Raw genomic sequence first — 508,066 nt, forward strand, 5'->3', positions numbered from 1 at the left:
CAGACCCTCTCAGCGGCTATAGTCCAGGGTAGACTCCTGACCCATGCTGGCTGATCTGTCCTGGGAATTTGGAATTCTGAACTAAAAGACAGAGGCGGGAAAGCCTTTGAAGCTTCTTCATATCAATGGCATAGCACTAGTGCTAATTGCTTCCCCGTATGTAAAGTGAAGCAGAGAATAGTATCTACCACACACAACTGACACCAGGATTGAGTGAGTTAATACACATAGAATTCTTAGGGCAGTGCTTCATGCATAGTAAGAGCTTTTTAAGTGTGATTGTTTATTAATACTGTTATTACCAGTGCTCAAGTCCTTAAAGATGACAAGTCTCCTGCCCTCCCTAAACCCCAATGGTTCAAATATTCAACAATATTTGATTTTCATGAGATAATGCAGTGTCCTTCCAAAATATTCCTCTGTGGCATATGGTAGGAGGAATAGTAGTCACCCAGATAAATATATCCAAGTTCTAATCCCTGGAACCTAATGAACCTTACATACTAAAAAGGGACTTTGCAGATGTGATTAAATTATGGATTTTAACAATTGGGGGGTAGACCTGCTGCCCAGAGAAGAGATGTGATAATGGAGGAGAGTCAGAGAGATTTGAAGATGCAGCATGACTGGCTCTGAAAATGGAGGAAGGAACCAGGAGCAAAGGAAGGTAGGCTGCCTCTAGAATCCTTAGAGCCTTGAGAAGGGATGCAGCACCGCCAACACCTTATTTTTAGCCCAGTGAGAACTATTTTGGATGTCTGACCTTCAGAACTATAAGATAATAAAATTATGTTGTTTTAAGCCATTAAGTCAGCTGGTACAGCAGCAAGAGGAAACTAATACATGGCATAAGTTTACCAAAGCTGGATTCTGTTGCTCACGACCAACCAATTAACCAACCAACCAACCAACCAACTAACAAACAAATACTAACCACAGCAGCTCTACAACCATGGGAAGAGGCTGAAACATGGGGAAATCTCCACTGGGTGATTCTTCAGCTTCCTGTGGGATCTAATATACTCACAATGATGGTGACTGGTCCATGATGGCTTTACTCACACACCTGGCACTCCATTGGGGATAATCAGAAGGCTATGCCTTTCTCTCTCATCATATAGTCTCAGGGACTTTCCACATGATCTTTCTAGCAGGATAGGGGGTCTCCACACATGGCAGCTCTGAGCTCCAAGAGCGAGTACTCCAAGAGAACCAACCAAAAGCTGGAAGGCTTCTTATGAGCTTGTCTTGGATGTCCCAGAAAGTCACTTAAAACACATATGACTGGTTAAGGAGCAATGCATGGAATTAGCTCTACCGAGAAAAGCATGTGGCTAACACAGAGAGAGGGAATGATTTCTCCAATGCAAGACTGGAGGTGCTATTCCCAGTGGAGGGAGAAAGGGAGCTGGAAACAACAGGGGCCTCTTCATGAATGTATGGAAGCCAACCAGCTGAGAGATGAGAGAAAAGCAACTCCCACAGTCAACCTACTTTAAAGCATGTACATTTAAGAGTGTGTCCATAGCTTAAAAAGAGATAAAATATGTAAAGAAAATGTTGAATGACTGGTAATTATGAGTTTCATTCTTTGTTTCTCATTTAAATCACTTTTTAATGTGCTGATAAAATAACAATATCAAGTGAAATGATAACATTTGGGATTCTACCACATTGGCACATAGTTCTGAGTTTTCTCCTTTCCTTCCAGTCCATACCCTTCCATAGTTTTTTTAAGGTTAACTAATTTGTCACTTGATCTTTGAATACCTACAGCATGCACTAAAGTATGAGGCTTTCATCTACCATCCTATAAAAGTTTTCATAGAAACAAATTTAACTTTGTTGGGATTATTTTTTCTTTATTGCATAAACTGCACCAGTTTTAAATGACTTTAAAGAAAAAAAATCATCCATTTCTGACACTGTAATACAGTAAATTTAATGTTTGTGTATTACCTGTTAGTCTTGGTTCATACGCATTCACGCATTCATTTTTTTTTTCCCAAAAGTTGGAATCACAACAATTTTGCGTTCCTTTTTTTGTTGTTGTTGTTGTTGTTGTTGTTAAAGAACTAAATGTTAACCATAATCATTTGGTTTTCATTTTAGGAAGTCTTAAAATCGATGCTTAATACTTGCATAATATCCCATTTAGTGGCAAAGCATAATTTCCTAAAACTAGCCCTTCTTGTTTGACATTAAAGTTGTTTCCACTTCTAGCATTTTACTTTTTGCAACCTGATTTCTGGAAATGAATCCTCAGGGCAATGACTGCCTCCCCCAATATAAATGTGCTTCAGTGCTTAGTAAGCAGGCTCCATTCTAGTCTGCATAGGCTGAGCTGATGGTCATGCCACTGGCAGTTGGACTATAGCTTCCCACAACCTTGGCAGTACTGGATATTATTTTAAAAAACAAAGCACAGTGGAGTGGGAGGAACTGGTTTAATAGGCATAAAATGGTATTTGTTTTTCTTGAACTGTTTATTTTTCTATTGCTCTTTTACCCTTTTTATTTTGAAAATTTCTAAACTTACAGAGGTTGAAAAATTGATATAGTGAGTCTCATATTCCCTTTACCTATATTCACCTATTGTCAATATTTTGCCATACTTGCTTTTTCCCCCTTCTTTCTCAACACACACACACAACATTTTCGCTGAACCATTTGAAAGTTGTAGACATCATTGATATTCAATTCCTAAATACTCCATCATGTTTTTCCTACATAACTAAAATGCCATTATCATTCATAGGAAATTTAACTGTGATACAAGTCAGTGTCTAATTTATAGTATAGAAGCAAATTTCCCCAATAATTACAAAACACCTTTTTTTTTTTTTTTTAAAGTAGGTTCCATGCCCAATGCAGAGCCCAGTGTGGGGCTTGAACTCACAACCCTGAGATCAAGACCAGGCCTGAAATCAAGAGTCTAATGTTTAACCAACTGAGCCACCCAGGTTCCCCACAAAATGTCTTTTAAAGCTGTTTTTCAAAATCCAGGATTCAATCAACGTTCGCACATTGCAGTTGTCTGTCACATCTGTTAGCTTTCTTTTGGTCTAGAAAAGTGTCCTGCCATACTTTTAACTCTTTCCAAGTTGACTTTTTTTTTTTTTTTTTTAAAGTTAACAGTCCTGGCCAACCATTTTGTTGTATATCCCACATTCTGGATTTGCCACATTGTATTCTTCATGATTAATTCAGATCAAACACTGTAGTCAAGAACACTGTACATCTGATGATGCATGTGTACTTCCCACTGCATCCCACTGGGAAGCACATTATGTCAGATCGTACAATTATTGCTTATGCTAAATTTCATCACTGTACTGTCTGTTGTAAAAGCACCTTCTCCCTACTTCTGATACTCAGAGGCTGTATGAATATTGTGTTCTCTAGAATTTCACCCAGAGTGTTTGGGATCCACTGAGAATGCTTCCTAATTAGTTATACTGGTGGCTAAAAATTGATTCCTACTTCAATTCTTCACCCTTTTTATGAATTAGCGGACATTCTTATGTATGAACGAGCTACAACTCTCTTTTAAAATATTAATATGAGCTCATGGGTCCTTTTTTCAATACAATGTTAAAATCCATTGTATTGCTACTGTTTTGAAGCTCAAATTGTCCCAAATTTAATTCAATAAGAGCTTCTCAAGCTAACTCCAGTGTCCTTTTAACATGTCCCCACTGGTCTTTCTGCACTTCTCTGCATTTTGGCACAAGAAGACATTACAGGTTCGCCTTGTGCTTTCATTGCTCCAGAATTTCTCTAAGGAAACCTGGCTCCTTTTAAGAGGAAATGATATGTAGTAACCAAGATCTGGGTGGTAGTTATGCTCATTCCTACTGGGGTTTCACTGTTTCTAGGCACTGTCTGTGGAAAGACTAACATGTGTATTTGTGAGTGTGTGTGTATCTGTTTGAAATCATGATTTCACCCTGATACCTCCAATTCAAATATAAAATCACAAGATTCTCCTCAGTTTCCCCTACTCCACATTTGTATTTCCCTTCTACCATAGTGAAAATCCTGGTCCCCAAATAGATCAATATATTACTCTATTATACAATACAGAAAAAATAGTTTCTGGATTACTATGTCAATATCCCTACCAAAATAAAACCTACAAAGTAAAATTCAAGCTTTTCTTGTAGATTTTTTTGGTTCATCTGTCCTTTGACTATATCCCATAGGGACGTACTATTAGAATATCATGCTCAAAATTTTCTTTGATTGGTTTATTATTTTTTTGTGTGGCTTCTTTCACTTAGTGTAATTATTTTGGGATTCATTCAGTTTGTTGCATATTTCAGTAGTTTATTCCTTTTTATTGCTGAGCAGTATTTCATTGTAAAGTATATCACAATCTGTTTATCCATTCATCTGTTGATGGATATATATATATATATATATATATATATATATATATATATATATATATATTTTTTTTTTTTTTTTTTTTTTTTTTTTTTTCCCCAGTTGGGGGCTTCTCTTAGTCTGCTATGGCTGCTATCGCAAACTACTATAGACTGGGTGGCCTAAACAACAAACATTTATTTCTCATGGTTCTGGGGACTAGGAAGTCCAAGTCTTGATCCAAGACCAAGGTGTCGGCTGATTCACAAAACTTCTTCCGGGCTTGCAGACAGTCACTTGCTCATATGTCCTCACGTGGTGGAGAGAGAGCAAGCTAGGGTTCTCTTCCTCTTCTTTTAAGGACACTATGCCCACATGGAAGTCCCACTCTCATGACCCCATCTAAACTTAATGACCTCCCAAAGGCTCTACCTCCAAATACCGTTACATTGGGTTAGTGCCCCAACATAAGAATATGGGTAAGAGAACACAAACATTCAGTCCATAACAAGGCTATTACAAATATAGCTCTTATAATCATTCACGTAAAGTCTTTGTATGTATATTTGCTTTCCTTTCTCTTGGGTAAACACTTAACAGTGAGATTGCTGAGTCATACAGTAGGTGTGTATATTAACTTTTCAAGAAACTGTCAGAGTTTGGGATGCCTGGGTGGCACAGCTGGTGAAGCCTCCATCTCTTGATTTTGGCTCAGGTCCTGATCTCATGGTCTTGAGATCAAGCCCCGAGTTGGACTTTGTACACAGCGTAGTATCTGCTTGATATTCTCTTCCCTCTGCCCCTCCTACTTGTGCTCTCTCTGTCTCTCTAAAATAATTCTTTCTTTTTTTTTTAAGATTTTATTTATTTATTTGACAGGGAGATACACAGCGAGAGAGGGAACACAAGCAGGGGGATTGGGAGAGGGAGAGGCAGGCTCCCCACTGAGCAGGGAGCCCGATGCGGGGCTCAGTCCCAGGACACTGGGATCACAACACAAGTCAAAGGCAGACGCTTAACAACTGAGCCACCCAGGCACCCTCTCTCTTTAAACCTTAAAAAAAAAAAAAGAAATTATCAGGGCTTGTATACCAGTTTTCATTCTTACCAGTAATGTATGAGTTTCAACTGTTTCATATCTTTACCAGTAAACTGCAATATTTGTATTATCAATCTTTTTAACTTGAGCCATTCTATTAGATGAGTATTGGTATTTCATTGAGATTCTAATTAACTAACATAACTCCTGATATTTATGCAATAACTTGCCACTCATATATCTTCTTTGGATAAGTCTTCAATAAATCTTTTACCCATTTTTAAAATTGGGTTCTTTGTTCTCTTATTACATAGTATTTTCAGAGTTCTTTATGTATTCTGGATTCGTCTTTATCAGATATATAATTTCCCAGATTTTCTCCCAGTCTTCTTTTTATTTTTCTTTTTATTCCTTCACAGTGTCTTTTGAAGAGCAAAATTTCTTAATTTTTGTTAAGGTCCAGTTATCATTTTTGTCTTATGTGGATCAAGTGTTAAGGGCTGTATCTAAAAACAACTTTACCTAATCCAAAGTCACAAACATTTCTCCAGTAAGTTTCATATTTTAGGTTTTGAGTTTAGATCTGCAATCCATTTTAAGTTAATTTTTTATACGGTGTAAGATATGAATGGAGGTTCTTTTTTTTTTTTGCCTATGGATAGCCAATTGTTCCAGCAATATTTTTTGAAAAATACTTTGTTTTTTTAACTTAATACATCTTAGAAATCACTTGATATTTGTCAATAGAAATATTTAACATTCTCTACTATGTCCACATGGTATTTGGTTATATGAAGGTGTCATAATTTATTCAACCAGCCTCCTAAATAGGACTTAGGTTTTTTCAATATTTAAAATTTGAGAGGGACGCCTGGGTGGCTCAGTTGGTTAAGCAGCTGCCTTCGGCTCAGGTCATGATCCCAGCGTCCTGGGATTGAGTCCCACATCGGGCTCCTTGCTCAGCGGGGAGTCTGCTTCTCCCTCTGCCTCTGCCTGCCATTCTGTCTGCCTGTGTTCATGCTCTCTCTCTCTCTCTGACAAATAAATAAAAAAAATCTTAAAAAAAAAAAAAGTAAATAATGATAAATTTAAAAAATAAAAAAAATAAAATTTGAGAATTACAAATAATTTTATGATGGATAACCTTGTGCATATTTTGTGTTTTATTTATTTTTATCTTCAAGGAACATTTAGACTGCCTATTTTTCAGATATTTTCAAATAGAATTATGTTGATATTTTGAGGTCTAAGCTTAACTCTTGGCCATATTAATTAGTCAAGAACTTAACACTTGCTAGGAAGTGTACTAGGTGCTCTACACATGCAACCTAATTTCATTCTCCCACATTTTGATGATTATTCCCATTTTAAAGGTGAGAACCTGAGGTTCTGGGATATTAATCTAGTGGTTCTGAAATGCTACTGGGGCTGGGCCATTTTGGAGAATCTGAAAAGAGCTGAAGAACTTTTGCAGAGAAATTTACCTGCATGACATTTGGCCTCCCATTTCTAGGAACTCACAGACTCACCTACCCTGGCCTGTACGTGCCCACACCCACTGGTATAGAACTTTCCCTTCAACCCTCTTGCCATGCAGATTTTACATTTTTCTGATAACCAAGTAGACAGCAGGGGAAGGAAGATAGAGGGTACAGCTTTATTTGTCCCTGAGAAAGCAGTTGCAGAAGCTACAGTAGGGACTGGGTTTGGGGGATGATCCCAGGTAGACTAATCAATCAAAGTGATTGGATGCTAGAAAACCCTCACTTGAGCCAGGTTATCTCACTGAGAAGTACTGGCCATCTGACTCCCTCACAATACTTACAGTCTACAGACACAAGGCTTTGGTAACAAGAGTGTTGAATTAACTAACTGGATTCTAAATTTCTCAAGTGGGTTTTGGGGAGAACTGTCCAGAACTGTGCCATGCATTTGCACTGGCTCATTCAATGAATAATGCTAATGTTTATCAAGTACCTCCATCTTTGCAGCACATAACTAAACTCCATTACTGGTTTCCTGGTGGCTCTTGATTCTCAGAAACCCAGGCTGCTTGAAGTGTCCATGGTCTCAGATTAGGAATTCCTGGGCCAAGAAAAGTTTCTAATCAGAGCAACAGCTCTATGTTGTCTGACTTACCAGAATGCATGTAGCTTAATATAGCTGAAAAATGAAAAACTTTAATGAACTATGGCAGAGCCTCCAGCCTCTAATAAATCTGAGCATGACTGCTCCTCCAATAGTGAAATTATGCTTGGAGTTCAGACCAAATTGCATTAACTGTTGCTTCTATGTACTCAATAAAAAAATAGAAGCATGAGTCACATTCCCAATACTAAAAGTAATACATTTCAATACTGTAGTAAAGGCTGCAGAAATGAATCTGGTTGGATCTTAAGGACTGAACCCCTGTGGAGTTGCCATCAGCCAGAGCTGGTCCTTACCTTTGAGATTTCATTTGGTTGTTGACCCAAAGCTGCTTAGGGGCTAAAGGAGGCTCCTGGTCTGTCTGAAGATGCATGTGGCTCAAAGCAGAGGCCATGTCGATGTATCCTTGTGGGTGGGAGCCAGAGTCAGAGAAAGATGTCATGAGATGTCAGATGGTTCAAGTGAGATGTCACATTCAGCACCAGGGTGCTCAAGAGGAAGATGGGTCATAGAAGATCAAGACAGCAGAATCACTAACTCTCTGGAGCAATTACCTTGGTTCGAATCCTGATTCTGCTACTTAATTTACTTAATCTTCCTATAACTACACTAATTTACTTAATCTTCCTATAACTACACTATAACTTCCTATAACTACACTATAAAATATATGATGTACATAAAATAGTGCCTGACATATTGTGCTATTATATGATAATATCATAGCTAAGTTGAGAACAAACATAAGTCAGGACAGCTACCAAGAGGTTACACTGGAAAAGAACCTGGTATTTTACAAGGTGAAGCCCTAAGACTAATTTTCTCTGGTTAAGATCTGCCTGAATAATGGGGCCCCAACAACATCTGCATCCAAATTCCCAGAATCCGTGAATATGTTATCTTATATGGCAACAGGGATTTTGTGGATGTGATTAAGTTTAAGGATCTTAAAATGGGAAGATTATCCCAGATTAACGGGGTGATCCAAGATCATCACAAGGATACTTAGAAGAGGGAGACAGAACATCAGAGAAGGACATGTCCCAGCAGAAGCAAAGATGAAGACCAGGAGCCAAGGATGACAGTCAACTCTTAGAAGCTGGAAAAGGCAAGAAAGATCCTTCCCTAGAGCCTTCTGAAGGAATCAGCCCTCCTGATACTTTTGCTGTACCCCAATGAGATGGAATTTGGACTTCCAACCTCTAGAACTATAATATGATAAACTTGTATTGTTTTAAGCCCCTAAATCTATGGTAATTTGTTACATCAGCAATAGGAAATGAATGCAGTCTTCATCACTTGATGAGTTATTGGTACTTCTATTTTACCTCGGGGATGATATTTCCTGATACCACAGAGTATGCTCCCAAAACTCTCCTGTAAGTTGTGCCTAGAGAACACTGTCAAATGGCTATTTTGGGTAGTTTTCTGCAAGCCCTGCTTGGTGCATGTGTCTACTCACTTCAGTCACAGAGGGTGGTGCTTGTTTTATTTTATCCATTGATTGGATCATATAGTAAGGAATTTATATTCTGGATAATATATTCAAGGGTATTGTAGTTTATACAGTAGCCGTATTCCATAAAAAAGAAAGCATACACCAATACTTTGTAAAACAATTAAGTCATGTTTTTAGGTATTAGTGGGACTATTTTAAAAATCCTACAATGACTCTTTTTTTATAGTTTTATTTTTCTTTAAATTTTTAAAAAGACTTTATTTATTTATTTGACAGACAGAGATCACAAGTAGGCAGAGAGGCAGGCAGAGAGAGAGGGGAAAGCAGGCTCCCTGCTGAGCAGAGAGTCCAATGCAGGGCTCGATCCCAGGACCCTGGGATCATGACCTGAGCTGAAGACAGAGGCTTTAAACCACTGAGCCACCCAGGTGCCCCTACAGTGACTCTTTTTGAAATGATTTTGTTTAATTGGAGGGATATCTTTATAAGCAATATTTTTAAATTATACATCTCACTTCTGGTTTTGCTCATTTACACCCTCATCCTTTTAACCAGTATCCACTGAGATGCCATTTAGTGCCAGCCTGAATCATAGGAGCTGGGAAATGAACATGACTGGAGTCAGACAATAAACAAATATGTAGGAAAATATATCAGGCTGTTAAGAAAAACAGCTATGCAGAAACTAAAATAATGTGGTAAAATTGAAATAAGCTTTGAAAACTCACTATTGATCTCACTGTGGAAAGATTGCCTCCCATGTATGGGAAAGTGTCTTGAGAAATGTCTTTCCATCTATGAAGCTTTGGCATAGCTCAAAGAGAGGGCTTGGGTAGAAGCTGGAATGTGTTTCCCCTGTAAGTTTGAAAATGAACTTATTTGTTCTTTCTAGGGCAAAAGAAGAGGATGTGTTAAAAGACCTTCACACAAGAGACACACAGTAAATGTGAATTATTATTATCCATTATTTATCAATGCCCAGCCCTCCACAGTGTTCTGAGTTCACTGGGCAAGAGAAGTTACAAGTACACAGCAGCTGGTTTCACTTGGGCAATGGTCTATTCCAAGTATTCATGGTTAGAGGATGGGTGATTGGAAAGGTCATCTGTGTCCCATGTTGGGTGCCCACAGCAATGACAGCGGCAGCATTCCTTCTTCAGAGGTAAGTTTCTGAACACTGTCACTTGCCTGTTCCCAGGGTGTCTGCTTGGTAGAAACAAGGCTGCCGTTTCCCCAGGGAAGCACAGGGAAGACAGCACCCCATGACTTCTGACAACCTTCAAGTCACTCATCCCCAAGTACAAGCAAGGAGCTTCCCATAGCTGGGTCTGTTGTTTTCTACCTTGCTTCCGAACCACCTTCTCCCAACTGTTCACTGTTCCATTTTAATTCTTGTCTTTAATTTTAGATTCAAGTTCAGGATCACTTTCCTATCACCGACCCTGGGTCTTCCAATAATAATTCCTGTTCTCCATCCCGACTCACATCAGATCAGATAAAACCCCCTCCAAGGTCACTTCAACCCTCTGAAGCAGCTTTTCCTCAGGTACTACCCATGTGAACAGCTCCCCCCAGCCCTCAAGCTTTCCCTACCCCATTTTATGAGCTTGAAAACTAAACAGTCAGAGAGTGTTTTTCAGAGACATTAGCCTGAAGGCAGTATAATAATAGGGGTTAACCAAACAGGTTCTGGAAAAACACAGCCTGGCTTTGAAAAGTAGATCTCCCACTTATTAGCTATGCAATCTTGGGCAAATTTAACTCACAGACTTCTCATCTATAAAATGGGGCCAATGATTCACTGAGGTCATGCCTATAAGAGCTTAGCTCAGAGCCTGGCTCATAGTAAGTAAATGTTAGCTACTACTGGTGCCACCCTTGGTCCTTTATCACAGATTTACTCAATAAGAGAGTGACCTGAAAGTGTCAAAGGGTGCCTAACTTTCCACCAAAGTATAATCCAACATGAAGTCATGCATTTTACAAATCTTATTTATAAGAATGGATCCTCCTTCTCTAAAATTAAGACAGAAAAATGGGGCTGTCCATTGCCTTCCCCTTCTTTTCTTTTCAGCCTCATTCACTTCTTTCACCCAGCCATGGGCTGCCATCCTCCCACATTTTCTCAGGATGTTCTATGGTTAAGCCTTCGGTCAAACTGTTTTTTTTAAAGCTGCTAGCCATGGCCACTAAATTGATCTCATGACCCATTACTGAGTTGCAGCCCACAGCTTAACTAAGAAAAATTTCTTCATATCTCTGAACTTTAGATTCCTCATCTATGAAAAAGATATAATGCTAGTGCTGTAGAATGGGGAAAGAAGATAAAGTATGAAAATCACTTGATAGAGCGCTTGATACATAGTGCATACTGAGTGACAGTAGAAAATATGTTTGCCAATGTATTGATGGAGTTGCAGAGAAAAATTCTGAGCAGCTGAAGATTCTTGAGAATTTTAAGTGTAGTGATTAGAGAAAATTATGCAGTGACATGAATTGGGTGAGAAGTCAGGAGAAGGCTAACTGGGGATACCTTTAGGCTTCATTGCATGCCTCAGTTTTGCTCTTATTTTCAGACCATAAAAGTCATACCTGTTTACTATACAGTTTGATTTTTACGTTTTTAATTTTGTGTTTTTGATACCTTAACATGTAGTTTTAAATATTTATGTTTTTAAACATTTGCTCAAATTCCTTCTACTGCTTTTAAGGCTCAGAAAGAACCTCCCCACAATTAAACAAATGAAATATTCACCTCCATTTTATTTTACTTTTTTATGTTAATGGTTTCATTTTAACATTCATTCTTCTGAGCTTTATTTGATGTGTGTGAGTGAGGTGAGGTTCTTTCTTGATATTTTGTCAAATAGCCAATTCTCCTAATATTTCCAATTGTTTAATAATCCATCCCTTTACCATTGATGTGTCATTTATTTTATCACATATTAAATCCATATGTATTTTATAATGCATGTGTGCATTTGGGTTATTTTCAAATCCATCTTTTCTACTATTTTGTTCAGTTTGGTCTTGTGATATTATGTATTTCTTTCTTTTTGTAGAATTGAGAAAATATATATAAAACATATAAATAAAAATACATAAAGCATATAAATATATATAATATATAATATGTATTACATATTATATTACATATAATAGTACATATTATATAATATGTATTATATATTATATATAAACATATAAATGTACAGAAAGTAATAAAAACTATATATCCACCTCTCAGAACAAATACAGTTATAGTAATATTTGTTCTGAGAGGTAGATACATAGTTGAAATATTTGTTTCAGATATTTTTAAAATAAACTTTAATTTTTAAAGCAATTTCAGGGTTATAGCAAAATTGAAAAGAAAGTAGAGAGTTCTCATATATCTCCTGCTCCCACACATGCACAGTTTCTCCCATTATCAAACTCCTGCCCCAGAGCAGTATATTAGTTACAACTGATGAATCTACATTGATACATCATTATTAACCAAAGTCTGTAGTTTAAATTAGGGTTCACTTTTGGTGTTGTATATTCTAAGGGTTTTGACAAATGAATAATGACGTGTAGAATAGTTTAGCTGCTCCAAGTATTCATCTCTCCCTCCCACCCAACCCCAGGCAAATACTGATCTTACAGTCTCTAAAGTTTTGCTTTTTCTGAATGTCATATAGTTGAAATTATACAATATGTAGCCTTTTCAGATTGAGTCCTTTCACTTAGTAAGATACATTTAAGATTCCTCAATGTCTTCTTATACCTTGCTATTTCATTTCTTTTTATCACTGAGTAATATTCCATTGTCTGGTTATACCACAGTTTATTTATTTATTCACATTCTGAAAGAGATCTTGGTTACTTCCAAGTTCTGGCAACCATGAACAAAACTGCTATAAGCATCTGTATGCAGGTTTTTGTTTTTGTTTTTTTAAGATTTTATTTATTTGACACAGAGAGAGAGAGAGATCACAAGTAGACAGAGAGGCAGGCAGAGAGAGAGAGAGAGAAGCAGGGGCTCCATCCCAGAACCCTGAGATCATGACCTGAGCCGAAGGCAGAAGCTTAACCCACTGAGCCACCCAGGCACCACTGTGTGCACGTTTTTATATGGATGTAGGTTTTCAGTATGCTAGACTGCATGTAAAGAGTATGTTCAGTTTTATAAGAAACTGCCAAATTATCTTTCAGAGTAACTGTGTACCATTTTGCATTCCCACGAGCAACATAAGAGTTCCTGTTGCTCTCCATCCCTGTCATCATTTGCATTATCAGTGTTGGCGATTTCAGTCCATTCTAATAGGTATGTAGTTCTAACTCACTGTTTTTTTAATTTGTAATTCCCTAACGACATATGATGTTGAACATCTTTTCACATGTTAAACTGCCATTTGTCTATCTTCTCTGGTGAGGTGTCCAAGTCTTTTGCACATTTAAAAAACTGGGTTGTTCATTTTCTTACTGTTGAGTTATAAGAGTTGCTTGTATATTTGGGTAACAGTCTTTTATCAGATGTGTCTTTTGTAAGTGTTTTCTCCCAGCCTGTGACTTTCTTACTCTCTTTACTGTTTTTTCACACAACAGAGGTTTTTATTTTTAATGAAGTCCAGCTTCAGATATTTTTAAAGACCAAAAGTATTACAGATATAATTGAAGTGATATTTTCACCCTTCCCTTTCATCCCCTTACCTGTCTAGTGGCAAATTACTGTCATGAGCTTTGTGTGCACACATCTTGTTCATGCTTTTACATTTGTATTTCATGTGTGCCCATAAACCATATATAATATTACCTTGTTTGTTTTAAAAGTTTACAGAATGGTATCCCGCTTTACATGACATTCTGCAATTTTAGTTTTTCCCTCAGCATATTTTGTAGATATATCATGTTGATACTTATAAATCTAATGCATTCACTTAAATTATTGTATAGCATTCTGTCACAAGTAAACAAAAACAAACATGTTAACACAGCACCCAACAGATGTACATTCAAACATTCGGGCTTGTTTCAATATTTTTCTTTTTCTTTCTTTCTTTCTTTCTTTCTCTCTCTCTCTTTTTTTTTTTTTGCAATTAACAACAAGTCTGCAAAGAAAATTCAGTCTGTTTCTTTATGTATAAATGCAGAAATTTCACTGTGTATATACCTAGATGTGAAACTGGATTTGTAATACAAGGATATCTTCAACTTCACCAGATACTCCCTAACTGCTCTTCAAAGTGTTTGTAACAATTTATTGTCCCAGAAACTGTATATAAATTACCACACCCCATAATTCTAACGTTTGTTCTTGCCAGACTGTATTTATTGTTGCCAAAAGGCTCATGTAAAATCTATCTCACTTTAAAATATTTTAGTTTTTCCAAGACTATAAATGAAGTTTAGCATGCTTTCATATGCTTGTCCTGTTTATTTTTTTCCTATCAATTACTTATTCATATCATTTGCCCATTTTCTATTTTTCCTACTGGTTTCAAGACAGTCTTTATGTTGCAATTTTCCTCTTCTAATCTTTGGATTTTGTTTTAACTTTGTTAACAATGCCTATGGTTATACAAGTTATGTTGTAAAAGCTGAATTTATCAATTTTCTCTTATTATTTAGCTTTTTAAAGAACTTCATCAAAAAATTCCTTTTCTATGGCTCCTGGGTGACTCAGTGGGTTAAGCCTCTGCCTTTGGCTCAGGTCATGATTCCAGGGTCCTGGGATCAAGCCCTGCATCAGGCTCCCTGCTCAGGGGAGAGCCTGCTTCCCCGTCTCTCTGCCTGCCTCTCTGCCTACTTGTGCTTTCTCTCTGTCAAATAAATAAATAAAATCTTTAAAAAAAATTCTTTTTCTACTCTGGGACTTCAGACTTTTATCCTATGTTCTTGTCTAAATGTTATAAAGTTCTTATATTTGGGAGGGTGTGTCTCCTTCCTTTATCCACTATCACAGAGTCACCCTGGCTCTCCTATGTCAGAGGCCAAAGAAAACAAAACAGTCCTTTAGGCACTGAGGAAAGTGATCACATCATCTAAAAAAAAAGAAATTAAGATTGGCCTCAGGCATCTCTTAAATATATGAAGAAAGGATGCCGAAAACCAAAGAAGGCTAAGCAGGTGTGGGAAGGTCCCTAAAGAAGATAGCCAAGGCTGCGAACATCCCACAAAGGAGGCAAGTTGCCAAAGAAAATGGAACACCCCAAAGGGAAATACTATAATTCCATGTTGGAAGAGCCTCAAGAAGTTTGAAAAGCACTTTATTGGAGAAGGTGAGAAAACAAGCACTCACATACATTGGCAGTGGAAATATAAATTGTTATGATCCCTATCATGGTCAATCCAGTTTTTAAATTTGAAACTTTTGAAACCTTTTGAAATATAGCTGCTTAACTTATAGCAATTTATCCTGTAGAGATACTAGTCCTGGGTGAATAAAATGATGTGCATACAAGGCTATTCATCGTAGCAGCCCTTTTTGTAATTGCAAAAGGGTAGAAACAACTTAGATGTCTGTCAAAGGAGGACTGGATATGGAAATAATGGGATGGCCATGTACAGGGTTGCAAATGTTAATAAAGGAAACAGTACTCTACACTATCAGAGGAAAATCTCTAAGTCACCCTGTTAGGTGAAAATATCAAAGTGCATAAAACATAGTGGGTTATTCCTAGATTTTTTAAAAGAAGGTACAAACAAATATTTGAATCTGCATAGAACAGCCCTGGGAGGATACCTGAGTGCTTGTGTGTGGGTCAGGGAGATGGAGAGAGAGAAACTTACTTTTTGCATCTTTTGAATTTTTGCCCATGTTCCTTAATCTACAGATATAAACGGATTCAAATTGATCTACAAATTCAATCCCTACCAAAATCCCAGCTATCTTTTTTGGAGAAATTGGCAAGTCAATCTTAAAATTCACATGGAAATGCAAGAAACCCAGAATAGCTAAAACAACCTTGGGAAAAAAAAAAAAAAAAAGTCAGAGGAATCACACTGTTTGTGATATCTATTAAGTAAATAAATTTGTTTTAAAAAACTAAGAAGAACTAGGGTGCCTGGGTGGTTTAGTTGATTAAGCATCCGACTCGGTCCTGACCTCATGGTCCTAGGATTGAGCCCTGCATCAGGCGCCACACTCAGTGTGGAATCTGCTTGGGATATTCTCTCCCCTTTCCCTCTGTTCCTCCACTTGCACACACGCTCTCTCTCTTTCAGATCATTCAATCTTAAACACAAAAACAAAACTAACAAGGACTTAACATGTTAAAAATTGGCTATTTTGGGGCACTTGGGTGGCTCAGGGGGTTAAAGCCTCTGCCTTTGGCTCAGGTTGTGATCCCAGGGTTCTGGGATCAAGCCCCACATCGGGCTCTCTGCTCAGCAGGGAGCCTGCTTCCCTTCTTCTCTCTCTGCCTGTCTCTCTGCCTACCTGTGATCTCTGTCAAATAAATAAATAAAATCTTTTAAAAATTTGGCTGTTTAATTTCTTTTTAAAATTAACGACATAGAATTTTTCATAGTGTTGTCATATGATCTCTTACTCTCTTCTATAATTTTAGTTAAGTCCAACTTCTTCGGAGCCAGACTGCTTATGGTCTATTTACAACTGGCCATGAAACTTCAGCAAATCACTTAACTTCTCTGTGCCTCAGTTTCCTATTATGTAAATAGGAATTATAATACCATTTGTTTCATGGGCTTATTTTGAGGAGTAAATGAGTCATGTCAAATACTTCATCTGAAACTACATCACCTTTCAATAAATATAAACATTACAACTATTCTCACACTATATATTTATGTGTTTTTTTTCCTTTATCTTAATTATTCTCGCTAAAAGCTTACCTAGCTTATCAGAGTTTCTAAAAATCCAACTTCTTCTGGTTTTCTATTTAAATAATGTATTATTTCTCTTTTAGGCTTTAGTCTGTTGTTTTCTGACTAGTTTCTTGTATTGAATACTTGCACAATTTAATATACACCCTTCTTCTTTTTTACTAAATACTTTTAAAAAGATTTACTTTAGAAAGTGCGCACACAAGTGGGGAGAGGGGCAGAGGGAAAGAGAAAGAGAACCCTCAAGTAGATTCCCTGTTGAGTGTGGAGCCTAACATGGGGCTTGATCCCATGACCCTGAGATAATGACCCTAGCTGAAATCAAGAGTCAGATGTTCAGCTGACTGAGCCACCCAAGCACCCTTGAAAAAATGCGTTTGTAAGTTATAAATTCCCCTTCAGTATTGCTTTAGGTATAGCCAAAAAGTTTGGGTATAAAATTGTCACTCAGTTCTAAATATTTAGAATTTCTCTTATGATTTTTTCTTTAGTCTATGAATTATTTAGAAGTATGTTTTTTTTTCTTCTCTAAACTGTTCAAGTCAGATTTCTTGGTTGCAAACAATAAAAACCAATTCTTGATAACTTCCGTGTAAGAGGAACATATTATACCAGAATCGCTGGGAAACCTGGAGAATCAGGCTCAGAAAATGGCAGGAACCAAGAAAGGAAAGACACAGCCATGCTCATATGACAGAAACAGTCAGCTAAGGACCAACTGCTGGTGTTTCTCCACAGGACACTCCCTGCTACCACATGACCTCTGCCTGTGGACAGTCCCTACTGATGCTGAAATGTCACCTTTGCTCCCCTCCTAATAGCTTTCTTTTACAACATTCTTTTAGCTAATCATTTATTTTTTTTTAACAATCTGTTGAAATTTTCAGTCAAGTTTTTAAAACTTCTCAATATGGAAAATTTTAAACAAAAGTAAAAGAAGGGAGACTATTATAATGAAATCCAATGTGATAATCACCTTAGATATCAACATTTTCTGGCAAGTTTAAAAAAAAATTCTAGAGATAATGTTAAATATTAACTTGGTAGAAATTGAACTTTTCAAATCTTTATGTCTTCCCATGAATGAATAGTATATTTCTTTATTTATTCAAATCTAACTTCTCCAAAATGTTTAGACACAGGCATATATGTGTATGTATATTATTGTGATTATCCCTAATTTCCATACTTTAATGTTTTTATTGCTTTTATGAATGAGATCACCCCAATATATCTCTAAGTAGATATTAATGTTATATAGAAAAGCTGTTGATTTTTGAGTATTTGACTTATATCCAGTGACTCTAGTGAGTTCTCATTAATTCTAAGTATTTTGTAGTTTTTGTCTTGTATTTATCTAGAAAAATAATCACATTTTTTTTTGTAGGTAGTCATAATTTTGCCTCTTCTTTTTCAGGAGATATATATATATTTTCCATGTATGCATGTGGCTAAACCTCTGAAGAAAAATGTACTATCACAATGACTGAGCTCACTTTACACTTTATGACTACAATTGAGCATTTAATGCCTGGCATTATATTTCATTATTACATTTGCTCTCTCACATTCCTAAATGAGTATTTCATACCTTCTCTCTCAAACTTTTTGCACCTCCTACCATAGTTTTACTCTCACCTGAGGACATTGTTTGCCATTTCATTGAGAATATATAAGCAAGCAGTAGAAAACTTTCATAAACTTCTAAAAACTCTACCTCCCAACATCCACACTTACTTTCCAATTGCAATTTATATAGCTAAAGCTACATAGCAAATTATTCCAACAATTGTGGCTTAAAAGGCCAAAAAACATTTATTTTGCTCACAAACCTAAAATTTGCGCAGTAATTGGCAAGGACAGCTTTTGTCTGCTCTACGAGAGCTAGGATAGCTTGCTTGAAGACTAGGCCCCCAAATCCCCCTGAAGGCGCACTCACTCACATGCCTGGGATTAATGCTGATTGTCAGCTAGGACCCTAGCTGGGACCGTCAGCTGGAACCCCTCCTTCTATGTTCTAAGTACTTCACATAGATTAATTCGTTTCAATCCTCACAACAGCCTTGAGGAGTAGGTATAGTTTACAGAAGAGGAAAATGAGGCACAGACAGGTAGTAACTTGCCTGAGGGCTCACACCAAGGGGGTAGACTGGGGATTTCAACTCAAGTGGTCCCACACCAGAGTCTGTGCCCCTAATACTGGTTATGCTGAGAGACAACATTTAGAACTGTCTCTCCCTGCTTGGCCCACTGTTCCTACCAGATCGCCTCCACCATCACTCCTAAGAACCTCAGAAAAGTAGAGCTACCTACTACTTTAACAAATGGCTTGTTTTCCACCAACCTCAAACTGCCTTAATACATCACCCACCCATATGAGATAACTCTCAAAAGCTTGTTTTTGGCTGTCTCCCCATTATCTGAACTCGCGAGCCTATTTGCAGATAGCTGGTAAACCCAGTACAATCTGATGCCGTGACTTCAAAGTGGAGAAGATGGTGATTCTTAAACTAAGGGCTGGTTTATTCTTTCCACTCTTGGTTTTCAAAGCTACCAAGATGTGTGTTGGCAAGTAACTCTGCCTGGCCATTAGCCACTCTTAAGCAAAGATCAGTTCATTTGTCAGTGATGCCTGTACAGACCTCAAGGCTTGTTCATAAATGAGTTAACTGATGGCTATCTTATTGAGTGTGGCAAAGGGCCAATCTTTTTTTCTGTAATATGTACAGTAGGCAGTGTGGGGCCTCCCATTGGCAGCAACAGCCATGAAGTCAAAGACTGCTTCCCCCAACCTGAAAAATTATAGGATGGGAAAGGAAAAAAATAAGGGGATGATTCCATTTCTAACAATGGCTTTACGACTTAAATTCCCTAGTCCCAATATTTATAACTTCTTTATATCAATTTTCATCTAACGGAGACCATTATGTAACAAGTTCAAAAAAGATATGTGCTTTCTTCTGAAATTTCAAACACAGATGCTCTATATTTAAAGAAAGTTTCCACAGCATTATTTCTTGGAGCTTTTTGTTGTTGTTGTTTTTGACTATGCAGAATCATCTCATACACAAAGATGCATAACTTAATTTATTGAAGCTGACTTTTTCATGGAAATTATCCAGCGCTCCCCCAATCCCCCCACTTTATCTGACAGCCTTTCTTCCTCCAGATAATGGCTGGCAGCAATACACAGCATGGAGGTTATATGCTGCACTTTTGAAAAAGTCTTGAATGGAGCCATTGTTCCCCTGAGATGGTCTGCATGTTTCTCTGAACAGAGAGCAGGGTGTAAAAAAGGCACCTTGTGTGCAACTGTTGGCGAGGTTGGGAAGTGAATTAAAATCTCCAGAAAGTCTGGGCAGTGCTGTTCAGAGGAGCAATGAACCCTCTGGAAGCACTGTTAGCTCAGACATTCCAATGCGGTGAGGCAGCCTCAGGGACAGGGCTCCCTCCAGTCTCATTTAGAGAGGGAGCGAGGGGGCGAGCAAAGGACATTGATTTGGACCGGCTCTCTTTGCAAAGATTTGGGGAACGTGCTCTTTTCCAGGCATGAGGTGATGTTGATTATCACACTCAGGTAACTTTCCCCATCCAATAGACTTTGATTTGTCTTGGTTACTAACAGTGCAATGACTCATTTGGAGGATTCAATATTAACTGCTTGTGTGTCCACCAGTTTGTAGCAATCTAATTCCCATGTGCCTAATCTAAACAACAACAGCAACAACAAAACTCAAGTGTTTGGGGTCTCCAGGTGACGGTGATGTCTGACATTACTAGATTCATTAAATGATTTCTAAAACCATAATGGAAAACAGCATATTAAATAAACAGTGTACCTTGTTTACTGTCAGCGATGGTTCCTTTTTCCTGGCTCCTCCATTCACCTGTTCATCATGGACTCAAGGATTGCAGTAAATGACCACTCCCTATTGCTCTAGTGCTGAGATCTCAAGCTCTTAATGAACAGAGAATTTCCTCAGCATCCTCTGCAGCGTCCTTTCCAAAACCAGCTCTCAAGGGAGGCAGTAATGTTGATTTTCATTAAAATCCTAGTGGTAAAAAAAAATAGCAAAACAGTTCAGGACCAGGCTGGCAGATTTTTCTTATAGGCAGAAATTCTTTGGTATCCTCCTGTGCATTCTTGCTTCAACCTCTCCTGTGCCCTGGAGGCTCAAAGAAGGGGAGGTCACTTTTTAAAAGTGACCTGAAAGAAAGGGTCAAACTTGAGCAGGAGGAAAGTGGGTGGGCAGAGATGGTGATGTTCCAGGTAGAGGCTCAGCCTAAACAGGTACAGAGGTGGAGTGGGAGAGACATTATGCTGGGTGGTCCATATTAACCAGGATGAGGCAGGATGGGGAGTTAGTTGGGAAGGCAGTAGGGAGCATATGAAGGTTTCTGCCCAGATTTAAGCTGTAGAAGGAAAATAATATGGCTGTGGTGTGAGGGATGATTGGGTCCAAGAAGAGAACAGATGAGAGGGGTTATGGGCCACAGGGATTGGTCTGATTGAATGTGCCTGTGGAAAGACCATTTGTCAAAATAGGTAAAGACGAACAGGTTTAGGGGAAAGGGGAAGGAATGATAACTTGGCTTTTCTCCGGGTCCCTGGCTCTCCTGACTGTCAGCGGGGTATACCCCTAGGGAAGGTTCTGTGCAGACCCTTTCGTTTCTGGAGGTGGTTGAACATCCCCAAGTTTGCTTCATCAGTGAGAGAGCACTGGATTGGGAGTCCACAGACCTGAATGGCCACTATGAGCAGCAAAAGGAATAGTTCCAGAGTTTGGCACAGCGCCAGGCGCTGTATGGCGCTCAGTAAAATTTGTTACATTAATGACTGACCGAAGGGGTTCAAGACTTGGTGCTGCCATTCACCAGAGTAACCTTGGTCAAGTGACCGATCCTCCACGAGCCTCAGTTTCCACAGCTGTCAAGCAGGGCCGGTCGGTCCCCGGGGAGAAGGTGTGGGCAAAAGTTCCCGCCGCCTGAGGTGCCCAGAGTTCCCGCCTCCCCGGAGACGGGTGGCCCGGCGGCGCTGTCGCCTGCTCCCGCCTGGGCCCGGAGCGCGGCCGCCCAGCGGAGCCCGAGGCCAAGCGGGGGTCGCGCGGCGGGCCGCCCGGGCGGGGGTGGCGGCCAGGTCCGCCCCTCGCCCCCGCCTGCTCCGCGCGGCCCGAGTCGGGGGCGGGCCCGCCTCAGGCCGCTCCCCCGGCCGCCCGGGGGCCCGCGGCGGCGCTCGCGGCCTCTCACCCGGGGCGGGCGAGTTCTGGGAAAGGCCGGCCCAGGGCGGGGGCCCCGCTGCCGCCCGCGCCGCCGTCCGGTCCCGGCAGCTCGCAGAGTCCAGGGGCGCGGAGCAAGGGAGCGGCGCCCGCGGGGGCGCACTCGCTAGCGCGGCGGGCGGGGGTGGGGGACCCCGGCGGGCGGGTGGGGGGGGCGGGCCCGGCGGGCGAGCGGGCGGCGCGCCCCGGGCTCTGCCTCCCGGGCACTTGCCTGGCTGCGGCGCGCTGCTGGCACCCGCTCTTCCGCTGACACACGGTAGCGGGGACACCCGACGCCGCTAGCGACAGGAGCGTCCCCAGAGGGACGCTGCACTTGGGGATTCCGGCGCTACTGGCCCGAAGAGGAGAGGTGAGGAGGCGACTGTGTGGCTGGGTTCCTGAGGTGGGCGCAGGGCAGAGGTGGGCGCTTTCTGTGAGACTCTCGCGGATCCGCGAGGGCGGCCGCCTCCGTCCGTACCTGGCGCGGGGCCCCGCCCCCACCCGGGGGAAACCGAGGCCGCGCTGGGAGGGCGCGCAGGCCGGCCGCCGCTTCGGCTCCGGGGCTCCGCGAGCGCGTGCCTCGCTCCCGCACGCGTTTGCCTCAGTCTCCGCCGCGTTTTCCGTGTACTTGTGGAAGCGGCCCGTCCGGGAGGGAAAACAGAAGCTCTTTTTTGAGGCGGCACCTAGCAACTGTATTTCAAAGAGGGTGCCCGCGAGAGTGTTCCTGGAGAGGTCCATCTCCGTCAAGTCCTAGAAAATACCATCTTGGACCAGGGCTCACTTTAGTGACCAGAAGACTGGCCGCGTCCTTTTAAATGTTCTCTGGCGTTATGATAACGAATAGCGAGAGCCAGAAGTCCTCTGTTGTGGCTAATATTAAATGCACAGTGTAAATGTATGGGGTTCTCCCCGCCCCGCCACCCACTCCTGTGCCTGATATTTAAGCCATGAGACCGTTGGTTCAACCGACTCAACTAGTTGTTCGTGTGTGAAAGAGTCTACATTTAAAGATTAACCAGTGTCACTTTCAATGCTAAGTTCCCTGAAGAGATGTTATGGGGGAGTCACTTCATTAAAAAGTTTTATTCGCACGCTGTTCATGGTTGTCGTTGCATTTTGCAGAATTTGCCGGAGGGTCCTTTAGATCCCTGCGAGATTAGGTCCTTTTCCTTGTGTTTCTTGTCGGAACCGCGCTGGGATGGGGTGGGGCCACTACCGCAGAATGGGCACAGCGGCCAAGAATGCTGGACCCACCGGGGAGAATTTTTGAGAGCCTGCCTTGGGAGGTGGAGGCAGGTGACCCAGTGGACGCCGGTACAGTTTGTCACTGCGGGACATGGGGAGTTGAACTATCTCTGGATGCTGTTTGCAGCCATGTCTGCACAGATCATTTCTAAAGAACGCCTGAGGATGCTGTCATCTAGAACATCCTTTCCCCTTTCCTCTTCCCAAATGCCCTTCCTGCCCATTTCACCACTTTAAATCCTAACCATCCTTCAAGCTGAATTTTGTTGGGGCTCTGAAGCCCTCCCTGATAAGCCCAGCCCCAAAGAATCAACCTTCTCCTGCTGCGATTCCTGCAGCATTTTACCTTCCCGACCTTTCTCCATTCTCCTTCTTTGAGAGTTATTTCTGTGCACGATTCATTTTCCCTACTGAAGTCATTAACTGTGGCTGTCTTAGCCCAGTGCTTGCAGCTATGAGGCCCTCTGAAATAATTGTGGGATGCTATTAAATGTGAAGACTTTGGTTCTTCAACAGAAATTTTTACTTTGGAGGAGATAATAGAATTGAAAGTATTTATTGAAAAAACATAATATTTACCATTCACGTTGTCCTCCATTTACAGGCCCATAGAGGAAATTTTCTTTATACGCAGAAGCCATGCATAATAATTATCTTTGGTCCATGCTTTGGGACCAAGTGAGAGGTGAGAGTGAGCTGAGGGACGTTCTTCCAGTCCTTCTAGTAACATAAGCTCCTTGGATGTGTTCCAAGGTTGACCTGTGTCATTAAAAATTCCATGCTCAAGTGCGTTGTGGTGAAGCTAGATTCCAGTGAAGGTGCTTTCCCCCCCACCCTCTATTTGCAACTGTTGTTAGTCACAGTCCCTTCTGGGCTTTTGTTGTATACTTTAAAAAATAAATTTGATGTGCAACTTGCTACTTATACATTTCCAAATCAATGAACAATAATTGATGTTTTTTAAAGCAAAGGGCAGGGAATGTTTCCCATGCTTGGACAAGAGGAGATATTTGCACAGAGCAAGGCTGCTTTGCACGTGTGTGTGTGTGTGTGTGTGTGTGTGTATGTGCATGCACGCGCGTGTATTGGCTGTCCCTGCCTTCCACACACCTGGCTGGGCAAGAGCCTATGAAGGACAACAGCTGCTTCATTCCAGACTCTGTCTGTATGCTTGTGCCTACCTCTGCTGGTTATTTAAGCAGAGGGGGGTTCCCTGGGAACATAATGGAGGGGGGGTTCCCAGGGAATACAATGATTTAGAGCTTCTGGATTTAGAAGGAAACGTAGGGGAAAATCTAGAAAAAGCAGTAGCAGCTCGTTTAATCAAGTTGCTTTCCTGCTGGCATTTGGTCGAGATCTTGGCATTGAGCAAGTGGGAATTTGGTTGGGGAGAGGAAAGGCAGGTGATGGGGAGCATGGTACTCTGAAAGAAGGGTTGGGAGGTATTGGTGGGGCTTAGGAAAACATGTGGCCCAGATACATGGGGTTCCCACAAAGGAAGTTAGAGAATTAGGGAATAGAGAAAAGATGATATCAAAGATGTACTTTGCCCTGGGTTAAAACCACAGGGCCTAGAAAGGAAGAAAAAACTCTTTTCAGCATGATGCAGACTTCTCTGCTCTCAGGGTGCAGAATTCAGGTTTATTTTTATTAAAGCCATAATTTATCTGTGTTATGGTTTAAACAGGTTTTCATGGGCCATATCAGAACCTAGCCCTCTATAGCTGTGTTCTCAGTATGGTAGCCACAAACTGTGTATGGTTATTGGGTTTAAATTTTAATTAGTTAGAATTAAATAAAATTAATGAGCCACACTTCAAGTGCTCAATGGTTACATGTGACTGGTTGCTACCCTACAAGACAATGAAGATGCAGAACACTTCCATCATTCCAGAAATCCTGTTCTGGAATATTGTTCTAAAGGGTTCATGTCTGTTAATTGCCAAGATACCTAATTCAGTCATAAATTAAAATATTGCTGTTTATAATTCTCTAGCAAATATATTTAGATACAAATAATAGCATCAGTTATTGTTGGTTGTGCTTACTGCAAGCCAGGCAGTGTTCTAAGTACTCTACATCTATTAACTTATTTCATTCTAACATGAGGCAGCAAGTGTCAGAGACCTGTTATCCCTTACCTGTAATTCCAAAATCAAAGCAAGCTCTGAAAACTGGTTTTCATAAATTTGCTACAAAATTTGGTCTGAGTTGACATGAGATTATTAGTCTTTACTTTTCTCACCTGGTGAGTACTATTCATATGTTTTTATTTCAGAGAGAATGGACATGTTTGCTGTGGATCCTACCAATGGTGTTATGTAATATATGGCCCATGACACTGTCTCAATTATAAAAGCCAAAAAATTCTTCTGTTTTGGATAAAGGAGTATGGGCCTCCATCATCATGTCCATTTTGAAGATGGGAAAACTGAGGAACTAAAGGTTAAGCAACTTACGTGGAGTCATAGCAGGAAAGTGCCAGAGCCAGGAGTCAGTCAGAAAAGGCTGGCCTCAGAGTCTGTTCCCTGGACCAGTGCGCTATCCTGCATCAGCCTCTGGTCTCATCATACAGAACAAATGAATGGCCACTTTTTTTGGCTTGGTGAAGCCAGTTAGCTTTAATTCAGCCCATTAGAAAGTTTCAGGTAGACCTCTGGCTGAATTGTTTAGCAGTTGGGGGTGAAATTCTACGGATGGTTACACCACCATAGTGGGCATGCTTAGCTGTCATTCAGCTTCCCCATTTCCACCCTGTGCAACTCACAGTTTATTTCAAGCCATTCGGTATGTAAGAACCTATAGAAAAAGAGGCCATTCATTGTGGCACTGATAAAGCTACTGGGCCCCTGGTGAAATCAGTGGCACATGGGGGTTTATATACTCATAACAGTTATGAAGTAGAAGGCAGGGGATGGTTTGGTCCTGGTGTATACTGACTGCTGAGCCCTGGTGGGGCCATTCTGGTGGGCTGCAGGGGTTCTGAGACTTCCTGGTATGGTTTCAGAAGATCTGGATCCGTCCGACTCAGTTGGAAGTCTCTCCAGGGAAGAGTAAGTTCCTCTCTTCTTTTCGAGGTTGACTTAGAACTGCAGACTTGGTCTGGGGTCAGAAATGGACTTTTTACTTTCCCTCCAAGTGGTGGCAGGAATAGGTAGTCCCTTCTGGACCATGTTTGAAGAATGTTTTTTTAAGATTTTATTTATTAATTTGAGAGATAGACAAGAGGGAGCATGAACAGGGTGAGGGGCAAAGGGAGAGGAACAAGCAGCTCAGCGGGGAGCTGGGTATGAGGGCTCGATCTCAGGACCCTGAGATCATGACCTGAGCCAAATTCAAGAGTGAGACCCTGAACCACCTAGATAATCACATATAAAGAAGTTCTTAATTACCCCCACGGTTTCTCCTTTGAGTATAAGAAAATGTTCTGAGTGCTTCACTATCTGTCTGGATTTTTTAGTATGGTCTCGGCAGGACCCCATCTCTCTGTATCTAGGGAGCATTTTACCTTTTATGGCATAGCCTCCCAGGCTCCTCCTAATGATCATGGTGCCATCCTTCCCTCCACCTCCCCAAGTAATAATGACTTAAGATGTAGGGACAAGGCACCTTATCTGGAAAATACAGGGACACTAGAATCAGACATATCTGGTTTACATAGGCTTTGCTGCCTACTAGCTCTACCACCTTAGACTAGCAATTAACCTTTCTGTAGGATAGTAATCTTAACAGGGCTGCTGTGAGACCTAAGCAAGATAACTCACTTAAAGCACTTTGCATAGTGCCAGGTGCATAGTGAGTACTCACAAAGTTAGCTGCTAATATTGTTGTTCTGGGCCTTCCTATGTTTGGTCTGCAGTTTTACACTTTGGAGAGGTCTACATGGTAGGCTGAATAATGCCAATAGCCTCCGAAAGGCATCCTAGTCTTAATCCCTGGAATCTATGCGTGTGTTACTCTACGTTACAGAAGGGATCCAGCAGACGTGATTAAAGATTTTGAGATGAGGAGGTTATCTGGATGGTCACAGTCTGGTCAAGAAGGTTCTTATAAAAGGGAGGCTAGAGGATCAGAGTCCCTAGCAGGAGGTAGGAGTAATGAGCCAAGGAATGCAGGCCACCTAGAAGCTGGAAAAGGTGAGAAAATGGATTATTCCCTAGAGCCTCCAAAAGGAATGCAGCCCTATTTTAGACTTCTGACCTCCAAAATTGTAAGATAACAAATTTGTGTTGTTGAAGCTACCAAGTCTGTGGCAACTTATCACAGCAGCAATACAAGACTAAGAGGGCATGGACGAGAAACCAGAAAGTGGTCAGGAGTGAAACACAAGCTCTCACAATGAGGGAACAAGAACAGCCAATGGGTAGCGCAAACCTTGCCTGGGTACTATTCTAAGTACGTCATACCTATGAGCTTGTCATCCTCACAGCAAGTTTCTGAGATAGGTACTTTTGTTATGGGCATCTCAGAGAAGAGGAAACTGAGGCACCAGAGGTTGAGTAACTTGCCCGAGGTTACAGAGTTAGTCGTGGTAGAGCCAGGATGAGAATCCAAGCAGTCCGGCACTCAAGTGTTACCCACGCTGTTCCCCAAAGCTGGCGTTTCTGTGGGCTAAATCTGACAGTATCAGCCACTGAATGGTATGTTACTGTATGGAAGGAAGAGAGTGTTTGGATCAGTGAGAAGGAAGGCAATGCTGTCCCTTCAATACCTCCCCTCATCCCCCTCCCCACAAAAAAAAAAAAAAAAAAAAAAAAAAAAAGGCCTGGAATTGAAGTGCTTGATATGGTTTTGCCATTCCTGTCACGCATGATATGTGTGGATGGCTTGAAGCTGGAGGATGCTGGCCCTGGGAGCAGTTCCTGTGCTGGCCTCCCTCTCGTGTTCCCACCTCTGTTCTTACAGCAGCTTTGCTCGCTCACCACAGACCGCTGGCCCAGGCATCCTGTTGGCTCTGCTTCCCACCTCTGCCTGTTTATTGGATTTGCCTCATTCCTGACTCTCCGCTCCAGCCCTGAATTCCACCTCCTCCTGGCCCCTCGACTGCTCAAACTGGAGATGGTTAGTGTCAAGGACTGGACTGTGAGGTGCCTTTGTGACTTAGGGCTGCAGGGGGAGGTTGTTTTGCCCCTTTCCTTTGGTTTATCTGGCTGCTCTTGGTTTTCTAGCGGGGCCGCTTTTGTCTCTCAAGCACAAAATTTGGAGTGGTATTGGTTGGGACCAGTGGTTTTCAAACTATGTTCGGGAAGTGTTTGGGGCCTCTGCCAGGTGAGGGGTGTGGTCAGAGAAGACCTCAGCCTTTCACTCTGCTTCTATTGCTAGAGAGACAGAGAAGTTGGAGAGGAACTCAATTGCATGTTAAGGCTCTCTGCTAAGATCTTTAGCCCAGAGACTGGAGTGTGCAAGATAATAGAACTCTGTGTTTTCTCTAATTGCTATTTTATAAGTTTGGAGTCTGGATGCTTGTTGCTTAGCTTTGCTTACATCCTGGCTCCACTGGCTTAAAAACAATCTGCACAACCTTGTGCAAAAGACTTGGCCTGTTGGGGCCCAAACTTCCTCATGTGTGTAATGGGAGGGGCAGTAGTAGAACCTACTTAGTAAGTGAGGTAATCCATATGAAGAGCTTAGATCAGTGCCTGATCACAATAAGAATTCAATTAATACTAACTCTCAGGATAGTTTTTCTTATTTCTAAGTCTCCCAGTGCTGTGGCAGAAGAAGCAGGTAGCCTTGTGTCTTTGTGGGGCTCTGCTCTCTTGTGGTGCTGCAGCGGAGGGTCCCCTGTTAGCCCTCTGTCTGCCTGGTTGCCCCTGAAATTTCCATCGTCTCTGACTGCAGGTGACTTCAGGTGAAGTGACACGAGGCTGCCTCTCGTGGCTACAGCAGCTGCATGCCCCCAAGATCTCTGAGGCTTCACTGCCTTCTGCCAAGAAGCAGGGTCTCTGCTACTTTTAGGATTTGTGGGACATTTCTTCTTTTCTCCCCTTCCTGCCAGAGGTAGGTGCTGGGATGAGAGGAGCAGAATGAAACTCCAGTCTCCTCCCTGCTTCTTCTCCAAGGCATTTGGTCTATAATACAGAGTGAATACTGTTGAATCCTTCCCCCTCTCCCCTTAGGACTTAACAAAATATGAACATAAGCAGAGTGGCTAAAGTTGACCGGGTTATTGGTCAGACAGGGCTGGTCACTGCCATTATCTGCTCAGTGGTGACATTGCTGTGTACTCTGTGGCGTGATCTGTTAGGTGGTGGCCCCAACAAAATGTGCTCCATTTATAAGAATCCTGGAAGGTCTCCTTCAGAGGGGCTGATGATGTGTCTCTCTAAGTCCAGAGGTATAACGAAACGTGATGACCATCTATATATTTTTAATGCCTTGTTGGAACAGCTACATTATAATAATAAAACAGTAAGTCTGCAATATGCAGAATTAAGAAAGAGGCAGAAGCAAGGAGAGACTCTGTTTTGATGACTTCATTTTAGGTTTAAACTATATAATATCACTGACTATGGAAAATCCAGGGAATGGAAAAAAAATCACTGGGAAAAAACACATGTGACCAAGTGCATGCTATACACATCTGGGATTAAAATATCGTATAACATAGTTTAATTTGGATATCACTGGATTTGGTTCAAGTTACTGTCATTTCTAAAGGAGTTTTGATTCATTTGTTATTATTAACAACACGAACTCAGATTTCATTGATGAACATATTTTCACCTACGTTATGTTTGCCTAGAAGAATTGAAGCCCTCTCTGGTAGTCCAGTTTGCCAGTCTCAGAGAGGTGGATACAATTCACAGAAGTTAAATACTTTTGGCATGAAACTGTATTCCCTTTTCCCCCCCAAAGGCAGAATGAATTTGGATGACAAGGCAGCGTGTAAACCACTCTGTCTGCAGTTGGTTAACTGCTGGGGTCTGAGCCGATTCCGATTCACTTCTTTGCCACTCAGCAGGTTCAACAGTCCCTAACTCAGCCTGGTTTACTGTGCTCAAGGTTTATTCTTTCATCATGCCTCCGGCATGGTTTTAAAATTCACAGTGGGAGGGATTGGTAAGCTCCAGGCAGTGGTGAAAGAAATATGATCAATTAATATTTGGACCTCACAGAAGAAGGCAAGAACTTCTTGAGCTATGATACATACAAGCGGTAGAAATACGCAAAGAGAACCCCAAAAAGTGACCTTCCCGGGCCATGAGTGCAACACAGCAGTCAGCCTGTCCTGCGGGTTCTCGCATGACATCTCTTGGATCTAGATTTTGACTACCCTTTGCTGACTGAGAAGGGGCCGGGCCTCACCAATGCCAAGTCATGGGATGGCTGACAACAGGTGAAGTGTGTTCCTGACCCAGGCGGGCAGGCCCAGATCAAATTAGTTACAGAGGATAAGAGCGTGTGCTTATTTCTAGCCACGCTGTATAGTTCTGATGAATTATCACTATCTAAGCAGTCACACTTAAAATATGTCACCTATTTAGGAGGATACTAGTTTAAAAAAAAAAAAAAGAGAGAGAAAGAGAATCTTTAATCCAAACAATTTTAACAACTAAAATTTTATCTTTTACTTATTAATGCAGATATTATATATCCATTTGTGATTTATTACTTATTTATTATATGCTATATCATCCAACAGTGAACATTGAGGGCTAGAAAGGAGGAGTCCAAGTATCCCCTTCTCACTTTTAAAGTTAAAGAACTCTTCTCTTGAGAGACTCAGGATTTGACGAAAGCCACTTAGTTGGGGAGCAGCAAAACTAAGACCTTTGTTTCAAACAAAAGACCATACTATAGATACATAATACACAATTTTAAATCCTGGGTTCTTTGCCTGACATTCCATCATTAAAATGTTTCCACATCATTCAGTGTTTCCAAACCTTGATTTCAGTGGCTGGATCTCATGTTAGCATGTGGTCTTGTGGAGGACTCACCTGTCCCCCTATTGCTGGACATTTAGCTGTTGATCCTTGATTTTTTTCTATCCATATACCTCTCCATTGCCCAGATCTCCAATTCTTTCTTTAGCACAGAGTCCTTAGAAGTGGTATTACCAGATCAAAGTGCAGAAGTTTTTTAGAGACTCCAGATACACACTGCCAAAATGCTCTCTAAAAAGGTTGTACCCATTTGCACTTCTGCTAATGATATATTAGAGTGGTTTTTCCAGTGGATATCGGTGAAAGATATCAGACTTGGTATTCCATAGTTTGAATGTGCATTTCTTTGATTACTAGAAATAACACATTATCATTGTACTTTCTCTTGGTTATTTAATAGTAGTTTTGTCCATTTGTCTTTCTTTTTTACGTGAGACTTAAGGATGTAACATCCCTGCATTTGTATTTTTACAAGTATTTTCCTATCTTTGTCACTTGATGCTGTTTTTCTCAACTAGGATTTTTTTTCCTGGTTGCAAAATAATACAAGTTTATTTTGGATAATTTGGGAAATAGAGAAAAGTGCAATAAGGAAAAAGTAAAAAAAATCACCTACAATTCTACCTCTAGAGTAATGAATAATGTTTAGTTCATGGCTTTCTAGGGTTTTTGCCCTTGTTCTCTTTTTTCCTCCCCAAACTGAGATCATGTTTTATAAGTTTTCACCTACTTTTATTAATCATAATTAAGCAGATCGTGCTTACCTCTGTTATGGGATACTATATAAAAATATTAATGAAATATATTTTTGAAATGTTTAGCACATTTTTTAATGTACAGAAAATTTTAAATTCGATAGGACCATAGATCTATGTCCTCCCTGATAATTACTTCCATGGCCTTTAAACTTGTAGCTTTTGTCTAATTTTCATGATTAACTATAGTTTATAGATTTTCAGGCTTTTAGTTACATTCAGCTTTTCATTTGGAATCAGTTTTTTTGTCCAGATTATGAGTTGAAGACCTAAACTGTTTTCTAAATACTTAATTTTCCTTAGTAATATATTTATTTATTCATATATATATGTTTATATAATTTCCTTGAATAACATATTTATTGGATAGTCCTAGGCAATTTCTAATCTTTCATTTTGTATATTCTAAAGTCAGTTTTAGGCCTAAAATAATCTATCTGTAAATGCTTGAGTACCTCACTGTTTTAGGTATGTTAGCTGTATAATGTATGTTTGTATCACATAGAGACAGTTCTGTCTCATAATTATTCAGATTTTCTTTATTATTACTTTGTTGCTTATTCTTGCAAATTAAATTTTGAGACATTTTGTCAGACCTCAAAAATCCACCAAGACTCTGATTGGGATTATAATAAATTTATATATTAATTCAGAAAGAATGAATATGTTTATATTATTTAGTTTTTATACTCCTATTTCTTTTTCTTTTTTTTTCCTTTAAAAAATTTATTATTGAAGTACAATTGACATACAATGTTATGGTGTACAACATGTTGACACGACAATTCTGTACATTACTCAGTGCTCACTACAATAAGTACAGTCACCATCTGTCACCATAGAACATGATTACAATATTACTATATTCCGTATGCTGTAATATTCCCCCCATCCACCTCCCCTCTGGCACCCACTAGTTCTCTGTATTTAAAGGCTAGTTTTGTTTCTTCATTTGTTTTGTTTTTTAGATGCCACATATAAGTGAAATCATATGGTATTTGTCTTTCTCCATCTGACTTATAGCTCCACCTGTGTTGGATGGCCAGATTTCATTTTTCTTTATGGCTGAGTAATATTCTATTGTGTGTGTGTGTATGTATGTATATATAAGTAAATATACACCATCTTCTTTTTATCTTTTCAGTATGTTTCTTAATCTACTCAAATGTTTTTATGTCTTTCAGTTAAATTTAGTACCTTCACATTAAACGTATTTTTCTTATTTAAAAACTGTTTTGTGTGTTTTGAGACACCTGAGTGTGTCAGTCGGTTAAACATCTGCCTTCAGTCAGGTCATGATCTCAGGGTCCCAGGATCGAGTCCTGTATCAGGCTGCTTGCTCAGCAGCAAGTCCGCTCCTCCCTCTGGCTGCTGTTTCCCCTGCTTATGCACTCACGCATGCTCTCTCTGACAAATAAAATCTTTTTAAAATATTTTTTTATTTAACCAACTTAATTTTTTAGCTGATTCTCTTGAGCTTTCTAGGTAGAGAATTTTATTATCTGCAAATAATGATTATTTCTCTTCTGAAGCAGAAATTCCTGAATGTTAATAACTAAGAATAAGTATAATAGACTTTTTAATTTTTTAATTTAATCCTGATTTTAATGGAAGTGCTCTTCATATTCATTAAGAAATATAATGTTATCTTTTGGTTTTAAAAAGTTTAAATCAGGGGCACCTGGGTGGCTCAGTGGGTTAAGCTTCTGCCTTTGGCTCAGGTCATGATCCCAGGGTCTTGGAATCGAGACCCGCATCGGGCTTTCTACTCAGCAGGGAGCCTGCTTCCCCTTCTCTCTCTCTGCCTGCCTCTCTGCCTACTTGTGATTCCTGTCTGTCAAATAAATTAATAAAATCTTTTTTAAAAAGTTTAAATCACTTTGAGAAAGTAGTTTTGTAGCCACAGATTTAAAAAAGAAATAAAAGAGAATTGACTTATGTCATATGTCAAAAAGATAATCTTTGAGGTGATTATATGCTTTTTTTCACATTTGACTACTGATATATTATGTTAATGTGGCAATTTATAATCATGGTGTTAATGAATTATCTCTCTAAGATAGGGAATAATCTGGAACCCATTTAGATTTTACTTTGGAATTTTTTTTAGTTATCTTTATTTTAGCCTTGGTCATCAAAGGCTGACATTAAAATTAGCTTGCTCCTCCTTAGTATGCATAGACTGGAGTTCAGGAGACCCCCATGCCTTTCTGAGAGCGACAGGGGCAGCTTCCCATATGATGAGGAACTGGAGATGTTGTTTATGTGGCAGAGAGTAAGGAAGACAAAGTGCATATCAGAGATAGGTTAACTGAGGCTCTTCCTGTGTGGTGAAAATGCAATTAGTACCTTTGGTTTTTGTTTTGTTTTGTTTTTTTTAAACCTGGGACACTCTTACTTCCTTATGCCTCTCATAAGATAGGCAGAATTGGAATTCCACTGTTGGCGGATTCCAGACACCCAATACAGACCCCCTTTTCCGGAGCAATGGGGTGTTAAGTAGTGCAGTGGCAAAACCACAGGACAGGCATGAGCTGCTGCATCATTGCCTAAGAACCTAGTAGTTGTCAGATTCAATGTCAAGGCTTAGTTTAGGTGAAAGGAAAAAAAAAATGTCAAGGCTTAGTTTAGGTGAAAAGAAAAAAAAGTGTTCCTGGGGCACCTGGGTGGCTCAGTTGGTTGAGTGTCTTCCTTAGGCTCAGATCATGATCTCAGGGTCCTGGGATTGAGCTCCACATGGAGCCCTCCATGGGGCTCCTTGCTCTGTGGGGAGTCTGCTTCTCCCTCTCTCTCAGCCCCTCCCTTCCAGCTCCTGCACTCGCTTTCTCTCTCTCAACTGAACAAATAAATCTGTTTTGTTTTTTTTTAAAGTGTTCCTAAGGCACATTAAAAAGGAAGAAAGGAGGCAGTTACAAAACTTAAAAATATTAAATGGTAACTACTATATGTGTGCATTTGTCAGGTATAGGATTGAGAAGCTGACCCCAAAGTGTAGCCGCTGTGTGGGTGTTTTTGTGGAGAAGCTGAGGAGAATCTAAGCCTCAGATGTAGGAGATGCTTGGTTTTCTCTTCACCTTTGCCTTCTTCACACTCTTGCTATTGGTCACCCCTCATTCCTTGTCTCCTCATTTTTTTTTCTATAATTTTTTTCCCCAACCTTCTTGTTTCATTCATTCATTGCTCATACATGCAGAGGTCATTTTGAGTCACTCCAGTGTGTCAGGCCCTGCACGGCTGGTGGCCTGAGTGAGACCCCCCCCCAGAGCCACAGCCTCCCTGGGCTTACTGAGCCAGACAGTAATACAGGTAAGAACCCAGCAGTTTCTCTGATTTGTGAAACAAGGTGCTACTAACTCTCTCCCTTTCTCTCTATCTCAGACAGTTATTTATTTATGGAAGGGTAGTATAAAACATCATGAAGGAGGAATCATTTATAAGCTATAAAATACAACAATGTTTTGTCAAAGAGGTTTGGTTAAAGGTGTGGCTCGATTCATGGGAATGAGGTTTTTCATGCTGCTACTTGGTGTTTTCTCAAGCAAAACATTTTCATCCTCATGTCTTCCCTTTTCAAGATATTTCTTTTCAACTTGAGGAATTCTAGAGGCAAGGACTGCTAGGTTAAAAGACATGGCGCGTTCCAGGGAAGAGACTTGAATGTACAAGAAGAGGTAGAAGATGATCACCTTATGACTGGTTCTGTTCAGTGCAGAGGCTCACGGGAAAGCTTGGGAGAATGCCCAGGCTCTGGGTTGATGTTATTGAGGAAGACACTCAGATCCTTCTGGAGTAACTAGTTTACAGAAATGCTCAGCTATTGATTTACTGCTTTATTACACTTTTTGAAATTGACTGCCATTGGTTGCTTCTGTAAAGAGAATGTTGACTGTATTCCTAATTTTATACCCAGGATTTGCCATCAAAGGTCTTTTAGTCCAGTTAGTGAGACAGAGCACAAATATTTGAAAATTTCAGTGTCCTTACAAAGAAATCGCTGAGTCTTTGGCCATTTGTTAAATGGCTTGATTCCAGGAGAGGGAGCTCTGGGGTGGAGTTTTCTGGTGCAAAGTGAGGGCTGGACGTGAGGCAGGGTATGGCTTCATAGTCTCCCAAGGTCCAATAACAGGAAAGCATGGCCAGGTGGGCAGGGTTTCCTTTGAGGCCTTCTTTCTCTTTGTTTGCTCCACATAAATTTTAGGTTTCCTTAGAGTAAAGCCACCTCCATGAGTTGAGTTTCACTTTTACATCAGTGGTTCCAGACCTTTTCGTGGCCTCCTCCACACTCTCGAGGTCCAGACCTGCATTTCCAATGGCCTGTGTGACATCTTCCCAAAAGTCGTGTCTCAAATTGGACTCAGTCTTTTCCCAAACCTATTTCTCCCTATGTTCCTTATTGCAGTGAATAGAACCCGTACCAACCCACTTACTGAGACCAGAAACCTCAATTCTCCAAGGCCATCCCTTCTGAGTCCATGGTCTCTTAGCACTGGGGGCTTCTCCTTCACATTTAATTGTCTCTTTCTCAATAAAGCACATGCTCCATGAAGCCAGGAGCAGGACCATTGTTAGTGTTCACTTCTCTCATCTCCAGTCCCAACACCATATCGAGCCAGTGACAAATGTTGACTTACTTGTATGAATTGAATTTCCTGTCTGTTCTGCCTTCTAAATATTTCTCTGGTTAGGCAGACCTCAGTTTAAAATCCAGCTTTGCTGTTTACTAGCTGGGTAATGTTGATATTTTAAAATTTTTATTTTGAGATCGTTTTTGATTTGCAGAACAGTACTTTTAATTTCACTTTGCATCACTTTCTGAATCTGTCAAATGAGCATAATCAGAGTACCTACCTCACAGATTTGTGGTGGATTAAATGAAATAAAGCACATGAAACATTTTTTTGTGTTTGACATGTGCATACTCTATGCTGCTACAAAGTGAGGTTTGAAGCTAGGATATTTAAGGCCTTTGATGCAGGTTAAGAGGAGTGTGTTTTATTTTTTAGAAGGTGAGGATCCATGGAAGTTTCCAACTCTATGGTGGAAAAACCATGAGCTCTGGAATCAACAGACATGGGTTCAGATCAGAACTCTACCACCTAATAGCTGTGAGGTTTTTCACAAAGGTTTTTCTAAGCCATTTTTAACCTCAGTTTTATAACCTCTAAAATTAGGGGCCACCTGGATGGCTCAGTCGCTTAAGTGTCTGCCTTTGACTCAGGTCATGATCCCAGGGTCCTGGGATCAAGCTCAGCATTGAGCTCACTCCCCAGCAGGGAGCCCACTTCTTCCCCTACAATACCCCACCCCCTACTCGTGCTCTCTCTCAAATGAATAAATAAAATCTTAAAAAAAAAAACTCTAAAATTAGGACCATAATACCTTGTAACAGGAATTGTAATACCTTGTAACAGGAATTGTTGTAAGGTATAAAGAGACAGTATATGAAAAGTGTCTGACAGTAATTTGTTTTTTGTTTAAGTTACTTTCTTTCCTCTGGATAACCTCTGGGTTCCCTTGGAAAGAGATCTGTGGTCCAGGGTCTTATCTTTGGCTTGGCCCAGTTTAACATTTTCTTTTTTTTTTTTTTTAAGAATTTTTATTTATTTATTTGACAGAGATCACAAGTAGGCAGAAAGACAGGCCATTGGCGGAGGGGGGCGGGGGGGAGTAGGCTCCCCACTGAGCAGAGAGCCCGAGGCGGGACTCAATCCCAGGACCCTGGGATCATGACCTGAGCCAAAGGCAGAGGCCTTAGCCCTCTGAGCCACCCAGGTGCCCCCGCTCAGTTTAACGTTTTCGTCAGATGCTTAAATGAAGCCTGATTTTCTACATTTGCAGATGATTCAGCATTAGGATAGCTGGTACAGTAGGTGATGGAATAGAAGCTCCAAATGACCTCAACAGGCTGACATGGAAAATCAGGCATCTATCAGGTGGATGAAAACAGTCAGGAGTAAGGAGACCATTTAAAAGGGGATTCCACCCCCCAGGTCATGGATGGAAAGGGCCTGAACAACGAAGGGAGTGACAGTGTCACTGTTAGTGACAATGAAGGGAGTTAACAGTTGGGGAGAACTTTTTTGAAAAATCACTAGAATACAGAGGCTAACTGGGTGAATATGTGGATAAAGAGGGCTAGAGATGAATGGGGAATTTTCATTCTTGGTTCGTGGGAAAAAGGAGGTGCCAGTTAATAGGAAGGAGGAAGTTAGGCAAAAGAATTGAGTTAGGGAGAGGAGGAGGGCAGGAGTCTGGTTTTGTACATGGGGTGTTGGCTTTACCCAACAGGAAGTTGGAAAATCAGGACTGCAGCTTTGGGAGAAGAGTCTGTGTCTGGAAAGAGGCATTTGGGAGTCATCCACATGGAGGTGATAGTTGAAGCTGTGGGTGGGAGTGGAGGGGTGGCCAAGGAGTGGCCAGTGCTACTCAGAATCATTAGCATTGTTGGCTCTAACTTGAGATAAGCAGGATAAACAAACCCTTGCCCAAGTGGGAACTAGTTCTGCTGCCTTCCTCGGGCTGTTTAACTCATTCAAGCAAAGTTTTACAGGATGAAAAAATGACATACAATAATTTCAGATTTTAAAAAAATTGTATTTTTGATTTGCATATTATGACTTATTTTTAATTATGTAAGTAATACATTCTTGGTTGGGAAGAATGTAAACACTGTGTAAACACAGATAAAGTAAAAGCCCCCATTAATATTAACCCTTGTCCAATTTTACTTTGTTTTTCAGAAGCAATCACTGTTACAAGTTCAGTGGGTGTTCTTACAAACTTTTTCTAATGCATTTGTACATCCACACACATACACATATAGATATACGTTTGTTTTTGTGTGTGGTTTTGTTTTATTTCAGTGAGCTCATCAAATGTTTTATTTTTAAATTTTTACTTTATTTTTTCTCTTAAAAGTGTTTTATTTAATTAATTTATTTATTTTTAAAGATTTATTTATCCATTAGAGAGAGACAGAGAGAGAGTAGGGGGATGGGTAGCAGGAGAGAGAGAATCCCAAGCAGAAGCTCCCGACGTGGATCTCAATTTCACAACCTTGAGATCACAACAGGAGCCGAAATCAAAGAGTCGGATGCTTAACCGACTAAGCCATCCAGCTGTCCCAATTTTTACTTTTAAAAAGGAAACAATAGGGATGCCTGGGTGGCTCAGTGGGTTAAAGCTTCTGCCTTCAGCTCAGGTCATGATCCCAGGGTCCTGGATCAAGCCCTGCGTCAGGCTCTCTGCTCAGGTCCCCCTGCCCGCCCCCCACCTCTCTGCCTATTTGTGATCTCTGTCTCTCAAATAAATAAATAAAATCTTTCTTTTAAAAAAATGAAACAATATGCTCTGAAACTCTTTCCAGGTAAATTTGTCTATATCAGTCATAAAAACAAAGAAAAATCTGTTTTCCTGGGTAGAAATGTGCCATGTTTTATTTAATCATTCCTTTATTGATGGAATATGCCATGTTTCCAACTTTTGCATCTGTCCATCCTGCAGACGTTGATTGCTTGTACTCTGTAGGGCACTGCCCAGCAGGTAGTAGGATATGTTGGTCAATATTAACCCAGGGATTTGCAAGCTGTTGGGGTCAATGAGAAGCACATCCCCCAGGGGTGAACTATGAATATGTTATTAACCTTATGATAGGGCATTTCTTTGTCAGGCTCAGCCACTTGCTGTTTTCAGCCTTCTCGGTGCCTTAAGCTGGAGGAGGAGCTAGAAGTCACAGGGAGAAAAGGAAAGGGTGAACATATGCTAACGAGATGGGGACTCTCACTTCCATCTCTAGATTCAGCCAACGTTAGAGTGATTGATTTGGGGATGGGTAGGTTGGGTTTGAGAACTCTTTTTTTTTTTTTTTTTTTTTTAACAAGTATCAGAATGAATATACAAAGTTTTAAATCCCCACTTGAGAGCTTCTGAAAGTATATCCCCATTTGAGAAATGGGTCCGTTTTTCCCTTTTCTCTTGAGTACATGGGACTGAGGCAGCTCCAATGTCAAGGGAAAGGAAAGGAAGAAGACCCCCCTCTGTACCTGCTTTATCCCAACCCCCCCATTCTCTTCCTTCTCCCTCCCTCCCTCTTTCTCTGGCTTTCCTGCCTTTGATGCTATAAATCGTACCACATCTAATGAGCAGATTTGGGGCACAAGTGTTTTATGCAGAAACACCAAGGCCCTCATTTTCCTTCTCTTCATTTTTGCTGCCTTCGCTCAGGACTCAGAGGAGGGTCCGCTTTGGGCTGCTATGTAGGGAATCATGCTGGTTCTTCTTCCTCCCCTTGCCTCTGTTCAGCACTGACTCAGCAGCTGGGTGGCTCTGCCAGGCTCTCAGGAAGCATCACTATCCCAGGGTAAGACTGCCAAGAGCCGGGCTTCACAGGCCGTCCCGACTCAGTGACCTAGGCAGCCGTGCCCTCTAGCATGTGTGACAAGTCTGGCTGGGAAATTTCTTGGGATCTCTCCAATTCTCCAAGCCAAGCCCCTCCCAACTTGAGTCCTCTGCTTGCAGCACAATGAAGACTGGGGAATCTTTTTCATTTCACCTGTTTCTACTCCTAGCCAAGCCGAACTGGCCCTCGGGGCTGCTGGACCCCGAGGGGCTCATCTCCACATGGCTTCCGTGCGCATATGTCTGAAAAGTAGCTCTGATCTGCTACCTGCAGGAAAGTGGTTGCTACCCACTTCTTTAGGTACATGTCCCAGCCATTGTTCCCCTTCTGACCCCACCTGTCCCCTGGTACCCTAGACACACTTGCCGTAAATACCTACTGCTTTCTCTACTTGGAGCTCCCCAAACACAACACATAGTCTTCCCATTCTGTGCCTTACCTTGGGTTGCTCACTCTTCTCCACTTGCCTTTCCTCTGTACTTTAAATTCAGTTGAGGTGTCACTCATTCTAGAAAGCCTTACCACACACACACGCACACACACACACACACACACACGTCTCCAATGCCATGTTCACCTCACTGACCTTGAGTTTTTCATTTAATATCTGGGTCTCCCACTCCAGTACGACAGTCTGGGTCACTTCTCTGCCCCCGGGGCTGAGCCCAGGACCTGGAATATACTGGGTACTCAGTTTATGCTTTTGAACCCAGATGACCTAGGGCAGGGGCTGTCTTTGTGGTTCTTTTAGGTTTGCCCACCTGAAAGATCCCTGACTTCCTAAGTCCCATCTTGTTACTTGAGAAATAATGCCTCATTAGTGAGAAAGCTCACTGAGAGGCTTTGCTTTATAACAAATAATTGTGTCACATTCTATTTGGACGGTTTGCAGGGTGGAGAATCCATTATTTTTAGATTCCAGACAAGTCTCTGCCTAGGAAGAGCACAGGAGTAAGGAGGAGCCAAACCACTGGGTCAGGGTCACAGAGGAGGCTCCTTGAAGTGCTTAAGGTGTCACGGACTGCCCTTCCCCCGAACCCCATAGTAATCCCACCTAGCCTGTGCAATCTTCCCTTTTACAAAGCACCTTGGCCAGAGCTGATTTCCTGTAAATCATCTTGGGAGGTAGAAGAAACCGATTTATGCAGAATTTAACAAATGAGGCTAATTCATTTATTCTACAAATATTTATTGAGTTCCTACTATGTCTCTGCTTTAGGAACATAGAAGTAGACAAAACTACTTTGCAGCTCTCAGGAAGCTCTGGTCCTAGTCTCAGGCTGCCAGTAAGTAGCATACAGATAAGTAGTACTTATAATTTCCAGTGGTGGTGATTACTCAGAAGACAATCAGGCAGTGTAATATGACAGAAAGCGAAGGGTGGGAGGGAAGAAGGGCTGCTGTAGAGCTTGCAGAACATTTCCGAGGTGGTGACATTTGAGCTGAAATCTGAAAGGTGAGAAGGACCTGGCTAGGTGATGTCTGAGGGAAGTGAGGTGACTTGCTGAAAGTCCCAGGCTGGGGCTGGCCCTGAAGCTATGAAACAAACTCATTCCCCAATGTCCCTTGAGCACTTCCCTCCCTTCTCTGTCATGTCCGTGGACCCCGATGAGTATGTCCGGGACAAGCTGTGGGCAGGAAGGGGATGAGGCCTGCTAACATGTGCCAGGAACTCTCACTAAGCATGGACACTGTCAGCTCCCCTTGGAGTGTGCATTGGCAGTCCAGAGCTGAGGAGGGATCACCTGGGGGCCAGATTTCTTCCCCATTTCTCTCTCAGTAGGTTCCTTTCACAAGGCATTCCTTATGAGCAAACCTCACCTCTTTCCAGATCTGCAGGAAAGGGTATCACAAATTCCTTTACAAGGCAGCTAAGAAGTTAGCATCTTGCCCTGTTGTTGTTGTTGTTGTGATAAAGTACACATAACATAAAATTTTCCATTTTAACCATTTTTAAGTGTACAGTTCAGTGGCATTAAGTAGAGTTACATTTTTGTGCAGCCATCCATCCCATCCATCACGAAAACTAGTTCATCGCCCCAAACTGACTCTCTGTACCGTTTCAGCACTAACTCTCTACCACCTTTTTTAAGGCCCTGGTAGATCATGGGTAATGAAATCAGTGCTGTTACACAAAGGCCTCCCCCCGGTGAGTTTAGCCTCCTCATGTTTAATACAGTATCATCGATGTAGTCTGAAGACAACTGGCACCAGAGTCACCTGGTTGGTTGGGAGAAGGGGAAGTGCTTGTTGAAATTTAGATCTCCCCTCTCGTTCCTGAATCAGAATCTCTCACTCAAGCCTGTGCATTTGTGCCAAGTCCCCCACATGATTATGAAGCTGATGTAAATGTGAGAATCACTGGTTTCAGCCCCATGGGAAGAACACATGAGAAAATTATTAGCAAGGGCATAGAAGGCTTGCTATGGGGAAGTAGCTACCTGCATTTGAATATCTGCTTCCCCAGTGGAAAGCTGAATAATTCTGGGCAAGTTGCTTAATCTCTAAACCTGTTTTCTTATCTCTAAATTGGAAATTGTGGTCTTAGTACATATGTCAACAGAGTTGCTATGATGATTGAATAAGACACAAGATGCTCAGATAGGTGCCTCGCGTGGACCTCCTCAGGTCTTGATGTGGCCCAGAGGTGATGACCCAAGAAACTGCTTTACACAGGATAGTTCTGTTTTCTTGAGGAATTATGGGTAAATGGATCAAAATTTGCTATTCCAAAAGTGTTTTGTCTTTGGCTGCCATCCCACTGCAGGAAAGAAGCCAGCGTTATTAGGATAGGACATACATAGTTATGCTTATAGCAATTGATAAGGTAGAATATTTTTCTTGAAAAATCTTTTCAGAGATGGGTTCATGTGGAGAAATTCCTGAGAGAAATGGTTAGGTGATTAATAGTAATGCATGTAGTGCTTAGCTGTGGGAAATAATTAAGAAAATGAGGCTCTGGCACTTATCCCGGAATACTTACCACCACCCCACTTTGGAACAAGGGCAATTAAGGTTGTGTAAAGAATGTTCTGGATGGCTGGTGCAATAGTATCTTCAGAGTGAGTTGCAGTCACTGGTCAGAGAAACTTCCTGAATAGAGTGTAGCTCTGCAGAAAGGAAGGAAGAGGGGGCTCAGGAGTGATGAACAGGACACAAAAATGGGGGTGAATAGGCAGGTTCGGGGAACAACAGACCAGACTACCCTGGCTGAGGGGAATATCAGATTAGTGCATTGGAGAGTCTGGTTTTGATTAGATCACCTTCCAACTTGGCTCCATTTGGCCTAGTTTAATATTATAAAATATCGCCTGAATCTAGCAGATATCTCTTTGATAAATTTCAATTAGAATCTGTAGTTTTATGGACTATTTTTACTTAGTGCTTAGCATAGGATTTGGGACATAGGTGTTCAAAAAGTTTTGTTGAAAAAGTGAATGAATGAATCATACCCTTTGGTTGACCAGCCCTTGCAAGAAAGGTTGATCAGTTTGGAGGTTCTTGTACTCCAAAGATAGGACAGTATTACAAATATATCGAACAGGTGAGATTAGGCATGATTTAAGGGGGGCATTTTCCACAATCTCCTCCTTTTTAAAATAGTGTTTAGAATGTTGGGAAAGGGTGTGTTGATGTTTATATAGATCTCATTATGTCCAAAAGTTATTCCTTTGGACAATATAATATTGAAAGGGACAAGATACAAATGGAAAATATGGTAAAGTTTCAGTTCTGTAAAAGATATATGTTCATGGGGGGAAAACTGGAAGTTATAAGAAAATTAGGACTTACCTAGATCTTACCTCATGTTTTCTACTTTATGCTTATCAGACTCTTTAAAATTTTTCTACAGTAAATCTGTTACTCTTATAATCAGAAAAATACAACATGTGTTATTTGTTAAACAGTATAGAATGTGGTACAACACTCTTGCCAAAACTTGCTTTTTTTTTTTTTTTTAAGCTCTGGAACTCATAAAAACCACAACTGATACTTGGAATAATGATAAAGTGGTAACAAAAATGAACTCTACCTTACCAGTCATATGACGTCATTGATTTACTGAGGAGCCCACACCACCCAGGTCCTGAGATTGGCCAACTCATGGCTCCTTGCTTCCACCCGCATATCCTCACCCTCCCTGCATACTGACTGCCCTCCATCACCTGTTGGAGGCTCATGAATGTCCTCAAAGCTGGTAATGCATGTCGGAGCTACCTTGCTTGCTTCAGATTGCGTTCTTTGCAAACAGCTCTGTACTTTGGGTTACACTGCCCTGAAAAATAGCAGAAGCATCAAGGTGTTGGCCTACAGACTAAAAAAATTTAACCAACTGAGCCACCCACGTGTCCCCAGACTAAAAAAAAATTTAAATAACAGCAACAGCAAAATCCAAAAACGTATTTGCTTAGTTTTCTTTTCAATTAGGTACAAAGTATTAATAATGTTTCTTCTCCCTCTTGGATGATGACTTCTTAGTGAAAAATCCGAGGTAGAGCTAAAATGAACTTTGAGTGTTAATGAGGTATTCCATTTGCATTTTTAACCCTACTGAAAATAAGCCATTAGAATAATATCAGCTGTTTGTCAGCTGTTGGCTTGGGCTTTCACCCAGAATTTGATGTCACTGGTCGGCATCCATAAGGAACAGGAATTATTTTTAAGCTCGTTGACCAGAGGACCTCTGAAGATCTTCATTGTTATGGTGTTAAATATAATGCAAATATAAAAAAGAAAATGGCTAGAAATGGTTATCTTATGTATTAAGTATGTGGATTTAAAATGCTTTCCATCTGTTGGGGCTTTATGGGAGAGTCTCTATGAAACTGGAGAATTATTTAGTCTGGAAAACGTTTTACTCTGCGAGATGATGAAATGTAAGCTAGGTATCAGATGTGGGGGAACCAGGTAGGAGGGAGATCAAGCACAGCCATGAAGAAAAGAGTTTGCAGGAGCTGAATCATATCCCATTTTGATTAAATCAGGATCATTTTACTGAGAGACTGTAATGTGAGAATGTGCTAGGGTAGTGGAGCAGTTCTATTATGTTTATCTCATCCAGAGTGAGTTAGTTTTCATCACATGTATTTTTAATTCTTTGGAAAGACAATTACATTAATTGAGGAATGACTTATAGAATACCCGTTTGAAGAAAAAAAACATTTAGTGAATGGGTGTGTTGATATTGCAAACTATCAACTAGTTAAAAATTGCTTGTAATATGAGCTATAGGTACCCCAGCCAGAGGTGGCAGTTGGCTATTTGGGGAAGTCTGTTACATTTTTAATGCAGAAGAAGCTGCCTTCAAGGAAGCAGCTCTGGTTTCTTCCCTGTGTTTCTCTTCCCCTTCATTGCAGGGTTTCCAAAATGTCTGCCTTGACCTGATATTAGAACTTTCCAGCACCTATCCAGGATGGTCCTATTGATTGTGCTGCCATTGTGCTTAACAAGGGTAGGGTAACTTCCACAACCTTCTATCAACCCACAACCTTCCATTCCATCTCCAAGACATGGCCAAAATTCCTTCTGTCTTCCATTTTCTCCCTGGCCTCATTTACCAGGTCAGAGTCCTCTTTTAAGGACTGTGACATTCTCTGGGAAGTCTTCTCTGATAAGATTTGAGCGCAAACTGATTTCTGCCATCTCTTATCTTCACTTTTTATCAGTTGCACAGTTTGTACACACACTGTTGAATGATTCTTTCAATCTTTAACTGCCTGCCTGGATTATTCAGGATTTTATGATATTAGCTCATATCCTAAGTTTCTTCTTTATGGCTCTGTAACAGTGAAATTATTTTCCTGTGGGCAGGGGTTGTGCCTTTCTCTTCTTCTGAAGTCATGTAGTCCCTTGCATATATGTGCTAACACCCAGTAAACTTGTAGAGCTCAACTTAACAAATAATTCAGCTGCTTGCCCTGGATGCGATAAAAAATCACCACCTACTAACATACAAATAACATTCTACACAGAACAATACATGAGCAAGTATTTATTGAGCCTTTATTATTATAGTCCTCAGAGGGGATTTAAAAGAAATAAACATGGTTCTACATTAGGAGGGAGTATGTGGTGAGTCTGGATATAATGATAAGAATAAAGTGTACCTTTTTTTGAGGGATTACCACCTCATAGGATTATTGTGAGGATTATATGAGAAACTATGACTCCTCCCCGCCTTCCATGTTACAGATATAAAAACTAAGCCTTATCAAAGTTAAATGGAGATGAGATCCAAACTCAGATTGAAGGATTCCACTGTACTAGTGCTATGTCAGCACCATATTGTGCAGTTGAGCAGGTCGTTCAGTGCTTGGAGGTGCCTGGCCAAGAGCACAAATGGGATTGAAATGCAGCCTGCAGGTCCCTTGGGAAGCTGATAGGGGGAAGTATACAGTTGGAGGACTGTATACTGTGTAGCACTTGAAATGTGGCTAGTGCAGCTTGGGTGCTGAATTTTTAATTCTACTTAGTTTAAATTAATTTTTTACTTAAGTGGCCACATATGGCTAGAAGCTACTATATCAACACAGGTCTAAAATTTAAATAAATGGAATTATTCAGTGCTTGGCTTCTTTCATATAACCTAATGTTTTTAAGATTCATCCATGTATGTTACATAATCAGGAGATCATTCCTTTTATTTCTGAGCAGACTTTGATAGTATGAATATACAACAGGTGGTTTATTTATCTTTTGATAGACTTTTGGGTCATTTCCCAACAGTTGGGGCTGTTATGAATAAAGCTGCTAAAGACATTTGCATACAATTCTATTTGTGGATATATGCTTTTATTTTTCTTCTACCAGTGGAATTTTTGGGTCATCTGGTAAATGTATATTTAACTTTGTAAGAAGCTGCCAAGCTGTTTTCAAAAGTAGCGGTATCACCTTATATTCCCACCACAATATTCCAGTTTCTCCAAGTTTGCACCAACTTTGGTATGGTCATTTTAGTATTAGCTGTTCTAGTGGGGATGAAGTTCTATCTCATTGTGATTTTAATTGGTATTTCCCTGGTGACTGATAACCTTGAACATCTTTTCATGTGCTTGTTGGTCATTTGTATTCTTTTGTAAGGTGTTTTTCAAACTTTTGCCCACTTAAAAAAATAGGGTTGTTTGTCTACTTATTATTGAGTTATAGGAGTTTTTTATGTGTTCTAGAAGCAGATCCTTTATTCGATATTTATCTTACAAGTATTTTCTACCATACAATAATGGCTTGTCTTTTGAAGAGCAGATGTTTTTAATTATGTTGCAATTTATCAATTGTTTTTCTTTTGTGGTTTATACTTTTGTGTTCAGAAATTTCTGCTTGTTTCAGTAGTTGTAAAAATTTTCTCCTATGTTTCCTATTAGAAGTTTTATAATTTTAGCTTTTACACTTAGTATCCATTTTGTGATCCATTTTTAGTTAACTTTTCTTTGTGGTGTGAGGAAGGGATTGAACTTCATATTTATTTCATACAGAAATTTTGTTGATCTGTCACAATTTGCTTATAGGCTATTCATATATGTTATTTTATGAAAGATCTATTCAAGTCTCTTGTACATTTCAAAAAACTCGTGTTGTTAACTGCTTATTACTGAGTTATAAGAGTTTTATGTATAGTCTAGATACAAGAAGGTTTTCACTTGTATGTTTTGGGAATATTTTCCCCCAATCTGTAGCTTGTCCTTTTGTTTGTTCTTTCTTTCTTTCTAGAGCAGAAGTTTAAATTTTTTTAAAATTTTGATTAAGTTCATTTTACCTTTTTTTTTTTCCTTTGTGGTTAGTTCTTTTTGTGTCCTAAGAAATTTTTCTGTATCCTGAAGTCATGAAGATTTTTCCGTTTTTTTTTCTAAATATTTTGCGGTTTTAGGTTTTCATTTTAGCTTTATGATTCATACTGAATTAATTATTGTGATGGTGTGATACAGGGGTTGATGTTCATTACTTTTATTTTTGGATCCAGTACCATTCATTGACTATCCTTTTCCCACTGAATTACCTCTGTATGTTTGTTTAAAAGCCAAGTGACTGTATATGTGTAGGTGTATTTCTGGATATTCTGTTCCATTGATCTAAATTTCTGTCTTTATGCCAGTAACATACTATTCAGGTTACTGTGGCTTTGTAGTAGTGTTGAAATTAGATTGTGTAAGTCCCCCAACTTGTTCTCCCTTTAACTGTTTTTGCTACTCTTGGTCCTTTCCATTTTCCATGAATTTGTGAGTTTGTTTCAATACTTGAAAGTCAAACAATATAATTTACCAAGGAGAAAAATCATGCAGTCATCTTAATAAATGCAGAAAAAGCATTGGACAAAACTCTTCTGTGATAAAAACTTCCAGCAAACGAGGGATGCAAGGGAACATCCTCAGTTTAATAAAGGGCATTTATAAGACACAGCTAACCTCATATTAAACAGTGATGTGTTAAATACTCTCCCTCAAAGAATGAGAACAAGGCAAGGTCTTCATATTTAATTTGGTATTATAATTGGAGATCCTCACCAAAGCAATAAGGCAAGAATAAAAGGTATACATTTTGGAAAGGAATAAATAAAACTTTCTTCATTTGAAAATGACATGGGAGCGCCCGGGTGGCTCAGTCATTGGACGTCTGCCTTCGGCTCAGGTCATGATCCCAGGGTCCTGGGTTCTAGCCCCGCATCAGGCTCCCTGCTGGGTCAGAAGCCTGATTCTCCATCTCTCACTCCTCCTGCTTGTGTTTCCTCTCTTGTTGTAAATCTCTCTGTCTAATAAGTAAAATCTTAAAAGAAAGAAAGAAAAAGAAAAAGAAAATGACGTGGATATCTGTGTAGAAAATTCTAAGTCATTTACAGAATATCTGTGGAAATAATAATTGAATTTAGCAAGGGTATAGGTTATAATGTCTAGACACAATAGTTGTATTTCTGCATACTATCAACAAACAATTGGAAACTGAAACATAAAATAATTCCATTTATAGTAGCAACACTAACATAGAGACAAATTTAACAAAGATGTGCAAGACCTCTGTATAGATAAATATAAAATACCACTGAGATAAATTAAAGAAAATATATGTGGAGCTCCCAGGTTGAACACATGGAGATTTGGGGAGGGTGGTGTGCTTGGAGAGGGCACGGATGCTACTTGCTATATTCCTGTATTTTGTCTTCTGCATCTCTTCCATGTAGCTTTTCCTGAGTTATACATTTATAATAAACCAGTAATCTATGTTTCAGCCTTTCAGCCATCGCTTTCAAAGTAGCAAATTTATTGTGGAACAAAGTGACAGCAAATGTCAGATTCTCCAGAGAAAAACAACTATCATATGATCTCCCTGATATGAAGAAGTGGAGATGCAATGTGGGGTGCTTGGGAGATAGGAAAAGAATAAATGAAACAAGATGGGATTGGGAGGGAGACAAACCATAAGAGACTCTTAATGTCACAAAACAAACTGAGGGTTGCCAGGGGAGAGGGGGGTAGGGAGAGGGTAGTTAGGTTATGGACACTGGGGAGGGTATGTGATATGGTGAGTGCTGTGAAGTGTATAAACCTGACAATTCACAGACCTGTACCCCTGGGGCCAATAATACATTATATGTTTATAAAAAATTTAAAAATTATTTTTAAAAAATGTCAGATTCTCTTCTCTGGGCTTCCCTGGTCTAACTGCCTTGGTAGCTCTTCAGCACCTTCACGAGAGGTTCCAGATAAACCAAAAATTGTTGAGGAACCACGAGCTAATCTTTTGTTTTAATAATTTATTAAGAGTTTATATTCAGACAGTACCATGCATGACTTGATTTTCCTGTGTCGGCTCCACAGAGCTGTGTGGTTGACTCTGCCACTGCCTCTACCCAGCCTACACAATTTACTCACCCACCATCCTCTGCTTCCTGTGAGCAAAAACAGCTCATCTGTGTGACATTCCATAAGCAGCAGACACATTGTAAAAACAGCCTGGCTATGCAGCAGCTCTTTCATCTGTGACATGCAGAAAATAGTCAAGAAGGGCTCCCCATCTCCCCAGGATCTATAGAGCTTGCTTGCTTGCTTGCTTGCTTTAATTTGCTCTTACATGAATATTACTTATAACTAAGACAACTGCTAAACCCAGTTATCATACAACATGCATATAACACCCAGTGCTCATCACATCACGTGCCATCCTTAATGCCCATCACCCAGTTACCCAATCCCTCACCCACCTCCCCTCTAGAAACCCTCAGTTTGTTTCCTATAGTTAAGAGTCTTTTATGGTTTGCCTCCCTCTCTGTTTTTATCATATTTTATTTTTCCTTCCCTTTCACTATGTTAATCTGTTTTGTTTCTTAAATTCCACATATGAGTGAAATCATATGATATTTGTCATTCTCTGACTGACTTATTTCATTGAGCATAATACCCTGTAGTTCCATCCCTGTCATTGCAAATAGCAAGAGCTCATTCTTTTTTATGGCTGAGTAATATTCTATCATATATATACACCCATGTATATACATGGATATATATAGATATAGATACAGATATATATAAAACATCTTCTTTATCCATTCATCTGTGATATATATATATAACATCATATATATATATATATAAACATCTTCTTTATCCATTCATCTGTTGGTGGACATCTGGGTTCTTTCCATATTTTGGCTATTGCAGACATTGTGGACATCGCTGCTATAGGAATTCTTTTTTTTTTTTTAAGAATACTGAAAGTATATTTAAAAATTAAATTCAGTTAATTAACATAATTAACATAATTTGTTTCAGGGGTACAGGTCTGTTATTCATTGCTCTTATATAATACCCAGTGCTCTTGTAATACATACCCTTCCCAATGTCCTTCATCCAGTTACCACATCCCTTTACCCCCTCCCCTCCAGCAACCCTCAGTTTGTTTACTAAGATTAAGAGTCTCTTATGGTTTGTCTCCCTGATTGTCTTTCATTTTCTCTCTTCCCCTATGATCCTCTGCCTTGTTTCTTAAATTCCACATATGAGTGAGACTTACTTTGCTTAGCATAATACCCCGTGGTTCCATCCACATCATTGCAAATGGCAAGATTTCGGGGTTTTTTCATGGCTGTGTAATATTCCATTGTGTATATGTACCACATCTTTATCCATTCATCTGTCGATGGACATCTGGGCTCTTCCCACAGTTTGGCTATTGTGGACATTGCTGCTATAAACATTGGGGTGCAGGTACTCCTTTGGATCACTACATTTGTATCTTTGGGGTAAACACCCAGTAGTATAGGAATTCTTTTTTTAAATTGATGATGTTCTTAAGGATGAGACTAAGGTGTGGATTTACTATACTAGATAAAATGATAGTCCCTTTTATCTCCTTTTATCTCACACAAAGGAGTGATATGATGAAAATAATGTTTGGAGAATATTTTTCTGCACTTGATCTTAACCAAAAGGCAGGCAAGTGGTGGGAAATATTTTTATGAAAATCATATGGGTTGGAATGAAATAGGAGGAGGTTAGAATTAGGAAACTGAAAGCGCCTAAGGAATCCAGGTCCTAATGGACAAGGATTGGGTTCAAAGAGCCATGGAAAAGAAGGAAAGAATAAAATGTCTATTGAGACTATATACCTGGAAACTATACCAGAAATGTAGGGTGCAGGGTATCTATAAACTCCTTAAGTTGAAAGATGCAAGGTCTCTGTTCTTCACAAGCTTTCAATCCATGCAGGGGTCCTATATAATCAATTGCTATAGTATAGTGTTTCATGACAGGTTGTACTGGTGAAATGTTCTTTTTGTGGGAAACAGATGAGAACAATTAATGCTGTCAAGTAGGTATCAGGGAGGGCTACAGAGGGCAGATGCCACTTAAGCTGGGCGAAGGAGTCTTAGCAGAGTTAGGAAACAGTGGGAAGGGAAGTGCACAGAGGCATTAATGCTAGGTTGATTGAATACATAGCAAAAAGACAAGTATGATAGGATATCTTCTCCTTGGGGGGTATTGGTCAGTGGTGAAGCTGGAAAAAATAGACTGGGACTAAATCATGGAGGGTTTCTTGCCACCTTCTGCTGCTCACTTTTGTCCCTTCTCATCTCTCATCAAAAACATGCATCTTTGTGTGCATGTGTGCGCATATACATAACTGCAGAAATTCTTGGCATGATTGTACTACAGTAAAGGAGAGGGAGTCCTGTGAGTGTCAGAACACTGCAATCCTATCTACCTCCAATCTTGGATTAAATTTCTAATGTCTGTGACTCCACATTTCTGGGAGAGCAGTAGGGGGTGATTTGCAGGCTGCTCAGAGACTGTTTACAGTGAGGATTTCCTTTCTTTGTGAGTTTGACAATTGAGAATTAACCTGTAATGAACAAACGTTTTTTGTGATCCTCTATTTTACTATATGCAACCTTATCAATGTATTAGTTCAAAAATATTTGCAAAGCTTTGGCATCTACCTATACATTAATTCCTGGTGTTTAATATACACAGAGTATAAAGATTAAGGTGTCTCTGGGTTTTCTGGGTCACCAGTCTAGCCTCCCAGACTTTGAAACTTTTCTGATAAAGGGAGTGCAAGTCATGAAGGGTTAAGTCTGTGGGGTCTTGGAAAATGACCCAGATTAGTGCACCAGTGCCTTTGGGGAATGTTTTAAAAGCTTTGTTTCTTTGTTAGTTATGGAGTTTCCATCATAATATTCAGAGAAAAGAGGTCAGGAGGGAGTGGAGCAGCAGACATTCAGTGGAGAAGAGTGATGACTGACTCATCATGTAGGGTTTGGGTGTGGGTGTGCCTGTAGTAGGGAGAAAAAGGAGGAAGAGCTGTGCAGGCAAAATATTTTCTTTAATCTCTTTGCAGAGTGAGCTTTGTGGAAGAGAATGCACAAGTAAATAACTGTCGTATGGTTGTTTATCTGTCATATACATGATACTACAAGTGAGTCTATAAATCCTTTAAGTTTGAAGATGAAATAGAAATATTACATCCCATTACCAGCTTTAACAGTTGCCCTATATTTCTCTTCATGATGGTGAAATTACTGAACAGCTTTCACTTTCTTTAATTGGATTAAATGGTCTCCTAAGAACTTCAAATGAATTCATAGTTATGCATTGTATTTTCCTACTTCTTTATCTTTCTTTACTCTATTCCTTTTACCCAAGGTCTCTTTTTTGGTTATGGATAAGAGTAATTGCTACCTCTCAGTAAAGTTCCAAGTTAAATTCCCCACCCTCAGAGCTTTACTGATTTCCTGGTCTACAACTACCTTGCTTCTGAACTTGAAATGTAACAGGTGCTTAGTAAATAATTGATAGTTGGGTCGCCTGGGTGGCTCAGTGGGTTAAAGCCTCTGCCTTTGTCTCAGGTCATGATCCCAGGGTCTCTGCTCCTCAGGGAGCCTGCTTCCTCCTCTCTCTCTCTGCCTACCTCTCTGCCTACTTGTGATCTCTGTCTGTCAAATAAAGAAATAAAATCTTTACAAAAAATAAGTAAATAAATAATGATAGTTATCTTATAGTTTTTGTTGTTCTTGTTATTAAATCCCACCTCCTTCTGACATTTACAATCATAAAAAACAATGTGCTTGTATTTAATATTTTTCTCATTTAATTGTTCTTTATGACACAAAAGATTTCATCTAGCCCAGAAACATAAAAGTGGAGACATACTGTAAATTAGTGAATATAATTTTCCATCCAATGCAGGAATTCTCTCTCTACAGCTTCTTTGTTATATTATATCTCTACTTTTCAATAAGCCATTCAAATACTCTGAGCATCATAAAATGGGGGTGATAACAGTATTGACCTTTATTAGCTAGGAAAAGGTTTGGATGTGAGTGACAGAAAACCTAAAATAGTGGTGGCTTAAACAACATAAAATTTTCTTTTTCTTTCCCCCAAATCCAGGAAACAAGCACCCAGGCTTCTATCTTATTTCTTTACTATGAAAGGTGTCCATTCTTATATTTACCTCAAGGTCTAATATGGCTGCTTGAGCTCCAGTCATCATGCCTTCCCTCCAGTCAGCAGAAAGGAGAAAGAGGGAGGAGAAAGGCACATGTTTCTGTTCAAAGACACTTTCCAGAAATAGCAAACCACTTCTGTTTATTTCTAATTAGTAATAACTTAGTGACATAAGTACATCTAGCTAATAGTAAGGCCGATAGAGGGATGGCCATATGCTTGGCTAAAATTCAGAGGTTCTTTTACTGAGAAAAATGAGAACAGATTTTGGGGAACAATTAGTAGTTTCTGCTACTGATAATGCTATTATAAAAATTAAATGAGGTATTATGTGCTTAGAACATGTCTGACGTATGATACATGCTCAATAAGTAGTTATGAGCCATTATTTTTATAATTAACCATTATAGACAGTATTCATTCACTCTAATATTTGTTCAACACCTATCAAACACCTGCTATGCTAAACACTGTGCCTCTCTATATTTAAATCCCTCTATCAACAATGAGAAGACTGCCATCCAAGATAGCTTCTCCTTTGTTAAACAGATCTACAAGTTAGAGAATACTTTATCACAGTAAGCCAAAGCATACCTCCCCAGTAATTCATTTGTTTTGGCCCTGATCCTACCTTTTGAAACAATATGTAACCAGACTATTTCCTCATCTCAATTCTTCAAATATATGAAGATGGCTATTAAGCCTTCCAGTTAGTTTTTTTGGCTCTAACCAGGCATTTTATTGACTCATTTGTCTAGCACACATTTTGGCAAACTTTTTATATAAAGTGCTAGATGGTGAATATTTCTGGCTTTGCGGGCTATATGGTTTCTGTCACAGTTTCTCAACTCTATCATTGTAATGCAAAAGCAACAATATACATTACATAAATCAATGGTCATGGCTGTGTTCCAGTAAAATTTTATTTACAAAAACAGCAGGTCAGATTTGGACTTCTAGCTTGCCAGCCCCTGATTTAGCCCATGGAAATTTGTCTATAAGGTTATTTGTAACTTACATTTCTCTATCTTGAAGATAAAAACTTACTCTGAGTCACTCCTGATTCTTCTTAAACCTTTCATTTCTTTTTCTTGTCTTACTACTTTGGCTAGGATTTCTAGCACCCCTGGCATCATTTCTATAGCCATACTTCATGGCCAATCATTTCTCTAAACCTATTACTCATCCCAATTCATCTCTAGTTTGGAAATGCTACCTTGACAAATTCCTTCTTATTCTGCCATATTCTTAACCACATATCCTTTGATCTCTCTCAGACTGGTCCTTCTCTAGGCTTCCCTACAAACCACATTAAGAAAAGAAGAACCTTTTTCTCCATCTCTTTCTTCTTCAGAACTTTTAGACTGTGATCTTATTCAGTGCTTCAGGTTTTCTTCAGCCAGCTGTCTAATGCTACCTATAACTTTAACCTAACCCATCTTCCCTCATAGATGACCTAGGGCTAACCAAGAGGAGGTAGGTAGAAAATTAACATTTATAATTGACATATAAATTATGTATTTCATTCTAACGTTACAGAAATAAGAAGTATAATTTGGAATTGATCATATAACCAGCTCATGGTCATGCAGCTGGGATTCAGGGAGTCAGTCCCAGTTATAGAATTGAAATTTAAATTTGGGTGAACCTGGTGAGTGGAGTGGGGGCATCTTGCCAAAGTAAATTCAACACATGACACCAACAGAGCTGCTGAACTTTACAAGGCATAGAATAACAAATATTTGCCCCAGACTTTTGGTTTCCAAAGCATTTTAAAAACATTTTATTTATTTGAGAGAGAGAGATAGTGAGAGAGAACAAGATCAGGGGAGAGAGGGAGAAGCAGGCTCCCCAACATGGGGCTCAGTTCCAGGGTCCTGGGATCATTATCCAAGAGCTGAAGGTAGATGCTCAAATGACTGAGTGTCTCCAGGTGTCCTCCAAAGCATTTTCTCCACAGTCTGATGGAATAGGCGGTTTTATTTCTGTCTTATATGTGAGGAAATCAAACCAAACCCAACATGGTTAAAATATTTGCATGAAGTATTAGGGGCCTATGTCTTATTATTTTTCTCCGTGAGAATCCACATTTGATCTTTTCTGAAAAGGATGTCCCGCCTCTTTATCTTGCTAATTCCTTCTTATCTTTCAAAAATTCAGCTTGATCACCATCTTTCCAGGAAACCCTCCCTGCATTCACCCCTGCCTTGTCCCCACTATCTGATTTACATGTTCTTTCTCTGTGTTAGCCCACATTATAAGCCTATTTATACTTTACCTTACCTGATGATTTATTAGCTTATAAAGAAATCAGGGACAGATTCCTGCCTCACTTAGCATTGTATTCAATAAGAATTTTTTGAGTAAAAGAATGACCTGAGATGGAGTCTTTAGTCCTTGGTTGTGATTACAGCTGGAGGCAAAATGAAGATCTCAGCCTTCCAGAGACAAACTCAAATAAAAGAGGATCCTCCCAGAAATCATGTATCCCATCAGCTAGCAGACATCAGGAATTCAAACCCATGAGGTTTCAAACTAGGTAGTAAGAAAGCAGCATACTGTGGTGAAGAGCATAGATTCTGGAGTCAGGTTTCTTGGGTTTGAATTCTGACTCCACCATTTTCCAGCAGTGTGATCTTTGGCAAGTGACTTAGCTTCTCTGTGCTTTGATTTCTAATCTGTCAAATATGGATAACAATAGAACTGATCTATATTAGTTCTCTCTTGCTGTGTAACAAATTACCTCAAAACAGTGTCTGAAAACAATAAACATTTATCTCACATTTTCTGTGGCTCAGAATTTTGGGAGCTGAGTAGTTTTGGTTCAGGTTTGTTCATGAGGTTCGAATCAATATGTAGACATGTAGACCATGACTGCAATCACATGAAGGCTTGACATGTTGGAGGATCCCTTTCCAAGATGGCTCTCACCAGTGGCTGTTGGCAGGAGGCCTCAGTTCTTGTCACATGGAACTTTGCTTATGACATGGCAACTGATTTCCCCCAGAGCAAAGAAGGGGAAGAGCAAGGAAGAAACCCCAATGATTTTATGACCTTTTATGATCTATTCTCAGAAGTCATAAACTGTAACTTCCAACATATTCTGTATGTTGGAAGGATGTCACTAAGTACAGCCCACATGCAAGGGGAAGGCAGTTAGGCTTCAGCTTTTGAAAGGAGGAGTATCAAAGAATTTGAGGACATACTTTAAAACCATCATGCTATCTTGTAGGGTTGAGTGAGAATTACATGAGATAATAATTTCCAAGTGCTTAGAACAGAAGTTAAACAGCACTTGCCTTGAATTACCTTTCTCCCATAGGTGAGAAAGGACACATTAACAGTCAATCTGAAGGCTTTGGCTTTAAAAGTTACTCTAAAAAACAGACCAAAGATAATGAAATCAAGTTAGTGCCATAAGCCATTAAAATTATCTATATATTTCTGGGACACCTGGCTGGCTCAGTGGGTTAAAGCCTCTGCCTTCAGCTTAAGTCATGATCCCAGGGTCCTGGGATTGAGCCCCGCATCGGGCTCTCTGCTCAGCGGGGAGCCTGCTCCCTCCCCTCTCTCTGCCTGCCTCTCTGCCTACTTGTGATCTCTGTGTGTCAAGTAAATAAATAAAATCTTTAAAAAAATTATATAGTTCTTGACATGAAAAGCTATTCATGAGTTGAATTTGTAAAAAAAATTTTTAAAAAAGCAGGTGTAAATCAAGAATTATAGCATGATTTGATTTGGTGCTTGTGTAATTATATACATGTATCTCTGTGTGTTGGTGCATAAGGAGCCTCCTGGAAGGAGTTTCCTCAAAGTATTAATAGTGATTATCTCTGGATAGTGGGATTTATGTTAAGTTGAAATTTTTTCTTTGTGCTTTTCTGCATTGTTTGAATTGTTTTACACTGAGCATATCTTTCCAAAAAATAATAGAGGCATTTTTCCAAAGAAAATAAGAAAGAAACCAAGTTAGAAGGAGAATGTGAAAGGTTTGTGGGCTGATTAACTCCCTGGGAAGTATCTGATTGATAGGGTATCCTCTCATTTTTCAAGGTAATTATGAAGACTGCATGTGCTGGGAGCAGGTGAAAGTTTGTGATTGCACTTGAGGGTTACATACATAAGGGAAGAGGAGTTGCTACTTCTTTGGGACAAGAGGAAAAGGAAAAAGCAAGGGGAAGAGGGACACTTATGTGGCAAAGGGCAAAGATAGGTCAAACCTGCTGTTGACAGCAGAACATGAATGCTCATCAGTTGTCTTGGAAAGGACAGCTATACGTACAAAGGAATGGTATACTTGTGATGGGCACCTATGGTCTCACAGTGCCTTGTATATCCTTGATAATTACACTTGCCATACTGGGTTGAAATTTGTTCAGTTCTTCCTCTCAATATACTGGCAAGCAGGCCCTGGATATCTAGCCCATTACACAGTTCCCAGCATAGAACAGGGTTCAGTAATTTGGAGAATAAAGATAAGCTGAATTATTTTTTATAATGCTTTTCATAAATTGAAAAATTTTATGTCCACTAATATTCACCTGAATAATTTCGTATTCAAATAAAACAGAGGGAGGGATGCCTGGATGGCTCAGTTGACTAAGCATCTGCTTCAGCTCAGGTCATGATCTCAGGGTTCTGGGATCAAGCCCCACACTGGGCTCTTTGCTCAGCAGGGAGCCCACTTCTCCTTCTGCCTGCTGCGTCCCCCTGCTTTACTCTCTTTCACACAAATAAGTAAATAAAATCTTAAAAAAATTAAAAATAAAACAGAGGGGGTACACACACAGAATTCCATTTACCACATCTGTTCTTTGTTCATCTTTTCCCCTTTTTTGCCTTTAGATTATTTGAAATTTTTTTGATTCTAACATTTTGACTTATTACCTATATCTTTTCTTAAAGTGGTTGCATTGGGACTTAGGGTATATATCTTTAACTTATGACAGCCTGTGTTTAAGTAATATCATACCAATTCATGTAGAAAAAAATCTTGTAACAGTATACTTCCATTCTCTTCTCTTGACCTTGTGTTTTTATTGTCATATATTTTTCTTCTGCATTTGTTAGAAACCCCATAATACATTGCTATTACTTTTGCTTCAAAAGATCAACTATCTTAAGTGATTTACAATAAGAAAATTTGTATTTACCCACATATTTAACATTTTAGATACTCTCTTCTTTTGCATCAATCGAGATTTCTATCTGGTATCATTTTCCTTCTGCCTAAAGGACTTCCTTTACCATTTCTTATATGCAAGTTTGCTGGTGATGAGTTCTTTCAGCTCTTGTGTGTCTAGAAAGTTTTTATTTTATTTTTGTTTTCAAAAGGTATTTTTGTTGGGCATAGAATTCTAACTTGGCAGTATTTTTTCTTTCTTTCTTTTTTCTTTTAAAGTACTAAAAGAAAGTACTTTAGAACTTTAAAGATTTACTGCACTCTCATCTGGCTTGTATTGTTTCTTATTTTATTTTATTTGATCATCATGTAAGCGTACTCTTTAATCCCTATTTCCCCATCCCCCACCCACCTCCTCATGGCTTGCATTGTTCCTCATGAGAAGCCTGCCAACATTCTTATCTTTGTTCTTCTCCACTTAATTTGTCTTCTTTCTCCAATTTTTGTGGCCTTACTGAGCTCTCAACTTTGTTTTTTCTTTAAATCAGCACTCTGTTGGGCCCAACCTGAGTTCCACTTTACTCTCTTATGGCTAAAAGCTCTCAAGCTACAAACTAGGGCATTTATAGGGCTCACCTCATTTGTTTGTTTTTCCTTATTTCAGGAATCACTATTCTGTATTACCTGTTGTTTGATATCTAAAAACCATTATTTCATATTTTTTTCTGATTTTTTTTCAGTTGTTTAAGGTGGGGGGATTTTTCTGGTCTCTGTTATTACTCCATTTTAAAGGCTGGAAACAGAATTTCTGAAATATTAAATCAGAAAAATAAATACCTAAAAGATTGAAAGTAGCTGTCAATTGCAAAACTCCTTCTTCAAAATTGATTCATATTTTGCATTAGCTTAGAATTATTATGAAGTTCATTTCAAAAATTTTATTTAGTGCCACAGTGTTTGACATCATGTCTTTTTCTTTCAGGAAACATTCAAACTGGAATTTTAAATCATTAGTAAGTCAGTGATGGATCAGAATTTGCAGAATGCAATCCTGAGTAAAACTCTCCAAAAGAATTACTTCAAATAATAGAGGAAAGAAAGTTGAACTGCCACCTTAAAACCCTGGTCTAGAAAAACATTGCAGACATCAGAAAGTAATAACTGGGGAAATTTATTTGGCTCTTAATGAATCTGAATCAAAAAAATTGTCACACTGTTTCTCAGAGGACTTCTGTATCTGAGAAATAATATTTTAATAATAAGTTCTTTTATAAAAATCTTGACATGATCACCAGAGAGGAGAAACAGTAATAGCTAAAACCTGTGTATGTGTGAAGATGACATCAGAAGAAATGGCAGCTTCTGTTCTCACACCTGTAACTCAGAGAAAAGTGACGTCCGCTCCATCGGCTATAGATGAAAGTAGTGAAAAGGTCTCAGACATCAGTGTTCTGAAGGCACATAGCATCAGGCAGAGTGGGCAGACTTCTACCACTGCACAGATGAACAAGCTTAAAGAAGAACCTTCTGGAAGCAACTTGCCCAAGATTCTCTCAATAGCAAGGGAGAAAATAGTGAGCGATGAGAACAGCAATGAAGAGTGCTGGACAGAAAGCACACCAGTTTCTGTGGAAAACCTTAACATTAACCAAAACGACGTACTGACAAAGAGCCAGTGTTATGACACGTGTGATTCTGTCATGGAGGAAGACCCATATTTGGAAACTGGAATCCCATCCTCACTGGAAAGAAAGGTGTTCCCTGGAATTCAACTGGAAATTGATGGACCTCCCATGGACATTAGTCCCTTAGGAAGTCAGTCGGCCGTCATAGAGACTGGCCAGGCACACCCTGATGGCAACACAGCAGCATTTCACTTTCACTATGAAGTTGACAGAAGAGTGTCAGATACTTTCTGTACCCTGTCAGGCAACTTGATTTTAGATAATTGTGGAAACTGTGTACCACTGCCTGATGTTGGTGGGGAGCAAAAGAAAAATTATGCGGCATATACTTGTAAACTTATGGAATTGGCTGAAAACTGTGATAATAAGAATGGGCAGCTGCAATGTGATCATTGTGACACCTTGGATGACAATTACTTATGCTTTGAAGGTTCTTGCCGAAGGGCCAGTGTGCTATGTTCAAGTGACAGCCTTTGCAGGGAGGACTTGACTAACAGTCCCCCTGCCAAGACTTTTCTGAGCCATTTTGAGGACTTCCCTGATAACTGTGAAGATGTAGAAGAAGATTTTTTTAAGAGCAAAAAGGAGAGGTCCACTTTGTTAGTGAGGAGATTTTGTAAAAATGACAGGGAAATAAAGAAATCTGTGTATACCGGGACAAGGGCAATCGTGAGGACTCTGCCTTCTGGTCACATTGGGCTGGAAGCTTACAGTTACATCGATCAGAAGAGAAGTGGTCTTTTATTGACCTGTGGGAGAGTTCTGGAACAGCTGTCAGTGGTGGCGATTAGGCAGGATGGAAGCCAGTGCCTATCAGAAGCCCAGTGGTATCGGGTAAGGAGTTAAAGTTTCTTTTTGACCACTTCTTTAAACTTGATCTTTGAAAAATCCAATTTTCCATTGTTTTAATTCATGGAAAGTGTTAAGTTCTGTCAAACTGTGATTCTTCAGGGAAGTGTTTTGTAGTTACTAGAAACTAGTAGACCTTACAGATACTCCAATCGGTAGCTGTTAAGATTGAGTTGATTTTGCAATGATTTAAGTATATATATGTAAAATACACATATATATGTCATCAGGAGTGCAGAAATTAGGCAGACCCCCAGTTTCCTGTATGTAGGATTATAACACAGACTCCTGATAGGGGGAAAGCAGCTCCACTGACTGATTAACTAGTCATGTCCTTTGGAGGTAGATGCTTATGTCTTCCTTCTGATATGTTTTTAGGTTGCAGGACCTAAAAGAATTTAAAGATCTGGTTTCCTCCATTTTCCAACCAATGTTCCCAGTATCTTCCCTTTCCGCCTTTTTTGTGCTATGGACCCCTTTGGCAATTTGGTGAAGTCTGTGGACACAGAATAATGCTTTTAAATGCATCAAATGAAATACAGAGTTTTAAAAAGGACACAGATGATGTGGCCATATGTATACATACGAGGAAAGGGTTTAAAATTGCGATATATAGCAGAGTAGGTGTTTCTTTATTAACACTTTAAACAGTGGCATTCAGTGAGGCGATGACGACTGTAATTTCTAAGTGGTAAGGGATGTCAGTACAGAATGGTTTCCCTGTGACTTTCCCAGTTTAGCCCTGCAAATCCCATATCCAGGGAAACCTCTCAGTCCCGGGCTGACCGGGGCAATTGGTCACCCTAAATATAAATATTCTTTTAGGGTTTTGACCACGACCGTAAAATATGGACACATCTGTGATTTCTATTGGTGACAAGATCACAGGTGCTGCTCCCAGTGCTGAGTCTTGTTTCCTATATTCATAATTGCAGGATATGCCAAATGTCTAACTTTCACGTTCTAATGTTTCCCAATTCCTTAAGATCTGGCCTTGTGAATAAATACCCAATCTAGAAGAACATGCCTTTTATTGAAACATAACTGGTGTATTTTTACTATCATTATCGTCAGTCACAGGAGCTGATACTTACTGAGCATTTTACACATGCCAGACGTTGGGTCACATAATTTATATACTTGATTTCATGCAATCCTCTCAGTTACCCTCCAGTATTGGTATGATCATTAACTTCATTGTATTGCTAAGGAAACAGAGTCTCGGGGAAGTCATGTGCCTCGGCCAAGGTCACTTAACTGCTAAGTGGTAGAGCTAGGATTGAACAGAAGACTTCTGTTCATTTCGGTGTCCATTGATTGAGTTGCCACACTTACTGATGCTTCTGGACTGGGCTGTGTTCTGTGTGGCAGTTCTAACCCTGGCTCTGTGTTAGAACCACAGTGTCCAGGTCCTACTCCAGACCCTCTGAATCAGAATCGCTAAGGTCAGGCTCAGCATAAATGTTTTTTCAGAGTTCCCCTGGTGACTCTATGGTTCTGTGGAGTTGAAAACCACTGTCCAGGAGCTTTAACTGAGCTCTTTGCTCTTTGGTCAGGACGTTTAGGGAATATTTGCTCCATCCTAAAGACCCTGACCCTACTTAGGCTCTCAGGAGTGGCAGGGCTGAGCCAAAAGCCTGCCTGAAAAGGGATGACCTGCAGGCCCTTCTTTCTATGCATTCAACCTACCATTCACCCAGCAAGTTCCCAGATTTGTTTTTGCCACCTTACCTGATTCCTCATAAAACCTGAGTCACAAGAAGAGTGATATCAGTGACACATAGGCTCCCCAGCTCTTCTGACTGAATTTTGCCCATGTAGGGAGAAAGGAGCTCATCACAGTAATGTGTCTTTCCAATTAAAAATGCAGGGATTTAAAAAATTCATGCACACCTGAAATTGAATGTTAAGAATGCAACAGAAATTTAAATGCTGCAAAGGGAATGGAAGCGGATTGGTTGAGAACTGTTATCATAGGCCACCGCCCCCTACCCCCACACCCAGTTACATAGGCATGAGGGTCATGCTTCTGCTATATATAATTGCAGAATAATTTCTGGCATGACCATACTCACTCCTCCAGTTTCTGGAGCCACTTCTTCTCCTGGGAATGTCCACAGGTCCCTAGCTCCGGTCTGCCAGTTTGCCCCTTTCTGTGGTCAGAGCCCTGAGATGGGTAATTTCCAGTTGAAAAGGACCAAAGAGATGATGCAAACCATCTCTTCCTTTTTAGTCTCTGGAGGCTGGGAGAGGTTGCCACACCTCGGTCAGAGTAAACTCCAAGAAGTCCTCTCTCCTGTCTGACTTGGTTTCCAGGAGGCTGTGGACATATTTATGAACCCTTAAAATGAAGCTGGGGGAAAGGGCTGACTGTCTTGTCCTTTCTGAAGGGAGAGTTCTGAAAGGGAGAATCCTTTTTGAATAGTCAAACTATACCACAGCAGGAATGAGTCAGTATTTTCTCAAGTATAGTATTCTTTCACTATCTCAGTTTTTAGTTTAGGGTCTGGTAGAAATCCTTCTCAGAGTTGCACAGATGAATTATAGCCACTTCCCCAGCTCCTATGAGTGGCTTCCTTCACCTGAGTAATGTGGACCTTGATGGAATGCTCCCATTCCTGATCATCTCACACATAACCATCCTGATTCCCCAATCAAATTATAAGTTGATTAAGGTCAAGAAGTGGCCATACCTTTTATCTACTCTCCATGATGCAAGCCTAATGCCAAATATATAGAAAGCAGGACAGTGTCATCTTAGGAACATGGTCTCTGGAGTGAGTCAACCACTGCGAGTCCACCATTTGCTGCTGGTGTGATCTCCAGCAAGTTCTTTACCTCTTTGTTTCTAATCACCTTATATGTAAACTGGAGGTAATCATATTTTTAGGGGGTTAAATGAAATGACACTGTGAAGTCGACTGCACATGGAGTGGGAGCCACTGTTCTCACTCTGGCAATTTATTATATGCTTTGTCATGAACATGTCCCCACCTCCTTCTGCTCTTTGGAGCCTCTCCCATAGGGGCAGTTCATGGTGCTGTGCATTTGAATGTCTGTCTCCCTGTCTAAGATGTGGTAGCTTGTACAGTCCTTCCTGCACATTTCAAGAATGTGTTGTGTGTCTAGTTAGTTCCTCTGCCTCCCATGGAAATTTTTTTCTTGTATGCCTTCGTCAAAATGACCCAATTAATTTATGTTTGCACAGCTGTGCAGAGAAGAATGGGAGACATTAATGAGGATTAATGCTTGCTGACTGGCTAACCATATTGGTATCCTCCTCCCTCTGCTTGTGAGAAATGAAAACCCTACCCCTTATCCAGTTTCAGCCACGCTCCTCCTGCTCTCCTGCTCTCCGTTTATTGGCTTCACAAGATGGCATATTTTGGCAAGCGGCTGACATCTCTAGGTTGGAAGTTGGTTAAGAGTGTTTTTCCTTTTAAAAAATTCTCTCCCTGCCTGAATTTTGGGGGAGTTCAGGGTACTTAGAGTTATTCTGAATAGGAAAGACATGAAGTTTCTGCCTCTGCTGCAATCATTCATGTAACCTGAGTTCCGTGTGCCTTGAGGGTTGGAGCGTGGAGGAGGGGAGGGTGGCCGGGACAGACAGGCCACCAGCTCCCATAGCATCACTTCACTGATCTCCCTGCCGTGGTCCACAAGACAATTTACTGTATAACAATAGGTACAGCAAAATAGAAAACAATGAAGTTTCATTTTTTAAAAAAATCAGACTAGAAAAACTGTAAATTAGGAAGGAAAGCCAAACCAGCTCCTGTGTTGCTAATTCTTACTCTTCTTTCTTCCTTCTAAAATGTATCTTCTTCATTTTTTTCTACTCTTTAGCACAAAGAATTAAACTTCGGAGGCAATGAAAAATTTTTGAATGTTTAACATACATACCTTTGTCAGTATATATGTTATTGAGTCCATATTTTCTCTGCTGTGTGACAAGGCACCAACCAATAATAAATTCGTCTTCCTGGTTGTAACTTTTTAGGGATGATCATATATCCCTTGGGCCCTGCTGTCCAGTGTTGTAATAGATGGCTGCTGAAGTAGCAAGATATTTTATTTTCTCCTCCAGAAATTGGGTTCCCTACAGGCTGAGTACAGTGTGGACCTTGAAATAATTAAAATTTCACAGGGTGTGCAGGCTAAGTTAAACGTCTGGGCTTCATGGCATGCCAAGCCTCCTCTTCCATTACTAAGGGTTATGTCAAGTTCATGACATGGGTATGGGATGATGCTGGCCCCTTCCTGCTGAGCACAGTGAAAGGGAATCCAGGTCCCGGATGGACGGCCCCTGCTCAGTTTAGTCACGTCTGGTGCATCAGTGGAAAATGTGACAGGCTGTCAGAGGCTGACTCTGTGATGATTGGACAACTTTCCCTTATTAGCTGCATCGGGGCAGTTTAGGATACATTTACCTCCACAACTTTGTAGTGACACCAGGTCTTTGACTAGGATTAGGCCAAAAAATGGAATGAAAAGGAAAAGTGCTGACCCTGGACACTAATTTCAGGTGAATATATTCATGGCCACTGTTAATTCACACGGTAGCCTTAAGACAATATTGGCACTAGTATTCCCTGCCCCCCACTTCCCCAGATATCCTGCATAATGGGAATTAGCAGCTGGAAAGGCCTCATCCCTGGTAATGGGCCATGGTTAAAATGTGGCCTGAAAAGAATTGGAACCTGTAGGCAAGGATAAGATGATCAGATGGAGCCCTGATCTAATAATGCACACCCTCCATTTTTACACAGGAGGGATTCAGTCTGCCCATAGAGTGACCTCCCGTAGTCATGAATGCTAGTAGTGTCCCTCTCCTCTTGGTCCCCTCCCTGGCTGCTGATTTAAGTATAGCAGTCCCCCTAGGCCTCATAGACCTCCTGGAGTAGTGTGGAGGTTTCCTCCCCAGTGACCACAGGACTCAGCATCAAGGACTGAAGCATCACTGGGAGTGAGGGGTGACTATCCCCTGACCCTTCTATGACTAGACTAACTCATGGCTTAGGCAGGGCCCACCCTGAAAAGCTGTTCTCAGACAGTGGTACTGGGTCATTTCTGGTCTTGATGAGCCCTGTGACACCAATATAGTGTTCCGTCTATTGGTTCTTTTTTCTAGCAGCTGGCCTGGATGTGTTCAGAGCCTCAGAGTACATATAGGTCCTGCAGAGTTCAGGCGTCCAAATCCCTAACCCTAACCAACATTCAGCCCTTGAGCCCCTGCCCCATCCCTGTCATTTAGGCCATCACCCCTCAAGCCCTTAGTCTTCAGCAACGCAGAGATACTATCATCTTTCAAAGGTAAGGAGAACCCATAATTTGAATCCCGATAGTAGAGCTCTTTGGAGGCAAGAAGAACTTCTTTGATTTCTTCTGTTTTTTTTTTTAATAGAGTTATTGAGATATAATTTTATATACCATAAAGTTCACCTGTGTAAAATGCAAAATTCAGTGTTTTTTAATATATTCACAGATATGTGCAACCATCAACACAATTTTAGAACATTTTCATCACCTCAGAAGGAAACCCCACACCCTCGAGCAATCACCCTGCATTCCCTTCATCCTGCTTTCCTTCCACCACCCAGCAGCATCCACTAATCTCCTTTCTGTGTCTATACATTTCCCTATTCTGGACCATCAGATGAATGGACTCATATAGTATGCACTCTTTTTTGACTGGCTTCTTTCATTTAGCTTGCTACATTTTTAAATTTTAATGCCAGTGTAGTTAACACAACATAATATTTTTAAGATTCAAGGTACATCCACTCTGTAGCATGTATAAGAACTTTGTTTTTTACCTCTGAGTAATACTCCGTTGGGTGAACATACAGCATTTTATGTATCCATTCATTGGTTGTTGGACATCAAATTCTTTCCACTTTGTGTCTGTTATAAATAATGTTGCTATGAACATCCATTTGCAAGTGTTTGTGTGGATATATGTCTTCATTTCTCTTGAGTACATATCCAGGAGTAGAATTACTGAATTATGTAACAGCGTTTAACCTTTTGAAGAACTGCCAGACTGTTCCTCAGCAGCCGCACCTTTTTACATTCCTACTAGCAGAGTTCGAGGGTTCCAGTGTTTCTACATCCTGACCAACATTTCTTAGTGTCCTGTTTCTGCTTATAGCCATCCTAGTTGATATGAGGTGATATCTCATTGTACTTCTGATTTGCATTTTCCTGATATCTAATGATGTTGGGCAATTTCCATGAGCTTATTGGCCATTTGTACATCTTTGGAGAAATGCCTATTCAAATCCTTTGCCTATTTTAAAATTTCTTTTATTATCAAGTTGTTTACATTTTGGATTTAAGTCCATTATCACATAAATGATTTGCAGTCTGTGTGTGTGTGTGTGTGTGTGTGTGTGTGTGTGTGTGTAGTTATGGATATGGATATAATGAATGCAAGTCAAGAAAGTAGTAAAGAAGGCTTATAATTTTAATGCACAGTGAAATTTGTTAAATATTTTCTTTGGATATTGATCCCATTCTCAGTCTTTTTTAAATCTACCCACCCACCCATCAACAGCAGTCTAGTCAAGTTTTTTATCTTCTTCTCCCCCAAATTCTTTCCAGACTCCAGTCAGTGTAGTCTCTCCCTCCTCTTCTAAAAGCTTGTATTATGTAGGCCATTTTTCTTATTACCTAAATTCTGTTCCCCAGAGTGGTGGCTGGGAACCAGATTGTCATCTGCAAACTTGTGCATTACACTCATGGCATCCAAGGCAGGGCTGGTTGAGGAGGGCACCACTTTATAGTAGTGTACTTCATTATGCACAAGTGGTGGACCAGGCCTAGGCTGAGGCAGACAAGGTGCCTGGGTGGTAACTTTTAAGGAGGCACTCAAACTCAGGGTCTCAGAAGTGCCAGCTCTCTACTTATCAGGGAGTACCTCCTTAAGTTTTGAGCTCTAGGCAATTCACTTGTCTCATCTTAGTCCCAGTCCTGGGTAGAGGGTCTATAAGAGTCTGTGGTTTAGAAATGCCTGTCATCTTTTCAGCTCAGGAATGGCTTGGACTTATCCCTTCATAGACCTTCATGCATACTGTTAAAATACAAGCTAAGAATGGTTCCTCATGTTTAAAGCAATAAAAAAAAAAATAAGAGAAGAATAATATTTCCTGACATCTAAAAATTATATGGAATTGAAATTTCAGTGTTCACAAATGAAGGTTATCAGAAAGAACATAGCTGCATTCATTCCTTTTAGTACTCATGTATTTTCTGTAGCTGCTTACTCCTTGTAACAGCAGAGTCGAGGAGCTATAATTGAGACTCTATGGCTTGGAATGACTAAAGTATTTATTATCTGGTACTTTAAAGTAAAAGTCCCCCTGGTTTAGAACATCCCTCTCTACCTAGCTAGTTTCTACCCATCCTTTAGTCCTGAGCTTAGATTTCACATCCTGTTGGTGGTCCTCCCTGTGGGCCTCTCCCCCACCACGGACCCCAATCCAGAGTTTCACTGACAGTCAGTGTTAATGCTTATTTCTTGAGTGACTCCTTGAATTATAAATAAAGACAGTTTCCACACACTGCTGATGTCTCCTTCTGTCCTTCCCCAGACCCAGTTCAGGCTTAATAGCTGGCCTCCCCCTGAGCATCAGAGCTTGGAAACACTTTGAGCAATACCTAGGATAGAATCAGAATTTTCCATTGATATTCAGAAGGGTCTTTTTCAGTCCTGTGAACCTAGAGACCCATGCTTGTCGCCTCCACAGACTTGGCCTGAAAGACAGAGAGGAAACATTTTTCCGTCTCCTTGCCCCTGACCCTCCATTTCAATGGCTGCAAAAACCCCTTGGGAAAGTTGCCAAATGTTTTGTGTTCACAAGGCAGGCATCTGAGACTGCTATTGTCTGCAATGGGCCAGAAAGTAAAGAAGCCCCCTCCTCTCAAGATCCTGGAGCTCTGTCCCTGTCCTTCAGCACCCCAGTCTTTACAGGCAGAGATTTCCATCATAGACCAGAGGGAATCTAGCTTCTGTTTCTCAGTGGTGGTCAGGGTTGGGGTTGGTGATGTGAGGAATAGGGATAGCATGCTGTGTTGAGGAGATCATTCTTGAGTTTGGAGGTATTTGATCAGTGTCTTCAATCCATCTGACCTCCAGTACTCTCATTAATAAACATGGGTCAGCCCTCTCTCTCATACACACATACCCAAAATAAGACCTAAGTATCAATTCCACCTCGCCCATTAACTGGTTGTATGACCTTAAGCAAGTCACTGTAGGACCTGAGATTTTAGTTCCTCTGGGTATAAAACAATGTTAGGTTGGCTCCGTTGGTTAAGCATTTGAGTCTTGATTTCGGCTCAGATCTTGTGTTGTGGGATCCAGCCCCCACCCCCCCCATCAGTGTCTGCATTCAATGTGGAATCTGCTGGAGATTCTTTCTCTCCCTTTCCCTTGGTCCCTCCCCCTGCTCATGCTCTCCAAATAAATAAATACTTTAAAAAAAAGTGAGGGCAGACATGTATTCACTGTCTGTCAGACACTGTTGTATAATTTGTATATCTTAGTACATTATAAGTTATACATTTCTTCTTAACTCTGAAAGCCCAACAGTCTGTGATTTTCTGATTTAAGTCTTGACCCTGGGTTTATGGTTGAGTAAATATTCTACCTCTCCCAGCAGTGCCTCCTGGAGATTTGATCTGGAGGGAACACTCTCATTCTCCAGCCCTTGCAGCAGTGGATGGGCCCAGGAGAGGTGCCTCTTCATCAGTGGCTGAGCCCTGCAATGTCTGTAACAGGAAAAGAGCAAGCACTTGGTGGGCTCTTACTGTGTGCCAGGCACTGCGCTTTCCAGACATGACCAAGGTCACACAGTGTGAGGACTCCAACCTGGCTTGGGCTGCCTCCAAAGCCCAGACTCATAACCATTCCTCAGAGGTTCCTCTGGAAGATTCTGATGTAACTCATCCCTATAACTTGGCGGAGGTTCTGTTCCCTTATTAAAGTGAGCAAATGTTGAGCTGGATGAGCCCTTGAGCTGTTTCTGTCTTCAAATGTGATCTGGGTGTGACCTTTGGATGAAATGGGAGAGATGAGAAACAATACCAAATCTTAATGTGAGGGGTGTGTTGGCTATTGAAATGGCTAAGATTTATTTTTATGACTCAGCCTGCTAGGGGGAGGAAACCAAGCCCGAAGGTTTGAATTTTTTACTGAATTGCTGTAATTTTGAAGTACATTTTGAAAGTTTTATAAGTAAGTAAGCAAGAACAAAGTCCAAAGCAAACTGCACACATCTGACTCAGAATCTATAGTTTATTCATGATCATGCTGAAATGACCCAAACTGTTGGGAGCATAATTTAGTATTTTTCCATTTTAATTTAAAGTTTTCTGTGATCTTCGAGGGTTCTGACCAACTGACCTGAGTATGAAAACATTACTCAGAAACATTTCTTTCCATAGTCACACCATTAAAGTGAAGTTTTCACATCCTTCACAGGGCTGTGAGGCTGGAGAAAAAAAAAAAAATGGGGCTGGTTGTGTAGTCAGATGCTAGGCAAACATTATAAAATGTCCCTGCAATTATAACTTTTCTCCTCTTACTCCAGGCTCTGAGGTTTCAGCATGAGGTACCTGGAGGGAAAGAGGATTCTGAAACGATTCTAGCGGCAGCAAAACAAAGCTGGAGTCAGCTATTTCCTTTCAGAAATGCTGCAAGCATCCAGGGGAACCTGCTTACTGAAACCTGACCCTTTGGTTTCCCCATTGTGATGCTGGCCTAGTTTTCATAACTTCATTTTCAGCTTGAGATTAGGTGACTTTTATCACCGACACCTACTTCATCTTATCCCTGTGTTTTAATAAAATAAGGAATCAATTTGTCTGTATACCCTGTTGAGTAGCCTAGCTCAGAAAATTTAGCACCAAATTATAAATGGTGACACTTTAATAGTGAGTGTGGATGTGTCTTGAGAGCCAGCATGTGGGAGTTTGGCAGTTGGAAAACCCCATGGCTTCACTTTTTCCAGATTGTGTACCCTTCCATCAAATAATTTCTTAGCCTTGAAAAACTTTTCTATAACAAGGGAAATGTTCATTTGAGCTCAAAATTGGTGAATCCAAAACTTGTTTAGTAGCAAATTCATTATTTTTCTCTTTAATGGGGCCAAAGAAAATGGTCTCGGGCCCTGAATGGACAAGCAAGTTCTCCTTTTGATGGCCACATACCAAATAAGGACACCGTAATGTGGGTATGACTCTGCCATGACTAATATTTTGTGAGGATAATGCCATTATTGTGGCGACCATATTTTCCAAATAAAAAGTTGGGAACTTTTTACTGAGAGGAGAGAGGCGCAGAATATTTGAAATTGAGACTGACTCAGGAAATCCAAAATGATTGGTCTTGGAGTTGCTGTTGATCACAATATAAAGGAAAAAGAACATGAGTGAATTAGAGCACATCTATTTTGTTGCTAGAAAAATCAGGAGCTTCCAAGTGAATGACTTGGTGTAGTGGTTGCGAATGTGTTGTAAAGACAACACATTAGAAGCCCAGAATGGAATCCAGTGAGTGTTTTTCTCACAGTTTTTTGTTTTTCTGTATTTTTTCCAAGTATTTGGTAGCTCCTGTGCCTTGGAAGTATAAAGGTAGTAAAATAGATTTCTTTGAGATACTTGGATATGCTCAGCTAAATAAGGGCTGTCCCTCTCCAAGAAATCACCTTGAAAAGCAGACTCCATTTTCTGCTTGTGCCACCATTATGCAAAATGTCTTAATCCTTTGAGCTTGGATTGACATTTTAGAAACAGTCCATTCAAGCATCCTAGCTAATGCTGGTTCAGGTCAATGTTGATGTATGACTGTGAAGGATAGGGTTGGTTTTATTAGGGGTCTTATAAACAGATTGGCAGTAAAGGGGGGTGTCTGGAAATGTTTTGAGCAAATGTAAAATTTTAAGTTCTGTGTACAAACTAGAACACAAACTTAGTCATTGCTTCATGATCTCACTCACTGTCAAGGGGTGGTTCAGAGGTACCTGTAAAGCCATATGACCCTTTGGTTTGGACTCAGCCTCATGGGCATGAAGCTCATGCAAGAGGTGAGATTGAAATTTAGCTCCATCTCCCCTGCCCTTTTTGGACAGGTGCCCTTGTACAGAGCACAACATTCGCAACCATACAAGGTAATCCTGGGGAGTACCATGTGGAAAACCATCAGAAGAGCTACTGAAGACAAAAGCTACAATTGGATTTTTTCTTAGATTCATATATAATGAATCTCTTGGATTCTTTTATAATGTGCTCAGCACAGTGATGTTCATTAAGTTCCACGGGTTTGAAATATAAACAAATAGTGTGAATGCTTTTATAGATAAGTATAAAATTAGTGTTTGGTAACTTCATGAACTATGGAATTCTTGAGCCTGAAGGCATATCTTCTAAAACCTTATTCACTCCCTCATTTATGGATAAAGTAGCCAAGTCCCTACAGAGTGGAAAATACTTGACCAGATTCATGCAGCTAATGATGAAGACACAGAACTAGAATTGGATCTTTATCTCTCAAATAGAGTAAAAATATATGATACAGCCTTTCACATAGTAACTGCTCTTATTAATGCCACCTGATTCTGAACCCCTGTGCCTTTGTGGTTCCGGGGAGACGTGGATTCCTGATCTGGCACCTGCCCTGGCAGAGCGCATGGTGAATGATGGTGGAGGCCGATGTGCCTGTGCTGTCTTTCCTTTGTTCCACGGTTTTCCCAGATTGTAAATGACCGTGGTTGGTGCATAGCTTTTTCTGTGTTCTCTAGTCCACTCCAGTTTTCACAGCTTATCCTATCTTCAGTGCTTTAAGGAACTGGCTCATCTTGTTGCAATAACATTGTCAGTTCTTTAAGTACTCCGAGGTGCCCTTTAAATTTGGATGAAGCCAAGTTTTGTTGAGTTCATTTCTCCCCTTAGTCTAGTTTCTTTCCATCTTTCACTTGGCAGGTAGCTCTCTCTGGTTAACGACCAGTTCTTCAAAGCATACGGAGCAGCCGTGGGATCCCTCCCAGTCTCTCAGGAGAATATTTTCCCGTGTTCTTTTTCTCTTATTTATGGGAAGTAAAGCCAGTGAGAGACACTGAGCCCAGCAGGAGGGGTCAGACTGGGCCCAAGGAATTGAGCCAGCAATCCCAGGCTCATAAAACATTAGCAGTAGAAGGGCCTTGGAGACTGTCAAGTCCAACTCTTGATTTTACAGAGAGGGAAACTGAGGCTCAAAGGAAGGCAGTGGCCGTGCCGAGGTCTGCTCAGGCATTAGTTCCACAGCCAGGCCTGGAATCCGGGTTGCTCTCAAGCCAACTCTCCTGCCTGGTGCCAGATGCCGAACACTATTTCTGACCCACAGACGAGGAGTTCAATTGATTGTCTTATAATGGTTAAGTTATTCAAGCTGTAAGTCTCCATAGTAGTTAAGTGAGCTCTGGAGCCAGATTGCCTATGATCAGATCTGACTCTTTATTTACTCACACTGTGACCTCATGAAAGTTACTTAACCTCTCTGTGTTTCTATTTCCTTACCTCTAAAGTGGGGACAATAATTTAACCTACTTCCTAGAATTGTTAGAAAGATTAATAGGTTGTTATATGTTAAATGTTAACATATAATGTTCTAAATGTACTAATGTTCTAAATGTTAACAAAAATGTTCTTAGTTTTAAAGCATTTAGAACAGTACTTAACACTGGCTGTTGTTTTCTTTTTGATTCATAAGCCTCAGTTTTTTTAAGATTTTTTTTTTATTTTTTTTTTTATTTATTAATTTGACAGAGAGAAATCACAAGTAGACGGAGAGGCAGCCAGAGAGAGAGAGAGAGGGAAGCAGGCTCTCTGCTGAGCAGAGAGCCCGATGCGGGACTCGATCCCAGGACTCTGAGATCATGACCTGAGCCGAAGGCAGCGGCTTAACCCACTGAGCCACCCAGGCACCCCAAGCCTCAGTTTTTAACCAAAATTCTGTATTATATCTCCTTAAATAATCAAAGTTTTCTCTAGGAACTCTGGTGGAATAACTCTGAATTAGGGATATAGTCTCCAAGTGCTGTAAGAGTGGCAGGAGGGTTTATGTAGTCTAAGAAGGCTTCCTGGAGGACGTGGGATATCATTTGAGCTCTGTCAGGAGTTAGGATTCTTCTGCCTGCAGTGGGCAAAACATTCTGTCATAAGAAAATTGACCACTTTTCTCCCTTGCAGAAGTGCATCTTTGATTTATTCCAAATGTCATGTTGATTTCAGAGGCCTTCTGCCATCTTGCCTTAGCCATTTTCCCCCAAGGAAATTGTTTCATATGAAATTCAAAGTGACATAATTTCTCTCAATAGAAATTTTCCTGTTTTGTTTTCAAAGCACGTTTTTTGAAAATTGCCTTCTATACTTTGCAAAAGGTTGTTGGCAACATCTCTTGATGTAAAGCAAAAAGGACTGGTTTGCTTGTTCATATAGTTGGCTTTTAATAATGAAATAAGGACCCATCTAACTGATTATATGAAACTAAAGCTAGGAAATCTTTCATCTCGCCTGTGAGTCCCCTCTCTAGGCTCTCCCAACCTCAGTCTGTCCAGGTGCCATTACCTGAATCCTGTTTCCATCATTCTCTTACTTTCTTTTGTATGCAGTGTTATTGTATCTACATGTGTGTTTAGGAACTACATACTAATACTAAATACCACTATATCTTATATTTTAAACTAGTTAATTAGTTGCATGTCACATGGCCTTCACCTTAATATAAAAGACTGTGCATTTTTTAAGAAACAAAACAAAAGATCATAAGGGTGGGGAAGTGAGAGGTAAACAAAAAACAGACTCTTAACTATAGACAACAAATTTGCTAGTTAGCAGAGGGGAGGTGAGGATGGGTGAGTGGAACAGGAGATGGGAATTAAGGAGTGCACTTGTGATGAGAACCAGGTGTTGTATGGAAGTGTTGAATCAATATATTGTACACCTGAAACTAATATTACACTGTTAACTAACTGGAATTTTTTTTTAAAGATTTTATTTATTTATCAGAGGGGGGGGGGGAGAGCGAGCATAGGCAGACAGAATGGCAGGCAGAGGCAGAGGGAGAAGCAGGCTCCCTGCTGAGCAAGGAGCCCGATATGGGACTCGATCCCAGGACGCTGGGATCATGACCTGAGCCGAAGGCAGCTGCTTAACCAACTGAGCCACCCAGGCGTCCCAACTAACTGGAATTTAAATAAAAACTAAAATAAATAGATAAGTAAAATAATAAAAAATTTAAAAAATTTAAAAATAATAGAACTATGCATTTTAGTTTTAGTTGTCTTGAAATTTTCATAAAAGCATAGTATGTGTAAGCTTTTTACTTTTTATGCAATATATTTCAAAGTCTTATTTATACTGTTGTATATTGTTTCAGTTTGTTTTGATTGCTGTATAACCCTCCTCTGTGTAAATATAGCATAGCTTCCTCATGCATTCTCCAATTGATATACATTTAGATGTTTTTATGTTTATATTATTTTAAACAGTCCTTCCTTGGCTGTTTTTCTCAATGTTGCTTGTTATACATGTCCAACATTTTCTCTTAGACATATATCCACGAGCAGAATTGCTGGAACATAGGGCATGTGAATATTCAGTTTGGAAGATAGTGATAAACTGTTTCCTAAAGTGACTGTACCACCTTAGAGTATATGCCCTGCCCCTCCCCCACACCACCTGACCTATAAAAAATTCTCGAAACCTGAATCCTCTCTAATATTTGTTATATTCCAACTTATTTTTGCCGTTCAAGCAGGTTTAAAACATTTCTCTGGAGTTAATTTGGCATTTTCCTGATCACTAATAATGTTAATCATATCTTCATATTGTCATCGTTGTTTTGTTCTTTTTGTTTTTGTTTTTAAAGTAGCCTCCACACCCATCACGGAGCCCAACATGGGGCTTAAACTCACTATCACAGATTGAGAACTGAGCTGAGATCAAGAGTCAGACACTTAACTGACTGAGCCACCGAGGCACTCCATCATTGTTTCTTTTTCTATGAAATGCCTTAGATCTTCTGCTCATTTTCTGTTGTGTTGCTTGTGCTTCTGATAGTAGTTCTTTAAATATTTCTGATATCTGTTTTTGCTTGTGTGTATTACTAATATTTTTCCCACTTTTAATTATTTTTGTAAAATTAATCTTGATAACCAAAATTTTTAATTTTAATAGTCAAATTTATCAAAGTTTTTATTTTATGGTCAGTGCCTTTTAAGAAACTTTTCTCTACATGAAGTCTAAAAGATACTCATTTGTATTGTTTACTAGGAATTTTATTTTTGACAATTTAATTCCCTAGTCTGTTTAAATCCTTTGTATGTGGTGTGAGACAGAGATCTCATTTTAATCTGTTTTCATATCAATATCCATTTGTCAGCTCTAATCTGACTTGCCATCTTGTTATATATCAAAGTTCCATACATGCATCCATCTTCTCTGAGCTCCTAACCTAGTTCTTTGGTTAGTTTATCCATTATTGTGCCAAGGGTGTATACAGCTTCTTTTCAGAATCCTTACTATTCTTTACCCTTTAATCTTTGCTCTGATGATGATAATGGTGATGATCATGATGGTGACTGAACCATCACATACTTACAGAGAAATATGCAAACAATATGAAGTGAAACACAGTGATGTAACTGGAACCAAAATCAGCAAATGAAACATTAGCACCCCAGAAGCCTTCCTTGTATCACCTTTCAGTCTCTCTTTTCCCCAAAAGTGACCAGTCTTGTCTTCTAATGCCATACATTCATTTGGCCTATTTTTGAGCTTCATATAAATGAATTCATAGGAGGTGCCATTTTGTATGCTTTCTTCCCCCAGCATTATATCTGTGAAATTCATCCATGCAGTTATAGTTTGTGTATTCTGATTGCTGTTTACCATTCCATTCCATTTCATGAAGATCCTACTCTTTATCCATTCTACCGTTAACAGCCATTTGGGTTGTTCCCAGTTTGAAGCTATTATGAATAGTACTATTCTGTTCCCTGCCAGTCTCCAAGCCCTTGCCTGAGCTGATTCCCTCTTCCCGTCATTCTTCCATTCCCTCCACTACTAAGACCCTGGCCATTTTACAAAGCCTTGGTAAGTAGATCTTGTAAATTTTGTAAATTGGGATGAGACCATCCCAATATACCAAGTTACTCTCTGTCAGGGCATCTAAAATTGTAGCCTATGAATTGAACCCTAAGTGCAGCACTTGGAAGGTTTTTTGCAAAGAAGGAAGAAGGAGGAGGACAAGGAGGGAAAAGCTGAGGGGGAGGGGAGGAGAAAAAGAGAAAGTTTTACAAAGCAATTAGTATCTAACAGATAGATAGGAACTAATCAGGTCTAACTACCTGCCAAGGAAGAATTTGAAAAATTTTTTCCTAAGTGTGTAAACATTGAGTTCACCTGTAGCCATATGCAAGGGAAGGATGGAATAAAGTCTTCCTAGAGTTTGTGTAAGTCAAAGAGATCATTGTGATAACAAATTTCCATTTCATCCTTCTTCAGAAGAAAGTGTAGGCCAGGTTCACAGCATGATGTAATGGAGAAAATGACCAAGATTGTTAATGACTTATGTGCTTCTACCCTTAACTATTGCTAGTTTATGGGATGGGATACTTAGAAGAAGCTGAAGCAGATTATTAATATTTAGTTGACTTTAATGCTGTCAGATGGCTAAGGTAATGGAACTTGTTAAAAAGATTTCCTCAATTACTCTTTCAGATTAGGGACTTTGGGGACTAAAAGGCCCTGTGAATTAATAGTGGTTTGAAATGCATCATTTTCTCACAATGGCACAAGGATCTGAATACACTTAATTAGAAAATCCAAACCAAACAAAAATAATGTAACACTGATTTGTTCAACAAGTAAAAAATGCTCAGATTCAAATCGGACATGACATTTGAACATTATTTAATTCATTCATTTCATCAACAACTATTTGTCAAGGACCTGCTTCTATGTACCAGGTACAGTTAAGGAGCTAGAGAAATAGTGAACAGAACAGAAACATCTCTGTACTGGTGAAGTGTGTTAGTTGAGACATAGGTTCTCTGTCTTTAATAATGACCAAAAATAATTGTGGCTTAAATAAGATAGACATACTTTTTTTGGTCACTTAAAAATGGTCTGTGGTTATTTAGAAATTTTATCCTACAACATCATCCAGGGGCCCAGGCTCCTTCTGTTATATTTCCTTATCCACATGGTCCAGATGGCTCAACATTGCATCCATATTCTCAATGGCAAGAAGAAGAAAAGGAGGGGAAAAATGGCATGCCTATTCCTTTCAGAGGACATACCCCAGAAGTTGTCCACATAACTTTCTAAAACATGCCATTAGCCAGAATTTTGTTAATGGTCACTACCTAGCTCCAAGGGAAGCTGGGAAACGGAGTCTTGATTCTGAAAGATCATAGAGATAAATACAAGTGTGTTATGTCTATGGCAAGATGTATACTGGAGGACTAGTAGTCTCTGCTGCATTCTACTAAAGAGAAAAACACATTAGAGAAAAAAACAAATATTAAATAATCAGATGATGGTATGTGATAAGTAAAGCAATGTATAGAAATAGAGGATAAGGGAGAAGAAAAGAGATGTTATTTTAATAAGAGGTTAAGAGAAGAATTTTCTGATGAGGTTATATTTTATCAGGAGGCATATAGAGAATATGTAACTCTTACATTTCTAAATGTTTCTTAAGCTCACGAACTTGCAGAGTTACGTAGAAGAAACTGAAATCATAACTGTAGGAGAGAATCACAGTTTTTCATGAGTAAGAATCATGCTTCATGATCTTGCCAGCTGCCTTGGCTTATCTGGGTGATCAAACTTCTGCTCCATCATTGTAGCTCGTTGTAAGAGAACCTGATCCATCTGAAAAACAGCTATGTTCATCAGAAGGCTATGTCATTCCGCAAATACTGGAGATGAGCATATGCATCCCAGAACAAGCCAGAAATTTCTGATTATGTGGTCAAACACTGGGTAGTGCTAGAGATCAGTAGGCATTATGAAAGTACATTCCTCATCATGAGACCACTGAAATTGAAACTTAAAGTCATCACTAATATAAAATAAACCTGGTTGGAAAAATGGAAATGTGCTGGGACTGAATGGAGTCCATAGTGCTTGAAAATCATGTCGAACATCAATATTCTCCTCAACATGACTGAAATTGAACAATGACAAGGAAACATACAGAATCACCAGTAGGCTTATGGTCATCTGACTCACTTCTTGAATGTCTTTGTATTTTTTAAAATATTTATATGTTTTATTTTTTAAAAAGATTTTATTTATTTATTTGACAGACAGAAATCACAAGTAGGCAGAGAGGCAGGCAGAGAGAGAGAGGAAGGGAAGCAGGTTCCCTGACGTGCAGAGAGCCCAATGTAGGGCTCAATTCCAGGGCCCTGGGATCATGACCTGAGCTGAAGGCAGAGGCTTTAACCCACTGAGCCACTCAGGCGCCCCTGTCTTTGTATTTTTATATATTATCTCCCCAAGGCATTAAATTTTTTAAAAGGTAATGCATATTTCTTATAGAGAAAAAATGGTGTGTAAAATCTTAAAAGTGATTGATTCTTTGTTCCGTAATCTCCCCCGCCCTTATTTTACCCTCAGATTAACAGTTTGTTGCTTCTGGCTTCAGACCTTTTCCTGAGAATTCTATATAGGTTTTAAGCTTCTTGTTTAACTTTATAACTCTTCCTACCTGGGAGAATGCTTTGCATAGAACATGTTCTTAGTACATATTGATTGACTTGATTAGTGATTGATTAATTAGAGTTCAGGAAGGAAAATGCCCAAATGGAAACCTAGAGGCTTTTGGGAAACCAAGAGCAATATTTTTGAAGTTGCCTTTGACAAGAAATATTGCTAATAACCTTTTAAGGAACACTCTGAGTGCTATTTTTCTACTCCCTCCTTCCCTCTTAGTACAAAATCATGAAGACATCATAAACAAAACCTTGAGAAAAGCTTTGTGTGATTCCCTCTCCCACATCCTCCTTCTTAGTGAAGAGCGTGTGGAAGGAGGAGGTGGGCGCGACAGGAGAGGGGCCGAGCAGAAGACAAATCTTTAACTTTGTACTGGCTGACTCTAAAATTTGCTGTGGGGTGCTTTTATTGGTAATTTCTTTTACAGATGTTTTCAGAGAAAGTTAAATGATGCTGGCAAAAACACATCTAGACTCCACACTGCAATTTAAACATATTGTATTTTATTTCCTCCAGCAAAAGGGCTGGGAACTCTTTTTTTGTCCTTCCCTCACTCTTTTTCTTTTTAATTAAAAAAGGAAATGGACCAAAGAAAGTCCAAAGTGTCTTTTCCTATCTAGACTGAAAAAATTAGTTATTGCTTTGGGAATAAAGGTAGTGAGCATCATGTCTCATTTCTAGTTAACCAGTAGTTGCCTTTAAATATAAAGAACAATGACTTTGGAAAACTAAAAAATATATAGTTTTAAGGTGTGATTCATATTATTTCCCCAAGGTTTCTTATTTTTTTTAATCCTCCACCTCCATGACTAAACGTTTATTTGGCACTTGCAAACTGAAAAAGTCTGGGCTGCAATAAGCCATTTGCTGTTTCTGATTAATTGCCATGGATATGCCTTTCATTCCTCCCAGTGAACCTGAAGTGTACTGTCTTGAGGAGTGCTTTCCGAAGGGAAAACTTTTGGAAGGCCTTCCTTTTCTTTGGGTTTTCATAATAGTGGAATGTGTTATACAGGCAGGCAAGTGAGCAGTTAAGAGCGAGGCTCTGGAAGCAGGCCCTGTTCCACTGTTAACTCACAGTGGAGCCTTCAGCAATTTACTTGATCTCCCTAAGACTTAGTTTGTCTCACCTGTAAAATGAGAATAATGGAAATAACACCTAATTCAGAGAGTCATGAGGTTGGATATCTGAAAAAGCATTAAACATAGCACGTGGTAAATGTCCCAACAGATTTCAGTGGCTGCTATTGTGATTATGACCTCTCTCTCTGACTGTCACCGCTACTCCTAATGGATTGTGAAGTCCCGTGGTAGAGTAATGTGCTGTGTCTGAGCAAAATATGTGCACATTACTGGTATCTTATGTAGCACATGTGACATTTTTACCCTGTTAAATGAGAGTCATTTATAGCCCATTGCCAGTCCTAGATTGTAGCCCTCCTGACCCAGTCCTGTGTACTAGTTTTTGCATTGCATCTATCAGTAGACCCTCAGGATGGCTTGCGTTGAGCAGGTCCTCGAGAAGGGTTCCTTCTTTTCTTTTCTTTTCTTTTCTTTTCTTTTCTTTTCTTTTCTTTTCTTTTCTTTTCTTTTCCTTTCTTTTTTTCTTTCTTTCTTTCTTTCTTTCTTTCTTTCTTTCTTTCTTTCTTTCTTTCTTTCTTTTTCCAGAGGGAGAGAGGGTGGGTGGGGATTGAGGAGCAGAGGGAGAGGGAGAGAGACTCTTAAGCTGGTTCCACACCCAGCACAGAGCCCAGTGTGGGACTCAGTCTCACAACCTGAGATCATGACCTGAGCAGAAGTCAAGAGTTGGACACTTAACTGACTGAGCCACCTAGGCACCCCTCAAGAAGAATTTCTTGAATTGCACTGGGAAATTCTAGGTGGAAGCTGGATTCCAGCCTGCACCAGAGTAAAGGCTCTGTCTTAGAAATATCCTCACAATTGTTGAATGAAAGCCGGGGAGGGCTTTAGGATTTTGCATTCCAACCCGAACTGGGGCTGCCAAGGTGCTAGTCACCATAATAAGAGCCAGCCTTCCAGTCTCTGAATAAAGTTGAAAACTAGAGCAGATTTGGAAAGCAGAAGTAAGTCTCTTTTACAGGGTGGCCAGATTAGTTTTTTTCTTTCTTTTTTTCTAAGTAAATATTTTTAATTAGAAAAAGTAAATGGAGAGACACCTGGGTGGTTCAGTGGGTTAAGCCACTGCCTTCGGCTCAGGTCATGATCTCAGGGTCCTGAGATCAAGCCCCACATCGGGCTCTCTGCTCAGCGGGGAGCCTGCTTCCCCTTCTCTCTCTGCCTACTGCTCTGCCTACTTCTGATCTCTCTCTGTCAAATAAATAAGATCTTTTAAAAAATAAAAAAATAAAAAATAAAAATAGAAAAAGTAAATGGACAGAACTTGAGATTCAGAATCAAAGTACCATAATTCAAGTTGAAGAAACAGGGAGTAGGAGTGTCCATACAAATGATCAAATCATCAAGGGAAAAATGTAAGTCTGAGAGTCTCAGGATATAATTAAGAAAATCTTAAAATGTGAGCGGTGGGAACAGTCAGCTCCACAGGATTCAACTGTAGATGATATCAACCTTCTGATCTTTTCAGTCAACAAGGATGAAATCAAATCTAAGTGAAATGAAAAAATGCAAAATCTCTGTCCAGTCTATAAATGAAGAGGTGGCAGATCCTCCCTGCTAACCCTGGGCTCCTGGAAGCGTTTGGGGAGAAAGAGACCATGCTAAATCCAACAGATTGTTCCCTTTCCCTCTGCTGGCCAGTGCTCCTTCCCCCAATTCATCTCCACTAAATCTTCGATTTCCTTCTTCCCCTCAGACCTCTGTTTTTCTGGGATTTCAATTAAGAACTGAAAATGTCCTCAGAGAGGAGTTAAGGTGGTGCAGTGGTAGAGGGACTCTGAGCTTGCCTTGTCCCTCCAACACAGCTAGATCAACATCCAACTATTTAGAACAACTAGGAAAATTATCCAAGGATTAAGAAAACAGTCTGCATAGTTGGAAGGAGAGAATACAGCAGATGTGAGGCTTATCTTAACAAACAGATGAAAGCACACCTAGTTAAAGTCCCACACACTCCCCACTACAAGCAAGGAGGACCTATGTAGAGGACAGAGCAGTGGGAAAGAGAAGCCAAAACACAACAGCAGAGTGTACATAGCATACACCAGAAACACTTACTGAAGTGTTTGTTTTTGTTACTGGTTTTTTTTTTTTTTTCTTTCTTCTTCCCTTTTCTGGACAAAATTGCCAGACAGAGAAATTCATCCCAAAAGAAGGAATAGGATGTTATACTCACAACTAGGGATTCAATCAATACAGATACAATACAGATACAGATACAATACAGATACAGATACAATACAGATATAAGTAAGATGTCTGAACTAGAATTTTTAAGAAAATGATTATAAAGATACTAGCTTGAAAAAAAGCATAGAAGACACTAGAGAATTCCTTATTGTAGAGATTAAAATCAAGTCAGACTGAAATTAATAATGCTAAAAACCGAGATGCAGTCCCAAGTGGAGGCCATAAAAATGAAGATGAATGAAGCAGAAGAGTTAATCAGTGATATAGAAGATGAAACTACGGAAATGAAGCTGAATTGAAAATGAAGTTGAAAAGAAGAGTGAAAGAAAACTATTAGATCATGAAGGTAGACACAGGGAACTCAGCGATCCCATAAAGTGAAATAATACCTGAATTATAGGAGTCCCAGAAGAAGAAAAGTGGGCACAAAGGACAGAAGATGTATTTGAATAAATTATAACTGAAAACTTCCCTAATCTGGGGAAGGAAATAGGCATTCAATTTCAAGAGGCAGAGAGAACTCCCTTCAAAATCAACAAAAATAGATCAATACCTGGACATATAGTGAAACTTGCAAATTACAAAGATAAAGAGAAAATCCTGAGAGCAGATCTGGGCAAGAGGCCCTTAACCTATAAGGGCAGATACATAAGGCTAGCAGCAGACCTGTCCACAAAGACCTGGCAGGCCAGAAAGGACTGGCATGATATATTAAGTGTACTTATTGGGGAAAAAATGCAGACAAGAATACTTTATCCAGCACAGCTGTCATTCAGAATAGAAGGAGAGATAAAGAGTTTCCAGGACAAACAACAACTAAAGGAATTTGTGACCACTAAATCAGTCCTGCAAGAAATATCAAAGGGGACCCTTTGAGTGGATAGAGAGACCAAAAGGAGCAAAATCCAGAAAGGAACATAGGCAATCTACAGGAACATCAACTTTACAGGTAATACAATGACACTAAATTCATAACTTTTGGTAATTACTCTGAATGTAAATGGACTAAGTGCTCCAATCAAAAGATACAGGGTATCAGAATGGATAAAAAAACAAGACCATTGGAAAAATGCTGTGTACCAGAGATTCATTTTAGACCCAAAGAAACCTGCAGATTGAAAGTGAGGGTGTGGAGGACCCCTAATCATGCTAATGGACATCAGAAGAAAGCTGGAGTGGCCATCTTTATATCAGACAAACTAGTTTTTAAACCAAAAACTGTAATAAGAGATGAAGAAGGGCACTATATTATAATAAAGGAATCTATCCAACAAGAAGATCTAACAACTATATATATTTATGCCCGTAACATAGGAGCAGCCAAATATATAAATCTGTTAAAAACAAAACTAAGGAACTTGTTGATAATAATACAATAGTTGTAGGGGATCTTAACACCCCACTCACAGTAATGAACAAATCTTCTAAGCAGAAGATCAACAAGGAAACAAGGGCTTTGAATGATACAATGGACGAGATGGACTTCACAGATATATTCAGAACAAATCTTCTAAGCAGAAGATCAACAAGGAAACAAGGGCTTTGAATGATACAATGGACGAGATGGACTTCACAGATATATTCAGAACAAATCTTCTAAGCAGAAGATCAACAAGGAAACAAGGGCTTTGAATGATACAATGGACGAGATGGACTTCACAGATATATTCAGATATAAAGCAGCAAAATACACATTCTTTTCAAGTGCACATGTAAATTCTTCAAAATAGATCACATACTGGGTCACAAATCAGGTCTCAACTGGTATAAAAAGATGGAAATCATACCATGCATATTTTCAGACCACAGTGGTATGAAGCTTAAAGTCAACCACAAGAAATTTGGAATGATCACAAATACATGGAGGTTAAAGAACATCCTACTAAAGAATGAATGGGTCAACCAAGAAATTAAAGAAGAATTTTTAAAAATATATCAAAGCAAATGAAAATGAAAACACTGGAGTTCAAAACCTTTGGGGTGCAGCAAAGGTGGTCCCAAGAGGGAAGTATACAGCAATACAGGCCTTCCTCAAGAAGCAAGAAAAGTCTCAAATATACTGGGAAAAGAACAGCAAATAAAGCCTAAATCCAGGAGAAGAGAAACAATAAAGATTAGAGCAGAAATCAATGATATAGAAATTAAAACAACAACAACAACAGTAGAACAGATCAACAAAAGTAAGAGCTGGTTCTTTGAATTAGTAAGATTGATAAACCCCTGACCAGACTTATCAAAAAGAAAAGAGAAAGAACCTAAATAAATAAATCTTTGAATGAAAGAGGAGCAATCACAACCAACACCAAAGAAATACGAACAATTATAAGGGGATGTTGTGAGCAATTATGTGCCAACAAATTAGGCAATCTGGAAGAAATGGATAAATTCCTAGAAACATATAAACTACCAGAACTTAAACAGGAAGAAATAGAAAACCTGAACAGACCCATAACCAACAAAGAAATTGCATCAGTCTCCAAAAATCTCCCAACAAACAGGAGTTCAGGGCTGGATGGCTTCCCAGTGGAATTCTATGAAATATTTAAAGAAGAATTAATACCTATACTTCTGAAACTGTTCCAAAAAAAATAGAAATGGAAGGAAAACTTCCAAATTCATTTTATGAGGCCAGCATTACCTTAATCCCAAAACCAGACAAAGACCCCACTAAAAAGGAGAATCTGGTCAATATCCCTGATAAACATGGCTGTAAAAATTCTCGCCAGATACTAGCCAATAAGATCCAACAGTATATTAAAAGGATTATTCACCACAACCTCGTGGAATTTATTCCTGGCTGTAGGTGTGGTACAACATCTGCAAATCAATCAATGTGATACATCAGATTAATAAGAGAAAGGATAAGAACCATATGATCCTCTCAATAGATGTAGAAAAAGCATTTGACAGACTACAACATCCTTTCTGGATAAAGACACTCCAGTAGGTAGGGATACAGGGAACATACTTCAACACCATAAAAGCCATATACAAAAGACCCATAGCAAATACCATCCTCAACAGGGAAAAACTGAGAACTTTTCCCCTAAGGTCAGGAACACAACACAGATGTCCATTCTCACCACTTTTGTTCAACATAGCACTGGAAACCCTGGCCTCAGGAATCAGACAACAAAAATAAATACAAGGCATCCAAATTGGCAAAGAAGAAGTCAGACATTCACTCTTCACAGACATGATACCCTATGTAGAAAACGCAGAAGACTCCATCAAAAAAATTGAATTAGAATTGATAACAGGCATCCAGCAAAGTCACAGTATTCAAAATCAACACACAGAAGTCTTTTGCATTTCTATACATTAACCATGAACCAGCAGAAAGAGAAATCAAGGAATCAGCCCCATTTACAGTTGCACCAAAACCTACAAATACCTAGGAATAAACCTAACCAAAGAGGTAAAAAATGTGTGCTCTGAAAACTATAGAACACTGGTAAAAGAAATGGAGGAAGCCACAAAGAAATGGAAAAACATTCCATGCTCATGGATTGAAAGAACAAATACTGTTAAAATGTCTAGGTTACCCAATGCAATCTACACAGTCAGTGCAATCCCTATCAAAATACCATCAGCATTTTCACAGAGCTGGAACAAACAACCCTAAAATTTGTATGGAACTGGAAAAGAACCTGAATATCCAAAGTATTGTTGAAAAAGAAAACCAAAGCTGGAGATTTCACAATTCTAGACATTAAGATGCATTACAAAGCTGTAATAATTAAGGTAGTATGGTACCAGCACAAAAACACATAGGTCAATGGAACAAACAGAGAACCCAGAAATGGACCTTCAACTCTATGGTCAATTAATCTTTAGATAAAGCAGGAAAGAATATCCAATGGGAAAAAAGACAGTCTCTTCAGCAAATGGTGTTGGGAAAATTGGACAACATGCAGAAGAATGAAACTGGACCACTTTCTTAACACCACACACAAAAATAAACTCAAAATGCATGAAGGACCTAAATGTAAGATTGGAATCCATCAAAATCCTAGAGGAGAACACAGGCAGCAACCTCTCTGACCTCAGCCACAGCATCTCTCTTTCCACAACCACCTACCCGCGATGAAGGATTGGTGACCCAGGAGAGGTGGAGGGTGAAAGGCAAGGAGCCTGCTTCCTGAATCACCATGTAGAAATCTTGCTGAGTGCTTGCAGGGGACTGTGTGGGCATGAAATAAACTGTTATGAAGGCTTTGAGAGTTCAGGAATTCAGGATTTATCTCTTACAGAAGGTAGAATTACCTTATCCATTAATAACATTCCCTTATAGTGCTTTAGTCTATTGGAGCCAACAGATGAAAATTAAATGACCCCCCCCCGAAATTATTCAGGTGGAATTCAAATGCCAAAAGTCAAAAGAATGAATCTTTACCTTTCAGAAAAGTAAAGAACAAACCTAAATAAATGACAGAGTCACTTTTGAATAGCTGAAATTTGAAAGCTATGATCTGGTGTGATTTTATTATGGAAGGAGGCTATATAATAATGAGGATAATACTTGGTCCTATATCATAGGGTTCTTCTGAGGACTAAATTAGTGTTATATAATAAATAAGCTAATAATTACACACATAAATTAATAAAACATAAAACATTGCCTGAATCATAATAAACATTTATTGTTTTTGTTGTCTTACTTTGAGTTATACTTTCTGCATTCAAATCCCAACTCTGCCTCTTTCTTATTATTAAGTAACCTGGGCAGGTTACTTAACCTTTCTGAACTTTGATTTTGCCACCTATAAGTAAGGATGCTAAGAATACATACCTCATAGAGTTATGGTAAGGAGTAAGGGGATAATTTATGATCTCCTTCTCTGTGCCACATGTAGTGCATAACAAATTAATGGTGTCTCTGAGCAACTTTTTCTTGAGCTATTACTATGTTAGTCTCCATACTCTGATCATAGAAACCTTACTATCATTTAGGAAGGCAAGATACACACACAGAAGTAATAACCATTCAAGGCATTACATATGTGATTTCATGTGAATATGAGTGATTATATCGCTGTTGTGGTCTCATATCAGTTTGAATTGTCAAAGGACCTTCAGATCTATTCTGAGGGGTTGCCCAGCTCAGTGGTCTACATCCCAGTGGTCTATATGGATGTTCTGTAGATATCAGGGCAGCAAGATTATATTTTTTAACAGACTCTTTCCTACCACAGTAAGTATGAATTTTCTGAAAGGTAAAGATTCTTTCTTTTGGCTTTATTTTGAAAGAGGATCACCATATGCTTAAATTTATACTTATTACTGTTGGATTTTATCAACATTAAAAAGACTGGAAAAAAGAGAGAAAGAGGGTTGGTTTAGAGAAGTGGGTTTTTAATGTGATTAGAAGAGTACCCAGAATTTATGATTCTCTTTGTCAAACATCATGAAATTCTGTTTTATGAAACATTAAATAATTAGCAATATAATTATATATTATATTGAACACCTTATTTTATTTTATTTTAGAGATAGAGCATGGGAGTCAGCAGGGGGAGGGGCAGCAGATAGAGAGAGAGAGAGCGAGAATCCCAAGTAGGATCCACACCCAGTGCAGAGCCCAATGCAAGACTCCATCTCACTATCCTGGGAGCATGACCTGAGCCAAGAGTATCAAGTGTCAAGTGTCAAGAGTCAGACAGACAGTTAACCAACTGAGCCACCCAGGCACCCCAGTACCTCCTTATTTTAGATTCTAGGATAGACTATGGTAGGTAGTGTAAGGAATGTTTGAATTAATTGATTTTTTAGATTTTAATAATTACATATCTTCCTACAGAATTGAGAATACAAAAAAAACAAAAAACAAAAAAGGAAGAGGAAAAAGGTTATCTGTATTTGAACCACCAAAGAATGGCTAGTATTAGTATTTGGTGAATTTCCTTGCAGTTCTTATTCTATGCATATACTTTGCTTTTCCCCACAAATTGTATGTTCTATCATGCTTAATGTTTTTTCCCTTAGCCTTTTTAAAAAAGAAACTTTATTAAGATGTGATTTACATAATATAAAATTCACCTTCGTAAAATACATAACTCACTGGTTTTTAATATATTTATGGAGTTGTACAGCCATCACCATAATCAATTTTAGAACATTTTCATCATTCCAAAGAGTAACTCCATCCATATTAGTAGTCACTGCCCATTCCTCCTCCTCATACCCTAGAAAAGACTCATCTCCTTTCTTTCTCTGTACTTATTCTGGACATTTCATATAAGCAGAATCATACAATAAGCAGAATACATACTGGCCTTTAGTAACTGGCTTTCTTCACTCAGCACCATGTTTCCAAGGTTCCTCCATGCGTAGCTTGTGTATTACTATTTTGTTCTTTTATTAGAAGAACAGGATAATATTTCATTATATGGAAATACCACCTTTTCCTTATCCATTCAGTAATTCGTAGACATTTAGATTGTTCCAACCGTTTGATATTATGAATAATGCTGCTGTGAATATTTGTGTACAAGTTCTGTAGACACGTTTTCAGTTCCTTTGTGTATACACCCAGGAGTAGAAATGCTGGATCATATGGTGATTCTATGTTTAAAATTTTTGAATAATCACCAAACTGTTTTCCAAAATGACTGCATCATTTTCATGACTTATTTTTTTTTAAGATTTTATCTATTTATTTGAGAGCGAGAGAGAGCATGAGCAGAGGGTGGAGCATGATGGGAGGAGCATGAGGAGGGTGAGGGGCTAAGGGAGATGGAGAAGCAGCCTCCCCTCTGAACAGGGTGCCCAAAGTGGGGCTCAATCCCAGGACCCAGGGACCATGACCTGAGATGAAGGCAGATATTTAACTGACTGAGCCACCCAAGCAACCCCATTACATTTTATAGACTGCTTTTTCATATAGAATTCTATCACAGTCATTTGTGTGTGTCACTATATTGTCTTTGAAAATGTTATGTTTAATAGCTGGCCTATACACCATCCTGTGGTTACACAATAATTAAGTCAACTATTTTCCTAATGCTGAACATCTATGGTGATGATGATGATGATGATGATGATGATGATGCAAGTGACTTTATGTGCATCTCTATTCCTTTTATTTTTGTTTTATTTATTTATTTTTAGTATGCTGTACACCCAACATGAGGCTTGAACTCATGACCCCAAGATCAAGAGTTGCACGTTCCATGGGCTAAGCCAGCCACATACCCCCATCCCTCCTCCTTTTAGAGTAAATTCCTAGAAGTAGAATACTTGGGTCAAAGGGTATAGACATATTTAAGACCTTTATTCCTTAGTATGACATTTTCCTTTAAGAACAACCTACACTTTCACCAAACTGTGTGCATGACCCTATCATGTCCTTTGCCCGTTTTTCTAATGAGAACCTTACAGAAAAAATCTGCATTTGTTTTCTGGGCTGCATAGCAAATTGCCACAAATGTACTGCCTTTAAGCAACACAACTATATCATCTCAGTTTCTGTAGAGCAGATGTCTGGTGTGGTGTAGCTGGATTCTCTGCTCAGGTTTTCACTTATCTAAACTCAAGGTGTTAGCCAGGGAAGCCATTCTCATTTGGGACTTGGGGGACTTCTTCCAAGCTCAGCAACTGTTGTTAGAATTCATTTCCTTCTCACACTTTCTATTCATTAAATTACTTTCTTTTTCTTTGAATTAGGGTATGACACACTGTTACTCATTTTTAACAGTCAAATACCTATGTTCTGTAGGTACAAGTTTGAGAGCCAGGGGACTAGATTAATTTTAAGACCCTTCTAATTATAACATTTTACCATCTGTTATCTACTTGGCTATCTTTCTGCATCAAAAACCCAACTGTAACTGAACTGATATAACACAGTCTTTCAGGGGTACCACTCCAATTAACAGTGACAAACATTTTTTCAATGGAGAATTTATGCTTCTTTTGCTTGTTATTGCATGTCAAAATGCTTTTTAAGACTTCAAGGGCTACATAAACATTAGCTGTTATTGGTGTGTAAATTTGGGGGGAACCTGGTACAGTTTCTCAGTTCTCTCCCTTTTTTTTTTTTTTTTTTTTTTGAGAATTGTGCCTATCTCTGGAATCAGAAATATCAATGGCAAAGATGCCAAAAACTATGATGGCCTTCTTTGCAAATGTGTTCTGTGAAATAGTTTTTTGAGCCAAACATTCCATGATAACCAAGTTCGGGAACAAATGCATTTCCTATTTCTACTCCCATCTGTACTCCTCTGGAAAGTCATAGTACACATGAACACTTGAAAAGTTCTTCAGTAAAGAGCTTGTTTGAATACTAGACCAGATTTTCTTTGGCCGTCGAATGAGGATGCTATGGGCGATGCTGCTCTATGTATCTCTTTCTCCTCTTTAATAAGGTTAAGTAGAGTTCAATGGATTATCTAAAACTTGAGTGATGACCAGGTGATCTAGAACAAATAAACTTACTTGTCTAGGATGCTAACTCCTCTTCGGTAAAGTGAGGGTGGGGAGAATAGTTATGCTTTAAAGTCTCCGCTCTGACATCATGGGATTCCATCATTTACTTTATTATAAATGTATAAAAGAAAAACTTCTCACAAACACAGCTTTGCCAAAAATAAAATAACAAAACCCAAACCAAAAAGTTAAAGTCATCGATGGGCCCTCTGAGAAGCAATTGGGTCATGGAAATCTTTGCTCATGAATTTTTGAATTGTCCCATTACATAAGCATGTGCACATATCAGCATAGCTTGCATGGATTTGTCTAAATGACAAGTTCAGTATGCTCTCATATTCCAAACCTACAGGGTGGCAACAATATGAAAGGGGTAGGGAGAGAAGTTTGGCTTAACAGACACAGTTGTGATGAAAAGTGAGAAAATAGTTGTGTGGAAAAGAATGTGTTGAGAGCTTTGAAAGTTGTGGGGCTGATAGGAGGTGCTTCCTGAGCATAGAAATAACATCAGGACAGGCATAGTTCAGCTGAATTTATCAGGCGTTGATGCATAGGATAGATAAGAAGAGAGAATTGCTACAAAGACCAGACTGATTCCATGACAACAACCCGCTGGACAGAGATGGGGCTGTGCCAGGTGAGGGCTAGAGCACGTGGAGGAAGGGTTGTTGGAACATGGTGACTCATGAACTCTGACTCTTGCGGGAGAAGGAGGAACCAGTGATGACTCCAGGGTGGAGATCTCAAAAGAGGAAGTGGTACCATTGGTGGTGACAAGGAAGGCATGCAGAAAGGGTGACTCAGGGGTAAAATGGTGTTTTTTACTAGATATGTTGAGATCTAGAGGGTACCAAAGCAGCCCAATAAGCAGGGCAGGCAAGTGCAGTGGGAAGTATGACAGAAAAAATAACTCTGTGGCTTCTTTTTAAAAAGATTTTATTTATTTGGGAAAGGGAAAGAGAGAAACAGACTCCCTGCTGAGTAGGGAACCCAGTGCAGGGCTTGATCCCAGGACCGTGGGCTCAGGACCTGAGCCGAAGGCAGATGTCCAACTGGCTGAGCCGCTCAGGCACCCCACGGTGTCTTCTCTTATCAGAGGTATTTGTGTTACATGCTAATCTTATTTGCTCAGGTACCATTGCACTGGGAAGGTACCTTTGTACTCCATTTAACACATTGTCTACATTGTTTGAGGGCGAATTTATTACAGTGCTTCAAAACATGGAACACTTACGCTACTTTTTGAGCTCCATTTTATTTTATTTCTTTATGCTTTGGTGAAATTGATAAGTGGTCCCTGTTTCAACTCAAGTACTGGGCATGCTCTTCCAGCTCCCGAAGGCCTTTTCTGTTTATTTCCATCAGGCTCAAAAAGGAGTGCCTATATTTGATTCAATTTGGCATACTGTTAAATTGCATCAAGTTATAGTGGAAGTATTCTTTGTGGTTTTTGTTTGTTTTCTTAAGACAATTTTTTTAAAAGATTTTATTATTTTATTTTTTTGACAGAGACAGAGATCACAAGTAGGCAGAGAGGCAGGCAGAGAGAGAGAGGAGGAAGCAGGCTCCCTGCTGAGCAGAGAGCGATGCGGGGCTCCATCCCAGGACCCTGGGATCATGACCTGAGCCGAAGGCAGAGGCTTTAACCCGCTGAGCTACCCAGGTGCCCCTTTTGTTTGTTTTCTTAAAATAAAAAAGCAGCTAAAAACAATATTCCTATGGGGACTTCTTTAATGTTCACGACTTTAGTGGCATGTGGTATGTAGGTCAGGGCTTGGATGGTGTGAGAGTCTGTGTGGCTTTGAAATGCAGGCTTACCACTTGCCTGGTCTCCATCAAGTTACTTTGTTTTACTAGGCTTTGGTTTTCTCAGCTCTAAAATGGAGATAACCATACTCCTTATTTCCTAATGTGGTTATAATACTGAAGTGAGGGACGCCTGGGTGGCTCAGTAGGTTAAGCCACTGCCTTCGGCTCGGGTCATGGTCCTGGGGTCATGGGATCGAGTCCTGCATCGGGCTCCTTGCTCGGCGGGGAGCCTGCTTCTCTCGCTGCCTTTGCCTGCCTCTCTGCCTACTTGTGTGTACTTGCTTACTCTCTCTCTGGCAAATAAAATCTTTAAAAAAAAAAAAAAAAGACTGAAGTGAATTGATACATGTAAGTGCTTGGGACCTAGTAAGTATTCAATAAATGGGCACTATTATTATCATCCTCACCATCATCATTATTCTTAGCCATGGAACTGTGTGAGGTCTACAGCTGATAGAACTAAGTAGAAATTTTAGTTATACAGAAAAGAATAAAGACATATAAAAATAAAGGGGAATATGGGAAATAAGATTATCTTGCTCTCGACATCTGTTGTCTTAGTTTGGTGAGCTTGGCGAAACTTTACTTCCCTGCGCCTTGAAGAAATGAGAACTCTTGTGGCTGGCCTTAAAAGAAAATTACAAGGATTAGTGCATTTATATTGAACTTCTGGATTCTCTGATTGCAAAGTAGGAAATATTTTTTGCAGCTGGGATACATTAATGTTAACATGGACTCAGGCACAATTACTGGACTTAGGTTTATTTTCTGTCCCTTTTCAACTTTTATGAACCCTTTCTGTGTTTCTTGGTTATGAGACTAAGGAAATGGCAGAAAATGTGGCTCCAAGGGTTCAGCGAGAAGGAAGTTGTTGGACCAGGCCACTGGATGCTCTGCGTGGCAAGTTTCAAGCAAAACTTGTTTTGTATTTTTCTGGTTTGAGAAAACTTTCCATAAAACTGAGACAAGCTAGAGAAACCAGTTGTATAGGAAGATTAGAACAGGTTGTGGTCATAATGAAGTTCCTTTGTTGGAGATCAGAAGATTAGCTGGAACAGACAATCTCTAACTGGTAGTTCTTCAGGAGTCTGTGGAAATGGAAGAGACCATAGCAAACCAACACCATGTTTCTGTGGATGGAAATTGAAGTGGGCTAAGGAGGTGGCCTTTAAGTAAGGCACCCAGGACAAATGAAAAGCAGTGATTAATGTCATGGCAAAGGGGTAGCTGGATTTCTTGTGATGTGCATGCCACTAACCAAAGAAAAATTCTCTTTTATGTTTATGTGATCAAGAAATTATCCCCCAGGGTTTTCTGTTCATTTTTTGTTCAGGCAAGAAAGGAAGTGAAAGTTTAACCAGTAGTATCTAAATTGTAGCACAATGAAAATTCAAGTACAAAAGTTTTTGTTTTTACATGCCTCCAGTGATGCCACTGCTCATATGAGGGACTGCTCATTTGAGGAGCCACTATAAAATAGTGATGGAAAGCAAAGACTCTTGAGCCAGACTGCCTGAGACTGTATCCAGGTCCACTTCTTTGTAGCTGTGTCCCTTCAGGCAAGTTTCTAGACCTCTCCGTGGCTCCTTTTCCTCATCTTTAAGCGGCTGAAAAGCAGTATCTACCTCATGTTGTGAGAGTTGGAAAGAGGTAATAAATTTATAATGTTACAAACAGTATATGACGGGGCACCTGGGTGGCTCAGTGGGTTAAAGACTCTGCCTTTGACTCCGGTCATGAACCCAGGGTCCTGGAATTGAGCCCCGCATCAGGCTCTCTGCTCAGCAGGGAGCCTGCTTTCCTTCCTCTCTCTCTCTGCCTGCCTCTCTGCCTACATGTGATCTCTGTCTGTCAAATAAATAAATAAAATCTTAAAAAAAAAAAAGAACAGTATGTGACATTCAGAGTTGGCATATGAGTTAGCTATTATTATTTTGATAACTTGGAGATTAAGAGTGTGGGTTCTGGACTCAGGTGGCCTGAGTTTATGTCTCAGCTCTCCTACTTGTGAGCTTGACCTTTTTCATGTTACCTAACTTCTTATAGTCTTTACGTTTGTCAAATAATTATACTAATGGTACCTACTTTATAGGTCTGATGTGGTAAGTTTACGAAGCACTTTATAATTCACGCATTGCCCAGTATATAGTAAACACTCAAGTAAGTGTCAGCTGTTGTCGATTTTTAAAACATTTTTTCTTGTCTTCAGATTTCAAACATACCATTTTTACTCCTCAAACAGAAAATTGGAAAATCTGAAACTGACAGCTATGGGGGGTTATCTCCACCTTCGATTGCTGGAAGATTCTTCCCAGATTTTTTTGTTGGCCCCTGAGCAAAAGAGTCAATTATCGTCTTTCTGAATTAACTTTCCAGACCACAGTGTTCTATAGCCAATCTTGGCAATACATCAGGTTCCAGGAAAGTACGTGAATCACCACAGGATGCTTAATTCTGTTCTTCTGAACTTCATAAAAACATGTAATTCTGTTAGCAGACCTCCTGAGTCTCCTTCTTCCCTTATATTCCCACTTTCTTTCCTCCTCTGCTGGCTCAACCCTGGTTTCACACCTACCACTCCATCCCCTCTCCCCTCCTGCTGCCTTTGACCCAATGCAGCCCTTTCTCACCTGGGCTCTTTTCCTACCTGCTAATTTTCTACCCCCTTGCCTCTTGCTTTCTTCAGAACACCTCCTCTGCTATGAGCAGACCCTGTATCTCTGCCTTTCTTACCACTCTCGCTCCTGTCCAATCGGAGTGCAGTGATGAACAAGATGTTCTACCCTGGAGAGTAGAAAAAGGAATGAGAAAAAAAAAATCTTTGGGTCATACTGTGAAAAGGCAGATGCAGAACAAATATTAAAAACACTGAACTCTTACCCTAGTTATTGCTCAGGGCTCTGCTGAGAAAGGTCAAGAAAAGGCAGATTGGAAAACAGTGTGGAGGTTCCTCAAAAAATTAGAAATAGAGCTACACTAGGACCCAGTAATTGCACTACTGGGAATTTACCCCAAAGATGTAGTGAAAAGAAGGGCCATATGCACCCCAATGTTCATAGCAGCAATGTCCATAATAGCCAAATGTAGGAAAAGCCAAGATGTCCTTCAACAGACAAGTGGATAAAGAAGATGTGGTCCATATACACAATGCAATATTACTCAGCCCTCAGAAAGGATAAATACCCAACTTTTGTATCAACATGGATGGGACTGGAGGAGATTATGCTAAGTGAAATAAGTCAAAGAGAGAAAGTCAGTTATTTTATAGTTTCACTTATTTGTGGAACATAAGAAATAGCATGGAGGATATTAGGAGAAGGGAAAAATGAAGGGGGAGAAATCGGAGTGGGAGATGACCCATGAGAGACTATGAACTCCAGGAAACAAATGGAAGGTTTTAGAAGGGAGGGGGTGGGAGTATGTTTGAGCCTCATGATGGGGATTAAGGAGGGCATGGATTGCATAGAGCACTGAGTGTTATATGCAACCAGTGAATCATGGAACACTACATCAAAAACTGATGATGTACTGTATGGTGACTAACAAAACACAATAAAAAAAAGAATAAATTTTTTAAAAAGGTTGAAAAAATTCTGGATTACTGCTGATTATAGCAAAGGGGCTTTAAATGCTCCTCAATCTTCAAGAAGCCTGGTCATCCAATAAACAATGAATATGACTCAAGTTCTGTGTTCAGTGCTTTTACTGCTTTCATTTATTTAATCTTTACCAAATTGCAAGGTAATGATTATCATGCTTATTTTCAGATGAGAGAATTTAAGCTCAGAGAGGTTAAGTAAGTTGTCCAAGATCATCCAGCTAGGTGAGGAAGCTAGGTAGGATCTGAACCACAGCTCTGCCAGATTGTGAGCCTCATGCTTTTAGTCATCCAACCAGCCTACTTTACTATGATAAATCTCTCTAAGTCTGGTTGAAGTATGATCACCCTGGGGTGGAGGTAAGACAAAAGGCTTTTATAGGTTTAAAAATATATAATGTGTGGGAACATGTAGGGCAATGATGCACTCATACAAAGTTGATGGCTCTGATGTCGAGGAATATGAAGTGTTATGAAAATGAATGCTAAACCCCCCAGGCTTGGCCTTGCCCACCTGTCACAATCTGCAGCCATCACCGCTGCTGCCACACCTCTGTTCGTCCTTCAGCACCTTCACTGTGTGCTGTATGTACTCTTTGTTATCTCAGGGCCTTTGCACATACTGCTTACACTGCCTGGAATACTCTTCCCCCCTTTTCTCTCCCACCTTGACCTACCCAATTACTATCCCCCCTCTTAGTACACAACTGAGCCTCGCTTCCTTACAAAAGTCCTTACTGACCACCCCATTCCTCACTAGGTTAGACCCCATAGAATCCCTGCTCTTCTTCTTCAGATGTTTTTACAGGTCTAATTAATTTAAGTAATATAGCTTCTTCTCACTAAATGGCATGTCTCAGGAGAAGACCACACTCTGATTGGTAAACCACCCCTGGCATCTCTATTAATATTTACTGAGTGAATGAATAAATAATGATAAGTAAATGGAGTCAGGGTGGGCAAAAAAATGTGCCAACTGATTAAACTCCTTAGGGATAATCATTCATTCATTCATTCTGTTCACTTAACACATATTAGAAGAATGCCTACTTTGTGCCAGGCTCTGTTCTAGACATTCAGTCAGTGATTATAGAATTGAGATGTGGCAATACCATGTCAAAGACCTCAGACTGATGACACGAATATCCTGTAAGTGTTGGGGAGAAGGTAGCAATTCACTGCCTACTCCCAGCACAAGGCAGTGATAAAGGCAGATCTCCTCCCTCCAACCAAGAAGGTGAGACTTCTCTAAGTGAAAACTGCAGTGTATGTGACATCTTCAGCTAAAAATGAAATGGCCATAAAGGTCATTTAGTCCTGGGCTCTGATTCTCACTCAGTAATCCTTAGGGGAAACTGTTCTTAGGTCTTCTACTAGCTTGTTTCTAACTGCCACTCCCCATGTTTATATTTCCCACTCCTGCTGCTCACTCTATGGCTGCCTCTACTTGTTCTGGATTCTGGACCTTTTTCTGTCCTAGTCGTTGAGATCTGCTTGTCTTTGTTTCAACAATCCATTAATCTGGCCTCATACTCTTGGATTGCACTGGAAAGGTGATACAATGTATTCCTTTCCCCTCCTTTGACCTATTTGCCTATGATACCTGTCATCTATGGAAACTTAACCCCTGTTTTCCAGTCCTACACCCAGACTCATGCCCAGCTTCTCTTGGCCTTACTCCCTACAACTAAGGCTTTATGCTGCTGCCACTTTTCTTTCTTCCTAGATAAGAGATAGACCTTTGATTCCCATCACCAGTTTTGGTTCAGCATAATCTAAAATAGATTATGTCCATATGCCTCATTCTTTCTGTACTTTGGTCATGTTGCAGACATAGAACTCATTGCATCATATTTGCCTATTCCATTAAATTATGAAATCTTTGAAGACAACAGTTGTCCTTAATTATCTCTATGTTCCAACATTTAGTTCAGGCCCTAGAAAATAAAAGTAGACCTTTAATAAATGATGTTTCAAAATTAATTGAAAATTGTCACCTTGCCAAAAAATCTAGGGTCAGCCTGCACGAGCAGGGAGGAAGAAATAGGACCATTGGCTGCTAGAGGGCAGCAGGGACTATGGGACAATTCCAGAGATGGCACAGTCATCTTCAGCTTATTCAGAGGAAGTCTCCTTGGTCAGTTGATAGAGTCAGTGACATGGCCTCTTTCTCTGCTTAGAGAAGACTTCCTAGATACCAACATGTACAAAAGTTAGTGTATCAGTTTTCACAGTGTACCTCTCCCCCCCAAAGGAGCTAAAGATAAGTCAGTGTTTGCTTTTTCAGTGTTGCATTTTCTCTCTCTTCAAAGAAGTGGTATTCTCGGTGACTGAGAGAGAAGCTAAGTTCAATGGACCCCAGGGGAAGGAGGACAAGAACAGAAATCGCAGAGACCTATATGGAGAGAAAGTGAACTTGGAGAGGGGAGGTCATTTTGCAGAGAAAGCTCTGCAGCTGCTAAGAGGTGAAAAGGAATTGGAAAGAAAAGAGAAGAGGTGAATGGGCCCCTCTGGTGTTCTTTTTAAAAAAACAAATACAAGATTTAACTCAGGAAAAAACTTTCTCTGTATTTTTTATTGTTCTATCCCTTGCCTGGCACATGGAAAGTTCTCAGTAAATATTTATTGAATGAATTCCTTAAATATTCCTTAAATATTGGAACTATATCTTCAACAAAACATGATGCCCAGACTGTCGGCCCTGCATTCACACCAGTTACAGTAGTATGGAGCTGCGAGCACAGTCCTTTGACACCATGAATCTTGTATGGTGAGGTAGAGGAGGGGAGCATAGACCAGCCCACCCCCAGGTGAAATGGCCATGCTGTGGTGTGCAGTGCTAGTTCAGGACCAAGGACAGCATCCATTGGACGCTCCCCCTCACATTTTCTTGCTGTTACTCCCATGCTTGTGTGTGATTCAACATCCTGGGCCCTTTATCTTTCCATTACACCTGTTCTGAAATCCTCCCAACTGGAATCAATCCAACTACTGCCTTCCCCATTTCTAATGTGGGCTACCAAGTACTGCCAGAGAGAAATGGCGAAACTAAGCCCTCAGATGATACACAAATTCCTGGTCTCTTGTCTTAGCTTCACCAAGCAGTCTCAAAATGTTATCATCACTTTACCCCATGCCCCACAATGGCTGTTCCAAACCTACATCCCCCTAGCCCCTCACTTTTGCCAGCCCTTTCAATCATAGTGTATGGTTCTTCCTCCTGCTTCCATAGGAAATTGAAGTTACAAGGCAAGAATTTATTTAACTGTTTACATTCTGTTTTGCCAGCTCTCAAAATAGAAGGTGTCCTTTGGCCTTCTCAAAACAAATTCCTCTACCCTTGCTTCTGAATTTTCTCCCCATTCCCCCCAGGTCCTTTAGGACCCAATGGTGTTCCATCAGTTATCCTCCCCTCTCTAGTTCTCTCTGGATCCTGCCCAAAAGACTGCTTGGTGTTCCTAGACAACTATGAGATTCATGTAGATTTGAGCACCCTATTCCAGGCCGGGCCTACTGAATCAGAGTCTTGGGTGGGGTAGGGGACTGGAATCTATAGTTGTAACAGGTACTTCTGGGTTGGGAAGATCTGCCTTCTTTTATTCTTGTGGCCCCCCAAACAGTCACCACTCAGGAACCAGGAAGACCTCTCTGAAGTACAAATTTGCTCACATCATTCCCTGTGAAAAACCCTTTATCAGTTTTTTTGTTTTCGTTTTGTTTTTACAAGGCAGGGACAAGGCAGGATGCACATGGCACACTCACAATGGGTAATTTGAGGACTTCAGTGAAGGTGATATTTTAAAGGTATGGCACTAAATGAGGGCTGATGTAGGGATCCCAGAGCTAGCAACAGGAGCAAAAGGGATAGAGTGATTATTTGTTTAAAGGAAGAGGGCCTCTCTAACTTGAGCTGTATTTAGTGGAAAGATGCATCCAACCTGCAGCACAGACAGGAAAGGAAAGATGAAAATAAATAATCCTTCTCTCTTATTCTTCTTCCCTCTGAATTCTTGCCAGCACCCTCCATTGGATAAGGGGAAGAGCTGGTGGCACAGTCTATATTGGTCAACTTCCAGGGCATGGAACATGGTGGAGAAGGGAAAAGAGTGGGAGTTGGGGAAGTAGGGGAGAGAGGTGAGGCCCATAAATAGAATTTACCTAGCATGTATTTCTAAACAGTGCTCATAAGATAGGGACCAAACCTTCATGGTGGCACATAATGTCCTCTTCTATCAGGCTGTCCCCTCTTGCCTCCCATCCTCCCCTGTAGCCACTGTAAGTTTTGGGGGCTCTGGAGCAGTCCTGGGCTATTCTTTTGCTCATGCCTCTGTTCCTATTACATCCTTTGCCTGGAATGCCCACTCTGTTATTATCTACCAATTGCCAAACTTTCTGCAAAACTAACTTGAATGACACCATCTTTATGAAGTCTTTCTTCAAACTCCTCACCAAGTAGAATTGTCCACATTACTTTTTACTTCCATAATACCCCACACTTATTCCATCATCACAGTTATAGTTAACAAGTATGGAGTGTTACTAGGTGCCGGACACTGAAAAATTTGCATGTGTTAACTAATTGAATCCTCATAGCAAATTTATTATCCCCATTATTCAGATAAGTAAACTGAGACACAGAGTGGTTAGATAATAGACCACCTACCTAATAATTCACAAAGCCAGGCTTTGAAGTCAGGCAATCTGGCTGTAACTACTAATCACTCTGCCATAGAAACTCAAGGCACCTATACCATTTGACTCGATTTAATTAATTTATTTACCTGTCTGTCTTCCTTTAGGAACTATTAACTTAACCAAGGATAAGATGATATTTTATTTATTTTTTCCTCACTACCCCCCTGTTTTCCTCCAATGCTTAGCATAGAACTTGGCAAATAGGAGTTATTTAATAGATGATGAATAAAAGGAATGAGTGAGGGGTGAAGGAAGAGGAATCTTTAGCAAACATTTCTCTCTTTACATTTGAAAAGACTGTAACTTAGAGAAGCTAAATAACTTTCACTGGCATAGCCTGTGCTATAATGTTGGTCCCTGTCTGCTTGACTGCAAAGCCCATACCCTCCACCCCCATGATATCAGGTTACTTCCAAGAGGAATACAGAACTTTAATGTGGTACGATTGTCCCCAAACAAAAACATGGAAAGCCACCTGGTTCATTTTATGGAACTAGCATAACTCAGATAATTCAAAGGAGATTGGGGACCAGTTGAGGTCAAGACCCAAAGTAGAAACTACTTAGGAATAACAAAATAGTGCTGGAGGAGTGGGGATGGAAGTATGGGACAGGGAGAAATTCTTAAGAATTCTTTGATAGAATTTAAGAACCACCATTCTGGAACTGCAGGATAAGCATCTGACCTAATCCTGCCTCTTTTTGAAGCCACAACTTGAATAAGCAGTAGCCCTGATTTAAGGAATGTGCCTTCCAAGGAGTGGGGAGAATTTGACCAGTCAGTTCTACTGACCAAAGTCATTTCTATAAGGGGTTATTAAAATATTACTAGAATATATTGGAAATAACATGCCAGTTAACTCAGCTTTTCCATAGCCAACTCCTAAAATGACTAGGGAAAGAGGACTTTGTCTTTTCCCATGGAAGTCTCTTTCCATCAAATAAAAACCGTTTTAAAGCATGCCCACCGGTGCTCTCCAGAAAGTGAGCAGTTGGGGCATGTGGATGTCTTAGTTGGTTAAGCATCCGACTCTTGATTTCCACTCAGGTCATGATCTCAAGGTTGTGAAATTGAGCCCATATCACACTCCGTACTCCACTTAGAGTCTGGTTGAGATTCTCCCCTTCTACCTCTTCCTCCCTCAAATAAAATACATCAATAAACATATATTTTTTAAATGAGCAGGCTGTAGCCACAGCCATTGGCATCAGCATCAATATAGCCAATGGCCTACTATCATTAGCAGGTGCCACCAACCAGTTCAAAAACTGAATAATGCATGGCATAATACATATTTAAATTTTAAGCAGCTGAGATTCCTGGTTTCAAAAAGTATACATCCCAGCAATCAGAATAATAAATCTCTTTCTTGGGACGCCTGGGTGGCTTAGTCAGTTAAGCATCTGCCTTTGGCTCAGGTCATGATCCCAGAGTCCTGGGATCAAGTCCCATGTTAGGCTCCTTGCTCTGCGGGGAGCATGCTTCTCCCTCTCCCTGTCACTCCCTTTGCTTGTGCACTCGCTCTCTCTCTCTATCTCTCTCTTTCTGACAAATAACTAAAATCTTTTAAAAAGTAATAGAATAAGTGAATCTGTTTTTTTTTAAAGATTTTATTTATTTATTTGACAGACAGAGATGACAAGTAGGCAGAGAGGCAGCAGAGAGAGAGGAGGAAGCAGGCTCCCCGCTGAGTAGAGAGCCCGATGCGGGGCTCGATCCCAGGACCCTGGGATCATGACCTGAGCTGAAGGCAGAGGCTTTAACCCACCGAGCCACCCAGGTGCCCCGTGAATCCGTTTTTTAAGCAAGAAGAATGAGATGTGAATTTTCTTATTAATAGAAGATCAGTGTTGTCCTTGGTCCAACAAATAAATGTTGAGCAAATGTGTTAAGAATATCAATGGTAGGGCTGTCCCCAATGTCTGATATTCCTCCTCTGCACCCACACCCTCTGTCAATGGCCTCATCCTGAAGCAGAAGAGCTGGTTCCCTCCCTTCACCAGGAACAATGATCCCTAGTAGAGGCTAGTTTGTTCTCCTTCTGGTGCTCTTCAGTCCACTCCTCTTTTTTCTCTTTATCTCAATCTAGGCTCTAATTGCCCAATTACAAGGTCAGTTGTTTCTAAGATATATTAACAGGTTATTCCTTGGCATGGTGATATGCTTTTTTTGAGCAAAACTTTCTAGCTTTTCCACAGTATGATACTCTTATGCATTAGCCATTTTCCCCTACTCTTCATGCTGTTTGTTCCTTTTAACTGAGAATATTTCCACCCTGAATCTCACAGAAAGAAAATCTGGGCCCATTGCTGCATCTGTGCCTTCAGGCACTGTCTCCCCAGTTCCCACCACTCCCTCATCTCCCTCTTTCCTACCATCCCCAGCACCTCAACCTCAATTCCCTTTTCTTATTTCGCTTCATATCCTACCCACTCTTTAGGACCATCCTTTTCTATAGCTTTCCTGGACTACACCGCCAGTGTTAATCCTTTCTTCCTGATGTGACCTTGCACATGTCATGTGCCAGGCCCTGGGCTAAGCACTTCATTCCCATTGGCACACAGTCTTGCCAATAATCAGGGAGGAGAGGAGACATTACTATTCCATTTCAGAGATAAAGAGAAGTTCATGAGGCTAAGCAGCTTGTTCAAGATCAGGTAGTGATGAAGTGCTAGACCTGAGATGAAAGCCCCGGTCTTGGATTTGCTGCTATTCTACGAAACTAACACTTGTGTTAGGGCAGAGCTGTTCAACTTGGGCATGTCCCATGCGGACTCCAAGGGCTGGAAGGAAGGGCTGTCAGTGGCTGCCTCCTTCTTCCCTGCTCCTCTCATACCTTGAGGCCATCTTGGCTCAGGATAGTCTCCTCTATGCCAGGGGCACCACCTGGTGCCTAGCTCCTGGCTCTTCTTTCTTCCCTCTTTAGAGAAAGGCATCCATTATACAAATTCCTTCTTCTCCCAGCTCAGCAGTCTCCCCTGGGGTGTATATGGATTCTCTTCTTAACCGCCTTCCCTCTCTCTACTCTCTCCCAGTCCTCGGCGGGTTACATCGTGCCCTTTCTTCACCACGGCTTTACTCCGCTTCCTTTCTGCTTGTTATCACCCCTGCATTTGCCCTCCCCCCTGTTTATATTAACTCTTCTCTGGTTCTGTCCCCGCTTTTACCTGTCTCTCTTTCACCAGTTTCATTCCATGGAGGACAATACCGGCATGGTGACCAAGTAGGAGAGCTGTGCTCCAGGCACTAGTTAGGGTGGTACATACGAGTCTGTCTGCCTGGATTTGGCTCCCACCTCCACCACTCTCCTACCTCAGACAAATGCCTGTACCTCTCTGCCTCAATTTCTTGACTGTAAAATGGGCATAATAGAAGTTACTGAAGCTGAAATGTGATATGCCTTCAATGTTTGGTGATTATTGCTATTATTATTTGAATGTAAATTTGAATTGGAATGTTCAGTGGGGTACATTTTCTCTACCTTTTACCTCTCCTGTTCCAACCATTTCACTTAGGTTACCTATTTCACTTACCTGCTTGGCTCCTAAGTATTTGAGTTTGTGATCCATACAGACCAAACCTTGGAAACTACTCAGAATATCTCCATTTATTTGAAAATTTCCATTTATTTCCCTATTTTCTTACAAATAAGCCGTTTTTCTCTCAAGGACCAACAGTGACAAGTTTAATTACACTTAATCCCCAGAATTTCTTTTTTTTTTTTTTTTTAATCCCCAGAATTTCAATAAGAGTTTGCAGTTTTCATTTTCTCATGTAATAAAGGTTAAATTAATGCCATCTGATGTCATTAGGTGGCGCTCCTCTCTGAGTTCCCAGAAGCCACCACTCTAGACACAGAAGCATTGGTGGACGACATGGAGGTTTACTGAGGAGAGGGTTGACATCACCTTCCCCTGCGTAAGAATTCCAACATCCCTTCCGGCATCTCCACCTGCAAAGGTGATGTCAGGAGTTCTTCTTTTTCACCTCCTTGCCCTTCATCTCCTGCCCCAGGGAGCACCCAGCTCTCCTGGCTCCTAACTTCATCCTTTCATACCCAGCTTCCCACCTCAAGCCTTGAGCATTTTCTTGGAGTGTAACCCTGTGGCCCCAAGCAGCTTATTACAGTTTATCTTTAAATGAACATTCTGACCAATGCATTTTCTCCCATGTCATTACTTAGATTTTTTTATAGACTAGCTTGGGATACTAATCAACATTTATACACAGTTTCATAGGTGAACATGTTCTGAATTCCAAATAACCGACTTACAAACTTGTAACTGATACAACTACAATCATGTGGAGCTCAATGAAGGCTGAAAATCATTAGGAATGGCTTCACAGAAAGTGGGTCTTGAGTTATATTTTGAGGGATGTGTGAGGGGTTCAGAAAGGGAGATGTTCCAGATGAAGGAGTGAAGAAAGAGAAGCAGAACTGGTATGGGACAGCAAAGAGGAGTCCAGAGGAGCAAACATGTTGAGAGAGTTTTACTAATAAATAGTTTTAATAAACAGACTCCAATTGAGGTTTATTTTTCTTCCTTTCAGCTTTCTAATTTTTAAGTCAGGGGTGACAAACGCTGGGCACATATGTTGCTGTTTATCCACACCACCCAGGGAAGACCTTACTAGTCATCATGATGGTTTTTTGGGGGGGATGGGGTCCAGATATGGCCTAAAAATCTTTCATAATGAAACATCCCAAGTACTTCTACCAGTTGATTAACATTGGCATGCAATATGAAATTCATTTTGCTATTCATGGCCTGCATGTAGTCAACCCAGTGATTTTTATCTCTACATGGATATGTATTATGACTAACTTATTGAAAAATCTAAATATTCACTTATAACAACTTTAATATAATTGTTCAGATACATTAGGGGACTATTTGGCTGAGATATAAATTTTGTAGTGATACACCAAAGCCCTTTTAACTGGTATGTGAATCCATTTGCGTTTAGAAGGGAACATCAGTCCAGTTACTGATGTTAATGGTTATTGTTCCTCAGGTTTCAGTTTTGCATGGATCCATTTCCCAGAACTTGGTATTGATTTTCTTAAGTATGATTTTTATAATACCAAGTAGGACAGTTACATTAATAAGTTCTACTCCTCTCTTATCAAACAGATCATTTATGCCTGGACAACCCAGGTCTGCACATCATGTTTTTCACAAAGACAGTTGGATTTTAAGTGATTAGGCTTCTGTGGATTCTCTTCATCACTTCCCTTCTTCCCTCTCTCCTGGCAGTTAATTCTTATCTTTCAAGAACTGGCTCAAGCATTATCTTCCCTCGTAGATCTTTCCTGAATCTCCATATCCACCATCAGAATTAGTGTCTCCCTTCTTTGCTCTGTAGCACTTGGTATTTGCACCATTAGCAGAATGGCTAGTTAGCAAGGGGCATGCCCACCTCTCCAGCTGGGCTGGGAGCTTTTTGAGGGCAACCCAGTGCCTCACCTCCCCATCACCCAACCCAGTGTAGGGAACCAGATGCATTCTTTATATTTGGTGACAGTAATAAATCATGTAAAAATACTAAGAGGCACCTGGGTGGCTCAGTCATTAAGTGTCTGCCTTCAGCTCAGCTCATGATCCCAGGGTCCTGGGATCAAGCCCCATATCCGGCTCCCTGTTCCGAGGGAAACCTGCTTCTCCTTCTCCCACTCCCCCTGATTGTGTTCTGTCTCTTGCTGTCTCTCTCTCTCTCTCTGTCAAATAAATAAATAAAATCTATATTAAAAAAAATACTAGGCTAATAGGGGCACTAGGGTAACTCAGTTGGTTAAACAAATGACTCTAGATCTTAGCTCAGGTCTTCGTCTCAGCGTTGTGGACTTGGGTCCTGCATTGGACTCCACACTGTGTGTGAAGCCTACTTAAAAGAAAAAGAAGTATCAATGTTTATGCCATTTTACCTGAGAAAGCAAAATTGACATAAAATTAGGTGACAAATCCATATATATGGACTTTGGGAGTCATTCCTCTCAGGAGACTGAATAGTTTTTCTACTAACTAAATTGCTGACATTCTGTTTTTTATGATAAAAGTGCCATAGGGGTGAAAGCATTGGTATGGGTGTCTTTCTCAAGCTGACTCTACCTTTGTTTGAGTGAAGGGAGGGTATTTGGATCGTATGCCTGGAAACATGCATGTCATGAGACAAATATGCGGGCATGTCTATCAGGACAACAGATGATATCCTCTTCCTGAGTACAATGAAAAGCAAGAGTGTGGGGAGGCCTGCATCATGACCTGGTTGAGGGAGTAACATTCAGAATGTGTCTCAATGTTCAAACTTCCCTTCCGCTTGAGCATCACCCTTTGCCTCAGTTTTCCATATGAGAAATGGGTGGAAGTCAGTGGAATTATTGTGTAATAAAAATAGTGTTTATTTCCTGTGAGTCAAGGACCATGCTGAATCCATGAGCTCATGTAATCCTAACAATATCCCTATACAGTGGTAACATTAGGATTCCCCCTTTCACAGGAGAGAAAATGGCCGCTTGGCGGTGACTTGACTTGCTCAAGGTCAACTACAAGAGCATGGGAAAGTCTGTGGCTTGAATCCAGGTCTTTCTAACTATAAAGCCTTTCTTTAATTTTACCTCCATGCTAAGCTGCCTCTGTGAGAAATCTGGAGAGTTTCATAAAAGAGCTCTATCAGGGAATCCTTATTAGAGTGTTTAGTGGAAAATTAATGAAATTAATATCCTATATTTTCTTGAGAGAGCTCCCAGCTGTTATGGAACTGTACAGTGCTTGATTTGATCAATCACATGGTCTTTTGAATTTGGTTAAGCTGATATTTCTGCCAGGTGATTTCTGAGACTTTGGTCCATTGCAGTAGGAGTTCAGAGGGCAGAGGTCTTTGTTAGGACTGGAGGAGGTCAGTGTTGGAGAGTGGTGCTGCCTCTCCTCAACCTTGCCTTGTTGTCTTCTTTCCTACCAGTAGGTGGAAATAGAACTGAATCTTCCAGCTCTTTCTCTTTCCGCTGAGTCCCAGCAGGATTCCTTTAATTTCTGCCTCAAAAGAACATCAGCCAAAAAAATGCCCTCAGGAGAGGTTCGGAGTGTACAGTTAGGGGATTGTTATTCTGCAGAAAGACTGGAGGATTTCCAGGGTGATGGTCAGATAATGGGTTTAGCCTCTTACAAGGCCAGGGTGCTGGAGGCAGCTGCTGGCAGTCTTGGGTGTCCTGTGAGCCCTGCTGGACACCCACCTCGAGTGGGTTTTCTTCCCCGGTTCTGAGCACATGTCCTTTTCTGAGACTTTTATTCCCAGTTTTAAAACTTTGTACTTGCTCTTAATTTGTATATCATCATTTTTTTTCCAGAAACCACATTTCTGAAATAAAAACTTACCCAATTGAAATGCATAAATGAATGAATAAAGGGGGAAAGCCTCCCATTCGTGGTCCCCCTCACCTCCTCAAGGTATCCACTAACAGTCTGTGGCATCACTATCCAGGCAATTTTCTACACATCTACAAGTATAGATCTCCATTTAAATAAAATTAGTATCATGTCATAAGCATTATGCTACATCTTGCCTTTGCCACTCATCAGTGGTTTAGGGCTGTTTATATATATGATTATCTCTAGAACAGTGGTTCTCAAGCTTTCCCCACACACACACATACACACCACACATACTACAAAGAATGATCTGGCTCTCCATGTCAACAGTGCTGAGGTTGAGAAGCACTTCTCTAGAAAGCCTCATTCTTTGTAATGGGCACATAGTATTCTACCGTGTGGATTTTCCATCCTGTATTAATCCATCTTCCTACAAGCAGCCCTGTAAGGCTGTTTCCAACACTTTCCTATTAAAAACGATGTTGCAGTGACTATTGTTTTACATCTTTGTGCACTGTGAAATTTTATTTCTACAAGATAAAGACACAAAAGTAAAATGTCTTGAGTATGGGAATTTTATTTTAAAAGTAAAAGACCAAAAAACAAAACATTGTTTTTTAAGTTGCTGGCACGCTCATTTGGTGGCAAAACCTGATCTGAACTAGCGTGAGGCTAGACATGGTCTTTATTTATTTAGACATTTTGTGATTAGGGAATGCTGCCTCTGTCTCTGATGGGGATGTTACATAATAAATAGGAGAAGTACCTCATTGATTTTTTTAAATCTTAAAAATAATTGAATTCCAGAGTTTTCCAACCTTTTATTATTGTAGTGATGTCCTGCATTTAGTCCCTATAGTCCTCATGTGTTAGAATGAGTGGATAGGAATGACTTTGATGACTTTGTATTCAGCAACTAAAACCCCCTTTTAAAGGTTATTTGGTCCTATCAAGAAGAGCTGCATGTATTCAGGTTGTAATTACTGCCAGTGACTTGTGGCTTTCCACCCAAATTAGCCCATCAGAAAACAACAAGAATGACCTTGAGGAGCACTTTTTGCCTTGATTTTATGGGTAACATTTAAAATACTAGCAATAACTACAACAATTGCTTACTGTGGTCCATGCTTTAAAAAAAACATTAACCAAGTCTGACTTTTACAATGGTGACTCCAAAGAAGTGTGTTTTTATCTTCCTTTATGCGTGAGAGAATGGGCTTTAGCAGTTGATGACTTGGGCAAAGTCACATAACTGGCAAGAAGCAGAACTCAAGCCCACAGTAGTGTGTGCTGCATCCCTCCTCAGTGTTAGTCCAATTCACTTTCCCCCAGATGGACAGAGTTTTAATATTTCTACATTGATGACCATTAAAATTTTCTGAGAAAAAAAAATTGGTCTCAAGTTGCTTTTTTGCTCAAGAGGTTGCACTGGGACCCGAGGGCAAATAGGTGAATGTCACTCGAGTCAAGTGGATATTGTCATCCCAACATTAAGAGAAAGTCGTTGGAGCAAATCTGAGGTCACAAGCTCTCCCACCAGAGGACTCCAGCATGGAGCATTGTTTGAAATGAGAAAATGTTAATGTCCTCCCTGGAGCCCGAGTTTGATATGATATTAGGGGAACGCTTTCAGCTTTATTTATTTCTCTTGGTTTAATCCCAAGAAGATGTCACTTTCCATTATAAAAATTGCAGGTGTAAAATTTATTCTCTTTTGTTCTTTATAGCAGAGCCAATCCAAGAGCCCTCAGGAGAAATTCCTGCCCCAAGCCAGTTGGAATTTTTGATTCCTGAATTTTTGTGTGTGACCAGCTTCAGCCAAGATCACATCCAAGAAGGATGCTCCTAGATTGTTTTTTTTATTTGTTTGTTGTTGTTGTTGTTTTAACCACTGATTCTAGAACCTGGCTCTAGGAGTTTCTTCAAATATCAGTGTGCAAGGAACCTTCCCATTCCTCAGCAGATCCCCGTTCCTTGATGTACCTTTCCCATGGTGTCCTCTGCAGTTCAACCTACTGACTTGTTTTCAAGTTTCAAGTTCATAATTGATTTTATATCCGTGAAAGGGAATATCGCAGAATGAACTGAATGTAGACCAGTTAAGAACTCCTGTTAATCCTTTTCCTGCCCAGCTTTTATTATTGCTTATAGATGTCTTTCAACTTTTTACACATGGTTCTTCACCCTGGGTGGTTTCTCTCTGGTTCTTTGATCTTTGTGAAAGGCAAAATAGACTCTCCTCAGTTTCCCCATGCAATGCCTGTCCTCACTGCACCCCAGAACCTCTCACAGAGGTTTCTATATATTCTGCACTAACACCTTCATAGCCCTAGACTCCTTTCTGCCTCAGGGCCTTTGCACATACTGGTTTCTCTCCCTGGGATGCACAGTCTACCTACTATCTCTTTGTACCTGGTGATTAACTTCAGTTCATGTCCTCAAAGAAGGCTTTCTAAAATTATACCTTCCCCCTTGCAAAGACTAGCTATTAGTTTGATTACCACGTAAGTCTGTTTCTAGCATAACACTATACATGGTATTGGGCCAGAGACCAGGTAAAATACTCTAATGTAATAAATATTCATGCAGTAAGTGAACAAGCAAGGCCTGTACTTCTCTGTGTTTCCAGAGAAGTAACTCCTCTGCTTTGAGACTTTATTTTGTAGACCAGTGTTTTCTCTAAAATGTGCCTCTTTCTTCAAGTCACTCACCTGTCCCTCCTGCTGCCGCTACCTGCCAGCCTTTGCACTGTCCCTGTCCAGGTCATCCTGGTTCCCATTCTGGACCCATCATGTTAAAAATAACTGGCTTATTTAGGCATTTTTCTGTTATGTCATTCCTCCTTAATATCAACAATGTTGTTTTAGATATAGTTCATTTATTACTATTATTTCAAGCATATAGGAAAGCACAGAGAAGCTTATGACAAATAGTCATGTATCCACTGCCCAGAGTTGTAAATCCTATTTGCCTCAGACTTTTGTTTTTAAGGAAATGAAATGTTAAAGAGACCTATTCCCTATTCTCTCTTCCTTCTTCAGAGATAACCACTATGAGGACAATTGTCAGACTCGTCATTGGAAAATCTGTGAGTGAAAGAAAATAGAAAATATAACATTTTGACTAGCCTTTTCAATGGGAAATATCTCACTCTTGTTTTCATTTATATTTTCCTAGTAAGGTTGAACATTTTTCAGTTTATTGGCTACTTAAGCTACTTCTGTAAATTGCCTATTAATATCTTTTGCCACTTACGTGTTTGGTTATTTGTTTTTTTCTCATTGGTTTGTAAAAGTTCACTGTGTAGATGGATTATTCCTTTGCTTTATATATGTTGCAGATACCTTCTTCTAGTCCATAACTTTTATCTCTCTTGTCTCTGTTCAGATGATCACATGTTGTATAAGAATTTTAGATTTGAAAACAATCTAACATTTTCCTCTTTGATTTCTGTTTTTTATATTTTTATTATATTCCCTGCTCCATGATTAGAAAGAGATTGTCAAAATGTTTTAAATGTTTTGATTTTCATGTTCTGGATTTTCATTCATCTGGAATTTATTTTGTTATTAGGTAGAAGTCTAATTGATTTTTACCAAGCTGCCACATACAGTTGGGTATATTTTTTCTGTTGCCATCTTTATACTTCTTGTTTGCTTTTCTTGTCTTATTGCACTGCCTAGTACTTTCTTTTTTTTTTTAAGATTTTTATTTATTTATTTGATAGACAGAGAGAGATCACAAGTAGGCAGAGAGGCACTGCCTAGTACTTTCATTGCAGTATTAAATTGATGTGTTCTTGGGCTGATGCTAAATCTCATTTAATTTTGATTACACTAATAGCTAACAATGCAGGTATTATCTCAACTTTATAGATGAAGTAACTGAAACTTGGAGAGGGTAATTAACATTCTCAGAATCACACAGCTAGTAAGTAACAGAGTCAGTATTCAAATAGAACTCTGAGTGACCACAGAGTTGAACTGCTTATACTGTCTCTTATCACAAATGACTCTGGGAAAAGATACTCTGTCTACCTTGCCTGCTCTTGCCTAGATTCTCTATGTATAATGAAGAAAGGAGATTTTATTGAAGTCATGCCAGAAAAACACTTCCAGTGTGTCTGAACAAAACCAATAGACTTTGTTTAATTTAGACCTGCCAAAAGCAGATTAAAGAACCTTGTAAGTATGGAACAGGTCTTATTCCAGATGGTATAAGCATTCACCCAGGTTAAAAAAAAAAAAAAAAAAAGTCACATCCTGAAGTCTCCTTCAGGAAGGAGGAGTATATCTTCATAATAAGTTAACATTCTCAGGAATATTAACAAGTAACTGGAATTCCTTCCTTTTTTTCTCCCTTTCTTCCTCCCTTGCTCCTTTCTTTCCCTCCCTCCCAGCCTCTATCCATAAAAGATTTGAGGCAGCTGCACATATCTACCCAAGACAAAAATAAAATAATAAGATGAGAAAAACAGGGAAAAAAGGAAAAATAAATATGGCAAAATTAATGTTTGCCTTAGCGTCATTTGTGAGAGTTTGGCCACAACATAGCCCTAAGCATCCTAGCAACTGAAGCAAAGAAAATCTGTCCAGCTACACAATTCATAGTGACCATGGGATCAAAATAGAATCGTTGCTAAGGGGATACATAGCATTTCCTAATTTTGCCATGGCCCTCGTACAGGGACCCTCTGTGATGTGGGCAGTGCTTACCAGCATCTTCCCAGTAATGAGGAGGTACATCTCACCTGTACCCAGTTCCCCTACTCAACACCAAGCTCTTGAGGGGGCAGGCACCATATCTATTGTATTCTTCATTATATATCAGAGCCCAACACCTAGTAGGTGCTCAGGATATATTTTTTGAATGAATGAATATTTGTAACATCCACCAATAAAAGCCAATGGCTGAATACAAGATCAATGTGCAGAAATCAATTATATTTCTTCACACCGGCAATGAACAATTCCAAAATGAAATTAAGAAAACCATTCCACTTACAATATCATCAAAAGAATAAAATACTTAGAAGTAAATCTAACAGAAGAGGTACAAGACTTGTATATGGAAAACTACAGAACAGCATTGAAAAGTCAATGGCAAATATTGGAGCAAATTTATGAAAACCAATTTTACATGAAGTAAAAATGTTGATATTTTAGGAATATGGCTTTCCCATGATTTGATTTGATCAAAGACTGTAATTTAAAATTTAATACAAATAGATAGGCCAAACGTACTTCTGGCAATTCTGTATGATCATTACTTTTTGCATCCAAGCCCTTGGTAAGAAGGAACAGGAGAGAAGTGGGGTTTTCATTCTTGGTCAAAAATCCGAAGGGTAAATATTACATGTTGCCAATAAACAGTATTGCTAGAAACTTAGATGAATCTATAATATACCACAATTGCTTTGTGAGTTGGGAAAGGGTATATTAGGTAAAACAAAATCAGGATGTATGGGGGAAATGGGTAACATTTGGCCTCAAATGTTTAGCAGCATCTAATTCACACTAAGGACACTTGTATGAATTCCCAAGTTCAACCATTAATCTGTATTCTGATACCTGCCTTAAAGACGTGTCTGCTGTCATTAGCTGATTTTTCTTGAGCCCACAATGTGGGCCTCCCACTCTTGCAAACCACTTCACTGACGTTCTCTCACGTAATGCCCTCGGCTCCATTAAAGAGACACTGCTATTGCTCTCTCCTTTTACAGAAGAGGAAACTGGGTTCTAGAGAAGTTAAGCCGCTTGCCCAGGGTTGCACAGGAGATGTGACAGTGCCAAAAACCACACCCACACCCTGGCCTGGGAACCACGCCGCCTGTGTACCCAACCACCTTGCTACTTGTTTCTAGCCTGGTGAGAGCAAACACTGGTTTCCTGTGATTGGCCAGAAGTGATTTTCCCTGTTAGATATGGCTAATGTTGGATGTACTCTGGGGTTTTTGTTTTGATTTTGTCCTCAGGACACCACAGTTAAAGAATTGCCCCAATCTTAAGTCCATCTGTCCAGAGTGTCTCCTAGAATTTTAGGATAAGCAGCTACGGTTTATATGGCATTTGCCAAGTGTTGAACTCAAGAAACGTTACTGCTCCAGGCAGGGGCCTGGACACAAGCATGGTTCCCAGGCTTAGTTCCTGCCTCACAAGGATTCTCATTCTGTAACAGGAACAGAGTGTGTAGTGAAGACCTTGGACTCTGAAATCAACCAATACAGTTCAAATCCCGGTTTAATCATGGAACCGTCCTCATAGTGGTGTTGGAAGGAATAACTAGGCCTGTTGGGGCACTTCACACACCAGAAGGGCACTTAGAAAGCTTTTCAGAACAGTAGCAGCTAAAACATACCACCTTTTTTTTTTTTTAATCTTTCAAGTATTTATTATGTATGTTAGCCACTTTAAATGGCACTAGAAACACAAAACCAGAAATTGAAACCTTATATAATTTACAGTCAGGTGAGGGTGGAGAACAGTATTCAGATATTCACTCAAAGACTGGAATACGCAAGACCAAAAATGTGTTAAATGCTGGAGAAGGGACTATAATGTTGGGATATTCAACTTTGTCATGGAGCTCAAGGAAGCGTCCTTAAAAATTCAGCTTATATATAAAGAATGTTTGAGAGTTCGCTTGATGGAGAAAAGAGAAAAGAGAATTCCAGGCATCGGAAAAATATCTGTAATGCAGTGTGGTGAAATTCTGTATGAGTTCCTAAAGTTCATCTAATGGGGCTGTGGTGCTAGGAGTCTGGATAAGTTTAGTCTCATGTGGTTGTGGCGCTGGGAGTTTGGGTAAGTTTTGTGTAGACAGACACAGCACACCACCTTTTAAAACTGGACATCGGGGTGGGGAATGTGTCTTGACGACAGGCAGCTACAGCCCAGCATTCAGAGCCTACAGCAGCTTTGTGCTGCAGACTGCGAAGGCCGCTTGGACACTTGCCAGGCCAGACTTTGAAAATTTAAACATTTTCAAAATTATTTTTAACCAAACTTAAAGAACAGGGATTCCCACAGTGTGAAGGACGCTGCTGCAGCTTTGCCGTATCCCCTGGGGAAAGGGACCAAGGGAAGCTTCCTTTTGTTTGTTGGAAGAAAGGAGGGAGAGAGCGGAGTACAGGGTGGAGACAAGCATAGGACTGAGAGCTCTGTGCCCGGGTGCTCGGCCAGCTGCCCTTGAGCTCCTGGCAGTCTTTCCACCTCCATAAAACCAGGGGGCTGGACAGTGGGCCCTCCTGATGCTGACATTCTGTGAAACCATAAACGCCTCTGTCGGGCTGCCGTTTAACGTGGACCCTCAGCTTTTATGGAGGGACCGTGTAAGTCTGGGCCCTTGCAGAGATGTCTCTGTATCTTTTGCATAAGTACCGGAGAAGGCATTGTCCTTTCTATTACCTGGTACCCTATATCCCAGCTTATAAATTCCTCTGGAAATTTGGAGCCAGGAAAAAGTTTGTTTCTCAGCTTGAACCCTTACTTGTTTTTGGATTGGATGACATCTATGCTCCCCCCTCAGTGTGTTTCTCTTGTGAATCCCTTTGCCAAGAAGCTCAAGAGCTAAACATAGTGGTTAACAATAGTGGCTTCCCTCAGACAACTCGGGGCTCTAAATCCTTCTCAGAGCTGGATATTATTGTCGTTTGACTTTATGTACTATAATATAGAAACCACACCAAATCCCTCTGCGGCATTCCACGGGGCATCGGTCATTGATGCAGAATGACACAGTGACTAGATACAGACATACATGAAGGCTGTTTCCCACTCTCAGTGGCTTCTGTTGTCCTGCTCTGTTGTCCCTCTTCTGTTTCCCCACACCCAGTGAGCGTGAAACAACAGCACACCCGGGACTCAGTAAGGACCTACTCTGACCTGGCACTCAAGTCTTTTCTATGTGTTTTCTCATTCAGCAACGTTGTGTTTGAGGGTATTACTATTTTCTTTACTTAAAGGTGAGGAAATTGAGACACCCGAAGGTTAAGTAGCTGCTCAAGACCTCAAGTTAGTGAGAGACCAGCCCTTTCCCTCCCTGGTGGTGGATAGGCAAGCCAAGAGGATCCCATTAGACCCAAAGAGTTCCTTCAGCCCTGGGATTCCTAGTGGCAGAGAGGCTTTAGCCCATCTGGTATTGGCTTGTTTATGTGGATGATTACTAAGCCAAGCACAAGCAAACAAAAATAAGGAGTTAACATAAGGACAAGAAGGAGAGAATTGGTGACCACAGAAGATGGGAAAAACCTCTGGGTTCTGACTCTCCTGAGATTTATTCTGAACTCCCATTGAATCTGTTTGTTTGGGGAACCCCATAGAGTCTGAAATGTCAATATTTTTTTTTTTTTTTTGGAATGTGTATGGAGTCAGGCTGTGGTTGGGGGATGGTTCCTGGGACAGCCTGCATTCCCCCAGACTTGGATCTACTTGGAGTCCAGCTTGGCTGTGGGTCACAAATCCCGCCCAGCCCTAACAGGGTTGTGGAAGCATTTCCTAGTGTTGCCTGGCTTCCAGAGCTGGCATCACTGGAGGAACCTGTCAGCCCACTTGGCCACAAGCCCTAAGCCAGTCCTGCATGGTAGCATCTTTAGCACCAGTCCTCGCTCCTCCTCCCACTGAATACAAGACTGGCCACAGAGTGGGAAGGTGTCATGGCCAGCTGACTACCCAGGGCCTGGCCTTATAGATAGACTGGGTAAGTATAGCCTTACTCTAGCCATTGGACTCAGCTGGGAAGGTGTATTCCATAGGCAGACGTCTAAGTGTAACCAAATAATAAGACAAATTTTAACATTTCACATTCAAAAGTGTCTTGCATTCAGTCAACAAATATTGATTGAGCATTGCCCTGTGCTGAGCATCATTCCACGTGCTGGGGGCAGAGCAGCAAGCAAGCTAATCTGGAGCTGCTGATAGGGAGCTCGCTGATTCTGCAGGCTGTTGCCTGCGTGTGGTCAAGTGCTGTGCTTGAGAAACATTGTCTTTTGAAATCTCTTTGGTTGGCTCTGCCTTTAATCTGGAGATGGTATCATTGCTCGAAACATTTTTGGAACTGCCCTTTAGGAATCGCCTTCAGAGCTAGTCTGAGCCACACAGGAAAATCCATCTTACTATTTTATAGCCACACCTAGATTGTGACCAAAAATGGTATTGCCCTGCTTGATGACCTACATTATTCCCCAGACTTGGCTCTGATTGAGTGGCCTGTAAGCCAAAATTACATCCACCCTCTAAGGATGGCTAATCACCACCACTGGGCATATTAGTAGTCATTTGGATAATTTTTAAATAATTTATCACTTGCCCAAACCCCCATCACCCTTGGTGGCTCTGTAGGAACACTTAGCTCAGGCTCCCTTATTTTTATGGTGCAATAACCTCCTTCTGCCTTCACTTTCCCTACCAGGTGGGAAGGCTCTGGAAAATAGGACCATATAGTTATACCCTCTGCAGTGCCCAACATGGAACTGATATTCAAAAATGTGTATTTACTCAAATGGAATGTACAGGCTCTGAAGGAAGTTTCCTAAGAGGTTTTCCAGAATTGATCTGAGTGACAGGAGTGTCACTAAAAGAATGGGTAGTGTTAGTGTCATATATGGAACTCTAGAATCCACCAGGCCTGGCTCCAATCCCTGCTTTTCCCCTTAACCAACTGTGTGGCTGGCCCCACAAGGCACTCATTCCCTCTGAGCCTTCATTTCTGCATCTGTGGAATGGGAATGATAAAACTGCCTCTTAGGGGCTTTTATAGGGCAAATGAGAATACTCATATAATGCCCTTAGCATGGTACCTACTGCATAGTACACTCAATAAATGTGAATGGTGTTGTTATTATTATGATTATTACAGTGGTGGTGGTGGTGGTGATGGTGATGGTTAGGGAAGCTGGCAAGAGCAATAGACTGGTGGTTAAGGAGCCACCAGACAACTCTGGTACACTGCTTACCAGCTCACCACCACCTCACTCCTCTGTGCTTTGAGGGTTCTCTTCATATACAGAAGAGGAACAATGATAGTATCTACCTTGCAGGGCTCTTGTGGGGGCTCTGGGAGGTATGCCCGCAAAGTGTTAGCACAGTGCCCAGCACATGATAAATCCTTTGTAAAGTTTCACATTGTGGTCAGTAACGCATCCAAAAACAAATAGTCTGTCTCTGGCATCCCCAACAGTCTCAGGCCAGCCAATCAAGAACAGTCATGAAACCCTAGCAGGTCTCTCCCCCGAGCAGGCGCTTTTCCCCTGCCCCCTGTCCTCATCCCCTTCTTATCCAGCAGCAGTGTGGCCCTCACATCTTCCCTTCCCACCTGATTCAGGGACCATAGGGTCCTGAAGGAATCAATAGCAGTTGCCCATTGGGAATGGTGTTGGGAACCCCTGGGCTTTCTTGTTCATGAAAAGCTACAGGAAGAGAAGCGGACTTTTGGCTTAAAACAACACTGCTTTTCCTGGGAGTTGCCTTTACTTTAAAGACATCTGCACCTTTGGGAGGCTCTCCTATCTCACAGCATGGCAGGCGCTCACAGCCTTGGATTGGTGCCTTCCCCCATAAACCCCTCAATACTAAGTTTTTTGCATGCAGATTCATTTTGGGTTCTGTTTGCTACCTCTTATTCTCTTGAATAAAGCTGTGGGTAATTGAGAAGTTCTGAATTTCTCTTTGGAAAACCTCTTAATCTTGATGAGACCAGAACAATCCAAATAACTCTACGTTTAGACTCTAGATTAACAAAACCCAAAGATGAGTATTTTTTTTTTCCTCTCTCCATCCAGAAAAGTTGTATTTCACAGCAGTTCTTACAATGCCCTGACCCTGGATCAGGGCCCTCCCCTGATTCTGGGTATTACATCATTTTATTTCAGCTAATGTAAACACTCATCACCCTGTGTATTGCAGGATTTTTCAGTACGGTTTGAGATTGGGCTTCATTCGGTGGGTCTGGGTTGTTGCAGTGACTAATGGTTTCAGAAGGAAGTGCAGCAGGAAGAGGCTTTGCAGGAATGGAAGAGGTGAGGCGGCTCCATGTGAGATCCTGCAAAGGGATTAAGATTTGGCACCGAGTTGGACTCTGTGCAGCCTCTTAGGCAGAGAGCCTGGGGAGAGGGAAGCAGGCTGTCAGCTGGGGCTTTGCACGCTCTCAGCCTGCCTTGAGGGTTGGTTGGCTCTTCCCGCTCTCTGCAGGACCTCACTTTACCTTCTTAAAGGATGGCTGTGGATGCTGGAGGCTTAAGGAAGACCAGGTAAGGGCTCTTGTTGTCCACAGATCCCCCGATGTCTTTAATGCATGGGATCCTGGGGACTTTTCCTTCACTCACACCCCTGTGCAGTGTTAGCCAGAACACAATTCCTGTGAGACATTTCACAGAGATCAGGGAAGTTTCTTTCCTAGTTAAGAAAATTTCTAAAATGTTTTAGCCGCAAATACTTAACTATAGAGATGCAAATTTTTTTCTCTGAAATCACAGCTTTAAGATTACTTCTTTGCATTTTAATCTACTGGATTTTAAAAAGAATCCTGATGGTTTATTAGATGTTTGTTTTCCTTCCTTTTATAATGACCTGTGGTGTGTTATAGATCAACTTCTAGTTTAATGAAAATGAATGATTCGTTATTCTTTGAATAAGTGGATCTTTTTGCAGATTTGATTTGTTTTTCTCTTTTTTAATTTTTTGGCTTTTGTGCATATGGTACTGGTAAAGAATATCCTTAAGTATAGCTAATTCTTAAGAGGAAAAGATACTTAGGAGTTCATTTCAATCATATTTGATAGGATCCCTCTTTGAAATGAGCTACATGTTTTTTGATGTTTCAGATAGACTTTATTAAAATTTTCTTTTTCTCAGTGTAAATGTCCCTAGCTGGTGGGAAAGGTGATGCAGTTTATCTGTGTGGTTATTTATTTACAAATATTAAAAGCAAGTTAGACCTTTGATAAGATTAGCTCAAGAAGAGATAATTGGAAGAGTAGTTTTCTGCTCACCACCAACTTAATTCCAAATTCTGTTCCTTTTCTTAAAAAAAAAAAAAAAAATCTGGAGTTAAAAATAACCCAGAATAAAACTTGAAAACTGTTTTGTTTCTCTGTATTTGGCTAACTTCATTGCAAAGTACTGTGTTTAAGGAATTCAAGCTATGAGGACTACTCTTGAAATGGTTCGCACAATTCTATCTGTGAGTTTCTATAACCCTTTTCAAGAGCATATGCTGTTTTGTGAGTTATTAGGATTAAACTTTTCAGTGAGTCTTCATTCCTTCTATAGCCCTAGGAGATGGATAACAACACTAAGAAAGTAACATGAAAAATCATGTCAGTTTCCTGACACAAGTTCAGTTTTCCAGTGTCCATCATAGTGTAGAGTCGCCGAAGTGAGGAAGGGGGGCATTTGGCACCCCGCATCACAATGAGTGACTGCCTCAGACCATTGTGGCTGACAGAGGCAAGGACCCGTGATCCCTATTATTTATTGAAAGTGAAATGTTTTTCTTAAATATAGGGGACTCTAACCCAAACACCATTGTTTGGGTGAGAGGGGTCTGTGCCTCCAGTTGTTCTTACTGTTTGTGTTTGATGAGCCCTTTAGTTCCCGTAGTCCTCTGGTTTTTCCTTTGGAAACAGACTCGCAGTAGAGTCTTAGTATTATATATTACTTTAACTTAGCATATTAGCGATTGTGTGGTTGTGTGGTTTTTTTTTTTCTTTTAGTGGGATAGGTAAAAACAAGGCAGTCCTAAAGCAGTTTGAGAAGGTGTGAGAGCAGCCATCATCTTTAGGAAAATAAAATCATGCCAAGGGTTAAAACATGAATGCAAACTCTTATTTGTGCTTTGTACATTCTCTTCCAATTATTGAAGAATCTAGGCAAACTATCACTACAAATGCTTTCCCTAATTGAGCTAAAAAGCAAACAAATAAACATGCTGTATAGTGTGGAAATGGTATGTTGTCCTGGCTTTCCTCATTGTCACATTGATATCGTCTTAAGGGACATCCTTAGTCCTCTAATATTTTTAGAAATATCAAACAAAATATATTTTGTTAACAAAATATAACTTTGCCAATGTATTACCTTATCCTCATTCTGTCTTCCTCCTTGTCATTTAGGAGAGGAGGGAAACTGTTCAGGTAAACAGTTAAGGAATGATTACCAGGAACATCCTAGAGTAGTTGCCATGAGTTACCCTTTCCTTTTCAGTGTGCTCTTGATAGAGGTGTGATTTACTTTTTTGTTGTTTTTATTTCCATTGGAATAGCAAGGTAATCATGTGGCTAAGAAAAATGTTTTAAGTACAAAAAGGTAAATAATGAAAAGCCTCCTCCATGGGTTCCAGACACCCAGTTTCCCCTCTAGGTAATGCCTGAGATAATTCTGAAAAGGAATAAATAGCTCTTTAGACCCAAGCTTCTCAAGCTTTACCGTGCCTTGGCAAACACCTGCAGGGTTGGTGAAAACACAGCTTGCTGCCCACCCCTCTCACATGCCCCCAAGATTCTGACTCTGGAAGACTCTGATTAGGCCCCAGAATTTGCATTTCCCGAGGTTCCCAGGTGCTGACACAGCCTGCTGGGACCACGCTTCGAGCAGTGACAGTTAACAGCGAAGGCCTCCTTTTTCTGCGTCTGTTTTCTACTGTCTCTCCTCCACTTTTCAGAGTGGCTGCTGTTGAAATTAAGCCAGAGTAACCCACTGGGAGAAAATCGTGGTGGAAAATAAATCACATGTCTATAATTAGAATTTGGGTGGAAAGAGGGGTGTTGAAGGTTGAAGGCATTGTGTGTGATGCCCATACAACGGGTAAAGGGCACTGTCTTATAGTTGATCTCCTATAAATTTGTATCTCGATTACAACCTGAAATGGTACCATCAACTGAAATGGGCACCACCTCCATGAAAAATCTCTTTCTAGGCCATGATTTTGAGAACATGCGGCATAATTATATGTATACACACAATATGCACATGTGCTGGGAAAATGACCCTGCCTCCGTCCACTTTCACCTCCGCTTCCCTGTGAACATCACCATGTCTCCTCTGTCCCATGGCAAATGGCATACGTGAATGTGTTTGACACAAATGAACACAGGTCACACTTTGGTACTAAGCAGTGGTTTCCATGAAACGAGCCCAAGTTGGAAACAGGTTTGTTTTCATTTATTTTTTGACTCCATATATGTTTAGTGGGGGCCTTATGTGCCACACAGTGCCAGGCCCTGAGATATAACAGTGAGGGGGATGATATGGTCTCTGCCCATGAAGCTTCGGGTGTAGTAGAGATTCTTGGAAAGGGGGGCAAGTAGCCCAGCACAGAGATGAAGAAGGGAGAGAAAGGAGGAACGATAATGTATGATGCATGTGCTTAGTAAATGACTGGTTGTGTGGATGCAGCCCTTCCAGTTCATGTTCTGTTTAGTTAAACAGTTACTCAGGGCAGGTAATCACATTAGGACGATAGGGGACACCCATGAAATTAAAACATAGTTCTTGCCTTCAAGGCATATGCTCTTTAGGGGCCCATGATGCAGCTCTCAACTGTTCAGCCCTGTACCATTTTCCAAGAGCTTCCCCGTATATGGTGGTGCCCTAGTGATTGTGTGATGTGGGTTGGATAATAAAATAGAATTACTGGTTTCTGGTGCCCACTTCTGCCCCTTCCCAAAGGAGCCATTGCTGCAAGAAGAACAAAAAGGGAAAACACCTACAGTGTCTTATTTAATGCTCATTGCACACACTGACATGCTCTGCCACAGAAACCATTTGGATTCAAATGGCTTAGACATCTAATACCAATAATCACATTCTCACCTGCAACATGGAGACATACAGAGAAAAAGCAGATGCGTGTATGTGTTGTGGGGTTTTGTCAGAGGCCCTAAATGTCAAGTGATTTCTCCACTGGGGTCAGTCCAAAACAAATTGCACCATGAGGAGAAAACTGTGGCAATCACTGCAAGCTGAGGCAGGTGTGGACAAGGAGAAGCCTTGGGGCATTCCAGAACAGTGACTCCTTTTTTGCAACAATTGGCAGAGGGAGTTGTACACTGGCACGAGTTGGGTAAAGACAATCTGGTGAAAATGAAGAGAGCAGAGGAAGGAAATCAGTAAGATGGAAACTGTCCCGTGCATGTCTAAGAGGTAATGTGCCCACATCTCTCCATTAGTCCCAGTAGCGTGACTTGAGAGCAAAGAACAGGAGGGTTCTGAAGGCTAATTTGGGAAGCTGAGAAAGAGCTGAAGATCAGAACCTTTTGTGGTCATTGCTGAGCTATAGTCATATGTGTGTGTGTGTGTGTGTGTCTGTAGTCTGTTGATGGCTATCATACGTAATACAGGTGGAAACAGGTAGGATTTGCAGGTCCTAGTGAGAGCAGATACTGGACTACTGTGTTCCTTAGGATTCAAAGGTTCTTGTGAGACAGCTGGAAGAGAAGGGTAAGAAACCAGAGTCATGAAACAGATTGTCAGAGTAGTGGAGAAATCCAAGGAGCCTCAGCATAAAAATGGCATTAGGAAATGCCCAGTGGGTGGAAATAGCCAACAGTTCATGAAAATATGGCAGTAGAAAGGGGTTATAAGCCACCTGACAAGGATAATGAGATTGAGCTGGAAACGGCAATAGGACTGGCTGAGCTAAAGAATCAGGCCAATTAGTAATAATGAGGGTGTTTACTCACTTGTAAATTGGCAAAATATCTCCCTGGGATGAATTAGGACAAATGATCATTTCCTGCCCTAATGATTTTACAGAAGAAAAGGAAGAGAACCACCATAGAAGGTGCAGAGAGTATCTGTGTGTGACCATTGTAATTTAATAACTCTAATAAGTTTAAGTTGAACAGTCTGGTGTAGAGATGGAAAATCAAGATAATGTATACATAACAAGAAGAAAAGCACGTATATTGTAACAGATAGGAATTATGAAAGAAAAAAAAGTCAATCAGCCTCAAGAATCTTGCCAGCTAACTTTTAGAAACACTACCAACATGTTTTAGAAAGCGCGAAGTATGACAAGATTTGAAAAACCATTTTGGGGGCCGGGGTTGAAAAGAATCAGCTCTTTTCCTACCTCCCCTTCTTTGGCCAACATGGTAAGAGTAAATGTTTGCTAAACACTTACTTTGTGCCAGGCATTGGGCACGACCCTCAATGGCCTTTCTTCATTTGATTCTCATGGCCCTGGAGGTTGGGATAATAATCATGATTTACAGAATCAGCCCAAAAAAGGATTGCTTGAGATGAAGGCACATTCATAAGAAAGAGATATGTTCAAAAAAAAAAAAGAAAGAAAGAAAGAAAGTTAATTCAGTTGCAAAAACAGGGAACCCACCTAGGAAACCAGAATTTCAGAAACAGAAGGGATCCACACATCATTTAAGGAGCATCCTATAAGGAGCAGACATAGGGTCTTTTAAAGTAATTGAAGTGAAGCAACCAGCCAAAGACCTGGTAGAACCTTTGTAGATGATCAGAACACTCCTTTTGATATATGAAAAGGAGCCAGCAGACATAATAAATTATTGGCTCTGAAATTTTCAGAAACACATATCAAAATGAATATCACTCTTAAAGTATCTTTAGAAGCAGAGGTACTAGATCAAGTAGTAGCTAATGCACAGAATGTTCTAGACCTAGTTGACAAATTGAATGTGGATAAATCACGGGGACAGGTTGGCATTCATCCAAGAGTTCTGAAGGAATTCAAGGGTGAAATTGTGGGACTGCTGGTTAGAGCATCTAATATTTAGCTTCAAAATCCGGCAATCCCCTAACCTTCTTTGTCTCATAAAATTGCCTGGCCCCATCCCTCTGCACTACATTATTTGAACCTAAATTATAATATATATATAAAACATGAAATATGATAAACCAAATAAGAAAATACCTTTTAAGCAGCAGTGATTTTGCATTTTGCCAGACCCTGTTATGTCACAGTCTTGAAAGTCTTTGTGAATTTTCCATTCTTGAAATTGCTGAGAATTACCCAGCCCCTTACGATTATGTAAAATAAGCTTATAATTATTCATGTGAACTCAGTAGCAAAAGCACAGAGAAAGAAATGGGCAGTGACTCAGTGTTTTGAGAGAATATTTAGCATACAGAGCTGCTTCGTTAAAGAGGGAATAGATTCCTGCGGCCTCGGAAACGGACGCTCAATGTCCATTAATTACATAAAAGGCATGTGGAGGATTTGAAAACTAATCAGCTTTTGAGCCCCTAACTGCATAGTCCAGCTGCCCCATTTGCCCAGTGGTCTGGCCCTGCTCCCAGCTGGCTTGGGCCGTCTTCCCTTTCTCATGGCCTTCACTTTGTCTAGCCCGACGTGAGTCCTAGTGCAGACACCCTGTTCTCTGAGTTGTTGCAGGCAGCCCTAGCTCTCTGTTACCCCTAGCCTGCAGTTCACAGAGCAAGTGTAGGATGGGGGGCCTGGTCAGAGTCAGAAGAGGATTTGTGCTGAGTGACATGGAGAGGCCAGTACAGAGAGTTGGTCAGGAACAAAGCAAACAGAAGCAACTAAGAGATGGGAGCTGGGGTGAAGGTCATTTGGCCATTTAGAGGGTCTTTTCTGAGCACCTGGAATGGGCCAGGCATCATAGTGGGATACAGATATGAATGAGACAGCCACTGTGAAAAAGATAAACAAGTAAACAGTTACACTGAGGCAGGCTTTGGCAACTTCAGCACTGGTGGCATTTGGGGTTGGATCATTCTTCATTTGGGGAGGTTTTCTTTGCATTACAGGATGTTTAGCGGCATCCCTGGCCTCCACTCACTAGGTGCCAGCAGTACCTGCTCACACACGCCATTGTGACAACCAAAAATGTCTCCAGATAATGCCAAATGTCCCCTGGAAGTAAATTGTCCCCCGTAGTTAATTGTTGCAGTAAGGTAGGAAAAGTGCCTGAATAGAGAAAGAACAGGCAATTGAGTATGGACGCTCCTGGCAGGTCATCTTAACCCAGACCTTGTGGGGAGGGGAGGTTCCTAGAGCAACTCCTAGGAAAAAGGAGACCTGCAGAGCGAGTGTCCTTAAGGGCAAGTTCACAGGAGTATCAGGAAGGGCAGTGCTCCCGGCTGAGGGAATAGCCAGGCCTGGAAACAGGGGAGGACGCCTCCAGCCAGCTGGGTGGTGACTCATGGGTGGGAGACACTCTTTCTGGTGCACAGCCTTATCCCCAAGAGGCAGCATCTTACTCCCGGGATCTGCCAGCAGGTTAATGAGTTTGGGTGCTGTGCTTACACCCAAGCACCTGCCACTGGAGGAGGAATGACACGGGTTTAGAAATGTTTAGCCCCAGGGTCAGAAGTACAGGGGAGGAAATGGGTATCCAGTCCCCTTGGTGAATTTTCCATAAAACTCAGCTCTAATGTCTAATGTCGTCTAATCTAATGTCAATTAGTTAATTGAATGAAGTTAGAGCAAGATTCAAAACTTGTTAGCAAAAAACTTTTCTCAGAAGACTAACCCAGGAATTGCTACCAGTTACTGACACTACCCAGTGTTTCAGGAGCTAACAAAGAATATATTTTAACCATCTTAAGACACCTCCCTGTTTAAACAACTCTTTTCTAGAGAGGCTGATTTCTATTTCTGCCAGGAAAGGGGCTGTAAGCCACATGCTGGGTCTACCTCAGGACATATACAAGGGGGAACACATTTGGGAAAGATAGAACTCTGAGCAGCAGGCCTGATTTCATACAGCTAATAAGGGTTACAGGTGGGATTTGAGCCCACCTGCTAGACTCTGATCCCGTATGCCTTCAACTTCCATATTCTGAAGGAAACACCTAGGCCTGTGGTCCTTGCTGGAGGCCAGGTCCCATGCCATAAAGACAGGCTAGTTGGGGGTTTCCTCAGGTTGCATAGCAGATCTGGACTTGTCATCTCCAGCTGTTCTTGGGGACTTCTCATGATCCAGATACATCTTTATTTGGGCCATCAGTTCATTGATCATTCACACATTGCTGAGATGGCTTCGCAAGGCCAGACCTCAATTCTCTTCACCCTCCTAGCAGCTGTCCTGCTGCTTGCATGGACAGTATGGAATGATGCTCAAGAGTCCTGGACCAGGATTTGGGAGACCTAGATTCTAGGTACCCCTGACTTTCACTTCTCTTTTGGTCTTGAGTGTGTTGCTTATCCAGCTGATTCATTTGTGAAATGATGAGCCAACCATAAACTCTACCTAGCTGTCTCCACTGGTTGCCCTGGGTATGGGATAACAATGGTTATAAGGCAGGCTGAAAAGATGCATAATTTAACGATCATTAAGAGGTACAGTGTCAGCAATGGAAGGGACAAATTGAATTGGTGCACAGTAGGAACTTAACTCATGTGTATTGAACAAAAGAATGAAAGAAACTCCATCAGGAGCTAAGTCCCAGAGAGACACTTCATATCAGAGAGTCTAATTTCCCTGTCAGGCAAATAGCTGGAACTTACGATGAAAAGGAAGCTCTCTGAACACTTAGGTCACCTAACATGTTTGGCCTAGGGCACAAGAGCGTCCATGAAAGAAAGCCCAAGAAGATCATAACTGACAGGATCCCACCAATTACCTTTGATAGAGAGTGAAACTGAAGATCAGAAACATGGTGGCTAAATCAAGTTCACATGCAGTATCACTGGCTGCCCAGGGCAGAGCATGAAGGGGAAGAAAGAGATAAAGGTGATGCTGAGGTTTCTAGGTTTCTTCCAGATAGTGGAAGGAAGGAGAGAGTAGAAATAGTAGAGTTGGGATGGGGGGACAGTGAGCCTCTTTGTGGAAGGTGCCAAGGTCAGTTAGGAGAGGGCTCATGGGGAAGGGGGGGCAGAATGGTCCGTGTGAGTGATCCTCACAACAGGTGCTTAACCTCACTTGGATGAGCACATTTGGGAAGCTTTTCACAGCAAGGAAACTGCTTTCTTAGAAGAAAAGTAGTTGCAGAACAAAACAGAAGATTTTGGAGGACTCACATCTTTCATTCTTTTTTTAAACAAACAAAAAACCTTATTGTGTGAGTTTTTTTTTTAACAAATACAAAAATACTGAGAATAGTATAATGAATCCGCTGGGGCCCATCACCTTGTTCACCATTTATCAACATTTGACGGTGGTGTTTCATCAGTCACCTCTCAGGAATGTCTACCCCTCCTGCTGGAGTATCTAAAATAGACCCCTGAATTGTATCATCTCATCCATAAAGAGTTCATTATATATTTTTGAGAAATAAAGACTTTTTTTGAAACATAACTGCTGTATTATCCATACCTAAACAAATAAATAATTCCAAATTATAATTTAATAATGAGCCTATATTCAGATTTCCCTGATTGTCCCCAAAATGGCTTTTTTTTTTAAGATTTTATTTATTTATTTGACAGACAGAGATCACAAGTAGGCAGAGAGGCAGGCAGAGAGAGGAGGAAGCAGGCTCCCTGCGGAGCAGAGAGCCCAATGCGGGGTTCGATCCCAGGACCCCGAGATCATGACATGGGCCGAAGGCAGAGGCTTTAAACACTTTTTTTTTTTAAAGATTTTATTTATTTATCAGAGAGAGAGAGGGGGAGAGAGCAAGCACAGGCAGACAGAATGGCAGGCAGAGGCAGAGGGAGAAGCAGGCTCCCTGCCGAGCAAGGAGCCCGATATGGGACTCGATCCCAGGACGCTGGGATCATGACCTGAGCCGAAGGCAGCTGCTTAACCAACTGAGCCACCCAGGCGTCCCAGGCAGAGGCTTTAAACCACTGAGCCACCCAGGCACCCCAAAATGGCTTTTTTAAATAAAGATTTTATTTATTTGTTAGAGAGAGGGAGAGAGCACAAGCAGGGAGAGAAGCAGGCAGAGGGAGAAGCAGACTCCCCACTGAGCAGGGTCCCTAGGATCATGACCTGAGCTGAAGGTGGACATTTAACCACACTTAACTGAGCCACCCAGGTGTCCCTGAAAAAGGGCTTTTAATATTTGATTTCTGGAATCAGGAATCAGATGAGAGATATTACATTTGAGTGATATGTCTCTTGAGTCTTTCAATCTCTGATAGATTCCTCTTCTTTTAGACACCCTTTACTTGTTGAAGAAGCTGTGACGACTGTCCATGGAACATTCAGTCTCTTTTAGAGCATTTTGAACTCCCCTTTGAGATTTACTTCTTATAATTGCAATGAGCGTATGATTGTTCGGTGACTTTGGAATTCTCTCTCTCGTATTTCTTCTGTCTCAGGAGTCTCCACCATTGTGGTTGCTGCTGCTGCTGATTTGAAGAGCAAACTGGGGGCCAGTCTGAGCAAGGGCAGCCATATTTGCTTTCCCAGTGGTGCAACAAGAACACAGCATATATAACGCTGTGCCAGGCCATTTGGGAAACAGAAAGGGGAATTGCCTTCGCATGGCCCCCACGGAGCTCATCGCTCAGTAGGAAGGAAGAAGATGACACACAACTAACAGGTTAACACAAGGCAGCACAGTGTAGAGAAGTCAAAAAAGGCTGCACTTGGCTCCAACCTCAGCCCTGACACTTAACAGCTGCAAACCTGTCACTTCACCTTTCTGAACCTCACTCCTTATTTTTCAAATAAGGACAGTAAACTCAGGCTTAAATGAGAAGCAGGCAGCGTGGCCCCTCCAGTAAGATAATCAGAATCTGACTCTAAGCTCTGTTTCTTCCTAATGGTATTAAGTATGGCCACTTCACTCTGTGCCAGTCCTATCCCTAGCACTCCATGATCCATTTTAGAGATGGCAAGACTGAGGCTTAGAGGAGTAGTCAGGTGCACATTTACCTCATTAATGACCTGGGATTGAACCCAGGCCGATGAATTCAGAGCTCACATAAACTGCTGGGATATATTACTTTTCCCATCAAGGTTTATCAAAACTCCATACCCTTGTTTGTGAGGGGGGAGATGTTATATCCATTTTATGGAACTATTATGAAAATCAAACAAGAAAATATATTCAGCAGATAGCAAATGCTCCCAAGTATTTGTTTACATGGTTGTTATAAAATAGTAAATTTATATGCCAGTTGTTAGTGCTGTAGAACATGACATTGTGCAGAGCCATTTGTGAAAGTATTTGAAGTGTGGAGAAAGGGAGCTTTAATTTGGGTTGAAGTCCTTTTGGCAGTGGAGCAGGCAGGTAGGACCTGGCAGGTATTTGACTATCACAGGAGATAAAGGTGCATTCCAGGAGGGAAGAGCAGCCCAAGAAGGGAGGCTTGATAGAAAAGTGTTTTTAAAACCTGCTTTAAACTTCCTAGCTGTCTTATGAGTGCAAGTGCATGTTTAAATGGTCAGGAAAAGCACACAGAGACATCCCTGGCCCCTTTCAGAAGGGTCTGTAGGAAATTAGAGAAAGAGGCAGTGGTTAGGAGCCTGGGGCTCTGTGTGTGGCTCAGCAAACTTCCAACCAGTGTCTGTGATCTGTGAGTCACTGAACTTCGCAATCCATTGTTTCTTCCTAGGTAAAATGGAGATCATAAAGGGCTCACATCTTAGGGTTGCTTGGAGGATTATATGAGATCATGTGGGGAAAAAATCCAGAGAAGTCAAGACCCAGAGTTTTTCCATTCTGGCCTCCATCTCCCCCTTCCTGCCTCTGCTGTGGCCCAGCCTTTCCCTCCCCCCCCCCTCCTTGAAGGGCAGCCAGGACTCTGGGTCACCGTGGGTCACAGGCTAGACTCCTAAAGTACCAGGATGGCACACCAGGAGGATGCTCTCAAAGGCTTATTCTTTTCTGTAGATACATGGCCCTGGACGAGAAAAGCTGTGAATCAGGAGGAGGGATTGGGTGTGCCTGTCTGGACCTGGTTCATTGCTCTGCTCCCCTTCCCCCACCCCTGCCCCCTTTATTTGCTTGGGTAAGAGTCTATCCCCAGTTTCTTGAAAACTTAGAGGAAACTCCCTCAGTCTGAAATTGTGAAATCATTTGTCTGTGGGCTTTTGACTACCCTTGGGACTCTTCCTTTCTTCAAGCGCTTAGCGCCGGAATCTCTGCAGATAGGAGAGGTTTTAAAGGTCACTAACACTTTGTTTTTCATGAGTCAACTGTGTCCTCTCTGCCTTCATGCTGCAGGCAGACCTCTAAGGGAAGATGGATGCAAACAGGTTAACCATCTGTTGCAAGACTGGTGAGCAAAACCCATCTTGGAGAGAGGGCATACAGTTCCCTGCGGGGGAAACATGGGAGGGCTCCCTGCCTTTGTAGAATTGGAGGCTCAGGGGGGGCTTCCTGGGGACGCACCTAGAGAATGAATGTGACTTAGCCAGAGTTAGCAGGCAGAGGAAATGGCATTGACAAAAGCATGGACATAAGAGAGGAGGAATGAGTCCACGATGGATTTGGGACACCTGGAGGGAGCTACGTCTGCTGACCTACCAGGCCCCATGGCAGAGCTCCCACAGAAGGAAGTGCGGTCATTGTCAGAAACCCTGCTGTGTGGAGCCTGGACCTGGTTTAACAAGGAAATAGGGCATATGATGGCTGAGAGGCACAAGGAATAGGTGTGCATGGTCTCCTTTCCTTCTCCTGAGTGCCTTCCTGCAGTGTGACCTCCACAAAGCTCACCCCCAGGGGTGTTAGTTTTTCATGAATGAAGCAAGGACTGGATGAGCTCCTTTGAGTTCCTCAGTTCCATGGCTCTCTGAAATTATTTTTAAAGCCGAGAAAAAAAAAAAAAATCAAGTAACTACTGAAAACAGATTTCAGTCCTTATTAGGTTGCAAAATGGGAACAGAAACAGAACCTGGTATTGAGAAAGAATTCAAAAAAAACATTTGAGGAGAGACATCTTTGATATTGAGTAGATAAAGACTCTGTGGCAATTCAAGTCAGTGCTGAGCTTGAGTTACTAAAAAACAAGAGAGGAATCACAGGAGAAAGGGCAAGAAAAGAAAAACCCTCCTCAGAAGCAAAGGGGCATTTGAAAATGAGTGACTGAGGGCCTCCTTAGGGTGGAATGAGTGACTCGGTGAACATGGTAGCCCAGGGCTGGTGCAGATGTGCAGTGTGTGGGGGCAGCAGCTTTGTGTCAAAATGCTTGTGCTTTGCAGGGGGGAAGAGGGCTGGTTTATGTTTGGGTGCGGGGAGGTGCAGTCGAAGTTGGAGGCCACAAGGAGGCTGTCATTCCGTGCTTTGTGCTCAAGCACCAGAGGGGTCTAGCTCTGGAGGCCAGAAGGCCACTGCAGAACTGAGTGAGTGCTAGCAGGCAGCGCAGGGCAGTCACTTGTAGTGGTGTGTGTGCGCAGTAGGTGATGTCTGTGTGGGGCAACACTGGAAGTTGCCCTGGGGACCTCCCCTAGGAAACTGGGTGCATGGGGCCGCAGCTGAGCAGCTGTCTGCCCTGCCTGCCGAGAAGCCAGATTCTGACAAGGAATCGGAGAAAGGAGAGGAAAATGAGTTTTCTTTCCAGCAGCATTACAATATTATAGAACCAGGTAGAGTCATCATCATCCTTCTCCTGGCAACAACAGGCATCTGGAAGGTCCCAAATGTTAGGGCGGCTCCATTACCTCCATTACTTCCAGCCCTCCCAACAACCCGTCAAGTGGGCATTATTTTTGCTATCACCATTTTACCCATTTTTCCTTCAGTGAGGAAATAGTCTCAAAAAGGTTGGGTCTCAAAACTAGTGAGTTGAAAAGATGAGGCTGCACACCAAGTTTACCTCCTTCTCTTTTATGAAACACAATATGAATTGTGGTTTCCAGTCCCACACGGCTCTGCCACTTTTGCCAGTGCTCCCGGAAATGCAGAAAAGTGCCATGGTATTCAAATTTATATTTTAATAAGCTTAAACATTATGTCTTCGTTTAATATATAACATAATGTCTGTTGTATAATTTGCATTTTTTTCTTTTCTTTTCTTTTCTTTTTTTTATAGCTAGGCAAGGGAACAAAATTGACTATACTCCCAGGTGAATTGTCCTCCTGGGTTTTGCCCACTGCTGAATCTCCCATGTCACAAATGAAGGCAATACAGTCTGGCAAGTTTAAGTGGCCTGTGTCAGTCCGTTGTTGGACTGGCCAAGGCCAGAACTCCCCAGTCCCCACCCTGGGCTGAGCTTCTACCACCCTCCAACCCCACCACCTTGATGGGAGGTGCTTCAAAGCTCTCCTCATTCCAGGGGCTGTCCCAGGGGAAGAAAGAACAGGACAGGCAGCTCCTTGACCAAAGCATCCGGACATGAAATCCTTCCTGCAAAAAGCTTTGGAATCTCTTCTGATGAGTAATGGGCAACCACTCAGACACACTTTAAAATAGCTGGTTTGTTTTGAAATGATAATTTTTAAAAATGTGAAGATGAAAAACAGCGAAAGAGGCAGATGGCATGTTTTAAAAGAGTTCTCACCGAGGATTTTAAAAGCTAATATAAAAACCGTCTAATAAACTGCCCATCACCATCCAAAGAAGAATATACCTAAGCTCTCCCTGGGGCACTCAGAAGAGAACAGCCATTATTGTGAAATCTGCCTTTTAAAAAGCACTGTCAGAAGCCATGCTAAGTGCTTCTAGAGTACTCTTATTTATTCTTCAAAGCCACCTGATAAGATAGATATTGTTATTATCATTATCACCATTTCAATAGATAGCAAACTGAGGCTTAGAGAGGTTCAGTATTTTTTTTTTCAGGGTCACAACATAGTAAGTGGCAAAATTGGAGCTTGAATTCTTTTTTTTTTTTAAGATTTTATTTATTTATTTGACAGAGATCACAAGTCGGCGGAGAGGCAGGCAGAGAGAGAGGGGGAAGCAGGCTTCCTGCTAAGCAGAGAGCCCAATGAGGGGCTCGATCCCAGGACCCCAAGATCATGACCTGAGCTGAAGGCAGAGGCTTAACCCACTGAGCCACCTCGGTGTCCCAGGCTTGAGCTCTTAATTCAAGGTTTGTGTTCTTAATTACTCAGGTTACCAGACACCTTCAGTTCTCTTAGCCCTTGGAGAGGCTGCAGCCCTCCGGCTGGCCTGGGAGGAGACCACTGTTATGAAAACAAATCACCCCAGCCAATCTGAATGATAGGTCTAGAAAAGAGCACCTAAAGGACCACTTGTCAAGAACATTTTTCAGTTCCAGTAATTAAGGCTCAAGAAGTTAGGTACTTTGCTCTACGTGACAACTCTACATTTTAGAGCCAAACTGACCCAGACTCAAGCATTCAAGCATCAGGTCTCTACCTGGGCTGTTCCCCTTCCCCCAACCATGCATTGTGCATTGTGCATGTACACGCATGCACACACACACACACACACACACACACACACACACACACACCTTATTCAAACACCAAAACAGCCAAGAATAAAATAGGTTCAAATAACTCAAGCAAACAGTTGGTTGAAATTACAGACTCTGAGACTGGTGGGCACCATGCCAGGGCATTCTAATTTCATCTCTATCAACAAACTTGTATCTCTTTTATAAAGACTAGAGTCATTTTGATTTCAGCAGTCCTGGCAGGAGGATTTTTAGTGTACATTCTTCCTAGCCCTTCCTAAGTACAGATGAAGAACAGCTGATCCTTGTCTTGTCTAGCGTATGATTTTCCGTGGTGCTCTTATGAGTGGTAGGATGAGCAGAGAGGAAATATCCTTTCAGAGAATCAATACGCAACTGCTCTCAGCTGGTGTGTGTTGCCTGTAGCAACTGAGATTGATCTTAGAAACATAGTGCTTACTGTACAGCAGGCACCGTTCAAAACAATGTAGAAATAGTAACATCCTCATTACAACCCTGTGAGAGGGGAACTGAGGCAGAGAGGAGGTACAAAACTTGCCGAAAGTCACACAGATGGTGAATGGCAGAACTGGGCTTGGACCTCAGGGTTCAGGTCGCCTGGCTTGAGGGCCAGTTCCTCCTGGGTAGTGGAAAGTTGCCGTTTCTTCTAACACAGAGTTGATTATCTTCGTGCGGGGTTTTTCTCATGCAGAGAGTAAGTCTGAAGTTCATGTATTCCATGACCCTGGGTGAGGAGAACCAAACTCCAGCAAGCAATGGGAAATGAGTCAGAGTCTGTTTATTTTGGTGGTTTACTTTGTGAGAGAGTTACTGAATGAATGAACAAATGAAAATGTAGGCTTTTTGCAGCTTCTGCCTGCCACCCTGATTTTCCGTGATTTCCTTCTTTTTATCTTTGAAGATATCTAATTTAAATACCCACAAATTCAGATATTATGATTTATAATTGGCCCTCAGCCCCCTGTCTGCTTCTGGCACAGTGGACTTGACTACATCTTACCGTACCTTGTGCCTTTGACCTCTTACTCTTGAAATAAGAGCCAGATGAATGCTCATATTCTTTATAGAACAGATGATGGTTTTACTGGACGAGTGTGGCTTATGCTTTAGAACAGCTGCATGTATGGAAGGAAATTATTTGAGTAACCCATTTTTTCAGAACTTGACACATATGTTTGGCTCAAAATTCAATATGTGGTTTCTCAAAAAGGAAATGAATGTAAACAATCTTCTCATACATGATCCTGCACATCTGAATCTTAAGTCTTGATGGTTTCTCTTTGACTCTAGTATATAATATATTGGTAATGGGAAAGGAAGTCCCATTCAGTCGCCGCTTTGTAATGACATGAGAATTACAGAGTGTTAGAGCCAAAACGGCCCTGGAGATCATCAGGGGTGACCCTGTCATATTATAAAAGGATTCTGAGACACAGAGAAACTCGATTCTCTGGGGACCCTCACATCAGTGGTGGTGGACATGGACTAGAGCCAGCTGAGCTGGCCGATACTGAAATGAACTTTGAAAAGCTGGTTCTTGAGGTTCTTGGCCACCATAGTTCTCTACCTGTGTCTTCCCCTTAGCCGCCTCTTCAACACTGGGGGTCACCTGTCCATTATCTCTGGCCTCCAGCACCCCTTCTGCACCAAGCTTGGAGTCCCCTTCGTGTACTGGGCCCTGGTCACCTGACTAATGCAATGGCCTCCTGACTGACAACCCCCAGGCTTCCCGATCATCTCCGTGCAAACACTCATAGAACACTTTTAAGACCTATAACCATCACGCCCAAAAGGCCAGTCTTGATTACATCGGTCCTTTTCCCAATATGCTGTTGTCCGTTTCATTCACTGATGCGTCCCAGTCATCTAGAACAGTGCATGGCACATAGAAGGCATTCAATAAATATTTGTTGAATGACTACTTGGCTCCTTATTTCCTACTAAGTAAGTTAATTCTCACTCCTTTGCCTGGCGTCCAAGGTCTTTTATCATCTGGTGCTAATCTTTTCCCACTTTGCTCCTTCCATTCTCTGGCCATTCAAAAAAAAAACCAAATCATTCTTTATCTTGGCCAGCAATTTATTGTGTGTTTACTATATGCCAGGGCTTTTCTAAACCTTTTGTGTGAATTAACTCATTTAATCAGCAAAATAATCCAATAAAGTTGGTACTATCATTATTACCATTTTGCAAATGAAAACACTGAGTCACAGAGAAATTGAGTTACCTATCACCTGTAGGACAAGGTAGAACTGGGTTCAAACTCTAGCAGCATGGCTTCACAGCCCATGCACGTGACTGCTGTGCTATAGCTAGCTTTTTACAATTTAATTTAGGTTTAATAACAAATTTCAGCAATCTAGGGTAAGTGACAATTCTCTACCTCTCCAAGTAAAAGTAAAAAGTGACAATTCTCTACCTCTGCAAGAAAATCGAGGCAATCCGTCTTTCCAAATTGATGTATTTATATTATTATAAAACAAAATTTGACTAATATTACAACTTGCCTTTTTCACTTAGTGTATTCTTAGGATATTTTCATATTGGTAATATATCACTACCTCGTTGTTTGTCACCACTACCTTGTATTTATTGTATGGATACACCATCATTTATTTAATCAGTTACCATGGAACACTTAGGCATTGTTCCTAAAGGAACTGGACTGAACATCATGTGCATCTATTTGTGTAATGTTAATATTTCTGCAAGTTTAGATTCCTAAAAATGTGATTGCTGAATCTCTTAAAACCGTGAGGGACACTGATCAATGGTCCTCTTGAAAACTTGTGCCAATCTATCCTCCTGCCAGTATCCTGCTGTCTTGAAGTTCCCCATGACTTTCTTTTCCTCTGCATATGAGTTCAGGAAGTGAACTCTGGCGCCCTTCCAGCAGGAACTGAGAACGCCTGTCCTCTGCTTCTCATGCCTCTCTTTCTGCAGAGGAAACTTGTTTCTTCTCCCCACATGGCTTAGCTGGATCAGATCCCTCCTGCTCAGTCCTTCTCACTTGTGCTGGCTTTCTCTCTTCCTCTCTCTTTCTCTCTTTCACCTCTGTACCTCCTTCGGTTATGCAAAAACATAATAAAGATCCTCATTGCAGCCAGGGGTTCTTTGCTGCAATTTCCCTATCAAAGGAACTTGGAGGCTACTTAGAGAAGAGTGACCTCGGTGTTCCTGGCTGAGATGGCACTGCCCATGGTCCTGGTCGGGCTTGGGGTTCACAGTCTCACAGTGTTACTCTTTGGCTGTGTAGGTAAAGATGATCCTCTTGTCTTGTCCAACCATTTGGGGCACAGCAATGAGTGTGACTAAGAAAAGAAAGAAAGTAACCCTTCCTTGAGGGTCGCAATGGAAGGCAAAACTAGGTGAGAGCCCTTTAAATGATGAAGGAGATGGAAAAGGGCAGATGAAAGGGTATGCTTGCTGAACCTCTCCTTTATGCCACCCTCCTAGCTTGCTTGGTGCTTTACATACATTGTTGCATTTAGTTCTCCAGTGAGAACAGACCAACAGATTAGGAATGTCCTGTCTGAAAAGAAGAGGAGGATGTGAACACAGTTTCTGAAGCCATAAATGGTTCTAGTGTAATTACTAGGAAGAAGAAAAGATCCCCCTTGAAGTGAGGGCTGATTGAGTCTAGGACAAGAGAAAGGTAGTAAGCCAGTGGTACTACTCAAAGTGGCAAGTAAGCAGTGGACTCTCACCAAAAAAGTGGTGCAGATGGAAAAATAGATTTTTTTTTTTAAGGTTTTAGAAAACTGCATGGTAATAGATTGCCTGGGATCCTTAGTCATTCTTGTTGATGACGAAGGGTCCAATCCTGCTTCCAGCGCTAGTGTCCATGAAAATATTTAGGTTGGAAATGGATGGAAGGAGGACATTCTGGGATTCCTTCATCTCTCTTCAAACCAGGGTCTCTCTACTACTTAACTTCTGTAATTTCAATAGATTACTCTTGAAAATACTTTTTTTGTTGTTGTTATCTAAAAAAAAAAAAAAAAAAGGCTACAAGCCATTGCGTTAGTTGTTTGATTTCAGTATTGGAGATGGGCCCTGGGCTGAATGGACTGTGGGTCTAACCCATGGTGATAGATTTGACCCATGGACCAAGGCCCCACTGTTGCTTCTCTAACTTCTGTAGCACAGGCTGGTGTCTGCTCCTAGTCCATCCCTGACCCTGTCCATGGAGGAGGGCAGGGAAGAGAGGGCAAGTACAGAAGCAAGAACCATTTCCTGATCGTGGAGGAACAATCCCAGCCCATTTGTCAGACCTCCTGGCCCCCACCCCACTGTGCCCCAGGCAAGGTCTGAGCTCCTCTGCAGCCACAGGGCCTCTGGGAGCCTTGCCTGGTGAGTGCCCCAGGACGAGTTGGGGAGCCTCAGCTTCTGCCTCACTCAGATTCACGCCTCCTCTGAGCTCCTTATTTAATGCCTTCTCCTGCCTGGCCTTTCCCCTGGGCTCTGAGTCAGAAGACAGGGTTGAAATCTCTGCTTGGCCGTCTTGCAGCTGGAAGACTTTACACTACTCTGAACTTCTCTCCAAGCCTCGGTCACGTGTATGTTTCTGTAACAAGGTCCTGTGGGGCGGTTGTGAGGACTGGCTGAGATAATGCAAGTGACACACTTAGCAGAGTGCCTACAGTGAGGGAATCCCTCAGCCGGCCTCAGTGGTCGTGGTTGCTGTAGATGATAAGTCATTTTTATGCCTCCCTTCATCGATGCTAATATTCTGGTCCCAGGCCCATGACTTGGAAGGAACTTTTGATTTCTGCCATGATACCTGATTATGAACTGCTAATTCTCCATGTGGACATCTTTCTCTTTCTTTCCAGTCCCATGGCTTGCCTGATCAGTATGGACTTTTCTGTTTTTGACCATACTTGGGTTGACATAATAAAGGAAAATACACAATACATGGGACTACACAATAATAGCCCTCTTTTTTTTTTCTTAAGATTTTATTTATTTATTTATTTGACAGAGAGAGAGAGAGACAGCAAGAGAGGGAACACAGCAGGGGGAGTGGGAGAGAGAGAAGCAGACTCCCTGCTGAGCAGGGAGCCCGATGCGGGGCTCCATCCCAGGACCTTGGGATCATGATCCGAGCTAAAGGCAGATGCTTAATGGATTGAGCCACCTGTAGCAACCCTCTTTGTACTATTATTGCATTTAGAGAAGTATACTGTATCTCCAAAAGTACTCATTCACTCCTTCATATTTGATAGTCTTCCTTTTTTGAAATTGAATTCTTCATAGGTCAGTGCCAAAGCTGGGGAGAAGGTTACACATCAAGACATTACATTGAAATGATTTTTATATACTTGCAGGTTTCCCTTTGAAGCTGGGAGCAGGAAGAGAAAGTGACAGTTTAACTTTTACTTCTCTGTAGCTATCCTATAATCAGCTACTAAAACACAAGAGAGAACTAGTTTGGGTGTTAGTGAAAAGAATTTTTTTTTTAATCTTTGACCTTATTCTTGTTTCAGAATGTTCCAAATTTATCCCAACAAATAGCTGCTAAGATGATTGTCAAAACCATTTCATTCCCAAAAGCCAAAATACCTGAGATAAAAAGAAAATATAACCCCAAATTTTAAAAATGAATTAGTGAAACTGTTTTAATGCACAGAGAATGGCTTTGTGCTAATAGGAGGGACATTTTAAATAAAATCATTTTGCCTCTGTAATCAGGAAGTCCTGCCATCTTAAGGGCATATTAGTTATGTCTCTTCGTGCCAAAAATCACAAGCCTTTCATTCTTGTTCTCATGATCTACTGCAGCCTCTATTCAGAAAGTTGTGGGATGGATTTTTTTTTTCAGGCTCCTTTGATGTTCCTCAAATGGAGACACTTTAAGTTATAAGTTTGGAGTATGTTTTTAGGCTAGAGCAGAGCCGTGGTCCGGGGAATGTTTCACATGGGTTTTGATGTTAGATAGAATCCTTTGACAAATCCTGTTTGCCTCTCAAAAATTCTGTGTGAACTATAGACCCTTTTTAAGATTTGTCCAGGAAGTAACCAACCATGTAGAAAAAGTTTTATGCACAAATATATATATCACAACCGGCTGAAAACCTGGAAACAGCTACAATTTACACTACTAAGAGAAGGGTTAATTACGGTAAAGTTGGATCGTGGCAAGCAGCTTCCCATAACAGTGGAAGCAGTGTCTTTTAGTAATGTGGAGAAAACATGGTTGTCAAGTTCTACAGAAAACACAGAGTATGAATAGTATATAACACACACAGCTATTACAGGTAAAAACATAAGTAAAGTGGTATTACAGGCAGTCTTTGACTTTTCTTAATTTTCTAATTTTTCTGTAATAAGGGGGAAATGGAGGGGAAAGGTTTTTGTGGGAGGGGCTAAGCGCAGGAGCATTATACTTCTTTACTAGTGATTTTCAGTTTGACTTGTTTTGTAGTGCTGTGGAAGTTTTCTGATTTTTCTAGAATGGTTTCTCAACCTCAGCTGGTTTTGGGGGCTGGATGATTCTTACTTGTGGGAGTTGTTCCATACCTTCTAGCATGTTTAGCAGCACCATAGGCCTCTACCCATGAGATGCCCATAGCACGTCTTCAATTGTGATGACCCAGAATGTCTCCACATATTGCCAAATGTCCCCTGAGGGGAAAAATGGCTGAGAACCACTGTTCTAGAATCATGTGCTGATACTTTACCAAATGTCCACTCAAATGTCCTGTGCAGTACAGGAGGGACCAAAGAGATGGTAAAGCAGGAAGGAGAATGTCTGGATCAGGGGGTTTTGGTGAGAGACTTAAGCTTAGCGCTAGTAAGACCTGAGATCGGTGTAGTGAAGAAGGGACAGAGAGAGGGAGGAGCCCTGGGGACTCTTCCAAAGGGAGGCAGGTGCTGGGTGCATCCAGAAAGGCTGCCCTGGTGTTCATAGCATGTGGTTTTCACAAAGAAGCCATGGTGGCCAGCAGTCCACAAGCCATCTGACTCCAGGAGATGCACCAAGAGTTGTGCACAGCATGGAGAAAGCTAAGAATTCACTCATCCATGAAACATTTGTTGCCAGAGAGGTATTCGGTACCAGAAAAGTATGGCAGTAGGTAGCAGAACTCCAGGGTGGGGTTCAGGGAGAGGTCTTTGGCCTCTTGCAGGCAGGAGTGTAGTGAAGAAGGAGTCTGCCAAGCAGCAAGGCTCAGAAGAACAGAGATATGAGCAGTCCTGGTCATCAGAAGGAGGTAGACGCCTGAATTCCCGGCCTGAGATGGGAATGAAAGCAGAAACACACTTGACCAGACACCGTGGAGCCTGCACCAGAGACCTCAGCTCCTTAAATTCCTCCTGACTCAGAGCAGGATTGTCCACAGAACCTGGAGCAGCACACAGCTGGCAGATGGAGGGAACAGAGACTCAGAGGAAGAGATGGCGGGGTGGGCAAGAGTGAGGACCCCACCTAGGTGGCAGTGAAAGGGAGCAGGATCTCCAGTCTAGTTTGAGAAGGTTGTGATGGGTTCTGTGAGGGGAGGAAGAGACAGAGCCACCTTTCCCATGGGAAAGATGGAAGAATGTGCGCCTTTTGAGTTTTGCTGTGCAGTGCTAAATTACCTTCCAAAATGAGGGGATAATGATCAATGGGTAAAATATGACTTTAACATTTTATAGTGCTTGAATAATAAATTCGTTATCTTAAATGTTGATAGAGGTTTATAGCTGTTAGGTTTGTTTTTGTGACCTGTTTTTGATCATATCTCTGATTTATATGACGTCTAGTCAGGAACACAATCCCAAATCATAAAAGTTTTCCTATGGGAAAACATAACTTACTTTATGACAGTCTGCTTTATGGCATGCTTTCCAGAAATAATGTGGCAAAAAATAAAGATTGTCTGTAAGGTTGGTGTTGTTTTATCTGTTTGTGAATTTTCATGCTTTCATTTTCTTCAGTGGCTAATTTATTTTCCATCCTCTACTAGAAATGTATATTTGATGAAGCTTGAAATGTTCTTTTTAAAAAGTGTATAGAGCACAAGGAAGATGAATATGTGGATTAGTAAGAAGGTGGTTCAGAATGTGTATTATATGTATCTTCTCTTTCATGAAATAAATGCATTCAGTTAGTTTGAATGATACAGACTTTCCATTTGATAGCTCAGAAACAGTCCAATATCAGCAGTTTTGTACGCTTCAGTCTAATAGTTATGTTGGCTATAAAGAAAATTTTTGTGAAATGAATATTCTGGTTTTCATTGCTTTCTTAAAAATTTAGAGATTCATTTTCCTGAAGACAGAGTTGCAAACTTTGGCTGCGTATCGTTCTGGGCATGGCTGGAATTCAACAAATTATTCTTGCTTAGGCTGGTTGTTTCCATTGGAACAAGAACTCTCAATCCTCGGTGTTTGTAGAATCATATTTGAAATCAGGCAAGGTTGAAAAGATACGGATGGTCCCCACTGCAGGATAAGTCAGAACATTGAGGGGAAGGATGGCAAGAGGCAGGCTCATGCCTCGGGACCTTTTGTCCCCTAGGTGACACTAAGGTATAGCCAACTTTGAGAACCACTGCACTAAAATTTCACTTTGAGGAATCTTAGCAAAGCTTTTTTTTTTTTTAATGCCCTAGAAAACAAAAACACAACAACTCTGCTCCTGATCTATTTTCAGAACTTGCTTTGGACCAAGTTCCCAGGATGAAAGGTGAAAAAAATTTATCTTGAACTCAACTGAACCCATCTTTCAGTTTTTATTCAATAGCACATTTATTGGGTGGCAACTATGTGCCTGGACCTATGGAGCTGGGTATTTGGGGGATATAGATTAATGATGAGTAAAAGGAGAAGAGTTTGGCCTTTGACAAAGCCAGGGAATTATAGGAAATGTTTAGGAAAGACAAAACTATAGAGATCAGAAGTAGATTAGTGACCTAGGTCTGGGGCAGTTGGGGGGAAAATGGGGAGTAACTGCTAATGTGTATGGGATTCCTTTTTGGGGTAATGAAAGTGATGTAAAATTGATTGTGGTGATGATTGCACAACTTAGTGAATATTCCAGAACCATTGATTGTATGCTTCAAATGGATGAATTGTGTCGGTTGTGAATTATATCTCAATAAAACTGTTACTTTAAAAAAAAAAAAAAGCCACACGTATCCTTCACTGGGAGGACTTCACACTGAATCATTGATTTGGGATAGCAGAGGAGAAACTCAGTGCTATATCCTTATTCCTTTCAAAATCGACAGATCCTAAAACAGAGACACTGACTGAGAGCAAAATGGAATAAATCCTGCTTGGCGGCATTGAGTTATTTACCTGTAATCCAGATAGCATGTGAATGATCAGAGGGGAAGATGGGCCAGGAGCCATGCAGAGGTCCTGGGACATCCAACGGGTGAGAAGAAAACAGAAAGTTTCGCAGAACTGACTGAGTCTCGGGCACTGCTCAAGGTGCTTTACTTTTATTCAGTCACATAACTACCACACTCTTGTTGCCATTTTCCTTAGTGAAACTGAGGTACAGAGAAGGTAACTGTCCCAAGGCCATGCAGCCAGCCAAGTAGTGACATTAAGACTGCCTTGGGGAGTCGATAGGATTCTGGTAGGTGACAGTAGCCCAGGAGGGCTTGGGTGTGCTGAGAGGAGAGGAACAGCAGAAAGCAACTTGGTTTGGCAGGAGCAGTGGGTCCCTGTAAGGCTGGAACTGAGGATGAGGCCAGAAGGATGGACAGATGATGGAGGCACTATCATGACTGTAACTCAAGATGCCCTGGGGTGGGCCCCATTGAAGATGACTGAGTCAGAGCAAGGCTTAGGAAGGCCGTGTCTTCTCAGTGCTCAGGTGTGTGTCTGTGTGATGTGTGCATCTCTGGGTCTGTTTAAAAGCAGCTGTGAGTGTATCATCTGGAGCACCATCTAGTCCCCCGCATCTCACTGGGTGTGCGGGTCAACACAGCACAGGAGCTGCTATCTCACCTGGCCCCAGGACCTGGCCTCTGTGGGAGTGGCCACCAAGAGAGAAATCACCAACATCCTGGGGGAACCACAGAGCCTCTCCATAAGACCTGACTTAGAACCTTAAATTCTTTGCCATGATAGCAAAGTCTCAGCCTGGGGGCCCTCCCCAAGCCCAGAATGCTCAGAACATTTGGCATCAAGCCTCCTGGACTGAAAGGCAAATTCTCCAAAGGAGAAGCAAAAAACTGTTCCCCTTTGGCCCCCTCACTCTCTTCACAATAGGAGCAAGTTGGGTTTCCCACCTTTCTCCTCCTCCCCACTGGGATGGGTACAGACGGACAGTAATGCAGCTAACGGGCAGAGGAGGGAAGGGCATCCAGCATCTTAGGCTGACAGTCTGATCTCCAACCCAAACCTGCCTTCAGAGCCAGCAACTTTTCATCCCCATGAACTCATCCCTCTCCGCCTTCCCAACCCTGTGTTGTCCATCTCAGGGCTTTGTTCATTCGGGAAGGTTTTTCCTTCAGATTGCTGACTGTTCTGACTTCCTCTCCTGCTTGGATTTTTTATTATAAGCCTTATGAGGCTTATACCCTAGCACCTTGTACCCTACAGGTAGCTTTGCTTCGTATTACCATCTCCACATTGCCCCGATAACCAGGAGTTCACAGGACAGCAGCTCTTTTCTTATTTCTTCATCCACCGGCCTTACAATAGGTTCATCCATTACACCCTCTCTCATGCCCTTACATGATTTGGGGCTGTGGTAGCTATTCACTTCCCCGTGAAGTCAGCCTGTTTCCACTTGCCTGAACCTCTCTCTTCTCACTTATTATCTCCTGTCTTATCCTATTCGTTAACTCTCCCTGTTACCTGCCCTGCCTTCCAGCTCCACCCCCCCCCCCCCCCCCCCCCCCCCCGGCCATGTAAGAGACACTCAATGAAGCAGAGGTGAGTCATTGATTAATCGGTGAGCCCTTCATAGATTAGGGGTGGAGGGTGATAATTGTTCCGATCTCCAAAACCAGGCAAACAGCAGGTGCCTCCAGAGGACACTCAACTCAGACTGACTTCTGCTCTCCCTGCCGCCACCTCCCTCTTTCCACCCCGAGCTTCAGAACTGTATCTTCCTAGGATTCTCTCCTTGCCAGACTCCCTCCCCATTCTTAACTGCACACAATGTGGATCTTGTTTATCCTCACATTCGCTATACATACACCTCTTGGCTTTGCTTATTTTTTGTGTCTTGTGTCTGAAAATAATACTAGAGATGAGTTTTTAAAAACTCTTTGTGAGTGGCCTTTGATTGTTTTCAGAAATGGGGAAAGGATTCGTGGCCTTGATAAGGGAAAGGTTGGGCAGTCTGTCCTTAAGTATTCTTAGGAATGTGCGCAGGGCACAATGTGGAAGAGGTAATGAGGAAACCTGTTGGAGGGAGCTGATGGAAACCAGAATTAGCCCAGCTGAGGATAGCCATGCCCTCCTTCCTGACACAGAATATGTCTTACTTCCTGCTTTCTCCACGGCTGAAAGGTGAAGAGTGGAAGAGGACCAATTCGGAAGGAGGGTATCAAAAGAAAAGAAGAAACTCCTCCTATCATCCCTGCACCCCCTGACTTCCTAGAGCCTGTTTTCCAGAGCCTGTTTCTTCTCCATTCCCAAAGCCCCTACCTCCTATTTTGTAGTACATCACGGTCACTATTGGATCACAAATTGGTGAGAGTTGAGAGGGTTATCTGGGGTCTGTTCATCAGTGTGGCTCCATGCCAGGCCCCTCTGTGTGCCCCTTCTCCAGCCATGATCAACACAGATAGCGCTCCCTTCCTCTTTCCTTCACCCACGGGGAGCAAGTGGCTAAGCATCATTGGGGTTTCTTTCTTTCTTTTTTTTTTTTGTAATGAGGACCCAAGATTTTTTTTTTTTTTAACATATAATGTATTGTTTGTTTCAGGGGTAGAGGCCTGTGAATCATCAGTCTTACACAATTCATAGCACTCACCATAGCACATACCCTCCACAGTATCCATCACCCAGCCACCCTATCCCTCCTCTCCCACCCCTCAGCAACCGTCAGTTTGTTTCCTGAGTTTAAGAGTCTTTTATGGTTTGTTTCCCTCTCTGGTTTTATCTTGTGTCATTTTTCCCTCCCTTCCCTTATGATCCTCGTCTTCTCAAATTCCTCATATCAGTGAGACCATATGATAATTGTCTTTCTCTGATTGACTTATTTCACTCAGCATAATACCCTCTGGTTCCATCCATGTCTCTGCAAATGGCAAGATGTCAATTTTTTGATGGCTACATAGTATTCCATTGTATGTGTGTGTGTGTGTGTGTGTGTGTGTGTGTATAAATATATATATCGCTATACATACACATATATAAATGTATATGTGTGTGTGTATATATATATATCACATCTTCTTTATCCATTCATTTGTTGATGGACATCTTTCCATAGTTTGGCTATTATGGACATTATTGCTATAAGCATTGGAAATGCATTTTCAGAAGATTTTCAGAAAAAAGATTTTCAGAAAAAAGAACACAGGGAATGAGCTTCCCAGTGACAAAAGATAGCCTGACTTTGGGTCCACAGATGAAAGAACCCTCCAGCTGAACCCTCATTTGTTCCCCAAAAGGCATCCATTGATGTCTAAAGAAACCACAGAAATGACTGGGATTTATACCGAGGCCTGGCCCCATCAGAAGACCCCTTCTTCCAGCCCAACACTGCATTCCTATGTCTTCTTTAGCTCCTACCTGCTCTGCTGGAACTGAGCCTCAGCTGCCCTACCCTCCTTCTAGCCCACCTGGCCATGATGCTGGCTGCACCATCTTTGTCCCCTGCCTTTGGCATTACTGGTAATGTCCAGTAAATACAGTTGTTGAGAACCAACAAATCAATTCAGGGACTATATTATGAGTTCCAGTTGTATACAGTACAGCATACCATGGATCACCAGATCATGGAGGGTGCAAAGAAGAGAAAAGTCCTGGAGATTCCCCACAGTGATTGGTCCCAGTGGGGCTGGTCATGGCTCTAGTCATTAGATACACTGTTGTTAACATTGCCTTTAATTATATGCAGTCACATCTACATAGTATCCCTTATAAGCTCTTAGAAAACAATGGCTGTTGTTTAGGGTCCCCACAAAGTGAAGGACAAAGGTATTTTAGATTGTTGCAAGAAATCCAGAGTATCTGGAGACAGGGAGAGCTCTTAAGTCTACTTTTTACACAATGGAGCTTCATACCATTATTCTGTATATAATCTTTTTACTGAAACACTGTCGCCTGTTTCTGTCAACAAAAGACCTCTTTGTTTTGATAGCCAAGAAAAACCTTAAGCTCCGTAGAGACAACAGAACAAGCTTTTTAAATGACAAAATGTAAGGGCCAAAATGCCTTATTTTTGGAATGTAAATTAGAAGCTTTTTTTTTTGATATGATTATAGGCCTCGGTTTTGATGAATTTTAGGTGTTGTTTTGTTTGGTTTTAATAATATCCATGCAGTTCTTTGGAATGCACCTCTTGCGGACGCTTTCTTTTGTATCTGACTACAGGGTAAGCACAGATGAGGTGGACAGTAATAGCTTTTCTACACCTCTGAGCATGTTGTCTTTGACCTTCAGTGTCTCCATATGATCCTGTCCCTGAGCATTTACGCTTATGCACAAACTTGATCTGAGAACCTCTCTAACAGGACAGACGCTCTCTATCTGGGGTTAGAGAGTCCCTGACTCTTCTTCATAAACTTGCATATAATTCTAATGCCATTACTGGATTATTGTTTTGCTGTCCCCATTATTTTAGAAACTTCTTAAAGGCTTGCATTTCCACCGCTATATTTCAAAGGTAGAGGAAGGCTGTGCGTCCTTCAGTCTTTCCCATCTTTTTCTGCTCTATATGTCCAACTAGACAAGAAGAGTTCTCAATCGCTGCCTACTCTGTCATTGTTACACTGCAGGTGTGAATGAAGTGAGTGGTCTCTCTTCTGTAAGTGATGTTGGGCATTTGTCCATTCCCATAGGTTTTTCTTAATAACAAGGAACCATCAAGCTGTAAGAACTCTTAGAAGTAATCTCTTAGGACACCCAGTAGCTCAGCCTGTTAAACATCTGACTTCGGCTCAGGTCATGATTTCAGGGTCCTGGGATTGAGCCTTGCACTGGGCTCCATGCTCAGCAGGGAGTCTGCATGTCTCTTTCCCTCTGCCCCTCCCCCTTGTCATGTTTGCTCTCTCTCTCAAATAAATAAAATCTTTAAAAAAAAAAAAAAAAGAAGGAGGAGAAATGGTCATCTCTATCTCATTGGTGCCTTGAGAGCTGAGACTGGGTCCTATTTGATGTTGCATCTTCAGTATTTAGCATGGTATCCCTAGAAGGACAATGGGTGTTCTCCAGCCATAAACATATTTTTTTTTTTTCTGTTGAAGCTACGTCCATGGTTGTTAGCTTTGGAAATATTTGTGAAAGGAAATAGTTCTAAGCTAATTGGATTCACTTACAAGAGCTTAGAATCTGCCTACCCCCTAGACTCATTACTCAGTCTTGGCTCCAACCACAGGGAGCCACTTTGCACTTGCTGTTCCTTCTGTTAAGAATGTTTCCCTCTCTCTTACCTTATTCTGTCCTCACCTTTGCCTGGCTAACTCCTACTGTCTTTAGGTTATGTTTAGTTGTTACAACCTAGGAGAAGCTCCTCACCCCCCACCCCCATGGCCTTCTAAGACCCTCTTCCGTGTTCCCAAAGCACTTCGTGCTCACACCATTGTAGAATTGCATGCTATAATAGAATTGCCCACTTTCTGGCCTACTTCCCCTGAGACTTGGTGACTTTCTTGAAGAAAAAATTCATCCTTTTGTCTCCAGTTTCTGGAATACCATTTGGCCCAAAGTACACATTGAGTAAATATTTGTTAAATGAATGAATGAATGAGTGAATGGAGTCCAAACAAAGAGGACATTCATCGGTGTAGATTTCTTCTACTTCAGAGATTAAAGAGCAGCCAGAGACTTTGTTCATGTCTGCCTTGCATGCTAGTCCATGCCACTCAGAGGATTCCCCTGAGTGAACACTCCTGCCTGAGACCTGGTTGTTACTTAAGCCCACACAGAGGCTGCTCTTCTTTGCATGTGGGTCCCAGGATTTCCCCACCAAGCTGGGCTATACCCCTTTACTACACCCTTCCTCAACTCCACCATCCTCTCCAGGGCCCTGGTGCCTTTTTAATTCTAGACCCAGCAGGCCCCATGTCCTCCCGATCTGTATGAGCTCATTGATGACTCTGGCTCCTGGAAACCTGATGTTCTCTATTCACTCATCATGGCCTAGTTTATCTGCCTGAAGCATGTTCACTGGTTGACATGTGGTGTGGTCAACCAGTTGCTAAGCCTGATTCTACCCTGAATGAAACCTGAGAATCTGCACTGCTAGTTCTAAGCAACTCTCAGGTCTTCCTGGTAGCATGAGGCTCTGATGTGGGTACCATTGTGCCGGCAGCCAGTGGACCCTAACTGGGTCCTGTGTCTGAGGGTGGGTCTAATGTTGAGTCAACTACCAAGATCCTATTCCTTGGAAGTTCGAGAGAGGAGTGCCCCTGACTCCACTCTGGTGACCATTCACTTGGCACCCATCAGAGGAGAGACTTTCAAGAATTAAAGCACTGAAGATTTCCAATAGAAGAAATACAGTGCCTTTAATAATGAGGAACAACTGTCTACTGACTAGAGGAGGGTCTCTGCTTATAGACCCTACTAGTCAACACTCCTCCTTTATTCCCACTTCTTCCTTTGCCCCTGGAAATGAAGCTCAAAGGATCCCCCTAAAAAGGAGGTAAGAAGAAATGAGGGGCGGAGGAGAGACACAGGCAATGGGAATAAAGGGAAGGCAAGGAGAGAGAGTGAGGAAGATAGGAAGATCGGGACAGAGCAAGAAAAAATGGGAGTAGAGTGAAAAGAAGGCAAAGCAGAGGATTTGAAAGGGAAGCGGAATAAAAAAAATTGAGAGTAAAGAAACCATGGGGATCCAGAGAAAGTTGGAGAAAACGCCCCCAGGAGCAAAAAAAGAAGTGAGGGAGAAGGAAAGCTGGAGGGAGAGAGAATTCATGCTCGAACTGCCATATGAACCAACGGGGTTGATAAGGCCCATTTATTGAATGCCACGTATGTACCCAATACTGTGCCAATGTCTGCATCTACAGCATGGTGGCTACTCAAGCCCAGACTGAACTCAGAGTGTGGCTGTTTGAGGAACTGTAGCCCAGAAAACACTCAGACACCTCCATATGCAGGAGGCCAAGCATTGGAAAGGCTCTAGCACCCTGGGATCACCCGTGAATAAATAGGAAGGGTGGGTGGGGGTGATGGCTTTTCAGGGTGGGAAGTCACCTCAGGTCTTACAAGATAGCAGGCATAGCCTTGGAGCTCTGGAGATGTGAGCATTGAGGCTGTTATGACCACTGGACACTGAAGAGCTGTATAGCTAGAGACAAAGAACTCACAGCTATCTTATCATTTACTGCTGGCTTGTAGCAACTCTGTGATAATCTCCAATTAAAAAAACACAGGGGACACACACACACACACACACACACACACACACAGTGGAATATTACTCAGCCATCAAAATGAATGCAATCTTGCCATTTGCAGTGAAGTAGCTAGAACTTAGATGTGTTATGCTAAGTGAAATAAGTCAGTCAAAGAAAGACAAATAGCACAGGATTTCACTCATATGTGGAATTTAAGAAACAAAGCAGATAAACATATGGAAGGAGGGAAAAAGGAAGAGGGAAGCAAATCATAAGAGACTCTTAGTGATAGAGAACAAACTGAGGGTTGCTGGAGGGAGGTGGGTGGGGGATGGGCTAAGTGAGTGATGGGAATTAAGGAGGGCCCTTGTGATGAGCACTAGGTGTTGTATGTAAGTGATGAATCACCGAATTCTATTCTGAAACCCCCAATATTGCACTGTATGTTACCTAACCAGAGTTTAAATAAAGACTTGGTGGGGCGGGGAGGGGAACACAGGTTACTTCCCCACTGCTGCTAAATGCTAGCACTAGGAATCATGATCAGTGTGATGCAAAGACCAGGCTGTTTCCTCTGTACTGCAAGGCTTCTGTTCTGCTGTTCTACCTCTGGTGGTCATAGTGGGATGTTCAGGGAGGTCAGGCTTCAGGCAAAGAGTACAAGAAGGAAACGTAGTGTTGGTTGGTCCAGAAGCAATGACCCCAGGAAGCAAGGGGCAGAAGAGGCCAGGACAAGGTGAGTGGGGATTCAGCTGGCACAGGAAGTAAACAATCCACCCCTCTGTGTCTGCCTTGGTCCCCTCCACCTGTGTGGACACACAGCAGCCTGGAGCCATAGGACTTCAGGAACTTTCTGTCCCTCACAGCTTCACACGTGCACAGCTTAGCAAGAACACTGCCTTGGAGCCTTGGAGCCAAGGTATCGTGGTCTGCAGGATTTGTGAAAGGTTTTTTTTTTTTTTTTCTTTTTCTTTTAGGGGCTTTGTCCCCATGTGATTCATTAACTGACCGGTTGCTCCTTTGAGCCGCAGGGAGCCTGGTAGTTCAGGCCATTAAATCCCTTCTGTTGGCCTAATTCATGGCCTGACATCCCAAGCCTCACAACATAATCCATTTGTCCTGATTTGATTTTTTCTTTTCAAGAGGCATCCTTGGCAGCCAGGTTTTCTCATTATGATATGATTCATCTGTATGATAATACCCATTAGAATTAGTATCTCAGACATGATTCATCTTTGGAAATATTCAGCCAGAAGCATCATTTTAGAAAGGCCTGTTCCAGTCACAGCCACAGGGACCTTCTGTGACAGATGCTGCGTCATTCAACTAGCATTTGTCCAATTTACTCTGCACTGGACTGCAAGCTAGGGGCTTTGGAGAATACCAATACAACAGGACTTCATCGCTGCCCTCAGGAGCTCCCATTCTAAAAGAAAGGTGACATGGTTGTGAGTATTTATGGGACAGGTAATGTGAGAAGTGCAGTCAGAGATGAAAAGTAACATCTTCTCCTTAAAGTCTTAGGGAGGGATTCTCAAACTTTATCACAACCAAGGTTGCCTGGAGGGCTTGTGACAACACATTTCAGGGCTCCAGCCCCAGAGTTTTTGATTGAGTAGACTTCCGGCAGTGCCAAAGAATTTGCCTTTCTAAGAAGTTGCCAGGTGACAATGCTGGTCTGGGGACAGTACTTTGGGAACTTGGCTCCAAGTCTTTAGCTATTTCTCTCTGGTCCCCTCTCTCTACTGCCTACAGGGTGCCAAGCAGTGTGCTCTGTGCTGGAGATGACTTGTTAAAATAAGACATGGCTCTTTCCCTCTGGGAACTCCCAGTCTGGAAGGGGAGTCAAACAGTGACTTCCATACTTCACAGGAAGTGCCCCCCGAGAGTTTTGCAGAGGGGTAGTTGGAGCACAAAAATGAAGATGCTGTCTTCTCGCTGGAGCCTGAGGAAGGCTGCATGGAGGAGGCAAAATCCCAGGGCTAAGTGTGGCTTGAAAGAAATTATGTGGGAGGGCTTGTCGGGCTGTTAAATTCCTAGATTATCAAATGTCCTGGGGACACCCTCTCACACTCCTTCTTGGATGTTTCCTGCAGTAATAAAGGTTTATCTCACTTCCCATAGAAGCCAGTGGTGGAGCTCTGGTTAATTGGCCCGGCCTTAGTAAAAGCCTTTATTTTTGGCTCCCTGGAGCTGTGTTTGGTCAGCGTCTCGTGCATGGTCTGAATATTCTCAGTAGAATGGAATTCTCTGCTCAGGCACTTGAATGGAATGTGGAATCCAGGGCAGAGGAAGGGACTGGCTGCTACCAGTATCCTACTCCCGGCCCCTGCTGCTCAGGTCTGCAACTTGCTTCGGTCCTTGCCCCTTGAAACAGCCTCACTGTTTTTGTTGACTCTTCAGGAAATTCAGCAGTTCTTTGATCATTCCATTTCGTTTAGACACACACACCCATCAAGCTTCAGTATTTTCAGCTTTCTAAAACACTGCTTTTAGATTCCAGAAGTTAGGAAGAGGACCCATGAGGTCAGTAAAAGGGGTTTCCAAACCACAACTCCTAACTGCGTTGTTATCTACCCTATTAACTCACAGTTCAAATAAATGTGATTATTTGGTTTTCTAGCTCAGTCTACTTAAGAATCACATTGTGGGGAGATAAAGGTGCTATTAGAAGTGCATACATTGGGGCGCTTGGGTGGCTCAGTGGGTTAAGCCTCTGTGGCTGAGGTCATGATCTCAGGGTCCTGGGATCGAGCCCCGATCGGGCACTCTGCTCGGCAGGGAGCCTGCTTCCTCCCTCTCTCTCTGCCTGCCTCTCTGCCTACCTGTGATCTTTCTCTCTGGTCAAATAAATAAATAAAATCTTTAAAACAAAACAAATAAAATAAAATAGACTCCATATCCACAATAGAGCCCAATGTGGGGCTTGAACTCATGATCCTGAGATCAAGACCAGAGACAAAATCAAGAATAGGACACTTAATGCCGGTGCCCATAACTAGCCTAATTTAAAAAGAAAGAAAAAGTGCATACATTGACACTAGTGACAAGTGACAATGGGTATTGATGAACACTGATAAGACCCTAACTAGGGGCACCTGGGTGTCTCAGTCAGTGTAGTGTCTGACTCTTGGTTTCTGTTCAGGCACAATCTCAGTGTCGTGGGACAGAGACCTGTGTGCAGTGGGCTCCACACTCAGCAGAGTGTCTGCTTCCCTCTCCCTGCTGCCCCTTCACCCATCCCACACACTCTCTTGCCTCAAATAAATAAATAAATAAACCCAATTAAAAAAAAAAAGATGATGAAGACCCTTACTATACACTGTATTAGAAAATAATGATGATCAAAATTAAGGTTAATATGTTCCATCTCCCATTTAAGAAGGCTAGGAAGTATGGGTTACTGAAAAATAACACTAAGTTAATTGGAGATGTCAGCTGACCCCTTTATGTTAAAGAACATTCATTGAATTAAACTGAATTAGGAGAGTCAATATATGAATCTATATCCTGTTTTTTTTAAGCCCCAATATTTCCAAATCATCATTTTCTTGAAGAGTCGGGATGTAGACTAGATCTGATTAAGCATTCTCAATCAGCAAATGATAATAGAATAATATTATACTATTGGTAAATTTCTCAGAGCAGGCCACCTTTGGTTAGGTGTACATTTGGATGTAGCCATTCTGGATACTTTGGAAACATTTCATGCCATTTCTATGTGATTTCCATGTCTGTTATTCAGCAAATGCAAGTGACATTACAATATCACCTGTTCAGATGTATCCAATATATCCATGACCAAAAAACTGGAGGACTCTAGCCAAGTTCTTGGAGAAGATATAGAATAGAGACATTTATTAATTTAATCAAGAACTTATTGAGAAGCTATAATGCCACGCACTTCTAAACACTGGAGATAGAGCAATGAAAAAAATTAAAATCCTCATGAAGCTGATATTCTAGATGGAGACAGACAATAAACAGAGAAGAAAGGATTGTTACTACAATTATCCCCTCTGAAAAGTGATTTGACAACTATAGTATAGGATTCCCTAACTGGGTAGTAGCTCTGGCTGAGAGAAAAACAATCCTTGGTGCTAAATCCTAGCTGTGTGCACACTGTGTGCACAGAGGTAATACCTCTTCCTTGAGCTGTTCTGAAATTTTAATGAGATCATGTCAATGCTCAGTACCTACTTCATTTTAAGCACTCAATAAATGTTGCAGTGATTACAAGTATTATTGAGTCGATGGACACCAAAGTAACAAGCTTTCTTCTTGTTGAAAAATTAAGAAGATATGCCATCAAATCTAAAAACATCGTAATTTTCCATAACTCTGACCCCAGAAAGATAGCTTTTGCAACAGAGCAAGTTATGAAATTGACTCCCCTTGACCGGTATCCTCTTTGACCCCAATAGAAGTCAAATTAAGACAAAGCTCTTTGTGGCTGTGTAGAGAAAGGGCCTTTCATCCTGGGTGAGCACTATGGATGTAGTGTACTGGCTACTTCATGCCTTTCTGTGCACTAAAGTCTTCGGCTTTCTCTCCATCTGAATTGCCCCAGCTCTCCTCAGTCTTGGATGTTTCTGTTATTTTGTTTTAGTTCTGAACTCCATGTGCCAGTGCTAGTTTCTATAAGGCATCCCTCTTTCTTGAGTCATAAGGAACACAAATGTTTTAAGTGTTGTCTAAGCATTATTTACTTTTCTGTGAATTAAGTTCATAATACCAAGTCATCCTGCTTGACGGTAGTACCTGGCGTAATGGGAGTAGTGTACATCCATAAGAAAGATTCATTCATAGTCCACAAATGGGGTTGCGGTTTGCAACATTGATCTATATTAAATCTCTAAGAACTTAACAATGACCCGATGTAGAAACCTTGATTCCTTTCCTTTTCTCATTCCCAACACTTCAGCTAGTCCTATGGAACCTATATCCAAAGTAAATCTTGGTTGTATAATAGTCTGCAATTTTTAATCAACTTAATTTGACCCACATATTTTTTGACCACCTTCCACACTAAAATAAAGTTCTTCTTGCTCACAGTGGGATACCCAGTAATTGAGCTTGCCGCAATGGATGTGCTTAATAAATATAAATCAATTGTTGAGCTAATGAACAGACACATACATGTTTGGCAAGCTTAGATGCTGTGTTGTGACATGTTGATTTTATCTCAAAAAAGATATTGGCCCCTAGAGGGTGGTGGTCTGTCTACTTATCAGCCCCTTATTATCACATTATTTGAGTGAGATAAAGTTTATGTATTTTTTTACCTTGTAATTTAAAACTATAAATCTCCATATAAAGGAAACGTATTTGGCCATTCATTAGTCATAACTTGCCCATTTTCAGAAGTAGTTTAGGGTGACCATGAAAGGAATTATCATGAATCAAAACAATAATAGCGATGTAAACATCACTTAAACCTTTTGCCAAATAATAATATTTTCTTGAATCCTGCTGTTTGGGCTTTTGGTGTGACCAATTTAGTACAAAGGATAAAGGACCACGGGGCTGGACAAACCAGATTTCAGTCCTGGCTCAGCCTCTTACTAGCTGGATAAAGTTGGCTGTATTTCTCCACCTCTCTAGGCTTACTGTCTCCATCTGCAAAATAAATCAACCTCATAGGGTTAGTGTGTGGATGCAAGTTAATACTTGTCGTACCCAACACACCATCATTTTGTCAGTTAACTTTTATAACAAAGCACTCCCAAAATTTAGTGACTTTTCACAACGCTCATGTATTTAACTCCTGTTTCTGTGAATTTGTGGTTCTCCAAGTCTAGATCAGGAGACTCTACTGGGCTCTCTCATGTATCTATGACGGCAGTTGGACTGGCAATTGGATGATCTAGGATCTCGGATGACCTCACCATGTGTCTGGCTATTGGCAGGCAATATCCGTCAGGGTGACAGGAGTGTCTAGGCCATGGTTTCTCATCTTCCAGCAAGCTAATTCTGGCTTCCCCACATGGTAGTTGTTGCAGAGTTCCCAAAAGCAGCAAGAGAGAACAAGGTCAAATGTACAAGTATTTTTCAAGACTTTGCATGCATCACATTTGCTAAATTCCCATTGGTTGAGCAAATCACAGACCTGGCCCAGAATCAGTGAGGGAAATAACATATGACCATTTTTATAGTCTACCTCAATCAGCATTGTTGCCATCATTGTAAAAAACAATATTTGTTGAGTATTTATTAGGTGGCAGGTGCTGTTCTAATCAATTACATTTATAAAAGCTTATAATCATTACCTCAATTTTATGAGGCAGATACTATTATAGTCCCATATTGGAGAAAAGGACACAAGGCACAGAATAACAAAGCAACCTATCCAAGGTCACACAGCTGGGAAGCAGGGGAGCTAGGATTCAAACCAACACTCCAGAGCCACATTTATAATGACTATTCTATACTACATCCTCTTCCTCTTCCTACTCTATATATATGTGGGACTCTCCATGGTTGCTTCTTTTTTTGTAAGTGGATGACCTAATAAGTGTTTGTAGCCTGATTTTAACTTGTTCCCTGAGCAATGCCATATCTATCAGCACTTTATCTATGTTTCACCCTTCCAACATCTACCTTATTAAAGCTTACCTAGTATTGGTATGACTGGAATGTTTTGGTCCAGATCTTGGTAGAACATGTTGATTCTTTTTTGTTTTTAGTGGAGTGTTAACAATGGTGGGGGAGTTTAGTCTAGAATTCTTCATCTTTATTTCTTCAGAGAAGTTTGGGGACTTGGAAACAAGTGGCTGATGGCAGTCGATTATTGAATATATACATAACATTTACATATGTTGGAGATAAACAGCAGCACCCCTTGAGAGCAGAGACTGTGACTTTCTCTGTGTCTCCTTGGCAACTAACAAAGGGAAGATCACCCAGAGGACATGTTGGGGGAGCTCACTACATGTTGAGGGAGCTCGGTTTATTGTATATAGCTACAGCCATGTTCATATCCCATTAAGGCATGGGTCACACACTTATATACTAAGAGTGACCAAGTACTGGGAATATATGACCACTAGAGAGGAGTAGGGACTGGTGTCAACTGAAGAACTCATGCCCCAGGCAGCAGGGAAAGGTCTAACCATTTGACAGCACAGGGGAATGGGAATGTTCAGTGTTGCCAGATTGTTCCAGTTTTTAGGAAATGCTGTAACTTCAAATGTGTATGTAAATTTTCCTGATTTTATTTTATTTTTTAAAGATTTATTTATGTATTTAAGTAACTTTTGCATCCAATGTAGGGCACAAATCATGACCCCAAGTTCAAGAGTCACACGCTCTACCAACTGAGCCAGCCAGGTGCCCCCACCATCTTGATTTTAAAACACTATGTGTCCGATCAAACGGGTCTTCTGATAAATCTGACCCATGGCCAGCCAGTATGTCACTCCCCTACATGAGGCGCTGGGTGGCACATCTCTATTGCATTATACCTGTCCCAAAGGCCCGTGGAGGAAGGGGAGCCACCGAATGAGGCAAAGATGGAGCAGTAAGGTAATAAGAGAGACAGGGCTTGAGGAAAGATGGATGATTGTCTATTTCAGAGATTTCACAGAGGTCAAGGAAAAGAGAACATAAGAAAAGGCCACTTGATTCAAGTAAATTATTTGCTACAACACTACGTTCACAGAATGGGTTCTTATAAAGGAAGGAAGGAAGGACGGATGGAGGGAAGGAGGAAGGAAGGAAGAAAAAGAAATCCATGGTCAAGTAACAGAAATACTCCAAACACTCAGTAAAACAAAGTGAAATGGATTTCTTTACTCTGACCTTTTTCATTGTCTTTAATATCCTTTTTTTTTTTAAGATTTTATTTATTTATTTGACAGAGAGATCACAAGCAGGCAGAGAGGCAGGCAGAGAGAGAGGGGGAAGCAGGCTCCCTGCTGAGCAGAGAGCCCAATGTGGGGCTCGATCCCAGGACCCTGAGATCTTAACCTGAGCTGAAGGCAGAGGCTTAACCCAGTGAGCCACCCAGGTGCCGCTGTCTTTAATATCCTAATACGCAATGTAAATTTTCAAAAGGAGAAGTGGATGCTAAGTGTTTCAGTGATCAAAGAGTCCTTATTTCCTCCAATCCCTCTAGATCTAATGATTTGAGGAAAACATTTATGGGAAGCAGGATGAGGGACTGAACGAGCCACTGGGGATCTCTGAAGGAGTGTTGTGGAAACTGGAATGCATAGGTAACAAGTGAGCAATGGAGCAGCTTGGCGTGTAAAGAAAGTAGGTGATAGGTAAACCCATTAGTAACTAAGAACGATCAGCATATTAATCTTTGTAAAATAAAACCTTTTTAGCATCATTCCTCGAATAAAAATAAATAAACCCAAAAAAGTGAAGGTTTCCCTACCTCTGATGGATTAAACCTCTTTGCCTGACATTCAAGGCTCTCCTTTATCAGGCCAGCTGACCTTTCTGGTTTTCCAGTTATGCCTTAACACTCATTCTCTGCTCTAAATACCCTGTTCTGCTCACTGTCCTTAGGGCATTTTCTGTTTTCCAGCCTCTTCACCCTTGCTTACAATGTGATTTGCCTCCCCCAGCTGCTCTGATCAGAGCCGTGCCTGTTTTCCAAGGCACAGCTTAAATCTGCTTTCCTCCGAAGCCCTCTTTAGCCATCAAACCTCACAGTGGATTCTTTTCTCTGAACTTCTAGAGCATTTAAACTTCTTAAGGATTCATTTGAGACTTAGCGTGTTGGACATTGCCTCTATGATTCGAAACTGTAAGAGGAAAGGCAATGTCCTGAGCTTTGCAACTCTCAACCCCAGTTTGCCCTTGCAATACACCCAAATAAGGGAGGATGATATTATCAAGCAGCACATAGGAGCAAGGGTACAACCCCATCATGGTGAATTTCACAGACTGTTCTTTGTTATTATACAAGCACCTGCTATTCCTTGAGGATGGAAGAATCCACTCTCTGCTTGCCCAAGAGTAATGGTTGTCATTTGAAAACCCTAGGTTGAGCACTTTACATATATGGTCTTGGTGAATCCCACAAAGTCCCTAAGAAGGAGCGTTAGTATCCCCACTTTACAGAAGAGTAAGCTTTCTCTAAGTATTCAAGTCACCTTGTTCATGTTTATGACCCTCTCTTTAGCTGGTCCAGGCAGAGCCAGCCATACGACCCACATACTTGACCCCAAGGCCTGGGCTCTTTCTGCCCCAGCACAACATCTGCCTGGCCACACTGGTCTCTAGAAATTTAAGGGCAGATATTTAAAGCTCAAAATTCACACTTTTCCTTCAAGTGGCAAGTATCTACCAGTTGGGTATGAAAGGCAGAGTAGAAATCTAGTTAGAGTCAGTGCAGTTTGAATACCAGGGGTGTTCTAAGAACATTCTAGGGTCTCCTAAGGACCTAGCAGAGCTCAGTAGGTGTTTTCTTGAGGGCCGGTGGGTCCTGGTTCAAGTGAGCTTTGGAGTCTGCAGCATCACAGGGGTGCATGCACAGCCTGGAGGACATGTGAGAGCCTTTTCTTGCTTGGGTACTCCTTGATGTCACTAGAGGGATTTCTCCATTTTCACCCTACCGTGAACTCTCTGCTTATCCATCTGTCTCCCTTACTAGACTTTGAACTCTGTGCCGGGGAAAAGCTATCTTATTTACCGAGACCTGACACATAACTGATATATAAATACAAAATAGCCACTTGTTGATTTGATGAATGAATGACAAGGCAAGGTGCTTAAGGTGGAGACAACACAATTAACTTTTATTCTACTATCAGAAAACTAAATTAAGTCATCCATGTTGTATTTCTTCCCTTTTCTTTATATACATCCAGAAGTCTCAGGCTTCCCAGAGACCTTCACAAACCCAGACCCTCCCTGTAAGACTGTCAAACCTCTTAATTTTCAGGCCCCATCTTCTAAATTAGATTGTGCAGCTTTTCAGCACCGGAGATGTGTGCTGCTCTTTGTGCCTGCCCCCCATCTTTCAGTGCACTGCCTCCCGCAGAGCGGGATCTGTATAAACACATGCTAACAACTGTATTGGAATTATGGGTGGGAACTGGTCCTAACTGTACTGTCTCCTTGAGATAATTCTTGGTGAATTCAGATGATAAAGGGGAGAGGAAATCAGGATGGTGACAGAGACAGAGCAAGAAGAATAGGCAGGACCTGTCAACTCATTGGAGGTGGAAGGTGAGAAAGATTGAAGAGGCAAAAGGAGTCAAACAAAGATTTTGAACCAAGTGGATGGATTGAAGGATTATGCCCAAGAGGGAAATATAGAACTTCTTCCCCAGACCTTCTCATCCTTGCAGTAGTTTGAACATGGAGAAAAGATTCCTCATGAATGTCAGGCTCAAGTGTTCCTTGGAGACAGACAGACCTGGGACAGTCAGGCACTCAGGAGAGTCCAAAAGGACAAAAAGGGAAGGTTTGACTTTGTCACTCTGCTAGGGAGGAAGAGGAGAAATTTGAGCTGAATATATTTTTGGTTGGAACAACTTGTAAGTGCTCTGTTTGATAGCAGGGTTGTTTGAATGGCCGATTTCATAACTGCACATAGCTTTTCCAAATAAATGGTGTCTGTAGAATGTTCAGGTTAATGCATGAGTCCAGTGCTCAAGAGTGTTTGTGCTTAGAGCAACTGAGCCTTCTTTCTTCATAAGTCATCCTGGCATTTTGTCAACAAACTAATTTGCTTTTCTAAGAAACTAGATTAATACTTCCTGTACTCTGTGCTATTCACAGATCTACAATGCAGTGAGAAGCGGAGAAGAAATAGAAAATACAATTGAATCTCTTCTCCATGTCTTCACAAATCTCCCGGCCTCCGAGGCAGCCCATGAAAGGATTAGCATTGGTCCATGCTTAAAACAGTGTGTCCAAGACACCATATGTGAGTACCGGGCCACCCTCCAGAGAACGTCCATATCTCAGTACATCACGGGCTCTCTCCTAGAAGCAACCACATCTTTGGGAGCAAGAAGTGGCCTACTCAGTACTTTTGGAGGATCCACTGGACGAATGATGCTAAAAGGTAATGTCTGAAATGTCACTTTTAACTTTTCATCTTTCAGTGCAGAAAAGAATCTAAGTTAACGCTTATGCATCTCCTGATGGAAACTTGGGTTTACTTATTGGCAATTTTAAATAAGGATTGCCACTTTAGTAAACTATAAAAAATAATGTAGTCCTTTATCAAAATCCTTTAAGGTGTAAACATTCCAAATACTAAGCGTTACGAATTTGACATTTCTTTTTCAAAAGAAATAAATGGTTACAAGACTATCTTTAATTTAAAAAAAAATATTCAGGGGTTGCTTGGGTGGCTCAGTGGGCTAAAGCCTCTGCCTTCGGCTTAGGTCATGATCTCGGGGTCCTGGGATTGAGCCCCACATTGGGCTTTCTGCTCAGCAGGGAGCCTGCTTCCTCCTCTCTCCGCCTGCCTCTCTGCCTATTTGTGATCTCTGTCTGTGAAATAAATAAATAAAATCTTTATTAAAAAAAAAAAAAAAAAAAAAAGGTTGGGGCACCTGGGTGGCTTAGTGGGTTAAAGCCGCTGCCTTCGGCTCAGGTCATGACTCCCAGAGTTCTGGGATCGAGCCCCATATCCGGTTCTTTGCTCAGCAGGGAGCCTGTTTCCTTCTGTCTCTCTGCCTGCTTGTGATCTCTGTCTGTCAAATAAATATATAAAATCTTTAAAAAAAAAAAAAGGTATACAGACAGGTTTTCTCCTAGTTGTAGTCTATGACATGTCAATTACTGTGATGAAAGTCTTGTGAACAAATTTGGTCATGTGGTCCCAGTGAAAACCAACACTGATATGGAACAGAGTGAAATGCAGTTCTTCTTACCACACAGAATCAGTAGGTTCATGTCAACCAGAAAAGCTAAAGGCCATCTCCAATGACTCCCATTTTAAAAAGCAGGATAGTTAGGCATCCCACTAAAAAATGAAAGCCAATGGAAAATGGGGTCCCTGAGCACCAGAACTTCCTAGCTACTTCCCACGAGTAGCAGAGAGGCAGGTCAGAAATGGCAGTGCACCAAAGAACCTTGGAGAGTTGTGCACTGCACAGCTGTCACAACCCACTTGGCAGCCTTCCCTGGCAGGAAGCTGCCAGCCAGACAGGGACCATGCAGAGCAATGTTCCACTGCCTGGGGGCTGCCAAGAGCTTGATCTGACATCCGGCCATTTCTCTCAAGGAGAGCAGCTCTTGTCCCTCCACAGCAAGTCCCAGACCTGTAGCTTGCAGGCCAGTGACCTTCCTCCCCCTCCCCACAACACACACCCTGGGCAGGCCCAAGAGGAAGTACACACCTCCCTGGGTACCATGTGGGTACCATGTGGTACCAAGTTGGTGTTCGTTTGTTTTCTAGAGTCATTTTAGCTTTCGCAGCTTGGTGATAAATGATGAATGAAGGAAAACACAAGGTGTGGGGACACTCATCCAAGAGACCAAAGTGTTTCCTATGTTTATCATTTATTCAGCATATGTTTTCTGAGCCCCTACTGGATGCTTGGTGCTGGGTGGGGAACAAAACACAGTTCCTGCAGTCATGGAGCTGGTAGGCTCTAGGTGGTAAGCAGTTTCCCCCATGCACAGGACTCAGGATTTCTCTACCCTGTTGTGATTCCTGGTGACTACCAATCTTCCATTCTCTGTCCATGCTCTTCCTGGGAAGCCGGGCTGAGATGGGCATGTGGAGTTATTGTTGCTTTAAGGCTTGTGACTCCGAGAACTTTGTCCTATGAGTTTGACAACTTGAGTTTGTCAGAGACCCCATCCATGCCCAGCCATGTTTAGGTATATGGGTGATTCTTTTTTTTTTTTTTTTTTTTTTTTTTTTTATTTTTTTTTTTTTAAGATTTTATTTATTTCTTTATTTGAGATACAGATAGAGAGGGAGAATGAGCAGGGAGGAGGAGTAGAAGGAGAGAGAGAAGCAGGCTTGCCACCGAACAGGGAGTCTGATGTGGGGCTCTATCCCAGGACCCTGAATTCATAACCTGAGCCGAAGGCACTTAACCGACTGACCACCCACATGCTTCAGAGATTCTCATGAAGTACAAGTCAATTTAGTTGCCTTTAGGTTGTTTATGATCCTAATGAGGAGGCCAGATTTGTGTGCACCAAGTATTTGAAGAATACTTCACAGAGAGTTAAGTGCTAAATAATGTGAAAGTGGCTTTAATCGTTCAAAGAGTTTAGAGAGGGAGTTAATGTTCTTTGTGACAAATGGCCTGGCCCAAAACACGAGACCTCAAACAAACAAACAAAAGTCCATGAAAGCCACTTTCTTTCTTCTCCATTAATTGCAAAGGGAGGGATCTCTAGGTTCCCTGACCAAGGCAGCTGCCTCCAGTCCTACACAGACCTTTGGGGAGAAAAAAGGAGACTGCTCGTTAGCATGTCTTTTGCCCTGACAGTAACTTGATCTCAATTGCTATTTGTACTTCCCTGTTCAGATCATAACTTTTTTTAAAAGATTTATTTATTTATTTTAGAGATATGGGGAGGAAAGGGCAGAGGGAGAGGGAGAGAGAGTCCAAGCAGACTGTGTACTGAGCCTGGAGCCCAGCACCAGGCTCGATCTCATGATCCTGAGATCACAACCTGAGCTGCAGCCAAGAGTCAGACACTTAATTGACTGCACCTCCCAGGCACCCCCAGATCAGAACTTTTTGATCAACATTCCCAGCTCAGAGATTCATTGGACCCTCAGCTAATATGTTATCTTTAAATTGGCAATTTATGCAAGAGTTGGGATTTTCTTTAACTTTCTCTTTTGTAGCTCTCTGATGGTTTTTGATATCCTTCTTTAAGTAGCTTCTGCTGAACAATACAGTTAGCTGGCTGGCTTCTGCTCCAGGCTTACTTCTGTAGCTCTGACTTGTTCTCTTGGAAAACTTCTCTGACTTTAGTGCCCTCTCCCTTGGGGTCTTCAATGTCTGTATGTGCCATAGTGAACCATGTGTTTCTTTAACATGCAGTGGAAGAAAATACATCCCAAAAACCATACAGGTATTCAGAATCATAGAATGTTTATAGAATCTATAGGTTCAGCCTCTACCAGTTGGGTCTTGAACTCTGTTGGCCATATACTCCAGCAAGGGGTCTGGAAGACATGCTGGCGCTGTGACCTGGTTGTCCGCTTCTCTCAATGTTCACTGCGTGTCCTGTGGCATTGAGTTGGCCAATGGCTTTCAGCTCTGTATTGCTAATGAAAATCGCTAGGAAGTATATAGCACAGACTCAGTCCCCATTTTATAAATAACTTGTATTCCAGAAGTTCATTTCTCAGGGACTGTGTGGAACAGAGAATACTTTCCTAGAGACATAGTATTAAACATTGTGATTTGGTTGACTCTCGTCCTCAAAAACTTCTTTAACCCACCACAGGGTTGAAATCTATATACTCTGTTGGGAAGTGTTTTCTCTTTAGTCTCTTCAAACACTATTATTGGAATACTGAGAATCGGCCTCCAAACAAAAAGCTATACAAATGAGTTAAAAGACACTTCCTGCTTAAGGGAAATAAGTTTAATCAAGGTGAACAGAGTTAAATTGAAACTTTTATGAAGATTTTGAAAAGAACTTCAGGCCATTTAGGAGATTTTAGATGTTGGCATCTAGTTCTCTTGTATGGTTAATCACTTTTCAAAACTCATGCTGATATAGTGCTCGCTTCGGCAGCACATATACTAAAACTCATGCTGATATAAAAGAATCAGAAAATTATTATCTCAGTAGTTCCCAACCCTCCCTTTTTTAATGGAGGCTTGTAAATGGAGAGAAGAAGGGAAGAGAGGCCAGGCAGGGTTTAATTTGTTTTTTCTCCCAGAGGGAAAGGGTAAGAAAGAGATTAAAAAAGAATGACTTCTCCCATAAGAGAGAGCATGTTTGAAATAGATTAAAGGGAGTTGGGAAAGGTAGAGAAAAAGACAAGTACTGTTTGCTTCCATTTTTTTTTCCCCAAAGTTATTTATTTATTTATTTATTTATTTGACAGAGAGAGACACAGTGAGAGAGGGAACACAAGCAGGGGGAGTGGGAGAGGGAGAAGCAGACTGCCCTGTTGAGCAGGGATCCTGATGCAGGGCTCAATCCCAGGGCCCTGGGACCATGACCCAAGCCGAAAGCAGATGCTTAACAACTGAACTACCCAGGGGCCCCTTGATTCCATTTATATGAAGCACCCAGAACAGTCAGCATCATAAAGACTAAGGGCTGGTGGGGGATAGGGAATGTGGAGTCATTGTTAATGAGTATAGAGTTTCCATTTTACAAGATGAAGAGTTCTGTACAACAGTGTGAATGTATCTAATGCCACTAAAATAGACACTTAAAAGTGGTTAAGATGCTACATTTTGTATGTATTTAAACCACCCCCCCATCCCTGCCATAAAAAAGAATAAAAACTTTCTAGAAGAGGAAGAAGCTGTTATGTAGGTCTTTGGTCCCAGGTTTATTACGATGTTAGAATCCAGGTTGTGGAAAAAGAAATTTGAAAACAGACAGCTCTTCATGTGAACTTCCAAAGGGGGCGCAAGTTGGCTCGTGTTGTGGAAGTGGTTGTGATTACAAGACGAGGGTTGCAGCTGCCTGCAGTAGGTGAGACTAGGAAAGAAAATGTCCAGTCAGTTGTTTAGGAGTAACAAGGAGTAATAAGTCAGGAACTGGGGACTTGGGCTTGATTGGCCAGAGTTCTGCAGCCTTGCTTCTTTACCACAGACCATAGGATTCTGCTGACTCTTTAGTATCTCACTGAGCTTCCACACCTCCGATGGTACAGGTGACTCTAGAAAGACAGCTGGCAATTAGGATACAAACATTCCCGATTTTCTGCCTTCAGGACCACCGAGGATGGTCTGTCTACAAAGTAAAAAGTTTGCCAAAAAACAAGAAACATTTCCTGATACGAAGCATTGATTAGCAAGGGTGTGCCCTGGATTACCAAGGTGTGGTTTCTCAAAGTGGGAAATGGAGCATTTACACCATTTAATTCCAGTCTGGGTCCCTTTCTCTCCATCCCTCTTTACCTTGCTAGAATCTCAGGATCAACTCCCGATAGCAGTGATGGCCACAAGAATTATCGACATCAATAATCAGGAGGTTTTCTAAACCCATTGCCTGCTTTTGTTTTCTTTTTTTCCAATGTCCTCTCTACTGAAAATTACAAGACCGAGATAAAATAAAGAGGGAGATTGCTGATATTAATGTAAAACACTGATAGTAAAATTAGAAAAAAATAAGTGGTAAGGGAAAGGATATTTTATTTGAAGGCAGCTAAGTGTTTTCAAATGTGCATATTGTACGAGCCAATATAATAAATTTGGTATATTAAATTCAATTTTTCCTTCTCAAGCTGTTGCTAAGTAAGTTTGTAAATTAAAGGATTATGTATTTGCATAAGACCAGGACAAAGCTTGTTCATATTCAAATTATGTAGCAGAAAGAACACTCTACTCTTCATGTTAACCAGTTTGAGTGTGTGTCTGTATATGTAAAGAATAACTATCTTAAAGGTGTGGGTCATACGTAGATTGTAAATAGAATATTAACATGAAAACAAAAAGTGCCATACATATTTAAATTCTTATTGAAAGTAGACAGTATTTTGTTTCTGATAGAAAGGTCTAATAAATTTTTCTTTTATTGTAATAAGGATATTCTATTTGTGTATTTTTCTAAAATGAATACCTTCAAGGATAAAAACAAGAAGTTGTAACAAGAACACATACACATATTAGAACTATGTGACTATACCTCATAAATAATTTAGTTTATAAAGGCTGTCTTCGTTGACTTCCTCATAATCAAAACAATTACCCTTTATATGCCTACCCAGCAGTGGAAGGCATATGCATACTTCTAATTCCCAGATTTAAGTTTATTTAAAGAAATCCTCTGACTTATTAGTTTTGTGGTTTTGAAATTGTTTTCTTGGTGGTTAAAAGTATGCTTTATGTAATTTGGGGTATGTTTCTGTACCAGTTAATCAACTAGAAAGTATTCGTTCACTGTGGCCCAGTGCTATGTCACCTCTGGGAAGAATGTAAGGGATTACATCTGGAAATCTTCAACTTGAACAACAGTATTTCTCACTCCAGCGAAAATGTAATATTAGGTTTTAGGTCTACTGAGGTAGCTCTTACTACCCGCCAAGAGATTTATGAAGTGCTGGGCTGCACAACTGTTGGTAGGTTCTGTAGCTCATGGGGTCAGTAAGTCTGGTGGGTAAAGGACAAAGCCCAGTGCCTTGGGTCCACAGTAGTAAGGTGTCATCCAGGACTGTGACGCTAGACCTGAGTGTGACCCAGAATGTGACTCCATGTCTAGGTATGACCTAAACATGCTCAGATGTGACCGAGGACTATGACTCCACACCCAAGTGTAGCCTCAGAGTAAATTACAGCATGTGATCAAGCATGTCACTTCATGGCCAGGTGTACCCGAGGACTCTGTCTTTGCACCCCTGCTCATAACCAGGGGGTGCTTCCAAAGTACCAGAGGAGGGTGAAGTCACATACCTCACATGTAACAGGAGACATGATGCTTCTGTCACCAAAACAATTATCTATATTTTGAAGGGGAAGAAGGGTCAGGCAGAGGAATTATATTTTTTTTTAAGTTTTTTTCAAGACAACACCCCCATTTCTGTTATCTCTGACATTTTAAACTCCTCCATTTGTAAAGAGAAAATTGAGCATAAGGGCAGGTCAAGTTGGGTAGAATTACAGTGTTAATTCTTATTGTTAACATTTTCTTACTCCTTGCTGGGTAGCAGGTATTGCTCTGAGGGTTTGCCTGTGTGATTGCATTGAAAGCCATTATTCCGTGGTCCAGTGAAGGAGGTACTACTATTTGCTAATGAGGAGACTGAGGCCCAGAGACATTAAGAATCTCACCCTTGGGTACGCAGGTAGTCAGGAATGGTGTGAGTGAGTGAATCTAGGCAGCGGGTTGAGTCCATACCATGTTCCAGGTACTGCAGCATGCCCTCCTTCTGTATTATTTCATTTAGTCCTCATTGTGGGTTGATTTATAGACCGCAAAAGAGATATGTAGAAGTCCTAACCCCTAGTACCTATGAATGTGACCTGATTAGAAAATAGGATCTTTGCAGATGTATTCAAGTGAAGATGAGGTCATTTTCAGTGAGAGTGAGCCCCAAACCCAGCAGCTGACTTACCGTGTTTGAGGAAGAGAAGAGACCTAGAAGCAGACCCACTGTGGTGAGTACAATGTGGTGATGGAGGCAAAGATGGGAGGCTCACCCACAAGCCACGGAACATCAAAGAGTGCCAGCCACCACCAGAAGGTGGGAAGAGGCAAGGGAGGATTCTAACTAGAGTCTTAAAGGAGGTATGGCCCTGCCAACACATTGATTCTCAGTGTCTAGCCTCTACAACTGGGAGAAGATAGATTTCTATTGTTAGCAAGCATTCCAACCGTGGTAACTTGTTACAGCAGCACCAGGAAACTAAGAGAGTCCTTTTTTTTTTTTTAAAGATTTTATTTATTTATTTGACAGAGATCACAAGTAGGCAGAGAGGCAGGCAGAGAGAGAGGGAAGCAGGCCCCCTGCTGAGCAGAGAGCCTGATGGAGGGCTGGATCCCAGGACCCTGAGACAATGACCTGAGCCGAAGGCAGAGGCCCAACCCACTGAGCCACCCAGGCGCCCCTAAGAGAGTCCTTTTGACAGTCTTGTGAGGAGGAAATTATTAACTCCAGGAAACTGAGGCTCAAACAGGTTAAGTGACTTGCCCAAGGTCGCACAGAGAATAGGTATGTGCAGCCAACCTAGACCAAGCTTCTCCAAGGCTCATGGTCACTGCTATGATGGCGACATGTTTGCAGCTCCCCAGTAGCAATGTCTATCTCCACCTCGTTTTAGTTGTTTGGGGTTTTTTCTAGTCATGAGCTCTGACGCTCATCCTCCTCCCGTACACATTTTGCCTGGCACAGGACCAAGCACGGAATAGGTTTTCAGGGGGCTGTATTTTATGATAAAAAGCTTGGATTTTACCTTGTGAGTAATAAAAGACACTGAAGCATGCTAAGGAAGGGTGTGATTTGATCAGATTGGGTTTTTAGAAAGAGCCATATGGCGTAAACCTTCGTGGAATCAAGTGGCAGGTGTGTTCACAGAATCAAGAAACATGTAGTCATTACTATTTTATAACACTTAATTGAATGAGAAATTTTTTTATATTTTTAAAGATCCGATTTATTTTTTTGAAAGAGAGTAAGATCACGGAAGGAGAAGGAAAGGCAGAAGCAGACCTGCCACTGAGCACAGAGCCTGATGTGGGGAACTGGGGTCCTGATCATGACCTGAGATGAAGGCAGATGCTTAACCCACTGAGCCACCCAGGCACCCTTGAATGAGATAATTTTAGAACCTAAAAAAGAAAATACTAATTTATACTGTAGGTTGTACAAATATATATAACTCATACAAATGAAAATGCAAATACATTCAGGAGGTTTTTGAATTGGCACAAAAGCCATTTTCATCATCTCCGTAAAACATTCTCAGCACCAGGACCCTGGAATGGCTGCAGGGCTATCTCTGGGGCCTCCCTTACTCCTGTCTGATCTCCCTCCCCTCCTTCCAAGGCACCATCTGCCTCTGGGGGTCCAGAGCCACCCTGACTATACCAACCCATCCACTCCTCACTCATGGCCCCATAATAACATAATTGCCTATTCTTTCTTTAGTGGATCCCAGTGAGGCTTGTGAGCAGAGTGACGTGCTGGGTTAGAATAGAGATCTGGAGTGTTACTGATGGCGTCAACTGAGGCGGACAGGGGACAGGTGGAAGAGCTGAGAGCAACTGGCAGGGGGAATGGGGAACAAGGTGCAAAGGCTTGAGACAGAAAGACACACAGTATGTTCAGGGAACGACCAAAGCTTGGGAAGCACAAAGGCTGAGTAGGAAGGCATAGGGCTGGGGCAGGGAGGAGAAGATAGGTCTCCAGGGGGCTGTATTTAAAGATAAGGAGCTTCGATTTCACGTTGTAGGGAAGGAGAGAGACACTGAAGGGTACTAACGAAGGGTGTGAAAATCAAACTGGGTTTTTAGAAAGATCCTTCTGGTTGCAGTAAGGGGTGGGGCTGCAAAGAGTGTCATCTTTCTTTTTTTTTTTTAGATTTTATTTATTTATTTGACAGACAGAGATCACAAGTAGGCAGAGAAGCAGGCGGAGAGAGCGGGGAGGGGGGCAGGCTTCCTGCTGAGCCTAGAGTTCGATGCGGGGCTCGATCCCAGGACCCTGGGATCATGACCTGAGCCGAAGGCAGAGGCTTTAACCACTGAGCCACCCAGGCACTCCCCGAAGAGTATCATCTTAACCCTGGCGTAAGTGTCCAAAATACAGACTCTTGGGCTTCACCGCCAAACCTACTGGATTAGCCTCTGATACTAAAGGTGAGCGTGCTTGGTGTAGAAGATGGAGGGAGGGAGAGGGCAGTGAGAACCAGAGGCACTTGGAAGGGTATTGCTAAGGCACAGTGCCTAGTAGGATGTTGTTGGCACACTTAGCAACTGGTAAAAATTACAAAAGGCCTCCTTCCTCACTCTCTACAGGCTGATACAGCCTCATACCCATGCATTTCAGTTAGGGCACAGCATGCTAGCTGGATTTCAGACCTCTTTTCCCCTCGGGTAAGCACTTTTGTGCGGTGCACAGACTGTTCACTCTACCAAAAAGTCTGAATCCTGGGGAAGCAGCAGAGAGGCGCAGGAAAGGGGTAGAATTAATAGAATGTGGGTATTGGATGGATGTAGTATGGATAAAGAGAGCTGAGCCCAAGATGACCATTATTGCTATCTATTTTAAAAAATCATTTCAAGGGGCGCCTGGGTGTTTCAGTGGGTTAAGCCTCTGCCTTCAGCTCAGGTCATGATCTCAGGGTCCTGGGATCGAGGCCCACAGGCTCTCTGCTCAGCAGGGAGCCTGCTTCCTACTCTATCTCTGCCTGCTGCTCTGCCTACTTGTGACCTCTCTCTCTCTCTCTGTCGAATAAATAATCTTTAAAAATTTTTTTTAAATTAAATAAAAAATAAAAAATCATTTCAAATCCTTCCAATTTGGGGCACCTAGGTAGCTCTGATGGTTGAATGTCTGCTTCAGTTCAGGTTATGATCTCAGGGTTCTGGGATGGAGCCCCATGTCAGACTCCCAGCTGAGCCTCTCTTTCTGCCTCTCCCCCTGATTGTGATCTCTACCTCTCTCTCTGTCAAATAAATAAATAAAACCTTGAAAAGAAGTTATTCCAATTGGTTATTAATAGTTAAAAATTATTAGTATTATTGGATTATATGCCCACTGCCACCCCATCCCCACCATCACTTCAAGAATTCAGGAAGTTAAGCGTTCATTAAAGGCTAATTATTTAGTATAAGAGGCTAAAACCTCTAAAATAGGAAACAAAAACATTTTTTATGATTAAAAAAAAAAGTCCTAACCACTGAATTCAGAAAAGTGATTGGTGAGGACAGCAACGCCAGGTAGCTACTTGGGATCTCCATATTTGAGCTGGTCATGAAAATGTCTAGTCATAGGTACAGAATCTCAGAATGGTCCATGTTCTAGAAATTCATTTGCAAGATAGTTATTTGAAACTCTATACCTAAAGACAAAACAGCAATTAAACTCCAAGCTTTCCCCAAAATAACAAAACCGAACTCCTGAATATTTTAAATGAAAAAGTACTAAAAGATGATTTTTCTATGTCCCCCCCCCGAAAACCAAACTAGAACAAAAATTTGTTGTATTTACCCTGAACAAGGTGAGTTTAACTAGAAAACAAACAAAAAGCAAAACAGATAGATAATCCTGGGGAGTCAAGAAATACATTTAAATTGAAAGGTAAAGAGATAAGTTTGAATACTTTTTAAAGCTGAGGCAGTTACCAATAGAAAAAAAAAAAAAAACCTGAAAGTATACAAGTCACAGTAATTGGGAAAATGGGCAAAACTCCTCATCTTTCATCAAGGTGATTGAATATATTCTTCTTTCAGAGAAGGGAATATTTAAAGAAATAAGGATGTAAAGCTTTTGTAGTGTAAGGACATAACAGCCCCAAAACAGACACCGAAACCAACAAAAATGGTTACCTCCAAGAGAAGCCTTTTATTTGTCACTTTCCACTCATCTATACTGTTCAAATGTTTATTTCCATGAGCACATACTACATGGGTCATGTTTTAAAAGAGGCTTTTGGAGCCTATGTGAAGATTCTGATGGATTCAAGCCCCTCATTTCCAGTACCATTGTTATCAGCTGCCATACAGAAGACCATTTGGGGCTCCCATTCAAATGAGAAGAGAGAGAGGAGGACCAGAGGATTTGTTGAAGTAAGATGGGGAGAGGGGCTCAGAGTGAATAAGACAAGTTTGATTTTGGGCTCTTCTTTGTCCTGATAGGACTGTCAGCCTCTGAGTTGTTTCTTGATTTAAAGAAATGTAATGTGAGCATCATTCTGTCTTGGGTTTGAGACTTGATTTCAACACCATGTTATCTTGAATAGGTGACTTTTTTAAAAAGATTTTATTTATTAGAGAGAGAGAGAATGAGAGAGAGAGAGCATGAGATGGGAGAAGGCAGAGGGAGAAGTAGACTCCCCACTGAGCAGGGAGCCCATATGGGACTCGATCCTGGGACTCCAAAAGCATGACCTGAGCTACTACTAAACCAACTGAGCCACCCATAGGTGACTTTCTTGAGGCTTCAGTGTCGGCATCCATAAAATGAAAATAAGAGCACAACTTGTTAGAGTTGTTTGGAGGATTAAATGAGATAATGCATACAAAGAACTTAGCCTAGCAGCCGGCACCTAATGATTACAAATAAATGGAATGATGCCCACGCTGAGGATGATGATGGTGGTCATGATTGCTGACACCTTGGAATGCCAGCCCTCCACTGTTAATTCAAGTGCTCTGCTCTTAGCTCAGTCAAAATGCGCACAGAGGGGTGCCTGGGTGGCTCAGTGGGTTAAAGCCTCTGCCTTCAGCTCAGGTCATGATCCCAGGGTCCTGGGATCGAGCCCCACATCAGACTCTCTGCTCAGCAGGGAGCCTGCTTCCTCCTCTCTCTCTGCCTGCCTCTCTGCCCACTTGTGATCTCTAACTGTCAAGTAAATAAATAAAATCTTTAAAAAAAAAAAATGCACACAGAAAGAGAGACACCCTCCTGTTTCCATGGCTGTGGACCCAGAGCAGTAGCATCTAAAGGGATACTTGAAAGGAGGTATCTACAGGCTGGGGGCTATCCCCATGTAGAATCTTCAGTTAGATTTTCCTTAGGACCCATGCAACAGATCATTTATTCATTCATTTGCTTATTTGACAAATATTTATTTTTTATAATGCTTTTTTTATTCAGAATTAAAATCTCAGTGAACTTTGCATAAATGCTATTTAAATGTTTGTTTTTAATTTTTTATTTTTTATTAATATGTATTATTAGCCCCAGGTGTACAGGTCTGTGAATCGCCAGGTTTACACACTTCATAGCACTCACCATAGCACATGCCCTCCCCAGTGTCCATAACCCAACCACCCTCTCCCTATCCCCCACCCCCAGCAACCCTCAGTTTGTTTCCTGAAATTAAGAGTCTCTTATGGTTTGTCTCCCTCCTGATCGCATCTTGTTTCATTTTTTCCTTCCCAACCCTCCAAACCCCCACGTTGCCTCTCAAATTCTTCATATCAGGGAGATCATATGATAATTGTCTTTGTCTGATTGACTTATTTCACTTAGCGTAATACCCTCTAATTCCATCCACGTCATTGCAAAAGGCAAGATTTCATTTCTTTTGATGGCTGCATAGTATTCCATTATATATATACCCCACATCTTGTTTATCCGTTCATCTGTTGATGGACATTAGGTTCTTGCCATAGTTTGGCTATTGTGGACATTGCTGCTATAAACATTTGGGTGCCCGTGCCCCTTCGGATAACTACATTTGTATCTTTAGGGTAAATACCCAGTAGTGCAATTGCTGGATCATAGGGTAGCTCTATTTTCAACTTTCCAAGGAATCTCCATGCTGTTTTCCAGAGTGGCTGCACCAGTTTGCATTCCCACCAACAGTGTAGGAGGGACCCCTTTCTCCACATCCTCGCCAGCATCTGTCATTTCCTGACTTATTAAAGCCATTCTGACTGGTGTGAGGTGGTATCCCACTGTGGTTTTGATTTGTATTTCCTGATGCCGAGTGATGTGGAGCACTTTTTATTTGACAAATATTTATTAAGCATCCCCTGTGTTCAAAGCCCTGTGCTTGGTCCTCAGGATAAAACAGTGAATAGATGTAGTCTTAACTTTCAAGGAATTCACTTGCTATTGGAGGAGACGGACAGATAAACATGCAGTTTGCAGTGTAAATGTTATAGTTGAAATAAGCATAGCATACCCTCTTGAGGGAAGTTTGAGGTTTCTAAAACCATTTAAGAGCCTGAAGAAATGTGAAGCCCTATTTCACCAAAGAAAATAAGCCCTCACCTGTATGGTGAAGCTTCTTTTGTTTCTACTTCATTCTTTGTTGGTATCATCTCTCTCCCCTCCAGAGTGGAAAAGATGCAAAGCATTTATACCTAGGATTAGGAGCCATGTCTAAAATCTATGATTGGTACAGAATTTAGTGTTCAAGTTAAAATTAATATTTTTTTATGAAGATGTATAAAATTGAGATTTTTCAGTAAATTTAACCTTTTGAGTGTTTTTGGATTATTTATTCCTTTAAAGAACAAAGACTAATTTTAAATGAACTACGAAAATTCTTGTCCCTGGGAACAGTTATAGAACATAATGGAATATGCTTGTAATTTGTTTATAATAATGTGTAGTAAATACTTAAAGTAGTAAATACTTAAAGGGGAAAAAGGAAAATCTCAAGATAGTCTGAGTCTTATTTAAACTTCTGTTTGAATTAGGTCTTAAAACCAAGAAATCATAAATTAGTAATACAGTTAAAGTAGTTAAGAGGGAATTTAAAGAACTGAATCCTAACAGAAGATATTTTATCATCTTCAAGAAAGTCTAAAATATTTTGCCAGCTAGAAATACATATTTGGTACTTAAAGTCTTTTAACTCTATTTCATCATGGCCACAAACTTTTAAAAACATGATTCCTATAATATTAACCCCACAAGCGGTTCTTTGAAGGTGTGAACAAATGTATGCTTCAGCCCCTCTGAGGCTTTCCCCTGTGAATTTCACAGTCACCAAAAACACCCTTGGTAGCATTGGTGGGTATTTAACTGTGTATATCCAGAGTCATGTTTTTGCATTAAGAAGCAGACTCATCTAAAATCTGTTTCATACAAATATTTCTGTAGGTTCTGAGGAACATAGAAGGGAACTGAGAATATACCAAGTTTCAGAGACCTTGGCAACTCACAAGAGCTGGACTGAGAAACTACCAAGTTTAGAACCAAAATCTTTACCTGGGGTGATCAGCTAGTAGGGGCAAACCCAGCATGTGATCCCAAGCCGGTCTGATTCCCAAATCCAAGTTCTTAACCACTAGGAAATCATTCAGGTGCTCTCCCATTCAGTCTCTCTTTCTCACTCTCTCCCTCTTTCTCTCTATGTACATATGTATCTAAGTACAACGTGGAACCCCTTATTTGAATGCAGGTCCATCTGACTATAAAATGGATCATTTTCCTGCATACCTGCCACCTCCTTGACCTAAAGACAGCTGAGGACTTCAAGGGTATCTGAAGCATTCTTTGATATAGGTACTTATAAGGGTAGATGAGGATCTTCCCAATAGTCACAGCACAGAATTAACTGAATGAGAGAAGGAGAGACTCCTATTAGCTAATGGGCAAAGCAAATATATTGCTCTCTACCAAAAATCCCACACATCAACCAACACACAGAAGGGACCCAGAAGATACTTGTTGATTTAATTAATGAACAAATAAACACAAGCACAAAACTCCAGGCTAACACACAGGTATCCGTACTACTCCAGGAAGGAACATTTGAAGCCATCTCCTGCCATCCTCTGAGCATCACCAGCATCAGAAGTTAATTTACCAGCAATGACTGTCCTTCATGCATCATTTACAAAAATCATTTGGGCTGGTCCCAGCCCTGCTCAGTATGCAATAGAAGGTAGGTGGCAGAAGACAGAGTTCTGCCCAGTCGGGAGGTATCATGTGGCCCACAGTGAGGTGGACAGTTATGAAATGATTTCTTGCTGGTGTGTTTCTGTTATTCCCATGTGTCCTTATACCCCTAGGCCAGTTGGCAAGGGTCCCAATGGTCTGATCTCTGCAAAGTAGGCTCACAGTGTGGTTGAGAAAAGAGAAGAGAAAAAGAAGGAAGGGGGTCACCCCAACCTCTTCATGAGCCCTGCTTTGGAGGGCCCAGGATCTCTTTCCTGAGCATAGAGATGAGGACACCTTCACTGTCCAGAAAGAGGCCACTATTGGTAAAAATTCATTTATTTTATAGATATTTACTAAATACCTATACTGATAGGTCCCAAGAATAGAGCAGACGTTGTCCCTACCCACATGGAACTTAAAGACCTATAGGGAATCAAGTATTTACAAAAACAAATGGCAAATTGTAACCTCACACATGCTACAAGGGATTGTGAGACCCTCTTAAAGGCAGATTTGACCTGAGAAGTTAAGACTTTGCTGAGGTAATGATGTTTCAGCTGAGGGCTAAAGGTCCAACATATATAAACTAAGAGAAGAAGGCTTGGAACTGTGTTCTAGACAGACGCAATTGTATGTGCAAAGGCCCAGGGGCAGAAGAAAGTCTGGCAGGCTTGAGATTTGAATGTAAAGTGGTCTGGAGAAGACAGAATGACAAAGGCTAACAGGTCTTGGGTGCTCACTGAGTGCAAGATGTTCTGACAAGTGTTTTTTTAAAGAATTACCTAATTTAAAGCCAACATTTTTACATATGAAGAAACTAAGGCACAGAGAGGCAAAACAAATTGCCAGATAATACCAGTTCTTGTTTAGGACCCTTGTCTTTATCCCTAGAAGCAGTGGGAAGCCATCAGAGGCTTTGAAGCAGAAGTGAACATACGGTGTTTCAAAAGAATGATTCTGATAAAAATAAAACAGAGATGCCCCCACCTGCACTACCCCTTCTTTTGTACCCCAAATTAAAATATTTACATATTTACATTAAAATCATCATGGCTGTTGAATCTGAAAATAAATGATTATTCTGCAAAAGAGACCTAGATAGTATTAGCTAATGTGCTGGTGTGTGGTGGTTCTGAGGAGGTGGGGAATGGCCTAGTAGTCCAGCTCCCTTTTTCTGAGACCTGTATTCTGAGAAGTTTAGAAGAGAGCCCCATATGACCTAGGGAGGGAGGTTGAAGACAGTCCCCTTCCGGGAGCAGAGACTTACGCTCCCCACCCTGCACCAAGTTCAGTGAGTACTATGAGCTGAAGTCCTATCTTACTTTTTATACCAAGGAAGCAAAACCTCCCTTGTGTCCCAAATCCAGACCATGTGTATTTTTCTTTTGACAGCTGCAGTAATTTGAAAACTGGGGAATTCTGCCTTAAAATGTAGAGTTCTGGCTTCTCTGGCAATCCTGAGCCACCATTCACTTTTGGCCCTGTGGGTTGACCCCTGACCCACACACTAACCCTCCAGATAAGACACACCAGCTCCATACTCTTCCTAGCTACACCTGATACCTACCTGACCCTGTAGGCATCTACATTTGGGACCCCTGGATTGTATTCTGAGATTTGCACGAGCTCTAGAGGATTTCAGGTTATGGGTTTAAGAAACTGGGCTGGAAGTTTTGGACAAAGAAGAGAAGGGCTGCAAACACAAACAGGTTGTGTTTGAACTGGCTTCTGGTCGGGGTGAAAGGGATCTTTCTGGGAGACACAGGAGTGGCTCCAGGCAGGAGAAGCAGGTGAGATGAGGTGCCAGGGTCAGAATGAGTGCAGTGCCTCAGAAGCAATGAGGAAATGATTCTCCACAACAATCTAGTGGGTGGATAGAGAGAGGTTAATTTGTAGGTGTGGTTATAGTTCTGAGAGCAAGGTGAAAACCTGGACCTAAAGCATTAGAGGGCTGTCATAGGCTCTTAGCACATTCAATATTAGGAAGGTCAGACCAACAGCAGCATGTTGGGGTCAAGAGCCTGGAGGCAGTCACCCTCTGTAGGAAGGAGAGTTATTTCCAGATTAGGAATGGTGCACCCAGAAAGAAGAGCCAGAAGCTGGTGGGAGCCTATGTAGTTTCATTGGCACAAGGCAGCGGTTACAGGAAAAAGACTAGTCTTGAACATTTAGCATCACTGGGAGAAAAATGAAATGTAATAAAAATTACAGTTGGTTAAGAATGGAGGCATTTTTACTACCAACAGAGCACCACTGTGAAAATCTCCAGGCTCGTGCCAGCGGGTTGATGCTGCTAACCTTTTCCTGGAGTCCGGGCATCTGAGTGCTCTTGGCATATTGGCCCAACCCCTCTGTCTGGGAGCAGGGCCTCCTCTGGCTTCCATAAAGCATAGATCTTGCCCAAATGTGGAAAACCTTTAGGGACATGAAAACCATTAGGGATCCGTAGCCCTGATTTGAACCAAGCAGAATAAACAAACCCCTGCCCAAATTGGAACTCGCTGGACGCCTTTCAGAGTTATCCAAGGAGAAAGGCTGGAGGCCTCAAGGGTCTTCGAGTGGGATTCTGTCTTGTTTCAGCTGCGCTCCTCCAGTCTGATGAGACCCTGTGCCCTTCGGTCTTTGTCCTTTTCTGAAGTGTTTTAACACCTCAGTTGCAAACCCATAAATGGATTGTGTTCTGAACCTATAACATATATAGTATTTTTCCCCCACCAGTGGAATTTTAAAGCCCAAGTTAGATGTTCTGGAAGTGTGTTGTATATCCAGGAACTCAGCTGGAAAAGATCCAGAGAGCATTCACATTTTCCATTGACCATAGGGTCTTGCTAAGTTCCCAACCTCGATTTCTATTTTCAATATCCTTTGTCACTCTTTCCAGCCAAATAGTTTAGTTAGCTTTCTATATGCATAGCACCATGCAACTTTGTGTCTTGCTCCCCAGAACAAGTAAGTGGCATATTTTCTTTTTTGATCCCAATTTTTTAAAAAAATATTGGGGAGGCAGTTTCAGAGAGAATTATGAATGTTCATTCATTCACTAAGCAGTCAACTCAGTCTCCTGGGGGCTGGACACTGCTAGGCAGTTCGAGGACAGTGAAGGGGGATGGACTGAAGAAGTGCAAACAATACCCCAAGTCCCTGATACTCCTGATCCACTAAACATGAGATAGAGAGTTAAGAAACCAAGACACAGAATAACCAAGAACCCAGCCCTACATGGTCACAAATTCAGAGGTCGGAGAAGCATAGTTTGAAGTAATCTTGAGCTAGATTGGAGCTCTTACCCTGTCTCTAGTCTACTCCGAGGAATTACACTGTAACACAGCACAATACGAAAAACAGGTACTGAGTGCTGGCCATGGCTTTGTTCTAGCCAGCGATAAAAACAATGAAAAAAGGCAGTGTTCTTAATTCCTAGGAGTTGCTGATTTAGTTGACAGATGGTTGTGTGAACATGTGGTTACATTGTGCGGTGATACATATGAGGCTGAGGTTAGTGTGCCCTTTGGTGACCGACAGATCTAGATCCCGCAAAAAAAAAAAAGCTGTGTGACCCAGGGCAGGTCACTTACCGCCTCAGTTCCTAAGTTTGATTATCCTGCTTGTAAAATGGGGATGGTGCAGATACTTGCCTCGGAGAATCAGAGTGGCATAAAATAAATGAATCTAATGAATACAAGGTGCTTAGCACATTCTTAAAAATAAAAACAGACCGGGGCGCCTGAGTGGCTCAGTGGGTTAAGCCGCTGCCTTCGGCTCAGGTCATGATCTCAGGGTCCTGGGATCGAGTCCCACATCGGGCTCTCTGCTTAGCAGGGAGCCTGCTTCCTCCTCTCTCTCTCTCTCTGCCTGCCTCTCTGCCTGCTTGTGATCTCTCTCTGTCAAATAAATAAAATCTTTAAAAATAAATAAATAAAAAAAATAAAAACAGACCAAAAAAGATGGAGATGGGACAAAGAAGACATTCCAGAAATGCTGAGAGCAGAGGCTGAGCTGCAGGGTGCTTCTCTGGACTGGGACTAGCAAGGAAGGGGACCCAGAGGGGACTGTGGGAAATGGAGCTGTGAAGGGCACTCTGGTCTACAGGCTTGTCTGGAGCTGCAGGTGGGCCCTGGGTCAAAGCAGAGCCCTGCAGGACGGGCCCTGGATGACAGCTCTTCCTGGCTCTTGCTTTCAGAGCTCATTTCTCCCATCCACACCCACTCCTCACCACCATTCCAAGTTTGATCAGCCACAGACAGCATCTCATCTGCTGGAAGGTCTGTCTAATCTTCCTAGCTTGTGCAATGGAATAATGCACAGATAAATCCCTTCTTCTCCTTCTCTAGCTCAGGCATGAGGAAGTTGGAATGTTTAATGCCAACTCTTCCTTTCAAAAGAAAGAGAGAGAAGGGATGGGAGGAATAGAGGAGGAAAGAGATGAATGAAAGGAAAGGAAGAGAAATAGATCCAGAAGAGGGCAGGGAATTGTATACAGATGGACCAAAATAGCGGTGTTGAAGCAAGCACAAACTTACTATCTCATTTAGCAAAAGTGGGTCCCAGATCAGCCTTGCCAATGGATTCCACTTGTAGGACTTCCTGTTTTTCTTCCCATCCTTGCTTCGTCCCTGAATGTCTGTACTTAGAGAGATTCCATGAGCAATCTGAGGAAGAGTCTGCAGACATGGCTGCCACGTCCCTTCCAGAACCTCTGAGCTCTCCAGAGAGGGCCCCAGGTCTTGGATCCCTTTGACCTTGAGCAGTGTCACACTCCTTTGTGCTTAAATCTCTCTGCAGGCACTCTGCCTGGGGCTGGAAACAGCAACATAAGGTGTAGGAGGCCCAAACAACAGTGGCCAGCACTGAGAAAGGACCCAGGACTACCTAGACAGAGCACCTTTCTAGCACAACTACCGTTCCCAGAGGTGACTGCTTAGTGCCTACATGGATACAAATTACAGTAATGTTGTTTTTCCAAAAAAATCATTTATCACTCTGAACCTAAAATCAAAAAGCCTGTATTGCTTTAAAAATAGTTGCTAGGATTAATCTTTTCTACTGCTCAGTACAAATTAATGAGAAACCATGTATTGAAGTGACCAATGTCTAATAAAATAACTTTGATTTAGGCTTCTTTGCTGAAAATGGATTTTTGAAGTGCAATTTCAAAGTGCCACTCTGGGGGACCTCAGATTTGATTATTCAGTCTCCCCAAGCCTTAGTTTTCTGTATCCACAAAGTGGATATAATAGGCTTTTCCTATAAATCAAGGAATGCAGGGGCATGTGATTTGTTAACTGTAAGCCATTGTACAAATGTAAGCTGCTGTTGCTACTACCATTAACAACTGTGATGATGAACTATGACAGCGTTATGGCCCTGGGTGAGGTTTGTGAAGCCAGCCAGCTCCTCCTCTGCTGTGTCTGGACACTTCTACATCGGTCACTTGTAACCAAACTCCTTCAGACCTGAGTTTCTCAAACTATAACGTTACATATGGGTCCCCTGGAAAACTTGATGAGATGCAGATTTGGATTTACTGGGACTAGGGTGGGGTGAGATTCTGAATGTGTATGACGTTCCCTACCGTGCAGTTGCTGCAGGCGAGACCCTCCTGTCGAGTAGCAAGACTCCCTGCTGAAAGCCTCCTCAAGGCACCTGTCTGCGTCTCATGGCTCATTGGTCTCCCACCTTTACCTGAAGAGAGCTAACTCACCTTTTGTGGGCCAAGAGCTTCCCTGACAGGTCCACACCTGGGCCTGGAGCAGGAAGGCCCTCTGCTGCACAGAGCACAGACCCCATCCTCCTGTGGCACCCTTCTGCATGTGGCCACATGCAGGAGGCACAGTGCTTGTTTCCTGTTCTCCTGCATGTTCATTTCCCTGTACTTTGAGGGCAGCTCTGAAGAGGTGTCAGTTCACCTGCTTTGCTTGACTCCATCTTTGAACTGATCTGAGCCAGTCAAGTTCACAGAAAACTGACTGCAAAACCCAAATGCACCTTCCCAGTTTCTGAGGGCCACCTGCAGCTCAGTCCGTTGGAGTATCACACACACAATAAGTGATATGTGATGACATGATGATGACTGCCATTGACCTCATCAGGAAGGACATGCCGTAAACTGGTGGGAGGGCTTTACCAACACTGGCCCTTACCTGAAGGCATGGTCCCAGAACCAGCAGAAATCTTGGGCCTCACCTGAGACCTCATGAATCAGAATCTGTGTTATTTTAAACAATGGAATCCTCATGGGCTCAAGTCCTAGCTGTGCCACCCACTACTCCTGCAACCTTAATCTTTTCTCCCCTAGCTCAACCTCAGTCCTTGGCCTCATTCAGTTTCAGGGTCAACTTAAAAAGACCTCAAATCCTCTTTGTTGATAAAGATGCTGGGAGTTCTCTTTGGTGCCCAGGCTTAGTGGTCAGCACCTCTAACACTCACTCAGCATGGCTGGAGGGGAGTTCTGGTTTGTGATTGTTCTTTCAGCACCATGGGGCTAGCCAGTCGGGTCCCTTTAGGTGAAGGAATTATAGAGTAAGTAGATATGCTCCACAGCTGTCAGAGAATGTAATCTCCTTGTTTTATTTATATTTATATCTGTAACCATAGACAAAAAGGAAGTCACCCTGAAAGAAATAACACACCAGTGAGTAATTGGGCCTTTAACAGAATGAAGGAGCCACATGTCTTATGTGTATTTATGACCTGTTTCGCCCTGTGCCAACTCTCATGCACCTATAAATGAGTAACTATAACACACTACCAGTGTATGTGACAACCTGCGCAGAGTTCACGTGGAAACATGCAGGTCTTCCATCAGTGGCCCAGCCACTATGCTGAGTGTTTTATATATCTTAGGAAGTTCCAAAAACAACCTAGTAAGGATCATGCTCCTCATTTCAAACATGAGTAAACTGAGACTTAGAGGTCATAACTTGGTACCCCTGTAAATTTCCCTCGTTTGGAAAGTTGAGAAGGGGAAAGACAGCAGGTGGCTTTACCCTCTGTTGTCCTGAGCCATTCCCTTCTGGCTTCAAATTTGCCTGCCCCAGTCCACAAACCCAAGTCTCTGTAGTTAGGCCAAGTGGATGCTTCTGTTTTAGAAGACATTTAGGGAACTTCATGGTGATCCCACCCCCTTCCAACCTCAGAGGTTTGCCAGAGTATTCATTCCATGTATGATATTTGACTTGTGAGGAGTTTAGGGAAATTTATTTTCCCCCTCTTTTCATACCTTTGATGATGTTTATACTCCTTCTTAGCTAGGAGATCACAGGAAGAGGAGCAGATGGCCTGGTCTGCTCTGAAAGATAAAGTGCAGGGTTAAGCAACTCAAGAATAAGGAGCAGGGATTTGAACTTAGCTTCATCCTACTTCAGAGACCTGGCACTGGATCATTTGCCTGTGTTGCCTCTGGACCCCAGGGCTCTTCTTTCACATCCTCCTTATTCCCCCCTGCTTCTGGCAAGAGGCACATGAATGAAGGTGCCCTTAGGGGAGAAGCCCTGGTTTGGACAGGGAGAGCTGGCAGAGGTCCAGCAGCAAGTCACGGATCCTGATTCTGGTCAGCTGGGACTGTCCACTTCCGGTGGTAGGCACCAGCACGTCCTTTGTCTCTGCTGCTCAGACTCATGGGAGAGAAGCCAACAGCTGTTCTTCCATTTCCTATGACTGTTTTATACCAAATCAGAAAGGAACTGACCTTAGGAAGGAAGTGTGAGGTTTCTCCAGGACATGTATAAACCGGTGTGTTTTCTTTACACGTTTTATTAGGATGGCCTCCACCTTTCTCCCAGCTCCCACTGCCATCGTGGACATCACCTCCCAGGGCCAAATGGCCTTTCTAACCCCTGAGGTGTTGGCCTAAGAAGGGTTTTATAAGGATGCTTCTTGGTATCTCACAGCTGAGGACAATCAGGAGGCTATTGCAGACATTCATGCAAGTGGTAGTTAGAGATAAAGCAATGAAAATGGGATGGAAGGGACCAATTCTTGGGACAACTGATGGATAAATGGATTTGAACTCTTCCCAGGATATTGAAAAATAACAGACGCCTCTAAGATTTGGGACCTGGGGAGATGAAAGCAATACCATAAAAAGAAAGTGAGAGTGTATCTTGACTTTGAGATTCTGGAATGTTCAAGGAGACACTCTCAAAAGCATCAGCTTTGGATCTGAGTGAAAGGTCAAAGCTGGAATTATACATTTGCAAGTCATCTGCTTAGCTGTGATGAATACGCTTGAGATGAGCTCTTCTGGAGGAGAGAGAAAAAGACAAGCAGAGGACAGAGACATGTATAGTTCATGCTGGGGGGATGCAAGAAGGGGCAGAAACTACTGCCATGGCTGGAGAGTTAAGAGGAAAGCCAAGGTAGTATAATGCCCTGACCCAGAGCTCAAGAAGATCCATGGTATTGAGCTTAGAGTTGAGGATTATGAAGCTCATGCTACATAACAACTCTCTGTTGATTTTAATGCATCAAGTTATGATGTCCTCAAATCTATTTTTAGCTACTATGGCATGGCCATTTTTTCCTGTTACAGTGGAGTTTGATTTTGTTTGATTTTATCAATAAGTATGTTCTATTTACATCACCAAACATAGTCAAAAAGCCATTAACTGCATAAATACAAAACAGTTCCTCTACAACCTCATCCATCAGTGAATTCCCATATTAAGTATTTAATGAGTGCTTGACTTGAAATCGTACTTAGTCAACAAGTGAGGCATTGTGAATCCTATGACCTTCCAGGGTTTAGTCCCATTTTAGTTGAAAAGGGAAAATCAACAGTTTGAATATGTGCATAAATTAACCTCAGGTACCCAAAGTATAATACTGGCCTCACTAACCTACTACCTGTGAATAATTAGGCATGTCGGAGGTGAACCATGAGAGACTATGGACTCTGAAAAACAATCTGAGGGTTTTGAAGGGGCAGGGGTGGGAGGTTGGGGTACCAGGTGGTGGGTATTATAGAGGGCACGGACTGCATGGAGCACTGGGTGTGGTGCAAAAATAATGAATACTGTTATGCTGAAAATAAATAAAAAATGAATTTTAAAAAAATTAGGCATGTCACTTAACCTTTCTGAGTTTCCTTGGCTGTAAAATGGAATACTAATCTTACTTGGGCCACAGAGTTGCTGATAGGGCTAAAGGAGATAATTAAATAAAATATTAGCAGGTAATACTATCAGTAACGTTATCGTTGCCTTTCAAGGGGAAAAAAATTTCCAAGTGCATATGTGTTTTTCTTATTAAGTGACTTTGACCTATCTAAAGTCTGGTCCAGGTCATTTCTGCAATAATATGTACTAAGTTAGAAATAACGTACACCAGTTTTCTTTTAAGTCATAAAGCTATTTTAATTGATACTCATATCATCAAAGGTTGAAAATTATAATAACATTATATAATAACATAATAAAATTATAATGACAAACAGTAATACAGAGTGCATGTTCAACATTAGTTTTAAAAATATATATTTCCTTTAAAACAAACATAATTTTTAAAAATATCAGAGTGTTTGTGATGTGAAGTCATGGTTACAGTCACGTCCCAGTTTGTCATCTATTCTTGTCCAATATACATGTCCAATTTAGGGCTAGACTTGCAGATAGACAATAAATATCTGGTGGTCTTGTATAAGGCTCTTCTCAGCCTATTCTTAAACATAAAACTGAATGGACTGTTAAAAAGTATGAAAACTAATCAAAGTGATATACCATGTTAATAGCATAATGGATAACAACCACATGATCATTTCAGTAGATGCAGAAAAGGCATTTGACAAAATCTGACCCCCTTTTATGAAAAGACACACAACAAAAAAAGAATAGAAGGGAACAACCCCAACCAGACAAAGTGCATTTATGAAAAACCCACAGTTAACATAATGCATAATCATACAAACCTGAAAGCTTTCTGCCTAAAACCAGGAACCAGACAGATATCACCACTTCTATTCATCATTATACTGAAGATTCTAGCCAGGGCAATTAGGCAAGGAAAAGAAATAAAAGGCATCCAGATTGAAAAGGAAGCAGTTAGACCATCTCTATTAACAGATAACATGACCTTATATGTAGAAAATCCTAAGGAATCCACTGAAGCATTATTAGAACTAATAAATTAGTTCAGCAAGGTTGCTGGATATAAGCTCATATAGTTGTATTTCTGTTCACTGGGCATGAAAAATTAGAAAATGAAGTTAAGAAAACAATTCCATTTACAGTGGTATCAAAATCATTCAAATATTTAAGCATAAATTTAACAGAAGAATTTTAAGACTTGTGCACTAAATCTATAAAACATTGTTGAAAGAAATTGTATAAGACATAAAGAAGTGGAAAGACATCCTATGTTCATGGATTAGGAGATTAATATTGTTCAGATGAGAGTATTCCCCAAAGCAGTCTACTGATTCAGTGTCATTACTATCAAAATTCCAGCAGCCTTTTGTGCAGAAATTAACAAGCTGATTCTAACATTCATATAGACTTTCAAGGGGAACCAGAATAGCCAAAATAAGTTTTTAAAAGAAGAATGAAGTTGGAGGACTCACACTTCTGATTTCTAAACTTACTGTAAATATATGGTAATCAAACCAGTGCCATACTGGCATAATGACAGACATACAGATCAATGGAATAAAATAGAGAGCCCAGAAATAAACTTTAGCATGTCTGGTTAAATTATTTTCAAGAAGAGTCCCAAAATCATCCAGCAGGGGAAAGGACAGTCTTTACAACAAATAGTGCTAAGAAAATTAAATATTCATATGTTAAAAAAATGAAGTTGGATCCTTTATTTCCACTATGTACAGAAATTAACTCAAAATGGATCAAAGACCTAAATGTAAGACCTAAAACTGTGAAACACAGGGGGAAGATCATTATGACATTGGATTTGGCAATGATTTCTTGGATATGACACCAAAGGCACAAGGAACCAAAAAAAAAAAAAGATAAATTGGACTACATCAAAATGGAAAACTTTTGTGCATCAAAGAACAATATCAGTTGAGTAAAAAGGTAACCCATAGAATGGGCTAAAATATTTCCAAATTATATATATAAGAAATTAATATCCAGAAAGTATATAAAACTCAACAATAAAAAGACAAACAATCCAATTTAAAAATCAGGAAAGGTCTTAAATAGGTATTTCTCAAAAGAAGATATGTGCATTACCCATAAGCTCATGAAAAGATGCTCAACATCACTAGACATTAGGGATATGCAAATCAGAACCATAAAATACTTGATAGCCACTAGGACATCTATAATTTTAAAAAAGAAAGAAAAAATGAAAATCTTGGGACACCTGGGTGGCTCAGTTGGTTAAGTGTCTGCCTTTGGTTTGGGTCCTGATCCCAGGCCAAATCAGTTGGGTTCCCTGTTCAAGGGGCAGCCAGCTTCTTCCTCTCCCTCTGCTTTTCCCCCTCAGTGCTCCTGCTCTCTATCTCTCTCTCTCTTAAATAAATAAATAAAATCTTTTTAAAAAGTGAAAGAAAAAAGAAATGCAAAGAAAAGGAAAGAAATGTATACCTGGAAGTGGAGAAATTGGAGCCCTATACACTAATGATGGGAATGTAAATTGGTACAGCCAATATAGAAAACAGTTTGGGTTTGGGCATTCTTCGAAAAAACATAATTCTTTGAAAAAACATTTATGCTAAACATAAAATTACCATATGATCTAGCAATTCCATTCCTAGGTATTTATCCAGGAGAAATGAAAAAATATTCACATGAAAGTTTTTGCACAAATGTTCATACTAGAATTATTCATGGTAGCCAAAAAGTGGAAACAACCTGATTGTCCATCAACAAATGAATAGATAAACAAAATTTTTGGTGTATGCATAAAATGGAATATTAGTTATCCATATAAAAATAAATGACGTACTGATTCATCCTATGCTGGTGAACCTGGAAAACATTGTAAGTGGAAAAACCCAGACTAAAAGGCCACATATTATATAATTCAGTTACATTAAATATACAAAGTAAGCAAATCCATAGAGATAGAAAGTAGAATAATGGTTGTTAGGGGCTGATGTGGTCCCGGGAGAGGGAGGCAATGGGGAGTGATTGCTAATGTGTACAGGGGGGTAATAAAAATGTTTTAAGATTGTCTAAAGTGACAATTGTAACTCTGTGGATATACTTAAAAAATACTGAATTGTATACTTTCAAAATTGAATTTTATGGTATGTGAACGATATCTTAATTTAAAAGAAGGAATGGACATAAATAGCCCAGTGATATTTTAGCATGGAAAGATTTAACTCCAAAATGGCCCTGACATCTTGATGGGGTTTGCTGATAATGCCAGGTTAGAAGGGGCATGAATGTTCTCTTTACAGAGGGAAGAGCTATAGAGTTGGGAACAGCAGGGGTGTGGTGGAGGGGCTTTTTTAAACTGGGTAATCTGTTAGTACAATGTAGAGCAAGATTTACAGACATTTCTTTTTAAATGAACAAATGAGGTATCATTAGGGAATCTTAAAAAAAACTTTTTTTTTTTTTTTTTTTATTATGGTAGGCACTGCACCAGAGGGTACGAGTTACAGGTTATAAAAACAGAGCAAAAGTTTCCATAGCCTGAAATGATTTGCTACATGACAGTCTCTTCCTCTGGCTTCTAAGATGAAAGGCCCCAGAATTCCTTCTTCCTCTTTCAAATGATGACTTAGTGATGATGATAAAAATGACTAACTACTGAGAGCTGAATATGTATGACGCCTCTTACATGCATTTTCTCATTTTAATTTCCCCATCATCACTGTGACATAGTTGTTGAGAACTTACCCAAGATCACGCAGCGAGTCTGTGCCAGAGCTGGGCTTGCAGCCCCACACCTGTGTGACCCAAAGACCTCACTCATAACCACTGGACTGTGCCGTCACTTTCCTCTGAAGGAAAATCCCCCCAAGAGTTTACAACTTCCAACCACACCAAGTAGGGAGGCAATAGTGTGGAGAGGAAGTACTGTGGACTGGGAGTTCAGGGCCTAATTCTAGTCCATCTTTGTCCTAATCAGTCCTGTGACCTTGGGCAAGAAGCTTGACCTCTCAGAGGCATAGTTTCCTGATTTGTAAAGTGTGGAAAATTCATCCTGACTACCCCCATCATTCCTTCCAGACCCAGTGTTTGGTCTAAGTCCAGCTTGGTTTACCTAGTGCTAATAAAACCTCAGATTCAGTTGTAAAAGTGACACTAAGGAATAGAACCTTCAAGTCAGTGTAGGGTGGGGATGTGGAGTGTCTTTTGTGTCGGTCTGGTGTGGCACTGGTCCCAGAGCTAATCTCAGTGTGATGTGGAGCAGTTCCTTAACCTCTGTCACCATCTGCTAAAATGGGGATAATGATAACACAGTGTGCTCTGCCATCCACACAGAGTGGTTGTGAGCCCTGAGTAAAATTTCTGTAGGTACTGGTACATAATAAGTACTAGATAGTATCTATTTCTTAATAATATGATAAGCAGTGGGACACCTGGGTGGCTCAGTCCTTTATGCATCTGCCTTTGGCTTCGGTCATGATCCCAGGGTTCTGGGATCAAGTCCACATCTGGCTCCTTCCTCAGCAGAGAGACTGCTTCTCCCTCTGCTTATGTTCTCTCTCTCTCTGACAAATAAATAAATGAAATCTTTTTTTAAAAATAATATAATAAGTAGTCATTATCATATATTATTTAATAATTGATTTATGACTATTATTATTGATGGTTATAATTATATCATAGAGATACAAATGCCCTTAAAGGTTATGATGCAAGTAGCCCTGCCAGGTTGTTACTCTGGAGTTCAGGTGGCCCGCCTGGGCTTGCTTCTAGAATCATCCATGTCTGTTGGCTCCACCATCCCTGAGGAATGCGCTGCTGGGTAGAAGGGCCTTAGATTGTCACCAGCACTCCCAGCTTCCCTCCGATTACCTTGGAGTTACTAATGCCATTTACCCAACACAGTATCCCAGCTTGCCATATGAATTTTAGCTCAATTAATTTTGTTTACCCAAAGTAGTCAGAAATCGGCAGGTAGTCAATGAGAGGCACTGATAAAACAGTTAGCTGGTATGCTGTACAAAGAAAAGAAACTTCTGTTGCCTGGAAGTTTCACAAAATGGGTAGGGACTTTTTTCTCTTTCAAATGTTAGTTGATAACATAATAAGCACATATGATGTATTTACAATACCCTTTATCACAGTGTTATTTATTATGGTAAGACATTATAAACATAACATTGACTACTAGAAAACCATTAAAAATATTCGAAAGCTAGTTTTAGAGCTGGGGAAATGTGCACTGGAGAGTGTGTTTTTTTAAAGGATTAGAAAAAACTATGTGCTCTGATGCCTAACTTGGTAAATACTGTGTATTTATTTAAAAAAAAAAAAGCCAACAAAACCAAACACATGAGATGTTGCAACAGAAATACTGAGATTTTTTAAATGTCTATACTGCCTAGAGCAATCTATACTTTTAATGCTATTACGATCAAAATTCCACCGGTATTCTTCAAAGAGCTGGAGCAAATAATCCTAAAATTTGTATGAAATCAGAAGAGACCCCGAATCGCTAAGGAAATATTGAAAAACAAAAATAAAACGGGGGGCATCACGTTACCTGATTTCAAGCTTTACTACAAAGCTGTGATCACCAAGACAGCATGGTACTGGCATAAAAACAGACACATAGACCAGTGGGACAGAGTAGAGAGCCCAGATATGGACCCTCAACTCTATGGGCAAATAATCTCCGACAAAACAGGAAAAAATATACAGTGGAAAAAAGACAGTCTCTTCAATAAATGGTGCTGGGAAAACTGGGCAGCTATATGTAGAAGAATGAAACTCGACCATTCTCTTACACCATACACAAAGATAAACTCAAAATGGATAAAAGACCTCAACATGAGACAGGAATCCATCAGAATCCCAGAGGAGAACATAGGCAGTAATCTCTTCGATATCAGCCACAGCAACTTCTTTCAAGATATGTCTCCAAAGGCAAAGGAAACAAAAGCAGAGATGAACTTTTGGGACTTCATCAAAATCAGAAGCTTCTGCACAGCAAAGGAAACAGTCAAGAAAACAATGAGGCAACCCACGGAATGGGAGAAGATATTTGCAAATGACAGTACAGACAAAAGGTTGATATCCAGGATCTATAATGAACTCCTCAACCTCAACACACACAAAACAGACAATCATATCAAAAAATGGGCAGAAGATATGGACAGACACTTCTCCAATGAAGACATACAAATGGCTATCAGACACATGAAAAAATGTTCATCATCACTAGCCATCAGGGAGATTCAAATTAAAACTACATTGAGATATCACCTTATACCAGTTAGAATGGCCAAAATTAGCAAGACAGGAAACAACATGTGTTGGAGAGGATGTGGAGAAAGGGGAACCCTCTTCCACTGTTGGTGGGAATGCAAGTTGGTGCGGCCTCTTTGGAAAACAGTGTGGAGATTCCTCAAGAAATTAAAAACAAAACTTCCCCATGACCCTGCCATTGCACTCCTGGGTATTTACTCCAAAGATACAGATGTAGTGAAAAGAAGGTCCATCTGTACCCCAATGTTTATAGCAGCAATGGCCACGGTCGCCAAACTGTGGAAAGATCCAAGATGCCCTTCAATGGACAAATGGATAAGGAAGATGTGGTCCATATACACTATGGAATATTATGCCTCCATCAGAAAGGACGAATACCCAACTTTTGTAGCAACATGGACGGGACTGGAAGAGATTATGCTGAGTGAAATCAGTCAAGCAGAGAGAGTCAATTATATGGTTTCACTTATTTGTGGAGCATAACAAATAGCATGGAGGACATGGGGAGTTAGAGAGGAGAAGGGAGTTGGGGGAAATTGGAAGGGGAGGTGAACCATGAGAGACTATGGACTCTGAAAAACAATCTGAGGGTTTTGAAGGGGCAGGGGTGGGAGGTTGGGGTATCAGGTGGTGGGTATTATAGAGGGCACGGATTGCATGGAGCACTGGGTGTGGTGCAAAAAAAAATGAATACTGTTATGCTGAAAATAAAAAATAAATTAAAAAAAAAGAAATACTGAGATTATTTCTGGGTATGGGATTACTGATTAATTTAATTTTCCTCTGTATGCTTCTCCACGTTTTCGATACTTTCATAGTGAGTTCTTTGGAAATCTGAGGGCAGAAGTTACTTTTTATTAATAAGAATTGTCAGGGGGTTTTTTTCTGCTCTGAGGTTTTTCAGTCCACTAAACTGTTTTAATCTGACTATGGCTTAATTTTCAATCTAGGCATATTGTTTTTTTCTTTTTTTTTAAGTGCTAACTTAGAAATAATATGCTTCATTGACTTTGTGAACTTATCTTTTTTGTTGTAGTACTGAGGACAGCCCAGACACATTTGTTACAAGATTGATTTGTTAGTCTGACAACCAATAACAGATAATGAGAAAGAATCACCAATTACCTAACCTTTCTTTTAAACCATTTACTTCTTAAAACCATTTACTTCCCTGTTGAAAAGCAATTTTCAACTCTGCCTGAGATTATTGTCTTTAAGCCAACTCTAAATCTTTTATAAAAAGAAATCAACATCCTTTCTCTCCTGTCTTATTTTATAATTGGAATTGTACCACTCAGTGTCCATTAAATATGCAGTTGATAAATCTAACGCTTAACTTAAAAAAATAAATGGACTGTCTACAAAATTAATTGATTCAAAGAAAACTGGATACAGTAGATATGATTTAAAAAGTTTTCTACTTTCTTCCCTACTTTTAATTTGAAGTAACTTTTCAAAAGCAATATTGTGAAATTTATTGGAAAAAAATCTGAACAGCGCAGATGTTGAACCAGGTTGTGTCTGTGAGGAGATTTGAGTTTTTTCCTCTGGACGATTTTTCCAGATATAATTTTGATATATTTTTTTAAACACTGTCATATGTACAGTAGAGAAAAGTTAAACAAAACAAAAATCAATCTGCAAACACTATTATTAGTTTGGTGTGTAAGGGGTAGATATGCCAACATACACCTACATTTGTAGGGTACCTGGGTGGCTCAGTGGGTTGAGCCTCTGCCTTTGGCTCAGGTCATGATCTCAGGGTCCTGGGATTGAGTCCTGCATCGGGCTCTTCACTCAGTGGGGAGCTGCTTCCCTCTCTTTCTCTCTGCCTGCCTCTCTGCCTACTTGTGATCTTTCTCTGTGTGTCAAATAAATAAATAAAATCTTTAAAGAAATACATTTGTAAAATTATTTTTCCTCTAATAGGATCATATTTCGTTGTTTCCAACTTGGTGGTTTTTTTTACCTAAATTTATCATAAAAAAAATGTCAGTGTCAGCACATATATATTTCCCTCATTTTGTCTGTATTTTTGCAAGAATTTCTGTCAGATAAAATCCTAGAAGTGGAATTTCTAGGACAAAGGGTGTACTGTGTAAGTTTTGGTTTCCCTTCCCAGAAAGCTTATGCCTGTTTCACCAGCACTCATGGAGAATGAGGATGAAAAGTAATGTTTCAGAAGCAGAAATACATAGCAGGTCTTCCGGATGGTTTACCTTGGTTCAAAAACAAACACAAACAAATGTTAAGTTACCTTCAAAATATAACGCAAGTACTATGCTCTATTTTTTATTGAAGTCAGATTCCTGTAATGTGTAATCCTGCTGTTAAACAACAGAAATGGAACTGAGTAAATTGAAGATCTTAGTGGCTTTATTAAACGACTGATTTGTGCATCAGACAGCATCCCATCTAGCAAATAGAGTTGTACAAATGGACAGTTTTTATAGGGAGGTGGGTGAGGCAAGAGATTATTAGTAAAAGAAAAGAAGGATTGTTTCAAGCCAGATCATCTTCCCTTGGGGGAAAGGGCAGGGGGTCTTATTAGGTGGATTACCTCATCTTTGTGTGGGGTAGGAGTGTTATAGAGAGGGTCCACGTGACAGATGACCTCATGGGTGATGACCAGAAAATTCCAGATTGATTGGCTTAAATCCCACTCCTGGAGAGGTCCACACTGCATTTAAACCCTGGTTTATTATCCTGAGGGGGAAATGACTCCACCCAGGGCCTGTGGCTTTGCTTTTTTTTTTTTTTTTTTTTTTAAGAGACTCACCAGGAAATCAGAGACTCCATCTTCCCTGCAGAAGATCCCTCAAAATGCTGAGGGTAACAGAGGACTGACCTTTGGAGTCAAAGCTGAATCGTAGTTCCACCCCCTCTCAGTTGTGGAATGTCTTTAGACAAATTACTTAACTTCTCTGTCTTCTGTTTTACCACCTATAGGGTAGGGATAATAACCCTTGTCTTACAGTGTTCTTTGTAAGAATTAAATGAGTTTCTTGTTGCCGAGAGTTCTTAAATGGTGATTAGCAGGAGGTAGGTGGGGAGCTGTTCTTCAGCTGCTGGAAAAGGATTAGGGTATTAGCCAAGGGCATCCTGGATGATAAAGTTTTTAAAAAGTTTTGCAAAAATCCTTGATGAAATTGCTAACATTCTAGATAGTGTATGCTATGTAATATTACACCTCTTCCCACATCCTCCATTTCCCTCCCTGACCCTGCATTATACTGATTATCTGTCTCCTCTCATAGAATGTTGTATGTGAACAAAGATCTTTTCTTGTTCACTAAATCCCAACATCGGTGTGACCTGTAACAAAGTATCACACACAGTAGGCACTCAGCAAGTGAATGAATGAAATTTGTACTGGAACCTTCCTTCAACCCAGGTTTATTGACAGCTAATAGGGCTGGCCCTTGGACACAGATCACACCCAAGGTAACTCAGGGTTGGCCTGGGATGATGCAGAGTCCTGGGCCAGGAGCCAGACTCTTCTGGTTCCCGCTCAGCTTTTGCCATTTCCAGGGCTGACCACTCATGACCTGGGTCCTTGGGCAAGTCCCATAGCAACTTCACTCAGACTTTGTAAAAAATAACATTAGCAATGCCTGGCTGTTGGGACATTCTCACATTATGCAAGAGATTATATGAGATTCCTTGGTAAACTCTAGGTTTTCGTGTGAGGCACAGCAAGAAAGACCAAATGCTTTTCGTTTTGATTGGACCAAAAAGCAAAAGGAGAAAGAAATGGAAAGTGGCAGGTTTTGCTGGGCTTGAGCCCAAACCTGAGGCTCTTCCATGGGCTTGGACCCAAACTAGCATTTCTGAATAAGCACTAACTCTGAGGGAGGGGGTGGATTTTGGGGGAGGGAGTTCCCCAATAACACTGTCCCAGGGCATTGGGTAAGCAGTTATTAAGGAAAAGTGCTTACCAAGTTTAGAGGCTTTTCTGGATATTTCTGGACTGCACAATATGCAGACAGCCCCTGGAAATGGTAGCTTATAATAAAAATCAGGCGCTTTCTGATCACCAGACAGGAAGGCAGGAATGACAGGACTCTGGGGATGGCAGGGGGCAAGGCGGGGGAGGGGATACTGCTCAAGGGAAGCTGTGGGCCAGATTTCCCTCCCTGGAGGCAGAGTGATTGCCTAGATCCAACCAGAGTCTGCAAAGTCTAGGGTGCTATATTTTTATGTAGATGTTTTGATCTTCCCACTACCCACATGGTGGCTTCATTGGTCACATTTATTTTGTGGTGACTTCTGGAAAATAAAGCTTTATTCCTTATTTTCTACAGTGACACGCCATCTCTCCTAATATACGGAGCCATCGGGAATAACCTGCAGTTTTCTAAATAAGCCACAGTGTCTCTTACCCTCTGACTTTTACATAGAGTTCCAAGCAATAAGGCAGACTAAATTTCCTTGGACACTGACTAACCTCACAAACACCTTAAGCCCTGTTCCCCCATTGAGAATCACAGAGTGTGATATATAAGTTCTGAAGGAGCTGTAATTCCCACATAAATGATATGTAGACAAGGTTGAGGAGAGCAACTATTGTTTCATGAGACCATATGCTGAGTGATCAGGAACATCAGCTCTGAAGTCCAGTAGACCTTGATTCAAATCCCAGCTCCCAGGTTACTTCTTTGGTGACCTCACGTCAGTCTCCCATCATACTACTATCTACCTCCTAAGTTAATCCATGGAAAATACTTAGTTCAGGAAACTAATGTTTGAGCAGAGAACCAGAACTTGTAAGCCCTGTGTCTCATGGTAAATATTTCTAGGTTGTGACTGTGTCGAGAGCTGTAGCCCGATTCTGCTGTAGAATAGCTATTAACTGAAGAACATAGAGCTGAAAGAAAACCTTGACTGTGACAAAGGTGAATAATTTTATTCACTATACATTTTCTAAAAACTTTTTCATAAGAGAAGAACTGCAGCTTCTAGTGGGCTTTATGCATTTTCCCCACAACTAATGAGGAAGTGCCAGGGGTCATGGAGCTTTGAGGTCTCTCAACCATCACAGAGTTGCCCATTGTGCAGAAAGCACAGTGTGGTGGTGATGGAGGCTGGAGTTGGGGCCATGTGGCATAGGAAGGGGAAGGGGGAGATTTTATGGAGCACCCAGTAAGAACAAGAGGAAACAGGAAGTTTTTAACAGCTGCTTAAAGTTTGGAGCTTGCGGGGCACCTGGGTCGCTCGGTCGGTTAAGCATCTGCCTTTGGCTCGGGTCACGATCTCAGGGTCGTGGGATAGAGCCCCATGTCAGGCTCTTGCCTGCTGTGCTCTCTCTCTCTCTCTCTCTCTGTCAAATAAATAAATAAAAGCTTTTTAAAAAGAAAAAAAAGGGTAGAACTTGTGGGCAGAAAATTATCTCCCAAGATTTCTGGGCTATTTCTTTGTAGGGCATGAGTATTTCTGCTTTAAAGAGACATACACAAAGGTCTACATTATGTGTCAAGGTTTCTAACATCAGATTTGTGTTTGTTTTGAGTTTGATGTCACTTATCCTGAAACACGTGGACTGTGGCATTTATTAGGGCTACAATGACCCCGCTTCTTTTTTCTTCTTTCATTCAGTTTTTTTAGGTCTCCTTTATTGCCGTTTCTCACCAGTCACTAGACTCTTTATTCATTGTAACAGCATGTGATTCCTATCTCAAGATAAATTGCAGTTTATAATTTATTATCTTAGGTTATTTATGTCTTTTATTACATTATCTCTTCTCTTACATATTAGATAAGTGATTTCACAAGATTTAGGAGTTACTTTTATTTCCATCACAGAGTGTTGTACTTTGAAATCATGTTTCAGAGTTGGTTACTTCTGGGAAGATCTCCCCTCCCCTATAGAGCTAATTCCACTGTACATAAATTATCAGTATCCAGAAGCTGCAATCTGCCTGTTATCAGACCACATTCTGAGTCCATTTTCAGGAAATCTAGTACTCCCTAAACCATTCAAAAGTTGGAGAGTGAGACCATATACACCATGTAGATTTGAGCACTTGCTATATTTTAATTATTTTCAAATAAGATCTTAGCACTAACTATAATTTGTAATCCTTGCTGTCCACTGAAGTTGATTTTTGGTAGTTTGGTCCAAAAAAAAGGGAAAAAATGGTTGCAATAAGTCATTGTACTCTTTACTCACCCATTCACCTTTTAGAATCAAAGAGAATAATTTGGATACTATAGTTTTTATACAGAAGACAAAACAGGGAGTTCTGACTGGAATATACTTAAAATAGGATCAGGCTTGCATCAGTGAAGAAAAGTATTATTCAAACTTTACAGTTTTCTGGGACGCCTGGGTGGCTCAGTTGGTTAAGCAGCTGCCTTCGGCTCAGGTCATGATCCCAGCGTCCTGGGATCGAGTCCCGCATCGGGCTCCTTGCTCTGCGGGGAGCCTGCTTCTCCCTCTGACTCTGCCTTCCACTCTGTCTGCCTGTGCTCGCTCTCGCTTGCTCTCTCTCTGACAAAAAAAAAAAAAAAAAAAGTATTTAAAAAAAAAAAAAAAACTTTACAGTTTTCCTTTCATGATTTTTTGTTAGATTGTCACTGAGAGCATTCCTGCAAAAGGGGAACAACTCAATTAAACAGCAAGCGTAACCAAGAATTTTTCTTGAGCTATGCTTCAGAGGCGGCGGGTGGGCTGCATGGGTGAGGATGGGGTGAGGGAAGAATGTCAGAGCCCAGACCATCAATAGAGATGCCCTGTCAACAGGGTTGTCTAAGAACTAAGAACTCCCAGTTTCCTTCTTCTCTCCCACACTGTTACTGGTTTGTTAATTTGGGCAGAATGCATAGGCCTAGTTTTTGGATCAGAAGGTATGGTCCCATACTTACCAGCGGAGCATATTCTGTTGTGCACAGAAGATACACAGTGAAGGGAAGGCTAGAGAAGATTTAGAGTTTAAGAGGGAAGGGAAGTTGTATGGGCTTGTTTTTAAGGGTAAGGGAAACCAAACACGGGCAGGCAAAGAAGAGTCTGCGGTGGGAAAGACTGATGACTGATGCTGGAGACAACCGCTGAGGCAATTTGAATAGATTTAGTCACAAAACTAGGTGGGCCTTGGGGAGGAGGAGACACACATTTTTCTCAGAAAAGGAGGAGAAAACGGAAAACATAGAGGCATTTGGCCTAATGGAAGGAGTCCCTGACATTTGTCAGTTATCATCGTGTAGTAAAACGTGTGGTAAGCATCAAACACAGTAGCTACGTTTGTGGTGAGCACAGCATCTTGTTTAAACTTGGCGATCACTATGTTGTGTGCCCCAAACGAACATAATGTTGTGTGTCAACTACACTCAAGTAAAAACAATTTTTTAAAAATGATCAAACGAATTAAAGCAAAATAAAGGTGGCTTTGGGAGTGTGAGAATAGAAAGGCTATAATGCAGAGGTAAAGAAGACAGTGAGTGATTTGGGGAAAACAAAACAAAACAAAACAAAACAAATTCATGTCAAGTCTGAAGCTGCCCTGAAGGTCCAGCTGAAGTTAGATAATCCAGATTAGCAAGGGTCCCATCACTAAGTAGCAACAATGTCAGGGTCATCACATAGCAGCCCAGAAGCCAAGGACAGATGGTTGAGTTTAGGGTTGAAGATTGGGAAGTACATGTGGCGGGAAGTCAAGGAGACTTGGGACAGCATCCTGGGTGTTGTGGGTGCCATGCTAAAATGCTGGCCATGCACGCAAACCAAGACCAAGGAACTGGAAGTCTGCCAAGGACAGAGAAGGTTTAATAGAAGGGGTGGAAGGGAAAAGGCAGTCAAACTCAAGGCTGAGGATTTCAGAGTTCAGTATTATAGCGATGGAGCACTTCAGAGTGACGATTCCAAGGTTGTCTGCAGCAGGGATTTAAAGAAGAGTCTAGGATGTGGAAGTCTAAATGTTGATGAAGCCTTCCTCATGAACTGTGCTGTTGTACAGTATCCAAGCCAGGTGACAGTCAGCAGTGAGGAATGCCATGCCATCAGAAGGGCTTTGTTCTGCCAAAGAGTCAGTGAGAATGCTTTAAGAAATCAGGAATGGAAGAAAGATTCTGGGGAAGTAGAATGTCCCCTATGGAGCTTAAGGGGGACTGGCCAGGGAGGGACTGCTGGGAAGGAAAAGGTGTGAACTGGATGAGAAGTGAGAACAGTTTGGCTCCTGGGGCAGCATTTCCTGAAGGGCTCCAGGTAGCCCTAGTCTCACAGAGTGGCCCAGTAGGTATGATATAAAGTGTGCTTTGGGGAGCAATGGATGAAGCAATGTAAATAGATTTCTTTACTGCAATAACCCTTAGAGCCTTTAACAATATACCTGTGCACCCCCTGTGTTTCCGGGAAGAGGATTTGTGACATGAATATGTGACATTTCCCCAACTTAGCCATAAAACTGATCATACTTTGGGAAATTCTGTTGTAGGGTTCATCAGAGATTTTCAAAGCTTTTTGAGCAGATGGACGGACAGATGGGTGGTTAAGTAGATGAATGAATGAATGACTTGTAGGCAGGAGATTGAGAGATGGAGGAGTGGTCAAATAATGTGAATTTGTGCCCAGGGAATAATTTGGAGTCTATGAATACATTTGGTGCTTCTATCTAGTGCATTTGCCACACTCGCTTCCTCACCATCTTTTTACTGCCACTTGTGCGGCAGGGAATAAGATTTATTTATTTAATTTATTTAGATATAGCTCCTCACTGCCTATTCCTCCCTTACTTTATAGGTGGTTTTGTCCCTGAAAACCCCCAAATGTTCTCAGCAAGAATCAGTCTTTGAGGGTGGAATGTCAGCAGGTAGACCATGAAGGTTTGGACCTTATGTGCCATGGGTCCCCAAGGTCTCTTGTATGTTTACACACCATGTGCCTATGCAGCCACATATGCCTCCACCACCCTGCCTACCATCCTTCTTTCCTCTTTCACCTTGGTTGTGGTGCCCACACTCACCCTCATTTCACCATATTCTACTGGTTAGCACTGGAGGATGAGGAATCAAATAGTACCTTTGACTTGTCTTCTACTCTGCAAAGTGTCATAGTGAACTGGTTGAAGAATGTTGTGTTAGATCAGTTCTCCTTCTGAAAATGGGGAACTGAGCCTTTACCCATGCCCTAGGGGGCAGGAGCAAGAAGACTGGATAGTTATCAGAAATGTCTCCATTACAAGAAAGATAGTAGAGAGCTATTCACCAAGCAGAAACTTGGTTAGGAGACCTGTAAGATTTTGAAAGGCTCTCAAGTAAATATCTGTTGTAGGGGTATCAACCTTGGTGTCACCACAACTTGTGTTGCTTTATTTTAGAACGCCAGCCAGGCACCTCCATGGCCAATTCCAGTGCCCTCCCTTCAAGTTCAGCTGGGATCAGCAAGGAACTGATTGACCTCCAGCCCCTCATTCAGTTCCCAGAGGAAGTCGCCAGCATCCTGATGGAGCAGGAACAGAACATTTACCGAAGGGTCTTGCCAGTTGACTACCTTTGCTTCTTGACCCGGGACTTAGGCACTCCGGAATGCCAGACATCCCTGCCCTGCCTCAAAGCATCCATCTCAGCTTCGATTCTTACCTCCCAGAATGGAGAGCACAATGCCCTGGAAGATCTGGTGATGAGATTTAATGAGGTAAGAAGCCACTTGGAGATATACTTGTACTTGAAACTCTAATAAGTGATTTTTAAGCATATTTCTCCTCTTCGGATCATCTGTTATTGGTGTCTCACCTACCTCTTGGTCTTGTCCCTTCCATGATGGCTGCCTTCTTTCCAAGCAATGAGATTGACAACACATTGTCGTCCTCCTGGTCACTTCACTCAACCTGCCCTAGGCCTAACTATTCCTATCCTCACCTCTGTCTTCATCAAGTCCATGGGCCTTCTCCCTTCGGACAGTGTTTGCCCTTTTGTCCTCTCCCTTGCCAAAATATTCTCCCTGGGCCCATTTTCTGGTATTCCCCCTCCCCCTATTCCTACAAGTGCTTTTAAGACCAAATGTCTCAATTTTGAGTTTTGACCACATGGATCCCTGGCCATAGTATCTGCCAACCCACCTCCTCTTCCATTATCAGGGCTCCTCAGCAGAAACATAAAAACCAATGCACCTGGGTCAGAAGCACAGGGAGGAACGTGGGTTTGAGGGGCACTTCATCCCTCAACTCCTGTTCCCTGCACACCAACAAGATCCTCAACCCAGAACGTTTCTTCAAGACCTCTGAGATGTTACCAGAAGCCAGTGCTGAAGAAGACAACTGTGACCAGAGTCTGAGAATACTTGAGAGGAAGGCACTGTAAGAGGCTTAGGGGCTGAGAGGAAAAGAGCCCTGGGTTGGCATCATGTGCCCATGGAACAAGAACAAGGGATAGGAGGAAAGGCAGATCTCCATCCAGTATATCTCTGATGGATGGAGGGTCCATCAAACTTTGTCACGTAAACCCTTTCCAACTGTGGCAGCTCACCTTGCAACCTCCACAGCCTGCCGATCCTGACCCCAATGATGGTTATAAATGCCAGGGACCTTGATAAGTCCCAGTGGATGGATCAGAAAGTTTTAGAAGCTGAGCCCAGCAGTTTTGTGCCTGGACATGCTCCATCACCATTCCTCAAAGGAAAGTCCATTATCTGTAGGAATCGCGGATACCATCTGGTAGTGTCATGCTCATCATTTTACACATACCATTTATTTGCTTCTCACAACAACCCAGGGAGACAGATACTCTCATTAGGCTCATCTTACCAGTGGAGACACTGGAGCATGAGGAAATGAAGTCATTTGCCCAAAGTTTCATGGGTGGTAGGTAGCAATAGTGATATTCAGACCTATGTGGTCAGACCCCAGAGCTGGGGCTACAAACCATTATCCCCCCACCTGTATCAGGCTCCCACTGAGGGATAGCACCTGGCCCCGCCCCAAACTGAGCAACACAGACTCCCGGGGAATCCGCTTGAGAGCCTGTGAAGCACAATGCCCCTAAATTGCTTTTTCAACTAAATCTCCTGATGTTATTGATTTTTCCTACTGATAAAAATAGGTGGAAAATGTAAGTTCCAGTACCTTCAGTGTTTTATTTGTGGATTTTACTCTCTGTTGTATAGTGCTTTCAATGTCCAGACCTACTCACTCTCAGGGCCTTAGGACCTTATCCTTGTCCATTGTGCTTGTGGTTGTTTTAAATTCTACCTGAAGTTCTGCTTTGCCTGAACTTTTAATTTTAAATTAATTTGGGAGAAAGAAAATTTCAGTTTCTTCCATTCACTCCCATAACCTCAGGAATCAAAGATGAATGAGTGATTTCGCTAATTCAGAGTTAGTGATGATACAAAGGACAGCTGGGTTGAGGCATGCTTTGGACTATCTCTGAAAATAGTTTAGCTAAGCAACTTCAGAACATAAACAAGATTTCTGGGAAAACACTTAAACTACTTAAGAGAACAGTCTGTTTTCAAGTATTCTCAAGCATCTATTTTCATACAAATTATGGATACTGATTAAAAATCAGTCTTACATAGTCATTACAGATCTGAAATGACCTCTAGTAGGCAACACTGGGCTAGCTAAATTGTAGTTGCTTTCTGTACTTTAATGTAGAAAGGCTGCATTGCACTAAAAGAGAATTCTTTTCTTTTTTAATATTTTTAATATTAACACATAAAGTATTATTAGCCCCAGGGGTACAGGTCTGTGAATCGGCAGGTTTACACTTCACAGCACTCGCCATAGCACATACCTTCCCCAATTTCCATAACCCAGCCACCCTCTCCCTACCCACCTCCCCCCGGCAACCTCAGTTTGTTTTGTGGAATTAAGAGTCTCTTATGGTTTGTCTCCTTCCCGATCCCATCTTGTTTCATTTATTCTTTTCCCCACATTGCCTCTCAACTCCCTCATATCAGGGAGATCGTATGACAATTGTCTTTCTCTGATTGACTTATTTCGCTAGCATAATACCCTCTAGTTCCATCTACATCGTCACAAATAGCAAGATTTCATTTCTTTTGATGGCTGCATAGCATTCCATTGTATATATATACCACCTCTTCTTTATCCATTCATCTGTTGATGGACATTAGGTTCTTTCCATAGTTTGGCTATTGTGGACATTGCTGCTATAAACATTCAGGTGCATGTGCCCTTTCAGATCACTACATTTGTATCTTTAGGGTAAATACCCAGTAGTGAGGTTGCTGGGTCATAGGGTAGCTCTATTTTCAACTTTTTGAGGAACCTCCATGCTGTTTTCCAGAGTGGTTACACCAACTTGCATTCCCACCAACAGTGTAGGAGGATTCCCCTTTCTAAAAGAGAATTCTTAAATTAAGATTTTCACCTACTTAGAAGGTTCTTGCCTTCAAAGTAGTGTGTCTTCGACTTCTTTAAAGAAAAGGGAAGATAGGAGCCAGCATTTATTTATTAGGTACTCTGGACTGGACATTTTCATACTTTTAAATCCTATTTAATCCTCATGATAGTTGTGTAAGGCTGTTGCCATTGTCTCTGACTCACAGATTTTAAAAAAGTAAAGCTTAAGTAACAAAATAAATAATGATAGTATTGGATTATAGTTCATAGAATAAGTATTCTTGAGTCCATAGGGATCAAAATAAATGAGTAAATTCATTAATGGGATGGGAGGGGAAGCTCTTAATTATAAAATAATCTAATTAATAAATGTAGAAGGATGAAAGAAATAGGAAATCACCTGGAGGACCCCCCCAGCAATAAATTGTTACAAGCAAGAATGCTAATATTATTGGGCAAAAATATGATGAGAAATAAGATATTGGCTTAGTCAAAAAGTATCTCTCCACAAGGGGTGCCTGGCTAGCTCATTTGGTAAAACATTTGCCTCTTGATCTCGGGGTCATGAGTTCAAGACCCACATTAGTTGTAGAGATTACTTAAGGAAATAACAAAATAAATAAAAAGAGTATCTCTCCGTAAAATATTTATTAATCACAAAAGAAAAAATAGAACAGTGGAAAAACCCAGTAGACACCACCATAAGTGCTCAAGGTCATCATGACCAGTAAGACAAGTTACATTGATAGGTAACTCTTGCTGTGGTGCACTAGGAAGGGCATGACATCATCTCTTTGATGTTCTTGACACCAAAAGAAAAGGGAGGGGCATAACCTAAATTTATTCATGAGGAAAACAAAGCATCAGACAATCCCAGATCAAGGGACATTCTACTCTTCAAAAGTATCAAGGTCATGAAAGGTAAGGAAAGATTGAGGAATTGGCAAAGACTAGAGAACACAAAGAAACATGACAACTAAATGCAGTGGGGCATCCTCCTGATACAAGGTTAGAAAAAAAGATATTAATGGGGAAACTGGTGAAATTCTAATAAGGCATATGGTTTAATCTGTATTCATGGATCAGTGTTAATTTCCTCATCTTGATAATGGCACTGTGGTTATAAAAGATGCTAACATTAGCAGAAGCGGGGTGCACTGTCTGCAGGAACTCTCCATCCTATTTTTGCAACTTTTCTGTGAATCTAAAATTACTTCAGGGATGCCTGGGTGGCTCAGTTGGTTAAGCAGCTGCCTTCGGCTAAGGTCATGATCCCAGTGTCCTGGGATCGAGTCCCACATCGGGCTCCTTGCTTGGCGGGGAGCCTGCTTCTCCCTCTGCCTCTGCCTGCCTGTGCTCGCTTTCTCGCTCTCCCTCCCTCTGACAAATAAATAAATAAAATCTTTAAAAAATAAAATAAAATTACTTCAAAATAAAAAAGTTTAAAAAAAGCTAGTGAAGCTCAGAAAGGTTGAGTCACTTATTCAAGGTCACATAGTAGCTGAGTGAATGTCAGAATCCAGATGTCTGTCTTCACAGTCTACTCTCTTCTAACCCAACTGCCTTGCCTGTCCTCTCTGCTTATTAAATTGCCAAGGTCAAGTTTGTAGTAAAACCAGAATTGCTGATTGAGAATTTAATGAATTTTGAGACTTCTTTCACTTTCCCCCTCTCTTTCTACTTCCATTCTAAATCTCCTGTGCGTCTATTCTTTTTAAACTCCTCTTTCTTTTCTATTTTTATGGAATTTCCTATTAACACTCATTCATTCATTCACTTAAGACTTATTTACTGAACACCTCCTGTGCTATAACCTTTCCTTCTTTCACTGATATGTCAAACATTATGTCAAACATAATATTCTTTTAAGTAAGAAATTAGCAGTATATGATAAAAATCTACTATTATAAGATCATACTTAGGTTCTGTTGAAATTAGATACAAAAAATAAATGCACTTTCCTCATGGGAGGAAGACATCTATTGTTTGGAAGGCTGGAGAATCTCAAAGACAAGATAGAGAACACTAGCTCCATGGCAGGAGTGCTAGTCTCTTAAGGGAGAGGTGAATGCATTTATTTATGCTTTCAGTTATTCAGTGCACATATTTTCAGCACTTCTCAGAAGCAGGGCACCATGGTGGATAAGCACTGAGGAAAATGAGTAACAGTCTGCAGCTGCCAGCAGCTACCAGTCTTAAACTGTAGTCAGGCACAGGCACAAATCACTACCAAAAAAGGCAGAAAGTGCCTGCAGTGTGAGTGGCACAACTGTGGGAGCTGAGGTGCCTAGGTGGGTGATCAGAGCTCTCTCTGCTCAGTTTTGGAAGTTGGGGCTGGGCCTTGAGGGATGGATGAGCTAGAGAGGGGACATCACAGTGAATGGAGGATATTCCAGACAAGAAGATAGCCGGCTGTTAAAACAAGACCCATTGTCTAGGGAGGAAGCTTGCTCCTGATTGTCAATAGAACATTATTCTGAGCTAGAAGTTTCCTAAATTCTAATAACTCTTTAACCAATGACTTAACTCTTTACCCAATGACTTAACTGGGGAAAGGGAAGAGAATCACTGGTGCCTTTTGGGCAATGTTGCATAACATTTGTTCTTAGGAAAATATGATTAAAATGCAATTCAAAGTGCAGTCATAAAATATCTGAAAAAAAAAATGACTTACATTAAGGAAGGCCAAGAGATAAATCATTGAGAATCAGTTTAGATTTTGGCTTGGAAACAGTGCTTCTCCCCTTTCCCCCTTCTCCTGCCCAACATCAAGACTGGTACACATCAGAGTAACTTCTTTAAGGCAGTCATCTCTTTATCCACACAGGTAAATGGATGATGCAGAGGGTCAGCCCTGAAGCCAGTGGTAGTTAGATGGGGTATTGGGGGCATAGATAAGTTCAATCCTGCTTTGCTTGATTTGGGAGGCAAGTCTTTCTGAACCCCTTTGATCTGGACATCTCTCTATAGTCATACTCTTGATTTAAATCTCCAAGAAACCAGTGTTCTTTCTTCCTTTTCAGGTTGAGCAACCTCACTTTCTGGCCACCCACAAAGTCTCTTACTTTGACAGTCTCAAATCATCCTGGGGGTTCCCCCCCCATACTTTCTTCCCCCATCCAGCCTCTGCCTCTAGCCCAGATTCCTTTTGATCTTACTGTTTTTTCACTTCTTTTAGAATAAATTCCAGAGCCATTTATCTTTTCTAGAGGAACTAGAGAGGCATGTTTTCGTAGATAACTTCACTGAAGAAATTGCATACTTTAGCACATGAGCTAAGAGACGAGAAGCTATTAAATATCGAAGACCATTCTTACTCCCTTTGTTCTCATGCCTTTCTTCCCCCACCACCCCTGAGGATGATGGTGAAACATGGAAGTGGGTGGTATCCTGGGTTTGAATTTCTGAGTCACTGGTTCTCAAACCTTATGCCTCTTAATATGGCCTCTGCTTCCTGTCTTTACTGTTCATCCACTGATGACCTTGGAAGTCAGAACTCGTTGTGGTCTGCCTCGATAGCTGGGCCTCAGGACCTGTCAGCAGAGTGAATTTTTGTCTGTGTAACCACCACTGCCCACACCATTGCCCAGTGCTCTTTTGTGTGATAGGCAGTTGATTTCTTGACGAGAGATTGACCGGTTCTCAGCTCAAAAGGCCATTAGCAGGTTCACTTTTCCCTCTGGCCTGAGCAGTTTTGCTTGTCGGGTAGATTTTAGCAAGAACATTCCTCTGGGCTCCTCTTTTGGACCTGGTGGTCCAGGGGAAGGTCATGAGCTCAAGATTTATCCGAGTTATTCTGAGATCCCAGAAGACCATGGAGGGATTCTGCTTAGCTCTCTGCCTCGGGTGACCTTCCCCGACCTCCAGAAGTTTGGTCAATCTAAGCAGTCACCAACCTGCTTCTCTAGACACACAAATGCATGCAGCTGAAAGTGACACTCAGTTGTTACCTGTTCCTTCTGTCTGGTAGGTTCCACTAGATTTCAGTTCAGCAGTTTAAAGCCCTTCATTCTATGAAGAATGCCAAGGTGCAGCTTAACTCCCTGAGAAAGAATCGCAAGTAAACCATCTGCCCAGAGATTGGCTCTTTCGACCTAGGTCCTTTCAACCTGAATCCCGTATATACTTTGTAAGTGATGATCAATTTAGCATTTTTCAACATCTAAAACTTTGTCTCATCATAGGCAAGGAAAGACCATTTCTGCGCAGTAAGGAAAACGCATGACATCTGATTAGAGTGGGGGAGTGTCGTCATGCCCAAATATGTTCTTCACATGAAATATTTTGGAAAAAATACTGTTTTTTAATGTGTATATTCAATCATGTTAGGAAAAGTTCCTTTCAAGGCTTTTCTCCCCTCCTTTTATGCAGACAGCCAAGTAAATCATTTATTCAGAGCTGCGATGCAAACTTCTTCTTCATATCTGAATACTCATGGGGTGCATTGCTGATAAAGCCCCCTCAGGGTAAGGGAAATTTCAGGTCACTGTGGAAAACCAGATTTCTCCTTGAGAAAGCACATCTCCCCAGAGGCACCTCTGAATGTAGACACTACATTCATTCTCCAGAACATTTCACTACGCATTCCTGAGTTAACAGAAATTTTAATCCAGAAATTTCTGGACCAGAAAATACAATAGGCAGTTGAACCACGAAGACTCAGCTGTGTAGGGTCATATTCTAAGAGCAGGGTTATTAGTAGGAGACCGATCTGTCCTAGAGCCGACTGACAACAAATTGTGTTTGGCAGTTCTTAGCAATCAGCACTCACAGGATTCTGCTCATTCACAGTAACCATCAGTGAACAACAGGGCTGAGAATGAGGAGTGGTATCACTGTGCATCATCATTCATCTTGAGGGTCAGCCTGCCTGGGTTCTAATTCACCATTCACAGCTGCATAACCTCAAGCTAACTACCTAATCCCTCATCTGAAGGTAGGGCTAATAACAGTACCTACCTCAAATGGGTTATATAAGTGTTCAGAAAGATGACATGTGTAAAGCAGTGAAGACCTCAGATGGTTCAATGTTGGTTACAAAACAAACAAGCAAACCTAAAATTAAAATAATTAATAATAATGCATCCCATTTCTTTTATTATGATGATCCCCCCACTTAACAGATGAGAAAACGGAGGCACCGAGAAGGTTATTAAATGACCTATGGTTTTAGAGCTAGGATTTGAATACAGGTGATCTGGCTTTCAAAGCCAGTGTTCTTGGGTTGTCTATGTGGTGCTATTAAACCAGAAGCTGAAGGAGCCTTTCTTCCTCAACTTGGTTCTCTTATTCTGAAAAAAGCCAATTTCTTCACAAGAGGACTCAAAATATTCTTTATGATTCCAACATGTATAATGAATTTGACCTCTTTGTTGCCTTGAACACATGTGCTCACTTCCTTATATTGAAAATGCGGTATCTCCTTTTTTGAATTGGGAGGCTGTCTTCCTTAACATGAGGAAGATAACTGTATCTTGAGGTGTCCTAGAATATTGTCCCAGAAGAACATTAGGATAAGTTGTCATTTCCACAGATCAAGCAGAAGGGGATTTAGGGTCTTTGGCTTTTAAGTTCCTTTCAGATTTAAGGTACTGGATGCCTGAAAATGTAGGATATAAAAATGAAAATCCAAACTTTGCTTTATTTCTTTATCTTCCTCTCTTCCCCATACCATCACGTTATATGTTTCTTTCTCACTCTCTACTTCTATTTTGCATGAAACCTATACCCCAACAGAGACTGCTTTTGAAATTCATAATCTTAAGTCTTACCTGTACTTCCAAAAAGACCAGGAGGGAGGGAGGCTGTGCTTAGTGTGGGGACAGGAGAAGAAGGTGGTGGATGAGGGCTGCCAGGAACCTTGGAATCAGGACCTCCATACCTGTGCTCGTTTTAGAAACATCTAATGCAATTTCCTTGAACAGTGGTTTTCACTGACCAGCCAAATAAAGGCAAGGGTATTAGAATATTTTTAAAGTATGCACATGCCTGCAGCCCACCCTCAGGAGTTTCTGACTCCATAGATACATGGTGGGCTTGGGGAATCTATATTTTTCAAAAACTATACAAGATAATTCTGGTGCCACCTAATGCTTGAGAATCACTGCTCTAGACCATCAGCCCCACTGGAATTCAAAGAGAACAAAGCTGTATCCCAAAGCAAATAGGGGGACAGTAATTCCTGTCTTTGGGGTCATCCATTACTGCAAAGAGTTGAGAATTGTCCAAAGTAAATTTTAATAAATGTGGTGGCTTACTTGCTTGTCTTCTCTTTATTTTTCTCCTTCTTTCCTTCGTTCCTTCCTTCTTTTTTTTTTTTTTCCTTTTTTTGGTACATATGCTGCAGTAGAGAACGTGGTTTTGAAATCTTAAATATTTAAACTATTTCATTACTGTAATGGGTTATTTTCATTCTTAGTAACCCTTCTTAAAGCTCCCATCATGTCTCTAGGATTTAACCAGCCCCAAAAGAGAACTTCCAGTTGACCATTGGAGGCCTGTTTTATTCCATCTAAGGCAGGCACAAAGTCAGTAGTTCAAGTCTGGACTGGCAGAAATAAGAATGACTGCAATAGAAATTAGCAAATAGACAAATCAGAATTTTGACGTATGTGAGAAGTACAAACAGTAACATGACTCAGAGAAGCAGTCTAATGTCTTTTCAAGGCCCAGTGTTCTTTACCATCAGACATATTACCGCAGTGACACTGAAACTGTGGGAAAGACCAGGTAGGCTTCCGTCAGAGACTAGGATTTTGAGCCTCTCTCCAAGTCTGCGTTAACTGACCCTATTAGGATATTTAATTCAACTCTTTGAAAAAACATTCTCTCACAGATCTTGACTGCACATGTAGAAGACAACATGGAATGTAATTATGCTTTGCCAAGAATCTACATTTGCGCAAGAGATTTAAACATTCATAAATCCAGTTGCCTCCTCAATGCCTCCCTGTGGCTTTTTTTCATTCAACAAGATTTTACTAAACACCAGCTTATATACTAGGTGCTATTTTGTGCCCTAGGGATACAGCCCAGAACAAGACACATAGAGCCCTTGCCCTCACAAAGCTTACATTCTAACAATGCTGACAAGGCAGCTCAAATGTGGCCAGAATACAACTCAGGATTGCCTTCTCACTCCTCCATTCATAGACCACCCGTTGTCTTCCCTATCTTAGCTTCTACTCAGGTACTCAGGCTAACAGCCTAGAAGTCATCCTAGATTTTACTCTTTTCCCAAACCCTTAACATGGATCAGTGAGTTCCATTTGCTTTGCTGACAAAATACATTTGAATTGGCCCACTACTTAGCATTTCACCTGCCACCACTGGCTACCATTGCACTCACCTTCAGTACTGCTTTCATGCTTGCATGTCCTATACTCCGTTCTCCACTCAACAGCCAGAATGATCTTTTATAAACATAAAGCAGATCAGTTCACCCCCAGCTGAAAATACCCCAAGGCTTCCCTTTACATTTGGAATAAATCCAAAATGCCAAGATCGTGCATGATTTTGCCCATCTACTTCACCCTGACTTTACACCAGCCACCCCCTCTCTGGCTCTGTTCCAACCATATTGACCTTTATTCTGTTCCTACATGTACAGAGCTAGTTTTCTCCACAGGACCTTTGCACTTGCTGTTCACTCTGCTTAAGATCTTCTTATCCTGGTCACACCACAGCTGCTATCTTCTCTTGGACATGGTCATGGAAGTCAGAGAAGTTATTGCTTTCTTGCTTTTATCCTTAGAAACTTTTTAAACTTGTTCATTGCTATATGTCTGTTTCTTTCCAAACTGCCAGATATAAAGTAGGTGCTCAGTAAATAAGTATTCATGAATGCCTAGTGTTAGTTGACATTAGCAGTTGTTTATTGAAAGAAGTGCTATTAGAAATACAAAAAAAGCAAGACATGACCTTTTGTTTGAGGAATTTACAATTTAGTTCAAGGCATATAAGACCTAAGATATTGAATAAATAAATATACAGCAAGAAAAGGCTGTATATAAGAGATATCTATAAGATATGCTGAGTGAAATAAGTCAAGCAGAGAGAGTCAATTATCATATGGTTTCACTTATTTGTGGAGCATAACAAATAGCATGGAGGACATGGGGACTTAGAGTGGAGAAGGGAGTTGGGGGAAATTGGAAGGGGAGGTGAACCATGAGAGACTATGGACTCTGAAAAACAATCTGAGGGTTTTGAAGGGACGGGGGGTGGGAGGTTGGGGTACCAGGTGGTGGGTATTATAGAGGGCACGGATTGCATGGAGCACGGGGTGTGGTGCAAAAATAATGAATACTGTTATGCTGGAAATTAAAAAAAATAAATAAATTAATTAATTAATTAAATATTAAAAAAAAAGATATCTATAAGATATCTCTTATAGCTATCGTATAAGAGATTGTGATGAGAGAAGTGTCATGGGTTAGTGGAAAGAGTATTCTATTGCTAAAGTCAGGATTTGAGTCTTGGTCTGCCACTTACTCACTGTTGGACTCTGGGCAAGTTAGTGACATAAACTGATTTCAGCATCATATTTCTCACGTGTAAAATGTGATAATTTTATCTTCACGTGGTTATTGGAACATTTGAGCAAGATAATAGAATAGCACAGAATAGTACTCAATAAATAGTAACTAGTGTGATTCCATGCCACATGAGAAGCAGGAACTGTGTGTGCCATGAAAGAGGAAGGGAGAGGGTACCAGAAGCATTGCCCTTGAGGATGACCGAAGGCTTCAGAGCCTTGGAGGTTGGGAAGGCTTTTGCCAGACACAACTATGAACGTTATCACTAATGAGCTTTCAGAGGTTATGTTACATACCCCTGCCATCCACCAAGTGTAGGAATTGCTCCCTTGTACATTCTTACCCAGCTTTTGCAAAACGTTTCTAAGACAGAGTTCACTCTATTTTAATGAGCCTGTTATTTTGATGGAGCTCAATTTGTTTTAAAATTCTTCCTTAAATCAAACTGAAATCTGCCTCCTTATAAGTTCCACCTGTCATTCCCTGGGGACTAATAGAAATTGTCTTCCTTTGTTTGGTTCTCTTGAGGCTGAACATTCTCCATATTGTCAAAACATAGCATTTTTCAACATCCCTCTTAAAAATGAAGCTCCCTAGTCTGTTCTGAACACTGAGAATCTCCCTTCTTGCAATAAGTCATTCTCCTGCTCAGAATGCCTGCTAATTTGATTATTTTTTTTCTATAAGCTATGTCTAATTATTAGCCTACCTGAAGGTCAACTAAAACCCCTAAACTTTTAGCACACAAATGGCCATGTTCATCTTTTCTCTATGCATAGGTTGTTTTGCTTGTTGTTTTCTTGCATGAATGTAATCTTTTATAGTTAAGTCTACTGTATTTTATCTTTTGGGGGCACTGAAGCCTGTCAAAAGTTTTTGACTATTAATTCAGTCATATATTGAGTTAGCTAACTACTTCCAACTTTTATCATACTCAGGCTTGATACTGTGTCTCATGTGTATTTATTCAAATTGTTAGTAAAAATGTCAAACCAAATAAGAATTAGTAGGAAGCCCGATGGCACATCATTAGAAGGCTCATCAGGTTGACCTTATACCATTAATCCCCTCTTTGCAGAGTGGTTTTTATTTTAAAGATTTTACTTATTTACTTGATACAGAGAGAGAGATCACAAGTAGGCAGAGAGGTAGATGGAGAGAGAGGGGGAAGCAAGCTCCCTGCTAAGCAGAGAGCCCGATGCAGGGCTCCATCCCAGGACCCTGAGATCATGACCTAAGCCAAAGGCAGAGGCTTAACCCACTGAGCCACCCAGGTGCCCCTGCAGAGTGTTTTTAAGCTAGATGTAAATTTCCTTATCTTTGCAATCATCCAACAAAGGCTTCTCATTTTGTCTCTTGCTATAATTTGAGATACCCCATGAAATAATTTCCTAAAACCAAGACACATCCTTGATATGTAAGTCGAATTATTCTCTCAAAGGGAAAGAAAAAATTTGGTTAATTTGTCAGTTATCTAATTGAGGATCTCTAATTTTTCCCATTTATTTAGATGATAGTGATGATGATGATGGTGATGATGGTGATGACATTGATGGTGGTGGTGATGATGATGATGCTGTCATGGTGATAATGATGAGGGTGATCGTGATAATGGTGATGACGGTGATGATGAGAAAGAAATTAATAACGTAGCCGCTGCGAATTCTTACAGTGGGCGCTATGCCAAACACTTTACATACACACTTTACATTTAGCTTTCATACCATCTTGATAGATGGGAATTATTGCTTTATTTTACAAATAAGAAAACTGAGAGGCTACATAAATTGCCCAATATCACATAACTAGAAAGTGGCTAAGCCATGATGAAACTCAGGCTTTTACGACCCCAAAACCCAAACTCTCTGTTATCTAGCTCCACATATAGAACTATTATCTAGTTGCACAATAAACATTTGTCATGAGAGATACCATGAATAAAGAAATGGGGCAACAAAATGCTAGTTTGTTTGAGGGATTTGGGGGGTAACCAAGTGTTGTTATCTCCCACAGTGCGTTGTTTGGGATGTCAGTATGCATTCTATGGAAAAATGGTCTGACACATATGCCACATGCTGGGCAATGATAATGATTTCTTTTTCACTGCAGTACTTTTCAGGTCATTTATAATGCTAATGTATACTGAGACTCGGAATGTAGTATTTCACAAACATACTTGAATACTGAGTGCCTGATACCCATTATAGAACATGCTTTAGAAAACTCTGTTAGGGGGCGCCTGTGTCGCTCAGTGGGTTAAAGCCTCTGCCTTCGCCTCAGGTCATGATCCCAAGGTCCTGGGATCGAGCCCCACATCGGGAATCTCTGCTCAGCGGGGAGCCTACTTCCCCCTCTCTCTCTCTGCCTGCCTCTCTACCTACTTGTGATCTCTGTCAAATAAATAAATAAAATCTTTAAAAAAAAAAAAAAAAGAAAAGAAAACTCTGTTAGTATGGGTGGTAGGTGGGTCTCTCATACTGGGACTGGGCCTTAATGCCTTAGCCTTCCAAAGCAGTTTAGCCACAGATTCCTCAAAAGCTGGAAAATGAGCAGAAAAGGAAGTATGCATGTAAAATATTTAAACCACGTGGCAGTTGACATATGTTCTAGCCTCCCCTCCTTCCTCCCCACCTAGGATGAGGGTTCTGGGTAAGGACTGGACAGTTCCAAGGTGGGCCAAGTGAATAAATGGCAAAGAGGTGGATAGCAGGGAGAACCTTTCAAATGAGAGAAGCAGCTTGATCAAAGATATTCTGGGCAGATCATGCATGATACCGGAGGGGAGACACATCAGAAAAGTTGCTGTAAACAACGGGGGATGGATGACGAGAGGCCTGGTGTAGGATGCTGGTGAGCACAAAAGGAGAAAATGGTACCCAGTTGTTTAGAAAAAGAAGCCTAGACTAGTTGGGGGTAGGAAGGCTAAATTCAGGGAAAGGTCAAGACTGGACCTTTCTGGGCAGGGCATTTGGAAGACGGGGAACACTTGTGACATAGTCTAGGTTGGAACAAAGTCTGTCTGTGATGGTCAAGTGCAGATATTCTGATTCAGACGTACAAGGGTTCAGATCCTAACCCTGTTACTTATTTGCACAGTAGATTTGGCCGAATTACTTTGCTTCTCTGAGCCCATTTCCCCACCCGTAAAAGGGAGCTAGGAGGGGTGCCTGGGTGGCTCAGTGGGTTAAGCCTCTGCCTTCGGCTCAGGTCATGATCTCAGGGTCCTGGGATCAAGCCCCACATTGGGCTCTCTGCTCAGCGGGGAGCCTGCTTCCTCCTCTCTCTCTGCCTGCCTCTCTGCCTATTGTGATCTCTCTCTCTGTTAAATAAAGAAATAAAAGGGGCGCCTGGGTGGCTCAGTGGGTTGGAGCCTCTGCCTTCAGCTCAGGTCATGATCCCAGGGTCCTGGGATTGAGTCCCACATCGGGCTGTCTGCTCCGTGGGGAGCCTGCTTCCTCCTCTCACTCTGCCTGCCTCTCTGCCTACTTGTGATCTCTGTCTGTCAAATAAATAAATAAGATCTTTAAATAAATAAATCTTAAAAAAAATAAAAGGAGCTAGGAGTAGTTTCCTCATGGGTTGTTGTAAAAGTTAAGTAAGATAATGAATCCTTAGCTCAGGATAGTGCCTGGCGCAGTTGTAGGTACTTAACAAATGTTAATTGTTATTTCTACTATTGCTACTATTATCACCATTGTTATCTGTCATCCTGTGAGGACATACGTGCTTTGGTGCATGAAAGTTTTAGGATAAGAATAAAATAGGGCCTTTAAGGGTGTGGGAGGTGAGAACCTGGAGCTCATATACTAGGAGACTGAAGCTTCAGATACAATTTGAGAATAATCCCTAAAAAGGGATGGCTGAGCTGTGAGAATTCATCTTTTTTTTCTAAGATGTCAAGTGTGAGAGAGATCACAGACTCCACGTTTTGGTGACACTCACTCTTGTGGCAGATGCAAGATCCAAGGAGAAGGAGAATATGGGCCTCACATGAGAATTAGGGAGCGTGGGTATTGAAGATCAAGGGGGAAAAATGTCAAAATGACTATCACATCATCCTGAGCTAGGCAAGTTCATAAGTGTATTACAGAGTCCACAACGTTGAACAGGTCACAGAATGCCATGGCCTTACTAACCTGTCCCCTAAGCTGGGCACACATGAAGTGTCATCTGAGGCCAGATTTGCAGAAGGATTTCTACAAACCAGAGCAGAGAAGAAACTAAAAAATATTGTGCAAGCAACAATGGAAATGTGGACTGTTGTCCCAAGATGGGAGACTTTGAAGGTGGACAGAATAGGTACTTTTCAGTATTTGAAGGGTTACCACAAAGATGAATTTGACTTCTTTGTGATGTCAGCAGGCAGAAGTAAGTCTAGTCATTTTATCTCAGCCCTAGAGCAGGCTGCCTCTGAGGTAGTGAGCCTCTTCTGACTGGAGAAATTTCACACAGAGCCTAGCTGACTGGCTGCAAAGCTGGGAAGAAACTTCTGGTTTGGGTTGGAAGGTTGACCTAGATCAAATAATGGCACAGGGGCCAAATCCATTCCACCACCTGTTTTTGTACAGCTTATGAGCTAAGAATGCTTTTTACATTTTTTAAACATTTTTTTAAAGTCAAAAGAAAAATAATATTTAGTGAAATTAGATTAGGTGAAAATGGTATACAATTCAAATTTCAATGTCCCTAAATAAAATGCTACTGGAACACAGCCATACTCATTAGTTTACATATTGTCTGTGGGTGCTTTGGCACTGTAATGGTGAGGCTGAGTATTGTGACAAGATTGAATGGCTCATAGAGTCTAAAATATTTATCATAGGGCCCTTGACAGAATAAGTTTGCCAAAAGGTTTGAGATCATCTGGTGGCCTCTTTTCAACTGGGAGTTTCTGTGAGGGAGAAAAGTTTTTGCCTTAGATTTGAGTGGGCAGTCATTGGTCACTTGGAGACTTCCATAGCAATAGCCTGCAGGGGTGGAAAACCAGGGTTCATGGTGAGAAAAATGTAGATATTGGATTGGGAATACTTATGTGAGGAGTCTGACAGAAAACAAAGGTGAAACCTGGCTGATGGCTCATCAGGTCAGCACAGGACGGGAAAGGTATTTGTGGGCGGATAGGAAGATGTGTATAAGTTTCTGTCAGAAGAGAGACATAAAAACTTTTCCTGTGCTTGATGAACCTACTGGTATTTTAGTATCTGCTTTATTTTATGGCTCAGTTAAATATATCTGTTGTCGTATCTCTCAGCAAGAGGGGATTTTCTAAATGTTCTTGTTTATAAATGTGCAGAAAATTTTTGTGCAGAGAGTCATGCTTTTGTTGGCCAAAGAAAGTGAACACTTGCTGATTTTCTGGCAATCCTAACAAAAATACTGAAGTGTATTTATACTCTGGGGGCCAGAATGAATTTCAAAGTGACAGTGCTCAGATACATAATCAGCCTAGTTTTCCTCTTCTGCCTCCACTGAGTTTAACAACTTTGTCAAATCCCTTCCTCTGAAATCCACTTCTGCAAGTGAGTTGAAACTAATTCTCTCTACTGCAGAATAAACATAAGGCGGGCTTCCCTGCTAGGCTCTCAAAAGCTTGGTCCCCCACCAATGGATGAGATAAGCAGGCTAAATCCATGGAAAGTGTGGTATGAAACGATCTTTCTTTTTTTAAGTATTTTTTTATTGCTGCTTACAGTGTGATTTCCTTATTAACATCTTGTAACAGTTATAAAAATGTTTACTTCACACCACTTTGAGGCATAAATTTATTTCAGTAGAATTTCAAGCTAGACACAGGGACTTAGTTTCTGTTCCTATTCCAGACAAAGCAAGATACCTATTATGTAGTCCAATGTAAGTAACTGTTACCTATGCTAATGAGGGATATTCTGCTAATAAAAACCCACACAAACCCAAATAGCCTACTTTGGCTAATAGGGTTGCATCCTTTCCCAGGGGAATTATGTGACACCTGTGAACAAAGGCTACATTCATCCATTTGGCTTCCACATTTGTTCCTTGTCCCTGTGACACTACTAAGAGATAGCCATCTGTTCTTCCTTCTTTAGGAGCTCCTTATTGCCAAGCAAATAGAATGCAGACATCTTAGCCACATACAAGGGGCTCTACAACCTACCTTTCCAGTTTTCTCCCCTATTGATCTCTGCATGCCCATTTCACATTTGTCAGCCTGGCTGAGTTACTATTGCACTCTGTAGGAGGCAAGAGAGACACCACCCCATTCACACTGTACACAAAGTGGCAGCTTGGATGAGAGCAGGGGCTCTAAGTCTGGAATTGAAAGCCCCATTGCACTGCTTACCCAGAAGTCAATAAATAACCAATGATGAAGATAATGGTGCTAGAAGACTAATAACTCTGGATTACTAACTTTTAGAACAGATGAAAAAGTTTTCCTTGCTTCCAATTCTCTAACATTTTAAGATCACTACTTACAAGGCTCTCAAGATGTTTGGCGAAATGGTCCCCATTTTGAATAGTTCAGCACACCTAGGTGGGCTCTTAAATGATTACGAAGGTAGCAGATAGAGGTACTGATACTAGGGTTTGTTCAACTGTCTATATCTGGATTCATAGAACAGAGAACCTGCATCCAAAGTAGTTTTTCTAGTATTTTCACTCATGTCTTCTTTCAAAGTGTTTTTTAAAAAATCTCATGTGAACATTTAATGCTATTTTGGAATTTCCAAATATAATTAGTAGCATGAATAAACTCATTTGTGATACTGAATATAAAATTTTAAAACATTACCTGTTCTCCTCTCCCCTACCTGCTCTACCCCAATCCTGGCCAAGAACGTCCTCACTCTCCTCCCCAAGGTGAGAATCGCAGTCATAAAGAGAAAGGGGAGTGGACTAGTCCAGTTCCACGTGCTCGCTTTGACAGCACATATGCTAGTCCAGTTCCACGAATGCTCTTCTAGTTCTTGGACTTTGTGATTTAGGGACTAAATGTCCCAACCCTGGAGATCCAACTAACAGGAAAGAAGTCCCTGTGTAAAGGAATACAATGAGAGATGATGGGAACAGAAGTTTAGATCTGAGAATGTCACCATAAGAATCGGGGACTTTATTTATTTGTTTATTTATTTTGGGAAGAGGAGGGACATGACATGACATGACATGTTTGAGGAGGAGAGCACCATACCCAATGATTCCTTTTCTCTTGGGAAAATGAATCTAGTTGGGGAAGAGGGGAGGTGCGGGGGAGGACATTTTATAACAGTGTAACTCCCTGAAGATTTTGAGAACATTTTTTCTTAGAAACCCTTAAGAAAACAATACACACCATCTGCTTGGGATGGTTTTAGGACCCAAATTAGATAACTCTGGACTATGGATGTGAGACTCTGACTTCAGGGAATTTCTTCCATATCTGTACCATGAATCTAAAAAGACCAAAGCAACTTTTAGTAAGATCATGAGTCTGGAATCTTCACTTTGCCTCTAGCCGGCCATGTCATATTGAGTAAGTCCTATGGTCTGGGTGCATCATTTTCTGACCATTAAGATAAGGGATTAGACCCAAAGATCTCCAAGACTTCCTTAGAACTTGAGCTCTGGAGTCTGACCTCCCCAAGTTTGAATCCCAGCTATATTGTTTATATGACCTAAGTTTCTAAATCTTTCTAAGCCTCCTTTTGCCCATCTGTCAAATGAGGATAATACTTACTTCTAGGTAGGAGTCTTATGATCAAGAAATGCCATCTATTTTTAATGTAATCTTCTGATGCTCAATGTATAAGGTGAATTGAATGTAATTTAATCCAGAATATCTTGTATGTACTACTCACTTCCTATACCCCTATTTTTAGGGCAGGAAGAGGGAGTAACTGAGTGGGCCAGTCCACAGCGAAGTCTGTGGGCTTGGAGGCTTGGGTTCTATGGGGAGAGAGTGACACTAAGGATTCTGTTATTACAATGTATTTTGGCATGAAGTCTTCTCTTCCTTCCTTTGAGGTGATGATTTCTAATCCAGTCCATCTTCAGCCTGGTTGTTACAGCTGGGGAGAACCCCCAAAGGAGAAGCAACTGCACTCCCAGCTCAGATGAGGGAAAGCCTTTTAAGATGGGAGGGGAGGATCTATAGCCTATCTTTTATGAGAGAGATATAGGGAGAAAGGGCCCCAGTCAGGTTTAATAAGGTGGGACTGCCTGGCCAGAATACCCAGACCTCCTTCCTGGCTCTTTACTTTTTTACATCATTACTGGCAAAACTTCTTTTTTGTGTGTTTGTTTCTTGTTTTCAGTATAATTTTTATAAAAGTTTCATTGATATATAACCCATATGCCATACATGCATACACTTAAAGTATACAGTTCAGATAAGCACTGAGTAATATATGGAACTGTTGAATCACTATATTGTACACCTGAAACTAATGTAACCCTGGATGTTAATGACATTGGAATTAAAATTTTTAAAAAAGAAAAATTTATAATAAAAAATAGAGTATACACTTCAGTGGCATTTTAGTATAGAGTTATACAACCATTCCTATAACTTTAGAACATGTTCTTTGCTCCAAAAAGAAACCCATACCTATTAGCAGTTGCTTTTTATTCCTCATGAATTTTAGCCCCTAGAAACCATTAATCTATTCTCTGCTCCTATGGATGTGCCTATTCTGGACATTTTACATAAAAGGAATCCTATAAGATGGGGTCGTTTGTGCATCATTCTTTCACTTAACATTAAGTTTTTAAGCTTCATCCATGTTACAGCATGGATCAACACTTATCACCAAATAATATTCCATTGTATGACATACCTCATTTTTAGTCATCAGTTGATTCATATTAGGGTTGTTCCCACCTTTTGGTTATTATAAATAATGCTCTTATGAACATTCATGTACTTTTGTGTGGATGTGTGTTTTCAATTCTTGGGTTTATACGTAGGAGTAGAATTGCTGGGTTATATGATAACTCATTGTTCAGCATTTTGAGGAATTTCCAAACTGTTCCAAGGTGGCTGCACCATTTTACACTCTCACCAGCAACACATGAGGGTTCTGCTTTCTCCCCATTCTTGACAACACTTGCTATTCTTTTTATCTTATAGCCATCCTAGTAGATATGAAGTGGTAGCTCATTGTGATTTCTATTTGATTTGCCTAACTGGCTAATTATGTTGAACATTTTTTCATGTTTTTATATTAGTGTATCTTCTTTGGAGAAATCCTCCATTCAAATCCTTTCTCACAACATTTCTGACAGTGAGACATGACATTAAAATGTAGTCTCATCCTTCAAAGGTTGGCTATTATCATTCCAAATCCTTAAGGATCAATGTATGTCCTAGGAAGAAAACAAGTGTGAATAAGAAGAGAGTGGTCACCATTTGGGATTCCCACTCCAACTAAGATTGTGTCAGGTCTTTTCTAGAAATGTATCCACTCTCAATAGAAAAGCTCTAGACTTGAAGGTGGAAGACTTGGGTTCAATTTCTTGGGTTCCATTTGATGACTATGACCAACTTGCTTAGTAAGTACTAATAAGCTTCTTTAAACTGTCCTTTCCATCACTTTCCCTTTTAATCTTCATCCTTCCTTTTTTAAATTGAAGTATAATTTACCTACAGTAGAATTCACCCTTTTTGGTGTACCAGTTGAATTTTAACAAATGCATACAGTTGTGTAACAACCTTCACAATCAAGATAGAGAATATTTCTCTCATTTCAAAATTTCCTTTGTTCCTTTGTGGTCAGTCTCTTCCCCTGACTGTAGACCTCTGGGAATATTGATTTGATTCCTCTCTTTATCCTCTTGCCTTTTCCAGAATGTCATTTGAATGGAATCTTACAGTGGTGGACAGCCTTTTGAGCTTGGCTTTTTTTCATTTAGCAGGATGTGTTGGAAATTCATCATTGTTTTTTCATACATGAGTAATTTTTTCTGACTACAATTCCATTGTACATATATCTATCATAGTTTATTTATTATTCATCAGTTGAGAGACTTTTGGGTTATTTTCAGGGTATTTGTGATTATGAATTAAGCCACTAAAAATATTTTTAGGTGAATATAGGTCTCATTTTTCTTGGGTAAATACTAAGCTGTTTTGCAAAGTGTCTCTGTCATTTGGCATTCCCACCAACGTGGGAGAGTTGCTCTGTATCCTCTTGTCACAAATGCCAGTTTTTTCATCTGTAAATAAAATAGCAAACACAGCCTTAATATCTCAGGACTGTTTGATAGAAATAAAAATGAAACTGTTTAAGTAGAAGTGCTTTGTAAACTGCGAAGTGCTGCAGCCAAGTAAATGCTGCCACCTCCAATGATCATGGTCATGCCCACTTCTATATAAAAGTGTGTTTCCCACATGAGCTGAATGTTTCATTTTTCCCTCTCCATCTTGGCAGACAAAGTGAGTTATGGCAAGTCTAAAGCAGCAAGAGGTTTGCCTTAGATACATTCTAGAGTTTGTTTTGGCTCTAGTTTTTGAAATTTTCACAAAAGCAGATAAATGACCAAGATGTAAATCATCAAGTGTGAGTCAGCTTTGTAAAGAAAAATGACCCTATGTGATGGAAGTCAGCAAGAGTGGAGTCAGCAGGACAGACAGTATGACGTGCTGTGGGAGAAATACATGGAGACTTCAACCAGGCAGTGTCCCCAGGGCAAGGCATTCAGGATGGCTAAAGCAACAGAGAGGACTGGCTGTCTAAAATGTCCAACTGTGGTAAGGGTGAGAGGGGTGGGTAGGAAACCTGACAATAAAAGTAATCCCTTCAACATTTTCAACTATTGAAATTTACTTTTTTTTTCCATGTTAGAGAGAGAAAGGCATAAGAAACAAACAAGCAAAGGTTTTCTCCTTGACATTAGCATGAACTAATACTTACTGCAATATACAGATAGTTATACGTGGAAATGTTTAGAGATATGTGTGTATTCACTTGTCAGTATACATATATACTTTCCTTGTTCTGTCATCTGAAGGGGCCTAGAAACCGCTGACACCCCAGTAGCAATAAGCACATCTAATCCCCAGATCTTGGTATCTAATACCTTTTCCCATTAAAAAGGAACCTGGGATCCTTAGAGAAATAGGTCATTCTAACACTGGGACAGGAGAATCTAAAATGAACCTGGAGTGTGTGGTAGTGTTAGAATGTAAGGGAATAGTCAAGGATGGGGTATGTCAAAGAAGCCAGGAGCCAACTGAGAAAGGTCCCAATGGTCAAAGCCAAAGAAATTTGATCAAAATAAGGTAGTATTAGGTTATAGTCTGTTGTGATTTTGTTAAATGAACATTTGTTAAGTAGAACCTTGAGGTATCCAGTAGTAGCCACATTTCAACAAAAGGCCACAAGGGAAAGTGAACCTGAGAAGGTTACTACTCATAGATGCTAGAGAAGGAACACAGCATGCCTACAAAGGCCACTCTGGGAAGTCAAGGCAGGCTGCAGGCAGAGGGAGAGGCAGGACTTGGGACACATTCCTTTATTAGGGTCCAGACCAGAATGCTTTGGGGTTACTGGGATAAAGCCAGATTGATCAGTTCAAACCAAAAAGAGCAAGGCTAGAGTAAGCTTCTGAGGGGTCTTATACAAGGGGAAGCCCTGGGTGACAGGGGAGAGTATTTGTCATGAGGGTCTTTTGGGAAGTCATATCCGGAACTCACATTTGCTTGTGACTCTGAGGGTAGTTACCAAGAGCACTTCTCTCAGGAGACGCTAGTATCATTTGAAGGACCCCACGGGTTGTTTGGCCAAATAAAATGGATTCTGAGGCAATAATACCATGGAGTAGATTAGCTAAACTCTCAATGTAGCCCTAAGTATATGATAAATATTCATGTGTCTGTTCTGGTAAAAATAAACGACTGAATAAATAAATGGAAATATAGTTGACCCTGGTACTATTGGAGTTTGCTTCAAAGCAAAAGTGTGGACTTCTATCAATACATGCAATGCAATACTGTAAATTTGTTTTCTCTTCCTTATAATTGTCTTAATAGCATTTTCTTTTCCTCTAGCTTTATTGTAAGAATATAGTGTATAATACATATAACATACAAAATATGTATTAATCCACTATGTTATCAGTAAGGCTTCTGGTCAACAGTAGGCTATGGGGAGCTAAGTTTTGGGGGCAGTCAGAAGTTCTATATGGATTTTTGACTATGCAAGTTGTGGGGCGGTTAGCAGCAGCCCTAACCCCTATGTTGTTCACAGGCTAACTGTAAACAATTATCCTATGTGAAAGAATTCCAAATAACTTATTCTAGAAACTCCACCCTCTGGGAGGTTTGGAATAACTCCTGCCCCTTCGGTGTGAGCTGCTTGTGGTGACTTCCCTCCAAAGGGCACGGTGTGAGAAAGGAGGAAAGATGAGTAACTTTGCAGGGAGGAAAGCAAGGTAACACTACCTCAGCCAGTGATCAAGGCTAACATCAACAGGCATGAGTCATGTCGATAACGTGTGCTCTTGATACGTGTGCCCTTGATGAGATATAATGAGAACAGCACTTTGCCTCTGTGGTCTTCCTTCCACCCTTAACACCAGCCTTATTGTGAGAAAAACATCAGATGAATCCCAACTAAGGACACTGTACAAAATGCCTGACTGATACATCCATAACCATAACCAAATTTATTAAAAAAGAGTCTGAGGGGCACCTGGGTGGCTTAGCCAGGTAAGCACCCGATTCCTGGTTTTGGCTCAGGTCATGACCTCAGGGTTATTAGATGGAGCCCTGCATCAGACTCTGCATTGGGCGTGGAGCCTGCTTAAGATTCTCTTTGGACCTCTCCCTCTGCCCTGCCCTGTCCCTCCCACCCCTGCATGGGTATGAGCTTACTCTCTCTTTCTCTAAAAAAAACAAAAATAAGGAGTCTAAGGAGCTGTCACAGTCAAGAGGAGCCTAAGGAAACACAGTGATTAAACATAATATGATATTCCAGACAGGATTCTAGACCAGAAAAAGACAAAATTAGGTAAAAACTAAGAAAAATTAAGTATAGAATTTAGTTAATAATAACATACCAATTTGTTTTATTAATTGTGATGCATGTACAATTCTGACCTAAGATGTTAATAAGAGGAGAAAATTAGGAGCTGGGTGTATGGGAATTCTTTATACTAACCTTATTATTTTCTGGAAACCTAAAAATACTCTAAAATAATAAAAATTTACTTTGAAGAAAATTATTGCCTTGCAAAATAAGTGCTAGAAAGATGCAAAATTTCATTTCTTTATATAGAACACTTTGCCCCACTGAAAACATTCCCTGAGGAATTTCAGTTCAATCTTGATGAAATTTTACATAAGATATGTTCTTTCAAATGTTGTATTACATAAATTGTGTGAGCTTCAAATGAACCATCCATTATGATGTTTTTATTATTGCTCATTGAGATACCCCCCCAAAAGATGACTATAGATATTTGGGGGGATTTCCTTTAAAAAAATTTTTTATAGATCCTGGATATCAACCTTTTGTCTGTCCTGTCATTTGCAAATATCTTCTCCCAATCCGTGGGTTGCCTCTTTGTTTTCCTGACTGTTTCCTTTGCTGGGCAGAAGCTTTTGATTTTGATGAAGTCCCAAAAGTTTATTTTCACTTTTGTTTCCTTTGCCTTTGGAGACATATCTTGAAAGAAGTTGCTGTGGCTGATATCGAAGAGATTACTGCCTATGTTCTCCTCTGGGATTCTGATGGATTCCTGTCTCACGTTGAGGTCTTTTATCCATTTTGAGTTTGTCTTTGTGTATGGTGTAAGAGAATGGTCAAGTTTCATTCTTCTACATATAGCTGCCCAGTTTTCCCAGCACCATTTATTGAAGAGACTGTCTTTTTTCCACTGTATATTTTTTCCTGTTTTGTCGGAGATTATTTGCCCATAGAGTTGAGGGTCCATATCTGGGCTCTCTACTCTGTTCCACTGGTCTATGTGTCTGTTTTTATGCCAGTACCATGCTGTCTTGGTGATCACAGCTTTGTAGTAACGCTTGATATCAGGTAGGTTGATGCCCCCAGTTGTATTTTTGTTTTTCAACATTTCCTTAGCAATTCGGGGTCTCTTCTGATTCCATACAAATTTTTGGATTATTTGCTCCAGCTCTTTGAAGAATACTGGTGGAATTTTGATCGGAATGGCATTAAAAGTATAGATTGCTCTAGGCAGTATAGACATTTTAACAATGTTTATTCTTCCGATCCAAGAGCATGGAATGGTCTTCCATCTTTTTGTGTCTTCTTCAATTTCTTTCATGAGTGTTCTATAGTTCCTCGAATACAGATCCTTTACCTCTTTGGTTAGGTTTATTCCCAGGTATCTTATGGTTCTTGGTGCTATAGTAAATGGAATCAAATGGGAGAAGATATTTGCAAATGACGATACAGACAAAAGGTTGATATCCAGGATCTATAAAGAACTCCTCAAACTCAACACACACAAAACAGACAATCATATCAAAAAATGGGCAGAAGATATGGACAGACACTTCTGCAATGAAGACATACAAATGGCTATCAGACACATGAAAAAATGTTCATCATCACTAGCCATCAGGGAGATTCAAATTAAAACCACATTGAGATATCACCTTACACCAGTTAGAATGGCCAAAATTAGCAAGACAGGAAACAACATGTGTTGGAGAGGATGTGGAGAAAGGGGAACCCTCTTCCACTGTTGGTGGGAATGCAAGTTGGTGCAGCCTCTTTGGAGAACAGTGTGGAGATTCCTCAAGAAATTAAAAATAGAACTTTCCTATGACCCTGCAACTGCACTCCTGGGTATTTACCCCAAAGATACAGATGTAGTGAAAAGAAGGTCCATCTGTACCCCAATGTTTATAGCAGCAATGGCCACGGTCGCCAAACTGTGGAAAGAACCAAGATGCCCTTCAACAGGCGAATAGATAAGGAAGATGTGGTCCATATACACTATGGAGTATTATGTCTCTGTCAGAAAGGATGAATACCCAACTTTTGTAGCAACATGGACGGGACTGGAAGAGATTATGCTTAGTGAAATCAGTCAAGCAGAGAGAGTCAATTATCATATGGTTTCACTTATTTGTGGAGCATAACAAATAGCATGGAGGATGTGGGGAGTTGGAAAGGAGAGGGGAGTTGGGGGAAATTGGAAGGGGAGGTGAACCATGGGAGACTATGGACTCTGAAAAACAATCTGAGGGGTTTGAAGTGGCGGGGGGTGGGAGGTTGGGGTACCAGGTGGTGAGTATTATAGAGGGCACAGATTGCATGGAGCACTGAATGTGGTGCAAAAATAATGAATACTGTTATGCTGAAAATAAATAAAAAATAAATTTAAAAAATTTTTTATTAACATATAATGTATTATTTGCCACAGGGGTACAGTCTGTGAATCATCAGGCTTACACATTTCACAGCATTCACCATAGCACATACCCTCCCCAATGTCCATAAACTAGCCATCCTACCCTACCCTCCAACCCCCTAGCAACCCTCAGTTTGTTTCCTGAGATTAAGAGTCTCTTACGGTTTGTCTCCCTCCCGATTCCATCTTGTTTCACTTTTTTCCCTCCCTATGCCCCATGATCCCCTGTCCTGCCTCTCAAATTCCTTATATCAGAGAGATCATACAATAATTATGTTTCTCTGATTGACTTATTTTGTTTAACATAATACCCTCTAGTTCTATCCACATCGTTGCTAATGGCAAGAGTTTGTTTCTTTTGATGGCTGCATAGTATTCCAGTGTATGTGTGTATATATATCACATCTTCTTTATCCATTCAACTGTTGATGGACATCTAGGTTCTTTCCATAGTTTGGCTATTGTGGACATTGCTCCTATAAACATTCAGTGCATGTGCCTCTTTGGATCACTACATTTGTATCTTTAGGGTAACTAACCAGTAGTATGATTGCTGGGTCATAGAGTAGCCCTATTTTCAACTTGTTGAAGAACCACCATACTGTTTTCCAGGATGGCTACACCAGCTTGCATTCCCACCAGTAGTGTAGGAGGGTTCCCCTTTTTCCACATCCTTGGCAACATCTGTCCTTTCCTGACCTGACTTGTTAATTGTAGCCATTCTGACCGGCGTGAGGTGGTATCTCATTGTGGTTTTGATTTGTATTTCCCTGATGCTGAGTGATGTGGAGCCCTTTTTTATGTGTCTGTTGGCCATTTGGATGTCTTCTTTACAGAAATGTCTGTTCATGTCTTCTGCCCATTTCTTTTTTTTTTTTAATTAAAACATAATGTATTATTAGCTCCAGGGGTACAGGTCTGTGAATTGCCAGGTTTACACATTTCACAACACTCACCATAGCACATACCCTCCCCAATGTCCATAACCCCACCACCCTCTCCCTAACCCCCTCCCCCCGGCAACCCTCAGTTTGTTTTGTGGGATTAAGAGTCTCTTATGGTTGTCTCCCTCCCAATCTCATCGTGTTTCATTTATTCTTTTCCTACCCCCCAAGCCCCCCACGTTGCGTCTCCACTTCCTCATATTACGGAGATCATATGATCATTGTCTTTGTCTGATTGACTTATTTCGCTAAGCATAATACCCTCTAGTTCCATCCACGTCATTACAAATGGTAAGATTTCATTTCTTTTGGTGGCTTCATAGTATTCCTATATATATACCACATCTTCTTTATCCATTCATCTGTTGATGGACATCTAGGTTCTTTCCATAGTTTGGCTATTGTGGACATTGCTGCTATAAACATTTGGGTGCATGTGCCCTTTCAGATCACTACATTTGTATCTTTAGGGTAAATAACCAGTAGTATGATTGCTGGGTCGTAGGGTAGCTCTATTTTCAACTTTTTGAGGAAGCTCCATGCTATTTTCCAGAGTGGTTGCCCCAGCTTGCATTCCCACCAACAGTGTAGGAGGGTTCCCCTTTCTCTGCATCCTTGGCAACATCTATCCTTTCCTGACTTGTTAATTGTAGCCATTCTGACTGGTGTGAGGTGGTATCTCATTGTGGTTTTGATTTGTATTTCTCTGATACCAAGTGATGTGGAACACTTTTTCATGTGTCTGTTGGCCATCTGGATGTCTTCTTTGCAGAAATGTCTGTTCATGTCCTCTGCCCATTTCTTCATTGGATTATTTGTTCTTTGGGTGTTGAGTTTGGTAAGTTCTTTTTAGATTTTGAATACTAGCCCTTTATCTGATATGCCAATTGCAAATATCTTCTCCCATTCTGTCAGTTGTCTTTTGGTTTTGTTGACTGTTTTGTTTCCTTTGCTGTGCAAAAGATTTTGATCTTGATGAAGTCCCAATAGTTCATTTTTGCCCTTGCTTCCCTTGCCTTTGGTGATGTTTCCAGGAAGAAGTTGCTGTGGCTGAGGTCAAAGAGGTTGCTGCCTCTGTTCTCCTGAAGGATTTTGATGGATTCTTGTCTCACATTAAGGTCTTTTCTTCCATTTTGAGTCTATTTTTGTGTGTTCTGTAAGGAAATTGGTGTAGGCATTCTTGCCCATGTTGTTCCAACCTTTCTTGCATGATTCTAGGCTTTTTGCTCTACTGTTCTTAAAAGCCTCTTGAGGTCTTTTGTTTTGTTTTTCAAGGAGGAGGAGACATAAATGATATATTAACAAACAGTCCAATAGTGACATTTTACAATTTACAGGTAAGGAAAATAAGGCCCAGAGAGGCTGACTTTCTAAGAGCCATAAACAAAGCTTCCATGGATAGGGAAGCTTTCAGACAGAAACCTCAGGGTTTCCACCCTCCCCAGTATTCTATATTATTTCAAATTAAACATTAATATTTCTTCACCCTTTACATGTTGTGGATATTCACTCAGCTTGATTTTCTTTGTGTTCTGCTTTTGGAAAGAGAAGCCATGACTGGTCTGTGTGATTTTACCCCACTCATCACATCAATGCACCAGGCTGACAGGGTCCAAGAGAGACGGAGATACCTTCTCACATCTTTTCTGTCCTCAGAGGGCCACCTCCAACAGTCTACCAAATTTGCTTGGGACTTCAGGCATAATAATGGGAATAGGCACAAAATATCGTTAGGAAACCAGTATTTCTGATTTCTGAGTATGACATTTTTTGTTGTGGAGTGTGGGGTCCCCAGAAAAAAGGACAGAATGAGTTTAATGCAAGCTGAAAATTCTTCATGTTGAAGCGTAAACTAAGTTAATTTATACTCCCAAAGCAGGTATGACCAACTGGGTTTAAAATAATAATTTCTTTTTTTGTTAATTATTTTTATTAACATATAATATTTGCCCCAGCAGTACAGGTCTGTGCAAGAGGATAATTTCTGCCTAAAACATTAATATGAAGTAAAAAATCCTATTAGTACTTTGATGTTTCCTTGTGTGGAAAAAGATGGCAGGTCTAAAGATGGGTCTGGGAGTGCTAATTTGGATAAATATTCAGGGTAGACTGACAGGTGCCCATAAGTGATGTGCAGGAGCGGGTAACAAGTCAGGGGAAGCAGAGTGTGACGATCTGTCTGCACACAGCTCTCCCATATCCCAGCTGTGTAGACTCAGACATGTTGTCCAAGTTTGTTGAGTCTCAATGTTCCCATCTATAAAATGGGAACCACATTAACTATACTCTGGGATGGTGCAGAGGATGGAATAAGGCCACATGCATGCAGCACACAGTGTGGTGCTGAATTACAGGCTCAGCTAACTGTGGCTGTTACCATGACCGAGTCAGGCTAGAGTAAGGCTAGAGCAGCCTGAGGGGACACAGTAGTCCCGGGAGGAACTGAAGTACCTGGGTACATTAAGCTGAGGGCAAACAACTCCCTGGGGGGTGGAGGCAGCTACAGACGCAATGGTTTTCAGACTGCAATTGTATTGAGCCAGGCTTATGTCAGGGTAAATCAAATGGACAAAGAAAGGCCATACCTGGTAACTGTCTAACTCTGCAGGACTTAGAGAGTGTGTAGTTACAAGTTTTCCTCACATTGTCATCACGTCCTAAACGCCCAGCTTAGCATATAAACCAAAGTGCCCCTAGAGGGTAATCCTGGGGGAAAGACCACCATCCTAGGGTCAGAGCGCAAGGAGAAGAAAGCCTAGCAGCCCTGAGTCCTGAGTGAGAGTGAAGTGGAGGAACATTAGCCTCTTTGGGATGGGGGTGGTGTGGTGATGGTGAAGTCATTGGCTCAGTTTCATCACAGTGCTTTGGATCTGAATGTAAAAACCTCTTGCCAGAAACTTTCTGTTGTAGGAAGCTCACTAGAAAGCAATGAAAGATTAAACTGCTACATATCCTTTAAAGGCATCACTATTATCTTAGGGGAGGAAGGGGACTTGCAGCCAGGAATAAATTAAGTTGAAAAAAGGAATATAGGAGTTTTCCTTTGGTATAAAACATCTTAATGGACTGACCCAGATGGTCCAGATGTTTTTAAGTGGACATATTCTACGTGCCACGGTCACATTATAAAATACAGAGTTCTATAACATTTTAAGCTGATCTTATTTGTATAGCTCCTCTTATTTCTTAATTTGAAAACTGAAGCTAACATTTTAGAGAACAAACAAAAATCAAGCTGAATTTTGTTTTTAACTAGGCAGAGTGGTCTTTGATTTTGTGTCTGATAGTCTGAATAACTATCTGGTGGATTTTTTTATTTATTTTTACCAATTCCTTCTATATCTTTCTTTATTTTTTTTATTACATTCACTTACCCAGCATACAGTACATAATATAGTCCCTCCAGGAACTGGGCAGAAGGCATGAACAGACACTTCTCCATAGAAGACATACAAACGACTGACAGACACATGAAAAAGTGTTCATCTTTCTTTAAATTTTTAAAAGGAAGTATAGCATCATTTCTTGATCAAAACTCTTTACAGTGTAGGGATAGAGGGTACACACCTAAATATCATCAAAGTCATCTATGAGAAACCCACAGCGAATATCATTCTCAATTGGGAAAAACTGAGAGCTTTTCCCCTCAGGTCAGGAAGACGGCAGGGCTGTCCACTATCACCACTGCTATTGAACATTGTACTAGAAGGCCTAGCATCAGCAATCAGACAACAAAAAGAAATAAAGGGTATTTGAATTGGCAAAGAAGAAGTCAAACTCACTCTTTGCAGATGCTATGATACTTTATATGGAAAACCCAAAAGACTCCACTCCAAAACTGCTAGAACTCTTACAGGAATTCAGTAATGTGTCAGGATGTAAAATTAATGCACATAAATCAGTTGGATTTCTATAAACCAACAGCAAGACAGAATAAAGAGAAATTAATGAGTCAATCCCATTTACAATTGCACCCAAAAGCATAAGATATCTAGGAATAAACCTAACCAGAGAAGCAAAGAATCTATACTCAGAAAACTATAAAGTACTCATGAAAGAAATTGAAGACACAAAGAAATGGAAAAAAGTTCCATGCTCATGGATTGGAAGAACAAATATTGTGAAAATGTCAATGTTACCTCAAGCAATCTACACATTCAAGGCAATGCCTATCAATTTTTTTCAAAGATATGGAAAAAATAATCCTAAAATTTATATGGAGCCAGAAAAGATCCTGAATAGCCAGAGGAATGTTGAAAAAGAAAACCAAAGTTGGTGGCATCACAATTCCAGATTTCAAGCTCTATTACAAAGCTGTAATCATCAGGACAGTATGGTACTGGCACAAAAACAGACACATAGCTCAATGGAACAGAATAGAGAGCTAAGAAATGGACCCTCAACTCTATGGTCAACTAATCTTTGACAAAGCAGGAAAGAAGGTCTAACAGAAAAAAGACCATCTCTTTAACAAATGGTGTTGGGAAAATTGGGCATCCAAATGCAGAAGAATGAAACTGTACCATTTCCTTAGAGCACACCAAAAATAGACTCAAAATGGAAGAAGGACCTCAATTGAGACAGGAATCCATCAAAATCCTTCAGGAGAACACAAGCAGCAACCTCTTTGACCTCAGCCACATCAACTTCTTCCTGGAAACATCAGCAAAGGCAAGGGAAGCAAGGGCAAAAATGTACTATTGGGACTTCATCAAGATCAAAAGCTTTTGCACAGCAAAGGAAACAGTCAACAAAACCTGACAAAATGGAGAAGATATTTGAAAATGACATATCACATAAAGGGCTAGTATCCAAAATCTATAAAGAACTTACCAAACTCAACACCCAAAGAACAAATAATCCAATGAAGAAATGGGCAGAGGACATGAACAGACATTTCTGCAAAGAAGACATCCAAATGGCCAACAGACACATGAAAAAATGCTCCACATCACTCAGCATCAGGGAAATACAAATCAAAACCACAATGAGATACCACCTCACGCCGGTCAGAATGGCTACAATTAACAAGTCAGGTCAGGAAAGGACAGATGTTGCCAAGGGTGTGGAAAAAGGGGAACCCTCCTACACTACTGGTGGGAATGCAAGCTGGTGTAGCCATCCTGGAAAACAGTATGGTGGTTCTTCAACAAGTTGAAAATAGGGCTACTCTATGACCCAGCAATCATACTACTGGTTAGTTACCCTAAAGATACAAATGTAGTGATCCAAAGAGGCACATGCACTGAATGTTTATAGGAGCAATGTCCACAATAACCAAACTATGGAAAGAACCTAGATGTCCATCAACAGATGAATGGATAAAGAAGATGTGATATATATATACACACATACACTGGAATACTATGCAGCCATCAAAAGAAACAAACTCTTGCCATTAGCAACGATGTGGATAGAACTAGAGGGTATTATGTTAAACAAAATAAGTCAATCAGAGAAACATAATTATTGTATGATCTCTCTGATATAAGGAATTTGAGAGGCAGGACAGGGGATCATGGGGCATAGGGAGGGAAAAAAATGAAACAAGATGGAATCGGAAGGGAGACAAACCATAAAAGACTCTTAATCTCAGGAAACAAACTGAGGGTTGCTGGGGGGTTGGAGGGTAGGGTAGGATGGCTAGTTTATGGACATTGGGGAGAGTATGTGCTATGGTGAGTGCTATGAAATGTGTAAGCCTGATGAATCACAGACCTGTACCCCTGTGGCAAATAATACATTTTATGTTAAAAAAAAAAAAAAGTATGCCTAGGCCAGAAATAACTGATGCCATCAATGAAAATTTGGTCAGAGCTTCCAGTTAGCCTAGACAAAAAGAGAGATGTGATGGGTTATATTCTTCTTATTATCTGAAAAAGTAGAGTGTGGAGTGGAAGGAACAGAAGAAAGAAGATGAAGGAAGGAAAAAAAGCAGCACATACCAGATTGTCAGAAAATCCAAGCTCAACCCTGGGAGGAATTGTTTTCTGTGTCCTATAGACAATGGATAGTCTTTAAGAGCAGCTTACAGGACAGAAACATTGAAACAGCCATTCTCTGGACATATTTTATATGGACACTCAATAAAAGGGCATCATGAAAAAGCATAGCTCTCTAAAGATATCCATGTAGACCGCTAAGAAAATCTGGTTCAGGTGTGTTGCTCACCAAAGGTCTTACTTGGCACAGGACGAGCTTAGAAAATCGAAGGAATGAATGCCTGTTATGACCCTTAGGATGTCTTTCTCAAATACCTCATGCCTCAGCCAAGCTTTTGACAAGTGTGATAGGCTAAAGATAGTTGAAAATGGAGATTCTTGGCAAGTCCCTTCATCTATAAAAGTATTTCAGGTTTGTGACTACTCTACTTGCACCACCTTTCTATTCCCCAGGCAATCTGGGGCTATCCACCTGCAGGGAGGGCCAAGAAACTTACTACTGCAATCATCCATAGTGAGGGATGGAGGGATGGAATTTCATTTTCTACTGTATGGAGTGCTGTATTACTGGATTTTTTTTTTCAACAAATATGTGTTGCTCAGAATAATAGAGATGATACCAGGGACCTTAGGGAGAGGGAAAGGAGGGAGGGAGAGAGAGTGAAAACAAAGTACAGTTGCACACAAGTATATTTGAAAAGGTCTGTTTAACACACGAAGACCTAGTGTGGTCCTGTCACTTAGATATTGCTCTGCAAATATTTGTTGAATGATAAAATAATAAAGAGAAATGGAAGCAAGCACCAGCCGGTGAGAGTCTGGAAACAAAGTTGCCAGCTGGCCGCCTCGAATAAGAAACAAATGTACTGTGGTTTCTTTAAAACACTTTGTTGTGAGTAGGGCAGCCTCTGAAGGCCCCTTTCCAGGATAAGCAGCCCCAAAATGTATCCCCAAGATTCCTAAATGAGTTTATCTGTCAACCAGAGTTCTAGGTCAGAGGCGGGTGGCCAGGAGTGCCTCTTCTGATCCATTGTAACTGGGAATGAGCCCTTCCTCCTGTTATCACTCTGCTGGCAAGTTCATTTGCTTCCTGGGGCCACTTTTGGAATATCATTCAATTGTTCATTCAGTCATTCCCCCAGAAATACTGCTCGAGTACCAGGTACTGTTCCAAGCTTTGGAGATCCTGCAGTGAAAAAACAAAATTCTCTACTGACAGGGGTTACATTCTGGATAGGTGGAGACAGATAATAAGAAAAATTAGTTAAAAGTATGGAATGATAAGTGAAAGGGAGAAAATAAAGCAGGGAAGAGGGATGGGAAGTGTTGGGGAGGGGTGGCTATTGTACGCTTAAGTAGGGTGGTGAGGGAAGGCTCACTGGGACCCTAGTGTCTGAGTAAAGACCAGAAGGGGTTGAGGGAATGGGTTTTGTGGACATATGCAGGAAGAGTAATCCAGGCAGAGGGAACGGTAAGTGCAAATGCCCTGGGGAGATAGGGTGGCAGTAGAACACATACCTAGCACATTTGAGAAACAGTAAGGAGGTCGGTGTGACATGCTACAGGCAGTTGAAAATTAAGATTCTTGGGATATATGTAGCTATAGGTGATTCACTAATTGTTCTATATTATTTTACTGGGTACTTGTTATCCTTCTACCATTAAAAGATCTTTCTCTCTCTCTCTCTTTCACACACACACACACACACACACACACACACAAATACAGAATGCATGTGTCTTTCCCCAGACCAGCAGCATCAGCAGCATCTGGGAGCTTGTTAGAAATGCAGATTACTACCCCCACCCCCTGCACCCACTCCCCACACCTACTGAATCAGGACCTCCATGTTAACAAAATCCCCAGTGCCTTCTTTGTACATTTAAGTTTGAGAATGGCCAGGACCCTTGATCAGCAGTTCTTAAGCTTCATCAGAATCACTTAGGAAAACTGTCTAAAAGGACAGGTTCCTACCTCCCAGCCCCACACACTGATGCTAAGTGGTGAAGTCCACCATTGGATACTTTTAAGGAACTCTCGAGGGTGGTTCTGCTATGGAGCCACATGAACCACGGGACTCTGAAGGATGGTGTCACATGTGTAAGTGACCAAAATGGGGTTTATTCCTCATGGACCTCAAAACACAGGTTGGAGAATCAAGCTAATAATCACCAGGATGCCTCCAAGCACCGAGACATGACCCCAAACTAATATTCCAATGCAGGGGTGGAATGTAAATAAATATTGCTGGTTCACATTTCAGGAGTTTTCCAGAACATTTAAGTGGCTTTGAAAAATACTTTTTAAAAGATTGTTTGTACAAACATCATACTCTTTCCAGTCCTTCTTTGGCATAGAGTTTAATCAGATTTAAAATGGTGAGAGTTCTTTGTAAGGTTGTGTGTTTCTTTTCTTCTAGGGCATGTAAAACAAGACATCTGGGTTTTATCATTAAAATAATGAAACATGTCCAGCATTTTTAGGAAACTTTTAGGAGTTTGTATACTATAGATGTTAATGTATTTAACAGAAATCTATTCATTTAGAGTTTTTAAAAGTATATGCATACCAATTTTTTGGTTTCAGAAAAATATTTGAGTAAACTATTCAAGTTTCTGACTATGTTTTCTAGCACTTAGACAATTAGGAGAAAATAGAAAGAAATCTTTTAGTTACCCATATGTGAAAATATCTCATTTTCAGATATTCTTGGTTTTATATTATATACTGACTTCTCATCAATTCATAGCAAAATATGCTTTTACTCTCTTAATAGCATCTGCCAATTTATCTGTGGACATAAAAATCATCTTCTTCAGTTAATTTCTTCTCTGCCTGCAGAATTTCAGGAAAGATATAAAAACACAGAATTTAAAAAGTGAGGCTGGGTGTGTTGTAGGTACATTCTGTGCATGAGTCTAAGACACGATGCTCCCTCGTCCTACAATGGAGCAGAGGCCAGGGAGGGGTGGAGAGTGGAGCAGCCAGGGAAACATAAGACATTTTAAAAAGTTGTAATTTCTACTATCTTTTTTTTTAAAGATTTTATTTATTTATTTGACAGAGAGAGAGATCACAAGTAGGCAGAGAGACAGATAGAGCGGGGTAGGGGAAGCAGGCTCCCCACTGAGCAAAGAGCCCGATGTGGGACTCGATCCCAGGATGCTGGGATCGTGACTTGAGCCGAAGGCAGAGGCCAAACCCACTGAACCACCCAGGCGCCCTGTAATTTTTACTTTCAAAGAAATACCACATTGAATGTAAGTAACCTCATAAAACCAAATCATTGGATATGTGCTCATTAACTTTAGTAAAACTTGGCTAGCCTTTTCACTGGGCTTATAAATGTACAAAGCACTTATCTCCTGTATCTCCTTTAATCCTGCAATTCTGTAAGGTAGGTGTTGCTGGTAGGCCTGTTTCAAACTGAAGGTACAGGAGAAGAGAGACTAAGTAATTGGCCCGGTACCACCTGGTTAGTAAATATTAGAGCCAAGACTTGAAAACAGCACATCCGACCTCCAACACAGGCTCAGGCTGACCCCACTGCATCTAGTAAAGAGTATTTGTCCAGTCAGTATCCCTAAAACATGATCTTGTTTTGGTTTGCTTTGCTTCGGATTTTTGGTATGACATGTGCCACTTTTTTTTTTTTTTTTTTTTTTTTTTTTACTTTTTAGTGTCTGTCATCAACATCCTAGGCGCTTTCCAAGTAAATATTTCTCTAAAGAGATTTCTTGAACCAGAAGCTGAACGCTTTTACCCTTCTGGAGTGAAGGCTCAGCCCTTTACAGGAAAAGCAAGGCCGGTATTGCCCCCACCCCCCTCACCTTGCCATAGCGCCAAGTAACCCTTAAATTACCAGACCCCAGACAGGTCATTCACTTTTATAGAGACTGTCAGCACATCCTTAAAAGCTGTCAACACTCCCACACTTCTTTCATTGACTCTCCTGATGACAAGGAGCAGGCTCTAACTTCAGCCACCTCAGCAAAATCCCAAGTCCTGCCAGCCTCATGGCCACCACCTCCAAAATAAATCCCCTCTTCTGCTGGTCTGAAGCTCATGTCAACTTCCCCACATCCAGTGTTTTGAGTTTCTGCAGCTCCTGTCCTGGGGTTTGTGCCCTTAAGCTGTGACTCAAGGTCCCCAACCCATCAGGAGCAGCTGCCTTCCTCCTTTCCCAAAACAGATCCTGCCAGGGTTTTTCTGCAAAGTCTCTTCCGGCCGATACCCCTCTCCTCCAGGAAACAGAGGAGGCCTCTTGGCTTTTCCTTTGACCTCTCTTGCCATCCGCAGTAAAGACAAATAGCAGCCACACCGACTTTTCTGTGTTCTTGCTCCCGTTTTCCTTCTGTCCCAGATCTCCACGCCCCCTAGGTCCTTCCCCTTCTGGAGCTGGTCTGCAGGGCACAGCCAGAGTGCGACTTGAAGGCAAAGAGTTCAGGCCACAGTGTGTCTGAAATTCTTCAGACATGTGGCTGCTACTGAGGGCTGGGATGTGGCAGGCCCTGTGCTAGCCACTCTTGTTTCATGACCCTGACTCTTCGCCCTTGTGTTCCTTGAGTTTTGCCTGATGACGACCCGCTGCCTCCCTCAGGCCCCCTGAGTCAGCGTCTTTAACAATTCCTGCAGCTGCCAGCTTGCTTTTCCTCACCACCAGCTTCTTCACTCAAGTGAGGCTGCCTCTGAGGCCCCACAGATGGAGGGTAGGACGGAAGGAGGGAGGGTTGGACAGAAGGCAGCAGGGAGGGGTGGCCGTGCATCAGATCCTCTTCACGGAGATAAGGGAACCCAGCAGGTCATGACTCTAGGGTGTTCTGAGGTTAGGAGACCTGGTTTCTAGCCCTGGCACTGCCACGGACTGGTTGGATGACCTTGGACAAGTCACCTAACCCCTCTGCTTCTTGGGGTTCTTCATCTAAAAAATAAGGGAAATGGGCCAAATAACCTCTAAGCTCTTCTAATTTATTAGCTGTCATGTTATGTATTTCACATGTCTAAAACCACGTGTCTGCTCAGCTCTTTCCTCATCACAGTCTTGGCTATGAAATCAGAGTTGCCTGTGTGCCTTAATCTCATTTCGGATTAGAAGAAAAAATCTTCCTGTGCCTTGGCTTTAGAATTCCTCCAAGGATATACTGATTCCGAATTTATGACTCCAGTTAGAAAATCCTATGCTGCCCTTTCTGACTATTTCTACCTCGCAAGGTCCATCACACCATGCAGTTTCTAGAGATGAAAGAATGTGTTCTCAGGTTGGACAGATGCAAGGAGTGGTCTCCAGGACTGCCAGTGGGGATAAGCCTGTGGTTCTATTCACTTCAGGATAAAGGAGTTTGGAGGAACCCAGTGCCACTATTCCAGGGTCTTTCTAAATGTGAGTGTTCCTTTGGGGAAAAAAGAAGAATTGTGTGGTCAAAAGAATATGGGAAACTCCAAATATTAGCTCCTTCTTGGTGATTGACTATGTGCGTTAGTATATTTAAAGCTCCAAGAAATCCTTGGCAGTGAAGAGATCTTAATTTATCCTAACATTTCCCAAACTGATATAGTCCCAGAGAGTTTCTTCACAAAAGACTTTAACATCTGGTAGAACATGTCCCTGGAACAGAGTTTAGGAAACATTGCCCCCAATCATTATTGACCTATCTCTAGCTGGGTCTTCAGAGCAGAAAGGATAACTACTGCTGCTAGAATATTTATTAAGCACCTACTGTATCCAGAACACGTGGGAATAATTTAAAATTGGCAGATCAACTGTCCGGCAGCCAGGATTTCAAAATCTAAAGCTGCAAAGGGACAGGCACAGGAATAAGCATGTCAGTCAACAAACAAGACAAATGAAGTGTCAAGTGCAGCTTGGGAACCCAGGAGCCAGGCCTTGTCCTGGCAGTTGTCTGCCTTCCGGAGCTGAATTTCCCTGCTCTCAGCTGTCACTCTCAAGTTCTTTGCTTTGCTCTCCCAGGCCATTACCTTTCAGCCAGTTACACGATATCGAAGCAGGACATTCATTGTTTATTTTTATAGATGATGTGCTTGGTGAGGCACATGGAGTAATTTTATCCCGTGCTGAACATCCTAGATTTTTTGCCTTTCACATACCGCTCTGTTGAGTTTTATTCGGAATGGGGTGGGGGGGAGTAGAAAAGATGACCTCCTCTTCACCAAGTAAGAAAGATACTGACATGGCCAACGTCTCCGCTGTTGTTTAATACCCATCTGAACTAAGTGTCTTGTGTACCCGCTGTTTCCTGGACAGAGGGCCCGAGCTTCTCAGGGCCCCCTTCTAGGACCTATTTGTGATTCACTGTTATTTTTCCAAGAACTTCCACTGGAACCAAGCCATACCCATGCATCCTCACTTCCTCACACAGCCCCGTCCCCTTGTTTTCCACTCCCCCAACAATGTTCCTTAGATGCTCTATTGATGTGTTTTTTTCTGAAATTTTTTCCCTTGCCTCATTTCCACCTTTTCTCTTGCCTCCTCTTTCTGTCCTTTTTAAAAGAACTGAAGTCTCCTTCTTTCTGAGGGTTGAATCCTCAGGAAGTTCCTCTCTGCTAAACAGAGAAGGGAAGCCAGCACTGTAATAAAAAAGGCCAACACTGTTTCCACAAAGACTATATCTTGAAAAAGAAATTGCTTATTTTTTTTAATTGTTAATATTGACATTTATGGAGTATGTGCTCTGCTCCAAGCACGAGAGCCCTTGACATACATTATCTCTTTTGTTCGTCACCACACCCCTTATGATATGGGACATTTATTATTCCCATTGTATGCATGAGCAGTTGAGTCTCAAGGAAGCTAGAAAACGTGCTCAAGGTCATAGAACTAGTAAAAATCAGGGCTAAGAAAGATCCTGCATTTCTCCGACTCCCATCCTGTCCTCTCCTGTTGCTCCCCCGCCCTCTCTCAGAACAGGGAAGTCAAAGAGACAGAATTCTGGTTTTCATCAAATTTATTCCCTAACAAGTTTTGTTCACAGAAGCTCCCCCGTACTGCACAGACAGCAGATTGAATTACCTCCCTAACGATCGATTATATGCACCAGTGTCCAGCTTGGCCAGGATGTAACTGATCTTGGTGGGATGCCAACATCCTTTCTTTCTTCACATAGATTTATCTTCAGGAGAACATACGCCAACACATGCAAACCATTTTATTCCCTTCCATTCTCTCCTTCCTGCTTGATCATTAGTGTAGGCTTCATTATTAGTCCACTGTTCTGGTCTCACCGTCCTCACTGCAGTCAGTACCCATGTTGTTGGGCCCTACGAGTGAAAGAGTGACTTGCTGGGCTCCTGTTTACTTTCCTATGACAAGTGTCTACCTGCGTGGGGCCAGAGGGATTCACAGGATTCACAGCATGTCTTAGAACCTCTGGACTTGCTCAGTGGCCCTGAAAGACAGACTTCACTCCCCTGATTTCCCCAAGCAGGATGGCCTATGGACAGTGACTTCCCCATCCAGGGGACTTAAGTAACTGGGGAGGCCACTCCCTCTCCATCACCTGGGGTACCTGAGAATGGGCCCAGCCAATTCCAGAGCAGATGGAAAGGCCACCACTACCCTTACTCTCCGATGCCCACTTATCTCAAGGAAAATGGAATCTTCTAGTCATGGGCCAAATTACCTATGTCATGGCTCCCTGGTTATCCATCCCCAGCATGGGCCTCTTGAGCTTCTTGGGTGAAGAGCAAGCTGACGGGGTGGGGCTGTCAGCCTCCCTTCCCCAACTGCAGCCCCCAGATACCCTGGCGTTCGGGTGCTCAGACATTCTTCTGAGAAAAACAGCACCAACAGGGAGTCTGCTGCTGCAGCTGCTATGCCTTGTACACAACTCAGAACAAGAGATCATTAAGCACCTACCACTTGAGCTGGACCCTGTGCTGGGAAGTAAATGAGTAAAGCAATCAGTACCTGCTTTCAAGAAACCCATACTCCAGGGGCAGGAACCAGGGAAAGTGGTCACAATGCAGTGATAAAGTTAGCTTAGGGCAGAGGATGGATTAACTATGGGAGGGTTCAAGAAAGGCTTCCTGGAGGAGATGACATCTGGGCTACTTGGCAGTCAGTGGGATGTGGGGATGGAAGGTGTTGGAGGAGTTAAGGATTGGGTCAGGGTGGGTTTACAGAGCCTTTGGGCCCTCCAGCTCGAAATGCCCAGTTAATTCTTGGATATACAGGGGGGCGCCTGGGTGGCTCAGTGGGTTAAAGCCTCTGCTTTCGGCTCAGGTTATGATCCCAAGGTCCTGGGATCGAGCCCCACATCGGGCTCTCTGCTCAGCAGGGAACCTGCTTCCCTTCCTCTCTCTGCCTGCTTTTCTGCCTACTTGTGATCTCTTTCAAATAAATAATCTATAAAAAAAAATTCTTGGATATACAGAACAATAGATAGATATTCAGAGATAGCAGCTGGGGGGGTGGATAAAAGCTGGTCAGTGAAGGAACTCATCAAGGAAGAGGATATAGCCTAAGAAGAGATCCAAGAAGAGCCAAGGACAGAGCCCCAAGAAACACCAGCATCCAAGAAGTGACTTGTGCCCACAGAGGACAATATTATGAGCAAGTCTCTGGGGCTGGGTTGCCTGGGTTGGGATCCCACCTCCACAACTTAGTAGCTGTGTGACCCGTGCAAGTGACTATGCCTCCCTGTGCTTCCATTTCATCTATAAAATGGGGTGATGATGACATATAACTCGTTGATTTGTTGTAGGATTAAATTAATGTACGTTAAGCACTTCAAGCAGTCTATTTAAGTAGACCGTATAAGTGCATTTAATAGCATTATTTCTTCACTGGTGTCAGAAAAGGAACAAAAGGGAAAGGACAGCCTATGACGCGGTCAGGCCTCTCAGTGCCTCTTGATGGTTCAGTTGAGAGTCTGTGAGGAGAGGTAAAGGGGAGCCCCAGTGGGAGCCCAATCACAGCTGGGATGGGAAGGAGTGGATCATGCCAGGTGGTGAGGATGCCACCATCTCCTGGGAGGGCAGGGACGGAGTCTGCCTTACTCGCTGCATGCCCCAGTGGCCAGAGCGGTGCCCAGTGATGTGTGAGCTCCTTGGGGGTAGAAGAGTCCTCCGTAAAGATTTGCTTAATGAGGATATATTTGCTGAAGGTCCTGCCTCTCAGCTAGCATGAAGAGGCTGCTGGGACCCGGGAACCCAGTGGTGGCTGCAGTTTGGGGAGCAGGTTTCTTGAGGGCATCTCCCAACTCTCTTGACTCTGGGACACCTAGTTGTTTCCATGAGTGAGCTGAAGGATGGAATCTCATGGGCCTTCTCCCTTCCAGACTCTGTAATTCATGAGACCCTGTCCTATTCTGCATGTCATAAAAACTTGGAATTTTAGACAGGTGACAGAACAGGAACATAGCGTAGACAATTGGCACATGCTTGCAACACCTTCCCTATGACCTTTCGGAATGCCAGCATTCTGTTTCTAAAGGGGATGTTCCTTCTTTGAGCTGAGCTCATGATAGTTTTGCTAAGGCATTTCTTTACTCACTAGATCAGGGTAGTATTTAGGGCTATAATATAGTTTAAAAAGCTATAATGAATTCACTCTTTGGTCTAATGCTCGTAAGAGAACATGGAGAGTAGTAAATCATGGTAGCTTAAAGTCACAGGCTTTTGATATGGCTGGTTCCTAGTTTACAGGTTGTGTAACCTTGGACAAGCTAGGTCAGCCACTCAGAACTTCAGCATCCTCATTTGTAGAATGAGAGCAGTATTTGTACCAGCATGTAAGGCTGAGAGGATTAAAAAGGATAAGCAGCATCCCTCTCACAAGTACATGCCCGTTACACGAAAGCGGCAGTGATTTTAAGAACTTTAAGTATTATTATTAAAATCATTATTTTAAGTATTATTATTAAATTATTAAAATCATGCAAAGAGGAGAAGAAATCAGTTCATAAATGGCCCTGCGGTAGGATCAGGATAGTTTGGAGCTAACTGCTCATTTATATCAAGACTTTTTATGTAAACTCCTGGCCATGGGTTTCAATCCCATTATTAAAGTGGAATGAAATAACGAAGATCCTATTCTAGGACTATCAATAGATGCTTTTACTTTTTATTGATACTTTTTATCAATAGATACAAAAGGAGAGAATACGGGTGAAATGAGGCTCACTCTTGAATACCGTGTAATAATTGGTTTCAGGATGGATGAACTGTTCAGTGGAGTAAGGTAAGAAAGCAGAGGATAATGCAGCCTGCGTGACTCGTGGCAGTTCTCTGCAGCCCGTTTAGCTAGAAATGGCATCTGCATATTGAAGTCAAATGTTTCCTCTCATTGCATTTAAAATAGTAAGTAGCCAGGGGCACCTGGGTAGCTCAGTCGTTAAGCTCCTGCCTTCCACTCAGGTCAGGATCCCAGGTTCCTGGGATGGAGCCAAGTATCAGGCTTCCTGCTGAGCGGGAAGCCTGCTTCTCCCTCTCCCACTTGTCCTGCTTGTGTTCCCTCTCTCACTGTGTGTCTCTCTCTGTCAAAAAAAAATAACAGATAACTTTTCTTAAAAAAAATAAATAAATAAAACAGTAAATAGCCATAAAAAAGAATGAAGTCTTTCCATTTGTGACAACAGAGATGGACCCGAGGGAATGGAGCTAAGGAAACTAAGTCAGACAGGGAAAGACAAATACCTGTGATCTCACTTAGATGTAGAATTAAAACAACAAGTGCCACAAACCAAGCTCATATATACAGAGAACAAATTGGTGGTTTGCCAGAGGTGTGGGCTATTGGGTGGGGAAAATGGGTGAAGAGGGTCCAAAGGTACAAACCTCCAATTACAAAATAATCAAGTCAAGGAGATGTGATGTACAGCATGGTGATTACAGCTAGTAATACTGTATTGTGTATTTGAAAGTTACAGAGAGAGTAGATCGTAACAGTCCTCATCACAAGAAAAAAATTTGTGGAACTATGTCTAGACTTATTGCAGCCATCATTTTTCAATATAAACAAGTGTTGAATCATGTTGTTTGAAACTAATATGTTATCTGTCAATTATACCTCAATTTTAAAAAAAGGAATGTGGTGTCACAGAGAGTGGAACAGCAAAACATTTTCAAAATTTTTAATGAATTTATTCTTTGTACAGAAAGGTAGTTTAAATTAAGTATGTCATGGGGAATTGAGCACTTGTCAAAACTTCCATATTCACATTGGGAATATTTACATGCTATTTATTAGCATGAACTGTCAGTTAAATGGAATCAAAATAAAGAAAAAACATTTTTTAAAAAAAGGTAAACAATTCTAAGAAGTCTAGAATTCTGAGTATATAGGGAATTTTTAGTTGATGAATCTGAGAATAAGCATTTTTTGCAAACCGTGGGGAAGACATTCTGCAAACAATAGAAGGATGGCCAGAGCACTAGGAGCTGACAGTTTAGAGACGTGTATATATATACAACAGACTTAATTGCAAGACAGAACATGCTATCTTACTTTTCCTATACTTGCTCCAACTCCTCTGGCCCCCATGCCTAGCATAGTTCCTGGCAAAAACGCACAGGCATAGAGTAACTGTTTATAGGAAGAATTAGCACCATTACAGAGATATGAATAAAATACTTTGGGAGATCAGCAAGGACCAAGGAATGGTAAAAAGACTGGACTTCCAAAGATGGTAGCATAGAAATGGGTTAAGCTAGCCTTGTATCTCCCAATCATAGTATCCACTATACTACTCTTTAATTACTTACTTATGCTATTTTCCCCCACAAGGCCCAGCCTCCCCAAGAGCAGATGCCATGTCTGTCGTGTTTATTGGTGTCCGGCATGGTACACGGGACATAGTAGATACTCAATAAACTCAGTAAGTATTTGTTGAAAGAAGGAGCATCATTAGATTTATTTGTCAAGTCTTCTCCCTGCCCCAGTTGCAAGTTAGCAGCAACTCAAACCCGCTTAAACAAAATAAGGGCATTTGGGAGTTTATGTATATGGACTCTTCGTGGGGTTTCAGGTATGGCTGGATCTAGGAATGTAAGGTCCTCAGGAATCTATCGTCATCGGGGTTTTTTTTTTTTTTTAAGATTTTATTTATTTATCTGAGAGAGTATCCACACACACATAATGCACGTGAGTGGGGGATAGGGGAGAGGCGGAGGGAGGGAGACAAGAGACTCACACTGAGCCTGTCCTGGGGCTCCATCTCAGGACCTCGAGCTGAAACCAAGAGTCAGGCACTTAACTAGCTGAACCACCCAGGCACCCCCTTATCTTCATCTTTCTTTTGCATTATCTTCATTCTCAGGTAAGCTCTCCTGATACTCTGGCAAAGGCATCTGACTCATGTCTTTACAGTTTACAATTCCAACAAAAAGATTGTGTCTCTTTTCCTGATAGTTTCAGGGAATAACTCCATCAAGTAGGGCTCTGGTTGGCCTGGCTTAGTCATATACCCATCTTTGAACAAATCACTGAGACCAGGCCTGAAGTCAGAGGAGGAGCAGCTCCATGAATTCTATATAGATAAAGATGGAGAAAGCTGATTTCAACTAAGAGACATTGGACAACCAAAGCAAACAAACCAAATGCCCTATGTATTCACACCCCAAGGACACAGGACAATAGTGTAGAGATAAGAACAGGCAGAGGATAGGTAATGGTACAAAACATAGTAGGGTTGAAACATCAGACAGGTGAGTGGCGGGCAACAGTGGGAATTAATGCTGAAGATGGAAATTTAGATCAGATGGTGCCAGGCTTGAAGACCCAAAAAAGAAGGTTTAGATTCATTCTGTAGACAATTGTGATACAATGTGAGGGGAAGGGGCGGGGGTATAATCCAAGATGTATTTAGGGCTTCTCCAGAAGCCACCTTTGGGGCCTCTCTTTCCCCCTCTGCATCCCTCCTAAACCGAGAGCTACCGGTGGAAACATGCCAAGCAGGACATGGAGTTCAAGAGACTCTCCTGGAGCCACATCATATCCGGAAGGATGTCTGAGCACCTGCTGGCTTCTGCATCCTCAACACTGAGTCCCCAGCATGGATAAGTCATGGCCTCTGCTTTAAGTTGCTCACCACTGGGAAGATTGGTCTTGGACAAAGTACTAGAAATATACCCACATACACATATATGAAGTATACACACATATATGTCTATGTATGGGACTGGACTGTATAGGCAAAAAGGGCTATTTGATTCCTCACAAGGAGTCAGGGAAGGCTGCAGAGCAGAGGAAATATGTGTTACTCTTCTTCTAGGAAAGGCTTGTACTCAGGGCACAAGCCCTTTCAGGGCAATCACAGATTCTTCCTGGTCCAGCTTTGGGCTTCTTCCTTCCTTGTGGTTTGAAGAAGAATGTAGAGCTTCCTTTCTCCAGGATTCCTGTGTTCTGCTTCCTGGAATTCAGCTCCTCCACAACTCAGGGAACAGCACTCTTGCGGCAGGAGCCGTCCCAGCAGTAAACAAGTTACTGAGGTTGTAACTACACAATGAGCCTCGGGCTTCCATCTTTGCATACAGTCTCCAGTCTCATCCTTATCATCCTCTTAGGAGGTCATGCTATCATTCCCATTTTACTGAAGAGGAGATTGAGGCTGATAGCTGGGTGGCCTGCCTTGGGACCAGGCACAAGGAAGCAGCAGGCGGGGGTGAACATGGTCCACTTGGCCTGGTGCCATGGTCTCCACGGTGCTCTCTGTTCCCTCTGGCTGCTCCTCCCTGCTTCCACGTGGGTCACGGGGACAGCCCCAGTTCAGGTAGGCTACAGAGATGGCAATCCATAGTAGTGGACTGGTAGTATGGAGCGGACGCCTCAGCTGTGACGCTGGACTGCACCAGGGGTGCAGAGAGGGACGCTGAACCCCTGGGACAGTTCTCAACCTAAATGTGCATAAGAATCTGTGGGGAGTTCTCTAAAAATGCAGATCCCTGGGCCCCGCTCAGAGAGTCTGGGTGAGACCTTGGAATCTGCATTGGAACAAACAGCCTGCTGCTACCACTAGAAGTGCTGAGGCTGGTGTTGCACATGTTGTAGAGTGCTGACTGGGCAGGGGTGTGTGTGTGTGTGTGTGTGTGTGTGTGGTGACAGGTGTACTTGCCTGCACACCCACAGTTCAGGGGTTGTCTTAGGAAAGCTCTGCGGAGGGCAGGTGTCACTGGGCACTGCACATAGGCTACTTTCGAGTGGCTTTGTCCAGGTTTTCATTGTCTTCTGCGGATCCTACTATTCACATCCAGCCCTTAGAGTTAGGTGACCAGATACCCACTCTAAAGGATCATCTTTCTGTGGAAATTGCTCAGCATATTAAAAAAAAAAAAAAAAAAAAAAAAAGCTTTTTGGCATGAAGACATGCGTCTCTTTTTTCTGGACCTGGGAACAGCAGTAGGAAGTGTTCAGGCCTTTTCCCAAATATAATCCCTGACCAATTGGAGGCTGAGAATCCTCTCTGCCAGTGGCCTCCTGGGACTCTGGGTGGCCTGCCAGTTGGTCAGAGGCACCGAGCACCCCCACAGTGAAGATGTGGGAAAGATGGTCTCTGTCCTTGAGGACGTAAGATCTAGCGGCAGAGACAGAACAGATCCATGTGAAAGAGTCAGGCGCACAAATAGAATAAAAATAAAGCAGATGCAAGTCCTTGCAGCAGGGAGAATCCCAGTGCGGATGGGAGCTCAGTCTCAAGGTCCAGCATTAAGTCAGGGAGAAACAGGGAGAAGCTGGATGTGAGGTGCTAGGTGAGCCATCCGAACAGCCTTGCTGGAGGAGCTCACGTTGCCTCCTCCACCGGGTCTCATGGAGCACTTGCCATAGGCACTGCTGCTGGGGAGCACTCTGGAGGAACATGGTGCTGATTGTGCAGGAGGTCTGGTGTCAGGGAACCAGGGGCATCACAGAGCAGGCCTCCTCAAGAAAGTGATGTTTTTCATCAGATTCCTAAAGGCAGCCCTGCCTCTAACCCTAGCCTGTGGCCTGTCCACCTGCTCTTTCCATGCTGGCTTGTATATACCTGTGTGCGGACACCTCAGACCCCAAGTTCAGACTGCATCTACACACCACACCCCCTGCCCCTCAGCCAGCCTTCAGGCCTAGTGTCAGGATCTACCCACAGGAAGACTGGTGCAGATGAAAGACTCTTGCAGGCCCAGAAGTGGGCTTGAACTGTTCAGATGGGGGATTTGGGGGTCCTGGGTCTACAGGGATGAGTGATCTGGAAGTGGGCACACAACCACGGGGCAGACACTTTCCTCCACCCCAACATGGGCCTTCTAAAGCCTAGGGCCCGGGGCAGGGATCCTGATGGCAGAGTCTGAGGGCAGTTTTGCCTAAAGGATAAGTAGGAAGTTAGCTAAATCAAGGTCATGCGTGGGGGAAAATCTTCCTGTAGAAGCCCCCTGAAATGAGACAAGACCTTGGTCATCTCCCTAAAAGCAGAGTAGGTGAGAGACGAGGTGGGGTTGGAGAACGGATGGGGGCCTGGTGGCCAACGTGAGGATTTGACTTTACCAAGGACATGGGCAGGACGTGGTGGGGCCAGGGAAAGATGATTAGGAACGGAGCGAGAACATTCCTTCCAAACTGAGCGTGTGTGATGTCAACTAGGTGTTTGATGTGAGGAGAGCAGGCTGTTCAGTGTGGCTAGGCCTCAGCGTCTGATACAGGCAAGGGAGGAGGGAGGAGCATCAGGAGAGGAGCATTTGTGGAGGACTTGTAGGTGTGAGCTGGGCGTTGGGCCTCGGGGGGAGCACAGAGCCTCTGGAGGAACTCTGACGGGACTGGGCTGGGGGCCACATTCTGTCTTTATTCTGTGCTGAGCATTCAGTTAACACAAAATAATCTTTCAACGTGTTCACTATGCTTGAGTCATAGTACTTTCTATGTATGTGATTTTTGTGTTTTTCTGTGTGAATTCAATGTCCTGAAGTTCTTTCTGGATTGGCAACCCATCCTTTTTTCCACTTAGTAAATATGACCACCGTTTATGCTTTGGGACCACATTTTTCAAGCGTTGCCAAATCCTCATGGGGTTTTTTGGTGACATTTATTTTTCATAATTAGTGATGAAATTCTGATCACTTAATGCCCATGAAATCATGAATACATTAGGCCACAATAAAAATTATCCCTGATGTCTGTAAGCAGATGGGTGTGTGTGTGTGTGTGTGTCTGTCTGTGTGTGTGTGTGTGTGTGTGTGTGTGTGTGTGTGTCTGTGTGTGTTTATGATAACAGTGCTTACATAATCCCAACAACCAGTCCCTGGGGACTCACACACAGAGATGGAACTGCTGGTTTAAATTAGGTTTCCATGTGAAATATCGTATCGCTATTTTTTTCCTAGCATTGTGGGAAAGTATATGGAAAATGATTTGACTGATAGGAAATAAATCTGGATGCATGATCAGGACTGAGGCACAAACCACGTGGCGGTCTGTGCCTGCTCATAAAGCAGGCTGTCCAGAAGAAGACGAATTAATCCTATCAGGACACTAGACTAGTAAGTCACCATTTCAGAATAGCCTGAAAGAGCAATGACTTTCCAGAGCTGCTGATTTGCTGTGGATTTCAATTTTAAAAAAGGAACTAAAGCCATACGAAGAATATAGCCAGAGGTCTCAAGAATTAATGCACTGGCTGTTGGGGAACCGTTTTAACTTTTAGGGAATTCATTTTTATTCATAAGGAGATGGGTTTGAATTTCTAGCTCAAGGAGTCAGTAATTTCATGATTCTAAATGTTTGCTCATGGCTTCCCACAGCAGGCTAGGGCTCATCAAAAGCAAATCACACAGAAGGAAGAACCACACCAGAGCACCAAAGACACCAATCTTTACTGACGCAACAGTTTCTTGCTCTAGAGAGCAAGGGTTTCACAAGATGACTTTCAACTGGGTAACCAGGTGATGAGGGGACAAGGCATGCAGACAGTGAGCAAAGGATTGCTCATCGCTGGAGGAGAGTGGGCAGCTCTGGGAATTCCCAGAAGGTACCAGGATGCTCAAAACAGCCCTGGAAATCAGAACAAATGGTTTTCTTAGGTTATCTTCTTCCCAAGAGGCTCTGAATTCCTTGTAGGGTGATCTGCACCAGGGCTGGTCCTAGGAGTCTGATTCCAGATCTGTTCTCCTGAAGTTGCAAGTAGAGAGCAGAGGTGTGTGCTCCCCTGTTTCCCTGTTGTTTCTGCATAGGGCAAGGGAAGGGGTTCTGCTTTTTTCATCGCTTTCATTGTATTTCGGGACTCTTCTTGGCATCTTCTCCTTTTATTCCAACTCTGTGTTCAGAGGTGCTACTCTTAATGGAGTGCTTAGAAAAACCTAATCAGCACCAAGTTTAAAAGAAACTGTCACTCCTTATCAGATAAAAGAGCACTCCACAGGAGGTACTTATTTTGACATCAACAAGAATTGGGACCTCAGAAAATCACTACTCCCCTGAACCATAGATTCTTAATCTGGAAAAATGGGTCTGGACTGCCCTCTGTGGTTGCTGCCAGCTCTCAGTGCCATCCGTTCCTGTCATTCCATCGAGGGAGATGGGCAGGAGGTGCAGTATACCATAGACCTTAAACTTGTTTTTTCTGCAGATGCCATGGGTGACCATGAACTCTGTGTTCAGGCCTCACTCTCCCTCAGGCCAGGGAAACGAGCTGACCCCAGGTTTCAGCACTGTTGCTGAACCGGTGCAATTCCTGGGCAATGTGGGGTCAAGACCAAGGCTTTGGTTTGTTAACAACTGGGTTTATCAACCCAGACATCAGTCAGGAAGGAACAGGTGACTTAAATGACCACTAGAGTCCAAGCCCCAAAGTATAAATAGCAGCAAAGTAACCTTAGAGATTAGGCAAAATATGGGGGGGAGGGGTGCTGCATATCATCAAAGGGGGACTTGGTAGCAGGTTATTATTAAATAGTATAGTCTGTATAGTAGAAAAAGCTAATGACATTACAATAACGTTCCTCCCACAGCTTATGTACGCACACTAGGCATTTAGGGAGCAGTTAATTGTGACTCCTCTGAGTCAAACACTGAATTTCAAATTTAGGCTTTACTGCTCTGGGTGAAAATCTCTTAGGTGTTCTGTCTTTCAGTTTATTCATCTATAAAATGAGAATAATAATAACCCCTGACTCTTAGGATTGTTGTGAGAAGTGAGTTAACATACATAAAGTACTTGGAGTAATACCTGACACATAGTAAGTGCTGTATAAGTGTTTGTTCTTCTAATATTAGTCAGGTGAGGGGCATAATTGGTAATGCATTTGTGAGAGATAGTTTAAATATGTATATTTTTGCATTTTTTAAATTTGATATTCTGCATTTTACTACTGGATAAATACCCTTTATCTGATGGATTGAGAGTATTGACTGCATTTAATCTTGCTACCCATCAATATAATTAAATTATATTAATTAATTAAATATATATATTTATAACTAAATATAGTCAACTATATTTAAATGTATTTAAATCAATATTAGGGGCGCCTAGGTGGCTCAGTCAGGTAAGCATCTGCCTTTGGCTCTGGTCATGATCCCAGGGTCCTGGAATTGAGCCCCTCATTGGGCTCTGTGGGAGCCTGCTTCTCCCTCTCCCTGCAACTCCCCCTGCTTGTACTCCCTCTCTCTCTCTCTCTCTGTCAAATAAATAAATAAAATCTTTTTTTTAAGAAATAAATAAATATCCTTAGGCCTTATTTTCTTATAGTCTCATCGAATTTTATAGATCAAGAGGGAGCTTTGTGAATTGCCTTTCTGCCTCCTTATTTTAAAGATGGAAGATGACAAATATGGATTTTCCCAGAATCCCATAACAAAGCAGTGATGGAGCCTAGAGCTTCACCTCAGAACCCTTAGCGGGGGGCCTGCATTTCCTAATACTTAACTGATTTAAAAAAGAAAAAAAGATGGGGCGCCTGGGCGGCTCAGTCAAGTCCTTACCCAGTGGGGAGTCTGCTTCTTCCTCTACTCGTCCCCCTGCTTGTGGTCTCTCTCTGTCTCTCTCTCTGTCTGTCTTTCTCTCTCTCTCTCTCAAATAAATAAAATCTTAAAAAAAAAAAAAGTTTTCCTGTGAAAAAAACATTCATTGAGTTTGCAGGACATGGGTTCAGTGGATGCCCCTCTTTGCATTTTCCAGGTGAGCTCTTGGGTGACGTGGCTGATCCTCACGGCGGGCTCCATGGAGGAGAAGCGAGAAGTCTTCTCCTATTTGGTGCATGTGGCCAAATGCTGCTGGAACATGGGCAACTACAATGCTGTCATGGAGTTCTTGGCTGGCCTCAGGTATGGAAGTGGGGAAGACAGTGATCTGGATAGCAGCCGAATGGCACTGTAATTAATTGCCCTGGAAACCACATTTACCCAAACCAGGCAATTGGTAGTGATTGTTTGGGGGAAATATGTTATTCTCTGCTAACACCACAAACCTTGTCCCTTAAATGCAGCAGCAGAATTCAGCCCCTGTGGCCAGTCACGATCCTAATTAGCTATGTCTGCTCTGGGCCCATGCTGTTGGTCACACTGGGTAAAATCACCTGGCTGCACAACTAACATCAACCCCATTGGTGACCCCCACTTGCCCTCTGTGCCCTGTAAACCCCACTGTGAACAGTCTCTTCCCAGCTCTTCCTGATGAACCGCCTTGGCACTCTAGGCTCCCAACCACAACCGGGAATGGCTGGCACTGATAACAAGGATTCAGTAATGTTAGCTATTGTTTTAATTGCATACTTACCATGGATCAAGCACTGGATTGTGCATTTCCTGTGCATTAAATCTTTTAATTCTCAGAACAATTTCTTGGTCAATGCTATTATTATTCCCACATCATATAAAAAAAGAAACTAAAGTTAGGAGAAGTTAAGTCATTCACCCAAGGCCACCTAGCATGGCTGGGATAGGAATGCAGACAGTCTTGATTTGGAAGCCCTTGCCCTTAACCTCTCATTTGCTGCTTATATGCTTTCTCCCACAAGCTAGTAATACGATCATCATTTTATCAATAAATCTCTGCCTTATTCCCTTTCAGCCTCAGTTACCTGGTGTAAAGTAACTGCCCCTCACTCTTGGGGGAGACAATGTGGTGTGGCGCAGAAGGGTATAAGTTGTTGGGTCAGAATAACAAGGAGTCAAATCCTGGCACCCCCATGGTGTATATAGCTGCGTGATCTGAGCCAGTTTCTTGACCTCAGTGAGCCCTAGTTTCTTCATCTGTAAAATGGGGATGATAATAATAAAAAGCACCTACTTCCTCACGCGGGATTTAGTGAGATAGTACAAAGTATTTTGCACGTGTGTTTGGCAGAGTAAGACTCCAAAAAGTGAACCTGCTGTTGTTAGTGTCCAAGATTCACCTTCCCAGTGAGGGTTCTCACTATAAATAGATCTTGCTTCATAACATTATTGAGATTTTTCTTTGATTCTCCAGATCCCTGCAAAGGGATTCTGGGTTGGGGGAGGAAAGGAAAATTCTCAGAGCTGGAATTTTTTTTTTGTCCTTTTGAACTTTCTTAACTAAGAATAAACTCAAACGGCCGTGTCACTGGCACTTAAAATGGTCATACAGATGTATCAGGCATGGCTCAAAAGAAGGAAGAAATGGAAAGAATACTGGGAGAACAGGAGATAATTTGGACAATTGGATTCTCTTTGTGATAAATTTTCTAAAAAGAACCTGTGTTACTTTTCTTTTTAATACAAGAATGATCGTATTATGATAAAATAATTCTATTTTAATGATGCTTATCCTCTGTGTTTGGCAAGTCTGTGTTGGCCATTGGCTGGGGACCTCTCTTCTTCTGTTCTGGACATGACTATCCTCACAGCATGGCAGCTGGCTTGCTCCAAAGTGAACAACAAGAAAATAAGACAAAAGCTGCAGTGCCTTTTATGACCTAGCCTCAGACATCACGCACTGTCACTTCTACCATATTATACTGGTCACATAAGACAGAGGCCTGGTTGATTGTGGGCGGGGTCTATACTACACCAGGAACAGGGGATCGCTGGAAGAAACAATTAGAAGTAAAAAGATTTACATAGAACAATATTTACTCAATCACAGTGTCAATTTAAAATAACCCCAGTGAACATCAGTGGGGAAATAATATGATGCATCCTTACAGTGGAATATTATGTGGCCACCAAAAATGTGTATGAAATATGTTTAATATAATTGGAAAACAAGCAATATATAATGCATAAAAATATCTGGAAACAAGTCTGTCTTTACTTAATGACCTCTGCAATATTTATACAATGTTTTAAAAATATTTAGACCAGAGATCTACAAATGGAATTAATACTGGAAGGAAATGTATCTAATGTTGTCTGTGGATGGTAGCACTGTGGGTGGATTTTCCTTATTTTCCAGATTTTTTTACAATGAGCATCTAGGGCCTTTATAAACATAAAAAGAAATAAAAGTTTTAAAAGAGCGTCAGTTCTCAATCTAACAAAAAATCATTGATCTGATCTTGCTGAACTTTGTCCTTTGCCCCCAGATGTACCATGATGACCCCATTATGCATGGAAAGAAGGGTGATCCAAAAATGAGAATCATGTATTCACTTTATTTATATTTCCATTTCATTCCCCCAAAAAGGATTCTCCCCAAATTGTAAGATATCAGTGGTAGCTGGACTCAGTGGGGTGACATCAGGGAACAATTTTATTTTTCTGACCTCACTGTTTTTCAGACCTACAAGATGAGCTCTTCCTTCCCCAGCTCTGGGCTCTACCTGGGGAGGTCTTGTAGCTTTTGCAGTCACAGATATGTTCAGAAGCTTGTCTCCTTCTCCCGTGCTCACGAGCATGAGTAAATCTCAGAAACATATAGCTGTGCAAGAAAAAAGCCTATTTTCTTTCATTGTAACACAATGGTGTTACAGTGCGATACCATTTCTATAAAGTTTAAAAGTACACAGACAGTTCTCAAGCTGCTTAGTGATATGTACATATATTGGGGAACTATAAAGAATTGTAAGTGCATGAGAATGCTGAAGTACATTTGTGGTCCCCTTTGGTGAGGGCAGGAGGGGTGTGTGCTCATAGAGGAACCCACTGGGGCCTGAGCCACAATATTAATGTTTTATTTTTTAATATTAATGTTATTGAATATTATTTAATATTAATGTTTTATTAATATTGAGAGATTGGTGTCTGGGCATTTGTCGAATTGTACTTCTCTATGTCCTTTGAATGTCTTATAGATGATATAGAGATTTTTAAATCCAGTCTGATATAAATCAAAATTTCAACCTCTCATTTGATTTAATGACCCCACATTTCACAGCTCAGTCTCAGAAACCTGCAGTAAAATGGGAGAACAGGTTTATCTTTTTTCCCTCCAACTCAGGGTCCCTACAGAAATAGTGGGCAGGAGAAGAAAGAGGGAGGGAGTTGGGATAAAGGGAGCAAAGGTCTCATTTGACTGGCACACTTGTAATCTGGCCTAGGTGCTCCCTGGAGATGGATACGGTGTGGTCTGAGGGTTCCTTCCTAGTTACTCCTTCTCCATTCCCCCACCTGATGCCCTGTAGGCACCTCCCACTGCCCCATTAGCTGGCAAGGAGCAGGGCCCCCTTAATCCTCAGGATCAAGCTCTGGAGGTCCTGCCCTCATGGACTCTGCTAGGATACCCTCCTTTGGCAGGCAGGCCTTTCTAGATGGCTCAGGTGCAGCTGGGCCTCATGGTGTCCCTTCCTAACTCATAGGAAATGCTCAGTGCTTTGCCTGCCCAGACTCTGCACATGCAAGACAGGCTCACTGGAAGCTTCAGGCAGCTCTAGGAAGCCTGTTGTCTTTAGACTTTCCCGGTCACACACACCGGGCTATGCATCAACAAACTCAGGACGTAGGTCAGCCTCTCCATGGAGTTCACGTGAAGCCCTCTGCCCTGGGGGTGATCCTCCTACCTTCACTTAGAGGACACTCTGACAGCTCTGTCCAGAGAGATCCCCTACCCAGATGCTCAGAACCAGTTCCTCTGCACAGGCTGAGGGATGGGTATAGACCAGATGGCAGAGCAGGTGGGTACCCTTGTGACGACCTGGTCCCTTTCTTTAGGAGGTGGGGTACAATGTCACCTATTGCTCTCAGCAGCAATTTCATCATAGGAAAAGTGCCCTTTAACATCCTGTTATGCAAATAGTATTTTAAGATAATGTCCCTCAGGATGGACCAGTGGCTTAATGTCAAAGCTGGATTTAGTAAAAGCAATTGTACAAAAGAGGCCAAAACAGGGTTTCTGTATTTCACTGAGGGACCGGCCTAATCCAAGTCCAGCATTTAAAAGATCAAGAGGAGTGGATGAACCATGTTTTGTGCAGACAATCCTCCATGAATATCTGTACAAACCGTATTACCCACTAGGATTCCCTCTTGGCTACAGCTGCCAGAAAAGCACAAACCTAGGTTCAGCTCCCACCTTCCAAAATTAACTCCTTCCCCATGTGTTATTTGTATCTGCCCTATTTAATTTTGTGTTTTAGTTTCTAAAACTAATACATCATTTGGAAAAAAAAGTAGGTAGAGATATGAGTCCTAAGTAAATTATTAGAACATAAGGAAAACAAGCAAAAAGAATGGATCTGTATGGAATTTAGGCTATACACTGTGAACGATATTATTTCTCCTTTGGTCTAAAAAAAAAAAAATCATTTACTTGCAACAGGTCAAGGAAAGTATTAAAAATGTGGCAGTTTATGGACCAGTCTGACCTGGAGACCATGAGGAGCCTGAAGGACGCCATGGCTCAGCACGAATCTTCCTGCGAGTACAGGAAGGTGGTCACACGGGCCCTGCACATACCCGGCTGTAAGGTTGTTCCGTTCTGTGGGGTGTTTCTGAAGGAGCTCTGTGAAGTACTGGACGGAGCCTCTGGCCTCATGAAGCTTTGCCCGAGGTACAATTCCCAAGAAGAAACTCTAGAGGTGAGGCCTTTCAAAATCTGAAGAGTCATTGTCGCCAGAAGGGAGAGCCTCTTTATCATCGTTGCTGTTGTGTTGGGTAACAGGTCCTGTGAGGTTCCGGAGAAAAGAATGCCTGCTAGCACTGTTTGGGCTTCATCTTGTTAACTTAGTTAGAATGGGGCAGTGTGTAAGTACAAGTGGAAGTCAGTGTTGTTTTCTGATTTTTTTTTTTTTAAGGGTGTTGGGGTTTTCTTCTCTCAGTGGGTGGGAATGTCTGGATGCTGAGGATAAAGGGAGTCAAGTGAGGGACACCTGGCAGTTGCCTCAGCCTTGGGCTCAGGTCATGATCCCAGGGTCCTGGGATTGAGTACCTGATCTGGCTTCCTGCTCAGCGGGGAGCCTGCTTTTCCCTCTGCCTGCTGCTCCCCCTGCTTGTGCACTCTCTCTCAATCTGACAATAAATGAAATATTTTTTTTTAAGTCAGTATTAACTTTTTGGAATTAGAGGGCTAAAGCATGGCAGGAGGTCAGGGCTGCCTTGCTTTCCCCCTTCATGGGAGGGTGCTGGAAAAGCTGGGGCCTCATGGAAAGACGAGCTCCAGGCTCTGATCACAGTTGCCTCAGCTTGCCCAGCCCTGTGCCTCCTGGTTCCTGACTCTGAGAGGGGAGAGGACCGTGTGAACTTTGACTCGGGGTGTCGGGCGTTGGAGAGAAGGGGCTTTGAGAAACAGAAAAAAGATGTTTAGACATGAGAGAAGAGACTGAATTGGGGAGAACTTCACCAAGATTTTTTTTTTCTAGTTTCAGAGGTAGAGTTTAGTGCATAGGACACCCAGTGCTCATTACATGAAGTGTCCTCCTTAAGGCCCATCACCCAGCGGCTGCATCCCTCCTCCCTCCTCCCCTTCCCATACCTGGCAGTTCCAAACCCAAATCTAGAGTCATTCTCACTTGGCAACAGCACCGCTACTGACCTCACACACACACTCACATACACCCCTAAAACTCAGCCTCTTCTGTCACCTGGAACCCAGAACATCACCTGCTATCAGGGAGACTTAAGAGCCCCTGGGGGGTATGGGCCCCACTCCCAGCTTGCAATCCTCTGGCTTATGCAGGAAGATAAAGGTGCACTAAATGGGGGAGAAAGCTTATAGCAAGGCCCCCCCAAGCTGCACCCACACTGTCTCCCTCATGTCTTCGAAGCCGGGAAGGCCACATCCAGCAGCACAGCGGGAGCTCTTACCTCTAAGGGCAGGCGTTTCCAGATCATGCATACAGACCATAAGAGCTTTAAAACCATCAGGAAGCCTCTGTGCTACTGTAGGGTATGAGGGAAGTAAAGCAAAATGTCATCCTTTCACAGTGTTTTCCTTGGGCCCCAGGAATTTCATCCGGTTCCATAGAATAATAGAGTTTTGTCATGGTTTTTCTCAATTTTCACTACCAGGATAAAACAACCTTACCCTTTTTCTGTAAAGTGGCTAATCTCCCTAGGGAACCTTGAAATAATATTGCTTTTTGTGTTGTAAATTTGAAATGGAGTGTTGATTCCTAGAGGGACTAAAGTTGTCTTAGTGAAAACAAGAGCGAATTCTAAACAGTTCATGTGGTGAAACGAAAAAATGTTTTTCCTGGAGGCTCTTTCTTTTTCTTTCAATAAAATAGGCGCAAGTGCCATTATTTATGACTACTGCGACTTTATTTCCCTACCGAAGTTGGTTATTTAGAAATAGTACATGAAGTTGCAATAACATATTCTTGGTATGTTTTCCTGTAGTTTGTAGCCGATTACAGCGGACAAGATAATTTCTTACAACGAGTGGGACATAATGGCTTAAAGAATTCAGAGAAGGAGTCCACTGTCAACAGCATCTTTCAGACCATCAGAAGCTGCAGCCGAAGTCTGGAGGCAGAGGATGAAGACAGCCCCAGCGAAGGCAACAGCTCTAGGAAAAATTCCTTGAAGGATAAAGCACGGTGGCAGTAAGTTTTATAAGAGATGCTACTTTTTTTCTTTTTCCTATGTCAGTTGGTTTTAGGCAGACTCCTAGCACAAATCCACCACCTTCGTCCAGAAGCCATACTTTATATTCCAACTTTACCAATTCTGAACTAGGATTTACCTTTTTAAATTGGCTTCTTTGTTCTAGAATTACTGCTCATAACTTTACTTCTTGCCATATGTTTATCTCTTTAAAAAGAACAAACTAGAGCTATCCTGTCCCTTCTAAAAATTCAGCAAGTTAAATTTTAGGATTAAAACAATGATATTCTATTTATTTCAGAGTTTATATAAAAACAGTTCTTATTAATCACTGGGCAGGGCACAGGGACAAGGATTAAAATATTTTTAAATCATATATACTGCTTTATTAGGGCTAGAGTGACACCCCAAAATCAGTATATTCAGCAGCTCCCCCAAACTTCTGGGTGATTGTAGATCAGGTGGTTCCCAGATCTCACTTCCAGAAGCACAGCTCTGCAAGGCAGCATCTGTAACTTTGTAATTGTTCCATTGCTCTAGCTGCTCTTGTATCCACAGGCATTGCTACTGATCTAGACATGTGTACCCACAGCCCAATGAGAAGTTCAGAATCAGCAGTCTTGGGCCATGTGTTGTGCCTCTTCAAGGCCACACTCAAATGGCAGAGCCTGGTCCAGCTAGAAGATCCTCTAGAGCCATCCAAAACCACTAGGCCTACCAACTTCAGCATCTTTGCCACAAAAGATTTTATCTGTAGTCAGTACTCATGAGTCATACCTTGCAGTCATCTTGGAGTCTTCATACACACTTGTGTTCATTTATGAGACATTGTGGCTTGTTTTGCAAAGCCTTTCCCCCGTTCTCTCTCTCTCTCTCTCTCTCTCTCTCTCTCTGTGTGTGTGTGTGTGTGTGTGTGTGTGTGTGTGTGTGTATGAGCCTACACTGGGAAGGGCAAGAGTGTTTTTAGAAAAGAATTTCGGTGAAGTTGGAGTACTGGATCCTGAGAATCTACTGTGAACAAAGAAATGAATGCCTTGTATCTGAGTCCCTAATGCTGTTAAGGAGGGAGATAAACCTATATTCCAGATTGGTCCAAAGGACCCAGATGCTCAAAGAATAACCCTACCACAGTGCCCTGCCCCTTAAGCTGAAATGTCTCACAAGTAGCTTCTACCAGTTGTTTTTTGGGTTGTTGTTTTTTTTAAGACTATCTCAAATCAAAGGTTATTTGAAAGTTTTCCGCACTGTTGGCTGACCTTAGTAGCAATCTGTATACATAGAGAGGACCATCGACAAATAAACACATGTCTGCACAGAAAGCACCTTATGGCCATTTCTGTCCTTAATCTACGTCTACCTCTATCTGGGATCTTTGTTCACAACAGATTCTGAGGATCCAGTGCTCTAATTCCACAGAAATTAGACTACGTAATCGTCACAACAGTTCCATTGGACTCAGGATCTTATACCTCCCAGGGCCAGGATTGAACTTCAGGCAGGCTGGCTCTGAATCATGATGAATCATGGTCCTATTAACTTTGTAGGAAGTAATGAGCATTTTATTAAGAAAATACATAACCTGATTGATTAATAGCCCACCTGTCCCCTCATATAAGATTTTCATCAGGGAACATGAGAAAAATATTTATCTGTCAATTTATGGTTTCTTGCTGACCAACACTGCAGAATTTCTTCAGGGGGTGAGATACAAACTTTCCTTCTCTTTCACTCCTTGGTCCTCCTTTTGAGTCATATGACCTAAGTCTGACAAGGTAGTTTCTTTCCTGGTTTACATCTTTGATATTTGATGACATTATTTGGTTCCTACATAACCCTTTAAGTGCCACCTGACTCTCTTTTGTAAACCTACAGAGACTTGTCTCCTGAAAGAATCAGGCACAGAAGTGTGTGACATTCACCATATGGTCTAAGACATGAAGCTACTAGTTTTCTTCTTGAAATGAATTTATTTAATTACCAACAATTGTCAATTTTATCTTGGGCATTTTCCTGGGAAGAATGCCTGGGTTTTTTTAAAGATTTTTTAAATTTATTTTAGAGAGAGAGAGAGTGCGGGGGGGAGGGGCAAAAGGAGAGGGAGAGAGAAAAAAATCCTTAAGCAGACTCCCTGCTGAGCTTAGAGCCCAACTCAGGGCTCAAAATCATGACCCTGAGGTAACAACCTGAGCCAAAGCCAAGATTCAGATGCCCAACCAACTGAGTCACCCAGGTACCCCTGGAGAAGAGTGCTTTTTTAATAGAAATGCTAATACCTAGCCTTCATTCTTCTTGTGGTCAAAAATAGAAACTGATCTTCAGAGAGATGGTGTCTCTCCCTCCCAGCTTACATCAGCTCTGAGCAATAAAAATAGGCTTCAGAAAAGACTCATAATTTTTCTCCCCAGACACAATCTTTTATAATGCTTGTATAATGCTTGTAATTTTTCACTGAAAAATATTTGATTTATCTCAGAACTCAAATTAAATGGAATATGGGCAACACTCATTCTTTTGCTAATTTAAAATGAGGAGTTCTACGTCCAAATTCACATAGGTTATATTTCATGGGTACAGACACAAATTGAATTCTTTTTGCTCTTAAAAAAAATTAATAAAAACATGGGGGTGCCTGGGTGGCTCAGTGGATTAAAACCTCTGCCTTCAGCTCGGGTCATAATCCCAGGGTCCAGGGATCGAGCCCCACATCGGGCTCTCTGCTCATCGGGGAGCCTGCTTCCCCCTCTCCCTCTGCCTGCTGCTCTACCTACTTGTGATCGCTCTCTGTCAAATAAATAAATAAAACCTTTAAAAAAAATTAATAAAAACATGAAGCGTGACATGGAGAATGTGGAAATGGTCCCAGAGAAAGGAAATAAGATAAAAGGGTGTGGATGTGACTCTAAACAAAGCTCCTTTAAAGGAATAGTTGGGCCAGTTTAGCATAGGAAAAGGAAGGGGGGAAGAAAAGCAGGAGGGATGAAATCTTGGTCTTCCTGTATTTTATCAGAGAGGTGTACTTTACTGAGCCAGACTGAGTGCACGGCTGAGTGCTTTGCAAGTATTGTCTTAGTTGAGCTTCACCTGCTCTGTGAAATCAGCATTGTCTTTTTGCCATTTAAGATAAGTAAAGTGATGGGGCGCCTGGGTGGCTCAGTGGGTTAAAGCCTCTGCCTTCGGCTCAGGTCATGATCCCAGGGTCCTGGGATGGAGCCCTACATCGGGCTCTCTGCTCAGCGGGGAGCCTGCTTCCTCCTCTCTCACTCTCTGTCTGCCTCTCTGCCTACTTGTGATCTTTCAAATAAATAAATAAAATCTTTAAAAAAAAAAAAGATAAGTAAAGTGAGGCTCAGAGAGGTTGAGTGATTGACTAAGTCACACAGCAAATAGGTAGCAGAGCTAAATATGAAACCCAGGGTGACAATATAGGGCATGTTCCTAACTACCGCGCTAAATGTATGAAACACAAACATAAGTATTATAGAAGAGGACATAGATAAGTATTGGTTTTCCGTTGTTCCTTGTTGCAATTTCAGAGGAATAGAACTAGGCTAGACAGAAAGGATTTTCTTTTTGTTTCTTCACTTTTTATTGTGAAATGTAACGTTAAGAAAGGTGCCTAAGGGGCATCTATGTGGTTCATTTGGTTAAGTGCCTGACTCTTGATCTCAGCTCAGGTCCTGGTCTCAAGGTTGGTGAGTTCAACCCCCATGTTGGCCTCCATACTGGGCATGGAACCTACTTAAAAACTAATTAATTACATAAAATGTCAAAGGAATAGGAGCCAACTGAAAGAGCTTCTGATGGCCAAACTGGAACAATATGAGCTATAAAGTAAAGTTGTATTAGATTATAAACCAAAGTATTAAATAAATATCCATGAGTCCATATATAAGTGATAAACAAACAAATGGGAGAGAAGAGACAAATCTCCAATGTGGAAGAATTCCATATAACTTATATAGATACTCCACCCTCTAGGAGGTAGAAAATAACTCCCTACATCTTAAATGTACAAAGAGGACAGTATGGGGGCACCTGGGTGGCTCAGTTGGTTGGGTGTCTGCCTTTGGCTCAGGTCATGGTCTCAGGGTCCTGGGATCGGGCCTCACATTGGGCTCCCTGCTTGGTGGGGAGTTTGCTTCTCCCTCTGTCTGCTGCTCCCCCTGCTCGTTCTCTCCCTTGCCCTGACAAATAAATAAAATCTAAAAAAAAAAAAAAAAGAATAACTTTACAGTGGGACACGACCAACACTACCTCAGCCAGCTCAACATCAAGAGGGATAAGTCATGTTAATAGTATGTCCCATGGCTATGATGTTATGAGAATGACAGTTTACCTCTGGAGAATTCCTCCCTAGAACCCATAGCCTCAGTCTAATTATGAGAAGACTATCAGGCAAGTTCTAATTGAGAGACATTCTATAAAATACCTAACCAGTGTTCCTGAGAACAGTCAAGATCATTAGAAACAAGAGAAGTGTGAGAAATTGCCATATCTAAGAGGACCCTTATAGAAGTGTGACAACTAAATGTAATATGGTATCCTAGATGGAATCCTGGAAAAGAAAAAGGACATAGGTTAAAAAAAAAAAAAAAAAACCTAAGGAACTCTCTAAAATATGGACTTCAATTAATAATAATGTATCACTATTGGTTTATGATTGTGTCAAATATGCCATCCCAGTGTAAGATATTAATAACAAGGAAAACTGAATGTGGGGTCTACTGTCTTCGAAATTTCTACATAAATCTAAAGGTATTTTAAAGTTAAAACTTTTTTAAAAAACTAATGTATTTGGAGAATTATCAAGTGAATACATGCATAACTACCACTCAGAGTGAAAACATTGCCAGCACCCATAAACTATTTGTTTTCCTTCTCAATTTTTTTTCCACCTTTCCCTCTATAGTAGTGAATTTTACAATACTACTTCCCACTTTTCTCTATAATTATATCACTATTATGCATTTCTAAATAATATAGTATAATTTTGCCCAGTTTTGAAATTTACATTTACACAAATGTAACCATACAGTATTTATTTTTGTGTGTCTTGCTTAAGATATGTCCCTATGGTTGTGTTGCATTAACTATTACTACTCATTTTCATTGCTGTGCAATGCATTACATAATATAAATGCATCAAATTTTACTTGTAGGTTTTATTGTTGCTGGGCATTAAGATTGCTTCTAGAGTTTTCAGTGTGGCTTATCTGAAAAGGATATTCTGATTATCAGATTTGCGAGATCTCTTGTAGATTTCTTTTCTTTTTAAAGAATATCTGCTTATGTGAGGCAAGGAGGAAGAACCTGCAGAAAACATGAGTGGGATCTTGCTCAGGGACTGGGATCTAGACTGAGAGTCCAGGAAATCCAGTGCTACTGCTCATACTTTGCCAGGAGGCAGTAGTCTGCCCAGGTGCCAAGTTCCCAAGAGGATGGGAACATTCCATCCCAGAGATGTATGGACCAGCTCCTTCTCAATTTTATCCACCACTTTGCAACGAATGTCTATGGACCAACCAGCAGAAACCTTGACCTTAATAAAAATTCTTCATGCTTTGAAAAAACATGAATCTCTCCTGGGCACATGCCTACAAGGTGGACATACAGGAGTGAGGCAATGAGGTCTCCCTTGCCTCCCCCCGCGCCACATCCGTCTGGAGACCTAACACTCTACATTCCCAACTCAAGTAAGACAACTTGCTAAATTTTCCAAGCTGACAAGTTCTTTATGTGCACATGTGTGCACACACATGGACACACACACAGAAACACAATGAAAATCTAAGGTTATGTCAAGAAGAGCTAGCTGTTCTTGTTCATCTGGCCACTGTGACTATATTTTCCAATGAGCGTCTTTGAACAAATGGTATTTTATTTTTTAACAGAGACACATCTAAGGCAAGCTTATTAAGTCTTGTTCTGCCTATTTTAGCCCCACTGTGTTCAGGTCACAACTTTTGGTTCTGATCAAGTAGAAGGCAGTCAAACCTAGTGATGAAGTTCCCAGGCTGATGAGTCAGAGCAGAATCCTGCCTTGAGTAGACCCCTTCTGAGCTGGATGACCGAAGTGAGTTAATGACCCTTCTGAAGCTGTTTCCTCAAACGTTAATAAATAAATAAATAAAGCCTTTCTTCACAAGTAGGTCAAATGAAGCGCAAATGTACATAAAGTAGTTAACAGTTCCTGATACAAGAGGGAAAACTAATACATCATGAATATTATTATTGATATTAAAAACACAATAACTTTAAACTCTTGGGTGACTCAGCAATTGAACCCCCAATGCTTGGCTTTGGCTTAGGTCATGATCTTGGGGTCATGAGATTGAGCCCCATGCCAGGCTCTGCACTCAGTGCAGAGTCTGCTTCAGATTCTCTCCCTCTCCCTCTGCCTCTCTAAATAAAATAAATGAAATCTTATAAAAAATACAACAACTTATCTAGCAGTTCCTTTCCTTATTCCTGTGGTTAGACCTATTACTAAATATAGGGTTTTAGAATGCAGCTATAAAAATCTAATCTTTAGCATTTTATATTTCCTATGCTAATTTGAATTCATAGTGAAGTGAAAAATGATGCCCAGTGTCCGTGGAAAGCTTTGTGTTGTTCTCACTTCTAATTATAAGACAGACCAAATTTATATCTCTTCCCATTAGGTTTATAATTGGAGATCTGTTGGATTCTGAAAATGACATCTTTGAGCAGTCGAAAGAATGGGACTCTCATGGATCAGAAGAGCCACAGAAGGCCTTTGACCATGGCACGGAGCTGATCCCATGGTACGTGCTGTCCATCCGAGCTGATGTGCACCAGTTCCTACTGCAGGGGGCCACTGTCATCCACTATGACCAGGACACGCACCTGTCCGCCCGCTGCTTCCTTCAGCTTCAGCCTGACAACAGCACCTTGACCTGGATAAAGCCCACCACTGCCTCCCCAGCCAGTGCTAAAGCAAAACTTGGTGTGCTTAGTAACACATCTGAGCCTGGCAAATTCCCCTTACTGGGCAATGCTGGATTAAGTGGCCTGGCGGAGGGGGTCTTGGATCTGTTTTCAGCAAAGGCTGTGTACATGGGACACCCTAGCATCGATATACACACTGTGTGTGTTCAGAACAAACTGGGTAGCATGTTTCTCTCCGAGACTGGTGTGACACTGCTCTATGGGCTCCAGACCACAGACAACAGATTATTGCACTTTGTGGCGCCCAAGCACACAGCTAAGATGCTCTTCAGCGGATTGCTAGAACTCACGAGGGCCGTGAGGAAGATGAGGAAGTTCCCGGACCAGAGACAGCAGTGGCTGCGGAAACAGTACGTCAGCCTCTATCAGGTAGGGATGCACCAACCCCCACCCCCCTCCGCCGTCTCCTCACTCCTCACTCCCCTAACTCTTAAGATACTAATCCTAAACCGCACTGGGACCACCAAGGTTCACCCTTACACTCTCTCACTGGGCTTTGACTCTCTCTGTGCCTCAGTTTCTGATCTATAAAATGAGAGTGATAACAATACACATTCATAGGGTGGCTGTGGGGTCTGAGTTAATACGTGTAAAACCATAATGTCGGCTGCTATATGTAAAGAGTAGTGTCTGACTCATAGTAGGTCCTGTTGTTATTTATATGAACACAACGACCGGGCATTGTACTTCTCACATCGGAAAGAAACTGGTTAATATAAGCCTTGTCACTTACTCAGTTTCCATTGAAAACATGACAGTGTAAACATTTTTATTATTAATTAGGGATTGGTTGATAACATTGGAAATCTTCACTTTGGAAACTGAAATCCTGCTTCATCCCCTGATGTGCTGTGTGACTCTTGGAGCATTAATTTGCTGTGCATTGCTGCCTCACTGTAGAACTTCTGAGATTAAGAGAAACTTTCCCAAATGTGGGATCACTCACTCGTGCACGGAGTTCTGCCTCACTAGGTTATCATATTGGTAGCAGCCCCCGAGGGAGTTTCTCACAGTCAGCTGCTTGAAGTGAGTGGGTTTCTCACTACCCTAAAATGCTCAGGTATATCCACACTCCAGCTAAGAGTGGCAGCAGGACTGGGCTGAGCGAGGTGTGGGAAGAGACACAGGCACCACCGGACTGGTGCACTTGCAGTGGACAAAGGGCAGATGGCTGGGAAGTGAGTCAAAAACCTGCCACGAGGGGACACCATGGATGGTGCTGCCAAATGAGTTGTAACTGAGTATTCAGTTTTTCTTTGTTATGCTTTTCTCTCTTTTGGCAAAACATTATCTTTTTTACTAGTGTCACTGAACAAATAAAACTATAATTTAACAATAATTTAAATTACTCAAATGACTGATTTCATGGTTCTAACAAGTTTCCCACCAGCAAAGACATCCCCCCCAGGCTATTGGTAAGGAGATAGATAGATAGATAGATAGATAGATAGATAGATAGATATTGCACACATATGGATATGTGCAATACTTATGAGTAGAGAGCATATCCTGAATACTGATTTATTAATTGATTAATAAGCCCATAGTCCTATCTACACAGTGATGCTAGGACTGCACAGCAAAAAACCTGTTTCAGTTAACTCCTCCTAAAACAGAAACCAAAATACGAGCTTCCTGTCCATTCCACAGGGAGAGTCCAGTGTGGTCAGCTGCTTGGAAAAAAGGTCTTCAGGAGCTATTGTAAATATTGATCTTTAATTATAATAATTCCTCAGCCTTGCAGAATCATACAAATCCATGCAACCTGGACATAAACCAAAGCTCTGAGCTTAGTTACAATCATGGTCACAAACCTGACATGGTTTATTGGCTTCATTTGTTTCCCTTCCAATCTTAGAGCATAAAGTAACTAAATTAATACCTAAGGCGTACTTGGTTTCTCATTCACCCTGGCAACCTACAGTTTTTGCTAAAGGAGGCATCGGCTGAGACCAGGAATAGCAGAAGAGGTAAAATGCTCTGCTGGAGCAGAAACAGAGGAAGTGACTTGGAGCCAGCTTAGTCCTTCCTGGTTGCAAACACACTCCTGGCCCCCTCCCTCTCCCGCTACTTGGAAACAAGCCCTTACCTTGTAAAGGCAAAACAGCTCCATATACCTCTGCCACTTCTGAAAACACAGGCGATGGTCTTCCTCAAAACATTATTGAGCATGAGCCACCCAGGCAGGTGAGGCAACATGTCTCAGAAACACACCCTCAGGACTTTTTTTTTTTTTTTTTTTTTTAAGTGGAAAGGTTAGCAAATTGTTATTTTCCCATATGTAGACCAGCTCCCACATTGTCTCAGAGAACATCAAAAAGGTGCTGCCAGTGTGGTACCTGGAGAACAAAAGGTCAAAAAGGCATCCTGTTAAATGCCCTCTTGGTGATTTATAATACTGCTTAGCACACTTAAGGCTCCTGAGAAGTCCTAAGGTACAAAAAAAAAAAAATGAATTTAAATGTATCTATGCATTTAAGAAATTTATGAACAATTGTGAGTTCTTCCAAATTTATGTTAACAGATAAATAGTATTTCTTTATCCCCAGTTTGGGAAGGGCTTATATAGAAAATAATCTTTCTGGGGCACCTGAAAGTGTCTCAGTTGGTTGAGTATCGACTCTTGGTTTCAGCTCAGGTGATCTCCGGGTCATGAGATTGAGCCCCGTGTCGGGCTCCATGCTCAGCACAGAACCTCAGCTGAGTTCTCAGCTTGGCTTAAGACTCTCTCTCCCTCTCATTTTGCTCCCCCCACCACCCTTAAAATAAATAAATAAATCTTCAAAAGAAAAAAAGAAAATAATCTTTCCAACATCTGAGTCTTCTTGTGTGATGAATGTATATGAAGCTGCCTTTTTTTTTTTTTTTAATTTTATGTGTTTGAGAGAAAGCGTGAGTGGGGGGAGGCAGACGGAGAGGGAGAAGCAGGCTCACCACTAAGCAGGGAGCCCAATGCAGGGCTCAATCCCAGGACCTGAGAACATGACCTGAGCCAAAGGTAGACACTTAATCAACTGAGCCATCCAGGAACCCCATGCTTTCTAATACAAGTATTTTAGTACTAGTAAATGTATTTGATCTAATGGAAATAGTAACAGGAGATAAAGCAAAAGACAAAAAGATACAGTAATGTTTGTAATAAAGCCTAGGAATGCAGGAAAATAAAAGAAAGTAAGACCCAGAGATTTGATGTGTGGTGTGGGACAAAGACTGCTATCATGAGCTTTGGCCTGAGGTTGCATGGGCAGAGCTAAGAACCCATAATCCTGGGTGTTTGGAAAGATCTCTGGGAATATGAAAAGGTTCAAAGGAGGGTTCTCAGGTGAACTTTGGTTGTAAGCAACAGAAACAGATTTGGGCTGTCTTCAAGGGGAAAAGGGGATTTTATTCAAAGGATTAGATCAGTTAAACAGTCTCCAAAATATCATGTGTGAAGATAATGCAAAGAGGCCAAAGTGCATGAATACTATTTTAAGGAATCAGTTTCATGATCCTAATGTCCACGTGAACTTCTTTTATTTTCCTATATTTCCTGGCTTCATTACAAATGTCACTTTTTCTTGTCTTTTGGCTCCCTGTTTAGCAGGCAGCCTGCCTCTCCCTCTGCCTGCCATTCCCCCTGCTTGTGCTCTCGCTTGCTCTCTATCTCTGACAGATAAATAAAATCTTTTTTTTTTAATGGAACTTTTCTAAAACTGAGAATATAGTTTCACTCACAGTAGATCTTCTCCTAAATTGAAAAGAGAAGGGACATCCTTCATGCATTCCCAACCAACTTTATTGTTTTTTACAAAATGAAAAAGAGTCAAACTATATTTCAGTTCCCAGAAAGTCTCCTTTAAAGATTAAACAAAGGCATGTGCCTTTTCCAGGCCTGAAATATTTCTATTAAAAGTAAAGCTTGACCCATGTTAGGATGTTCTGAATTTAGAAATACCCAAGCAGTAGAGTATGATTCTTTTATATATACATGGTATGGGTCTAGTAAATTTTTTTATTAAAGATTTCCTTTTTCTAAAGCAGTTATAGTTTCACAATAAAATTGAGAAGAATGTACAGAGATTTTCCCATAAACCTGCTGCCCCCCCATGCATAAATAGTGGCCCCCACTTGTCAACATCACTCAGTAAAATGGCACAATTTTTACAAAAGATAAGTCTACGTGGATATATCACAGTCACCCCAAATCCACAGTTTACCTGAGGATTCGTTCTTGGTGCTGTATATTGTATAGGTTTGTATAAATATATAATAACATATATTGATAATTATAATATCACATAGAATATTTTAACTACCCTAAAAATTCTCTGTCCCCTGCCTATTCATCTCTTCCTTCCACTTTACCTCACCCTACCCACCCCCTCCCCCCACCCCGGCAACCAATGACCTTTTTACTGTCTCCATAGTTCTGCTTTTTTCAGAATGTCATATGGGTGGAATCTTACAATCACACTTTTCAGATTGGCTTCCTTCACTTCGTGTTATGCAGTTAAGATTCCTCCATGTCTTTTCATGACTTGATAGCTCATTTCTTTTTCTTGCTGAGTAATACTCCGTTGTGTGGATGTACCACAGTTTATTTATCCATTTACCTGCTGAAGGACATCTTGGTTGCTTCCAAGTTTTGGTATTATGAATAAAGCTGCTGTAAATATTTCATGTTCAGGTCTCTGTGTGGACTTAAGTTTTCAAGTCTTTTGATTAACAACCAAGGAGCATGACTGCTGGATTGTATGGTAAAAGAACACTTACTCTTGTAAGGAACTGCCTCACCTCACTGCTTTCCAGAGTGGCCATTTTGCTTTCATACTAGAATGAATCCTTATTCCTGTTACCCCACATCCCTACCCAGAATGTGGTGGTGTCAGTGTTCTTGATTTTTGCCATTCTAATAGGTGTTGGAGTATCTTATTTTAATTTGCAGTTCACTGATGCTATATGACATGGAACAGCTTCTCATATGCTTAATTTCCATCTGTATCTCTTCTTTGGTGAAGTGTCTGTTGAGATCTTTGGACTTTTTTTTAATTGGGTTGTTAGTTTTCTTATTGTTGAGTTTTAAGTTTTCATTGTATATTTTGGATAACCGTTCTTTATCAGATGTTTCTTTTGCAAACATTTCCTCCCCATCTGTGGCTGGTCTTCTAATTCTCTTGACTATGTTTTTTCCAGAGCAGAAGTTTTAAGTTTTAATTATGGGATCTATTAAATTTTCAAAGTTTTAGTCAAAACCCATAGATAAAATTTTTACAAAATTTCTTCCAAAATGCAATATTCGATAAGGTAGTTAAAATTTATTTATGAAATTGTGGCATGAAATGTTGATTCCACTTTGAAGTCAGTTGTAGCAGCTTGTTCACAGGGAGCATGCCCTCTATCAGGAAGGAATGATCTCCAACCTTCTTCATTCTCAGTAGCACTGTATTCAAGATTCATTTTCTAGGAAGAGAGATTCTAATTGGCTTATTTGGATCTTATGCCAACCATTGGTCAAGGTAGCATGTTTCACCTTGATTGATAGACTCCAGACTGAATCCAGGGGCACCTGGGTGGCTTAGTCGGTTAAGTGTCTGCCTTCCGCTCAGTTCATGACCTCAGGGTCCTGGGTTTGAGCCCCGCATCAGGCTCCCTGCTTAGTGGGGAGTCTGCTTCTCCCTTTCCCTTTGTCCCTCGCTGCCCAGCTCATGCGTACTCTCTCTCTCTCTCTCTTAAATAAATACATTTTTTTTTTTAAAAAAGACTGTATCCTGTGGAAAAGATATATAGTAAAATTGGGGTATGGTTAGAGAAAAGAGAAATGATTAATGGGCAGGCATAAATCCCAGATATCCATCAGAGATCACCAAAAGATTTCCCACATCAAGCATCCCACTCACTCAGCATCCTGGGATCCATAACAGGATGCAGGAGGTGGGAGGTCACAATGCAAGCTTTTTTTTTTTTTTTTTAATTTAGAACCAGGCTTTTTAATTGTGAGATTTCATTATAATTTACAATGATTATATTTTGTGTTAAGGAAACTTTATTTTTTAATTTTTTAATTTTTTTATAAACCTATAATGTATTATGGGTATGCACAACTCAAGTCTTAAAATGAGATAGCTATTGAACATTAGGGTGAAGGAGCAAGCACGCACACACACACTCACATGCGCACACACACACAGATCCACACAGTCTCACACGCGCACACACAGACACTTGCACATGCGTGCGCAAGCACACACACATATTTTGTTTTTCACAGAGCACCTACAACAAAGCAAAACCTATTTACAAGCACCTCTTTGGAGTTGCAGAGGAGGACTGGCCTTAAGAGCTTGCAGAAAGTAAAGACAGTAAATTATGAAAATTAATTTTTAAAGGTCCATTTTATACAATCTATGAAATATCATTCATGTTGGCTTTAATTCCCACGTGACTTTTTGTAGTTTTATTAACTGGGCTCCCTGACTTGGAGAATTGTTGGTGGTTGTTTAATGAGTAAATCTCTGCTGCTCCCCAGGGCACATGACTCCGCATTACCTGGTGAGAAGCAGCTGTCACGAAGCATGCTGCCCCTTAGGAATCTTCTCCATGCTCACAGCAACATTGTATGCGTGGTATTCTGAGTGCCCCGGGCTCTCTGTCCTTGGGTATCAGGCACTCTAGAGGACAGCAGCCCAACTATTTCCTTATTTATTTTACCGAGTGTGGTTGTTGACACATAATGTTACTTTAGTTCCAGGTGTGCGCCAAGTATTTACTAATATGTTTCCTCTGTGGTTATCTCCCCAGAGCCCTCTGGAGTGAATTCCAGGTATGCCACATACTCTGTATTTCAAATCAGACTGTCCCAGTCATCAAAGTAGATAAAAAACAAACAACAACAATAAAAAAACAAAAAACCTAGGATGAGGCAATACAAATAGAACTTGATCTTACTTAGTAGATCCACACATACACATGCTCAGTCCTCCAAAGCCCTAATTTGCAAGTGCATCTTCCTGAATATTCCTACAGTGGCCATTCTGGAATGTAACCTCTGAAACTGGGAAGGGAAGTTTGTTGTCATCCCACTTGCCCGTGGCCCCCCGGAAAGCACATCCCTGGAACTGAGCAGGATGTGACCAGGACAACAGGATGTGATGAGACTCCCTACAGAGAGTCCTGACAGCTAGGACAGAGCCACTTGGGTGGCCAGACCTCTAGTCCGCCTGCCTGTGCTCCTCCACCTCTGGGGATTTACTAGAAGCCATTCATCTGTGGACCTCCCCACTTCCCCACTGCTTGCTGTCTCCTCATGTGTTCAGAATGTGGCTCTTTTACAGGAGGACGGACGGTATGAAGGCCCAACTTTGGCTCACGCTGTGGAGCTGTTCGGTGGCCGGCGATGGAGTACACGCAACCCCAGCCCTGGGACATCTGCGAAGAGTGCTGAGAAGCCCAGTGTGCAGAGGAACAACACACTGGGCATAAGCACCACCAAGAAAAAGAAGAAAATCCTTATACGGGTAGAGTGTTATTTATGGCGCCTCGGACCCAATCGTCCAGCACTGTCCTATGGTCTACAACACCAGAAACTACCTTAGCGCATTTGGGGTGCAGACAGAATGAAACAAACGAAATGCAAGTGCTTACCAGGCACCTCCTGGTGCCAGGCCTAGTGTCAGGAATTGTGTCAACACCCAAAAAAGTCAGGGGCTACCAACAGTGAGCACTCAGTAGGAGTCACGGTGAAGCCATCTATAGAGTGCTGTGGGTGGAGACATAAAGAAGATCCAGGGCCAGGACACAGGCAGGAGAGGCTTCCCAGGGAAGCTGACAGATGGGTCTTTTTTTTTTTTTTTTTTTTTTTCTGACAGATGGGTCTTGAAGGATCAGAGCGACAATGCCGAGGGCAGGGTTGGCAGGGAGGATTTCTGGCAGAGGAGGCAGGAGGGAGGCACGAAAGACTGGGCTTGTTCAGGGAAGCACACACAGTTCTGGGTTCGTGGTCCACGCTGGAGTAGAGGCTCTGTCGGGGGAAGCAAAGGCTAAAAAGACCAGGGATCTCATTGGGAAGGTCTTCAAGGGCCAAAATGCTCAATGTAGAACACAACTTAAAATATAGTATCAAGAGAAGCAAACTAAATGTCCACAATTGAAAGATGAAGGAAAGGTGAGGTATACATACAATGGAATAGCATTCAGTCAGCCTTTCAAAAAGAAGGAAATCCTGGCATGTGACAATGTAGGTGAACCTTGAGGTCATTGCCCTAAGTGCAATAAGCCAGTCACGAAAGGACAAATGCTGCATGATTCCACTTAGATGCAGTACCTAGAGTGGTTAAACTCTGAGAAACAGAAAGTAGGATGGTGGGTGCCAGGGGCTGGGGCACTGGCCAAGGGGAATCCGTTTTTCATTGCGTCCAGAGCTTCAGTTTTTATAAGAGGAAAGCATTCTAGAGACCTGTTGCACAACAAGGTACATAGAGTTAGCATTACCCTACTGTACACTTAAAAATGGTTGAAGTGGTAGACTTTATGGTTTTTACCATGGCAGAAAATATTTGGTTAGTTACCACTATACATTCTATAATACATTATATGGAGATTATCACTATAACACGGTAAGATAGTTTCTCCATGGTTATCTAGAAAAAGTCCCACACTTTGCATATGGGAGGCCATTGATGTCTAAGCCAACCTTTGTTGGCTTCATAATTTGGTCTCTATGCAGAGATGCCAGAGGTTGTGTGTCTGCTTTTATCAGCCCCCTCCCCGGGAAATGCTGCTGTATCCAGAAAAACAAGTGCGCCCGTGTAACATGAGATTCCTGGGTCAGCCCTCACAAGGGTCTGTACTGGTTTGGGGTGGGGGCATGTAGAAGGTGGGGCAGTCAGAAAATAGGGACTTGCCTGAGCCGCAGCAGTGCCCAGAGGGAGAGAAACCCAGGACGAAGACTGTTGGCACGTGTGTGTTCCCAGGGTGAGAGTGGAGAGGCAGCTGACGACGAGATGGCCACGCGGAAGGCCAAAATGCAGAGGGAGAGTCGCAGTCGGAGTGGTTCAGACCCTCAAGACGTGAATGAGCAAGAAGAATCCGGTAAAGCCCCATACTGACATTTAAGATTTTTTTTTAATTATTATTTTATGGGGAAAATATGCATTTGGTTTTCCATTGTGATTTTAAGTACTGTGGACATTCTTTTTTTTTTTAAGATTTTATTTATTTATTTGACAGAGATCACAAGTAGGCAGGGAGGCAGACAGAGAGAGTGAGAGGGAAGCAGGCTCCCTGCTGAGCAGAGAGCCCCATGTGGGACTCGATCCCAGTACCCTGAGATCATGACCTGAGCCGAAGGCAGTGGCTTAACCCACTGAGCCACCCAGGCACCCCTACAGTGGACATTCTTAACAAAACTGTCTTGTTAAATACAGTTATCTTTGCAATTAACTAGGAAATGGAACCTAAGAGGTACTTCTGGAAGCTCAGTGTGCTTGGAAGAAAATTCTCACTAATTAACTTGGCCTCATGGACAGAGGATATGAGATATACAAAATACAATGTGGTGGATGAGACAAGACCAGACCAGTGATTCTCAACCATGGCAAGATGGTTTTTTTTTAAATATCTGGATGCCTTGGCAGCACCCCAGCCCCAACCAAGTCCAACACTTTCTGGCTGGGACCTGAACATCTCTGTATTTTTAAGCCCCAAATGATTCTGATGTGCAGCCAAAGTTGAGAACCCACCACATGAGTCCACTCATCAGAATATTTTGATACTTCTTGCATAGAAATTGCCGGCTAGGTGGATTTGCTCAGACATTCAGAAACAGCTTTGATGTTACTTTGATTTCTAGGGAAAGGATAACCTGGCGTCATTGTCTGGTTTCTGTGTTTCTCTCTCACAGAGGCAAATGCCGTCATGAGCCCTCCTAACACTCTGCCTTCCAGAAGAGCCCACTCCTTGACCACGGCTGGGTCCCCCAACTTGTCTGCTGGAATATCATCTCCCATCAGGCCAGTGTCTTCCCCTGTGCTGTCTTCTTCAAACAAGAGCCTGTCCAGGTGGGGCCTTAACATGATAAAACACAAGGACCCTTCACATCATTCAAGTTATGTAGAAGGGCATCATTTTTTAGTGCTCTGTGGAAAGACTGTCTCTAATTTTGACTTAACAATTAAATTGAAAACTGAAAAACCCCCAATTTTTAAAAGCTTCTAATTTTCCTGATTTTACACTCCTATCTTCTTGCATTACTCTGCTTGCTATTACTATATTACTATATATTACTAGTAGTAGTAGTATTACTACTACTACTATCACTACTATATTACTACTATATTACTACTATATACTACTACTATTACTATATTACTATTACTATATTACTATACTTACTATTACTAATTACTATTACTAATTACTATATACTATTGTGATTACTATTACTAATTACTATTACTATATTACTAATTACTATTACTAATAACTATTACTAATTACTAATTACTATTACTAATACTTACTATTACTATATTACTATATGTATATATATACTATATACTATATACATACTATTACTATATGCTACTTACTATATATATATATATATATATATATATATATACACTTACTACTTACTATACTTACTTACTTACTATATGCTAATTACTATATGCTATTACTATATGCTAATCGTATGACAGACCAACCCTTCAAAGGTCAGGAGTGCTAACACAACCCAAACTTTGATTTTCTAAAGTTGCCTTGTCAAATAGAGTAGCCGCTGGCCATGGGGGAAAAAGAAAGATGCCTATTTAAATTCGATTTTAAATCCATTAAAACTAAATAAAATTTAAAATTCAGTTCCTCAGTCACACTATGCACATTAAAAGTGTTCTATGCTACAAGTGGCTGGTGGTACTGGAATGCAGTGCGACAGAGAACATTTCTATCATTGCAAAAAATTCTGTTGGCTATCATTGCTCTGAGGAATAAAGTAAGTTTTAACGTAAGCTACCTTATCCTTTGCTGTTAGATAAAATATATTTAATACTCTTCTCTTATGTAAGACAAGATACACATGTCTGGAGAAACGAATGTATTAGAGCAAGTTGGGTATGTTAAGGTGTAATTCTAAAGCTGGTATTATAGTAAATTATTTTATAAGGTTCATGTGAAGTACAAATTTGAAACAACATCTAGATGAAATAATATTAGGATGAAATAATATTTCAGATGAAATATTATTAGGAAATAATAATATGAAATAATATTAGGAAAGCATAACAAAGGAATTAGAATGCCATACCATTTCCCTCAACCCCCAAACAGTTTAAGAAATGCAGAGGTTCCAGACAGAACCAAGATAAAACAGGCACTCTTTATCAAACAGAGGAGTAGTAGGAGGAAATGGGTCTGTGCAGACACTGGCTTTGGAAATGCTAATAACACACTTGCACACACACACACACACACACACACACAATTTCTCTCTCTCTCTCTTTCTCTCTCTCAAGGAAGTTTGCTACTGATAAGAACCCGCAGTAAATCATCTTTTAAAGGGAAACTTTCTTTCACAATGTGAATAATGAACATAAGTTATGCTTTATACATTCAGATTTCTGCACTTTGTGAAGCTGGGTCAAAAGTACATGGGAATTCTTTGTACCACTCTCGTAACTTTTCTGCAAGTTTAGGTTTGTAACAAAATGAAAAGCTACATAGAATCAGAATTCTTTATATTTCAGCCTCTACAGTATGCTGGGTAAATAAAGTAGCCAAAGAACTTGGATGAAGTGGCTTTTCCTTTATTTCAATCCCTTACAAGCAGGAATGGGGGACAGAGTAAGGAAGGGAAATCTTTTCAAAGAGTTGCAACTAACATGCCAGAGACAAGATCATCAGCCCTTCCCACAGGACAGGGGTCAGTGCCCACCAGGTAAACCGAAAAGATAAGGCAAGGAAAGAAAAATTAGCCCAAATGCTGTTCTGGGAGAAAGCGAGGCTGAGCCCTGGAAGGGGAGAGAGTGGACGGAGTTTCCTAAAGTCTAAAAGAGAAGGGCTCCTGCTGACAGTGGCTGACACGGAACAAGAAGGGAAGAAGACAGGGAACATAACTGCTTAATGCAAATAACCTACTTTATCAGACCTTTTCCTCTTCCTGAACCTCCAACCTCTGTTTCTAACAACACTTTGGGGATCAACACCCCTTGCCTACAAACAATGACAAATCCATCTTTTGTAATACTTGTAGAGAGTGCTTTCAGATGTCAACACAAAATAATTTTCCTTGAATAAACACTATTAGCAAGATTTCAGATAAACTGGCTGTTCATTATAGTATTCCGTATATTTTCTTACATATTTCAAATATTTTGAAAGTAAAAAAAGATAAAGCGCAAGAAAACAAAAATAAGCAAGAAAAAAAAAAGATCCTGGTTATTGATTTGACCAAAAACCAATCAAAACATTTCTTATATTACCCTGTAAGGAACCAGTATAGAAAAGAAAAGTGTTATGAAACAGCTAGACTGAGCTTTTGACCGAGTGGACTGATATTTTTATATTGAATATACAGCCTTGGCAGGTGCAGATATATTCTAGGCAGAACTGGCTTTTTTCCATTCTTAATATTTTTGTGACTCACATTTTCCGTGAGTATTAAAAGTCCTTCCTTGTTTTCATCTAATAACTGGTTAAGAAAGGAAAAAGAGAAGACATTGATATGTTCAGGACTTTGCTCTTAAACGTAATTCAGACTATGGGAAAGAACGTGCAAATTTTTCCATAGGTTATGCTTTTGAAAAAGCATAGGCAATTTTGAAAAAATGCCTTTTCTTCAGAAACGTTGCATTTAAGTTCTTTGGTCCCACTAACCTGTGATTTCAAAGAACTGTTTTGATTAGTGGGAGGATATTAACCTTAGCCTTGTGGCCTTATTACATAGGCTATAAACATAAAGTGGTTTCACTGTATCATATGTCCTATTTACTCTGACACCGTATAGATTAATTTTGAGAGAAATGAAAACAGAGTCCGGAAAAGAGCCTCCGGCTTAAATGACTTGCAGTCCACTTCTTGGCTCGCGTTGCCCTTCGGAGGGCGTCTATTGGGGCGGGAGGATACTGCAGCCCCGGTGTGCCTGTTAAGTTCCCGTCTTTGTTGCAGTGCTTGGAGCAGCAGCAGCTGGCACGGGAGGATCAAAGGAGGAATGAAGGGTTTTCAGAGCTTCATGGTTTCCGACAGTAACATGAGCTTCGTTGAATTTGTTGAGCTGTTCAAATCATTCAGGTAGGGCAGGCTTTCTTCTTATGCTCTCTCAGCCCCACGTTTCCGTGACAATACTCAATGTGTTTTCCACGCCCCACCCAGCGTGAGGAGCCGCAAGGACCTAAAGGATCTCTTTGACATCTACGCCGTGCCCTGCAGCCGAGCCGGCTCCGAGTCAGCCCCTCTCTACACCAACCTAACCATCGACGAAAACACCAGTGATCTTCAGCCTGACCTAGGTTTGTGCAACCCCGTGCCATTTCCCGTGGAGACCTTTCTATCTTAAAACGAAGGTTAGAGATCCCATCACACAGACCTTCATCCTGTCCCACGGGGTGTGCTGCTACCTGAAGTGTGGAGGAACACTTTTAGGATTCCTTCAGGTTGCCTAGAGGATGGGTACCGTTGGCATTTTAGGCAAGGAAATTCATCACTGTGTGAGTCTGTCTAGGCATTCTGGAATATTTAATGCACAGAGCCTTCCAGTCCTTCTGATAGTCAGAAACCCTCTCCCATCCATGTCCAATGTGCAGTAGGTATGTGGTGCATCACCTAGGCGTCCCTGCCCGTGGACTGATGGGTACTCATCCCCAGGATGGGAGTTGCTTGCCCTTTGACAAGGAGACCTTTAGTGAGCTTCTCCTGCTCAACATTCAGGATACTTTTCCGAGTGTAAACTGGAATGTCTGCCTCCTGTGCCCCACTCACCACCACCACTACGATCACCACCGCTCATACACTGTAAACCTGTTAGTTTTCTATTCTGTTCTCTTGGGAGACAAGAAGCACAAAGGGGCAAAAACAAACTGTCCTCTTTCATACAGTTGCTTTTTTATTACTCAAAAACCTCCATTGTCCTCAACTTAGACTATTAACCTTTTCAACTCTAGTCACAGAATGTGGGCAACTGTGGATTAGTCAAGTAGTTATGCTCGTTAAAAAATTAATAAGCATCTTTTTAGAGAAGTTTGAGGTTTACAGAAAAATGATTGGAAGGTATAGAATTCCCATACATGGTTCACTCCTGAACAAGGCAAGTGTTACGGGTGCAAGTGCTCCTCCACACAGTCAGAAATCCACATGTTAACGTTTGACTTCCCCAAACTTAGCTACTAATAGCCTGGTCTTGATCAGAAAAACCTTACTGATAACATAACGAGAAGTTGATTAATCCATATTTTGTAAATATATGTGTGTGTGTATACTATATTCTTATAGTTAAATAAGCTAGAGAAAAGTAATTCTTATGAATAAAATCGTAGGGAGGATAAAATCCATTTACAGTATTATACTACATTTATTGAAAAGATCCGCATACAAGTGGACCCTCACCGTTCAAACCTGTGTTGTTCAAGGGTCCACCGTACCCTCCCCCCACACACATACACCGTTTTTCCTATTATTAATATATTGCATTATTAGCATGCTATATTTGTGACAGTTGAGCTGATACCGATTTATTTTTATTAGCTGAAGCCCGTAGTTTAGTGTTCACTGTTCGTGTTGTACAAGCTGTGGGTTTTGACAAAAGTAGAATGACCCATATCTACCATTATAGTGTCATACAAAATACTTCTGATGTCTTAAAAAAAATCCCCTGTTCTCCACCTGGTCTTTCTTCCCACCTTCCCTCTGAACCCCTTTTTACTGTCCCCCTAGTTTTGTCTCTTCCAGAATGTCATATCATTGGAATCACACAGTTTGTATGTAGTGTTTTCACATTGGCTTCTTTCTCTAAGGAATATATATTTAAGGTTCCCCTATGTTTTTTTCATGGCTCAATAGTTCATTCTTTTTATCACTGAATAATACTCTATCGCATGGATATATCACCAGGTGTTTATCCATCCACCTTTTGAAGAACATCTTGGCTGCTTCCAAGTGTTAGAAGTTATGAATAAAGACACTATAAACATTTGTGGGCAAGTTTTGTGTGGACATAATCTTTCAACTCTTTGGGGTAAACACCTGGGAAGGCTGGATTGTATGGGCAAGCCTATCTTTAGCCCTGTAAGAAACTGCCAGCTTCTCTTCCAAAGTGGCAAGAATTAAAAAGGCCATGCCAAGGTTGGTGCCGATGTGGGACACCTGGAGCATGGCTGGTGGAAAGGTAAAATGGTACAGCCACTTTGGAAGAGGTTTGGCAGTTTCTTAACAAAACTTAATACAGAGGTGCCTGGGTGTCTCAGTCAGTTAAGCGGCTGCCTTCAGCTCGGGTCATGATCTCAGGGTCCTGGGGATCCAGCCCCACATCGGGCTCCCTGCTCAGCGCAAAGTCTGCTTCTCCCTCTCCCTCTGCCTGCTGCTCTGCCTACTTGTACTCTCTATCTGTCAAATAAATAAATAAAATCTTAAAAAAATTAAAACAAAACAATACACTCTTGGGCACCTGGGTGGCTCAGTGGGTTAAAGCCTCTGCCTTCGGCTCAGGTCATGATCCCAGGGTCCTGGGATCGAGCCCCACATCGGGCTCTCTGCTCAGCGGGGAGCCTGCTTCCTCCTCTCTCTCTGCCTGCCTCTCTGCCTGCTTGTGATCTCTGTCTGTCAAATAAATAAATAAAATCTTTAAAAAAAAAAAAACACACACACAATACACTCTTACCATCTAATCCAGCAAATACTCCCTGATAGTTATCCAAATAAGCTGAAAACTTATTTTCGCACTGAAACCTGCACACCAGTGTTTATAATTACACTTGTGAGGTACAAAACAACTATAGTTTTAAGGGTTCATCTTCACTATCTGTAAAAGTAAAAATGTAGTTATTCTCAAAAATCGAAGTTCAAACTCATCCTGAAGTCCCCAGCTGAATGTGGAGTTAGTTCTTCTTTCATACCCTGAGCTCATGGGCTTTCAAGATCACTGACCTCGTTCTCTCTTGGTTTCTTTAATTTATTCATTGATTCATTTTTTTTATTCCCTCAACTAAGTGAAGCCAGGAATGAACACTGAGTGTAATGGCTTGTGTAGACAGATACGTGAAGAGACTAATTTCACAACACCATTATCTCCAAAGTGAACTTTGTGAAAGATTCTGGCTAGCTTGCGCATATTCTGTGGGTGCTTCTGTTTCAGATTTACTGACCAGAAATGTCTCGGACTTGGGGTTGTTCATTAAGAGTAAACAGCAGCTGTCAGACAACCAGAGGCAGATATCTGATGCCATTGCTGCTGCGAGTATCGTGACTAATGGCACTGGGGTCGAGAGCACGTCTCTGGGCATCTTTGGGGTCGGCATACTCCAGCTCAATGACTTCCTTGTCAACTGCCAGGGAGAGCACTGCACTTACGATGAAATCCTCAGTATCATTCAGGTTTGTACCATTTTGTACGCACATGTGTGTAAAGCCTCTGACTGTTCTAATTATTTTCTGCTAAACATACTGTTTCTGTACTTCTTTCCAGAACCGTTAAGTCTGGGGCAGAAACCGAAGGGTTTCATTAAATGCCAAGTATATGTGTTCTTACTTGACATACAGTTAACATAGATCGCAAGCCTTCTCTTGGTGACTGCTATAAGGAATCAGTATATGGTTCCTTCTTGTTGTCCTAGCACATAATAAAATTAGTAGTCTAGATTTTCAACCTCTTTGATCATTTAGCAAATATTTATTAGCTCCTTCTATGGGCCCAGCTCTGTTCCAGGATGTGGGATATAGTAGTAAATAAGATCACGTTCTGGCCTTCACCCAGTGGGTGAGGCAGACAATAAACAAAGAGAGAATCTAATTTCAGATATTGATGGATTCTGAAACACTCAAGCAGAGTCAGGGGATGCAGTGAGGCTTGAGGCTGCAAGGAGTAAGCACAGGCCACCCTGAGGAGGTGAGAGTGGGGCTGAGCCCTGAATCAAGAAGCCGTGTGAAGGTCTGAGGAAAGAGCATTCCAGACAGGGAGTAGCAAACTCAAAGACAGAGATGGGAGCGAGACAACAAAATGACTGGTGGAATAGGAGCCCCGTGAGCCAGACGCACAACAGTAGACATGATTCCAGACAGATGGGCAGGGGCCAAGTCATCTGGGTGTTTTAGGCCATGGTAAGAACTTTGACTTCAGTCCGTGTGACATGGGAAGCTACTGGAAATTTCTGAGCAGGGAAGTAACCAGATTTGATTTACGTATTCAAGAGGTCTCTCTGGCCCCATTGGAAAGTAAGCTGTGCTGGGAATGAGGTGGAAGCTGAGAGACCGGGTAGGAAGCCGTCCCAGTAGCCAGGCGAGAGATGATGATGGCTTCCTCAGGAGGGTGGCCAGGAGACGGGCTGGGACCTCATTCGGGCCATATACAGCGGGCTGGGTCTGGGGTTCCAACCTCCCTTGTCAGCCGATTGGGAATGAGTGGATTCTCTGCCCAGCAGCTGATCACGGAAAATGCTAACATGTAAGATTATGATCCCATGGTCCGATGCTCACTCTACTACTACTACTACTATTGTGTTGGGAGCACTGTACCGAGTGCTCTCTGTGACTGGTCTCATTTCGTCTCTCCCCAGCTCTGTGGTAGCTGCTTATCCCCATGTTCACCTGGAACATGCTGACAACCATTTGTTCTCATATGAATCAGCCTTCGACTTTTCCCTTGCTCTCCCTTTTTCCCTTAAATAAATACGCTTCGTATAATAAACGCACATATAATAAATGTTTTCTTTGGGACTAAAATACTGCCTCTTACCACTGCATAACAAAATTAGTTCAAATATTTGGGTTAGATGTTTCCTGATGAAAACCGAACAGCTTTAAAAAATGATGTGGTGGTTTTTTTCCCCTTAGTTTCCTTTTCCTAAATATCACTCTCTTTGTGTCCCTTGCAGAAGTTCGAGCCTAGCGTTAGTATGTGTCATCAGGGCCTACTGTCATTTGAGGGATTTGCAAGGTAACTTTTAAAATCTCTTTTGCCCATCATTTGAGAGTATCTGTTTTCCTCATGCAGACCTAAGAAAATGTGTTTCCTCTAGGTTTCTGATGGATAAAGATAATTTTGCCTCCAAAAATGACGAGTCACAGGAAGACATTAAAGACTTGCAGCTGCCCCTGTCCTACTATTACATTGAATCTTCACACAATACCTACCTCACAGGCCACCAGCTCAAAGGAGAGTCCTCAGTGGAACTCTACAGTCAGGTACAGAATTGCACATGGCATGTGATTTCCACTAAACCTTATTGATGTAACCCCCAAAGTCACAAAACCCTGACCCCGGCTCCTTTGAAGAACTTACAAGCTTTTACATGGGGAATGTGAGGAAACATGATGTATGGGAAAACTGCCTATACATACAGTTGTTTTCTTTACTTCTTTTTGTTTTCTTTTTCCCTCCTATCTATACTTAACCCTTATACAAGGCAAAAAAAAAAAAAGTATTTGTTTGAGACTCATAGCTTTTAAATCCTACTTAGTCTGACCTACTCCTACTAAAATTAGATTTTCCCATGGGAAAATTAATCGTTTCACTAAATGCTAAATAAATCAATGTATTATAATGGGAAAGCATAATAGAAAATGCAACAGAATTTCTAGGAAGTTAATCCCAAAGTATTGTTTATTTTCATTCACAATTTGTTAGACAATCAGTCCATCCCTGTCTATGGTAACCAACTTCAGGAATGAAAATCTACAAAGACTGTAGGCACTGAATACAAACATTCTTGGAAACTCATAAGGGTCTCTGGACTAGAAAAGACACATCCTTTTGACCTTCACACCACGTCTCAGTGATCTGCATGTCAGTTGCCTCTTTATATCTTTTGCAGTTTTCTCATCTGTGCTGCCTATTTTCTGACCTCTTACAAGAAGGGTTCATCGGGAAGAAAAGTGAGGCTAGGCCTGGGAATATAAGTGTGTGGTTGTGAGGGGTAGGGCAGGGAGGGTGTTCAAGTGTGAGAATTATCATCATTTTTACACAAACCCAGCAGAATTGAGATTCCATTGTTCTCCACATCAGTCCAGATATTCTGTAAGCCTGGGTCAGACTTCTGTCCCAAAGCTTATCTAGTATGGAATTTATATTTTAAACGCTAAATTCTAAAATACTTTTATTATGAAATGAAGAGGTGTCCTTAGAGTCATGATTTTCAAAATAGAAGTTCTATCAGGAGACCTCAGCTGGGGAAACTGAGAGGAGCAAGCAAGGGTAGGGGGGTCCCCATCCCCACTGTAGCCAAAGGCCTATTCTTCTTATGTGCTTTGCACATGACCCTCCATTTGCACAGAGAATTCCAAGGTCAAAATGGAGTTTGAAATCCATTGTTCTAGTTCTAGGAGAAAGACGTGAACCATGTGTGTGTGCGCACGCGCATGCATACATGCAGTGTGTCTGTGGATTTTTCCCAGGAAAATGAGCAGGGGCCAATGTCCTAGCTTTAATTCCTACTTCACTTCCCTATTTGACCTCTAAGAGGTTTTTTTTTAACGCTTTAGCATTACACCCCAAATAGAGATCATCACAGCCTTTAAGGAGGCCCAAGAACCCCTCGAATAGACCCATAGACGTGGTTAAACCCAGCGTGAAGATCCTGTGTAGTTTATTTCTCACCACCCTCTGCCCTCCATCGGCCCTCCCAGTTACTTCCTCACCACCCTCCACCGGACAACCAGGAAGGAGGAAAAGCCCTGTTCTCACCTGGAATTTCCAGCCCCGGTTTTCTTCTTCTAGCCCTGTGTGGAGGTCTTAATGTCTTACAGACTTCGGAAAGACCTTCGCCTTTGCGTGCTGAAAAACCATCTCCTGAGCTGCCAGTCAGCGAGCATTCCCCCAGTGTGGTCACCATTTGACACAACAGTCCTCAGCCCACAGCAACATACCTCTACATACTGTAGCTGCCGGAAGAAGCTCTTAGCCTTGGGAGTTTAGGCCCCAGAATCGGTTTGATCTGAGCGATAGGTCACCTGGGAAGACTGGGGTCTACATGCCGTGCAATGGGAAGAATCTAGCAAGGACCTCATTTTAAAAAGTTAAAATAAGAGGGGTTCTGCTGAGTTTCATTGCAACAACTCTAGCGGCCACTCGCCCACAGTACTGGATTGCTGTCACCTGCAAATATTATATGGAGTTTTAAATCCGTGAGTTGGCATGTTCCCACACACTTTACTCTTCCAATACATGGAAATCTCTTAAGATAGTTCACAAAGAAGGGCGCCTGAGTGGCTCAGTCGGTTAAACATCTGCCGTCAGGTCATGACCTCAGGGTCTTGGGATCGAGTGCCGCATCAGGCTTCTTGGTCAGCAGGGAGCTTGCTTCTCCTTCTCCCTCTGACTGCTGCTTCCCTGCTTATGCATTCTCCCTCTGTCAAATAAATAAATAAAATCTTTAAAAAAATAAATAAAAGCCTTTTTAAAAATAAAAAAAAAAATTTTTAAAGATAGTTTACAAAGACAGTCTATGGAGGAAGAGGTTGCTGCCCACAAATATTATGGAGCCGCACCTGAGCACGTGTGTCGGGAGCTTTGTTGCCGGCTCCCCATCAAGGGGAGCAAATGGGTATCATCTCACCTAATTCAGCAGTAGTGCTTCCCAGAGCACTTTCCTGAAGAGATTGTGAGATAGGGGATACGTGTGTTGTGACTGATCACTGATGACTGCTGTGGGTATGGGAGAGTGGAATTTATGGGTTATTTGCCTCTATTCTGGGATTAGACAGCAAGGTAAATCCTTGATGACTGCTTGCTTCTACTCTTCTGCCATGCTCTGTGTTCACAGGAAAGGCATTAGCCAGTGGCAGAATTTGGGTCTAAATTGGAAGAGATTTATTCTGATTGGATTCATACAAATGTTTAGCCAGTTCATTAAGGAATCAGTAGCCTCGTTTGCTTTGGTCTGCAACCTCAGCCCCTTCACCTTCACTCACATTTGCCCAGGTAGAGCACTAGCCTTGCTCTCTCATTTCAGGATGTACCCTGTGCATGTCCCTTGAGGGACCAAAGTTGCTGGGAAAATAGTCATATGGGTTTGCTATCAAATTTTACCTTCCAGGGACACCTGGGTGGCTCAGTCAGTTAAGTGCCTGCCTTTGGCTCAGGCCGTGATCCCAGAGTTGTGAGATCAAGTCCCATATCTAGTTTCCTGCTCAGTGGGGAGTCAGCTTCTCCCTGGGTCTGCTCTGCTTGCCACTCCCCCTGCTTGTGTTGACTCTCTCTCTCTCCCCCTCTTTCTGACAAATAAGTAAAATCTTAAAAAGAGAATACTGTTGTGCTGAAAATAAATACATTTAATTTTTTTAAAAATCTTAAAAAGAAAGAAAAAATTTTATCTTCCAATAGTATTCAGCTCTGGTAAACTCTTTCCACTATAATCTGTTCTCTCCCCTAATTCATTGTGGCCTTTGGCCAAAATGCATGATTTATTTTAGATCTTATGCCCTTCTGCTTTAGCCCTGAATGTGGACACTGATATAGAGAAGCATGTGTTGAGTTTAATTGGAGGCTCTGTGTCCATTTGCTCATCTGGAGTGAATCCATGCATTGGTCACACAGGTCCTCCTACAAGGCTGCAGGAGTGTAGAGTTGGACTGCTGGGATGGAGATGATGGGATGCCCATCATCTACCACGGGCACACGCTGACAACCAAGATCCCCTTCAAGGTAATGCTTTATAACGTTCCTTAAATCAGATCACAGAGTCATTATCTTCATTAGTCCTTTACATGACTGAGTCTTCCAAACTATACCTTAGGTTGGGGGTTCTTTTTCCTGACCCAAGTCAATAGACTTCCCAAAATTGTGTGGGATGTGCACATGTTCATTTTTCTGGGAGTTGATCTAGAACTCTCCTTAGCGTCTCATTCACCAGTTTAATAACCATTACCTTAAATGAGTTACCTTATAATAATATTGTTGCAATTTTTACATCATAAGATGGTCTATAAAAGGCAGGGGCTTTTTTCCTGCTACAGGTGTCCCGTTGACAAAGACCAACATCATGTGTTAGGAGATGATTAAATAATCAATATTATAAAGTAATGAGAAGTGGTTCCACTAGGGGAGGTCAGTCACCCAGAAAAACTAGTTGCATTGGATTATTGTTTCAAATTCTAAATAGTTCATTAGTCCATTGTGTGGTTCCTATCCTCATTCAGAGTGGTTTGGGCTGTATAAAATCATTTTTCTCTGAACTGTGGCTGGGCTGGGATGGAATACTGTTATTTCTGGGTTATTTGCAGACAGAATAGCTAAAATGCATTTTCTTTTTAGCTCATTTTCCTATTCATCTCTCTTTTTTTTAATTGTGTTATGTTAGTCACCATACAATACATCATTAGTTTTTGATGTAGTGTTCCATGATTTATTGTTTATGTATAACACCCAGTGCTCCATGCAATATGTGCCCTCCTTAATACCCATGACCAGGCTCACTCATCCCGCCAACCCCCTCCCCTCCAAAACACTCAGTTGGTTTCTCAGAGTCCACAGTCTCTGGTTCATCTCCCCCTCTACTTTCCCCCCTTCACTTTTCCTTTCCTATTCATGTCTCTTAAAAATTATGTACTCTAGGGGCACCTGGGTGGCTCAGTGGGTTAAAGCCTCTGCCTTCGGTTCAGATCATGATCTCAGGGTCCTGGGATTGTGCCTCCCATTAGGTTCTCTGCTCAGCAGGGAGCCTGCTTCCTCCTCTCTCTCTGCCTGCCTCTCTGTCTACTTGTGATCTCTGTCTGTCAAATAAATAAAAAAAAAAAAAAAAAAAAAAAAACCTTCTGTACTCTATATTGAGAGAAGGAAGATTTGAGAACTTTGTTTACTTGCACACATAAACATAAACATCTAGCCCCAAGTAGATTGGTTATAAACTCTTTGAAAGCAGGAAAATATCTTAAGCCTCATTATTTTTATGCTGTAGCAAACACAGTGCCTTTTACCTAAAATGTAATCAATACACATACTGATCGGTTAAATTTGGCACACTAATAGCTCTTCCTTATAAAGTATGTGAACAAAACTCAATATGAGCCATTTAATGTGTTTATAGAAAACAGCCTATCATCATGCTTAATTTGAAAATATGTTTGAAAAGATAAAAACCATTTTGGCCAGAATCTTCTGCATACAACAATTTAGGTGGTTTCTGTGGCTATAAGTACTTCTTCTGACACCCCGGACAGACATCTGGACTCTAATGGGCTGTTCTGGCTCTCGCAGGAGGTGGTTGAAGCCATTGACCGCAGTGCCTTCATCAACTCTGACCTGCCCATCATCATATCAATTGAGAACCACTGCTCATTGCCTCAGCAACGAAAAATGGCAGAAATTTTCAAGGTAAGGTATTAGCTAGCAGTTAGGATGGCATCTTGGCCTTTTTCTTGTCACTGTTGCTTTTATATGGAGCCACCAAGGGCCACATCACAGCTGGACCTCAGCCACAAAGTACGTACTGTCAGAGTCCCTCAGACCTAAGAAAAGAGGGTGCCGTGGGAGCTTGGGATCCCTCCTGAATGGTTCACCTTTGCAGCTGACCTGATGAAGCTTTGTTCTGTGGTCTCCTGACCATTTCCAGAAAGCCTTAGGAGATAAGGAGAGACCGACTCTCCAATGCTTCTGGTACCACAAATCAGGGATGCTAGGATGGCACCTGTCAGTTGTATGTGGAAAAGATGAAAATACCTCAGGGAAAATAAGTCAAATTTTCTTGTGGCTGACACTACAGATATAGGGATCCAAGTTGGCAAAGAGCTTAGACTGGTCAGAACAGCTGCTATGTTACACTTGGCCCTTCCTTATACAGGTGAGCTATAATGCAGACAGATTCAGGGTCAAATATTCCATTATATTTTTCCCTTCCTCCACTGACTGACACACTTATGGAAATATGGCTCTCAGGGGGAGGCAAGGGCTTGGCCAAAGGAAAATGTCCCCAAATACTTATGCAAACAAAACTAATCAGCCTTTCATATTGCCTTTCTTTTGCCATCATTTAGAATAATGGTCTCAACTTTTTTGATTGTGTGCTCCATCAGTAAAATACCGTAGTATGTATTCCTATTGGATGTTTATTGTCTTACTCATACATTATACACATATCCTACTTATTAACATGTTTTATACATTAATTAAAACATGCAAAAATAGACTGTGAAAGGGAATAACATAGAAAGGGTGAAATAAACAATAATTCTTATACTATTATTTATTAAAGGTACAAAATCCCTTTTTGCGCTCATAAAAATTTTTAACAATGTGTTATTTATTATCTAAGTTTTTAGTGAGAGTAATGTGATTGAATATGTTCATTATTCTTGAAATTTTTTTAATTTCTTTTTTTTATGTTCAGTTAGCTAATGTGTAGCACTTGATTAATTGTTGACGTAGTGTTGAACAATCCATTAGCTGGGCTGAAATTTTTATGATTAGCCACTGTATGTCTGGCTTTAGGTTTAGTTTATTATTTCAGTATTTGATGAATAGCTCTAGTTGCTGATAAAGACACTTTACAGAGAAACTGTACGTGGATAGAAAGAGGGTGTCGTTAGCTGCTCTTGCCAAATCATGGTACTCATTTCTCAATTCCATTAATGAGGCATATGTACGTTAAACACTATTAAGGTTCCTTTTTTGTTTTCTTTTTTTTTTTTAATAAAGATTTTATTTATTTATTTGTCAGGGATAGAGGGAGAGAGAACGAGTGAGCACAGGCAGACAGAGAGGCAGGCAGAGGCAGAGGGAGAAGCAGGCTCCCTGCCGAGCAAGGAGCCCGATGTGGGACTCGATCCCAGGACGCTGGGATCACCACCTGAGCCGAAGGCAGCCGCTTAACCAACTGAGCCACCCAGGCGTCCCTGTTTTCTTTTTTTAATTAAAAAATAACTAAAGATAGAAATTGCCATATTTTCTACCCTCCCCCCAGTGGATCATTTTGTGCTTATTCCCACCACCTACCTCCTTGAGGGACACACGTTCCTCTTTGGAGGCCAGTGCTCACAAAATCTTTGTGAAAAGGGTATGTGCAGCTCTTTATACTACATGGTGGCAGATTCTCCGCATTACCTTCATTCTTTGTCGTCACTCTCTAGCTATGTGTAAGTTTTATCCTTTTGACTTCTTACCCACATCTGGAATGGATCATACTCTACAAACCACAGCCTCTGGGTGTCCTTTTCTTTAATCTGTCAAACCTTAGAGCATTGTCCTAAACAGTTAGAGCTGGCCCGACCTGAAGAAGGCCCTAGACCTCTCCTCCTGACCTTGTAACCACCTCCCTTCCTTCCAGTAAGACAGTGTGGGCAGGGAGGAGGGACACTGCTTCTTTCCTACTTTTTCTCTTCCTAGGGTTTGTAGAACCATTCAACTGAGCCGAAATATCTAGCGAAATAATTCAAGCATAGGTAAAAGGCACTGATGATGTGTTTTCCTTTATTCTTTGTAGACTGTGTTTGGAGAAAAACTGGTGGCAAAATTCCTGTTTGAGAGCGATTTCTCAGATGATCCAATGCTTCCCTCACCTGACCAACTTAGGAGGAAAGTACTTCTTAAAAATAAGAAGCTAAAAGCTCACCAGACGCCAGTGGATATCTTAAAGCAAAAGGTATTCTCCTCTCATTATAGAGGCTCTGGGTATGTGGTGTGCCCAGAACTAAGAAATCAGTGATATTCTGACCTTTCAGATGACCTACAGAGTAAACAGGTTTTGACGATTGAGTTTCCTGGGACAATAAATTTGAGTTTTGGCCTTCCCTTTAATAGACTAAGATTGTCCTCCCACTCACCTAGAATTTTATTTTATGAAATTAATTTCTCATGTAGAATGCATCTCATTGTTTAATTTGCTCTGAGAAGGATAATGTGTGATTCTTGGCTCTGGACCTGGACTTCTTGGCTATCAATCCCACATCAGTGGCTGCGGTCCCCTCTAGGTAAAGCTCCCTTCAGAGTGACCTCCCCCCCACACACCATAGGGAGAGCCCCTATAGAGAGAGCACTTGGACAAGGGGCTGTAACTCCTGCAGTCAGTAGTGGAACCCTAACACCATCAGCCCTGTGGTGCCAGCGTGGAAGTTGATGTTTCACTGTGGCCTGTGGACTCCAGGGCACTCCCCAACCTGCCTCACCCACAGAGAGCTACTCCCCAAGTATCCCAAACCTGCTTGTATAGAGAGCCTTCGGCCCAAGGATCCACAAAAAAGTTTAGGTCCAGAGCCCCTGAGTTCATATGCCGGGTTGTACGTATCCCAGAGAATGACAGCTGCCAAAATTCTTTGTCTTATTTAGGGCTTTGTCTTTTTCAAAACTTAACAACAGTCGGGGGTTGCCACACAAAGCTCAGTACAGTGGTGCTGTTCCAGCATCAGGGACAGTTCAGAGCTCAACCTAGGTCGTGGCCAATGGCTCTTAATTTCTGTCTGGGCCATCACCTCCAAGCCTCTAGCCCCTACTCTGATCCTGCTTCAGTGGGTTCCAGAGAACAGAGAAGTCAGCCAAAGGGTCCTATGAGCCCAGCAAATTTGGAACCTTTGTCCAAAGTTATCAATAAAAAATCTCAAATGTAGCTGAGTCAAGGGTCCAGCTTGACATGGTTGAGTAGTCGATTTGGAGAAATCATCAAATCTTCTAAAAGCCCTGATTTGTGGAACTCAGAGGTAAGGGTCTGAGTTTAAAGTCGAGCGATATATATAACATGATACTGGAGAAAGAGCCTTAGGTGCGGAGCTGAAATGCCAGTTTCTAGTATCTGGCTCTGTCAAACCAGCCATGTGACCATGAGTCAGTCAGCCTTTCTAGGCTTCTGTTTCTTCATCTGTAAAATGGGAATGTTAAGGTAACTAGCTTCACAGGACCTCTCTGACACTAAAATCTCACAAAAGCTTCTCAAAGGGAATCATGGGACCCTTGTCAGAATTGCAGACCACTCTATAAACATTTCATTGTCCCATTTCTCAGGCTCTATTTCAGTATTTCTTGCCATTCAGAATAGTACTGCTTCCCTGAGGGGTCCTTAAAGAATCTTGTCCTCTGCTTTATAAGTACCAGGGAATTCCCAGGTTGTCAAGGTCACCTGCAGTGGGATTGCAGGCTGCCCAAAGTCCAGGCTGAGTTAGAGATTTACCTGATATCCCCTGAAGATTCAGGTGATGTCAGATGCCCTCAGGGTGGGGAAGGAAGGTGAGATCAGAGGTTCCATCATCTTAGACTTACCTTTCTGAGCAGAAAAATAGATATTTACAGAAAGGGCCCCAAGTCCAGTCCAGCCAAGAGATCCCTACTGATCAGATTTGCCCCAAATAGAGTGGCTCAGGATTACCACAGATGCTGTACAAGTATGGTCATCAAACTTTTTTTGCTCAAATATCTCAAAAAATTTTTGAAAAACTGTATTTTTCACACATTTTCCCCCTTTGTACATTTTTTGATTGACATTTAAAAATTTTATTACAGGGGCACCTGGGTGGCTCAGTGGGTTAAAGCCTCTGCCTTTGGCTCAGGTCATGATCCCAGGGTCCTGGGATCGAGCCCCACATCCGGCTCTCTGCTTGGCAGGGAGTCTGCTTTCCTTTCTCTCTCTCTGCCTGCCTCTCTGCCTACTTGTAATCTCTCTCTCTGTCAAATAAATAAATAAAATCTTTAAAAAAAATTTTATCACAAGTCTAAGTAGTTACAAGAGATATATTTTCAAACATGTTATGGATAAATATAGATAACATAAGTTATATACCAATATAATGCACAAAACAGTCCTCATTGTCAAAGATATCAGCCCAATCAGCCCGATTTAGTTTGGTCAGAAAAAGTCTGACTTTTTTTTTTTTAATTCAAATAAATATTGTGTTATCATCCCTATGATAACCATCTCACTTTTGTTTTTTGGTTTGTTTGTTTGTTTGTTTCTTAAGATTTTATTTATTTGAGATAGAGTGAGAGCAAGTGAGTGAGAGAGCATGAGGAAGGGCAGAGGAGAAGCAGTCTATCTCCTGAGCAGGAAGCCCAACATGGGGCTCCATCTCAGGACTCTGGGATCATGACCTGAGCCAAAAGCCGACGCTTAACCAACTAAGCCCCCAGGCTCCCCAACCATCTCACTTTTGAATATTAATTCTAAGATGGGTGAATGGGCAGATGAAAGGAAGGAAAGGGAGATAGAGAGAGACAGAGACAGGGATGGATGGATGGATGGATGGATGGATGGATGGATGGATGGATGGAGAGGAAGGCAGGCAGACAGATAAAGGCATGGATCTTTCAATGTGCTTATTGTCTAGATGAAATAAGATGCTCCACCCTCCCTTAGTTTTTCAAGACTCTCAAGAGCTCTGTGTTCTCAAATGATCCCTTGCTACTTTGGGTGGTTTTCACCTCATCTCCTGTATCACAGATTTTTCCCCATTTGGTAAGTGAAAGTTACACTTCTCTTTTCTTAAACAAGAGAAGATTATGACAAGAGCAAGGGAAGGGAGAACCAGCCGACCATACGCTTGCTCACAGATAGTCCTATTTTTTAAAGAGTACATATAGAGATTGAGAATCTTGAATCTAGAAATTGATTCCTTTAAAAATACATGAAGCTGCACATCCCTAGAAGTTGTATGTACCCCGGGGGTCCACAGTTTGAACCACACACAGCTCTTGGCCCAGAGTTGCAAAACCAGCTGCTTTCAGGGGTCAGGCAGAAACATAAAGATGAGGGGCCAGCTGGCTGGCTGACGGTTGGAAACGGTCAGCACGGGAGTGAAGCACACATGCCCTCATAAATGAATGGCTCTAATTACATTCTTTCTAAAGCACTACACCAGCCACACCGTCTGGTCTGGAGGGGAAGTCAGCCCTGAGGGCCACAAGTTAGAGCCCTCGGCTAGGTTTACCTGTGTCCAGATCTGGACTCTCAAAGCTGTTCCAGAAAGCCCAGCATTTGTTTGGGTTCCAGAGACCACAAGATCTATGCTGATGGGCTTTTGTTAGGAAGTCGTGTAACTAAAGTATTAGCATGTGTTCCCTAAGGCCTGGCCCACTGCAGCGGCTGCATCAGTAATGGACGGCCCAAAACAGGGTACTTTTTCTCCTACAACACTGTCCCTCATGCTGTTTTCTTTACTCACCAACTACTGCCTGCTCCTGACTGCCAAGCAGACCCAGCAGCCCTGCACGTACCTCTGTGGTCTTCTAGATGTGGTGGAATGTTGTAGCTGTTGCCTTTCCTGTTCTTTGCAGACATCTGCAGTTACCGATGAAGCCTCCAGTTCACAAATGAATACATTGTGCTATTTGAGAAGTCTTCCTTATGTTGAGCCCAAATCCTGCTCTCTGTTGCTCCTACTCTTTGGCACTGCTTTTTCCCTCTGCAGCTGCACAGACCAGTTCCATATCAGAGAGCTAGCATGTGCCTCCCACCAGCTTTTCTCTCTTCCACAAACTAAACAGTCTTGTTGTGTCAACTGTTTGTCACAGGATCTGGCTGCTCAGACTCTCTGCTTTCCATTAACAATGTTTGGGATATTCTTGAATTTGTGGATATTCAGGGATATCTTCTCCATCTTAAGATGTGATTTCCAGAACAAGTCAATACTCCAGTTAGGGTCTGACAGCACAAGGAGGAGAGTGAAGCCATCGCCTCTCTTAACTTGGACTTGTACAGCAGTTAAGGCAGCTTAGGACTATCCTGGCTTTGAAAACTCTTCAGTGCACACTGGTCTCCTGCGATGTTTGTGCAAAACAAAGAGAGTTCAGTTATTTTCACATGGACTGCTCTTTGGCTAGTCTCCCCATGTCTTCAGGGTTATGGTTGATTTTCATCTTTCATGGGCAGGAGCCTCACATTTATCTCGGTTACATTGGCTCTTCTTGGTTTCGGTATGTCATTGCAGCCTAAAGAGTTCTTAGTGATTTTTGACTTCTGATATCCAATGCATTTATTAGCGGTTTTTTCAAATGGTGCCCTGATCCTTAAGGCTGCCCTTGAGTCAGATGAACAGGCAGAGAGCCCGCCTGTGGTCCTTCTTACAGATCCTTCCTGGAGTTTTTGTGACCATCCCTCCTGCCTAGTGCTCACCTCTCCTGCAGCCCACATTTCTCTAGCATCTGCCTTAGCTTCTTTATTTATAGTAGAAAACCAAGGCCCAACCATTTGTGTGACTTTCTCAAAGCCACCCAGCTCAGAGTAGCAGAGCTAGGGTTCAGATTCATGTCTTCAGAAGACTCTTGCAAACGTAATGTAGAAGTCGGAATACAGGGGGGCCTGGGTGGCTCAGTCGGTTAAGCATCCAATTCTTGTTTTCAGCTCAGGTCATGATCTTAGGGTCCTGAGATCTCAGGATCATGAGATGATGAGATCATGAGCTCTAGAGAGCTAGATCATGAGATCTAGCCATGCATCGGATTCCATGCTTAGCGTAGGGTCTGCTTATCCCTCTCCCTCTGCTCCTTCCCCCACTAACACAGAGGCATGCTCTCTCTCTCTCAAATAAATAAAATCTTTTTTTTTAAAGTCAGAATACATTGATAATCACTGGAACACTATTAAAAACATAGATTCTTGGGTCCCAGGCTTCCCAACTAAATCAGAATTTCTACAAGGAAACCTGGGTAATCTGTTTATTTAAAAATAATTCTTATCAACCTAGAAGTTTTGAAACACTTCTTATCTGTTATTTCCCACAAAGTGAGTTACCTTACTCAAAAAGTCTAAAGAGTTTAGTGTTCTAGAGATGTGTTCTTAGTAAACCCATGCTAACTCTTGCTAATCACCTCTTTATTTTCTGTGTTCACACACCAACCAGTTAATAACCAATTCTGAGGTTTTGTCAGCTGTCACCTTGACACTCCCCCTTCTATAATTTCCACAATTTAGCTCTTCTTCCTTTTGTAAAAATGGGACAGTATAATCCCACTTGTAGTTTTTTAAGACTACTTCCAGCTTCCCATGATCTCCCAGGGAGTACCGACAGTGACACCTGCAATGTCTTTCAGTCACCTGGCAGGTGGTGGGTCTAGACCTGTTGATCTGAGCTCCCATGAGGCTGGATGAATGAGTGCCCACAGCTCCAGTATGTTCAGAACCAATCCCTGACTTTCCTGGGTCATTGCCATACCAGAAACTCACCCTCAGCTATGGTGGACTGACTTAGAGCCTGAGGGATTTCTGGAGCCTTCCATGTGCATCAGACTCATGCTGAGGTTCTTACTGAGTCTCCCTAACTACACATCAGATCTTAGTTTTCTGACCTTAGTCTCTAGCACTCCAATCCTGTAGACTCAAACAATGCACATTAGATGATAGGGACTCTGCAAAGGGCCAGTGGAATAGAGAAGAGTAAGACATGGCCCCTGTTAGACCCATCTGAGCCAGTCCCCTCATATGAACTCTATATCCAACCCCTTGACCTATGTCTGAATTGCTTTTATTCAAGGGCCAGGGTCTTGTATTTTCTGCCTCAGAGTAAGTAGGATATTGCAAAGAATAAGGATGTCAGCTCCTGGTTATCCTTTTGTCCATTTCTCCATATTTCTGTGCTGGTAAAAGTGTTTGGGAGTTTAAGGGACCTTGGCACACTGCTTTCTGATATTGTCAATCCCCAGATCTTTGCATCTTTGCAGCGGATCTACTTGACTCTTTGCATCATCATTCCCAGCCCTTGGTTCTACCTTGAACGCTGGCTGCAGCAAGTTCCTTCTCTTACCCATGACAAATAGACTTGCTTCTGTGGCTCCCTTGTGCCTAGAGCAGATTTCTCAACATTTCAAAGAACACTCATCCTATTGAGAGACACTGAGAAGAGGTGGTGGGGTTGGGGGTGGGGTGGAATCCTTGGTCAAAAAGCGTGGGAAATGCTGTAGTGGAGCGCTTTGAAGAATCACAGTGCCCTTTAGCATATGAAATAAAGGCTTTGTGAAACCCAGTAGCAGGACTGTTCCAGTTTGTTTAAGCACTGTTCCCAGCCTTCCATTGTGTCTTGTGGTAACTGTAATACAGCTCAGTTTTCACCTACCAGCTATTAACACCCATGGAGCTCATGTTCCATAAAACCCACTTTGAGAAATCCCAGCCTAGACAGTGTTCCATTGTCTCCAGTGGACTGTATTGTAAAATATTTTATGTAGATATAGACACAGACTAAATTGTATCTTCCTATGTATACATTTCTATTATGAAAGTAATATAAACACATCTCAGAAAATTTAGGGAAGAGAGGATCACTTTATTTTTAAACATCCATAATTCCAATGCCAAATAAAACCTGTATTACTGGGGTTCTTAACTTTGGTAATATATCTACAAAGAGAACTCAAGGATCTATGAGTATAGATAGAAAAAAAGTTACATCTCCATTTTCACTAACCTCTAGCTAAAATTTAGCACTTCCTCTGGTAATAAATGTAGGGAACAAACCGCAGTAACCCTGGCAGTACTTGGTCTTCATCAGCAGTAGAAATTATAGTTTTTTCTTTTTTTTTTTTTTTTAGATTTTATTTATTTATTTGACAGAGAGAGATCACAAGTAGGCAGAGAGGCGGGCAGAGAGAGGGGTGGGGAAAGCAGGCTCCCCACGGAGCAGAGAGCCCGATGCCAGGCTGGATCCCAGGATCCTGAGATCATGACCCAAGCTGAAGGCAGAGGCTTAACCCACTGAGCCACCCAAGGCGCCCTATAGTTTTTTCTATTACATCACAGTTGTTGCTAATATCTCCAAGAATTACCTATGCTTATCACTACTTCAAAAATGTTATTTGACCTACACTTATACATTTTTGTCTGTGTTAGTAAAGAAATACATATTCTTATAACACCATATTTTTTTTAATATTTGATGACTGTATTCAACATTTTTTTGGTAATCTTTTGTATTTTGTTTTATGCACTTAAAATGACTGGGCGCCTGGTTGGCCCAGTTGGTTTAACATCCAGCTCTTGATCTCAGCTCAGATCTTCATCTCAGGGTCATGGGTTCAAGCCCCATATTGGGGTCCATGTTGGGTGTGGAGCTTAGTTAAAAATATAAAATTAAATTAAATTAAAATAACATTCTGAGAAGGAATCCTGCCTCACCAGACTGATTAAGGGGTTTGTGCACAACAATAGGTCAATAATCCCTGCTGTATTATGCATGTCATTGTATACCATTATAATCATTGTAGATAGACACAGACCAAATGATATAGAATTGTATATATATTTACATAGATATACTGTATTCATATATATTCAGATGTATAATTATAAACACACAATTCTGCATCCTTTGTTCAGTAAATATATATCACAATTTTTTTTTCAAGCAGATACACCATAGTTTACTGACCCCATTCTTCTATTATTGGATTTTAGCTCCGTTTCTTGTTTTTAATTTGTGCAAGTAACTTTTCCTATATTTCTGCTTATTTCCTGTGCTGAGTTCCCAGACCTATATTAACCTTGTGTCCTGTGATATCACCTGACAGTAATTCTAGTCTAATGTAAAGGCACATGATCTCCCTCGAAGCACACATCAAGTTTCCAGATGTTTCTAAACCTGGTTTGTTAATCTGATTGATGGTTCAGATAAAGTCTTTTGAAAAACTTTATTTAAACAATTCTTCATTCAGTCTCATTGTCCATGGGGCCTCTAACCTTTTACTCTAAGTCAAAGGCCTTAAAAAAAAACAGTTTCTAGGGGCGCCTGGGTGGCTCAGTGGTTTGGGCTGCTGCCTTCGGCTCGGGTCATGATCTCAGGGTCCTGGGATCGAGCCCCGCATCGGGTTCTCTGCTCCGCAGGAAGCCTGCTTCCCTCTTTCTCTCTCTCTCTCTCTGCCTGCCTCTCTGCCTACTTGTGATCTCTGTCTGTCAAATAAATAAATAAAATCTTTAAAAAAAAAAAAAACAGTTTCTAAACAGAGACTTACTTTTCCACAGTGATGGGCTGATTCATTTCATCACTGGGGAGTGATGGTGGTTCTCCCAAGCACCAGCCTTTGTCCTGAAGAGTTTGGCCCAGGGAACCCAGGTGCCTGGGAACAACACATAGATTCTGTGATTGTCGTTAAAAGCTCCTGGATTTCTCTTATAGGGATGTCAACATTTGCCCAAGTAGAGAGACTGAACTTTAGGTGAATCTAGATTTTTGTTTTTTGTCTCAAATGAATCAATAGGGTAAGCCTCTTTTTATGACTATGGCAAGCATCACCTTGAAAGCTACAAATGAACTTGAGTAGCTTAGCATCATTAATTACTCATATCTTACAGGCTCATCAGTTAGCATCCATGCAAGCTCAGGCTTATAATGGGGGGAATGCCAACCCCCCACCTGCTAATAACGAGGAAGAGGAGGATGAAGAGGATGAATATGATTATGACTATGAATCTCTGTCTGATGGTAAGAGAAATACAACCCCAGGCTGTGTGCAGGGGAGTGATGGGATGATGTTCTGTTGTAGTTTTTTTGTGTTCTTTTTCTTTCCCCCCAAAAATGAGTCTGACACTCCACAGGCTAACAGCGCAGATTGTTGTAATCATTGTCCAAGAGTTCCTGAATCCCACTGCTTGGTGAGGACAAGCAAGGATGGGGATTCTGTTATCCTCTACAGCCAACATTCAAGGAAAGAAGAGGAGGGTGTGGGAAGCAGCACAGGAGTCATTCCTGACTGGGTTTCTGGAGGAAAAGGAGGAATTGCAGCAGAGATCCCATTCTCACCCTTCAGTCCCTGCGGTAGCAAATGTTCTCGCAGGAATAGTGGCTGCTCGCTAGTTGCACTCCTCAACACCTGCAGGGGGCAGCACCACAGTTCTGTGCTCTCTGCTCCTCTCTCTCATGGTCTTCACTCCTGTTCTGTAAGGAGTATAGAAAAAAGAAACAAAAAACAGCATTTCACTTTCTCCTCTCCCTGGTTCTCGCATCACTAAACCAACAAGATATTTCCGTCTGGTTTCACCAAACAGACAAAATATGGCTGATGGCTAGTGGCACAATATAAATATCACATGAATGAAGTTACTTACAGATTATAGGTGAAGAGTTCCTCTTCCATGAGAATTAGATTTCATGTGTGTCTCACTAAATTGGTTATAGATTGCAAAATGTTTTCTAGGTACCATTGCTGATGGTAAACAGTTTCATTTCAGCAACTTTTGAAAAGCAATGTAATGAAAAATGGCTAGAGTTTCTATTTATATAAATAACATTGCATGTGTAGAATAAATTCCATCTGTCAGATCATTGTTTTGCTAATATGTAGCTATGCCCAGACCAGCAGTCATTTACCATTGACATTAAGACAGCCATGCTACCCTCCTCCAAATACCTGCTTCTCATGCTCCAGGACTGCCTGCCCCCTAGTTCTGTCGTGTTCCTTGACATTCCATCAGGGTCACGAGGTACAACCCAGTCTCCTTTTGCCTCCCAGATACGATCCTAGTCTATGTCCATTTAATGTTTGTCCTCAGTAATAGCTGGTTTCTTCATACTATCCACTAAAAGCCCAATTTACTTGACCTGAAATCCCATCAGATCATGTGGGGGGCGCATACTCTAATGGGAAGGTAAAAAGAGGGGGGAAATGAAAAGGAATCAAGATAATTTATTGAATCCTATTCCTGAAAAGTTGTGGGAATATAAATATTCTTACATTGATTTATTCTTCCCCATGGAACTCTATTATGATTATGGTGTCCCAGAAGAACAAATTTATTCAAATAAGAAACAAAAACCACATACGCTTCAGAAATCAATCATCCAGATGTCATTTGCCCCTGTGAGAAGTTAGTTCCTTGGAAGTTATATTCACTCTCTATCATAAATTACTCCTATGTTTTTTCTGTACTTTTGAGAACAGAAAGAAGGGACTTTTCTTAATTATTAGTATTAATATTATATGAAAGTTTTTGATATGCAAGTAACAAAATGATCAGGTATTTATTTATTTCAGTTAGGAGAGTAAAATTTAAGCCATACCCCACTGAATACCTAAGATAGTTGCATGTTTGCTTAAAGCCTGACTGCGCTGGGATGGGGGACACATGGAAGTGGAGCCTCACTAATTCCTGCTTCAATAAACTATGAGACGATGGGTCAATGTCCTATCTCCACTCTAGGCCTCATGACCCTCAGCTGTGTAATGAAAAGCTTCTGTTTGGTGTTGGCTGGTGTTCTCCCTTCTTCTAGCACTAACACCTAAGGTCTGTGACAGCTGAAGGCCACTGCCTGCCACCACATGGATAGTTCCCACTTCATTGACAGATTCCTCCGCCTGGCTGATTCCCAAAAAGGCTTTGTGGCTTTCCCATGTCTAGTGTAAGCTGGTCGTGTTGAGGCTTCCTTGTGCTTCTGCTAAATGTCCTGTCAGCCTTTCAATCTTGGTTGTGGTTTGTGTAGTGCCTCGCTCACCTCCGGGCAGTTCCTCTACCAGCTTCACATCCTCTAGCTAAGATGAGATGGGAATGGAAACCTGCCTGCTATGGATAGAACCATTTGGAGCTTCCTAGGGGGACCTCAGAGGTTTCTCAGCTTCTTGTAATGATGCGTCCCTCTGAGAAGGAAATGGAGAAATTAGGACCACTCCTCTCAGAGAAAGAAACGTGCTCTCAAAATTCTGCATACAGTTGCAGGAGTGTGGCTGGCCTTCTGAGGCCCTCGTAGACATCCCAAGGGAAGAGCTCATCTGTAGAATCTGGGTGGCCTAGTTTATCTCTGGAACAGCTCTGGTCCTCGGTGTTCATGTCTATAAAATGAGAGAATTAGTCTAAAACCTCTTTGGGCAGTAAAAATGTGATGATTCCTAACCACAAAGTTAATTCCAGAGGATCTAAAGGAAGTTGCAATGAGGCCCACGTGTTTCAGGAATTCCTTCTCTGCCTTTTGGCCAGTTAGTCCTTCATGAGTGTCTAGTTAATTAAGTTCTGTTAACTATATATAGATTAATTTTCTTCCAACCTTGCTGTTTATCTTGACTAGCTTTGAACAAGCATCAGAGTACAGATTTGAACTTGTGACTTAATACAGACATTCTGTGACAGTGACTGCATGATTCTAGCAAATTAATCCATGTCTGTCCATGTGATATAATGCATTAGTGGGAATGTTATGACAGTCAGTCACTGAAAATAGGTAATGTGAATGTGGCCGTGTGATTAACACTAAAAATGTTTCCATTTCTTTTATTGCTAGCCCTTGCATCCCTAACAGTCAGAATATTAAATCAATAGAGGATTTCTTGTTTCATTTCTCTTATAATCTAAGCTATTGTTATTTATGCTTTGCTTCATACCTTAGTTTAATATATCTGGCTTTTTGTCTTACTTTTCCTTACTTTTATCCCCTTTCTGGTTCTGTTTTTCCATAGCAGATGTCCTTACTGCTTCTCCTGCTCCTAACAGTCAGGAAGGTAAAGCCATTTGAATGGGACATTTTAACTGCATGAATGTCGGCATTCTGTGTCCAGTTTTTTAGGCCTTATTAGCATGATGAAATCGTGTTACTTACATGAGTAAAAGTGTAATAAAATGATTGATCTCATTTATTTCCTGGCAGCCTGCATGGCCCTTACTTGATATGAGGATATTTTGGCCTAAGCATATATATGGTCTGATAAAATAGTGAAACTTGAGTGAGAAGTGAGAGCATTCTTATTTTTCATTTTAAAAGAGCATAACTGTAATGTACATTTAACACCTTTAAAGTCATTTTGAATAGAAATACCAAAACAAGAGCAACGTTTATCTGTCATGCTTTAGCTATTATTAGATATATGTTAATTTCTATCCTTGAGGTTTTTGCTTAATAAACTCCCAAACAATTATGAAAAGTTTACTTTCCAGTTAAGTAGAATTGTGAAAACTGCATTGCAAATAACAGTATCTCTTTTCCCCAGGTCTTGACATTTCTAAAGGTAAAAGAAGCTAATAGCTTCATTTTAAAGTGAGAGTGATTAACTCCTGTATGCACCATCTAGAAGTACTTCTACTACTAAGTTATCCCCAGACTTGGGTGCTGAGGCTTCTGACGCGAGGGTATCTAATGTAAGGTTTGCATGGTCCTAATGATCTGTACAGACATGAGCCTTCTCATTTAGATTATGTCTGTAGGGTACCAAAACTACTTTGAATGAGTCCATTCAAAATAAATATATCATTGACCAAATTTAACAGATTTTTAAAATAACACCCCAAGCCATAATTTTGGTAACATGTAGCCAGAGCCTCAGTCTTAACCGATAAGCACGAGTGTCTGGATATCCTTGAATGATGTAGACATAGCTTGTAGGTGACGCATTGGGTTCTCATTTGCTGAAGCCTGCCCACTTATTTTCAGACAACATTCTAGAAGACAGACCTGAAAATAAATCATGTAATGACAAGCTTCAGTTTGAGTATAATGAAGAAATCCCCAAGAGGATAAAGAAAGCAGATAACTCTGCCTGCAACAAAGGAAAGGTGGGTGAATGGTTTCTATTCAGTTACTCTTGGGCCATGGCACTCCTGTCAGTTGCGGGTGAAATTTCACTCCCTCCCTGTCCCTTTCCTTCATATTTCCCCCTCGCTTTCTCTTAGATGCCAAAGCCCACATGGTGATGCTATGGGACACACACCTGTCATTTGTAGAAGGTTAGTCACTGGTTCATCCAACCAGTGGCTGCAGAAGCATACAGTGTGGCAGGCACTACGGTGGCAGGCATGGAAGGTGGTTTAGTGATGGAGACGAATACGTAAACAGAGGTTGTAGCTGAATACAAAGGCCAGTGACTACACAGTGTTTTTGGAGCATCATGGGGATGATGTCAGAAAAGAAGATTTGGCCAAGCAGACAAAAACAGGGCATTTAGGCCAAGAGGACAGCCTGCTGCATGCAAGGAATTTCTAGAATTTTTAAAGTGTTTGGGATGACCAAGCCAATAAACAGGACCCAAACTGTTAAGTGTTCATGGAGGAATGATACAGAGAAAGGAAATCTAAATGAGATACCCAGATCCTGCCTTCAAGTACCTCACACCCTGTAGACTCTGAGCAGATCTGCAGACACAGTTGCAGTGACACTGTTGGAGAGCCAGATAATAAAGCCAAAAATCTAAGCCCTAGAGATGCATACTCAATCATGTCTCATTCAACAAACATGCACTGACTGTTCCACATTTAAGACACTGGACTGTGCCCCAAGGGAAGATGAAGAATGAGTTAGGCTCATTGCTGGCTATCAGAAAGTTCTGACTCTGGGAAAGGTGTTGGGACTTTTGTGTGTAGATGGATACAGAGCGATGTGAAACACACTGAAGACATGAGAAAGGAACAGATAAAGATCTTCGGGGCTTCAGAGGTGGGTGGGCATTCACTTCCTGTGTAAACTGCTATCATTTTTCCCTTGATAGGTTTATGACATGGAATTGGGAGAAGAATTTTATCTTCCTCAGAATAAAAAGGAAAGCAGACAGATTGCACCAGAGCTTTCTGACCTTGTCATCTATTGCCAAGCTGTAAAATTTCCAGGTAAGGGTGGGCAGTATCATCTACAACATGTAAAGAGACCAAAAGATAAAAATGTGCTGTTTATTTAATTGGACATTGCAAATGCTTTCAAAATAACCAAATTGTGTGACTGAAGTTACTGTTATACCACCTCCTAAATATTTATTAATATTATTATTATTACTAATTAGCTTTGATGTTCATGAGGAAAAATACCATAAAATGTTTGTTTTCTAGATACCATATCATTTCATAATAGCTAATAATAATGATAATAATAATATTCATAACATCTAATAGCTTAAATTTAGTAAGCCCTTCAGTAGCAGGCTTTGTGAGAAGTAGTTGACCTATACAGTGTTACTGACTTCCTGATAATGCTGTGAGGTAGATGGGTTTATCCCCATTTTTAAATAAAATGAAATCTGAGAGAGACACATTGGTCCAAGGTTTCACAATGTATCAGCTAAGACGCTTTTGTTTGAAAGTGGTAGAGAAATTGACTTAAGCAAAAGGGAAATGTGCTGGCTCATGTATTGAAACATGAAGGGATATACAAGTTTCAGGTACAGCTTGATCCAGGGCTTCTCCTTCCCCATTTCTCCCTCTGCCTCCTCTGGATTGGGCCTGTTGCCTTGTGGTAGCAAGGTGGCTGCCGCAAGCTAACACCATGTTTCCAGATCAGCTTCCATCTTACAGCCTTTTCCAGAAATTTCAGCACCCATCTGATTGTTTTCCGTTAAGTCCTTTGCCCATTCCTGAATCAGTGCCTGTGACCCAGGGAATGGAGAGCTCCGACAACCTAGGGCCTATGGCACATTCCCCATCTCTGAGCTGGGTAGTGAGGCTCCACCCAAACCACAGGGCCAAGGGTGGGATTTCAGTGGGAGTGTAAGTTTCCCCAACTTGCTATTTCTAGAAGTACAGCAAACTTCATGATTCATCATTCATGAACCATTCATGAACCATTCCTCCCCCGAAAAACATGCATTTCAGTTAATACGAGGCAGAACTGTGATCCTGAAGCTTGTCTATTTCCAAAGCCCTGCTCTTAATCCTTGCACAACTCTGTCCCTCTTGTTGAGGGCTGATCTAAGTGCACTCACCCAATTGCATCCCACAAATGGGGCAGCAGGGGCTACAGGGCAAATAGGAGAGTCCATAAATATATGGAAGTCAGAAAAATTCATCTCCTTAGACTCTGAAAAAGGATACCCTTGTGCAAAATTTCTAAGGACAGGAGAGCAGCTGGAATCAGGAGATTCATCTAAATGTTGGGAAATGGGGTTTTTAACTTAGTCTGGAGCGAGTGGGTTAACAATTCGGGCCTGCATGGGAATGCAGATCCTGGCCTCCAGGGGCCTCCTATAGAGGCCCCACTTCTCACACTCTACTCTGCACACAGGACAAAGGGATTAGGCTAAAAATTAGGTAATAGTGGTCTTTTCACACACATGGAAAAAAATCACAGATAGAACGTCCTCAGTTTCAAGTTTTCTCCCCCAAACTCTTTTTAAACTTTTGGCAGCTTCTGCTGCTTATCTGATAGCAAATGCCGTTGAGGAAGATATGAATTAATAAGTAGCAATCAGAGTTTTCAAAGAAATGTAAGAACCTAGCTATTTAGGTTTAGTTTCACAGAGTGTGACTTTCTGTCATGTAAGTACGATATGATCATATTTGCAGCTGGGGAAACCATACGCATGTGGGATAAAATCCTCTTCCTGCCAAGGAGCCTTGTGGCCTGCCTGTCCTTTATGATGGAACACGTGTGAGGACCACTGCCTTCACAAATCAAGAATCACTCACATGCTTACATTCGAGAATCACTGTCTCTCTTGTTCTTTATCAATTCAGTGGCCACCACACCCAAGCCATTCCACGGGCTTTGTCTTTTCTTCTCAAGCACAGATTAAAGAGCACAAATTCCCAAAGATACTTGAAGTCACTGTGAAAGAAAGTTTCTGTACCAATAGAGAATTGTGGGAGAGCCAAAAGGTCACTGGGTCCAGCTTCTGACTCAAGGCACAGGCTAAGGGTTATTTGGCTTATGTTTAAAATTCCAAGAATGCTGGTTGTTTTTAAAGTTTTTATATAGCACATGTTCTTTATAGGTATACTACATTTAATTTTGTTTTGGGGTTTTTGTTTTTTTGTTTGTTTGTTTTTTGTGATTGAGGTTTCTTACCTTTTTTTCTCCCCAAGTTTATTTCCTTTCAAAATTAACTAAACCATGCTACCAGAATCATTGTCCTAAGAGATTCTAAATATTTATGGTTATTATGCTTTGTTTCGTTGCTCATTGGAAAAACACCATAAAATGTTTATTTCACTACACTATCCACTTTAATTTTGCTACATTACCAATTTCAATGCATCTCCCCTTTACCTTTGCAAGTCCCTTCCAAGGAGCCACATGCAAAAAAAAACTTCAGAGCAGTGAGGCACCACGAAGATCATGTGGTATGACCTTCCCCAGAAGTAAAATTAATTTCCTCACGACCATGAACCTGCTTCAGTGGCAGAACTCAACTCCTCAGTGACCTTGACAGGACAGTTACATAACTTCTCTGCACTTCCAATTCCTTATCTGAAAAAAAAAAAAAAAAAAAAAGACATAGTATGTCCTAACTTGCAGGATGGTGATAAAAATTAGCAGCAAAGGGCACCTGGGTGGCTCAGTGGGTTAAAGCCTCTGCCTTGGGCTCAGGTCATGATCCCAGAGTCCTGGGATCGAGCCCTCATGGGGCTCTCTGCTCAGCAGGGAGCCTGCTTCCCCCCTCTCTGCCTGCCTCTCTGCCTACTTGTGATCTCTGTCTGTCAAATAAATAAATAATATTTTAAAAAATTAGCAGCAAAGTATATGATGTGATTAGCACACTATCTAAAGAAGAATTGGCTCTCTGGTGGTTGTTGTCATTGGTAAATGGGCCAACAAGGCAGAAAAAGGCTCTTTGTTGCTCTTTCAGTTACTTCTCTGGGCCTCCCCAGATTCATTCCCTTTTCTTGACCACCCAGCCCTTGTTTTCTTTCTTTCTTACCCCAAGGGAATGACCGGGTTCTTCACAAAAGGGCCCACATGCCCTTTGACGCATGCCAGGATGTGTGCAAAAACACCAGAATGTCAAATAAATAAATAAATAATCTTTAAAAAAAATATATAACGCCAGAATGAACAGGCCCCTTCCTCTAGCCCCTTGGAAGAAAACCTGCTGTTAGATCTTTATGCACAGGGCAAAATTCACACAAATTTTTAAAAATAAAGCATGAGAACCTCCTAGTCCAAGTGTGTGCATCTTTGTGGTTACAGATACTTAAGAGGAAAAAAAAAATTAGAAGCTCCCCAGCTGCTATGAACTGAGCACTTTCTCTGAGCAAGACACTCTACAGAGTGTGTGTCTGCACATGAGCTCATTCAGCCCTAACCACGACCCTTTTACAGGTGAGGAGAGAGTGATGCTGAGAGGCTAAGTCATTTATGTGAGGTGACACCACTAGGAACAGGGTGTGAACCCCAGGGTCTGTGCTCTTTTTAAGCACCGCCTTAGCCTGTCTTTGCTGATGTTCTTGGAAGGTGTATTTTCATCTCAAAGAGGAACTTCTGACCACTGCTTCAGCTGAAGGAGTGACTTTCTAGTGTTATAGTTGTACACGCTGAAGGGTTTGGAGGCAACTCTGGCTTTGTGGGTGCTTTTAAAGGACTCTCCCTGCACTGGAGCCAGGTCCGCCTTCATTTCCTCATTCAGCAAAATGCTATGAAGTTCCTGCTGACCCCCGGGCTCTGTGCCAGGCAGGAAGGGTCAGGATCAGGAGTAAGCAAGAGAAGCCATGAACCATCAGGATCATCACCACAGCATTTCCCACCGATCCCTCAGGCTAACCTTGTGAGCAAGTACCAGTCATCACACCCATTTCATGGATAAGGAAACTGAGGAACAGAGAAGGGAGGCGTTAAGCCAACCTGCCACTAGCAGTAACTGAACCAGACAGTGTGACGCTGAAGCTCAGGCTTTGACTCATTCTTTCATCGCTCTGAGTTGAGTCATTAGGTTCTGATAAATACTGACCAGGGAACTTTCTTTTCCTACACGTTTTCAAAATCTTTCTGGTGTACAATCAAATGGGTGTGTGTACGTGTGTGTGTGTGTGTGTGTGTGTGTGATTTTGTGATAATCTTGCCACATTTGCCTCCAGAGACAGAGAAGCTTTGCTACCATGCCTGCAATGCTATTATTAACTACACTAAAAATGCTAGTAGGTCTTCTGTCCCGGGGCTGCAAGGGAGTAGTAGGACTTCAAAATAAACAGTAACGGGGATGGAAAATGTTGAGTTCCCTTGCTTGTAGTTTTTGGCTTATTTATTTTCATTTTATGGAAACAGGCCTGTCAACTCTAAATGCATCTGGCTCTAGCAGAGGAAAAGAAAGGAAAAGCAGGAAGTCCATTTTTGGCAACAATCCGGGCAGAATGAGCCCTGGGGAGACAGCATCGTTTAACAAAGCATCTGGAAAAAGTAAAGTCACCTTCTTCCAATATTTTGGCCCAATTCTGCATGCTGGATGATTCCAATGCTTGACCGTCTAAGCACTTCCCTTGAACTTTAATTTCTTTTTTTATGTTCATGAATGTTGTGTTATCTAAGTGTGATACCAATATATTTTAAATTACAAATTTACACTCTTAACTTCCTAAAAAATAACATTTCACTGAAGACATACTAATAGTGTTTGCCTCAAAAGTAAAAATTGGAGCCACCTTGGAACATTCTAGTTGTTCTTGGAACTCTTCATCCTTATAACTCTTCATCCTTATAACTTCAGAAGATATATCCATTTTATTTCTAATTACTTTTTATTATAAAAGTAATAAATTCCCATAGTTAAAAACCCAAACTTTTCAGAGTATTATTAAAATTCCTTTCCACTCTCCATGTCCCAGTTCTATTCCCCAGAGGTAACCACTGTTAAGTTTATTGTGTTTTGTTCAAGAAAAATAAATTCTTTTTAAGATAATCCAAATGGGATATAACTGAACATACTTGGATAACATTTTTTTTTCTTGAGGTCAAATTTGTATATAACATTATATTAGTTTCATGTGTACAACATAGTAATTTGATCTTTGTATGCACTGCAAAGTGATTCCCACAATAAATCTAGTCAGTTACCATCCATCACCATACATTTAACCCCCTTCACCCACCCTTCAATAACCCCCTTCAATAACCACCGATCTGCTCTCTGTATCCAGGAGATTTGCTTGGTTGTCTGTGTTTGTTTTGTTTTTTATATTTCACATATGAGTGAAATCATGTGGTACTTGTCTTTCCCTGACTTATTTCACTTAACATTATATCCTCAAAATCCATCCATGTTGTTACAAATGGTGGGATCTCCTTCATTTTTATGGCTGAGTAGTATTTGCTGTGTGTATGTATACCATGTCTTCCTTATCCATTCATCCTTCACTGGACACTTAGGTTGTTTCCATATTTTGGCTGTTGTGAATAATGCTACAGTGAACTTTGGGGTGTGTGTATCTTTTGGAATTGATGTTTTTATTTTTTTCAGATAACTATATCAGAATTGGTTTAGCTGGATCATATAGGAGTTCTATCTTTAATTTTTTGAGGAAATTCCCTACTGTTTTCCATAGTGGCTGCACCAGTTTGCATTCCCACCAACAGTGTGTGGAGTTTCCCTTTTCTCTACATCCTCTCCCACACTCGTTATTTCCTGTCTTTTTGATAATAGCCATTCTACCAGGTGATATCTCATTGTGGTTTGGGTTTCCCTTTCCTTGGTGATTATTGATGTTCATATTCCCAGGTGCCTATTGGCCCTCTGTGTGTCTTCTTTGCAAAAATGTCTGCTTAAATCCTCTGTCCATTTTTTAAACAAATGGATTTTTTTTTTTTTGCTCCTGAGTTATTTGAGTTCTTTATACACTTCAGCTATTAACCCCTTATCAGATATATGATTTGCAAATACTTTTTTCCCATTCAGTAGATTCACTGTGCAGAAGCATTTCAGTCTGATCTAGTCCCACTTGTTTATTTTTCCTTTTGTTGCCTTTAATTTTGGAGTCAGATCCAAAAATTCAATACCAAGATTGATGTAAGGAAGCTTATTGCCTTTGTCTTCTTCTAAGAGTTGTGTGGTTTCAGGTCTTACATTCAAGTCTTTAAACAATTTCAATTTAATGTTTTGTGTATGGTGTAAGATAATGGTCTAGTTTCATCCTTTTTGCATGTAGATATCCAGTTTTCCCAACACCATTTACTGACGAGACAGTCCTTTCCCTGTTGTATATTCTTGGCTCTGTTGTCACAAATTAATTGACCGTATTTATGTGGGTTTATTATGTGGGTTTATTTCTAGGCTCTCTATTCTGTTTCATTGATCTGTGTGTCTGCTTTGACGCGGATACCATATTACTGTGATTACTTAACTTTGTAGTATAGTTTAAAATCAGGGAGACTTGTATAACTTTTATACTTGCTGTAACTTTCCTCATAGCTTTCTATGCATATCTACCTTATTCTCCTTAATGCTCCCATGGTGTTCTGTTGTGTGGATAGACTGTCCTTTATTTAACTGCTTCCTTGCATTTAGGTTGCTTTCTAGGGGGTGGGGGTGGGGTGGTAATGGCAGAAGTTTGGGAGTTTTCGGTTTTGGGGTTTGGTTTTGTTTTGCCATTTTAAAGAAAAAAACAGTGCTAGAGTGAACACCCTTGGGGGTGTGTGGTTGTGTATTTGTGCAAACTTATCCACAGAATAGATGAGATACCGAGGCAGAGGACTTCTGGGCTTTTGATTTAAATTAGCGTTGTTACACTCATCTTAAAACACACTCGCTACCATTTTGTTTCAAGGCAGTGGACTAGCTCACAAGAAACAGGCAAGATGTATTCCGATGTGTTATGTGTTATGATTGCCTATTAGGATGTTGTTCAGGTTTATCTTTCTAAAAATTTGTAAAGTTTTCTGCACTAATCTGAGGCTAATCTTTTGGGGGTTTAGGTTCCTGTGAAGGAATGCGGCAGGCCTGGGAGGAATCTTCTTCCCCCCTGAACCCAACCACATCCCTCAGCGCTATCATTAGAACTCCCAAATGTTACCATATCTCATCGCTGAATGAAAATGCCGCCAAACGTCTGTGTCGCAGGTATTCTCAGAAACTGATCCAGCACACCGCCTGTCAGCTGCTGAGGACTTACCCGGCTGCCACCCGCATCGACTCCTCCAACCCCAATCCCCTCATGTTCTGGCTCCATGGGATTCAGCTCGTGGCGCTCAACTACCAGACAGATGGTAATGGGCCTGCTTCCCCCAGAAGGGTGCCTCCCCACCTCTCTCCTCTGCGTCTTATGTTTCAGCAAATGTAGTGCAACAAGCAAGATTGTTTGAAGGGGGCCAGATTCCACACGGGGCACACCATATGCAAGGGGTAGACTACAGAGGACTGAAAACAGAAGTGAATTTGATAAGGAATTGTGCCCTGGATGTTTTGATTAAGGCAAAAGATAAGAACCATGAAACAGCCCCTAATTATCTCCTGTTCCTGCCCCCTTTTTAAAAGCATTTTCTTAAACATTTGACTGCTCTTGATAGGGCTGTGTCCAGTTTGTTTTTAATGATCTTTGAGGTAGAGATTTTCTCATACCCTTTAGTAAGTTCTCTTGCTAAGCTTTTGTTCTTGCTGTCAAAAAGTAGTGTGGCTGCAAACACTTGGCACGTTAAAATCATTAGAGCTTCTTTTCTTCCCTTTGAGATTGAGTTAGAGAATCATGGTGGGTGTTCTAGGAGTGGCTAACACAAAGAAAACCAGAGTGAACCACATGAACAGAGAGAGTAATGTCTGTGTTTCCCCACTGGGGATGAGACTCTCCTAACCAGGGAACCGATGAGACCTAAAACTCCAGGTAAGAGCTACCATTGACGGCAGGCTCACCACGCACCAGGCACTGTGCTGAATTCTTGGACTCCCTCCCATTATCTCATTTAATCTTCACAGCAACCCTACAAGGTAGGTACCTTTAGGATCCCCATTTCTCTGATGAGCAGACCAAGGCACAGAGCAGTTAATTTGTTCCACATGACAGAATGATTTATAATAATAGATTCAAGGATTATGGGAGTTTAGAGGATAAAGTTTTTTGTGTCCACTTGATTGGGGGAGGAGTGAGGAAGCTACAGAGGATGAGGAAAGAGTAAAAGAGAAATGTTTAAGTGTTTTCTAAAAGCTCATTCAAAAACCAGAGTCTTTCCTTTGAAGAGTGAAGCGGCCTCCCCATTCCTCTCACGTGAACCGAATCAGATCCTCACTAACCGTGCTGACCTATCAGCACAGCCCTGTCTCCAGCCAAGTTCAAACCACAGCATTAGTCCTGGGACCACCAAGCAGCCTGGCACTGGTGCCAACAGGGTCCGTCTGTGGTTGACCCCACAGATATATGGTCACAGATACCAGCCCTGTCTTTATGCCCCTTAATATTTGTTTCTTTCAGTTGATACTAAGTAAGCCAATGCAAGTGAAGTACCATACTTAACATAGTGCCTGGCACATAGAAAGCATTCCACAAACATTAACTGTCGTAAGTGTTTTTTGATAAGTTATGAAAACAGTATGATTTGGACTCACAAGTGGAAATAATAATGAAATATTTTCAAAGTTGTAAAAATTTCTTTTCAATCTGTCCCAAGTGGCTTATGGGTTCACATCTCTGGCCCTGTCCTTAGCCCTGTGTCCACTGGTCCCCTTGGTTATTATGATCCTGAAATATTTTAAGTAAACTGAAATAACTAGCAAAATGGTTTTCTCAAGAAAATGGAAATACATTTGGTTTGGGATGTGTCCTTTCTCCTGAAGTGCCAAAGCTGCTGCAGACATACTGGCTATGCTGACGGCAGAGGGAGCCACGGCTGAAGGGGACACAGGAACGGCCCCTCCTTCAGCCCCCCACAGTCTGAACCATGCACTGAGCTTGCCGCGAGGCCTCCACTCACCCCAGAAGGTTTATCTTCTGTCCCCAGTCAAGCCAGAGAGTGTGTTGGAGCTCCTGCACTCAGAGGGGGTAGATGGCTGTGTTATGTAGTCCATCAAGTTTCTCTGCAAAACCTTCCAGCTCCCAGGATGGGAGCCATATCTACTCTCTTGATTTCAATACAGCAAGCAATGATAAACATCTCCTCACACTGCACAGAGCATGAGCTACACGCAGTGTCAGGGTGTTCATCTGTAAAATGTTCATCTGTAGTCCTCTTTCCTCAAATTGAGGGTGGAGCCACGTCATAACCTGCACACACTAGGTGCTCAAAAAATGCATGCTGCACTGAGCCGAAACAGATTGTCTCTATTAGCCCTGCTGCAGTCTGAACCTGTGGTTCATGATTTTTGGTCCAGATCTCTTCTAGGTACTTCTCTGTGGATGTGAGTCCAAATAGATAAGAGCCAACATTGGAATCATTATTTTTAATTTTTGAAAAGAATTTCTAGGCTATGGAGTGCTTGATTTTCCATGAAATGCCCCAACCAAAAAACAGAACCCCCTCCCGTTGTCCCTTTAGTCTCCAGATATTTTCTATGGATCTCATCTACCTTACCACTTCCTGAATTTCAGAGAACTCTGATGCCACAAAGGGGTGTCCGTAGACTTAGGCTGATCTCTTCCCAGGAACTCTAATAGCTCCTTCAACTCCTGGAAGGTGTACAGTTATCTAGAACCAGGAGTAGCCCACATCTCCTCAATAAAACCAACTCTTGAGCTGGGAAACTCACCTGAAGCTGGTGTGCAGACAGACCCTTGTTGTTGCTGGCAACAGTCCTGCAACACCCTTTCCCATCTGGAGCAGAACATATCCTGCATCATGTCCTAGGACCTACAAGTATATAGACCTTCAGCCCTAGTCCAAAGACAAGCTTCCAGTAATATTTATTATGCTTTCTTGATCACACTCTTTATGATGACTTTTCCGGCCCCCAAATATAGGGAAAATATTATGAGAATGGTGTCTAGTTACTATGGAGTTTTTAAAAGAATGGAAGACTTTAAGGTGATGCTATGCTTGATCTGCCATCACATGCATTGACTAAGAGGGATGATGGGGTTAGACAGATTCCTGCGTACTCTGTCCATTGGTTAGAACCAGGGTTTTAAAACTATATCCCTAGGGCGCCTGGGTGGCTCAGTGGGTTAAGCCGCTGCCTTCGGCTCAGGTCGTGATCTCGGGGTCCTGGGATCGAGTCCCGCATCGGGCTCTCTGCTCAGCGGGGAGCCTGCTTCCCTCTCTCACTCTCTGCCTGCCTCTCTGCCTACTTGTGATCTCTGTCTGTCAAATAAGCAAATAAAATCTTTAAAAAAAAAAAAAACTATATCCCTAGATGAAGATCTGGGTCCAGCTGTAGGACCAGAGAAGGACTGGGCTTGAAGATCCCACCTTTATCCCAACTGAGCACCTCCACGTGGATCTGTTTTACAAAGTGGATCACCAAATGGATTTTAGTTAAGACAAAGCACTTCCAGATTTTGGAAAGCTGTAAGGATAGACATATCACTAATGCCATCAGACTTCAAACCCAAATGGCTGTTGACATCATAGTCATATTTAATGACTACTGTTTATTGAGCACCTTCTGTGTGCCACGTGTCAGGGTAGGGACCTTCCCTCATCATCTCATTTATCTTTATGACACCCCTTGAGATATAGACTACATGGCTTCAGCGGTTCAGACTCAGTAGTTAACAAAAGTATACATTACAGGGTTTGGAAGTTAAGCTGGGTCGGGTTGTTCAAGTGTGAACGCCAACTCACCACTCACGAGCCACGTGCCTTGAATTTGTTCATTTCTTGTGCCTTGGTTTCTTCATCATAAAAATGAAAATACTACCAGAAGCTACCCCATGGGCTATGGAGGCACTGATGCCCACACGGTGCTTCACACAGGGGCTGGTGCACGGGAAGGGCACAGGGAGTGGGAGCTGCTCTCATTTCATGAGGAACATTTCCCCATTTCATGTTTACCAGCTGAGTGAGCTAGTTTGCTTCCCTCCATCGTCTCAATGAATCAGTCACATGGGGACCAGATCGAGCCTGAGAGGTGGGGTCCAGAGTGCTAATTTTGTAGCTCAGGAGGCTGAGGCCCCTGGAGCTTTCATGTGTCTAAGACATCTTCCCCCCAACAATTCCTGCACATGGCCCCAGCCAACCCCCATGTACATGGAAAAAAGTTACACACAAGACGAATGAAGGCCAACTGCTCCTTGCTCCACGGAGCTGACCACACTTTTCCTTGATGTTGGTCCATGTAGCAAGTTCACTCTGCACAGGGGAGGAATCTATCAGAGAGAACATTTGTCAGGTGTGTCTCATAAACTGCTCATTTGGGCCACTTTTATACAGACTTGTGCCATTAGATGAGCCTTTGAATGTGGAAGAGGCTGCAAGTGCAGGGGTCCAGTCGTTCGTCAGAGAACATGCCAAATAAAATTTGGCCACCAGACACTGGAAGCTGTTGTGAGAGCTCCAGGCGTTTATGACTGAGGGGACTGGGGACATGATGGAAGTACATTTCATAAGGAAGTACTATTATTTAAAAAAAAAAAGAGGTAGACGTATTGCAATTTATGGGTTGAAATTGAGATTTCAAAGACAATTTTTTAAATTTTTCTGGCTATTCTCCTCACCTTTCTTGTATTCCTAAGATTTCATCTTCTTTTTGAAAAAGCCAGGATTATTCATACAATTGTCTGCAATGTTTGGTGCGTGGGGATAAGAAAATGCCATTATCCCCTTCCAAAATTCAGTACAAAATGAGGTATTTCACGGATTTTTCTGGATGGGTGTTGTGAATTTTTATTTGCATGCGTTTTTAAGTGGCAAAATGTGGGATGGAGCGTGAGCTCCGCAGAGGCTGATCCCGCGTCTCGTCACCGGCTGTGCCTCGGGTGCGGTCGGCACACAGTCTATGCCGTGAATGTATAGTTATCTCTTCTTCATGCTTCAGCTTAGGGGAAAATGGATCCGAAGTTCTTTTGAGCTTGAAAGTAAATGTGTGAGATGACATGTGAGCCACCAAGTAACAAGCAATTTTTACTTTATTTTGCAGATCTCCCCTTACATTTAAATGCTGCCATGTTTGAGGCCAACGGTGGCTGTGGCTATGTTCTGAAACCCCCAGTTCTGTGGGACAAGAACTGTCCCATGTATCAAAAGTTTTCACCTTTGGAAAGAGACCTGGACAACATGGAGCCTGCCGTCTATTCCTTAACTGTAAGCATGGCCTCTGTTGTCAGAATATAGTAAGATCTATAAGACTTCCTGAATATGAACTGGTCTTGAATTCAAGGCATTGCAAAGGTCTTGTGTCACAGTCTTGTTCATGCAGATTTTGTTCCCAAAAGAATATCTTTACCTCTCAGAAAGCAGTGGCTCTGGTTTCGATACGCTTTCACCAGGCCCTGTATCTGCGAGAGCCCAGTTGGTGAACTTTTGAGGTCCCGGCTTCACCTGCATATTGATGATGGATTCTGTCCTCCTGCCCCTGAGCATCATAACTATGAGTGGATTCCATAAACGCTGAGCTCCTGGTTAGAGCAGATCATCTTAAACTCTGATAAGTCCTTACAAGATCAGATCAAGATCAGACAGGCCTCAATATACAAATCAATTAAACACCTTTTCTCCTTGCAGATTAACTATCATTCCTGGGCCTCTCCTTACTCCTTTTATTACCTAGTTAACTAGTCATCAGAACTCCACAGGCTGACCCCAACAGCTGAGCCCCAGTAGCTCAATACCCAGACTTATTCCCTGTTCTTTCACTCCTACTTAGTTGATAGAGAAACAAAACTGCCAGATGGTGATAGAAAAATCAGGGAGGGACGAAGCTACCTCTTCTCTCCATCTTCACATCTTGTCTGGCTGGCTGCAAAGGAAGACTGTCATGCAGACTGTGCTCCTGATACCTCAGAGCCCCAGGGGATCCCACTCACATGTGTTCCTCCCTCCCAAACTGCTTTTTGCTGGCCCCAAGACCAGGGCAGCCGCCCCTTTCTGTTTGAGCCTTTCAGCTGGAATCAAGTATAGCTCCATCTACTTACAGAAGGCTGTGGGTTAATTTTTAACAACATTCCCTGGGACTTGCGTCAAAATTCAACTCTTCGCGACAAAGATTTGGGGTATATCAAATATATCCACCTAAAACCTTTTGAACAGAATGTTAGTACGATTCTCAGTGACATTGCCCGCGGTCCCTTTTCTCTTGCTTTCTTGAGAAATGCAATCATCTTGATTGCTTAGTTTTTGAAAGTAGTTTGTCATTTTCATAGTTGAAGGTTATGGTCGGGTGAATTCTGTGGACAAATTAGGCTTTCACTTGATGTGATGTGATGACCCAATTACAATCACTTTTTTTTTTTTTTAGCAACTTTATTAACCATTTACCACACTCATCCCAGAGTGTTCCAGTCGTCTTGGAGGGAAGTGATGAGGCATAGAGGTTGCTCTGTTCCTTTGACATCTTCGGTGACTTGGATCCTTTTCTCTTCCTCAGATCGTCTCTGGTCAAAACGTGTGTCCAAACAGCAGCACGGGGAGCCCGTGCATCGAAGTCGACGTCCTGGGCATGCCCCTGGACAGCTGCCACTTCCGCACAAAGCCCATCCACCGGAACACTCTGAACCCCATGTGGAACGAACAGTTTCTCTTCCGAGTTCACTTTGAAGACCTCATATTTCTTCGTTTTGCGGTTGTGGAAAACAACAGCTCGGCTGTAACCGCTCAGAGAATCATCCCACTCAAGGCTTTAAAACGAGGTAGAATATAATCATTAAAATGCTAATCATTAGTGTGGCTACCTGATGGATGCCCCGGACTTTTTGGTGCTCTTCCTACCACTGTCTGTGTGTGTGTGTGTGTGTAAAAGTTCCATAGTACATAGTTAAAATAAGAGGCACAAAGTAATAATACAGATTTGAACACTGTTGAAGCACATTGCAGAAGAGGTTTTCCTTTTACATCATCCTAAAATCACACATATTGACCACATCCCGTAAGAGCGCAGCCTCTGCTTCTGCTCGTGTGGGGAGGAGTGTTTGTGCTCCTGTTCCCACACACCCCTTCCCAGTAGCACCCACCACAGCCTGGCATGTTTAGAGCAGGGACTGACGTTAGGAGAGGAGCCCGAGGGGCGCCAGGTGGCTCAGTCGGTAAGAGCAGGGGACTCTTGTTCTTGGGGTCCTGAGGTGAAGCCCTACGGTGGGTCTAGAACTTACATTAAAAAGTTTTTTTTTAATTAAAAAAGCAAAAAACAGAGAGAGAGGAGAGGAAAGGAGCCTGAGAGGAGGTGGGCTGAGGTATGCTTGTGGCATCAGCAGGCCGTGATGGGAGTCGGCCCCAGCCTCATCCAGGGGCAGAACCTGGGGTGGTTGGAGAATGCTGAGCAGGGGCTGGGGCTGTTGGCCTGAGGTGGTTCGGCCTCACCAGGGACTCTTGGTAATAAAATGTGGATTCTGACTCAGTAGGTCTGGGGCAGGGCGTGAGATTCTGCATGGCTAACAAGCCCCCAGGGATGCTGACCCTGCTGGTCTGCTCTGAGTACCAAGGTTCTAGTACATGCTTCTTCCCACAACCACACTCCAACTGCCACAAGCATGTGACAGGCTCCTACAGTTTCTGCTTTCCCCACTATGCAAGCAGCCCTCCGTCACTGCCTTAGTCAGCTCCAGCCACTATAACAGAGCACCGCAGATGGGGGGCTTAGACAGCAGATGTGTCTTTCCTACAGTTCTGCAGACCAGCGTGTTGGCAGGATTGGTTTCTCCCAAGGCCTCTCTCCCTTGCTTGCAGATGGCCACCTTCTTGCTCTGTCCTCACATGGTCATCCCTCAGTCGGTAGTATGTGGCTGGTGTCTCTCTGTGTCTTTGTGCTAATCTTTTCGTATAAGGACACCAATTATACTGGTTTAGGGCTCACCCTGATGACCCATTTTAACTTCCTAAAGGCCCTAACGCTCTTTAAAATCCCTACCTCCAGATACAGTCACATTCTGAGGTCCCAGGAGTTAGAGCTTTAACATAAGAATTTGGAGAAGACGGGACGCCTGGGTGGCTCAGTTGGTTAAGCAGCTGCCTTTGGCTCAGGTCATGATCCCAGCGTCCTGGGATCGAGTCCCACATCGGGCTCCTTGCTCAGCAGGGAGCCCGCTTCTCCCTCTGCCTTTGCCTGCCATTGCCTGCCATTCTGTCTGCCTGTGCTTACTCTCTCTCTCTGATAAATAAATAAAATCTTTAAAAAAAAAAAAAAAACCTTTAAAAAAAAAAAAGAATTTGGAGAAGACAATTCAGTTCATAGCAGTCATTACAGAAATGTGAGAAAGTACAGAGAAGCAAAAACAATTCTTTTTAACCATCCATTCCCCATCCAAAATCATCACTTTTGGTGTATTTCTTTTGCAGGCTTTATTTCTCTGCCCATGTATTTATATACTATACATAACATGCATACATATACATATTACATAATGTATTTTTTTTAAGATTTTATTTATTTATTTGACACACAGAGATCACAAGTTAGGCAGAGAGGCAGGCAGAGAGAGAGAGAGAGGGAAGCAGGCTCCCTGCTGCACAGAGAGTCTGATGCGGGGCTCGATCCCAGGGCAGTATGATCCTGACCTGAGCCTAAGGCAGAGGCCTAACCCACTGAGTCACCCAGGCACCCCATAATGTATATTTTTAACAAATAGGCTTCCTACTAATCTTAGTCCTTCACACCTTACTGTTTCACTTCCTGGTGTATGTAGGGTGTGACTTTTCATGTTGACAGCCATGCATCTTCATTACCACTTTTACTGGCTGCATGCTATTCCATTTTGTACAAACATTCAAACCATAACTTACTTAGCCAACCCCCTATTGTTGGAATATTATCCCTAAAACTGTTCTAAGAGGGAATATTTGTAGAACGGTAACTGTAGATGACTTGATACAGAGGTGGTCAGGTTTTCCTAGTATATTTTGTTTGAGTTTAGGATTTTCGCTTTGAGTCTACGTTAGAAACAGTACCTAGGTGGGGCGCCTGGGTGGCTCAGTGGGTTAAAGCCTCTGCCTTTAGCTCAGGTCATGATCCCAGGGTCTCTGCTCGGCAGGGAGCCTGCTTCCTCCTCTCTTTCTCTGCCTGCCTCTCTGCCTACTTACGATCTCTGTCTGTCAAATAAATAAATAAAATCTTTAAAAAAAGAAAAAGAAACAGTACCTAGGCAAGTTAGTTACCGCTCAGTGATCCAGAACTGTCCCCAGGGACAGCAGTCTGCTGAGGAAAAGGCAACTCTTGGCTGCGTGCCTGCTGCCACTCCCCACCCATCGCCAAGGCCTGGTTTCCACCGACCGTTGACTGCCCTCCCCGGGGTGGTCTCCTGGAAAGAGCTCTGGGGTGCGTGGCTAACAGGCTTCTCCCAATTCTGCATTATTCTAGGTTATCGGCATCTTCAGCTGCGAAACCTCCACAATGAAGTCTTGGAAATCTCTAGTTTATTCATAAACAGCAGAAGGATGGAAGAAAACTCCTCCAGCAGTGCTGTGCCAGCCTCTTTGGTAATGAAGTTCTATTTCACTCAGCACATTTGCAAGGATTGCTACACTGGGGATAGGCTTTCTTGCAGCACAGGAACCTGGTCCATTAGAGTTATTAATTAGGTAGCAATGGAAGTAATAGTAACAATAACATCCAGCCCTTCACACTTTCTAAGTACTTTCCACCTATACTGACTCAGTTAATGCTCTCAATAACTTTGTGAAATAGATATTGATACCATCTCCACTCCATAGATGAGGAAGGTCAGAGCTAAGATATCTGAGGTCACACAGTGATAAACCCAAGTTATTCTAGAGCCAAAGCCCATTCTCTTTTTTTTTAATTTTTTATTTCTTATTAACATATAATGTATTATTAGCCCCAGGGGTACAGGTCTGTGAATCGCCAGGTTTACACACTTCACAGCACTCACTATAGCACATACCTTCCCCAATTTCCATAACCCCACCACCCTCTCCCTACCCCCCTTCCGTGGTAACCCTCAGTTTGTTTTGTGAGATTAAGAGTCTCCTACGGTTTTTCTCCCTCCTGATTCCATCTTGTCTCATTTTTTTCTTTCTTACCCCCCAAACCCCCCACTTTGCCTCTCAACTTCCTCATATCAGAGAGATCATATGATAATTGTCTTTCTCTGACTGACTTAGTTCGCTCAGCATGATACCCTCCTGTTCATCCATGTCGTTGCAAATGGCAAGATTTCTTTTTTTTTTTTTTAATTTTTAATTTTTTACAAAGTCCATATTCTTAATGAGTACATGATGGTGCCTGCCAGGGAGGTGAACCCAAAATAACAACATGGGGAAAAGACTAATCAAGCCAAGCTTGGGGAGTTGCACCATCGGCCCTCTTGGAAATGGGGGAGGAACACCACAGAGAGGAGCACCATTGCAGACTCTCCATCTTAACAAGCTCCCCAGGCCCACTGAAGTTCGAGAACCACTGGACCAGCACTCACCCCAGTAATGCAGGGTTGTTTACTTAAACAAGTAGCACTGCTTTAATTAACTGGATGATTCCATTACCTTGCCCTTTAGAGGTGAATTTTAAAGGGTGCCTGATGATTACCTCTTTACATGTTTGATAACCTGTTCACCGTTGCAGCAATCTTAACCTTCAACATAGCGCTAACAACCTGTGGAAAGGCACTGTGTATGCTCACAAATGGCACTGGCTTGACCACTGCCATGGGCTCCTGGCAATCCCCCAGCTCTCTTCTCTGCTTCTCCTCCCCTCACCTCGTCACTATCTTCTTTCTCTGTCCTGATCTCATTTCCTTCAGTGTGTGGTCAAGGTCAAGGACAGCACCTTGGCCAAGATGGAGGGATACTATTGCTGGTACGTGGTCGGAGGACTGGGAAGCAGGGGCAGGGCTGCCTGGTACCAAAGGGCAAGAATCACACGCTTTCACTGAGGAGAGGCAGGACCTTGTGCCGGATTCAGGGTCGGTCGTCCTCGAAACCTGTTAGCACTGAAGATGCCACACGTGCCGTGAATGAACCACTATTCCTCACAGCACTTCTGACACCAAATACATGGTGTCTTCCCAATGCTCCTTCAGCTCTGACACCAGCTGGGTGTCCTGCCTTTTGATTTAATTCTGACACCATCTACCTGGACTTAGCTTTGGATCCTGAAGTTAAGGACTGTCCCCACTTCAGGTGCCAGTGGCAAGTGCCAGGCTGTCACTGGTACTGCTGACTGACCAGTTATAAATTCAGGAGTTTTCCACAACTCCCTCCCCAGGTTCAAGAATTTTCTACAATTACTCATAGAACTCAGAAATGTGCTTTACTATTACCAGTTTATTATGAAGAATACAACACAGGAGCATCCAAATGGAAGAGATTATATGGATCAAGGTCTAGAAAGAAGGATGTACAGAGCTTTTCAGCATCCTGAAGTGTTCAGCAACCCAGAAGCTCTCAGAACTCCATCTTTTAGGGAGTTTTATGGAGGCTTTGTCCCTTTTCCAGGGAGAGAAATAATAATAAAATAATATTTCCAGGGCCAGGCATAATGTCATAATTCAGCTCTCAGTGAATTTTGTATTTTGAATGAATGAATGAATATATCTTAATACAGAAAATGCTCAAAAAGTTTTATAAGGGGGCACCTGGGTGGCTCAGTCGTTAAGTATCTACCTTTGGCTCAGGTCATAATCCCAGGGTCCTGGGATCGAGCCCTGCATCGGGCTCCCTACTCAGCAGGAATCCTGCTTCTCCCTCTCCCATTCCCTCTGCTTGTATTCTCTCTCTCTCTCTTTCTCTCTCGTGTCAAATAAATAAATAAAATCTTAAAAAAAAAAAAGTTTTATGAGTTACACACCTCCCCAGCTCTTCCTGAAACAGAAATGCTTTTCACATTATAATTATTTGTGTACCCAGGCAGCAAGCTCTCCAAGGCTGTAATAGTCTATTTATCATCTTACCATCCAAAATTCTAGCCCAGGACCCTAAAGAGAGATGGAACTCAGTAGACACTGTTGGAGGTCAGTTCATCAGAAGTAACATGCATTTCAGATGATATCAGGTCTCCTAATTAGGATGTAAAGAGTCACTACTATTTAAAATAAATTATTATTTTGGTAGTATACTGCTAATATCCTCACTAGACTATTAAGGAAGATGCACCATGGCCTCTTCAACCACAAACAGAAGCATCGGGTTATAGAAGAATGGTCTTCTTTTGCATTTATGTGTCCCCCTACAGACTTCTAAGAACTAGCACTTCTGTATTGAATATAGCCTGGAAATAACATGAGAATGAGAGTGAATAAGAAACCATGTGATCTTCCTTGCAGATGTTTAATACAGAAGAAAGAAAATGTTTGCAGACTCACAAAGTCACAGTGCATGGGGTCCCGGGTCCAGAGCCCTTTACTGTTTTCTCCATAAATGGTGGCACCAAGGCAAAGCAACTTCTCCAACAAGTAAGTCCAACAAGCCCATGGTTGGGAGAATCCAACATCTATATATATATATATATAAGTGTGTGTGTTTGTGTATATGCGTAAATGCATGTGTAAACACAAAAGCATACATAAAACACAAAGTTCATGGTGATGCGCTTCCTTTTGATTATTTGTGTAATTCAACACCAAGATCCACCCTAAGAATGATCTGGGAGAACTTGGTATACCACGAGACAAGCTAACCTGTAGAAAAGGATTTTTAACACATTAAAAACATGGGGTTCAGGAAGGATAAAGACCAGAATGCGTGGCTCTCCAAGCATGTGTACTCCTTCCCTCTAACCCTAGAGCCGGGCCTCATCTCCCTTTTTTTTTTTTATTTTTTTTTTTAAAGATTTTTATTTATTTATTTGACAGAGAGAAATCACAAGTAGATGGAGAGGCAGGCAGAGAGAGAAAAAGGGAAGCAGGCTCTCCGCTGAGCAGAGAGCCCGATGCGGGACTCGATCCCAGGATTCTGAGATCATGACCTGAGCCGAAGGCAGCGGCTTAACCCACTGAGCCACCCAGGCGCCCTCCCTTTTTAATGTAGAGCTTACTAATCCATCAGAATTTGCACACAAGCTGAATGAAGTCTGCTTGCCGTCCTAGGAGTTAGATCAAAATTTTAGCACATCAGGGTGGAGCACATGGCCAAGAAGACATCTTTGGCCCTTCCAACCTTAGGCATTTATGTGCATGTTGAGCAGCCCCCTTGTCGGCCTTCCCCTGTCACTTGATCTCAGCCTTCCAGGTACCATCCCTCTGGTGCAAAGGGGCCAGCAGGGCCTGACATGAGAGAACGAGGGCCTGTTGCCCCAAACCCTGCAGCAGCCCTGGCCTGAGTCCCCTAATGTGGTCCCGCATCTGCTTGGGAACCCCAAAGATCTCTGTGGCTTTCTGTAGGCAGGGCCACTGCCCCATGGGAGGGCATGTCTGAGTGAGAAAACCGGGAACAAAGCAGCATCCAGAGGGAGGCAGTTCATCAAAAGGACAGGCATACCCATGTGTAATGTCTTTTGTCTTTTCCTTAGCACAGTGACCTAATATCTTGGCAGACTATTTTATCCCTAACCCAATTCATCCCTTTTCCTCCTTGGGAGTAGACCAAGGGAGCAGTAACCAAGAGGAGTGACCATGGGCTTTCTCTGAAGTTAGGGTGTGTGACGACAGGTAGCTGGGATCCTAGAATGTATGCGGCGGGGGTGGAGACCAGAAACCAGTGAAACCACCATATGGAATAAGAGTAATAAATAGTTCTGGGTTTTGAGAGGAAGTCTCTATGGACAGGCAACAATTTGCCCAACATTTTAAAACTGACTTAAAGTCAGAGAAAACGGCTTAAGTGCCAGTTTTCATAGACTATCAAACAAAAGCAACTACCAAGACTTGGGGGAGTGGCATTTGTTTGGGGGTTTGTTTTTATCTTTTCAAGCAATCGGGCCATGAACTTCAGCATCTACTATCACAAAGTATTGTCGGGGATTTGGAGATATTAAGTAGGGTAGTATTTCCATAGACCACCCACAAAAAACAGCCCGTTACTTTATTGTCACTCCTAGTGAATAATTCCATGGATATAAAGCAGGACTGAGGAGGGAGTGACACGGCCCTCTCATGGGGATGATGGTGCCGACTGACCCACTCCTAGAGGCTTCACATTCTGAATACCTCATAGCAGTAGCTGTCTTGCCCCCCATAGGATCCGTAGCCCAGGATCGATTAGAGACCAAGGACTGGGGTGAAGGGAGCAGCGTCTCCCTGAGAGTCTTCTGCCTCCACCGTCCTCAGCTCTCTCTGCTTTTCCTCCAAGTGAGATGCAGCAGTGCCAAGTGTTGACTCTGGTAGTTGCATCATTGGTGCAAGCTAGGAGAAGGGTGTTTGCCTAATACAAGCCAGATGGTGGCAACTTTCTCTGTCCCCACTTGAAGTTGAGCCTTTTGTCAGTAACCTGTACGGGTGGGAAGCAATGCATCAGCCGGAGGGGCCGTAGTGATGGCTAGTGTTCACTGGGTTCTCATAAGTGCCTGCATCCGGCTTCATAACCGGTGCCTGTATCATAAAATGAAATGACGACGTTGTTACTTTTACTGTTCCCATTTTATGTATGGGGAAACTGAGCCTCCAAGGGGTTAAATATCATGCCCAGCACCTCGCAGTCAGTCAATATTAAAGGCAAACCTCAGACCCAGGTCCGTCTGGCTCCAGAGCCTCATCTTGGCTGCTCTGTTTGACCATCCAGGGTCCGTCGCCAACAAAGAAAACAAGCTTGTAGGCATGGTGTCAAGAGTTCATTGGAAGGAGAATTCCCAGGAACTTAGGTCAGATGACATTAGAAGACAAGCATTTCCAACCTGAGAAAAAGGGATGATGTTGGTAAAAGCTGTGTTAGGGTCTTTGCCACTGGTCCTGAGTGACAGGATCCCAGAGAGCTAAACGCATAGACTGGGAAGCCTCAAGCTTGTAATTCAGTAGGAGCTCTCATTCCAACTGTGGGAAAAATAGTTACACTGTCTGGGGATTATGAATAAGTTGTGTCGTTGCCCAGAATGAACATAAACAATCCTTCTTGGACATCAGAGAGTTCTTAGGTCTTCCAGGAAGAATTATGCAACGCTGCAGAGTAGGTCTTACTTATAAATGGTACATCAAACCTATGTAAACACTGTGAAAACAGGCTTATTTTGTGTGTGTGTGTGTGTGTGTGTGTGTGTGTGTGTGTATTTATTCAAGTATAGCTAACATACAATGTTATGTTGATTTCAGGTGTATAATAATGCAATGGTTCGATCATTCCATACATTGCTCAGTGCTCACCATGATACGTGTCTCATGAATCCCCCTTTACCTATTTCACTCATCCCCCAACCTACCTCCCTTCCGGTAACCATCAGTTTGTTCTCTGCAAAAAAACAGCTCATTTTAGTTTGGGGGCAGGTTAAAGATTCTATTTATTCATGAAAGACAGAGAGTGAAACAGAGATGAAAAATAGAGGGGGAGACATGAGAGACAGAGGGAGAGAGAGAGAGAGAGGCAGAGGGAGAAGCAGGCCCCCTCAAAGCGGGGAGCCCGACGCAGAACTTGATCCCTGGGATCATGACCTGAGACCAAGGCAGATTGTTTAACCAACTGAGCCACCCAGGTGCTGGAAAAATAGCCTTATTTTTTTTTTAAGATTTTGTTTTTATTTATTTTTCAGAGAGAGAGAGGGAGAGAGAGCGAGCACAGGCAGACAGAATGGCAGACAGAGACAGAGGGAGAAGCAGGCTCCCTGCCGCGCAAGGAGCCCAATGTGGAACTCGATCCCAGGACGCTGGGATCATGACCTGAGCCGAAGGCAGCTGCTTAACCAACTGAGCCACTCAGGCATCCCAAAATAGCCTTATTTTGAATGAAAGTTTTGCCTTTGCTTTTTTTTTAGATTCTGACGACTGAGCAAGACACCAAACCTATTGTCACAGACTATTTTTTGATGGAAGAAAAATTTTTTATATCTAAGGAAAAGAATGAATGCAGGAAACAACCATTCCAAAGAGTCATTGGTCCAGAAGAAGAGATCATGCAGATTTTAAGCAGCTGGTTTCCAGAGGAAGGCTATGTTGGCAGGATTGTCTTAAAAACCCAGCAGGAAGTAAGTGTGTCTGACACCATGACGACTCAGTATGTGATCAGCGGCCTCACACCTGGCCACCTCCCTGCATTCAGAATTTCCTATAACTGCAACTTGACTTCTGTTGTTTTTCTTAAGTAAATGTGGAGAAATGATTTTATTCTTTTGCGCGTGTTCAGAATGTTATCTCTAAGGTACGGAAATTCAGTCTAAAAGCTGTCCTTTGTAAAAGAAAGGGAGCAAGAACTCAAAGGATTCCTTATGTACGGCATCAGCTGTACATAAGGAATCAGCTGGGTCCAGGATTTGATTTCATTGTGAAAAGACATTGTCGTAAGCATCACAGCACTGTGTCATGCTAGTCCCGTTGGTATTTTTACCTTTGGGGTTTCCTTGCCTGCCTCTTCATGCCTATTAAAGTTTTAGCTACTCGAAGATTCTGTGCTTCTAGGCAAAACAACAGTAGTTCTTTGAAAATATTCTGTAACTTCACACAAAGCAAGAATAATCTCTCAGCCTCCGGCAGAATTAGTAAAAATTAACATTACATTCACTAACATTCCCATGGTCATTCCCACAAAGGAAACAATTCAGTAATTGCATGTCAGTCTACGTTGGTTAACTCCTGTCTGAGTTTGTGAATGGAGCATTGATTTTTCTTTTTTATAAGAACCCACTAACTTCCCACCATTTTCTAAAATGACCTATAAAGTCATTGCTTCACCACAGACAGTCATGCCTCATGATATATCAATAATGAAGGAGTTGAGTCAGTTCAACCATTGATTAAACAAATATTTCCTGAGCACCTAATAGGAGCCAAGCCCTGTTCTGGGCACACGGTTGGTTCCTTTGGAGCATGTAATAGAGCTTGGTTGGTAAAATGCCCATCAAAGGTCCATGGTGTTGGGATACAGTGGAGATGAGAAAGAGCCAGTTTTCAGCATCATGTGCTACATTTTCACTGTGCACTGAACTGTGGACGTGGCCAAGAGCTCCAGCTCTTGGCTCCAGAGAGCTCCAGCATCTGCTCTGGGAAACCAGAGCCTCTGTCTTTCCTCCTAACCTTGCCTTAGACCATAAAAGGACACTTCAGTTAGGCACAGAAATGTAATTGTCTCCCAATCCTCCCCTCCCTATTGGACTTACACGTTGCAGAGACAGTTAACAAGCAGTTCTAGTAATTACGGCTTTATGAGAAAATATCAGAGGGCTTAGCTGGACTTTGGAAGTCATGTTCAGTTTCTCTCTACATTCTTCCTTTTTATTTCCCATTGTCTTACCTCATTCTCCAGCTACCTATAAAAAAGTATCTAAGTGATTATGTCAACAAGTGAATTTTCAAACCATATAGTTGCATAATGATTTACAGTGTTTAAAGTTCTTACTTACTGCTTTTGAATGATCTCGTGACAGAATGGAAACCATTTCACACATAAGGAAATGGAGGTTCACAGAGGTTAAATCATGACAAGGTGAGACATAGAAAGAACTACATCTGTGGCTTTCCGGTCAGTGTTGTTGCCCCATCCTGTGCTCCCCGGGCTGGTGCTGAGCCAGCCCTCTGGGACGCTGGTGCCCAGCACTGTGGAGACAGCAGGCGGCAGCAAGCAGGAGAGAACATGGACCGGCCGTTGAGTGTCATGCTGGGGAGGTTAGGAATGCCCATATGCAATTTAAAATGTGTCTGAGGGCCGCCTGGGTGGCTCAGTCGATTAAGTATCTGACTCTTGGTTTAAGCTCAGGTCATGATCTCATGCTCCTGGGACCAAACCCCATGTGGGGCTCCATGCTGAGGATGGAGTCTGCTTGTCCCTCTCCCTCCCCCTCTGCTCCTCCCACTTCGATCCTTCCCCTTCTAGCAATCTCTCTCTAAAATAAATAAATAAAATCTTTAAAATGCATATGAAAACAAGCTGTAGAGACCCCAGGAATAAATATTTCATAAGGGCTGGTGGAAGAGATGCATTTTGAAGCGTAAGGGGGATAAATTAGAAAGGAAGGCTAACAAGCATTTTTCTGAGGGGGAGAATACAGCAAGCTCTCCTATACAATGCTTTTGTGGGAAGGAGATTTTTTTTTTTAAGATTGATTGTATTTATTTATTTATTTGAAAGAGAGAGTGAGCGAGAGAGAGAACACAAGCAGGGGGAGGAGCAGAGGGAGAGAGAGAAGCGGACTCGCCCCTGAGCAGGGAGCACCATGTGGGGCTCGATTCCGGGACTCCAGGATCATGAACCGAGCTGAAGGCAGAAACATAACCGACTGAGCCACTAAGCGTGGGGAGATTTTTTTAAATGACTGACATGTGTCTGCTGAGAGAACAAATTACATTTAAGTGTTTAGGTTGATCTGGTGCATAGTGACACACAGTAAATATTTACTGACTGAATGAATGAATTTAGCAGTTATTGAATGCAAGCAGATACAAGCATAGTTGATAGATTTGGGCTATAAGTATTTCCGTGTATTTCATTTTGTGAAACTAGTGAGATAAGTATGCAGATTGCCTATATATTGAAAGTCCCCAAACTGCCCTCCATGACCTCTGACCTCTGCCTGCCTGCCTGCCTGCTTTTTATAGTTTTCTTGTCTTCTGGGTTCTCAGGCTGTCAGGATCACATCTTCCTGTGGTCAGTATGCCCTCCTGGGCTACCTGCTGGACTTGAAATCAGACAGACCTTGCTCTGCCACAAATTAGATGACCGTACAGCTCATTTAACTTATGTAAAACTCTGTGCCCTAATTTGTAAATCTGTAAGAGAAACTACTCTGCCTGATTGAAAAATATGGACGTGAGACTCACGCCAAACATACGGACAATATGTAAAAAAATGCTTAGTAAGCTATAAAGAGCTCCAAGTGAGGGCCATTGTTCTGGTGTAACCTGAGCCTTCTAATATGTGGGCAGAAAACTCCTTGGAAATAAATAAGTTCTGAGTAAGGCTCCAAAGAGCTCTCTTAAAAGTAATGTTTATTGCATAGTTATTGAGGTATTTTATGTGTCCATTAGAACCTTTTTTGGTTTTTTTATGCTTCTTGGCTTCCTGGTTTTCAAGATACGGATTATAAATTATGTCAGATGAATTACCACCCAGCCCTACTCTCCAACTGGCTAAATATATTATGATCAACATAGTGACGTATTACACAGCTAAATATCTAGGAATTGGACCTAAACACCACAATCTTTTAAGTGGGGACAAAAAAACAAGTTGAAAAACATTATATGGAGGGCGCCTGGGTGGCTCAGTGGGTTAAGCCGCTGCCTTCGGCTCAGGTCATGATCTCAGGTTCCTGGGATCGAGTCCCGCATCGGGCTCCTTGCTCAGCAGGGAGCCTGCTTCCCTCTCTCTCTCTCTGCCTGCCTCTCCATCTACTTGTGATTTCTCTCTGTCAAATAAATAAATAAATAAAATCTTTAAAAAAAAAAAAAAAAAAGAAAAGAAAAACATTATATGGAGTTTATATAATAAAAATAGACAGTAACTCTCCCCTCCCCAACACCCATAAGATAAAAAACGGGGTCCAAAAACATCAGTCCTGAAAATTGTAGGAACCATGATTGCAAGATTAATGAAATGATTGGACTGAGCCTGGGGGGCTGTTTGGCAAGAAGCTCCAGGAACCTATTCTTTCTGATCGTGGCTGCAGTTTGGCGCCACCTGGTGGCAGTTATCCATTCAGACTTCAATATTGCCCGGGACAATTCTGGGCCATACCGCTGGTTGGAACCTCCAGGAGAGTGGCAGTGATTCTTGGATTTTTCTGGTTAGTTAGCATCATTTCAGGGCTTGATCTGAGGAGATTAGGCCAGGAGACTGTTAGAGATCCAGGGACTTTCCTGCTAAATGCTCAGCTCCTAGGATAGAGCTGACCTTCCCCCTACAGACCACCCCCAGCCTTGTGGAAGAGAATTGTAAGCTACCTTTCATTTGAGAATGGCGCTAACAAAATTAGGAGCCATTTGATAATCATATTATACCCAAATTCACATAATTGCAGGGTTTCATTGTATGTATTTGTTCACACAAAAATACGTAGATTGATAGCAGATGTTTAGAAGCATATATAACCTAACAACAGTGGGGTTTTTTGTGGAGAATAAGATGAGAGGGGAAGAAAAAGCTAATGATGGGGAAAGTTTGACTTTTTATTGATATATTTCTATACTCTTTAAAAATTTTAATAAGATTCATATATCTATAGATATATCTAAATATATATTTAATATATAGTTACATGTGTAAAATTTACTGAAAGCCGAGTCACCAAAAGCCAATTAACCTGATGACCAATTCTCAACACTTACTGAGAATTTTGTCGATATTCGTTGCAGTGTATCCTAACCTCCAGCCATCGTTTCGGCCTTTTCACTGCTGGTTCTGTCCATCCAGTCTGGCTGAGAGTCTGTTTGCATGTTTCATTGTTCGGATGTCTAGCATTCCTTAATTGCCCAAGGCCTGTGTAGGGAATGGATGGGCTCTCTCTTAAATGTAATTCACGGTGTTCTTATTTGGCTTTTGGTCATTGGCAATATGGTGTGTTGTCCTTTTACAAATGTATCCACAGTTGACTTGGACTCTGTAGTATATAGAGATCTACTGGCTCACTGTGAGCCAGACCTTATCAGTCTGTAAACATCAGCAGAAATCCCTACATTACTTTCTTCCTCTCAGAAGACATGGATATCCTTGTAGAATCATTTATGAACTATTAACTCGTATATGAAATAGAAAGCTGAGAAATAGTTCCCACATTGCCCAGATACAGCTCACATTTTCACTGAGTTTTTCTTTCTTTTTCTTCATCATCTTACCATTTACTCATACTTTCTTTCTTTTTCTAACATAGAACCTAGAAGAGAGAAGCATTATTCAAGATGACAAGGAGGTGATCCTGAGCTCAGAGGAGGAGAGTTTCTTTGTCCAAGTGCATGATGTTTCTCCAGAGCAACCTCGAACGGTCATCAAAGCGCCCCGTGTCAGCACCGCACAGGATGTCATTCAGCAGGTGAAAGCCTCACCCTCGCTCACCTCAAGTCGGCTCCTCACTGTAAACCACTGGCACAAATCAGATGTCAGCTCATTTTATGAATGAAGTTCTAGACCAATGGGTATCTGAAAAGGGAGATTGTGCCTCTAGGTTAGGACATACTAGTTCATTCCTTCAGCAGACATTTGCCTGGTATCTATCATGAGTCCCACTTTCCGTGGAACTGTTGGGAAAAGATTTAGGAGGGGACTCCACAGAGGAGTAATTTCATTGTCCCAGAAATGCCTAAGCCAGTCCCTGGTGACTGTTTCTGAGATTTTACAGAGGACATGCCGGAGGCCTTCTCTGGCCCTTTCCCTCTTCTAAGTCATGCTTCTTTGTGTACATGGTTTCAAAGGACTGTATCTCCTTCCTTCAAGTCCCGTCATGGTTTGTGTTTATTAACTACCCATTTGAAAAGTGGTAGAGCATAATAGTTAACAGCACAGACTCTACATTAAATTGCTCAGTTCAGGGGCACCTGGGTGACTCAGTGGGTTAAGCCTCTGCCTTCGGCTTAGGTCATGATCTCAGGGTCCTGGGATCAAGCCCCGCATTGGGCTCTCTGCTAAGCGGGGAGCCTGCTTCCTCCTCTCCCTCTGCCTGCCTCTCTGCCTACTTGTGATCTCTGTCTGTCAAATAAATAAATAAAATCCTTTTTTGTTAAAATAAATAAATAAATAATGAGTTGCTGAGTTCATATCCCGGCTGTCCTTCTTAGTGCCTCAGTTACTGTGGTGTGCTGGTTAACTGGCTCTCTTAAGGAAAAAAAAGAAGAAGAAGAAGAAGAAAAAGCCCAACTGGTTTTTAGTGTTGGCCAGTTTCTGTTGTGTGGAGAGTCCCACCACATCTGACCTCATTGGCCCAGTCCATTTGGCTCCAGCACACATTATTATATCCTATGTGGTAAGCTACTACCTCCACAATGCAGAGACTGTGTAATAGTCCTTTCCACACAGGGTTGTGAAGATTAAGTCAGTAAATACACGTAAGATGTACAATGCCCAGCACCTGGTAAGCACTATTAGGTGCTATTTGCTGTCGCACGATGGCATGGTTAATATTTGTCTCCTTCATAGAGTTTGAACTCCAAGAGAGTCCAGACCTATGTTTGTTTTTTTCACCTTTCTCTCCCCCAAAGTACAGTATCTGGGACACAGAAGGCCCTCACTAAGCATTTGATGAGCAAATAAATGCGTACGTGAAAGACGATCTTATACTAAATGAGAAGGGAGACCGGGTCAATTACTAAAATGCTTTCCACATCCAAAAACGTGATAGAGGGGCTGCCTAGGATCAGGGTTCTGTTCCTCCCGGTCTGTGACCTTCATGTCTATGAGCTTTGGTGCTCATAGACCCAGTCCACGTCCGTCTTCTGTTACTCATTAGCTGTGCATTCTCTGGAGTCTGCTTAACCTCTGTATTGTTTCCTTGTCTGAAAATGGGGCCGTAATACCTACATCACGGTCTGCTGTGAAGCCCAATCAGGTAACCTGGGAGAGCATGTTACAGGCAACAACTGTGCAACCATAAACTGAGGAATGGGACGATGCAATCTGAGATAGATCCCCCTCCTCTAAAAGTCTGTGACATCTTCCCACCTTCAGGTTTCCTTCAGAATGAATGCAAGTGTTGGAGATACTGTGTCTATATTCAGTGGACTATAACTTCTCTTTCAGACCTTATGCAAAGCCAAATATTCCTATAGCATCCTGAGCAACCCCAACCCGAGTGACTATGTGCTTTTGGAAGAAGTGGTGAAAGATGCTACCAAGAAGTCTTCTACCCCGAAGTCCTCCCAGAGGGTTCTTTTGGATCAGGAATGTGTGTTTCAAGCCCAGAGCAAGTGGAAAGGTGCAGGAAAATTCATCCTTAAGCTAAAGGAGCAGGTGCAGGTAAAGTTCAAAGTTCTTTTCCTCTCTCCACAAAACATTTGATACTCATAACCATGTGGTAATCAAATCTGGGAACTTATGAAATCTAGGAGAAAGGTTCTGAGTCAAGGGTTTAGTAGGGAGAAAATAGTTTGGCTTCACTTTCACTGCATAAAAAGAAATGTACTCCACTGTGAGTAAGTAGTCTTGAGCGAGGACTCCCTCAGCACTTCTTCCCAAAATTCTACCCACTAGAGAGGAAGAGGAAAGGGATACTGTGGCAGATGATTGAGGATCCTGGCTTTCACCTTATACCCACGGAAGGTTCTTTTTTCCACAGGCATCCAGAGAAGACAAAAGAAAAGGCATTTCTTTTGCAAGTGAATTCAAGAAGTTCACCAAGTCAACTAAACAGCCCCGAGGACTCACATCATCTTCTCAGGTCTTGGCCTCAGAAAGTGTCCAAAGCAAGGAGGAGAAACCAGTGGGCAGCTTGCCCTCCAGTGATGCCATAGACTACCGACAATAACCGAGGCTGGCATGTTTTACCCAGGTAGACTGAGTCACTGCGTCATTCTGAAATGGGGGCCCACTGTGTAAGGCATAGCAGGCCCAGAGGACGATGTCCCCTGAAGGCAGATGAGAATCGTACCTAAAAAATAGGAAAAGGGCTTTGAAGATCCATGTGCCTTCAGCATTTTAATTTTATTTTTTTTAAGATTTTATTTATGTATTTGACAGAGAGAAAGATCACAAGTAGGCAGAGAGGCAGGCAGAGAGCGGGAAGCAGGCTCTCCACTGAGCAGAGAGCCCGATGCGGGGCTCAATCCCAGGACCCTGAGATCATGACCTGAGCTGAAGGCAGAGGCTTAACCCACTGAGCCACCCAGGCGTCCCATCAGCATTTTAATTTTAGACCAACTGGTTTTGTAGATAGCCTAACGAAGGTCTCAAGAAGACAACCAACTTGTTCAAACTACTACATCAGCCTTATTTTATCAGACCTGGAACTGCCTTAACCATTACTAACACAAAGATTCTCGAAGGACTACTATGGGTCATTTGGCTCTCATTCCTTTGGATTTTTAGTTTCATGCTGTCCATTTTGAGGTTTGATTTAGCCTCAAAAACCTCATCACGGTCTGCCTCAATTAAAAAAATAAAAATCTGGCATTCAAAACTGCATAACAGCCTCTATCTGGAAACTGCAGTGAACTCACTTTGGTGGCCCACCCACCGCTTGGTATCCACAGGGTAAACGTCATTCCATCTTCAAACAAATTACATGAAACCCAATTTTAAAAAAAAAAAAAAAGTTAACCTAGTTGTTATTGGTTTTTTTAAATTTCTTAATGAACTACCCAGTGATTATTAAAGCCCACTCCTTACCTAAGCCATTGTCGTTCTAAAATTGAGAGACTGCTACCATGGTGAAGGCATTGCTGCTTACACTGTGGGGCTTCATCGTCTGCCTTTATCATAATCAGGATTTTTTTCTTAAGATTTTATTTATTTATTTGACAGAGATCACAGGCAGAGAAGCAGGCAGAGAGAGAGGAGGAAGCAGGCTCTCTGCTGAGCAGAAAGCCCAATGCGGGGCTCCATCCCAGGACCCCAGGATCATGACCTGAGCTGAAGGCAGAGGCTTTAACTCACTGAGCCACCCAGGCGCCCCATGATCAGGAATTTCTTATATAAAATTGTAGAAGCTCACGATTAAAGAATTCATTGATGCCTTTTGGCAGGACCTAATCTGATTTTTAAGAGCACAAAAGAAGGTCCAATACACTGAGCCTATGTTTCTACATTTAAGGAGAAACTCCTAAGATAATCAGTGCCCCGTACTACACATACAAAGCTCTTCAAAAACAACAGATGGGACCAAATACAGGAAACACCCTCCTTCAGACCACCGGCGTATCCAGCTACTCTGAGAGGTTCACGGATACGTAGGTTCTGTATGTAAAGGCTCATCTGAAGGAACTCTCAGAGCCAGAGCGGCAATCCACATCACACATCAGATAATAGTGACTGTGCACAGAACACTTCTCTTTAGGACTAAGCACCAATATTGAGCCTCTCCAATTTTTCAGAGAATGCTTCACCTTGGCAGTGGATCTGTGAGCAGACACTGTTAAGGACAGTAATCAAAATTCAAAATATTTTCTCAGATCAAGAACTTAATATCAAATGAATCCGAGATGTAAGGTTGTACATACCCCTCTATTCTGACCTCCATAGTGATAGTAGCATCACACTCCGCATGAACGGAGCCCTCATCGTGCCGCAGGATTAAGGAAGTCTGTAGGAGTGCAACGCCACCGGATGTCTGACTCAGAGAAGCTTACTACAAATGAGCATTATGGGGGTGAGGGGGAGAGTGGATTTAGAAATATGCCTTTGGACTGTATTTTCCTAAAGCAAGCAGACATTCAGAATCATTCAGTTGACCTCAGCTTTGCTTAAAGTTGGGGAAGTTTTTCTTTAAAAACAGCCATGGTTGGAACTATGGGAATATGACTCTCATGTTATAAACTTCTTTACAGTGTCCTCAGAAAGGGATGCTTCTCAGAAGAGATTTTCTGTGTTCACAAGAAGGCAAGTTTAGTGTTTTCGAGAACATAAGGTTTCATGTTCTAAAACTTTCACTCCTGAAGTTTTCAGTTACCCCTTAATAATTTAAGAAATCCTAAACAATTATTTACCTTAATCTTCTCTGAAATGATGCAGAGTTGAAAGAATCCCACCTTTTAGAAAAGATTTAGTTCATCTGATTGTGATTTTTTTTTTAAGATTTTATTTATTTATTTATTTGACAGACAGAGATCACAAGTAGGCAGAGAGGCAGGCAGAGAGAGAGGAGGAAGTAGGCTCCCCGCCAAGCAGACAGCCCGATGAGGGGCTCGATCCCAGGACCCCGAGATCATGACCTAAGCCGAAGGCAGCGGCTTAACCCACCGAGTCACCCAGGCGCCCCTGATTGTGATTTTAAAAATCCTTCGAAAGGCTGTGGTGTTCCAGGCCAGAAACGGGCTCACGTTCCACCTCCCAGGAACACAACGTTATGACACCCCAAGTTTGTTTGTTTGTTTTGGAAGATTTTATTTATTTATTTGTCAGAGAGAGCACAAGCAGGGGGAGTGGCAGGCAGCTGGAGAAGCAGGGTCCTGCTGATCAGGGACCCAATGCAGGACTTGATCCCAGGACCCTGAGATCATGACCTGAGCCGAAGGCAGAGGCTTTAATCCACTGAGCCACCCAGGCGTCCCAACACTACAGGTTTATGGCCAAGACTCGCTCTTCTTTTTTTTTTTTTTTGTTTTTTGTTTTTTGTTTTTTGTTTTTATTTCCAGCATAACAGTATTCATTATTTTTGCACCACACCCCGTGCTCCATGCAATCCGTGCACTCTATAATACCCACCACCTGGTACCCCAACCTCCCACCCCCCGTCCCTTCAAAACCCTCAGATTGTTTTTCAGAGTCCATAGTCTCTCATGGTTCACCTCCCCTTCCAATTTCCCCCAACTCCCTTCTCCACTCTAAGTCCCCATGTCCTCCAAGACTCACTCTTCTAAACCAGCCACCAGAATTATGGGTTTCCCTTTGTTGAACCACACTAAACCCTTGCTACTACACTGCAGATGTTGCTGCTCCTTCATTTTAAATATATTCACAAACCTATGTATACCACTTTACAGGTGAAGATCCTTTGGTAAGAAGTTGAAGTCTAGAGTGAACATGGTGGAAACAAATATAATTTCCTTTACCTTCATCAGACTTAAACTGGAAACTGATGATTTCTGAAGACTTCTTCACACATGATGTAAGGTCCACGCTGAGGTCAAGCAAAATGGCACCGGGCTACCTACCACCCAGTTTCCTGATGAATGCAGCCAAGAAGCCCAGGAGGTGGCCATTTTATAAATGTCAGCAGTCGGAACACTGCTAAGCTTGCAGTAACGTACTTAGAACAAGGGTCAGCAAACTCTGTCCATAAAGGGCCAGACCGTGAGGATTTTAGGCTTTCTGGGTCCTTTGGTCTCCACTGCAGCCACTCAGCTCAGCTGGTAACAGTGCAAAAGCAGCCACAGACCATACAGATGTGAGTGTGGCTATGTTCCAATAAAACCACTTACAGATGCTGAAATCGCAACTTCATCTATTTTCACATCACTAATAACTCTCTTTTGGGTTTTTTTTCTATCACTCAAACCTAAGAATAAAGACTATTCTTAGTTCAAGAGCCATAAAAAACCTGGTGGCAGGCTGGATTCGGCACAGAGCCATAATTTGCTGACCTGACTTAGAAAACTGGGAACAAGACCACAGAGGTCTGAAAACAAGTAAGCTAGTTCAGTCCTACACGTCATGGCTGACAATTGGAAACTTCGGGGCAAATGTAGATACATCCTGTAGGAGTCATTAAAGAGTAATTCGGTGTAGGTTCTGTATTATGCACCGTAGTGGACTCTTCTTTAGCATCTCTTTTTATGTAGAGAATGATGCTGGGTTGTTGTGTTTTTTTTTTAAGTTTATTGCTTATGTATTCACAGATTATTCCACTTTTGGTTTTCACAAATTGAACTTAGAATGATGTATAAATTAATTACTGAGTTGTGACATCTTAACAAGAAATTTAACCATTTCTTAAAGCAAAAGTAGACTGAGCTGGTGTTCAAATTTATTTATTTTACAAGGTTTGTACTGACACTGTACTTATATATTTATTATACATAGCTTTCTTGGTATCACTTATCGATTAAAAGCATTACTGGTTCTCACTTTTAAGACAAATCTAACAACAACAAAAAAAATATATGCTCTGAATACATGACATGGGCCAGAATTTCATATTAAAAAAAAAAAAAAGCTTCATTTTCATTTCTGATTAACTGAAGAGCTATTGCTCCAAGTCATAACTGCCATTTAAGATAAATTATCTTTAAAATCTTGCTGTATAAAACTATCATGTAAGTATAAAGGATTCTTGTTATTCTTGGTATGAAGCAAATTATGACTTTTAAAATGTAATGTGTGTTCCTCTAAAGTAAAATTCAAATTTTACCTTTCTACCAATATTCAAATTTTTTCTTCAAATTATAAAGCACACGAAAAATCCTAACTTTTTCTTTGATAAATCTTTTTACTAATTATAAAAATGAATAAAACAGTCCCCAGTTCTTTGCACAGTCTAAAATCAGAAGTGTTAAAAATAAATCAGACAGCTTTCATGTTGTTGTAAGTTCTTACTGACTGAAAGCCTTAATGCTACAGCCACCATTTGCTTGTCGACAGAATTCAAGCTATTCCAATTGAATGTAGTTTGCCCACTACAGGCTTCTTATCAAATCATCAATCTGTAAGAAATGCACAATACTAACCCATTTAAAAAAATATTCCAGAAATACTTTATCATGCTTCTATAAAATTGGCATCTTTTCCTCTGGTTTGGTTTATCCTATATTGAAAACTGAGGTACTGCCCATACTGGCTAAGAGTCAAAATGAAAACCGTGCAGAGTAAGGGGTAAGAAGCAAGACTGGTCTCTAGATTTAGCACTTGGCCTTGACTCTAAGCTCAAGCCCCGCCCCACCCTACCATCTATAACATAGCTGATTTGCCTGCAGGACAGAATCTGAAATTCCTTGAGACTATAGTGAGACTAGGTTTCACAAGTGAATGTATTGCCTATGTTGAACCCAACTTAGTTGTTCGTTCCATTTTGCAGTGAAAGCACGTGCTCCGTTGTATCGGAGTCTTCGGGACTTTCTGAAGGACACGTTGGTCAAAATGTAAAGCACCTGCTCTATTACAACTAACTGGCACAACTTGGTGATTGTCAAATATATGAAATTTTTACTTGTATCTTCTCTGATCTAGCTATGTTAGTATACCAAATGAAAGAAATTAACCTATTATTTAGAATAAATCGAAAATGGCCACCTCGACTCTACCCATTACCACTTCATACTTTCCAGACTCCTGAAAATCTGGGTAGCAAACTTTTATCAGTAAAGTTGATATGGAAAAGAATCTAAATATGCAAACTAGGTTTATGACAAGATTTTGAGGAAAAATATTTTAACATGCTTTACCAAAAACAAAGGAGCATGAGTTCTGTTACTGTTAGGTGATGCCAACTTTACAGCATACGTGTAGCTGGTGAAGAAAGAGTAAATAAGAATCCAACATGGTCTGTGATGCTGAAGAAAGACTAACTTCCTCTGGGTCACCTGTTCATCTGGAACTGATTGTTTTACAAAATAATGGAAGGTTGCCTGAGGTCGTCAAAGAATTGAGGGTAAGTTTGAGGGCAAATCTGTAGGAAGTTAACAATACTGTTTAGGCAGAAAATGCCCTTTTAAGGGAAATGCCTCTTTTCATGTCATTCTATCCTTAGCAAGTAATAGTTACTTATAAATTCTCCAGTTGGGGATAAATGGGGGTTGCAACTCAACAAAACTGAGTTACAGGTAATTTGTTTTTAAATTAGCTTTCATACAAAGGTCTCCCATCTCAAGGGCCTGGGAAACACTGGAGGCTCACTAATGCAGAGCCTTCCCCTCCACCCCCCCGCCACGCACATACTCCTTTCTCAAACTGCATCTTCCCCTTCCTCTCTTCTCTTTCCCTATCCAGTAGCTTTGTATACCTGTCATCCTCTAGGGGCCTGGGGACCCACAGGCCTTGCGTAATTCTGACAAGTAACAGAGCTTGCATTCTGCCTGGTAGAACTGAATTAACTGCCACCACACCAAGAGTAGGATTCTTCTGGCTGGTGTCTGCTTTCCAACTTGGCAGTGAGGCAGCCTACAACCTACAGCCGACAGCTGTCTAGATGGCTGCCTCAGACCCCTAACAGTTGCTTCTCTTATGTGAGCAGCAAAGAGAAAGGATGTGAACACCTAGACCCTCCAGCAAGTTATTAGAAAAGGAAGACCGCCTCCTACACAAAGACCATTCTTCGGTCAGAATTCCCAGGGTCTGGTGTGCTGTTACCAATGTGTACGTTCTTAGCCATTTGAAGTGTCAAATTCCTAAAGGAATCTTTGGCTGATGGCTAAGGATTCTGACATGGAACGACCGAAATGTTCCTGAATCTCCGTGAACTATGAATCTCCATTCATAATCATGAATCTCCATGATTACCAAGTTATTCATATACATCTCTTAGATCCCCAACAGACTATGCTCAAGCAGGTTTCTGAGACCTTTCCTAGGCCTCTGAACTTCAAACTAATTCACTCTGGCACCGAATTGGGTAAAGTTGCATTTTCTAAAATGTTGTGTGAATGATCTTAGTATGCAAGACCATGGAAGACTGTGCTGTGTCTTACACCTGTTATTACCCCACTTCACTTTTAAGTGCCTAGCACAGTGCTAAGCACACAGTAGGTGCTCGATAGTTGTCTAGTTAAAAAATTATATATTAATGGCTGTAGCTTGTTATAGCCTCAGGGTGTATGTGTGTAACTGACTAGGATATTTAGTTCTGAAAATGAAACTCATCAATATAGGCCATAGAAGTTTATGCACCAATAAATTTCATTCTCAAATTCATAGAGCATTCAAATGCTAGACGTGTATTTTTATGGTCCCACCGTGATTCTCTATGTATGTAACTAGAAGGGTAAAAGCATAATACAAGTGTGAAATAGTTAATGAATTCCTACTTTAAAACTGATTTTTCACCTACAGTTTCTGCTGCCAAAGTGAAATATAAATTTATTTGTATATGTTTGGAAAATAAATCGTTTGTGACATGTAATGGTCACCTGTGCTCTGATGGGGAAAGACCCTGTCGTCACCCAAACACTATTCATAACATTTCTGGACCCTGTTTTGTATCTAAAATGTGGATTAAAAGCAAATATTTATGTTAAATTGTACATTCTCCGTAAATAAGCATAAAAAAACATGTTTTAAAATCACATATAAGAATATGTTAAAAGATTAACAAGCACTATTGAGCCCCATTAAACAGGAGTAATAAAGGAACTTTCTATTTTCATTTACATTGTGAGGGGGAAAAAAGAGCTTTAAGCTCCAGACCAAAAGAATTGGCTTCTATAGTTTTGAAGACATAAGAGATCTATTTAGTTGGGACTGCTGTGTGTTTTTTTTAATTCTCATATCATAAGAATAGGAACAAAAAAAAAAAAAAAAACAAAAAAAAACCAGTTGTTTTATTCAATTAATCACAGAGAATATTTATAACTGGTTGTTACAAAAACATTTCACAGACCGTTCCTCGAATATGGCAGTAGCTTAGGTAAAATACTGTTTTTTAATTATATTCATAAGAACAGGACCGTAACTGTACAAAGACAATGATGACAAAGGAAAAAGAGGAGGAGAAGGAGGAGCAGGAGAAAGAGAAGTAAAAGAAGAAAAGCCCTTCAACAGGCACCATTTATCCTTAAACAGAGTCAAGTCTTCAACTTGGTTTTTCCACCCAGGAGCAGTTCTTCCCCCATGACCCTCCAGAACACCGCGGAAAATGAGAAGCACCGTGGAGAGACTACAATCACATTCAACCTTTTTTTGAAAGTAGCCATAATGAACACCCTCGTTCTCTTTTACAAAGATCACATCAGGTTACTCATTAAAGTGTATCATTCAGCCAGAGCCAATGAACCTGGTATCTAATTTCAAGCTAATTTTTCTTTTCTTAAAAATCTTCCTGAAAATATACTCAAATACAGAGTTATTTTTCATTTTCATCTTTGGTGTTACAATAAAAATACATTTATTTCATTTGAAAGAGTTTTGGTAAAGAGTAGTTGAATGATAAAAAGCAATCTCATGGTCTTGATTTTTCTGCGCTCTATGCCCTCATTTTAATCCAGCAACTGTAATCCAATTAAGTTCACTCCAAAGATTTTTTTGAAACTATAACTATAACTTAAGATTATGTTTTTTGTTTTTTGGGGTTTTTTTTTAGAAAGGGAGAGAGAAAGAGATGGCGGGGATGGGGGGAGAGAGAGAGAGCACGTATGGGCACAAGCTGAGGGTTGGGACAGAGGGAGAAAAAGTCTTAAGCAGGTCCCATACCTAGCACGGAGCCCAACGTTTGTGCACACTCAACCAACTGAGTCACCCAGGTGCCCCAAGATATATATTAAGTTTTAAAAAGGCAATGTCATTAAAAAACTTCCAAATGTGCAGGTACATAGTTTTCAATTCTCCTTTCTTAATGACAATTTCAGAATCGGGACAGAACTCTGTTCCATGCAAAGGGTAATTCTTCCTCCTCTGCTAATCTTCTTAGGAAGCTTCACTTGTATAAAAAGAGAATGTCCCAAAGTAACGGTAGGTCTCTATGTCCATCGAATCAAACACAAATATAAGAGAAAGTCCACTGACTCCTTCTACTACCGCAGTGATGTTTTCAAATATTTAGCAAAATCCAGAGGCAAGTGAGTAGGTACTTCACCGCAATGTCTTTTGATTAGTTGATTTAAATCTTCATTCAAAAACAAATCCCCTTGTAAAACTTCACTCTGAAAAAAATATTCAAAGTGACTCACATTAAAAGTTCTTGTAACATAAACAAAAGCCAAGCTGTGAGCAAAACTGAAAATGTCAACAGTAAACCCCAAACCAACATATGAAACCTGACAGTGCCAAGCACTGGTTCAGGTCCAGGACACAGCTTACACTGAACCAAAGTCTCATGACCATCTCCAGAGTCCCAACCCCAGAGATCCAGCCTACCATCAGCAACTCCTAAACATGAAAAAAAATCTACCTATAATATAGTTAGTTAAGCAAGATCAAATCAGTTGATAAGAGACATTTAGTTTTTATTTCATCTCTTAAAAAAAAGATAATGAAAAAACATCACATACCTTCTTTTTGGAACTTGAAGACTGAACAGGAGGATTGAATGTCATTGCACCCATGCTGTATGTCTGAAAAAGTTCTGCAGCTGATCTATAATCACAGAAAGAATATAAAAACATCACTGTATCTGTATAACCTGAAAATAACTGGAATGTACCCAAAGAGGACTCACTATTCTAAACCCATATAGTAAAGTACAACATAATCCTGCTCTTAAAACCAACAAACTAACATACTGCTAAAATCCTAAATACTCATGTAATGACAATGCTCATCAACGAAATCTACCTCAGAGAGGCCTGGTACACATTTAGAAATACAGGCCTGGACAAAAACAAGGCTGAGCAGAACTCCAACTCAGTGTGATCAAATCCCAACTCGACCAGTTACACAGACAATACGCAACAAGGTCATGGGGGCCGGACAAGTGAAGCAGAGTTACCCTCCATGGATTTCAAATAGCTCAACCCCTCAGTTATTGGCCTGGGTCAAAAGCAAAGAAAGGCCATTCAGGACACACTAAACATCCATACCCACAGCATGTAAACGAATCTTCAGTGACTTGGGATTGGTTCATATTCCTGGAAGGCAATCAGCAGGGGCCTCCAAGGATTACAATTAGAGTCTCATCCCAAGCTCCACCCTCCAGGGCAAGACCATCATGAGTTTCCCTTCTCAAGCTTTCAGGATAAACCCTTTCTTCATCATCCTCCAGAGAAAGAAATTTCTGACATAAATGAGGCCAAGATCAAGATCTCTGACAAAAACATGCCAGAAAAAGATCACGAATAAGAAAACAGACAGGTAATTGTTTTCTCCTTGTTTTCCCTTTTAAAAAACAAGGACGGAGGACAGACAGGAAGTATGAGGATGAAAAAATGGGCCACTTTTTCATTTAATAAGGCCAAAAGTTATCTTTGTAAGACCCAGAAGGAAAAGGGTTCATGGAAAACTATAGAGTTTCTGCCTCATTTAGAGGGAGGAAGCAGCTGACTTCTGCTGTGTAAAAATATAGACCTATTTTCCTAAGTCTCCCAGTACCTTCAAGAGAGCTGGAACTTTTAGGTGAATTTGTCCAGTATTTAAAATATAGCAAATAATTCTATTTTTGTTTAAACTCTGAAGAGGCCCAGAATACCAGTTTGCTGGCCTACCAGTCACCTGTCTTTGATCTCCAAATTAGAGAAACCAGCAGGCTGCAAATGAGAAAAATCTACACCAAAATATTAACTCTGAGTGGTGAGTATATTACAAGGGTGTCTTTTATGTCACTTCCTTTTCTGTGTAATTGCCTCTTTTTGTAGGGGGAAAGGTCGTTATTTTTTCAACTTTTCTGTACTTTTAAATTTTTCAGAATAAGAAGCTGGAAAAGGAACTTCTCTGGGCAGGGTGCTACTCCCCATCTGGAGCTGATAGTGGAGGCTGGAAGTACCAGCACGTCAGGCTGCACAGCACCGAGAGAACTGGGGGGCCCACGGACAGGAAGCACGGCCCCTCTGAGCCACAGTGTTGCAAAGAGCTTCTCTTCTCACTCCTCCCCTGCTAGCCCCGTGGACATTCCCACAGAGCAAAGATGGCATTATCTCACTATCTGCTGAACCTGAGTGTCAGGGGTATGTGTTTTCACTATTCTTTCTACTTACCTGGATGTGTGAAACTTTTTATAACCAAAAAAATGTTAAATGATTACCAAAAACACACTAACAAAATCATGGTCAGCATGTTTTCTCCTTAGAACAATTCAGGAATATGAAGTGAGACCAAATCCAGATCAACTGGTACTTTCTGTTTCAAAATCTATCACTTTCTAAAGCAGGCGGCTCAGCGCGAACAGTGACCAGGCGCGGCTTGTGGTCTGATGCCTACCTCCGGCTCAAATCCGGTTTGAGCGCTTGCGAGCCTTCAGAGGGGGCTCCGGCAATCAGGTGAGCCGCAAAGCTCTGCACGGTGGGATGGTAGTGTCTCTGAAGGACAGCAGGACAGCCACATTTTGTACAGGTCAGTACTTGATAAAACACGGGCTACAGCAAAGATCTTCTCGAACACACACTCATTTTTTACAACCATGTACGTATATGTAATTCACAGTAACCACATACACACAGAAAAAATACTCTTTGCTCACATGATGACAACATGAAACCCGATGACCAAGCTACCAGGGACGTAGTTCACTCTTGCTTTTATAGTATGAAAAGAAAAATCAAGAGGCAATTTCTCTTTTAGAGTGAAAAAAGTTAGCTTCCAACAGGTTTCCTGAAACACACTTGCTACGAGGCTCCCTCCAATGCGCCCGCACTGTGGGATCACGACAGTGCCACCCTCTTGAAACTGAGGGGCTACCAGCGTCTCCTTGGGCAGGACCCAATACAAACCTTCCATTCCGGATCGTGCTGGGGAAAGATTTTCTAAACCTCACCCCACAAAAATGTCATTTTCTGCCTCCTTAGAAAATGCACCTCATCAACTTAAAAACCAGAAAGAGCAAAGTAAAATGTATATTAGTAAAACAGGAATTCTCCAAAAGGCCATACCAGAACAAAATTATATTAAGGACTCTGGCAATAATAACAACTTGGGGGAAAACTGAAAAACACTGCTCAAAAAGAAAGGACCATCCTTACCCGTAGTGCGTGCAATTCCCAAAGTGCGGTGTTCTGAGCATTGCAATACTCGGGTTCATCCAGCTCAGGAAGGAACACCCCACTTCCCTGAGACTCGTTGTCAAGCAACAGATCTGTTTTTGGGAAAGTCTGCAAAAATGTCACATTAAAAAGAAGTAATTAATACTAGCAAAGAATGTTATTGGGTTCTATACTTTTTTTCAAAAAAATATTTTATTTATTTGACAGAGCAAGCAAGCATGTGTATAAGCAGGGGGAGTAGCAGGCACAGAGAGAGGGAGAAGCAGGCTTCCCACTGAGCTGGAAGCCCAATGGGGGGGCTCAATCCCTGATCATGATCTGAGCCGAAGGCAGATGCTTAACTGAAAGCACCCCTGGTTTCTGTACCTTCATCTGAATTTAAATTTATTTTGATTTTTATGCTTAAATAAGAAACATAAGCAGGGCGCCTGGCTGGCTCAATGGGTGGAGTGACTCTTGATCTTGGGGTCATGAATTCAAGCCCCATGTTGGGTAGAGCCTACTTAGAAACTAAAATGTGTTTTTGGTGTGTTTTTATTTGTTTTTAAAGATTTATATTTATTTGACAGAGAGAAAACGTGCGCACAAATGGGGGAGTAGCAGGGAGCGGGGAGGGAGAAGCAGGCTCCGCCTGACACAGGGTTCTATCCCAGGACCCTGGGATCATGACCTGAGCCTAAAGCAGATGCTTAACCAACTGAGCCACCCAGACACCCCCAAAATAACATATTTTTTTAAAAGAGCTATAAACATATTTGTACTGACACAAAAATGTGTCCATCACCATTAGTGTTAAAAAAAATATTATAATGTATACCATAAAAAAGTGGTGTTGTCTATGTGTATGTGCTGTACGTTTTATATATGAATGAAAAAGTCTAAAAAAAAAGTTTGCTGGAAGGAAACCCAAAGGTCGGATGGTTACCTCTGGAGAGTATCAACAGGGGTGGAAATGCTTTTATTTTGTAATTTTATATAGTTCTTTTCTCTCTGGGTTTTACCATTTTTCCATCATCATAGTTATAACGTAAATAGGGAAAAAAGATGCAAACAAGACAGCAGTGTTGTACTACCACTGAACTTAGCTTTGTATCCTTACTTACATGCATTAATATTCTGTTAGTTGCTAAAATGCCAATGCTTGAATCTGGAAGAACGTGAAGAGCAAGGGTACAGAGACGCTTGATGAAAGCAAGGGCTCTCTGCTGAGAAACCTGCTTTCTGCGCTTAGTTAGCATCACGTCAAGGCACTGGAGGAGAATCTCGACACCTTCATTGGTAGCACCTAAAACAGCAGATATACCCGTCAGGGCTGTTCTCCTTACTTTTTCTTTTTCTTTTTCTTTTTTTTTAAGTCAATTAGCCAACCCCAACCTACAGTACATCATTAGTTTCAGATGTAGTGTTTCATAATTCATCAGTTGCATAAAACAGCCAGTGCTCGTCACATCACATGCCCTCCTTAATGCCCCTCACCCAGTTACTCCCTATCCCTACCCTCCAGCAACCCTAAGGTACTCTCCTATTTAAGAGTTTCTCATGGTTTGTCTCCCTCTCTGGCTTCTTTCCCTTCCGCTTTCCCTCTCTTCCCCAGTGGTCTTCTACCCTGTTGCTTATGTTCCTCAAATGAGTGAAACTGTATTATTGTCTTTCTCTGACTGACTTATTTCACTCAGCATAATACCCTCCAGTCCCATCCACGCTGATGTAAGTGGTATGTATCCGTCCTGAGAGCCAATATTCCACTGTATATCTACATACTTACATCTCGTCTTCTTTATCCCCTCATCTATTGATGCACATCTCAGCTCTTTCCAGAATGGCTACTGTGGACATCGCTGCTATTAACACTGGGCTGCAGGTGCCCCTTCAGATCACTACATTTGTATCTTTGGGGTAAATACCTAGTATCATTACTTTTTCATTATATAGCTTCATTGCACTCCAGAAAAACTCAAGACGACTGTCATACCTGTCCCAAATCATTCCCTTAACCAATGAAGTAGTGCTATGCTGCTCAGGAGATGCAGAGGGTTCTACCATAGCTCCAGTCAATTCCAGAAATTCTCTCTCTCCAACTCTTAACATAAAGTTAAATACAGATGTGTGGCCCTCAGAGGCCAACATTTTAATACACCAATTCTGATTTCTTATTTTTCATTGACTACACACAAGATATTCTTAAAAGGTAAGTATTTATTCAAGACACATTATCTAAATGTACATACCTGCATGTAACTTGAACAGTGTTTTATACAGATGTGTATAGAACTTCATCGGATCAATATTCAGAACATCACCTTTGAAATTACAACAATTAGGTATGTTAAAGCCTCCAAACGTAAAGCAAACAAAACTTGATTAAGAAAATATTTTACCTTGCCCAGAAAGAATATGAAAAGCAGTCTGGACGCAGTGAAGACTTTCTTGATAGCTCAGGTCCTTGAAAAAAAGGGAGAGAAGGACACTGAGGATAATAATCACCATTCATACCTTAAAAATTCATTAGTAGAGTTACTTACACCAGACTCGATGAGATTATGCAGTACTACTAATAAATCATCAAAAAACTCCACATTTATAAGGTGAGCAAACCTAGAATCAAACAGAGCTTAGTCAACAGGTGACCTGAAAACACAAATAAAACAGCTAGAAATTAAACTTGACTTTAAAGTCCTATTTTTAATATTCCCTATTTCAATGTTAGTTATGATGCAGATGGTGGTAATTAGTGATACTTCTCATTAATTCACAATGACCTTTTTTCTTAAGATTTTATTTATTTATTGGACAGAGAAAGAGAGATCACAAGTGGGCAGAGAAGCAGGCGGGGGGGGGGGGGGGGGCGGGAAGCAGGCTCCCCACTGAGCAGAGAGCCCGATGCAGGGCTCAATCCCAGGACCCTGAGATCATGACCTGAGCCCAAGGCAGAGGCTTAACCCACTGAGTCACCCAGGCACCCCCAGAATGACCTTTCTAGCAATTCATCCACAGCTGGACACTATACTCAGCAGGAATATATGAGGCACTAAACAAACTGAAAATATTTCAGAAACACTTCTGCCCTACAGAACAAGTTGTTAAAAACAAACAACTTCCCAAGGAACGCGTACCAGCTACCCCATGCTGCTCTAACTCATAAAAGAATCAAAAACATCAGCTTCTGGGGAAATGGGAATCAGGAAAAGAGAAAGGAGGAAAGAGACTGTTATTTACAGGAATATGGACCCTACTAAAGCTTTAAAAATAAAATGGCAAGAATACTGGACCTAGTATCTAGTTCAGGCTCTGCAATTAATTGCCTGTATGATCCTAGTAAGTCGCTTGTCAGTCCTGGGCCTCTGTTTCTAGAAATAACTGAGATCCCTAGGTAGAGTTATAGAAGAATCATCTGACCTACTAAATGTGAGAGCACTTGCTATAGTATAAAATCCTGGGCACTGATGTACTTAAGTCAAGATCTTTCTTCAATATTAGTGCAAGAGCCTTTGCCACTATGTAAATCTTAGACAAAAAGGACTCTTAAATGTGATACACTCCCTGTGGACTAGTACAACTCTTTGTGTGAAGAAACTGTGCAATATTTATCAACATTTAAAGCAAGCAGACCCTCTGACCAACAATAAATGCACACAAGTGCATGAAGGGGTTTCCAGTACAGCACAGGGGGCTGGCCAAAATAAAAGTATTACTGATCCATGAAATGGAATATTCTAAATGTTAAAAAAAAAAAAAAAAAAGGTGGCTATAATCACACCAACATGGAAAGATACCCAAAGTAACCATTTTATCAAAACAGAAAAGCCAAGTTACAGAACATCTACATAGCAGGATTCCATGTGTGTGACAGAAGACAGGCAGACAGACTTATGTACTTACATAGGAAGTGAAATTATAATTTTTAAATTTTGTATTCTTCTGAATCATTTGAATTTTTAAAGCAAATAGATAGGACTAAAAGCTTTTTTAAATAAAGGAACTAGTCACTGAAAAACAAACAGGAGGTCCTATCCAATGTAGAAATATTCCCTTCTCTGACCAACCTCTCTTTCAGTCTTTTCAATAACAAGGCCCAATTACTTTATAACTCCATCGCCAAATAACTCCACTCATTACAAAGAAATTTCTTACACTAACCAGAACTTGCCTTTTCTCTTTCAACCCTAAGTCCTATTTCTAACACTGTGCTGTCCAACGATAACAGCCATTAGCACATGAGGCTATTAGTCATTTAAATGGGGCTGGTCCAAACTGAGATATCCTGTGTAATATTCATCGGTTTTTATGGGAAAAAAGAATACCAAATATCTCAATAACTAATACCGATTGTATGTCAAAATATTTTAGGTAAGCGGACTTCGATAAAATTTATCAAAATTAATTGCACCAGTTTTTTACTTTTTTAATGTGGCTAACGGAAAACTTTAAATTACATGTGTAGTTCACGTTATAATTCTACTGCACTGTTCTAGAGAATACTACCTCAAATACCTGGAAAACCATCAAAAGCACCAATATTCTAGTTTGCATCCCCCAACAGGTTCATAAAAATATACAGAGAGATTTCTCTTTGCAGGGAAGATTACACCGGACTCGAGAAAGGATGTGCAAGCAGGGTTAGAACAGACTTAAGAGTCGCCTGCACGGACCACTCAGAAGTCTGACAGTGGCTAACTGGCCATAGTGCAGAAAGAACCAAGAACTGAGCAATGAATCTTCAGGACCCTCAGAACTTAGTCAGCAGAAGGAAGGAGTTATGAAGGAGGTTTAAAAAATAAAGGGCTTGAGATGAGAAAACTAAAAAGACAGTGTTATGAACAGTTTCAAGGAAAGGCCAATGACAAACAAAGACAGGAAAACACTGGGTCATCATTAGTGAACCTTGGTTAAGAGGCATGGGTTTTTTGGTCTTATTTAGAAAGAATCAAAAATGCTTCAACCTACACAGCCCTTACTTGGCAAGGCCTTCTAGAACTGCTGGCAGGAGAGGTGACCTCTGGGCCTTCTTCAGTATTCTGAAGTAGGTCACAAACACAATATTCAAAGTCTCCGTGTGCTGGCAGAAGAAGCAGACAAAATGACTTGAGTATAACCCTATACTCTTTCTCCTGACTTACCCCAACAATGACGGTCAAAGCTCAACCCTTCTGTCCCTTCCCAACCGTCTCCACAATCCAATCTTAAGAGTTTCCATAAAACAGGATGAAGATACACACCCTGTGATGTCATGAGACCAGCAATGATCACATGAAAGCCTTGGGAGACAAACCGAGATCAGACCACCCCAAGTTGCAACTATAATCTCTAGTTAAAACCATTTCACAAAACATTTTAAAAGCGTCAGAGAATGTGAAACTGCCTACCACTTTAAGTTTTTTCTCAGTGCTCTCTGAAGCTTCTGCCTCCAGAAGCTCTCGCTCCAACTTCTCTTCTGCTTTCTTCCACTGGAATGAGACAAGGAAAGAAAAAGTAACACTGAGTGAAAAAGCAAGCTTCAAAGAGGCATAATATGTAAACATTCTGAAACACATACCCTAGACTACCTACGAATACAAACACAAAGACCTGGAGAAGCAGCAAGCCCGCACCAAGCCAAGGACAGCAGCTGCCTCCTGGGAGGAAGGCAGGACAAGACTGGGGTGAGGAACAAAGGGGACTCTAACTATATCACCGACGGTTTCTTCTCAAGAGCAAAACTGAAGTCTATTAGTATTTGCTCATTGTGAATGGTAGATACATGGGTTATGCTGTATTAGTCTCTGTAGTTTTCAATAATTTCCATTTTTTTCAAAAGAAAGAGAAAAGGAAGAACACAGAGCCCAGAAATAATTCTTATTGTTAAATCCTCTATAACACAGCAATTATTCATCAACAATACTTCCTAAACACATTTACACACAATGCATAAAACCAGATACTACAGGGGCTCCCGGGTGGCGCAGTTGTTAAGCGTCTGCCTTCGGCTCAGATCACGATTCCAGGGTCCTGGGATCGAGCCCCACATCAGGCTCCCTGCTCAACAGGAAGCCTGCTTCTCCCTCTCCCACTCCCCCTGCTTGTGGTTCCCTCTTTCTCTGTCAAATAAATAAACAAAATCTTAAAAAAAAAAAAATCAGATACTATAGAGGAATTCAACAAAGTATCAGTTTTTCCCACTTCTTTATGCTGTATGAGCAGCAAATAATGGTTGCTAAGCTGCCTGAGACTCAGGGGACCATCTCAGGAAGAGTTTCCTTCCTTCATGCAAACTTAAGGAGCTGCCATGTTCTAGTGGGTCTTTTGTTTCGCCATCACAGCTGCACACATGCTGTTTCTAACAGGGATATACAATTTATATTAAGATAGCATGATAAATAATTAAAAGATTTACCTTCATTTGTTTCTAATTACTAAGTCTATTTTGGTACTTCTGCCCCATTTTCAAAATTTATTTTAGGTATATTCAAAGACGGATATCCCTGAAAAGTATCTTTTGTTTTGTTTTTATAAGCAATTTGATAACCCTGTCTTGAGAAGTAGTAACAACAATGTTAGTGGTGGCGATTCACGTCTATACATTATACAGCATGCCCAGTGCCACGCATTTGCTAAGTGCTTCACATAATTAATTCATCTTATTAAGACAGAAGGGGTTGACCCACGAGGTAGCTGCTTTTACTAGCTCCGTTTCTCAAAATCTAAAAAAAAAAGGAAGTTTTATACTAAATAAACAAGGGGCTGGAATTTCAACCTAGGTTTCAAATAAGAAACGTGGTTCAATTAACAAAATCTCACTTTATTGCCCGTTTACATAAATATCACCTTCCTGGTCACAATGAATCTAAGACAATCTGAACAGTAAAAATAAAAGCCAGCATGACACAGAAATTTTTTCATCAACTGCTCTTTTTGCCAATGAACTGTCAATTTAATAAAGCAATTCTCTGCAATAACTGGGGAAAATAAAATTTTCTAAATATTAGGTTGTGATACATTTATTTTTATGATTTAACTATGCTCTCTGCCTGTGCCTACATTATGATTTTAATCTGAAGTCAAGCAAAAAAGGAAATCAACCAAACCTTTCTCTGCATTCTTGATAGAGTTTTTCTCTTTTCCTTGAAAGTCATGAACTTTTTTGGTTTATTAATGTCCTCTGTATCTTTTTTCACTTCTATTTCTTTGATTCTTAAGCACAAGAATGTCTTTAACATCTAATAGGAGAAAACACAATACACAGTTTAATATTTCTATTGCCCTCAAACCCTTTATACAGAAAAGCATTTAACAATGTTTTTCCTTCCTTTATGCCAAAAAAAAAAACCAAACAAGGGGCGCCTGGGTGGCTCAGTGGGTTAAACCTCTGCCTTCGGCTCAGGTCGTGATCTCAGGGTCCTGGAATCGAGCCCCGCATCGGGCTCTCTGCTTGGCGGGGAGCCTGCTACCTCCTCTCTCTCTGCCTGCCTCTCTGCCTACTTGTGATCTCTCTCTCTCTGTCAAATAAATAAATAAAATCTTTAAAAACAAACAAACAAACAAAACACCTGTGACACACCTTTTATCACATTTCGCACTAAAGTTCTATTATCTTATTGCTAAACATATTCGGTAATCTATGTCTATAACAGGACACTAGTATTTGGCTAAATACACATAACAATATTTGGCAGTGTAGTGAGTAGAAAAAAGACAGAACATATTATCTGGCATCAGTACTTAGAGTTACCAAGAGTAGACAGGCCAGAAAACGGTTTGGACCAGTATGGAAGGAGAAGATGTAAATTAGGTATTTCTAAACCACCTGTAATTTACCAAACCAGCCTCCATTTTGCAGTCAGCAGTTCTAATCCTCATCTTTTTCCACCAATTAAAAAAATAATAATAACAAAAAAAAGAAAGAAAGAAACCCATGCAGACCAGTGTTATTAATTTTAAGACAAGCTATTTTCATTTAAGCCAATGGGTCTCCAACTTCAGCAAACATGAGAATTATCTGGAGATTTATAAATTTATAAATGTATTTACTATTGGGCCCAGCATCTAAACTTTAAAAATTTAACTCACAGAATACTCCTGTTAATATGAAAAAACAATATAGCCAAGATGTTCTCTTTTATGATCACTGTAGAAACTACTCAGCTGTCCATCAAGTAGGGGGCTAATTCATATAATAGGAAACTAAAAGCAGATGTTAAAAAAAGGAAGAGACAGCCCTCTACAACACAAAATGAAAACAGCTCCAGAATAGCTTGCATAGAATAAATGCATTTTTATTTTAAAATCTAAACATGTATTATATAATTTTAAAGATACATAAACAAGTCTGTATGTATAAACACCTAGAATTCGTACTAAATTGTTAAGAACAGTTACACTTGAGGAGTCTTTTACAAAGAATAAATTCCCCATAACAACTGAAAATTAACTTTGCAGTTTAAAAACAAATAAAATCCAAGGTCAGCAAAGGAAGGCTTACCTCTGGCCTAACTTCGTAATTTCTGCCCTTCACAAAACCAGAAATCACTTTAATCACACCAAGGGAAGCTTGGCCTAATTTATCTTGCTTAAACAGTTTCTTCACTGCCTCACAACACATTTCAGATACCTGAAAGAAATAAAATGTTACACTCAGCCAGTGCTCCTCAACTTTGGCACCACTGGCATTTTAAGCCAGACAACTATTCATTTGGTGGTGGACGGCTGTCCTGTGCATGGTGGGAAGTTTAGAAGTCCCCTAGCCTTTGCCTGCTAGATGCCAGTAGTAACCACGGCAGGGGTGACAATCAAAACTGCGTGCAGACACAGGCTCACAATCCCTGGAGGGCAAAAGCACCTCCTGCTCAGAACCACCACACTAAACTTACGTTCAAAGAATTTTCCTAAAGAGACAGCATTTAACAAAGTGACACTACTTTAGCGATAAATAATAGCTCCAAAAAAATTCTAAGACAAAAATAATAATCACAAGATCTAGAACTTTGTGTTCAGGATGAAAGCAACAACCACTTAGCAACCCACCGATTTTGACACGTCATTCATGAGAGGGACAATCAACACAATAATGTTGTTGTGAAAGTTGAAATGAGGTAGTGCCACCAACAGCTCACACAGGCTCCTCACAGCCACTTCTGCCAGTCCTTTGTAGGCCTTTAAGGAAACTACATTACTTTTCTTCAGTTTCCTTTGCTTCCAGTCTAATCAAAAGAGAACTGTAGTTACTGTACTCATTGATCAAAGCTTCAACTAATTAGCTTTCTTAAACAGGAATAAGCAATAATAGAATACACTGTGCAAATTCTTAAATGTTGTATCCACCCTTAGACACAAGTACAAACGTTATCATTAAATTTATCTGCCATCATCCACCCTCTGACTCTCACCATCATGTTAAGAACTTTGGCTTTCCATGCATTTTAAAAGATGTATCGTTAGAGGAAAAGGGTCTCGGGAATAAATCAGGACAGGGGAGACAGAGAGCAAGATATCTTACGGCAGAATCCCTGGACTGGGCTCTACCAGGCTTTCCCCAAAACACTAGATTACAAGTCAAGAGACCTGGGTTCAAATCCTAATCCTCCACTACTTGGCTAATGAATATGAGCAAACTCCAGATTCTGAGCCCCGATCTCTTCCATGTTCCAAAATTCTGAAGAATCTAAAACATTTTCTCCCAACTTCTTGCTAATGCTCACTGTGGTATCTTTACTGAGGAGATCAAGAAAATTTAAGTTTTTCTTCAAATAACTGATGATTCACAGTACCTCTTTTCTTTTTTTGAAAATTTTACTTATTTGACAGACAGAGCACTTACGCACAAGCAGGGGGCAGGACAAGCAGAGGGAGGAGGCTCCCCACTGAGCAGAGAGCCTGACATGGGGCTCTATCCCAGGACCCCGGGATCATGACTTGAGCCAAAAGCAGATGTTTAACCAACTGAGCCACCTAGGCGTCCCCACAGTACCTCTTTTCTAGAAATTTCTACATACATACTCTGCTTACCAGAACATTGCATCTTGAATATGGAAAATATGCTGGTTTTTCTAGAGTAGGTTCAACACTTCCTTGTACATCATACACAACCAGAGATGAGAAAGACAGTATAGATGACAGCGCCTGTGTTTGAAATTGCTTCTCATGTATATGAGTTTTTCTCAAACAAGCTGTACTCATCACAAGAACCATATCTTCTATTTACTTAAACCTGACAAGGCTTCATAATGGATGAATAAACAAAATGTATTTACATATATATCAATGGAATATTATTCAGCCTTTAAAAGGAAGGAAATTTTGACACGTGCTATGAGAATCTTAAAGACATTATGCTAAGTGAAACAAGGCAGTTACAAAAGGACAAATATTGTATAACTTATTGTAGAATTCAACTTATGAGGTTCCTGGAGTAGCCAGATCCATATTCAACTCAATTAGAAAGTAGAATGGTGGCTGCAATGGGCTGGGGCAGGAGAGAAAGGGGTGCTCAGGCTTAACAGAGAACTTCCGCAGGGGAAGGGGCCAAAGTGCCGCCAATGCACAGCGGTGATAGCTAGATGACACCGGATTTACCGAACACCACAAATCTGTAAGCTTTACAAAGAGTTACAATGGTAGAGTTGTATTTTACCATAATTTTTTTAAAACTTAAAAAAACAAGACTTCAGGGGCGCCTGGGTGGCTCAGTGGGTTAAAGCCTCTGCCTTCAGCTCAGGTCATGATCTCAGGGTCCTGGGATCGAACCCCACATCAGGCTCTTTGCTCAGCAGGGAGCCTGCTTCCTCCTCTCCCTCTCTCTGTCTGTCTCTCTGCCTACTTGTGATCTCTGTCTGTCAAATAAATAAATAAAATCTTAAAATAAAAAATAAAAAAATAAAAAAATAAAAATAAATAAAATAAAAAAAAAAACAAGACTTCATAAGGTTCCACCACCTTAGAAAAGACCTACACCCGCGTGGTGCAGCACAGAGGCCACCAGCCACATGTGACCACTGAACGTCTGAACTGTGGCTAGTCCAAACGTAGACATGCCGGCAGTGTAAGATACGCGTCAGATTTTGAACTTAGTACAGAAAAAGGAATGTAAGATACTTAATTTTTAAAACTGATTACATGTTGAAATCATTTGTTGAAATCATCATATACATAGTAATTTCACTACTTTTTACATTTTTTTCCTTAGCATGGTTACGTATTTTTCAAATAATGTATGTGTCTCATGTTCTATTTCTCTTGGACAGTGCTGGTCCACACAAAGCTCCCAGGCCTTGGAATGTATGCTCCCAAGGAGGCTCCAGTCAGGAGGCCAGAGCATGAAAGCAACATCCACAGCACCCAAACCCACCATCTCCTTCCTGCCCTTACTGGGCCAATAGGATTCGGCAGTCCTGTTCCAGCTGAGACAGCAACTAGGTGATCCTTAGGCCCACTACTGAGGAAAGGAGCCCAGCTGAGTAAAGTGAAAGCACCTGACCTGACCTAGGCAACTGAATTTCTTCTCCATTCATGCTCCAATTTTCATAGGCCCCTCCTTTTCTGAACAAAGAAGAGAATAAAGGTTTGGTGGAAGAGTTTATCATCCAATACAACCAACTTCTTTCTAGTCCATTTTTAAGGCAATAATTTCATCCATTTCTAGTCATCCTTCTCCCCTAACTACCCTCTCCAGATAAAAACCAGCAGCATAAATTTCAACCATTCACGAATTCAAGAAACATACTAGGAAAAGGCCTAGAGCAACAATAAGACTAAAAGCTGATCAATACAGGCTACCCACCGTTGTAAGCAACTTCCATCTAGAAATTAATTTACTTCTCACAACAATCCTATGAAATAAGTACTATTTTTAAGATTTTTACTTATTTATTTGACAGCGAGAGATCACAAGTAGGCAGAGAGGCAGGCGGGGTGGCGGGGGGCAGGCTTCCCCCCAAGCAGAGAGCCCGATGTGGGCCTTGATCCCAGGACCCTGAGATCACGACCTGAGCCGAAGGCAGAGGCTTAACCCACTGAGCCACTCAGGTGCCCAAAATAAGTACTATTATTTATAAACAGAAAAATGGAAACAATGAGAGATTAAGTAATTTGCCCACCACATGGGCATTAAGTAGAGGGCCCAGATTTGAACCCAGGAAGTCGGACTATAGACTCTGCTCTTGACAACATGCTACTCACCTTCCAGACCAAAGTAAATTAGTTACATATTTTTAAAATGTTTAATATACCTTTAACCATTTGCTCCAGATTTTCCAAATAAAATTTATATTGGCTAACCAGGCCTTCTTCAAATTCTCTTAACTTCTGGGTTTCTTTGCGGATCTGAAAAAATCAGAAAGACCACTCATTTTTTTAAATCAAAATATCAAAATCCTTAAATTAGCACAAAATGTGAGTGCATAGTATATACCCAGTCCTACAAAAACAAACCAAAAAACCCTACTATTTCTCCCATCCCTACCTCTCCAAAATGTTCAGCTTATTTTGTACAGTAATTGTTTTCTATCATTACCTTGGTAGATTTTTCTGCCTCTGTGAGGGGTCGTATTTTATATGAAGGAGTAATGTCTTTAAATAACTCCAACAGGGAAATTACCACCAGCTTTCGAACAGTAACAGCCACATCAGGATCCTGTTCCATCAGCATGGAACGTAGTTCTTTCAATTTTTTAATCTGTTAAAGAAATAAAGAACTTGGAAGGGCAGAGAAATGACTGCAAAACAATTATGAACAAAAGACAATAGCCTAAAAAAAAAAAAAAAAAAAAAGACAATAGCCTCACATCTGGCACCAGTGGAATCCATGCAGTGACTCACAGAGTTTAGTCATACACAACTCCAGCTACGACTCACATTACCAAAAGATAAATCATCAAAGCCAATCTTATCTTTGGTAAATAGAAGATACAGACCTTTCAAAAAGTTTAAATTTATTAATATACCTACTCTTTGAAATTTTTTTTACTGGGTTTTTTTAAAAGCATGTGCCTTTTAATTTTTTTTTTGAAATTAAAATGTTATATACACCAAATATATTCATCACATATACAGAAGTTAATCAGGAATTTATAAGTAGAATGTATATACATTAGCCTCAACAAGACTCGTACAAAAATCATTTGTATGAAGTAATGCTGAAGTAAAAAACAGTTCAATGAATGTCCTTGCTTTGATGAACTATTGCCTGCTAGGTATCTTGAGAAGAAATCCTCTGGTTAGTCAGCAACATCTGCTGCAGCAGGGCTAGGATCAATATGCTCCCACCTATTCGCTAGCCCTAACTCATGGGAGTATGAGGCTCCAGAGCTGGAAGACCCAGATTCTAATCCAGCAACTGTTGAAATCATAACAAATTTACTTGAATTTTTTAGGGCTCAATTTTTCAGTAAGATCAACAGTTCTTGTCTTTATGGTTTTATGATGATTAAATGAGATGATAGAGGTGAGATATATTCCAAATTTCCCTCCCTAATTCTGCTCCAGACTTTCCCTTCGCTTTGTTAAGAAAGAACAAGTACCACTCCAAAACGTACCCAGATGCATTTTTTTCTGCAAAGGTAAATAATACTGTTCAATAAACAAATAAACAAAGGTAAATAATACTGTTCAATAAACAGTATATTCACAGTAGGATGACAGGAACACCAACATTAACAGGAACAGTAGTACTACTTTACAAGACTTCATGTATATTTGATTATTTAACCCTTACAACAAAGTTTTAAAATAGGTACCATTCTCTTTTTAGAGATGAAGAAAATGAGTCTTGAGTAAAAGGACTTACCCAAAGTCTAACAGACAGTACTCCAGGTTTCTGAAATCCACGTGTTCTAACCATGACCATCTTCACCACTGTTCCATGGCCCACTGATCATTATAATTCTGATCTATTTCACTTAACATATTTTGCATTTACAAGTACTCCTGAACTAATCTCACTGACTTTTGTGTAGCACGTTCCTTATTAAAAATCCCATCAGTCAAGCAAATTTCCAAGTAAGTTCCTTCTCTCTTGTCCAATTAATTTTTACACTTAGCACTTTCAGAGTTCTAACATTAAGTCAATATCCTCGTTTTAGCTTATTTATTTATTTATTTAAGAAAGAGAAAGAGAAAGGAGGTAATAGAGGGGGAGGGAGAGAGAGAGAATCTTATGTAGGCTCCACGCCCAGCGCAGAGCTAGATCCACGATCCTGCGCCATGACCTGAGCTAAAATCAAGAGTTCCACACTTAACTGACCAAGCCACACAGGAGCCCCTCAATACCTTCATTTAGAGAAGACGAAAATAAGACTCAAGAGAGTTTAAGTGACTTTTCTTAAGATTACAGAAAAAATTAAGTTCAGATGTAGGACTACGTTTAGGTTCTTTCTACTCTTTTTTTTTTTTCCAAGATTTTATATATTTTACAGAGAGAGCACAAGCAGAGGGTGAAGTAGGCAGAGAGAGGTAGAAGCAGGTTCTCCATGGAGCAGGGAGCCCTGACATGGGCCTCGATCCCAGGACCCTGAGATCATGACCTGAGCTGAAGGCAAATGTTTAACCGACTGAGCCACCCAGGTACCCCAAGGTTCTGTCTACTCTTATTCTACCTCAGTCACTGTATTTTATTGCTTTTCCTTTCTGTATATGCTTATAGGTAGTAAAGGAATCTTACAATATTAGACATTTGCACTATATCTAATATGAAAAGCTCAAAGAAATTAGTACTACTTACATTACTTTCTGGGTCTGATAATATGGCAGATGCCAAGGCTGCAATATGCATTTTCTTCTCCTGTAGTTTCTTCCTTCTCTCAATCAAATGTTCTTCTAATGTCAGTTCTCGAATGGGATCTTCAATGATTTCTAAAAGAGATTAGATATCCCCTCTTAAACATTTCTTTATTTACAAGTATCCAAGAACCTTTATCAATACAATATTTTCTATAGTGATAGATAATAATGATGATAACTTTTACTGAGTACTTGTCACGGGTCAAGATTACTACATATGATCCTCTCAAAAATGCTATGAGGCAGGTACAATCATATCCATTTCATACATAGAAAATGAGGCAAAGGGAGTGTAACTTGCTTATACTCATAAGCCTGGTAGAAATGGAATTCAAAACTCAGGTAGTCTGACTCGAGAGCTCATATTCTTAACTACTATGCTAATAAACTTATAATAACTGCCATGAATTGGGGCACCTGGGTGGCTCAGTGGTTTGGGCTGCTGCCTTCGGCTCGGGTCATGATCTCAGGGTCCTGGGATCGAGCCCCGCATCGGGCTCTCTGCTTGGCAGGGAGCCTGCTTTCTCCTCTTTCTCTCTCTCTCTGCCTGCCTCTCTGCCTGCTTGTAATCTCTGTCTGTCAAATAAATAAATAAAATCTTTAAATATATATATATATATATATAATAATAATTGCCATGAATTATGGGAAAAAGCAAACTGATTTTGTTTTTTTTAAAAGTACAGTAGTCTCCCTTGCTTTCAACTCTCTGCAGTCCTTTGCACTTCAGAACATATGTCAATCTTAAGAAATTGATAGAGAACTAGATCTAATCGATACACAAGCATAATCTCTAATAAGCCTATGAAGGATGACTGAAAACAACTGGTTGACCTGTAATCTCATTTATACCATTAATGAGGTTTGCTAAGCTAAAGTAAAATTTAACCAGGTTGTTCTACGGCAAATTCCAAACAAATATAATGTCAAACCATATATTCTTTCAGTTTAACTTTGATTGCAACTGTCTTACCTATTAGAAACCCACCTTCAATATCTAAGATAGACATACATACAGACATACATAACTGCTCTAAGAAAGAAGTGAAAAGATTTCATATCACAGAATCAGTTTGTAATTTAAAGCTAAAAAGTTAATATTTATAAGTAGGTCCTTCACTTAAAATTAAGAAGAATTCAAAATGGTAATAATTTACAAGACTCTTCATGCATGCCTAGACATTACAAACATAACTGCATAAAATTTTCCATAATAAAGAGCAACAAGGAATCAAATTCCGCAAGGTAAGACTTTCAACATGTGGGAAAATGTTCAAAATGACCTTGAAATGACCAGTAATTTAAAATGCACATTTCAGACTTTATCTAAAATTAAGTTACATTTATTATTAGGCAAAAAAGGTAATTCTCAATTAACAATTTAGTAACTTCAAAAATGCATTCCATTACCTTCCTCAAGTTCCAGCTCTTCTTCTTCCTCTTCATCTTGCTTACTGTCTATAACTGTATGGAAAACACGTATATTTAAAAAATCTGAGCGCTTGCTTCGGCAGCACATATACTAAAAACTCTGACAATATACTTAAGTGATAAAACTACAGAGAGAAAAGCAGGAAAGTGATTACCATAAAACTCTGGAAAGTAGTTAATTTTGTGAGGAGGAAGCAATTAATGACTGACTGGATCAAAAAGGAAGTTTCTGGGTGCTGGCAGCATTTATATCTTGCCCAGATAGCAGTTTTATGGGTGTGTTTTTTGTGATAAACCACATAACTTTGCAAGGCAACTCTGATTTCTAGACTTTTGTGTATTTTACTTCACAAGAAAAAGATAAGAAAATGTAAGAAAAAAAGGTTAATAAAGGATAACTAATATTCTAATTATAGAAACAAGAGTATTTGGTGAAAAAAACCTCTGAAAAGAAAATCACCTCAACATTGCAGCCTCAGCTATACTGACACAACAGATATGGGAGATAACCATCTGTATTTCTGGCCAAAATCATCAAGCTTGCTATATGACTAACTGCAGCGACCTCCTATTTTGTAGGTAAAAGCAAAAAATAAAATTAGATCTCGAGTGAAAAAAAAAAATGTGATGATATTAGTAAAGAGCTACAATGTTTACTAATACAGTGGCTGACTGATTAGATTCACCTGGCTTCTCCCTGGTCTGCGGGATTATACCACTTTTATCCTTGATAGGAAGTAAGTGAATCAGTTCCTTTTCTGGTGCAGTTTGCAGAGTTCTTGGTATTTTTTCATATTTATCTATAACACGCTCATGCTTTCGTTTCTTGACGTGAACAGGTTCACTGCAGGAAAGAAAAATTCCAGTTTTAGTGTATTTACAAAGGAATCTAGAGATTATTTTAAAAGTATAGAAAAGTAAACTATTAGCCAAACCTCCAATAGGTATATAGAAAATAAAAAATTAAAAATTAAAAAAATCAGTACCTAGATACTAGCACCAGACCAGGCACATAGTAGGCACTCAAATTAACTTAATGAATAGAAGAATCGTACAGTCTCCCCCGAAGACTACGGCTGCCTTCAGATACAAAAGAGAAGTGAAAGCTACAGCAGATTCTTTTTGAAAACTATTCCACAAAGCTAAGGGTGACATCATGCTGTTTTACTTTCCCAAAAACCCTGAAACTATTGCATGGACTTCGGAGTTAATAAGATCTAGGTTTAAACTGCAGATCCACTAGTTGTGACTGCAGGAAGCATCGGTTTCCTCTGTAAATGGGAATAATATGTCCCCAACAGGGTAACAAGGACTGAAATGTAGCCATTAAGAACTCAGGACTGTTCTGTCGATTCCCCAGAGAAATACATTCTTCCCCCAGGACACTCTACTTCACTATTCAGACTCAAAAGAAATGAAGATATACACTAAATAAAATCAGTTTGCTTTAGTCATGAACTTCCTTTATTTAGGAAATAAACTGAGTTACTCTCTTATGCTCCGAGCTGAACATCTTGCACTACTACTACTAACCACCTAACTAAAATTCAGAATCAAGTTTTTAATACTGAAAGGATGTCAATGTTTATAATCTAAAGAAAGTATTACCTAGAAGAAAGATCTCTCGTTAGAAAAGATGCTCTTTGTCCTAAGTCTCTCATTAACTGCAAGTCATCTGCATCCATCATATCCAAAGGAAGGGCTTCCTCTTCTTCTTCCTCTTCCCTCTCAATCCTTTTACCTGTTCAACAACAAAAACAAAGTCAGAAACTGGTATTTCAGGTATAGAACTCTGTGTTTTTGTGTTCATAAGAGGAAAGTTTATGCTTTTCTAGTACAGTCAGCCTGGTGTTTCTAAATAGGAGCACTAAAGACATGCTGGGCCAGACGGCTCTTTGTTCCACCTGGATGTCTTAAGCTAGGCAAAACGCTAGCATCTCCAACCCCTGAAAACTAAATGCCAGGAGCCTTCGCAGGTCACTGTCACAACCAAAAAATAAAATGCCTCCACACAGTCTGCAATGTCTTTCTGAGCACGTGAGAACTGATGACTAGCTGCTTCACTCCTTCTTTTTTTTTTTAAAGATTTTTTTTTTTTTTATCAGAGAGAGAGAGGGAGAGAGAGCGAGCACAGGCAGACAGAATGGCAGGCAGAGGCAGAGGAAGAAGCAGGCTCCCTGCTGAGCAAGGAGCCCAAAGTGGGACTCGATCCCAGGATGCCGGGATCATGACCCGAGCCGAAGGCAGCTGCTTAACCAACTGAGCCACCCAGGCGTACCTGCTTCACTCCTTCTGATCCCTGCTGACTTCCCTTCCACTTCAACCACCCCCTCTGCAAGCCGCATCCCAAACCTTGGTGCTCACCCCAGGCCTTGACCACAACCGTTTGTCCTTCTAGGTCTCATCTGGTTACTTCCATTGCATTTCTGTGACCCATATATAGGTCTTCTATCCTCTGACCACTCTACTTCTATCCTCCATTGTGTTCTACACTCCTGAACTTCCACTGCATGGTTATCATTTCAACTGCCCTCTTGCCAATATCCTCAAACCCTTCTATGGTTTACGCACTTACATCTAACAAAACCCCAACCGATCACTCCATCTTCTGTCTGTCCCACATTCTCTTCCTCTTTTTTAATATAAAAATGAATGCCGACTAAGTGCCAAGCAGTGCCTTAGCAGTTGCTAAGGATTCAACCATGAACAAGACAATCTTAGTTCCTTAACAGAACCTATAATTCTCCCTGACTCCTATAACACAAGTAAATATACAAAGGTACACACTGCATAGAAAGGAACCCCTACCTACTTTAAGTGAGCTTCCAATTTCTCAACAGTGACCAGCAGCTGGTTTATTTCGCTGATCAGCTTTCTCTCTTCCTTAGACTTTTCAAATCTTGTCTCTATCATCACACTTCTATCCCATCACCTGCCTCACTTCGTAATCCTCCGAGGATCTAGCTTCCTCTATCACTGAGAAAAGAAAAGCCAGAAGCTAGAAACTCCTGCAATTTCCCACACTGAATTCAACAACATCGGCCTCCATCCCTTCTGTTTTCCTTCTCGTAACTCTGTAAGAATGCCCCTCCTCCTGGGCTCTGGATCTCAGAACTTCTTACCTTCTCTTATCTTGTTCTATCATTTAAGCCCTCTCTCCCTCGTACCTTCAAACTGTCTAGTCCATTAAATTCTTTATATCAGCATTTTAAGACAGTCAAGTCATTCCCCAGTGGGTAATTTGTCAACCTTCGCTTCATAGATCATATATATCACACTGATGGACTATAGCTCTGTCAGTCTTAACAGCTGTATAGTATTCCACCATAAACAACATTATGTCACTTAATATTTCCTGTTGATGAACATCTTATTTTCAATTTTTGATCATTATTAATGACGTTTTTTATTATTATTTTATTATTTTTTGTTATTATTAATAACATTGAAATGAGCATACTTGGAAATATATTCTTGGCAAATATTTTCAAATATAATCATAGACTGAATTCCTAACAGTAAGACTGTTAGGTCAAAGGAAAAGCATTATCTGAAATTCTTTTTGTGATACTGTATTTGAGTTTATATATATATTTTTATTCAAATGGTATAAGCATCTCATACATGTGGCAAAAGTCTATAATTTCAAGTGAGTGAAAGCATCAATACACACTACTTTTCACCTTTTTTTTTTTTAATTAACTATTTCGTAGACTATTTTATGTTGAGACAAAAAGAATTTCCTTCTTTCTTTAAACATCCTTCTGATTTCTAACACTGTACAGTTCTGGTTTTCTTCCTAATTCTCCGGCTCCTCCTCAAACCTCATTACATCACATTATTCTTCCACCCATTCCTTAAACGCTGGGTTCCTTAAAATTCTTTCTTGACTCTCTTGTTCTCACACTACACAGTCTTCACATTGACTTTACCAAGTCTAAAGCTTCAATTACCATCTACGTGCAGATAATTCCCAAAGCTGTTCTCTCTAACTCAGATACTCATACCTTACCGCCTGATAGACTTCATTTAGATGCTCAGCATATAAAAATAAGTATTTTACTTTTTATATATAATAATAACATATCACATTTTTAAAAATTCCACTGAAATTTAGATAGAAAAGATCTTAAAAAGCATGTAACTCAAGCAACATTTCTTTTTTAAACAGATTAAGTACCTGGAGATCAAGTGACCAACTAAGGCCTCTTTGCTAATAAGAAAATTAAGGCAAAAACCCAAGTTTTCCCACTTCCAGTCCAACCACCTTTTTATACATCACAATAATATGTAGCCAAGAGATCAAACTAAATAGGTCAGATTTAAGAAAATGAGATATACATAGGAAGATTGAAGTCAGGTACGATCAAATATAAATACCCTGAAAGTACCAGAACATTGTAGAAGAACTGGTCTGACTCAAAATGGTCAGAATCCTTACCCGTTTTGAGTACTTGGGAGTTCTTCGATAGTTTTCCAAAAGATAACCCTGACAGTTACAGCTCAATTTCACTCCAAGTTTCCACATGAAAAGAAAGCCGAAGCTGAGAAAACTGAGTGACCCTTGGCAACACTGTCAAGGATGCCCCAGAGAAAGGCTATGTTCTTACCTAAGCTGACTGCCAGTGAATGAGAATGTGGCAGTGCTGGCTTGTTCCCCAACAGTTATTTACACATCTACTCTCACTCTGTTTTCCCAAGTATTCTATCTTCAGACCCGCTTTCTAAACAAACTAAAAGCAGAGACTAGCTCTTTCTCACAGTGAATACCATCCTGTAATGTTTTCTCACACGGACTGTGATAAAGCACATCGGACTACTACCCTTACTTACTCTTGGGAAGATCTGGAAACAAGACTGATTACTAGAAAGCAATGTTATTTCATGAACATTTTAGGACAAATCAAGAGAAACTACAGGACATGAATGCTTTCGCAATTACCTGGTCGTATTTTCTTTGGGTCCTCCAGTGGCATTGGTTTCTTAGACACAGCATCTTTTACAGCTTGTCTTAGTTTCCTCTGTTCTTTCCGGTACTTCTTGAGAGTGCTTTGTTGTTTAAATTGCTTATTTTTTAGCTTGTTTTCAAGTTTGACTTTACTAGTTTTTAGTAACTTCCGAAAGCTTGGGACCTGTTTTTTATTTCTTCTCTAGAAAACAACAAGAGTACAGCATACCAGAAATTTAAACTGCAAACCCAGAACAAAATGCTGTCTTTAAAGTAAGTGACATTCATATATCGTGTTACTGCTTGCTAAGTTTTCCAACATATTTGATTCCAACAGCCTCGTTAAGCAGTGATTGCTGCTACCTTCAAGTAACTGATGACAAAGCTAAGGCTGAGAGAGATTATATGACTTGTCAAAGACTCTTAAACTAAGGAGGGCAAACGGAATTAGGATCTGTGGATTTCGACGCTTGCTGGTAACCTCTAATTGAGAAATTCAAATCCCAGCTCTTTTTCTTTGAGAAGCGGGGCAAATCACTTGCTTTCTTATCCCCACACCCGTCAGGGGAAAAAAAAATGGACTCAACCTGCGTCCCAAGACTCAGATTATAACTCGCTGGGAGCAGGACCCTGCCACATTTCTAAAATAAAGGATTCGAAAGATGGTCTCGAAGAACCCTTTAATGTCCGACACCCTATAGAGAGAAGACTTCGTGCTTGTATCATCGCGGCCCCCTGAAGCCGAGCGCGAGCACAGTTGGCGATCCAAATCTAAGTGCCGGGAGGCTGGCAGCGCACAGAAGGGAGGGAGCCCCGAATCCAGGCCACCGCCCCCTATACAAGGGCAAAAACTCGCCGAAAAGCTACACCAGGGGGCCTAAGCCGCGGAGATCGGGCTCCTCAAGACACTTACCGCTTTCATCCTTAAATATGATGAGTCCCAATCCTACAGCTTCCCCGGGGATAAATGTAATCCAGAGATCGCAAGGCTGTAACTAACACACGTGCGCAAACCCCTAAGCTGCGCCAGGCGGAAGCTACCCCTGGCCCCTCCCCATCCTCCGCCGCCGGAAATAGAAGTGGGACTTCCGCGCCCACACTCGGCCGCGCGCCCTCTCGCGGCACCGGGCGGGTGACACGCCAGTGAACGCGCCTGTGAACGTGCCGTGTCCCTGAGCCGCGCTTGCCGAAGGCGGGTGGCCCCCGGGGAACTTCATAAGGTCTGTGATTCCTGTCCTGTCGCCCAACTTCTTTTAAAGTCCTGGGGAAGTCGGGCTCCACCTTTCAGGACGAAAAGGCTTGCTTTTTATCAGTCACCTCCCACACGTCGTGCCTCTCCTCACGCAGCGTATCTCATCTTTCTGTCAGAGATACTGACCTTTGCAGTTGGTTTTCTTCCGTGGAGGCTTGAGGGCAGGAAAGGCGTACTCCTTTTGTGTCATGCCTGCCCCCTCCACGGGCTCTCTGGGCGTGTTTGTGGAATGGCGAATGACTTCTCATGACCTTCCGGAACTCGAAAGTCTCTCAATTCTTTTTTTTTTTTTTTTTTAAAGATTTTATTTATTTATTTGACAGACAGAGATCACAAGTAGGCAGTGAGGCAGGCAGAGAGAGAGGGAAGCAAACTCCCTGCTGAGCAGAGGGGCCTTTGCGGGACTGGATCCCAGGACTCCAGGATCATGACCTCAGCCGAAGGCAGAGCCTTGCCCCACTGAGCTACCCAGGCACCCCTGGAAAGTCTCTTAATTCTCAATATTTTATTCTGAAACGTTTCTTGCTGTCATTTCAACCATTGTCTGATAAAGAGGTATGTCGGTGAGACTCTGCATTTCAATATTTTGCAACTATTACCTGTGTGTAAATTTTTGTCTGATTAATTCCAGCAAAGTCATTAATTCCAACAGGAAGATGTAGGTACTGCAAAAATATAGTTTTCAAAATGTTTGTCCCTCAAGAACCTTTTTTTTTTTTTTTCCTGAATAAGAATTTCACTCCAGTTTATTTTTTAAAGAAATAAAGCCTGTGATTCTTGAGCACACCTCCCAAAGGACTTGGGACCCCAGCAGCCCTAAGCCAGGTGGGAAAAGCTGGAGAGAGAGGCCCAGAAGTCTGAGCTTCCTGGTGGGTGTTAGTGTTAAATAGACTCGGAAGAAAACTGCCAGTTTCTGGGTTCCCCTTCAGAGACCAGGAATCCCATCCTATCTGGAATGATTTCCCTCCCTTCCAAGTTCACTGGTTTGGCCCGTTGTTCTCTGTCCTTCCACATATACTCAGAAACAGCAGAGCCTGTCCCACTGGAGTATTACTTCATCAAACAAACTGAAAACATTACGCTGTGCTCTTCCCATGTGCCAAAATCCCTTACCAAACAGCAATTTATCTCTGGTCACTCCCATCCTTCCAGCCTTCCCTCCAGTCTCTCCACGGGTGAGGCATCCCCACTTCCATTCAAAACCAGTTTTTCTCCCAACTTTATCAGACTCCTGTACCACTAATTACCACTTCTCTGTTTTCCTTCTCCCTTGGATCCTTCCCCTCAACCTAATAGCACATTCAAATCTCTTCCATAACTTTCTTTCTAATGAAAATATTTTTTTTTATTTACTTATTTGAGAAAAAGAGAGAGAAGGAATGAGTAGAGGGAAGGGGCAGAAGGAGAGGGAGAAGCAGATGCCCTGCTGAGCAGAGAGTCTGATGCCAGACTCCATCCCAGGACCCTGGGATCATTACCTGAGCTGAAGGCAGACACTTAAGCGACTGAGTCACCCCGGCGCCCCTGGCGCCCCTGACTCTATCTCCTTTTAGTTACTGTTTCATTTTCCTCCTTTCCTGCTTCTCCTTATTTAAAAAACAAAAACAAAAAAAACTGGTATTCCGATGTCTTCACTTCCTCTTTTCTGTTATCATAGCCCAAGTTTGTGCTAGCTTCTTGAGGAATTAAATCATATGTTTGGCCCTTTCAAGTTTATAATCAGCTTGAATCCCTAGATCATTTTGCAACAACTGTTGCCAATCTAAATCCCTCCCATCTTGAATTTGAGCAATTATTTGAACATAAACTTAAAAATTGAAGTTTACATGATTTCTACTAAACATGTTAAGCCTCTGCCTTTGGCTCCGCTCAGATCATGATCTCAGGGTCCTGGGATGGAGCCCCCTCATCGGGCTCTCTGCTCAGCAGGGAACCTGCTCCCCACCCTCTCTCTGCCTGCCTCTCTGCCTACTTGTGATCTCTCTATGTCAAATAAATAAATAAAATCTTTAATGGCTTCTCAATTCTATGTTCTCCAGCTTTGTGTCATTTCCCACTAGTTCAACCCACTGCTAAACTCAGGGTTTTGGGCCTTCTTGGATCTTCCAGAGCTTTCCTGAACATTTGGGTTAAGAGAGGTCACTGGGCTACCCCAAACTATCTTCACAAGTATTATATGCAGAGATTCCTATGAGCCCTTTAGAGCAGTCTATTAAGAACCCATCTAGATCTGCCAACATTCCACTGTCACTCTCATTGGGGTCATTAAAAACCTCCAAATTGTTTTTCTAAGTATGCACTAAGCTATATCATTTCTTTTTACTCTTTTTTTTTTAACCTCACTAGCTCTCTACTACATTTGATGCTACACATTTCTTCTTTCTCATATTACAGTGTCAGTGTCCTTGGCTTTCCTAACAACCTCTTCCCTGGGTTCTTGTCCTACCTCCATTCCTTCTTCCTCTTGCTTTTTCAGTGTAGGTGATTCTCAGGGTTCTGGCCTGGGCCCACTTTTCTACTTCTCATTCTACTTGCTCTTCCAGTGTGATCTCATTCATCTACATATTGCAAAAAGATTTCCAAGTCTTTTGTCCAGTCCATACCTCTCCCTCCAAGCTTCCTTGTCATAGCTACCTCCTTCTGGACATCCCCACATGGTTACCATGGAACTTCAAATCACCATGCTCAAAACCAAACTATTTTCTTCCCAGGGGCCTCTTCCAATATTCCCTATTTTATTCATTTACCCACAGCTAGAATTCCAATACTCCAGAGTTCTTGGGATACAAGCTAGGGCTTTCTTGACCATTCTCTATAATAAACTGATTTTTTTAATGTCACTAAATAGGCATAGAACAGTAAGACTTCTGGTGTTCCTGTCCCACAAGATAATTCATATAAGTTGTAACAAGGGACCTTGAAACTAAAAGCACAAAATGGGCTCAAAAGAGATGTTGTATTTCCTAAAGAGGAATTACTATATGGTGCCAAATTATAAATGTAAATCTCCAAAATTCAGACATCAAGAATTTGAAAATATATATGTCAGGGGGCGCCTGGGTGGCTCAGTGGGTTTAAGCCTCTGCCTTCAGCTCAGGTCGTGATCCCAGTGTCCTGAGATCAAGCCCCGCATCCGGTTCTCCATTCAGCGGGAGCCTGCTTCCTCCTCTCTCTCTCTGCCTGCCTCTCTGCCCACTTGTGATCTGTCTGTCAAATAAATAAATAAAATCTTCAAAAAAAATACATATGTCAGGACCTCTTCCTTTAGTAATGTCAAAATATAGTTGAAAAAAATGTATATATAGTTGAGAAAGATAATTATGCATGACCAGGGACGCCTGGGTGGCTCAGTTGGTTGGACGACTGCCTTCGGCTCAGGTCATGATCCCGGAGTCCCGGGATTGAGTCCCGCATCAGGCTCCCAGCTCCATGGGGAGTCTGCTTCTCCCTCTGACCTTCTCCTCACTCAGGCTCTCTCTCACTGTCTCTCTCTCAAATAAATAAATAAAATCTTTAAAAAAAAAATTATGCATGACCAAACAGAGATTAATAGAAGAGTTTGTAGGGGCATCTGGGTGGCTCGGTCAGTTAAGCATCTGCCTTTGACTCAGGTCATGATCCAAGGGTCCTGGGATAGAGCCTCCGCAGCATCAGGCTCCCTGCTCAGCACTCTGCCTGCCACTATCCCTGCTTATGCTCTCAGTCAAATGAATAAAGAAATATTTTTTGAAAAGTAGAAGAGATTTATAGGTGCTAAAAGAAAAAAAAAGCTTGGGAAGAAATGACAGAGCAATGTATACTTAAATGGACACTTATAAAAAGGACAAAGTTCATATAGAAGGGATAATGCTTTCTGAGGAAGATCACACAGGTAATGCAAATAATTTTCATTGTGGCCCATCAGGAAATGAAGTTAAAATAGCTAATAGCTATAATTACAGCTAATGATTAATTATGGAATTAAAATTGTAAACAAAAGACTGATGCCAAAAAAATAATAATCTAGCAGGTTTTGTTGGTGTCCCGTCAACATCCTCTCAGCACTTACTTCACACATGCAGAAAAACGTCCTCTATAAGTGTTTACAACTTTTAACCTGAGGACTTTTTCGTGAACCCTGCAAAATAGGTCAGAAGTGCCAAAGAATTTTGACTCCTGAGAGCAGTCTTCAACCAGTGATAAATTGAAGTTGAAGGATAAATTGTGGAAGGCTGAAAAATGTCCTCCAAAATATTTGGCCCTAAGCCCTAAAGCCTGTGAATATTACCTCATATGGCCAAAGGTGTGAATAAGGATCTTGAGATGGGGAGATTATCCTGGACTATCCAGGTAGGTTCCAAATGGAATTACATGTGTCTGTATATAAGCTTGGAGGAGAGAGATTAGAAGAGGAAAAGGCATTGTGACTACAGAGCAGAGATTGTAGTAATGTAGCCACAAATCAAGTAATGCCCCAGCACCAGAAAGGGCAAGAGGCAAGAGACAGATCCTCCCCGAGATCCTCTGGAGGGAACACAACCCTGCTGACAGCTTGATATCAGTGATAATGATTTCTGATTTCTGATCTCAACTGGTGAGAGAGTGAGTTTTGTAGGCACCTGACTGGTTCAGTCGGTAGAACCTGAGACTCTGGATCTCAGAGTTGTAGGCTTGAGCCTCACATTGGGTGTAGAGATTCCTTTAAAAAAAAACAAAAACAAAAACAAAAAAACTTCTGTTGTCTTCAACCACCAAATCTGTGACAATTTGTCACAACAGCCATCAAAAACTAATACACTAGTATTTACACTAATCAGCATGCTAATGTTCTCATTCCACAGAAGTAGGATGTCTCTGAGGCATCTTCCACATTGTCTCCCAGAGATCCACGGAAGGAATGAGCTCCACCTACAAAGCTGACCTACTCATCAGCCTACTCTTTCATAGTCCTTTTCTTCCCCGTCTCACTTCCCCACCCTTCTATCAGTGGTCTCTGGACTCTTCTTTAAAATAAACCACTTATACTTAAATCCTTGTGTATTAGTTTTCTGGGGATGCCATAACAAAGTACCATAATTTGCATGACCATAACAAATTTATTCTCTCACAGTCTGGAGGCTGAAAGTTAGAAATAAAGGTGTTGGCACACAATTGTTTCCTTTTTAGGGATCTGAGGGAGAATCTCTTCAGTGCTTCTCTCCTAGCTTCTGGTGGCAGCTAAAAGTCCTAGGAATTCTTCAGCTTGTGAGTGCAAGACTCTAGTCTCTGCCTCCATTCTTACATAGCATCCCCTTGTGTCTATGTCTTCACATGGCTGTCTTCCCCTCAGATTGGATTAAGGGCTCACGCTAATGACCTCATCTCAACCTAATTACATCTGCACAACCCCTGTTTCCAAATAAGATCACACCCATAAATACTGAAGGTTAAGATTTTATCATATTTTGGAGAGCAAACTATTCAACCCATAAGACCTTGACTCAGGGTCAAATTCGGGGACCCCAACCTAAGACGTATCACTTATTAAACACTTTTTATGGTTCTCTAAGTACAAATTATTTCATTTTATCCTCAATAATTTTATAAGATAAATATTAGCTCCATTTTAAAGTTAATGAATCTGAGGCTTAGATATGCTGTGACAAAGTCTGCATTTTACCAGGTGGGAAATGTAATAAAATGCTAGTTCCACCAGTGGGAGTACTTTTTCAGCAAAAGGGATCAAATGCCTTAAACTCTTTTTCTAATCTGCTATATTATAAAACAGGAAAAATTAAAGAGGATCTTCTTAGAGTTCTTTTCTTACTTAAGATTTTTGCTGATAAATTAAACTGATAACACATGACATTTCCTCTTGCTTGAATTAGTTGTTCAGAGCCAGTATTTATTCATTGCTTTCCAAAATGTCTAGGGAAGGGGAAGTAGATTCCGTGCACAATGTCGTGTATAGTTTCTAATAGTCCCTTTGGCAGCAACAGTTCCTCGCTCCCCCCCACCCCCCGTACCAGACTCTGCTAGGAGCTCTCTATGAAAGAGTGTTTGTAAAACAAGGGCACTGTGTCTCTAGATCTCTATTCTAAAGCTGCTGGGAAGTATAGCTGAGCACCAAGGGACTATAGAGTAAAACTAATATCTAAAGTAACATGTAAGTCATCTCACACCTCCCAGAACATACCCCTGCTTATTGTAATATTCTCTATCACCCCTATCACCAAAGTTCAAGTCCTCCCTCTGCTTGGAAATACCTCATTCATGTACTTACCACACACACACACAAGGAAGGCCTGCTTACCTGGCACGTTCCAAGTTGCTGCTGCACTCGGAGTGACAACTGTCACTCCAGAAAGAAGATAACGATCTGCCCCTAAGGACTCTCTTTCTTGGGCCCATTAGGGCAAAAGAGACTTTTTAATGTTCTATTTAGGACCTCTTAACACCCAGAGAAAAAGGAAATTTGTGGCTCCTGGAGGTAGCAAAAATGGGAAGTGAAAGGAGCGGAAGGATGTAACTGGAAGGGACAGGCTCCAAAATAGCTAGTTTTTAAAGATAACTTAAGGATGTATGTGTATATCACAGTAGAATTATAGTGTTAGTAATCGTATGAGTTGCCTAGCTCTGCTTAATAAATTACTCTAAAACTTAGCAACTCAAAACAATAAACATTTATTATTTCACACAGTTTCTGTGGGTCTGCAATTTTGGAGTGGCTTAGCAAAATGTTTCTTGTTCTGGAAGTTGAAGTCTACGTGTTGGGTAAGGCTGCACTCATCTGAAGACTTTAGTGAGACTCCAGGATTAACTTCTAAGATGGCTCACTTGAATGGCTCTTGGCAAAAGGCCTCAGTTCCTTATTGTCTGTTGGCAGGAAGCTTCAGTTTTTCATTGTGTGGCCATCTCCTTAGAGAACTGCTTCAATATCTTCATGACAAAGCAGCTGGCTTCCCCCAAAGCAAGTTATCCAAGAGAGAGCAAGGGGAAAGCTCTAATGCCTTTTAAGATCTAGTCATATAGTGGTGTTTAAACCTAGTTACAGATTTAAGTCACCCAGGAACTTTGGAAACGAAGAACACCCCATCCCACGTAAACGAAATCAAATCTCTGAGGGTGATGCCTAAGCATTTTTACTCTTTTTAAGCTAACCAGGTGACTCTAATACAGGCATGTTTGAGAATCCTGCGTGGGGCACTGATGCTCAGATGTAGCTGCATGTTGGAATCACTTGGGGCGGGAATTGAAAACACCGATTCTATAGTCCTTTTATAGGGTAAATTTTGCTCCCCAATTCATATATTGAAATCCTACCCGTAGAACCTCAGAATGTGACTATACTTGGAGATGGGTTCTTTTAGGAGGTCAAGTGAGGTCATTAGGGTAGGCCCTGGTCCTTATGAGGAGATCAGGATACAGGTTCAGAGATAAGACCATGTGAAGGAACGAGGAGGGAAAAACCACCCTCTACAAAGCCAAGAAGAGAAGCTTCAGAAGAAACCAACCTTGCAGGCACCTTGATCTTTGATTTCTAGTCTCCAGAATCCTGAGAAAATAAATTGAAAAGAATAAATAAATAATCAGGAGTCACCCAGGCTCTGATACTTTGTTATGACAGCCCTAGTGAACTAATACAGAATCCATCCTCAGAATTCTGATTTCGTAGGCATGAATATGACTGGGGATCAGAACATTTTTAATGTTCTCAGGTGATTTAATGTGTGTCAGGGTTAAGAGTCCCTGCTTTAGGTATCCTGATGTTTTGACTTCACCTGTTTTTTTTTTTTTTTTGAAGATTTTATTTATTTATTTGTCAGAGAGAGAGAGTGAGCACAGGCAGACAGAGTGGCAGGCAGGGGGAGAAGCAGGCTTCCTGCTGAGCAAGGAGCCCAATGTGGGACTCGATCCCAGGATGCTGGGATCATGACCTTAGCTGAAGGCAGCCGATCCCAGGATGCTGGGATCATGACCTTAGCTGAAGGCAGCCGCCCAACCAACTGAGCCACCCAGGCATCCCTGACTTCACCTGTTAAAAAAAAAAAAAAAAAAAAAAAAAGATCCATTCTTGGAAGTCATCACCTCCGCTATTCAATTTGTTAGAAGTGAGTCACTTAATTCAGACCACATTCAATGATAGGGGAATGAGAGTTCACTTTTTGAAGGGAGAAGTATCAAAAAAAATTTGTGGACACATTTAAAAATAATCAATGTTAATGGAGCACCAGGTGACTCAGTTGGTTGATTTCAGCTCAAGTCATGATCTCAGGGTCCTGGGATTGAGCCCTGGGTGGGGCTTCATGCTCAGTGGGGAGTCTGCTTAAGGATTCTCTCTCTTTCTCTCCTACCTTCCCTCTCTCCCTCACCCTCTGCCTCTTCCCCGACTCACACTCTTTCTCTCTCTCTCAAATAAATAAGTAAATCATTTTTTTAAAAATGAGTATTGGGTCCAATGAACATTTATTGAGCATTTTTACTAGGACCTGAGTGGGGCACTTGAATTCAAAAACAAATTATTTCCCTGCCACTCAGGAAATTGGAATTCAGCCTAAATTCAGCCTAAAGAAATTGGAATTTTTGTATAGGTAGGTAAGAGGCAATTTTAGAACACAGGGCATTACAAGACTATAATAGTTTAAAGCTGAATGTTCATGAGGTGAGATGTAAATTGCAGACAATATGAGGGGCTGGTTTTCTTCTGAGCAGAGAGGAGAGGTTATTTTGTAACCATGTGACTGCCCATTCTTGAAACTTTATAGGATCTGAACTGAGAAATGAGGAAGTACAGAGATGGTGATTCATTCCATCTTGTAATCCTTGACACCTGGGTCATTATTTTTTATCTACAAATAATATCTACTTGTTTGTTGAATTAAAAATTTTTAAAAGATATTATTTATTTGACAGAGAGAGAGAGAGAGAGAGAGCGATCACAAGTAGGCAGAGAGGCAGGCAGAGGGAGTGGGGGAAGCAGGTTCCCTGCTGAGTAGAGAGCCCTAATGTGGGGCTCGATCCCAGGACCCTGAGATCATGACCTGAGCTGAGGCTTTAACCCACTGAGCCACCCGGGCGCCCCTGTTGAATTAAATTTTTCTGATGAATTAAGATGAGTCCTAAGTATAGGACTCAGGTACCCCATTTGATTTTTGTAAATTTTGATTGCTATGGTTTAGAATAATGTTTTCTATTAATTTATTTTTAACATGGTCAACTCTTTTCTCTAGAATTTAGAGCAATCACAGAGGCACAAACTCTTTGAGGCCCATGACCCATACTCTGCCAGTGGAATTATTGTGTTTGGTTAAAACAGTGTGTGTGTGTGTGTGTGTGTGTGTGTGAGAGAGAGAGAGAGAGAGAGAGAGAGATTTTAAATTGATTTTTTAATGCTTTTAGGTGGAAGAAACAGTCAGTATGCATTCCCTTTTTCCTTACTACTTCCTGTTGTCTAATACCCATCAGCCATACTGGTCCCTATAGGCTTCAGTGTGAGACCCAGGCACATAGATTTAAAATTTCAGGATTACAATACATAATAGTATTCTAGCCTATTTTTTAAATAAAATTTTATATTCATTTATTTCAGAGAAGAAAGTGATAAAGGCAGAGGGGTAGAAGAGGAAGGGGGAAGGAAGAGGGAGAGCAAATCTCAAGCAGAGTCCACACTCAGCGCAGAGCCTGATACAGGGCTGCATGCGGTGCTTGATCCCGTGACCTATGATCACGACCTGCACTGAAACCAAGAGTCAGATACCCAACCGACTGAGCCGCCCAGGCAACCCTATTTTGGCTTACTCTTATACTCTCCATCCCAAGGGTGACCTGTTTCCAGTAGATGACTTTTGGTTTTAGGTCAAAAGTATTGTTTCAGCGGTTATTGCTTTTTGTGCATTCTGCTAAACACTTGGTTTCTCTCTGTCTCTTCTTTCCCTTCCCTCCTAGTCAGCGTTTGTGGTGAATATTCTCATTTCCTACAATTTTCAATCCACATCCTCAATGATACATGGAAAAAAGCACACACATGGAGGTCAGACAGACTTTGTTTTTACTAATTTTTAAAACACAGGTAATAATGCCTGTGAGTGAAATAATGTATATATAGCATTTGGCGTGGAAAAGGTGTGGTGAACTTAAGAAACATTCCCTCCAGGGGTGCCTGGGTGGCTCATTGGGTTAAGCCTCTGACTTCGGCTCAGGTCACGGTCTCAGGGTCCTGGAATCAAGCCCCCTTATCAGGCTTTCTGCTCAGTGGGGAGCCTGCTTCCCCCTCTCTCTGCCTGCCTCTCTGCCTACTTGTGATCTCTCTCCCTCTCTGTGTCTCAAATAAATAAATAAAATATTTTTTATAAAATTTTTAAAAATTTACAGGTGGTGGATATTATAGAGTGCATGGATTGCATGGAGCACTGGGTGTGGTGCAAAAATAATGAATACTGTTATGCTGAAAATAAAAAATAAATTAAAAAAAAAATTTTTTTTAAAGATTTTATTTATTCATTTGACACAGAGAGATCACAAGTAGGCAGAGAGGCAGGCAGAGAGAGACAGAGGAGGAAGCAGGCTCCCCGCGGAGCAGAGAACCCGATGCGGGACTCGATCCCAGGACCCTGAGATCATGACCTGAGCCGAAGGCAGCGGCTTAACCCACTGAGCCACCCAGGCGCCCTAAAAAAATTTTTTTTTAATTTAGAAAAGAAACATTCCCTCCTTCTTATTGGCAAATACTTTCAAGAACTTCCGTGAGGCTTCCTGCACAGGCCTTCCACTTTTGACTCTCTTTTCCTAGCTTGATTCTTTTCAGTTCATTCATTTATCCTTTTATTAATTCACTTATCCAACAAATATTAATTGGCCACTTGTTCTATATCAACCACTATGTCAGGGCCTGAGAAAAAGAAAATGATATTATCCCTGCTGTAATTGAGCTTGTGTTCTGCTAGCAGAAAGCAAGTATTAAAGAATCACACTAATCAATGTGAAGTTTTCAAATTCTATAATTTTAGTTGTAATTAGTGCCAAAGTATTAAGTGTTAGGACCTATCATAACAGCAGGATGTGGCCTTGTTAGGGAGGTCATTCTAGGCTTTTACTGAAGGAATGATAACTTGAGATCTCAAGAAAACAGGTAATTCTGGTAGGGGGTGTGGGGAGTGATTATAATTTCTAGCAGCTGGAACAGCATGTGCAAAGCCCCAATAAGCACAGGCTTATTACAGGTCAGTTTCCTGCTTGCTTGTTTTCTCCCTCTTTCTTTCTTCCTTCCTTATTCCTTTTCTTTCTTTCTCCTTAAGTGCAGAGGATCATTAACAACTTCCTCAGTTCTTAAAACATTATCATCATTTATTCATGCAAAGACTATCAGATGCATTTTTTATTTAGTACTATATTCAGTTTTATTTCCTTTCAGCAATTCCTTTCTCCTCTCTTCCATAGACAACTATTTTAACACGTTTAACATAGATGAAGAATAGTTTAAAAATACCTAAGAAAATTTTTTTCTATATTCTTTTCTATTACTTTGGTAATAAAAATAAAGACATCATTGAGATATAAAGGGAAATATTTAATCTACTCTAGGTCTGGCCCCAAACATTTCTGAAAATACTAACACTTGATAAATTTAGTCCTCCTTATGCCAAATTTATGTAAAAACTCTCATTTGATTATAGCAGTAGCAGCTATTTGCAGAACTTGTCCCTGTTTTTGCAAGTCTGTCAATAGCTTTTTAAAAAAAATATTTTATCTCTTTATGAGGGGGCGAGAGAGGAGGGACAGAGGGAATCTCAAGGGGAATCTTAAGCGGAACTTCAGGCATACTCCCTGCTGATGCAGGGCTTGATCTCATGCCCTTGAGATCATGACTGGAGCAGAAATCATGAGTCCCACACCTAACTGACTGAACCACCCAGGCACCCTTCAATAGATACTGATGGATGCTTTTTCTTTCAGATGTAACTGAATGACTTCTTGCAGCATAAAAAATATTTTCAGCTCTCGTTTTGTCACAACACATAGCTATGGCATGTATATGGAAATAATTTCAAGAGCATTCTTGTAGAGGGTTACCATTGAATCAATTTTTTAAATTTTCATAAAAAGGAAGAATATAAAAAATTCAAAAACCTCCATTAGTCTTCTTTCTTGTCTATCCTTTGTGGCCTTATCAAGCTAGTCATGCAGTTTTATGCATCATTGTCATTATAATATGTGATTGTATATCTCTACCTTTTATTTAATATTACTTTGTAAAATTTCTCCATATTTCTGCATTTTTATCATTTTAATCATCTGCCTATGTCACTGATATACTAGATTTTCCTATACTTCCTGTATTATTGACAGTATCAGTAATTTTTCTTTAAAGATTTTATTTATTTGAGAGAGAGAGAGAGAGAGCAAGAGAGAGAGAGCACAAGCAGGGCGAGTGGCAGAGGGAAAGGGAGAAGCAGGCTTCCCACTGAGCAGAGAGCCTGACGTGGGCCTCAATCCCAGGACTCTGAGACCATGACGGGGGCCCAAGGCAGACACTTCGCTGACTGAGCCACCCAGGCACCCCCACAATTTCAGTAATGTTTAACTTTTAACTCTTAAATATGTTGCCATAAGCATCTTTGTATAGCTTTTATTTTATTCTTTTGAATGATTTCCTTATGGCAGATTCCCAGGAGTAGGATTACAGTGCCTCTTAATACATGGCATTGGTTTGGTTCTCCAAAAGATCAGTGTGCATTTCGAAAGCATTTCATCTGTCTCTTGGTTTGTGGCTGTCCCTCTGTGGCTTACCCAACAGCAGCTGCTTTGTGATTTTACTATCATTTATTTCCCACACATATCTTATCCGGCTGAGTTACTCTGTAATACACATCCTTTCAATACTTGTTATCTAGCTATAATCCACAATCTTAGTCTTACTCACCCCCTCTTACCAGGAGGGCCTTTGCCAAGCATGCATGGAATTTAAACCATTTGTGGACATTGAAGATGATTTCAGTACCAATCGAAGTCACATTGTCCCACAGAAGGTTGCTTATTCCCATTGCTTTACAGAACTTTCTTGTGGATTTTGATATCAAATTTATTCTGAGTCTTGTCAACTGATTTCCAGATGGATGTATTGACCACATTTTTGTTTAATCAGTTTATCATCAAACCTCATAAGCTCATCAAAGCTTTCAGATCAGCATATAGTGAGGATAACCTATGGTTATTTTAGGTCTCACTAGTGCCTACTCATGCAGCTCAAGTCATCTTTAGGTTAGGCATTTATCCATGGAAGATGAAATTGTGTGCATTCAAGAGTATAAATAGGAATCACCTTCAGGCAGTTTCTGAAATGGCCTTGAGGATTATAAATAGGCTTAGTCTATTGAGTTGGGAATTTCCTGGGTGCTAGATATGTATTTTTTTTTAAAGACTGTATTTATTTGAGACAGAAAGAGAGAGAGAGAAAGAGAGAGAGAGAGAGAGAGTGTGTGTGTGTGTGTGTGTGTGTGTGTGTGCATGAGATGGGGGAGGGGTAGAAGGAGAGAGACAAACAGACTCTCTGCTGAGCTGGGAGCCAGACTTGGGGCTTGATCCTAGGACCCTGAGATCATGACCTGAGCTGAAGTCACACGCTTAACTGACTAAGCCACTCAGGTGCCCCTAGATATGTATTTTGATGGTAGTTTTATTCATCTATTAACTCATGTATTCGTTTAGTAAATGTTTATTGAACAGCTACTCTGTCCTTGGCACTGTGCTAGTTATTATTGCTAAGAAAGTGAACAAAACAAACACAGAGCTTGCAGTGTAGAGTCCAGTCCAAAATGCTATGAGATTGGAGCTATGACAGCGGCTACAAAAAAAAAGAGTGCTTTGAAAGCATATAACTGGAGTCTACTCAATTAGAGGGGAAGTCAGAGAAGAGTTCTCAAGAAGGTATCATTAAAACTAAGTCCTTGGGGCACCTGGGTGGCTCAGTGGGTTAAGCCTCTGCCTTTAGCTCAGGTCATGATCCCAGGACCCTGGGATCGAGCCCCATACCAGGCTCTCTGCACAGCGGGGAGCCTGCTTCCCCCTCTCTCTCTGCCTGCCTCTCTGCCTACTTGTGATCTCTCTCTGTTGAATAAACAAATAAAATCTTTAAAAAAACAAAAACTAAAACTGAGTCCTGGGATGGGCGTGAGGGGGGCGGGGAGTAGGCACCTGGGTGGCTCAGTTGTTAAGCCTCTGCCTTTGGCTCCTCTCTTGATCCCAGGGTCCTGGGATCAAGCCCCACGTTGGGCTCCCTGCTCAGGGTGGAGTCTGCTTCTCCCTTTCCTGCTTACCCTGCTTGTGTTCTGTCTCTCACTTTCTCTCTGTGTGAAATAAATAAATAAAATCTAAAACAAAACAAAAACAAAACAAACAAACAAACAAAAACAACTAAGTCCTGGGGGATCCTGGGTGTCTCAGTAAGTTAAGCAGCCAGCTCTTGATCTCAGGGTCCTGAGTTCAGGCCCCACACTGGGCTCATGCAGGGCATGGAACCTACTTAAAAAATAATAAACAAACAAACAAGCAAACTGAGTCCTGAAGAAAGAGGAGTTAGCCCAGGTCAACAAGGTGGGGCTGAGTCCTCTACGCAGGGAAACCAACATACATAAAGACCCTTAGGGAGAATGGGCTTTGCACATAATTTCAGAAACAGAGATAAGGATGATGTGCCTGAAACATGATGAGTAGGGAGAAGAGAACTGAGAAATGAGGCCGAAGAGACAGATACAAGTTAGTATAGCAAAAATCCCAGATCATTATGCAGAACATGCTAGATATAAGAGCTTGCAGAAGGAGTTTCGTAGTAGCTGGAATGAAACGAAGATAATTATGACTAAAGTCCAGGGATTCTGGGGAGAAGAGGGAGTGGAGACTAGATAGGTACATAGACTGTGAAGAGCTTTGTAGGTCATGAGAAAATATTTTGTTTTAGGAAGCCATTACATTTAGATTAAGGAAGAAGAACCCTCCCCAAGTATACTCAGAAAAATATAGCCAAAAATGTAGGAGAAAAAAAATGGAGAAAATAGGGCAATGAAAACTGAGGAATAAATGTTTCTTTTCAAAGGTTAAAAGGTTATTATCATGATGATGACTAAAAAAGTAGGGCAGTGACAATATCAGTTTTGTGCTCATAAAAAAGTGCTTTGGCTGCAGCCATGGAGAATGATTTGCATGTGCCCCCAGCTGGAGGTTAATTCTGTTACCCAGGAAAAGATGATGGCAATTTAGTCTGGGTGGGTGGATATAGTGTGAAGTGAATAAATTTAAAAGATATTTACATTTGATCCTCAGACTTTATTCATATTATAGCTGAAAGTATATAAGGATCTTTCAGCTATCCAATTTCAGAGGCTTTAATGTAAACCATGATGACTATAGTTGATAACACCATATTATATTTTTATAAAGAACAGTAAAAATATTTTATCTAAAAAATACAAGACATGTAGAAGGTAAAAAAAGACAGACTTTAGTAACTTCTTTGTGTATTAGCTTCCTAGGGCTGCAATAACAAAATACCAAAACCTAAGTAGCTTTAAAAAACAGAAATTTATTCTGTCACAGTTCTGCAGACCAGAAATATGAAATCAAGGTGTTGGCAGGGTTGATTTCTTGTGAAGGTTCTGAGGGATAATTTACTTCATACTTCTCTCCTAGCTTGTGGTGGCTGTTAGCAATTCTTTTGTTTTAAGATTTATTTATTTATTTATTTGTTAGAGAGAGCGCACACACACAGTAGGGAGGGGAAGAGAGAATCTCAAACAGACTCCCTGCTGAGCATGGAGCCTGATGCAGGGCTTAATCCCATGATCTTGAGATCATGACCTGAGCCAAAATCTAGAATTGGACACTCAACCAACTGAACTACCCAGGTGCCCCTAGCTGAAAGTGATTCTTTGTGTTCCTTGGCTGGTAGACACATCATTCCAGTCTCTGCCTTCACCTTCACTTTCACTTTCCCATGTCTCTATGTGTCTTTTTTTTTTTCCTATCTTTTTAAAGGACACCCATTACACCTTTTTATTAGCTCTATGAAGAGAGGGAGGCCTAATTCAGGATGATCTCATGCTAAGAGTGTCTGCAAATATCCTTTTCTAAATAGTCACATTCACAGGTACTAGAGGTTAGGACCTGGTCATATCTCTTGGGAGGTCATATCTCTTGAGAGTATAGTGAGCGCTATACTTGGCTAAAGGGGATAAGGAAGAGATAAGTATCAAGGATTACTCTTGGGGTGCCTGGGTGGCTCAGTGGGTTAAGCCTCTGCCTTCGGCTCAGGTCATGATCCCTGGGTCCTGGGATCAAGCCCTGCATCGGGCTCTCTGATCGGCAGGGAGCCTGCTTCCCTTCCTTTCTCCCTTCCTCTCTCTCTGCCTGCCTCTCGGCCTACTTGTGATCTCTCTCTGTCAAATAAATAAATAAAAATCTTTAAAAAAAAAAAAAAAGGATTACTCTTGGGTTATAGGTTTGTACAATTAGACATACAGTGTTGTTTTTCAGTAAGATATAGAATATTATAGTAAGAATAGATTTCAAGAAGGCAATTATGAATTTAAACTTGTATATACTAGGTTTTAAATGGCTTTGATACCAGCAAGCAGAAATGTTGGGTAGACAGTTGGCCTGTCCGATCTGGAGTGATTGAGTGGATGGTGGTGGTGCATATTAAGATAGAAAACAATGGAAGAAAACCAGGAGAGACTCATTTTAGTCTTATTATGTTTATGATACCTAGATATATCTGTATGAGAATGTCATATAGTTGGATTATAACGTAGGAGTGGTAGGTTAAATTCTAGTCATCAGTTTATAGATGATCATCAAAATCTTGAGAATTAATGAGATTGCCTGGAGTACCGAGGGTTGAGTGAGAGAGAAGAGGCTTCAGACTTAGAGGAAGAAATCCTGTCTTCCAAGGAAGAAACAGAAGAGGTGGCCAAAGAGGGAAGAGGAAAACCGGGAGACTATGGCAACAATAGAGTAATGAAAACTAAGGAAAAAGGGTATTTCTTTCAAAAAGTTAACAGCTAGGGAAAGAAGTGTTTCAATATGGAAGGAGTAATCAACAGCATAACTGCTGTTGAACGATCAAGCAACATGGAGATTGAAAACTTTCTTTTGGATCAAGAATAAGAAAGTCATTAATGAGAGTAAAGAATAGTGTACGGAGGCTAGAACAGATTAAATGGGAGATGAGGAAATGCAGACATCTTTAAAACATTTTTTTGGAAATAACCTCAAACTTAGAAAAAGTTGCAAACATAGGGGCACCTGAGTGGCTCAGTTAAGCATCTGCCTTCAGCTCAGCTCATGATCTCAGGACTGAGCCCCTGCATCAGGATCCCTACTCAGTGGGAAGTCTGTTTCACCCTTTCCTTCTACCCGCCCCCCCACTTTCTCTCTCTCTCTCTCTCTCGCCTACTCTCTCAAATAAATAAAATCTTTTCTTTAAAAAAGAAAAAGTTGGAAACATAAAAATAGCATGAAGAATACTCATATATCTTTCCCAGATTTTTCTACTGCTAACATTTTATCCAGTTCCACTTTGTCATGAGCTCTGTGTGTGTGTGTGTGTGTATGAATAGTTTTTTTTTCCCTGAATTGTTTGAGGGTAAATTACATATATCATGACCCTTATCCTAAATACTCCACTGTATATTTCCTAAGAATAGAAGTATTTTCTTATAGATCTGATACAGCAATTATAAATTATAAATATCAATTTTAATGATAACTATCAATATTTACATTGACACCTTTATTTAACCCACTGTGCATATGACAATTGTGTTGGTTGGTGTAATAGTATCCTTCATAGACTGTTTTCTTTTTCTCTACAGAGTACAAAATCAAGTTTAGGGGCAGATATTACATCTAATTACTATTTTGTTTTAATCATCTTTCATCTCAACTATGTCCACAGCTTTTCTTTGTCTTTCATGATAATGGCATTTTTTGAAGAATGAGAATCCCCCATTTTATTTTCTAAATAGAATTTTCCTCCTTTTGAATTTGATTATTTTTGTGTGATTAGATTGAGGTTATACATTCTCAGCCACACTGTGTCTTTTTCACAGTATCGCATCTAAGTGTGCACAATGTGTAAACAGCTTTTTTTTTTCAAGATTTTTATGCATTTATTTGGCAGACGGAGATCACAAGTAGGCAGAGAGGCAGGCAGGGAGAGAGGGGGAAGCAGGCTCCCCACCAAGCAGAGAGCCTGATGTGGGCCTCGATCCCAAGACCTTGGGATCATGACCCAAGCCGAAGGCAGAGGCTTTAACTCACTGAGCCACCCAGGTGCCCCTGTAAACAGCTTTTTAAAGAAGCTTGCTTGTTCAGCGAAGAAGAGAGATAAATTTGTAGCTATAAGCCAGTATTTCTCAACGTTGGTTGTAAATTAGAATTACTTGAATAGCTTTTAATATCAATGTAGGGCTCCTCTTCTAGAGATATTGACTTAATTGGCCTTGGGTGGTGTCCAGACATTAAGCATTTTTAAAACTTCCTAAATGTTATTAATTTGCAGGTGAGTTTGAGAAACATTGCTCTAAGAGTATGTGGGTGGTGACAGAGGTGATTTAACATGATAGAAGTTAAAGCACGTTTGAAAGATTTTTGGAAATCCTAGTACATAAGAAAAAGATTGAGGATTAAAGAAAGATATGAAGGGTTTTGACACCTTTTGTTTGAGGCCTTTGTACTCTCCTTGAGTACAGTTGTAGCAAAATTATATTATGGGATAAGGGACCATATTTACTGTTCAATAATGAGGCGAGGATCGTACTGGTAGAATCTGACAAATTGTATGTGTTTTGAGATTTTCCGTGAAAGTCAAGTTTTCTTAGAAAACGAAAGAATCCAAAGTATACTTGCGGTTTTCCATATTTTAACTGTTAATTAATATTTTGTCACAGAGATTAAAAATATCCTTTCTCAGGGGAACCCTCTTACACTGTTGGTGGGAATGCAAACTGGTGCATCCACTCTGGAAAACAGTATGGAGATTCCTCAAAAAGTTGAAAATAGAACTACCCTATAAACCAGCAATTGCCCTACTGGGTATTTACCCAAGAGATACAAATGTAGTGATCCAAAGGGGCACATGCACCCCAGCGTTTATAGCAGCAATGTCCACAATACCCAAACTATGGAAAGAGCCCAGATGTCTATCAACAGATGAATGAATAAAGAAAAAGTGGTGCGTGTATATATACACAATGAAATATTACCCAGCCATCAAAAAAAGAAATCTTGCCATTTGCAATGACATTGATGGAAATAGAAGTTTTTATGCTAAGTGAAATAAGTCAAAGAGAGAAAGACAATTACCATAGTATTTCACTCATATGTGAAATTAAGAGACAAAAAAGAGGATCATAGGGGAAAGGAGGGAAAACTAAAACAAGATGAAATCAGAGAGGGAGACAAACCATAAAAGACTCTCAATCATAGGAAACAAAGTGAGGGTTGCTGAAGGGGAATGGGTGGAGGGGACAGGGTAAATGGGTGATGGACATTAAGGAGGGGATATAATGTAGTAAGCACTGAATGTTATAGAAGACTGATGAATGAGGGTGCCTGGGTGGCTCAGCTGGTTAAGCATCCGCCCAGGTCATGATCTCAGGATCCTGAGATAGAGCCCTGCATATGACTCCCTGCTCAGTGGGGAGTCTGCTTTTCCCTTCCCTTCTGATATTCCCCCAACTTGTGTGTGCTCTCTCTCTCTCTCAAATAAATACATAAAACTTAAAAAAAAAAAAGACTGACGAATCACTGAACTCTATCTCTAAAACTAAAAAATTTAAAAAAAATCCTTTCTCATAATAGTTTCACCTTATTTATAGGAATGTGCCAGGATATTTTATTTATGCCTGAAGTTGTAGTAATATAATATGGTATCAAAGGTTTTTATTTTTATTTTTATTTTTATTTTTTTAAAGATTTTATTTATTTATTTGACAGAGAGAAATTACAAGTACACTGAGAGGCAGGCAGAGAGAGAGAGAGAAGGAAGCAGGCTCCCTGCTGAGCAGAGAGCCCGATGCGGGACTCGATCCCAGGACCCTGAGATCATGACCTGAGCCGAAGGCAGCGGCTTAACCCACTGAGCCACCCAGGCGCCCCTCAAAGGTTTTTAATATGGGGGAACCTGGCTGGGTCAGTTGGAAGAACACATGACTCTTGATCTTGGAGTAATAGATCAAGCCCCAGGTAGGGTATAGAGATTACTTAAATAAGTAAAACAAAAAAAAAAAGTTTTTAATGTCAAACTCTTAAGGACCACAAAAAGAATATGCTACACCTTGAAAGTAGACTTCTTAAAAATTTGTAAGATGGTATGTATTACTTACCAGATAAGACAGAATCTTTTACTGTTGAAAGTAGAAAGTATAACCACTAACGCCTAGGAAGAATGACTGAAATACTTTATTATGAAATACATATTATTGTAGAAAAAGCTACAAAATGTAAATGTGCTTCAGTTTTGAAATCTTTACTGAGAAAACAGTCGTATTGTATGGGCTATTATAATTCATAAAACTTTCATTGGTATTGACCAGGGGAGAGGAAAGAGATGAACTAAATAAACCATTTAGAGAAATTGGTAGTTTAAAATACTGTAGTATATTTCATAGAGGGAGAAATAGAGCTAGAAAGGAGTATGTCAACAAGTTAGTTAGAAAAGGTTTGAAAGGGGCACCTTGGGTGGCTCAGTAGGTTAAGCAGTTGCCTTCAGCTCAGGCCATGATCCCAGAACCCTGGGACAGAGTCCTGCATTGCACTCCCTGCTTATTGGGGAACCGACCTTTCTCTCTCTGCTCCTTCAGCTTTTGCTCGCGCACTCATGCTCTCTTTTGCAAGCAAAAAAAATCTTAAGAAAAAAAAAAAGAAAAGATTTGAAAAATATAGAAGTTAAGAAAGTTAGAAAAGAAAAAATTTGAAACATGATTGTGATTAGAGGGGCCCCTGGGTGGCTCAGTGGGTTAAGTCTCTGCCTTTAGCTCAGGTCATGATCCCAGGGTCCTGGAATCAAGCCCTGAATCAGGCTCTCTGCTCAGCGGGGAGCCTGCTTCCTTCTCTCTCTCTGCTTGCCTCTCTGCCTACTTGTGATTTCTGTCAAATAAATAAATAAATAAATAAATAAATAAAGATTGTGATTAGACTCTTTCAGTTATCCTCATCTTTACCATCATATAACTATACTTATGTATAGGTAGCTTCTAAATTAATTTAAATTTCTTTTACTGAGGTGAAAATTTATATAAAATACAGCTACTTAAACATGTACAATTAAAAAAGTGTACAATTCAGTGCTATTTAGTGCATTTGTCATGTCATGCAAACACCACCTATATCTAGTTGGAAAACATTTTCAACACCCCATATCCATCAGGTAGTCCGTCCCTATTTCTACCCCTCACCCCAGTCATTGGCAATCACCAATTTGTTTTCTTTCTCAATGGATTTACCTATTCTGGATAGTTCATACAAATGAAATTATACAATGTGGACCTTTTGTGTCTGGTTTCTTTAACTTAGCATAGTTTTTGAAATTCATCTACTTTCTATCATATATCCATACTTCGTTTCTTTTTATGGCTGAATAATAGTCCATTGTGTAAATGTCACATTCTGTTTATTCATTCCTCTGTTGATGAACATTTGGGTTGTCTCTATATTTTGGTTTCTAATTGTGCTGCTGTGAATATTCAAGTGTAAGTTTTTGTGTGAAAATCTGTTTTCAGTTCTTTTGGGTACAGATCTAGGAGTGGAATTGCCAGGTCATATGGCAATTCAGTATTTAACTTCATTGAGGAACCACCAAACATTTTCCATAGCAGCCATGCCATTTACATTTCTACTAGCAATGTTTGAGGATTTTACTTTTTCCACCTCCTCTTTCCACCTTTTTGAATATAGCTATTCTAGTCAATTTGAGTACCATGTCATTTGGTTTTGATTTACATTTCCCTCTTGACTAATGATATTGAGCATTACTTCATATGCTTACTAATAGCTATTACCATATATTCTTTTGAGAAATGTCTGTTCAAGTATTTACCCACTTTAAAATCGGGTTGTCTTGTTAAGTTGTAAGAGTTCTTTATATATTCTGGATAATAACTCTTATCAGATATATGATTTACAAATATTTCCTCTCTTCCTATATTGGTTTTTCCACCTGTGTCCTGGAAGTCATTTCTTCTTCTGAAAAATATTGGCAATAAATATATTGCTAACTGTGCCTCTGCCACTTAGTCCTTCCTAAGGCCTTCAGATATGCTCATTATAAAAGACACTTGTTTCTTAAAGTGGGTGCTGAGTACATAAGTGCTCATTTTATTTACATATTTTACTGTTACTCATATATAGGTTATATTCCTTCTTGTATATAGAAGAAAAAAAATATAAAGGCTTGGCAATGGGCTCCCTCTCATTACTACCCCATTCTCCTATTTCTTTCCTCTCTTTTCATGATATACTTCTAGAATGAGTGGCCAATATTTCCCCCTTCATTTTATCTACAACTAATTCCTCTTTAATCCTTTGCAGTACAACTTCTTTGCCCATCTTGAAATAATAACACCTCTGATTCTCTGCCCCACCTCCGTCTTTATTCCTTCTTCCCAGGGTAAGTCACTAATGACTCACTTTGTTGCAATATGCTCATGACTCTTCAATTCGAGTCTCCAAAGAGAAGCCCTAACCTAAATTTTAGAACTCTTAACTATATCCTGGACAGTCCCAGTCTTTCACTTTACCGGATATATTTCCCCTATTAATCAAGGGTTTTTTGTTTGTTTGTTTTTTGTTTTTTTCTAATCCAAATCCCATTTCTTCAAACCACATTAGTTTCAGTCGCATGAGTTTTGTAGTAATTGCTGGTTCCTCCCTCTTCAATCGCTCCTTAAATCAGTTATCACGTCTTGTGATTTCTACTTTAAATGCCTTTCATTTCCACTCAGTGACTATCACCCCCATTTCAATCCATTATCATGGGGTGCTGGAATTATTTCAACAGTCCCTCTCCGTCTGATTCCACTTCCTTTCCCTCCTTAAGTGATAATGGAAATTTTTAAGAAAAATTATGTTATGAAACGTGGGTCTAGGTAAGAAAGATTCCTTTGGTAGTATCGTGGAAGATGAAGTGGAGAAGGGAGGGTGTTGACATGAAGCAAAGACTCCCTGAATTATGGCAATGGCAGTATGGAAGATGTATGAAAAAGCGTAAAGTCCACTGGTGACCCATTGAAGCTGGAAGGACTTATATCTAATATCCTGTATTCTACTTCTATAAATTAAGTACGTCAAGTGAATTTTGCTCAGGGAGGCAAACCGGTGCCTGTTAAGAATTGTCTCGCTCGGAGTGAGCCAACCAGCCTCCATCATCCAGATGGCGGATCCCAGATTGGCCGCCTGAGTGTCAGGGAGCGGCCTCTCTAGCTACTATCTCTATGGTTCGCGGAATCTCCAGGTCGCGGTTTGACCGGGCCGGCGTTTGCGCGTGCGCGAGCCCCGGCGCGTGCCCGCCCTCCCGCAACTGCCCAAAACCCGGGGTGGGAGGGGTGGGTCTGGGAACGTTGCGGCGGTAGCCGCCGCGTCCCCAACCCCTAGGGTTATTCCGGGGCCGAGCCTGTGCCAGGGGCTCTTCCGTCGCCCCCTCGGGCGGCACTCACCCGGCCCTAGATGGTGGGTCCGGACGATGCAGGAGCCTGCTCGGGAAGAAACCCCAAGTTGCTCCCGGTGCCGGCGCCGGAGCCCGCGGGCCAGGACGGGAAGATGATCCGGGCCACCGGCGGCTTTGGCGGAGGCGTCGGCGCTGTGGAGCGGCCGGCGGAGGAGGAGGGGGAGGAAGAGGAGGAGACGCCGCCTCAGCAGCTCCTTCGGCGCTACCTCGCGGCGGCCGGGGGACAGCTGGAGCCGGGGCTGTGCTACTGTCCACTCCCCGCTGGCCAGCCCCGCGCCCCCCCGTCCCCGGCAGCTCCGCGCTCGGACGCCTGCCGGCGGGACTCGGGCTCCAAGCACCTGGGCGCAGAGGTGGCGGATGCCCGCACGCCGCGGCATAGAGGCATGACCAACGGGGACTCGGGCTTTCTGCCGGGCCAGGACTGTCGGGACCTGGAGGAGGCTCGCGGGCTGGCCCGCGCGGGCGGTCGGGATCCGCGCCACCGCCGTCTCCGCCTTGAGGGGCCTGGCGACGAGGACGCGGACGGCGCGGACAGCCCGTCCGACTGGGCCGCGCCGCTCGAAGACCCGCTGCGGAGCTGCTGCCTTGCAGCGGCGGACCCTGACAAACCGCAGGGCGCGGGCGGCGGCTCGGAGGGCGGCCGCGCCAGCGACGGCGGCAGCAGCAGTGAAGACGTGGAGCGGCCGGGAGCAGGCGCTGGGGGTCCCGACGAGGGCGCGTCCGCCGCCGCCTCGGCCGAGAGGACTAGCGGGGGCGCCGGCGTAGAGCCGCGCCCCGGCGTCTCGGACGTTCACGTGAACTCTCGGAACACGTTCGAGGTGAGCCGCGACCACCTGCCCCCCGCCGGGCCGCCGGTGCCCGCGCCCGCCGCGGAGCAGGGCGCCGCGGGGCCTTCGGCCCGGGCTCGACGGAGCGGCGGTTTCGCCGACTTCTTCGCCAGGTACAGCGCAGGTTGCGCCGGGGCTCGGGGCGGGCTCGGGGCCGGGGCGGAGGTCGAGGCCGGGAGTTGGCCGAGAGAGGCGTGGAGACCGCCTCCGTCCGGGCTCTTTGCTGGCGTCAGTACTTAGCTTTGATTTGTCACCGGGAGAAGAGGAACTGGGTCTGCACTGTGTTGCCTGTCAGAGAAGTTGCCAACTTTCTGGGGAGCGAATCTTTCTGTTCCTCTGTAGGTTGGAGGCTCTACCAGGTGCGCTTCACACCTGGTTTCCGTGTATTCAGGTCCTGGCAGTGTGCTAATGCCACCGCTGCAGTTTTGCCTCCTGCGGAAAAGCAGACAACCTACTACGAGGATTAGGGGTGGTGTGTGGGGTTGGGGGTGGGCGCGGCGGTAATGTGTGTACCGGGTGTGGTTGTGGAAGAGAAAGGGAAGTCATTTTGCAGACATGACTATTTGTGTGGAGTCTAAAACCCATTCAAGTGACTTGGGAATTCTTGAAATTAGAACTGATCGTGTTTCATAGTGTTTAACTGTTTCAGTGGCTTTTATTAAAATGCAGTCAGTCTCGGGTTTAGAATTTGATTCCAGCCCTTAAAGCCAAGTTACTATGGCGCTTTATCTCCAAAATCCCTTTTCTGTACTTCTGCCAAATAGGCCTACTCTTTTTTCAGCAACTTTTAAATTTTTGATGCCATTGTATTTGTGTTTTGACCTGCTATTCTTGAAATTAAGTAATGGTGCTGGACATTGCAGATTTCGGAATAGGGTTTGATAGGGATAAATTACTCATCCTAATGCACATTAATGAAATGCCAATTTTCCTGGACTCTTCTTGCTTGATACGCTTTTTTTCTTTTAATCTCTAAGCAAATTTCCCAACTTGTAAACTCTCCCCTTCAGAGTTCTCCTGTGCTTTTGCTTCCTTTTCAGGGATCTTGATAGAAATGAAGCAAATTCTACAGCTCCAGTTTTAGAGGATTATACAATCTGTGTGCATTTTTGTAGACACACAATTTTCTGATTGTAATTTTTTTCTATTTTATTATCATTTATTTTCCCTTGTATGAATTTATAAACTTGTTTACGTGAAGATCGGGAAATCCTAATTTTGTCTTACTTGTAGGACAAAATATATAGTAGTGAGATCTGTATTTGTGCCTATAGTTGCAAAAATATACAAAAATATACTTAAAGCTTTATAGTGGTAGTATTTTAAAAGTTTGCAAGGTGAGCTAAGCTTATACATTTGTGAACTTTGGGTATTTTTTGGTCATGTTTTGATGTCAGGTGTCAGGCAATTTTAGACCTGGAAGGGGCTTTGGAGATCGCTAATTCAATCACAGAATGCCTGCTCTGTGCCCCCATTGGGAACAGAGATGATTTGCACAGTAGAGTGCAGACTAGTAGGTATTAAGTTAGAAGACAGATTGGTATATATGCATTGTAAATTATGAGCAATAACAAGGAAAATCTATTATAAGAGGTTTTTCATATTAACAGTAGGATGGAATTTTGATTTTTTTTTCTTTAATCTGTAGACAAATAGGATTTCAGTTAATATAAGTAGCGACATTTATATAGCCCTATTTTTTTTTTAAAAAGATTTTATTTATTAATTTGACACACAGAGATCACAAGTAGGCAGAGAAGCAGGCAGAGAGAGAGGGAGAAGCAGGCTCCCTGCTGAGCAGAGAGCCCGATGTGGGGCTCGATCCCAGGACCTGGGATCATGACCTGAGCTGAAGGCAGAGGCTTTAACCCACTGAGCCACCCAGGCGCCCCTTATATAGCCCTATTAAGCAAGTGTATCAGAGCACTGGATTTGAAGTCAGAAAACAGGTACCATGAAGTTAATTTCTCTAAGCCTCATTTTTCTTAATCGACATTTGAATGTCAAGATTCTAGATGTCAATTGCTTCTTAGTATAAGATACTCGGAAAGGGACACAGTCAAGAGGCACAATTTTTCTTTTAGCATTTAACCGAAACCCTACTTGGTTTTGGAACACCTTAAAGATAGAGACTATGATATTCGTCTCTGAGTCTACAGTACCTAGCGGTGATATTGAGAACCTTGCTCAGTTTGTGTTGGATTGGCAACTTTCATAGATTCTTCCTCTTCACCATTCTCTAGGTTGTGTAATTTTATTTTTTGTTAGTAAGTCAACATGGGGCTTGAGCTCCTGACCCTGAGCTGAAGACCTGAGCTGAGATCAAGAGATCTACTGACTGAGCCACCCAGGTGCCCAGAGTAATTTTGAAGAAGCCTCCCATCCCTGGGTAGAATAATTAGAAATTTCCTTTGTCTTGACAACCTGTGAGTTTTTTTTGTCATTGTTGTTGTTGTTTTCCCTTCATGTGTACAATTGTCATTCTTTTTTTTTTTTTAAGATTTTATTTATTTATTTGATAGATATCACAAGTAGGCAGGGAGGCAGGCAGAGATAGAGAGGAAGGTAAGCAGGCTCCCTGCTGAGCAGAGAGTCTGATGTGGGGCTCGATCCAAGAACTCTGGGATCATGACTTGAGCCAAAGGCAGAGGCTTTGACCCACTGAGCCCCCCAGGTGTCCCTACAATTGTCATTCTTAAGCCTGGAGCTCCAGATGTGGGATCCCTTTGGGGATATCTTGTTCTAGGACATATTCTTGTTCTTGGGAGCAATCCCTCCCTACAGCCACTTCATTTTTTAATGAGGAAGTTCACTATCTACATAAGGTATTTTAGGTAGCTAATGGCAGAGCTGGAATTAGAAACCAGGATTCCTGATTTTCAGACCAGGTTAACATTTGATCACAATTTGCATTCACCCATGGCTTTTTTCTCTCCCACCTGATTATCCTCCATCTTTCTTCTCTTTCTACTTTCTTCTCTTTGTCTTTCTTCTCTTTCTTACTATATATATCTTACTATTATAGATCTATAATAGAAATACTTTAAGGAATAGTTTCATATTTGTTTTAACTTAAGTAGAGAGAGGGGAACATATTACAATGGTTTATCTATTACTACAAAGTTATCTTCAGTTGAGACACATCATTGACAGAAGCTTCATTGAGTAGGGTAGAAGTTCTGTAGGAGCTAAAGGAGTTTTGTCCAGGATGGGACTGCTCTCCATCTCCTACTTTCCTTCTTTTTCAGATGAAGTGAGCTTTTGTTCAGTCCCTGTTGGGGCCTTGCCTCAGCTTCACATGGGCATCCCTCTGTGAATGAATGGTGACTTGACTATGGGAGCCCCAGAACTAATATTCCCTCAGATCCTTGGTCTTTTCCTGTCCATAAATGTTTAAAATGTTAGGTTAGGGAGCACCTGGGATGGCTCAGTCATTTGAGCTTGGACTCTTGATTCTGCTCATGATCTCAGGGTTGTGAGATCCAGTCCGGCATCCAGCTCCATGCTCATTGGGGAGTCTGCTTGAGATTCTCTCCCTCCCCCTGCCTCTCCACTGCTTGTGGATTCTCACTTGCTCTCTCTTTCTCCCCTTCTCTCTCTCTCTCTCAAATAATTAAGTCTTAAAAAAAATAAAATAAAATGCTAGGTGGATCTACTACTGTCACCCACTTAGCAGTAAGGAGGAGTTGAAAACTTAAAAAAATAAATATCTTCTGTTTCCAGGCTAGCTTTCATTCTTTAAGGATCTGTTTATTACTCTTTCTTTCTTTCTTTCTTTCTTTTTTTAAGATTTTATTTATTTATTTGACAGGCAGAGATTACAAGTAGGCTGAAAGGCAGGCAGAGAGAAAGGAGGAAGCAGGCTCCCTGCTGAGCAGAGAGCCCGATGCGGGGCTCGATCCCAGGACCCTGGGATCATGACCTGAGCCGAAGGCAGAGGCTTTAACCCACTGAGCCACCCAGGCGCCCCTCTTTCTTTCTTTTTTAAGATTTTATTTATTTATTTGAGAGAGAGAAAGTGAGAGAGAGCACAAGACAGGGGAGGGTCAGAGGGAGAAGCACACTCCCTGAGCCTGATGTGGGATTCAGTTATGTGACTCCAGGATCATAACCTGAGCCAATGGCAGCTGTTTAACCCAACTGAGCCACCTAGGCACCCCTGTTTATTACTCTTTCAAAAATAAAATAAATTTAAATTATTTAAATGGATCCTTCAAGCAAATTCATGTCTTAATTTTTTTTCAATCTAGAAAGATTTATTTTTTAGATAAGGTACACCTTTTATAGGTATTTTTTATAGGTATATTTTTTAAGCTGTTTAACACTTTTGAGTTTTGTTCAGATTGTACTGGCACAGTTACTGTTATTTAGAAACACACAAGTATCTGTTGCCAGGTAGTGCCGATATTTTTTTCTTACAAAGTCTTCATGTGAATCATGAGAATTGGGTGGCCTTAAAAGGCATAGCTCAGGTAGAGAAGAAAGTATTGAAGATTTTTTCCTTACTTTTAAAAAGGAGAATTGACATTGTAGATTATGAAACATACAGATCCATGTAGCTTTTCCAGTAATTATTGACTTCTGAAACTTACTTAATGTTGTGGTAAAAGATTATTTTCACAGAACACATATTAAAGTTAGACTGAACATGGAAGACTAAAGGCTCGTTTAGTGATCTCTTTTCCTTTTTAAAAAATTTTTATTAAGAAGGCTCCACACCCAGCATGGGGCTTGAACTCCCCACCCTGAGATCAAGGTCTAAGATCAAGGCCTGAGCTGAGATCAAGAGTCAGACACTTAACCAACTGAGCCACTCAGATGTCCCATGTAATTTTTCTTTATTTAAGGTTCTCAGAAACAACAAAATCAACCACATTTCTTTTTCCACCTAGAATTTGTGCTGGTTGGCAAGATCATAATTCACCTGACCGAACTATCAGAGACTTCTGTCAGATCGGGCTCCCTTATTTGTTGCACAGCATGTATTCCTCCCAACCAACTAAAATAAAAGCCTGTTTCACAAAAAAATTTCTTTTTCAGCATTTCAATAAAGAAGAGGCAAAATATCACATTTCTGATAAGTTTTAAAAGATTTTTAGAGTTACCCAAATCAGGGGTACAGTATAATTATTTGTAAGGGGAATGAAGGAATATCTTGATTTAAATATTAAATTAAAAAATATATATTAAGTTTTTGTTACTGCAAGAGATTACAAAAAATGTAGAAGTATTCTTTTCTATGTCACTAGTGAAACACATTTGACATTACATTTTTAGGAAAGCTGAAAATAATATGTAATCCATTGCTCTAGAATAAAAGTAAGACCCTTTAAAATTTTAGAATGTTGTGAAGCTACCCATTATATTAGATTAAGGAGCTGATGGCTCAAGAGCCTTTTGTATTATTTGTTCCCTGTATCTGATATTCACTACCCCCATTCCCCCCACCCCACCATTGAGTGCTTTTTTAAGGCACAAAACACTAAATTACTGGAAATACAGCTCTGGTTCAAGGACATTACGTAGAAATTTGTGGTTTTAGGGTGATTGGTTAGAAATGTAATAATCTAAATATAAGTCAGGTAGAAAATATTGGAAAACTCCCAATTTTTCTGAAACTAAGATAATTTTAATAATAATGGAGGGGAGGGGCAAAGGGAGAAGGAAAGAGAATCTTAAATAGGTGCCAGGAGCAGCGCAAGCTGACATGGGCCTCGGTCTCACAATCCTGAGATCATGACCTAAGCTGAAATCAAGAGTCAGACAGTAACAGAGCAGTAACAAAGCAGACTCTTACTCCAGTATTAACTTGGAGTTACTCATTTGGTAGAAATTTTTTGAACCATTAAAAATGGGCATAGAGGGCGCCTGGGTGGCTCAGTGGGTTAGGCCGCTGCCTTCCGCTCAGGTCATGATCTCAGGGTCTTGGGATCGAGTCCCACATCAGGCTCTCTGCTCAGCAGGGGGCCTGCTTCCCTTCCTCTCTATCTGCCTGCTTCTCTGCCTACTTGTGATCTCTGTCTGTCAAATAAATAAAATCTTAAAAAAAAATAGGCATAGAGATTTACTCTATTTTTTAAGTACTTTTTATTTTAAGATAGTTTCAGATTTACAGAAAAGTTGCAAAGATAGAGAGTTCTGGTATACTCCTCACCCAGTTCCCCTATTGTTAATATCACATTACTGTGGTACATTTTCAACAACTGAGAAACCAGCATTTGTACGTTGCTATTAATTAAACTTCACACTTTATTCAGCATAGCGATATTGACTAAAAGATTTTTATCTGGGGAGCAGTTGTGTTTTACTGTACAATAAAAAATGTTTAAAGTAGAAGGAACTTTAAGGATCACTTTATTCATCATTTAATATCCTATGGAAAATCAGCAGTGTTGTTAATCAGAGAAATCTCTGATTTGCTAGGTATCACCTAGTAGGGTGGTATTAATTAACATTGGAAATAAGTTAGACATGGTCATTAATTGTTCTTCAGGTGGACCAAGGGCATTGATTTCCAAGGCTTTGCAGTTCACACTGTTCAGGACAGTATTTAACAATCATTGTTTACCTGTTTGCCTCTAGAAAAAATTATGAAAGCATATTTTAATTCTATATAACTTCATATTTTTCCAAAGTTATATTGATATGTGTTTTCTTTTTTTTTTTTTTTTTATAAAGGATTTTATTTATTTATTTGTCAGGCAGAGATCACAAGTAGGCAGACAGGCAGGCAGAGAGAGAGAGAGAGAGGGGTAAGCAGGCTCCCCACCAAGCAGAGAGCCCGATGCGGGGCTCGATCCCAGGACCCCAGGACCATGACCTGAGCCGAAGGCAGAGGCCTAACCCACTGAGCCACCCAGGCGCCCCTGATATGTGTTTTCTAATTCTGGAAATATTCTCTGTGACCTGTTAAGGGTGGGATTTATTTTTATTTTACAATTATTTGCCTATGGTCAGATAGTGAATGTGTAAAAGAATCAGAACTTGAGCAAAGATCTGATTCCTAGGACTTGAAGCTTATATACTAATTTCTACAAATTCTGAAAAGTTTATGAACAAAAACTTAATTTTTGGTGTAGTAAAAATACTGTGGGCTTGAGAGATAAGAAATTTGGTTTTTGTCCTGGGTAAGCTTATTCTGCTGTTAAATAATTGTGTGACCTTGGACAAATTAACTAAATTTAGTTAGTTTCCTCATCTGTGAAATTAGGAGATTCAGAGTCCCTTCCAACTCCAATATACTGTGATATTATATGATTTTCTTGCAGTACTTTTATAGGCCTCAAAATTTTACCAGCTAAATATTGCAAGTGTGAACTGAGTTAAAGATGGTGCTTTAAAAAACAGGATGTTTGTTGCATCTGTAAAATGAGAAAGTTGAAATATCTCCAACTCTAAATTCTGCCCTGCAGCTCTTTCCACCATCTTTCCATGTCACCATAATGGTGCATGTGAATGTCCTGGCAGATGCTCTTGAGAGTGTTAACAATGCTGAAAAGAGAGGCAAATGCCAGGTTCTTACAGGCCATGCTCCAAGTCGTAATCCAGTTTCTAACTGTGTTGATGCAGCATCGTTATACTGAGAGTAAATCTTTTTTTTAAGAGATTATTTATTTATTTATTTGACAGAGATCACAAGTAGGCAGAGAGATAGGCAGAGAGAGAGGAAGGGAAGCAGGCTCTCTGCCAATCAGAAAGCCCAATGCGGGCCTCATTCCCAGGACCCTGGGATCATGATTTGAGCGGAAGGCAGAGGCTTTAACCCACTGAGCCACCCAGTGCCCGCTGACAGTCAAATTTGAAATCATTGATGATCACAGAGCAGGGAAAATTGTTGTGAACCTCATGGGCAGGTTAAACAAGTGAGGAATAATCAGCCCCAGATTTGATGTACAACTCAAAGATCTAAAAAAATGGCAGAATCATGGGCTCCAGTTCTCCCAGTTTGATTTCACTGTACTGACAACCTCAGCTCGCATCAGGGACCATGAGGAAGGAAGTCGAAATAACATAGGAGGGAAAATCCTGGGATTCTTTTTCTAGGGATGTAGTACAAATAAATAAAATGTGCAAATAAAATGCATTCATGGAAAAAAATAAATTCTACATTGCATATTTCCTTTAGTAAAGGTCTAACTCTGCCCCAGAATAATGCTGAACATCAATAATCTTTGTTTAGTTTCTTTCATATGGGTAGTATAGACCAGCAGCTCTAATTAGAAAATTCTGGATTTTTTTCCTTTTAATTTCTTTGGAGTAGGAGAGAAAATAAGATAAGTAAATTCTAGTTAATCAGTGTAGTGGAATTTGAGACCTTAACTTCCGGACCGTGAGTTCTATCTCAGAGGTTGCCAGTGTTCCACTTTGGTGAACTAATAGCCTAGTACAGTAATTCCAAGCTTTCGTTATACTTCACAATCACCTAAAAGCACATTTTAAAAAATGAGATTCTCCAGAATCCACAACTCCTACCTTGTTAGATTCAGGGGACTTGCTTTTGGCAGATGGCATATTCAAAATACAGGATAGTTTGGTGTTAAAAGTGCCGGCCCTGGAGTTAGACTGCTTTGGTTTGAATTAGCTTATCTTGCTGTATAATTCTGCACAAGTTACTTGACCCATCTAGTTCTTGGGCAGCTCATCCATAAAGTAAGGATAATGGTGATACCCACCTCATGAGACCATCCATGAGATAATGGTCTAAGTGTGTTGCATTTCTTATTTGACATACAGAGAAGGTTCAGATATTCTTATTCAGACTTCAGTATGACAGCTGTAGTCCCTTCCCCAGGTTCATCACTGACATCCATTGGTTTAAAGAAAGGAAGAGATGAATGGATTTTTTTGTATACTACCTGAAGAAACATTTCACAATTTGTGTAGTAGACTTTTAAACACAATTGGTATTTGGGATTGTATGGGGATTAAAATCGACTGTAACATTATGATCTAAAATTTCCAGAAGTCTTTAAACTTTGACTAAAAAGCAAATCTGAGAAGGACCTGAAAGGGGGGAATGTTGAGATGGATTAAAATATTTGTATCTTTTATTGTTTTAAGGAACTTTACAGACAGGCAAAGCCAGATTTTTAGTTTAAGTTCATGAAATGTTTAACTTGGCTCACTCATACATTTCAAAGTTAGTATGTTGTTGTGGGAAAGCTTTGGGAAGAGTGGAAACATTTGGAGATTTTGAGGTGACACATCTGTTACCCATCTCCAAGCATATTGGGAAGGGAAAAGTCAGTCCTTTTTGAGGCAGATTATTTTCCTAGGAACTCTGCTATCTACCCTGAGTTGTCCCCAGGTAGTTCTGATTGATAAGATCCTTGGTTCCTACTACAATAAATCTTAAACTTCAGTGTTTAAAATTACCTGGAGGGAGGAGATTGTCAAGAATGGGGATTTCTTGAGCTCCCCCACTCTGTTTTTGATTCACTAGATCTTGGGTGGGGCCCAGCAGGAAACCAAGTATTTATTTAACAAGGACTCCCTAGTGATTCTGATGCAGGTGGTTCTTGGACTGTAATTACTGAAATTATTGTTGATAGGTTTCCTCAGATAATAACTGGAAGAAGGTACAACATGCATTTACAACTCATATTACCTTATTGATTTAAAATTGGGTCATATCAATTATCATCTGATCTCTCTGATGTAAGGAATTTGAGAAGTAGGGCAGGAGGTCCTGGCGGGTAGGGAGGGGGAAAAAATGAAACAAGATGGGACTTGGGAGGGAGACAAACCATAAGAGACTCTTAATCTCAGGAAACAAACTGAGGGTTGCTGGGGGGTGGGAGGGGGATAGGGTGGCTGGGTGATGGACATTGGGGAGGGTATGTGCTATGTTAAGTGCTGTGAATTGTATAAGACTGATGACTCACAGACCAGTACCCCTGAAGCAAATAATACATTGTATGTTAATAAAATAAAATAAAGTTGGGTTATATGTAAGTCCTGTAACTGGTGAGTATAAGTACAGGTATGGTAAAGATCAGGGGTAAATACAAATGTGTAAGTATTTTGCTAACTTTAACTAGATTGAGAAGTTATCTCTGCCTGATTAAATCGTAGTTTCCTTTTTTTAGTGGGAAGGGTCTTTTTTTTTTTTTTAATTTATTTGCAGAGATCACAAGTAGGCAGAGAGGCAGGTGGAGAAAGAGAGAGGAGGAGCAAGCAGGCTCTCCGCGAGCAGAGAGCCCGACTTGGGGCTCGATTCCAGGCTCGATCCCAGGACCCTGGGATCATGACCCAAGCTGAAGGCAGAGGCTTTAACCCACTGAGCCACCCAGGTGCCCAGTGGGAAGGGTCTTTTACTTTCATTTTATGCTGTGTAGATAGCCATGCTTGCCTGTTCTGTGAAAAGTTTTAACTTTCAAAATCTTACTCAGATCTCTTTAACGTGGAGACGTAACTGTCCTTATTTATAGCTTATCAAAGAAGGTGTTAATTTTGCTTCCTTCTCCTGCTAGTTGTAACTCTTTTCCGTGCCTTTAAGAAAAATCCTGCAGATTTCACATGGCTTAATAACCCTCTAGAATTTGCTGCTTCAGCCTTTCTTGGACTTCTTATTTCTGTGGCCAAAAGAAGAAAGGGAAACTCATGTGACTGTCTGGGTTTTCTGCAGGCTCTTTCCTGCAATTAAGAGAAGTTTACCTTAGGAAACCAAGCTACAAGTTATGCTCCTAGTTAGAGCTAGTTTGAGAGTAAACTTAGTAATGTGTTTAAATTTACCCTTGAATTTAGCTTTTCACTTTCTTTTTAATTTGAATTTTATTTTGGGATATATTATTGGCTAGAAAATATTTCCATCTGCCTGTTTCTAACCCCACAGAGATTAAAACATTCTGAGTTTGGAACTGAACATGATAGTTTTGAAATCAAATTATGTGCTATTTTCTCGTATTTTCCCAAATACCGTAATGTATAACTACCCATCATACATTGGGAATTATTTACAGTTTCCAAATCTGGTTTTCATCTAGACTGTAGTCCTCTTCTAGTCAAGTAGGGGAAATACTTTTATTGCTCTAAGAAAAAGGTATTCAGAGACTATAAATTTAAAATTTTTTTATAAGAAGAACAGAAAATGCTCATCTTTTTTTGGCTTAAAAAATAGAAATTTATTATCTGATAGCTCTGTGGGTCAGAAGTCTAACAACACATGTCTCAATGGGCTAAAATCATGGTATGAGCAGGGCTAGAGGCTTGAGGGGAGGGTCCATTTCCTTGTCTTTAGAAAATGCTCTTATTATTTGCTTTTGGAAAAGCAAGACAGGAAATATAAAATAAAACTACTAAGGATAGTAGTTGTTTCCATACTATTCCAGTTAAGGTGGTAAGGAAAAAGTTAAAATTAGAGAGTGTGAAGTTACAGTTACAGACAGGAAAAGCTGTTAAGAGAATGAGTTTGAAGACATTTCTACAGAGAAAAATTGCTGAGGAGAATACATGTTAGTTGGAAGTTAGCTCTTTACTTTGGCTCTAGGCTTCAGAGTATTGCTACAGATAATAAGTACAGATTAAGTACAGATTATCTGCATATTTATTTTTCTGCCCTCAGTACCCTTGTAGAGGTTTCTGGCAACTTGTTGCCTCCTTAAATATGTCTGCTCTGCCTCCCTCTTAACTTCCCTAATGTCCCCAGCCTCTCATGGCCTCTTCAGAAGTCATATTGTACAGCATAAATATTTTTTAATGACAGATATGTATGTGTGTGTATATATGTATGTATGTGTGTGCGTGTATATATATGTATCCTGTAATATATATAATATACAGTAGGTTAATGTTTATGGTGTATATATGATGTAATGTATAATGTAAAGTAGCCTCTATATATATGGTTTAATTTAGGATCCAAAAATTTAGGTGCTAGTATGATAGATACAGATATTAAAAAGGAGTGTTTTATGCAGTGTGTTCTTCCTTGAGATTCAGTATTAAAAGGAAAATTTTTTATAAGCACCATGGTGAACCTAGCAAACAATTAAAATCCCTCTCACCCGTAAGGAGAAAATTAATTGCTCATTACCAGGAAGATATGTTGTGTAGTTTTAAATTTAAGTTCTGAAATAAACTAATGAAATTTTAAGTCAGTGAAAGGTCTCAACTTAAGAGTGATAAAATGTAGGTTTTTAAAATGTAAGTGGTAAAATGTAATGCCTTTTTTTTTTTTTTTTTTTTTTTTTTCCTTACATGGCCCTTGACAACCCCATTGGACTGACTTTTTAACGTCATGGTACTACCTAGGATTGAAGAGATTGAAATCCTGGGTGTTGTTTGGAAGACGGATTTGTTGTGATTCAGAACTGGGTGTTGGGAAACAAAATTTGTTATCAAAGACTAATAACTTTTTTTTTTAAAGATTTTATTTATTTGTTTGACAGGCAGAGATTACAAGTAGGCAGAGAGAGAGGAGGAAGCAGGCTCACTGCTGAGCAGAGAGCCCCGATATGGGGCTCGATCCCAGGACCCTGGGATCATGACCTGAGCCGAAGGCAGAGGTTTTAACCCACCGAGCCACCCAGGCACCCCGACTAATAATATTTTTGATAAATAATTTTTATATAAAGGTAACCAATACAATAATTGAACATATAACCAGAGAATAATGGCCATTTTTGTGATATATTCCCAGAAATGCATTAATACTGTTAAGAATACCTAGGACGGAAATTAAGTTTCAAAATGGGGCATACAAATAACTGAGAATTGGGGGCACCTGGGTGGCTCAGTGGGTTAAGCCTCTGCCTTCAGCTCTGGTCATGATCTCAGGGTTCTGGGATGGAGCCTGCATCTTGCTCTCTGCTCAGCAGGGAGCCTGCTTCCCCCTCTCTCTCTGCCCGCCTCTCTGCCTACTTGTGATCTCTCTCTGTCAAGTAAATAAAATCTTAACAAAAAAAAAAAAACAAAAAACACTGAGAACAATTTTAGAAGATAACCACTATTATATTTTCCCAAATAAAATAATAACTGTATATTTAATGAGGAGATAAGATTGTTTTGTTCTAAGAGACCACCAAAATACAATCTTTTGATTTAGTTGTCTATTTAATGGAAATATCACAACACCTTGATCACTAGAGGGATTTCAAATATGCTACTGCAAGATAAGTTCTATCGTGCATGCCATCAGTTCAAGAAGTACTTCTAGCTCAGGCCTGAGCAAAAGGTCAACAAAACAAACCAGTAACAACCAGCACCACCATAGAGCTAAGTGTGTTTGCCTCTTTATTCTTAGAGAGTTTGGGCACCTGATGGATATTGTTTAGCCTCTGCTTGAGTTCTTTTTCTAACAGAGAGGTCAATTTCCTCAAGGCAGCCTATTGAGGAAATAATTGTTAGAAGTTTCTTTATGTGGAAAACAGTGTATCTCTTTGTAATGTTTCTGGTCCTAATTTGCCCTTTAGAGCCACAAAGAATAAGTTAGGTGTTGTTTTTTTTTTTTTAACATAATCACGCTTCAGAAATTTAAAGATTGCTTCTGAGCCTCTTTTTGTTTTTGGGCCTTCTGACCTAAGCACACTCTGTTCTTACTGAGTTAGTTTGCAATTTTCTTTACCATCTCTTTATTCGACAAATGCTTTTGAGCCCTATTATGTATATGAGGCACTAAGGAAATTAAATATTATTAAACAGTAAGAAAATTAAATAGCATTAAACTTTGGATGGGGGAGTCACATGAATCAGTATTTACACTATATTACTTGATTAGTGATATAAAAGATTTTACCAATGAGAACAGTTGGGATAGAAATGAGGCTCACTAACCAGAGTACCTGGTGGCTCACTGGTTAACCATCGGCCTTATGCTCAGTTCCTGGGATTGAACCTGGCATTGTGCTCCGTGCTCTGCAGTGAGGCTGACTGAAGACCATACAGGCATACAACAGTATGTGCAGAAAATATGCATGAAAATAGCACAGCACTTGGGACTGCAGAATAACTGACCTTGGGTGAGGCAGGGTGTCAAAAATGTTGAAGTTAAATTGTAAGGGAGTTTGCTTGACAGAACTAAGCAATTTTAAACTGATTCCATCCAGGACGTTTGATGGTTTTTTTTTTTTTTTTTTTCCCTTTAAAGATACTACTTATTAGGAACACCTGGGTGGCTCAGTTGGTTGGACAACTGCCTTTGGCTCAGGTCATGATCCTGGAGTCCCGGGATCGAGTCCCACATCGGGCTCCCAGCTCCATGGGGAGTCTGCTTCTCCCTCTGACCTTCTCCTCGCTCATGTTCTCTCTCACTGTCTCTCTCTCAAATAAATAAATAAAAATCTTTAAAAAAAAAAAAAAAAGATACGACTTATTAGAGCGAGCACAAGCCAGGGGGTGAGGGGGCGGGGAAGCTGACTCCCTGAACCTCAGGCTGGGCTGGATCCCAGGAGTCTGGGATCATGACCTGAGCTAAAGGCAGACACTTAACTGATCGAGCCCCCCCACCCAGGTTCCCCAGATGGGCTCTGAAAACAAGGGAAGCATGCTCAGAATTGCTTTTATTTAGTTATTTCTTAAAATTTAGGTAGGCTTCACACCCAGAATGAAGCCCAATGTGGGACATGAGCTCATGACCCCGAGATCAAGACTTGAGCTTAGATCAAGGGTCTGATGCCTAACTGACTGAGCCACCCAGGCACCCCGCAGAATTGTATTTCAGAATAATGACTCTTGTGGCAGATTGATTTGGAACATGTGAAACCAGGGTTTGGATGCACTGTGGCAGTTTATACGTGCTTGTCAGTCTCTTTATTAAAGTATGATATCTGGTAGTTGATGTAAATAACATTAAATTCAATCCTTGTTAGAAGGCATCCCTAACAAATTGAGTGACTTATGCTTATACTAGATGTCTTTTTGTGAAGCTTTGGTGGAAGAAAACCTTGAATCTGATTTTTGTTTTGAGGGAAGTGGGATGACATGAAAATGGAGAGTCATGTGAAAAATTATGTCTACCATGTTCTTGTAAGGAATTTGATGGGGCGGGGGGTGGGGTGGGAAGAGCCAGAATAGCTATTAGGCTGGTTGTTTTGCTCTCATGAATCAGAAAGAAAACAACCTCTGGGTAAACCCTTAGAGTGTTAAGTTATTGTACAATCAAGTCTTTACATTCAATGCACATGTTCTGTACATTGCTTCATAAAAGTGGATGCTGGCAGTATACTCTCAGCCATTTCAGGGATTGTTTGAGGTAAAGACAAAGTATCGAGACTTCCAAACTCCCTGGAGATAAAGAACATGTCTATTTTGTCTCTGCATAGAGGTGTAGGTCCTTATATGTAATAGGAAAACAAAGATTTATTGGGTTACAGCTTTAAAAAGGTACAAGAATGTAATATAGCTAAATGTCTGGAACCTTTGAAATGGTCACTTTGGGAGGCTCTCCACTTTTTATTTTAATAGTATCATTTCTCAAAGTATTTTGGTACCTGTCTTTGGGGAAATGTTTCTGTAGAAGAGAAATCCTTTGGGCCAGTGTAAGGACTAAAAAACTGAATGTTGGAGGAGATCAAAGCTGAAACACATTGGGAAGCCAACTAAACAAGTTCAGTTGTACATTAACTATAATAAGTACTTTAAATAATATCTTAGGTATAATAGATTTATCCCCAGGCAAGTAGTTAGACATAATATATAAATAGCTGTGGTTTGTACAAACGGGCATAAATGATTTCACCTTCATATTCTTTTAAAGGATTAAATAAGCTCAGAGACTTGGTGTCTGCCACCCTTCAATTTGGTCATCTTGGGTAGATCTGGCTATATTAGTTTAATTTTGGTGGAGCTTAAAACTCTTCTTACCTACCACTGTGTTTGCAAAAACAGTCCATGTTTAAAGGACTTTTTTTTTTTAAGATGTATTTATTTAGAGAAAGAGTGCATGCACATGAGCATGCAAGCAGAAGGGGCAGAGGGAGAAGGAAAAAGAATCCCATGCAGACTCCAAGCTCAGCACTGAGTCCAACACAGGGCTAGATCTCATCACCCTGAGATCACGAGCCAAAACCAAGAGTCAGTAACTTGACAGACTGCACTACCCAGGCACTCCTAAAGGACTAACTTTCATATAGCTAATAGGAGAATCTATAATATAGCATCTGTAACTGGCAGTGTTATAATGTAAAAGAAATGTTGAACTCTGTACCTTAATGATGTAAGTTTTGAAATATCCTTTATGCTTTTACCGTTTGGAAAATAAGTAGTTTTCTTTAACTTTTCTTTTTTTTTTGAGAGGGAGAGAGGATGTGTGCATGTGCACTTGGAGGGGAGGGCAGAGGGACAGGGAAAGAGAGACTTAAGGAGGCTCCATAGGTGCCCCTTCTTCAGCTTACCTGATTAGCAAACAAATTATTTTCAATTTCAGTAGAAGTAGATGTATCTGGCTTTTTCTTACACTCCGTATTATATTTTTGATCCTTTATTAATAGCAAACACATTCATCTTTTGTCATTTTGTACATTCTTACTCATTCTTACAAATCTATACTAAATAACACTTATTTGCCATCACCAAAGTTTTTAATAATTTTAAATATTAGCCTTCATTTTAGATTTGATAACACTTAAAAACACTGCTCATATAGAATAAACAGCTTCTGATATAAAGTCATTTTTGTATATTGTTTTAAAAGCCTTAACCAGTGGGATTTAGTTTTCTGTGTAATATATTTAGTTCCAAACACTGCCAGGAAAAAAAAAAAAAGTGAATTACCTTGAAATAGTTCTTTACAAAGATGTGTGGTTTAGATATGGTTTTTGGTTTGGCATACTTATTACTACATAAAGATGTAGGTCTAGTCTTAAACCGGTGACTATATTTTTAAAAATTGATAATTGGAAGTTCACTTTTAGAAACCTGTTAACATTTTTTTTTTTTTTTAATTTGACAGAGAGAAATCACAAGTAGATGGAGAGGCAGGCAGAGAGAGAGAGAGAGTAGCAGGCTCCCTGCCGAGCAGAGATCCCGATGCGGGACTCTATCCCAGGACCCTGAGATCATAACCTGAGCCGAAGGCAGCGGCTTAACCCACTGAGCCACCCAGGCGCCCCCTGTTAACATTTTTTATTATGTTAAAATACATATAAAATTTACCGTTAGTGACATCTACTGCATTCTTTGTGTTAATAGTCATCACCACTGTCTAGTTCCAAGACATTTCATTACTCCAAAAGGAACCTCCATTCCCATTAGCAGTCACTGCACTCCACTCTCCCTCCAAGACCCTGACAATCACTATCTGTGTCCTGTTTCGGAGGGTTTGCATAGTCTGGATATTTTGTGTAAATGAAATCATACAATACATGGACTTTTGTGTCTTCTTTCACTTGGCATGATGTTTTCAAGGTTCATCCATGTCGTGGCATATACCAGTATTGTTCTGCTTTTGATGGCTAAATAGTATTCCATTGTGTGAATATAGCACATTTTTTAATCCACTTATCCATTGACAGGCATTTATTTGTGTTGTTTTCACCTTTTGGATTTTATGAATACTGCTATGAATGTTTGTGTACAAGTTTGGTTTTTTTTTTTTAATGCTCCTCAAGTTATTTTGGGTGTTATGTCTAGGAGTGGTATTATTAGATCATATGATAATGTTTAACTTATTAAGGAACCACCAGTTATTCTCCACAGTACTTGCACCATTTTACATTCCCCCCAGCAATGTACAAAGATTATACTTTTTGTACATCCACTTCAACACCTCTAGTTTTTCCTTTTTTATCCCCCCTACTTATAGCTATCCTAGTGGGTATGGAGTAGTAGCTCACTGTGGTCTTAATTTGAGTTTACCTAATGTCTAATGATGTTGAATATCTTTTCATCTGCTTGTTAGATATTTGTTTATCCTTTTTGGAGAAATGTTTATTCATATCTTTTGTCCATTTTTAATTGGGCTGTTTGTATCTTTGTGTGTGGGGGTTTTTTTTTTTTTTAAGATTTTATTTATTTGACAGAGAGAGAGAGACAGCAAGAGAGGGAACACAAGCAGGGGGAATGGGAGAGGGAGAAGCAGGCTTCCCACTGAGCAGGGAGCCCCATGTGAGACTCCATCCCAGGACCCTGGGATCATGACCTGAGCCTAAGGCAGACGCTTAATACCTGAGCCACCCAGGCACCCTTTGTTTGTATCTTTGTTGAGTTATAGGAGTTCTTTATATATGCTGAATACTGGCCCTTTATCAGTTATATGATTTGGAAATAGGTTCTCCTATTCTGTGGCTTATCTTTATACTTCTTGGTAGTATCATTTGATGGACAAAAGTAGGATCTTTTTAGATTGGCTATATTTGGGGTGCCTGGGTGGCTCAGTCAGTTAAGCATCTGATTCTTGATTTTGGCTCAGGTCATGATTTCAGGGTCATGAGATTGAGTCCTACATGGTGCTCCCAGGCTCAGTGTGGACTCTACTTGAGATTCTGTCTCTTTTCCCTCTCCCTCTGCCCCTCCCCCCTGCTTGTAGGTGCACACACTCTCTCTCTCAAATAAGTAAAATCTTTAGATTGGCTATATCACAGTTCTAACCATGTGTTACCAACTTAGTTTATATTTTAAGAGGGGGAAATAAAATGTGTATGTAGAGCATAGAGGTAGGAAAGTACAGAATGTGTGGAAAGGTTATAAAGTTTGGCAAATACTATGTTAGGGTTAGTGTCCATAACTGTAAGGAACAGAAGCCCACCTAAGCTACCTTAGAGGAAGGAAGGTTTATTGTAGGCATGAACAGGCATCTTGTAGATTTTTTTTTAAGATTTTATTTATTTATTTGACAGAGAGAGCACAAGTAGGCAGAGAGGCAGGCAGATAGAGAGGAGGAAGCAGGCTCCCCACTGAGCAGAGAGCCCGATGCGGGGCTAGATCCCAGGACCCTGAGATCATGACCTGAGCCAAAGGCAGAGGCTTAACACACTGAGCCACCCAGGCACCTAGATATTTTGAAAATAGAGAATGAAATATACCTGGGCTGTAGAGTGCCTGGAACAGTTCTCCACTTTTCAAGAGATGGTTTTTCTCATCTTTCTGTCTTCTGATTGTTCAGTGCATGGTTTCCACCTGCAGAAGCCCTATAAAGCTGTCCTAGCTCTACCTGATTTATCAGTTCAAGCATCTACTAGCTTTCAACTGACTCAGTCTCCCAGTTTCCTATTTAAAAATCTTGGGACCAAAAAAAAAAAAAGTGGGGGACAACCCCTTTGGTTGCCTTTGGGAGCTTTGTACTGTCACTTTGCTAGTACTCAATAAACCTTGCTTTGCCGCCCACCAAAAAAGAAAAAAAAAATCCTGGGAACCTGATTGTTTTAGCCTATGAATTAATTTGTTCCAAATGCAAGGCCATAAGATATAAATGCAGCCACATTGGGCTGCTACTTCAGTAGGAATTGGAAAATATGGACAAAGAAGTGGGAGTGGGTTGCAGGTATGCTGAAGTCACATATATTTCCCTTGAGTTGTGGCAAGAGTAGTAGGAACTAATGTTGGACAGATTATTTGGGTTCAAGTTGTGAAGAGCTTTTTTTTTTTTTAAAGATTTTATTAATTTATTTGACAGAGAGAGATCACAGTAGGCAGAGAGGCAGGCAGAGAGAGAGAGAGGAGGAAGCAGGCTCCCTGCCAAGCAGAGAGCCCGATGCGGGACTCGATCCCAGGACCCTGAGATCATGACCTGAGCCGAAGTAACCCGCTGAGCCACCCAGGTGCCCATGAAGAGCTTTTAATACTAGGTTAAAGAATTAAAAATTTTCCTTAAGGATTAGGGACTATTGAGGGTTTGAGGACAAGGAAATGAAATGATCTATTCTCTCTTCGTACTTTGTAGTTTATTCTACTCAGAATGAGTTGTTTGATATTCTCCTAATTTCAGTTTGTCTGGACCACCCCCCCTTGTTTATTCAGCAAGCATATTTGAACACACAGCTATATTCCAAGGAAGTAACTAGAATAAAGCCTTTCTGGTGAATTCAGCAATGATGACATTGCAGACATAAATTGAAATGCTATGATGTGATACTAGCAGGCAGCACAGATGGTGTGGGGGGCAAAATTTACTTCTCTGGCACTGAGTCTGGCTTGTAAGTTTATCTTCAGGTTTATTCCAGTGCTTTACAGGAATTAGGGGAGAGGGTGATTACAAAGAGATAACATGATGGATTTTCTGGGGGTGATGGAACTGTTGTATACCTAGTTGTGGTGGTCGTTATGCAGATCTGTACATGGGATAAAACTTGTAGAACTGTACATCAAAAGAAAAATAGCAATTTGGGGGCGCCTGGGTGGCTCAGTGGGTTAAGCTGCTGCCTTCGGCTCAGGTTATGATCTCGGGGTCCTGGGATCGAGTCCCGCATTGGGCTCTCTGCTCAGCAGGGAGCCTGCTTCCCCCTCTCTCTCTCTGCCTGCCTCTCCATCTACTTGTGATTTCTCTCTGTCAAATAAATAAATAAAATCTTTAAAAAAAAAAACAGCCAATTTTCATTTCGCGTTAGTTTAAAAAATATTTACTGAGTGTTTACATAGCTTATATGCAGGGCATTGTTAATGTTCTGCAGTCCTGTTCACAGTGCATTTATAGCTGAAAAGTTGCATTCAAATCAGTATATAAGATAGAAAGTGAGAAGTATTAGAAGAGAATGATGCAAGAAGAAGTGGCTCTTAGAGAGGATTCATAGAAATAATGGCTCACTAGACTGTGCTGTTCCATTAGACTAATGCTGTAGGACTGAATCTTTGTCATGTACTCCTCCATCATATGTTGGAAACCTCATCTCCAGTGTGATAATATTTGGAGTTGGAGACTTTGGGAGGTCCTTGGGTCAAGTGAAGCCCATCCACATGAATGGGATTAATGCCCTTCTGAAAGAGGGCTTGGAAAGCTCTCTCATCCCTTCCACCATGGGAGGATAAAATCAGAAGTCTATGAACAGGAAGGAGACTCTCACCAGACACTAAAACGGCCAGTGCCTTGATCTTTGACTTCCCAACTTCCAGAATTGTGGGAAATAAGCTTCTGTTGTTTATAAGCCACCAAATCTATAGTATTTTGTTATAGCATCCTAAATGGACTAATACAACTAGGAATAGAAGTGATTTTTTTTCTCTGTTGCTCCCCAAATAGTAAACTTTCATTCATGTGTGTAAGTGCAGCACTAAGGATACAAGGGTGAACGCAGAGCTCACAGTCCAATACAGTGTTAACATCATAGAGCTTATATGCAAATGCAGAAGATAACTAAGTAAATTTTCAAGATCATTTTGGCCATTTTACTTCCTTTGCCTTTTCATATAAATTTTAGAAATAGCTTGTCTGTATCTACAGATCATCTTTATTAACTTGGGAAGAATTGGCATTTTTAGTATGTTTAATTTTCTATTCCTTGAATACAGTAGGTGTCTCCATTTATTTTGGTCTTGTTTGATTTCCTTCATCAGTATTTTGTATTTTTCAGCATATGCATTCTGCTGATGTTCTATGTTTATATGCGAATACTTAATATTGGAGATACTGTAAATGATACACTTTTAAAAATTTTAGTTTCCAGTTATTAATTGCTGGTATATAGAAATATGATTGATGTTTGCCTTATATCCTGCAATCAAACTAAATGTCTTTATTAGTTCTAGGAGATTTTTTTATGGATCCCATGGGATTGTTTATATAGATGATAATGGTTTATACAAATAGGGAAACTTTTATTTCTTTTTCCTTGTTAGTCTGCAAGACTGACTTATTTTATTGCACTGGCTAGGACTTTCAGTATGATTTGAGTGGGAGCGATGAGAGTGGATATTTTTATTTTGTTCTAATCTCCAAAATATTTAATCTTTCACAGTTTAGTATGATGTTAATATTAGGGTGTGTGTGTGTGTGTGTGTGTGTGTTTGTGTGTGTGTGTGGGTTTTTTTTTTTTTAAAGATTTTATTTATTTATTTGATAGAGAGAGAGATCACAAGTAGGCAGAGGCAGGCAGAGATCGGAGGGAGGAAGGCTCCCTGCCGAACAGAGAGCCCGATGCGGGGCTCCATCCCAGGACCCTGGGATCATGACCCGGGCTGAAGGCAGAGGTTTTAACCCACTGAGCCACCCAGGTGCCCCTGTGTGTTTGTGTTTTAAGAGGCCCTTAATCAGACTAAGAAACTTCCATTCTATTCCTAATTTCTTGTGTATTTTTTTTTTTTTTTTTTGGTCAAGCATGGACTTAGGATATTGTCAGTGTATCAGTTGATATGATCATGTGGTTTTTCTTTAGGCTGCTAATAGGGTAAATAACATTGATTGACTTTCAAGTACTGAATAAGCCTTGCATTCCTGGGATCAGTTTTGAACATATTTTATCACTTCAAAAAGAAACCCTGTGTCCATTATTGAAGATTAAATATATATGAATATATTTTACTTTTATTATAAAGAAAAACACTAACATAATTTCTTTTTTTTTAATGCAAGAGGCATAAATAGAAATGTATTCACAAACGTGATTAGCTTTACTTATCATCAGCAGTCATTATCTTGCGTTCCTTTCCTAAATTTCTTTTAGGTTAAAAGATAGCTTACCTCCTGGTGAAATACCTTTCTCATATTTTGCTAATGTGTTGTTCCTTGTTACTGTTTATGTTCTCTTTCCAAAAGTTCTTTCTTATATTCTTCCTCTTTTCTTCTTCTGGTGGTTTCTATCTTTCTTCTGACTGTGTTAAGTACTACATAGGGTATAGAGAGATGGAGATTTTCTTCATGAAGCATTCAAGATGTGTAATTAGTATGTAGCACAAAAGCAAATATATTTTTTAATTTTTTCTTTCCCCCTTAATTGTATTCTGTTATGTTCTGCCTGTGCAACAAAAGAATAAAAAAATCTCTCTTTGTAAGATACTGCCCCAAACCTATTGTGACTGGCTCAGTTGGTAGAGCATGCCACTCTTGATCTTGGGGTCATGTGTTTGAGCCCCATGTTGGGTGTACAGATTACTTAATAAAAATAAATATTTGCTTAAAACAAGAAATAAGATATATACCATAAGGTGACTTATTGACATGAACATAGGAGGCAGAAAAAAATAATGTGTATTTTTAAAAAGCATTTTGGCAATATGTAGAATGAAAGGGAATAGGAATAGTTAAAAAGCTCTGACATGTTAATCGTTCTGTGAAGGACATGAACAAATTAAGTGTGGTTGGAAGGAAGAGGAGCTAGCTGATGTGACTTTGGCAAGTATAGGTTTTCCCGATGTGGTGGCAGGTACACATTGAATACTTTGAGAATTTGATGGAAGCTATAGACAACTGCCCCCCAAAAATTTCTGTAAGCACATCATTTACTTCAAATTTGCATGTAGTTTGAGGAGGCTTGTGGACCTCCTTTAGCTCATTCATGTAGGTTCATTAATTCATGATGAAGAACCTTTGACTGGTTACCCTCTGTAGTTCCTGGCAACTCTAAAATGTTTAACAATAACCCCCCAAAATCATAACCTTCACTTTCTTTTTAAAAAATTTTTATTTATTTTTTTAAATTTCTTTTCAGTGCTCCAGAATTCATTGTTTATGTACCACACCCAGTGCTCCATGCAATCCGTGCCCTCCATAATACCCACCACCAGGCTCAAGCAACCTCCCTCCTCCCTCCCCTCCAAAACCCTCGGTTTGTTTGGTTCCTCTCCTCCTCCAGTTTCTCCCAACTCACTTTTCCTCCATCTCCCCATGTCCTCCGTATAACCTTTACTTTCAGCCTTGAAATCATGGGTTGTTTTTTCTTGAAAGAGTAAATGATATGAATTCTGTCCTTTTTTAGATAGCTGCAATCTCTGAGAATAGGTAGGTTAGTTTAGCAGTGTATATTAAATAAAAATTACATATTTTTTTATTTTTACAATTTTTACAATAACAATAAAGAGATACAGAAAAAGCCTGAAAAAGAAAATTCTTGGAATTAAAAAAAGCCTTAGTTATCTGGCAGAAAAAGTACTTTTTTTGCATATAGTCAGCTGAAAGTCTTTTTCAAGTGAAAAATGATTGAGGTTTGGAAAGAATGTAAGTAATCTTCATGCCAGATCTTTAATCCAAAATACTCAAGGGTAGCCAAAGTACTGAATTTTAAAGAGACAGTACTTCTACTTCTTTGAATTAATTATGTAGTCAACTGTGGCATTCCATGATCACTAGATAATGTTTTCTTTTTGGCTTTCTATTATGCTTCAGGGAAACTTAAGTACAAAGTCCAGGAAGTTCATGTGTTTTCAGCAGTCCAGTTTCTACTGAGATGGAGTTCTAAGATCAGGTCATGATTTCAAGTTTTGTTTTGTTTTTTAACTGATTTTACTTTTGATTGAAGTTGGATTCTTAACTGTTTGGAAAAGCATTCTAACACCTTTTTATGTATTTCAGTGATGATTAGAATTTAGTCTAAAAAATTAAAATAATCATATAGGTGTAAATGTTAGGCAAAAAGAATGATTTTTTCCCCCGCACCCCTCCCAGAGTTGACGTTATTGACAGAAGATTGAAAATTTAGGTAGTTCCAGTTTTCTGTGTCAAATTCCATAGTCTGAGAAACTATGGAATTTACATAGTTTTGTCTCAGAATTTACATGGTTTTGTCATGTTTATGGGTTTGCCAGTTCTTGAAGACTGAAGCCCTGGAGTTTCTGCTACTTTAGGAATCATGGTGTAAGTTTTGCCCCTTTTTGGTTAGCTTTATCCTTTAATATGGTGTAGTAGGCAAGTGGTCTGATTGTTTTATCATATGTAACGCTTTCTGCGTGGTAAAAGAAATGAAATCTTAGAAAAATGAAATGGACACAGATACACAGATATATGAAGCAAATATTAGTACTAATAAGCAAAAATCATTCACCAACCTTTATTATAAAAGCCACTGAGAAGAAGGGCTAGGCCCTTTTTTTTTCTCTTCTAACCCCCACATCATTTTTTTTCTTGGTGTGCCTCTTTTTTGTGTGTGTGTTCTCAGTGATGTGGAAACATTGAACTACTACTTCTCACCTAGTGCAGTTTCTTAGCTGGTACAATAGATTTTCTCATTTCTTTTTGCTAAAAAGACTGGACACAGATTAGAGGAGAGAATGGAGGATGGTGTGTTTATGTCTCTGTGTGTGTAGATAGCTGTGTGTGTGAGCACAGTGTTGATTGGGGATAGAGAATGAACTTAGTGGAGAGAAGATGGATTGCCACTACCATTTCCTATTCTCTAGACAAGATGTTGTCACAGAATGGAAAAAAACAAAACCCCAAACACTCAAACTAGAAAAATAGTTTTTAATATCTCCAGTGTATCTGAGGTAATAAGATGCTTTCAACTTCTAAAAACTTGACTTTCGGAGTTTGGGGAGAACCAGTAAATAATACTTCTTTATCAGCCCATCTGAGTTTGGAATCAGTAGGAAAAAAAAATAGGACACAGACGAATGGGGCCTGAAAACATCAACTTTATGCTGATGACATCTGGATTGAAAGACGTGCCTTTGGCTGCAGCGTGACTTCTAAAACTTCCCTATATACCTAGCTAGTTACCAGCATAGCAGGTCTTTTTTTAGGGGGTCGGAGGCAGAGGGGTACAGAGGAAACCTAACCTTGTATTATTAGGGAAGCAGAGCAAACTATATCTTCTCTGCTTTTAGGCAGCATGTTTGTCTACCAAAATTTAACCCCTCAGTAGAGGAGATGAATAAGGGAGCAGGAAGAAACCAGGAGTGACCTTTTCTTCCTAACACTGCCATATAATTCTCATTCGTACGGTCAAGCTCTACCTCTGAAATCCGGAGAGGAAGAACTGTCTCCTCTTTTTTGTGTATGGGTGCTCGAACATGTTTGGTTGGTTTTGCTAAGAACCTTTAGTGTGGACTTTAAGAAATTTAAAGGGGATGTTTAAGGGGGACAGGAAAAAGGGAACTGTGTGTGTGTGTGTGTTCACTTTGAAAAGGTGGTGAGGAAAAAAAGAAAAGAAAAGGTGGTGTGGAGGAATCTAGTCCCACGAATTTATTTGCACTGAGACCTTCATTTCACCAGTCCTCTGATAGTGTATTAGGGGACGAGGGATGGGGTATAGGAAGAATGACAGCATATGACATATTTTCGAACTATTTTTTTTTAAAGATTTTATTTATTTATTTGACAGAGAGAGATCACAAGTAGGCAGAGAGGCAGGCAGAGAGAGAGGAAGGGAAGCAGGCTCCCTGCTGAGCAGAAAGCCTGATGCGGGACTCGATCCCAGCACCCTGAGATCATGACCTGAGCCGAAGGCAGCAGCTTAACCCACCGAGCCACCCAGGCGCCCCTCAAACTATTAATGTACCTTTTTTGTTATGTTTTCCCTTAAGACTTAATAGAATGGTACTCTTCCTAGACTGACTAGTAGAACTCATTTGATTTGTATTATTTTAATACAATTTCATATATTTGTAATAATATCTTAAAATTACTTTTTGTTGCAGATATATGCCTTTTAGTTGCATTATATACAGTTTCTGTGGCAGGGGATAACTTGAAAACCTAATCCAAAATTTCTTAGTGGCATAAGAAATTAATGTGAAACATTATCTGGTGGCCTTTTTTAGCAATTGGATACCTGTTGGCTCATATTTCTTTTATGGAAATTTCTTGAAGTAACCAAAGTTTATTGGGTATGTAAGCTTAAGGTATTTGGTTTTGACTTGTTTTAATGATTTAATTAAAATTTAAACTTTATGATGAACTTATTATCATTGTGATATTATACTATAAAAATGTTGAAACCAGACTTTCTCTATTGTGGAGGTTATGCATTTATTTTGCTTTTTTCCTTTCCAGTCATATCAAGATTCTTCAGAAACTACATCCATAGAAAGGCTTAGTATTGTTTGGTTTAAGATGTTAGTATTCCTTGACATTAATTTTAGAAGTCTAAAATATCCTCATAAATTAATTTCAGATGTAAACCCACATCTTAACAGGCCTTTTATGATGCAGGATAATTTTCAGTGGTCTTTTTGAAAAGATCCATGTTTATTCGGCATTTTGATTGTGTATTTGGTAGTGATTACAATACCTTGATCATAGGCAAAAATCGTAGATTACAATGACTCCCCCCCCACCCCCGGCCCAAGAGCTCTCTGTAATGCTCTTAACCTAGAGATTTTTCTGATCTGTCATTATTACTCTCACTAGGTATAACTGCATCTTATGCTTGTGGTCTCCTCTTTGTGCTTCTATGTCTGTATTCTCCACCAGGTCACATTATTTGAAACTATATTTCACTGTGTTTGAAAAACCTGCATAACCTCTTCTATTTTGTGTTAGCCTGCTTTAATTATATACATAATTCTATATTTCTCAGAGAATGAAATGCTATTTTTTTCCCTTCGTAAAAGTACCTTGTTTATACATTGTGAGGGGCAAGGAATTTATGGGGTTCTTAGATTTGAGTGAAAGATCTGATTCTGGTCAATGATTAGAATTGGTGGTAGTTGTAAAAATCAAACTTACTGTTCATTGTACACTTCTTTCTCCTCCCCCGCCAAGAGCTAATTGTTAGCATGAAGTCTTCTGACCCAGTAACAACCTCAGTTTGATGATTGAGACAAATTGATATAGAGATGTGAATTGACCATAGGAGGAGTACTTAAAATCTGGAATGTCTGTCAACTTTGGCTCAAATAAGTATACCTAAGCTTGTGGCAAAAGTGGATATCCATCACTATGTAGGAAAAGGCTAACTTTATAGATCCCCAGTGGTAGATTCAGAATATGCAATCCTTTATGTATATCATGCTCTCCAGTTATAAGGGAGTTCCAGTTGGGAAGTTAAGTTTACATAACAATAAAAACTAATATATTTGGACACATACAGAAGAAAATCTGTAACAGATACATGAATTATGAGGCATAGTATACATTGGTGAACCCTTTGCCCAGTCTCAGAAATAGAACATTATCAATACTATTGAAATTATACCTATGAGTATCATACTGTCCTTTCCACCCCTAAGAGGTAGCAACTAACCTCAATTCATTTAATGATTTAAGCAATACTTTGGCCAGAATGTTTTTCTTATTATTTTATATTATTTTAGAGCTTTGTATAAATAGTATACTGTGTGTACTCTTCTGCATCTTTTTTTTTTAAGATTTTATTTATTTATTTGTCATAGAGAGAGAAGTGAGAGCAAGCACAGGCAGACAGAGGCAGAGGGAGAAGCAGGCTCCCTGCGAAGCAAGGAGCCCGATGTGAGACTCAATCCCAGGACGCTGGGATCATGACCTGAGCCGAAGGCTGCCGCTTAACCAACTGAGCCGCCCAGGCGTCCCTGCATCTTTCATTTTTGTTTGTTTTTAAAACTCAGCATTTTTTTTAAAGATTTTTTTTATTTTACAGAGAAAGAGAGAGATCACAAGTAGGCAGAGAGGCAGGCAGAAAGAGGGGGGAAACAGGCTCCCCACTGAGCAGAGAGCCCGATGTCGGGCTCGATCCCAGGACTCTGAGATCAGGGCCAGAGCTGAAGGCAGAGGCTTAATTCACTGAGCCACCCAGGCGCCCCTCAGCATTGTTTTTAAGATTCACCCATATTGATGGTTGTAGCTTTGGTTTGTGTTCATTGAGGAACAATATTATATTCAGTAACATGCCACAATTTAAGTTTTCTATTCTTCTGCCAGTGGATTATTAGACTGTTCAGGATTTTTGCTCTTCTGAATAGTGTTCCTTGAATGTTCTTAAATGTGTCTTCTAATGCATATGTCCAGAATTTTCTCTAGAGTATGTGGCTAAAAGTATAATCACAAGATGCAAATGTTCAGCTTCATGAGCTAGAAACTGATGTGTGATCACACTATTGTCAATTCCTAGCAGCTGTCTTCTCCCTCTAAAACTGGTGTCATCAGATTTGTTTTTTGCCAATCCTGTGTAAATAAAATGTTATTCTGCTTTTAGTTTGTGGGCTCACTAATTATGAATGAGGATAAATATCTTCTGATAGATTTCTTTATTTGACATTTGTTTGGCTTCTTTGTGCAATATATATATATATTTTTTAAAGATTTTATTTATTTGTCAGAGAGAGGGAGAGAGAGCGAGCACAGGCAGACAGAATGGCAGGCAGAGGCAGAGGGAGAAGCAGGCTCCCTGCCGAGCAAGGAGCCCGATGTGGGACTCGATCCCAGGACTCTGGGATCATGACCTGAGCCGAAGGCAGCTGCTTAACCAACTGAGCCACCCAGGCGTCCCTGTGCAATATATTTTTTTAAGATTTTATTTATTTTTTGACAGACAGTGAGAGAGGGGACACTAGCAGGGGGAGTGGGAGAGGGAGAAGCAGGCTCCCCATGGAGCAGGAAGCCTGATGCAGGGCTCCATCCCAGGACTCTGGGATCATGATCCGAGCCAAAGGCAAACACTTAATGACTGAGCCACGCAGGCGCCCCGTGCAATACTTTTTAATAGTTTTTATTGTTTTTATCAGACAGTTTGTCACTTATGAAAATGATCGTTGGAGTTCTTTATGTTTTCTATATGCCAATCTTTTGTCATTTACTTGTGTTGTAGTTTCTGTTCCAAATTTGTGTGTGTGTGTTTTTTAAGATTTTATTTATTTATTTATTTGAGAGAGTGTGCATACAAGCAGGGGGAAGGGGCAGACGGAGAGGGAGAAGGAGACTCCCTGCTGAGATAGAAGGCCAGTGTGGTACTCCATCCCAGGACCCTGGGATCATAACCAGCCGAAGGTGGTCACTTAACAGACTGAACCACCCAGGCACCCCAGATTTGTGTCTTTTTACTTTCTTTTTCTATACTGCCCCTTGTAAACTAGTAGTTAATTTTAATGTTGTGATTTAATTAAGTTTAAAAAATGGTAGTGCTTCTAGGTATTGTTTTTAGATTCTTCACTGCTATGAACTCATTTAAAAATTCTCTTGTATTTCTTTCTAAAACTTTGGAAGTTTATTATTCAGATCTAACTATTTAATCCACTGGGAGCTGACTGTTACATATGGTAGGGATCCAGTTTCATTTCCCCTGCATTGATAGCCAAAGGTCCCAGCATCATTTTTTTTTTTATACTTAAAATAGTGCTTCTAAGTTGTGCATTGTTTCTTTAATGATCAATTTTTTCATCCCTGCGCCATTACCATGCTGTCTTAAAAACAGTGGTTTTGGGGGCGCCTGGGTGGCTCCGTTGGTTAAGCATTTGACTTCAGCTTGGATTATGATCTCCAGGTCCTGGTATTGGGCTCAGCTTTGGGTTCTGTGCTGTGCGGGGAGCCTACTTCTTCTCCCGCTGCCTCTCCGCCTGGTAGTGCTCTCTCTCTCTCAAATAAATAAATAAAATCCTAAAAAAAAAAACAACAAAAAAAACTGGTTGTAGTAAATTTGCTTATCTTTGGTAGGGGGACTCAGCTTTACTTTTTTTTTCTTTAAAATATTTTATTTATTTGACAGACGGAGATCACAAGTAGGCAGAGAGGCAGGCAGAGAGAGAGAGAGGGGGGAAGCAGGCTCCCTGCTGAGCAGAGAGCGCGATGTGGGGCTCGATCCCAGGACCCTGGGATCATGACCTGAGCCGAAGGCAGAGGCTTTAACCCACTGAGCAACCCAGGCTCCCCTATGCCCGGTTCATATTGGCCTTACATCTATGATTAGGGATTATAGAATAGTTTATACAATATTAGTGCAATCTGGATCCCGAAAAATTTGGTAGAACTCTCATGTAAAACTAACATGCCATGGGGCGGCTGGGTGGCTCAGTCATTAAGCATCTGCCTTTGGCTCAGGTCATGATCCCAGGGTCCTGAAATCGAGCCCTGCATTAGGCTCCACGCTCAGCAGGAAGCCTGCTTGTTCCCCTCCCTCTGCCTGCTGCTCCTCCTTCTTGCGCTCACTCTCTCTCTGTCAAATAAATAAATAAGATCTTAAAAAGAAACAAAACTAACATGCCTGACTTTCTGGGGGAGAAATTTTAACTCTTATTTCAGTTTTTAAAATGATTTTTTGGACTGTTGATATTTTATATTTCTTACAAGTTTGTTTTGATAAATTGTATTTTTACAAAGTTCTGTCCATTTTGAGAAATATCCTTTTTTAAAAGGTTTATTATTTATTTATTTGACAGAGAGAGCACACACACAAGGAGGCAGAACAGCAGGCAGAGGCAGAGGGAGAGAGAGAAGCAGGCTTGGCACCCTGGTGAAAAGAGAACCTGACTTAGGGCTTGATCCCAGGACCCTGAGATCATGACCTGAGCCAAAGGCAGATTCTTAACCCACTGAGACACCCAGATACCCCTTGAGAAATACTCTAAATTATTGGCTTGGAGTTGTTTATAAATTCTCTTCCCTTTAAAAATTTTGTTGCATCTGATTTTATGTTTTTCTCTTTACTCCTAATTTATTTATTTCTATTTTTTGCATAAATCCCACTGGAAGTTTTATCTATTTTACTAAACTTGATGAAAGACCAACTTTTGGCAGTGTCAGCCTTCATATTTGATTGTTAGTTTAAATAATCTCTTTTAATTAACAGCTTAATTGAGGTATAGTTAACATTCTATAAAAGTCATCCATTTTAAAAGCACAATTCAATGATATTAAATTTATTTAGCTGTACAGCCTGAAATCTAGTTGCAGAGCATTTCTGCCACACCGTAGATCATTTGTACCCATTTGTAGTCAATACTCAATTCTACCCCCAGGAGTAGCCTTTTTTGCACAGTTCATATAAACAGAATTACACATGTGGTCTTACACATCTGACTTCTTTCATTGGGCATATTTTGAGTTCATCCATGTTGTAGCATGTATCAATTGCCTCATTCCTCTTTACTGCTGAATAGGATTTCATTGCATGAATATATATTTTATTTATACATTCAGTAGTTGCTGGATATTTAGCTTGTCTTTACATTTTGGCTATTATGAATAATACTGCTATATGAACAGGGGTGCCTGGGTGGCTCAGTGGGTTAAACCTCTGCCTTCAGCTCAGGTCATGATCTTAGGGTCCTGGGATCAAGCCCTACATTGGGCGTTCTGCTCAGCGGGGAGCCTGCTTCCCCCTCTATCTCTGCCTGCCTCTCTGCCTCCTTGTGATCTCTCTCAGTCAAATAAATAAAATCTTTAAAAAAAATACTGCTACGAACATTTCTGTTTAAGCCTTCATGTAGACCTATGTTTTCATTTCTCTTGGGTAGACATCTAGAAGTGGAATTGTTGGGTTGTATGGTTACTTTATGTTTTACTTATAAAAGAAACTGCCAAATTAGTAGGTGGCTGTACCACCTAACATTCCTACTAGCAGTGTTTCCCAAGCTGTTTCACCATTTTACATGCCCACTGTTCCAGGTTTTCCACATCCGTGCAAACTTGTTATTTTGTTGTTGTTGTTGTTTTATAAATAATAGTCATCCTTAGTGGGTGTGGTTGGTACCTAATTGTCATTTATGATTTGCTTTTTCCTAACACTAGACTATGAACAGTTGTTTATGGTATTCACACATACTCCTTTTTATTGGTAATAATGTCCCTCTTTTATTTCTGCTTTTAGTGATTTGAATCTTCCTTTTTTTTTAGTCATCTAGCTAGATGTTTGTCAATTTTGTTGATCTTTAAATAACCAGCTTTTAAATTTTTTTCTCTATTTTTCTATTCTCTATTTCATTCGTACCCACTCTAATTTTTTTTCTTTCTTTCCTTATGCCAGCTTTTGGTTTACTTCTCTCTGTTTTTAAAAAGATTATTTATTTATTTATTTGAGAGAGAGAGCCTGAGAAGGGAGAAAGTCATAGGGAGATGGAGACTCCCCATGGAACTGGGAGCCTGATGTGGGACTCGATCCTGGTACCCCAGGATCATGACCTGAGCCGAAGACAGTGACTTAACCAACTGAGCCACCCAGGTGCCCTACTTTGCTCTTTTTCTGGTTTCTTCATGTGTGCCATTAAGTAATTGATGAGATGGTTCATTTTTAACGGTTACAACTATGAATTTCCCCCTTAGCTGTATCTCAAGAGTTTTGGTACGTTGTGTTTGTTTAAATTCATCTCAGGGTGTTTTCTTTTCTTTTTTCCCCCCGAAGGTGTTTTCTAAGTAACATTGTGATTTTTTTTCTTTGACCACCTAGTCATTTAAGACTATTTTGTTTAATTTCCACATGTTAGTGAATTTTCCAATTTTTTCCTGTTACTGAGTTCTAGTCTCATTTTACTGTGGTTAAAAAAGGTACTTTGCATGATTTCAATCTTTTTAAGCTTATCAAAACTTGTTTTGTGGGTTAACATGTAGTTCATTCTAGAAGATGTCCTCTGTGCCCTTGAGAATGTGTATTTTTACTTTTGGGTTGAGTGTGCTATGTATGTCTGTTGGGTCTAATTGACTTACAGTGCTTTAGTGTTTTCCTTTTTGATCTGCTTGTTCCATGTATTAGTGAGAGTAGACTGCGGTTATCTCCAGTTATTATTGTAGAACTGTCTTATTTCTCCCTTCAATATTGTCAATTTTGTTTCACATATTTTAGGGCTCTTGTTGTTAGGTGCATATATGTTTTTAAATGGTTATATCCTGTAGTGGATTAACTTTTTTTCGACATATAATGTTGTCTTTGTGTCTTATAACCTTCTTTGACTTAATGACTACTTTGCCTGACAAAAGTGCAGACATTCCAGGTCTCTTTTGGTTTTTATGTATTTTCGATATAATTTTCCATTCTCTTACTTTCAACTTCTTTTTATCTTTTTATCTAACGTAAGTCTCTTGGGGCACCTGGGTGTTAGACACTTAGACTTAAGTGTCCAACTCTTGATTTCAGCTTAGGTCATGATCTCAGGGTTGTGAGATCGAGCCCCTCATAGTGCCGCATACGAGGCATGAAGCCTGTTTTAAGATTTTCTCTCTCCCTCTTTTCCTTCTCCTCCCTGCCTCTACTCTCTCTTTCCCTCTCTAAAAATAAATAAATAAATAAAATGGGTCTCTTATAGTCAGCTATATTTTGATAAAAAAAAAATAGAATCTCTTGAAGATAGCATATAGACAGTTTTTAATTCAGTCTGCCAATATCTCTTGTGTGGAGAGTTAAATCGATTTATATTTAAACCAATTGTTGGTGAGGAAGGATTTACTTCTCCTTTTCAGCTATTAGTTTTCAGTATGTCTTTTATGATTTTTGTTCACCAGTTCCTCCATTACCACTTTTTTGGTACTTAGTTCAATGTTTCTAGTGGATCATTTTGATTCCCTTCTTTCCTTTTCTGGATATTTTTAAGCTGTTAGCGGTAACTTTAAGGATTACAAGTAACATCTTAAACTTACAGCAGCCTATTTTGAATAATACCAAGTCAGTTTCATTAGTATACACATTGCCACACATCTCTGTCCCTCCTACTCTGTATTGTTGTCAGAGATTACATGTTTGTACATTGTGTGTCCATTAACATATATTTATAAATATTGTTTTATACATTTGCCTTTTGAATCATATAGAAAAAAAGGTTACAAACCAAAAGTGCAATAATACTGGCTTTGACATTTACCTATATAGTTAATTTTACTGATGTTATTTATTTCTTCTCATGGCTTTGAGTTACTCTTGGTTACTTCTCATTTCAGCCCGAGGAGCTCCTTTTAGCATTTCTTATAGCTCAGGTCTGTTGGTAATAAACTCCTTCAACTTTTATCTAGAAATGTCTTCATTTCTCTTTCATTCTTGAATGATATATTTGCCACATATCACATTTTTAGTTTTTTTTCTTTTAGACCATTAAATAATGTTATCCTGCTACCTTCTGGCCTCCCTGATTCTGATGAAAAATCAGTTGTTAATCTTGTTTGTGGTATTTGCTTCTCTGTTTTCTAAATTTTCCTTATCCTTGTTTTTGTTTTTTTTTTTAAGGTTTTCTTTACTTAATTTGTCAGAGAGAGAGAGAGCACAGGGAGAGCGGCAGGGAGAGAGAGAAACAGGTTCCCTACTGAGCAAGGAACCGTATATGGGACTTGATTCCAGGACTCTGGGATCATGACCTAAGTGAAGGCAGACACTTAACCGACCGAGCCACCCTGGTGTCCCCAAATAAAATCTTTTTTTAAAAAAAATTTCATTTTAGTTATGCTAGCTTTCAGCCCTAGAATTTGCTTGGCTCCTTTTTGTAATACTTTTCTCTTAGCGATATTCTTATTTTGTTCATGCATTCTCCACTCCCCATTTCTTTGTCTGTAGTTTCCTTTAGTTTATTTAGGTATATTTGAGACAGTTAATTTAACATCTTTGAGTAGTAGTTCCACTGTCTGAACTTCCTCAGGGATGTTTTTGTCAAATCTTGTTCCTGTGAATGGTTCATACTCTGTTCTTTCTTTGTGTGTATTTTAATTTTTTGTTGAGACATGGACATTCTGATTACTATGATGTGGCATTCTGTAAATCTGTTAACTCTTCAGTGTTTGGTGATTTTTGCTTATTGAGTTCTAGAGTCATCCATTTGTGATGTTTACCAAACTGTTTGGTGAAGGATATCATTTTTGTGTGATGTCACAAGTTTCTGTTATTTCTGCAGTCAGCTGGTAGCCTGAAAAAGATTTTTTTCCTTAAACTTCTGGCTCAAAAAGAGAAACAAAAGAGTTCTTTTTTTTTTTTTTTTTAAAGATTTTATTTATTTGTCAGAGAGAGCACAAGCAGGAGGGAGCCACAGGCAGAGAGAAAAGCAGGCTCCCAGCTGAGCAAGGAACCTAATGCAGGACTTGATCCCAGGACCCCAGGATCATGACCTGAGCCAAAGGCAGATGCTTAACCAACTGAGCCACCCAGGCACCCAAGAGTTTTATCTTTTTTAATGTTTCGGTAGACACCACCAGTAGAAGCCATTGCTGCAAGATGACTGAACTGATACAGGTGTCTGTGCTGGTACCTCAGGTCACTGCCAGACCAACAAAATTCATAACTCCAAATTTTAGAAAGACATGAACCCAGCTATCCTTCCTGATTCATCAACCACTTCAGAAACATGAGCTCCTAATCGCCACTTCTTTGGGAGGGAACAACTAAGGAATTGAGGGAAGGTGGTTTGTTGACACATGTTGTAGATTTAGGAAGGATCGGCACCCTCTTCCTTCATGTACTTGCCTGTTTGTTACAAATGTTTGATAAGTTTCTAGAGTTCTGAAATGGTTGATTACAAGTGCTCTTTCCAGCTCAGTTTTTACTTTGGGGAAGGAACTGACATCTAGAGCTTCATATTCTTCCATTTTGCATGAGTGATGCTTTTGAACTGCAAATTTGATTTAAATTTGTTTTAAATTTGATTAAGGCCAGTTTTTTTGGTTTTTTTTTAAGATTTTATTTATTTGTCAGAAAGAGAGAGCAAAAACAGCGGGAATAGCAGGCAGAGGGAGAAGCAGGCTCCCCCCTGAGCAAGGAGCCCAGTGCGGGACTCGATCCCAGGACGCTGGGATCATCACCTGAGCCAGAGGCAGATGCCCAGCCAAGTCACCCACATGTCCCTAAGGCCATTTTTCAATTTTTATTTTAGGGGGGCCTGGCTGACTCAGTCAGTTAATCATCTGCCTTCAGCTCAGGTCATGATCCCAGAATCCCAGGATCGAGCCCCACATCAGGCTCCTTGCTGAGCATGATGTCTTCTTCTCCCTCTCCCTCTGTTCTCCCCCTACCTGTGCACACATGCACTCTTTCTCTCAAATAACTAAAATATTATTAAAAATTAAAAATTTTTACTTTATGGATCATGACTTTGATGTCATATTCAGTAATTTTTTGCATAAACCATAGTGACAAAAATTTTTCTCCTGTGTTTAGCATGGCTGGATGGCAAACCTTTGGAGTATAGACAAGCCTTGTGGGGCTTATTGAGGGAATTGGTATTTCACTGCCAGCAGGAGGCCTTTGGGGTACTAGTTTCCATATCAGGAGGGGTGGAGAAGCCATCTCCAGGCCGAGTTTGCCAGTGCTGAAAATTCGCTGAACATGTCCTGGGCACGTGACTGAGTGGAGTTCTACTACCTACTTGGCAGCTGCTGAAAACCATAGGAGAGTTCCTTTCTCCTTCAGTGTCTTTTTCAGTGCCCTCTATTAAGAAAATTTAACAGTTTCATGTTCATTTCAAAAGAGAAATGCTCATAGAAATTCTATTATTATCCACAAGATGTCAAATATTATTTAAATTAATAGGCCGTCGTTTGAAGCTTGAAATTTTATGCTGTAAATATACCAGTCCTCAGTATAATCATTAAAAACCTCCAACCTACAGACCGTATTAAGTAGAGAATTGAGTCGCTATGTATAATCTCTGAGATGAAACTTCTAGAGTATCCGAAGTAGAACTTATATTGTCATCAGTTCACTTCCATTGCACACCCAAGGAAATGGGAGTGTCCCTTTGATTTATTATGAATTAGCCCACATTCTTTTGTAGGAGTCCATTGATCCCTTCCTAAACTCAAAGAATGGCTTTAACATTATGCTTTAAAAACATAACTCCTTTTTTATCACAATAATGTACCTTTAAGAACAGATACATGATATTTTGAATGTAGATAAACCAAGTTATTTAGGACTTCAAATAATTTGTAACAATGTGCAAATTAAAAATTTTCATAATAATCACATATCACAGCTTATAAGAAGGGTTCCTATTTGGTTGGATTCATCCAGACTTTTCTGAGAGTGCCTTTATCATGCTTTATTGGTGGATACATATTCTGAGTATCATTCCTGCGTATATCTGCTATAGATACTTTATTTGGTTGGTAAGGGCCTAGAGATAAAGTAAAATCCTTGGTCCTTGGGGGCATCTGGGTGGTTTGATCAGTTAAACAACTGGTTTCAACTAAAGTTATGATCCCAGGGTCCTGGATGGAGCCCTGTGTTGGGCTCCCTGCTCAGCTCCCTGCTCTGACCTTCCCCTTTGCTTGTGTTCTCATGTGCTTTCTAGCTCTCTCCCTCTCTCAAATGAATAAACAGTCTTTAAAAAAAAATCTTTGATTATTGTGCAGGTTTCCTTTAGATTTGTGAGGAATACTTTCTTTTTTTCCTTTAAAAAATTTTTTTAAAGATTTATTTATTTATTTTAGAGAGAGAGCAAGAGCAGGAGGAGTAGAGGGAGAGGGAGAGAGAATCCCAAGTAGAGTTCACATTGAGCATGGAGCCCGATGTGGGGCTTGACCATGACCCCTGAGATTAGAACCTGAGGTGAAACCAAGAGTCAGACGTTCAACTGATGGAGCCACCCAGGTTCCCCAAAAGATACTTTCTTCCTAGGCTATTTATTGGCCTCAGGGTTGTGAGTTAAAGTCCTGTGTTGGGTATAGAGAGTACTTACAAATTAAAAAGATAGAATTTAATTTAAAAGTATTTGTATTTGTCTTGGGTACAAACGTACTTTAAAAATTATTAAATAGTGTTCTGGTTACCAAAAACACAATTCATGTAACTTTTCTGTGTTTCAGAAACCTTTTTCCAAAAAGGACTAAGGAACTCAAATCAGTTGTCCATAGTGCTCCTGGCTGGAAATTATTTGGTAAAGTCCCTCCCAGAGAGAATCTTCAGAAAACTTCTAAAATCATTCAACAGGTAAGTATTAATATAGCCACATGGTTTGTCTTAGCTTTTCAAATATTTTTTTTCTTGATAATGAATCATATTCCACTTTTATTTGTCCTTCTTCTATATATAAAATTGGGGGATTATTAGATACTTACAGTAACCTTAAAATTTTTTTTTAAAAACACACACATATTTTCAATTATCGTTTATGGTTGTGAAAATTCTCTAAAGTAATGGAACATTGAATTTTTTTCCTAGTTACTCCTTGAAGAGCTTTTTGGTTCTTTTGTTTTTCTTCTTAGCTAAGCAGTCTTACCACGTACATTGACTTGTAATTGAATATGGTAGTGTTTGCCAGTGGCACAGATTTTATGGATGCAAGGAGTTACTAATCGGTGAAACAGTAGAAAGCAAAAACTGAGTAAATTTTGAGGTTGAACACCTTCTTTGTTCACTTTTCTAGTGTTCTACCTTAACCAAGGACTTTGTGAAATAGGTGGATGTATAATCTGTTTCTAGTAATTTTGGAGTCAGTTCTTCTAATATCTGTATTAATGTCCATATTCTGAAGCTCTTAAGAATTTCAGATCTTACTTGACTCCTAAAATTGGGCTCTATCAGTACCAGGAAATTGGTGAGACTTGATGAGTTTGCAGGCATTTCTAAGTTCTGAGAAATTGTTTCTCAGAAGGAGGAGATATGTATATAATACATTTTCTATTTCTCTCCTTCCCAATTGTAGTTATTCAGATTCAACGCAATCATTGTGTATAAAAATAATCACATTAAGACAATAATCACCATTCCAATTAGAGAAAACGTCTTCCATTAAGGATTTAATAGTATTCCTTTTATTGCTTAAAGAAAAACTCATCTCCCAGGTAATACAAGAAAATTTATAAATCTTTAAAAACATATGTTTTAGTTAATTTTATCTACAATTAAAACACTGACTAGTTTATATAGCTGCTGGGACCTGAAGCTGCAGTGTTGTGTTTTCCAGCCTGTGGGCCTGGGTATTCCATGTGTGCAGCCTACACACAGGGGAACAGAGGCTGCCTCAGTGATAGTCCATGTCTGGTAGATACAGTGCAGACTGTTAGCTTGAGATTATACACAGTTTTGACATTAAGTGACACTGTTTTTTTCCTGTGGCATCATATCTTTGTTAATCTGGTTTTCTGAGGTTTCTGTGATGAAAATCAGATACTGTGCAAAGATCAGTGTTCAATGGGAAATGAGCGTGATCGTGTCCAATCTGATTTCGAGATTTGTCAAATTATACAGTGCACAATAAGCATATATGCCTAATTAGTAATTGTGGTTATTTAAGAATGAAAACCTTTTCCCCTTCAATTTATGTGTATTATTTTTTTCCAATGTTAGGGCATAAATCCTTATTAAATTGTTGGGCAAAACTACTTATTAAACAATACTTTGGTATTTCTACTGGTTCAGGGGGAGCCATGAAAAAATTAATGGTACACCAAGGGCACTGTTCACCAAAAAAGTTTGGGAATTTTTGCTATCTCGACATCTTAATTTTAACTTTTTTTGGTAAAGTCTGAAAGTAACTTCTCTTGTCTAGAGTTTTCCAGAAGACCAAGTTCGCCCTCTAGAGGCAAAACAGTGGTCTTGCTATTGAAGGTTTGTATTCTTTATGATAGTTTATGTTAAATATGCATGTGCATACTTTTATATTTTTATGTAAACTAACATTCTGCGACAAGCCTCTAAGTAAATTACTGATTGGATAATTATCTGTTTACTTATATGCTGTATGCTTTTAATTAGCTATTTTATTTTGGAAAGCTAAGAGGTCACATTCTCTCTTTTTCATATATATATATTGTGTGAAAGTTTGGTGAGGGGTCAGGGAAAGAACAACTCTTATTTTCATGTGGGAAGAGGGAGTGGAGTTGCTCTGCTCTGTAGTCCTTTGTCTGGCCTTTTACAGATGCTGATATCTCCTACTTGCTACTTTTATTTTTGAACTCTCCAGTGATTTGTAGGTACTAGTGTCTGTTTTGGTGCCTTTTCCATGGTTGTTTGTTTTCTGGGAGGTGTGGTAGATAGTGAAGTCTTTGTTCTTCTGATCCTTTCCACCCTCAAAATATGTATCTCCTCATGTATGGAACCTGTTTCTGCCTCTCGCTTTCTGCTTTCTTTTCCCCCTGTTTCTGTGTATGTTCTCTCCTCCCCATTTGTCTGACTTTGCTCTCCTCTGCAGTTGTCATTTTCAAGGTGGGCATGATTTTCTTTTATTGGTAACAGCAAATTTATAACTTTGTGTCTCTGTTCCCACTTGAAAACATGTTTTCACAGCCCTGACTTTTAAACTCTGTAAAACTGTTACGAATACGAAGTATGATTGAGATCTTTTACCATGTACTCCTTTTAAATGAATACTTTATGTTCAGAGTCCAAAATAAAAAAGGAAGGTATTATCAGTAAAGACATGAAGAATGTTAGGGCCCATCTTTTATTCTTTCTTTCTTTTTTTTTTAAGATTTAATTTATTTGAGAGGGAGTGCACGAGTAGCCTACTGGTGAGGGGAGGTGGGGGAAGGAGTAAAGGGAAAAGGAGAAGCAGACTCTGTACTGGGCTTGGAGCCTGATGCAGTGCTTGACCAGAGCAGAAGGCAGATGCTTAACCGACTGAGCCACCCAGGCACCCCAGGGCACATCTTTCATGTTTTAGGGCAAGGCCTTCTGCTATTCAGCCTGTAGAAAATGAAGGGATCTAGTAATTCCAGTGTAAAAGTGCTTGAAAAAGTGAGGTAGTGCTAAAAATACAGAAGGAAAGTACATTCTGCTGGGCTTTCTAAGGTTTCCTTACTTGCTTTTTGAGTGGCAAAATAGATTTATTGAGAGATTATAGAGGAAGAGGAGTATTTCCTAAGATAATTTTTTAAAAAAGTTTTATTTATTTATTTGACAGAGAGAGATCACAAGTAGGCAGAGAGGCAGGCAGAGAGAGAGGGGGAAGCAGGCTCCCTGCCGAGCAGAGTGCCCGATCGGGGCTCCATCCCAGGACCCTGAGACCATGACCAGAACCGAAGGCTGAGGTTTGAACCCACTGAGCCACCCAGGCACCCCTCATAAGATAATTTTTTAAAGCAGAAAGCAAATATTTAGAAAGGAGTTGATATATTCTTAAGTATGAATATATTATTGGGCCAGAATTTTCTTTTTAGTGAAAAGACATCTATAAGATTATAAAGTAACTATATAGAAAAGTAAGGTTTTATTTTTAAATGTTTTTCTTTCTTAATTATTAATTACACAATTAACACATGATTATATTCTCTATAAAATGTAAAACATTATAGGAAGGTATGTCTCATTTCACTTTCACATTTTTGGGCCTTTTAAAATTTATTTCTTTGTGTAGAAGCACATATAATTATGTGTGTATATTTGTACATATATGATATTATATATATATTTTGACTCATTTCAAGAACAGAATATTATATATATAATTTTTTTGCGTTATTTATCTTTACATGTTTTGCACCCATAGCTTTTCAGAGATCTATGAAGTTCATAAGTGAAAGATATTTGTAGGTTAAATATTTTTTAAATTTTATTATAGTAAATTTTATTAAAGATCTGATCACTTTAAGTGCTTCTCATGTTAACATAAAGCAACATAAAATCATTTTAGGGTGATAGCAAAGTCAAACTAACTCACGTTTGGCATTTAATTTGAGTCACTTTCCAAATCACATGAATATTCATAATATTATTTTATGAGGATTATCACATGTGTTCTCTTGCAGGTGTGAAATTCCTGCTTGTGGCCTTTTGAACCAGTTGGTGAGCCATGTTAAAAGTTGCATCTATTAATAGTAAATAGTATTTCAGTTACATTGTAATTCGATTGACCTAAGTTTTTGGTTTTTCGAAATTAATTGGCCAAAGTTGGAATGTAGCTACATTGTCTTCTGACCTTCAGACTGCAAGTAAGAATGATTACAAATGAGCCATGTTACGTATAATTTTAACATGATTGCATACTAGATTGAATATACCCTATTTATGTCAAACTGACGGATCTTTTTTTTTGCTTGATACTGTTTTTATATTGACATCTTAAAATAAGAAAATGAGATTATAGTACTTAGATGACGTTTCCAGTTTTTCTTCACTCATGTCTTTTTCTGAGTGAACCTTCAGTTGAGAGTTTGAAACACTTTCACATAACTTTCCATAGGTAAGGGAAAAAACTTTTAAGACACTACCTGACTTCTTAATCTGAATGCTTGAAAATGTCTTAAAAATCTAAAAGAATATGTCACTCTCCTCAGTTAGGCCATTTCTTTGAAATGTTTTACTGCAGAAACAATGACATGAAAGGGACTAGATAGAATATGTGTACTTTGTGAGTAGTACTCAAATCTATAACATTGTGAAAGTGTTAGAGCTTAATATTCTGGTTAATAACTTGATTGGTATGTGCAGCATTAGAATATTTGAAAACAATTTGTTGGCTTTAATTATGTTTAAGTATAGATACCTTTGGTGTAAAATTTGAGCAGTACAAAAAGTACCCGTTTCCTTATTTGTGGTTAAATTGTGGAGGGGCTGGACTGTGTCAGAATTTATTTTTGAAAAATCCTTAAAATTGTTAACACCCTTGTGTGTTTGTTTTTTTCACCTTTGTTTACCTAGTATAATGTCACCTTGAGAAGCAAGTCAGTAATTACCTTTCTGGCTCTATGTGTGTTCTTTATTTTATTTTATTTTATTTTATTTTATTTTATTTTAAAAGATTTTTATTTATTTATTTGACAGAGAGAGATCACAAGTAGGCATAGAGGCAGGCAGAGAGAGAGAGAGGAGGAAGCAGGCTCTCTGCCGAGCCGAGAGCCCGATGCGGGACTCGATCCCAGGACCCTGAGATCATGACCTGAGCCGAAGGCGGCGGCTTAACCCACTGAGCCACCCAGGCGCCCTGTGTTCTTTATTTTATAGTTAATGATAAATTATTGTCTTTCCCATGTATGAATAAATTGATTTCATAAAAGTTAATATATATGGTCTGAAGGTTGAGAGAGGAATTCATAATAGCTCAGCCAGCCTCTTCTTGGAGAGGAGAAAAGTATAAGCCTTAAGAAAAAACTTACTTTGGCTAAAGAAAACTAAAAGAATAAAAGCAGTAAGTGCTCAGAAATTGAACTGGGTGGGATTTGGAGGAAAGTTTTTTGCTATCATCAGAGACGGAGACTTGGAAAAGGGCTGCTACCTGTTATTTGATTCTGTAAATACAGTTTATGTCAGAGTTTTATTAAAAGTTGTATTCATTTTGGGTTCACCTGGGTGGCTCAGTGGGTTAAGCCGCTGCCTTCAGCTCAGGTCATGATCTCAGGGTCCTGGGATTGAGTCCCACATCGGGCTCTCTGCTCAGCAGGGAGACTGTTTCCCTTCCCCTCTCTCTGTCTGCCTCTCTGCCTACTTGTGATCTTTCTCTGTCAAATAAATAAATAAAATCTTAAAAAAAAAGATTAAAAAAAAGTTGTATTCATTCTGTCTTTATGTCAGACTTGTATATTATGTTAGGCATCAGATTAGACTGAACAAACAAAATTGTGCTAATAACTTTACCAAAATGAAGTTTACTATGGCTTTCCTGTTTGCCAAAGGGCGATTAAATGTTTTGCCCCAAGGTTTCATTAAGGTTGAGTTATGAAATGGATTTTATTTGGCCTACTTCACAGATTCTGGGATAAAATTTAGAATCAGTAAAGGCATCATAATTGCCTTTATCCTCTCTACTCCAAGCCTGATGGTATCCCTGGCTCTTGGATCAAGTCGTGTCAAGAGAGCCCTTTATCTTGGGCAAGCATGGTCTTGAGGTGGTAGGTCCACATGGGGAGTTAACTTCCATTTCCAACACATTATTCTGGCTGTCTGTAAACTATTCACAGCATATAGAATATGATTGGTGCAGGTTTAACATTAACTCCTTTAGAAGGGGTATTCTCACTATCTACTAGAACTCCAAATCAGTTTATGTGTCAGACTGTTTTGGTTTTCATGTTGTCTTTGGAAGAGAAGTTCCTATTTTATTCTTTCCTCTTACCAGTTCTAGTATTTTACTTCTTTAAGAAGCTATTCAAAGTCTCTGGCCACCCTGCCTTTGAACCTATAGAAATCTTTTCTCACATTTCCCTCCTAGTCACCTTTTTTCTGGTAGGTACCTTTAGTTACAGAGCCCAAAGCGTCAGAGTGTGGCAGAATACCATTCTGCTCCTAGTTTACCATGGGACCTCATGTTAACAAACTCTAAGCTTTTTCTCTAGCAGAAATTAAAGGACAAAAATCTTTTATTTTTAAGATTTTTATTTATTTAACGCAGAGAGGCAGGCAGAGAGAGAGGGGAAGCAAGCTCCCTGCTGAGCAGAGAGCCCAATGTGGGGATGTGGGGCTCAATCCCAGGACCCCGAGACCATGACCTGAACTGAATGCAGAGGTTTAACCCTCTGAGCCACCCAGGTGCCCTTAAGGACAAAAATCTTGAAGTGATTCTAGATTCTTCTCTAGCTTTTATTTCAATGAATGCATAATTCAGCATACATTGACTGTAATATATAATAGGTATGGTTCAGGTTCTTAGACTATAAATCAATAGGAGTCCTAGCCTTTGAATTATTCCAGTATAACTGAGGGGAGGCATAGCTTCATATATAATCTTAATGATTCTGAGTGCTGTAGTAGAGTTGTGACCAAAGTATGAAGAGTACATATGAAAGAATAGTTAATTCTGTTCAGGGATGACATACGAGTTGTGTTCTAATGTATACTAACTGGTAGGAGTTTATGAGGTAGAGATGGGGGAAGCCATTCCAGAAAGAGGAAATTGAATGAGCAAGCAGGAATGTACAAGCCTTGTTTAATTAGTAGGCCAGTATATCAGTGATATAGGATAGATGGTGAAAGGTCATTAGTCACAAGATTAGAGGGTTGGGTTTTATGCAAAATACCTTTTTTTTAAAAAAAGTCTTATTTTATTTTTATTTTTAAAATAAAAATTGTTTTATTTTATTTGTTTGCTAGAGAGAGGGAGAGAACACACAGGGGAAGTAGCAGAAGGAGAAGCAGGCTCCCTGCTGAGCAAGGAGCCCAGTGCAGGACTTGATTCCAGGACTCTGGGATCATGACCTGAGCCAAAGGCAGACACTAATCAACTGAGCCACCCAGGCGTCCCCCAGAATACTTTTAAATAAGGTACTGAGACATCAAATTCATATGTTAGAAATGAGACATCAGGGGCACCTGGGTGGCTCAGTGGGTTAAGCCGCTGCCTTCGGCTCGGGTCATGATCTCAGGGTCCTGGGATCGAGCCCCACATCGGGCTCTCTGCTCAGAGGGGAGCCTGCTTCCTCCTCTCTCTGCCTGCCTCTCTGCCTACTTGTGATCTCTGACTGTCAAATAAATAAATAAAACATTAAAAAAAATAAAAAATAATAATAAAAATAAAGAAATGAGACATCAAATTCTAGAGGCATTATAGAAGCTAAAAATGTGGGTTGGCAAACAAGGACATTTAGACTTATTGTAATAGCCCACGATTCTGGTTTCTAAATATAGTGGATTACTAATCCTACAGAATATGTTAAAAATACAGCCCCAGACATTGAGTTCCTATTATCAGATATGTGTTTTTCAATTCCTATGTTTCTAGCTGGTTCTTTTTCAAATCTGCTTTATCACTTTTTACAGTTTACAATTCCCTGCTGAAATTTCAAGCTTGGCCTTTTTTTCCCTTAACATAGTAAGTATAGTTGTTTCAAGGCCCTGTCTGATAACTCCACTGTCTGCAAATTCTTTTTTTTTTTTTTTTTGAGATTTTATTTATTTACTTGACAGACAGAGATCACAAGTAGGCAGAGAGGCAGGCAGAGAGAGAGAGGAGAAAGCAGCCTCCCCGCGGAGCAGAGAGCCTGACAGGAGGCTCAATCCCAGGACCCTGGGATCATGACTCGAGCTGAAGGCAGAGGCTTTAACCCACTGAACCACCCAGGCACCCCGTGTCTGCAAATTCTATAGGTCTGTTTATATTGAAAATAATTTTTGCTAGTTTTTAAAAAGATTTATTTATTTATTTATTTATTTGAGAGAGAGAGAGAGAGAGAGAGACCGTGCAAGCAGAAATAGAGGCAGAGGCAAAGGGAGAGAGAATATCAAGCAGATTCCCTGGTGAGTGTAGAGTCCCACGTGAGACTTGATCTGATGACCCCAAGATCGTGGCCTGGACCAAAATCAAGAGTTGGGTTGGATGCCTATCTGACTGAGCGACCGAGGTGCCCCTCTACTAGTTTTTGTTAGATGCTGTTTTATCTCTGTGCATGCCTTTGCTGGGGTACTAGATAAAATATTTGGAATATCCATATCTAGAAAACAATTTGAAGGCTAAGATTATATCATCCTTTAGAGATTTTAATTTGTATTTCTCGGGTACCTGATGGTGCTAACTGTCTAGTTTTTTCATCCATTAAAATGATGCAAAGGTCAGATGCAATCTGTTTTGGCCATTTTTTTATTAACTTGAAAACATTTTTTTTTTTTTTTAAGATTTTATTTATTTATTTGACAGAGAGAGAGATCACAAGCAGGCAGAGAGGCAGGCAGAGAGAGAGGAGGAAGCAGGCTCCCTGCTGAGCAGAGAGCCAGATGCGGGGCTCGATCCCAGGACTCGGAGATCATGACCTGAGCCGAAGGCAGCGGCTTAACCACTGAGCCACCCAGGCGCTCCATCTTGAAAACATTTTTTGATTGTTAAATCATCTTTTCATTCCTGGGATAAACTCCAGTTAGTCAAAGTTATTATCCATTTTGTATGTTGCTGGATTTGGTTTGCATATATATTTTCTTAATTGATAAACTTTTTTAGAATAGTTTTGGATTCATAGCAAAATTGAGCAGAAAGTACAGAGAGTTTCTATATACCTCCTGTCCCCACCCCCACATACAACCTCCCCCACTGACATTCTGTACCACCATATGATACATTTGTTACAATCCATGAATCTACACTGAGACATCATAATTACCCTAAGTCCATAGTTTATATTAGGGTGTACTCTTGGGGTTGTATATTCTTAGAGTTTGGACAAATGTGTAATGACATAGATCATATGGAATAATTTTACTTTATTCATTAATGAGTAAAGCTACTATAAACATCCACAGGCAGGTTTTTTTTTTTTTAATGGATATAAATTTCCATTTCATTTGGGTAAATGCCAAAGATTCTGATTGTTGGATCATACGGTAAGGGCATGTTTAGTTTTATAATAAACATCACATTATCTTCCAAACTTTGTATACCATTTTGCATTCCCATCAGCAGTGAATGAGAGCTCCTATTGCTCCACATCCTCATCAGCATTTGTTACTGTCAGTGTTTCAGATTTTGAGCATTCTAATAGGTACATAATAATATCTTACTGTTGTTTTAACTTGCAGTTCCCTATTAACATATGAGGTGGAACATGTTATGTTTACTTGTTGTCTGTATATCTTCTTTAGTGAGATGTCTCTTGGGTTGTTCATTTCAAAACTGTAAGAACAGGGCACCTGGGTGGCTCAGTCAATTAAGTGTCCAACTCTTGATTTTGGCTCAAGTCATGATCTCAAGTCGTGAAATTGAGTCTTCTATCAGGCTCTGTGCTAAGTAGGGAGGGAGACTGCTGGAGATTCTCTCCGTCTCCATCTGCCCCCGCCCTCCACCACTTGCTCGTTCATGCTCTCACTCTTTCTCTAAAAATAAGCAAATTATATACATAACAATAAGAACAGAACTCAGTAGACTTTTACGAGGTTTTTATTTTTTTTTTCTGACAGTTTTTTATCAGATGTATCTTCTGCAAGTATTTCCGGCCAGTTTGTGACTTGTCTTCTCATTTTCTTACAGTATCTCTCACAGAGCAGAAGTTTTTCATTTAAATAAAGTTCTGCTTCTGAATTATTTCTTTCATGGCTTGTTTTGGTATTACAGCAAAATAAAATCATTACCATGACCATGGTTATTTAGGTTTTCTCCTGTCTTCTAGGAATTTTACAGTTGGGTTGTTTTGTTTTGTTTTTACATTTATGTCTGTTGAATTAATTTTGTGAATGGTGTAAAGTCTATGTTCATGATTTTTTTGCAAGTGGATGTCCAGTTATTCACCATTTGTTGACAAGACTATCTTCGTTTGATCCTGTTTCCTTTGCTCCTTTGTGGAAAATCAGTTGACTGTATTTATATGGATCTATTTCTAAACTGTGTGTTCTGTCCCATTGATACATTTGTCTTTTGTCAGTACCACACTATCTTGATTGTTGTAGTTTTATAGTAAGTCTTGAAGATAGGTAGTAGCAGTCTTCCAACTTAATTTTTCTCTTTCAATATTGAGTTTGTTATTCTGGAATTTTTTCCGCTACATATAAACTTAGAGTCACTTTCTTAACATCCGCAAAATAACTTGCCAGGATTTTGATTGGGATTGTCTTGAATCCATACATTTGGAAAGAACTGACATCTTAACAATACTGACTCTTCCTTGTTATATACATGGTGTAACTCCCCATTTATTTAGGTTTTTTTTATATCTTTCATCAGGGTTTTGTAGTTTTCCTCATGTAGATCTTGTACATATCTTGTTAGGTTTATACCTAAGTATTTCCTTCCTTTGGGTGCTAATATGTAAGTGTGTTTTAAATTTTACATTCCAGGGGCGCCTGGATGGCTCAGTGGATTAAAGCCTCTGCCTTTGGCTCAGGGTTGTGATCCCCGGTCCTGGGATGGAGCCACTCATCATCTGGCTCTCTGCTCAGCGGGAGTCTGCTTCCCCCTCTCTTTCTTCCTGCCTCTCTGCCTACTTGTGATCTCTTGTCTTTGAAATAAATAAATAAAAATCTTTTTAAAATAAATAAATTAATTAATTAATTTCACATTCCATTTGTCCTTGTATCCTGCAACCTTGCTATAGTCTCTAATTAGTTCCAGAAGTTTGTCTGTTCTTTCAGATTTTCTACAGTGATAATCTTGGCATCTGCAAACAAAGACAATTTTTAATTGTTCCTTCCCGAATAGTATACCTTTTATTTACTTTTCTTGTCTCATTGCATGAGCTAGGACTTCCTGTGTAATGTTGACATCAATAGTGGTGGGAGGGAACATCCTTGTGCTGTTCTTGATCTTAGCAACAAAACTTTGAGTTACTTACCATCAGATATGATATTAGGTACATATTTTTTTTTATTATAAAAAAATTGTGTGTGTGGTATGTATGTGTATCCCATGATATCTCTGATAATTTCTTTAGGATACATTTGTCTTTTGTCAGTACCACAAAGTCTTTAGGATAAGTTGGTTTTTTTAAACAGTTTATTTGTTTCAAGGATACAGGTCTGTGATTCATCAGGCTTACACAGTACACAGCACTCACCACAACACATACAATCCCCAATGTCTTTGGCTAGGATCCAAATCCTATAAAGAACTTACCAAACTCAACACCCAAATAATCCATTCAAAAAATGGGCAGAAGACATAAACAGGCATTTCTCCAAAGAAGACACCCAGATGGCCAGTAGACACATGAAAAATGCTCAGCATCACTGCGCATCAGGGAAATACAGACCAAAACCACATTGAAATACTACCTCACACCAGTCAGAATGGCTAAAATTAACAAGTCAGGAAATGATGCATTGGCAAGACTGTGGAGAAAGGGGAACCCTCGTACACCATTGGGGGAATGCAGGCTGGTGCAGCCACTCTGGAAAACAGTATAGAGGTTCCTCAAAAAGTTGAAAATAGGGGCGCCTGGGTGGCTCAGTAGGTTAAAGCCGCTGCCTTCGGCTCAGGTCATGGTCCCAGGGTCCTGGGATCGAGCCCCACATCGGGCGCTCTGCTCAGCAGGGAGACTGCTTCTTCCTCTCTCTCTGCGTGCCTCTGTGCCTACTTGTGATCTCTGCCTGTCAAATAAATAAATAAAATCTTAAAAAAAAAAAAGTTGAAAATAGAACTATTACCTTATGATCCAGCAATTGCACTACTGGGGATTTACCCCAAAGATACAAAGGTAGTGATCCAAAGGGGCACCTGCACCCCAGTGTTCATAGCAGCAATGTCCACAATAGCCAAACTGTGAAAGAGCCCAGAGTCCATTGACAGTGAATGGATAAAGAAGTGGTCTATATATACAATGGAATACTACTCAACCATCAAAAAAATTGAAATTGTGCCATTTACAAGGATGTGGGGGGAACTAGAAGGTATTACTCTAAGGAAAATAAGGCAAACAGAAAGACAATTATAATGATTTTACTCATATGTGGAATTTAAGAAACAAAACCGAGGATCATCGGGAAGGGAAGGAAAATTAAGACATGAAATCAGAGAGGGAGACAAACCATAAGAGACTCTTAACTTTAGAAACAAACAGGGTTGCTGGGGGAGAGGTAGGGTAACTGATGGACATTAAGGAGGACACGTGATGTCATAAGCCCTGGGTATTACATAAGACTGATGAATCATTGAACTCTATCTCTGAAACTAATAATACACCCTATGTTAATTGAATTTAAATTAAAAAAAAAAAAGTTCTTTTCTCCTCCTAGCACTAGAAGCATGAGGGGATTTTTCTCTAATATTCATTCTAGACCTGGTAGAATTACTGGAGGTAAAACTCAACAGAAGTATGTGGGACTGGGTCCTCCTGTAGTTTTAGCTCTTAGACCTGTCCACATTGTACCTCCAGTAATTTTTCAATAATAGAATTATAGTTCATGTTTTCCTACCCTAGCATTTATTCCCGCAGAGGTTTGTGCCCACAGCTTTCTGCTATGTTTCTTTATATCCACCTATCTGTCTCCATTTTGGGAGGCACAGTTCACCCTGTGACTTTACTTCTCTGATAGCTCCAAGAGAAGTTACTAATTTTTTTTAGTTTATTTGACTTTTTTAGGATGGAATGGTAATTTCTAAGTTTCTTCTGTGTTAGACCATAAACAAGAAGTCAGTTTGCTAATATTTTGTTAAAAATTTTCATTCAAGGGGCACCTAGGTGGCTCAGTGGTTTAAAGCCTCTGCTTTCGGCTCAGGTCATGATCTCAGGGTCCTGGGATCGAGTTCCGCATTGGGCTCTCTGCTCAGCAGGGAGCCTGCTTGCCCCCCCCCACCCTGCCTGCCTCTCTGCCTACTTGTGATCTCTGTATGTCAAATAAATAAATAAAATCAAGAATTTTCATTCAAGATACTGGTCTGTAATTTCCTTTTATTTTTTATGTTTTTTTTTTAAGATTTTTTTAATTTGTTGCCAGAGATAGACTGAGAGAGTATACACAAGCAGGCAGAGAGGCAGGCAGAGGCAGCGAGAGAAGCAGGCTCCCTGCCGAGCAAGGAGTCCGATGCAGAACTTGATCCCAGGACCCTGGGATCATGACCCGAGCCTAAGGCAGCGGCCCAACCCACTGAGCCACCCAGGCGTCCCCTGTAATTTCCTTTTAATATCTTGATCTGATTTTGGTATTGATAATGCTGACATCATTGAATGCGTTGAGAATGATTTCTTCCCCCTCTATTCTGAAAGAATTTGTGTAGAATTAATATTATTTCTTCCTTAAATGTTTGGTAGAACTTGTTAGTGTTATCAGAGACAAAATTTCTCAACCTCAATGCTATTGACATTTTAGGTCTTGTAATTATTGTTGCAGGAGACTTTCCTCTGCAATGTAGCATATTTATCCGCATCCCTACCAATTAGATACCAGTAGCCACACTCCACCCCTACCCGGAGTTGTGGCAACCAGAAATGTTTCTAGATAGTGCTAGATGTTCCCTGGGGGCCAGAGCTGACCCCAGTTGAGAAGTACTGACATAAACCAAACATGAAGGTTTGTTGTTTTTGAGTAAATTGTTAAATATAAATTTATTATTTTAATTGAGATAGGGCCATGAAGTTTTCTGTTTCTTTTTGAGTCCATTTTGGTAGCATTCTTTTCAGGAGTTTTTTATATTTCTTTCTGTTGTTGGATTTATTGGAATAAATTGTTCTTAATATTCTTTTATTATCCTTTTATGTCTGTTGGATATGTGATATGGATAGAGGTCATCTCTCTTACATTTCTGATTTTAGTAATTTGTGTCCTCTTTCTTGACCAGTTTTACCAGAAGTTTATGAATTGTACAGATTTTTTTAAAAACATACCTTTGGTTTCACTGATTTTTACCTCCTCTCTGTTTCCTATTTTATTTTTGCTTTTTATTGTTTACTTATTTCCTCTTACTTTGAGTTTGTTTTTGCTTTTTTTCTAGGCTTTTTTTTAAGGTGGATCACTGATTTTAGGCCTTTCATCCTTTTAATATAAGTATATTAAGGTTCCCTCTAACCATGCTTTAGTTGTATTCCACAAGTTTCAGTGTTTTCCTTTTTTGCTCCATTTCAAATTTTTTTTTTTTCTTTGTTATTTCTTTTACTAATATTTATTTGGAAGTGTGTCATTTTAACTTTCAAATACTTCAGAATTTGCCAGATAAGTTTCTGTAAATAATTTCCAATTTAATTTTGTTACGGTCATATATGGTCATATATAATTATATATAATATAATATAATATAATTATACGGTCATATAATATACATTATACAATTTCAGTCTTTTTCAATTTGAGATTTATTTTCTGTGTCAGACATAGCTTGTCTTAGTGAATATTCCTTGTGCACTTGAAAAGATTGTGCATTCTATAGATGTTGAGGAAGAGTTATATAAACATCAATTAGGTCTTGTTAGAAGATAGTGTTGTTCGAGTCCTGTATAATTTTGCTGATTTCCTGTTTATTCTATGAATTACTAAAAGAGGAATAATGAAATCTGCACCACAATCTACTTGGGTGTTTTTCCTTTTCCTACATGTGTTTTGAAGCTTGTTTTTTTGTCTTCTTGGTGAATCAGCCTATGAAGTTATTGTCTGACTTAAATTTAGCCACTGTACCTTGCTTTCAGTTACTGGTTGCATGATAATTTGTTTTTCTATTCTTTTCCTTTTTATTCATCTTTATATTTAAAGTGGGTTTCTTTTTTTTTTTTTTAAAGATTTTATTTATTTATTTGACAGAGATCAGAAGTAGATGGAGAGGCAGGCAGAGAGAGAGACAGAGGGAAGCAGGCTCCCTGCTGAGCAGAGAGCCCGATGCGGGACTCGATCCCAGGACCCTGAGATCATGACCTGAGCCGAAGGCAGCGGCTTAACCCACTGAGCCACCCAGGCGCCCTAAAGTGGGTTTCTTACATAACATATATTTGAATCTTCTGTATGCCATCTGATATGATGAGCTTTTTATAAATGAGTGTCATTTAATGTCATTATTGATGTGACTTGTTTTAAATTTACCATCTTGCTATTTCTTTTCAAATTGTCCCATCTGGTCTTTGTTTCTTTTTTTTCTCTTTTCCTGCCTTCTTTTGGAATAAGTGAGTATTTTTAGCACTCCATTTTATTTCCATTATTAGCCTATTAGGTATACCTTTGTTTTAGTTTTTCAGTGGTTGACTTGACCAACAGTTCTCAAGTGTTTTAGTTTCACAACTCTTGGATTTGTAGTTATTAATGACTTCAGAGACTTTTTGCTTAAGGTGATAATCAGTGATTACTATACCCAGAGTTAAAACTGAAATATTGAGGTGTTTATTAATTCATTTTAAAATAATGGTAGTCAAGTCATTGCATGTTAACATAAATAACATTTACGTTACTATTTTAAAAAGTATTTTTAAAAAACTGGTAGAAAGAGTGGCATTGTTTTACTTTTTATCTCTTTGAAGTCTGGCTTAATAAAAGAAGGCTAGATTATATCTCTACTTCTACTTTCAGCTTCTTGCTATATGTTGTTTTGGTGTACATCTGTGAAGAAAATCTGGCCTCAGACAGATATGTAGACATTATTTGAAAACAAAATTCATCCAAGTGAATGTGAAGATCTAATTGGCTTTTTTAGAGATTTATGAATTGCGTAGTACCCCATTCAGCAAGCAGAGGGAAGCTCTGAGGTGCTATACAAAATGGAAGTTTTTTATAGGAAGGAAGGTGGGTCAAGAAATTACTAGCAAAAGAAAAGAAGGGATGGTTTCAGGCAAAGTTGCCCTTTTTTAGGGAAGACCCTTTAAAGGTGTCTTATGATGCATACTACTTCGTCTGCCTTTGTGGAGAGAGGGGGGAGGGTGGAGAGGGCCCACATGACAGATTACCTCGTTGGTGCTGAGCAGAAAATTCCTGACTGACTGATTAATAAGATCGCATTTCTGGGGCAGGTTGAAGCCGAAGTTAGATTAGGTATCAAGCCTTTGTGTGGTCTAAGTGACTCCATTTTGGGCCTGTGGTTTTCTTTTTAACAATTGTAAAGGGAAGAGCATTTTAATAGTCTTTTCAGATATTTGTGGCTATTCTTCTTGTTACACTCAAACTCATCAAGTGGTAGTTTTTCTTAAAGGTAAGTCATATTGTGGAATGTGAAAATAAATAACTCTGTTATATTAAAATCCAGCGGTCTCTCTCGCACTTCGGGTGGATGTTTTTACCCCTGTGTGGTTTCATATTATACATTGATCATTTGGAAAATACTGGTTTACCATATTGCAGATCATTTAAATGTTATAATGTTTTATTATAGACTACTTTAAAATTGCAGTAATATCACCATTGGTTTCTTCTGAAAAATTCATTGGAAACTCTCAAACCTGTGGCATTTATAAGTTTCGCAGCATTTCAGTTTCACTTGAAAGGTTGACTTTTATTATTGACAATAATTACCTTCAATTGCTTTCCTTGAAATCACTAGTTCACTTCATCCTTTTTGTTTTAATAAACCTTATATTCAAATAACTTTAGATTTATAGAAGGGTTGAGAACAATGTATAATTTCTGTATAATCTTTCATTTTTTTCATTAATGCTGATATTACCTGCATTATTCTAGACTTCTGTCAAAACTAAGAAGTTTACAGTTGACACTGGTACATTGATTTTAACTAAACCCCAGACTTCATTTGGATTTCACCAGTTCCAGTTACGTCCTTTTACTGTTCCAGGGTCCAATCCACAATACCACATTGTAGTATCATGTTTCTTTTTCTCTATGGCCTTTGACAGTTTCTTAATCTTTCCTTGTTTTTATGACCTTGACAATTTTGAGTAGTACTGCTCAGGTATTTTCCGGCATGTCCCTTAAAAAAAAAAAAAAACAACCCAAACATACTATTTTCTCTCTATCCTCAGTATTTCTGACACCAACTATGTAGGGTTCCCCTCCCCACTCCCGTCGGGTGTCCTACAATTGAATTCAGTTTTGACACTGTTTATGTGGAGTCAGTGTCAGATTCCACAGCTTAAGAACTCAGTTCTACAAGACCACCCCCCACTTCAGAAGCCAAGTCCAGGTCCAGGCTTCTAGTGCTTCTGACCATCCAGCTATAAATTGGAGATTCCCATGATTCCTTCCTTGGGTTTGATAATTTGCTAGAATGAATCACAGAACTCCGGAAAATGGTTTACTTATTAGATTTAGATTGCCAATTTGTGAAAGGTTAATCATGAACAATCAGATGAAAGATTTACATAGAGCAAAGTACATGGAAGGGGCATAGAGTGTCAATGACTTCTCCATGTGCATCACCCTCCTTCACCTCCATGTGTTCACCAACCCAAAAGCCCTCTGAATTGTTCATTACGGTTTTTTATGGAGGCTTCATTATATAGACATAAGTGATTGAATCTCTGGTCATTAGTGATTAACTCAACTGCCAGCACCTCTCACCTCTCCAGAAGTCAGGGGATTGGGCTGAAAGTTCCAACCCTCTCATTACACCATTCATTCCGCGGACAACCAGCCCCTACCCTGAGGATATCCAGGAGACTTCAGCTACCCATCATCTCATTAGCGTACCAAAAAACTACTTAATTCAGAGAATTCAAGGGTTTTAGGGTCTGTGCCAGGAAACAGACCAAATATATATACTTATTATGTCAGTTCTTCAGTTTGGGTTTGTTTGATGATTTCCTCATGACGTGACTGGGGTTGTATTGTTTTTGGAGGAATACCATGGAGGTGAAATACCTACTTTCTACAAATTTGAGAAAATAACCTGCCAGATACTCAAGTCTGATAGTTTGCTATCATTTTTTTAATTAAAAAATGGTGCCCATAATAAAAAAGATTCATCCTGTTCACCACTCAAATAATTGCATAAGTGCTTTTTCTCTAGACAACTATTGTACTTTGGTGTGCAGAAGTTCCTTATGTATACATTTCCTTTTATCACATAAAATATTAAAGAGGTGTTTATCATAGGTTGAGATTTAATATAATTAGTAACATTTACTGTTTAATCATAGACATTCTTAAGTGAAACTGACCAGACCTCCCCCATTCCCTTTTTGTTTCTTAACTGTGAGTATATGCCACGATGAATACAGTGATTAGTGGGGTGCCTCAGTGGCTCAGTGGGTTAAGCCTCTGCCCTCGGCTCAGATCTTGATCTCAGGGTCCTGGGATTGAGCCCCGCATCGGGCTCTCTGCTCAGTGGGGAGCCCTTTTCTCTCTCTCTGCTCACCTCTCTGCCTCCTTGTGAGCTCTCTCTCTCTCTCTGTCAAATAAAGAAATAAATCTTAAAAAATAAAAAAACACTGTAGCACTTGGGTGGCTCAGTGGGTTAAAGTCTCTGCCTTTGGCTCAGGTCATGAACCCAGGGACTTGGGATTGGGCCCCACATCAGACTCTCTACTCAGCGGGGAGGCTGCTTCCTCCTCTCTCTGCCTGCCTCTCTACCTACTTGTCATCTCTGTCAAATAAATAAAATCTTAAAAAAAAATACAGTGATTAGTAGTACAGTTGGAGTCTGCCTTGATTTGTGCTAGAGTAACAACGGTTTTATGTAACGTTGCTGTAGCAGCAGGAGAGCTAATGTTAATACACTGACAAAGACAAACTATTATGAATATAGTTTTGACTTTGCAGGTCCAATGAAAGTGTCTCAGGGGTACTACTATTGAGAACTGCTGCAGTAGGACTTACGATATTTTAAGCCCCATGTGGGGCTTGAACTCATGATCCTGAGATCAAGGCCTGAGCTGAAATCAAGATTTGGACACTTAACTGAGCCACTCAAGTGACCCAAAGATATAGTGCTTTTGATTCTGCATATTATCTTCCTATGAGAAATTTTGTCCCAAGCCATAAATTTCCAAATGCATTACATTTTTTTTTCTTTCATTCTGTAAGGTATAAAATTATCATCTATATGGCAAAGTCTCTTACTATGTTGTTTTTTAAGGTAATCTGTAAAGTCTCTTTGTGAGAGTTTGCAGTCAATCAGATGGATATACCTCCTGGAATTGTTACTTATTTTACATTCAGTTTCTTCCTTTCCTACTCCAGTCAAGCAAACAACAACAAAACCCCCCACTTGATTAGTGTGGGGGTTTTGTGAGTAGGTCACAAATGACCTTCCACGCTTAGCATTGGTTGAGATAATTTCACGATAATGTGTTTTCTCCAAATAAGTAATTTGCTTTTCAAAATTAACAGAGAGAAAGCACCCATAATATGAGAGATGCTGTTAGCAAATGGGCTACATCTTCTCTGAGAGATTATTTTGGGGAAAAACATCTTTTCTCTTTATGTGTATAGAATATCTCTTTACCTTTAAATTGTAAGACATTTTTTCTACTTTACTCTTACGGAGATGACAACAACTACCTACTGTCTTTTGACTAGGGTTAGAATGATCGACTGATGCAAATTTTTTATAGTAGCAGAATATATTATATAATTTTTAATATTATAGAATATTACAGAACATAAATTATTCTACAGATATTTGCCTGCCTGCCCTTAGCATTGGTTTCATCCACTCTTCTAGTTATCTCAATTAAGCATATTTCATAGGACAGAATATTTTGAATGCAAAACAAGAATAAATTATAGAAGAAATAAATAGGCTTCATTACAACATCCCATAGAAATAACATGCCATATGTTAAATGTTTCTTATCTTATATTTGGCAGGTGGATTCCAGTTACTCATAAAATAGGTCAGTTAAAACAGCTTTGTTGGCAAAAAAATGAGGCAGAATCTTACAGTATTTTCAGACGGTGAATGTACTGTAGCTAGAATTATTTACTGATTTCCTTGGACTGTTATATTTCCAGTTGCTTTTTAATATTGTAATGTTCTTTTAAAACCTATCAAATTATTAGTGTTTAGCTCATTATTAAACTTCTGTTGAAGAAATACATGGGGGATTTTTATGACATGATAATACACATAGAATTAAAGTGAAATCCACCTCCATGAGATATTATTTGTTATATTTTTAAATGGAATCTTATGTGTTTCAACTACTTTTCACTAACTTGAGCCCTCTGATCTCCCTACTGCCCCTGACTCAAGAGTTCCTTAAGAGTCATGCGATTGGCCTCAGCTACAGGCCCTGACTGACTCATTGATAAGGCTTATTTCTCAGGTCATTGTGATGCTTGTGGAATGAGATATTTACTGAGAACTTTTAGGAAGGATTTTTTTCTTCTCTTTTGTGAGAGTTACTAGAAGAGCAGCTGGAGGATCATTGAAAGTTGACTAAGGATGTGACAACTCACACTGCTGCAGTCATTTCTCTGAGTAGCAAACCAGCCTCCAGATGAAGCCCACACGTAGAGGAAGATATGGCTGAGAGACTGGTAGAGAAGTGGAGTCCTTGACTAATGCTGTGAACCTCTTGGTCAAAGACCAAGTTAGCTGAGTATATTGGAATATTCAGTCCTATCGCCTGATAAATTCACCTAAAACTGTTTGAGTTGGACTTTTGTTATATATTACTAAAAACAAAAACAAAAACAAAAACAAAACACAAACTAATAGATACTAATAGATACCATGTTGTGATCAGCTTTGAAAGTATTGGTACTTAATATTTTACTATTTCTAATATAATTTGTAATTTTAATCCCATTAGAGTAGCAACTTTAATTCAGCAAATATTTTAGTCATTCCAGATATATTAATCTATATTATTTTCATATAAGGGTGGATTGATGCTATGTTTTTTAGCTTTTCTTGTTCATATTACCCTCAAGAAACTCAAAGCATTTTTATGCTAAGGATATATGATTGGAATTGCAAGAAATATAATTTATTTCTTGTGAAAAATACCTGAATGACAATTCTGTATAAAGCCCATTTGTAAGGTAGACACATAAATATATTTAGGTGCCTCATTTTGTGTCACCTTTTATATTAAATGTGTACTTACTCAGTTAATTTTTTTTTTAAGATTTTATTTATTTAATTGACAGACAGAGAGGGAGCACAAGCAGAAGGAGCAGGAGAGGGAGAAGCAGGCTTCCCGCTGAGCAGGGAGCCTGATGCTCGGCTTGATTCTAGGCCCTTAGGATCATGACCTGAGCCAAAGGCAGACGCTTAACAACTGAGCCACCCAGGCACCCCTTCAGTTAATTTTTAGTAAAAAACTACTTTCAGGGACGCCTGGGTGGCTCAGTTGGTTAAGCAGCTGCCTTCGGCTCAGGTCATGATCCCAGCGTGCTGGGATCGAGTCCCACATCAGGCTCCTTGCTCGGCGGGGAGCCTGCTTCTCCCTCTGCCTCTGCCTGTCATTCTGTCTGCCTGTGCTCGCTCTCTCCCCCTCTCTCTCTCTGATAAAAAAAAAAACAACAACAACAAAAAAAAACTACTTTCAATGGGGTGCCTGGGTGGCTCAGTGGGTTAAAGCCCCTGCCTTTGACTGAGTCATGATCCCAGGGTCCTGGGATCAAGCTCCGCATCAGGTTCTCTGCTCAGTGGGGAGCCTGCTTTCTCCTTTTCTCTCTCTGCCTACTTGTGATTTCTGTCTGTCAAATAAATAAAATCTTTAAAAAAAAAAAACTACTTTCATCAAAACTAGGCTTTGATGACTGGCTCACTCAGTCGAACATGAGACTCTTGATCTTGGAGTCATGGGTTCAGACCTGACACTGGGTGTAGAGCCTACTTAAAAACCTACCTTGGGCGCATTTTCCAGTCATAGTCCAGGGGTCCTGGGATTGAGCACCGTGTCAGTTTCTCTATTCAGTGGGGAGCCTGCTTCTCTGCAGTGCCCTCCTTCCCCCCCGCCCCCCACCCCGCCTGCCTCTCTGCCTACTTGTGATCTCTGTCTAATAAACAAATAAAATCTTTAAAAAAAAACCCCCAAAAAAAAACCAAACCAAAAACCTACCTTTTTTTTGTCTTCTTAATCTAAACTTTTAATGGCTCTCCATTTTGTTCATGTATTCCAAATATTTTCATCAATGGAAGATTCCATAATTTAGCTTACACGTGTCCAACCTTATTTCCTGACCTTTTTCATATTCAGTGAGATTAACGTGTTGCCTCATCCATGCCTTTGATTGCCCCCCGCCACTTGTTCTTTCCTATTCTTTCTACCTATCATTTCTGCCCCAGTTCTGATCCTACCTCTTCAGTAAAATCTTTGTCACTTATCTACCATGAATGTAAGTGATCTCTCTTATAAAGTATTTTATTTCTTCTTGTAAGAAAATTCAAATAATACTGAATATGTTAAAGTAAAACAAGTCCCCTTCATTCTTAGTCCAGTCCTCCAGAGGAAAACCTCTTAATAGTTCAGATTCCTTGCTGTTTTTCTACATGTATTTAAGCATATGTGACATACTTGGTTATTACTCCTTTTGACTATTATATTGGAGAACACAGTTCTAGAGGTTTAACCATATTTGAGTTTGGTTTTTTCTTTTGGCAAGAATATGTCAAGAATGGTGTTATGTACTTCACACTGCCTTGTAACAGGAAATATCATCTGGTGGTCTTTTCTTGTGATGTTTATTTGGATCAGTGTATTGTTAGCCTGATCTACCCATTTTAAAGATCCCCATTATTCTGTCACTGAATGATTTTATCTATTTCATTTTTTTAAATTGTCATAGATATCTACTTGACTGTTAATATAATAAAGTAATAGATTGTTAAAAGGCCCGGCTCTAGAGCTACACTATCTACCATTTATGACCTTCAGCAAGTGACTGCATATCTTTGTGCCTAAGGTTCCTCTACTGTGAGTTAGGTGCCTCACGGGATTTTTTCAAGGATCAAATGTGTTAAATGTTTAAAACAGTGCATGGTACATTATATCAGTAAATATTATTAGTATGTTGATTTAGAAATGCTATTTTGCTCTCTGTGCATTGGCATTTATTTGCATGGGAAATGCTTTATTGGATAATATTCATTGTATTCTGTTTGGCAGTGAGACCAGGTCACATTATAGGAAAACAAAGTGCCATTTAAATAAATAAAAAACAAAACAAAACAAAAAAATCTGTCATATATATCTAGCATCTATGATTTTTAAAAAGATTTTAATTATTTATTTATTTGGCAGAGTGAGAGAGAGAGTGTGTGTGTGTGTGTGTGTGTGTGTGTGCGTGCACACACACACACACACACACACACACAAGCAGGGAGAACAGGAGAGGGAGAAGCAGGCTCCCACTGAGCAGGGAGCGTGATGCAGGGCTCCATCCGAGGACCAAGGGGTCATGACCTGAGCTGAAGGTAGTCGCTTAACAACTGAGCCACCCAGGCACCCCGCACCTATGATTTTTTTAAAAAAAGATTTTATTTATTTATTTGACAGACAGAGATCACAAATAGGCAGAGAGGCAGGCAGAGAGCCCAATGCGGGGCTCAATCCCAGGACCCTAGGATCATGACCTGAGCCAAAGGCAGAGGCTTTAACCCACTGACCCACCCAAGTGCCCCTGCATCTATGATTTTTAATAAGAAAAACATTAGTAGAAAAGGGAATTTGTTACATTTGGGTTTGTAATGAAGAAAAAAGGCAATGATCATAATTACATATATATCCTAGATGTTAGGAAAGAAAATTGTGATAAAGAAATGAGTAACCTTTTGACTCAAAAGGTCTCAAAAGGGGGCGCCTGGGTGGCTCAGTGGGTTAAAGCCTCTGCCTTCAGCTCGGGTCATGATCCCGGGGTCCTGGGATCTAAGCCCCGCATCGGGCTCTCTGCTCAGCAAGGAGCCTGCTTCCTCCTCTCCCTCTGCCTGCCTTTCTGCCTCCTTGTGATCTCTGTCTGTCAAATAAATAAATAAGGTCTCAAAAGCTGTATAGCTCTTTGGGATGGGAGTTAGTATAAATGAGCATACACAGTCTTAAATAACTTGAGCAAGAAGTCTCAAAAAATCCAGTGCAGTTTTCCCTAAAAAGTAATTATCTCAAATTAGAAGATTAAACCTCAACAAGGCCATCAGATTTTTAACAGGGATAGAACCATGAATTTATTATTTTACAATCGTTTGATTCAGTAGGGTGAAATAGTCTTTGAGTTGGAAAAGGTAAATATAATATAAAAAGAATTATAGGTCATGGTAGGAAAGCAGCCAGTAAGTGAAGCACTTGATCACTTTAAGTGTATTTCATTTTCTTCATTTAAATTAATGTCTCTGGGGCTCCTGGGTGGCTCAGTGGGTTAAGCCTCTGCCTTCGGCTGAGGTCGTGATCCCTGAGTCCTGGGATCAAGACCTGCATCAGACTCTCTGCTCAGCAGGGCGTTTGCTTCCCCCTCTCTCTCTGCCTACTTGTGATCTCTTTGTCAAATAAACAAATAAATAAAAATCTTTTTTATGCTGGAAATAAAAAAAAAAAAATCTTTTTAAAAAAATTAGTATCTTCTGTAGTGACCAGCAGACTTGCAAATCTACCCATGAAACTGTATAATCTTTAAGAATTTCTTTTTTTTTTTTTTTAAGATTTTATTTTATTTATTTGAGGGAAGGCATGTGTGAGCGTGGGTAGGAGCAGGGGGGAGGGAAAGAAACCCAGGCAGACTCCCAGTCAGTACAGAGCCTCACAACTCAGGATCTCAAGACCATGATCTGAGCTGAAACCGAGTCAGACAGATACTTAACTGAGTCACCCATGTGCCCCTTTGAGATTTTCATGAAAAATATATTTATTATCTAGGTATGACTTAATCTAGATTAATATTTTTTTTTAAGGGAAAATGTAGGTTCTGGAAACTATAAGCCTGCAACTTGTTATTGATCTTTGTTAAATTTCTGGAAATAATTTCAGTAGAAGTCTGTGAACATTTGTGAAAAAAAAGCTCATCTGTAGAAATTTAAAGGTATCCACCAAGAACATACTATGTCAAATTAACTTCATTTCTTTTGATAGGATTATCTGTTCAGATGAATTGGAAAAATGCTGTAATAATAGTTTCTTAATTTTAATAGTGTACTTGACAATCTTTTGCCATATTTTTGGATAAGAAACGATGGTGAATTATTGTTACATTTAGAGGAAACAGGCAGATTTATAGTATTTAGATTTAAAGTAGGTCAAAATTGAAAACCAGCATTTTGATTATAGGTTTATTGTTACTCTTGGGAGAGATCTTCAAGGCATTACGATAGGATTATGCCTATATCAACATTTTCATTATTGATCTGACTGAAAGGTTAGAAAGTAGGTTTATCTGCTCGTAGATTCAAAGCTGGACTTGGACAGCTGATACCATAGAGGGCAACTTCCTAAAACCTTGATTCATTAATGTAGTGCATTTGTATCTTTCTCTTCTCTTAACATATTTTTCTACTTTATATATAATATAAATTCATGATTTAGATTGCTTCAGGGAAAAAAAGTGACTTCTTTTTTTGTCTGCCTCATAGTTTACCAAATTAATGTATGACTTGTATCTTTTATTATAGTGTAATATCCTTAATGATACAAATTTAATAATACAAACTGAAGATTGAAAAATATTCTACATAAAGTGTTTTTATCTGTTCTAGGAATATGAAGCACGAACTGGGAGGACCTGTAAACCACCACCTCAGTCTTCAAGACGTAAGAATTTTGAATTTGAACCACTTTCTACCACTGCCCTGATTCTTGAGGATCGACCATCGTAAGTATTCTGGTTGTCATCACGTACATTGTTTATATTTTAAACCTCAATTTAATTTAAACTTCAGTTTAAATTTCAATTTAGATATATTGAGAAATTAATATAGAAATGGCTTTTTTTTTAAAGAAAATTTTAAAAATCTCAGTCATGTATCCTAAAACTAATAGGAAAGAATATATTATTGATGTCCAGACTTTATACATATTTTCTTGAAGTATCTCTGAGCCAATGTATGATACATAAAATCTTTGCTTTTTTCATATCTATTCTTATTTCAACCTTTCCTGCCTTAATTTAACAAGATGAGGCAATTATTTTTCCTTTCTTGACATTTAATGTATACTTAAGATGTATTTGTCCTTGCCTTTTGGACAGATTTTGAAATTGTAACTTGAGATAATAACTACTGAATGTCAGCTAGTTGGTTTACTCTTATAAAGAATATATTCTTTTTTTTTTTTTAAGATTTTATTTATTTATTTGAGAGAGAGAGCGCATGAGAGAGGAGAGGTCAGAGGGAGAAGCAAACTCCCTGTTGAGCAGGAAGCCTGACGTGGGACTCGATCCTAGGACTCCAGGATCGTGACCTGAGCTGAAGGCACTTGCTTAACCAACTCAACTACCCAGGCGCCCCTCTTTTTTTTTTTTTTTAAAGATTTTATTTGAGAGAAAGAGTATGAGTGGGGGAGGGAAGAGCAGAGGAAGAGGGAGAAGCAGACTTCCAACTGAGCAGGGAGCCCCACGTGGGGCTTGATCCCAGGACTCTGGAATCATGACTTGAGCCGAAGGCAGATGGTTAACCAGCTGAGCCCCCTGGTACTCCAGGAATATATTCTTGATACCCAGTAAAACATTTTAATTTTTTCCCTTTGCTTTCCCTGCCCTTCCCATCTCAGCTTTCCACAAAGCTGGTGTTCTTCAAAATACTGTCTTTGGTTTGTTATTAAACAAAAGACACCTTCCCTAAAGCAAGACCCCTTGCTTCTTAACTCCTTTTCCTCCTCTTGGGCTCTCTGGATCTATTCTTTTTCTTCTTCTAGACTTCTCTTTCCTTCCAGAGTAAAAATTCCTAACCTGTTTTGTCATTTTCCTCATCTGCAGCTTTTTCCACCCGTTATCAAGAGGAACACAATAAAAGAATCTAAAGCCAAACAGGCAGAGGTTGAATTGAATATTTTTTAGACGTTGTGAGAGAAGAAAGGTTGCACATAAGTATATATATATATTTTATTCTTGTTGCATTCCTTCACACTAAAGTGATCATGACACTCCTTTTAAAGGACTTGGTAAATATGTTCATATTCATTTTTCCAATGGTTAAAAAAAAAAAAAGAAGATTCTCAGAAATTTAGCTATGAGAACATGTCAGTTTTATTTAAGTCTTATTGCCAGGGAGGGGAATAAACCAGGTCACTTCAGAGTGCTTCGATAAGCCAGAAAAGAATGCCTGGTTAAAGACCTTCAGACTCTGGCAGACAGTCGGCTGAGCAGGTAGATAATGAAGTTCCCAGAAGAGTTTTCTTAAGCTTGTTGAAATTTATCCGAAATGGGTTAAGCTTTTTATCAGGACTGTTCATTTCTTCCCAGGAGTTCATAAAAATTTTATGCAAAAGGTTCTGTTCTAAACAGTATTGGGGACATATTTTTCTTTACGCCATATTTTATTTTATAACTGAACCTATTTAAGTCCCGCCTTTGTACCTTTGCTCATTTACTGCCCTCACTTGGGATACACTTATCTTATTTCCTCTTCTCACCTCCTAATCCTTTAAGGAGTAGGCTTTATCTTTGCCGTCCAGTCAAGTCTTTGACTTCAACCTTTAGTGATTCTTGCTTCTCTTAGATTTTTCTTGTAATGCATATAAGCAGTTCATTAATATTGGAACTTGAAATAGTACTCTAGACATAGTAAATAAGATCTCAGTGTACCAGAAGTATATAAAACAATGGAAAGAATGATTTTCTTTTCCACACTACTATCTGGAAATTAATATAGGAATTATAATAAATATTACAGCTTCTTTGCTGTTTCTGTGTGATTTTGTTCATCTGTAACAAACAGATTCAACTTGATAGCAACTGTTCCCCCCAGTTCTGAGATGCTGCAATTTAATTAAAAATTTTATTCACCTTTCTAAAATTGGGTCTTTTTTGGGGAAGTGATTTATATAATTTACCATTTATATAACTAAAGCCAACAAACAAAAGCTTTAGTACATGGGACTACCTGATCATCGATCCCTCTTCTACTTCAACAATTAAAAAATAGATCTAAAGGGGCACCTGGGTGGTTCAGTGGTTAAGCCTCTGCCTTCGGCTCAGGTCATGATCTCAGGGTCTTGGGATCGAGCCCCGCGTCGGGCTCTCTGCTCAGCAGCGAGCCTGCTTCCCCCCGCCCTTCTCTCTCTGCCTGCCTCTCTGCCTACTTGTGATCTCTGTAAAATAAATAAATAAAATCTTTAAAAAAAAAATGGATCTAAAGAACCAATGAGAATGAAAACTTTGACTTCATTAACGATAAAACCAGATGAGAATGCAGGGATGCAACTTATATATTAAATGGCACTCCAGGGTGCTTGAGTGGCTCAGTTGGTTAAGCTTTTGACTCTTGATTTTAGCTCAGGTCCTGATCTTCGGGATCATGAGATTGAGCCCCACTTTGGGCTCCACACTCAGCCTGGTCTGCTTGAGATTCTCTCCCCTCTCCCTCTGTCCCTCCCTCCATCTGCGGTCTCTCTAAAATAAACAGACTTTTAAAATAAATAAATGACACCATTCTTTATCTCCCTCAGAATACTCTCCAGCAGCTCTGGGCCAGTTCACATCCTTCCTTTCACAGGCTGAGAAGTTGGAGCTGAGATTTATATAATCTGTAGTGTTGTTCTGTTTCTGGATGCAGCCACGTTCTATTACCACCACTGCTCCATCTATGAGATAGCATCTGGGTGGAGCTAGAGAAGGGGGCAGAAGTTTTTGCCTCAGTGTGAACTTGATGTTGGAAATTTCGTGTTTCATCCGTCACAGTGAGAGTGGAAGGAGGAGAGGAATTTCCCCTTGCAAAGGGGGTTTGTGAATTGGTGCTACTTTTCCTTTCTTAGCCTCTGTAATTTTGCAGAAACATTTAGAATCATTGACTGCGTAAGTTTTTATTGTTGGAACTGCTTTACATTGGAAGCAACATTAGCGTTTAATCATCTGAAATCTCAGAAGATACCAAATGTAGGAATTTCTGTAATTTCATCCTTTGGTTAATTTTCTCTCTGCCTATTGCTATCCCAGTCCACCTCGAAATAAAGCCAGCCTTGGACAGGAGGTTAAGAGCATCCATATGAGCTGACTCTTCTATGTTTTGTTTTGTTTTTTAAAGATTTTATTTATTTATTTGACAGAGAGACAGAGAGGGAACACAAGCAGGGGGAGTGGCAGAGGGAGAAGTAGGCTTCCCGCTGAGCAGGGAGCCCGATGCGGGGCTCAGTCCCAGGACTCCAGCATCACGACCTGAGCCGAAGGCAGACACTTAACAGTTGAGCCACCCAGGCACCCCAACTCTTCTATGTTTTGAATCACTATTACTTATAGGACTTTTTGAAACCCGCTGGTGGATAGAGCTGTCTCTTCTTTCTATTCTGGCCTCCTTGCTGAATTACTGTATATACAATACCAAACATAATGGAGAAATCTTAAGATACAAGTGAAGACTGACAAAAAAGTAAAGCATAGGCTTTTATGTGATACCTTTGAAAAGCAGCAAATGTTCATATCATGTATTTCAGTGTGATATGCTATCTTAAGTATTCATTAATGGTTTCTTCTCTTGACCACATAACTGATTGACATTTTGGGGCACCTGGGTGGCTCACTTAATTAAGTGTCTGTATTTGGCTCAGGTCATGATCCCAGAGCCCTGGAATGGAGTGCCATGTCAGGCTTCCTGCCCAGGGGAGAATCTGCTTCTCCCTCTCTCTCTCCCTCGCCTTGCTCATGTTCACTCTTTGTCATTCATGTTCTCTCTCTCTCATTCATCCTCTCTCAAATAAAATTTTTTTTAATAACTAATTGACATTTTTGTAAGAGATAGGAGTAATCTGTATCTTTTTCGTAGAGTAAGAGTACTGAGTGAGGTGCTTAGTATTTCTTGATTATATTCACTCAGTCTTTGATTTTCAAGACTATAGAATCGTATTTTTTAATATACTTCTCCAGGCAAATGACTGCAAAATTAGGGATTTTTTTTTTTGAAGAAAAAAACATGAAAACTAGTGTATATATATTTATTTTTATGCTTTACTCATTCACTGTAGCCTAGAGTTACTTAAAACTTAGGGTACCGAAGACTCTGGTCTTCCTCAAAATGTCAAAGATTGGTAGGATGTTTACCAAATGGACAATTCACCTTTGAAGCATAATTATTGAATATGTATGATGTCCGAAGGTTTTTGCATTTATAATGATTTGAAGAAGAGGATACCAAAACAATAATTAATAAGCCAATGATTATTTATGTACTATTTTGGTTTAGAGTATATATATTCACTCTCAAAAAAAAAAAAAAAATGAAATCACAATTGAAGAACCTGACATAGGGGCTCCTGGGTGGCTCAGTCATTAAGTGTCTGCCTTCGGCTCCAGTTCATGATCCCAGGGTCTTGGAATTGAGCCCCGCATCAGGCTCCCTGCTTAGTGGGAAGCCTGCTTCTCCCTCTCACATTCCTCCTGCTTGTGTTCCCTTTCTCACTATGACTCTGTCAAATAAGTAAAATCTTTTAAAAAAAAAAAAAAAGAAAGGAGAAGAAAAACCTGACATATGACTATCTGAAAAGTTCTGTTTCCTGAACAATGTTTAACTCCTTCCTGTAAATCATTTCATGCTAAGACTGGAGTACTTAAAACTGATATAAATCTCTCTGCTAACCTCTTCTCAAAATCTTCTTTTAGGACTAGGTAAACATAGTTTGGGGAACTGTCTGGAAAAATCAAGGTGTGAGTTGTCAGTGAAACAGTAACATGGATATAGAGACTGTACTCTCTCATTAATTAGGCCTTTATAACTATGGTTTTGAGATGTAGCTCTGTGTTACTTTAAAATCTCTGATCTTTGTGGTTATTCAGAGTTTAGTTCTGCTTTCTTACATAAATGACCTGGATAGCAAGTTACTGCTCCTTCTTTTTCTAGAGTCTAGACCGTTTTATCACCATTATGGTAACAACTAGCCACATATAGCTATCTAAATTGAAATTTAATGAATTAAAATGAAAGAAATTATAAAATTCATTCCCTCGGGCACACTAGAACACATTTCAGATGCCCAGTAATGACATGTGGCTAGTGGCTGCTGCATTCTGAACAGCACAAAAGAACATTTCTAGCATTGCTTTAGTACTGGTCTAGACCATGTGGAGAGACTGAGGTTGTGTAGAGAAGAGATCTATTTAGATCTATAAATTCTGCTTTCTTAATAAATAGAAGAACAGATCCCGCAGATTGTGCTTTTAAGTTTAGACTATAGTCTTTTGCTGAGACTTGTGGGGAAAAAAAAACAAGAAAGAATGAAAGTGCAAAAAGCATTAGGATTCACACCAGGAGAAACAGGCAGCATTCTAATTGAGGGGAATGATCAGGCCCCTTTGGTGGAAAATAATAGTAAATGGTGAGATATCTTAAGAGTATGTTTATAATCAGGCACCTGCGTGGCTTAGTTGGTTAAGCGTCTGCCTTCAACTCAAGTCATGACCCCCAGGGTCCTGGGATTGAGCCCTGTGTTGGGCTCCCAGGTCAGTGGGGAGTCTGCTTTTCCTTCTCCCTCTGCTTCTCCCCCTGCTTTTGCTCTCTCTCTGTCAAATAAATAAAATCTTAAGAAGAGTAGATTTATGGTTCAAAAACTAGAAATAAAATTTTAATTAAGCTGTTTCTCTATTGGTAAAATACAAATTTCTAAAGGTAGATGAAGTATAGCTATCAATCAAATAGTTTTCTGTATCTTAAAGGTTCAGAGTCCAGTCAGGAAGAACTGACAGCAACATAGTGATTTCAAACAAAGAGACTTTAATAGATGAATTTATTACAAGGTTGTTAGAAGGACTAAAAAAGCGAATATGAGGTCAAAAGATTAATAGATGCAAAAAAACACTTCCTCTCTAAGCTGGAGGGAGTAAAAGAGAAAACAGTATTACTGAGTCCAGATCACTGTTTACTTGAAAACTAGATTTATAGGGGCACCTGAGTGGCTCAGTGGGTTAAAGCCTCTGCCTTCGGCTCAGACCCTGATCTCAAGAGTCCTGGGATCGAGCCCTGCATCGGGCTCTCTCTGCTCGGCAGGAAGCCTGCTTCCTCCTCTCTCTCTGCCTACTTGTGATCTCTCTCTGTCAAATAAATAAAATAAAATCTAAAAAAAACTGTGTGTGTGTGTGTATGTATCTTCTTTCTCTTTTTTCTGTGGTCTCATTTTCTTGCAATAAATAAGGTTTCTCCTTTCTTTATATAGTAATAGCATCTGAAATTTAAAAACCATTAAACCTGTTCCTTTGTGGTACCAAACTATATCCAGAGAGACAGGCAAGATAGTTTGCAAAAGGAAATGAGAGAAACTTAAGGCTGGGATTGGCGTTAATGATTGGTTAGGATCTGGGTAGTAAGCAGCTTTGGACAACATCAGTTTGTAAGATTTAAGGGTAAACAGTACTAGGAATCGTAATGTTAATTTAGTGTGAGGGCTAAACATCAGAGTCAGATAGGTGAGATTTGTGATGGTCCTTGCCCTTTAGAGCATTATTATTGTTTAACTGGTAGAATACTCAGCAATTACATTCAACTACAAATAAGAGTCTCCCCAAATAGTGGCTTAAACATACAAGGATTTATTCCCTCATATATACATGGCCCAGAGTTGGGCCATTCAGAGCTAGTATGGTGTCTCTGTGGATCAAGAACCCAAGTTCATATCATTCTGTTGCACCGTCTTCAGGAGCTGACTTTACTCTCTTGCTGACCTTGCACTTGCATTTGGGACAAACCTGATAGAACAAATAGCTGATAAGACTTGTAGCTGAGTCAGCTCTCCTTTTAGGAAGTCTTCTAAGAGATTCCACACTTTTGTTTAAATCTTATTAGAAACAATTCTGTGTTTAATGCTAAGGAGTTGGAGAAACTCATCTTTTTTATAGGATGGCAGTCAAAGTTCTACTTTTTTATTTTTGGCCTTCTTTTGAATAAAATATTTTGTTGACTTTTAATTTCATTTATTATTGGTGAATTGCCTATATTTTGAAATATTTTATCAGTACTTTCTCTGTAATACATTTTGACCCTTCATGGACTACCTTCAAATGATATTGTACCATTTCACATATATAAGAACATTACAGAAATATACTTCCACTTTACATGTTATAAGTCTTGTGTCTTAGTGTTCTTTAGAGAAGTGGAAATGCTATGTATTAAGGTTCTTCTTTTTATATATTCTGTATGTAAGAGATTTATTATAAGGAAGTGGCTGTCATGAATTTGGACACTGAGAAGTCTGAAGATGTGTAATCAGCAAGCTGGAGACCCAAGAGACCTGATGTCCCATATCCAGGTCAAGTCCCAAGCCTGAACTAGGAAAGCTGATAGTGTGATTTCCAGTCAAAGACCAAAGGCAGAAGACCCATGTCCCATCTCAGAGGCAGGCAAGCAGGCTTAGAAAGAGAGAGAGAGTGAGGGGAGAGTGAGAGAAAAAGTTGGATCACAAAACTAACCATTACATCCCACCATACAGTTTTTTTTCTTTAAATCTTTTTATTTTCTAAGGATTTGAGTAACTAGATTTCCATCTGCTATTTTTCCCTTCTACTGAATGGCCTTTTTTTTTTTTTAAATAAAGATTTTATTTATTTATTAGAGAGTGCACCCGGTGAAAGAGCATGGGCAGGGAGGAGGGGCAGAGGCCTGCTGAGCAGGGAACCACAAGTGGGGCTCCATCCCAGGACCGTGACCTGAGCTGAAGGAAGACGCTTAACGGACTGAGCCACCCAGGCACCCTGCTAACTGTTCTTTTAACACTTTTTGTAGTGCTGGTCTGCTGTCTGAATTCTTTTACTCTCTAAGTGCTTTTAAGATTTTTCTTTATCTCTGATTTTCATGAATTTGATGATGTGCTTTGGTATGGTTTTCCTCATGTTCCTTTTGTTTGGGGTTCATTGAACTCTAATGTGCCTGCATTTATAATTTTATATCAACTTTGGAAAAATTGTTGCCTTTATTCAACTATTTTTTATCTGCCACCTCTCCCCTTTCTTCTGAGTCAGTTAAGCATATGTTGCTGTTTCAAGAGGATGTTTCTTTTTTCTTTTTATTTCATTTTATCAAGATTTTTATTATATCTTAAAGCTCACTTATTTTTTTTTTTCCTGCAGTTTATAATCTGCTGTCAGGCCCATTTTTTATGTTTTTCAGTTTAAGAATTGCACTTTTCATCTATAGATGTTTGATTTGGATCTTGAGTTTTTATCATGTTCCTGCTGTCTTCTACGTTCTTGAATGTATTTACAACATAATTTGTATTATCCTTGAGTAAATAATCCTGTTATCTGATATTTCTGCACTATCTCTATTAGTTTTTTTCCTCAGTATAAATTGTATTTTTCTGCTTCTTTGCTTCCTTAGTAACTTTTATTGGACACTAGATTTTGTGAGTTTACATAGCATACATAGCTGGACTTTTTGTATTTCTTTAAATATTGTTTGGCTTCAGTCTCATACAAAGTTCTTTGGAATTGGCTTGCCCCTTTTACTCTAAGCATTGTTAGAGTGATTCTAGAAGAGCTTTAGTTTAGAACTAGTATCCTTACTAATGAAGCTGTACCCTAATAATTCCACCTGCTACCTGGTCTATTAGGAGGTCTTTCCACTCTGACTGGCCCAGTGCCATCTTTCAGAATGTTCTACCTAGATGCGCCTGAGTGACTCAGTGGGTTAAAGCCTCTGCCTTCGGCTCAGTCGTGGTCTCAGGGTCCTGGGATCAGGTCCCAAATCGGGCTCTCTGCTCAGCGGGGAGGCTGCTTCCTCCTCTCTCCCTGCCTGCCTCTCTGACTACTACAATCTCTGTCTATCAAATAAATAAATAAAATCTTTAAAAAAAAAAAAAAGAAGAAGAATGTTCTACCTATTCCTTTCTGGTATTTCTTTCCTTGGCTACCATAATTTAATCACACACGTGCATAAATAATATTCAGCCAGAAATTTGAGATGACCCCTCCGTAGCTCCCCTCACTCTGTACTCTGATCTGCAAAGTCTGGCTGTGGACGCCTCAACTCCAAACTCTTGTTTCCTCACCTCAGCAAGATTGATGGACTCTGGGTACCTCCAGCACTGAGACCTAGAAATGGCAGGCTGTGTGCCTAGGCATTTGTAGGGTTACATTGTTGGTTTCCTTTCTATTAAGGATCACTGTGCTGTCTATTGTCCAGTGTCTAGAAACTAATGGTTAGTATGTTCTGTTCATTTTTCTAATTAAGGCAAGAGGGTAAGCCTGGGTTCCTCTTACTCCATTATGGCCTAAAGAAGTTTTAACTGTCATTCCTCCCCGTTATAACATAGCTGAGGAACTAATTTGGGAAGAAGAGGTAAAATATATGTTTTGAAATTTTGTCATATATCTTTGCCCATCCTGGCTTGTTGAAAATAAATTCAAAACCCTGAGGTTCACCTGACAGTCTCAGCCATAAAGCATGAGACTCTGGATCTCAGGGTCATGAGCCCCACACTGGGTGTGGAGCCTACTTGAAAAAAATGTTTTTTTTAAATTAAAAAACCTGACTTCCCAAACTGGACATTATTGTGATATATTTGGATATGTGGTAATATTCAAATGTACTTCTTTTGCACAGTTGATGTCTAAATCACCTGCTATATGAAGCCATTAATTTTATAAGCCAAAATATACTATATGCAAGTGATTAACTGATAATCAAATTTGTAGGTAGAATGTTATCTTAACACTCTGAAAGTAGGGGCACCTGGGTGGCTCAGTGGGTTAAAACTCTGCCTTTGGCTCAGGTTATGATCTCAGGGTCCTGGGATCCAGCCCCGCATTGGGCTCTCTGCTCAGCAGGGAGCCTGCTTCCCCCTTTCTCTCTGCCTCCCTCTCTGCCTTCTTGTGATCTCTCTTTCTCTTTCAAATAAATAAATAAAATCTTTTAAAAAAAAACACTCTGAAAGTAGAAAGCAATTTATAAAAGTATACGTGCACTTATCATGAAACCCAAGAATTCTACTCCTAAGTATTTACCCAAGAGAAATGAATGCAGATACCCACACAAAGACTTGAAGTGAATATTTATAGTAGCTTTATTTGTAGTGGCCCTAAACTGGAAACAATCTAAATGTTCATCCACATAGATAAATAGAACACTACTTACCAATTAAAAGAAATACTAATTAAGTACTAATTAAAAGAATTACTAGTATGCAGAATAACATGGCTGAATTTAAAAAGCATGCTCAGCAAAAGAAACTAGACAAAAAAGAATCTATATGAAATTCTTTTTTTTTTTTCCCCCCTATATGAGATTCTTTAAAAGGCAACTAACTAACTATGGGTGCCAGGGTGACTCAGTCAATTAGGTGTGGACTCCTGGTTTTGGCTCAGGTCATGATCTCAGGGTCCTGAGATCCAGCCCTGTGTCAGGCTTCACACTCATGGGGAGTCTGCTTGAGGATTTCTCTCCCTGTCCCTCTACTCCCCGCCCCCCACCTCTCTCTCTCTCTCTCCCAAATAAATAAATCTTAAAAAAAAAATAAAAGGCAACCAACTAATGTGTAGAGATAGAAATCAGAGATGTGATTGCCTAAAGTAGCAGTGGGTAAGTATTGAGTGCAAAGAGGTCATAATGACACGTTGTAGAATTATGGAATTGTTCTATATCTTGATTAATATATTGGTTTCACAGGTATATACATTTGCTAAAACTTGTCAAACTGTATTCTTGAAATCTATTCATTCATTATATTGTATGAAAATTATACCTCAAAAAAATTGACTAAAAAACTAATAACTGGATTTGACAGATAACCTAGAAGCGTTGGCTGAAATCTAACACATTTAAATAATATATAAACATGTATCTGTCAGACATATAAATAGTAACATTTATGTTAAATATTAGCAATCAGGATTCTGATTCTTTTCTGAAATTCAGAGTTCTTTTCAACCTTGTACTGTCTTAGGGTGTGAAGTGAGAAGATTAAGAAAGAAATTCTTTATATTTGGCTATAAAAAGTTTATACATTTAAAAGTTCATTTTTAAAAAATCGACTTAAAACATTTCTTCCCCCAGAAATCTACCTGCCAAATCTGTGGAGGAAGCTTTACGTCACCGACAAGAATATGATGAGATGGTGGCTGAGGCTAAAAAACGAGGTATAAAATTGAAGCCTAATTGGTATATTTAATTTATTGATGTCAATTAGGAAGCTAACCCATTGGTTAATTTCAACAGGAGGGTAGATGATGAAACTGATTAAGTCCGTTTTTAAGATGATGCTAATTTCTTCTTTTTCTAACTAAATCTGTTGTTAAAAACAAAATGTCAGGGATGCCTGGGTGGCTCAATCGGTTAAGTGTCTGCCTTTGGCTCAGTTCATGATTCTAGGGTCCTGAGATCGAGTCTCGCATCCTTGCTCAGCGGGGATCCTGCTTCTCCCTCTGCCTGCTGTTTCCCCTGCTTGTACATGCGTGCTCTCACTCTCTGACAAATAAATAAACATCTTTAAAAATGAAAAAAGGTCATACTTTCTCTACAAGTTCTTTTAGAAAACTAATAGGAGAAAGGCAGCAGACTGAGAATTCTTATAATTGCAGTGATAAACCTTAGACTACTATTATTTTGACTTATGAATGGAGATGATATGAATTTATTTCATGAAGTTCACCTTTACAGTTTTTAAGCTTTTAATATAATTTAATAATCTTTACACTTTAACTTTCTGTATGACTGAGAATGCAATTTGAAATTCGAATTTGCTTTTGTAACTTAATGGAGTCTCTCTAGAATCCCAGTTGTGTCATTTGGACAGGCACATTAATGTGTATTTTGGTATATTTTGGTATATAAATACACACATTTATTTATTCTGTCTCTCCTCCCACCAAGAAGTATAATGCAAGGATAATTTAACAGTATTTATTTACTAAGCACCGTTAGTTCAGCATACATTTTCAGAAAATATTATACAGCTATGTATATTTTTAGGCACAAGCCTTTTAAGAATGAATTTTTTTTCTTTGACTTTAGTGGAATACTATCATAGTATACATTTCTATTTTGTGGCACTATTTTGGAAATGAAGTTAATTTTTTAAATATTATAAGAAACCCATAAGGCCAGTTATATCTTTCTAAAAGCCCTAATCATTTAAACTTTGGTTGGGTTTATTTTACTATCTAGAATTTGAAATATTCCTGCCATACCCAACAAATTTTAATTGACTCTGAATTTTGACTTTACTAGTTGATTAATGTTTATGATAGTTATTGATAAATACATAATCCTAACAACATGATATGGTAGAAATAACACTAAATGGGAAATTAGAAGGTAATAACTTTACATCAAAGAACAATATATATGGCATGATTCTGGTTAGTGAAAGAAAGAAACATGGGAGGTATAAAACAAGACGAATTCAGGGAGACAAACCATAAGACACTCTTAATCACAGGAAACAAATTGAGGGTTGCTGGAGGGGAGGAGGGTAGGAAAATGGGGTAACTGGGTAATGGGCATTAAGGAGGGCACTGGTTGAAATGAGCATTGGGTATTATATAAAACTGATGAATCACTGAACTCTGCCTCTGAAACTAATAATACACTATATGTTAATTAAATTGAATTTAAATTAAAAAGAAACCCCCCAGGGGCGCCTGGGTGGCTCAGTGGGTTAACCCTCTGCCTTCGGCTCAGGTCATGATCCCAGGGTCCTGGGATCGAGCCCCGCATCGGGCTCTCTGCTCAGCGGGAGGCCTGCTTCCTCCTCTCTCTCTCTCTCTCTGCCTGCCTCTCTGCCTGCTTGTGATCTCTCTCTCTGTCAAATAAATAAATAAAATCTTTAAAAAAAAAAAAGAAACCCCCCAAAAAGAAGCTAATAGCTTTAATCTTCTTTGATACTACCTGGATATGCCTCTGTAGGTAAACCTAATGTTAGTTTCCTTAAGTCTGAAGTACATGGGTCTAGATTAAGGTTGTCTAGATTAAGGCTAAAACCTTTTTTGGTTTTGATTATTATTATTAACACTTTTTTGTTTTAAAAGCAGTGGAACTCTCTACAAAGAAGCCTTATATAGGGGTTCCTGAGTTTGCTGAGCTTCTGACTCTTGATTTTGGCTTGTATCATGATCTCAGGAGCTACGGGATTTAACCTTGGGCTCTGTGCTCAGTGGGGAGTCTGCTTGAGATTCTCTTCTTCTCCCTCTGCCTCTCCCCCAACTCCTGCTCATGCTCTCTCATAAAATAGATCTTTAAAAAAGAAAAAAAAAAAGAAACCATCTATAGAATCTGAAAATATACAGCAAATAAAAGAAAGAGCTGCTGCTTACTTGGCCTCCTGCTTGCTGCTTAAAATGATTTCTGAGGAATTTGTGAAGCACAATTAGTAAACATTCTGGCTAGCTGACCTCTGAAGTCCCCACTGGGTCTAAAATTACATATGCTGTAAATAAACGTATGTAAAGCATTACATATAATATACTGTTATTAATGCATTAATAATTATGATCTATGGTATATAATAAATATATTAATATGACATGTTATATATCATAATATAAAACAGGGTTATAATTTCTCATATGTATTCTGTATAATTATTTTATGTACGTATTCTCTTTTTGAGGCATTTCTTGTTTTAAAATTGTGACTTCAGATTTTCTGTTATGTATAATTATAGTGTATATTATGTAATAATATATATATGTAATTTATCTCTTCTCTTTTTGAGGCATCATTTGTTTCAGAATTGTGACTTCTGATTTTCAGAGGAGTGTTGTGTATGTGTGTATGTTACAGTTTTTAAATTTTCAGTCTGATTACTAAAGTGAGACATCATAGTAGAAAGGTTTAACTATAATAGTGCCATTGGCAAAATTATTTTTTAATGTTATTTAATGTCAATTTTTGGAAAGATTCATTTATTTATTTTAGAGAGCATGAGCAGGAGGAGGGGCAGGAGGAGAGGGATTGAGAGCACATTTCAAGCAAACTCCCTGCTGAGCACAGAGCCGGCTATAGGGCTTGATCTCATGACCCTACGATAATGACTTGGGCAGAAGCCAAGAGTTGGATGCTTAACCAACTGAGCCACCCAGACACCCCTAATGTCATTTTTTTTTTTTTAAAGATTTTATTTATTTGTCAGAGAGAGAGAGGGAGCGAGAGCGAGCACAGGCAGACAGAATGGCAGGCAGAGACAGAGGGAGAAGCAGGCTCCCTGCCAAGCAAGGAGCCCGATGTGGGACTCGATCCCAGGACGCTGGGATCATGACCTGAGCCGAAGGCAGCTGCTTAACCAACTGAGCCACGCAGGCGTCCCCCTAATGTCATTTTTAATGCCTCTTTTTTAGACTTAGGTAGAAAGAGAAGAGCATATGATCTAGCTTTTTTGTATTGAAATAATTTTTGCTTGTTTAAAACAGAAATTAAAGACGCATATAAAAGGAAAAAAATAATGAAAGAACGATTTAAACAGGAAGAAAATATCGCAAGTGCAATGGTAATTTGGATCAATGAAATACTGCCCAATTGGGAAGTAATGTAAGTAAGCAGACTTTTCCTGAATTCCAGTCTGTCTCCAAAGATCTCGTGTTTCTAATTCTTCATTTTTATTACTTCCAACATGTATCTCATGCTTTGGCTAAATGATACTGATAATCAGTGTCTGAAAAATTTAATAATTATTTCTTTGCCTTTAATTTTATAAAGCCCTCAATCTCTAATACCTCCCTTACTGACCACCCTCTATGCCCGTCAGAATTGTACCTATCCTTTGAAGATATCCATCTGAAATGGGAGTTGATCCATGAAATGTTAATTTCCTCAATTACCATATTAATTCTGACATATCTTTTGTCACAAGATGCACTATTGATGTCATAGCAGGTTTTTGCAAAGAAAACATTAAATATGTATATTCATTGTAAGATGCATTTATTAAATGTTATGTATTAAAATGATTTTTAATGTTTTCTTATAATTATAAATATGCTATAAATGATCTTTCCCTTCTGTAATGTCCCAATATAATTTGAGAATAATGTAGTTCTTTCTTTACTTTGCCTTTTATTTTCTGATAATATTTTTGTACATGGCTTATCTTCCTTCTAGACTGACTGGAAGGTAGAAGGGAGATGTAGTCTGCAGAGCCTAGTGTAGGGTATGCATAAGGAATTTGTTGAATATTGGTACAGTGTGACAGATAGCACATTAAGCTCTTTACATAAGTATCACATTTTATTCTTACAGCCTTTATTTTCATTTATCTTATAAAGAAGCTCAAGGCCGGAAAGGTTAAATAATTTGCCCAAGGTAATACAATTAATGAATAGTTAAACCAGATTTGAATTCAGGCCTCTCTGACTCCAAAACCTACACTTTTCAGTAGACTACACTGCCTCTCAAAGACTTCTTATCCTTAGTAAATACCTTGTGGTTTTCTTTTTGGTACTGAGTTGACAACAGATTTTTATGTTCCTTTTATCCTGTTTCTTATGTGATTGTCCACATGTTTCTGATTCTCTCATTGTACCTAGTAAGTGGCACTTGTAGAAGGCGGTTCCCTTTAAATTACTGTTGTCCTCCTTTAGAGTACTGTTTATTCTTTAGGTTTCTGTTGCCTATAGACATGGACCCCACAGAAAGAATGCATCGTATACTTAACCATGTTCTTCAAAAATCATTCAGTCAGTTGGCCACAGACTAGGTAAACCATCATGGAACTAGTGTTTTTGGTATAAAAAGTAACTCTCTCCTTTTTTTCTCCCCCTTTAATTCTAGGCGTAGTACGAGAAGAGTTCGAGAATTGTGGTGGCAGGGATTGCCCCCTAGTGTTCGTGGGAAAGTTTGGAGTCTAGCTGTAGGAAATGAACTAAATATCACTCCTGGTTTGTATTCTATATTAAGTTACTCCCACCCATCCAAATAGACATCTGCAGTGTTACAAGGCAGATTATTAGATTGGCCGTTTAAAAAGACATTACCGTATCTAATGTCATTTTAAGAACATGCCTCATTCCCACTCCCTGTAAAACCTGGTATGATTTAATGAGTAAGTTTTTACATAAATAAGATTTATGGGTTTTCCTTTAGTTGACAACCATCAGTAGTATAATTGACATCCAAATATCTTGACTGCAGGTAACTTCTGGGATTCTAGGTAGCAGTGGATGTATAAGTATATAAAAGGAAAAATGAAATAGTCTGATGGTGGAAAGGTATCCCCTCTGTTTAAAAAAAACATAAATGCTGGTGGAAGGCTAGAAATTTCTTTTTTTACATCTCTACCCACCCCTTTCAGATTTTTATTTGAAAATTTCAAATTTAAAAAAACAGAAAAAGAAGTAAGAAAGACTCTCAAAGATCCATTTTATTTTCTTATGCTTTTTAAAATCTTAAATGATTGAAGTAAAATGTAAAGTAGTTTTGATGCAGTAAAAAAAGTTAGTTAAAATTAGGATGATATCAAATAGAGGAAAATGTAAAGTAGTAACTAATAAAAAATGTTAAATAGGTTTGAGTGATAATGACAGTGCTAGACAGTGGCACCACGGGAAGACTGAGGAACTCTGGTATAATTATGTGACTGACTAGATTGTTGCTGTTTCTTAAAAAATGTTATTTACATACTAGTTTTTTAAAACTCAAGCAGTAGTAAGGAACAAATTATATGTTTCTTCCCACTCTTCTACCCAGACTCCTGCTTTTGATCCTACTATAAATACAAGTTTAATGTATGTTCTTTCAGATCTTTTTTTATACATGTTTAAAAAAAGTGTGCATCAAGTATGATTATGTTTAAGCCTTCTCTTTTTCTTTTCTTTCCCCCCACAAAAAAGAATGTATACCATAAGCTTATTTCATGGCTTATTTTTTTCACACTATAATCTGCCTTGAACATCCTCTTTGTCACTGCATACAAATATACATTATGCAATACTGTAGCTGCACTGTATTCCAGTTTGGCTGTACTATAATTTATTTAATCATTTTGTTGATGATTGTCAAATCAATGACAGTTGTTAAAAGAACATCAGGGTACTATTTTTTACCTCTCAAAAGTGATTAAAATAAATGAAAATTATCCACATAGGGTATGACTGATAATAATATAGAAATATTTAGCAAGGGCCTCAAAAAATAATCTTTCACCTATCTATTCTAGTTCTAAGAATAAGAAAATCGTCAGGATTGGGTACAAAAGCTTTTTTACAAGAATACCCATTATAGCAAATAAAAATAAATAAAAAACTGGACAGAATTGTAACAAAAATCTAAATATTTATCTTTAGTCTTAGAAGTGATGCCAACTTTGGTATGATTATGATTTTTTATAAAAAGATTTACTTAAGAAAGAGAGATAGTGAGAGAGCATGAGCAGAGGGAGGAGCAGAGGCAGAGGGAGAGGAAGATAGGTAGACTCCCTGCTGAGTAGGGAGCCTGATGCTGGGTTCAGTCTCCAGATCCTGAGATTATGACCTGAACCAAACTCAGTAGTCAGACATTTAACTGACTGAGCTACCTAGGCACTCCTATCAATGATTTTTTTTTTTTTTTTTTTTTTTTTTAAAGGTTTTATTTATTTATTTGACAGAGAGAAATGACAAGTAGATGGAGAGGCAGGCAGAGAGAGAGAGGGAAACAGGCTCCCTGCTGAGCAGAGAGCCCGATGCGGGACTCGATCCCAGGACCCTGAGATCATGACCTGAGCCGAAGGCAGTGGCTTAACCCACTGAGCCACCCAGGTGCCCCTATCAATGATTTTTAACACTGATTTTCACAAATATCCCATAACAAACATGTTACCTTAAGCAGACTTTTTATTTTAATTTAAAAAATATAATTTAAAGGAGGAATTAAGTGGGGTACCAGCCTGGCTCAGTCAATAGAACATACAACTCTTGATCTTTGATCTTGAAGTTGTAAGTTCAAGCTCCATGTTGGGGGTAGGAGTTTACTTTATAAAAAAATGAAGGAAGGAAGGAAGAACTAAAGAGTTTCTAATTTAGGTTAGAAAAGATTCAAGTCTACCTAACCTAACCATTTCCTCCAGATAAAACAAAGTTTTGTTTTGCCCTCTGTGCTTGAAACTAAAAGGAAATATTTTTACATTACAGTCAGAACTCTCAGATAAAACCCTTGACATTAAGGATTGTTGAACATACAGTAATTGTTTGAAATCTTAAGAATCGGTTTTATATACAGATGAGATGATAAAGTATTGATGGCTATTTGAAATTTGGTTTGTAGTTTTGTTGAGAACTTTGACTCTAATACCTAATACCTTCTGCATTAAAATATTGGTTAAGTTAGTATTAACCTTTTATGATAATGCAATCATGAAGTTGTTTTTCAAGCTCAAAATTTATAAAGTTGATAACATAACTAGGTCATTTACTTTTAAAGTAATTTTATATTTTCTCTACTAAACTGTTACATATTCAGGAATGGACTAGGTGATCATTCTTTTTTATTAGTGGTAGGAAGGAAGCTAAATTTCAATTGAAGTAAATCTACTTTTTTTTTAATAAGATTTTATTTTTTCGAGAGAGAGAGAGAGAATAGAGAGGAGGGGATAGGAGGGGGCAGAGACTCTAACAGACTCCGCACTGAGTATGGAACTCAATATACGGCATGATCTCACAGCCCTGAGTGAGATCATGACCTGAGCCAAATTCAAGAGTCTGACACTCAACTGACTGAGCCACCCAGGTACCCTGAAGTAAACTTACTTTTGATAACTTTGTTTCCTTTTAATGACTCTTAACTTACTGATTTTAATCATGAAATTTATAACCTTTAGAGAATAGCAGAACAAGAGTTAGTAAAGTAAGAATAGAATAGTGGGATTAGAATAAGTAGAATAGAGGATAAGAATAAGGTTTTCTTTTAAATCTTTTTTTTTTAAATTTATTTGAGAGAGAAAAAGAGAGAGAGAGCATGAGGGGGAAGGACAGAGGGAAAAGCAGAACCCCTGCTGAGCAGAGAGCCCGATGTGGGGCTCCATCCCAGAACTCCAGGATCCTGACCTGAGCCGAAGGCAAGTCGCTCAACCAACTAAGCCACCCAGGCGTCCAGGAATAAGGTTCTAAAATCAGTCATTAGTGGTTCAAATCTTGGTTCCACTATACATTAGATTTGTGACCTTGGGCAAATTACTTAACATCTAAGAGAATTAGTTTTCTTCATCTGTAAATGGAATTAGAGTATTAGCTATCTGAAAGGATTGCTCTAACAATTATTTATGATAATGAATATGAAATTACAGCAAAAGAAAATTTGCTTAGAGTATGTACAGTGTTATCATTGTCAGAAAATGAGAAAATGAAACTTATACTGATCTCAAAGAGTTCCCAGTTCAGGTCCAAGATACATGTTTAAGTCTGCTTCATATTCTACTTTTGTAGATTCAGAATAACGTAAATGAGGCATGTGGAGTCAAGTATGGAAGTGAACTGAGATGCAAGTCTTCTTATTGTAGATAAGCACTGTAAATCTTCCCTGGAGAGATGTCCTTTGACGTTTAAAATTCATTACCATATTTTTATTAGTAGGTCAATTCCGTGGTTCCCACAGGTGAGGATTTATTTGGAGAGCCTTTCTTCTTCCAGGACAGCTTTAAAATTTGAGTAGAATAGTGAGACTGGATGTGGCTTGGAGTCCGTTTGAAATCAGAAATTGTGACCTTCAGTTTGGTACCTGATAACTGCAAAAAAATATTGCATATCTATATTACAAAACTATATCTACTTTTATCAAATTATTGATGGATTCAAATAATAGAAATTTTGACTTTTAAAAAATGTTCTTTCTAAATGACTAGTAGTAATGAAAAATGAACAGAAGGGAGAAGAGATCAACATAGCAAGAGCTGCTTGAAGTATATCTGGTCAGCTTTTTTTATAAAGATCTGATTCTTGGCAATATAAGAATACTTATTATGGTACAGTCATACATTGGAATACTGTGCAGTTTTTTTAAAAAAAGAAAACTAAAGCAGATTTATTCTCCTAATAATTTATTCTCCTATTATTATTCTCCTAATAATAATTTATTCTCTTTAATATAATAAAGCAAGATGCAGGTTGGTGCTATAATATGCTGCTATACCTTTTTTTTTTAAAAGAAAGATATATCTGTATATACTTGTACCTTCATATTTTCATCTTTAGATTTCTGGTAAGCATAGTTACATTGGAGGGAAGGAAATTTACTTTTTATTCTATACTGCTTTATACTATTTGAATGTTTAAAAAATCATATTGTACTGTCTTTAAACAAACTTTTTAAAAATGATTAATGAAAACAAAAACGTTCTTGGCATTTTGGGCAATATATAAATGTTGATGTTTTGTAAGAAATGTTTTTTGCTATTCATCTGTCATTGAAATGTTCTGTTCTTATGTAATTTAGAATATCAGTAATGGTTAGAAAGTAAAGACCATTAAAATCTGAGAATTGAGGAAAAAACATTGTTTCTTTTATTCTTGAAGTTGTATCAAGATCATGTGTATGGGTGCATAAAGTGGTAGTCTTACAGTGACTGGGCACTTAAAACGGAAAGATATGAGTAAAGATATTTGAATGCAGGCCCTCCGACCAAATCTGAAGGTTACGTAGCTTTAGAAAGCAGTATCCTAATGGAGAAACCAATTTCTCCATTTTTCATCCAGGAAAACAAGCACTAGCATTTATTGAGGGTCTGTAAGTTGTCAGGAGCTTTATGAAAATTATCTTGTTTAATCATCAGTATTGCCATGAATAGGTATTATTTTTCTCCACTTTACAAATGAAGAAAGCCAAATTCCAGAGTAACCATGTAACTTTCTTAAAGTCACAAATACTGAAAATCTGGTATTTGAATCTAGGTCTTACTCTGAAAAATCATTTTTCTCTTACTCCATGATGATACTTCTTTAGCAAAAGCATCTCTTCCTGCCTCATATGTACATTCTCTATTGTAGCTATTTGGATGACCACTGTGCAATATTTTATTTGCTTTCTTTCCAGTTGTGGTAATAAATAGTTTTGGTAGAATCAAGTTCTTTGATTTGCCACATTTTTGATGCCTGCTATACAGAGGAAGACCTGAGCCGTAATAGGACTTTTCTCCATTTTTAAGAGTAAAAGTTAAATCAGAATTCATTTCCTCCCATATATCCAGTCTGTTAGCTAGAAAGTATATTCTCTAGATTCTTCACATCTCTGCATTTGGGCTTCTGCCCCCTTTACCCTCAGATGTTGCTCCCATCAGGGTCACCCATCACCTCGGTGCTACAAATTCCAATGGGCAGATTTCAGATTTTGTCTTGCTATATGGTACTGGATAGTTGATCACTTCCTTCTTTGTAGCTTACATCTAAGTGCTTCCAAGATTTTACATATATTATCTCATTTAATATTTAAAGCCCTAAGCTGTAAGTATCCGTACTAGCTCCACTTGTGAATGAAAAAACTAGGTTAGAAGAGTTAAGTGTCAAACAGCAACTCCCTGTCCTATGTATAGTTAGTGAAATGCTCCTTTCCTTTGGTTTCTAGGACAACTGGTTCTCTTTTATTTCTTTATGCATTTTTAAAAGATTTTATTTATTTATTTGACAGAGAGAGAGATAACCAATAGGCAGAGAGAGAGTGGGAAGTAGGCTCCCTGCTGAGCAGAGAGCCCAATGCCGGTGATCATGACCTGAACTGAAGGCAGAGACAACTCACTGAGTCACCCAGGTCCCCTTCTTTGTGCAGTTCTTATTCTTCTGATGTGCATCTTCCCGTGTCTACCCTTTAAATATTTGTCTTTCCTGGCAATCCATATTTGTCATTTCTTCTTGCCCTTAATAATCTCCCTGAACACGCTTATGAATGGTTTTAATCATCAACTGTATACTGATGGATCCCAAACTCTTTCTCCAGTATGCATGCATTGCCTTCAGATCTGTTTGTCCAAAATGGAACTTATCACCTTCCTCCTTCCCCAAAATCACAAATTTGCTTCTTCTGTGTTCATTCTCTCAGTGACATTATTATGTACCCAGCTACTGTAGCCAGAAGCCTGGAAGTCCTAATGAGTCTGCCTTTTCCCCCTCTCTTTCAGCAAGTTTTGCTTTTTCTGCTTTCTGAATATCTCTTGTGTTCATTTCTTCTCTCCAACTGCACTATCACTGCTCAAGTTTAAGCCTTATCATCTTTTGCTTGGACTATTACCACAAAACTCTAACTTCACTTCAGCAAAACGTCAGCTTCAACCTACCCACTACACTACTGCTAGCTTAACGAACACAGATCAGAGTGTGCTATAGACTCTTGTAGTTGTAGATAAACTCTAATCCCCTTAGTATGCCATTCAGTCCTGTGACCAACTAATGCTTGCCTCTGTCATCCAACCGTATCATCTGCTCTTATTCCCTCACCCCTTATAATCTAAGCGTCCTGAAATCACTTGTAATTCATGCAAATAAGTCATGATCTCTTTTCTCTTTGTGACTTTGCCCATGACAAGAATTCTTAGAATGCCTTCTTCTACCTTGTTCTTTTATAAGACCCATATTTATTCTTTATGGGACAGCTCAGTCATCACTTCCTCCAAGTAGCCTTCCTTTATCCCCTACCTGGATTAGAAAACTCTCCAAGTGATCCCATGGTTCCATGTATATATTTCTCATGGCACTTAACTCTCAAAGCTGCCTTATTCCATGTGTGGCCCCAGGTTTACAAATGAACCTTTTCCATGGCCAGGAAAAAAAGGGTAAAAGTTAAAATATATGAATGTATTTTTCCTACTATTAATTTTTATTTTGTTTTCCCTAGAACTTTATGAAATCTTCCTCTCAAGAGCAAAAGAACGGTGGAAAAGCTTCAGTGAAACAAATTCAGAGAATGATGCAGAAGGTGTGATTTTTTTTTTTTTAGTACAAATTTCTGGATGAAAACATGGTGATTTTTCCATGTGTCAGGAACTGTAGCAATTGCTTTACAAAATTATTTCCTTTAATGTTAGTAGCCCTTTAAGTAGGTGGTATTACCCCGAATGATAAAAGAGGAGACTGAGGCTCAAAGTAATTAACTTGTAAGCAATGAAGCTGTGATGTAAACCCATGTTTTTGGACCTCGGAACCCAGGATTTATTCACAACAGTAAGACTAATAACTTAAAAACTGAAGTATTTTTAAGCCTACTTTTAACTTAAAGATAGATGGTCTTCACTCTTCACTTATGACCTATATCCTCAATCACTGCTTTCACTCACTCCCCAAAACATTATTTATAATTCTTATCATGCCTTAGCCTTTGTTCATTGAATTACTTAAAGACCTCATCTTTCCCTCCACTCAGTTTTTTCCCTAATAATTTTGAAGAAGATAGGATACTTTTTTCCTGTTATCATTATTTATTAAATATAGGTAAATATATTCAGTCCTTGTCCTTGAATAATGGAGAGCTATTTGACTGCCAGTCACTTTTCTTTCTGTATTTGCTCTACTTCATAGATAGCAAACATTCTTCTCTTGCCAGTAAGTAAAACTCTAAAAATGAACATGATTTAGAGAAGTGGTATGTGTTGCAGAGTGGTTTTCTCTGAGTATGTATACAACTTTATTAAATTCCTTGAATACTCTCCTATTTTTAGAGGATTGAATAGTGGGTTAGGGAAAATTGACCAAATAAGGTTAGAGAGAAGATTTGATTTTGAGAAGGTTCATGTAAGTGTCATCCTGAGACCTATTAGCTCTGTCAGCTATTTTTGGGAAACTAAAAGTGTAAGGAGGGTGAAGATGTAAGAAGCTGTACACTGGAAAGGCCTTAGCTGTTTCATAATTCTTTTTGAATTCATTTTATGAAGTTTTGAAAGTATAAGAATTAAAATAATTATTTACTTTTGGGACATTTTGGTCATGATTAAGTGGTAAAAGTTGTACTTTAGTGGAAATTAATTTGGTGTAATGAAGAATTGTTCCAATTAGAAACAGTATTCTATCTGATTTACTGATTTCTTATTACTGTGTGTTTATAATTTGCAATTGTCATTTAACTTTCCTGGCCATTGTTTTGTCAACTATTACTTCTGCCTCAATTCTCTTTTTTTAGACATGTATGTTAGACCATTTATCAGCGTCCGTCAAGTCTTTCACTTAAAAAACATATTTTTTCCTTTTTGTGCCTCAGTTTAGATGATTTTTATTGACCTGTAATCAATTTCACCAATCTTTTTTCCAATATCCATTCTATTAGATCTGCCCAATGAGTCTTTAATTTCAGATATTCTGTTTTGTAATTTAGAATGTCAACCTGGTATTTTTTGTAGATTCTCTTTCTCTGTGGAAATTCACCTTTCCATTCCATACATTTGCTCCCATCCTTTCCCTCTATTTTCTTTAACATTTAACAGTTAATATTCTTTTTTTTTTTTTTTAGATTTTATTTATTTATTTGACAGAGAGAGATCACAAGCAGGCAGAGAGGCAGGCAGAGAGAGAGGAGGAAGCAGGCTCCCTGCTGAGCAGAGAGCCTGATGCGGGGCTCGATCCCAGGACCCTGGGATCATGATCCGAGCTGAAGGCAGAGGCTTTAACCCACTGAGCCACCCAGGTGCCCCAACAGTTAATATTCTTGTTTAATTCTAATACTGGGTCATCTTCAGGCCTGCTTCTGTGGGTTTGTATTCCTCTTGATTGTAAGTCACATTTTCCTGCTTCTTTGCATGTCTTAAAATGTTTTATTATACGTCAGTCATTGTAGAAGAAGAGTAGATAAACTGAAGTTGATGTTTGCCCTACAGAGGAAGCATGCTGTTTTCTGTCAGGCAGTTGGATTATTCCCTCAGTTCAATCAGTAACTGAGCTAGGTTAGGCTAAGGTATCAGCTTTATGTAAACTTAGTTCGTCGTGGGTTTCACACATCTTGGTAGGAAAAACTGTCGTATTTTTTGTAGTATATTTGTCCTATAGGCTTCTCCCTCTCCTGAGATGCTCTCCCAAAGGCTTTGTAATTTGGGGTGATTTCCTTATGCCTTTCCAGCCCCGCCTTCTGCACTTCACTAACACTACACAGAAGTCCCGTAGGGGTAAACCAGTTATACATTCAGACTCCTCCAGATTCTATCACATCGGTCTTATTTGGCCATGGAAATCTTTCTGGTTTCTGTTTTCTCAAGCAAGGGTACCTTTGTCTATGGCAGACTCAGTCCCAAAGTAATGGCCCAGATTTGGCACATGCCTCCACGAAGAAAAATGGCTACCTGGGAAAGACTCTTCTCTTTCTGGGATTTAAATCATCTGGACCTCTCTCTCTATGTCCACAGCATTCTTAAAAACCTTGTGCTATTTGAAACTTACTTATTTTTCCCAGTTGTTATTGTGGGAGTGATAATCTGCTCTTACCTTGTATAAAAACTGGAAGTAGAAACCTTTCATATACTTTTCTGATAAATACATAAATACTTTCTTCATGTAAGAAGCTCTTAAGTTCCAGCAAAAGCTGTGTGGTGTTTCTTTGAATTTCTGGATTATTCGTCTTTTAACTTTCCTTAAGTAACATATCGATGCTATGTGATCATTCTGTGTGTACAAGATTAAACTGGGTATAGACAAGTAATCATTTTAATTTTATCTACCTGACAAATGCAGGTGTTTCTGTTGCTGATCGGGAGGCCAGTCTGGAATTAATTAAGTTGGACATATCCCGCACATTTCCATCCCTTTACATCTTTCAGAAGGTGAGGGTTTCTAACCAGTTGTAACTACTTCAAAATTTTTTTTGATCCAAGGCAACGAATTCTCAAATGCATAGTTATTATTTTTTAAAAGGCAAAATTATAAAAATTAGAGACCTTTATATGAAAGTGTGGAACTATTAAGAAAATTCTGAAGGAATTTCTGTTATTTTGACCCATTGACTGAATGCATTGTAGTTAGCATAGCCCATAATACTTTTATTCATTATGGTGAATTTATTTGTTTTATTTTTTATTCTGAAAGCTATTTGAATTTTAACATTTTTGCTTATTCAGTTGTTAAAATATAAAGAACATTTTCCCAAATCTTAGTTTTCTAGGATTACTGTTGAAATAGGAAAAAATGGTTCATAAAAATGATTTTGTGCATAGGCAGTCATGAGTTGCTTATACCTTAGGAGAAATGATTATTACATTTTGTGTGTACTTTTCTTTCTCACATGGAATTTCTCTAGATTGATACAATGAAATAAAATTTTTTACCATTAAGATTAAAATTATTAAACTTAATTTGGTGTAGCTTGATGGTTTCCTTTTGCTAAAATTATATGAAGTGAAATAGTCTGTTTTCATCATAATCTTATTGTACCAAATCTAGAAATCTTTAAAATAGTACAAAGACTGTATAACTTGTATCCATCAAGTGAGTTCATTTGACTTTTCTTTGGTTCAGGATTAAATATTTTTATTAATTCTTTAGAGAAAACATTACAGAGCATATTTAGAGTATTTCTGACAGTGACACAATATACTAACTAAAACAACTCATTTAGGAAATGCTGGAGTTTATTTAAAAATTACTTACTTGGGAATTAACATATAGACAGTTATTGTGTATTTGACATTTCATTTTTCTCTCCTAAGGGTGGCCCATATCATGATGTCTTACATAGTATCTTAGGGGCATATACGTGTTACAGACCTGATGTTGGTTATGTAAGTATTTGTTTCAATCTGGTTTTTGAATATAAACATTTTATCTATCTTATCAAAGTATCTTATGTTGTCCTAGCTCCCAAATATCTGTATCTCTCTGTCTCATTTTTCTTGGGGCTACCAACTAAACAGAGAGGAATCTTCCCAGGCACTTGTGAGACTGCTTGCCAGATTTCTGGGAGAGCTACTGGGGGTTTTATTATTCAATTTGTAAGCCTTTATTAATTGCCCCTGATGTTGGTGTAGTGTCTATTCCCTCCTCCCTGTGTCTGTGCCTCTGGAGATAAACCTCTTAGATTATGTTGGGTTGAGGGAAAGATAGGCACCTGTCCTTATAGAATAGAGGAAGGGATTTGCTCCTTGTATAAATTTTCAGCCAATCCTAGGTTTAGCCTTACCCCTCCAATTTCAGAGCGGCCTGTAACTCCAGTTTCTGAGCCTTGCAGATTTGTGGCAGAATTGGTTTGCTGCTTATTGGCTTCCTTTTCTGCAGATATCTTAGTTTCAACATTCTCCATTTATTTACAACTTCTGGAATGCTAGTGACATTTTTATTTACTGTTTATATTATTTTCCATTCTCTTTGTCTTCCTAGGCTCATATTGATTTTTTTTCTTTAATGTCATTATAGTTGGATTTGGGAGGGAACACAGAATAATGTGAGTGCTCAGGGCACCTGGGTGGCTCAGTTGGTTAGGCAATTGCCTTTGGCTCAGGTCATGATCCTGAAGTTCCGGGATCCAGTCCCATGTTGGGCTCCCTGCTCAGTGGGTCAGTCTTCTGACCTCTCTCCTCTCTTTCTCTCTCTCAAATAAATAAATAAAACCTAAAAAAAAAAAAAAAAAAGTGTTCAGTTTGCCATGTTTAACTGGACGTCATGAAACCTCATCTTACCTTTGTCTTTTTTTTTTTTTAAGATTTTCTTTATTTATTGGAGAGAGAGCACACAAGTAGAGGAGGAGGAACAGAGGGAGAAGCTCCCAGTGAGCAGGGAGCCCCTAGTGGGACTCAATCCCAGGACCCTGGGATCATGACCTGAGCCAAAGGCAGACACTTAACTGACTGAGCCACCCAGTCATCCCCAAAATAAAATCTTTAAAAAATGTGAACATTACATAATGTTTTGACTATTCTGTGACATAATATATGAGCAAGGGATTTTAGATCTTTCATTGAAATTTCACTTTCTCCGTAAGGACTACTTGGACCATCTTCTTTAATATAAAACCTACCATATTCCCAAACTTGGCCCTTACCCCCTTTACTATGTCCTATAGCACTTATCACTTATTCTGCCTGCCACAGGCTCTATCCTCATGGAATTTATACTCTAGAAAATCAAATAGGGAATTAACTGTAGATTTTGTAAAGAGTACACAGAAAAAGCCAGAGAAGTAGGAGGAGAACAAAGAAATACTGGATCACAGAAGCAAAGGGAATTCTAAGAGTGTAGAAAAGTGCCCATTGGGTTTTACAAATTATTGGTTATCCTGGCAAAAGGAGTTTCAAAATCAGCTAGTAATGGATTGGGAATCCAAACTGAAGTCTGCAAGAAATAAAAACTTCAAGGGGAGCTGAGAAAGTAGAAATAGTGATTGCAGGCAAACCTTGAAAACATTTGGCTGGGAAAAAGAGACACAGGCGGTTTCATTGTAAATACTGTTAAGTGTTGTTTTTGTGTAAGTCTCTTCTGCAAATCTGTACCAGAAGTGCCTGATGAAGTTTTTTTAGTTAAACAATGATCAGCAATTCATATCAGTTATCTGCTCAAAATGTACAACAGTTGTCCATAACTCACAAGCAAGCATCTGTGTAGCTGAGCTTTTTCCTCAAGGCTTTTCACTGTTGGAATTGCATCCTACTTAAGTTCTCCCAATATCAAGATTGTGCTCCAGCTGGGCTGGTCCTGTGTGTCTTTGGTCACTTTTTTTTTTTTTTAATTTCTTGGGATTTTTTTTTTTTTTTCTTATTTGTTCATCCTGCTTTTCCAGGAATCCAGCCTACTTCCACCCTCCCACCACCTCTTCTGTCTTAGAACTTCAGTAGCACTTTTCATACATTTCTTTTATTCTTAGTTCCTCACTTTATACCTCAGGCAGATGTGCTGTGACATGAAGACAATCACCATATTTTCAATGTCCTCTACTTTGAAAGACTTCAGAGTGAGAGAAAATGAAAGCAAGATTAGTACATGGAGATAGGCTTTTGTAGCAAGTAAAAGCTGATACTTTCTCCTTTTTTTAAAAAAAATTTTCCCTAATCTTTTTAAACCATAACACATGAACAAAAAAATTTAAGATTAGGGAGATTTCATAATTATTGACAAGTTCTCTGTATTTACTTTCATTGACAAAAAGAAAACTTGGTTAATTCTACTTTAATATCACTTCTTAATTTTTAAGGAATACAGTAAGACAAACTGTATTGAATTATTATTGTAAGCACATTTTGATGAATTTCTTTTCTTTGAAGGTCCAAGGGATGTCCTTCATAGCAGCAGTTCTCATTCTCAATTTGGAAGAGGCAGATGCCTTCATTGCATTTGCAAACCTCCTCAATAAGCCATGCCAGCTGGCCTTTTTTCGTGTGGATCACAACATGGTATGAACATTTGGAAGGAATCATGTTTTCCTTTGACTGTCAGTTTCTATAGTCTGAGTGCTCTTTTAGAGTGAAAAACAGTAATTAGAAGACCAAAATAATCTGATCTAAAATAAGTTTTTCATTGAATTATAATTTTACAAATGCTTGATAAAAAGAATAGGAAAGAAGTGCTAAGCAAGATTTTCTTTTAATTTTTTAAGGGTTTAATTTCTCTATTTCTAAAGTATACTGTTCAGTAACTTTATTGACATTTCTATCTTTTAGATGTTGAAATATTTTGCAACGTTTGAAGTATTTTTTGAAGAAAATCTCTCCAAACTATTTCTTCATTTCAAATCTTACAGTCTTACACCAGACATATACTTGATCGACTGGTAAGTCATAAAATCAATAAAATAGTATAACTTTTTGTGTATTTTAGGAACAAGAGTAAATCTCATGCACAGGATTATACAGATAAAAATTCCTTCCCTTAACAAATAGAGAAACTCAGACATTTTTGTGGGGAGGCATTTGATTAAGAACATGGACTCTGGACTAAAATCAGAATCCCTCAATTTGTGTTTTAGTTTTTTATCTATAAAATGGGAATAATATCTTTATCTTGGGTTGTAGTGAGTGTTTTACATAGATTATCTCCCTCAATGCGTGCATGCTACGCTCAGGAGAAAGCTATTTCTTTATCATTCTTAACACACAAGAGCTTATGATAGTTATGATATGTTTTTTTGGTTGGTTTTGGTTTTTTTTACTGAGGACTTTGGTTTTTTTCAAGGCTTTATCCTGCTTTTTTGACAGAGGAGTGATGCTTTATTTAGGTGCTAGTGCCTTTTTCTCAACGTTGCACTTACAGTTCTTCCTTGCCGAGGACTCTTGTGAGCCATCACCAGTTGATTGTAGAATGGTGGGATGGTGAATTTTCCAAAAGGATGGAGCAATTATCTTAAGATAGCTTGTTAAGAGTACATGTGAGACATTCAAACCTTAAACCCCAGTCATCAAATTCAGTGGATTTCCTGTAAATGAGACTAAGTTTCACTATAGAAAAATAATTAATGGCCTTGTTCAAGTATGCTATATTCCCAGTTGTTTGGGTTTTCTTTTATTTAAGTTTTTTTAAAAACTTAGTTATTTTTCAGTGTTTTTTTTTTCTTTTTGGTGCAAGAGAGGTGTTTTTTTTTTATTTTTAAAGATTTGTTTTGTTTATTTATTTATTTGACACAGAGAGAGAGAGAGATCACAAGCAGGCAGTTAGAGAGAGGGAGGGAAGCAGGCTTCCTGCGGAGCAGAGAGCCCAATGCGGGGCTCGATCCCAGGACCTTGAGATCATGACCTGAGCCCAAGGAAGAGGCTTAACCCTCTGAGCTACCCAGGAGCCCCTGTTTATTCTTTAAAGATTTTATTTATTTATTTGAGAGAGAGAGTTAGAGAGCATGAGATGGAAGAGGGTCAGAGGGAGAAACACACTCCTTGCTGAGCAGGCAGCCCGATGTGGGACTCGATCCCAGGACTCCAGGATCATGATCTGAGCTGAAGGCAGTTGCTTAACCAGGTGAGCCACCCAGATGCCCAAAAAAGGTGTTTTTATTAAAGGATGGGAACAGAACCCGAGGCAGAAAGAGGTGCTGCCTCATTGTGTTCTTTTCCATTTCTACTGGGAACATTGGAGTTCCTCTGGGAAGGCCCCAAGATAATGGGGAGAGGGGCGCCTGGGTGGCTCAGTGGGTTAAGCCACTGCCTTCGGCTCAGGTCATGATCTCAGGGTCCTGGGATCGAGCCCCGCATCGGGCTCTCTGCTCAGCAGGGAGCCTGCTTCCTCCTCTCTCTCTGTCTGCCTCTCTGCCTGCTTGTGATCTCTCTGTCAAATAAATAAAATCTTTAAAAAAAAAAAGATAATGGGGAGAAGAGAAGTTTTATGTTACAAGACCCAGAGGACCAAGGCCAAATACTAAATCTGTAGAGAAGGGGCAAAAATACTCAATTGCTCGTCTTGAAGAGTGTGAACGAACATAAGGCAAACCAGTATCACATTTGGTAATAGGGAGCAGAATGTAATTAGTAGTGAGAACTGTGTACTACTTAGGCACTGCTGGTACCTTCTCTCATTTTGAGCAATGAATTACTATCCTCTGTACTACCAGGGGTGTGCTTTTATTATGCAATTAAATATGTGTTATTTAAGAAATAGACATGGATTTTTGTGTCACTGCCTCTGAACTTACTACCTAAGTAAGTAGTAAAACTTAGTTCCTTCCTCAAGTTTCATCAGCACTACCTCAGATAAGCACAGTCTTTGTAAAAAAAAAAAAAAAAAAAGTGTACTTTGGGAGCTCTTGGCTCCCAAAGGTTGGGTATGCAACTCTTGATCTCAGGGTTATAAGTTTGAACCCCACACTGAGTGTAGAGATTAGTTTTTTAAAAAGAGAAAAAAAAAGTGTGCTTTGCCAAGGCAGCTTCAAGAGAAGTTCTCTAGCACCTACTGTCCCTATTTCCCCAACCAGAGCACAGCCCTGAAACTCCACTGGATAAAGAATTCCATGAACGGAGCGCCTGGGTGGCTTAGTCTGTTAAGCGGCTGCCTTAGCCTTGGGTCATGATCCCAAGGTCCTGTGATCGAGCCCCGAATTGGGCTCCCTCGGCGTAGAGCCTGCTTCTCCTTTCCCTCTCCCCCTGCTTGTGTTGGCTCTCTCACTGTCTCTCTCTGTCAAATAAGTAAAATCTTAAAAAAAAAAAATTACACAATCAGACATTGTCAGAAAGGATGGGAAAAACCATTTTAGTGATTCTGTTGGAGCTATACATGCTACAAAAGAAGTAGTAAGTAAAGTTTGGTAAAGGGAAGAAAGAACCAGTAGATGTTTGTGGGAGGAGAAAAGAGAGAAGTTGTATTTAGGTTACTAAAAGATGATACTTGGATTCCTCATACAATAATAAGTAACTTTTATTGAGCCTTTCTTATGTGCCAGGCACTATTCTGAATACTTTACATTTATTCCTTTAATTTTCAAAACAATCCTGAGAGGTAGGTAATATTACTCTTTATTTACTAATGAGGAAATGGAGGCACAGCAAGGATGGATATCTTGCTCAAGTTAACGCCACTAATGTCAAACTTAAACATTCTGGTTTCAGAGCCCATCCCCTTAATCACTAGGTGTTTTTGCCACTCTTAATTTCTGTTAGGCCATGTCTCTGTGGAAGGTGGTAAGTTACTTTTACTTACTTTCCCACTATTCAAATTCTTTGAAGGAAGGAGTAGTATCTTATTTATCTTTTTATCCCTAATTAAGCACTGTTCTTTTTATATAGAGATGATTAATGAGTGAATGAATAAATGAATGAAGAACTTCATGACTGTTTTCTCCCTAATTTTAGGATCTTCACACTCTATAGCAAATCACTACCACTTGATCTGGCTTGTCGAGTCTGGGATGTATTTTGCAGAGATGGGGAGGAATTTTTATTTAGGACTGGATTAGGAATCCTCCGATTATATGAAGATATTCTCCTACAAATGGACTTTATTCATATAGCACAGTTTCTAACTAAATTGCCAGAAGATATCACATCAGAAAAGCTGTTCAGCTGTATTGCAGCCATTCAGATGCAAAATAGCACCAAAAAATGGACTCAGGTAGAGTGACCTTTTCCTACTTCTTCTAACGGATGTGTTAAAACGACCAGTTGACTTATAAAAATCTTATTTCTCAGGGGCACCTGGGTGGCTCAGTGGGTTAATAAACCTCTGCCTTCAGGTGGGGGTCATGATCTCAGGATCCTGGGATCGAGCCCCACATCGGGCTCTGTGCTCAGCGGGGAGCCTGCTTCCCCCTCTATCTCTGCCTGCTGCTCTTGCCTACGTGTGACTTCTCTCTCTCTCTGTCAAATAAAAAAGTAAAATCTTTAAAAAAAAATACCTTATTTCTCAAATGTTAGTGCCTAATTAAAAAACAAAAAAATAATTTTTGACTTTGAAAAGGCAAGAATTTAAAGTCAATTTCTCCTCTTTCACCTATCCAAAGCTATGGTTTTATTTTTATGTAACTCCAATAACTTTGTTTTGTTTTGTTTTTTTACTTGGTATTTCAAATAGACAACAATTATATCAGACACCTGCTGGGTGACTCAGTTGGTTCGCTGTCTAACTCTTGGTCTCAGCTCAGATCTCAATCTCAGGGTCCTGAGTTCAGGTTCTGTGTCATGGAGCCTACTTAAAAAAACAAAAACAAAACTACCCACCTTGTTCTAAAGATTTACAACAGAAAGAATTTAATGTATGATCTTGGCTTTTTAGATGCCTGTCCTGTTAGGGAAGCAAACATTGGCAGTCTAAGTTAAGTGCCATAAAAGCATTATCACTTGCTCCTTGAATGATAGACAGTAAGCATCATAAGCTCACAGTTTTATTGCTTACTAAAATGAAGTGTCAGAAAATATGCATCCAGAAAATGTTCTGTTACTAAGTAGTAATTTCAGAATATTTGGCAAGTGATGAAAACTGGAATCTAATTGTATACCATAGAATTGAGTTGAAAAGAACAAGAGGATTTGAGAATAGCAGTCTTCCAGGGGATAGAGTTAAATACACTAAAGCTTTTCCATGTTAATAAACTATAGTCACTTAAACCTCTTTAATCTGTGTGGTAGTTAATTTTGAGGATTAATCTTTCCTTTATATAATTTCCAGGTCTTTGCATCTGTAATGAAGGATATTAAAGAAGGAGACAAGAATAATAGTCCTGCTCTGAAAAGCTAATCTTCAAAATTAACAGACTAATTGAAACATAAATAATGTTTTCATAAAAGTTTTTCATTTCCTATGTAAAAAGCGTGGAAGAAAATGTTGGAGAACTCTAAAAGAATCAAGACATGGGAAACTGCTGATTTTGAATTCCATGGCTGAAGTAAATGAAATGAGTAACCAATTGACAGTATTAATAAAAAAGTATTTTGTAGGGAGAGCCATTTTACAAAGGAAAGAGTTTAAATGGCTAGTTCATACTCCATAATTTGGAGTGAAGTTTAATGCAATAAACTTTTTTAACAGCTTTGGAGATTATTCAAATTTTTACATCTTTTCTTTTTTAACAGTTACCATAAAAGCACTTTGGAGGTCAGAGCAGGATTGTTAAATACTACTTTAACTTCCAAAATACTATTTGAAATGAACACCTGAATACAAATATTATCTCCAGTTCCAACCTTTTGAAGATATTAGAGAACAAGAGAAAGCAACTTTGTAGATTATTTAAGTCACTGAAATTGTTGTCTTCATTCACAGGCTGGGACAAATTGGGGTTTTCTGGGAACTGGAAATACTGATGGGAGCTTGTTTCACATTTGTTTAGGTGTTTTTCCACAGTATCATGTTTGTTTGTTTTTGAAGGAAAATTGTTTCTTAAGGAATACCCATGACTCAAAGTATTTTAGCCTTTCTGTTTAGTCTAAGAAGTTGTTCATCTAGTAATTTAAGGAAACTAACTGGTAGAAGGAAAGTTCTTTGCACTTTAGTGGACTGAAGACTTATTTTGGAAGTAAGTCCATGAATATAAAAGAGATTTTTCACTGGTAAGAGTTAAAACATACAAATTCTGAGAGTTCTGAAATAGCATGCTACTTGGCAAGACTTTAAACTTTTTAGTTAAAATTCCTTCACTGTCTGTAGAAACAAAATTTAATTCCAGTTTTAAATTTGAAATCTTAATATGTAGCCAAGTCTATGACTTGTAAAACACTGTGCATAATTTTCTAATCAATGGAAATAAGAGTAAAAGAAAAAGATAAAATTAACTTTTTTCTAATGAGTCTAACTTTGATGGTATAGTGGATAAAGAAATTAATTATTGGTAAATCAACATGAATTTTATTATAATACATTTAATCCTTAAACCTAAAATAAATCACTTGAGTATTATAAGTGATATCTGTATAACATGCTGTTTGGTTAATAATTAGATGTACAGTGTGCTTTTATGTTTGCAGTTTTGTTTAAAACAACACTTGAGCATACTATTTCTGTTAGTAGTATATAGTCTTAAAACTAACAAGCCTGAAAAACTTGTTAGTTCACTGACTGCCTCTTTAGGAGTATGGGACCAGATGGTGTCCATATATTTTTACCCCATGGGTCATTCTAGCCTAGGGACCACTAGTGGAACCCTCAGAAGTTAACTCCTATCTTAGGAGCTTACTTAGTGGAAACTGGTATTGTAATACATATTGAGGGAGTACCCAGGGTCTTAATAGGTTTTAGAATGACGTTTTTAACTCTGGTAACTACTTCCTCGATATTGGTGGCCCTGATATAAGAGGGAATGTAACCCCTGGCAGTAATCTCGTTGAAGTTGTACTACCTGCCTAAATTTAATCTTACTTGTATGTATTTGTTTCCTGAGTTTGACCTAAATTACTGTATTTCTTTTTCTCATTTTTATTATTGTACAGTTTCTTTACTTTTCAAGTATAAATGTGTATATAAAATGTAAATACAAGGAATTCACTAAAAAAACCACTATTAATAATTACTGTGTAAATAAAACTTGTAAGCAGAGTAATTACTTGAAATGAGTCTTTATTACTTTGGGGATAACTGGTTTATTTAACCACATTTGGAGAAAAAAAAAGAATAATTTTTCCCCCAAAATCTCTTCCAAGGGATATTCTAGTCCTTCAGCCTCTTGAGACTCATAGTACTGGCAGCTCAAACATTATCATGTATCTTCCTTTGAATCTCCTATACAGGCAGTATAGGGTTATTCAACATGGTCAGTGTATGATGGGATTTTTTTGGTTAAAGTATATTTTCAATTAAAAAATAAGTTTTCCTAAAATTTGCAAGGTGATGTTAAATTTAATATGTATAGAATGTTTCATTTGTCTGTTTTATATAAATAAAAAAATATATATGTATATAATTTCTTACTTCACTGTCCTTTCAGCCCAGGTATACATTGTATTATTTAAGTGCTACCTAGAAGATCCAAGTAACTGGCATAGTTTTCTAAGAGTCATAGAATATAATCATAATTTTTGCTGATTTCTTTTGTAGTGATGATCTTTATATGATATTATTGGCTTGGGTATATTTGTTTGATTTTACAGACGTTAGGTAACATTTGCAAAATGGCATTAATATTTTCAAGCCTCTGACTTCAGGATAACAGCTTTCATTGTAGCTTAGGAATTGATCCTATTTTTATCTAGAGCAGTCAACGTTTTAGACTCTATACTATTGGAGGGTATAATTCTAAAGCATATAATCATGGAATAATTTATATTCATAATGCCACCTGGTTATTTTGATTTTTCTTATTTTTGATTGGATAAGACTATTTTGTATTCCATGAGCATATTCAGACAGCAGAGATGGGTGTAAAGAGGAAAAATATATGTGACAAAATAGTATTGGGAATCAGCTTTTAATTTGTCATGACTAGTTGACATATATGTGTCAGAAAACAGTCTTACCTCTGGGGAAAAGTGATTTTTGTGTCAAATTCGTATTAGTTTGATGTTATCAAAGCAGTGTCCAAAATATGAATTCCCAAATGTAGTAAAACTTCATTAATTAGAACTGCACTGCTTCACAACATATAAAAACAAAAATTAAAATAGAAGATTTTAGAGAAACTAGTGACTTCAGAGAGAGAAGAAAATCTGGCCCTTTAAAAACATTGTTTGTTAACTGAGGGTTGGCGGGGGTGGGGGGGGTGTCGCGGGGGAGGGAGAGGATGGCTGGGTGATGGACATTGGGGAGGGTATGTGCTCTGGTGAGTGCTGTGAATTGTGGGAGACTGATGATTCACAGACCTGTACCCCTGAAGCAAATAATATACTATGTGTTAATAAATATAAATCCTGAAGTAAATAATACATTGTGTGTGTGTGTGTGTGTGTGTGTGTGTGTGTGTGTGTGTAGTTTACTAACAGTGTAACTGCAGTAGAAGTAAATAACTTGGTACTTTGAATGAAAGTAGGAACATTTGCTAAGCCCTGCTAAACACTGTCTCTTAATATTTTGATAAGCTAAATAAATTGCAAGGCTTAGGAAGTTAGCAAAATTACATTTCTTTCCGAACATTCTACTGTTCATATTTATCTTCCCTCAGTTCCAATTAATAAGGTTTTACTGTTTTCATTCTGTGGGTGGGTTTATTTCCTAATAAATAACCAGAAAAAACTTTGACTTTAAAAAAAAATTGTATTACAAAGTATTTTTATTTGTGGAACTTTTACATAAACTGTACTTTCATGATTTTTTTTATTTCAAATGACTTTTATACTATTGTATTGAATTTGGAAAATCACTTTTATAATAAAAATGTAAACTAATTCAGATTTGGAAAAGTATATAAAATTGACAACAATATTGTATATATGTTCTCATTTTTCATTTTCAGGCAGAAAACTATACATAGTTACTTAAGCAGAAAGTAAAGCTTCACTTTTTCCTGTTCTAGGCAATAGTGATAATCAATATTGTAAGTAAATGATATATTTTAATTTATTACATAAATCTCAAGGCTTTTAATTTTAGCATCTATATTATTAAGAAACTTTGAAAGGGAAGTAATGACTTGATTAAAATCTTGTAGATTGTATTTAGGGTACCTGTGTTTGGACTTTAGAGTGAAAAGATAAATTGGAAAGTGTTTGAATGATAGGGTTCTATTCTTGAAGTAAACCCAAGTGATTTTTAAATAAATTTTAGTGTAGAAAGGGAATTTCTCATTACTTTGTCTTAATATCTCTTCTGATTTGGTTTTTAAGGCCATTTATGTGAGCCTTTGAAAAGTAAACAGTGCTCATCAAATTTTTAATTAGACTACATGTTTTACTCTTTAAAAAAAAATGAGAGAAAGTGAGAATGAGCAGTGGGGAGAGGGAGAGGGAGAAACAGGCTCCCCGCTGAGCACCCAGGCGCCCCTGTTTTCTTCTTTTTAAAAAATGCAGGGCCATCTGGGTGGCTCAGTTAAGTGTCTGCCTTCAGCTCAGGTCATGATTGCAGGGGTCCTGGGATCAAGCCCTGAATCAGGCTCTCTGCTCAGCGGGGAGCCTGCTTCCTCCTCTCTGCCTGCCTCTCTGCCTACTTGTGATCTCTTTCTGTCAAATAAATAAAATAAAATCTTAAAAAAAAAATAGAGAATGGGATAATAGGTAATCCTATTATTAAGATTATTATTAAGATTCCTGAACAGACTACAGGAAAATGGATGCAGAGCATGGCATCAGGGCAAGTGGAAAAGGTGTTCAGGAAGGTAGGTTTTTTAAATTTGGTGTTGGGATTCTGAAAGGGGAGTTCTGAATGTAAATGTTATTTACTTTGGGAGGTAGGCAGGAAGTGGGGCCATCTAGCGTAAGCAAGAGGAAACATGGTTTTGTTTTTTGATTTTGGGGTCCCCCCCACTTCTACAACTGGGTAGATAAACAAAACCACTAATATGAAAGGGATTTCTAGGAGAAGTAGACATTTTATGCAGGTGGGGGAAAATCATGACTAACGTCTTAGAAGTAAATATCAGTGCCTCATCTGGACAGTCTGCCTCTGACTTTTGTATCCCCCCTCCCCTGCCAACTTGCTTCAATCATACTGGCCACCTTCTAATATTCAAACATGCCCAAGCTTATTCTTGCCTTAGTCTCTTTGCACTAGCAATAGCTTCTGCTTGGACTTCAGTGAGGGTTTCAAAACAAGTCTCCCCAGAATGTGCCAATTTTGCATGCTCATTATTTTGAGTGGAAGACATTTAAGGCCCAAAAGACTCAAGAAGAGTTTTTTAGGTTCCCCCTCAATTGCCTGAAAGAATTTAGATAGAGGGCCTCGTCCAGAAAGAGAAATATCACCAAAGATAGTTAAAAAGAATATGGAGTAGATATGGTAAGCTGGTAAGCTGGGTAGGGCCTATTTGTTCAAAGTTCTCTCTGTTCCTTTCCCTGTGCTTGGCGTGGCGTGGCGACCATTTGTTTGCCAAACATTTGTTCTTCACCTTTTCATGTGAATTGTCTTCCTTCCCTTTGAAGTCCCAGACCCTATCCCCTTCTTTGTAACTCAAATGGTATATAAGCTTCAATTGCCTGATTGTTGGAGAACCTCTTGTTTTCATTGTGGGGCTCCTATATGTATGTAAGTAATTACATTTGTTTTTCTTTTCTTAACCTGTCATAGGTCATTTTGATTAATAGACCAGATAAAAGAGCCTAGAGAGATAGAGGAAAAAATTTTCTTCCCCTACAGTTGGCTACCACAAAGGGAAAAATTTCTCTGGCTGCTGTCACTCTGAGGCTGCTACAGCTGAGAGATCCTGGGACCTCTGAAAAAAAGCTGGCAGAAGGTAAGAATTCTTACCCAATCACTCTCCCATCTTTGCCTGTAGGGTAGGGTGGAAGCAAGAGTCCTTTCTTTTCCTTCTCTAAATTTAGGTTAGCAGGAAGAAATATTTGTGGAACTAGTTCCTTGGGTATAGCAACTCTGGTAAGGATTTATTAAAAGTACTCTTGATTTTTGTTGATCCTTTTCCTCCCAGAGATGATCAATGTTTTTCTTTATCTCCATCTGTCTCTGGCATAGGCCCTGTAAGTCAGCCGTTCAAGCCAGCCTTAGAGACTAGTGAGTTCACAGTTTTCACCAGACTAGTGTCTGTGTAAACAAACTTTGTTGTGGTCTAATGGGCACGCGAGGTAAAGCTTTTGCTAAGGGACATCTATGAAGCCAAAGCTACAAAATTGATGGGCATGGGTTGAGCACCTCAGACCTGTTAGAGTGCTAAGGTGGTACCTTAAGATAGGATTAGTTGGTCACTGAATGGGTTGCATTGACACAGGTCACCTGCCAACCTCAAGAAAATATCCGTGCAAAAAGTACACGCCAGGGCGCCTGGTTGGCTCAGTGGGTTAAGCCGCTGCCTTCGGCTCAGGTCATGATCTCAGGGTCCTGGGATCGAGTCCCGCATCGGGCTCTCTGCTCAGCAGGGGCCTGCTTCCTCCTCTCTCTCTCTCTGCCTGCCTCTCTGCCTACTCGTGATCTCTCTCTGTCAAATAAATAAATAAAATCTTTAAAAAAAAAAAAAAGTACACGCCACATAATCCCCAACCCAGCAGCACATCCTCCTTAGATATTAGTTTGGCTCCAAGAGACCCAAGGATTAACCAGAACTATTACTGTGCATATGAGAAAAACCAGATGGAAGTTTTCCTTTTGTCTTACTTTATGTCTTGAAAGCTTGGCTTTGTGACTAGTGAGAATATTGTCTCTGGTCACAGACAACTGGAAGGTGAGTGTACCAGTGTGCATCTTGGTGGCTAGTTGATTATAGACTGAGGTTCCCAGTCACCAAATCACAAGCAGCATTCTCTTCATCTGACCGTGCCAACTTCAGGGGAGCTTATCAGAAGGGGCTTTTGTCATCTCAACCTTCATTGTTTTGTTGGTGCTGGAAAAAATCCCATTCCAGTAGTGCCTGCCCCGTGTCACAGATTAGTGGGTCTGTGACTGGAGGCAACCAAGACATTGTTTTCACTGCACAATTCTTAACACCTATTACTCTGTGATGAGGGGCTTTAGTTTCCTAAACTATGTTTGGAGTGAAGCTTTTGGATCATGGGGGCTGCATCTTCTGCACCCACTCTATGGATGCCTGTTGTATTCATGGTAAAAATTTATTCTGATCACGAAAGTTGCCTCTCAGCCTTTCCACAAAGAGGCTTACTGACTTGAATTGCTATTAGAATAAATATAACATGGTAGGTCTTACTCATCAGTGGCCTAATGATGGACTTCTTGAACTACAAAGACTTGTACATTTGAAAGGTTTTTAGAAAGCTCTCATCCTAAACAACTGTCTTAACTGGTACCTATGGAAAGACCAAATTGAAAAGAGGACACAGAGGGGCGCCTGGGTGGCTCAGTGAGTTAAAGCCTCTGCTTTTGGCTCAGGTCATGATCCCAGGGTCCTGGGTTCGAACCCCGCATTGGGCTCTCTGCTCAGCAAGGAGCCTGCTTTCCTTCCTCTCTCTCTGCCTGCCTCTCTGCCTACCTGTGATCTCTGTCAAAAAATTAAAAAAAAAGAAAAGAGAACACAGAGAAGTATAATGGCTAGCCTTAGGGATTCCCTTAATAAGAGGAAAGAATGGAAATCGAATTTAGAACAAAAATTTAAAACCACACCTTATTCAAGTCCTTCCTTCTCTTTCCTCTTATACACACTTTTATGTTCAGCTTTCTGTCCCTTACCCTTCAGATCTTTTGGATCTCTGAGCCCTGGGTCCAAGACCCTCCTCTCAAAGCCCTACTCCATCTCCTCAGCCAATTCTCTTAGATCCTAAAATTTCTCCAATTTCTTCGCAAAATCCCTTAAGTACCCAGCTGTCCGTGTTCACTTGCCTTGATTTGCAAGATTTACAAAGAGCATTCTGGACTGATCTCCAGGCCTGGAATATGCAGGTTACTCACATAAATACTAGAAGCCAGGAAGTGAACTTAGCACAAGCAACTGAGAAGGATGTAGGGCTTTCTTTGCTATTCCTTATAGCCTCGATTTTCCAGGTCTCTGTAAGCAGTCTCTGCCAGCTTCAGGCATTCCTATGTTATATACTTTGCAGATGTCTCCTGGACATCCACCGTAAAGAATTCATGTCCCCTGGAGAACAGCAGATTTTTTGAATTTTAAAACCCTTTTACCTCTACTTTCAGAAGATCTCAAGAAATTTAAAAGGAATTGGAAAGATTAGTGGCCATTAACAACCCCATTCCCAGGGACCTATGTAAACTACTAAAGGGTGTTCTTCCTGCCCATGATTATACTGTAGTTATCAGACAAGCCAGACAGCCCCCTAGGGAAAACCCCACACACGGAGGAAACAGATGGCCAGAACTGTCCTCCCATGAATGCCCAGGAAATGGCTCAGCTGGAGGCTCATATTCAAGGCTTGATAGAAGCAATATTGACAACTACCCTCTCCCCACAAAGTGAACTAGTCTAAGGTTGAATTTTGCACTCAGAAGAGCAAAGACCTTTCTTGAACACTTTTCAGACTTTCCAGTAGCTTACTGTATTAAACCCAGAAGGCCCAGAAGATAGAAATCTTTTAATTTCTGCTTTAGTGGGAAATCTTCTCCCTAGTATAAAAAAAGGCATGGCAGTCCTGACAATCTCTGAGGGTTATAAGGGAGGCAGCTACTCGTTCTTTGAAAATAGCTTACCAGAGTACAAGAGGAGGGGTACCTGACTGGCTCAGTTGGTAGACCATGTGACTCTTGATCTTGGGGTTGTGAGTGTGAGGCCCATGTTGGGTGTAGAGGTAACCTAAAAAAATGTCTTTAAAAGAATACAAGAGGAAATAAGTTAAAAGCAACAGTTCTTGCTTTGCAACTTGAATCTTCAGAAAAGCAAAAGCATGATTCTGAGAGTAACTCAAAATCTACTTAGAGCCCTCCCCATTTACCTCCAGGCAGTTGCAGATACTGTAAAATTTAAAAAAAAAAAAAAATTAAAAAAAAATCAAGTGTTTTTGGAAGAAAAATTGTCCTGCACATAAGAGAAAGGAAAGTTTAAGGGACAGAAACAATCTCCCTAGACTCTATCACCCCCCACCCCAGAAGGTTTTTCTCCTCCTGTGGGACAGTTCCCCTTCAAATAAAAGGGTCAGCTCAAGGTTCCACTCTTGTTCAGTATGTTGATGACCTTTTACTTTGTAATCAAACTAGGCAGAGAGCTCTTATAGACTCCCTCATTCTCCTAAAGACACTAACAGAACAAGGCCATAGAGCCTCCAGATCGAGACTTCAACAGGTGCAAACAACTATTACCTACTTCAGACATGAAATATCTCAGAGGTCTCAAAAGGTGCCCCAGGGGCACCTGGCTGGCACAGTCAGAGGAGCATCTGACTCTTGATCTCAGGGTTGTGAGATCAAGCCCCACATCGAACTCCACACTCAGTAGGGAGTCTGCTTTAAGATTCTCTCTCCCTCTTGCCCTCTGCCCCTCCCTCCCATCAGCTCTATTTCTCTCAAATAAATAAATAGATCTTTAAAAAAAAAAAAAGGTAGGCAGCCTCTGCTATCATCACAGATCAAAAAACTTCTCTTTCACCTATACCCCTCCACCTTTTAAGACTCCACACACACACACACACACACACACACACACAGACACACACACACACACACAAAATGCCACCTTCTCTCATTAATGACCTTTCTCATTTATTCATTATTTATTAGAAAGCTGATCAGAGAGAGTGCTTTATCTACCCTCCTTTCCCTGAGTTTTCACTATAGACTCTTTCAACCTGTGCCTTGCTCTTATTAACCCTCACTTTTCCAACAAGTTGAGGGCAGACCAAATATACCCTGACCACATTAATCAATATGACTGCTGATTATGTCTAGCATATACATAGCGCTAAAGAACCTGAATATTTGGGGCACCTGGGTGACTCAGTGGGTTATGCCTCTGTCTTCGGCTCGGGTCATGATCTCAGGGTCTTGGGACTGAGCCCCGCATCGGGCTCTCTGCTCAGCGGGGAGCCTGCTTCCCCCTCTCTCTCTGCCTGCCTCTCTGCCTACTTGTGATCTTTCTTTCTGTCAAATAAATAAATAAAATCTTTTAAAAAAAAGAAAGAAAGAAAGAACCTGAATATTTTTTGTTCCTATCACTGTGAATGTGTGGTTGCCCAAGTATGGAAGATGTATGTATGACAGGATAAGGTATCCACGACTAGCAAAACTCCACTCTGCCTCTTCTGTTGAGTTATTTGGACCCAGGAAAACCTCTATAGAAATTCAAGGACTGTTGCGCCTGGGTGGCTCAGTCGGCTAAGCGTCATCCCTGGGTTTGGGTCTGCTTGGGATTCTTCCCCCATTCCCTTCCCCTCTGCTCCTCCCTCTGTTTTGCTCACATATCCCTGCTCTCTCAAATAAATACAATCTTAAAAAAAAAAAAAAATTCAAGAACTGTCCCTTGCCCAGATAAACACAATAGGCAAAAAAGTTTCCCTTTGTATCAAAAAAAGAT

At 40.5% G+C, this 508,066-nt stretch overlaps 3 protein-coding genes and 1 long non-coding RNA gene across 15 annotated transcripts; 3 read left to right on the forward strand and 1 right to left on the reverse strand.

Annotated features, from left to right (window-relative positions):
• The first annotated feature begins 22,388 nt into the window (after positions 1-22,388).
• On the forward strand, positions 22,389-348,170 carry PLCE1 (phospholipase C epsilon 1). Of its 6 annotated transcripts, none has more exons than XM_032313903.1 (33): positions 22,389-22,469; positions 60,425-61,961; positions 163,386-163,674; positions 203,444-203,760; positions 256,289-256,434; positions 260,825-261,083; positions 262,843-263,048; positions 269,712-270,387; positions 277,314-277,514; positions 278,970-279,087; positions 279,899-280,055; positions 283,162-283,284; positions 283,366-283,502; positions 286,340-286,578; positions 288,075-288,136; positions 288,219-288,384; positions 291,734-291,841; positions 293,393-293,509; positions 295,614-295,772; positions 304,392-304,521; positions 308,452-308,573; positions 309,503-309,620; positions 313,981-314,112; positions 316,621-316,911; positions 321,707-321,870; positions 323,153-323,414; positions 326,075-326,193; positions 328,995-329,123; positions 332,567-332,776; positions 337,610-337,768; positions 339,469-339,684; positions 340,004-340,216; positions 343,365-348,170. In XM_032313903.1, exons 2-32 carry the CDS (start codon positions 60,780-60,782, stop codon positions 340,190-340,192), a joined length of 6,903 nt encoding a protein of 2,300 aa, XP_032169794.1. In that variant the 5' UTR covers positions 22,389-22,469; positions 60,425-60,779; the 3' UTR covers positions 340,193-340,216; positions 343,365-348,170. The 6 variants fall into 6 exon arrangements, with proteins under 6 accessions (XP_032169794.1, XP_032169796.1, XP_032169795.1 ...); XM_032313905.1 differs by having other exon boundaries at positions 279,899-280,007; XM_032313904.1 differs by having other exon boundaries at positions 277,332-277,514.
• Positions 348,171-348,360: 190 nt separating this feature from the next.
• NOC3L (NOC3 like DNA replication regulator) lies at positions 348,361-374,773 on the reverse strand. Of its 3 annotated transcripts, none has more exons than XM_032313913.1 (21): positions 374,660-374,773; positions 373,276-373,483; positions 369,942-370,074; positions 369,020-369,177; positions 368,313-368,366; positions 366,844-366,974; positions 364,639-364,800; positions 364,355-364,448; positions 361,155-361,330; positions 360,613-360,741; positions 359,219-359,350; positions 357,521-357,601; positions 357,113-357,213; positions 354,680-354,752; positions 354,536-354,599; positions 354,386-354,457; positions 353,261-353,442; positions 352,137-352,265; positions 351,379-351,476; positions 349,518-349,602; positions 348,361-349,169 (listed from the first exon to the last, which is right to left on the reverse strand). In XM_032313913.1, exons 2-21 carry the CDS (start codon positions 373,307-373,309, stop codon positions 349,041-349,043), a joined length of 2,217 nt encoding a protein of 738 aa, XP_032169804.1. In that variant the 5' UTR covers positions 373,310-373,483; positions 374,660-374,773; the 3' UTR covers positions 348,361-349,040. The 3 variants fall into 3 exon arrangements, with proteins under 3 accessions (XP_032169804.1, XP_032169802.1, XP_032169803.1); XM_032313911.1 differs by lacking the exon at positions 374,660-374,773 and adding an exon at positions 374,195-374,320; XM_032313912.1 differs by lacking the exons at positions 354,386-354,457; positions 374,660-374,773 and adding an exon at positions 374,195-374,320.
• Positions 374,383-379,542, forward strand: LOC116573676. Its single transcript, XR_004278920.1, has 2 exons — positions 374,383-374,501; positions 379,354-379,542. It is a non-coding gene; the product is annotated as an uncharacterized LOC116573676 (long non-coding RNA).
• An 18,474-nt stretch (positions 379,543-398,016) lies between these two features.
• TBC1D12 (TBC1 domain family member 12) lies at positions 398,017-499,606 on the forward strand. 5 transcript variants are annotated; one of them, XM_032313917.1, is made up of 14 exons: positions 399,032-399,147; positions 437,454-437,577; positions 441,336-441,372; positions 463,430-463,545; positions 474,860-474,942; positions 478,213-478,330; positions 479,570-479,676; positions 486,590-486,670; positions 489,406-489,494; positions 490,377-490,448; positions 492,921-493,049; positions 493,317-493,426; positions 496,428-496,686; positions 497,740-499,606. In XM_032313917.1, exons 5-14 carry the CDS (start codon positions 474,918-474,920, stop codon positions 497,806-497,808), a joined length of 1,059 nt encoding a protein of 352 aa, XP_032169808.1. In that variant the 5' UTR covers positions 399,032-399,147; positions 437,454-437,577; positions 441,336-441,372; positions 463,430-463,545; positions 474,860-474,917; the 3' UTR covers positions 497,809-499,606. The 5 variants fall into 5 exon arrangements, with proteins under 5 accessions (XP_032169806.1, XP_032169805.1, XP_032169807.1 ...); XM_032313914.1 differs by lacking the exon at positions 441,336-441,372 and having other exon boundaries at positions 398,018-399,147; XM_032313915.1 differs by lacking the exons at positions 441,336-441,372; positions 486,590-486,670 and having other exon boundaries at positions 398,017-399,147.
• Positions 499,607-508,066: the final 8,460 nt, after the last annotated feature.

This window comes from Mustela erminea, chromosome 14, assembly GCF_009829155.1.
Source record: "Mustela erminea isolate mMusErm1 chromosome 14, mMusErm1.Pri, whole genome shotgun sequence".
In the NCBI taxonomy this organism is placed as follows: domain Eukaryota; kingdom Metazoa; phylum Chordata; class Mammalia; order Carnivora; family Mustelidae; genus Mustela; species Mustela erminea.

Excerpts from the sequence above, each read along its gene's own strand:
- PLCE1 (XM_032313903.1), top strand. The coding sequence starts at position 60,780 with ATGACATCAGAAGAAATGGCAGCTTCTGTTCTCACACCTGTAACTCAG. Across the intron at positions 61,962-163,385 it reads CAGAAGCCCAGTGGTATCGG|ATCTACAATGCAGTGAGAAG; the intron begins GTAAGGAGTTAA and ends TGCTATTCACAG. Across the intron at positions 270,388-277,313 it reads AGTACGTCAGCCTCTATCAG|AATGTGGCTCTTTTACAGGA; the intron begins GTAGGGATGCAC and ends TCATGTGTTCAG.
- NOC3L (XM_032313911.1), bottom strand. Across the intron at positions 361,331-364,354 it reads TCTGGAGCAAATGGTTAAAG|ACTGGAAGCAAAGGAAACTG; the intron begins GTATATTAAACA and ends TCTTTTGATTAG. Across the intron at positions 353,443-354,385 it reads ACTGTTCAAGTTACATGCAG|GTGCTACCAATGAAGGTGTC; the intron begins GTATGTACATTT and ends CTGCTGTTTTAG.
- TBC1D12 (XM_032313914.1), top strand. The coding sequence starts at position 398,207 with ATGGTGGGTCCGGACGATGCAGGAGCCTGCTCGGGAAGAAACCCCAAG. Across the intron at positions 463,546-474,859 it reads ATTCTTGAGGATCGACCATC|AAATCTACCTGCCAAATCTG; the intron begins GTAAGTATTCTG and ends TTCTTCCCCCAG. Across the intron at positions 474,943-478,212 it reads GGCTGAGGCTAAAAAACGAG|AAATTAAAGACGCATATAAA; the intron begins GTATAAAATTGA and ends TGTTTAAAACAG.